This window comes from Sphaeramia orbicularis, chromosome 16 (genome assembly GCF_902148855.1).
Source record: "Sphaeramia orbicularis chromosome 16, fSphaOr1.1, whole genome shotgun sequence".
NCBI classification, from domain to species: domain Eukaryota; kingdom Metazoa; phylum Chordata; class Actinopteri; order Kurtiformes; family Apogonidae; genus Sphaeramia; species Sphaeramia orbicularis.
The window spans coordinates 23,875,908-24,452,623 of NC_043972.1; the positions used below are offsets into that span (position 1 = coordinate 23,875,908).

Sequence of the window (576,716 nt, forward strand, 5' to 3'; positions counted from 1 at the left end):
ACTGGGAAATAAAACAGAAAAAGAAGAGGAGGTGAGTTGTGAAGTACTGTAGAAACCCATAACAACATGGATGACTTTTGTGTTTAATGACAACACTAATTATTATGCATATTATATTCCATTTCTCTAATTCTCTTTTCTCTCCATCTCTAAAAATATCTCACACTGGACCTTTAATTCAGTTGTCTTTTTTCTTCTCCTTTTTTTTTTTTTTGTGAGAGCAAAAACTTTCTCTATTCAGACGATAAATATGAGAAAAGTCTCAAAGTGCGCCAACATGATTCTGCACAGCAAAGTCAGAGATTACACTGAATGAACACAGAAAAAGTTGTTTTTGAGCAGAGGGCAGCTTAAAAGATGAAATCACACTGAAGCCAAGAGCTACAACTCTAGAAGCAGCAGACATCTATATTTTTGTTTAAATAAATGCAGCAGTGAAGATATTAAGGTCAGTCGCTGTTAGAGGCAGTTTTATTACTGTTAAATCTATGATAATAGATTAGTATAATAAAATGATCCACTTTTCTAGAAGAGAAGGAAGTCAGAGGTTGCAGAACAGTGTGAGATTAAATAATGGATTCACTGCTCACCCACTCTATATGTGATCACAGCCAAATGCATCACACACACTCTGCTGCAAATCCAGGTGCCTCCTCAAACTCCACTGCCCCAGCAGACTCCTACTGGAAACACTGGGGAGGAATGGGAGGACATATGACTAATGCAACAACTAAAACATGGGGTGGGGTGGGGTGTTGAAAACATACTACAACGTGTGGTACCAGGCACAACAAACCCCGCCCCCCACACATATTGTAGCTTATTTTGGCATTGATCCAGCTGATGTCATCATGTCTATGCATGTGCTGATGTCAGCATATCAATTGCCTCTGTATATGTGGTAAGTGTGAAGTAAATTGAAACAAAATTGATGTTTTTATAGACATTTGAAATTTCACCCATTATAAGTAAATGGGAGAAAAAAAAGATTTAAAAAATTTCAAATGTGCAAATGAAGTCATACTTTGCTTTCATGTATATGTATAAGTTTTTTTTTCTCCATGTTTTCTTACTATCTGTTTTATTTCTAAGGACTAAATAAGATTACTTTGTTTTGTTGCATATTCAAAATAAACTAAACAAAAAAAAATAAAATAACATTTTTTGAACTTTGACCTACTTTTCCCAAAGTTTCATCACATCTATTCTGGGTCATTGGCAGTCTGTAAACCCAATTTGGTATGAATTCAACCAGTAGTTTTGCTGCTACAGACATGTGAAATTTCGCCCATTATAAGTAAATGGGGAAAAAAAAAAAAAGATTTTAAAAATTCATAGAAAATTTGAAGTTTGACCTTCTGTTCCCAAAATGTAACCACATCTATTCTGGCTCACTGGCAATCTATAAGCCCAATTTGGTACGAATTAAACCAGCAGTTTTGCTGCTAGAGTGTTAACAGTTAAACAAACAAACCAAACCAAAAATAGTGGCTCCAGGCACAACAAACCCCGCCCCTCACACGTATTGTAGCTTATTTTAGCATTGATTCAGCTGATGTCATCATATCTATGTGTGTGTTGATGTCAGCATATCAATTGCCTTAATATATGTGCCAAGTTTGAAGTAAATTTAAACAAAATTGATGTTTTTATAGACATTTGAAATTTCGTCCATTATAAATAAATGAGAAAAAAAAGATTTTCAAAATTCATTCAAAATTTGAACTTTGACCTACTTTTCCCAAAATGGAATCAGATCTATTCTGGGTCACTGGCAATCTATGAACCCAATTTGGTATGAATTCAACCAATACTTTTGCTGCTAGAGTGTAAACAAACAAACCAACCAAACCAAAAACAATACCCCTTGCCTCCCCTTTCGGGGGCAGGGTAACTACAAAATTATAGAGGATAATAATCAGCACATGTCATGAGGGAAAAGCCTACATTAAGAAAACATCCAGCCTCATGTTTTCAGCCATTCAGTTTCACTAAGTATCATCAGGCACCGCACTGAACCAGTTTCTTGGATTTAGCGTAACAAAAAAAGACCTACACCAACTTATGTATGGTCTTTTGTCAGTGAAGTGCCTCCAATAAACACACTTGTACCCTGTTTCTGCTGCATCTCAATGTCCCATATACTGCAGCGGCGTCACATAAGGACCCATATGTTTTTGGAAGTAAACTTTTTCACGTCTCAGTAAAACATTCCTTAGAGTATCTATACACAAATTTCACAGGAGGATTGTTAGCTGTTGACAGATGCATTAATAAACAGTAAAAATGTTCCTTTTATATGCTTACATGTACACGGTACAGTGAGTTGAACCATTTATTTATTGCTACTTAATGATAAATGTGGTCACAGTGAAGTGTAACCTACTTATTTAGCAGGTTAGTGATATATATTACCAGCTAAGACCAGATAGTACAGTCATCATATTATCTGGAGTAGAATCAGTACAGCTCTGGAAATAATTAAGAGGCTCACCCCAAATTTCCAGACTTGAACAACATTGAAACCATCTGGAAAGTGATCAAGAGGATGACGGATGGTCACAAGCCATCAAACAAAGCTGGGCTGCTTGCATTTTTGTGCCAGGAAAGGCATTAAGCGTCCAACAGCAATGTGAAAGACTGGTGCCAAGACTCATGAGAGCTGTGATTGAAAATTAGGGTTATTCCATCAAATATTCATGTCAGAACTCTTCTTAAGTTGAAATATTAGTATTGTGTTTAAAAATGGACATTTATATGTTAGCCAAGGTCAGAAAACACTGCATTTTTTGGGTTATTTTTTTTGAGCCGAAATTCTTTATTTTTACTTGAAATATGGGATAAATCTTGTCAATAACATGAATAAAACAGCTGATGGTTTCAAATACCAAAACCAGCTGTGTTTTCTTACTCTATTTTCTTTTATTTAAATTTTTTTTTTGCCAGAGCTGCATACGTAGCCTAGAGAGTCTGGTGAAGAGCACTTATGTGTCTCCATATGTACAGACACATCACCTTTTGTTCCCACACAAGGTATTGATGTGGATCCAGAGGTGCAGAATGTCTTTGGTTCATTATGTGTCTCGTTTTGAAATGTTAAACTGTTTGGAAGAATGAGGCAGGCAGAAATCCACAGCAGCAGCTGCATTTGCGATTTTCTCTCCCACACTATCCTGCTCAATTGACCGTGAGACTACTTTGAGTCGCTGAAAATGAGAATGACATACTCAAATGCAAGATAGGATTTTTTTTTTCACCCACAAACACTACACCAGCAGAGCCTCTGGCCTGTTGATGCAATACTTACAATTAAACCTCCCACCTCCTACCCCAAAAGTGATTTTGTTTGCTCTTCAAATTATTTATTTTTATCACTTTCGGTGATGTCACTTCTCTCCTCAGCGTTTGCAGAGATTGCCTTAAAGCATGTGTTTGAACTGAGCATGGGAACCGAATGAGGGCTTTAGCTGTGTAAACAGCCGGGCGTTTTGTACGCTGCAATAGGAGGAAATACTTAATTAGGATTATGGGATTTGTCTGTGCACCTTCAGATTCCTGAGAAGGAGGCTGGGAGATGTCAGAGGGATATAAGTTTGGTCTCATTTAATCAGTGAGTGGGGCCGGCACAGCCCTGACCCCTGCAGTAATTTATTACTCCTCAAACACAAACACCAGCTCCGTCCCCATGCCTGCTGTCGCGCTGTCACTCGTGATAGAGAGAATCAGCTGGCTGAATATAATGAAACCAGTTATTTCTCTGTCAACTCTGAATACCTTTTCCCTTTTTGCTCTCTCTCATTCCCTCTCTCTATTTTTTTTCTGCCACAGATATTGCCATGGCAACTGTGGGCCCCGTATGGAATAGCTGTTGAAGATGTAAAGTAGTTCCCGTGGAAAAATCATCTTGCAAATCCCCAAAACAAGAGCAGAAAGGGAAGCAGATACAGTTGTAGGATGAGGTGTGGGTATAGTTAGGGAATTAAGCATTTATAGGATTAGACACTGAAGTCACACGCCGCCAGTGTCAGCGCACATTTTTTACATAACAATACTCTACGTGTCATTGAAGCGGCCTATATTTGCCTTATCTCTCTTTTCTGCTGGTGGTCAATAGATCTGTATTGTGATTGGCAACTGTATAGATTGAGCGCTGTGTTCTAGTTGCAATTCGTCTCTGCCTGCCACCCAATTCGACGGCTGTCACCCAGCAGTGGCACAAATCCCACAGGCCATTATGAGGCTGGTTTAATCCCCACAACAGCAGCAACAGAAGCCTTTCAAGAGGGGTTTCAGAGCATGATACCCTGTCTGTCACATGCATCCGTGGGCTTCAGGGAAGGCTACAGTGCATTGTTGTGATCCCACTCCATCACTAATGTCTTGTCTTATCCTGAAGCCACTAAGACAAATGCACTGGATGTCCTCCTGCTCAGATCAATCTCACATTGTGTGTATTCTTCTACTTGGCTCGGCCTTTCAAGTATTGATACTCTGATTTAGATTTGGCTGTTTCTAATAATTAATTAGGCTTCCACTAATGTCTCGAACCTGCTTGTCAACATGAATTAGCAAAGTAACTGCTTTTTGGTGTGTATTACGTTCACGGTCTATTATATTTTCAACTGAAAGCTTCGAGACTTATTTAGATAGATGCATGTTTGCTCCCTGTCAATAACTTTCTTGGAGCTGCCGTACTGGTTTGCATATTTTTCAACTCTGGAGAGAATCTGTCCAGTCAGTTCTGTTACCAGTCTGAGCCAACCAAACTGCAAGCAGAGTACAAAATGAGAACATCTCATTTAACTGTGGACAGGAATACTCCAAATATTGAAATATTCAAATCCAAGAGTGCAGACAAATCCCCAGTTACATGTATTAGATAGTTTTTTAGTAAGAATACACAACACTGCTGGAAAAAGATTGACGTTGGAAGAAGAGATGTATTCAGCTCCTTCACTTTAGAGACGGTATTTATATTGCATACTGAAAATACTCCACTACAAGTAACTGTTCAGCATTCAAACCTCTATCCAAGTAAAAATATGTATTATCAGAGAAATGAAAAATAAACACAGCCTCTATGCAGTAAAATGGACTCTGTTAGTGTTTACTATTACACTGTTGTCCATAAAGTTGGAAGAAAATATGTTTTAGGGCTGTCAAAATTAACACAGATTAATCCATCATCATGATTAATCTGATAACAATGTTAAAACAATTAACCCATCTGTAGTACAGGATGACTCTGAACGTCTCTGCCAATGCATTTCAGGCAGTTTGTCCAAGTAGATTTAGCATTGCGCATGTGCAAATAGGCAGTTGATCCAACCCATAAAGATGGAAGATGCTAAACAGTATGTTGGCCCTCTCGATGGGAAACATGAGTACAAAAAACCAAGCCAGAACAGTCCACCGACATAAAGTATTATGAGCCCAGCTTGTGACAAACATGTTAAGTGCATATATATTCCACCGCTACCGGTGCCACAATAATACTAGCATATTAGACTATTGGTATTATTATATATTTTTGTGTTGTTGTTATTATCACGATCATTACTAGCAGCATTGTACCCGTGGTGCCATTGTACGATAGCATGATAAGTAGAACTTGTCTGCCACCACTATCCATTTGTAAACGACCATTTAATCATGCATTGTGCAGGTAATAATTTGAGCCAACATGTGAGGCATGAAGGGAAGAGCATGTATTTGTTTGGCCTGTCAAGCATGATTAAACCAAACTGCAGCCTTCACACTGTAGCATCATCTGCTAGCATTCAGAAAGCATTCAAAAGCCAACTCAAATCCCACCTCTTCAGATCATCATTTGAAAACTGACTGCCTGTTCAATCTCATCCACTCTCATCTACCTTCTCTTGTGTGTTTTCTTTTGTCCATATTTGTCTCTGTATTTGTTCTTTGATTACCATTTAGTATTAACTCTGTATCTGTCTACCCGTTTGATGTATGTTTGTCCCTTGGCTGTTTATTGTAAAGTGTCTTTGAGTACTTAGAAAAGCGCTATATAAAACCGATGTATTATTATTATTATTATTTTAGCAGTAGAAATTTCATGAACAGCAGCATAACCACTTCCGAAAATGGAGTATGGCGGCAGGGATGAAGAATTCAAAGTAGAGAGAGGCTAAAATTGTCCAGCATATCTCACAACATTTGAATATGGACATAAAATTGTGCCTAGTAGATAGTCAGGTAATGTTTCTATTAATTTGGTGAGTTTGGCGGTGATGGGGCCTGTGAAGGCTGAGGAAAATCCGGACAAACACCCTCCTGTCCTGCAACATCAATCAATCGGACACAGAACGTGCATTATATGGTAGGATTACAATAAGTATTATTTTCCCCCTCCCTCCTCCCTCTGTCATTTACACTCCCCTCTTCCCCTTTTCCCTATCGTCCCTAATCAATCTATATTGTTTAGTTGCTCTTTACATTTATTATCTTTTTCACTGTTATATGATGTTGACATTGTTGTTGTTTGTCATTACTGTGTCATTGTTTTTGGTTTGTTTATTTGTTTGATTTTCCTTTTATTTATGTGTTGTTGTTTTTCTGTCCACAATGTCTTGTTAACTATCACTAATAAAAAAAAAAGAAAACAAAGGCATGAAAAAAGTGCATACACAGTATATTCCCTCCTTTCTTGAGTCTGTTTGCTCATGCTAAATGAAACGCAATTATTATAGATTAAAAATGAATGATATTTAATCGTGATTAATCAACATTAATCCACAGCAACCCTGTGATTAATCTGATTAAAAATTTTCATCGTTTGGGAGCAATAATATTTTTACATCTTTATTCTTGATAAATAGTGTAACTGGGACTCAGTATGATGTGTATAAATAAGAATACAAAGGGGAATGTGTCTGAAAACAACATTATTCTAACTTTATGGACAACAATGTACAATCACAAAAAAAATATTAGACCACCCTTGTTTTCTTCAGTTTCTTGTTCATTTTAATACCTGGTACAACTAAAGGTACATTTGTTTGAACAAATATAATGATAACAATAAAAATAGCTCATAAGAGTTTAATTTCAGAGCTGATATCTATCCATTTTCCATGTTTTCTTGATAATAACCAACATCACTTCAGTTCTTACATCAGTATCTATGGCATTGTACTGACAAAAACAGTGCTTTTAGACATTCCATGTTTTCTTTTCTGTCTGTTTTAGTCACATGATACACACAGGAGTTAGTACTTGATTGCATAACCATTGTTTTTGATGACTTTTGATGGTCTAATAATTTTTTCCGTGACTGTACATACAGGGGCATCATTCAAGCCAAAATACAGCGGAGGCAGAAGTAGAGCAGGGGGCTCTGTGGTGACACAATTCTGCATATACAGGCTATTTATAGAGTCTGGGGGATTATTTGAAAACACCACTACATCTGCTTTTGTAGCCCTGAAACCTCCAAGTTCATGTCAAAGTAAACACTGACTATGAATTAGAACAAAGATTGTCATGTCACGTATTTCTATATAATAGGAAACTCATTTATTTACTCACTCACAGCTATACACTTATAATTATTATCTTCTTTGGATCTGAAACTATCTAAACATGTTTATCATTTATTGTTCGGAAACAGTCGTATGAAAGAAACAGCACGTTTTCAAATTAAGTCTTCATACATTTTCATGACGGAAAAATATCTCTTATGACAAAACTACATAGAATATAGACATGATTATGGTTGTTTTATTGAAGAAAGAGGAACTTTTCTTCTACATCTTGCCCTGCAGACAATATATTTTTCACAGCTCATTAGTAGTCATATTATTATTGCTCAATAGACATAAATATACAGACAATTCCTACTAACTTTAGCAGGTATTAATCAACTATCTTGCAAAGCAAACTATGCCTACTTCTCTGTAATGTGTTCATCACTAATGACATTTTATTTTGACATGCTTGAGAAGGCGGTAAATGTTCTAATATAAAACGTTCAGTAATGCAGAGTTAAGTTGAAGAGGAGTGATGAATACACTGGACGTAACTAGATCTATGAGGAGGTTAAATGTGTGAATACATGAGGTTACATATTAATTTCTCATTCTCTTTTCTGCAGATATGACCAGAAAGTGCAGAAAATACAAATGAAACAGGGGAAGCTTTTAGGTCATAATGAAAGCTGAATAGCGTAGCCTTGAATTATTATGCGACATACTGGTGCATATGAGTCAGATTTAATACCTTATAAAAAACGATTTGATTTGAAAAAGGCTGGTCTTGTTATTATTAATTAATTACTTAATTCAGTGTATAAACTATGATTAAAAAAAGCCATAGATCAGAAAGGTGCCCAGCCTACATGGGACCTTAACCCTTTCATGCATGAATTATGAGAACCTTAGTCAAGTTTTTTCCTGAGTGTTTTTATTCCTCTTTAGGCATGAAAAAAACAATGTGATTGACTTATTTTAAATAAATCTATTTTTCACGTAGTTACAAAAATGTCCACTCATCTGGACATCATATGTTTAATTTCTGAAGCAAAGAAACATGAATTTAAAACGCAATATCAGAAAGTGATATACTGTGTAAAAACTATGAAATAAAAACATTTTTGATGCAGCTAATCTGTTTTCTCACATTTTATCATATTCTAATACTAGTTATTACTCACTTCATGGAGATATTGTACAAAAAAAAAAACCAAAACTTTTTGCTTGAGAAAACTGTTAATTACAGTCTAATAACAATTAGCAATTGATTTACACTCAAACATGTTACTGCAGAACAGGTTTATCAAGAACAGCAAAGTTACAGTAATTGTATGAATGTCAGCGTATGGGATGATGCATAAGTGTCCACTGTGTTGGGTAATATGCAAGTAAAACAACAAAACTCATGAATATATAAGAGAACAGCTGTAGCGTAACTATCCACTGTACTGACCACTATGCATGAAAGGGTTAAAACACAGAGTAAAATCAAATTCAATCAAATTTTATTTATATAGCGTTAAATCATAACAAAAGTTATCTCATGACACTTTGCATATCGAGCCGGTCCAAACCAGACTGTAAGCCAATTTACAGAAACCAACAGAATCCTTTAGGAGCAAACACTAGTGACTGGTGACAGTGGAAGGAAAAACTTGCTTTTAACAGGAAGAAACCTGGAGCAGACCCTGAGTCCTGGAGGATGGACGACTGACAGGACCAGCTGGGGTTAAAGAGAGAGAGATAGAGAGAGACTGGGGGAGAGGGGGGAGTAAGGGGACACACATGGATGGAACTGATGCAGATAACAGATAACTGAACTAGAACTGTCAGAAGTAGATCAGCTGGTGTTAGTATAATTACTAAAAACCACAACAAAGGTCCATGACTGTGAAGCAGTTCACAATAAGACTGGAGGTACAATATAATACATGACTCATGTGCCTTTGTTGACATTTTCCACTGTTTTTTTTTTTTGTTATTGTTGTTTTTCACAACACATTTCCAACAATAGCTAATGATATTTTTTTTCCGCAAACAAAAATAAAGATGAGTGAAGTCTAGTCCTGAAAGATCAGCATGTACAAAAATGGAGGAGTGAAATCAGGGACATGACTTCATGTGATGTTGATGTTGAAGTTAAATCGGAATATAAAACTTCTGTTATGTGAAAACCTTGGTTATAGGCAAGTCATTTGTAACTTTAGAACAAACAACACAAGGATCCTAAAGGTTTGGAAATAAGTCTGAGAGTCTGATAGATAGATAGATAGATAGATAGATAGATAGATAGATAGATAGATAGATAGATAGATAGATAGATAGATAGATAGATAGATAGATAGATAGATAGATAGATAGATAGATAGATAGATAGATAGATAGATAGATAGATAGATAGATAGATAGATAGATAGATAGATAGATAGATAGATAGATAGATAGATAGATAGATAGATAGATAGATAGATAGATAGATAGATAGATTGATTGATTGATTGATTGATTGATTGATTGATTTACTTTATTAATCCCCAAGGGGAAAATTCCAAATACGGGCACTGCTCCACAGAAACAGTCATACCTCATCAACAATAAATAAATAAATAAATACATAGAGTGTAAATAGCTAAAAATAACTTAAGAAATTAACATAAGAAAGTAGAATTAAAAGACAAAGTGTGTATTCTACCTGACACATTAAACATAAAAACATAAAACCCCCCCGAGGACAGAAGTGTTCTGGGGCTTCTACCTCCTATACACCCCCGCCCAGCTACAGCTACTCCTCCTCCCGTCTCCTCCCACCTCCCCTCCTGCTTACAGAGTTCTGCTGTCTTATTGCTCGAGGGACAAACGACTTTGCCTGTCTAGCGTATTTGTGTTTTATTGGTTGTGTGGGAGACAAATTCCATGTTTTATTTGAATGTACTAATGTACAGGTTGTTGAATTTAGGCAAAAGTATTTCCCAAAATACTACTCACAGCATCCATCAGTGTATAAACTTGTAATGCTTCTTCAGTCCGAACAACCAAAAACAATCTTTTTGAAAAGGGTTTTACCTCTTGTTATTATTGAATATATATTATTTTTTCTATTATGGCATTATGTTTGTGCTCCATACCATATATTTGGTGATGAGTAAAATTAAATTAAAAAAATTTAAAAATTAAAAAAAAAAAAAAGTGTGTCCATTTGCTCAAGAGGAACAATGTCAAGAAAAGCAGGAGAAATGGTCTGTTTATACAACGACAGGATAAGGATGATCTGACTGATAATAACACTGGAGCAAACTGTAGAGACATAACAATCCATTATGTTCTTTTTCTTTTGAGGTTTGTATTTCTTTATTTTTCTTTTTTGTCTCCTTCTGTATGTCCATATCTGCTACATGTTCTTAAAAAAGAAACAATAAAAAGAAAGTGTTAAAAAAAAAAAAAAAAGCATGTCCATTTGACTTTCAGTACGCTGGAAATTAGACATTTTCTCAATATAAAGTTTAGGTCTTACACTGCAGGAAAAATATGCATGAGAAACATTGATCACGTGAACATTTATCCATAGGGCCCAGAAGTTCGTGCAATACTCCTGAACACTTCCACTTGCAATTTTTTTTCTTACTGCTGTTTTGTTTTTCAGATCGTATCTTAAAACAGAAACTGTAAAATGCATTTGTGTGGTCATTCGAACTTCACTAAACTGACAGACCTAGTGTTTTTGCACAATACTGTATGTTTTTGATTTTTGACAGAGTTCTGCATTGAAGCTGCGGGAGCTGAAATCAGTGGAGGAAAATGCTAGAAACTGCAAACACACACCTTCCTTCTGCAGCTCTACAGCTTTGATCTGTCCACTGGGGTTGACTCCAAAAAGCCCCTGCTCCCATAAACCCACTCTGAACTTGTCTCCTAAAACATTAACCCTTGAAAGCGTAAGCCTAAAATGGTCCGCCTGGACTTTTTTTTTTTTTTTTTTTTTTTTGTTTATTTGATGAACTAAAAGGTTTGAAAATATGCTGTGAGTCCATTTGCCCATTTTTCCAGTGCGCATTTTTTCCAGATCTTTCAAAATCTAGCTGTCATTTACAATTTCCTGCATCTTATAATTCTGCTGAAACGGCTTCTTCTCCAACTTCCAGTAAAGGCATGAGTGAATTTACCAGGGATGTACTGATCCAAGTTTTTCAGTTCCAATGTCGATACCGATGCCAGGGCCTTGCATATCAGTCAATATCCGATACCAATGCAATATTGTTGTTTTAAGAATCTACAGCCTTACCTGGTGCAGTGTTTCCTGTGGAAGTGATCTGTGGTGCGCACGTGGTTCAGCTGCTTTCTGTCCTACTCATTCAATAAGTACCTCGTGTTTACCTCATAATTTTGTCTACTGCGCTGAAGTCGGCCATTAAGTGTCCATAAGTGTCTATCCCATACGTCTCTCTTTCTCTAATTCACGAGGCACACACAAGTCGTATTGATGTATGGCTGCAGGCGCCAATAGGCAAAACCTTACCAGTGGAAACGTTGCTGGTGTGGTAAACAGGCCCGGTTCTGGGGGTGGGGGGTGGGGGGCAATGTCCTCTTAAACAAATGTCCTGCCCCCTCATATTAAAGTTCCCGAAGGTAGGGAAAAGGAAAATGGACAGCACAACAGCGGGAGGCTTAGAGGAATTAGTAAAGTGTCTTCAGTTTCACTTTCACTTTGTACGGTCATATGGTCTACATGTACTCGTTGTGAGGTACGGCTCGCACTGCATCCCCCTAAGGATTGGTCTTACAGATCGGTTACTTTTACCAATTCTCGATCCAGCTAAAATGTTGATATCGAATGTCCAATCCTAATATCAGATTGGTGCAACCCTAGTAATGACCCAATAAAACCTATAAAGCTCAAGGTCTAAGGTTTCAGAAACAGTTGGAATTTTTCCAATTGCACAAACAGTGACACAGTTACAGTCATCCAAACTGCGTATGTGCAGGGGGTGTCAGCCCTGACACACCAGGTTTTAAAGAGTTAAGCCAATATTTTTTTTTCATCTCCACGACTGACTCCAGTCTCATCTTTTTTGGTTTATTTCATTTAAAGAACACTATTTTCCCAACAGACTGTTCCACTGTACACTTGGTTATCAGTTTACAAAAACAAGACGGTGTAATTATTATGATGCTCAGTGCTTGATGATGTTTATGAATTTACTGAGTCATTAAGCATTTAATATTAGTTCACCCTTGACCCTTTTAGGCTCCTGTAGTTCTGCTCATTTTGTCCTAATATGGTCACTTCTGGTTCCAAATATCTAACACGGCGATGATCAGATCTTAAACTACTGGCTTCAAAATGGCAGTTCAGAAACATCACTGTTCCTCCACTGAGGAAATACATACAGTTGTGGAAAAAATTATTAGACCACCCCATGTTTTCTTCAGTTTCTTGTTCATTTTAATGCCTGGTACAACTAAAGGTACATTTGTTTGGACAAATATAAAGATAACAACAAATATAGCTCATAATAGTTTAATTTAATAGTTAATATCTATCCATTTTCCATGTTTTCTTGATAATAACCAAAATCACTTCAGTTCTTCCATCAATATCTATGGCATTGTACTGACAGAAACAGTGCTTTTAGGCATTCCATGTTTTCTTTTCTGTCTGTTTTATTCACATGATACACACATAACCGTTGTTTTTTGATGACTTTTGATGGTCTAATAATTTTTTCCGCGACTGTATAATGTACAGTTTGTAGCATCACTGTTCTGTGAAAACAACAGAACTCTAAGAACACAACTTGTCATGAGCTCAGAAATAAAAGTCTGTTTTCAGCTTTGTAACAGTTTACTTCGCTTTAGGAGTAAGAAAACTCACTTAGCCCATAATCACTTACACACAAAAACAACCCTTTGGGAAATTTATGGTTTTAACTGCTCAGGAAGGGGATGAAAAACGGTCATGTGGAAAGTAACTAAAGCTATATATAAAATGTTTATCTCTGAGATATAGTTGAGTAGAATTATAAGTACTTTTACATTCCACCTTTGGGTATGTTGTTTTCTCTACCACATTCTCATTTTTTTATTACTTTTATTTATTTTCTTTATTTATATCAGTTAGTCTGGTTGTAAAACAGAGGCTCATACATTACAACCAGTGAATATACAGTTAAATTCAAAGTCTGCAGTCTCTTCTTTTGATGGCTGCTTTTACTGACCTGCTGTTTTTCATTTGGTAATAGAAATGTTATTATCTTTCATTTTATTGAAACTTTGAACTTTATATTCATCCCTTACTCCTCCTTTTTTCAGCTGGCTTTTCACATTTTTTTTCCCTAATGAAGAATGCCAGGCAGAGTCATTTATTATAATTCATGATCATCATCCCCGTGTTCCTTAAAGTCTGGAGATGCTGAGTTGCCCAGGGTACAGTGATTGATGGGATGCTTGTGACCTACAATAGACAGACCCACAATTAAAGTATGCCTTATCTCCCAGCTGTGAATCTCAAAGATAAATGCTGATAGCGCCCTCCCCTCTGATGTTCAATCATGCACTCCCTGCCTCGGTCCCAGCTTATGTCCTTACAATGACTGATGTGCATTTGAATTTTTCTTTCTTGCAGGTAAACATTAGCATTCAGTCCACTCTGCCTCGCCCTGAGTTCAGTGTTGTCTGTCTGGTTCACACAGACATTCACAGGGAAAACCAACACTAAATTTAATTGTGTTTATCTTCATATTGAGAGCCAGTGGGTTTCATGTACTCAACATTCTTAATATTTCAGAATTATTCATCCATCCATCCATTTCTTTTTTTTTTTTTTTTATCTCTGATTGTGTCTCATTTACATTTTTGTTGTAGTATTTTTAGCACTATTGCTGTTATGTTGTCATGCATCTAATACCTTTTTAGGTATATATACATACATATAGATAGATATAGATAGATAGATAGATAGATAGATAGATAGATAGATAGATAGATAGATAGATAGATAGATAGATAGATAGATAGATAGATAGATAGATAGATAGATAGATAGATAAAGATATATACAATTTTTTTTTTTTTTTTTACAGTCGCAGAAAAAATTATTAGACCATCAAAAGTCCTCAAAAACAATGGTTATCCAATCAAGTATTAACTCCTTTGTGTACCATGTAACTAAAACAGACAGAAAAGAAAACATAGAATGCCTACAGGCACTGTTTTTGTCAGTACATTGTCATAGATATTGATGTAAAAATTGAAGTGATTTTGGTTATTATCAAGAAAACATAGAAAATGGATAGATATCAGGTCTGAAATTAAACTCTCATGAGCTATTTTTGTTGTTATTATATTTGTCCACACAAATGTACCTTTAGTTGTACCAGGCATTAAAATGAACAAGAAACTGAAGAAACAGACAGAAAATTTCAGTTCTGAAACTGGAGCCTTTATTTTCAAATATCAATATCCATGTATAAATTTCAGTTTTGTCTCATATTTGATACATTGGGTCTCAATGCTTAAATAAATATAATTATTTTTGAATAAGCAAAAACATGTCTAACAAATTAGTAATTCCTTTTCAAAATTGTCAAAGTTTTGCCTCCTTCCTCATTAATGACAGTCTTGTAGTGTCTCTGGAAAGGCCTCTGGTGAACGAATTCCTCCCCCCTGGTGGATTATCTGTGTATTGCATGTATCTAATTGTAAACATCAGGTTTTTCAAGAAAAAAATATCACATTGATCATGTAGAGGGCTTCAAAACTCATGTATCAAATATGATACCTTTGGCGTTATAGGGTTAAACTTTTATGCGCTATTTTTGTTGTTATCATTATATTTGTCCAAACAGATGTACTTTTCGTTGTACCAGGCAATAAATTGAACAAGAAACTGAGGAAAATAAGGGTGGTCTAATAATTTTTTCAGCAACTGTATTATCATACACCTTGGTTACTCTCCCTTCTTTTTTCCTAAAGGGTTTCATCTGATTACTTATGTAACCAGAACAGATGTCGATACCGGATCTCTCAAGGGCGATGCAGTTACTTAAAGGATTTTAGTTGCAAACTTGTTTAAGTAGAGGACACATATTTTCTCCAGCAGATGTTATGGGAGGTATCTTTGCTTATTTTGTAACTCCCGGTCTATTAACTAGCTGACATGTTTTATTCTGACAGATGGAAAAACACACTAAAGTTTCTCAAATGTTCTTTAGCCTCTTCTTTGTTCCTTTTTGTGCACAGCTTTATCCTACCTGCCCACTCAGGTTAACTTCATGACTCAGATTTTTACTCTTCTCTAAAAAAATCCTTCTCACTGCAGAACACTGACAAATAAGCGGCTGATTTTATGCTTTTAGTTTATTAATTTCAGCTCAAAGATCATTGAGGTCTGACCCTTATTTGCAATAATGTCGAGTTACAAGAGCATAAAACCCAAGTAAAAGACACAAACTAAAAAAAAAAAAAAAAAAGGAAATGAATATGTATGTAAAACTGTTAATAAAAAGTAAAGGATAAAAATACAAACCAAAATGAAAGATGACTAATTTTGTGAAAGCATAGAAAATATACAGCTTCTCCAAATTGTATAGAAACAAAAGGGACTTATAGGCAGCCATTGAATTGAGATCTGTCTTTACCTGAAGGCTGTTGTAACAAAGACATGATATAAGAAGGCAGTTTCTCAATGAGAGCTTTATGGAAAAATAAATACCTGTGCAAATTTTGTCTCTCATTCAAAGACGTCCAGCAACCTTTTCATATGAAATACAATGGTGAGTCTTATAAATATCCCTATAATGAATGCAGAGTGAAAAACTGCATCCAAGGACTTGAGAACAGAGGAAAACGCACTTCCATAGATCACTTTAATCACAATAATCAAGAACAGACAGAAAGATTACTTCCACCAGCTTTTTCCTTTAGAGCACCATAAAGTAGATGCTATTTTTATATATGAAACCAATTTTCTTCACTTTGTTGAGAAGATGTTGTATTGAACTGTTTTTTTTTTTTTCCATCTATTCATACAACAAGATATTTATATTATGCCTCTCTCAATTCTAAATCCTTTATAAGTGAGGACAATAAGTTCAGACTCTGTTCTAAAGAAGAGTTAGATGTACAGTATTTTGGAGAATTTTATATGAAAGATACAGATTCTACACAGTTTCCTGAATGGAAAAGCAGAACAAAATGTCAAAAGGTGAAGTCAGCTCTTCCAGTTGTGCATAATGGGACCCCGTCTAAAAAAAAAAAAAAAAAAAAAAAAAAATATTCTATTAAACACAAAGGTAAACGCAGGAGCATAATTAAAAAAAAAAAAAAAAAAGTTTGATAGAGGCCATAATTTGTCATTTTTTTTCCAAGAATATTGCAGTTTGTATTAAAGCTGCTGCAATATCAAACCATACAAAGACCACACACCTGAAAGTCTCATAAAATGTCTACAGCGTGACAAGCCTTGCACTGATTGTCACAGATTTTAATACTAATCAAAATCACAACAAACTAAAAACAACTTCAATCCATTGGCAATCAAGTCACCTAACATCTAACTGAGGCACTAACTTTTTTCTGCTTCTAAACATGTGCAGTATTAACTATATGTGCAATAACACTATAAAACATCTCCAATTTCCAATTATGCAACATAACTAATCTATTAGCACATCCTGACAGCTCCATTCTGTTTGACAAAAGTGTTTTTATTTATTATCTATTCTGTTTGATACCTATTTTTTCCCTAGTTTTTATTCTTGGTGGCTGCACAGTGACAATAATGGTAATGTCATGTCATGTCATGTTATGTTGTGTTATGTTATGTTATTCAGTTTTGTCTTTTTGTCGAGGTAATGTGGTTTTTATGTCAGTGATGCATATGAGATGAGAAACACAGTCAGCTGATCCACTAAATACTAAACTAGATCAATCAATCAATCGAAGTTTATTTACATACCACTTTACAACAACATAACGGAGACCAAAGTGCTTTACATCTAAAAGCATGATATAACGAAAGCATGACATATAAGATAGAACAGTTTAATCCACAGGTGTCAAACATGCGGCCCGGGGGCCGTAAACCGGCCCGCCAAAGGTTGCAATCCGGCCCGTGGGATGAATTTGCAAAGTGCAAATTAGGGCATCAAACTCAAAAATAATATGATAATAACCTATAAATAATGACAACACCAACTTTTTACCTGTTGGTTTGTCTGTCTGTGTGCAAGATAACTCAAAAAGTTATGGACAGATTTGGATGAAAATTTCAGGAAATGTTGATACTGGCACAAGGAACAAATGATAAAATTTTGGTGGTGATCCGGGGGGGCACTGATCTGCCTTGGCGGAGGTCTGCGCTCTCTGAGTGCTTTTCTAGTTCTCTTTGATTTAGCGCAAAAAACATTACATTATGAAAGTGTTTACATTAACAAACTATCCTTTAAAATGTGAATAAGTTGATCTGGCGCTATATAAATAAAATTTGATTGATTGAGTGATTTGATTGGTTTCCCCTGTAAGTCGCTTTGGAAAAAAGCACCTGCCAAATGCATAAACATAAACATAAAAGTTGAACAAATATGAACAACCTGAAATGTCTGAAGAAAATTAAGTGCAATTTTAGCAATATTCTGCCAGTTGTTAAATGTTTTGTGCCTTTGTAGATCTGACCTATAATGCATATGTATAAATGATAAATTGAGGCATAATATTGATAAAATTTTACTTATATTTCTTAACAAATTCCAGTTTTTTCAGGTTATTCACATCCTTTTGTTTGGATAGTTTGTAAATGTAAATATTGGCATAATTGAATATTATTTTTTTCACTAAAACAATTTGGAGTTGCCATTATTTATTGGCTGTCATGCTATTATTTTACTAGTCCGGCCCACTTCAGATTAAATTGGGCTGAATGTGGCCCCCGGAAGAAAATGAGTTTGACACCCCTGTTTTAATCAAATACAATAAATATGCATAAAACAATCAGACACAACATGCAGTGATTAAAAAAAAGACCACAGATTAAAACCTAATAGTGTCTCAGTGCTAAGGGTTAAACAGGTGTGTCTTTAACCTGGACTAAAGGCTCTGCTGGGACGGTGAAATGAAAAAATCACCAATAAATAGGGAGGAGCGAGACCATTTAAAGCTTTAAAAACAAACATTAAAATTTTAAAATCAATGTGATGGCAGACTGGGAGCCGTAGATGTCACTTTGTTCTTTTTACAACAAACTGCAAAACTTTCTTGACTTGAGAACTATATCTTAAATACAAAAACATAATAAACACTCCTAATCAAAATTGTAAGACCAGTAGAAAAATTGCAAGAATTTACGTTTTGCACAGTTGGATCTTAAGAAGGTTCTAAGTAGAGTTTCAAAATGCAAAAAGATGAAATGGGAGTGAGACAAAAAAAAATTGATTAGGCAATTTTTTGAAAACAACAATTAAACTGAAATAGACTGTTCATCAGCTGATCAAAAGTTTAAAACCACAGCTTTTAAAAGCCAAAATCTGTGCAAAAAATGTGGATTCAGTGTTCTTTTCTGTCAGGTATTCACACTGTCATGACCTCCTGATGGCAATTGTTGATTGTTGAGCTTATGCAGCTCTGCAATCTGACCACGTTCAAAAGGAGAAAGCTTTTTTACCTTTGGCATCAGGAGGTCGTGACAGTGTGAATACCAGACACAAAATGAATCCACATTTTTTCACAGATTTTGGCTTTTAAAGGCTGTGGTCTTAAACTTTTGATCAGCTGATGAACAGCCTATTCCAGTTTAACTGTTTTCAATAAATTGCTTACCTTTTGTCTCACTCTCCTTTCTTCTTTTGACATTTTCAAACTCTACTTAGAACCTTCTTAAGATCCAACAGTGCAAAATGTAAATTCTTGCAATTTTTCAACTGGTCTTAAAATTTTAAACAGGAGTGTTAGTTGTGATAAAAATAATTGTCTCTTACAACTGACCTCCAAGTATATTTTTTCCAAAATAAGGGAACAGTTGAAGTGGATTGTCCACATATAAATGAGCAGAACAATTATGAAAGAAATAATGTCACCGCAAACTGGAGAGGACCTACATTTGACCCCTGTGGCACACCTTTAGTGACTGTTAAAAACCCAGAGTGAACAGTGCCACAGTCACAAATTGCTGCCAACTGGATAGTCACTGAACCACGCAAAAGCACTGGAACTAAAAGCATCATTAAAAATCTGTAAAAACAACACATGGTCAATAGTGTCAGATGCCTTTGAGAGGTCTGTACGCATGGCAGCACAGTGTTTGTTTTCATGTCTAGGGCACTGACAACATCATCTAAAACCAGGGGAGTGGCACAGAAAGTGCAGTGCAGGGATGTAAAACCAGTGTTAAACAGAGTATGAGGAACTCCTTAAGCTGACAGTTTATGACAGATTTACTGGTTTGGGATAAACGAGCTGAAAAATTACAAACCAGTATCAAAATCAGCTTGAGACAACGTTAGCAGTTTTTTTTTTTTTTTTTAACTCTTGTAGCATCATTAGGGCCCAATCCCAATTCACCCCTTGGCCCTCCCCATTACCCCTACCCCTTGAAACAGAGTTGCAAGGTGATAGGGGCTGAAATATTCCCCTATGAAATGAGACAACCCTTCAGTTCAATTCAGTTTTATTTATACAGCCCAGTATCACAATAAAGTTGCCTCACAGGGCTCTGCAGAATTTGCTGAATTAATTTTTTTAAAAAAAGGGGAAAAAAATGAACAAACAGTCACCTAATCAGTTAGTAACAGTCGGTGAAGCAAATGGATCAATGTCCTGGGCATTCTCTATCCTTAAATCCTCCTTCTCAACAAAGAAAAAAAAAAAAAAAAAACCCAGTGGGAAACCGAGAAACGTCAGGGAGAGCCACAGTGAAGGACAGATCCACCCCCATGGACGGACAGGCTGGAGATGAGAGCAGAATTGAAGGACATCCATTTGCCCAGGGTGCGATTTGTTTGGTGGGGGGGTTTACATCCTTACTTCTGCTCAATGAATTTCATCCTCGGGGGGGACAACCAACCAATGTAAATAACAGGCAAGCTGTGACAGTTTTCTTCCACCTATATCCTACATTCCTGCACTAACGTTCACCTGAACTGAACTGTCGGCAGTCTCAGAATTTGCAAACGTCCCCATGCACTGTGGTGCTGTAAAGGGGGGGGTAAACGTGACAAATTCATGGGGCCCAGTATTTGTAGGGGACCCATAGAGCAGTGGAGGGGGTCCAGTGGATACAGGTTAGAAGTTGTGAAAATTTTGTGTAAGATCGGCTGTATAATAGAGGAATGGAAGCCAGGAGTTGGATGTTGAAAGTATGCAAAGTTTCACTTTTGTTTCGTGCCAGTGTTAGTTACATTAGTTATGGACCGCACCTCCACGTACAAGGGGGGGGGGGGGGCTGAAAAGTTCATAGCCTGACTAAGAAGGAGTTATTCCACAACAATGAAACTTGGCATACATTAAATTCAACCTTTCCTGATACTAACTGCATGATTTCCTTCCAGATAAACCCATACTGGATAAATAATTTAGGACTTTGAAAAGTAGTACCAGAGACATTTCATGAAAATGCTTGCTTTTCACCCCTCCCTCATTCTCCCTTCCCCTCTTGAATTCAGCTTCCCAGTTTTGCCCAGTTGATAAAGCTGGAGCATCATCGCCTATAGCAACCATGTCAGCATGAATGTCCTTGGGGGCTAACCCCTTTTTCTGCAGACCTTTGATAAGACCATAGTGCCACGGATGGTTCACCAAATGTCTCTGGTACTACTTTTCAAAGTCCTAAATTATTTATCCAATGTGAGTTTATCTGGAAGGAAACCATGCAGTGAGTATCAGGAGAGGTTGAATTTAATGTATGCCAAGTTTCATTGCTGTGGAATAACTCCTTCTTAGTCAGGCTATGAACTTCTCAGCCCCCCCCTCGTATATAACTGCCGCCGCCTCCCCAGGCTCCGACAAAAAAACCCCAACAAACATCCCCCCCTCTGTTTTTTTGACAAATCGCACCCTGCATTTGCAGATGTAATTCCAGTCTGTAAGGAGACCTTCAACACCTGCTACATCATCAGCAGTCATGATGACGCGATAAACAGATGCAACAACTTTGTTTTCAGAAGTATTCCCCATGCTGTCAGCAGCTGGAACTGTCTCTGTTCCATGGGCTTTAGGCATCTTTTTACAGCTATTAACCACAAACTGCAGAAATGCAATCTATGACACAGTGAAACATTAAACAGTCGATCAAATGATTAAGTTGTTTATGAAAGTAATACGTATTTGTGTGTTTCTTTCACCACACTTTTGCACTTTTTTGCTGTGTTTACCTCCATCTTGCCGATGATTTGAACAGAATTATGGGAGATTTCTCATACTCCTCCGTTTTTAGTGTGGTCCCATTTTGAGGGACAAACAGCCCTCCCCCTTAACCATTCCCCTCTGAATCATCAGGAATCGGGACACCCCTACCCCTTCATCTGAATGTGCAAAATGGAGGGGGAGGGGCCAATGGGTGAATTGGGATTGGGCCCAGAAGAAACAGAGAGGTCATAGATGGGTTACTCAGAAACTAGAAGGACAGAAAAATGGAGAAAGGAGGAGTCTAAACTATCAGTAGATTTTTTTTATGATCAATAACATTAATATTATTATTATGAGTGTTCGTAGGAGGAGCTCCATTATCTACATTTTCAAAGATAGGAGCAGCAGATTCAATAAGGCCGTTAAAAACCGAGTGGGATCATGAACTCAGCAGTCACTGAAGGTCAGATGATCTGGAGAGAGGCAGCGGAGTTCAGTTTAGTCAATTTTACTGCTTTACACAATTTAAAGGGATTAGAATAGGAGCTGGAGACCAAGTTCAATTAATAATCAGATTTAGCTTTTCTCACCAGGGATGTGCATTTATTTCTAATTTTTTAAAGCGAGCCCAATGGGATGCCTCTTAAGTGTGCCTGGCAAGGGACCAAGATTTATTCATTTATTTCTGGGCACGAATAGCGTAGAATAAAGTGGAATTCTCTCCAGTTTATTTATAGTGTCAAATCACAACAAAAATTATCTCAAGGCACTCAAGGGGATATATGTAGTATTTACCCTTGAAAATGTAACAAAAAAAAAAAAAACACCTGAAATTATCATTAGAGTATTTAGAATAGAGATGTGAAATTTTATTTATTTTTAGTATTGGATTGGGTCCTTCTATGAAACTGGTTCCTAAAAACAGGACATGGGGGCTAAATTCAAACCAGATGTAGACTAATGTTATGAAGCAAGTTTGGAAACACTTTGGCTCTGTTTTAAAAATAAATATTTACTGAGATAAAAGAGAAACTATTTTTCGGATAAAAGACATTTTTATAGTGTTTATAGCAAAAATCCATATGTAACATGATAAAAAAAAAGGACACAAAAATTATGCACTACTATTTTTTTTAAATATCTTTTTATGCACTGAAATTTTGGAAACCATACACACATGCAATCTGGATTATGTCATTTAAATATTATACATGATACAAAGCATAAAAACCACAAATACAAATATAGAACAGAAAAAAAATCTGTATTCCAGGTCCATTTGTGTGTTAATGCAACAACAGGGGATACAAGTAAATGAACATCAAATTGCCTATAAACAAAAAGATTTGAAATATTTCCAGTGAATGACCAATGAAACATCTGACTAGTTGTTTTTTAACCCATAAAGACCCAAACAACCTCCAGTGACCAAGCGCATCTACTGATCTAAAATGTATATCTACAAATCGTATCAATACATGTAAATTACTAGTGTAAAATACAGTTTGTCATCCTTTCATGGTCATCAGATATGACCCATTTGGACGTTCAGAGGCTCTGTAGTGAACATGGAAACACCGTCATCTTCTACAACACTGATTCACCAGTAAAACTCATGGAGTTCGATCAATGACAGTGGATGGACACTTCTTTTTTGACATTTTGTTTTTTGTTCAGTTAATGATATTTTTTACTGAAAAAGTAACTTTTTCTTCATTTTTTTCTGTTTCTGATTTAATAACCTTCAACTTCAATCTGAGCTTTAATGAACATCTACATTATTAGTAAATTAAATAAAGGAAAATGCTATCTTTCACATGTTTGGTTATGTTTTCAACAGCAACCACTTAGCTGGCTTGTCCCACGGTCTTGTCTTATGTCTGTTTTGTCCAAATATAAAGTTGGAGATTGTTACTTAAACACAAGCTGTAATTAAAATAACATTGTCCTCCAAAGAGGGGGGGTGGTGGCAGGTTAAAAAAAAATAAATAAATAAAGGAGTATACTTGATTTTCACTGAAAAAATGCAAAGCACAGAGGGTAATATTACAATAAATGGTAATAAATCACTTATGAAAGGTTAATTAGAGATTTAAAAAAAATCATTTGGGAACTGACACAAAAGTGGCACTGGGTCTTAAAGGGTTAAATGAACTCTAATTAAGCTAGAAAGTTTATTGTTGTTTTGCTGGTATGATGGTTTTTCCAATAAAGGCATCAGTCTCAATGGTTTTTCAGTGGTTTATTGCATAATGCACCAACTTATTACATTTTCTGTAAAAAAAAAATAAAATAAATAAATAAATAAAGGGCCACACCTGCATTTTGTAATAACTCTTACAATATGTAATAAGTTATTATAAAATGAGACAAAGTTTATTACAAAATGAGTTCATGTATTTTATTACAACATGCGACGTTATTTCATAATGCTGCATAATGCCTACAAGCCGCCAATGAGGTTTTCACATAATAAGAAAAAACCTCTACATATCCCCCTGTGTAAGCACCTGACAGCAGGACGGAAAAAAACCTCACTTACCAGAATAAACCTCTGACTGAACTCTGCTCGGAGTGGGCGGCCGTCTGCCTCGACCGATTGAGGTGATTAGAAAGTGGAGAGAGAAAAGAAGATAAGATATAAACAACAAAGAAAGACTGGGCAGGTTAGCAGGGTCAGCAACTGCAAATCTATAACTCTGTTATTTTATATTCCATATGATTTAATCTGTTAGAGTTAGAGGGAGTCCAGTTTTATACTTAATTTCCACAAGTGACATGTTAACCCTTTCATGCATGAATTATGAGAACCTTCATCAAGATTTTTTTCCTGAGTGTTTTTATTCATCTTTAGGCATGGAAAAAAAGAAAAAAGCAATTTGATTGATTTTTTTTTTGAGTTACAAAAATGTCCACTCAGCTGGACACCATGCATTTAATTTTAGAAGCAAAGAAACATGCTTTTACTGATATACAGTGGGAAAACTATAAAAAAAAACAAAAAAAAAAACAACACTTTTAATGCTGCTAATCTGACGTTTACTCACATTTCAACATACCTGCATGGAGATAATATGCAAAAAAAAAAAAACTTTTTGTTTGAAAAAACAAAGAAAACAAAACTGTTAATTACAGTCTAATAACAATTGCATTTTTTTTTACACTCAAACATGTTACTGCAGATCAGGTTTATCTAGAACAGCAAAGTTACAAAAATGGTATGAATTTCAGTTCATGGGATGATGCATAAGCGTCCACTGTGTTGGCTGATATGGAACTAAAACAACAAAACCCATGAATATACAAGAGAACACCTTCGAACAGCTGTCCACTGTGGTGACCACTGTACATGAAAGGGTTAATGATGAAAAGAGATGACTGACACACATCCAGTTAATGAAAGGTGTGCAGGATCCCAAAAACAGTAGATGAAAAAATTTAATAAGGTCCACACAATGTGATGTGTAATGATGAAATAATTCACATTAAAAACTGTAACAGTGTTTTGATAGACGTCATATGGTCCTAATATGTATACTATTATGTTGCATAGCATGTGAAAAAACCCCAGTTGAATTATAAATGCTGTAAATATTTGATCAATGCTCCTTTTATTCTTGAATGCTACTTGTTCCGCCTCCAGTGCCTTATCTATTTTTGACATGTTTACTACATGTGCAACAGCGTTTACACTGTTGTTCCTTCCATGGACATAATTACTCTGATGTCTTCTCTGTTTGAAGCAAAAAATAAGTCAACAGTTGTGTTTTAAGACTTCAGATCCATTCAAGCGGGAAAACGTGACATTTTTGCTTAGCGAGCTGTGACTAAATACACGTTACACAGCATTAATACTTGTTGAAACTTAAACAAAATGCACATAAAACACATGTCGCTGACCTTTTTAAGAGTCTGAACGACTAAACTATCTCCCAGCTGGAAACTCATAGACTGCAATTTTCAACTCGAGCCATGAATAAACGCTCATTTTTGTGGATTTTCTGCAGTTTTCACCATCAGCTTTGTTTTTCTTTCCACGCGAATTTTGACTATAATAAATGTTGATGCCTGAGCCTTGAACCTTGTCATTTGGTGTCCATTTATTTCCTTTGAGGGAAGCAGCAAGCCCACTGACATTCAATCACATTATTTTGGCACAATGATTCCCAGCCTCCACCTGTGACCTGAACCACACATAACACAGTGCATGACTAGCGCTGTGTAAATCAAACCACCAGGACACAGATACGCCGATGCCTAACTGAATCTCACGGTGAGACATAGAACAGCAGCCGAGCCGCCTGTGTAACCTTCAATAAACAAAGCAGGCAGCGGTGAACATCCAGGCCTGCACTTTCCCCTCTGTGCACTATATTTTAATTCAATTTCTCCCAAGCCACCTGCAGGGTGATGTTACTCCACTTGGATGCAACTGCCGCCCTGGTATTGCAGGGGTGTGATAGAGAGCAAGCTTATAGCAGCCATAACAGGCTTTTGTAAGGGCATGATGGCCTGCAGGTAAGTGATTTAGAGAAAATCAGGTTGATGCTCTCCAAACCCTCTGCTGGAGAGGCCGGGGCCAAGGCCAAGCAGTTGTAAATTTTCTCAAAGTGTCAGCATTTTCCACATGGCCTATCTGGAGCTCTGCTGGAATAAATTCTCACACAATTTTCAGCTAAAATTGGTCAATCCTTTGCGTGTTTTTCACTCCAAGACCCCTAAAAAATTGTCTGGTGGTGTGGGGGGTGGAAACGTTTGTAGGCTTGTCTCACTGTATTTGGCTTTGCGCCTGATAGACACACTCAGCGCAGAAGAGAAATTTCTGAATCTTTCACCCAGTTTAGAATGAATTGGTTATGGTGCACAGGCCTGATTTGACATGGTCTGTGCACAAAGGGGGGAGCATATCTGATGCGTTCAGGCCTGCTGCAGCTGGACACCTTACCTCGGTCTTGCCAAGGTAACAGTCAGTGTAAAAAAAAGGAAAAAAAAAAACAACACACACACACTCAATTTACATCCTGTAAAAAATTCCCTCAGCACACATTTAATATTATTCACCTCCCATTTAACCTGCTTTAACGTGGGATCATTTCAATCACAGATTATGACCTTGTAAAAAACCCATATGAAAATGATTGGCACCGGGACTGAGGAAGAATATCTTAAAATCTTGTAGCTATTAACATAAACTGTCAAAGAAAACCCCTTAAAGTGATGTAAAGGTTTAAGAAAAATGACACGAGACATCAAATAATGCCTTTTAATGTGTAAGTGCCGACCTTTCAGACTAAAGGGAATTATGCAGGATGCATTACATGTTCAAGTATGAGCTGAGTGACAACTTAAGAGTTGAAAAGTTGGAAAAATTACAGTATAAAAACCTTCATTTACAGCACTTTTGCTTCAGAAGGAATATGTCCCTCCTGTGTTTCCTATTAACCCAGATTTGGGCAAACTGACATATTTTGTCTATTCTTTTTCCACAAAAAGACCATGTGCCAAAGAATTTATTTTAGTGAGGATTAAACAATGGCAAAGGTGTTTTTTTTTTTTCTTGTATGTGAATAGTTGAAAATAAGTACATTGTTGCAGATTTTGGAAAAATGACACTTGGCCTCATGAAATAATTTAAATCCATGTGTGTGTTACAGAATTACAGGGAATAATGCAACACTCATTAGATCACAGGTGTCAAACATATGGCCCACAGGCCAAAACTGGCCCACCAAAGGGTCTAATCCCGCCCATGGGATGAGTTTGTGAAATGCAAAAATTTCACTTAAGATATTAACAATTTTTTTGTTAAGGAGCCGAATTCCACCCAATTCAATCTCAAGTGGGTCAGACCAGTACAATACTATCATAGTAACCTATAGATGATGACAACTCCAAAAATTTCTCTCAGTTTTATTATAAAAAAAAAAAAAAAAAAAGAAATTACATGAAAATGTATGCATTTACAAACTATCCCTTCACAAAAAATGTGAATAACCTGAACAAATATGAACAATATGAAATGTCTTAAGAGAAGTAAGAGCAATTTTTTGTAAATATTATGTCTGTTACTGAATGTGTTGTGCCTTTGTAGATCCACTGTGACCTGTAAGTTCTAATAAACATGTGTATAAAAGAAGTTGAGGCATAATATTGTTAAAATTGCACTTTTTTTTTTTTTTTGAAGAAATGTTAATTTGTTCATTGTTGTTCATGTGCACCACATTTTTAAAACATAGTTTGTAATAATTTGATGATGTACAGTAATTTTACTTTGTTCACCATAGAAGTGAAAAGTTTCACTTAAAAAAAAAATTATATTATTATGTTATTAATTTACTGGTCTGACTCACTTCGTATCATATTGTACTAAATGTGGTCCCTGAATTAAAATGAGTTTCACACCCCTGCATTACATTTTTCAAGGAGAAAGTATAAACTAAATGACAGGAGTTTAAAAATTGCAGCATAATATTAAAAAAAAAAAAAAAAAACTTCATTTGAAACATGTTATTTTCACAATAAGGATGTGACCCTCCTGTATCTCCTAATATTGCAGATTCAGGTAAATTGATATCTATAGTTTTATGGGGGGGGGGGGGGGGGTTGTTTGTTTTGTTTTTTTTGCTGAAAGACGTGTGAAGAACTTCATTACTGGTGAAGATGAAATGTAGAAAAAGCAGGGTATTTTTTTTTTTTTAGTTTGTGGCATAGATTTAGGAAAAATTACACTTGGCCTCATGAAATGATTATATATCCACATAAGTGTTACAAAATTACAGGGAATTATGCAATATTCATTAGATGTTTGAAGGAGAAAGTATGAGCTCAATGACAAGAGTTCAAAAGTTTAGAAAAAAATACATCTTAACAGTTTAAAAAAAAACACAATTTGCATCATATTTCTTTCCCAATGAGGATGTGGCCCTGCTGTAACTCCTATTATTTCAGATTAAGGCAAATTTACATTTACTTCTCGGTGGAGGACGCCATGCAGAGCGTCAATAATATTTTCCACTGAAGGACACCATGCAGTGTCAATGAATAAATTATTTTTCAAGATTAAATATAGGCTAAGGGTATTTTTCTCTTGAATTTTAATTGTCAAAAAGCACATTTAAAGTATTCAACTTTAAGTAAAATGACATTTGGCCTCATAAAAATAATATGTTTTAATGTGAGTGGTAAAATTTCAGGCTGAAGGGAATTATGTAAGACACTTTATATTTTCAAGTGGAAAATTTGAGCTAAATGACAATTCGAGGGTTCAAAAGTTTAGAAAAATTATAGCATGATATTCCAAAGAGCTTAAATGGATGCATATTCTTTCCACGATAAAGACCTGGCCCTCTTGTGTCTCCTACTATTTTAAGGTTGAAAAGAGCAAACTGACATGTTTTTTCTCTTTATTTCACTAGAAGATGATGTGGGGTGTCATGGGGTAAGTATGGGGTTGAGACATGGAGCCAAAACACAAGAGACCCTCAGCAGTTTGATCTGAGCTAACACCGAACCGGACGTAAAGGGCAGCAATACTGGTCTTTAAAAGATGAGATCCAGGTCTCGTCTGCACAGTCACCTAATGAAAATGTCTACACTGATTACACTGATTGGATTTAAGCCCTTTCTCTACAGTGATTGTGTTTCTGCCCCTTGAATCTTTATTCAATCAAGTCAATTCATATTCAGACTGTTTGCAAAATGGAGAAATTTTAGTATTACGATTAGAAGCAAAAACTCTCCTATGATGCTACTTTGGCAATGCAAAAGCAAGCAATTTGCATCAAAAAACTATTAAAATATATCCTTTTTCTGCTGTCAGTACTGCCCATACATCACAGACATGAAATGAGGGCTGATGTCTGTGAATGAGTTATTTGTCATAATACTTGCAATGATTATTCAATTAATCACTTGTTTGTAAAATGTGTAGTTGATCATTTTGACAGTCAGTGAATCAGTTTGAGTGAATCATTTTAGGCTTTCCAACTGGATTTGAGCCGCATTTACAGGAGTGGGACTTCCTCTGAACCGAGGTCTTGAGTCAGAACCAGATCCAACCTGAACCATGGCTCAGTGAGTACAGTCTGTGGACAAAAAGAATATGTCTGTTTTGATAGGTCACAAAAGGAAACAGAAGGCAAAACATTTTAACCCTATAATGCCAAATGTATCATATTTGATACATAAGTTTTGAAGCCCTCTACATGACCAGTGTGATTTTTTTTTCCTGAAAAACCTGATGTATACAATTAGATACATGCAATACACAGAAAATCCACCAAGGGGGAGGAATTCACACACCAGAGGCCTTTCCAGTGACACTACAAGACTGTCATTAATGAGGAAGGAGGCAGAACTTTGACAATTTTACCAATTTGTTAGACATGTTTGTGTTTTATTATGTTTTTGTTTGTTCAAAAATAATAATATTTGAGCATTGAGACCGGATGTATCATATATGATACAAAATTAAAACTCATACATGGAAATTGATATTTGGAAAAAAAAATGTTTTTGGTTGTTCAGAAGGACCAATAAAGGCTCTAGTTTCAAAGAACTGGAATTTTCTGTCAATGATTTAATGGTTCAGGCTTTACAGGGTTAATAATCACTAGGGCTGTCAAAATGTACGCTTTAACGTGGATTAATCCATCTATCATTAATCTGATTAAAAAAACTTTAACACAATTAACCCATCTACAGCACAGAATGACTCTGAATGTCTCTGCCAACGTGTTTGGGTCAGTTTGTCCAAGTAGAGTTACCATCGCACATGAACAAATGGGCAGTTGATCCGGTAGTGACAGGCAGCAGAATCAACTCATAAAGATGGAAGACACTAAACAGCACATTGAACCTCTGGATGGAAATATGAGGACAAAAAAAACTGAGATGGAACAGTCGACTGACATAAAGTATTATACATATTCCGCAGGAAGGAGTTTTCTTTTCACCGAAGCACTTCCATGTTAAAATACCACATGAATGTGAAACACATGTTAGTCTGGGATTCTGCTAGCACTTCAGCTAATGCATCGCCCAGTTTGTGACAAACATGTTAAGTGCATAAAATGAAATGCGATTAATATAGATTGAAAACTGAATGATTACCTCCGCCAAGGAGGTTATGTTTTTGCCAGGGTTTGTTTGTTTGTTTGTCTGTTTGTTTGTCTGTCCGTTAGTGTGCAACATAACTCAAAAAGTTATGGACAGATTTGGATGAAATTTTCAGGGTTTGTTGGAAATGGGATAAGGAAGAAATGATTAAATTTTGGTGGTGATCGGGGGTGGGGGGGCCCACGGGGGGGGCCACGTTTGTCTGTCTGTTAGTGTGCAACATAACTCAAAAAGTTATGGACAGATTTGGATGAAATTTTCAGGGTTTGTTGGAAATGGGATAAGGAAGAAATGATTAAATTTTGGTGGTGATTGGGGGTGGGGGGACCCACGGGGGGGGGGGGCCACTGATCAGCCTTGGCGGAGGTCTGCGCTCTCCGAGTGCTTCTAGTTTGAATTGTGATTAATTGAAAATAATCCACAGCAACCCTGTGATTAATCTTCTTAAAAATCTGAATAATTTGACAGCACTAATAATAATAATAGTTTAACAACAAAGATCCCCTGTATACGAAGATGATGCAGTGGTAATTCATCGATACAGCCTATAAAAATGATAATACACTAAGACCATGTTTAAAACTGGTAGATCATTTTATATATATTATATTAATTATAATTCTATGCATGTTCATGCTCATTTTAACCTCCTTTAAATGAGATTTGTGCTGCCAGATGTCACTGTAACATCAGAACGGTAAGAGGATTTGTCATCATCATCATCATCATCATCATCATCATCATCATCATCATCATCATCATCATCATCATCACCACATCAGAGGTGTATCCCTATTCTCAGCCTGTCTTCCATCTTAGTACTTCCCAGGCCCAGATGAGATCAGGGTGTTCAGGTTGATGTGGCTGTAATCTCACTGCAGTTCCTGTAAACTGATGGAATTATTATCTGAAATAATTGGAATCCCACTCGACCCTTCACCTAAAACGTCTGACATGGTTGAATCTACCAGCTCCCATAGTCACATTCCCAGGTCCCTGACTGCATAGCTTTCAGGATCATTACGGTGCACAAGCCTCACCGCCACAAAAAATGTATCAGCTCATTCTAGGGAAGAAGATATGTAGCTTGTGCAAAAATCCATTCAGTATTTTTTTCTTTTTCTTTTTTTTTTTTTTTTTTGGGGGGGGGGGGGGGGGGGTTAAATATGTGCGTTAGGTTTACTTGTCCTATTAGAATGAATGGGACATGATCTGGGGTAAATAGTACCATAATGCAGGGATGGGGGTGTTAAGCTCATTTTAGTTCAGGGGATTAGATGTCAAAAATAGCATAATAACCTATAACTAATAACTCCAAAATTTTCTTTGTTTTAGTCCAAATAACTAGTTTTAACAATATTACGCCTCAGCTTCTCATTTATACATGTGCATTACAAATGACACATCACAGTGGATCTACAAATGCACAAAACATTTTGGAACAAGCACATTGCTAAAATTCCACTTATTTTTCTCAAGAAATTTCAGCTTGTTCATAGTTGCTTGGATTATTTTCATTTTTTTGTGTGAAGGATAGGTTGTAAATGTAAACATTTTCACATTTTCATCATGTAATTTACTTTATTCACCCTAAAACAAAACCAAACAAAAAAAAAGAAAACTTTGAAGATGTCATCATTTATTGATTGTTATGCTATTATTTGACTGATCTGATCCACTTGAGATAAAATTGGGCTGTATGTGGACCCTGGACTGTTAATATTTTCAGTGTAATTTTTAAAACCTTGCAAATTCATCCTTGTGGGCCAGACTGAACCTTTTGGTGACCTGGTTTTGGCCCACGCACCACATGTCTGCTCTAGTGAAACATATTATTCTCTATAAACAGAGACAAAATACAAGTAGATAATACAGTCGTGGAAAAAATTCTTAGACCACCCTTGTTTTCTTCAATTTCTTGTTCATTTTAATGCCTGGTACAACTAAAGGTACATTTATTTGGACAAATATAATGACAACAACAAAAATAGCTCATAAGAGATTAATTTCAGAGCTGATATCTATCCATTTTCCATGTTTTCTTGATAATAACCAAAATCACTTCAGTTCTTCCATCAATATCTATGGTATTGTACTGACAACAACAGTGCTTTTAGGCATTCCATGTTTTCTTTCTGTCTGTTTTAGTCACATGATACACACAGGAGTTAGTACTTGATTACATAACCATTGTTTTTTGATGACTTTTGATGGTCTAATAATTTTTTCCGCGACTGTAACAACAGAACTTACTAGTCCACTATAAAAAATTGCAGTGGAAAGTCACCAAATATAATAATATGCAATGTCTAATTAATATTAGCCCATTTTCTGATATTTTGTATTTTCTTGATCAAACCACTAATCCCTTAATTAAGATAATAATCAACAGATTCATCTACAGTGAAAATACCGTATGTCCTATTTCTGAAGACAGAATACAAGAGGGACAGTTTAGTTTTTTGTTTTTTTTTTTCATTTTGGCTTCCATATGAGTGTTGACTGTTTTGACAGTATCATGGGATCTGACACCTTCCTGAGAGATTCAACTTTAACTGTCAGCTGGCACAATGTTGGTTTATTTTTTTATTTTTTTCTCATATCAGCTGCTTGCCAACATTCCAAACACATAAAACCCATCTGGAGCCAAACAGCTTAAAGATCCCTTTTGGTGCAATAGAAATTTTGAAAACCCACAGTGTTTATCACCTGATATGAGTGATACTAATCTGAAAGCAGTTATTTCCTCTCCACCAGGTTGTCATTTGGCTGCCTGAGCGAATCCAGCCCGGGCTTTAGCCTATTCTTTTCCTGACAGACGGCTGGGTCATTACTGCTGTGGCAGTCTGCGGTCGGCGACTCAGTGCAGCTGCCTGATAAAAGGGTCAGTCAGCTGCCCACCCACCACCAGCCCACCCTGCCACTTAGTCGTCTGTTTTCTGTCGGCCTTCTTGCGGTGAATGCCACCAGGTCGCTGTCCCGCCTTTCCTCTTCACCACCTTTCTTGAAAAGCCTGCTTTACCAAGAAGCCGAACCTTTTTCCACAAGTATGTCTGCACCTCTGCAAGTAATTCTACTGATTAATCTTAGTCAACTTTGCAGCCAGCATTTCTGTTCACCTGTAGATTCTCTTTATTGGCTGTAGAGAGATTGGAGACCACACAGATGAAAGCGCAAGTTAGTTAATTGGATATTATATTGAACAGAAGTACTTTAGGACTGAAGGAGAGAATAACTTTTGTTGGTAGCGGAGCAATTGCAGCAGAAAGCGGAGATAAAATGGATGTGATTCTCTCATCAAAGAGCAGGTTTATTGTGTCTAGAATGGTTCTCTAAAAAGGATTGAGATTGGAAAAAGAGATGGGGTTTTCATCTTTTCACAAGATGATTTACTGCACTGATATAGTCTCTAATCCGATTTCACTGGTGTTTTAGAAGCTTTTTAACATCAAATCTCCCCCCAAAAAATCCCCCTGAAAGTGAAGTGCACAGGCAGATGTAGCAGAAAGTCTCAGTATTAACAGGTTTAGTGCTTTGGAAGTTCACCGTTTTGCTGCTGGATCCTACTCTGACTTTTGTGTGGGAAATGCTGCAGTGCAAATATAAGATGAAGCAATTGCAGGAATTGCTTTATAATGACTTTTGCTACGTGGTATTTGTTGGAGTTTAAGCAGTTTAGCGGAGCTTTCGCTGTATTTGATTCACATTTTGCAAGTCAAAACGCAGCTGGATAAAAACAGTAAGGAGTCATAACTTATTGATTGTAATGCATTTCTACTTGTGTAGCCCACAGCCCCTGAAACAGTGGACATTTAAAACTTCAATATCCTATATCTATCCCAAAGCCAGTCTCTTTATTCAGAGCAAAATCATTCTTGCATGTAGGCGAAGCTCAACATAGCATAGAAACATTCTGAAAATGACCAATTAAAGCTGGAGTCTGTGAAGCTTATCTTGAAGGCCAGCAGAGGGTCAGCGGTGAGATGCTTTTAATCTGCTCGTTCTCATATCCTTGTTCTCCTGTCCTTGCAGACACCGAGAATTTCATTACATGCTTCTTTCTTCTGATGCGATGTGACGATGGTTGCTGTTAGTAGAAGTTTTCTTGAAGCATCACTCACAAACTGGGAAATCCATCAACTTACAGGCCCATTTACCAAAGAAAAATATTACTTTCAGCTCTGCTTTGAGATTCAAGGCTCAGTCAGATGAAACTCTTTTCAGAATTCATTTTATTGTTTGATTTTCAGTCTCACATACACACACGCACACACACACACATACACATACACACACACACACACACACACACTCAGACACACAAACAACCCGGCTCAGTTCCATTAGTTTGGCTGACTTTTCAGAATGCATTGCTAAGCATTATCTGAGCTTGCCTCATGGTTGTTGCTAATTGATGCTGCAGTCAGTTCATTATTTTAGTCTCCCATGGCCGCTCGGATATCTGATTCATACATACACCCTGCATTTAATCAGTGTGAATACACAGCCATAGAAGCAAACATAACACAAGACTGATCGCATCATGATTTAACAAACTGCTACAGCAGGGGAAAGAATGTCACATAAGTACTTATTGACAGCATCTATCAGTAAAGTAAAGGTAGTTCATTGCATATTAAAACCAAATCAAGAATCCAATAGTTTGTTTGTTTACTCCAACTTTACTAATTAAAGTGAATTTTATGCTTAATGAAAAATTCTGTATCTCTGATTCAGTTACAGAGCCATGAAACTTGCATTTCTTGTTTCAAATTGTGGTGCGGCAAGCATTGTTGTGGCCCCTGGAGTCACAGAATGTGCATATTTTTTTTTGTGTATGAATAGTTAATAGTTTTCACACACTGCTCAGTCAACAGCTAGACCTCATTTGTCAATCTATAGGGGCAGTTGTGCTTGTGTCACTGCTGTGAGGGAATGTTTTTAAATAGCAAACATTCGACTCTTGGCTTTTTTGTGATTTTTAAACCATGCAGGACCGGCATAATCCAGGCTGTCAGTGCCAGTATTCACACACTCTGCTTCACTGTAAAGCTACAGTACTACTCCTGCCCTCCTCAATAACTAGATATTATCCCATTTGAGCTTTTATTAGCCAACATAAAAGTGGAGTACCCTGGTGATTACTCAGAATTATGATAGCGGTGGTGATAAACATTGGCCTTGCTAAAGAGGAGCAACGGATGCCAGAGACAGCAGCCATTACAGAGCTGTAAATGAGGGAAATCCCTCAGCTGGTGGGATCACATTGAGTATATCCAAAACAACTTTTATTCAGTCCTCTTTGATAGTTTACCCAAAAAAACATCTATCAACTATCTAAGGGACATCTGGAATTACACTCAGTGGCAGCCGGACTGAAATAACCTCATTTGAACGTATCATTCTGCACATAACTTCCACATAGGATGCATTAAAATGCCATGATCAACACGTAATAGACCTCAGGCCACAGGCAGAAATTCACTCATGCAACAGAGACTGTATGCCTCTGATAAAAGGCAGACAAAAAAAAGACAGACAATTAGGATGAGAACAAGAAATTATGAATCTCACTGATGGGCCTGAATAGAGTCCCCGAGGAGGAAGAGGTAAAATGTAACGCTCCAACAGAAGGACATTAGCATAGAAACGCTCATTAATTTGACTATAATGACCACTACCTCCCCCATCTAAACTACATCCACATGACCCGTGAAGAAAAAGCATTTATATTGGTTTAATGGTAAAGTCTTCCCTAACAGGTCATCAGATCATCAGATTAGAGGAAGGAGCTCAGATACATTAACTGCAGCTTCAGCGTCGTCAAAATATTTAATAACAAGTGGTTCCAGGCACAACAAACCCCACCCCTCACACATATTTTAGCTTATTTAGGCATCGAGCTGATGTCATCATGTCTATACATGTGCTGATGTCAGCATATCAGTTTCCTCTATTTATGTGCAAAGTTTAAAGTAAATTGAAACTAAATTGATGTTTTTATAGACATTTGAAATTTCACCCATTATAAGTAAATGGGAGAAGAAAAAAGATTTTAAAAAGTCAAAAAAAATTTGAACTTTCAGCTACTTTTCCCAAAATGTAACCATGGCTATTCTTGGTCACTGGCAATCTATAAACCAAATTTGGTATGAATTCAACCAATAGTTTTGCTGCTACAGGCATGTGAATTTGGCCCATTATAAGTAAATGGAAAAAAAAAAAAAAAAGAATTAAAAAAATTCATTAAAAATTTTAACTTTCACCTACTGTTCCTAAAATGTAATCAGATCTATTCTGGGTCACTGGAAATCTATAATTCCAGTTTGGTATGAATTCAACCAATAGTTTTGCTGCTAGAGTGTTAACAAACAAACAAACAAAAAAGAAACAAACAAACTGAACCAAAAACATTACCCCTTGCCCCCCCTTAAGGAGGTGGGGTAATAAAATAGTTAAAGGTAAAAATACTCCACCATTAGCACCATACTTAGATAAATATATGTGGATATCCTCAGTAAAATGCACTGTAAAAGTAGTCATCATGCTGTAAAATAATCCGTATCAGTTTTTACTACAGAATTAATATGTATAAGTGCATTTTGTGGTTTAACCTAAAGCAATGCATTACATCCTGCAAAATCATCATATGATTGTTCGATCGTTCGTTCATTCATCCCTGTGAAAATCATCATTTCATTACCATGTATCTGTAAAAAGTTGACTTTTCATGAGCTCAGAAAGCAATCTAAAAGGATTTTAAAAACAGTTTATTGGGAACCAGGGGAATATTCTCAGTGGCTAAAGCAACACTTCATCCTTCAGTTTAGCACATTTGGAAATACACAGTGGGCAGGAAGGGGGAGAAAAACTGCAATCTGAGAAGTAACTAAATCTGTCAAAGGAGTGGAATAAAAGTATAAAGTTGTATAATATAGAATGACTCATCCTTTACTTTGCACTCAATTACGAGCCTAGACTAAATGCGCCTCTGATTACAGACATAAGTAAATAGATAAAATTGAATTGAATGATTTATAAAATTATAAATAAGTTATAAAACAGACAGTTGTGTATCTAGGGCTACGTTCAGACAGCAGGTCTTAATGCACAATTCTCTTCCATTTTGGGGGGAAATCTGATTTTTTTTGTGTGTGCTGTTCATATTACACATTAAATGTGACTTCTAGCAGTTTTGAGTATGAACTGAATGTGACCCTGAAGTGACCTGCATGAGCAAAAGAGGTCCTGACGGACTACGTGAATACACAGGCACGCACTGCGTTTACAGAAGAAAGAATGTTTTTCCCTGCTGCTGCTTCTGGGATGAAGAATTGTGATGTATGTTGAATTTCAATGGCGTAAAGGTCGGATAAATGCGACCTGGCCGTTCGGACTGAAGTTGCATTGCAAAATATCTGATATGTATCAGATTTAGGACCACATATGAAAGTGGCATGGGTTGGATTTAAAAAAAATCAGATTTGTGCTGTTCAGACTGTCTTTACCAGATCAGATACAGGTCACATTTGGATGAAAAAACCTGATTTTGGCCACATTTGCCTGCAGTCTGAACATAACCGACCTGACAAAGCTAATATTAAGCTGCTAATATGAAGCATTTATATAAGAGAGTTGTTTTAGAGGCATGAAACATGTCCAAAATGTTCTATCACAATGATGTAATAAACTAGAAATGTTTAATTATCATTTCAGCAGCACATACAGGGAATTTAAGGATGTAAATCACTTGAATAAATCACATGTTTTTAGTTACACACCCTTAAAACTTCGTCCCCAGACTATTGTAAGTAGTCTAATAAATTTACAAGTAACTGGTGCAGTCCAGTCCTGGAAACATACACATATTTGTGATCCCACAGAGACCCTGAAGTCCAAGCATTACATCTATTTATCAGCCCTATCCCAAAGGTAAAGATGGATTCCCAATAAGCACAGCCTATTTTAATGTTTTACTTCTTCCTGTTAAATCAAGCACTATCTGAGAACAACTGCATAATTTGTTTTTGGCTGCCTTGACCCTTCAATACTGAAACAACACAGAGTTTACTTTTTGCAAAAACACTATGTACAATATTGATCACCTTCAAGGCAAATATTATAGAAATACGGAGCAAAGTTTCTCATTATAGCCCTCGGTTCATTGAATGTAATTACTACAGACACTTGAAAAGTTATGCAGTAATTAAGACATGTCGCATAATGCAAGCTCAATTATCCCAGTGCCTATTACAGGTATCTGTGTTGTGATACAGTGAAATGGATTACGATGCTCAATCTGTCTTAACATTTGTCACGTTTTGAACAAGCGCTGCTGATGAGTAATTAATGAACGCATGAGCTCGGTGAGTAGAGGTGAGCACATAATGTGACTCATGTCTTCACATACTAATGATGTAGGAGTTAATTTCAATGATAAAGAGAATCATGCTTCAGTTACGGAGGAGGAGATTTGGAATCTGAACAGAAAGCCGAGAAAGGAAGGTGTTGAAGCTGCTCGAGTGTTTGAATTAGTTTTATGAATATTTTATCCGTAGAAGCAGAGGTGACTGATGTGTAGGTGGAATGCAGGCATGAGTTTTGTTTTATTTATTGTTTTTTTTAAACAGTTTTATTCACTGTCATTGGAATCAAAGCAATGAAATGGCACAAAACCATCCTTAAGAAAGTAGAGGTTCTTATTCATGATACAAGATAGAAGAAATACAATAAAGTTCATATTTATTTAAGAATGAACTGCCATCAAGAAGTTTACTATAAATTTAGCTGGGGATATTTTCAAAGCTAAGTCTTTCCAAGATAAGAAAAGATATTGTTTAATATTCCACAAGGGAAATTTGTCTTGGGCACAATAGCAGCTGCAATAGTAAACACAAATAATACAATTATAATACAACAGTCTAATCTGATCACACTGTCTGTGGGCAGTGAACGCAGATAACAGCATAAGACCACATAAAGTATATACAGGAGCGATTATATACCATCACATAAATACACATAACTATATATACCATATTACACATACTCACACATGCACGCACGCACATGCACACACACACACACACACACACACACACACACACACACACACACACACACAGCCTTGAATTATTATGTGACATACTGGTGCATGTGAGTCAGATTTAATACCTATAAAAAACTATTTGATTTGAAAAAGGCTGGTCTTGTTATTATTAATTAATTACTTAATTCAATGTATAAACTCTTATAAAAAAATGCCATACATTAGAAAGGTGTCCAGCCTGCATGGGACCTTAACATACAGAGTAAAATCAAATCAAATCAAATCAAATTTTATTTATATCGCGTTAAATCATAACAAAAGTTATCTCATGACACTTTGCATATCGAGCCGGTCCAAACCAGACTGTAAGCCAATTTACAGAAACCAACAGAATCCTTTAGGAGCAAACACTAGTGACTGGTGACAGTGGAAGGAAAAACTTGCTTTTAACAGGAAGAAACCTGGAGCAGACCCTGAGTCCTGGAGGATGGACGACTGACAGGACCAGCTGGGGTTAAAGAGAGAGATAGAGAGAGACTGGGGGAGAGGGGGGAGTAGGGGGACACACATGGATGGAACTGATGCAGATAACAGATAACTGAACTAGAACTGTCAGAAGTACATCAGCTGGTGTTAGTATAATTACTAAAAACCACAACAAAGGTCCATGACTGTGAAGCAGTTCACAATAAGACAGGAGGTACAATATAATACATGACTCATGTGCCTTTGTTGACATTTTCCACTGTTTTTTTTTTTTGTTGTTGTTGTTTTTCACAACACATTTCCAACAATAGCTAATGATATTTTTTTCCGCAAATAAAAATAAAGATGAGTGAAGTCTAGTCCTGAAAGATCAGCATGTACAAAAATGGAGGAGTGACTTCATGTGATGTTTATGTTGAAGTTAAATCGGAATATAAAACTTCTGTTATGTGAAAACCTTGGTTACAGGCAAGTCATTTGTAACTTTAGAACAAACAACACAAGGATCCTAAAGTCGCCGGACGATCCAAAGGTTTGAAAATAAGTCTGACAGTCTGATAGATAGATAGATAGATAGATAGATAGATAGATAGATAGATAGATAGATAGATAGATAGATAGATAGATAGATAGATAGATAGATAGATAGATAGATAGATAGATAGATAGATAGATAGATAGATAGATAGATAGATAGATAGATAGATAGACAGACAGACAGACAGACAGACAGACAGACAGACAGACAGACAGACAGACAGACAGACGAATAAATAGATAGATAGCCCTTGGTTCATTGAATGTAATTACTACAGACACTTGAACAGTTATGCAGCAGTTAAGGTCCTGGGTTTAATTCCAACCAGGGACCTTTGTGTGTGGAGTTTGCTTGTACTCCCTGTGTTTGTGTGGGTTCTCTCCTGGTACTCCAGCTTCCTCCCACCATCCAAAGACATTTACTGATAGGTTAATTGGCCTAAAACTGCCTATAGGTGTGAATGTGAGAGTGATTGGTTGTTTGTCTCTATGTGCTAGTACTGTTACCCCACTGTAGAATGTAAAAGACTATGAAGACCAAGAGTATGAAATAATACATGAAAACCAGAGACAACAGACTGAAAACTTATCAATACATAAGGCTTCAGGTGTTCGTTAAGTAAAGTTATGGAAGGAAAACTTTAAATGATTGCTTTGCATCTACTGGCTTTAAAACCTGAGGGTAATCGTTTGTGCTTGTAATGTAAGATGTGTGAAGGATTCTTTGTGCTTTTCTGACCACAACCAACCAGTGGAATGAACAATGTTCTTTTTTTCCTACAACTTTCATTGCTGTTTCAACCAAGTTTTTGACACTACTTTTTTTTTTTTTTCAGTTGTACTGTGAGGCTTACCATGCAATATCTAATAATACTTTCTGCAACGGCATTTTTAAAAGTTAACATGATCATGCTGCTAACCTCAAACAGTCTAACTCTTCTGATGAGATGCAGCTAATTTAGAGCACAAGTACTCCATAGGGTTTGTCCACAGCCCATCATTACACCCAGCTACTTTTAAGAATGTTCCCCTTCAGTTTCATTATTTTAGTTTGATAGTTATGGGTTCATTAACTCTTCAGTTACTATATCTTTGTTTTTTTTACATTTAAAATCAGAAAGTGACTATCACATCTCAATCTTTTTTCATATAAACCAGCCAAAACATTATGCTACACTGTGTTTTTGTATAATCTTCTGTTACTGTCCTCTTTTCTCTCTTACAGAGTCAGCCTAGGCTCCAAATCTTCAGTGATAAGCTGTTATAAGCCCAGCCAAAGACCTGTGGAGCCAGATTGTTCCCTGCACTGTGGCTCCTTGATGAGGCTTTAAAAATGTGGTGACACCTGCAAAAAGGGGTTATAAGATCCCGCAGGGTATTTCTGTTGTCATTAGCCGTCTCTTTCACAGGCGTAGTTTGTCTATACAACAGCGGTGAGCAGACATAATGATGCCATGGAAAAAAATTATGTTTTTTTGCATCCTTTTTATCCCTCCCCAGAAAAAATAATGACCTCAGAAGGACCTTAATAAAGTCTGAACCTGAGCTCGTCTTCATTTTTAGACTTGACTCTAATGGTGGAGTGTAAATATAGAGAGAAAAGGGGGAGAGAAAGGTGCAGGTCTGGAGTGCCCTCATGGTCCCAGACACAGATGGACAAGATGAGAGGAAAACACAAGCACAGCTGAGGCCTAGCAGCATGGAGTATTATAAGACCAGGAATCAGTGAGCCCGACTCGGCACTGATGACACTGGCTTTAGTGCCACTCAGTCACTTGCCGTTCTCACCAGGAACCCCAGGGACTGAACTTCATCGAGCACAGTTGCACCAAGATTAAAGGCATTTTCCCCCTCCAAGATCAAAAGTTAGACTGAGTTATGCCAAAAGTGTCTTCTGCTGAGTTATGATGGTACAATGTGATAAGTACACCAACGCCCAAAGCTATTAGCGTCAGGGAAATGAAACTCAGCTCAGAGCATATCAATATGATGTGCATATTCCAGTTAAGCATGGGTTTATTAAATATGTCTTCCATCTGTTTGGACACTTTTGGCCTGGTTTTTGGAATCATTACCCAAAGTTTCTACGTGAACTTGTGCTATCAGCTTTCACATTTTGCTCTTCCAAGTAACCATGATCATAAAACACATTACATTAAGCTTTATAAATACATGCCTCGAGGCAACATACACATTTTTGGCATGCTCACACCATACATCCAAAAATATTATAAGATAGCTTTCTATTTTTACTTCTGCCTTCGACACATGGCTCAGCTCCAGTCTCTCTCAATCTGCACTAAACTGCCTATGAAACATCTTTTAACGCTATATTTTGATCATGCAAAAAAAAAAATAAAATGAAAAAATCATCACACATTGTAGCATTAGGTGAGTTTTATTTTAATTGTCTCTTATAATTTATTGCATAATTATATAATAGAAAACAGTTAAAATGCAAATGTTGCCTCGAAGCGGCATCCTTTTTGGCATCGTGCCTTTACATAATAAACACCTAAAAAGCATAGTACTAGATAGACATTATTTTCCCCCTATAATTAATTGATGCTAAATCTTAAAGGTATAATAAACAGTCATTAAAAAAGTCGTGTTTGTACCAGCTCCATCAGAGCAACACTAACATTAACCTTTTTGAGAGAGAGACGCTTTCATATACACTGAGTCGAAGACAGCAGAGAAGGCAATAAATGAACATACAGCATCAACATATTGGAAAAGACAAATGTACGCCTGAAAACACATATTCAGGTCTAGCACAAATAATTAAACAGTGAAATGTAACACAGTGACTATTTTGTTATCATAAATTTTTTTGATATGAGGCCTGAAGGCAACATTCAGACTAGCAAACCTATGTAAAAAGTTTTTAAAATATTGATAAATTAAATGTACTTTCCTTGAGTATTTAAATAAACAATTGCAACTTTCTTTATTTTTTTTTTTACCATTATAGTGCAATTTCAGAACACAAAGTAATAGTAATATCAATTCTAAGCAATATTATCAGCTCCAGTTGATAGCAACAGAATACTCTATATCAGGAAGATTTTGACAAAACAAGACACCACTGATATATATACTGACAGTCAATAGAAACTTTGAGGTAGAAATGTATGCATATTTCTACTTGTAGGGGGACTGTAGTTATTCATTGTGGATTTATTGATGACTTAGTGCTCGGGTAGTTGAGATAATGATGAGTTGTCATGTTGTCACGGTTAATTGCACAGGGGTTGGTCTCTTTGCAAAAGTGGACCAAATACACATTGAGCAATACTCAGTAGGTATCTGCACAATTTGAGGATTGGTTTTGAAGGCCTATATAAAGGCCCAAAAAAGGCCACCATTGTTAGTCCAGTGAAACGGCATCTCGCCACGTCTATCACGTGAACAACGTCTCCGGGCACTGGGTACGATGGAGGCTGGTTTGCGCTACAGTGATATAGCCAGGCGTATGTATGGGCTGTTCCCAACCCACAATCAGAAACCTGGTTGAACACCACAACACCATAGCCTCTGTTGACCATAGACCGCGTCCAGGGCAAGAGAGAGTGACTACTCCCGACCAGGACCGCTACTGTTGTGACTTTGTGTTTAGCAGGTGCCATTTTCTTTTGTTAAGTCTTTTGTTTTGAAATTATTCTTGAAACTTTAGATTTTTGTTTTTGTATGCCAATATCCTAAACAAATGATTCATATGAAAAACTTCCAGTTTAGGGTTTCAAAATAAAAATTATGTCGAAAAATATGGTCTCAAAGTTTTCACTGACTGTGAGTGTATATTTTCTAATTAGCACAAAGCACATTTACATAACAAGAATGGGAAAAATACAGAAATTACAGAAGAGTAATACAGAAATACATTTGGAGACATGGTGAAATGGTTAAACATAACTATTTCAAATATCTGAAACAAAATAAACAAAAAGATTGAGACATTTGAAATGTAATGAAAATATTGAAACAGACAGAAAAAATAAAATAAAATAAAATATCAATCAATCAATCAATCAATCTGACTGGACAATAGAGCACAAAGGACTAAGGCAAGATACAGTTAAAACAGCAAGACACCACTGATATATTCCCTTTATAGTCATTACAGATTGTTTTTAACAGGCACAGTAAGGCCCACTCTGTACTATTAGGGTCCTAATCTGGCGGATGGATACCTGTCTGTATAAACAGGTGTTGCGGCTCTGAACTCCGTATAATTAACCGTAAATTAACTTATATTAGTGTACTCTCCTGTAACATTTCGTGCTCGACTGGACGTTTAGTTTGTGAACTTCGTGGGCTGATCTGAGGAACCCTGTCCGGTCACAGGTGACTCTCCTATCCCACTCAAACCCCACACCTGTCACTCAAACTCCACGGAGGAGCTTCCGACCGGAAACAAGAGAGAATTTGCGGCTCCACTTCGGCCCCAAGGTGAGAGGAAAATTTAAAGTAATTTAATTTTTGTTTAATTTTTCGTAAACTCAATTAATTTATCCCTGTAATTCTGAAAACGTCTGTGTTGTGTGTTTATCCAGTTAATGTAATGCACACTGACTGAAAAAACAAAACAAACTCAAAAACTAATCCTCCATCCTCAAAGGAAAATTACAAGTACTTTAAAGGAACTTACCTGAACAGTTATTCACAGAAAAGCATAAACCCGTTAGATTCAACCCATTAAATGGCAGTATGAAGACATGGAAAAACATGGGAAAAAAAAGAGAGAGAGACATTTTCCTTATTAAACATGATGGAGGGATGCAGCACTCATTGCAAAAAAACAAACAAACAAAAAAAAACACCTCAAACCTCAGTTTCATGTAAAAAATGCCATTGTTTGTGCCATCTACAGGACAAGAGAGGAGTGTTAAGGTTTAGTTATATCAAAAGTTACTTTTATATAATATATAATATTTATTTATGTGTGCAGTTAAATTTCTAGATGTTTTAATCTAGAAAAAAAGCATAAACCAGCATTAATTGTTGGGACTTGTTTGGATGTTATTACTCTATTTTAGTTGAATTCTTATTCTATCTATCTATTTATCTATCTGTCTGTCTGTCTGTGCAATTTGGTATGTATAGTTATGTGTATTTATGTGATGGTATATAATCGCTACTGTATATACTTTATGTGATCTTTTGCTGTTATCTGCATTCACTGCCCTATCGTCTATTCTCTGATTACTTTTTCAACACTTTGCATGATGCTCACATACAGAGAAGATTTATTCAGCTGTAGCCTTCACAGTGTTGCACCAGAGGCAACATGCAGCACCATGGGACATGTTTTGTCAGCCATTCTTCAACAATGGTTTAGTGCATCTGCTCATCCATCTAAACGCTGGCTCTTTTTAGGAAAATAATAATTATTTTTTTCACTAATCACAGCAACATGTAAGGTGATGAACACTGGTGGGTGAGTTTCTACAGTTTGTAGTCCCCACTGGTGTTGATATGTGACAACGGTCACCTGAAATGAGACCAGTGATGTTCCAGATCACAGTCCCTTAACAACTCTGCTACTGCCTCACGTTACATAAAGAGTGTTGTTTGTTTGAGAAACTGATTGGTTTCAGTTAATGTGACTGGCATTCTTTATAATTGTTTGCTTGTCAGAATCTCTGACAAGGACAATGATTTTAATGGGAATAGAATAAAGACATCTATTGAGGCTTGAATTCTTGTTTGTCCAAGTGGCAGCCTGTCTATTATACTCTGTACTGGGTGAGTGTGCAACACTACATGTGTAGAATGTGTAAAAAAAAAAAAAAAAAAAAAAAAAAAAAATATATATATATATATATATATATATATATATATATATAGAAATTGTCAAAAGTTATCTCTTGGGCTTCATATTTCCTGTGAGATGAACCACAAAGTAGACTCTACCTGAACTCCACAGAGTACAGAAAGACTAGTAATCTTCTATGCGGGCTGCAGTAGGGGGGAGAAAGGAAGCACACAATAGCATCATCTGCTGTGTGAAAGAAGAGAAATAAGGGAAAAAATGAACACATTGCCTCAACCTCAGCTTTAACAATTACGAAGAATAGAAAAAGAAGTGCAGACAGACACAAGCTCACAATGGTGGAAAATTTAACAAGGCTGCTGTTGTGCCTTTATGTGACCCAGAGAGCATGTAATTTTAATGGTAAGTGAACTTAAAGCATCCTAACAAGTCAAGTATGTGCTGAAAAATGTGCAATTCTGTGAAGGTTATTATTACTATTTCAGGATTATTGCACATTGTTTCAACATAAAATGTTTCTGAATCCAATTATTATTTTTTTTTAAAATCTCGAGCACCTTAACATAGAAAGCCAGACACAATGTCCTATCATCACAAACAATCAGCAGGAAAGAGTCTGAATAGATAGAAGTAAGTAGTTCACATCTCTAATCCTCTCACAGAGAAAACCTTCAGGTAGGTAACACCGAACAAAGTAACTCCACAGTCAAGAGTTGGTTTCCAAGGTAACAACAAAAGGCCCCTCTTTGGATCGAATGGGTAATTTTCACACCTGTACCCTCGCTGTGACTACACAGCTATGTATATTTAACATGCTTTATGAGAGCTTGCCAAAAGCTCTCCTAAGGGACGACGGTGACCACAATATCAACACAGGAGCAACACAGCCGAACCTAATTAGTAGTATCATGCTGATACAGGTGCTGCTTCTTCCTCTTTTTGCCTCGGCCATCACTACCATCGTTTGTGTGTTATGTCATCCTGTTCTTGTTCTCCCTCTCACCATAGTCGTCATCTCATTGTGACTTTCTTTTTTTTTTTTTTTTGTCTCCACCTCTGTCTATTTCTGTTTCTTTCCACCTCCCGTCGCAATCTCCGATTCATGCTATCCTCAGGTGGCTCCCTTCATCGCTGTCAATCGAAACCACTCTTTTTCTGTCTCTATATATTATTAGTAGACTGTCCTGCAGAGGGAGAGGACTTATCTTAAAAATGTAATGCTTATTCTAATTGGCCACTTGGGTATATTTGACCCATCAGAATTTTAATTTTTCAATTTTTGAAATTCTTAAGGAGTTTAGCCAAAAGTTCCAACATTTCTAGGCATTTTAAAATGAACTTTGCACAGGTTTTTGTGTAATTTTCCTCAGGTTGAGTCTCTGTCCTCCCAGGGCCAGTAGGCAAACAGTTTAATGGCAGCACAGACATTGTAATTTGTGCGCATCCTAATGACTGTTGCCCCAAGCTGTTTGCAGAGTTTCCCAGCAAGCCCCGAGAAGGTCAGCTTGGCATCACAGCAGATGCTAAAGACAGACTCAATTGCTCGGACAATTGGCAGTTGACGCACACACACATTTACACACAAACCCCCTTTTCTTTTCACCAACCTATAGCACATACACTAAAGACTGAAATTTGTGTGACCGAGTGATACCATTAACCTCCCTTCCACATTTGCAAACAGCACTTGTGTATTTAAGCACAAATTATACAGATGTACCAGGACACACTAATTTAAGACACAGTACATAGGTTAAGTTAAAGGTTCAGCGTGTAATATTTGGTGACATCTAAAGCGTAAGTTACTGATTGCATTGCTTTGACCTCCATTCACCCTACTTTACTTTGGTTGCTAAAACTGCTGAAGTCCCTCATTACAGCCAGAGCTTGTTTATTCTGTCCTGGGCTTTTTAGTCAAAGTGATGCTGAACACTTGAACATGTTTGTGAGCTGTAAATGGAATCCTCTAATTTAACTGCAGGGAAACGTATCGAAACAGTTGATAATACACATGAAAATCGACAGGAGCTTTATGCTTTACAACTTTCCTGAACTTTACCACCTCGACGATGAAGCAGAGTCTGATATTTAGTACAACTGCAGGGTTTCTTAATTAATTCTTAAAAAGTCTTGAATTTACAAATCTGCAATTAATACCTTAAAAAATTCTTTAAAAGGTATTACATTTGATATGGTAGGTCTTAAGTTATGTTGCTATAAACTTGTTTTCTGTACTGTGTTTAAATGTGTCTGTTAAATGTCCAAGCTGCACAAAACGTAATGTTAGTCAACTCAGTTCCACCCAGTCCAACCCAACAATGTATATTGAAATTAGGAACCAATTATTGTTAACTTTCCAGCCCCCAATAAGAAATGATCACAGAACATTCAGGACTGTGTACAGTATATATGTAATATTCAACCTCTGCTGATTTAAATAAATACATTTTCCTAAATTCTCGGAGTCACACATTTTTGGCAGTATGGTCGTGAAATAGGCATTAAATTCTACGCTAAGTAATCTTATAAAGGTCTTAAAAAGTCTTAAATTTAACTCATAGAAACCTGTAGAAACCCTGAACTATACATCATGAAAATTAAAAAAAAAAAAAAAAAAAGCAAAGATCTCAAAGATGTTCAATAGACCTGTCCTTTCATTTGGTTAATTTCCTAATGTGTCAAACTGAATCCACTGTATTGCTCTTTTCTGAACCAGTGGACCCATAGAAGGCCTCGTAAAACCACTTCTGCTTCTGTTGAGTAGCTCGTTTATTAGTTGGAATATGAAATGATGAACTGCACTTCTGTTGATCATGTCCATAGAGTTCTATTTTAAAAGCACCCCAGGCTTCTGCAGATGTTCTATTGCATACCTTTAGTATTGGATTTTGCGATGAGAATGCAGGTCACATTTTCTCCTCCAGAAGGTCTTGTTTGTATGAGTTTTACTGCACCATCACTTCTGAGTTTGTTGAATCTTCCTGCAGGTTTCTTGCGGTTAAATGGGGGTTCTGATTTGCCATTCTGACAAACTTATGAGCAGATCACACTGAGAGTTTTCTTGGTCTTCCAGATCTCAAATCGACCTCCACAGTTCCCCCTCAACCACCATTTCTTAATTATATTTCACACTGTGGAAACTGCAAGCTGACAATGCTTCACTATCTTCTTGTAGCACTCCTACACTGTGGGTATCAACAATTTTCATTTCTTACACAGCTGCTCTACGGAACCTGTGGGTGCTGAGTGACACGTCCTAATGACAATTGTTGACATGCCTCGCAAACTGATTAAGATTTCAGCTTGTAAAAAGAATGAGACTTGGGAAGACTTTGTGCACCCAAAATTGCTCTTTTCAGTGTTTCATCTACAAATTGGTATAACTGAGTCCTGGGAGTCCTTCGGATTTTTTTTTAGGGTGGCTGTGGCTCAGTTGGTAGAGTGGTTCGTCCAATGACCATAGGGTTCGAATCCTGGCTCCGGCTGTCCACATGTGGAAATGTCCTTGGGCAAGACACTGAACCCTAAATTGCTCCCAGTAGGGCCTGGCAGCGCCTTACATGGCAGCAGCCGCCTCCTGGTGTATGAGTGTGTGCGTGAATGGGAGAATGTGAGGCTTTGTAAAGTGCTTTGGGCACCATGAAGGTGTGGAAAATGCATGATGTAAGTGCAGTTCATTTACCATTTTGTTGAGTCCCACTGCTATACGATTGAGTCCCGAAATACGTACATTGTTTGTTTCATCATCCTCATTTTACACATTTTACAGGGAGAGACAGAGAGAGACAGAGAGAGAGAGAGAGAGACTAAATGGCTGGCTCATAGGAATATGCGAACAGACATTTTTATTTATTTATTTGGGAAAAAACAAAAATTTTGTTTTATCTTTGCACCCCCTGGGACTCATTTTGTGACAGTTTGAGTTTGAAGCTTTCATTTATTTATTTTATATTATTTTGCTATATTGATTTTTAAGGGGTGCCAGCCAGGTCTCTCTCCTGGCATTTAAGATGTAAAGTTGGTTAATCGGTTTAATTCAGTCTTTGTATATACTTGAGTTTTTGGTTATTTAGTTTTTGTCTGCTTGTACCTCAAACCCACACAAAGGATGCATGTCTAAATTAAACAAACACCCTACACATTAAATGACAAGAAAATAATTCACACATTTAAACCAACTAAAATTCAAAATCATGTATTGAACAATTAATGGAAAAACACAAATTCAAACACAACCCCCCCCCCAAAAAAAAAGAAAAAAAAAAAAAAGTCCAAACTCAAAAAAATCCACCAACCAAGCAAAATCAAACACAAAATTTCCACTCTGGTTTTATGTCAGTTCATCATCAGAAGAAACGGTTAACAGTTCAGTTCATTTCAACTAAAAATTCCCCTCCAGGTTTTCCACAGTTTCTCAGAATTTAAAAAAAAAAAAAAAAAAAAAAGATTCAGTTCATCTGTAACATATATAAAAAAAAACAAGTGCACAGTTCCATTCCAGGGCTTGAGAGAAAACAAAAAAAGATTTTACCCACGCCCTGTCTTCACTGTTCTATCAGTCAGTCCTGTTCACATTTTTTTGCATCCTTTTCTCATTTTATGCATCTAGGACACAGGCGTAAATGAAACAGTGACTTTGCAACCTTTTCTGTAAAATCTTTGCTCAGTCTGTGCCATTAAAAAATAACTAAACATTTATGTTACTAGTAATATTAGATACTGTATTTACATCTTTTCAATTAAAAAAAAAAGAGAAAATTATCCATTTTTTTTTTGAAGGACTTCCCAAAATTTTCCATACAACTGCAAGTAAGACAACATGTGCTGCAGAATTACTCTTTAAGTCAGTGAACTCTAGTAGGTTTAAGAGACTTCAGGGTTTCAGTTCCCCATAGGAAAAGAGTACATGCCAACAAGAAAAAGCAGCAAAAATATTCTAAATATATTACACACTTGAACAGATACTGATTTATAGGCCAGACTTTCTCAGGTGGTAAAACCAGGACAAAAACTTAAACTAACCCTCATATGGTTCTGTGTAAATGTCTTGTGATTCTCTGTTATACGGATGTCCCTGAACTACGCCTTCTACTGCCTTACATTCATACGTGCACATTCAGACACTGATCACCACATTTTCAGTCTCTTTCTGACTTTGTAGTGGTTTCTAGAGTATTGAGAGGCTCAGAACAGGGTGAATGTTACATTTTTAAGGGATCTTAACACTTGTCCACATTCTCAGAACTGCAGATTAAGGCAAGGAAAGTTCATTTGTATAGTGCACGTCAAACAGAAAGGCAATTCACTGTGCTTTACGTCAATAAAATGAAGATCCAGAGCAAAATAAAAACTAATCTCTTAACAATAAAAGCTTAGAATATTAAAAAGATAAAGAAAATACATTCAAAGAGAATCAAATAATGAAAAGCATGAGAATTAAACTGAAAACTAAAATGTATTGTATGTAATATGTGTTAACCCTAGATGGTGCCTGGAATGAAACACATAAAAGACACACAGCAGACCCGCTCTTTCTGTAAACGATTTTCATTTTCATGTAATTATACGCTAGTGAAAACATAGTTGTGAATGTTATAATTTCATTTCTCCACAATCCGTATAGATTTTTTTTTACTAGAGCTTGAAGATAATTGAAGTTATTTTGAGTAGATGTAAACATGCAGGTCTATTGCTAATAGTCCTTCCCTCAAGACAATAACAGATGTAAAAAAAAAACAAACAAAAAAAACCCAGTATCATAGGAATTGTCATTTACATACAATTGCAGTGAAAGTCTATTTGACGTGACAGGGCAGAGAGCATGTTTACAGATGCAGTAATGCTATTATTCATATTATCTTATTAAATAACCACAAGAATGATGTAAATAAAGGGGATACCACACAACTAGTAAAATGAAACTGGAGTACTACATAGCTCTATTCATTTCATTTTTTTCTTTATTATACAAGAGAGATCACTGTTGTTGGAAACAGTTTTGGGTAACTTTAGGTCAGTTTAGTTCGGGTTAAATGAGATGTTTGGAAATTTCAGTGAAAATTGGCATTACTGGGCAGAAAAAAAACCTGTCTTGGGTTTTTCTGAGTCATTTTCATTCATTTTAGTACATATTATAAACAAGGTATTTAAGAAATTTAAGTTTGAAGAAGTCTCCAGTAGTAGGGGACGGTACCGGTGTCATATGCTGCCACGGATTTTGTGATTCCGTAATTACCGTGATAAACGCACACTGGGTTTCCTGCACAAATTTTAGATTTAGTTCGCTCATAATGGAGAATTAATCCTCCCTTTTGTATTAGCAGTTTACTTCTGCTGCATCCTTTCATAAAATTAATGCACGTACACTTTAAGACAAAAGGTGGCTGATGGGTAAATGACGTGCTTCTTGTTCAAAAGTATTGTTAGCTTAGCATCACAACAGCAAACTTTAGGAAACAAGCATCACTCAGTGCAAAAATGAATAAAGCTTCTGAGCCAGATGGAATGACAGGGGAAGAACAACTGGTGTCAAAAAAAGGAAACCGGACTACTTCCTCTGTTATTTGGAACTGGTTCTTTATCGGATACAGCACAAAACACTGTTTTTTTTGCAAGATTTGCCTTCACGCCATGTCAGTCAAAGGAAATACCAGCAATTTATTTCACCACCTACAGAAAAGTAAGGTAAAGTCACAGCTTGAAAAGGTAAAGGTATGTAAGTCTAGTTTATTTTCTCATCCAAACCCAATAAATACATTGTTTTCTACACGACAAATAAAGATATACCCTCTCATATTAAAAAATAGACTAGAAAGAGCTATAATCATGTTTTCAGAAGACCACTCCCTTTCATGACTTAATACCGTGATAAAATACCGTTACCGGAATAAGAGGGAAAAAAAAGTGATGTGAATTTTATGCCATATCGCCCACTCCTAGTCTCCAGTCTGAATATGGAGCGTGACTTAAAGTGATCTAAGCCATAAATCACTCAGCTTCACATCCTTAGTTGAACACAAATGCGTCAGCACTTGTTAGAAATAAAAGGGCACAATGAATGTTCTATTCAGAACAAGTACACTCATATATTTTATCACTCCTTACTTGTAGTTCAGGAAGTTGACATTTCACTCGCAAAGTTTGACCTCGGAAATCCACAATAAATCATCTTGTGGCTTGAGAGTCTTGAATAGAGGAGATTTTCCAATGTGAAGCATATACGTAGTTAAAAAATAATCTTACATTTTGCGTTTCCTTCCCTTAGGCAGTTACAGGCTAAGAAAGTAAGGACATAGTTAAAACACAAAGGCCAAAGTCTTTACATTATAACTCTATGTCCTTTGGATAAAAAAAGATAACGCCTCGTCTTGATTTTTTTGGAACTGTAGACCTGTAATCCATCTGAAGATATTTTGTCATTTAAATACCATGGCTCGCATCTCATGCAAATGATCTACCAAAACTTGCAATATTATTTGGAAAAGGTACTATTACTGAGTTCTTAGCACCTCCCAAGACATGTATGACTCTTGAAAGAAATGCGAAGAAGCCAAAAAAAAAACTTCAGAGATACCACAACAAACCAGTAAAGGTCACATTATTTCTAAATGTTAGTTATTATCATATAAATAGAGGACAAACACTCCTTTTCATCACCCATTGGTTTGTCAAGTGCAATATTGAAGTCTGAAGATGCTCAATGTGCTTGTCATCATGTTGGTTTTAGGGAAACAAGTGATTGGAGTTGGAGAAAAGCAGAGGATGGAACTGGAACAGACAGAAAACATCAACAAAATGTAGTCGCAGTGTTACAATAAGTGTCATCAAGTAATTTCAGTTACTACTTTGCAACTTAATGAAGTCTTTATTTACAGTAATGTCAGTGTCCTGAAATGCATTAACACACTGATTACAGCTACCTGAGCTAATTAAGTCAATATAAATTAATGCCACCAACAGCTAATGCAAGAAAATTGCACTCATTATTGTAATTAAGTACTGGTGAACTTCTTGACTGTTTGTTTTTATTTATTTTTTTAAGTGTAACTCTTTAAACACAACTAAATGAAGTTAAGATGGGAAATGAACTATAGAGAACAAATCTGTTGGAGGTTATTTAAGGGGACTGACTCCCTTTTGGAGCCTGCTCCTAGTGGCCATTTACAAAAGTGTAGATTTTGAAACAGGTGTTGAGTTCATTTTTTATCCCTGGTTATGATATGTAGTCCATTAAAAGGGGTTATACACACTGCATCAATGAAAACTTTACACTAGAGTATTTTTATTTTTATTTTTGGAGCTTAAGAATTAGCTATATTTTTTCAAATCAACTCTGCTTTGATTTATTGGTTATACAATTCTAAATAGTGATGTCCCGATCTAGATTTCTTTGCTTCCCATCCGATTTTTTTTTTTAGGATTAGTTTTGCCGATATCGATCTGGTACCAATCCAATAGACTTTTTACAATGAAATTTTGGTTTAAATTTGGAGTCATTATTTATAGGTTATTATACTATTGTTTTACTTGAGATCACAATTGCGCTGAATGCGGAACCTGAAGTAAAAACAAGTGTGACACCTTTGACTCTTAATGACTTTAGTATAACTTTTGCACTTTCCAAATTCATACTGTGGGCCATGTTTGAACCTTTGGCTAGCTGCTTTTGGCCCGTGGGCCATATGTTTGACACTGCTGTAGCGTGTCTATGGACAGGTCCATCCAGGTAATATATGGGGGTGCGTTCTGTGGGGTTTGTTGGTGATGCGCAGATCAGCAGGTTACTCGCGGGTCGGGTTGGGGTGGGTCAAAAGAATGTCAGTTTATTTGTGAGGCAGATTTTTCGGGTCAAATAATTCCACAAAAGCCCTGCCTGTTGAAAAAAACCCGACTCGCACATCACTATCGGACCATAAAGTGGAAGTGAAACTTTTAGATGCTCTACTAATTCCTCTAAGCCTCCGGCTGTTGTGCAGCTAATTTTCCTTTTCCCTGCCTTCAGAACCTTTAATTTGAGGGGCTAGGACGTTTGTTCATCCCCCCCTAGAACCGGGACCAGATTGGCTCGATCTCGTGACTAAATCCGATCTGATCTTCTAAAAAATGCCAGATTGGCAGCCGATACCGATCTTTAGATCAGATCGGGACATCCCTAATTCTAAACATGACATTTAATGAATGCTGTGTAGTAATTGCATCAAGGCCAGTAGATTTGTTGAAAAGAAAACAATACAAAATTGAAAATCACAGCAGTCAGTGTCTGGTATGACCACCATTTGCCTGGACAAAGGCTGTACAACGCCTTCTCATCGAACACGCTAGACATCTGATATTGCCCTGGGGGATGTGCTGCCACTCCTGCTGCAAGGCTGTCACCAACTCCTGGCAATTTGTTATATTAGAAGTGCGTCTGGATACATGTCTGAACTGATCCAAAAGATGCTCAGTGGGTGACAGATCAGACCAAAAGGCTGACCATGGCAGAACATCAATGTTGTTTTGCTCCAGGAGGGCTGTAGTGACCCCAGCAGTGTGGGGACGTGCATTATCCTTTTGCAGGATCTGGATTTGTGGATGGTCATTGTGGACCCGAGGCACGGTGATGTTGATTCTCCGATAATCTTGGTATGGCGTCATTCTTGAGAACTGGTTATTCTTCACTTTTGGGGGCATTTTATAGGCAATATCAGTCCCAGGATTATAAGTACAGGATTGGCACTGACCACTGAGGAAAATCACTGTATCCATTTTTCAGCCAAATCACATTTTTCACCCCACAGCATACAGAGGGGGTCAAAAATGGCCCCAATTCAGTGATCGTCAACATGACTCAAGCTGTTACAATTACAGTTTTTCTCAGTCTCTTTGGCACATTTCTTGTATCATCCTTGACATTTGCAAAACAGCGAGTGCATTTCTCAAACCAATTTGTACAAATTGCAAAACACCATGTCTAGTCTCTTGCTCAAAATTCTTAGTTCATCTCTCAAAAGTAAATATCTGTGTCAATGAACATGTCAGTGCCATCAGAATGACATGTCCTTGTGTCATTGTGTACAGATAAAACAGTCCAAGTGCTCAGTCATATTGTCAATATAACAGTGTACTCTGGAGGGATGTTCTGCTGTAAACTATGGCTAAAGGTTTGAAGACAATTATAATAAATTGTAAGTTACACCTCAGTGTTTGTGGGAGATTGATTACAAGAGACTGGACCAGATTCACATTTATGCTCCTACCGTTTGTTCTGTAATTTGTTGACAGAGCATGTCATTGTGATACAGAAAGGAAAAGACAGCACTGCATAGCACACACACAAAAAAAAACGAAACAAAAAAACAAAAGTAGAAATGTGAACATAGGACAGTCTCCTTAGGGAAGACAGTCCATCCAGTGCTGTAGGAATTCCAGTACAGTCTTCCTACACCTCCTGATGCTCCTGTCTGTTCAGCCACAAATTCTCATCCACATCACTATGAATATCTTGTGTTCATTAGAGAAAGTCAAGATTCACCTGGGAGCAATTTACCAGTTCAGGACAGATTTAGAAAAAAAAGTCTAATGGAAATGTATAGAAATATGCTTGACATATTATGACAACTTGTTCAACCATTTTGCATGTAAAGACTTATGCGATGAACTAATGCCTAAATGTTGTGGGGGGTGAGACTATTCAACAGACCCATTATAAGACATTTTGATCAACATGATATAAGTAATTGATAATTGTACACTGGGGCACTGATAACAGGGGGTAAACATGACAAATTCATGGGGCCTGGCATTTTTTGGGGGCCCATAGAGCAGTGGAGGGGGTCCAGTGGATACAAGGTAGAACTTCTGAAAATTTGGTGTAAGATTTGCTGTATACAAGAGGCATAGAAGTCTGGAGTTGAACATTGAAAGCATGTTAGGTTTCAGTTTTGGTTGGACGCCAGCATAAGTGACGTTATGTATGGACTGCACCCCCACATACATATATCCCCCCGCTCTGACAGATCGACGAGATACTGAATTTTATGATAGGGTCCACAACGTTTACATTTCATGGGGCCCACATTTGGTAGCGGTGTCCCTGATAGTACATAATCATTTGCATGGATGTACCAAAGCATTTGCAATGTGTACAAAGAAATGAGGAACTGTTTTTTGAGAAACTTTTTTGATGTGCACAAATGCAACAATGATGTGAAGATTGAACAAGTAGTTTTGAGAATTTCAATTCTGATCTGAGAAATGTACCAAAGTGACAGAGAGAAACTGTAACTCAGCCCAAAATTATTGCTCAGTTCAGAATTTATAAAAAACAACAAAAAAATAAATGTAAAGTTTTCATTGATGCCGAGTATATGTAGAAATAATATTCCAAGCTGTCAACAGCAGAGGGATAGTCACATACTCAAACGGACTCACAGCTACTAAAACCATATTGATGCTACGCCCTTACAGACTGTATCACTCACTGAGTAAAGTGTGAAACTCATTATTTACAAAGGTTTGCATTAGGATTTCATTGTATTTTTTTTTTTTCTTCAAACAAAAACTCCAAAACAGCCTCTTATTTTGACAGTCAGACGAAATAATACTGTTCTGTAACAGTCTTTATGTAAGTTACTGCATAGCTGATACTTAATTCTTTATAGCTCAGTTTATTATGTCTATTTATGGACAGAAAACTGTCACAGTATAAACACAAACTATTTTCCAGACAGTTTATGTTGCTATCGAATAAAATGTAATAACTTTGAGTGCACCACGGTGGTGCAGTGGTTAGCACTCGTGCCTCACAGCAAGAAGGTCCTGGGTTCGATTCCAACACGACGGGGGTGGGACCTTTCTGTGTGGAGTTTGCATGTTCTCCCCGTGTCTGCGTGGGTTCTCTCCGGGTACTCCGGCTTCCTCCCACAATCCAAAAACATGCACGAATAGGTTAATTGGTTAATCTAAATTGCCCATAGGTGTGAATGTGAGAGTGATTGTTTGTCTCTATATGTCAGCCCTGCGATGAACTGGCGACTTGTCCAGGGTGTACCCCGCCTTCGCCCCTATGTAGCTGGGATAGGCTCCAAGCGACCCCTGTGACCCTAGTGAGGATAAAGCAGGTTCAGAAAATGAATGAATGAATGAACTTTGAGTTTCATAATCAAACTGATAATTTAATAGGAATTTTAGCTATTATTTCAATATCTTAAAACAGAAATACTACATATAATATATAGTAGTACATATAGTCTTTTTTTAATAGGTCAAGTTTATTTATATAGCACATTTTAAACAACACAAAGTGCCCAAAGTGCTGTACAAATCTGCAGATTTAAATGCAAGATATATTAAAAACTAGTAAAATAAGAATAATTACAAGATATACCGGATAAAAAACAGATCCACAGTAATAAGATAAATAACATCTAAAAAGAATAATAAAATAAAAGTCACACAGTTGTATTAAAAGTCAGTGCAAATAAGTGTGCCTTTAAAAGAGATGTGAAGTGCTCAATCGACTGTGCACATGTGCCTTTGACCTGCTACATAAAAGGCTCCGTTACCTTTTGTCTTCAGGCGGGTTCTCGATATGTCTAAAAGCAGGCGATTTGAGGAATGTGTTTCTCTGGCTGGGACTTGCGCAGTTAAGAGCTCTGAAAGGCAAGGGGGTGCCAAAGCATTCAAGCACTTAAAAACATACAATAAGGTCTGAAACTGGATCCTGTAAGTGACAGGCCATAGGTTTTTGTTGAGCCGTTTGAACCTCCAAGACCCTCACAAGGACTAAGTACTTCAGAAAATGAATGGGTTGTTTGGATAGACAGTCAGATAGCATTGCAATATAGGCATAAGGTCTTTTAGCGCGTAAAAAAAACGTGTGCAGTATGGAGTAATCTACTACAATTTATTTGCTTGTCAGATGCTCATGGTCGAATCTGTGAAATATTCTTAAATCAGAATCAGATAATGTTAACAGAAGATGCAGTCACACACTTTTAACCCATAAGGACCCAGTGTGACATTTGTGGCAGTTCCCAAATGAATTTTTCTCCATATTTAACCATCCTTAAGTGGTTCATCACCATTTATTGTAATATTATTTTCTGTATTTTGTGGTTTTTTAAGTGAAAATCGGGTATTTTCTGACTTTTACTTTACTAATCATGTAGATGTTGATGAAAGCTCAGAGAAAAGTTGAAGATTATTTTATCAAAAATTGAGAAAACTTCAGAAAAAGTGACTTTTTCAGCAAAATATATCATTAACCGAACATAAACCCAGTGTCTCTATCCACTGTCATTGATCCAACTCCATGGGTTTTACTGGTGAATCAATGTTGGAGAAGATGATGGTGTTTCCTCATTCACTACAGAGCCTCTGAACGTCCAAATGGGTCATATCTGATGACCATGAAAAGATGAAGAACTGTATTTTACACCAATTATTTACATGTTAGTCGATCATCAGTAATTAAACCGTTTCTATCAGTTGATGATTTTGGTAGATGGTGGATGTTTGGGTCTTTATGGGTTAAGTAATGGACAAATTGTGCAATCAACTGGCTTTTATGTTAAACACCTTTTCATCACCAGAAATATTTTCAATAAGGAAATTGCTATCGGACCTGAAAGCCATTGAGTCTGAAAAAAGAAAAGGTGAAATATGAAAATATTTTATACTTTAACCTCTCAAGACCCAGGAAATGTCAGCAAAGTACAAGCTTTTTTGTTTTTTATTAAATAAGTGCCTATATTGGAAACATCATGATGCAACAGTTTTTTCAGATGCAGTTTTTAAAAATGTTTATGGAATGTCCTTTGTGGTGGACAGTTTTCTTTTCTTTTTTTTGTATAAAGTTGTGAAACTCTTGTCCACAAATGTGGACAGAAAACCCATAGCTGGGTCTGAGGAGGTTAATGGTATCGAAAAGCCTCAAAAGTACTTTAGAGCAGTCTTTTTCTTTAAAAAGCAGCGGTGCAATTTACAGTTGAACTTTTCAATGATACAGTATATCTGCACAAAGAACACTTAAGAGCTCTCAGCTGAGGCATGAATGAAGCAAATGAACTGTGTATTTCATACAGACAGAACACCAAGTATTGAAGAATGGAAGATCTTCATGATAAACATTCAGATAGACACTTCTAATTGCAGTAATACGTCATCACATGAATTAAATAGGCCTTTTCAGTTATTCTGATTCAACAATGCTTTGTTTTTATAAGGGATGATGGTTTTCTTTCATCTCTTCCTAGCAACTAAAGATCTGTAATTAATAGAGTTGGACATCATAAACAAATTTGTTCAGTTCTGGGTCTTTTGTGTGTGTGTTTTTTTTCTGGGCTAGAAATGGCAAAAATGGTCCAAATAAACTAAAAGAGATCATGAGGTTGGACCTCTTGCATTGTTATTCAGGTTGAATCACAGACCATTCCACCTGGGCCTTGGATGATTTTAAAAGCACTGCACAGCATTTTAAAGAGTATAGAATCTGACAATGCATTAGCACTCAGGAGGTCTTGTTCAGGATAGCTCAGCTGCATTTTCCTGTCACACAGAGATTCAATAACCAATGTTGGGTAATGGCTGCTTTCACCTTAAAAACAGTTTCTGTAGTGGTAGTGACGCTTTGTAGGATGAAATGAATCCAGAAAGGAATGTAACCCTGCAGTGGGGAAAAACAGTCATCTTCTTTTCATTTGGTTTTCTTTACACATATAAAAAATGGAAATGGATAAAATACCTGATTTGAAAGATGATGCAAAAGAGAACTGCCTAAAAACTCTCCAGGGGTTTGATACTTTGAGTTCTGCAGGAAGCATACTTTATAGAATAATTATATATGTGTGTCTCTAATTGGTAATCAGGCATCATTAAACATATAGCTTGATAATAGTGCATCCTACACAAAAGCAAGAAAAATATGTATTCATATATCACATTAATTTCCTTTCATTTTGGGTGGGAGTACAATGTACAAAGGTTCAGCTGCAGTCAGTGAATTAACAAATTAAAGAAACCATAACAGAACCATTCTAATCTATAAGAGAGATGAATCAAACTCATTAAAACTAAGAATTAACACCACAGAGTACAGTAATAATTAAAACACATGGAACACAAATAAGAGATCCAAAGACGTGTGAATTAAACTAATGAACAAAAATAATAAGGAGCAATAATGGAAGTAAAAATAAAATACGATGCATAGACCAAAAAAAGGTAGCTGTGTAAATGAGATAAACAGTAAACAACCACTAAAGAGAACTAATCCTTGTATGGTTCGTTCACTGGTTATTTTGTTTCAAAATAAAATCAGCATTAAGCATTTAGAAAAAAAACTAAAACTAAAACTAGCAAACCTGCTCTAAAAACTAATTAAAACTAACTGAATTAGAGACAAAAAAAGTCAAAACTAAATAAAACTAAACTATAATGAAAAATCCCAAACTATTATAACCTTGGTTTGGACTGCTCACACTAGTATATGTGTATGTTACTGTGTTTGTCCAGTCATATGTCATTGGCATGTGTTACCAGGTAAAAGAAATCTGCTTTGAGGCTCAGAATCAGCAGTGTACCTGTTGTTTTATCCAATCAGATTTCATGTTGGTCAGATGGGGGTGATCTAACAGGTGTACAGTAACATCTGCATTTTCATGGAGTTTGATTGGACGGTCAAAGAGCACACTAGTTAGAGCAAGGTCACCTAATAAACCATATGTGTTTAGAAGATATGTGGATTGTGATGAATGGTTTGAGTTTGTTTTATTATTTGGTGACTGTGGGGCACAAAAATTAGTTGAAATCTGTAAATTATGTTCATTTTTCTTTTTAGGATGAATGGGTAGAATCTGTCTCTACTCTCCTAAAGGGGTAGGACAATGAACAAACCACATGACAGTTTTACAGGAAATGACTCTGGTGGAGCATTTAGTTCCCCTGAACTGCCTTTCACTAAAGCCTCTGTGTCTGCTACATTCAATATTATCTGAGGTCCACAGTGTCCACAGTTTAATGTCTGCCACGAACAATGGCTTGTCTGAGAGTTTGTGGCACTTTGTGGCTGTTTTTGCATTCGGGTGTGTACAGGCATATTCTGTAAAGGTCATGTGGGCAGAATTTTTCTTTTAAAACAGAGTGTGAAAAGACCCTTTAAAAATGATCCATATTAATGTGGGCAGGGATTGAATCACATAATGAATAAAAAGTGTAATCCATTATGAAAGGATTTGTGTAAAACTGTGTGAACGACACTAAACTAAGTGCTAGATACAATAAAAAAGAAAAAAAGATTTATTCCTTTTTTTTTCCAGAAAATCTAACCTCCTGTCAGAGTATTTATGTTCATGTAAAAATATGTTCTTTTAAAGGAGTTTGTTTGTAGAATTGATTTCCAAAACTGTCACCAACAGGGGGCAGTCATGTACCAGAACACACTTAAGACCAAACCCACCAATGAATCAACACTATGTATCCACAGACTGTATCACTCACTGAATAAAATATAAAGCGTAGTGTTTACACACATCTGTATTATGGCATCATCAAGTTTTCTTCTCAGTTTCAGTTTGACTAAACCTCTGAGCTGGCCATTTTAACAGTCATTCAAAATAACACTGTCTTACAATCTTCACATATCATCAGCTGATAGTTTACATTATAGCTCTGTTAGCTTAGCTCTGTTTTTAGACATAAAACAGCCACAGTAAAACTGCAAATCACCACTGTTTTCTGTACGGTTTGTGTTGTCAATAGTTGAACTAAAGATCTGTTTGAAATCCAGCAAACAAGGTCAGAACTGTCTTAGTTTAGTCTGAACCGTGGATCATCAAAAAGCAACTTAGCAAAGATAATACCATCCCACAATAACTTTATACCTTCATAAACCTCATAATCAAACTCAGTCATATAGAAGAAACACTGTGGTTTCATCATCAAACTCGGTTCTTTTACATTTAGAGCTGTGGAGACTGATCTCATGAAATGGCGTTGTATGTCACACCAGTTCTGATGACATCTGGTGTGCTATACGTAGGCATTTTCCACCTTTCGTGCGTTATTCAACGTCATTTGATCGCGTGTAAATTTACGCCAAGATCTCCGGTTCACATAATCCTATCCCTCAGTGTGCGGTATTTAACGGATTGATTCGGGTTGGATAAGGGGCTAATAACATACACGCAGAAAGCTCAGAATGCGTACAGATAACACGCCAATTAAAGGGGTTTCTATATTTACACGAGTCATGATATCATGTTGAGTATTTTTAGCTTTTATCACTTTATCACTTTTGCTTACTTTAAAAGTTATTTCTCAGTGGTTCTATTCCCATTTTGTCACTTTCTTTGTACAAAGACCCCGTGATGTTAGTTTCCCTCACCATGGGAGATCCGCAGAGTGACTCACTACTCCCTCTAGTGGTCACATAATTTCACTAGACCATCAGTATAAATAGTTGATATTTCTACAATCCAATACGCTGGCGTGTTTGGCAGAACTTCCGCTCTTTGTACTCTGCCAAGATTTGAAAGTACAAATGCTATATTATTATTATTATTATTATTATTATTATTATTATTATTTTACCAGGAAAAAATTACCCATTAAGATTTAAAATGTATTTTGCAAGACTGTCCCGGCCAAAACAGCAGTAACAGAAAAGCCATATACCCACACAGGGATGTAACGATTACCGGTATAACAATAAACCGTGGTAAAATTCCCTATGGTTAGCATTACCATTTAAATTCTAATTATCGTAATAACCGTGTTTGATTACCGCACTTCGAAAACTCACGGTACTGCTTATTTCGTGGAGAAGCAGCAGCATTCCAGGCGTGAATGCCAGTTTGCAATGTTTGGCCTCTGAAAACATGGCTGAAGGCACCTGCATGGACAGCACATGGACATTTTGGGGTGGGGGGGGCGGTCTGGGCACACGCGCACAACCTGGTCCAAGCACACAGAGAGAAACAGAATGAGACCTCCATCCTATCTATCTATCTATCTATCTATCTATCTATCTATCTATCTGTCTGTCTGTCTGTCTGTCTGTCTGTCTGTCTGTCTGTCTGTCTGTCTGTCTGTCTGTCTGTCTGTCTGTCTGTCTGTCTGTCTGTCTGTCTGATTCATGTCTCATCTTTAGTTTTCAGTGTTTTGTCTGTTTGATTTGTCACTTTATGTTAAGTTAGTTTCACATTTTGTCCTGTCTTACACTTCCTGTTTTATTTTGTACACAATGAATGAATGAATGAATGTTTTTATTATTGTGTCTTGCATAAAGAACATGCCCAACCCTTCCATGGGCTTATAAGACACCAAAAATCAAATACCAGACAATATACATCTCTTCCTTCTTGTTTCAGACCCTGACTTCCTCCCTTTGTGTGTTTTCCCGCCAGTGTGATTGTTAGCCCCACCCCTGATTGTTGTCACCTCTGTTCCCCCTACCTCGTGTATAAATAGTCCTGTCTCCCTTTGTCTTGTGCTAGTTCGTCTGATTCTGTCATGGTGTTTCATGTCAAGCTGTCTACCAGGTTTTTCCATGTTTGTCAGTTTTATGTTTCAAGTTTTTCTGGAAAGTGTTTTTCATAGAGATTAGTTTGTATTTTTTTGTATCCTCCTTGTGAGCGCTTTTTGTTAAACACTTTTTATTATTAAAATACTTTTGTTAAAATCTTAAGTTTTGTGAGTCGTGCATTTCATACATCAAGGAGTTCTTACAGACCTTAACTGCTGCATAACTTTTCAAGTGTCTGAAATAATTACATTCAATGAACCAAGGGCTGGCTGGCTGGCTGGCTGTCTGTCTGTCTGTCTGTCTCATGACAACATGACAACAATAGTGCTAAAAATACTACAACAAAAATGTAAATGAGACACAATCAGATTTAAAAAAAATATCTATCCATCCATCCATCCATCCATCCATCCATCCAAACAAACTGAAGAGGAAGCTTGATTTAACCCTTAGGGGTCCACGGTCACGGCTCCGTGACTGAATCACATGACACGTCGTAGCATCGGAAGTGGGTAGACCACAACTGCAGTTGAAAGTGTGGACTTGAAACACTCTCTCACTTTTTATTTGATGTTGATAAAGCAAATACAACCGGAGATATGACGCTGCGCTCTCATTGGCTGCAAATCTGTGACGCTGCGATCTCATTGGCTGCAAATCTGTGACGCTGCGCTCTCATTGGCTGACGTTTTGTGACGCTGCGCTCCCATTGGCTGGCGTTCTGTGATGGTGCGCTCCCATTGGCTGGCGTTCTGTGACGCGTCGCTCTCATTGGCTGGCGTTTTGTGACGCATTGCTCTCATTGGCTGGCATTTTGTGACGCTGCGCTCCCATTGGCTGACGTTCTGTGACGCTGCACTCTCATTGGCTGGCGTTCTGTGACGCTGCGCTCCCATTGGCTGACGTTCTGTGACGCTGCGCTCCCATTGGCTGGCGTTCTGTGACGCTGCGCTCCCATTGGCTGACGTTCTGTGATGCTGCGCTCCCATTGGCTGCAAATCTGTGACGCTGCGCTCTCATTGGCTGACGTTTTGTGACGCTGCGCTCCCATTGGCTGGCATTCTGTGATGGTGCGCTCCCATTGGCTGGCGTTCTGTGACGCGTCGCTCTCATTGGCTGGCGTTTTGTGACGCATTGCTCTCATTGGCTGGCATTTTGTGACGCTGCGCTCCCATTGGCTGACGTTCTGTGACGCTGCACTCTCATTGGCTGGCGTTCTGTGACGCTGCGCTCCCATTGGCTGACGTTCTGTGATGCTGCGCTCCCATTGGCTGGCGTTCTGTGATGCTGCGCTCCCATTGGCTGGCGTTCTGTGACGCTGCGCTCTCATTGGCTGGTGTTTTATGACGCTGCGCTCTCATTGGCCGACGTTCTGTGACACTGCGCTCTCATTGGCTGGCGTTTTGTCATGCTGCGCTCCCATTGGCTGGCGTTTTATGACGCTGCGCTCTCATTGGCCGACATTCTGTGACACTGCGCTCTCATTGGCTGGCGTTTTGTCATGCTGCGCTCTCATTGGCTGACGTTTTGTGACGCTGCGCTCCCATTGGCTGGCGTTCTGTGACGCTGCGCTTTCATTGGCTGACGTTCTGTGACGCTACGCTCCCATTGGCTGACGTTTTGTGACGCTGCGTTCCCATTGGCTGACGTTCTGTGATGCTGCTCTCTCATTGGCTGTCGTGCTGTGACATTGCGCTCTCATTGGCTGATGTCCTGTGACGCTGCGCTCCCATTGGCTGGTGTTTTGTGATGCTGCGTTCCCATTGGCTGGTGTTCTGTGACGCTGCGCTCCCATTGTCTGACGTTATGTGACGTTGCGCTCTCATTGGCTGACTTTCTGTGACGCTGCGCTCTCATTGGCTGATGATCTGTGATGCTGCGCTCTCATTGGCTGATGTTCTGTGACTCTGTGCTCTCATTGGCTGAGGTTTTGTGATGCTGCACTGTCATTGGCTAATGTTCTGGGTAGCTGTGTCTCTCTCTCTCTCTCTCTCTCCCTCTCTATAAGGTAACATCTTTAATGCACATTTGTATGTTTGATGTTTACATGTTAATATTTGAATGTTTCTGCCAACAGAAAGTACAGTGTGCCTATTATTTTTTTTTCTTTATTTTTCAAAATAAAACTTCGTTAAATTTTTTCAGCGTGTGCATAACTACTTTTGGAAAATTTTGAGCACAGTTTCAACTATACCGCGATAATAATGATTACCGTGATAATTTTGGTCACATTAGCCGTGATATGAAATTTTCACCTCGTTACATCCCTACACCCACACATTTTAAAACTATACATAAAACACCATATTAAAAAGATACAAATAAAACACCATCAATAATTTAAAAGGTACTAAAAGTGTAATCAACAATCTTTAAAAGCATCTCAAAGCAGAGCAGATTAATCTGTTAGAAAAACATCTACATCTCGATTTATCCTTTAACTCATGACCTTCACATTACTTTTCAGAACTGAGGTTTTCTTTTGGTATTCATAATTATTCTTCTAAGACTCTCTGAGAACTTCTGTTAGTCAATATTCACTGAAATATCTAGGGGCATCCATGTGGAACAATATATTTCCCCCACTTCAGTCAACACCAACATTATCATTATTCCAAAAACATACGAAAATAACTGATGAAAAATGTACCTATTTTTGTAATCTATGTATGTTTATAAAGATGCAAGTATTGTGATTCTCTTTTTCTATGATTGTTTCATTTTATATCGGAGGTGTCTGCATAAGCCAAATTAGGATTCTGTTGTCGGCTGCAGAATGTCTAATCTCTTTCAAAGTTTTATCATCTCATTATATTTAATGTGCACATAATATGCAAATACACAAAACTGAAACTTAAAACAACCTCTTATGAATAGTGAAAACATTTTTCACACACCTTTTTGTACAGACCTAACTCAGACCTAAAGCGTTTGTTGTGGTGACATCAAATGACATTTAACCTTTCCTTAGTAATTAATCAGCTTTTATTTAGCATTTTTCAGTGAAATCAGGTATTTTCCAATATTTCATTTAGTCTTCATTAGGGATGCAAATTATCGATTAATTCATTAATCGTTAGTTGGTTTGCCCTTATCGATCAATTAACGATTAATTGATAAGCAGCGATTTTCCTGAGAACCTGAATTTCTTTTTCAATACAGTCTATAAGAATGAAAGCTAAATATTGATTATATACTTCATGAAAAAACCATGTTATATTCCTTAATGATTGATTTATTGAACCATTGGATACAGTCAGTGTTTCCTGTGGAATTCATCTGTTGATGTGGCGGTGTGTAATGAGGGGGGGTGCACCCGCGTGCCTTTCGCCGGTTTGTGTGGGGGCTGCACGCACGTGCGTTTCGTCGGGGGGTACTCGCACGCACGCAGTACGGCCATGGGATGCATGCATGTTGGTTGGTAACCGCGCGTGCGTCACTTTCCGTCCTACTTCTAATACTATGGGGGTACTGGGCAGTCCGTGCCCCCGCAGAAGTGAAAATGAAACTTTTCACTGACTGTAGACTACACCAACCTCCAGGGAAAACACTCCGATACCGACCCCGCATTTGTGTGTATATTTATTCGGGAGTGCACCGCTCCCATAAACAGACAGGCTGGTCTGTGTTTGGCTCCACCATGTCCATAAAGACATTCTAATTCATCAATGCCATGATCCGGTTCAATGACCAGCTATCCCAGCCGCGGCGCAGCGCGGACAAACCAGCCGCCTTTGGATAGGTGTGGATGGGTGGAAAAGGGCAATTAATCAACAATTAATAATTTAATTGAGCAAATTCCTATCGACAATTAATCGTTAGTCGATTAATTGTTTACATCCCTAGTCTTCATGGAACTGTTATTATAAGCTCAGAGTAAATTCAATGGTTATTGTCTCGAAACTGAGGGAAAAGTGACATTTTACATCAAATGCATAGTTAATTGAACATAAAAGCTATTATCTACCACCACTGTTATTGAAATACATGTGTTATTTTAGTGAGTCAATAGTCGCTTTTCCATTGGACATCTGTGCAAAACTTTACCGATATTTACTAAATGTCGAAAAAACAGAAGTGTGTAATGTCGGTTTTTCCATTAAATCACAAATGCGTTGATTTGTTTATTTATTATTGTGAGATGACATGAGAAGTCATTCCGTAAACATGGCGACGAACATAAATATGGTGTTGATTTACAGATATATTCATTATTATGATATATTATACCTCTATCTCGTACTAAATTAAAAAATGATTGGGTTTCCTGGTGTGTCCACATATACCGCGACATGTTTCTTCTTCTTCTTTGCTTTTTGTAACGTACGTCAACATCCATTTTTTTAATTCACCTGACTCTAGTTGTGAAAAAAGGTCTTTCCATTGCAGTTTTACGTGAGATACCATTTGCACTACGCCAGAAAAACCACCTCTTGCCAGTGCAAAAACTTTCAATCGGAAAATGAGATTTTTGGCGAAATTGTCGTTTTTACATTAGGTAAATTTTTATGCGCAAATTATATTTGTGTAATTTGAGGGTCAATAGAAAAGCGACTAATTTTGCAGAGTCATATTTGACATCATTGAAAAGCTGAGAAACTGCATTTTACCGGAATTATGTCAATGTTTTTATTGGATTAGTGGTTCAAAAGTTACTAAAAATTGTAGATCAGTAGATCCTTTTAGGTCTTCGAGGATTAAGGCACATACACAACCCTAATCACTTCTAGATATTCGGTACTGAGTCTCCTAATTATCAGTGCATCTGTCAGTGAATGTTGCTGGTCAAACACACACACAGACATGAGTGAAAACAGCACCATGCTTCAGGATGATAAAGCATATGGGAAAGGTTTGAATATGATACACAGTGCTGATCAGACATGGCTGCGAACCAGGTGCGTTTACTTATGCAGGGATTGTAATTGCAATGGGTTTTGGAGACAGGGTAGAGAATACAGCAATCTAAGCAGGTGAATTGGCAGCTTCTCCGTGGCTGTGCTGAGCAGACTGCTAAATAAGGTCTTCTGTTGTCCAGAGAAAGAGCTGGGACCATGGCAAGGGAAGAGAGGGAAAGAGAGGACAGGGGCTACAGAAGAGGAGCAAGGGCAACAGAGGTAAAGAAGGAGCGAGGGAGATAGAGAGACACCGAGGGAAGGAGGGAGAGAGACGGAGGGAAGATAGACGACGAGTATGGAACAGTGAGGACAATGGAGGATAAGGGAGCGAGAGAGGGCGAGACGAGCACCTTAGAAAATCAAGCAGCCAGTCCATTCCCCAGAGAGGCAGCAAGGCTGGCTGTGGCTGACTGATCCAGTGCTATGCTGTACTGTGTGAGAGGGACCAATAACAGGCTGAGTAATGGGATTGTGCCACTGCAGATTGTGTGTGAACAGGTTGGGTCCTTGGGTGTTCCCACATGTCAGGTTAGCAATGGCCTGAATAAGACCGGACTGAACAGAGGCCAAGTCTGCCTGTTGTGTTCAGCATCTATAGGCTCACAATTTGAGTTTTAAAGGACAAGACTGGACACATTCTCATCCTTATTGTCTATAAATCCTTATGAAAAAGGAAGAGAAAGGAAAAAAAAGGACAGGTTCTATTGACAAAAGTACAATAATTCAGATCAAGGTTGACTAACAATGATACATTAGTGGGAAAAAAAAGTTTTCGGACACTTACAATTTTACACAATCTTAACCCTTTCATGCATGAATTATAAGAGCCTTAATCAAGATTTTTTTCCTGAGTGTTTTTATTCCTCTAGGCATTAAAAAAAATAATGCAACTGAAATAGTTTTTATAAACCCATTTTTCATGGAGTTGCAAAAATGTCCACTAAGCTGGACACCAAGCATTTAATTTCTGAAGCAAAGAAACATATTTACTGATAAACTGTGTGAAATCTATGAAATAAAAACATTTTTTTTAATTTAAAAAAAAAGTAAAAAATAAAAACATTTAAAAAAAATAAAAACATTTGTAATGCAGCTAATCTGATGTTTTCTTACATTTTAACATACTCTAATACTAGTCATTACTCACTTCATTGAGATAATATGCAAAAAAAAAACCCAAAAAACTCTTAATTACAGTTTAATAACAATAACAAGCAATTGATTTACACTCAAACATGTTAGTGCAGATAGAGTAACGGTATGAATTCAAAAATCTGAATCTCACCAAGTGTATTTTTCTCATTTCTAGTCAAAATATCTCATCACACTTAAAATGAGACATAATCACCGAAAGAGTAAACATTTTTTTGCTTACTTTAAGCAAAAAAAAAAAAAAAAAATTGCCAATGGAGCAAGTGAAAATTATCTTGGTAAGATTTCTTGAAATCAAATTTTCCAGATCTATTGTCTTAAATCAGTTCTTATTTCTCACTGAAAAGTTCCTTTTTAGGTGATTGTGTCTTATTTTAAGTGTGAGGAAATATTTGGACTAGAAATGAGACAAATACACTTGGTAAGATTTAGATTTTTGCAGTGTAAGTGTCTACTGTGTTTGCTGATATGGAACTAAAACAACAAAATCCAAAAGAACAGCTGTCCACTGTAGTGACCACTATGCATGAAAGGGTTAAATATTATGATGAAATTTTTCTTTTTTGTGATTCAAAAGGTGTGACTGCGTCAGACAGACACAAACAAATGCAAATTATCAGTATTTTTTGTAAAATAACAGAGCTATTGTAAATTCTTGACACTTTCTTGAATTTCCCCCCGGGATCAATACATTATCTATCTATCTATCTATCTATCTATCTATCTATCTAGCTATCTAGCTAGCTAGCTAGCTAGCTAGCTAGCTATCTAGCTAGCTAGCTAGCTAGCTATTACAATCAGTTAGTAATACCTTTGCTGAAAAAGTCAATTTTTCTGTTTTAATATAATTCACTTAGAATTTACTCTGAGTTTTCATGAACATCTACATAATCTGTGAATTACCTACAGGAAAATACATGATTTACATCAAAAAATGCAAAATACAGAGGATAATGTAAAAAAAAAATAAATAAAAGGTGATAAATCGGTTAAGAAAGGTACATGTTGAGAAAAATTCATTCGGGAACTGCCACAAAAGTAGCACTGGGTCTGTATGGGTTAAGAGTGATTCTTAATGCAATATATTACAAATGCATGGGGTGTCCAAACACTTTTTTCTACCACTGTTGTATCTATAACCGATGACATTTGATGACTTTGTACTTCTTTGAGGCTTTACTCACATGGGACTAATATGTGGACCACTGGCGATTTGGAAATGAACACCCATGTCTTTTTTCCATATGGTGCATTCAGACATGGTAAGTTACTCAAAATTGCTGAGATTATTGTCCTATTCAAATGTCAAGGGCAAGCTGACCACTGAGAAAATGTTCTTTATTATACCCCGTCATCTCATTAATTTAATCTTTTAACATGTCACTTTTTGACATGTCAAGTTAGGTCTTTCAGTAAATATCCATGCTATATCGTGACATGAACCTCCTGAATTTCAACATAGAACATTGTCATTTATAATGACAGGCAAGCCTACAAAGTCCACGACTAGGAAATGGGTTGAATATGTCCATAGGGAAAGCAAGAATGGTTGAAATCACTCCAAATTGCAGAAACGTCAATCAGTGTGGACTTGTATAATCACAGGACCATTGTGTTTGCTCAGATAGGGTAGGTAATTTAGACTATAAGGTCACAGACGGCCTTTGCAATTAATACACATAACTTGAGGTATAATAATAGTCACATACTTTTAGAAAGAATGGTATGTACAAGGTAGTAAAGCAAGAAAAAAAATCCTTATAACATTGATTTCAATGAATGCTGCAGTAATGTTAGGATCAGGAGTTATGGATTTAAAGCACTGAAAGGTGTTTTTTTTTTTTTTTTTTTTTTTTTAACTATGATTCAGATTTAAACCATTTATAATCAAGGATGTTTTGCTTAGTAACACCACTTTCTTTTAAAACAAATCTAATTAAATTCATTTTCTTAGTAACTTAAAGAAAATCTAATTTATATAGGCCTATTGCTTTTTAAATTGAGAGCTGTATTGTTTTGGTTGAATTTACAGATGCACTATGTTTATATTAAAGCAGCAGGAGATAAAATCAAGGGGAAATTCCCAGGATTGTAAAATAGTTTTCCAAGATGCGCCATGGACTCAGTCATGTATCTGATCCATGATTGGCAACCACAACTGTCAATCACATACTTAAACCCCACCCTGTATGAAAACAAATCTGTGATTAGTCATGAGGGAGAGTTTCTACAGCCGGAGTCCACGATAGTCAGTTGAATTTTTGTTTCCCCTCAGACCATTTGAATTGCAAATTGCTGAAAATAATTATGGCATTTTTGCTCAGTAACACCAAATCTATGGAGGCTTGCTGCTTTAATATGTGTTTACAATGTATTTGCATACATCAGGGTCTGACCCAATGGTTTACATCCATTGGGTCAGACTTTCAATGCTCGCTTTCGAAGTTCACCTCACTGCCTCTCATTTGCTTCTTCACGGCTGTAACAGTGTGCAACACTAGATGTGTTAGCTGAGCAGTGCAGTCAGATACTGCCACTCCAACACAAACTTCACCTAAGCACACAAGCATCCGCAAGTTTGACATACACAGGCATTATGTCACTCATGAACAATCCCTTAAGCACTATTTGGACTGGATTAGTTGTACATGGTCACATGGGGTAATGCAACTTTACCACAGGATGTCGGTAATATTAATGGCCAATTGGCATGGGATAAGAAATATCAGTAAAACTACCACAAGTGGGCGTCCCCTCCTATTGTCATGTGCGTATAGCATTGCTTTCCAGTCAGGCTTGAGTGCAGTGTTGCCAGATATGACTGACAGTTTCCAGCCCAAATCCAACGTAAAACCCAGCCATCTCATTACACACCAGCCCAAATTTCAACCTCTCCAAAGACTCATGTTAAAACCGTAAAAATATTGCATGCGTTATAAAGAACATGTCACAAGCACACTACACTGGGGGCCGGATCTACTAAGATCCCAACTTGCGTGTAGGTATTTGCTTGCGCAGTATAGAATTTTGCGTGTGGGGTGTGCCCACGGTTTGCGGGTGATTTACAAAGATTGCTTGCGCAAATCACAACAGGTGCAAAGTCTTGGAGACCGCCCTATTTAAATGAGGGTTTTGCGTGTGCTACTGTAGACAATCGGCTCTAGAAACTGCTGTGGGATACACCAGCGCTAATGGAAACAGTGACTGAATGATCCAGACGCAAGGAAATATAACGTTGGAGGAGTTTTGTCATAGAAGGTATGGCATGACTCATTCATTCATTCATTTTTCATTTTAACCCATAAAGACCCAAACATCCACCATCTACCAAAACCATCTACTGATGTAAAATGTTTAATAACTGTTGATCCATTAATCCTATCAACACTTGTAAAAAAAAAAAAAAAAAAAAAAAAAAAAATGGTGTAAAGTGCAGTTTGTCATATTTTCATGGTCATCAGATATGACCCATTTGGACGTTCAGAGGCTCCATAGTTACTGTGGAAACACCGTCATCTTCTACAACATTGATTTACCAGTAAAACCGATGGAGTTTGATAAATGACAGTGGATGGACACACTTGTTTTATGTTCAGTTATTGATACCTTTGCTAAAAAAAAGAAGGCAATTTTTCTTCAGTTTTCTCCATTTTTGATACAATGTCCCTCAACTTTACTTGGAGGTTTTATGAACATCTGCATGATCAGTAAATTAAATGTAGGAAAATATCTGATTTTCGACAAAGAAAACCCACAAAATATAGAGGCTAATATTCCAATAAATGGTGATAAATCACTTAAGGAAGGTTAAATATAGAGAAAAATTCATTTGGGAAGTGACACAGAAGTAACACTGGGTCCTTATGGGTTAAAGGTGTGTGTGTGTGCAATTACGCATCCAACCCGTTTGCATCTCCTTTTGAGACGTGTTAAATATAGACGCAGTGTGCAGTGAGTTTGCACGTTTTAATACACGCAGACCTTTGATAGATCCGGCCCTAGGTGCGCTAAATAAACAAAGAACATAACATGCTGTGCATTAATACCCATCGGCCAGAATGGACAGACAGATGGACAGACAGAACCCACCCAATCTGGCAACACTGCTGGAGTGTCCAAAATAGAGCCCGACACAACAAGCACTTCAGTGTTTGTGTCCGAACCCGATTAGTTTAATCCAGTTGTTCCCATATTTATGTTATAGACTGTCATTACATTTACTCGTTTACACATTTGTGGTATGTGAACAGTACCTTTATTAAATGATTACATGTGCAACAAATTCAATTTGTGTTGCTACTACAGAAACAAAACCTAAGACTTGGGGTGACTCAAGGTTTCACACGCACTTGTCCGACTGCCCCCTGGAAAACTGAGTGCTTCTTTAAGAGCCTCCATGCTTGAAAATCCATGTAAAAAACACCTGCAAACAGGAAATGGCTGAACACATATTAACTACTGGTCTATTTGCATGGGATTAGTATTACCTGGGGTCATTTTCCTGGACCCTTTTACAGAAGGGACAGGACTATAATCTCTGGCAGTTATTACTTTACCCCACATACCTATGTAAAACTAATCCTGTCCGAAAAGGGCTTTAGTCAGAGTCATTTTGACTCCTTGTCATTATTGGTGCCATAGACAGCAATTAATTATTAGTAGATGGAGGAACCATCATCCATTGATTTTTGAATGCTGTTTTGCAATTTGGAGCTAGAAGTGATCATATTTGAACAAATATTGACTAATTCTAAATGCTAACAAATGCTAAATAAGTAATCTTCATTAAGCATCATGTGATATAAATATTTTAGTCTTGTTAATGGAACCTGTGAAACTACAACTCCAGAAAACCTTCTGTGGGGAAGAATATGTTTTATTTAATGAAAAGACTGAAGAAGGAGCTGTAGTACAGACCTATAAATCTAACCATAAGAGAACAGGCATCAGAGTTTTCAATTTTACCTGAGGAAAATGTTTGATATAGACCCCTAGAACATATGTTAGAGGGTCCAAATAAAACAAATGAGCCCAGAATGACTCATGGAAAAAAGCTGACAGCTTTTTCAGAGATAAGTCTTTTGGAGTCACACCTATTGGCCATCAATGGTATTACAACTTTTTAGGCTGCATTGGCTTTACTACCCTGCCCCCTGAAGGGGAGGCAAGGGGTATTGTTAGTTAGTTAGTTAGTTTGTTTGTGGTTAAAATCATACCAAATTGAGTTTATAGATTGCCAGTGACCCAGAAAAGATTAGATTCATTACATTTTGAGAGAAGTAGGGCAAAGTTCAAATTTTTATGGATTTTTTAAATCTTTTTTTTCTCCATTTACTTATAATGAGCGAAATTTCACATGTCTGTAGCAGCAAAACTATTGGTTGAATTCATACCAAATTGGGTTTATAAATTGCCAGTAACCCAGAATAGATTAGATTTATTACATTTTGAGAGAAGTAGGTCAAAGTTTAATTTTTGAATGAATTTTTTACGTCTTTTTTTCCCCATTTACTTATAATGGGTGAAATTTCAAATGTCTATAAAACATAAATGTTCTTTCAGTTTACTTCAAACTTAGCACATATATAGAGGCAATTGATATGCTGACATTAACACACACATAGACATGATGACATCAGCTGGATCGATGCCAAAATAAACTACAGTACATGTGAGGGGCGGGGTTTGTTGTGCCTGGTACCACTTATGAATGTAACCGACTCCAGTAACATGTACTGCTATGACAAGAGTGTAAAGTAACAGGAGAAAACTCACTGAGACGCAGTTGCATATTGATAGATTAAATATGATGTTGCCTGCAGATCCGACTCACAAAACGTAATCTGCTTAATCTGAAAGTGTGACTTGTTAAAATCCTTGATTTATTTGTCTACATTTTCTGTTGTGGGAGTAATTATAGGGAATTTGGATTTTCACCAAGTGAAGAAAGTTTCAGCCGTACTTTTATCCACAGTATTTGTGTCTGCTGTGTTGAATCCAAAAACACTGTGGGTGTTACTTCTCAGATAGTTTGGGGTCATGTTTCATTAATTTCTTTCATTAGATATTAAAGACAATAATAGTAGTCTAATTTACTGAAGGCTGCAGGGCAGATGGTGACACTGCGTTTTTACAAATGATCCAGTAAATATTGCCAAACTGCGAAATAGCGAGCCCACATTTACCTTCCACTGTCTCCATCAGCAGCGTTTATAGCGGTCAGCTTTATCTGATATTCAGTAACAAGTTTTTACCAACATAGCATAGAGGATACATCCTCCTTCTGGTCATCATTCAACACCTTCGTACAATCATGACCTTTCATATACTCTTTGCCTGAAATGTATCTATAACAAGCATATCAGTGTCCTCCTCTGCCATAAACTGTAGTGGGATCTGGAGTGAGTGAGTTTTTCTTTTTCTTTTCTCGAGCCCACTTCAATTTCCACAAACTATAAACTGCTTGCATACACACCCACAACCGCACACGCACAGATACACTATGTGCACACACACACACAACCGCACACACAAACATACTGTATTCTCACAAACACACAGTACAGGTACCTTTCTACCCCTTTTCCCCTTTTTCATCTAAAATGTTGACTACATTTTTTAAAACAACAACCCAGATATAATCACAATGCTTTATTTAATGCCTTTAATACTAACACAGTGGTATTTACAACTTGTGGTGGTCCATACTGATCTAGGTAAATGACAAATAAAGAGTCATTTCTCAGTAACACTTTACAGACAGTCTATTTAAATGTGACCAGTGTATGAATTCACAAACTTCATCATTCAGAATTTTAATTTCTCAAAGTAATTGACAGTCTTTTTTTGTCTTTTTGTTCATTTAATGCAGCCTAGCAGAAAGTTCGGAACTTCTCCAGTACTGTGTAAGTGGTATTTGAAAAAGGATAAAACAGTTCCATGAAATAGAGATCCTTAGCTAAAAAATGAGCCCACTTGATAAATGATGTGTGCAAATTTACTTTTTCATGTTGGTGTTCACTTTCGCTTGATCGGACCCTGCAGCACATTTTAACCAGAGCTGACAGAACACAGCACATTATGCCAGTTCTAACATCTCTACACTGGCTTCCAGTTAGTTACACAACTGATTTTAAAGTTCTGCTTCTAGTCGACAATTCATCGGATGGTTTAGGCCCAGATTACATTAGCGATATGTCTAAAGAACAAGTAGAACTCTTAGATCTGTGGAATCAGGTGAATTTATGGAGTCCAGGGACTGGAACCAACAGTCTGTAGGGGAATAGATTTTCCCCAAATGTAAAGTTTTTTAGGTTGAACTATTTTATCTTTAAAGGTGCTGGAGACTTTCGCGACCAATTTTTCATCAAATCTGTAAAACCTCAGTCATATCCTCAGTATCACGAATCTGTAAGTCTTTCTGTGATGACTCACCTGAATCTCTTGCATTACGGTGAACAATTTCGAAGTGCCATCCACCATAAACAAACCATGTGTTTACAAATGAGCCGGGAGGTCACTCAGGCATCTTCGGAATTTTGTCACAACATGCATTGTGGGAAGCGAAGGCTTGCGCAGCCACCTGACAGTGGCAGCTGGAACAGACATGATCAGAAACAGCAGGAACTCCCTTCCTTCTATGCATATTCCTCCAGCCATTTCTGTGTTTCTGTGCGTTTGTTTCATCCATATAATACCATATGGTTGTGCTGCCGCTGTCAGGTGGCTGCGCGAACCTCCGTTTCCCACAATGCACGTTGTGACAAAATTCCGAAGATGCCCGAGTGATGTCTCGGCTCGGTTTGTAAACAAATGGTTTATTTATGGTGGATGGCACTTCGAACTTGTTCACCGTAATGCAAGAGATTCAGGTGAGTAATCACAGAAAGACTTAAGATTCATGATACTGAGGATATGACTGAGGTTTTACAGATCTGATGAAAAATTGGTCACAAAAGTCTCCAGCACCTTTAAATGTGCCTACGTAGTAAAAAACGAGTGTCAATTTTAACTCTTACAGAGTTGAATGTAATTCTGTTTCAGATAACATGTGGTCCCACTCAAAATTGGAGTTAAATTGACTCTATGGCCAGTGTCAAATTTTCAGAATTAATTCTACTCAATTCAGTGTCAAAATTAACAATGAAATGTGTAAAAATATTTAACACTGTGGTTTTTTCACACTGTTAGAGTAATAGGATTACACTTTATAGAGTTATTTTTAGTCCAGATTTAGTTTAAAAATAACTCTCTAATGTGTTAATATTGAAACAATGTAGAATTGCTGGGGTTCCCAAGGTGGGGGTCGTGAGATGAGTTTCAGAAATTTCTTGCTGTTGTTCTTTGATTTGGAATAAGAGATTAATTGTATGATTATTACATTTTCAAACTGAAGAGAGTACAAGTGCTCTACAAGTTTCCAACACTTCAGGACCTGCTCTTGTTTTGATAGAACCATGTCCTCCCATCAGTAATGTGATTACGGCTTTGCAGGGACAATCAGGTAAAGCATTCTTCTGCCTACAGGGTTGACTAATGGTGTCACATTAATTAAAAAAAAAAAAAAACAACATAAAAAGGCCAATAAACGCTGTAAAATAGACACATTACCCTAAATAAACATTAACATAAACCCCCCCTTGAACCCCTGCACATAAAATAGAACACAATGAGTAAAATGTTCAGTACCCACAATGCAATGCAGCAGACTGGCACTAATCAGTTTTACACTGCATCTGTACAGAACTTTACACTGACTTTTAACTCTACTGTTAGAGCTGGTTTACTTTCCTTAGAGCTAAAAATACTCTATCTACAGGGTGGGGAAGCAAAATTGACAATATTTTGAGGCAGGGATTGAAAGACAGTGTATGACCAATTAGTTTATTGAAAGTCATGAGAATTTATTTGCCACAAGAAAATTGACATAATAGAAAATGTTTTTATTCTATGTGTCCTCCTCCTTTCTCAATAACTGCCTTCACACGCTTCCTGAAACTTGCGCAAGTGTTCCTCAAATATTCGGGTGACAACTTCTCCCATTCTTCTTTAATAGTATCTTCCAGACTTTCTCGTAATAGTTTTGCTCATAGTCATTCTCTTCTTTCCATTATAAACAGTCTTTATGGACACTCCAACTATTTTTGAAATCTCCTTTGGTGTGACGAGTGCATTCAGCAAATCACACACTTTGACGTTTGCTTTCCTGATTACTCATATGGGCAAAAGTTTCTGAAAAGGTATGGATAATAGTGTTAGGTATGATTATGACATCAATATATGTTTGGTTTCCAAACAATTGACGTAGTGCCTGCTGAGAAAAAACAACTAAATGTTCATTGTAAATTTTGCTTCCCCACCCTGTAGGGTAAAATAGTTTGACTCTGAAATATTGACACTGCATTTTTTACCTTGTATGAATGCAGCTCTGTAAGTCCCATTGCTATGCAAGTCTGGAGTACTCTGAATTCTTTCAATCATTCTAATGTATATTTTAAAATTATTTTCTCTCTTTTGTTGTGAGTTTTTGTACTTTGTATTTTCTCTTAATTACATTTTTAATATTTAGATCTATTGTTTAAGCACTTTGTTTTATTTTCCCTGGATGTTTCTTTTACATTTGCATAAAACACATTAGTTTGCCTTTGTGTATGAATGCATTATACAAATAAACTTGCCTTGCCTTAAAGCAGCAATTGAAAATATCAAGGGAAAAATGCCAAAATAAACAGCTTAAATGCTCAGTGAGTTGCATGCGATATATCAAATGAACTGATTCATTCTGCAAAGCTTTCAGGAAATTGTTTAGCTTAAGATTTTTTACATGCTTTCACATGTGACATATATAAATAAGGTTGTTATGCTCGGTCAGGTGGTATACGTGACTCAGTATTTTCTTTTATATCTTAAATGTTAGTAAGTCATTAACAAAAGACAATACTTTATAAGATTTTCTTTTTCATGTATAAATGATCTAACGGGAATAGAAAAGCAAAGCATTGTGCAAAATCAGATATGTTTTTTTTTTTTTTTTCCAGTTATATCCTTTTATTTAACCAGGAGAGCTAAGGGAGTAGAATAGATGGTGCAATAAATAGACATATTAAACAAGTTTCATATATTACGAATAAGTGAATATAATGCATACAATAAAAGATCCAAGATTAATTGGCTACAAGTTCAAAGAGGATTTTAGAAGCTTTTAGAGGCAGCTGCATCGACCAGAATATTACAGTCTCAATCCTTCGAAATTGACTTTAATTCCCACAATGTAACAAGCTCTGGCAGTTTCAGATCCTGAAACAGAATAGATAATTCAACAGAATATATGAATAGAAAAATGCAGCTGGAACTTCGTCTTGTCAAATAGTGAGTTTGAACTGATGCATGAAACTCCCTCATAATTGTTTATAAATGACTTGAAAATGTCTACAAGCTAATTAATAAGATATTCTGAACCATTTATAAGGCTTTACAAATGTGGTCTCATTTTTAACAGTTTTTTTTCCTCCTACATTTGAATACTTAATTTTAATTAAGAATGTGGGTTCACTGATGAATAAAATGTCAGGTCTGTTATTTGAGTCTGTGTTTGCTAGCCTGGGCCTGTCTTAAAGGATAAGATCATTTTCTGAAGTGAGTCAATGGGCTCCATATTGATGTGTGGTTTAGTTACTGTAGTTCACACAGTGTCAGTCTGGATTAGAGCCTCCACCGCTCAGCAACCCCCTCCCTCGCTTTGAAGCCCTCCTGCTCCATGTCCTGCTGGTGCTTTAGCTCACATTTAGCACGTCCCATTGCATTAGTCTCACTCCATCCCTCACCTTGTGGTTCAGTCTGAGCTGCAGCTGCCCAGACATTTCCATTTTCCCTTTGCTTCTTTGATATTTGTCCATCACATCAGTCGCACGTCTTTGTAAACGATAATGGGTATGATAATGTATGCGCGTGAGTACAGGAGTTAATTGTACTGATGCAGTTTGGCAGCACATACCACTGTGATCAGTAAGTTCATTTGGTAGTAGTTTAAGGCGTTGCTAATGCTTAGCTCAAAGCAGAGATAAAGACGGTGGCACATAAACAGCCTGAAAGATAAATGTCCTGCCAAATGTATAGCGCTAGCGCCATTTCTACACCAACGTAAAATACACTTAAAATGCATTCACAGGTCCAGGTGATGAGTCAGAGCCTCTACAAGATGAGGATTTTTTTTCTTCTTTTGAGAAATTTTCACAGTATTGATTTAAGATTATTCAAATGAACAACCCACTTACAGCACACACTGAAAGTAGAAATAATTGGTAACCCCTTATACTGCTGTATAGCAATTTTTATATATGATATATGTCTCTGGCTTTTTCTGCTGTATCTGTGTAGCGCACCCTGTTACAACTTCAAAACACTCACATTTGCCATCAGATTTCTCCGACGTCTCATTACTTTGGATTAACTAGTCGCAAGTGCCACCCCTGACAGCGCTGAGGGGGCTACAGATGACGGCCTAAGGGTTTATTCATACCCTGTGGCACTATGCTATATCACCCTGCCAAGACACTGAGGGATGGAGAGGAACAAGAGAACGGCAAAGTTTAACATGCTGCAACCCCCCCCTCAACCTTAATTTTAACCTTGAGCAGCTTGTTTGGAGTAAAATGTGTTTTATTTTCTTTGATTTCTTTGTTCTGTTTGCCTTTAACGATAAAATCATTAGTACATTTTAAAGGTACTTTCTTGAAGCTCGCAGCAGTGGCTCATCCCGCCACAGCTGGAGCTGTAAAATTGTGAATGGGTCTGAGAGTGCTGCAGTCAGGGGAGGCTTAAGTGAAATTCTGCAATACACAGAAATAAAGAGAAGAATTGGAGAAAAAATATCAAGTTGCTGATATATGTGTATTACTGTAACAAACTCATTAAATGGGAACAGATGGAGGTCTGCCTAGAAATAACCTCACAGAGAACGATGCAGAAGAGTCATTTTTAGCACAGTGTTTTAGACACGCCAGTGGCTCCAAACTACTTTTCAGTCAATAAGTACAACACACATACCTTATATTTGCTTTTTTAAGATTGAAAAACACACATTTACTGGGGGAAAATCTGTTACCTTCTTGGAAACATTGTAGTCTAAAGCTACTTTTACACAGAGATCCTGAAAAAAAGGCGAGATGGTGATCCCTTCTTTTTTTCCACCTTTGACCGATTTCCACAGTCAAGCCAAGTGTATAGAGTGATGCTTGGGCGCTGCTAGCACTTGTGAGCCCTATGAAAGGTAAACGTTGTGGGCCCTTCATAAAATAAAGTATCTGTAAGTTTGTCGTCGGGGCAGGGTGGGGTTAGGGGGGTATGTATGTGGTGTAGGGGCAGGAGGTATATACGTAGGGGTGTGTTCCATAAGTGTTGTAACTGGCGTGAAACTGAAAGTGAAACTTAATTTTGGACCTCCAATTTCCAGCTTCTGTGCGTCTGTTTTACTCCGGAGCTTCCACGAAATTTTCACAACTTCTAACCTACGTCCACTGGGCCCCCTGGGGATGCTGAGCCCCATGAATTTGTCATGTTTACACCCCCTTTATGGCGCCCCAGGTGTGATGTATAACTTGTGCATCAGAAATACCCAGAGCATAGCGGTGCTGCTAACCTCTCCAGAGTCAGTCTTTCACTGTTCCTCAAATGTTAGCATGGATAGAGTCCTCTGCCTGAAGTGACAACGGCTCGTAGATCTTGGTGTCTCCCCATTTCGACATCTTTGTGGTCACATTGATTTGTTTGTTTACTGTACATGCCCTATGCTCATTTTTAAATCCCCCCGGCGTGGGTTTTGCACACGCAATACATCATCGAAACGACACCTTGGTTGCGGAACAAGAGATGTTCCTTTTACATAGCGTTCTGGAATCATGATTCCACCTTTATCCCAGCTCTGTTACTTCCTCCAGAGGCATTACAAAGCTGCAATAAAGGTGGGACCAAATTATTCCACCAATCCGTTTACACAAATGTCGTTTCGGAATAAATCGAAATATTCCTGTAACAGAAGTGCTGTGTAAAAGGGACTTAAGACTTCATTCTTAAACAGTCATCAATCAGATTGATGCAGCTGAGTGACTGGAGTAATGCAGTGTAATTTTTTTTATTGACAGTCTCACTTTTTTCACTTAATACTAAATCAAACAACATTTGCTTCCAAGAGTCAGTTCATTTTCACTCCAGATTGATTGCATCTTGTAAAAACAGCCCACACTAATCACACTAATACCAACTAGTATTGTTTTATTGGAGCTTTAATAAATAGAATTTAAGTCATTATATTCTAATTTAGTAGCACAGGATTGAAAGGATTTAGAAACATTCAGTTATGAAATTTTCTTTAATCAGTTTTCATCATTATATCATAGGTTACAGATTTAAAAGTATGCGAATTTAACCACTTTTTTAAAATGTCGTTTGTGAGTCATAAACTTTTTACAAACGCAGTTAGAGGGATTTCTTTAGGCTAATAGTACACTGTTTTTCTTGTTTTGCAGTATTATTAAACCACAAGAAAACAGCAAATTATGACCTGTATTTTCTTCCTTTTTGGTGTTTGGTGTCACTGATTAGTTCTACCAAAGACAATCTATTTTAAGTGGTAAGATTCCACTTTCCCCATTGATAAAAATGTAACAGCTAACATGGAAAATGGTTAATTATCTGAAGTTTTGGTCACATATATCATTGTGGACTAATGGTACCAGTTCTCCAACATGTTTACATCATTACTCTTGTGTTCCAGCAGCACAGATTTCTCAGCAGTGGAGGAAGAAAGTAGTGACATGTTTAGTGAATTTATTAATTTTTAGTTGCTTTCAAAGACACAAAGAAGAAAAGAAACATCAAAGTACATGTGTGGTCTGCTTCATGACAGATTTTAGAGGTGTAGTAAATGGGCCCCGCCTGTCGGAACGCCTCAAACTGTCATTTTGTTCATTTCAGATCTTATCAGGTGTGCTTTTAAGTTGTTATTGTGCGGTCGAGCTGTTCACGATCACCAGCGAGGTCATCTGATTGTTATGAAACCCACTGTCTTCTGTGAAAAGGAGCTTGTTCAGTGAAGTGTACGTTTTCTCCTGTAGGACTCCATTGAAACGGAGCAGCCTCTTTTCTCCCTTCAAAGACCCCAAGGCCATGATGTGTTTACACCTGAAGATAGCAATCTCTAGTTAAATCAACTTTGGTTTAACTGACTGTTACCATGGCAACGGTGATGTCAGTCCCATCCCAGCTGGGAGGGATTATTGATCGCTGGATTTTAAGATATTTCATCACTATATCTATTGTTATATAATGTGCAGTTATAGTCATTTAATCTTGTGAGCTAAAATTAATCCTTAAATGATGGCACAGATAATACCTGTAAAAGCCACACTCTCTTTTCTGTTAGGATTACCTGCAGGTGACATCTCAACAATGTGTTTCTATACTGGTCAGTGGACTATCAGCCCATTTTTCATACTATATATGAAAATTCAGCCTAATTAGTTTCATCCTACCCACTGGACTGCAGTGGGGAAATATACATATGGTTTGCTTTGGATGACGGTTGGCTAGCAGCGGCTAAAGATAGCAGCAATCCCTCAGTCTGGTTATTTACCTTTCTCCTGTTTAATGGTGAGAGCTGAGAGAATCAAATGTCAGTGAACTGCAAGTTTTACCACCATATCACAGATTATAGCTGACATTAGCAGGGTGAGGGTCATCTTCTGAGGCTCAAACCCTGAATATATTCTCAAAACTCCCCAAATCTTTTAGGTCTAAACCCATAAGGACCCAAACATCCACTGTCAACCAAAACCCTCTACTAGTCTAAACTGTTGATCTATTAATCCTATCAATCCATGTAAAGAATTGGTGTAAAATACAGTTATTCATCTTTTCATGGTCATCAGATATGAGCCATTTGGATGTTAAGAAGCTCCATAGTAGGGATGTAACGATTACTGGTATAATGATAAACCATGGTAAAATTGCCAAAGGTTAGTATTACCTTTTAAATTCTAATTATCATGATAACCGTGTTCGATTACTGCACTTTTCCAGAGAAAATGCCTATGTAAAGATATGTTTTTATGTCAAATATTTGAGTATAGTTTTAATTTATTACAGTTTTAATTTTATATACCTAACATTTGGAACCAGTATTCACTTTTGAAGTCTTTGAAAAGGTTTGTTAAGCATCTGTGTGTTATTTATGCAATAAATTATATGCATTTTTCAAATCGGATTTTATGTATTTTTTGTGTGTTTTTTGTCCTTTTGTGTTGATATAGTAGGTTAAAGAGAAAAGAAATAATAGACAGATGATATAGATGAAGTTGTGCTGAAAAAAAAAAAGGTACCAAACATGGGTATAGTAAACATTTGTTTATATAGTATATAAAGGCAAAATCAAAAGGACTGAAAAACTGCCAAAATAGGCTCAGACCACTAAGGCTTAATACTTGAATGTTTCTGCCAAGAGAACGTGCATTGTGCCAATTATTTTATTTTATATTTATTTATTTATTTATTTATTTAAAATACAACTTGGTTAAATTATTTCAGTGTGTGTATAATTACTTTTTGAACGTTTTGAGCACAATTTCAACAATACCGTGATAATAATGATAACCGTGATAATTTTAGTCACAGTAACCATGATATGAAATTTTCATATCGTTACATCCCTACTCCATAGTTACTGTGGAAACACCATCATCTTCTACAACATTGATTCACCAGTAAAGTCCATGGGGTTGGATCAATGACAGTGGATGGAAATGCTTGGTTTGTGTTCGGTTAATGATATATTTTACTGAAAAGGTGACTTTTTCAGCAGTTATCTCTGTTTTTGATATAATAAATATCAACTTAAATGTGATCTTTTATGAACATCTACATCAGGGGTCAGCAGCCCTGGTCCTCAAGAGCTGCTATCCTTCATGTTTTAGATGTATCCCTCTTCCAATACACCTGATTCAGATGATCAGTCTATCAAGCGCTGCAGAAGCCTGATAACAACCGCCAGGTGTACTGGAAGAGGGAAACATCTAAAACATGCTGGATAGTGGCTCTCCAGGACCAGGGTTGGAAACGCCTGATCTACATGATCAGTCAATTAAATTTAGGAAAATACATGATTTTCATTGAAAAAATGCAAAACACAGAGGGTAATATTATAAATAAATGGTGATAAATCACTTAAGAGAAGTTAAATATAGAGAAAAAAATATTTTGGAACTGTTGCAAAAGTCGCAGTGGGTCCTTATGGGTTAAAATAGATATAATTTAAATAATTTCCACTTGGTTGGCTTTAACTGCACCATCAACTGTACACCAAAAAGTAAACTGACTGATCACACTAAAAAAGTAATATCACATTGCAATGATTTCAGCCTCAGAATTATAACAGTTAAAAAAAAACCTGCACATGCTCTTGAGGGATCACCCGTACCAATACCTAAACCTAAAATGCCAGACTTGTGCTGCTTTTGCATGTTCTAAAGAAAGAAATGTCAAGACTAAGAACCAAGAAGTAACCTTTCACAGGTGTGAATTATTTTAGAACATTTTTTCTGTGAATGTGATGAACTTCATAAGACAATGTATTCTCCTCATTTTCAGGTAATATTCTATTAAAGTAATAGATCTGGTGCGAAGTTAGGCTTATTTGGTTAAAAGAAAGCTGCATTTTGATTGAAGTACAGTCATGGAAAAATTATTAGACCACCCTTGTTTTCTTCAATTTCTTGTTCATTTTAATGCCTGGTACAACTAAAGGTACATTTGTTTGGACAAATATAATAATAACAACAAAAATAGCTCATAACAGCTTAATTTCAGAGCTGATATCTGTCCATTTTCCATGTTTTCTTGATAATAACCAAAATCACTCCAGTTCTTACATCAATATCTATGGCATTGTACTGACAAAACAGTGCTTTTAGGCATTCCATGTTTTCTGTCTGTTTCAGTCTCAGATACACACAGGAGTTAGTACTTGATAGCATAACCATTGATTTTGATGACTTTTGATGGTCTAATAATTTTTTGGGTGACTGTAGATGATGAAATTTTAAGTGATAAAAGAATACAGCTACATTTTTGTTATTAATCTCTCAGACACACAGACAAATTATATTTCCTGATGCTTTTACAATGTAAATTTAGCTTTAAAGAACTGGAAGGCTGGTTTATCACAATGTTTAACTGTCAAACTCCAATTCTCATCAAGCCAGCTGATACACTTTTTATATATAAATGTGTTTTGCCCATAGTATGTGACTTGTTAAATTAGTAAAATGTGAATATTTTGATTTAAATGTCATTAAAGCAAATTACATTTGTGAGGCCAACCAGAAATGTGTTCATTTTAACTTTAGAGCTTATTGTATGTATGTTTCTTTTACTAAATGACTTAAAATCCTTTATGCCATGTAGCAGCCTTATAGGTAAATAATGTACCAAGACTGCCTACGTTTGAGCTAAGGCCAAATGTTTACAATGTCTGCCTCTGCCTTTGGGAAAAACACTGAATTCATTTCAATATCTCTTGGTCAGGCTGCAGAAAATATCATTACTCTTACAAAAAAAAAAAAATACAGGAAGCTTGTCTTCAGTTAGGAGGATGATAATACAAGGGAGGTGATCTAAGGTCAGATTTAAGGTGATAAGAGATTTTTCCTTTGTAGAGATGCTTACAGATTTAACTGGAGTGTTTGTTTCCTCTTTCATGTGATCACTTCAGAAGACGCTAATGGTGGGCAGGCACATATGATGAACGTGATAATAAGAGCTCATGATTAAATGGTCATGAGTGGGAATTGCAGTGATGATGCGTCTCAGGCTTTTCCATGTTAAATGATGTGATGTCGGTACATTTTCATCAGGATTCATTTTACCTTCAATGCAGTGTGTTTGAAAATAGAGCTATTACCATGTAGACGGGTCCTGTCATTTGTGGAATTATTATCTATGTTCTCTGTATTATTTTGTAGTGTGCGTGTAGTGTAAAATTACAGAAAATTGTGTCATAATTTTCTTTTTGTTGGGATGAGACTTACGCATGCATGATGCCCATGGTTACAAGGGTCACAAATTTAGTTCAGACCAAAGATTCACAATAAGACAAACCCAGAATCTCCTTTCAAAGCACTGCTCTATGTATCTGCCAGCTTACACCAATGGAATGATATCAAATGTATGATTTTCACAGCAACAAATCTAATCTTAGATATTGACTTTTCAATATGATTTGCAGCATCTTAAAATATACCTCAGGATAGTAATTATGTTGTATTTAATATACTTGATTTTCTATTATTGATTGAACAGCAAAACCAATGTGTTTCCATTTTCAGAAGAGTTTAGAAGGAAAAGAAAACATATTCTGTGGTTGATAATGATGCACTACAGATTTAGTCCATGACCTACAGACCCTCATTCCTTAGCTTTTATGATGCGATACACGAAAAAACCAAATATGTTGTGACTCGGTTCCCAGATCCTTAAAAAAACACTCCCAAGATTGGGATTCATGTTTCTGTTATTGGTTGTTTCTATGGTTAGAGTTAATGTGATGTGACTAAATATGAATGTCCAAGGGGTTATATGTAGTATTTCTACTTCAAACATAAAAAAAAAACAAAAACAAACGAAAATTAACATTAGAGTGTGTAGATATGTGCTAAATCTGTTCGCAGCTGCAGACCAGTGGATTTATGTGACCACTAGAGGGAGTAGTGAGTCACTAAGCTGGTCTCCCATGGTGAGGGAAGCTAACACCATGGGGCCTTTGACCAAAGCATCGGAAAGTGACCAGATAGGATGAGAACCAATAAGAAACAACTTTTAGAGCCAAAGAAAGTGACAAAGTGATAAAAGCCAGAAGCACTGTTGTTTTCACCACTGGACACAGCTCTAAATGTAAAGAATGGAGTTTAACTCTGAAATGGCAGCATTTCTTCTTCATGAGTGAGTTTGATTCTGAGGCTTATGAAGGTATAAAGTTATTACCTCCGCCAAGGAGGTTATGTTTTTGCTGGCGTTGGTTTGTCTGTCTGTTTGTCTGTCTGTGTGCAAGATAACTCAAAAAGTTATGGACGGATTTAAATGAAAATTTCAGGAAATGTTGATACTGGCACAAAGAACAAATGATTAAATTTTGGTGGTGATCGGGGGTGGGGGGGCACTGATATGCCTTGGCGGAGGTCTGTGCTCTCCGAGTGCTTCTAGTTACATGATGTTATTATCTTGGCTAAGTTGCCATTAACTGATTCACAGTTCAGACTAAACTGTGACAGTTCTGGCCTTGTTTGGATTATTCCAGATCTTTAGTGCAACTACTGACAACACAAACTGTACAGAAAACAGAACACCTAAAAACAGAGCTGAGCTAATAGATCTATAATGTAAACTATCTACTGATGCAGCACATGAAGGAAGAAAACTTGATGATCCCATAATACAGATGTGTGTAAACAATGAGCTTTGTATTTTATTCAGTGAGTGATACAGTCTGTGGATACATAGTGGTGGTTTTGGTTGTCCTAAGTGTGATCTAGAACATGACTGCGCCCTGCTGTTGACTGTGTGGAATATCATTATTACCCCTCCCCCCAAAGGGGAGGCAAGGGCTGTTGTTTTTGGTTGGGTTTGTTTGATTGTGAACACTCTAGCAGGAAAACTATTGGTTGAATCCATACCAGATTGGGTTTATAGATTGCCAGTGACCCAGAATAGATCTGATTACATTTTTGGAAAAGTAGGTCAAAGTTAATTTTTTTTAAAAATGAATTTTTAAAATCTTTTAATTTTTTTCCATTTACTTATAATGGACAAAATGTCACATGTCTGTAGCAGCAAAACTATTGGTTGAATTCATACCAAATTGGGTTTATAGTTTACCAATGACCCAGAATAAATGTTATGTTTTGAATTCATACCAAATTGGGTTTATAGTTTACCAATGACCCAGAATAAATGTTATGTTTTGGGAAAAGTAGGTCAAAGTTAAAATTTTTTATGGATTTAAAAAAAAAATTTCTCCCATTTACTTATAATGGGCAAAATTCCATTAATTTTGTTTCAAATTACTTCAAACTTGGCATATATATAGAGACAACTGATATACTGACATCAGCACACATATAGACATGATGACATCAGCTGGATCTATGCCAAAATAAGCTATAATACGTGCGAGGGGTGGGGTTTGTTGTGCCTGGCACCACTTGTTGCATTAAACCCCTTTAAATATTTTTACATTTGAAAGTAAACCTTCAGCTCTGGACCTTCTTCCACATGAGCAAGACATTGTTCATGTTGATAAGTATTATGCAGCCATGCTTGCCATTTTTTTCAATGACAAAATGTCCTAAAAGTTTTTTTTTTTTTTTTTTTTTTTTTAGGATTTTAAAGGATCCAAATATGAACCAGGGAAATAGTAAAGACAGAAAAATGCAGTAGATTTTAGGTTACACTAACAGACAGACAGACAGGTCAGATTTCTACTCAGCTGTGGGGGTGAGGGTAATACAAATCAATCAAAACTATATTTGCCATGCTGTTAGCTAATACTGAGATGTGGGCCACACGATAGTGGACTGCTGTGACAAGGCGTGTGGTTGCAGCAGCCGGAGTCGGTGGTAATTAGGCTGGTAGGTGGATACATCGCATTATGCCCAGAGAAAGACGTGGCTAAGCTCTGTGGTCCGCTGTAATCCTTCCACCGCGCTGCCCATTATGACTCAGCCCCAGTCATCTATACTGAAAGTCATCACTTCACTCCAGTCGCAGCAGGCCACAGGAGCCAGGTGCCTCAGGCTTACTTACACCAGGCATGTCTCTGGTGACTGAAGTCGCCTCGGCTCAGAGCTGAAGTGTCCTCCGCTCGGGTTGAATAGGGCTGAAGGGAGCGCCGTTTAGTTCCCCTTGTTTAAAGATAAGATAAGTCTAACGACTGTAATAGCTCCTCAGGGAAATAGATACTCAGGATAATAGAGATCCACTGTTCCTATCTGTCCAGGTATATTGGACAGAGCAGAGGTTTTAACTTTGAAAAAAACTGATAGGCCCTGCTTTGCATTGCAAGTCTAATAGATGTGTGTATGAACAGTTATGAAACTAGAAGTATGAGGAAGTGTAACGCTTTACCCCTCTTGATTTCTGTTCCTTAGCGTCATTCATTTAAAATGTGCTCATCGAAGGAAAACGAACAAAAAAAGAGGATGATGAAACTTCAGAGTGTGTTTGAGGTGTGAGTAAGTGTTTTTTTCTTCCTTTTCCATCCAAAACTTCTTTCGTCCTTTTGTTCTCTCTTCTCATGAATGTTTAATGGGGAACAAGGTTCATTCAGCAAAGTCAAACTCCTCCTGATAGGTTTTTTGCAGAAACTCTGAGGGACATAAGTAAAAATTCAAGATGAAAAAAACATCTCACCAAATGCCACAGGACATAGAGGGCAATATGACTTGAGAGGAAATTACACCCTTGTAAAGGTCGTTTGAATCACTTGTTTTATGTGATTTTTTTATTTATTTTTTTTTTTTTTTAAGAGAGAAAGGCCACAGATTATCAGTCCCCTGTCCATCGTTGAGAAGTGACATGAGTGTCTGGTTGGGATTCAGATTAGACTCAAATTGTGTTGAGCCAAACAATAAAAAATGAGGTGGGAACTATAATCGATTAATACTATAATCATCAATCACCCTATGCCTGTTTTCTTTGTAAAGGGCACCCACACACAAGGCATACTTAGTCATAAGTGTTTCCATTATGTTATTACTTTTATTATTAAAGAGTATTAGTAAATATCAAGAATGACAGAACACTGAAAAAGTGTTATTCCACGACAGGAGGTTTTAGGTTTCTCTTTAATTATAGTGTTGAATCAACAGAAATCTACTATTAATCACAATAATTTTCTCTCTATTACACTTTAAATAATAGCATAAAATCATACATTTGTAAATTAGAGGGAAATACATTTTTTAAGATAACTTAAGTATTTTTATTTTTTATTTATTTTACCTTTATTTAACCAGGAAGCCCCTTTGACATTAGAAATCTCCTGGCCAAGGTAGCAGCCATACAAAGCCCAGACAATACACAACACATACATGATACACATTGAACAATAAAACACAGTAACAACTATTCAACCTTAATGGCATCAAGAAAAACAGTGACATTCCTCCTTCACTGCATTCTCCATGATACTGTTAAAATCTTTAACAGAAATGAATGTATGTAGTTTCACAGTTTTTCAAAGATTATTCCACGACCTTGGTGCATGGTAGGAAAATGCTGTTTTTCCAAAGTTTGTCACAACTTTGGGAACAGTCCAAAGCAACCACTTGGAGGAAGGTAGATGGAAACATTATCCTATTTTTTTTTTTTTTTTTAACATATCTTTATTAAAGTTTTAACACATTACATATCTTTTCTGACATGAGTTGGTAATATTTTGTGGGTCTCCCTTGAGCATAAACCCCCAGACCATCCCCCAAGACCACCTCTGAATTTTGAAACAGCAATGAAAGTAAATAACAAAATAATAATTGACAGACAATATATGTAATAGTAACTTGAATACTTCTCAACATCCATTTTTGTATTAGATGGAAACATTATCTTAGTATATAAAGTATATATATAAAGTATATCGGTGTCCTTAAATGCATTTTACTAGAAAATACCGTTTTTCAGATATAACATTGCGGCAAAGAAATGATTCCAACAGTACTTTTCACTGAGTGTAGTCAAAGCCTGTATAACACCTCCAAGCTTTAGTGTGCTACCAGCCAATTTCAATTTTGGCACTAAGATAATTTGTTCTGGGTTTGTTCCACAAAAGATCATTGTTGCAGACTGACTGTGGCCTTTGAAAGGGCAAACTATTAGGAAAAGGTGGTTTTATTTTGCATCCATTTGATTTCAGCTATAGTCTCACAGGCTCATAAGCCTTTATAAGGAACAAGTAATCCATTAAGTTCACTCAGATAGATATTATTTCTGTATTGTCTGTCTGTCTATCTAATCATTGTTATCAATCATCTTATTCTCTGGTTGCTTTTTCAAAACTGTGCATGATGCTCACACACACAGAGAAGATTTATTCAGCAGTAGCCTTCACAGTGTTGCACTAGAGGCAACAAGTAGCATCATGGGACATGCTTCGTCAGCCATTCTTCACCAATGGTTTAGTGCATCCGCCCATCCATCATGAACTCATGAGGGTGTGAGATGAAAAGTGGGCGCTCTCTGCTTTCCCACCTTTGCTTCTGTACAAATTGGAAAGCCTCTCTCAACAGAAACTTGGCCAAGTGAAAAGAGCACTAGTGGTGCCACTCTGCCCTGCTGGATAAACACTCAGAACAGAGCACATTAACCTCCACTTCCTTTTTTAAATATTTAATTCATTTCTGAATAATATAAAAGGTTAGAATCCAGGTTTCTCACTGGGAAGACACTAAAATTAAAATTGAAGAGCTGAGCGTGTGCATGAGTGTGCACGTGTGAATAACTCAACATAAGTGCGAGCATGTACAGTTTACCAAACAACAACAGATCTGGGTTAACCTGCATATTGAAGCTTCAGTTTGTAAAATGTCAGCAGCATGCCTCTGTTATTCTCTTTATCTTGCTATGAAATGACAATAAAAATAGCTCCAATTACTAACTTACTAAATAATAAAATTGGAACAAGTACAATATTTTTCCCCACTTTCTCCAAGCGATCATTAAAGGTGCAGTGTGTAGGATTTGTATAGTGTTCTTTCCAATAATCAATCTAATCACTGATTATAATTGAAAAATAGTGCTCAATCTGTCAAAAAAACCCAATTTGTTTGATTACCTTTAAACTAGAAAAACCCATTTAAATATACATAGCGTGGGTACTGCTTGCTGGGCGCTGCCATTATTGATACCATTTTTTTTCCCCCTACATGAGCCTATGGTGGACAAAAATCTAAGTAGCTGCCTGCAGAATGGGGCGGGCTCCTCCATATCTAATGCCGCGTTTCCACTGCGTGGTACCGGCTCAACTTGACTCGACTCGACTTGGCTCGGCCTTTTTGCATTTCCATTACGAAAAGGACCTGGAATCTGGTACCCGGTACTAGTTTTTTGGTATCACCTCTGCTGAGGTTCCAAGTGTTACTAAACCGTGACGTATAACACTGCAGACCAGTGATTGGTCAGACAGTTTTCTCTGTGACCTGCCATTTTGCAAAAAACAGATGCGGAAGTTGACAGTAAATATAGCGGTACATTAATGCACATGATGACAGCCCACCATGGTCAGTCTAGGAGATTCAGTCTCTGGTGGCCAACGTAAAAATTCAGACGAGACGACACGCAACGAGCAAGTTTATCAGCTACTCTCTGAGCAGACGACACGGAAAAAACGCGCCGCATCGCTATGACGTCCAGGTACTGTAAAGTCAGTAGTATCCTGTAATGGAAACGGTCTCCAGGAATACCGAGTTGAGCCGAGTCGAGTTGGTTCCACGTAGTGGAAACACGGCATAAATTGCTGAAAATTCCGTGATGGACCCACAGAAGTGACACCAGTGTGAGTCAGTGACAGGCATCAGCTGTGGTCCATGCACAGATCCCCCTGATTTAAATATAACTAGATTGGGATCACTCATCTTACATAGTCCAGGCACGGTCATGCGTGCCTGGACCACATAAGATGAGTAATCTCAATGTATTTGAATCAGGGGATCTGTGCATGGACCACCGCTGATGCCTACCGCTGACTTACATTGGCATCACCTCTGTGGGTCCATCATGGAATTTTTGACAATTCTGTGATACCACTACAGATTTTGAGGTAGGGGTCTGTGGTCATTACATGGAATTCTGTGAGAACAGGTTGATGGAAGTGATGACAGGGAAGTTGAGGTTGTGGAAACAAAGTATTAGAAAATTGTGAAAGATACAGCCAAGGCTTTTTGTCCCAAAGTGCCAGCCATTAGATAAGTGCAACACTGGAACAGAGAAATCGTGCTGTCTTTGCATGTATTCAGGTATTTGCTGCCACCTAGGGTAGGAGTGTTACACACTGTACCTTTAAAGCACAGGTGTCAAACATGCGGCCCGGGGGCCAAATCTGGCCCGCCAAAAGTTCCATTCCGGCCCGCGACATGAAAGTGCAAAAATTAACCTGATCAGTCAAGGTTGTCCAAATCATTTTGATTCAGGTTCCACATACAGACCAATGTGATCTCAAGTAAAAATAACAACACAATAACCCATAAATAATGACGACGAATTTTCTTTGTGAAAACTTGTGTGGAAAAAATTTATGTGAAAAAAACCCCAAAAACATTACACTGTGAAAATATTTACATTTACAAAACTATTCTTTCACAATAAAATTCAAATAAATACATAAATAAAAACAAAGATGAACAACCCGAAATGTGCAATTTTAACCCATAAAGACCCAAACATCCACCATCTACCAAAATCATCTACTGATATAAACTGTTTAATTCCTGTTGATTCAAAATCCATGTAAATAATTGGTGTAAAATACAGTTTGTCATCTTTCATGGTTATCAGATATGACCCATTTGGACGTTCAGAGGGTCCGTAGTTACCATGGGAACACCGTCATCTTCTACAACATTGATTCACCAGTAAAACCCATGGAGTTGGATCAATGACAGTGGATGGAAACGCTTGGTTTATGTTCAGTTAATGATAGATTTTGCTGAAAAAGTCACTTTTTCTTCAGTTTTGTCTATTTTTGATATAATAACCCTTAACTTTACTCTGAGCTTTTATGAACATCTACATGATTAGTGAATTAAATATAGGAAAATATCTGATTTCACTGAAAAAAAACCAAAATACAGAAGATAATATTATAATAAATGGTAATAAATCACTTAAGGATGGGTAAATATGGAGAAAAATTCATTTGGGAACTGCCACAAATGTCACACTGGGTTCTTATGGGTTGACAATATTCTGTCTGTTTCTAAATGTTTTGTGCATTTATGGATCCACTGTGATCTGTAGTTGGGTTAATAATAACAGATAATATTGTAGAAATTATTCAAATTTTAGATCCAAACTCCAAAATTTTTAACAATATTCTGCCTGTTACCAAATGTTTACGTAACATTGTGTGTAATGTACATGTATAAATAATTAGTCGAGGCATAGTATTGTTAAAATTGCACTAATTTTTCAAATGAAATTTCTGTTTTTTCAGGTTATTCACATCTTTTTTGTAAAATTTAAATATTTTCATAATTTAATTGGTTTTTTTTTTGTACTAAAACAAAAAGAAAAACTTGGATTTGTCATTATTTATAGGTTATTAAGTCATTATTTTACTGGTCTGGCCCGCTTGAGATCAAATTGGGCTGAACATGGCCCCTGAACCAAAATGAGGTTGACACCCGTGCTTTAAAGGATTCGGATTCTGATAAATATGGTGACCGGTTCCTCTTGAAGCCACCCAACATTTGTATTAAATACGAGCGACTCAAATCAAGCAAGTCTCAGTCTTCTTCTTGTCTTCAAATTGTCTCTGGCAGTGTATGTTCCCCCAGCAGAGATACTACAGTACAAGCTGCTACTGGGAAATAAGAGCATGAACTCAAGGCTGAGCACAATTTCAAGACAACTAAGCTGCAGCATAAAGGCCAAGGTTTGGAAGTCTAGTCCAGAATGTGCTGCTGTCACTTCCCCACCTCTAAAATCAATAACCCCGATCCTTTCTTTTATATGTGAAATGCCTGCCTGCAGCCATTTGACTGAAGCTGTCTTTTACTGAAACACATTTGTTTGTGTAAATTATTACCATAGTGTGTAGTTCGTCATGTGTTGATTCTTCACAAACAAATAAAACCGTAACTGTGAAAACTACCAGCCTGTATTGATAGTGTATGTATTAAAATAATTGCACTGAATTGTGACTCAACCCTTTCATTGCAGCCTAACGCTGAATTATGATGTTGTGCATGGTGATTAATGATTTCCTGTGTGGAATAGCATGCATGTTTACATGAAAAGGCAGAAATGTTTTCCACTTTCTGGCCACATCAATTGGCAGCATTTATGCGATTCTCCACACCTCGCTGGCTTATAATCATACACAATCTACCCCAGACCCCCTTTTGATAATCTGTACCTTTTCTACTGAAAACCTTTGGTCCATAAAATGCCCTGAGAACACAGAAAAACACATTCCATGACTGTGTAACACAAAAATACAGCACCCAAACTGCAGCATACAGTTTAGTTTCTTTTACCTGCAGAAATTTTGTTAAATATTAAACCAAAGGACAATTATTTTACTAACAAATAAATTTGAGTGATTCAGACAAATTAGCCCTGTTCACCATTTTTACTCATTTCAATACAATCTGTCAGTCTACGTTCCAAATCTGCTGGATGTAGATTGCTGTAATTCTAACTACATTTCTTACTAAATTCTATATTTCACTGTATTGAAGCGATTTAAGACGGAAAAACCTACAAATTTAAGAAGTATACTAGCATTCATGACACATTTATGCAGGTCATTCATCCAGTCTGAAAATCATACTGAGCCCATTGAGCTAAAAAAAAAAAAAAGTGCCTCTTGGATATGAATGAATGAATAAATGAAAATGTTTTTCTATGAAGGCCAATGTAATGATAAACAATTATTATAATGGCACATTTTATTCATGGATGTCTTTCAAAATACTCAAGGATATTTCACAGGGTATAGTTAAAAACAGCAATGACAAAAGGTATTTGCAAGAATAATTTACCACAGTAAATGGGTTCCAAATTTTAAGGCTAGAAAAAGAGAAAAAAGTAACAACGTTAATAATGGTAAAATAAAATAAATAACAGAGCTGAATTATGACATTGAAATATATATCAAATTTTAAAAGGATGGGTTTTGACATGCGAAGAGAGGCAATGTGATTGTGTATCGCTGTCATATTATATTACACATTTTTAATTATGTAGTTTTTACCCCTCTGCCAACTTCTGGCTGAAGGGGTATTGTAATCGTTTTGTCGTCTGTTTATCCATCCATCCGTCCATCTGTCTATCCAGTCAACAACATAATCACATTATCTGAAGAATGCATTGAGATATCGGCACCGCATTTAAACTGTGGATCCAGCTTGGCATGGAACAGAAGAATATTGAAACTAGGTCACCTTGAGTACTTTCAAATATAAATATGTATATAATAAGTTTTACACAAAGACAATCTAATCTAAGTTATAGGGCAGTAACTTTCAACAGAATCTTACACTATATTTGGCAAGGGGTATTAAAAGTGCGCTCTGTTTATTGAAGTGGTGTGTTCATTCTTTGGGCTGCTACCTTTTAGTTTTGTCTGCACCACAGAGACCACTGGAACCTTTGTTAAATCTCAATTGCACATGCAGCACATCTCAGTAATGAAGAATGATAAATCAGAGTGCTTTTTCATTTTAGTGCTCTCCTATAGTATACAGGACATTGCTGGACTACATCAACAGAACTGACCAAATGTCAGGCCATGTCTCTCTCAAAAGAGCAAACTCCTGTAGAAAAGACCAACTTTTCTTTACATTTGCCGGACTCTGCCTGGGTTTTGGTTGAATGGGCGTTTTTCCTATAAAACGTTCAATAAAAGGCTCTAAATGGGACTGGCTCGGACTGATTGCATATGCACGAGCAGTTATGGTGAATTTACTCATCCCATAGGGGAGAGACGCTCCCCGTCTGTGTAACGCTTTGATCACCACAAGACACCAGCAGCCCTCAGTATGTTACCTACCTTTTACTCTCGTCCGTGCCACAGGAATAAATTAGCATATTTTGCTTTAAAAGACCTGTCGCCTGTAATCGCCTGGCTCTGGGTTAACAATGTCTTTAAACAAGTTTGTTTTTCTTTGGTTGTGTGGAAATATTGACTTCTGGATGAAATATTTATCAGCTGGCGTTGTAGCTCTTAATGCTGTAGCAGCTTACTGTCATTGGGGCATTGTTATGATATAACACAGCACATAGAGACTTAGTGAATAATAAAGACCTCTTGCCATTTGGCAGACCTTTTGTGGCTTTTTCTAAAACTTCCTGCTACTAAGTACAGCTGGGCTCCAATTTCCATGTGAAAGGTTGAAATGAGAATGCCCTTAAACTCACACCAGTGGCACGCATGAGGGGGATGCCAACATTCACAAGACAACTCCTTTCAAAAGCTCACATTTTGCATATATGAATACATCCATCCAAATGATATTTTACACTCATGAATATGTGAGTTCCAGCATCAGATCACCCTTTGAATGCACTGCCTTCAAGCAATGTCAAGTTTGGTAGTCTTTGTTTTTAACATAAGGCGTTAGGTCAACAAGCAATGACTAAGCATTAATTCGTTATTCCTCAGGCTTTGTTTAGATCACTTTGGGTCTTGTTGGAGTGTCTGAGACGGTTGTAAGTTTTGAGAAATCCCAGGCTGTGCCCACAGTGTGTGTAGCAGTCAGTACTAAATGACTTCACTAACGAGAGCTTTTGTAAAAGAAAATATGCCCAAATGTCACCAACTTCAGACATGAGCTGTAGTCTCAAACATCTGAAGGATATTGGCCTGGTATTTTCATATATATGCGTGAAAATGCTGTTATGTGATGATATAGATTTCACTGGATTTCATCATTCTCACAAGTTATGCTTTTATGCAAGTGTCAAATGTGTTATTTTTAACAATATTTCTCATCTCTAGCGCTCAGGCGGAATAATTTGATACTCAGATGCCCTGATGCTGTTTGCAAGTCAGTATCTGAAGTGCTTTAAGTGAGAGGAGTCAATAGCAAATTGGACATATTCTGAGTTTAATCAAATGCTTTAGCTCAGTGATGACATTACCCCTGCTGTGAGACTATGATACTCTCACCAAGAAGACCCTGAAAATATTCATTGCCACACAGCTCACTGGGTTTGCACTTGAGGACATTGCTGAATCATGCAATTATGATTTGGAAGAGGAAAGTCGATAACTGCCTCATACTTGTCCCTGGTGGAGACGTGCTGAGATGGCTAAGGTCACACCTGTAATCATGTGGGAGCAGCACAGTCCATTGACACAATGATGAGACTCCACAGACAGTCGGCCAGGACTGAGATTCAGCCTGATTGCTCCTTATTGGAGGATGGAGTCGAGCTGTCATGAATGGTACTATCACCCAGATGGAGATATGCGTCAGTAGTCGCATGTTTGTTCGGGTCAGGGCACGACATCGCAGCAGCACGGCTTGACTCGGTGGATCATGCGGATAGACCAGTATAAACAGGAAACTGTTAGCAGAATTTCACCAGTTGAGGAAGTGGACAGTCTAAATAACACACGGGATAAAACACCTCTCATGAAGGAATTACTAGATATATTAGAGGTTATGAAACTGACCTCTAGAAAACAGCAGGAGATCATTACCAAATTATTCATACACAGTGTATTCATTAAAGCTGCAGGATCTGAAATCAAGGGGAAAAAAACAGCGTGGCTGGAAAATACACACTTTCCCTTTGTAGCTCCATCCTGTCAATACATCCAAAAGAAACAGTCAAAGAAGAGACAACACATTTACACATTTTACACAGAGTAAAACAGTAAGTAGCAACTGACTATATCTGATCAGAGATTGGTAATTACAGCTGTCAGTCATGTATTTAATCCCCTTACCATTAAAATCTATTAAAATTTAACGACTGAGATGTAAGCTTTAGTAGGATCTAACATCTAATGCACAAATAAGATTTAATATTCATCATTATGTTTTCATAATAATAGGAATGATTGTGTTTTTGTTCCTTTGAATGAGCCGTTTGCCTCTACAGGGGGAGCGGGTCATCCTCTATCCACTATTTATCTGTAGTAGCACAAAAAGGACAAAGCAAACACTGACTTCAGCCAGTGATTTTCACATTTGTGTGGTTTTTAGTTCCCCTGTACGTTCTATTACACACTTGGAAGGTGAGCAAGTGGAGTCAAAGGCTATTCATCTCTAAATGCCACTAAATCATACTCAGTGTACCTATATACAGTAATATTTGCATATTTATATATTTTCGCTGTTTTTTTCAGTCACTTTGGTGCATTTCCCAGATCAGAACTGAATATTTCAAATCTCCTTTTTCATCACCTACATCATCTAGTCACTTTTGCATATTACAAAATCAATTTCTCATTCTTCTTGCCACCCTCATACAAATGATTCTGTATGATTGTGTGCTGCCTTCTGCAGTATTACTTGTTAATGTCATATTGATCACAGTGTCTGTTTGTAAGTAGGGGTGTGTATTGGCAAGGATCTGGCAATACGATAAAAATCATAATACTTGGATCCCAAAACAATATATCACGATATATCACAATACTGTTAAAAAGGCAATTTTTATGGATTTTGTTTCTTTTTTAAAAGATTATTTCCTGGAAGAATGGAATTACACCAGAAATATGCACAAATACTAAACACATTTTTACTATATGACAACAGGATCTAATGCTATATCACAAAACTTTCCTCTATTTAAACCTAAATGATGTTTTACAGACATTACAGTTTAGGATCCTGCTCAAATGTTCATATTATATTAGTTCATAACTAACATTATAACATTATTTTTGTGCAATCCCAATAAAGGATCTACCATTATTTAATAAAACTGTTAAATAATAATAAATAAAATATAAACAAAAAAGAAAAACAAAAAACTAAAATGAACCTCCATCATATCTGCTTTTGAATAAAAATCTAAAAATATTGATATAGTACTTTTTGATATCGATACAATATTGTGAAATGAAATATCGCAGTATATTGCAGAACCGATATTTTGTTGCACCCAATTTGTAAGTCTTCTCAAAATGCCTCAAACATCATGTGTTGAATGAGTCACATATAAAAAGGTTGAAACAGTTGTAACATGTTGATATTTTGTCTAAACTGCTGCAAGCTTCTTTTTTTTTTTAATACAGTGGTTGCAACAAAGCAGTATGTGTAAAATTTTAGAGCAACCAGTGACTAATTTCAGGAGATGTTGCCATTATTTCATCAGGAACAAGTGTCTGTCCTTGACCCATCCCTCTGTTTACGTCCCCTCCCCCCCTTCCCCCCAGCCTTACTACTTTTCTTCAGTTGACCTCGTGCATTGCAAACTATATATCCTTTGTGATGTGGATGAGAGTCTGTGACCTGACAGGAACATCAGGAGGTGTAAAAAGAAGATTTACTGCCCTATACAGTGCTGCATGTACACTTCTGCCTTAGGGTTTGTTTGTTTGTTCCTATTTTGTATTTTTTTTTCTTTGTGCTTTCCACAGACCGAGTTTTCTTTTCTGCATTACAGTGACATGGTCTGTCAACAAATGTAAAAAAAGGCAGGTCCAATCTCTTCCAATCAATCTCCCACATACAGTAATGAGTCGCTTTGTACTGTTGAGACTGATATATCTCACATGGAAAACATGCAGCCTTGTTTTCTTTCAGTGATTGTTATCAAAACCTTGGCAATAGTTTACATCAGAAAAACACTAACAAGACAGCTAAGCATTTTCCTCTAACAAATGTCAGTCTGATGACAATGGCATGTCAGAGATATTTACTTTTGAGGGACAAACTAAGGCTTCTGCAGATAATGTATTGTCTTGTGCTTTTTGTACAAATTGGAGAGATGCCTGCACGCTTTTGCAAATATTAAGGATAATTCAAGAAATGATTCAGAAAGACAACGAAAAACATTTAGAATTGGTGCGCGTGTGGTTCAGTTGTGACACATTACGAAAATGAATAAACAACACAACTGTCATTCCAATCAAACTGCAGCTTTTGCGTTTTAACTGTAAGAGCTTTAGCTGGCTGTCAAGGTATTTATATTCTAGCCTCGCGTTGCTTCTCACATCCTACAGAGCATTTATATGTCTTTGAAATACAGCGGGATTAGTGAGGGCTGATTGTGTTATGATCTGCAAACAGCATGCTCTTACATGCCATATGTACTTTACATATATGATAATCCAGAGGAAATATATCCGGATGACTTGTGCGTGAGCTGCTACCTGTTCTGCAGAAAGGCACTCATGTCGATGATTCACTCCTCCTATGGCGCCTGGGCTTTCAGGTTTCTTTGTCCACTTCACTCCAATTATTCTTAACAAGAGCTCACTTGGAGGTTATCATTATGCCAAACTGCCCACACCCACTGTCTGTCTGTCTATTCAAGAACCACATGCATTTGTGCAGCATCAGTCACCACTTTTGCCTTTTTCCTCCATTAACACATGCTAATGACAGTCTTCTAATAATAATCTAAGCTGTTTCTTTCATGATGTGCCGAACTGAACTATCACAGTGCAGGCAGAAATCACTTTTCAATACACCCTGAAGCACCAAGAAAGGTGCTTAACTGCCAAAATCATCCAGTGTTTGGCTTCTTCACTTGTGCTGCGGAGGCACACAGGATTTTTCTGCAATGTAAATGAGAGCCATTATTGCATTGAAAAGACATTTGGCTGCATTATTCTAATTAGTCTGTCAGATGTGTTCCATAATGATTTCTAAAAAACTGCAGATGATTTGTTTTTGTACATAAATTATAGTATATGTTGTGAAGTCGGTGGCAACACTATTGTTTACCTTTTCTCTTGGGTTGCAGACAGTACTGAGATTCATTAATTCAGAACTTCAGCGTATTTGTTTTAGTACAAAAATAGGTGCCGTAAGAGAGAGGGACTCATCAGAATATCGTTAGAAGAATGTGACTAATGGTGGACTGGTTTAGCTTATTAGCTTCTTAGTGTGTGTGTGTGTGTGTGTGTGTGTGTGTGTGTGTGTGTGTGTGTGTGTACGCGTGTTTACGTATGTGCATGTAGCCTCAATAGTTTACACATCAAAGTTGTTTAGCTAATGCCACACAGGTGACTGAAACTGTTGGCATGATGTGTTTCATTAGTTAGCATGCTATGTGAGCCCAGGCAGGGAAATGTTCTAAAAGGATTGCCAGAAGCATGTTTTCAAAATCACAGCAGCAGTTATTTCAGAGGAGATTTGATTTGTTTATTGCTGCTCAAATCAAAGCGATCTATAAGTGGAATACCACAGGTGTTAGTCACTTTCAAGAACCTCATTGTATTTTTTTTAATTGGCTGTTATTTATTGCACAGATGCAGTAACATGTTTGTCAGCTCATCAGAAAATCCAATAACATTATGGAAATTGGTTAAATTCACTTCAAATGCAGGCTTTCTGCTTGGTATTTTCAGAATGCTGTCTTAGTCTCCATTTGCTCGGGCCCTATGCAAAGCCTTCATCTAACATACTAAACTATACTGAGCAAAAAGGTATGTTCAGCTTAAAAGCCTGTGACTAACGAGCATATTTGAGGTGCTGTTGTTTCACGCGGAAGACAGTCCTCTTTTGATCTGAGGAATAATCTGTCTCTCAGAGTCTGGGAGCTATTTACAGAGGAGATTTATTTCACTGATTCTCTGTGTACAATGAAGCATCTGCTCCTGCCAGCTCAGGTAGAGAGAGGCTGCTTTAGACAGCAGCTCACTGAATATATGCTACTTTCCCTCAAACACAAAGAGTGAGAAAAAAAAAAATCTATTAATAGTCTACTGAGGGTCCTCTGTATGCTGGTGGATGTGTGTAATGCTCCTTTCAACCAGCTGAAGTGGGAGGAAAATGTCCATTTATGAGCATAACCCTCCTACATTCTTGTCAATGCCGCAATAAAAATACCACAGGAGGAAACTTTTGTCCATTTTCTATCAGCAGTTGACACAACTGTGTTTTCATCTGCTCCGCTGTGACTACAAATAAAATAAAAGACCTATGAGTGGAATTTTCCATTGGATATGTCTTTGCTTTTTATCTCTCAGGTCCAAAGTGAATTACAACAGCCCTGAGCAGTGTCTGGCAGGCCTTGTGAGATTCCCAGGCAGGAACAGTAGAGGTCAAGGTGTGAGAGCAAAAGCACGACTTGAAATTCTGCTGGTGCCTCGTCCCTCAGGCTCGTTCTCACTTCCCCACTTTCTATCTCTGTGTCTTTGCTCGTCTCTGTCTCTCTTTCTCATTTTCCCTTTGCTCTCCTGTGCACACTCTCTCTCCTCTGTCTGTCCGTCTGTCTGTCCCCCTTTGACTCGAACTCCCTTTTCTTTTTAACAGCTCTTCTTTTCTCCTCTTGTCGTCTTTTGTTTTCTTATGTGTAAAAGCCCACGTCATCACATATACTTTGGGGATGTTACATTAACTTCCATTCTTTTCATGCAGAATTATACTGACATTAACCTTAACCATGATATGTCTAAACCAGTGGCGATTTCTCATAGACTGCAAGAGAAGCCCAGCTTCCCCTAAAATTACGAAAATTGAATGGTTAAATATGTACGGTTGTGCTGACATTTCATTGACTACAAATGTGTTAGAACACGTTCATCTCAAAGACGAGTTCATTCAGAATCAGCTTTGTCACAAATCAACGGACTCGATGTTGTTCACTTCTCATACATTCCCGTTGCGCTGTTTTCTCATACGATCTCTGCTCATTGCATTTGTCCGTAGACGCCGGGCGTCCATGCACTTCAAGGGACTGAGTGGAACAGTTTTTTTTCATTGCCTCAAAACTGGATGGTAATTGGATAAATGCCACGATGTTGTCCCGCCCCCGGATGCCGGATGTCTCTGGGGGTGATTGGAGCTGTGGGCGGAGCTCGGCCGGGCTGGACGCCAGTATCCCATGTGCTGATTGGATGATCAGTCAAAAGGCTGAATCCCGTTTGATTGACAGCTAGTGTGAGATCTACTCCTTCACTGACAGAGTCCAGTTTAATACCGCCACGCATTCTGCTGTGAAATCAGAGAAACCACTACGAAATTACTCGTTCATTTCTTGCACTGTAAATAAAACACACTCATTGTACTTCCTTGTTTCAATTTAACATAATTTCAGCGTTTTCTTGTTTCAGTTACATAATTTAATCATTTCTTGTTTGAGTTTAATAGCGTTTTGTAGATAGTTCAATCAATCAAACTGTCGGCTCGGTCAGAGTGAAAGGAGCATTTCTAGTTTAAAAGGCTGAAGTCTTACACCCACAACACAATGGGCCAAGGCCGTCTAAGCAGCCCAGCTCTGCTGGACATTGAGAGGACACTGGTCCAGTCCCTGGAAAAGACGCCTACTTGGTACGATAAGGTCACTGACCATTTTCTTAAAAAGGAATGGAGGGCCGAATTTATGTTCAAATAACTTGACAATTTTTTTTGATGTAAGCCGATAATGAGCTTCCCCTGTCTGAAAGACAAGCAGCCGCCACTGGTCTAAACCAGCGGTGTCAAACATATGGCCCCGGGATGAATTTTTCAAGTGCAAAAATTACACTGAAGATATTAACAGTCAGAGGTGTCAAACTCATTTTAGTTCCAAATTCCAAACCCCAACATTTTAACTAGGAATGTCCCGATCTGATCTAAAGATCGGTATCGGCTGCTGATCTGATCTGCCATTTCTTAGAAGATTACAATGGATATAGTCATGAGATCGGGCCGATCCGGGTTTGGTTCTGGGGAGGGAGGGGGGGTAATGCCCCCTTAAACAAACATCCTGCCCCTCAAATGAAAGTTTCGGCGCATATTCATTGTGAGGTATGTACGGCAGGGAATGTACCCCCCATATAAGCCCTGGAGAGACCTGTCTGTGGGCCAAAATCGGCCCACTAAAGGTTCTAATGGTAATGGTAAATGGTACTGTACTTACATACGGTACTTAAATAGCGCTTTTCCACACTTTCATGGTGCCCAAAGCGCTTTCTAAAGACTCACATTCACCCATTCACGCATAAACTCATACACCAGTAGGCAAGGCCGGGAGCAATTTAGGGTTCAATGTCTTGCCCAAGGACACTTCGACATGTGGACAGCCGGAGGCAGGATTCGAACCGTTAGATCCTTCGGTCATTGGACGGGTCGACCCGCTCTACCAACTGAGCCACAGCCACCCCTAATTTGTAAGTGAATGCAATGGAAACAAATGCAGCAATGTTAGCATGCAGGCCCAAAATAATGCTATATGATCAGGATAAATGTTTTGGTTTGTTTCAGGGTATCTGCTTAATGTTTTGGCAAAATACCTGTTTGGTTATATTTGTCAGATACAGTAGGGTAGACATAATTTTACATGACGTACTACATCTACTGGAGAAAACATGTAAGCTGTGTTAACGATAACAATTAACCTACTTTTAATATCTACATAGCAGCAGCAAATGCAAACACAGATGAAGACACATTTTTCTCTGCTGACTTTATTTAACTTTGCTTTGAATCTATTTTGTCATGCTCAGGTTACATCTCATAGAATCTGGTAAGTGATCAGTAAGTACACCTGTCAGTCATGGGAAAAACAAGTCTGGGATTGGACAAAATGTGGGTCACTTCTCTACGGCCTGTAGAAGCAGTAGTCTGCAGTTCTCGTCCTTGCTGAAAGGTAATTATGGAGATTTGACCCAAGGACAATAAAAATCCATCACACTTAGATGTACTTTATTACATTTGATGACTCTGTCTCTCTGTTTTTGTAGCTGAAACGTCTTAAAAACACAGATTGAGACCAACATTGTGTAGTCAGGTTAGCGTATGTATAAGTACGGTAGTTAATGTTGTAATGTGTTGTAATTTTCAACAAAAATGTGTCTGGTCCAAAAATATGGTCATCACCTCATTGTGGTGATTATATTCTGCATGTCAGTAGTTTTATCATACCTGTTACGGTCCCATCCTATTGCTGTATATGTGTGCATGCGAGAGGTGCCGGGTTCAAATCCCGGACAAACCCCCAATTTTGTTTCGACTGGCTCACACCGCAACAAAGAAAAGGCTACGGGTTAGAAACAGAGTTAACATATTTATTTAACAAAAAATAAACAAAAGTGCTAAATGGTGTGTGAATGTGAACATCAGTAGTGTGGTGGTGCTGGGATGTAGTGTCAAATGTGTGGTGTGTGTCGGCAGCATGTGAAACTATAAACTAAGGCGTCCGCATGTAGAATGGAGAAGCAGTGCACACATGTAGTTGGTCCAGCTGACTTAAGAATGCCTCACACAACAGCATGTAGGTGATCACAATCAGCAATCAGCCCTGCAACGCACAGACCAACCACACAGAGCTTATACACACATACAGTAATAGGCCAGCGCTGTTACATACCAAACAGAATATTTTCACATTTAGCCCCCTCTTAATGACCAGCAATTTAATTTGTAATCATAGTTTATTCTTTTTTCTTACTATAATTGATTATAGTTGCATTAATTTGGTAGTTTACTAAGGAAATGTTACACCCCATTTCATGCACACGCAAATAAAATGTTACTTAAAAAGTAGACTGCAAAAAACATCACTGTCACATTAAATAAATTATAACATCATATTGGGTTAAGCCAGTTTTACTCAAAAAGGCATTTTATCATGATTAGAAAAGTGTTGATAATTCCATTGGATCACTAGCTGCATGGACATCATGAAATGAACTATAATTACAGCCTGGAAGTCTCCATCAAACATTTTACCAGCTCTCAGCATCATGGTTACTGAGGAGGAAAGTGTTGAGAAAGGATTAACAGGAGTCAATATCAATTTCTAACAGCTATGGTAAAGAAAAACAGATAAGAGTGCCATGACGTCTGTTGTAATGCTTCTAACAGGCTATTAGAGGGTAATCTAAAGGCACCAAAACGTACCGTGAAATTATTTTTTTGGTAACACATTAAAGTGTAATTTCACTGTTGTTATTGTGAATGATGCATCATCTTAATGTTGCCTGATTTGAGAATGTATAGACTGACTGAGAAATGGGGATTTTTCAGCTTTACGCTCACCGTACATGTTTTCAACCTTTTCCTCAGTGTCCAGTATTTCGTCATGAAACCTGATTGTTTATGCAATGCTGTAACTGAATTTGTTTTTCAATGTTTTTTTTCAAAAGTTTCCTAAAAACAGCAGGAAAGAAATTGCATCCATGTATGATTTTTGTGCCTACACGGAGTCCTGCAGAGATCTGCTTCATGCCAAGAAGTGGTTCTTCTGCAGACTCAGGGAAACTGTGCAAAAATTGGAGAAACTTCCATCAGTCCAATCATTAGATAAAACATAATTTCACATATATACACCAATCAGCCATAACATTCTGACCTCTGATAGGCTAAGTGGTACATTTTATTACAATAGTGGGTCAGTGGGTGGTGCATATTAAGCAGCAAATGAACATTTAACCCTTGAAGTTGATGTGTTAGAAACAGATAAATGGGTAAGAGTAGAGATCTGAGCAACTTTGACAAGGGAGAAATTTATTCACTCTTTCATCTTCTGAACCGCTTTGTCCTCGAGATGATCACAGGGTGCTGGAGCCTATCCCACCTACCTATAGGCAAAGGCGGGGTTCACCCTGGATGTGTCGCCAGTTCATCACAGGGCTGACATATACAGACAAAAAACCAATCACTCTCACATGAGACTGATCTCATGAAATCACGTTGTATGTCACGCCAGTTCTTATGGCATTTGGCGTGCTATATGTATGCACTTTCGACCTTCTGCTTGTTATTCAACGCCATTCGATCACATATCAATTTACGCCAAGATCTCCGGTTCATATAACTCTAACCCTAACCATAACCCTCAGTGCGTGGTATTTGACGTGGCATGAACATACACGCAAAAACCGTATAATGCGTACAGATAACATGTCAGTTAAAAGTGGCGTGTATATTTATGCGAGTCATGATATCACGTTGCTCACATCCACACCTATTGGCAATTTAGATCAACCAATTAACCTAGTAGTGCATGTCTTTGAATGATGGGAGGGACCCGAAGGACCCGGAGAGAACCCATGTGAACACGGGGGGAACATCCAAACTCCACACAGAAAGCCCCCCCCCCCCATCAGCTGGTGTTGGAATCAAACCCAGGACCTTCTTGCTGTGAGGTGACAGTGCTATCCACTTAGGGATGTAACGATTACCGGTATAACGATAAACCGTGGTAAAATTGCAGTATTATTGTAGTATTACTGTTTAAATTCTAATTATCATGATAACCGTGTTTGTTTACCGCACTTTTAGAGGAAAGAACCCTATGTAAAGATCTGCTTTACATAGTGCCTGCTGAGAAAAAACAACTAAATGTTCACTGTAAATTTTGCTTCCCCACCCTGTATAGTTTTAATGTATAACAATTTTGATTTTATATGCGTAGTATTTGGAACCAATATTCACTTTTAAAGTCTTTGAAAACGTTTGTCACACAACTTTGTGTTATTTATGTAATAAAGTACATACATTTTTCAAATCAGATTTTTTTTGTGTGTGTGTTTTCTGTCCTTTCATGTTTTTATAGAAGGTTAAAGTGAAAAAAATAATAGGCAGATGAGATAGATGAAGTTGTGCTGAAAAAAAAACAACCAAAAATGGGTATAGTAAACATTTGTTTATATAGTATAAAACGGCAAAATCAAAAGTACTGAAAAACAGACAAAATAGACTCAGACCACTAAGGGTTAATACTTGAATGTTTCTGCAACAGAAAGTACATTGTGCCAATTATTTTATTTGTTTTTTTTTGTTTGTTTTTTCTTTCAAAATACAACTTGGTTAAATTATTTCAGTGTGTATTTAAGTACTTTTTGAACATTTTTAGCACAATTTCAACAATACCGCAATAATAATGTTAACCGTGATAATTTTGGTTACAATAACCGTGATATGAAATTGTCATATCGTTACATCCCTATATCCACTGCACCACTGTGTCACCCCAAGGGAGAAACTGTGATACCAAATCACTGGGTCAGAACATCTCCAGATCTTATTCATTCCATGTACAGTGGTTAGTAGTACCTACCAAAAGTATCTAAAGAACAACTAGACCTCAACCAATCATCATAACCTACACGTCATAATGTATAGGTCCCCCTTTTTCCACAAAAACAGCTCTGACCTGAGGCCTAGACTCCACCAGACCTCTGAAGGTGTGCTGTGGTATCTGGACCAAGACGTTAACAGCAGATCCCTGAAGTTCTGGAAGTAGAAATTTAGTCACTTTCCACAGATGATCAATTGTCCTGAGATTTGGATGTCCTTGGCTCATTCATTTTTGGTTGCCACTAACCACTGCAGACCAGGAACACCCAACAAGACCTGTAGATGTGGAGATGCTCTGACCCAGTCATCACAGTTACAATATGGACCTGGTCAAAGTCACTCAGTTCTTTATGTTGCTCATTTTGCTGTTTCTAACACATCAGCTTCAAGGACAAAATGTTCACTTGCTGCCTACTGTGTCCAACCCAGTGAAAGGAACCAGTGTAATGAAATAATCAATATTATTAGCACTTCTATCAGTGGTCAGAATGTTATGGCTGATTGAGGTCGTTGCCAAAATGACATATTACACCAGCATATCCCAATAACCAACCCAGATTTATTTGTCTTTCCTCAATGGGTACAAGGTTGTTGATGGTGGAGGTAAATCAAAGACTTTTCCTCCAGAGACAAGAGGAGCTCTGTGCAAGTTCAATTCATCCTAAATGACTGAATATGTTTATCTCCAATCCTTACTCAACTGACAAATATACACAACATCTGTGGAAAGAGTTTTTAAAAAAGTGCATAACTGTGACATTTAGGCAGTGACAGTTTGATGCTTCTGCTAAGTCACACAAACAGCTTGGTTTGTGGAGAGGGCTGAAATTAGAAAACATACATAACAAAAATAGGCACAGAATTTACATGTGGATAAAAAGCATTGGTTTGAAAGACGGATGAAGCCTGCTGCTTTGTGTGTAAGATGCCTAGCTGACATTTTTACATGCATAGTCATTCAACATCCCGGAGCTTGCCAAATTCCCACAAGAGAAAAAAATAAATAAATCTGGCATTTTTATGGTGAGGTCAGGCTGGAAGCTTTGGCAATAAATGTGCTTTGGTTTGGATTAAATATTTGAATCAATTTGATTTATTCAGCTCTGTATTCCAAACCAGATATTTGCCCCATAGGGCTTCAGTCTGTACAACACACAACACCCTCTGTCCTTAGACCCACAGGTCAAGTGAAGGAAAAACATTTAACAGGGAAAAAATGATAGAAACCTCAGGAAGAGCCACAGGGGGACAGATCCATCTGCTAAGACAGACAGACAGACAGTGCAGTAGGTGTTGTGTTTAGGGACATTTAGATAAACAGTGTATACAGGGATTTCTGAATGTTTTGTACAACAGAGGGAATGTATTAAATATAGATGGAGTAATGATGAGCAACATTCAGGCAAGAACTGGTATAAAACCAGGACTTCACGTACCTAGACAAAGGACAGGATAGCCAAACGCTCAGACAGACAACACAACATTCACACAGACAGGAGGACATACACAAAGCAGACACACAAACACAACAGATTAAATGCATTGTGATGTGCCTTTTTTTTTTCTTTTTTTTTTTCTTATCGAATCTTTCACATCTTGGACTTTCTCTGTGATAAACCAAGCCCTCATATCTTTCTGTAAACCAACCCAAATGTTACCAATGCCTAAATATATCCCTAAAAATATTTGCACATGGATATCATTTCAGAGAGACACGACTGTTCAGCGCTACAAGCAGAACAAGAACAAACTGTAACACTGATGTACTGCACATGTCATCTAGAAATGTAGATATGAAACATATTTTTGGCTCAGAAATGCTGAAATTACATAGATGTTATCCTGTGCTTTGCTGAAATGAACAATGGCAGCAATTTATTCTAGAAAATGGGTTGGACACTTGTGCAGATGCAGTCATTGTGCAGCTCTAATTAATACGGAGTAAATGCAGCAACATACCCATCCACCAACAATGCCCATTGTTTTCTGTTGTTGTGCCTTAATGCATATAAGGACTTGTTTAAAAGGAATCAAGTTGAGGATCAGGGAATCTAATTATTTACTGTAAAAGAAGAAAAAAAAAAAAAAAAAGGAAGAAAGGAAGAAGCCTGACCTACATTTTGTCATACTCCAGCTGTGACGTTTGAATATTTGAAGTTGCATTGCATCATATCACCACCCTCCATATAGCCTGGCTAATAACTACACCACAGGCTGGTGACGATGCTGTGAATTATATGAAAAGCTCAGTTGGAGATATGGCTTTATGCTAGATTTAAATTTAGCTTTATGTTACGCTCCTCAAGTCTCATGCATGAAGAAAGACGATATGGGCCAAAAACTAATGTAGAAGTGCTTGTTTAATGTAAGGGAAGTAACACTGGAACCACAGTATATATATTTACTGCACAGACTCTATATAAACACAGAACCATTAAGATGCAAATACTCATTTTACCGTCTTCATGAGATGCTGCAAATACTATTCTTCATTTTAAAGATTCTTGTAGGGGAAATGAAAAACAAACTACGGTGACAACTATTTCCATGCACATGGAATTGGAGGTGTTTAGTTTAACATGGAAACATCAGATTAAACTGTCAAAGCTCAGAGTCTGACTCCCAAGCAGCACAGTTAAAAAAAAAAAAAAAAAAAAAAAAAAAAAAACAGCATGAGGGGGGATATTACATGTAAATCTCGCGCTTTTGGATTGTGGTATCTGGCACCGATAAAATGCTCTCTGGAGGAGTGAATATGGGGTTTTAGTGGGAGTAACGTCTTAAAACTAATTACTTTTGTCAGATCAACTTTATTTGTTTTGCTGTTCTATTTCTACGTACAGCGCTTTTATTACAAAACATAAATGAAGACGAGGCCTGGATATGAATAATACAACATAAGCCTTCGATGAATACAAGGGAAAACCTCAGGAATTATAGGAGGATTCTGAAATTCCAAAGAAGGCTTTTCTTTCTGGGAGGACAGGTCGGAGGAAAAACAGAAGATTTATTTAATGCGGCATAAGTACAAAAGAGCAGGAAAATATTAACAAGAACTCCTCATGCATGTTTTACTGAAATTCCTTATGTATTTGCTAGGGGTGGGAATCTTTTACTATCTTTTGATTCTACGTATTTGATTCCGATTTCTGGGGCAGTGATTCAGTTCAAAATTGATTTTTGATTCAAAACGATTTGATTCATAATTTTCATATTCATGGTAAATGGTAAATGGACTGAACTTATATAGCGCATTTTCTATACCTTCATGGCGCCCAAAGCACTTTACAATTCCTCACATTCACCCATTCACACACACACTCATACAACACTGGGCGACTGCTGCCATGCAAGGTGCTGCCTGGCCCTACTGGGAGCAATTTAGGGTTCAGTGTCTTGCCCAAGGACACTTCGACACGTGGACAGTCAGAGCCAGGATTCAAACCGCCAACCCTTTGGTCATTGGACGACCTGCTCTACCAACTGAGCCACAGCCGCCCCATTCATAGCTCATAGTTTGCAAAACACGGGATTCAAGAAGCCATGTAATAATATAATAATATTGGATTAGATTTATATAGCGCTTTTTTTGGTCTCTCAAAGCGCTTTACATTATTGACCCATTATTCCTTCGCTCTCACATTCTCCCTCTGGTGGTGGTAAACTACATATGTAGTCACAGCTGCCCTGGGGCAGACTGACAGAAGCGTGGCTGCCAATTCACGCCAACGGCCCCTCTGACCACCACCAAACATTCATACGCATTCATATGCCAGTGTGAGTGGCACTGGAGGCAAGGAGGGTGAAGTGTCTTTCCCAGAGAGACAACGGACTGACTAGGACAGAGCGAGATTCGAACCGCCAACCCTTCGGTTACTGGACGACCCACTCTACCATCTGAGCCATGGCCACTATGTAACGTATCAGTTACATAGTGAGCGGTGAATGTCACAAAAGACTGGGTTGTTCTTGATGTCCATGCATCATATGTTAGTGCCACTCTGGTTGTTTTGGTTAAGGCACTGGTGACTTTTCTTTTAGTTTCTTGGTAAAGCTGTGGCACAGCTGTCTCAGTAAAAAACTTACGGGATGGTATGGTGAACCGTGGCTCCACTGTCTGTAACATGTGGATTAACCCCTCATTCTCCACCACACTATAAGGCCACAAGTGTTTGGCGATGAAGCAGATGATAGACCTGTTTTGTTTTTTTTTTTGGGGGGGGGGGGATTGCGGAGTTGTCAGGGAGTTTGATGAGGCACAGCAGTGTGCGTTGGTTTTCAGCACTGTGTCCTTAAATGTCTCTTACCTCCTCCATTAGTTTCCTCTTTGTTTTGGTGCTTATCATGCATGTGTATGTTCCAGAACCGGCTACATGATGACGTCAGGACGTCCTGCGTACAAAACAGAGGTAGACTGCCAGCTGATTTGTTTTATTTTATTTTTTTAATTTTGGGACATTTTAAATCGATTCTGAATTGTAGTAAATGAGAATCGCAATTTTTATATGATTTGATTTTTTTTTTTGGCACACCCCTAGTATTTGTGGGGTTTTTTTTTTGGGGGGGGGGGGGCATTTTTATTGCTCATCTCAAAAATCAATTGTAACATTTTAATATATAAATGTGTTTTGTGTGTATGTATATACAGCTGGGGCGACGTGAAGGGGGGGTAAACGATCAATTCATGGGGCCCAGCATTTCCAGGGGGCCCAGTGGGTTTAGGTTAGAAGTTGTAAAAATTTCGTGTAAGCTCCAGAGTAAAAGAGAGACGTAGAATCCAGGAGTCGGACGTCCAAAGTAAAAAGAAAACAAGAAATCCCCATTAGTGTTGTCTGTGTAAAAGATGTTTTCATCATGACTTCAGTGATACTAAAAATGCTAAAATCAATTTCTACTTTTCACCCACCTGTATAGAGTATCTGTTACTTTTTCTGGGTCCTCTACAAATCAAGTACCTTTTAAAATACCATGTTATATGAGTCCAACCGCTAATGCTGTGAAAGAGTGGGAAAGTGTCAGTGGACTATATCCAATAAAAAGACATTTAAGCATGAACAATGAGGTTGAGAAAAAAAGAACATTATACTTATTCCCATTTTGCTTTGCAATAGGATACTTCCTTCATATCAATCACTATAGACCTACAGCCTGCATGATTTAGAACTATAGTATAGAAAATTACCTACACTTGTTATGAATAGCATTAATAATTCTTCCATTTGTCCCCATCTATTTAACATGAACTTGTCTTTATTACTTTGGGAAGCCAAAGCCATTTAATTGTCTCTGCATCCTTGTTCATACCACATTGTGCTCTAAGCTATTACATCCAATTTCCACCCTGATGATTATTATGTAGTAGATACTAATAGAATAATGGAGGAAGAATAGGAGTGCAGAGGTAATTAGGAAGCAGTGGGTCATCTCGTTTGCCCAAAGGAGAATGTAGAAGGAATTACCTGGTCGGCCGATAGAGGAGGGAAGAAGAGCGATGAAAAAAGAGAACATAGATAAGAGAATCAGATATAAATGTGGTGGAGATGAAACAACCAGAAGTAGAGAAATAAAGAGGGGAATGGAGAAAAACTCTCGAAACTGATGCAGGATGGAGACTGAAAGTGTGAGAGAAGGGGGAGAAACAAGAGAAAGTAAAAAATGAGACTTGTTTCATTTTGAAATGATGGAATGTGTTCCCGCCCCAGAGCTCTGTTCAATAAGCCGCCTTCTGTTGTTAAGCTCTGGAGGAGACAGGGAGGAGAAAGAAAGAGCAAAATGGTTGTGTGTGTGTGTGTGTGTATATGTGTGTGTGTGTGTGTACATGTGTGTGTAAGGAGAGAGAGAGTGCACGTATCCAACCAATAATTCCATAAAGAGCATTAGTCCGCCTACTCTGCTGCCTTCAGTGCTGTTCAGTCATTCCGCTGCATGACTGATTATGATCAAAGAAAGATTAGCAGATGGATCTCTACAGTCCTACTAAAAAAAAAAAAAAGAAAAAAATTACGTCTATGCTGATGATCCTCTGTTATACGAGCCAAGTGTTTCCTTTTTTTTTTGTGTGTGTGTAATCAATTAATAAACAGCTTGGGTTTATTTTTGGTTTTTCCGCTGGCAGTTGCTCCAATATTAAAACAGATATTAAAGACAAACTATGTAACATTTTCAAAAACAAAATCACTCTTAAAATTAAATAATATACATAATAGGATACGATATCAGTGAGAATCAGCTACCGACTCATTTCTCCTGCGCAGTAGAAGGTCAGTTTAGGACATTCAACTTAGACCAATTCAGGACATGAAACTCTGGTCATTGTTGGACAGTTTCAGATGAAAAAGTCACAACTGTTTCTCACTTATCACTTTCTGACCCTCTGTCAGCATGTGGTTGTGTACCTGAAAAGACCCTGAGCTCTGCCTGTATTTTCTCTTTCCTCTTGATTCCCTGTGGTCATGTAATTTCTGAGGGTCGACCTTTGGCTAGTGACTTTTTTTATTTTCTACCTCCAGCCTATCAATAACTGGATGATGCAACGTGCATGAGCAGAACGGCATAAAAACTAACCACTTTGGTGACATGGAGCTCTCCTCTTTCTGCTATTTCCACTTGCTGCACAGTTCTGTCTGAGAAGCAAAATTCTGGGTAAGGCACACACACATTTCAGCCTCTAACAGACCTGTCAATGATACACCCCAGAAATGAATAAGCCTGTGCTTTGGCAGTATATTTCCTTGAGCTCATTCCCATAGAGTTTAGCAAAGTTGTGGGTGTTTTATTTGTGTTTTTGGGATTTAACTGGTGTGGCAGAGTCAGCAAATCCTGTTTTATTTTTTTATATTTTATGGATTTTTTGCTACATTGTTCACTCTCTCCATTTAGCCTGTTGCTCACTCTACCACCACTCTTGCTCCCTCGTGTGCAGAGCATAGAGGAGGGGTCATGTTAAAACAAATCTGTACAAACAAGGGAAAGTTGTCACATATACTGCACTTTGCTTTAAAAATTAAGACTCAAATCCACCAATAATGGGTGTCTCTTACTAATTGCATTGTGAATTATGCAGTGTTTTGCCCGAAATTTGCTCTATTGTATGCACCTATTCATTAAAGATTTTGTACAAATCATATGTTGGTGCAAACTAGGGATGGGAATTGATAAGAATTTAAAGATTCTGATTCCATTATCGAATCTGCTTATCGATCCGATTCCCTTATCGATTCTCATTGGGTGAGGGAATAAGAGTACAAATGGGTTTGTTTTCATTAACTGTCTTTTATATTTCCATCTCTGCACAGATAATATAACATATACAGTATGCACACATAATAATAACAGATGATGCTGGGCCCAGTTCGGGGTGGGTGGGTGGGGTTACACCATAAGACCATACAAAGTGAAAGTGAAACTTAAAACATTTTACTAATTCCTCTGTCTCCCACTGTTGTGCACCTCTTTTTCCGTTTGTCTATCTTTAGAAACTTTTATTTGAGGGGGCAGGATGTTTGTTGCCACCCCCCCCCCTCCCCAGAACTAGACCCGGATGATGCCCTGGTGTTTGCACTGCTGCTAGATTTACAAGTGTCGCTAAGTAGCGTATTAAACACTTGACATTCCAGCAAATGATTTTCATGCTGTGTGGACAAATGTTTTAGCAGATTGGAAGAATTTCCCCGCTTTGAAGAAATGGAAGCTTTGCAAGTGTTACAGGTGGCCCTGGTATTGTCTTTACACCTGAAATAAAACCATACTTCGGAGCGTTTTTACCTCAACCCCATGTTGGCTACATTCCAAACCAAAACAATGCAGCGTACATGTGACATCATCACACATGTGCAACGAGGCAGAATTGATAAGCAGTATCGTTAAGCAGGCAGGCAAATGATTCCAAGGAATTCAGCTACTGGGAACCAGTTCTCGATTCCCATCCCCAGTGCAAACATGCCCATAAACTTTTGCATACAAGCACAATTTGCCCCATTGTTTCAGTTGTGACACAGGACGCTCCATATTGAAAACCTCCTAAAATGAGTCTTAATGAGCTGAGATGTTCATAGACAGAGCAGTCCACAATCACAAACTAACGCTCATGCCTCTATAGTGTTTCACATCTATAATAATGTGTTTTATATTATGTCTGACTGTTGAAATGATGTTATATGTCACTGCGTATATCTGGGATGTTGCAGAAACATTATTGTTGATGTTGTATGTGGGTCAGAGTGTCTCAGAACTCCAAAAGAGACTATGTGCATTTACACAAATGGTGCAGCAGCAGTAACATCATTAAGAGATGTTCAATATGGTTCTGATGGTCATTAATTTTGTGTGTGCAGGTTTAGCACTTAGCGATTACAGGAAAATAAGATAAAGCATAGTTTTAGACAGTCTGAGTTCCACAAATGCTTTTTATATTTAAGCACCCAAAACCCAGAGTTAAAACACATACTGACCTGATTCCTCTGATATCTGTCTGAAGATCTAATGTTTTACTTCATTAAAAATTAATTCAATATCATAGAAGGTTCGCAAACTTGAAGAAGTGGAGAAACGGAGATATACAGAGTGAGTCACAGCTGGGTTTGCGTGGACTTCACACTAACTTTTTGCAGTTGGTAATTGCACCAGCCAAACAGTATGTAGCAGTTTGGGTTGGGCTTTTGTGAATATGAGTTTTTGCCCATAAATGCTGCAGAACCCCTTTCTGTGGCTCTTCCCTGGACATTACCTGAAATTTCGTCTGTACAATTGTATTACCTTTAACAAGACACTCTGGGAACCACACTATAAGCAAAGTAGTATGTCTGTACTGTCTGCAGACGTCATTACATGTGTAAGTTTGGGTCTTTAACATACACTACAAACAAAAATCTAAGGATAGTTCTTTTTTTGTCACTTTTTTGGGACATTTTTGCCATTTGTATATAAAACTATGTTTGGTCATTAAAAAAATGTGTTTCAATTCAATTCACACACAAAAAAGTAAAAAGCGCTGTGCAAGAATCCCAACTGAAAAAAATAGCCCAAAAATTAAAAATATCCTTAAGTTTTTGTTTGTAGTGTAGATACCTTGACTTACAGTTACCAGGTGTATTTATTTACCTCTAACAGTAAAGCTCCAGACTAGGGATGTAAACAGTTAATCAACTATCAATTAATTGTCTATAAGAATTTGCTCAATTAAACTACAATAATTGTCGGTTAAATGCCCTTTTCCATGGCAGTATTTGTGGTGTCGACAGTAGGGGGTGTCACTGCCTAAACTGCCCCTCTTCAGATCCATTTATTTTATTTCTCTGCAGAATTTCTTTAGTTCTACTCCATAAATGTCATTGCCTGTACTGTATCCAATGGTTCAATAAATCAGTCATTAAGGAATATCACATGCTTTTTTCATGAAGTATATAAACAATATGTAGCTTTTAGGCCTGTAATGGTACACATATCGAACCGAACCATTTCGGTACACACCTGTCCGGTTCGGTACACAGCTGTACCGAAATGGTATGATGAGAAAAAGAAAAAGGAATGAAAGACGTCGTTCGACGCGGAACTTTAAATCTGTGCAAGTTTCACACGGACTTAATAAAGGAACACACATTGACCTGAAATATGAAATAGCAGTTGATATAGGGTTAAAAAAAACCCAACAAATATGACGTGAACCTGGAAAGAAGAGACTGAAGACCCTCCACCATCATTACAGTCCAGTTTGGATCAGTTTAGGTTCAGGTGAAAGACAACGAGGAAAGAGACATTAAGAAGACGAATGTTGTTTGGCCCTTAGAAACTACGGAAGTTCTAAAACACTGACACTAGCTCTGTCTGTCTGTCTGTCTATCACACACACTGTATAATAGAGGAATAAATAGAATGTTGAAAGTATGTAAAGTTTCACTTTCGTTTCATGACAGCGTTCATTACGTTAGTTATGGACTGCACCCCAGGTATATAACTGCGCGCCCCCCCTATCCTGCGGCTCCGACAAAAAAAAAAAAAAAAATCCCCCGTGCACACAGGCACACACAAATACACACAGTGTCCTAAACAGTTTGTTCTCTGTCCTAAAATCAATAATTTGGTTCATTGTGTTGTCAGTGTTTCTCTTCAGTTTGTTTAAACAGAATACTTGTTAATGTTGCACTTCATGTGGTATTTTTTTGTTATTTTTATGCAGAGTGTGAACTGACAGAACTGTGATTAGATTTTTCTTGTTTGTTCGAAACTACCTTTCAGGGAAAAGTACAATACTAATGTTTAAAATACATTTAGTAATATTAATAATTTATTTTATTTTCTATTTGATTTGTAGCAGCAGAATTATATCATTCCTGTTTTTCTACATTCTATTGTCTCCAAAAATTGGGGGAAAAATGTAAAAAAATTCATAAATGCATTAATAGACATTTTGAGGGGTTTTCTTTCTTCCCGTAGTGAACCAAAAAAAAAAACGAACCGTGGCTTTGAAAACCGAAAACGTACCGAACCGAAAATTTTGTGTACCGTTACAGGCCTAGTAGCTTTTATTCTTATAGACCCTATCGAAAGAGAAATTCAGGTTCACAGGAAAATCACCTCTTATCAGTTAATTGTTAATCAATCAACATGGTCAGCCAACTAATGATTAACAAATTAATTGATACATTGCATCCTCACTCCAGATTTCAACCCAATGAAGAAGCCCTCCCATCCTCATCTATAAACAGCAGATGTCCCTCTGTACATTCAGTGTCTGTTTTGTCCAGTGAAAGGGACATGAACTCTTGTCTACAGTTGAACATAGGTGACAGTAATACACCTTAATGCTAGATCCCATTCACTGTAAAATGGAAAAAGAGGAAGTGCAGTCAGTGCCACTGTAGAAATAGGTAGCAAAACATGGCGTAGTTTGCTATGTGTCGACATCTTGGTAATGAAAATGAAAATACGATTGTGTGATTATTTAAAAATGAAAATATAGTATGAATATTATACTCCATTTCTTCAGTTACATCAGCCTTACTATCTTAAATCTTCCACACTGGACCTTTAACAAATAAAGCAGGAATTTACCATGTTGATGAACTCGATAAATATATTTACCATTAACCCATAAAGACCCAAACAACCACTGGCGACCAAAATCATCTACCATTAATAAATGTTTAATAACTTCTGACCCATTTATCCTATCAATCCATGTAAATAATTGGTATGAATACAGTTTGTCATCTTTTCATGGTCATCAGATATGACCCATTTGGACGTTCAGAAGCTTGGCAGTTACCGTGGAAACACCATCATCTTCTACAACATTGATTCACCAGTAAAACCCATGGAGTTGGATCAATGACAGTGGATGGACACACTGGGTTTATGTTCAGTTAATGATACATTTTGTTGAAAAAGTCACGTTTCTTCATTTTTCTCTGCTTCTTATATTATGAGAATTAACTTTAATCTGAGCTTTTATGAACATCTACATGATCAGTGAATTAAATATGGAAAAATACCTGATTTTTAGTGAAGAAACACAAAATACAGAGGATAATATTATAATAAATGGTGATAAATTGCTTAAGAAAGGTTAAATAGAGAGAAAAATTTATTTGGGAACTGTCGGAAAAGTAACACTGGGTCTTTATGGGTTAAAACTTTAAGCAATAATCTTTAATTCACAGCAACAGCTTTTAAATTATGCTTAAGCATAAAAATTTTGTCCATTTTGCTAACCTAGTGTTGGCCATTTAAGTTGTGAACCACTGTCTATGTGTGGTATATAATAAAGGAATACAGTAATGTAAAAAATATTACATAAAAAAATACTATTCTTGTTTATTTTGTGACAGAATCGATTACATTTGTAATATTTGCATATACTAAATGTCCATATTGTAGTAATTTCATATATTAACTTAGCCATCCCTTACACATTATAATTTATGTAAGTATATAAATCCAGAGAATGTGCTGTATGTATATGGCACTAAAATATTATGTATATTATGTAACATATGGTATAAATTCACTCTTAATATAAGGGCAAATGTTCAGTGAGTCACATGTAATTCAATGAGTCAACAAGACACAACTAATTCTGTTTATATTTATTACAGACATTAAAATATTGATGGTTTTGAATGCATGTTTTTTTAATATCCAGGTCAAATATAAATCTATAAAAGCTTGTTTGTGCATAGATATGCTGCATGGTGGTTCAGTTTTTGGTTAGTGGTTAATACTGCTGACTCAAAGCAAGCATCCATACTATAATAATTAAATAATGAAAAATGGTAATAAATTAGGAGTTAAAGACGAAATGGGAAATGGCACTGCAAAAATGAAACAGAATATATACAGCAAACACAGTAGTGAAGAGTAAACAACCCAAGGGGAGAATATTCCTCACTGTAATGATTTTTGTTTAATTTTATGCAAAACAAGCAAGTAAAAGCATAACATTAGAAGTACATTGTATTACAATAAATGCACATTTACACAAATGCATGTACTTTATTGTGCATGACTGTGAATATGCAGCAGTAGACATAAAAGTAATGTATACAAGATGTACATGTGTATGTATATGCATATGTATGTCTATGTTCGTATACTTGTGTGTATGTGTACATACACATAATGTTAGAACAATATTTACTAAGTTTGCTCTTCTGTTTTCCTTTATTTAATCCCTTTTTTTTCTCCTCCCTTTGTTCTTCTTTTTGTCTGTTTCTTTATATACTTTTTTCTTATTGTTGTGACTGATCTTGTATTGGTTGTTTTTGTGTAAGTTGTTATATTTACATCTTATCCCATGGTGTAGAGCACAGGGGCCAAATCTGGCCCGCCAAAGGTTCCACTCCGGCCTGCAGGATGAAAGTGCAAAAAGGAACCTGAACAGTCAAGGCTGTCCAAATCATCTTGGTTCAGGTTCCACATACAGACCAATGTGATCTCCAGTAAAAATAGCAACACAATAACCCATGAATAATGACAACTACAAATTTTCTTTGTGAAAAATTATGTGGAAAAAATTTAAGTGAAAAAAACCCCCAAAACATTACACTGTGAAAAATATTTACATTTACTAAACCGTTCTTTCACAATAAAATGCAAATAAATACATAAATAAAAACAAAAATGAACAACCCGAAATGTGCAATTTTAACAATATTCTGCCTGTTACTAAATGCTTGGTGCATTTATGGATCCGCTGTGATCTGTAGTTGTGTGAATAATAAGAGATGGAATATTGTAGAAATTGTTCAAATTTTAGTTCCAAACCCCAAAATTTTAACAATATTCTGCCTGTTACCAAATGTTTATGTAACGCTGTGTGTAATGCATATGTATAACTAATAAGTCAACGCATAATATTGTTAAAATTGCACAAATTTTTCAAATGAAATTTCTGTTTTTTCAGCTTATTCACATGTTTTTTGTAAAACGTAAATATTTTCAGAATTTAATTGAGGTATTTTGTACTAAAACAAAAAGAAAAACTTGGAGATGAAATTGGGCTAAATATGGCCTCTGAACCAAAATGAGTTTGACACCCCTGATGTAGAGTAAGGAGGGGGGGTAAAAAGCTGGTCCTGGTCCAAACCCTCTGTGTGGAGTTTCTCCCTGTGTGGGTTTTGTGTGACTTCCCCGCACCGTCCAAAGGTATACAGATAATTGGCAACTCTAAACTGCCCTTAGGTATGAGTGTGGATGGTTGTTTGTCTAAATATGTCAATCTGTCGTGAACTGATGACCCAGCGTCAGCCGAAACAGGGTCCATCCCCCTGTGACCCTGTTAAGGATTAAATGGATGGATGACTGTCACATTCTGTATTCAGTATGCATTCTCACACTGCGCACAATTTACATGTTCACTACTTGCACGGCCATTATACAAACATATGTGCATATACTTTGGTTCATTAAGTGTGACGTTTGCATGTTCTCCACGTGTCCGCATGGATTTCTCTGAGCAGCTCCGGCTTCCATCCTCTGTCCAAAGACATGGCAGGTGAACAGGTTAATTGGTGACTCTAAATTGCCTGTAGGTATGAATTTAAGTGTGAATGGCTGCGTTTATGTGTCAACCCTATGATGAACCGGTGACCTTTCACCTGGTGTCGGCTGGGAGTTGAACCAGCTCTGCACAACTCTCCAAGGATAAGCGCTAAACAAGGACAAAAAGGGGTGAATCAAGTTACATTATATTCCTATTGGATTATACAGGGTGTATCAGAAACAAGTAGACTCTAAGAAAAAATAACATAAAACCAGAATGTGAAGACATTTTGAAAATCTGGTCATATGTGTTTATTGACCATGTAATTCTCCTTCGATTGACACCAGTGTCCTGGGTCAGTTTTCATGCTTCAGTGAACAACGCTGATTTGAATTGTGCAAAATAAAAGTTTTTTCACATGGAAGTGTTATGGAAGGGTTAATATGAGATCTGGATAACATTCATGGATAACAAGTTCCATTGGTCTTTTACTGGCATGCATAAAACAGGAAAAAAATAATTACATGTTAACCCCGTACCATCGATACAAAGATCTAATATTAACCCTTACACTTCCAGGCGGAAAAGACTTTTATTTTGCACAATTCAAATTAGCGTGGTTCACTGAAGCATGCATAGATAGATAGATAGATAGATAGATAGATAGATAGATAGATACTTTATTAATCCTGAGGGAAATTCAAGTATTCAGCAGCTTTGCATACAGAACAAGACAGAAACAAAACAAACCAAAAAAAAGTTAGTGTATATACTCTAAAATACACTAAAGAATTTCCTCTAAAAGAGCTTCCTGTACAAACTGACCCAGGACACCGGTGTCAATCAAGGGAGAATTACATGGTGAATAAACACATATGACCAGATTTTTGCATTTTGGTTTTCTGTTGTTTTTTCTGAGTGTACATGTTTCTGATACACCCTGTAGTGTACTCCTAGTTTGTATATGTGTGGGATAAACTGTGTGAACATACAGTATATATAAAAAAACCCAATTAATTTATCCATTCATTATTTACAGTCACACCCCTTCCAGAGGACCACCATGCAGGCAAGAGATAAATCAGTTCTCGATGCTTTTGAGCTCTGCCGTCATTTACGCGTAACATGTTTGTTAGTTTAAAAGATAATTCTGCAATAAGGTTTGTCTCAACGGTAGTAAAGCTTCATTTAATTTCATGTGAAATGGCTCAGTGAACTGCATCTGTCATCTTGTGTGATATTCAGTTCACCAAAAGGACCATCACCTTCTCACGTTTCACCTTCCAGAACGAGTGAAAAGGTGTTAAAGGAGGTCATATCTTCATTTTACAACACTCTGCGACTTTCTTGACATGCAGTATTATCTTTTAACGTGACACACATCTTTCATAGCATGATTCAAAAAGCATGAAAAAAGAATTTCTCTCCCATCACTGACGGCTGCACATATTTACCTTTCACCTCTGTCTGAGGTCTCTGCTCATAAATCTATTTGCACTTAAATGTCATTTTGCACATTCCTGGTTGGAATATTTCAACTTATATTTTGCATGCAAACTTAAATTTATTTTTTATTATTTTTTATTTGCACCCTGTATAAAACCTCTAATTTACACTATGTAAAATACTCTGACTCATTTGCACTACAATAATATATACATAATAGACCAGATCCCTGTACACATCTACTCACTATAAAAACTCCAATTTGCACTTTCTGAACATATTACAATATAAAACCCACAGTAAATAATATCTACATAAACATATATTTTTAATAGACCAGATTCACACATCCACCCACTGTATAAAACTCCACTTTACACTCTGTACATATTACATTAGAAATCCACTGTAAATCTCATCCCATTGTTGTCCTTGTCTCTAGTCGAATGTTTGTCTGTATTAGATCTGTGTTCAAGTGGGATTGGGTTCATGTTGTTTTGGGTTCATGTTGAAACGTGTGCAAAGACAAACTAAAGCCAAATTCTTTGTATGTGTTCACATACTTGACCAATAAAACTGATTCTGATTTTGAACTTTTTTTGCTCCTTACAGTTCTATTTCAGCACATTTCCCCTTGTGGGACTAATAAATATCTTATCTTATCTTATCTTATCTTATCTTATCTTATCTTATCTTATCTTATCTTATCTTATCTTATCTTATCTTATCTTATCTTATCTTATCTTATCTTATCTTATCTTATCCAGATTCTTCCCCGATCTTTTTATACTTCAGATTTATAATGCACAGTGTTTGCTCTTATGTTATATTTGTCTTTACTCATATTTGCTGTGGTAATATATTGTTACTGAATGTGTGCCATGCTGCTGCTACACTGTAATTTCCCAGTTTGGGATAAATAAAATCAATCAATCTATCTACCTCAAAATAAGGCAAGCAAATAAGGCATTGGCCTGTCTATTTATTGTTGTATGTTAGTATTCCACTATACTCTACACACTGCTGTATACTAGAACACACCTTAGTTCACCCTTTTAGTCATTGTTCAGCTGCACGTGCCTTCCTGACTGTCCTTGGTACTGTTTGGATGCACTTGAGGCAGATAAAGCTGATTTTTTTATTCTTTTCCTGATAAATCTATTGAATTACAGCAGTGGTTTCCAATCTTTTTTTGCTCCTGACCCCATTTTAACATCACAAATTTCTGTCGACCTCAGACATTCAAAACGGAGACTTTTTTTTTAGCTAAAATTAATTTATTTTTGATCATGTAATAGTTTGCTACATATTTTACAAATAAATGTAAATTTTAGACGACACTTAGTCTATATAATGTATATTATTATGGACGGAGGCAGAAAAGCCAGGTGTAGATTACTGCACAAAGTGAGAATTTGATTTTCCTTGGTCAGGATATGTACAGTCAGTCCAGCTTGGATTTACAAGGCTGACAATTAATACTGAACAAACAAGAACTCAAACTATGAATTATGAAAGAGCTGCAGCATCTGAAACTGACCACAATGAACATTTGACAGATAAACAGAACCACAGTGCTTCAGTTTCACATTCTTGTCTTTTATGTAGTGAGATTGTCTCTCTCAACTCAACATATATCTTTAATTAGAAAGTTTTTTTTAAATTTTTATTAGTTACTAGAAATTTCAGGTGACCCCATTTGAATTCCAAGGGACCCAAAGGTTGAAAAACACTGAATTACAGTTATCAAGGCAGCCCCAAACCTTCCTTCCTGTTTAAAAAAAAAGTTGTTAGAATCAAGATTCACAGCTCCTGCATTATGTATTCTAAAATTTTAGTCAACACAAATGTAGTGTCTATAAATGGCAGCACCGCTTCAACCCTTCTCTGAGGTCACAGTCTGGGCTCGGCAGGCCGTCGGATCTAATTCAATCCGCACCATTTGTCCCCCCATCGTTCGATACCTACACCTCTCTTTTAAATCCCGTCGCTCATCGTGTCTCAGTTCATCTCGGCGTGCATCCACAAATCTTTGCAGACAGGAGAGGTGCCCGCTGCCTCTAAAATGGCAATGTTAAGTTTAGTCGAGGGGAAATGTAACCTCAATCAAGACTCTTGCTCAAACTGCACAGAACCATCCTCAACCTGCCTGCTGTTTCCCACCTAAACATTACGGCTTGCTGCTCCAGTCACAGCTGTTCAGAATGAACTTGATAAAACATTTTAGTTGGTATCATTTTGTTGCACCACAGCAAATGTGTTGAATGAAGCTTATCCATCACTGACTAATAGCATCCAGCTCAAGGCTCTTTTTCTGTTTATTACAGACTACAATATTCTTTTCCATCAGTGTGCTCTGAAATGCTTCCCCTCTGACTTCCTGCACATATACTATTCTAAGGTGTTATTTTTAGCTATTTATTCATCTTCATAAGAATAATGTTTTATGTTTTACATCTCTTCTAACAGAATTGTTGATTTACTTCTCTAGTTCATTATTGTTTTTTTTTTTTTTTTTTTTTTTTTTTATAATTTCCTATGATGGACAGAGTGAGGAATGGTTATATTATGTTTCAGTAATGCAGTAAATGAATTGTAATATGTATTTTCATGTCTCATTTACATGTCAGTGTAATGAAATGTACTATGCACCTTATTAACCTCACAGCCAACATGGAATTGCATTCAGGTCTGTCTACACCTGTAACTCAGAAAGTGTAGAACATTTTCAATTGAAAATAATCCACGTTTTTTTATTCTGTATCTCATGCTCCACAGATATTTTACAAATTGCATATTTTTCTCTATGTTCAGGTGTCTCATTTACACGTAAACTATGTTCTAGATCACAAAAAATGAGATCTTTCAAAATACTTTCCAATGTTAAGGTTTTTATAAACTCCAGTTTGTGAAAAATGATTGGAAAATGAAGGTGTCACACTCCATTTTGTGCTTATTTATTATTTGTGTATTGAAGTTGCACCTGAAACATCAAAATCCGGGTGTATAAATCAGTGTATGACCTGCAGTAGATTGAGGCGGACCTGACCGATGTTACGGATAAATCCACATCATGTCAAGAATACAATTCAACAATTTCAACACTTGAGCTAACTTAAGTTTAGAACTTCACTTGTTGCTGTTTTTCTTCATGACAGATTAAAGCCTCTGTGTTTGCTACGTTCATTATCCACAGGGTGTCAGAAGTTTGAAGTCCAACAGAAACAGTGGTTTATCTGAGTGTTTCTATTAGTTTGTGGTCATTTTTGCATTGATGTATGGGCAGAATTAACCCATAAAGACCCAAACAGCCACCACTGACCACAATCACACACTGATTTAAACTGTTTAAAGGGTTCATATTTTGCTAAACCCACTTTTATTCGTCTTTGGTTCATTTATTTGTGTATTTGGACCCTAATAGTTCCAGAAGTTTGAATTTGAACCCTCCAGGTGCTGCAAAACTATCTTTATATTCATTTTGGCAAAAATCTAGTGGATTTCTACAACCCATTTTGATTTCTGCTTAATTTGTTACGTCTATAAGTAGTTGCGTCTCAACATTTGCACATATAAAGTCAAGACTTCTGACGAACATTTTTCCGAGTACGACATAATTGTTTATCAGCAGCAGCGGTTGTAGCAAAAACTGAAAATATGTCCAAACTTCGAGCCGATTACCTAAAATGTTCGGTTGTTGGTTGTATTAACGAACTCAAGTGGCTGAATGAGACAGAAAGCCCAGTCAACAACCTGGAGGGGGCGGTGCATGAAGTGACTCGTGCATTTAAAGGGCCAGCGCTCAAAACTACATTTCTGGTGTCATTACTCAGAAATAGGGTTGAAGATGGACCTGTGGAGTTGAATTAATGAAGAATTCAGACCCAAGCATAGCATTTACAGGTTATGTAGACCACAGGGAAATGTTTTAAAATGAATAATTCCATTTAAAAAAGCAAAATATCACTCCTTTAATACTTGTTGATCCACTAATTCTATTAATACATGTAAATAATTGGTGTAAAATACAGTTTGTCATCTTTTCATGGTCATCAGATATGACCCATTTGGATATTCAGAGACTCCGTAGTGAATGTAGAAACACCGTCATCTTCTACAACATTGATTCACCAGTAAAACCCATAGAGTTGGATCAATGACAGTGGATGGACACACTGGGTTTATATTGAGTTAATGACAGATTTTGCTGAAAAAGTCCCTCTTCAGTTTTCTCTGTTTTTGATAAAATAACCCTCAACTTAAATCTGAGATTTTATGAACATCTACATGATCAGTAAATTAAATATAGGAAAATACTTGCTTTTCACTGAAAAAGTGAAAAATACAGAAGAGAATATTATAATAAATGGTGATTAAATTACTTTAGAAAGGTTAAATAGAGAGAACATTTGATTTGGGAACAGCAGCAAAAATAGTACTGGGCCTTTCTGGGTTAAAAAAAAAAATTACCTTAGTAAGATGATATTTGTTTAGAAATATATCCGTATTAGCTCATGGTGAAGTCCTCCTAGAAGATGGTCCAGATCTGGATCCAGATCAGGATTTTTTGAATTTCTTTTAAAGGATTCTTCAGCATTGGCAGATATAGCACCTTTTGACATTTTTGTAATTTTCCTGGAAAGTTGCAAGAGCCAAAACTAGCAGGAAGAAACACCCGAGTCTGAAAATACTCAACCTGACACACTTTCATGCCACTGTGGGTGAGAGAAGACCAAGCTTCTGAGACAGGGAGTAGAGCAGTAGAGTCATGTCTGACTGAACCGGACCAGTAATCGGTAATTACAGTTGTCAGTCATGGATTTAACCGTCTTATCTGCCTGAAAATTCCAGTGTTTAGTTTTATCACGGCATAGAAACAGATTCCCCCAGGAGTTCTTGTTTCCTCTCAGGCCTCTTGAATAAACATCCTGAGGGGTAATTTTGGAATATTTGCTCAGTAACCCCCCCACCCCACCCCACCCCAAAAAAACAAAACAAAACAAAACAAAAAAATTCCAAACAAACTGTATAGAATTACAGATTCCAGGCAGTTATTGCTCTGGAAAAGTGACAAACACATGCTGCATGGCAAAGTCTATGAACATGAGGATTGTCTTTATTTATTTTATTTATAGAGCTTTTCAACGTTTAACAAATATAACACTTGTAATTTCAAGTGATGTGCTCATAATGGGTCAAAACACGGTATTCGAAATCTCTCTGACGGGACATTTTAGAGACAATTTCACAGATTAGTGTTGGTAAATGACCCATGTTTTTACTTTTAATTTATTTTTGCTTTAGTTGGACCATAAGGGATTATCCAAAACAAGGAGCTACTTTATATTGAATTAAATGTTGGAATGGCAACCAATTAAAGTTCGCTCTCTGACAGGACATTACTGTGTTTTGACCCTAATGGAAAAATTGACACCGGACATGATAAACAAACAGAATCCATAGAAAAAATAAGGCAATACAAACAAAACATGCATGACAAGACAGTCAAGACAGTGCATTCTGGTACATTTAAGGAAAGAAATAACTAAACAAACAGGTCACATGATGAATTTTGTGTCCATCCAGAACACATGCTTTCATTTCATTTCTAAATCCTCCATATTTGATCTATACTCCTAACCTCAGTTTGGAGAATTGTTCATTTGTTCTTTTTCATATAAGAGCTGTTCACAGTTGTACATCCACTCCACAAGTAACTTCAAAACAACTGATGATGGGGACAGGAAACCAAATATGTAGAGGATGCTTTAAGGGATTTGATTAATAACCTCTATATGTTTCTGTGAGTGTGTTCACAGTATAGTGGGATTATTCAACATGGTGGGTATGATCTAAAGGGGCGAGGGTCTGCAAACTGCAACACCGATCATTGTGTAAGTTAAACAGATCCTTTCACTATTGCTGATGCTTGGTTTGTAAAGGGTCCACATTTTAACACCTGTCCAACTTTGTGAATTATAGTCACTAGCACGGAGTATGTTATTATGAGTACTTTGCTTTTTTTTTTTCTTATTTTGCAAAATGGTTTCAATCTATCATACACAGAATATTCAGCCGTGAGTTGTTTTTTATTTTACTGATATTTCTGCAATATAGATGAAGGAGGCTTTTGTTCAACAACATTTCTTCACAGGGATGGTGCAATGAGAAAGGAATTTTGGAAGAAAGCGTTAGAGTTAGGGCATTGAATTTATTCAGGCAGGCACAATCACTCTGGAGAAAGGAGTGAAACCACAGACATGAGCCAAAACACAGCAGTCAGCAGAAAAATAATAAATACAAAAGGGAAAAGAGGAGGAGGCACTAAGCAGAAACAACTTATCATGGTTTTTACTGTGAGATTTGAAGCATTCTTGGAATGAAACATAAGAAAAGCCAAAAACTGAAAAACACTTTATACTAGAGTGATCATGGAATAAAGAAAAGCCCCATTACAACAACAAAGCAAGGTCGTATGCACCAAAACATGGGGGAGGATTTGTCTTAGTTCTTAGAGGCTGCTCACAGGGAGGATTTTTTTCCAGTGTGAATCACTGTTTTTTTTTTTTTGTGTTTTTTTCTTTTTCTTATTCCAGGCATTGGGCTACATCGTCTGGAATATATGGCTGAAACTGTCAAGTTCAGCAATTTCATCCATGAAACCTTGGCTGTGTATGCTGCGACACGCCTTTCACTGACCCAACAGGCATGAATAATTGGTCTAAAATCTCACTTTCTCTCAAATGTAAAATGGTAACTGCCCCCTTCAGTTTCCATTTGGATAAATGTTCTAAATATTCCCAAACTTCTGCTTTAAATGACTGCATTTGGCTCTTTAACATCGTTATGTGGGCTCTTGTAAATGTGACATTTTATTTCCATTGTTATGGATTTTCTTTATCTTACCAGTTTTTTTCCCCCTGAAAATGAAATCAGCTGTCAGAAGTCAGGGTCTGACTCATAGCTCTAAGACTCAGTTACGCTGACACAAAGAACTTTCTCTATGCTTCCAGTCTCTGCGAAGGTACTGTGAAGTTTTCAATTCTTGACTTTTTGAACCAGACGAAGATAAAATCCAAACAAATATATCAGAGTGTTCCACACAGGTATTTATTCATGAAGCAAAGCAATTCTAATTGGCCTTTTAAAGGGCAATCACAGTGGGAGTGTGGAGACCAGGTCTTGATTATCACAATTTGGTAATTAGGCAAATGTAAAGCAAAAATACAACAGCCTTAAATTACATTAAAATGGAATTCAGTCACATTTTATAATCAATGTCTGGTTTATTTCCATACAATGGAACAGTCCCAGCTGGATAACTGTGAAGTCCTCATTGCATGTGATTGGTGCAGATTGACAAGAGCACAAATAATGTCCTGACACAAAATATAATTCTGAAAATTTCTCATCGGAGAAGAAAGATTGTGTCTTACTGCAAGACTGAAAACATGTCTGAAGAAGGACTGCGCTCCATCCACCCCCCTACTGATTCTAATTGCTCCCTGAAAATACCCCTTTGGCCTCCCTGTCTACAGCTTATTCTATTTTTTCCCTGCAATTTCAAGCCAAAAGCCTCATTTCTTGCCCCGTGTGTATTGTAAAAACTAAAAAGACTCAACCTTTGCTCTCGTAATATTTGTTTGTCTTGTTCTTGTGGGGATTTGAGAATTAAGGTTTATTACGCTGTTGTTTCGGAGTCACTCCAGGTCAACATATAATCTAAATACCAGAAGGAAAATGTACATTTATGTCTTGAAATACTGGATAATCTCTTTAAATTGCAGCTTTAGACAAATATATATTTATAAGGAGGCATTTAAACCTAGTGGGAGAGTTTTTTTTTTCTAAGATAAAGTGAATTTCATGCACATATAGTCCAGTGCAAAAGTCCTTGTGCAACATAAGATTTGTTGGTTTAATAAAGTTATAATGATCACATATGCATGTCTCAGTCTCTATTAAAACAGTCTGGAAATATGTGAAGTGTGTACAGCAGTAAAAACTCAAGTTTCAGGGAAAGAACTTCTATAAACCAAAGAGATAGTATTTAGTGTGACCTCCCTTTGAACATAACATGTCTTAAGCTCATTTCTTTAGAAAATGTGACATTTATTGCATTAATTGTCTGATGTTTTATATCAGGTTTCATTCAACACGTCAGATGTTTCTAACTGTTTGGGCTTCTTGTCATGGGGTCAGGGGTCACAGTAAATAGTGACTTTAACCCATAAAGACCCAGTGCTGCTTTTGTGGCAGCTCCCAAATATTTTTTTCTCTATTTTTAACCTTTCTTAAGTGATTTATTGCCATTTATTCTAATATTATGCTCTGTATTTTGCATTTTTAAGTAAAAATCAGGTATTTTCCTGTATTTCATTTACTGATTATGTAAATGTTCATTAAAGCTCAGATTAAAGTTGAGGGTTATTATACCCAAAACAGAGAAAACTGAAGAAAAAGATGATTTTATTTGCAAAATTTGTTGTTAACTGAACATAAAATGTCTCCATCCACTGTCATTTATCAAATTCCATGGGTTTTAGGCAAGGCAAGGCAAGGCAGATTTATTTGTATAGCACAATTCATACACAGGGCAATTCACAGTGCTTTACAAAAATGGAAAAGAGACAGGTTAATGGAAAAGAGACAGGTTAAAAATGCAAAATTAAAACATAATCAATAAAACATAAATAATCAATTAAAACAAAGTAAAAGAGCAGAGTGCAGATAGAACCCTTTCAGTTGTTCTGTGCACAGCTGAACAGAGCTGTTTTCGGCCTGGACTTAAACAGTATCGGAGTAGAGGTCTGTCTCACATCATCAGGAAGACTGTTCCACAGTATTAGCTGCATAGAACTGAAAGAACTGAAACACAGCTTCACTGTGTTTAGTCCTGACTCCGGGCACCAGCAAAAGACCAGTCCCTGAGGTTCTGCAGGGTCCGAGATGGTTCATATGGGACCAACATGTCAGAGATGTACTTTGGTGCTAGACCATGGACAGACTTATAGACCAGCAGAGCTGTTTTAAAGTCTATTCTGAGCCACAGGAAGCCAGTGCACAGATCTGAGCACTGGACTTTTATTGGAGAATTAATGTTGTAAAACATGACGGTGTTTCCATGTTCACTACGGAGCCTCTGAACGTCCAAATAGGTCATATGTGATGACTGTGAAAAGATGACAAACTGCATTTTACACCAATTATTTACATGTATTGATAGGATTAGTGGATCAGCACGTATTGAACATATTATATCAGTGAATGACTTTGGTCGCAGGTGGATGTTTGGGTCTTTATGGGTTAACCTTTACAAGCTATTTAGTTCAGTGTTTTTTGTCTTTTAACTCAACTTAACACACATTTCCAGCATTTTCTTGTTGTATTTGAAGAAAATAAAATGAGAAATAAACATGTATGCTCATTTCAACCCACAAAAACAACAAAGCTAGTAGTACTGTATATTTTTGCCTTCTCATATTATGTTCCTCAGTTTGTTTCCCCATTATTTGTTTGATGTACACTAGTCACTTTTCTGTTAACCCTCAAAGTGCGCAAATACACCTTGAACACAAAAATTTGCCTAATGAAAAAATTACAATTTCGCCAAAACTCTCGTTTTTTGATGAAAAGTTTTTGCACTGGCAAGAAGTGGTTTTTTGGGTGTAGTGAAATAAGTATATCACGCAAAACTGCAGTGGAAAGACCTTTTTCCACAACTAGTCATGTGAATAAAAAAAAAACCCAGATGAATGAAGAAGAGTTTTCAAAGAAACATGGCGCAGTATGTGTGGACACACCAGGAAACTGAATCATTTTTTAATTTAGTACGGGATAGAGGGGTAAAAAAAAATGATAATGAATATATCTGTAAATCAACACCATATTTACGTTCGTCGCCATGTTTATGGAATGACTTCTTGCACCATCTTGTGATAATAAACAAGCAAATCATTGCATTTGTGATTTAATGGGAAATCCGACACTACGCTCTTCTGTTTTTTTTCAACATTTAGTAAATATCAATAAAGTTTTGCGCAGATGTCCAATGAAAAAACTACTAGTGTTGCCCATAAATTTGGAATAATTTTATGTTTAGACTCATTCCTGTTTCTGCACATCAGTAATCACCTTTGACCATGCTCAATTTAACATACTGAGTCCCAGTTACACTGTATCTATCAAGAATAAATCAGTCACAATTGTTTTCGGAGAAGGGGTAGAATATTGTACTCCAGTTTTATGGACAGCAGTGTATATAAGCTTATTTCATGTAAAAAAGTAACATTCATCTATAAATGTCAAACATAGTGAAACAGAATAAATCACAATGTCATAATCAGTTCATGAGTAGAGGTAAAAATATTTTTATTCTGACTTATATGTTCTAACAAGAGCTCAGAGTGAACAGTTTCTCTTTTCTTCCTACAGGTATAAATAGGAATGTGACGCTCCAACAGGGACACAAATCCCTTTCCTCTAATCAAAGCGCTACACATCTGCTCTGTCACATCAGCAAACACTTATTAACTGAACTTACTGTCATTACAATGTAAACATAATTACACTGTATTGGAGATTATAAATCTAATTCACACAGCAGTTCAGCTCCATAATGAGTTTTTAAACTCATATTGTATATACTAGTAAAGTCTCGCATGTATCTCATTGGATTAAATGCATATTCACAATATCTATCCACAGCATTACACACAGCCACAATAACGTTCTGGCCTGACTTTTTTTTCCTTCTTCTTTTTTTAGGCTCTGTTTGCTTTCCTGTGGCTGTATTGGAGAAAATGAATTGAATTTATCCTTGCAATAATACTTACTGCATACATCTGAACTGTGTCTTATGAGTCATCAAACCAAGAAGCTAAACCTTCAAACCATTTTCTGCTTTGTTCATGTATAAGCTGCAGTTGTAAGCAGACAAAAGAAGCTTTTATGTCAGGCTGTGTATTTGCAGCTAAATAATGGCTGAAAAAAGCGGTTTGTTTTCCACACAGATGTATTCAAGCATACATACATGTTCTATGTGGAACAGACGGAGAGGTTTGGGATGATAGTTAGTCTGGATGGACCTCCTCACCCCCACCAGTCTGCATGGACCTCCTCACCCCCACCAGTCTGCATGGACCTCCCCACCCTCACCCGTCTGGATGGACCTCCTCACCCCCACCAGTCTGCATGGACCTCCTCACCCCAACCAGTCTGGATGGACCTCCTCACTCCCACCAGCCTGGATGGACCTCCTCGCCCCCACCAGCCTGGATGGACCTCCTCACCCTCACCAGTCTGGATGGACCTCCTCACCCCCACCAGCCTGGATGGACCTCCTCACCCCCACCGGTCTGGATGGACCTCCTCACTCCCACCAGCCTGGATGGACCTCCTCACCCCCACCAGATGTACCCCTCAGCAGTCTGCATGTGCCATCCATGGGTTCTCTGTGGTTCTCCCTGAGGTTTCTCTGTTTCCTACTGGGTTTTTTGGAGTTTTTCCTTGCCAAGAAGGAGGGTCTAAGGATGGGGGATGCCCAGGACATTGATCCATTTTCTTCACTGACTGTTTAATACAGTGTTTTTCAACCTTGGGGTTGGGACCCCACATGGGGTCACCTGGAATTCAAATGGGGTCGCCTGAAATTTTCAGTAATTGATAAAAATAAAAAAAAACAAAACAACTTACTAATAAAAAATATATGAGTTGACAGAAACAATCACATTACATAAAAGACATGACAAACTGTGAAGCTGAAACTGAAGCACTGTGGTACTTTATCTTTCAAATCGATGGCCAAAAAACAAAACCTCCTGTCTGAAAAATATACTTTGTTGAGAAAATTAAACAAAACTGCCAGTTTTCTTGCAGAATGATACTGGGTATTGAAACCCAGTACCTAATGCATTGTTGTTGGGCTATATTACTTTTCACACAGCATTTTGTGCATGAAAAACAAGATACTTACAAATTTCTCAAACAGTGCATTTTTTCAGATAGGAGGTTTTGTTTTTTAGCCATCAAAATGTTCATTGTGGTCAGTTTCAGATGCTGCAGCTCTTTCATAATTCATAGTGTGAGTTATTGTTTGTTCAGTATTAATTGTCAGCCTTGTAAATCCAAGCTGGACTGACTGTACATATCCTGACCAAGGAAAATGAAATTCTACGTTTGTGCAGTAATCTACACCTGGCTTTTCTGCCTCCGTCTATAATAATATACATTATATAGACTAGATGTCATCTAAAATTAACGTTTATTTGCAATATAGTATAGCAAACTATTACATGATCAAAAAAACTTAATTTTAGGAAAAAAAGGTCTCCGTTTTGAATGTCTGGGGTCGCCAGAAATTAGTGATGTTAGAATGGGGTCACGAGCCAAAAAAGTTTGGGAACCACTGGTTTAATAACTGATTACTTGTCTTTGTTCATTTTCATTGTTTTTTTTTTTTTAATCAATTCAACAATTTCTGTAAAACCCTGTGAGGTGACTTTGTTGTGACACTGGGCTCTATAAATAAAATAGAACTGAATAGTAGACTAGTTAGTAGACTTGGATTTAGACTGTGAGCTGAAGACAGACTTGTACACACTGCATTTTTACATTGATTGGAACATAATGTCTCCTATTTTCTCTCTGACCTTAATCAGAAATATCACAACTTGCCTACTACCACATTAACCCACTTTCTGACCACTTCACCTTCATTTCATGGCACATAAAGTCCTACCCTGTGGATATGTTACACTTTTAATTTCATCTAATAAAAATCTGATAAGCAGAGTCATTAATGGTCAAAAATGAGCTGATGTAGTATCATAGAACGTATCTTGCTGAAGGCAAATAGCTGTATTTTTAATCGAACATTTGATTACTTTCTGTCTTACCTTAGAATGTGGAGGATAGATAAGACAAAGGCAGTGATATGTGAAGAACAGCCTCGACTTGAGAGCCAAGTGAGGAGATGGTGTGCGTATGCCTGTCAGGATGCCCTTGAACCATCACTTAAAACCAGAAGTGCTTGGAGACTGAACTTCAGGTAAGTCAGTGACCCACAGTTAATGTGGAGAGTTACTGCTCCACACACATGCATTTCACCTTGAGATCAACCTTTAATGTTATATGCCTTCGTAAGCGGACTACGTTGTGCTTGATTTGTCTCAGTCTTGCAGCATGCTCTGCAAAAAATAATGCTAAATTAAAAAAAATAATAACATCAGTACCTTTTCTTCGTGCATCTGGGTTCTCAAGCATGAAGTATTGTTGTGGTCATGTTGGCAGAAGTGGACAAATGCTGAAGAGGCATGATTATTACACCCACCCCTCCACCCCCACCCTCAATTGCTCAATTTGCTTTGGCTCGTTTCTTGGACACGTTCACAAAGCTCCAGGTGCATTTGTCAGAACAGCTTGAATGATATGATTTGGCATCATAGCTCACCTGCTCTTGGTCGTAAGTCACCCAAGAACGTGTAACTCTGCTTCAAAACAAAGTTATTGTCTCATATAAAAAGTCACTGCCCTCAAAATGGAAACTTCCTTTGGCAGTGTGTAAAAATGGCCAAATGTTGAGATGGTGTTGGTCGTGTGACCTGGAACTGTTCCTTATTTTCACATTGTGTTTTTGTCTTTAAATCAGAGGTCTCAAACATGTGACTCGAGGGCCAAATCCGACCCATGGGATGAACTTGTGAAATGCAAAAATTACACTGAAGATGTTAATCATTTTAGTTCAGGTTTCACATACAAACAAATTTAACCTTAAGTGAGTCGGATAAGTAAATGCTATCATAATAACCCATAAATAGGAGATAAGGCTTGCGGAATCGGTGACATAATCATTACTTAAAACACATTTTTATAGACTTGCTTTTATGTGATGTGTGTCCCTTTTAATTTAAATTTTTTGAATTTGGATTTTATCCTGTTTGATTATTAGCTTATATTCTCATACATGATGTTGTTTTGTCTCATTTCTTCATTTTTACATTGATTTGACAGCATCATGTTACGTTATCCCTGCCCTCTTTACTCCGATTCACTTAATTTATTCAAAGTGTCATGTGTTTTGCATTTGCTGTGCACATCTCTCTTATTGTGTTGCTTCTGTTTTAGTGTTTTTACTTGCATCTTGTATCCTGCTGTTGTGCCCTCTGCTTTGTCTGTCAAAGCACTTTGTAAACTTTGTTTTTAAAGGTGCTATATAAATAAAGCTATTATTATTATTATTATTATTATTATTATTATTATTATTATTATTATAAATACTCAACACCAAATTTTTTTCTTTGTAATTGTAAACATTTTCAAGTCATTTTACTCCATTTACACTAAAACAAACTATCATTTCACAAAAACGAAAGTAACCTGAACAAGTGTGAACCTTTTGTAATGTCTGAAGTGCAAGTTTACCAATATTCTGCATGTTATTAAATGTTTTGTGTATTTTTTGACCCACTGTGATCTGTAAGTTGTAATTTACATATGTAAATGATAAACTGAGACAGAATATTGTTGAAATCGCACTTATTTTTCTTAAGAAATTTCATTTTGTTCATGTTATTCACATTGTTTTAAAGGGTAGTTGGTAGATGTAAACATTTTTATTGCATAATTGTACTTTTTTCACTCTAAAACATAGAAGGAAGTTTGGAGTTGACATTATTTATGTATTATTATTATACATTATTATTATTATACATTATTATTTCACTGGTCCGGCCCACTTCTGATCAAATTTGGCTTAATGTGGCCCCTGAACTAAAATTAATTTGACACCCTGCTCTAAATCCTTTAAATACCAGAATATTGAATATTGTTTAACCTTTATTTAACCAGGAAAGACTCATATTAGAGCAAAAATTACCCTCAAAGGCCTAAACAGCCAACAGCGACCAAAAGCATCTACTGATCTAAAATGTTCAATAACTTATGAACCACAAATCCTATCAGTATATCGAAATAATCTAGGTAAAATGCAGTTTCTGAGCTTTTTGTCATTATCAGATATGATGCATTTGGATTTTCAGAGGCTGCTTAGTCAACATGGAAATACTGTCAACTTCTGCAACATTGATTCACCAATAAAACCCATGTACAAATGGCAGTGGTTGTAGATGCTTGTACAGATACATTTTGCTGAAAAGGTCACTTGTTTCTTCACTTTTCTTTGTTCTGATATAATAACCTTTGAATTTACTCTGAGCTTTCATGAACATCTACATGGACAGTAAGTTAGCAATAGGAAAATACTCCGATTTGCTATAAAATGCATGAATAATATTGTCATAAATGTGGATAAATCACTGAGGAAAGGTTGAATATAGAGAAAATTGCCACAAAAGTAGTACTATATCTTTAAGGGTTAACCAGGTTACAGACAAGACAGTAATAAAACATATATATACACAGATTAAGTGTTAAATTAATTTAATAGTATGCAATGAGACCAGTTCCTTTTAGTTTCAAATTGCTTCTAAGCAGAGGAATCAGCAGATTTAAAGGCCTTTTTCTACAGTTCAGACATTTGGAACATTTGGAATAAATCCTAAGACTGAAGTGTGTAACCACCTGTACTTTTTTGACAGGTCGTTTTGATGGAAGCAGACCTAGGATGCATATATGGATGAAAATATGCCAGTGTTCCAGTCTGCGTGGGGACTAAACAATGTGACATGAGCATACAACAAACAGTGAGGAGTGAAGGTGTTGAAGTTCATATTAAACCTCAGAGCTCCACGGTAAACAGCATTTTTGACATTGTAAATGAAAGGTGTTCAATGAGCTGCACATTATTCCGATGTAGACACTGGACCCCTTTGTATCAGAAATAAAAACACTAACGAATCCTGAAGTATTCGATAATAAGACACAAACACCAATATATCTTGGCATTTTTCTTCTTCATTGTCGCATCTGTTTGTTGTTTGTATGTGTTAGTGCTTTGTTAGTCTGCTGAAGTGTTTTTCTCTAACTTTCCTAACCTGTGTTTCAGTGAATATAATTGTCTTCTGTTAGTCTGCATGCTTGTTTATTGTCTTCTTAGTCTTTATACATGTATTAGTATCGCTTCTGAGAAGTCTAACCAAGGTCATTGTCTGCAAATTAGCTCCATTTAGAAGACATTGACTGAGTGGACTGCGCTATACTTAACTGTAACTAAGCCCTCGTGATCTTTTCCAGTTAAATCAATCAAAAAATAAATAGCTGTGCATTATACACTGCCCTCTTGTTTCCATGTAAATTGATGTTGTATTGTTATCTACACGACGTCTTACACATCACAGTGAACATGAGAGGTCCACAGCTAACTGCTAACTTCACACTCTTTGGGCTGGATCTACTGAGATCCCAGTGTGCGTGTATTGATATGTGTGCACAATCTAGAATTTTGCTTGTTTGGTTGAACCGTGGTTTGCGGGTGATTTATTAAGAGTGATTGCACAAATGACAACAGGTGCAAAGTCTTGGAGACCGCCATATTTAAATGAGAATTTTTGTGCACTACTGGTTGTCGTCATGGAGACAGTACGTTGGAAAAACTGCTCTGGGATACACCAGCACTAATGGAAACAGTGACTGGAATGATCCAGATGCACGGAAATGTAATGTCGGAGGACTTCTGTCATAGAAGGTGTTGCATGACTCCCCAAATCATCCCCTAGTTCATCTAGAAGTTCTAAAATGGCATTGATGGGCAGTGGCGCCGGGTTCATTTTAAAGGTAGGAGGGGGGGCCATGGGGGTTGTTGGATTGAGTGACTGTCAGGCACACATAATGTTGTCACACTGTAGCCTAATGTTGGTGTGTATTTTTAATCCCACTCATCAGTGAAGTGGTAAAGTGTGTGTGTGTGTGTGTGTGTGTGTGGGGATACGTTTCAATTATTTTTCCTTCCATCATTCATCATTCATGTTAAATTTCGCATCATATATAAAATTCTGCTTCTCACCTTCAAGGCCATAAACCACCTGGCCCCTCACTACCTCAGTAACCTCCTCCACATAAACATTCCCACCTGCAGTCTCAGGTCATCTTCATCTGTCCAACTCCCCCTCCCACCAACCCGCCTGACTACCATGGGGTCCAGAGCTTTCAGCCGCTCAGCCCCCTGCCTCTGGAATGCCCTCCCGGAACACATAAAAAAACTGTGATTCTATTACCACCTTCAAATCCCAGTTTAAGATTTATTTATTCAGACAGGCCTACTCAATTCCATTACTTCACTTTTATCTACTGCCATTTTATGTGCCTATGTGTTTTATATATGTATATGTGTAATTTTAATTGTTTTATTTATTTTTAAAAACTTTGTACGGTGACCTTGAGTGTCCTGAAAGGCGCCTATAAATAAAATGTATTATTATTATTATTATTATTATTATTATTATTATTATTATTATTATTATTGTTATTATTATTCCAAACATGTTCAAATGAGGGTTAAAAACACATTCTCTGCATCTTGTTTCATTGTTTTGATGTCTCCTTCGTGCGACAATAACCTCAGCCATGTGTGCGCAGTTACACATCCAACCTGTTTGCACCTCCCTTTGAGATGTGGTAAATATAGACGTAGTTTCTATGAGCCAAATTGCTTTTTGGTTTGATGAATCACTTTGCATGTGCTAAATTCATATATTTACATTTTCTCCTCCTACCACACGAACAATTGCGTGTAAATGCCCCATATTGCATAGTCATTGTGGCAAATGTACTAACTGGATGCAGATGCGCTATTTTGCACCTTTGAAAGACTCAACCCTTATGCCGCCTTTCCACTACGTGGAACCAGCTCGACTCGGCTCGACTCAGTATTCCTGGAGACCGTTTCCATTACAATATACTACCGACTGAAAACTCCCTCGTTGCGTGTTGTCTCGTCTGAATTTTTATGTCGGCCACCAAAGACTGAATCTCCTCGACCACCCATGGTGTAGTTTTGGGCTGTTATCATGTGGATTAATGTACAGGGTGGGGAAGCAAAATGTACAATGAACATTTAGTTGTTTTTTCTCAGCAGGCACTACGTCAATTGTTTTGAAACCAAACATATATTGATGTCATAATCATACCTAACACTATTATCCATACCTTTTCAGAAACTTTTGCCCATATGAGTAATCAGGAGAGCAAACGTCAAAGAGTGTGTGATTTGCTGAATGCACTTGTCACACCAAAGGAGATTTCAAAAATAGTTGGAGTGTCCATAAAGACTGTTTATAATGGAAAGAAGAGAATGACTATGAGCAAAACTATTACGAGAAAGTCTGGAAGTGGAGGAAGCAACAAAAAACGTACCAAAGCTTTTATTAAAGCTCTCAAATCCAAAATCCTAAGGGATCCAACCAAATCCATGAGAAAAATGGCAATTGAACTTGAGGTAGACGACAAGACCGTTAGAAATGCAGTAAAATATGATTTGAAGTTAAAATCTTACACAAGAACACCAAAACACTTGTTGACAACTGCAACAAATCCAACTTTACCAATTTTTGGGAATCATGTTTATGGCCGCCTTCTAGCCCAGATCTAAACCCTTTGGATTATGCTATTTGGGGCGTTTTAGAACATGCTACCAATAGAACATCACACAGGAATGTCGACTTTCTTAAAGATACTATTAAAGAAGAATGGGAGAAGTTGTCACCCAAATATTTGAGGAACACTTGCACAAGTTTCAGGAAGCGTGTGAAGGCAGTTATTGGGAAAGAAGGAGGACACATAGAATAAAAACATTTTCTATTATGTACATTTTCTTGTGGCAAATAAATTCTCATGACTTTCAATAAACTAATTGGTCATACACTGTCTTTCAATCCCTGCCTCAAAATATTGTACATTTTGCTTCCCCACCCTGTACCGCTATATTTACTGTCCACTTCTACATCAGTTTTTTGTAAAACGGCGGGTCACAGAGAAAACTCTCTGACGGATCAGTGGTCTGCAGTGTTTACACGTCACAGTTTAGTATCTGGTCCCCGGTCCTGGAACCTCGGCGGAAGTGATAACAAAAAAGTAGTACCGGGCACCAGATTCCAGGTCCTTTTTCGTAATGGAAATGCAAAAAGGCTGAACCGAGCCGAGTCGAGCCGATACCACGTAGTGGAAACAGGGCATTAGTAAATCAGTTTGTTAGTTTTTTTGCGTGTGCTATAACTTTAAATACATGCAAACCTTTAGTAGATCCGGCCCTTTGGGAGTACTCGATGTAGGATGAAATAAACCACAATTCATTAATGAAGCTTAAGTTTCACCTGCCAACAATTTACTAATTCAGTGGATCCAAAAAAACAAAACCCCTCATTCTAATGAAATGCAAACATGCCTGACAGATTTTGACAAATGAAGGGACTATTGTGTGTGTGAGGACTTGCACAATTAAATAATTCATGCGTGTTTTGCAGAGTACAACTCTACAGCTCAGAAGCCACATAATCACTTTTGATCAGTGAAATATTCAGTTGGTAACTATACAAATTGTAGACAGTTGTACTTACTCATTTGAATAGACTCCTGAAATATTTGCAATTTGTTAAAAAGAATGAGAAATTCCATTTTGTTTTGAACAAGTGCCCATTGGTTTGGAGGATTGCAAATGGTGTTTTGAAAATATTCATTATCTTTGGAAAATTGTGCCAAAGCAACTGAGAAAAACTGTAAGGAAATTTAAATGGGCAATTTTCCTCTTCAGCAGGGATTTGGATTTGGTTATATGCAAACGAACAAATGAGTGTTAAAAAGCTGATGTTTGAGCCTGTTGTATAAAGTACCTTTTTTTTTGTTGCTTTTGCAGGACTGACATAAATGTACGATTTAAGCAGCAGCGCTTTAGTGAGTGGTGGAGGTAAGTCTGGTATTTCACACTGTGATTAGCCTCGACTGGCAGGAATACCAGATTATGTTGTGGACTGTCATAAAACCTCTCACTCAATAGTCCTAGCACATTTTAATACCACCAGCATACGTCTCCCTTTCACGCTTAAAATCAAAGACACCAGTTTCCACTCGAAAAAGGTGTTTTAGTCATTTTTTTCCTCAGAGGAATGAATCCAGTTGCGAGCGTTTGCTTATGCTCTCCTCCTCTTTCTCAATCAGCAATTTTTCCTTTTGATCTTTTATTCATATGATTAAGTCTGTGTATCACCAGACAGTTGATTCTACATTTCAATATATGATGAGACCATCTTTGAAGTTGAATGTGCTGCATTGGAGTCACTTTGGTTGAACAACCAGATTTTTTTTTCTGTCTGTAGTTTCCATCTTCACTAATTACTGCAGGAATGTAAACACTTTCCATATTCATCATCTAGTTTCAAAGATCTGACCTTATAAGTAGAAACACACGCTCACATGATGTTTCCGTCACAACTTTTTTCACCTCGAACAGCCATTTTTGTTCCTCCTCAGCACCCACATTTATAAAAATACACCGTGAATTACTTTAAAACATTGTCTCACAAAATAATTTTTTGCATCGTTTGTCATTTTTATATTATTGTGCCTTTTATTCTAGTTTTTCCTTCTGTCTTTTAGTCTGAATGCATCTTTTACACTATTTTTGTCTTATTGTATCATCTCATTTGAATTTTTTATGATTTTAGATTAGATTCCTTTTATTGTCATTGCAAATACATACAATGAAATTTTAAAATACAACAAAATTTTAAATTGAATTTTTTACATGCTCCTTGTATTTTTACACAGTTTTGGTGTTGCTACATCTTATATTTCATGTCTGTCATCTTTTACATCTTTTTTTTGTCTCAACTGTTCCATTTTGTCCTCACCTCAGGTTTTCTGCTTTCGATTCATTCATTCATTCATTCATTCATTCATTCATTCATTCGCCGATTTGCATAATGCTCAAGGAGGTCATGGGGCAAAGGTGGGGTATAGAATAGATGTGACATGCCGACAATTACATTATTTAAATAGGAAAATGAAATTACATGCCATAATATTGCCATATATTTTGCTCTGTTAATTGGTGACCCAATAAAAACAGCACCAAGACCCATTTGACCCTAAGTTTTACAAACCCAGCTTTAGGTGCATTGGTAAATATGATACTTTGACCATGAAATCATAATGAATCAGTCCTAACTGTGATTTCCATGGCAGCAGGAAACGGCATCATATCATCAAAGGTTATATTTTGTCATTTGTCAGGGAGGATCGGTTCTGCTGTTGTTGTTCTACAGTGGTATCTGACCCAACCATGACAGAAGACCTGCTCTGTAGGAATAGTATTTCAGAATTTCCTTGAAAGCTATAACTAAAAAAACTGATAACCCATGCAACATTCAGGAGCCTGTGGTAATTGTACATCGGGTAAAATGCTTTTTATTTCCGTCACTGAGTCATTATTGGTTGTTGCTCCACAGGTGGTGTTGACCAGTCAGAGCACACTGGGCTTTTTCAGGAGGAGGAGAAGGAGACAGGAAGTCAGATCGAAACCACAGGAGAAACACGGTGGAACAACATGGTGCATTCCATGAAGGAGTCCTGCTCCATCTGCAGATAGAAACGCTGTCATCAGAGACAGTGGACATCAGTCTGGTCAGTACTGGGAAATAACGCATTTGTAATGAGACAAAAATATGGATTAAGAATTGATCTCACTGATTTAACCCATAAAGATGCGAACAACCACTGGTAAGCACAGTCACCTACCAATATGAAATGTTTAACAACTTCTGATCCACTAATCCTATCAATACATGTAAATAATTGATGTAATATGGAGTTAGTCATTGTTTCATGATCATCAGATATGACCCATTTGGACATTCAGAGGCTCCGTAGTTACCGTGGAAACACTATCATCTTCTACAACATCAATTCACCAGTAAAACCCATGGAGTTGAATCAATGACAGTGGATGGACACACTGGGTTTATGTTCAGTTAATGATAAATGTTGTTGAAAAAGTCACATTTTCTTCATTTTTCTCTGTTTCTGATATTATGACAATTAACTTTAATCTGAGCTTTTATGAACATGATCACTAAATTAAATATGGGAAAATACCTGATTTTTAATTAAAATGATACAAAATACAGAGGAAAATATTATACTAAATGGTGATAAAACATGTAAGAAAAGTTAAATAGAGAGAAAAATTCATTTTTGTTATTGCCACAAAAGTAGCACTGACTCTTTATGGGTTTGGTTTAGTTTATTAGTTTATTATTGTGGACAATCCTAATTAATTAACTGTATCAATACTGTAAACAGTAAAACAGTAAAAGGGGCAGCTTTAGCCAACATGGCTAGTATCCTGCTGTAGTCCCCAGCCTGAAGACAATAGGCACCCTAAAAAAAAACAATATATTACAGCACATTAATTAAAAAGAGTCAAGACAAATAAGAGAGGTTAAACATTTTTTTTTTTGGACTAAATAAAATATCCCACTAGATTCTACAGTTGAAAGTGGATATAGCACAGCAACAGTCTGTTATAATAGAAATAACACACCTTATAATCCATATCATTTACTGATCAAGTCAAATGTTCAGCAATGAAAGTAATAATGTAAGGTTGAACAATTCTTATTTTCAGGTGATTATACACAAAATAAAATAGAATTATGAGTAATATGTTCAATTGTTCTGCAATTATATCCCAATAAATGTCCCTAAAGTGGCTGTGTTAACATTACTATCCCTTTAGCTGAGGTAATACACACATAAACATCAAGTTTCCATTGTTTTTGTGGACCCTGCTGGTATATTTTTTCTTTGATGAAATACTTCCATGGAGTGTATAAGTTTCCCTACCATTACTGTACCTCGTGGTGTATAGTATTTCTCTAATAGACACATTAATATGGTCTAGAGTTAGAATCACAACTTATTACATTTTTCTTGTTAGTCTGCTTCTCTGCTCCTCAAATCTATTTTTACCTGCTTAATATAAAGCTTTACCCTTGCTATGTTTCTCTGCCTCTTTTTTCTGTGCCAACAACCTCTAATCCATTCTCACTCTGCCCTCCTTTTGCCTGTTTGTCCTTCTGGGTCTTCTTTCTCTCACTCCCTTCAGCTCACATCTGTTTTTTTTCCCTTTCACCTTCATGTTTGCCACCATCATTCAATCAATACCTTTAACCCTTGTTTTCTCGAAACTCCCTACTTTCCACAAGTCCCTTTCCTTTCCACTCTATCTGTGTTGCCACTAGTTCAGAGTTCACCTCAGAAGATAAAAGGTGGACGAATGTTTACTGTTAGATGTGTGAACAAAGCACATAAAGAGGCCCAGTCGGGGGGATTAGATGTTGAAGGTACTGTGTATGGCACATCACAGGAGATAAACACACTTTGGTGAGCTCACATGTGGTAATAAGGTAAAGGTTGTGATATTTAGGAAAGTATAAGCCAACAAGCTACACAAACAGTGTAGTTTTTCATGTGTAGGCATTAGGTCATGTAGGGAAAAGGCAAAATATTTCATAATTCATATTTTATGAAGCTGTTCTTAGACCAAAAATGGATCAAAATGGTTTTGATGTTTTTGATGTCACTTTTTATTCATAGTTATTCAGACTGAACCATTTGCCATGAGTCATGGCTCACAGTGTTGCCTTTAGCTAAAGTGCTAGCGTTGCGCTGACGATGATCTTGCCAGGCACGTCAGTGAAACTGTCAATGCATATTTTTGTCAGTACACCAGCGTGTAACCTGCTACAGGATCAGACGAGACCATAAGGTTTTGTAAAATTTGATGACCTGTCTTACTTTGTGTCATAAGACACCGCAGTAAAGAGAAAAAACCCTTATTATTTCAGTCATTATTCTTTAAGATGTCCTCTTCTTAGAGCAACAGAGCAGACTTTACTGAGTCGTATGGGGACTTTTTTAGACTTAGTATAGTTTTGAAAGTAATTAGTCAAATTTCCATTTATTTTTAATTTACTCTGTTTTTTCATTCTGGTACATTTTAGATTCTGGAATCACTTACATTAAGTTTACTTTTTAGTTTTGTTTCAGTGGTAGAGGTTTGTATTATGAGGAAAGCCTTGATTTATAGAAGTGGAAAATATAGGATGAAATAATCTATGACATTAAATATGATTTACAAACCATAGTTTATTAAAAGTCATATATTGTGCTAAGGTATTTTTGTTCTTGTACATAATGAACCGTGAGCTTTGGGAGAAAATGAAAAGAAAACTGATTATACCTGCAATTGTATTTCACTTTGGTTGCTGTTGTATTATTCACTGTAGTTTGTTTTTTTTTTTTTTTTTATTATTATTTTTAGTTTTCATGCTTTTTATTTTTATTCCAGCCAGTATTTTATCACTGCAGTTTTCATTCGCCTTGGGTGTTAATTTGAGTCTTTCATTTTAGCCCCAAACATCCTTCATGTTACTCAGGAGCACTGATAGCTCCTGTTTTCCATCTCCTTTTTCACCTGCACACACCTTCCCCGTGCCCCCTGGGTGCTGTAGGTAGCAGGCCCAGAGCAATGGAGCGCTAGAACCCAACAGTGGATTAGCAGCAGTGTGTGAGAGGCCAGATGCAGACACGTTCCTCTGGGGGGAGTCAGGCCAGCTAATCCAACCCTGGTGCTTACTCTATCAACCCCCTACCATCTGCACTTTGCCCCAGCACACCAGCAGACATACACAGAAAGAAAATGTAACCCAGGCGTGAAGATTTTGACTTAGATGTACGCCGGGGTATACCGCATCACGGCACGAGTACATGCAAACAGACATCCTCGCACGTTTTAGTTTATATCCCTGAAGGGCAAACGTGCTGCAAACGCACAAATACTCTTGACAGTGTTATTCACACGTGTGCATGCGGGCTGATGTACCATAAACATATACAGTATAAATGCATGCACACATTCAAAGGCATCCCCTCTGGGCCCCCCTCTGGGAAGGGAGACGATCTTTGGCCCCGTGTGACACAGACACCTTCCCAGACGTCAGTCCTCATACATGGCTACTGTTAATCAGAACATGCTGCCTGGATTCACAAGTACAACAGCCTGAATCCCTGTGGGCAAATGCAGAGTGGGTGCAGTCACTGTAGCAGTTTGGCTGTCTGTTCAGTTGGCTGACTGATTATCTGGCTGGTTAGATGACTGGTTGTGTTCTTCTTTGTGCTGTATCCAATATGTAAAGCACACTGCACACGTGAATGTCTCTCCAGGATGAGCGAAAGCATACAAACGCTTTCACTCACATGCCTGGATACACACTGAATGTTCAATTGTGCTTACATAGGTGTAAGTTTAGTTGTTCAGGGTGGCATGTATGACCCGCTAATACAGAGTCACGGACCCACACAGACAGGCAGACAACACAACAGGAAGATCAGGCAGGAGGCAGTTTGTTTGCTCATCAAGCAGCCAGCGAGGGCAGGCGCAGCATCAATACGACTGAAGCCCACTCTCCTGGGCCCACCTGTCGATTACAGTGGTAAAGACAAGCTGCCTGGTGCCTCAATCCATTCCCAGCAGCCTCCACTGGGCCTGTAGACACCTGAAGAATTCTGATGCCAGAAGGGAACGAGGGACCTTCCACTTCACACTGGAAGATACAGAGTAGTTTGCTTCTCCTGCATAAACCATGGAGATAAACAACTCTACAGAGAAATAGAGCAAGGATACAAATCTATCGCTCATGTGGTAGCGATTCAGTTCGAATGAGATAGATTAATATCAAGCTGTCCAAAGAAACATGTCAAATGAGATTTTCACAAAGCACTACAATGCATTTTATTCATCCGGTAAAGTAACGGTGAAATGGAAAATAAAATGTAATGCACAAAAACACAAAGACCCTAAAGTGCTGGAGCCTTTTGTAAAGGTAAAAAGCAAACAAATGCCTTAGAGCTACTTGTATCGATGTTATATTTATCACCATTCACCAGCCTCCAGCTTTCTGAATATTTGGCCAAAGGACAACTATCCCATTGCCCTCTGTTGCTTTATAATTAGACAAGATTATAACAGGATCAAGCTGTTTTCTCCCATTTATTTTCCCAGCGGAGAGCAAAGGATGAGGTGGGAGGTTTTCTCTGTCTAGCCAAATAACCTTGGACACAGAAGAGAAACATGCGGAAGGATGAGAATCAGGAGCAGATTTGCGCTCTGAGGTGGAAATATCGTAAAACAAAGGCATTTTTTGCAGATTTGCATATTCAGTAGAATAATACAAATAGAATAGATATAAAATTGACTTGAAATAAGCCACTATAGTAGTTAGTCTTTGGTGATGTAGAACAGGAGTGTCAAACTCATTTTAGTTCAGGGGCCACATTAAGCCAAATCTGATCTGAAGTGGGCCAGACCAGTGAAATACCAACATAATAATATATAAATAATGTCAACTCCAAACTTTCCTCTATGTCTTAGAGCGAAAAATGTAAAATTATGCGATGAAAATGTTTACATCTACCAACTATCCTTTGTTTATTTGTTGTTGCGAGACATGAGAAGTCATTCCATAAACATGTCGATTCCATGTCAGTTTCCTGGTGTGTCCACACATACCGTGCCATGTTTCTTTTAAAACTCTTCTTCTTCACTTGTTGTGACGTCCATCAACATCGCTTTTTTTTTTCATTTTTTTTTTTTTTTTATTAACGTGACTCCACTTTGGGGAAAAAGGTCTTTCCATTGCAGTTTTGCGTGATACACCAATTTCACTACACCCAAAAAAACACCGCTTGCCAACGCAAAAACTTTTAATTGAAAAACCAGACTTTTGGTGAAGTTGTCATTTTTCCATTAGGTAAATTTTTATGTGCAAATTATATTAGCCCAATCTGAGGATCAATGGAAAAGCCACTATTGAAGGCAGCGAGTACTAGCCAATTAGAGGCAGAGTAAAGTGGGTCATGGCTTCAGCATCCTAGAGGAAAAAATAGGCAGTTTGGCTCAGATACTATTGTACTCTAAGAAATGATTCATGGGGTTAGTAAGTTCATCTTAAAATCAAGAGCTTTTCCTGCTTAAAAAATTTGTTTTCTTACATGTTCGCACTGTAATCAGTTGATAAGTTAATTTATTAATGTGGTCTAAATGAAAAATAAGGAAAACAGTCTTAACTTAGTAACATATCAATTTTGAACAGACAGTTTTGCTTTAACTGAACATAGAAGTATATTAAGTTAGTCTAGCTTAAAAATCTTGTAAGCTTCCTTTAAAAGCTGAGTACAAAGCTGACGTGCCTGGACATGTTTTGCTGACAGACTGCGCCCACCACAGCAAACGGAGGGAAGCACTGAAAGAAGAGGGAGAAACATGATTTTGCACAGACCTTTACTAAACTTTAAAGTTTGATAAGTGTAATTTAGTTTTGTTTTATTCACAACAGCTAATATCTATCAACACACATGGCAAGAAATGTTTTTTACACCACACTAAAGTCTTTTCCTCAGTTAGAGGTAGTAACATTTAAGCTAGTAATGTAAGACTTTTAGCTAATTGATGTAGCAATTCGACCATAACATTAGTCTTGTTAGATTTTGTTTTACGGAAGCTGAATGGTGTTATGGTTATTAATTGGCCCTGAATTTCTGCAACAGTAGTTTTAATTATGCAAGGACTGGATAATACACATTTTGCTCCTTTCTAATTTAAAATTGTTATATATATAGTTTTATCTCATTTATTTTATGGAGGCTAGAGTTTTGCCTGCTGTTGAAATGTCAGTATGCAGTCAGTTCTGGCAGTTGGGATGCATGGTGTTAGAATAAACAGTTTGATCATAAAACTGGAATTTCAATGTGTAATTTGTTCTGACATACAGAAATAAGTTAGGCCTACTCAAAAAAAAAATGTAAGTAACCATTTGCATGGATATTTTTGAGTAGAATAAAAGTAAAAGAATAAGTTAGTATTACATGGAGTAGTTTTTACACTATTAAAATTAAGTTGGTTAAACTTAATTAAGCTTGTAGAGTACAAAGTAAATCATGTTGTTTGTACTAACCCTTTCATGCATGAATTATGAGAACCTTAGTTGAGGTTTTTTGTTTGTTTTTTTTTTGAGTGATTTTATTCCTCCTTAGGCATGCCAAAAACGATGAGATTGAGGTTTTTTTTTCATAGATTTACAAAAATGTCCACTCAGCTACACCATGAATTTTATTCTTGAAGCAAAGAAACATGCATTTAAAACCCACTATCATAAAGTGATATGAAAACAGTGAAATGAAACCATGTTTAATGCAGCTAATCTGATGTTTTCTCACATTTGAACATATTCTAATACTAGTTATTACTCACTTCATGGAGCGAATATGCAAAAAATAATTAACAATTGATTTCCACTCAAGAATCAATCAAGAACAGCAAAGTTACAGTAATGGTATGAATTGCAGTTTAAAAGATGATGCATAAGTTTCCACTGTGTAGGTTGATATGGAACTTAAACAACTAAACCCATGAATATACAAGAGAACAGCCGTACAAAAATAGAGGTACCAGCTTGTACTTAAAAGGGTACAAATGCTTGTCGCTGGGGGTGTACTTTTTTGAGAGACATTTCTTTACCCTTTCGAAATAGTCCATTTTTGTACCTTAAGTACTTTACATAGAAAGAAAACTGTCATATAGTTGGTAATGCCATGATGTTTAAAGTTTGAACCGGTGGCCTAATTGAGAAAAAAAAACAAAAAACGGCACAGGCAAGCTACGACATCAAGACATGGAGGTGTGAATGAAAACTTGATAAAACAGAGATTATGGCAATAATCAGAGGTTCTAATAAGATAAATAAATTATTAGGCTATTATCATTGAGCTAATTGGGCTGTTAAATTAAAACACAAATTATTATTAAATATACTATAGAGTAATTACAGTATGACATATAATAAATAATGCGCGAAGCCTAATGTTTGAACTATAATTAGGCCTACTGTTCAGTTCTTCTAGCCTATAGCCTATTCTCATGGTCTACACACATTTTTTAATGCTGCAGGGTACCTTATGGTACAAATTTGTACTTTACATAACTTTGGACCCTTTTTCATTATCCAAAGTTGCAATTCTGGCCTCCTAAAGACCAATATTGTACTTTTGAGAGAACATTCTTAAAAAATGTACTTATACAGGGTGGGGAAGCAAAATGTACAATGAACATTTAGTTGTTTTTTCTCAGCAGGCACTACGTCAATTGTTTTGAAACCAAACATATATTGATGTCATAATCATACCTAACACTATTATCCATACCTTTTCAGAAACTTTTGCCCATATGAGTAATCAGGAAAGCAAACCTCAAAGAGTGTGTGATTTGCTGAATGCACTCGTCACACCAAAGGAGATTTCAAAAATAGTTGGAGTGTCCATAAAGACTGTTTATAATGGAAAGAAGAGAATGACTATGAGCAAAACTATTACAACAAAGTCTGGAAGATACTATTAAAGAAGAATGGGAGAAGTTGTCACCCGAATATTTGAGGAACACTAGCGCAAGTTTCAGGAAGCGTGTGAAGGCAGTTATTGAGAAAGAAGGAGGACACATAGAATAAAAACATTTTCTATTATGGAAATTTTCTTGTGGCAATTAAATTCTCATGACTTTCAATAAACTAATTGGTCATACACTGTCTTTCAATCCCTGCCTCAAAATATTGTAAATTTTGCTTCCCCTCCCTGTAGGTACATAAATGTTCTAATCTCGTACCTCTACTTTTGAGAGTGTAGAATAACTGTCCACTGTAGTGACCACTATGCATGAAAGGGCTAAAGCAATAGAGTTTGCCTAACTAGAGAAGTCTTGTGGCATTTATGCAATCATGGCCAAATTGAAATAACTTAAAAAGATCCATGCAAATTGTTACCTCAATTTTTTATTTTTTTTTTACGTTGAGAAAGCATACCATTTCTTAGAGTGTGAATGGTGTGCATCAGGGGGATTTAGAAGTGGGTATGCAGTACTGACTGAAAAATAACTAGATATACTCCATATACTGGACTACACCACTGCTTCGGTGGGCCGGATCTGGCCCCCGGGCCTTATGTTTGAGACCACTGATGTAGAGTCCTCCTCCAGCAGACACTGTTGCATGACAGTTTGAACTTTCAGCACCTTGGACAGCTCTCGTATTGCTCGTGCTGCCTTGTGGGCTTTTCCTCCACCAGACTGTGGGTTCATTTATTAAAGCTTTGGTATGAACTAACCCCGCTGACACCAGGCTGATAAATCTTGCCACCACTTGGACATGTGATATTGATTTCTACAGAGGTCACTGTAACCGCAGTTATTAATTGAATCATACTTAAAAAGCCAGCTTATGCAGAGCATTGATTAGAAGTCCAGCTGCTGTCCCAGCCCAGCCCAGCTCTGCTCCAGGATGATCTGACATGATCCAGCTCTAAACTCCATGGGTTAACACAGGCTGCAGGAAAAGGGCACACACCAACCCGCACTTGAGTCAAAGGCTCCCTCAGAAATCCCATCTAAAGGTGACTGATAGAGATATCGATGTTCATTCTTCGTGCAATCACGGCTTCTCACTCCGCCGTTCCCTTTTCCCTTTCTCCTTCTTCTTCTTCTTCTTCTTTTTTTTTTTCCCAAGTAAAAGTCGGTGGCTCTTCCGTAGCTAGATGGCAGAAGAGCCCCACTGCAGCTGAGCTCCACTTTGCGCCGTCATCATCCCGTCTTTGCATTGCAAATTGCCCAGCCCCATCACTCCCAATAACGGGTCCGCTCGATCTCCAAAATGAAAATCAGAGTTATGGTGGGATTGCCTACCAGGCGAATTTCTTTCATCAGCTTTCAGGGCGAGATGCTGCTTGGCTCAGTCTCACCTAACACCCTCCTTCCAACACCCCCCCCCCTCCCTTTCCCCTTCTCCATCCCCCTCACATGCACTCACATAAACCACATGCTGTCATTAACAGTGTTCATTTCTTCCTTGGGATTTACATTCTTCCCATAAAGTCGTGCCTCCTCCTCCTCCTCCTCCTCCCTTGCCACCCACACCTCACCACTTCATGATTTGTTACCCACACAGCAGCCCCATCATACTTACACAGGACGCTCTCTACACCCGCCTCCCCACCTTTTCTCTCTCTCTCTCTCTTTTTCTCTCTCTCTTTCACTGTGTGGTTGAACTGCTGATCGATAAAGGCAGCAGTCAAATTGTAGGCTATCCTGCTTCCCGGACGCAAAGAATGGAAAGATGTTAAAGCTCAGATGCCAGAGCGCACCAGCAGAGATCCTCACACTTGATGCCCCTCTCAGCAGAGATGGTTGAGCCCTCGTCCAGGTTGCTGTGGTCCTATCCTAAAATTCAGTCTTGCTCACTTCTCTCCTATCAGCTGACATAACGCGGCGGGCGGCTCTGCCTGTTTCTCCTCTGAGAAAGAGGGGGGGAGAAGAAGAAGAAGAAGAAAAAAAAAAGAAAAAAGAAGGGATTCTACTTCAACCCCAGTGAAAACAATCGGGGTGTAGGTTACATGTGTTAGTTGAGAACATGAAGGGGATTTACAGAGACGGATACTACGACGGATCTATTGAACTACGGAACGTTTTCAACAGGAGATGCGTTAAATGTGGCCGAGGGGACTTAGTTCAAAGCAGAACGATGAGGATTAGGACGGGAATTGTTTTTTGGAATCTCATCTTTTCACTGATGCTCACTTGTGTGAAAGGTACGAAGCACTGCAGCAATTCTGTGGATTTTCTCATGCGCTTGGTGTGCCTTCTCTCCTGTGTGCGTGCGTCCGTGCGTCTGGTGCGTGCGTGTGAGAAATCCAAAAGCTTTAACGGTACAGACGTGCGTCAAATAGGCTACCACTGTTTACTGGATGGACTTTTGAAGGGGACGCATTTCACCGGTTTAGCGCTCAATGCAGGCTTTCAGTCTTCTCAATAGATATTCTTGCAGTAGCCTACGCTCCTTCTAATAGCCTACGTGAGCTGCTTTGCTTAGTGGGCTAACTAGTGAATTGTTGAGGCTCAAGTGCATGCACTGCAGATTTCCTATAGGATGGACAGAGATTGCATTTCATTTTAGGTGAAAGCCAATGGGTATGTTTCTTTTTTCCAGGGTTGAGTTTTCAAACATTTATGTAGAATTTGCGTCAGGCCATTTTTTTTTTTTTTTTTTTCCCCTCTCTCTAGAAATGTTGCAAGAACCATTTAGCAGACCTTGGCAATTAGTAGTGTGGAACCAATTTGTCGACTAGTGTTTATCGGACTTGCCAGTGCAGGCAGGTGTAAGGTGGGCTTGTTAGTATTCCACTGGCTCTTTCTCGGGGTCTGCTTATTTGAATACTCTCCCCCTAGCTGGTGAAGTAACCACTGGTTCCATCTTTTTTTTCTCCCTCTTCCTTATATGAATCAGCTAAATTTAATCAGACCAGTAAGGATTTCATTCTCTTACTTTTTTGATTCTATAAGAGGCAGGAAAAATCCCATAGGCTATCTTTTCTGTTCTAAATCCCACTAATAGTAATAATAATAATATAAAAAAACACTAATTTGCTTCATGTTATTTCCTCTAAAAACTAGTCAAATCAATTGTTGCTTGTTTATCATATTTATGTCATCTATTCAAATGTCCATTTACATTTATGTTACATTCACAAACTGACAAAGCATAAAAACAACAGTTTCGCACTTCACTGCATGTTGATTTTAAAAGTAAGTATATGCATATAAGGATTAAACTATTCAATGTAAAATTCTCATTCTCAGCTAAAATTAAGCCTGAAAGGAAACAAGCAAATCCTCCAAATGTGTTCATGTGTGCACATCCTGTGTTAGTGTGACTGTTTATTTGTTTAATGCGTGGACGTCTTTGAGTACGGGCACTCGCAGATATCAATTTACATGCAGATTGTTCACCCTATGAGTAATTCTCATGTCTGTCTATTGGGGGTGGATGAAATGTGCAGCATGCAGAGTAGCAGCGCCCACCAAGAATGAGCCAAGTCGAGTCGAGCAGAGTCGGGCACAGTGCTGTTTCATCACCACCCACATTGTGGCAATGTCAAACCTCGAGGCCACTGCCAATCCTCCTAGTTCTGTTACTTATTAGGGAGCCAGCCAGCCAGGAATTGGGTAGAGAGAAAGGAAAGGAGAAGGTCTAGGTCCTCTCTTGGAAAATGGAGATGCTGTAATGATACAGAGCAGGGGCAGGAAGAAGAGAATCATGGAGGAGATGTTGCTCATCTGCTCTTGACAGTTGGCACAATGTTTGCACAAATGGGAAAAGATCTGGCTTGTGACTCACTTTTCCTGCTAAGATAATGATGCTTAAAAATCCTTGAACATCGTGGAAGTTTGCTCATCACCATCATCTGTGCTTTTCCATTGAAGACAAAGCGCTTAATTAAATATTTAAGCCAGGATTTTGTGCGTGGGTGCAGAGTTGTGATCCTCAGTGTCTAAGTTGTTGCAATCACCTGTTGAATTCTTGGAAATGTTCTCTTAAAATGAAATGGGATTCCGTGAGTTTTGGTGTTAATTAATAGAATTGTTGATTAGATGAGAATAAAACATCGTTGTAGCCATCCACCATCAAACAAGTGAGGACATTCACTGCAACTGTGTCACCTAATCCTTTGGGAACTCGACAGAATTGCTTGACACAGACACAATTTTGGGAAGCTAAATTGCAAGGACTGGACTTTTTAAACACAGCAAAAGACTGGGGTCAAATACAAATTGAATTCCTTTACACACTGATACTGAGCGCTTTACTTTATCTTCTCTTCAGTACAAGAACTGTGAGAGCTGTGTTTGTTTGTTTGGTTTTTTTTTTTCTTTTTTCAATCACAGTATAGTTGTTGATTCAACAATGTAACGACAATCATTTCACAATATTGAAGCTGTGACAAAGCTGGGAGAAGTTTATCATACGGTACAACCAGTGGAGGATGTTGTGATGTGCCTGGTGATGTTTTCAGGCTCAGACTGAAAACCACTGAGGATGAGATTGTGGCTCCAGCTTCCTGGCATTTTTTTTTTCTCCAGTTTTGTAGTAGTTGTTATTGAAGTAGAAGGATACATTTTACATTTTATGATAATGGATTAGTTTGTTAAAATGTACAAATACAGTCACGGAAAAAAATACTAGACCACCCCCTTTTTTTTTTTTCAATTTCTTGTTCATTTTAATGCCTGGTACAACTAAAGGTACATTTGTTTGGACAAATATAATGATAACAAAAAACAAAAAAAAAAGCTCATAATAGTTTAATTTCAGAGCTGATATCCATTTTCCATGTTTTCTTGATAATAACCAAAATCACTTCAGCTCTTACATTAATATCTATGGTATTGTACTGACAAAAACAGTGCTTTTAGGCATTCCATGTTTTCTTTTCTGTCAGTTTTAGTCACATGATACTCACAGGAGTTAGTACTTGATTGCATAACCATTATTGTTGATGACTTTTGATGGTTTAATAATTTGTTCCGAGACTGTAGTGTCTGTCTGGATTTTTTAATCATATATTAGTAGCCTGAAAGTTGCAAAAAAATAAGAATAGGCATTATAATCAAGGAAGGTGAGAGGAAATAAGCGGAGGACACAGTGGTGATGGCTTACTCACTGCACAGACATTAACAGTTTGAATGACAGTGAACAATTAATGACAGTGAACAGATTGTTGAAAATGGTCCATCTGTTGTGTGTCCCACTATATTTCTCAAATTTTCTTTCTGTCTCTCATGTTTTATTAAAATGCTTTTTTTCAGCTATACAAGGCAGTTACTAATTGCTGGTAATCAGGTGGGTTCTGCTCAGACAGTAATCTGGCCACTGAGCCCTTGATGAAGACTTTCTCTCAATGTGATTATGTAAACAGGCTGGAAAGGCTGCTGGGGCTAATCAGGATTACAATTTGTCTGTGTAATTATACACTATCTACAGGGAATGTGGGGCATTATCCCACTGCCCCGCAGGTTCTTGATCTCCTCATTGGAGGAGCAAAGTATGAGAAAACACTGGACAGTCTCAAGATCAATCACTTGGGTTTAACTGCAACTAGAAACGACAATGTGCTATTTACCGGGAAGCAGGAACTTGAAGCAATTTCACTCCCCGGTTTCCTGATGCCTCTTTTAGTGGAGCATCAAAGTACCTCTGAGTTCACCCACTGGCCTCTCACTGAGACTTTTGGCCTTGTTTCTTCTCTCACATGTCTTTGACAGGTCCCTGTGAAGGTCGGTTATAGTTTGCTGGTTCTGATTAAGTTGGTTCTTCCTAGGTATCAGTTTTAATATAAGCAGTCCTCTTGGGCGAGAGAGATTGGCAATATCTTGTCTTCAGGAAGAAAAATGGCTCACCGTTTGTTGAGATTAAATGTAATAGGTTGAGGAGCGCCTGCTTTCAGAGTCAAGGCTACAGATTCAAGGTGTCTTCTACACCTCGGGTGCCAGTTTCAGAAGGGATTAAACTCCGTAAAATGTCTGGAGGCGTATCTGCTGATAAAAATGTATGCATTTAGTAGGTTACATCTGTAAGGAATTTACAAGAAAAATGAGAAAACTGAAAACAAATTGCAAGTCGTATTGGTTTTGTAAGAGTATAAAATAGCTTATGCAAATGCAACAAATAACTTCTTTTAAAGTTGGAGAGCCTGAGATTAAAGGGGATGTACCAGCCAAAATAGAAATAAAACTACAGTGTTGACCTGTGGGGATCCACGGGTTCTAGATGTGGTAGTTTTTATACTGTTGTGTATTCGTGAATGCTGTACCGCATTTGTCCAGCAGTCACCGCCAAAGCGTTCTGGGTATAGCAACATGATTGTAAGACTATTGTATTCATGTATTCCAAAATTACTAATTCATTCATTCATTCATTCATTCATTATCTGAACCCGCTTTATCCTCAGTAGGGTCACAGGGGTCGCTGGAGCCTATCCCAGCTACTTACGGGTGAAGGCGGGGTACACCCTGGACATTTCGCCAGTTCATCGCAGGGCTGACATATAGAGACAAACAATTACTCTCACATTCACACCTATGGGCAATTTAGATTAACCAGTTAACCTATCAGTGCATGTGTTTGGATGGTGGGAGGAAGCCGGAGTACCCGGAGAGAACCCACGCAGACATGGGGAGAACACGCAAACTCCACACCACACCACCGTGTCGCCCAAAATTACTAATATCTCCCAAACTACTGGTCCTATCAACTTACCGTTTTTGCTAGTCTGTTCCTTGACCAAAAATTCATAAGTATGTTAAACTGCAGCAGTCAGCTCTCTATGGATTTTATGTGAATCCCCAGACACACATACATGCACACACACATGCACACACACAGGGGTCACTTGGCTTTTATAATACAGATAATATAATATTCATACTTATATTTTTATAAGTATGTTTTCAAAATAATCTGGAAAGCAGGACCCTCCTCAACAGGGATAATCTCTGCATTTTCACTGAAACACAAAACAAACTTTTTGTTCTTTTTACATTTTTTTTTTATGGGGTGAATCAAATGGTTTTCAACTGGTTGAGATCAGTATCACACACTGAGCCTCTAAGAGCAATGTTACCAGGAACAACATGTGGACTGATAGTGGATTAAAAACTGATATAATAAAAAAAAAGAACAGGAAGTGGCTGTTATCACCCCCAAACCCCCACAAAAAGTAGATACCTTCAGAAATGAACTCTCTTGGACTTTATTTGAAACTGAATAAGTGCTGAACTGGACTTTATATCAATGTTAATAACACATAGATAAAAACACCAGTAAATCTGCAGCTAAGCATAAAAATGTACATGATTCTAAGCATGATTTATGTTTTTTGAGCTCAGTCAGTAATTGTAGTCTGAAGGCTAATATTTTACCCCAAGTGGGCTGTAAAATATCCTACCTACACAGATAAATTCACCAAACCCATTTCTCTGTCTGTCTGTACTAATAACTACAATTCTATATGTATATGTCCATTGAAGTGAATAATACGCACACACTGGATGGATATTGTTTTATTAATCATGTTAGGAACTGTATCCATACTATACTATACAGTGAGTCCATTATTATTATTCACTCCATCACCCTTGACCATTGCATACCCACATACCTTCATAAATCTTCCTACGCACTAACCACTGCTGCTCTTGTTTGTGTCTATTGCTGTCAGTGCTCTTTTTTTGATATGTGACAGGAGAGCAGACAGGGCTGAGGCATAGTCAGGGAAACAAAGTGGGGTGATATGATAGTAATTGAAGAGGTAGACTGGTTAGAGGAGGTTGCTGTGATTCTGCTGCATATTTCAACAGCAATTAAAATGATAGGCGAGTGTGCTGCTAAACACAACTGTTTTGACTCTCAGCTTCACCACTTTGCCATCACTGTTAAGGAGGGCCGCTGTGGGGATTGTAGATTTCTCCATGGAAAGGAGCTCTAGACCGCAAAATTATGCAATAGCCCGTAGATGCTGGAAGTCAGTTGCTGCATTAATATTGATTTCTTCATAAATACCACATTGTTGTTAATTTAACAGTTGACTTGACTGTTTTGTAAAACTTTAAGATTCCTGTAGAACAAACAGAAGTGTTAAGAAATGCATTTTTTTTAATCCATCTTGTGTTTTAAGTTGAGGAAAAACACCTAAGCATTTGCTGCATACACACACACACACACACACACACACACACACACACACACACACACACACACACACAAAGAATCATAAGGGTGGTTTAACCCTTTCATGCATGAATTATACGGACCTTAGTCAAGATATTTTTCCTGAGTGTTTATATTCCTCTTTAGACATTAAAAAAAAAAAAAAAAAAAACACAATGTGATTGAGTTCTTTTGTTTGTTTTTGTTTTTTAAGGAGTTACAAATATGTCAACTCAGCTGGACACCATGCATTTAATTTTTGAAACAAAGAAACATGTATTTAAAAGTTTCTATCAGAAAGTGATATAGAAAACTATACAATAAAAACATTTTTAATGCTGATAATCAGATGTTTTCTCATACCCATATACAAATTATGACTCACTTCATGGAGATAATATGCAAAAAAAAAACAAACAAACAAACAAACTGGTAATTACAGTCTAATAACAATTAGTGATTGATTTCCACTCAAACATGTTAGTGCAGATCAGGTTTATCAAGAACAGCAAAGTTACAGTAACGGTATGAAAGACAGTTTATGGGATGGTGCATAAGTGTCCACTGTGTTGGCTGATATGGAACTAAAACAACAAAACCCATGAATACTCAAGAGAACAGCTGTAGAATAACTGTCCACTGTAGTGACCACTGTGCGTGAAAGGGTTAATGTACTGGGTATCATATTTAGCTAAACCTACTTTTATTAGTCCTTGGTTCATTTATTTGTGTGTTTGGACCCTAATAGTTCAACATGTGTGAATTTGAACCCTCCAGGTGCTGCAAAGCTATCTTTATATTCATTCCAGCAAAAATCAAGTGGATTTGTACAATAATTCCTGCTTAATTTGTTATGTTTTATAACTAGTTACATCAACATATTTGCACATGTAAGGTCAAGTCTTCCGATGAACATTTGTCCGAGTACGCCATAATTGTTTATCAGCAGCAGCAGTTGTAGTAAAAACTGAAAATATGTCCAAACTTCAAGCCGATTACCTAAAATGTTCAGTTGTTGGTTGTATGTATTTATTTATTTATTTGCACATCATAAAACAGCAAGAGAAAAATAAAAAACAACAACAACAGACAAACAAGTAACATCATTGTGCAGGAGAGGATAGAAGCCAAAAAGGGCTGATGTGAATACCTCCCTGGAAATAAACAATACACAGGGAAAAAAAATTGTTAAAAATACGATATAACTGAAATAATAAACTAAAGTAAAATTTAAATTAAAAATAATCAAATACATATCAAATGATATACAGCCTTACATTTTTTATGAGTTAGAGTCCTTTTCAGATGTTTTTAGATTAATGATAAAAAAGATGTTGATTGAAGTTCAGGTCGTAGATTATTCCAAAGATGTGGTCCACGATATTTTAGAGAATACTGACTGACAGATGTTCGCCGGTATGGAAGATAAAATTTGCTTGAATGTCTTGTAGGATTATTGTGAATAACAGAAGATAACATAAAAAAGTTCTGGAAAACTTTTATTATTAACGAACACAAGTGGCTGAACGGGACAGAAAGCACAGCCAATAACCTAGAAGGGGGCGGGGCATGAAGCGGCTCATGTGCATTTAAAGGGCCAGCGCTCAAAACGACCTTTCTGGTGTCATTACTCAGAAATAGGGTTGAAGGTAGACATGTGGAGTTGAATTAATGAAGAATTCAGACCCAAGCATAGTATTTATAGTTTATGTAGACCACAGGGAAATGTTATAAAATGCATAATTCCATTTTTAAAAAAAAGCAAAATATCATTCCTTTAACACCCTGATCTGTGGAGCTGCATTTATTAAAGCAGGTGTTCATCCATCCTTGTCTATGCTCTGTTTAAAAGCTGGTTTAATATCGTTCATAACAGCTATAACAAGGACGCACAATGTCACTGATATGAAAAACTTGAACCAAGGCCCAGCCAATATCCTGGAATTTCAACGCTGCAAACGCCAGCAGTTTTAGGCCGGCAGCTCCACTCCAAACTCCAACCTGTGGCGTCGAAGGGCAACGAAAGCAACAGAAGCAGCAAGTTGGAGCTGCAGGTGTAGATGTGCTGATGTGTGGAGACGAGGGAACTAATAGCTACTGAATAATGGGAAAAGGAGACTTCGGTTCAAGTGTCGACGTGGAAGAAAAGGAGTTGATGCAGAGGCCAGACTCCACATTAAAATGCAATGTGGTTTGAATAAATCTGACTGAGCTGTGGCAAAGTTAAAAAACACTTTGTAAAGTATTTGCAATAGATAAACACATTCAACATTCAGGTATTTAACCCAAGGGGAAAATGCAAAGAAAATAGGAAAGCAAGTAGAAAAATCTGTTTATTAGTAAAATAGTTTGCTTTTGATCTAAGGGCGCAGTGAGAGTACAGACTTCCACCAAGGCCAACAGTCCACGCTCCGTCTCATCCCACAGTATTATTAAACCACAAGTAAACCATAAATTACATCCTGGGTTTTAATTCTTTTTCCTTGGCACCACTGGTAAGAGTAATTGACTGTTACTATAGCAACAAAGGTCTATTCTCTCATTTGTTAGCTGATGCCTGTTGGTGGTTAGTTTATTTATTTATTTATTTGTTTATTTTCTGTTTTAATTTGGCATTCCACTATTGTATGTTCTAAGGTTGCCTCGGGCTCCCTGTTGTTAAAAATGGAAAACCAATTCCAGGCTCCATCTCTTTGGATTTCCTCTTAAATGTCAAAATACAGGAAGGAATACAGAAAACAGTTCGAACACAAAGAAAGTAAAATGGATGGTATGAAACATCAATGAAATCACCCATGAGCATTTTCTAATGACGTAAATGCCAGTTAATAATGAGGCTATTTCTGACTTTTCATGTAGGTGACGGTTTCAACATTTATTAATTTCTGAAAAAGTTGAGAAAAGGTAGCACATCTCATAAAAATACAGATTAAATTCGATCATTTTTTCATTATATCCTATAATGATAGAATTAATAAAACATTTCATATTCTCAAGTCAAATCATATTACACTTATTTATATAGATTACATCCCAAAAATAGCATGCAGAGCCTTCATTAGAGGATTTGAGAAATACATAGACAGGGTGTCTACATTCATGGACAAAAGTTTTGAAATGATTAATTTGCTGCCTATTCCACATGTTTCTGAGATAAACTGAAGAACAGTTAGAAACATTATATAGGTTTCAAAGAAATTTAATGACAAACAAGTGGTGCCAGGCACAACAAACCCCACCTGTCACACATATTATAGCTTATTTTGGCATCAACTGCCTCTATATATGTGTCAAGTTTGAAGTAAATTGAAATAAAATTAATGTTTTTTTTTATAGACATTTGAATTTTCACCCATTATAAGTAAACAAGATTTTTTTTAATTCATAAAAAATTGGAACATTGACCTACCTTTTCCAAAATGTCATCTATTCTGGATCACTGACGATCTATAAACCCAATCTGGTATGAATTCAACTAATAGTTTTGCTCTTACAGATATTTGAAATTTCTCCCATTATAAGTAAATGGGGAAAAAAGAAAATCATAAAAATTTGAATTTTGACCAACTTTTCCCAAAATGTAATCAGATCTATTCTGGGTTACTGGCAATCTATAAACCCAACTTGGTATGAGTTCAACCTATAGTTTTGCTGCTAGAGTGTTAATAAACAAACAAACTGAACCAAAAACAATAATAAATCACATTTAAGCGAAGAATCCATTTAAGCATTTCTAATGTTTGGCCATGAGTGTACAGAGCTGAGGGAACCAGTCACCTCTCACCTCCACCATAGAAACCAAACCCAACATAAATACAACACAGTTTCTAACCCCTGGTCGGATGTTATAATGATACACTAAATGAGACCTTTAGGGAAAGCCGATTCATTGAACGTCTTCATGGTCTTATCGTTGAGAGTAACGTTCATAATCACTGGGTTCCAATCACTGGAAAACGTTTTAAGATGAAGTCATTGTTAAGTCCAATTAGCGTCATTGTGTTGAGTGTATAAATCCAATCCATTTCCCTCTGGGGCACTTTCTTTGACACGTCTCTTACCTTAGGGGATGTCTTCATCTGCTAAATCCCATAGAATTTCAAGGAAGATCCATGGTTTTCCTCAGCGTAGTGTTTTGCATAATCACAGCATAAAAACGAATTGCAGATGTATGTTCTGAGATTCATTGTTTTAGGTGTAGTTTAGTTTGGCATATACATACAAACACCAGACCACAGGGACATAACATTCTATTAACCCATCAAGACCCAGTTTGACTTTTGTGTCAGTTCAGAAAGTAAATGTTCTCTATATCTAACCTTTCTTAAGTGACTTATCACCATTTATTATAATATTATTTTCTGTATTTTATTAGTATGCATCAGGTATTTTCCTGTATTTAATTCACTGATCATGAAAATGTTCATAAAAGCGCAGATTAAACTTGAAGGTTATATCAAATATAGAAAAAAACTGCAAAAAAAAAACCTGACTTTTTCATTAAAATATATCTTTAACTGAACATAAACCCAGTCTGTCCATCCACTGTCATTGATAAAACTCCAGAACTGAAAATGTTACCATAAAACAAGTATTTTCTGTAAAAGAAGATGAAAAGTAAAGTTTTTTCAAAGTAGATTATTAAGTATTTATAATACTATAATATTTTAATGTAGTTTTTCAGTATGGCTCCAATTTGAACCCACTGTTTTGTCAGTTCCCAAATGATTTTTTCTCTCTATTTAACCCTTCTTAAATGATTTATCACCATTTATTGCAATATTATACCTTAATTTTGACATTTTTTTTTAGACTAAATCACATATTTTCCTGTATTTAATTAACTGATCATGTAGATGTTCATTAAATTTCAAAGCAAATTTAAAGGTTATTAAAACCAAACAAAGAAAACTGAAGAAAAAGTGACTTTTTCAGCAAAGATATCATTAACTGAATGTAAACCAAGTATCTCCATCCACTGTCATTTATCAAACTCCATGGGTTTTACTGGTGAATCAATATTGTAGAAGATGATGGTGTTTCCACGGTAACTACGGAGCCTCTGAATGTCCAAATGGGTCATATGTGATGACCATGAAAAGATGACAAACTGCATTTTACATCAATTATTTACATGGATTGATAGGATTAGTGGATCAACAGGTATTAAACAGTTTAGATCAGTAGATGGTTTTGGTTAAAGGTGGATATTTGGGTCTTTATGGGTCAGTATAGGTCATTTTTCCCACAGTGAGGATGATTAAAAGTCTTTATTCTCATGGTCTTATTAGATCAGGCACAGCTACCACATCTATATACTCTTCATTTCCATTTTCATTCCATTTTCCTTCAGATTTTGCCATCATTACTTTCTTTTCCTCCAGGTATAATGTTTGACTTGTGTTGTTGGGAGAGTCTGTAGCCTGCTAAATGTTAATGAGGATGTTTTTATGTTTGCAACTGAGTTTCAAGCAAGCAACTTCCAAGCAAGCTGTGCATCTAAGCAGGCATGTCCCTGCTATCCATGTGAATAAGCAGTTATGGGCAGATGATGTTTACTTGGAAAGTGAAAAACAGTCTAGTGTTGTTTCAGTCTTGTAGTTGTCTTCAGATAGGAGAAGACATATTTTTGTTCTGCGCTTATTTTCTTTTTGCTTTTTTTTGGGTGGGGGTGTGTGTGTGTGTTGATGTTACTGTTTGTTTGGAAGATTGGAGGCTGGAGAGACAGGCATCCTATTGTGCTGTTGGCTGGCGGCTTCGTGAGCAGCTCTCACAGTGATGGCCTGGCATCAGGTGCAATATGGCTCAGTAGCACTTTGAGGATGTATTGGTGTCTAGCCATACTGTATTTGCTGGGAAGTAGCTAAAGCATCGGCAGACGTCAGAAGACAGTTATTATACTTGGCGACACAGAAGCATAACCTCTGTTATTTCTTCCAGCCGTGTGTGTTCAGCGTGTGATTTTGTGCATGTGCCAGCTGCGTTTCAGTGTGGCAGTGTATTTGATTTTAGTATTTTTCACCTCAGTGGTTGGCAATTTAAAACCACCAAATGGAATATTTCAGAGCCCTTTTCCAAATTGCAGTGACACACTCATGAGGTAATAGTCATACTGTAGAAAGCCTCTTTTCTGTTTCTGTTGTATGGAGCCCATTTCCCTTTCATCAAGCATGCAGACAAGCATAGTAAAGGACTGCGATTATGCACATTCAATCAGTATGAGTTGTGAAGGTGCGGCACAGCCATGCAGATAGAATCCCTCTCTTCGGGGACATCAATTTAAGATTTCTGTCTACTAAGGTTGCTGTCTAGGTCCTTGCAGTCATCATTGTTGTATTCCTGGTTGTGCTGATGAAAAATTATTTTCACTTTTCTCCACATTTTATGTTGGTGGCTCTGAAAACAGCTTGTCATAGATCTAAGAGAAAAGTGCTTGGATTTCTAAAAACAAAATTACCTCTAAATATAACTCCTAAGTGCAGCAGCAGCAGCAGCTCTGATTTGATATGGTGTAGACCCTTCATGAACTTGAGCTATGACAGCAGCCAAGGAACAATATTTTTTTTTTTTCCCTCCCAATGCTGTCCTTTTCATCTAATCAGTTATATTCAACCAATTTTTTTTTTTAATTACTGCTCTGTTAATACTCTATTCAACACATGGAGGGGCTCTGTTTTCATTCAATTTTTAATCTTCTCCGAAAAAAACTAAACAAAAACACTATGTTTTGTTACTAAAATGACAGAATAGACAACTCACACTAAGTAAGATAAGATAAGATAAGATACTTTATTGTCATTATACACAATGTACAATGAAATTTAGGTGCACTATCAGGATGCAGACTCATAAATAGTTATAGTAATAAATAGTGATAATAACTCTAAAAATATATAATAGACACAAAATATGCATCACTCACACATCAGCCTCCTTCTTTATCACACAGCAATATGTCACACACACATCACATCAGTGCCACTGTAGGCAGTGCAATGTACAAAATAGTGCACTTAAAAATGTCTATACTTTAGTGGTTGAGTTCATTGTTCAGTGTAGTTATGGCTGTGGGGTAAAAACTGAAGTATACTAAAATATAGAGTTGAAAATACGTTTTAACCATTTGCATTTTGGTTGGAGTCGGGGAAAATGCTGTGGTATTGCCTAAAATAAGAAACATACCAGACAAACACCAAAAAGTGCACATCAGTGTGAAATGGGAAGCAACAGGTAGGTAAAAAGTCTAAAACTGAATTGTGTCAAATGGATGAATTTTTATTTTTGGTTTTACATCAATCATTGTACTCAGTACATTAATCATAATAAACATAAATACCAAAAAAGGAATTGCTAGAAGCAAAAGCTTATTTTTTTGCCTATCCATTTCACCTAATACACTGCATACATCAACTTAAATGTGTACAGCATCGAGCATTGACACCATAATAAAAAAAAAAAAAAAAAATCAACAACAAAAACATATCTACCATCTCAATTCAATATTTCTGAGTAATTTTAAACTAAAGGTACTTTTTTTTTTTTTAAACTTCGCCAGCGGAGTGGATGACTTAAATGCATCATAAGGTCCATTCCATAATTCCACACCCACAGTCCCAGTCCATCTAGACTTCACATTTGTCCTCACTTCAATCCACTCACACATGAAAATCTCTGAAATTTGAATTACTCTCTCTTAATTCCAAGAACCACGCCTGGTATTTGAGACAATACTATTTTTATCCCTCATGTTCCATATACCTATTAAGAAACAAGTCTTTATACCTCCTTTTAAATATATTTATGTTGGTACTTTCCTTTATCTCCTGTTCTAGATTGTTCCACAAAGTCACTCCACAGCTTGTTATGCACATACTTTTCATTGCTGTTCTTACTTTACGTTTTTTAAAATTTAGCTCTCCCCTTAGATTGTAGCCTCCTTCTCTTTCAGTGAACATTCCCCGTATATTTTTTGTCAAAGGAATATCCAGCAAAATCAAAGGACAGTCCATGTGTAACCCCACTGATGTTTTGTACGTCATAGGGATGCTGCAGCAAATAAAGCCGGCAAAGATGCGTTTTTGACCTTTGTTTTACTTCGTAAGGGCTCTATCTTTCCTCGATGTGCTCTGTAACCAGGCCTCACTGATGGATATCTTTATATTGGCTGACTCACCTTTAAGGTCAGGCTCAAATCAGGGCAGGTTTTTTCGTACTTAAGCTTTGATTGCTAGGAGTGATGCAGTTTCCTCCCCTTCTGCTTGTGTTAGCCCATCATCGTGAACAATGATGAAAACCACTCAGGGGTTTAACTTGTTTCCGTCTTTTAAGCAGCTTCAAAGCAAAGATAATCTGCTTTATTCGCACTTTTTAAAATATTTACAAGCGTGAGGCTTACAATACGCTACATCCTAGAGTTCCTGAACAATTACCCATGGACTCTCTTGCATCATTCACTTATTAAAGGAGGTATCACGTATATATAAAAAAAGCTGTCTCCGCTTTTCTGCACCCGAGACTTATACAGCAGCAGAATTCAAAGTAGAGATTGTGTCTTTTCGACATTTTTATTGTGAAGTGTGTGTACAGCAGCGATACAGAGCTATAAAGTGGATAAGATGCTTCAGTTTATATGTGTAACAGCACATGACAAACAGTAATAAAAAAGCACATCATAACAACCCACAGAGAACATCCCCCTCCACATGCCCTCTTTACCTCTGTATTCCCAAGCAGATCTTTACTGGTTTACTGTGGTTGCCATGTTCATTCACACTCAACCAGTCTGCCACACTCTAGATCGGAGATTTCAGTGATTTTCGACAAACAAGGACGGATAAATTCTTCGTCTCTTTACACCAGACGCTGCTTCATACAATTTAAGGTCTAAACAAAAGCTTAACAGAATATTTCCCAATATTGATCCCTCATGTAAGCATCACTGAACCAGGAGTGAGTAGAAATGTTGGTTGGAACCCTCTAAAACTGCTGCTTTTGCCGTTATAGATCTTGATGTGGAATCTAAAAGCAGTTCATAGGTGCAATAAAACATTTGCTAGTCTGCTGTTGTGAATATAAGACCCCACTTCATGCGGTTGATTGACAGTGAGTTAAAAAAAAAGCATTTTCAATACAAGGACAGGAGCATGAGTTCTTTTACTACCTTCCTCAATCAAAGCAGAAACTGAAGTATTAAATTCTTGTTCCACCTTCTTCTAAGTCACACTTGATGTTTGATTTTAGAAACAAAATTCAGGCTGTATAAAGAGAAACACTTTTTCTATTTCTTCACCCTTTGTTAATTTGATTGATTTTCTCCATTGCTGATGCCCACTCCTGTACACTATAAAACTTTTTTAAGGCACATATTGATTGATATAAAGATTTAGGTTTTACACCTTTCAAGCGTTAGAGGTTCATTGAAAACAGCCTAAGAGTAATTCAAAATTTGATAAAGGAGCAGTATATGAGCAAAGAATGTTCTTTGTAAATGCGAAAAGTAGTGATGTTTGATACCACAGCTTTCTTTTCCGATCTGATACCGAGTAAAATTCAGCCTGGTATCTGTGATACCGATCTGATACCAATACTTTGAACATTCATTCATTCATTCATTTTCTGAACCCACTTCATCCTCACTAGGGTCACGGGGGTCGCTTGGAGCCTATCCCAGCTACATAGGGGCGAAGGCAGGGTACACCCTGGACAAGTCGCCAGTTCATCGCAGGTCTGACATATAGAGACAAACAATCACTCTCACATTCACACCTATGGGCAATTTAGATTAACCAGTTAACCTATCAGTGCATGTGTTTGGATGGTGGGAGGAAGCCAGAGTACCCGGAGAGAACCCACGCAGACACAGGGAGAACATGCAAACTCCACACAGAAAGGTCCCACCCCCCGTCGACTGGTGTTGGAATCGAACCCAGGACCTTCTTCCTGTGAGGCACGAGTGCTAACCACTGCACCACCGTGTCGCCCTCCCACCGTGTCGCCCTCCCACCGTGTCGCCCTCCCACCGTGTCGCCGTCTACTTTGAACAAATCCACTTAATATTTGGAAAATTTAAAAAAAAGTGTGTTTTTCAAATCATAACTTCATAAAGAATGCAAGACACGAGAGTAATTATTTTTAAATTATTATTATAAAAGTGAAAACTTGCATATTAATTAACATTACATGAACGTGTTTGATTTTAGAAAGAAAATTCAGGCAGTATAATGAGAAACACTGCTCATTCCTTTTGGTTATGTGTCTTTTTACTTTTCACCTCTTGGTATTTCTTCACCCTTTGTTAATTTGATTGATTTTCTCCATTGACGATGCCATCTCCTGTACACTATAAAACGTTTTTATAAGACACATATTGATTGATACAAAGGTATGCTCCTAAGATTTAGGTTTTACACCTATCAAGTGTTGGAGGTTCATTGAAAATAGACTAAGAATAATTAAAAATTTTATAAAGGAGCAGTATATGAGCAAAGAAAATTCTTTGTAAATGCAAAAAGTAGTGGTGTTTGATACCACAGATTTCTTTTCTGATCCGATACCGAGTAAAATTCAGGCTGGTGTCTGTGATGCCGATCCGATTCCAATACTTTGAACAAATCCACTTATTGTCTGGAAAAAAAAAAGTGTATTTCAAATCATAACTTCATAAAGAATGCAAGAAATGATAGTAATTATTTTTAGATTATTATTATAAATGTGAAAACTTGCATATTAATTCATATTACATGAACATGTTAACATGAAACTTGAAATATAACAATTCAACAGAAGCATCCAACATTGACACTTTCCCTCATTCATAAGTTTTTATTAAGGAACAGTAACATATTTAATATTTTCCCCTTTAGTCTGTTCTGTTTTTTGCTCAGAATAGACTGAGTCAGAGTGTACTGACTGAGAAGCGTGACGCAGTACACACTTACCCAGGCAGAAGAAGAAGTAGTTCCAACCAACTGTGTATAATTTGGACAAGATCCCAATAGTTTAGTTACTTTCCACTGTATTCCTGATATACATTACTTCAAATGACTGAAGTGTCAAAAGTATTCATATTTTGATTTGAGAATTGATTCTAGAGTGTAAAGATCTGGTATCGGAGATATTGATATTTCAGTATCGACCTCCACATCACAAGTGAAAAGAGCTTAAAGAAGAGCAGAGGATGATTTTCAGATCTGCTCTAGGAGTGATGTACTAATGGGAGTGCAGGCCGAATGAATGAAAGCAGGCTCTGTTATAAAGTGGGGTAATTGGTGTTGGAAGTGGAGAACATTTGGAGAGAAAAGGAGGCTCAATTAAATGATGTGTACATTTATTAAGATAAACTTAAAAGGCCTACATTACAAAGGGAGAGGTGTCCTTGGCTGAGCATACTGTTATTCATGGGTAAGTAAGAATCAAGCAGGCAGAGAGGATAAAACACAGCACATCAAGAACAAGACCCTATGGCTCTGAAGGCTTGTGCTAAGCTTTAGACTTGTTTACACAAAAAAAAAAAAGTCCTGTGATGTGAAGGGTGAAGGAAAACACTATGCTAATAATACTTAAACATGGATAAAATAGTGAAAACTGAACATTTTAGCATTATTTAGTAAATCCTGTAATGAATAATGAGGCATTCATTTAGTCTGATAGAAGTTTTATCTAATGTATGAATACCATTTGCATTGAGGTTATATACAGTAGATCAGTGTTTTTCAGCCTTGGAGTCGGGACCCCATGTAGGGTTGCCTGAAATTTGTAGTTATTGATAAAAAGAAAAATCAAAACTTACAAATAAATAAATAAATAAATAAATAAATAAGGTGAGTTGACAGAGACAATCCCAATCCATAAAAGACATGACAAACTCTGAAGCTGAAACTGAAGCACTGTAGTACTGTTTATCTTTCAAATGTTCATTGTGGTCAGTTTCAGATGCTGCAGCTCTTTCATAATTCATAGTTTGAGTTCTTGTATGTCCAGTATTAATTGTCAGCCTTGTAAATCCAAGCTGGACTGACTGTACATATCCTGAACAAGGAAAATAAAATTCTCACTTTGTGCAGTAATCTACATCTGGTTTTTCTGCCTCCGTCCATAATAATATACATTATATAGACTAAATGTCGACTAAAATTAACGTTTATTTGCATCATAGTATAGCAAACTGTTATGTGATCAAAAACAAATTAATTTTAGCCAAAAAAAAGCTTTGAATGTCTGGGGTCGCCAGAAATTTGTGATGTTAAAATGGGGTCATGAGCCAAAAAAGGTTGGGAACCACTGGAATAAGTCTTGGGAAATCTTTGCATAATGATTAGATACACAGACCGTTGTATCACTATGCATTAATCTGATTATTATGATGCAACTGTTCAGTAGAAAAGTACTCAATGAAGGGCTCAGTGTTTCTAAAGGAAGAACTACAGTTGGCATTTCAACATGTCAGAAGGAAGAACCACAATTACCTTTTGATTGTATTTATTTGTTACATAAATGTCAATAACTGCAGAAGTGATTTATTCCAATACGTCTGAAAGTTCATTTTGGAAGGTGGGTCAATGCTATGCTCCTCTTGTACACTGATCATGTTCAGAGGTGCAGAAAGTATTGACGTTCCTTAAATAAGAATAGAAAGACCAGAATGTAAGAATGCTCTATTGCAAATAAAACTCTAGAACTGAAAATGTTACTGTAAAACAACTATTTTCAGCAGAAGAGGATGAAAAGTGAAGTCTTTTCAAAGTAGTAGATTGTTATATATTCATAATACTATAATATTTTAATGTAGTTTGTCAGTGTGGCTCCAATTTTAACCCATAAAGACCCAGTGCTACTGTTGTGTCAGTACCCAAATGAATTTTTCTCACTATTTAACCTATCTTAAGTGATTTATCACCATTTATTGTAAGATTATATCTTTATTTTGAGTGTAAATCACGTGTTTTCCTGTATTTAATTCACTGATCACATAGATGTTCATTTAATTTTAAAGCAAATTCAAAGATTATTAAAACAAAACAGAGAAAACTGAAGAAAATGTGACTTTTTCAGCAAAGATATTATTAACTGAATGTAAAACTAAGTGTGTCCATCCACTGTCATTGATCCAACTCCTTGGGTTTTACTGGCGAATCAATGTTGACAAAGATGACAGTGTTTTCACAGTAAAAAATAGAGCTTCTGAACGTCCAAATGGATCATATCTGATGACCATGAAAAGATGACAAACTGCATTTTACACCAATTATTGACATGTATTGATAGGATTTATGTATTAACAGGCATTAACAATTTTCATCAGTAGATGGTTTAGGTTGTTGGTGGTTGTTTTGGTTAAACAGATAATTTGGATGCCATGAGAAAGTTATAATATTCACTGCATCATACACTGTTGCCTATAAAGTTGGAATATTTTTTGTTTTCAGAAACATTTTTCTTTTTATTCCTATTTTTTCACATCAGTAACCACCTTTGACCAGGTCCAATGATCACATATTGAGTCCCAGTTCCAGTTTATCTATGAAGAATAAATCACATTTTCACAGTCATTTCCTGAGAAGAGGTCAAATTTAAATTTTAACTTTATGAGCAACCATGTATATAAGCTAATTTCATGTAAAAGCAAACATTTATCTGTAAATGTCAAACAAATAGTGAAATAATGTGCAATATTTTCCTCTATGTAAAACCTCACCACCAAATCCGGCCCACGAAAGGGTCCAGTCTGGCCCCTGGGATGAATTTATGAAATACAAAAGTTACACTGAAGATATTAATCATTTTAGTTCAAATTCCACATACAGACCAATTTAATCTCTTGGGTTGGATCAGTAAAATACTATCATAATAACCTATAAATACTCGCAGCTCCAAATTTTTCTGTTTGACAAGTCAACATTTTCATGTCATTTTACTGTATTTACACTAAAACAAACTATCATTTCACAAAAACGCAAGTAACATGAACAAATATGAACATTTTGTAATGTCTGAAGTGCAAGTTTACCAATATTCTGCCTGTTATTACATGTTTTGTGTATTTGTAGATCCACTGTGATCTGTAAGTTGTAATTTAAATGTGTAAATGATAAACTGAGACATAATATTGTTAAATTGCACTTAAGAAATTTGATTGATTGATGGATTTGTTTTGAATATGAATGTCAAAACAGAAGAAAATAAATAAACAAAACACTTAACATAAGACATATAATACATATTCGAAAAGTCGTGAGAAGTATAACTTATAAACTTCACTTCTCCTTAAATAATTAAAAACAGTAACAATCTTCCTAGTCTAAGCATATCTATACTTTATACTATAATATGACTGATACTTCTTAAATAATTTGGTTTCTGGCTTTATATTACTAAGAACAAATGTAATATGATTTACATAAACACATAATACAATAACACATATATGAAAATACATATTCATACACAGATACATACATACATACAATCATATATATATATATATATATATATATATATATATATATATATGTACAAATTTCAGTTTGTTAATGTTATTCACATTGTTTTAAAGGATCGTTGGTGGATGTAGACCTTTTCAGCGCATAATTTTACTTTTTTCACTCTAAAACCTAGAGGAAAGTTTGGAGTTGACATTATTTATATATTATTATGTTATTATTTCACTGGTCCGGCCCTTTTCAGATCAAATTTGGCTTAATGTGGCCCCTAAACTAAAATGAGTTTGACACCTATGGCTTATGCTCTTCATATGGATACGTGTATTTAAGCCAAAAACTAAAACATCAGCTGAAGTAAAACATAATGTAAAAATCTGCTCTAAATCACTGGTGTTGCATCCTTTGCTTTAATTGTAGTGCAGCCGTTTTTGATGCGGTGCTAAATGCTGTGACAAAGTGCACCAGGGGCCCACGTCCTCTTGTTATTGTCTTTACCACACTCATATCAAAATATATTATTTTTGCACAACCTTAAAACAAGTTCTCTGTTGAATATGGTTTAATCATTTGCTTTCCAGATGGTCACTGTAAATCATCAGTAATCCTTTGTCTTATTCTCACAATGTAAGTGCTGGAAGAGAAGGGGCACATTTCCTCAGTAAATCATCTGCAACACTTAACCTGTAATAGTATTTTTGAAATTGTCACTAAAGAAAAAAAGAATCTCTTATGTTCAATTTATTCTCATTTATTTTTACAGTAGTTTTTTAGCCACAGGATTTGGTTCAATTCACACTTGTATCATTGGCAAAATTGTGTGCATGAGGTTGCATAAACTGGAGAAATTAACAGTTGATAGAAGCCAAACATAGTGTAATAGACAGCCAGTAAATTCAACACACTTTACTACATCCAAGAAATATGTTCTGAAAAACGAAATGCCATAAAATTATGAAACTAAGTGCTGCTGTTTTTCATCACAATTCAACAGCTCAACTGACAGGGGAGGAAATGGGTCTGTCTGGCACTTAAATCTGCCCTGCAGGATCCTGATGCAACCACCTGAAGGTTCGGGTCAAACTGGTATTTTCCGAGCATGTTTTATGATGGCGTGTTAAAAAACAGTCGATTAAGATGGGCAATCCTTCATACCCATCAGTAATCATTCATTACCCAATGGTCTGTTTGATCATAATAATTTGGATGCCCGTAAATGGTCCCTCCTCCCTGCAGGCTGCAGCACATAATCATTTCTCTTTATGGCCCATCTACAAAAATGAATCATTGGTGGTGAACAACAGATTTACTGATTACTTGTTTATGCAGCATCTAATCCATCACACACTAGTCCGTATTCTGGAGAAAATGTAGCCTTTTCATGTTAAGCTTGATTAGCCCATTCTGTTGTTTCTAGTTTTCTTACTCAGTTGAAGTAAACCTTAAATAACCAGTTTCGCCCACAGCAAAACTTGAAGGCCTTGGAAATAAAAGGATCCCCTCTATGATGCATAATCTATTTTGTTTACAACTACACCGCCAGAGAACAGCACTGTGGCTTATTAACAGGTTAATTCTGCCCAAATTGTCTGTACTCACTGCGAAGGAGGAAGAGAATCACATTCAGCAGGATTGCTTCACCCTATGCATTAATAAGAAGCTTCACAAGGCCAGCAGCACATATAAATATGCATGTCGTCAGCACACACTCGCAGAAACCCTCTCATGCAATTCAGATTGAAAAAAGAGATAGACAAACACTGTTAGAAATCGTAACGTGAAGGAAGACAACTGCCATTTTCCTGTCTGTGGCTTTGTGAAGCAACTGTAACAATCAATTATGAGCATCTAAAGGTGTGGTTGCCTTGGTGAGAATGTGGTATTTGTCTACATCCTAAGGCCGGGGTAAATGTAAGTATTTGAGTAACAGCTGGGACCATTCTTGAGCTGTCTGTCAGCCAGGGTAGATGCCTGCTGAGGCCCCTTTTTCAGCCAGACTTTTGCGTTATTATACTGATTCATATTTCTGAACTGCATTTTCCCTACTGTGCAATCACAGCATGTTGTTAATTTGGTTTCTCATCACAATTTACGGTCGGTGTTGTAGCATGGCGCTAACATGGGGTCGGTGAAAACCCCGGGGTGTGCGTTTTGCAATTGAAGTAATGATGGAGGTCGGAAAAGGCAACCGAGCGATGACAAAAAAAAAAAATCAAAAAAGACATAAGTGCTAAATGGATTAAATGCATGTCCTCTATCCTGTACAATGAAGCCCATGTTATCGTCGCGTTTCCCTTTGAAGTAACAAGATGAATGTTTGCGATGTTCTTTTTATAGATGCAGCTTTTATGAGGATGACAGTGCTTAACATATTACAAGCTTGTATGATTCACAGCAGTGAAAAGAGGGATTCAAATTCATAATGGATAGCTTATGGAAAGGGACTGAAAAACAAGGAGGGCAGTAGAAAATGTAGGGGAAGGGGAGGGAGGGGAGGTAGCTGATAAAATGAAAGGCAGAGCGAGGAGCAAAGAAGGTTTCAGGCAACAATGAGCTGAAGAGGCACTGAATGAAAAAGGTGAGGGAGACAGTAAATGAGTGAGGACAAGGTTGGAGGAGATACAAAGAGAGGGAAAAAAATACAGATAGCGTAACACAGTCGCAGGGATAATAAAGGATGAAAAGAATACAGCGATCCAGAATGAAGAAAAAGACAGAGGAAGAGGTGAAAATAGATATCTTGGCAATGAGCATCTGTTCCGTCATCCCCGGGACATTGGAACAATCAACCACACAAACACTACTAAACAGTTGACACAAACGGCAATACCCCTCACAACATTAGTCATCTGCTGCCTGACAAACACTGCGATATTTCAAACACTAATATAAGTTTATTTGCCGTCTTTGCTGTACTTCTAAAGGGTAGGTTATCCACAGAGCCTCACATAAAAACAGTGATGCTTGACTTTTGCTAGTACCTTCTAGAAATGTGTGGGAATCATCGCCAATATGTGCAGCACAAGACTGCACTGTGCCAAGTTCATATCTTCTAGTAACATTCCTCCAAGTTTTTTTTTTTTTTTTTTTTTTTTTTTTTGCTCGCTGTCTTCAGTGGTTAGCAGCTAGTAAAAAAACGTGCGGAAACTAACACCGCAATCATGTCGAGCTTGGAGTTGTACTCACGGTAGCAAATCTATGTAGCGCAGATTAAAAATGCATGTCTTTGGTTTCATTTATTTTTTACTGCGAGTCTCACTCTAGACATCAAATACAGAGGATCTCAAAGTAATTGTTCTGTTGCAGTGTTAAAATCCTTCCTGAAAAGAACAAAAAAAAAAAAAGTAGAGGGGAGGAGGTATTATTAGGTTGGGTATTATGAATATTATTAGGACAGAAATGGAGGTGACTTTCCGAGATAAATAACACACTGAAGCGGAACATTAGCATTCCTATAGGGTAAAGTCATGCATTTCTCCCCTTGTAATTATCTGATTCTGCTTTTTGGACCAACAGGAATTAATCTGAACTGTAAAATGATGGCAACGGCACATCAGCAGGTGGTTTCACCCTCTCTAATAGACTTGCCTTCCTCCATAATCTTGTCCGAGGCCTATTTAAATTGTAAATGTAATGCTTTCTCTTCATGAGGCCTTACTCATCATCGTGTATGTGTGAAAGCTTTTACTGCCTTTACACAGGAAGACATACATGTGCAGTTCATTCATTTGGTGTAAGCTGTTTAATGAATGAAGATATGTAACAGATACTAGAAGCTTCTATTCCCAGTGGGACCAGTGTGTACATGCTATCCCCGTGCCATGTGGTTTCCTCTGGGTTAACTCCCCCGGTGCCTTCAATAGCAGCCAACTACTGCCTGTGTGTGCACCAGGACGGGGTTAAATGAGAATATCCCTATGGAGGCAATAAAAGTGAACTTTATCAGATGAAACAGACATCTATCAGTTAGGGTATCTTCAGAAAGCAGGCTGAAATGTGGTCTTAATCTGATCTTTTTGCTCAGAACTACTGTGGTGGAAAAAGGTTTTTGGACACATCCCCTGCATTTGTGATTTGTTGCATTAAAAATCACACTTAAGTCATTGAACTCTGCCCAGTGTTGTTCCATGCTCCAAACCCACATGCTCCCTTCTGCACATGCTCTGTTTTGTTGAGGTCAAAAGTGGATGTTTTAGCAAGATATTGAAATGCATTTAGGGCATGACATGTAGAAACTATCAAGAATTTAGTTTTATGAACAAAACAAAACCAAAAAAAAACCAAAAATCATTTTCATTTGTCTGATGCCGCAACACTTTTTGAAATACAAAAATGATTTTTCTGCAAATATTTCATGCTAATATTTGAGATTGTGTAAGATTTTAAGGGTGTTCTGATACTTTTTTCCATTCCTGCATTTTTTAATTGCACTGTGAACAGCACAAGACACACTCAATCTGATTTTTTTTTTCATTCTGATGTTGGTAAGTTCCCTATGTGGTCTTTAAATACAGATTCTATCAAAAAAGGAATTCATGCAACTTTTATGTCACATTATTTTGGCATTCATCATATTTTTTTCACTGAAGGGAGTCAGATACAGTATGTATGTATGTATGTATGTATCTTTATTTAGGTGGGACAGTGCACATTAATGAACACATTCATACATTCCATTTCAGTATAAACATTTAAATATGCTAGAGTTAGCGTCAGTGCTAATTTTCGTCCGCAGTCCCCACTTAATAAATAAGAGATCTCTGCAATACAAAGCAATACAGTGTAATAAAGTACAGTGTAGTAAAGTACTTCAAATCATTTGAAGTACCATCAAATTCGACATTAAATGTGTCGCAGTAAAAGTAATATACACATGACGAATAAATCCAGAAGCATCATGTATAATTGTGAAATACTGACATATTGTTTTACTCAGAAAATATACAACACAACAATATTTGATACTTGTGTTTACTTCATAGTATGATTGGAAACTTTACCTGACGCGGGGTACTTTCATTGTATTTTAGTACTTTTACTGAAGGAAACAGTCTCAACATTTCTAAAGCCATACCTTTTGTACATGTAGCTCAGTTAAGGACTGTGGCCTGTTCCTTCTGCAATCTGATTTTAGCTTCATTTGATGAAACATGTGAAAAAATTAGATCTGATCATTGAAATAGATGTGTTAACGTCATCTTAGACCTGTTTTCATTTACCAACACTATCTACCGAGCATAAAATCATGACAAATACTGTATAATGCTAGTTTTTGTCAAATGTCATGTTTTCAAGCTGTAGTCACTTCTTCAGCCACTAAAATCCATGTTCCCTGTCTTTGCTGCACGGATGAGTAGAGCTGTCATGGTAATTACATTATTCCTGAGAGCACTTGAAATCAGCTATAATGCATTGTGTCTCAGGTTGGATCATTCTGACCCTGTAGCTGTTCTTCAAGTGATCCATGATTGGCCTTTTTGTTCAATGATGGCAGTATTTGTGAGGTAGACAACAATATTTGGCGAATATTCAGATCAGTTACAGATAGCCAGACATTACATTATATACACCTGCATAGGAGTTAATATATACTGTATCTATAACTGTATCAATGTGAAGGTCAGGACACTTGATCACTGGGCTGAATGAATTAGTGTGTGAGGGCAGGTCAATTATGTGGACGATATGTGGAGATATACCGTACTGCCAGCTATTGTGGGTCAGAACCCCTCAGTATAATATCCTGTAGGTCACAGGTGTCAAACATGCGGCCCGGGGGCCAAATCTGGCCTGCCAAAGGGTCCAGTCTGGCCCTTGGGATGAATTTGTGAAATGCAAAAATTACACTAAGATATTAACGATCATTTAAGTTCAGGTTCCACATTCAGACTAATTCAATCATAACAACATAAATAATGACAACTCTAAATTTTTCACTCTGTAAATGTAAATATTTTCATGTATTTTCACTAAAACAAAGTATAATTTCACAAAAAACATGAATACCTGAACATATATGAACAACCTGAAATGTCTTTAGAGAAGTAAGTACAATTTTAACAAGATTCAGCCTGTAACTAAATATTTTGTGTATTTGTAGATCCACTGTGATCTGTAAGTTATAATGTACATGTGGAAATGATAAACTGAGGTAGAATATTGATAAAATTACATTTATTTTTTTCAGTTTGGTCATGTTATTCACATTGTTTGAAATGATAGTTTATAGATGTAAACCTTTTCGTAGTGTAAATTTACTTTTTTTTGCTCTAAAACATAGAGAAAAGTTTGGGCTTGACATTATTCATATATTATTATGTTATTATTTTACTGGTTCGGCCCACTTCAGATGAAATTTATCTGAATGTGGCCCCTGAACTAAAATGAGTTTGACACCCCTGCTGTAGGTGTTGCAATATTTAAAGATTTTATGAAACTGCCATACCCTGTCTGCAATAACAGAGTTGTTCTGTGTGTGAAACAAACAACTGCCAGACTTTGACCAAAAATAATGAATTTAAAACAACTTGACAAGCAGGAAATTAATTACCAGTTTGTCTTATGGTTTAACATTTTGACTGTTTGCTCACATCAGTTTATAAGGGGGCGTACATATTATAAGGAAAAGTGACTCTTATTATTACTCTTCTGTCTGTCTTGTCTGTCTAGTTAGAGGCCATTTGAGTTGTAATGCTGCCAAGTGATCTGTGTGTTTTGTCTTCTTCCCATACTGCACTGCGTGTGTATGGCCAACACTATGCAAAACATCCTTTACCTACCAAGTGTGAAAAGCTAATTACAGAAGGAGTAATTTGGGGGGGATAAACTATGCATCTTAATTAAGTTTGCATTTCATTAGACAACATGCAAGATAGCCTCTATTAAAATGGCACTCTTTGTATTCTGACAGCGTGAATGGGAGCATGTTGGGTGGAAGCGTGAGAGTAATACGTGTATAAAGAATGGATGCAGTCGTGAGAGCAGAACTGTGGAAATGCCAGTGCATGATTGTTTGTGTTTGCGTTGTTAACTGTGGCACACTCGCTCATTTACATTTCTGCTACAAGGGTTATCCAAGCAATCCGATTATTTTCTTTTGACATTGATGGTAGTATAATACTTAACCTCACATGTCAAGGGTATTGATTTTCAACAAGCTTGTGAAACAAGGTGCACAGATGTGTTTTGTGTGGGCTGTGAAGCAGAGTCTTAAGGGCTTGTGGCACTAAATTGGTACACATAGCTTAGTGCTTGTCCCTGGGGGTTTCTAGCCCTCTGGAAAGAATTTGGCAATAATGATGCAACACAAAGACTTTATTTGTTGTAAAACCTAAACCAATCATTGTGGTTTTAAATTATGTATTATTCTATTATTATATGATATTGTCTATTACTATCTATCCTATTGTTATGTTATGATAGCAGGCGCTGTTGCAGTCTAATGTTTTTATTAATTTGAAAACATAAAACACAAAATGTGGCTCTTTGTCAACTGGTTGCCCTCACACTCTCCGCCAGCTGAGAACAATGTGGATTTTCCAAACAATTTATTTTCAGATGAAGAAATATTGTGCTTGAATTTCCCTGCAAGCATTAAGTGGTTACTAGAAATACACTTCTTGGAGGATCATCTACACAGCCTTATTTTAGAATTAAACATTTAAAGACTTTGAGTTTCTTATTATGGCTGCTTGAAAGTGCACAGTGAAAATTTTGTACATTTTCAAGTGGTGTCTGTGCCATGAGAATCATTCTTATTCTTGTGTTCTTTTGTCTTGCGTCAAAAGCCACTCAAACACACTGAAGATGTTTGACAGGTGGCATAATGCAAGCATTCTTTACTCAAGGGCAGATAAAGACAACACTGGTAAAAGTAGCACTAAGTGACTCTCTTAGTCAGAGTCCCAGTACAACCTTAGGGGGACCTGTATGTTCAAGAAATCCAAGGCAAGAAGCAACACAAAAGGCAAATGCATATCTGTAACTGGAGCCAAATAATGGAATAAACTTGACAAAGAATAAAAAACATGCACATCAGTCACCACATTTAAAAGGATGTTTAAAACTAAGGTATTCAATAAATCTAAAATATCAAGATAAAGTTAGCCAATTATCAGTATAAATCTAAGCTTTTACTTAGATTATATTATTTGTTTTATTATATTATTTTTTTTAAAACTGTGCCATCTTGATACCTTATTTTGTTTCTGCAACTTTCCTTCTTGTAAGTAGGGTAGGCATAAATAAGCTGTTGCTTCAGCCTACGATTTTTCAAGCATGTTTGGTATGGAGATCCAAACTGTATGTATTTATATATCATGTTCTGTTAAATGGACAAATAAATGACTACTACTACTACTACTAAATAACTAAGGAAAATAAAAAGTAGCTCTTTACTGAACCTCATATCATATAAATATAGCATGATGACAATATATTAAAAGTAAGGAATTAGCTTTGATACAGTGTCAGTAACAGAATGCAAAACATGATGCTTTTCCACTGCAGTCTGGTTTCTTTTCTCATGTGTGTGTCTGGTTTGTCATGCGTGACATGCACCGATGGATCTATCTTCTCCTCTGTGTGTTGTTGTCTGATCTATTTAGGCTGAAATCAGTCTGGATGTGGGGAAAGCACATGACGATAGAACATGAAAATAACAGATAATTCCCTTCAAATGCATTCCAACTGAAGATACAAATAAGTAAAGGAAAGACAAGTGAAAACTGGGCTTCAGTGAAGTATTCCCACCTCTGACAGTAACTCTATGTTCTCTTTCTTTCTTCTTCAGGTTTTATCCATACTTGCGGAGGCACTTTAAAAGGAAGGAATGGAACAATAGAGAGCCCAGGTTTTCCATATGGATATCCAAATGGAGCAAACTGTACCTGGGTTATTGTTGCTGACGAGGGGAACAGGATTCATATAGTTTTTCAATCTTTCGCTGTGGAGGAGGAATATGACTTTTTATCTTTGTATGATGGGCATCCACACCCGGCTAACTTCAGGACGAGGTAAGGAGGAGCTCTGTAGCCTTTACACCTTGAAGGCTGTGTTTGAAGACTGCAAGGCAGGGACAGGAAGATGTGAGGGAGGACAGCCTTCAATGATCAGTTCAGACGAAGGGTTCATCTTTAATGTACACATGACAAAGACTGCTTATTCTTGTCAGAAAGGTGTCAGGCCAGTCAGAAGCAGTACACGGAGACTGCAGGTGTTCACTCTCTTTCAGAGCCTGAGGTAGAGTTTCCTGTGGTTTTGTTTTTTAAAGTACCAACTTGCAGAGATGGTTCTCTATCATTAAACCAAACAGACTTCAAGGTTACATCTCAATAAGAATGACAAAAACATACACTTAAGTCATGTACACATTTTTTGCATGCTAAAGAGAAAAAAGCCTTATGGGGCTCTGTTCAAGCAAAAACTATGGCTGGAAAGCAAAACTGCAGCAATTGATTATTTCTGTAATCCATTAATCTATTGATTATTTTCTTCAATTGGATTTGATTAAACGATTATTTGAAAAGGCGAAAAAAATACTAACAAGTGGTGCCAGGCACAACAAACCCCGCCCCTTGCACATATTGTAGCTTATTTTGGCATCGATCCAGCTGATGTCATCATGTTTATGCATGTGCTGATGTCCGCAGATCAATTGCCTCTATATATGTGCCAAGTTTGAAGTAAATTGAAACAAAATTGATGTTGTTATAAACACATGAAATGTCGCCCATTATAAGGAAATGGGAGATGAAAAAAGATTTAAAAAATTGATAATAAATGTGAACTTTGACCTACTTTTCCCAAAATATAATGACATCTATTCTAGGTCACTGGCAATCTATAAACAAAATTTGGTGTGAATTCAACCAATAGTTTTGCTGCTATAGACATGTGAAATTTCACCCATTATAAGTAAATGGGGAAAAAGATTTAAAAAATTTATAAAACATGTGAACTTTGACCTACTTTTCCCAAAATGTAATCAGATTTACTCTGGGTCACTGGCAATCTGTAAACTCAATATGGTATGAATTCAACCAAAAGTTTCGCTACTAGAGTGTTAACAAACAAACTGAACCAAATACAATACCCCTTGCCTCCCCTTAGGGGGGCAGGGTAAAAATGTGAAAAAGCACAACTTAAGTAAAAGGATATATGTTTTGTATGTAGTTCTTTGAGTTGTAAAAATGGTTGTGGCATCATATTGTGACACCAGATTGTTTTGTAAATAGCTGTGTATAGTTTCTTTAAAAAACAGGCATTGTCTGCATTCTCATGAAAATAGTTTATTATTTTACTAAATGTCAAATGAAAAGAACAATGAACTGCAAAGTCACACAGGTGAGGTTGTGCTGAAAAAAAAAGATACCAAACAAGGCAAAGAAAATGTTTTTTTAATGAGAAATATAAAGGCAAAACCAAAAGTATTCAAAAACAGCCAAAATACACTAGGGTTAAAACTCACAAAGATGGCTTTCTATCATTAAACCAAACAGACTTCACAGTTACATCTTAATAAGGACGAAAAAAAAATCATACGCCGAAGTCCTGTAGTCATTTTTTGTGCGCTAAAGAGGAAAAAAAACCTTAAGGGACTCTGTTCAAGCACAAACTATGGCTCAAAAGACACACAAAAGAATAATCTCTTTCCTGAAATAGGCTTTTGTGGATTTGTATTTTGAAGGAAATAAACCAAAAGATCCGAACAGGCTCTGAAGCAATTATTTCAAAATGAGAACGCTGTATTGGTTTTAGTGATGCATGGGTCATCATCCTTTATGCGACTGTTTCACTGAAGGAGACAAACCTGGGACTAACAAAGAACACAAAAAACATCCAAATCAAACACAAGATTTTCCTTGTTTACTCAAGTCCCAGAGCAGATGAAAAAAATGTTCACTCACTGGGCTTTGCGCTTTCTGTATTTTCATAAAATTCAGAGTTTTCAAGTGTTGCATGAACATTTCACCACATCTGTTTATTTTTATTTCTTCTTTCCACATACTAAACCAATTATTAGGACACAGTGGGTTTGATTCTGACTGTAAATTTACTGTATAAGGCAACATGAGCCTTGCAGTAATTGAATTCCAAAGAGAAAATTGATAATCATGTTGAGATGTCAGTCCAGGATTTTTTTTTTTTTTTTTTTTGCTGCAGAGGCTTATTGTACCGGACCCAATTGTGAGGCTGAACTAGAAATTGAGAGAAAATACAGAGGGTTTATGTCTAGGATTTTAATGAATAATTCTATATGGCTTTTCCTCATCATCATCAGGAGCTCAATCAATCCCACAGAGCTTGTTAATTGGTTTAATAATGAAACCTAAATATAAAAATTACAAATATTATGTCTTGCTCAAAAAAGGAATGTGAACTCCAGAAGGATGATCTAATAGAAAATTTCTGGGGTATTACGTCTTAATATTACAGATACACACACACACACCAGTTTTCTTTAAAGACATTCTTTGTGTTTGATTATCCGCTTATATTTGCAAAGTATGCTCTATCAGAGGTGAAAGCGAGGTCCAACATTTGTCTGTGAAACACTGAAAAAAACCACTTGCAAGATGATTTATCCTGCTTTCCTCTCTGTCTGTTTTGCGGTGCTCAACTTCAGTAGAAAAGGTCTGAGGTTACATGCTAATACAGCGGAGGATATATCGCAAAAAAGTGACAACAAAGGGGAATATTTCGAGTGCTGAATCATTGTTGATACTTGTTGCAGAATCACTTTAGATACTTAAAACATTACGTTGCATAATACTGTTTTCAAGGTCAGGACGATGAGAGATTTGTCACCACGTCGGATCAAGTTCAGTCATTCAAAGCATCCAAATTATACATTGTAACACCAATTATACAGAATATTTAGATATTGTTATGACTTTGTCCACTCTGTATTCTTGGTGAAAGATTAGTAGTGTTTGATTATGCACTTTGCTGTATAATTAGTATTGAATTAGGACCTTTAATTGCTGGGGGGAAAAAAAATCCAACACAGACTTGCATCTATTTTTTTTTTTTTTTTTATAAACAGAGGGCATTTTATTGCCAGTAATTTGAGTTTAATGCCTGTAAAATGGCACAGCGTCAACAAGTACTATCATCATATGTGACTACACATGTTGTCAGTTTTGCTTTATAAGCGGCAATAAATGTATTGGCTGTAAAATTTTATGACATGCCGAATTAACAACAGAATTTTACCAATAATAACTAAGATTTAGTGATATCATCAACCCTTCATTCACTTCAGCAGCGTTGGGGTACATTAGTGTTTCTCAAACTCCCTTTACAATGGTTCAGAAATGATCAGTTAAAAAGCTATAGTTAAGAAGTACTCAAAACAAACACCCCAGGCAATTCATCTCTTAAAGCTCCCACATCACATAGTGTGAACATTAGGTCATTCCTAGAGCATTTCTCTATGCCAAGGCCGGTGCTTCATTGTTCCGCAGTATTATTAAAGCACTAAGAAATTATGACCTATGCTCTCCTGTTGGCTGGTGGGACTGGTTAGATTAACAGAAGGTTAGCATGGTATTAGTACTGGTACCACTACTTTTCATATATTGTTATTTACTGGTATACTGTGTCATTCTCAGTTTGTTTTGGGGCTCTGCATCTTCCACAGTCCCACAGCTTTTTTGGATTTAGGCCTGGCCAAGCCAAAGTGAACATCAGGGTCAATTTATTTTTTATCTAAAATAATATTTTTGATTAGTCAGCATGAAAGACATATATCTCTAGTTTCTAAAACTGTTTATTTAATTTGTACCTGAATTACAACTGGATTTATGAGGAAATATATGAGAATACAGTGTAAATTAAGGACCGTAAAGGTTGTAAATGAATATATACAGCATAAATTCAGAATGTAAAGCAATGTGTAAATAAATATGTTGAAAATATATGCCCGTCTAATCTTATATTTCATAATAATTAAATACAATAATAATTTTGAATGTTATTTATTATTTTAAAAAAAAAAAAACAACAAAAAAAAACAGCAGAAAGATATTAAATATAGAATGAATATGTCACCAAAGACTGATAATTTTATCAGTGTCGTAATAAAATCTTTTATTATTATGGTGCATCACACTGAACAAACACCTCACTCCATTACCATGAATTAATGTCTTTTAAAACTAAAATAAAATTATATCAGTGTCTTTCTTTCTTTCTTTCTTTCTTTCTTTCTTTCTTTCTTTCTTTCTTTCTTTCTTTCTTTTTTTTTTTTTATAATGTACTCTCATATATTAAGAAAAGTGTGGTATGCTAAATATTAGCACTTTCCTCGAGGAACAGCACTTTTTGGCATATTTGCCAAACCATAAGTAACTGCTGTATAGTTTTCCTCACTCCGTTACTTTGTCAATGATGATAAATTCATGTTTTATTAAATATTTAGTTATTATTCCTTAATGACAGCTTTACTTATGGTAAAGTACTTGCTTAGGCCTACAGTTTGAGCTATTATGGTTGCTGCTAAATTAATTGTAAAAAAACAGATATGGAATGATTAGTATTGCTGTACAGTGCTTTCTCACTCCGTTCCTAGCTTGGCCAGGCCCATATGCTGCTGTCTGTAAATTTCATGCAGTAGTAGTCTTTGCTTGAGCCTCCATAAACAAGCTAAATGTAGCTAAAAACACTAGCAAGACCTGTGTTACCATCTTACTGTGGAGAGGTGAGGGCTAGTGTCAAAAATGGAGAGACACTGAGAATAAACTGCAAAACTAAGGTAATTTGCTTAATCTTATTGTTTAGTAGTGGTAAGTAGGTAACTGAGACAAAAGTTTTTTTTTTTTTTTTTTTTTTTTTTAATCTTAGCTGCACTTTCAGTGAGGCAGTTAGTAGCACCTGTGTTTGTACTGCTAGCCACAGCTAACAGATGCTGATAATTTAATAATTATTCATGGAGGAAAATATGCAAAAATTTGGCTACCTAATGCAGAATTATTTTGAAAAACATGGCAGTTCAGTGCTTTTAGTAGTGTTAAATGGAGGTTTAATATATATGTATTTTTTATCTTAGCTGCGCTCTTAATGAGGCAGTTATTAGCACCTGTGTTTGTACTGCTAGCTACAGCTAACAAATGCTGATAATTTAATAATTATTCAAGGAGGAAAATATGCTAGAATTAGGCTACATAATACAGAATTATTTTTGAAAAACATGGCAGTTCATTGCTTTTAGTAGTGTTAAATGGAGGTTTATATATAGGTCTATATATACTGTATATATAGTTATCTTAGCTGCACTCTTAATGAGGCAGTTAGTAGCACCTGTGTTTGTACTGCTAGCCACAGCTAACAGATGCTGATAATTTAATAATTATTCAGCGAGGAAAATATGCTACAATTAGGCTACCTAATGTAGAATTATTTTAAAAATATGGCAGTCAGTTGCTTTTAGTAGTGTTAAATGGAGGTTAAATTATTATTATTATTTTTTTACTATATTTTCATAACTCCCAACACGTGACGTAAGTAATTACTCTGTCTGTCTGTCTGTCTGTCTGTCTATCTATCTATCTATCTATCTATCTATCTATCTATCTATCTATCTATCTATCTATCTGAAGTCTTATGTTCTCATAAGTCAGTGTAGCACAGCTTGAACAGTTTATCATGTTTACAGTTACAGTCAGTTTTTGTGTTGTATGTATAACACTGAGTATTGTGTGAGGTTTTATTACTGTGCAAGACATTCATGTGAATGATGCTGCCTGTTATAATTTGAGCTCGCAGCAGGGAGGCGGAGGAAGTTCATTCAGATGTAAGATTAAGATGACATTTTTTTCTGTCCAGTACCGAGCTTTTGTTCATTTACAGTATGTACATGAAGGCGCTTTAGTGGGATGTCTGTTCAGGCGTCTGTGATGGCTAATGGCTGCAAAAAGATGAATCAAAGCGAACATGAATTCAGGGAGGAGACTGTTCCTCAGTATATGTAGGTATCTGGTGCAGAATGTCATTGATAGGCAGATGGTGGAGAAATGGATAGAAATAATGACCATGAAATTCCTGTAATGCTCTCAACTAAAGCATTAGATCTAAAAAGATATGGCTCAACACTGTATCGCCTGTGAACCTGTACGTGTTATTCCTATCATCTGTGACTCTTTTAGTAATTTTCTGTCACGACCGAGGCTACAGAGAAAACTTTCAGGGATCGAGCATCTTTGATAAGGTGAAAGAATCTGGAGTTGGAAAGTAAGACATATTAAAATTACTGTACAGTTTGCAGATGTGAACTGAAAACCTTCGCAGACACAAAGTAGCATCAAAAATACTGAAATCATTAATTACACAGAGGATATGCCACTATATATTTAGCTTTATTAGAGTTAAATTACAGAAAAAGTTGTCATATTTACCATTTTAAACCTTAAAGAGCCACCAATTACCAAAATCATCTACTGATCTAAATGTTTAATAACTGTTGAACCACCACACCTATCAACACATTGAAATAATTGAGGTAAAATGCAGTTTTTCATCTTTTCATGGTCACCGAATACAACTCATTTGGATGTTCAGAGGCTTTGTAGGGAATGTGGAAACACTGTCATCTTCTGCAAGATTGATTTATTAGTAAAACCCATGTAATTTGACAAATTACTGTGATTGGAGACACTTGTTTTTGATCTTTGCTGAAAAAATCATTTTTTCTTCAGTTTTCTCTGTTTCTGATGTAATTATCCTCAACTTAACTCTGAGCGTTTATGAACTTTGTATATGATCAATTAATTAAATAGGATAGGAAATTACTTGATTTTTCACTGAAAAAATGCTAAATACAGATGATAATCATGAATGAGTGTAAAATTGAGGAGAAAACACTTAAGAATGCTTAAATAGAGAGGAAAAAATCATTCGAGAACTGTCCCAAAAGTAGCACTGAGTCTTTATGGGTTAAAATAATGTTGCGTGTCATTGTTTTTTTCTAATGACTGTTATGAAGGTTACATCAAACAAAGGGTTAACAGATAATATGTGGAAAACAGCAGATATCTGAGATGCCGCCAATCCTCTAATCCTGCTATTCATAGACTGGGGGAAAATCACAACTCATTCTTGCTGTGAGAGAAAAGAAAATGGCTCAAATTTTGATGGGTGTTTCCTAATCCATCCCAAACCTCTAAATAGCAACTTTGTTTATTGTGATTTAGTCACACTTTTGTTTATCCAAGTGGTGGATTTATTCATAATATGGGACTATGTTGCATGCTGCCAGGAAATTATAATTCCATGGCAAAATCTCTCCTATACATACCTCTAGGGTCCAAATTGTTCACTAGTAGAACGCCTACTTGTACACAATTAATTCTCTCCAAAACAAAAATCGCTGAGTAGGAAAACCAAGCTTTACCTTCCATTTCCTTAGCTTTTGTTTAACTTTCACAAAAAAAAAAAAAAAAAAAAATACAGCATAAACTTTCCTTCTCTTTCCTTCAGAAAGTTGTTCTGAAAGCTGCTTATTTCCATATGACAGCACCTGAAGTGGTTTCATTTTTTGGTTTTTCCTTGTTCCTCCTTCCTTCCACTGAATGTATGTTTGTGTTTCTCACTCAGGTGAAGGGAATATCATCCAACATACGACTCCCTTCTCTGCTTTTCTTTGCCTCATCCAGAGTAATTATTAATAGAATAGAAACCTTGATAAAGATTAAAGAGACCTTTAATTTTTAATGCTATTAATTAATTAAGGCAGGAATTCAGAAGGGAATGTGACAAAAGCAACAATTAATTTTTTACATGAAAAAGAATCGACATCCCCATGATGGACGTGATTAGTGTGTTTCTCCATTGATGTATGTATTCTCTTTGCTCTGTGAAGTTTTTCCCACATCCCTCTCTTTTGGTGCTGCACTTATATTACGATCAATCCCCTGTGCCTAAGAATGGCTGGTAGAGGCGTTCATTATTGTGCAGATATTATATAGGGCAATAAAGCCTTTTATTCCAGTAATGCCCTGCACAAATAATCACCTCATTAAGTTGATGTCTTTGTGGCTGTCATTATATAATTAGTTTGACAAACATGTTGAATTGTATGTCGTTAATGGCATTGATCACTATTTTCCAGGTATGCACCATTCAGTGTTAAAATTAATTCTGCCAAATTTTGTGCAAGTTCTTATATTTTAATATTATTCTGAAATCCTGATGTTATAACTTGGTCCTCATTAGTCATCGTAAGGGTTTCCTTCGAAATGAATTTTGTGTTCTTGCCTTGGAGAAACTGGTGAATCATGTGTCTTCACACCACAGAACACATAGTGCAAAGCTCAGCAGTACTTTCACAAAGGCTTACCTTGAGGGAAAGTCTTATTAAGGAACATTTTTTACTTCACTAATTAAAATTTTGCCTGACACATTTGCCTTACCAGTTAGGGAATTTGTCAGGACTTGGCTTTTAGATGTTTAACTCTATGTATGTACCCTTTTAATGTCTTTTAACATTCTAAAAGTGAAATAAACATGTAAAAAATAGTTGTATATTTATGAAATTATGTGTAATATTTGGTCTTGAAGACAGATAATGGAGGGTTTATGGAGGCAGGTGTAACTTTGTAGGATGATGTTCAGTATGGGATTGGTGTAACTTGGTAGGGTTAGGTAGGAGTGAATCTAAATGATTGGAGAAACCATTGATTTTTACAAGGTGCATCAGTTTTTAACCCTTCAAGACCTAAACAGCTGCTGTCAGCCAAAAGCATCTACTGATCTAAAATGAAACTGTTGCTTCATCATGCTGTTTCAAGGCAATTAATTAACTTAAAAACACCAAAACCTTTACTTTCTGGGGTCTCAGGAGTATATACCTGATTTTCACTGAAAAATGCAAAATCTAGACATAATATTAGAATAAATGGTAAGAAATCTCTTTCGAAACTTTATCTAGGAGAGGAAAACAAAATCACTTGGAAGTTGCCACAAAAATAGTTCCAAATGTAGACTTTTAGATTTGGTTCGGATGCTCAGATGTATTTTCAGCCTCCAGTGTCTATTCACGGAGCAATTTTGGCATTGTAACCTACACCAAAGAGGCTGTACAGTACAGTCTGCGAGAAGTCAAATTTGACCAACTGCCTCATAATAAACTGGAAATGTTATGGTGGGGGTGACCTACTGAGCAGAAATAGAAAAACCACTCGCATCTTTTTCCATGGACAAAAATGAAGCTTCATTTTTATCAGCCAAAATTTAACAAAATTCCTTGTTTTAAAGATAATGCAAAAACAAAACATAGAAGAGCTGAGCATGACCCTCTGGTATGTCAACTGCATACAACAGTAATTTGTGTGAGAGAGTGTAAAAATAAGAGGAGAGAGAGACCTGCAGTCCAGACAGTCTGCGGTAGGCCAACCCTTTTGGCAGTATGATCAGAAAAAGTATCTTTGTGGAAATCTGATGTTTTCAAAAATAGCATATCAACAGAGGCATTGAAACGTGTGTCTTAGAGGTAAAAACGTGACTCATATAGTGAACTGTTAAAGGAGTTTACTTAGTATAGACTGAGCTGTACTGAAGCTTCTCACATTAGGAGGAATATTCAGAAAAAATAGAAACTGAAAGCAGGTGTACACCTCACACATGCTTCTGTTTACTAGTGCACACATGGACAGTCATGGGCAACAAGGACTTGGAGTATGTGTCAAAAAAAAAAAAAAGAGGCCTAGCTGAAGATTGGAGTGTGTACATGAGTGTGATCAGGGGAGTCACAATGTTGGACTCAACGTTGTGATGATGGTGCTTCATTACTGGATGGCGGATGATTTCATCTGCCACCTGCAAATATCTGAACAATGAGATAACTGAAATCATATTAACCCATAAAAGACCCAGTGCTACTTTTGTGACAGTTCTCATATGATTACTTCCTCTAAATTTAAGCTTTCTAAAGTTATTTATCACTATTTATTATTATATTATCCTCTGTGTTTTGCCTTGTTTCAGTAAAAATCATGTATTTACCTATATTTAATTAAGTGATCATATAGCTAGATGTTCATAAAAGCTCAGATTAAAGTTGGGGGTTATTATATCAAAAACAGAGAAAACTGAAGAAAAGAGGGACTTTTTCAGCAAAATCCATCATTAACTCAATATAAACCAAGTGTGTCCATCCACTGTCATTGATCCAACTCCATGGGTTTTACTGGTGAATCAGTGTTGTGGAAGATGACAATGTTTCCACATTCACTACAGAGCTTCTGAACGTCCAAATATCTGATGATGAGTGATGTTTGATACCACGGGCTTCCTTTCTGACCTGATAGTGAGTAAAATTCAGGCTGGTATCAGCGATACCGATCCGATACTTTGTACAAATACACTTTAATGTCTGGAAAATCTAAAAAAAAAAAAAAGTGTATTTCAAATTGTAACTTCACAAAGAATACCAGACATGAGAGTAATTATTGTTTAACTATGAAGAACTATTATAAAAATGAAAACTTGCATATTAATTCATATTACATGACCGTTTTAACATGAAACAGGAAAATACTGAACATGTAACACTTCAACAAAAGCATCCAACATCAACACTTCTGCAAGTTTTTGTTAAGGAACAATAGCATATTTACTGTTTTCCCCTTTAATCTGTTTCATTTTTTGCTCAGAACACACTGAGTGAGTCAGAGTGTACTGACTGAGAAGCGTGACGCAGTACACATTTTCCAAGGTGGAAGAAGAAGTAGTCCCCACCAATCGCGTATCATTTGGACAAGATCCCAATAGTTTAGCTACTTTCCACTGTGTTCCTGATATACATTACCTCAAGTGACCGAATTATCAAAAGTACTGATATTTTGATTTGTTAATTGATTCAGAGTGTAAAGGTCTGGTATTGGAGATAACGATATTTCAGTACTGATCCGCATACCACTACTGATGACCATGAAAAGATGACAAACTGCATTTTACACCATTTATTTACATGTATTGATAGGATTTGTGGATCAACAGATATTAAACAGTTTAGATCAGTAGATACTTCTGGTGGCTGGTGGGTGTTTGGGTCATTATGGCTTAAAAATATGTTTTCAATATGTTTTTATCTACTTATTAGGGTATAAGGTAATTAAATAACTGTTAAATCCAGTACTTGGTGGTGAGATCCAAGTATTCCTAAACCACTGCCCCAAACAGGAGCAGCCCCAAACAGGAGTTATTAATCCAGTGAAAAGAACTGCTGGCAAAGAAGAAAATATATCAAGTAGAAACTGAAGTGGACAACAGTGAAAAGAGCAGTGAACTGTTCATGGTTCAATAGGATGGGTGTTCAACATATTTTAACTTCAGTCATACCTGGAGAGTCAAATATTTTCCGAGGTGGTAGCCTATGTGGTGTAAAAAGATTGAGAAGCGCTATTGTGACTTTTACCTTTTAGCACAACATGAGTAGTATTTAGGGTAAAGATCAAGATTATAGTTGTCAACCTTTATCGTCATTGTAATAAAAAAATAGACTATGTTTTTTGTATTTTTGTTCTCGCTCTTCCCTCTACTCTCTGAACAAATTGAAAAAGGTTGCCTTTAATTATAATGGTGTAAGTAGCCCCAGACAGCAAATGATTATATGCTCACAATCAGAATTAATTGAAGACCCTGGTGCTAAAAGTATTGAAGTCACAAAACAAATCTGTTAAAAATATTTATAGGGTGAACTTAGTCAAATAAACAAATACATATTTATATGCTCAACTTGAATTGTCCAAAAATGTGACTTTAGTACTTTTAGCACCAGCGTCTTAAGTTGAGTTTTCTGAAGCTTAAACCGGAGTGTATTTGTGAGTGTGTTACTGAAGTATAGACAGAAAACACACACTAATCTGTTCATTTTGACATATTCGGTAGAACATCAAAGATTAGTTATTGAACTGTAAGTGCAATAGCAATGCAATACAGTGTGAAGTCCTTATACATATCACATGGAAACGTGGCACATAACTTTTAGTTTAACTTTAATTTAATGGTCCAGTGTGTAAGATTTAAGAGGATCTGTCTGCAGAAGTGTACACTGATCAGCCGTAACATTATGACCACGCACAGGCAAAGTTGTATAAATGTTGATTATCTCATTCCTATGAGACCTGTCAGTGGGTGGGATATATTAGGCAGCAAGTAAACATTTAGCCCTTGAAACTGATGTTTTAGGAACAGCAAAATGGGCAAGAGTAGAGATCTGAGGAACTTTGTGTGATGTCTAAATCACTGGCTCAGAGAATCTCCAGATCTTGTTTATTCCTAGTGTGAAGTGGTTAGAACAGTGTTTTTCAACCATGGGGTCACAACCCCACATGGGGTCATCTGGAATTCAAATGGGGTCACCTGAAATTTCTAGTAATTGATTTAAAAAAATGCTAATAAAAAACTGTATGGTGAGTTGAGAGAGACAATCCCAATACGTAAAAAACATGACAAACTGTGAAGCTGAAACTGAAGCACTGTGGTACTGTTTATCTTTCAGATGTTCATTGTGGTTGGTTCAGATGCTGCAGCTCTTTCATAATTTATAGTTTGAGTTCTTGTTTGTTCAGTATTAATTGTCAGCCTTGTAAATCCAAGCTGGACTGACTGTACATATCCTGACCAAGGAAAACAAAATTCTCACTTTGTGCAGTAATCTACACCTGGCTTTTCTGCCTCCGTCCATAATAACATACATTATATCGACTAAATGTTACCTAAAATAAACATTTATTTGCAACATATTATAGCAAACTATTACATGATCAAAAACAAATTAATTTTAGCAAAGAAAAAAAAATTCTCTATTTTGAATGTCTTGGGTCGCTAGAAATTTGTGATGTTAAAGTGGGGTCATGAGCCAAAAAAGGTTGGGAACCACTGGGTTAGAACCTACTAAGAGTATCTAAAGAGCGACCAGATCCAATGCGATGGAGCATCTATGGGAGCAGAACATTATTACCACCTGTCTAATATTGCGTAGGTTCTGATTTTTCCACAAAAACAGCTCTGACCTGAGGCCTAGACTCCACCAGACCTCTGAAGGTGTGCTGTGGTGTCTGGACCAAGACGTTAGCAGCAGATCCCTGAAGTCCTGGAAGTAGAGAGATGGAGTTTATACAGATCAGATTTATTTGTCTAACACCTCCTACAGATGATCAATGATCCTGAGATTAGGATGTCCTTCCTTTGTCCATTTTTGGTCTGTACTAACCACTGCAGACCAGGAACACCCAACAAGACCTGCAGTTGTAGAGATGTTCTGATCCAGTCATCACTGTTATAATACGGACCTGGTCAAAGTCACTAAGTTCCTCACATTGTTCATTTTGCTGCTTCCAACAAATCAGCTTCAAGGACTAAATGTTCTCTTGCTGCCTAATATAGTATAACGCTATGTACTGAAATAATCAATACTATTACCACTTCTCCTGTCAGTGGTCAGAAGGTTATGACTGATTGGTTTATAATCCTTTTGATGATCAGGTTTTTATTACTGTGAATCATTAATGTCCAACTGTGACCCTAATTCATAAGTTGAAATCTAAAACGCACACTCTTCTTTTACTCGACAATATTACTAAATTGTTAACAGACTATGTTTTCCCATCTTTTGTTGTTAATGCCACTGACTCACTGTTACCATGGTGATAAAGGTCTGACAAACGGGGATGATCACATAACCTCCTCGGCTGAAGTTTTACATGAAACCTGGGGTCTGTATCACAAAGCAGGATTAAGGGGTTAGTGAGGCAACTTCTAGGAGGATTTTTTTTAGTATCATGAAGGAGGTTTACTTTTTGCTGGGGTAAATCTTGATGGGTGATGCAATTGTTGTAGAAGATTCCAAGCACCTTTGTGTGTGGATAGAAAAAGGAAAGGAGCAGTAAAAGAAAAAAAAAAAAAACGGTCTGAGATAGCGAACCATTAAATAAACCATTTGACTTTCTTTTGTTATATAGACAAATATAGTCTTAGAAGAGAGTGTGATAAAAGCACTAAAGTGATTGAATTGCTAACATTCTAATCTGCTTTAAAGTGCATTTATTTGCTTTTTACTTTTTCTCAGACTGTTTAACAATGCCAATGTTCACCTGAATAAATAAGTCTCATCTTTGATACCATACCATCCAAGCCACATTAATGAATATGTGTTGTTTTTCGCCTGTATTATATTTTAAATTCCTTGTATCCGTGTTAGTTTCTTCTTACTATGAACAAATGTCTGGCTCTAGACTTGCTCATCTTTGTGATGGGTCACATAATCTCATATTGAGTCAGAAACCCTGGTTGTGAATGTTTGGTTTTTGCTGAGTAACAGAAAGGGCCTGCTTTGAGATACTCTGGTATACATTTTTTGTTTTAGTTATAGGACTCCCTACATGGACAACTTGCCTGTGATTTATGAAACAACTGATCAGCACATCCTTCAGCAAAGCAAATAAAATCTGTGCTTGGAATTATACTGCATTGTACTTTGTAAGAAACAGTTTACAAATTATTTATTGTGTTACTGAGCTAGTGGCTTAGACTATGAATAGTGTACACTTGGCCAGTGTAGTAGTCACCATAGGATACATTGCATGCATGAGTCATAGTGATTTGTAATGTTTTTTTAGCTGACATAAATGTAAAAATAACAAATAATAGCAAATTCAATTAAGCCTGAAATTTGTTTCCATACTGTGCCTTCCTTAAACCCGGAGTCATTTTTCAGCTAGCACACACAGTTTTACATGATTGAATGGAAAACTGTGACCCATGTGTTCTGCCTTTTGCTGCTCTCTTGCTATGTTCTGTGATAAAATCTCAAACCTGAACAGCCATGGGACAAGTGGTTCCACTTGTGTCAAGTGGCTATCTCCATTGTCTGTTCTTGCACAAAGAACGAAGTGCAGAAAATGCTATGCAGTAAAATTGCCTGCTTGCTAGTGTCATATCAGATACTGGTATACAGAATTGGCCGCAACTCATCCAAGTGCAGTGGGTTGTTTCAGAAAGACTGAGAAGAACAAAACAACAGACAGTACAGAATTTCACATTTAAAGGGTTTGGGGGGAACTAGTTACGTCAAGACATCTGCACATACAAGGTCAAGACATCTGACGAACATTTGTCAGAGTACGCTATAATTGTTTGTCAACAGCAGCGGTTGTAGTAAAAACGGAAAATATGTCCAAACTTCGAGCTGATTACCTAAAATGTTCAGTCGTTGGTTGAACGGGACAGAGCAGCTCAGCCAACAACCTGGAGGGGCTGGGGTGTGAAGTGGCTCATGTGCATTTAAAGGGAACTTTCAAAACAAACTTTTTTGTGTCATTACTCAGAAATAGGGTTGAAGATGGACCTGTGGAATTTAATTAATGAAGAATTCAGACCCAAGCATAGCATTTACAGTTTATGCACACCACAAGAAAATGTTTTAAAATGCATAAAAAAACCGAAATATTACTCCTTTAAAGAAATAACTGTTGCAAGCAATTTTGTTGACATACTTTTCTCAAGTTAGAGGCAGGTCAGTTGAATATTAGGTTTAGTCTTAAGGTTTGTTAATTTTGTGAATAATAACTCTTCTGCATGAAGAGTCACACAGTATTTGTGTAATGACTGAATGGGTCTGTGGGTCTGTTTCAGACTGGGTTAACCCATAGAGACCCAAACAGCCACTGGTGACACAAACCATCTTCTGACATAAACAGTTTAATACCTGTTGATCCACTAATCCTATCAGTGCAAGTAAATAATTGGTGTAAAATGCAGTTTGCCATCTTTTCATGGTCATCAGATATGACCCATTTGGACATTCAGAGGCTCTGTAGTGAACATGGAAACACCATCATCTTCTACAACATTGATTCACCAGTAAAATCCATGGAGTTTGATCAGTGACAGTGGATGGACACACTTGTTAATACATTCAGTTAGGAATATCTTTGCTGAAAAAGCTAACTTTTTCTTCATTTTGATCTGTTTTGATATAATTAACTTTGAATTTGCTGTGACTTTTCATGAATATCTACATGATCTGTGAATTAAATATAGGAAAATACATGATTTACACCAAAAAATGCTAAAATAGAGAGGATAATATTAAAAAATTGGTGATAAATCAATTAAGAAAGGTAGAAATAGGGAAAACGTCATTTGGGAACTGCCACAAAACTCCAACTCCAACCTAATCATAGCAGAGCTGACCTCACCCAAATGCACAGAGGGCATTGTACCTAATACATATAGCTTAATTACAGATTTATCACTGCATATGTGAAAATAAAACCTTTTGAGTTGTGGTAATTGTTCTAATGTTTGACACCCTTCTATTCTCACCTGGAGAATTACCCGCAGATGTATGATACTTTGTAAGATGAAACTATAGCAATGTACAAAGATGACACATTAGACAGAGATAGAGAAGGATATTAACTTTCCGACCATTCACTCGGCTTTGCCCATATTACATTTCCCTTTGCAATTAAAGACATGCATTTTTTTTCTGTCTTCACTAATTGATAGGATGGTTTGACCTTTACATCTATCATTATTAAAATGAAATGTCAGTGTCTGCTGGTATGAGTTGGGACATGTCAGTGCAAAATAGGTCTATTCAACAGCCTTAGTGTTTTTTGTTTTTTTTTTCTTTCGTATTGTAGAAAACCATTATTTACTGTAGCACTTAACACTGTGAACAAGGCTTTACTTTGTTTAGTTCAGTTTCTAACCAACTAAAAGCAGGTGGTGGAAGTTTAATTGGTAAGATTACTAGGTAAGATCAGAGCATGCACATAAGGTCTTTCCCCCTCTGCCTGTCTTTGTTCTTTTGGTTTCTTTCCCTGGAGACATAAAGAGGTTAAGAGCAGTGTAGCAACAAGAAAAGGTGGGCAGAAACAAACAAAGGTACAGAGGCAAAACAACTCAAACTGTGAATCACAAGTCAGGAGGAAAGAAATCAAAGCAGTAAATAGGAGTAACCTTATGCAACAAGAAACAGAAAGTAACACAGAGCCGTTTCTTTTTGTCTCTACTTGGTGACACACTAATCAGATGGAGGGGTTGTCTGACAGATACCTTCAGGGCTGATGTAGTGTGTTCAGGTGGAAGGAAAGCTTGCATCTGTCCAGACAATCATTGTTGTGAGGTGCCCAGGTGCTCTGCTGTTACTTTGATCCACAAATGGAGGGTTACTGTAGTGGCCGAGACACCTGCTGTCTCCAAGCCCACAGAGGAGATAAATGTAGTTGCCCATCTACCTAGAGTGGCTTTGTATGTTTTTTTTTTTTTTTTTTTTTCTTAAATGTAACCTCAAACAGAAGTGCTCCAAACTCTTTTAAAAGAGCTGTAAAAAGGGATACTGAATTACAGGACAGTTAGTGAATAAAAACATTGACTTGAATAAAATGGGCCGAAGAAAATTTCAACATATTAAGTTGAATTTAACATATTTAATTCATTTATAAATTAAAATTTAACCAGTTCATTTGGGAAAAATCTAATTATATATATATATTAAGTTGAGTGTAATAATGAACCACTTGTGGAAATGGGCTCATTTTAAAGTTAGTGATTTCAATCATTTGTGAATTTCCATCTGATTTTGTCACTTCTGGAAATCATAGGTAGGGAAATATTATTTAAACCATAAATGAAAATCTCTCCAACTATCAGAGATAAAGTTACACAATATTATACAGGCTCCATCATCTATAACCAGGATGTAGACTGAATAAATATGCAGAGGAAAGATATTTCACAGAGATGTTGATTTGCATAGGACTAATATCATCACAGGATCTCTCTCTTTTTTTTAAATCTATTTTTTCATAAAATAGGGTCAGTAATTTGCAGAATTTTTACCCAAAAAAATTACAGATGTGGCATATTTGCTGGGGATAGAGATCAAAAACGATCACTGTAATTATTACAAATTGCTGGAGGTCCAGAGGTAGTACTGGTCTCATGAAAATAGGGGTTGAATTGTAGTGAGAGCTTGCCAAATAATTAAATCTGTTTTTTCAATATGATGGAAGATTGATGATTTAATGGATTTTTTTTTCAGAATTCAGAGACATATATATTTTTTAACAGCAATCACAAAAAACCTGAGTTTAACCCCTTAACATCTACCCTTTTACAGTATATTCTACATTGAGTTTTGCATTGTAGCTGTAATCATTTGACCATGTGGCACCAGTAATGCTCTGCTGAAGTAACTGCACGTGTTATAATCAGTGTAAAACATATTCTTGTATCCGTGTCTGCGTGCCAGGAAGACCCACTTAATTTATCAGCATGTTACAGACATTGGCTTAACTGTTAATACATGTTGTTGATGTTAATTTGTCTCTTCTCTCGTACCTGCTTCAGGCTCTGCAACATCCAGTTTATTTCAGTATAATGACCAGTTCGTCGGACATGTGCACTTACTTCTTTGTAACACCTTCAGTAATCCCACATATCAAGACCTGTGTGTGTGTAATTGGTCGTTGGTTAGAGGACTATCATTTCTCACCACTATATTTTCTCTTCATTAGACCTGACACATGCCTTGGTTTTCCCAGGGTAGCGACTGACCACTATAGACTGAACTTTTGCAGCCACCACTGTGTTTGAAGAAATGAACAGTTCCCATTGTTCAAAAAGCAAAAATCTTGAATTAATGAAATGAATTTATATGTATCGCTCAACTATAATTATTGTTATCAACTATAATTATTATAATTAGTAATTATATAATTTGATTCTGATTTGAATTGGTAAAGCACTTTGTGACTCTGTCTGTGAAAAGTGCTCTATAAATAAAATTTACTTACTCACTTACTTACTTACTTAATTATTATTAGTATTTTTTTTGTTTATTTTATTTTATTTTATTTTATTTTATTTTATTTTATTTTTTACGTAATTTATAGAACATTTTGAACATTTTAGACAGAGTGATGCACAGCATGGCCTACAAAAATATAGAACAAACATTGACTGCCACACCTGAATGTCAACTCACCCATCACCCATGGCCAACCACTCAAAACCAAAACAAAAGACAAAGAAATAGTTAAGGAAAACAATTCAACCAAAAGTAAGAAAAGAAAAAAAGCAGGCAAATAAGAAAAATTAAAATAAATAAGGAAAAAAGAAGTCTATACAAATACCCTCATATACACATAAATATATATGAATTAAAAATGAATAAATAACATTAAATAAAATAAATAGCAAAAAATAAATAAATAAGTACACATATCAATCCTCCAACTCCAAGGAAAGGTCCAGCGAATGTATGTAGTTCAAAAAAAGGATCCCAAGTAACATGGAATTATTTCACAGAGCCTTTTAGTGTAAACCTGAGTTTCTCAAGCTTGAGATTATGAAGCACCTCATGAACCTACGAGAATGGCCCAACTGTAATTATTAATAAAATCTAAGTCTAGGTTAATTTGTGTGAAATATTTAGTGAATCTGAACTTCTGTAAATCTAAATCAGTTAAATATACTCATGTATTGTGGCTTGGTCTCTGCAAAACTTAGTAAAGTATATAAATTGCTAATAAAATAGAAATTCATTAATAAATGCAGTTTTGCATGGGCTGCCTGTAGCATTAATTTTATGGTCTGTAAAGTGCATTACTATCATCTACCATGTGTGAGTGTGGATGAGGTCTGAAACATCACTGCTAGAGGTCTCTAAATCTTACACATTGGGCCTTTGGGGTCTGCTCCTTCCTGGTGGGTGGGGGTCCCTGCTGCCACGATGCGGTGACAGTTCTGGCCCTCTCCCACTGGTCAGGATGCGGCACTGTGTCGGTGGTGCCGGGTTGCTGGGGTCGGTGGCCACCTCCTGGTGCGGAGGGCTCCCTGAGACAGCGCCTCATCTTTTAGGTCCTCTCGTGCTCAGTCAGTCTTTTTTCAGTCTTTTTAAGTGTATGTGTGCTTGTGTGTGTGTGTGTGTGTGTGTGTGTGTGTGTGTGTGTGTGTGTGTGTGTGTGTGTGTGTGTGGGGAGGGGGGGGTACTGATTTTTAAACTTATATGTTAAGCACTTTGTGCTACACCCTCACTGTATGAGAAGTGCTATATAAATAAAGATTGATTGATTGATTTAAAATAATGCATATAATCGACAGTTCTTTTATTATTCTGTACCATTTTCATATCTGTGACTCAGGCTACATTTTCATATCCTTTCAAAGCAATTTCAGAATAATTAGACCTGTCCTCTTTGTGTTTAAACACTTTGCATTCCATTTGCATTGTGTTCTCAACCTGTCACATTATTGGAGTTAATGAAAGCACTTTCTTTCAGATACTCAAGATCTGCTCTTGATAAGCTCTATATTTGTCAGGTACTTCAACCTTTAGTTTCATAGACAAGTGTTATGACAGGTGAAATATTTAACCATCTAAAAAAAATGTGGAGACATTCTGTAGTATATTGTACCATTCAGTCACAGTATGTGTCAAGATACATTTCATTTTCTTTTGTGTATACTATCCAGCCCTAGTCGTTCTGTTGTTCTGCATTGGAATGAACTTTCCCTCCAGTTCAATCCATATTCCAATGAACCAGCAAATGCATTTACAGTGAGTTGTAATTAACTGTAATTTAAATGCTAGTTGTTGTCAGGTTGCCAGGTGTTTTAATTGCCAAATATTCTTGAGAAGTTAAAAATCTGATTTCTGTTCTTAAAGCTGCTATGAGAAATCTAATTACAGTGCCCGTTCCTTTATTAAACTTATTTTTTCTTCATTGTTTCAGGAAAATGAGTGTTCCCAAATGAGTTTGGCCTGCCTCCCAAATTCAGATTAAGGCTTAATCCAGTAATTAGGATGTCTTTCTTTTTTAAAGGTCTTAATGGAAATGTGATTTAGTCTGCAGATTCATGTCTGATAGTTCAGTTATGGGCTTGTTGTGTCTGTGGACATATCAGGTCCCATGGTATTTATTTGTTAATGACATTTTCCAACCATTCACCTGCTTCTTGTGTTGCCTAAGCAACAAGCAGCAGTGTTTGCCAGATGATTTTTCTACTTTTTGTTAGCAACAAACCAAGGTCACAGTGTGTTCTGTTTGAACAAACGCACTTACATTCAACAAATACCCCGATAAAGTGCTGTCAAAATGTCAAATTGCCCTCTTCTTTACATTAAATAATAATGCTCCTCCTACGTGCATCACACAAGTACAAGTACAAGATCAATTCAGAGTGAGTTTTCATGTCTGTCTTCGTTTCATGTCTTTTATTTAAGGAAATTGCTCAGGCTTTGTTTGACATTTATTGTATTTCTGTAGCATCATGACCAGTACAACCTAGAAAATGACTAGTCTGAATCATTCAAAAGGCCCAACAGGACTTTAATTCAACTAACTCAGTCTATATTGTCCCTTCTTTATCCTTCTCACTAATAGACTTGTGCGTTCCCCACACGTACGCTAACCCCATGACCTCTTCATTCCCTTGTTATTGTGTGCCATGATGACAGCGGCATAGTCTCGGAAAGGATTTAGTTTGATGAGGCTTCAGACATGAATTTGGCGGCAGAGGCTTTTCTACAGCATTTTATCCACTTTGAATATTATTAAATTCAGATACGCAGGTGACTTCAGAAGACCAAAAAGAGCACCTATAGGCTTTAGCTCATTGGACGTTATCTCAACATGATTATGTTTTCAGAATGCATTTGTTTTTGCACACATTTGCATTTGTTTTCTCTCTCATCCTTGTCTCCCTGTATTACATGTTGCCATAGCAGCACCTTTTCTTTTCATCTGTCTACCGACCGCCATTTTAGTTTGTACTGCAAAACAACATAGACTTGGCTCAATTTTTTTTGTTTAATGACCATAATAATTGTTTATTTGCCCCATGTCTGTAAATATACTATAGCAGAGACAGAGATTTATTGTCAGCTGCACTGCACTTATCCTGACGGGGACCACTAAGCACTGTGTAACGTGCACTTTGCAGCCATTGATTCTTCCCCCTTTTCCTGTTATGCTCAGCCAGCAATTACTTCCCACATGGAACCCCCCACTCCAGACATGTGGTGAGGAGGGTTATTCCAAAGACTACACAGCTTGCCATCGTATTGTGATTCACTGAACATGTATAACTCCCACATGGAAATGGCACTGTAGACCCCATCACCCCTGTCCTCCTGTTTGGAAGGCATTGAGATAGATCTGAGGCTGAAAAGAAAGCCTCCCTAGTTACCACAGCAGCCGAGAGTAAGGCAGGGTGAAAATGTGAGGGTCACACTTTTATTTGACTGATGTAACTATACATCCAGAACTGCAATAAGGATGAGAATGATTTCATTATACTTCAACAACTGTGCCACTGTAGATGTTTTGGTCAGTTGCCTTTCATTTTATTTTTCTTTATTTTTACTGAAGTTGACGATGACTTACCTGAATGTGAGATTACCAAGATTGCCTATAATACTTGTATACTTCAGTAACCAACCTCATTTGTTGCTTAAAAGTTTTGCTGCTTTCATTGCACTCCATCGAAGATGTTCTAGTAACGCAGGAGCTTGTCTCCACTTCAGTCTCAGGATGATAACATGCAAACTCATTAGAGGGCTCTTTTGTGTTTATGATTAAGCTCCTAAAAAGGCCACATTAAGTTATGGTTCCCTGTGAATATAACCAAATCCACATCATGCAGCAATTGACTTTTAGCTGTATCTCGGCATGCTGTGCAGTACCTGCAACAAAGGGTAATTATTTACTGCAAGGACCAGCACAGTTCACAGTGCTGTAATTGGAAACTCTATTGAAGCTGTAAATACAGCGTCCTCTTCCTTGCCACCGCTGAGGGAATTTCTGTTTTTTTCAGGTTTAGCCTACAGACATTATTCACCAGACATATTGTCAAGCAGCGGTTCAGCCACAAAAACAACACCAAAACTAGCAATAGGAAATAACAAGAGAAAACAAGATGGCAAAGAGAATAAGACATTTTGTTTCATCCACAAGTTCTGTTCATGCTGCATGGCCTAGCTTACAGCAGTGGAAGGTCGATACAACATCAGCAGCTGCCGCTGTGGAATGGTCTGCAACACATCTTGTTTACGACGTCGTGAAAGTAAATGGATTTGTTTGGATCTGCACCTAATTTGAAATGCAGTAATGAAGCAGTCTGTTACAATGCAGCTGCCAGACCTCAAACACCATCCAACAATAGAAAAGGTTCTCACGTGGGTTTTGATTGTATAGTACCCGTATATTATTGGTGGACAAATTGCATCACAATTCTCAGAGTAGCTCAGTTTTATTAGACACAAAATGCTACGGTGCACAGTCACTGCTCGTGAGAGGTTTGAGGTCTTTCAGCACTCATTATGTTCTGTGATAATTCACTTTGGTGTATGGTATTGTGCATTGTTGCATTTTAGTGCTCACATCTCAAAAAGAATTTATGAATTTATAATCTAAATTTATAGCCTCTTCACCTGGTGGCCTATCTAATCTAAATACAAAAATGATAGCTGCTCAGCGGTCCAGGTACAGTTTTGGTTTCTGCCCCATAACTTTTTAAGAGTGTATTTGAAATCATCCAAATTAAGAAAGAAAAAAAGGCCAAATGGCTTAAAAAGGCTAAATAGTGAATACGTGCGATCACAAAAGGGGCTGGTAAATTCCACTAGTGGGGACTTCATTTGCCTTTAGCATGTGGAGGTAGAAAAGCTCTTTGCCACACAGATAATTCAATAATTTACAACAGATCTTTTCTAAAAATGTCATCGTATAGATTTCAATATAATAATCCTCTGGTTAATTAGGCTAATACTAGAACTGCAAAATGTGTTTTTTACGGTTATTACAATATAAATGTGGTGATATAAATTGAAGCATACCTTCATTATTGTGGTCTCTTTCTCTTATCTGTAGGTTAACAGGATTTACCATCCCTCCGCCTGTTACCAGTTCCGGCTCCATTTTTTCTCTGAGGCTTACAAGTGATTTTGCAGTAAGCGCTCATGGATTTAAGGTCACTTATGAAGGTAAGTGGTCTTTACTTTTTGCTGTCATTAGAAATAGAATAGACATTTACAGATCTACTCTCAGGGGCGATTCGAGGATCAAAGGTTTAGGGGTGCTGAACACCCAGAGTGCTGGCTGGCCAGGCAAGAGAAATTTCACTGTTTTGTACAATTTTGGACCATCGTTCCCACATTTGTGAAAGAAAAGCATAACATTTTTTGGGTCTGAGAAACTCTTTGACTAAACCATCAAATCTGATAAAAGTTATTTAAATGCTAAGCCATAGTAAAAGAGGAATGGATTGGAATCATTACAGAAATATACCTTAACCCTAATTTCTGGTTGAAGACAATCCTCCATTTTGATACAGCAGTTCCTCACCGTATACATATATGGGTATATACATAATGGGTTTAACTCCAGAGGAATATTAGTGTCAGATCTACTTCAAAACACTGTCTGCACATCACAGTACATTCACTTTACAGGTTCTATCAGTGGAACATTTATAAATCTGTTGTAAAAATGTACATATACCAATATATATATGTGGAATAACACTTCATCATATACCATCAAAACATCAGCAAACCAGCGCTTTTGTCATTTGTTTTCCAATTAATCTGATTAAAATACATAACATTTAGCACATTTAATCTCTGAGGCAGATCATTTCTAAAAAACTGTAGAACAGTATATATGTTAAGTGTCTCTCTGCTCTCCTCTCTTTCTTTGTGCTTTAACCAAAAGGCAAATAACCAAACAATGTATTATATATCTAATAAGAGATATAAACTGGTACATTTATCCAACTTACAACATCACTGTAATAGAATATTTGGTTGCTGTGGAAAATGAGATTACACAAGCTGATCTGACAATTTTACCTGAATCTAGCTTTTTTTTTTTTTTTTTAAGAAAAAAAACAAAACTATTTATGTTCCTGTCCGTGCGTGCGCACACACACACACACACACACACACACACACACACACACACACACACACACACACACTAGGAGTTAATGGGCATCCAATCAGTTATCCAGTCAGATAAAGACAGTAGCACCTTGTCTTAAATATGAACATGTGCACAGACACAACAGCAGCTTCTCTCAGTCCAGTTCAAACAGAGGACAGAGGTGGACTGAACCACATGGAACATTTCCTAGGTAGAAAAAACATCAGCTAACTCCCACCTAACAGCATAAACAGTGATCTACGTTTTGATGCAGCAAAAATAGGGACTGGCGATGATAATAATGTGTTGGTATTAAGTGGTAGAAGTAAATGAATGTCCTGGTTTAAACCAGGTACTTAAACTACTGTACCCAACTCTAGAAGGCAGTGCCTGCACACTGCTCTATATAGGTGGAGCCCAGAGTCCGAGTCAGGGAAAGGGGGGAGGGATGGAGTGGATCAAACCATTTTCGAGACAAGATGGGTGGGGGGGTGCTGTATTCTTGCTGTTAAAATATTACGTTTTAACCATGTACTGTATATGGTTTTGACATTTTTCTAGCATGTTAAGAATGGACATATAGTAAACAAGAAAAAAGGAAAATTTCAGCAACCTTAAAATATTTTTGGGGAGCTGGGAATCAATTTAGGGGTGCTTCAGCACCCCCAAAAATGGGCTAAAAATTCCCATGTCTACTCTCCATTACCTGTTCTTTATATATGTGTATTTTTTTTTTTATTTTAGAGAAAAACTACATTATCTGCAGTAGAAGTTCACTGTGATCACACTTCTTGATTTCCTGTAGGATTTACACTGTTGAGTTATGAAAACATTAGGTACCTCAATTAAGCAAATTAATCTCATATTTTCCAAATCAACATCCCTTCCCCTAAAGTCCTGAACCTTTTCTGTGACTCCAGAGGTGCATGTGAAATTGCATGGCAGATGGCGATGGGAATTAGTTCAACTAATGGATGTACCGAGTTATCTGTGTTGAAGCAGAGCAGAGTGCAGCAGGGAGCTGTCTAAATATGAACTGTCCTTCTGTGACCAAACCCCCCCCCCCATCCCCCATCCCCCAAACCCAACCCCCCCTACTTCTCTTAACTCATTCTCACATTTCTTCATTATTATTTCACTTTTGTCTCTTCTTCCTTCTCTCCTTCAATTTTCTGCCAGTTTCAGTTTTCTACCAGTCTGTCAGCTCTTCTGTTCTACTCACTATTTCATTCTGTTATTTCTTTCCTTCAAGTCTGTTCTCATTCTGCACTAACAGGCTGACCCTATCCACGCCTCCTCTCCTCCGTCATGTCCTATTCCCCCTCTGCACCTCCCTCCCACCTGCCCCAGCCCTGGTCAGTCCAGGACCTCTCGCCTCCCCATCTGTGCATTTGCGGTCTCTGTCCGTTGCTGTTTCTCCAGTGGGTGGTTGGGTCAAATTAGTTCATGGGTGTCTGCCTACATCTTTCTTCTGCGTGCTCTTCAATCACATTTCATTTAGCATTATTAAGCACTGAAGAGTTAAAAAAAAAGTGTTAGGATGATGAAGGATATTTTCCAGTCAGAATAATTAAGAACATTCTATCAGCGCTGAAGTAAAATACTTCTCTTACATACCAAGTGTTTTTATGCCTATGCCAGCGACAGCTATGGCTGGAGGCATTATGTTTTCAGGTTGTCTGTCTGTCCCACTCTTATGAGCTTCTCTTGTCTCTGGAATGCCTAGAGGAAATCTTTTCGTTTTTGGCACAAAAGACATAAAACATTCTCTTGGACTCAAGTAACTGATTTGAATTCTGTAGTCCTCACTTTTTGTCACTCGGTTGCATTGAGTAGTTTACAGCCTATTTCAGATCAAAGATTCACAAAGATACAAAGCCATTTTAGCACAACACAACGGTTATCATCCTGAAAAGGTTCATCTTATGTCAGTTTGATTCAAGTCAGTAGAGGCTGTTGCTTGTGACTCAGGGCATAAATCTGCCCATAGCTCATTTTAAAAAGTAATATAGGCATATAGGCCCAATCCCATTTCACCCCTTGGCTCTCCCCTTTACCCCTACCCCTCCATTTTGCACATTCATGTGAAAGGGGTAGGAGTGTCCCGATTCTTGATGAGTTAGAGGGGAAGGGCAAAGGGGAGTGCTGTTCGGCCTCGAAGCAGAGATTTTTCAGGATCACGCTACAAATGGGGCGAGGTATGAGAAATCTCCCATAATACTGTTCGAATCATCAGCAAGATAGATGTAGACAGCAAAAAAGTGCAGCAGTGTGATGAAACAAACACACAAATGTATGTATTTTCTTAATACGGAAACGACTTAATCATTTGATCAACTATTTAATGCCATTTCTAAGTATTATAGGCCACATTTCTGCAGTTTGTGGTTAATAAGAAGATGCCTAAAGCCCATGCAACAGAGACAGTTACAGCTACTGACGGCATGGGGAATTCTTTCGGAAACAAAGTTGTTGTATCTGTTTATAGCGGCATCGATGACTGCTGATGGCGTAACAGGTCTCAAAGGGTTGTCCCATTTCGTAGGGGAATGTTTCAACCCCTACCCCTTGCAACTCCATTTCAAGGGGGTAGTGGGCTAAGGGGTGAATTGTGATTGGGCCTTAGTGTATAACGTTACATGACAGATGTTCCTTGGGATGCACAGACATAGAGGCTAAGTACTGGTATCGTTGGAAATATTGTCACTGTTATGTCATTTCACCAGTGGTAGTGATCATGGTTTACCTGTTGTACTAGCGCTTGCTTCAAAATTTGAGCAATTGAATTTGTGCTCAGTGAGAGACGATGTGATAAAAACCTGAACGGCATTAAAACAGTTCAAGGTATTCTGTGTTATTACTTGTTTGTTCCTTTTGTATAATGAGGAATGAATACCAAAAACAAAATACACATAGTAACATCAGTATTGCAGTTTAGGCAGAATTTTTATTCTAAACATCGGTATCAGCAACGGCTCAGAATTTCGAAGTACATGCATCTGTAGCCATTCCAACAGATTTCTCTTCTTACCAGAGGTGACATCACTACTACTGGGGTGTGATTTTTTTGTTTTCTCAATAGAAAATAGAAAAGCAACCGTAGTAGCCGCTTCATACTATTCTCAATCATAAAAAAGCCATATAGCCGCTTAAAAGCCTGAAGAGCTGGCAGTAAGAAAAGGAGGAAAGAGTTATTGTAGTGATGTGAAGGGTCAGATGAAAATTCTAAGGTCATTACAATTTGAATCTTTAACTGTGAATTTTCACATGAATCCAACAAATGCTATTCTAAGATGTAAACTAGCCTTGGGCTCGCCAATGTCAAAGTAAGTTCAAAAGTAACTGCTGTGCTTCTGGGTTTGAACCTTCCATCTTCCATCTAACATGTAGCTTCTTTGCAGCAACTTTAATATGTGAAACATTATTAACTATCATGGCTTCAATTTTATGTTCTTTCACAGTCAGCATTATTAAACAAGTATGTGACAAGCAATTTTACCATTTCGCTAGCTACATTCATTAAATTTCTGATGTTTTAACTCTAGGTTTAGTATATTACAAGAGTCTGGACAGACATGGATGTAAACCCCTACCTGACTAGTTAGTGGAGGCATATAACCTTGTATGAGTAAATTTAGTTGTGTTTTATTTTTAAATTATTACATTTCTAAAGTCATGGCATTAAGGATCTGTGCTAGTATCAGACAATTTCATGCACAGCTTAGATTTTCATGCATGTCATTTATTCTTCTACAGCCTGGTGTTACTGCACAGCATGAATAATTAACTATCTAATAGTATGTCATTACTTACACATGACTCTACAGCTGTCGTCCATGTAATCCTTGGTATGATGATGCTAACAACTTTAAAAAAAAAAAAAAAAAAAGTAGCATTTGTAATACTGGATACAATGCAACTTTAATACCCTAGTTTGGAAAATGGAACGGTGGCACTGTCGTAAATTATTACAGAGTAAATCATTAAAAAATGTTGCCCTCTAGGATACAGATAATAAGATAACTGATCATTATAACTGATCTTTGGTCAGTTGTGATGGGTTACCTTCCACAGCTTATGATAACACTGCAGACATCTTTATCATCTTCATCATCACAAACTGCACAACGCGTCAGTCTTCATAAATTTCCATTATTTTCAGCAAGTCAGAGACCCTTCGGACTTACTTATATAAAACACAAATATTCAGTGTACACATTCATAATGCAAACCATAGTCAGTCACTGTCACTGTGGTATACCTTTCCTTTTTGTTATGCTGATACACTTAGCTACAATGTACACATGAATATGTATTTGCTGCTCTTTCTTATGGCTGAATATGTGATGCTTGTAGACCCTCTGAGATGATTGAATCATGACTGCAATTAAGTGGATTTAAATCTGCATGCATATGAAGGACACAGTAAAGGACACGGCCAGATGGAATCTAATTTCTCAGCTGCCTGTCAATCTTTTGTCAAGAATACCGGAATGCTAGCCAGCTCCAACTTTCTGTAGATTTTATTACTTATTTGCGTCCTTTCCTAACACGCTCTCACCTTAATACTTTAACCTTAAATGGTTACGCGCCAATTATGAGGGTGAAAAGATACAGGGGTTCCTCTGCAACATGGACAAACAATGGCCTATAGTGTTGCCGAGGTTCAGTGATAGGTGGCTGGTATGCATAGTTCAGGTACTGAGCTGGATGCAATGCTGTCTCTCTCCTGTTGTGTACATTGTGTATTTGCAATAAAATCCTGCTTCCATTCAACATCAACCTGCCCATTCTGTGGAAAAGTCTTTGAATGACAGCTGACCTATAAAAAATAATTTCATCTTTTCTCCCCAAATCATTTCATTTGTTCTCTTTCAATGCTGAATGTCCAGGATGTAACAGTATTTCTATTTCTGTGTGTGTGTGTGTGTGTGTGTGTGTGCGCATGGGCATGGGTTGTGTGCCAGCTGCTCTTCTCGGCGATCAAACATGGGTTAAGTCGGTTGCTCTTTTCCCTGCCTCTATGAAAATCCTGCTCAGCAGCCAGCCACAGAGACAGCTAGAAAGCCGACATGCAGTCTACACAGGCATCTCCTGTGGGGAAAGAGTGTGCACAAATGCTGCCACTCCGTCAAACTTCCATCCTCTTCAAAGGGCTACAGATTCATTAGATATACAGGCGAAATAAATAGCTCAGCCCCAGAGAAATCTCGCACCCAACTACCTCATTTACTAGTTCACATAACTCACTTGTTACTACTGCGATGAGAGATAATGCAAACCAGCCTCATTCCCTCTATTATATATATAACCGTAAGCGAAAAGCATAAATGTTTGTTATGATAACAGATTCCAATACTGTTAAATATTGACTCTAGTTTATATATGTTGACACTTGTGTGCATGTTATTTATGTTTTTATGAATATTTGGAACTGCTGTTTTTAGAAAGAAATCAAGTAAAGTCAGAGAATCTTGACTTGATTAAAATCACTGTCCATAATGTTGTTTGTATTAGGTTCTCTGTAGCATGATAAATAATATCTGCTGTGTAAACTGAATCACCGTATGCCCTGTTTCTATCTTGTAGATTGGGTCATGCTTTGTGAGGGTAAAGGTACTCCAGTGGCTTTGCTTTAGTACTATTTGCCTTTATTTTGCCCACCTTGAAGTGATATTTGTATAAGTTTTCTCAAGATTTAGCTGTAGTATCAGCCCCTTGTGCTTGGGAGCAGCTGTTTTCCCAAGGTTCAGTCAACAATTTATTTTGGGTCCTCCAGACAGCAACACTTGTTGGCTTTGGGCTAACACTGTATCTGAAACATTGATTTCTTTAGGGGTTTCTTCAAACCCTCATAAAAGTAGAAGTTCTTCTTAACTTAATGTTAAGTGCAGACAGTTCCGCAGTCCTCTTTACAAAGTGTCACATTAATTTGCAGTGTGTGGCTCACTGTAATTGAGACATAGTTTTTATTTTGCCTGTAATGAGTAGCTTTAACCACTTGAGTGCTTCAAATATCTGCAACACATGTGAATGATTTTAGGGATCATGACAACTGTGTGAGACATTAGTTATGACTTTCTGTACACCAAAGGGCAATGAGTCAGTGCTGGTATAATTAAAGCAGGGATGCATCTATTACTTTTTAATTAGTGACCTGGGGTGAGTTTCTCAAAACATTAACTTTAGAAAGAAACACTCTTTTGTTCTTCTGTGAAGAACAGTTGCCAGAAAGTAATGATTATAGCAGTGAATGCCTGTAATTTACTAGTATAAGGTGGTATTGGTGTGTTAATATGCATTTTTGTTCTTAATTAATTATTTTATAAACTACGCACATCATGAATATTAATTTAAAAAAACAAATATGTTTTAAAATCTGAAAGATTTTTGTGGTGGGAAGGAGATTTAATTGTTTTCTCTAGAATGCAGAATTATTGAAAAATCAATGAAAAAATCATCCTGTTTTCTTCCTAGAAAATAATTTATGTTATCACATTTTTATTTGACTGAATCCAATCTGTTCAATGCCCCAGCAACATCTGGCAGCTGAAATTAGAGCTCTGTTCAGGGGCAAGCTGAGGTTCGCAGGGCACAGGCTGCTTTTGGTTATGAATAATAATAATAATTATGAGTCGTGGAACTTTTGAGTTTGTTGACATTTCTCAGTCACAACAGTTTAGTTAGACCAGTAGAGTGCACTAGCATGTTTAAGGTTGGAAAAAAGATTAAGAAATAATTGGCGGGTAGAGACGGTGAAAAAGTCAAGTAAAATTAAGTTGTCTTTTAAATGTTCACACAAAAATTTGTAACGAACATTAGATTAGTATCAAAACCAACTTTCTTTGTAACCACAAGGTCACATCCCATGTCTTTTATGTAGTAAATTAACATTTTTTGAACAAAATCAGTACAATGTCAATATGAAACAGTATTTTTGTGCAGTCATTTGTGATTTAGATAAGTGGGGACTGCGGATGAAAATTAGCACTTACGCTAACTCCAGCATATTTACATGTTTAAACTGAAATGGAATGTATAAATGTGTTCATTAATGTGCACTGTCCCGCCTAAATAAAGATACATACATACATACATTTTTACAAGTTTCATTTGTGATTTTAGACTGAATATTAGCTAAAATGTTCTAAATAGTAACATTTTTGTGCATCTTTTCATTATTGTTTAGACTTGAGAATTATTTTTAACTATGAGTTGAGGTTTTTTTTTTTTTTTTTTTTTTTTAAGTCACTTGACATTGATCATTTTGTGAACTGTAGATTTAGGTGTTTAGATTATGTTTTGTGAGTTCTGTAGTGAATAATGTTATTTCCTTTCAAAATCACCAAGAGTCTCACAATCTAAGAGACAAACAGAGGTTTTTCACATTCTCAACTGTTAAATTATAGTTATTGGATTGATGTATGACTGAAAGAACGAGTATGAATAATATGTGGTTGTACACCATGTTCGTGATCTGGTTATTCTCTATCCGTGCAGATTTTATTGAAGCTAAAGTTTTAAATGTACAATAGAACAGTGGATTCAGATGTAATCTCGATCAGACTGTAGGAGCTTATTGCGGACAGTTTCTAAATATTTAGATTACCTCTGATATGTTTAGATACACTTTGTTGAGCTCCATAAATGTGATATTTCAAACAAATGCATTTAAATTTCACAGGCTCAACATAACTCCCTTTGAGACATATTTGCTGTACGTTGCCGGGGATCACGCTGTGCCATGTGGGGATGCATCCTCATTGAAGTCTGTGGTTCAGAGTGAATAATCACAAAGGGCTGAAAAACAGTAGCAGATATTGTACTGTTTCTGGTCATGTATGTAGCCGTTTATGCATAATCTGGACTTTTTAAATAATAAATCTGGGTTGGTATGAAGTAGAATTGCAGGACTGTGCTGTGCGTGCACCATTTTTCAGTCGTCACTATTGTACAATTTTTTTTTTTATTTATGTTTTTTTTCGCAGTCTCTTAGTATTTCATTTTGCTCCTGAACAGCTGGCAGTTGAAGCTGAGGGTTTAAATCGGTTATCAGAGATCATACATATGACAGATGCATGTATGTGAGCATTTACAATTTAATCCAGTTAAGGTAGTAATCGATTTCATGACTTCACATCTGTGTCTGTCAATGACTTCAACTTAATAACCAGGCTGTCATTTTCATCCCTCTGTTTATCTTTCTCTTCCAGACCATCTATTCGTATACCCATCTAGCAAACTGTTTTGAAAGGGAAATTTAGTATAGGTTTTTTTTTTTACTTGCCAGTTGGAATAATTAGTCAAGAACAGATGGCACATATTAAAAATAATAATTACATTTGAATGCATGATCAGACACAAGCTGTAGGTCGGAAAGAACTTCAGCAATTTCAGCTATTTTCAACTTTGGAGCTCACCAGACTTATTAGGTTATATTGATCGCTACCCGCTAATCTTGTTATGCGTCTTAAGTGTAGGATTAAAATATACTGTTTGTCTCTGTTTTAATCAAAATATAACTGATCATATCTGTTTGTGCCCATATAAAGAAAAGTTACACTCTTGTTTATACTAAATATTTATCCATGAATAGTGGTGTTGATTTAGAAAATATCTGACCTGTTTGTTTAATTATTCTGTTGTATCATTCAGAAATACTGCAGTTTGGTACAGTATTAAATATGCAAAAATACTAAAGTTTAATTTAAAGTAGGGCTGTTAAAATGAATGTGCTAACATGGATTAATTAATTAATTAATTAATTCATTCATTCATTCATTTGACAGGGACAATGCATTCAAACACAGTTACAAGTTTGCAGCTGATGTGATGCATATACAGTTTATAGCTAGTGCTAATTCTCAACGTCAGTCCCCTGTTGGGTTCTTCCACAACATTGCAGTACAAGTATAAAATATACATCATTTAAAACAATCATACCATGCATAAAAATATAATATATATAAAATATACATCATTTAAAATGGTCATACCATACAATTTGATAATCCAGTGTTGCATTTATATATGAGGCATTCATTCACTCACTCTCCCACACAATATACACAATATTTACAGAGGAGAATAGTTGTGTTCCATCATCCGTCATCATGATTACTCTGATTAAGAATTTTAACGCAATTAACTCATCTACAGCACAGAATGACTCTGAACGTTTCTGCCAACGCATTTGGGGCAGTTTGTCCAAGTAGAGTTACCGTCACACATGAACAAATGGTCAGTTGATTTGATAGAGACAGACAGCAGAACCAACCCATAAAGATGGAAGACACTAAACAGCATGTTGGCCCTCGGGATAGAAATATGAGGACAAAAAAAAAAACTGAGATGGAACAGTTGACTGACACAAAGTGTTATACACACTCTGCAAGAAGGAGTTTCCAACTTAGAATACCACATTAACGCAAAGCATATGTCAGTCAAGGATTCTGTTAGCACTTTCACTAACATGTTGCCCGGCTTGCGACAAACACGTGCATATATAAGTGCTTATATATTCCCTTCTTTCATCAGTCTGTTTACTCATTCAGAATGAAACACGATTAGTATAGATTAAAAATGAGTTATATTTAATCATGATTAATCAAAATTAATCCACAGCAACCCTGTGATTAATCTGATTAAAATTGTAATTGTTTGATAGTACTACTAAAAGATTTTAATTTAAAGATATGAGTCTGCCTACTTTTTCACATGCGCTGATTCATACATGCAATTTTGCAAAAGTTCTGATTAGTCACTGTTGCGAGGATGAGTCTGTTGTTAATTACCAAAAGGACAAAAGAAATTAGACTGTTATCTGCAAGATGTGCAACAATATTTGACTTTCTGATGCAAAAAGAAGGTCTTTGTCTACTGTAGCTTGAAATAAATGCCTCACTGATCTGGTGCTCATTGACGCACAGGGGAAATCTGACAGAATCTGAATTATGGAGGTCTAATACAGGAGATAAATGGAAGACTTCATTCAGCCAAAAGTTACAGGAACAAGCAGCCCTCCAAGCCTGTTTATCACAACTTACAGTAGATCTCTAAAATTTCACAATCAATCATTCTTCAAGTTGTGTCCTGATCAGAAGCACTTTGGCTCTGTTACAGCATGAGCATAAAACTACAGCATGTGCGGTAATTTCCTGAGAGTTGGTTTCTTGTGGATGATATACAGTACATGGAATGACTTTCATACCATAACTCAAGAATAAAAAAAAGAAATAAAAAAAGGTTGGAACTCAGTGTCTGAAAGCTTGAAATAATAACAAGGTCATACAAGATTAAAACTAAGATTTGATGTTTTGGTAGACTGAAAAAAGGAATCTCTGCAAACATTATTCAATACCTGACTTTTCCTTCTTCACATCTACACCACTCTGTTGTCAAACTTAAATGTGTGACTATTAGGGATGGGTATCTTTAAGATTTTCTTTATTCCATTACTTTGAACTGATACTGCTTATCAATCATGTATTTAAGAATATATCCAGTAAGAGTACAAGACTGTATTATTACTGATTCTTCTTTCAAGCTACTCTAGGATTACATTTCAAACTGATAATAGAATAATTGGGTTTGTTTTCTTATTTATAGTATATATCTGTATGATTAATGTATAATTAATACTTTTTTGTTGTAAAGTACAACAGCATTGATTTTTTTAGACTACCATCATACACCTCATCCTATCATGGACAGCGTTGTGTAAGTTACTTCCAAACAGTAATACATTACAGATTATGTATTACTGTTATTTAAAAGTAATTCCTTACCTTACAGTATTATTGTCTCAGAATTGTAATGTGTCACATGACTCCTGTATTACTTTTGAGTTACATACAGATTCTCATCAAAAATGACACAGTAGAAAGCATGGTTAGGGTTAGTAATGAGCATACATCCATGTTGTGAATGTACTTCTTCTGCCATCTTCACCTACTGGCTGATCATGAACAGGAAGTAGAACTTTCCGGCCGCATTTTTGATTCCTTACGGTCTCACGGTCCTGCTGTTTTGTTTTTGTTTTGTCATTTGAGCAATTAAATTATCAGCGAAAAGTGTGTTGTAAAGCAATTGCTATTGAACATGCACCATGTAAAATGTTACTGAAAATTGATTAGCAATGCCTTACACTACTGCATTACAGCAAAAAGTAATCTGTAACTGTAATGCATTATTTTTGTAATGCATTGCTCCCAACACTGATCATAGATTAGTACTGTGAAACAAATATCATCAATTATTCAATGCAAAAGAAAATAGTTTTTCACTATATTTAACTATGAAAGTGTTTGCATTACTCAAACAGTATTTTGACAGTCTGCTACTTTTCCTGCAGCCTCCAGGTGTCTAATTCCACTTGTTCTAAAATGATGAATGACACATAATGTGGTGCTCTGAGCATTTCACATTAAATGTATGAACTAGCCCATAGTGAAACAATCAACTGGTCAATTTTTATTATTAATTTGTGTTTGAATTTGGCCTCCAGGCTGCTAGCATAGTAGTACATAACATACCAAACCATCCTGATGAGAGACCTGAACCATGAGTCAATGACAAGCCAGGTCTCTAATATAAGTTGAGTAAAAATAATAATGATACATTTCTGGTGTTTATCAAGTAATGTAACTGTAATGTAAATGTAAGGCACCTCTTACACAGTGGAATACCTGTGAGCTTTTATTTTGAAATGATTAAGGGTATATTTATTTCGTAGAAAAGTACATCTCAGTACTTTTAACATCGCAAACATGAGCCAATAAAAATAAGCACTAAGAAAAAAAAGGCCTCTAATACAAGCCCCCTTCAAATAAAGGCCTGGTACCTTCTGCAGATGAGTGAAATAAAGGCCGCAGGTAGTATATTTGGAAAATACAGTGGTCATTATGATTTTAGGCAGCAAAGATCTACAGTTCATGAAGAATTATTTTATGAGGTACTGCTGCAGATGTCCATGTAATGAGCCTGGTTTTACACACGCATGCATTACCGAGACAAAAACTCAGTGTTTTTATGCTCTTTTGGCGAAAGTATTTTGAGACGTATTCAGCTGTGGCAGCCTCCCGGTCTGTAGTTAATAGAAAACACTGAGCTGTCACCTGTTCATTTACCTGTGGACATAGTATTGAACTTATCAATGAGCAGAATCCTTTTTGGGCTTTCTTTTAGCTATTACTGTAGACAGGGGCGCTGCTACCAATTGTGGGCCTCATGAAAGGTAAACACTTTGGACCCTTCATAAAATTTAGTATCTTGTTGATCTGTCAGTCACACCGGGGGGTGGGGTGTGTGTGTGTGTGTTCCATACATGCCGTCACTTACGCCAGCATGAAACTAAACTGAACCTTAATGTACTTTCAACGTCCAACTCTTGACTTCTGTGTCTCTCTTATACAGCGAATCTTACACCAAATTTTCACAACTTCTAGCCTATATCCATTGGACCCCCTCCACTGCTCTACGGACCCCCCACAAATGCTGGGCCCCGTGCATTTGTCATGTTTGCCCCACCTTATCAGGGCCCCAGATTGTATCTACATATTGCTGTAATTTTCTTCTAAAATTATAGAAAAACGCCATCACACTACCCAAGCCTAAGTGTTATTCCCATGTTCATAATATGGACATACAATGGATGAACAGGAGGACAGTACAAATACTATTGATTAATTTTTATTTGCACAACAGTATTGATAAGCACTATAAAGGTTAGCGTGGACTATAATTGTATCTGTGATGGCTCTTGTAGTGCTTCAGTTTATTTTGTACAATGGTATTTTTTAAAAGTGTCTATCTTCTTTCCTATGTCATATCAAAAAGTGTGTCTTGGAGGACATTAAAATTATGATCTGGAAAACTATGTTAGAATGATTTGGGGCAGATACCTGTTTAAAACATCATACAAGGCTTCAAAATATTTGTCCACATTATTTTTCTTAATGGAGGTATTGTCTCTTCCCATTTTACAGAACTGAGGAGCAGCTCATGTGGAAACCCTGGAGTTCCACCCAAAGGCATCCTGAATGGGACTCAGTTCAACGTCGGTGACAAGATTCGCTATAGATGTGTCACGGGTTACGTCCTGGATGGACATTCACTTCTCACCTGTGTCACCAACGCAGCCGGCGTGTCGGTGTGGGACTTTCCTGTGCCACTCTGCAGAGGTGAGGATGTTTTATTGCTGAAAATATTTCCCTATCTTTCTTTACCTGGTGTTACAACTGGTGCAGTCAAAATCAGTTTTTACTCCCTGCTTTGACGTGTATCTGTGGGGTTTAGAGTACTTGATGAAATCTACTATGGGGTCCCCTTAAGAAATCTAAAACAAGCAGGTGATTGGTTTGTTTTGACCTCTTGCTGTTTGATTTCCCTAATATAGTTAGAGTTAATTGCTGTGTGATGATTGACAGTTGGAAGGATTTGTGACTCAGTCGCTGTTTGCCCTGCAGATGCAGTCATTTATGGAGGAGGTTTTTTCTTAACCTATAGATTTGATTCCTAACTGATGGGCTGATATTACTAACGTTGCAGTCGTTGATTAAGATGATGAAATGTTAATTATAAATCCCTGTAGGGCACATGGAAATGAGTCATACTGTATGGCTGTACCCATGTTGTAGAAGATACGAGCGCTAATATGTTGGAAGTTTTAATGATTTGTTGTCATTGAATCGTTCCGTACCAACTTACTGAGGCGCTTCCACTTCAGGTCATGGATTTTTTTTTTTTTTTTTTTTTTTTTTTTTACATTTTCTCCTCTGAGCTAAAATTTTATCATTAGTATGCATATTTTAATACTTGGCAGTTGTCTATTGGGTTGAAATTTAATGCGAACATCCAAGAAACCCCAAGGATCATTGGCTTTGAATGACCGAATTCACCTGCCATCAAATCACACTGTTATAGACCTTCTATTTTGATGACCTGTTTGCTTTTCCGGCTAAAATGCGATCGCACTCACATCTCCTGGTACCCTCCTAGGCAATGATAATAACTGTTTTTGAGCATCATGTGTCTTTGTTTGATTGTTGACATTCGAGAGAAGAAAAGAAACAAAGGCAGAGTTATGGGGAATGACATGCAGCAAAGGTCACACAGACCAAGAGTCAAACCACAGATGTTTCAGTCCATGGTTGGCACCCTCAACCACTGAACTATTTCACATAATTAACGATCATCTCACATAGCACGGCAACTGGCTCCCTAATACTGAAATATTTTCAAAGCTTAGAACCGAAAAATAGCATGAACACAGACAATATAAGAGCACAGAGAGAGGTAACGCTATCTATATTTCAAAAGCATTGCTTGGGGTTATAGATTAATTGGAACATTTAAAGATTATTTTTTGACATTCTTTCTAACATTTCTCGGCTTAAAGATGCTTTAAATGGTATTTTTGTCTCAGGAAGTGCTTCTGCTCAAGAATCCAGGGCACAGATGATAAAGACCATGGTGTAATGATTATTTATTTTCTGTCAGCTGAATTATGGAATCACAAAGTGCCTTTAGTGCTGTGCTGTTCATAGCTTGCTGCTTTGGATGACACCTGTCGTTCCACTGACACAAATTCCTATAAATGTAAAAAGCCATTATGTTGTTAAGAATATGGTCTTGCTCAGTTCAACCATACTCTATAACAGCTACAATAGCTCATTTATCAGTGTTGCTGCACTGTCTGAAATGCTGCAGTGTCTGTACACAGAACCGAGAGTAATGGTTTGCAATAACTGCTCCAAAATAAGGGATTTGCCTTCTAATATAAAATGAGGGAAGCTCAAAGAAATGCTCACTGACCGTGGGTTTATGGGGAAGTGGCCTGAAAACTATTTTGATCTATAATCACAGGGAGAAGATTACCATAGGCATGTTAGACTTCAGTCAGGGTTAAAAGCTTATCTAAATCTCTGTTTGTGCATTTTCAAATTTGTGTCTCTTGGTTTGGATTTGTACAAGGTAGAAGGCTTGAAAATATTAGAGATTTGGGTATTTAATACAAAAACCTTATACATCTCAAGCACAGGCAACACTATTGTGTAAGTGTTAACTGTGCCAACCTCCGTCTTCCTTAGCTCATCCCAGTAAGAGCATCTGCCATTTTTATTTTGAGCCAAAAACAATCTTGACAGTTATTTCTGATGATTTTAGAGACAGCCAAGGATAAATAAACATTGGCCCAAAGCTCTCTAGGAGAGGGGATTCAAAGCCATTCTTATACAGATCATTGCCTTCCAATATAACAAAATGTCTGTCCTTGTGTTGCATACTGCCTTATGGTGAAATAACCTGCTGACTTCATACACCAGTCTTTAAATGATATACTGAGAAATAAAGGTCTTGCACCATGAAGAAGAAGAGTGCATTGATCTCATATGTTATTTTTTATATTAAAAAGCAGCATATACCTACATGTCTCAATTAAATGAAGTATTTTTGCTGGTGAACTGCTAGCTCTAAGATGTGCAAAGTCATCTAAACAGAAGTAGGGATAAACTGAAAGAAGTCAAAGATTTCCGTCTCCCATCTTAATATACAATCCTAAGCAATCCCAAAGCCAGCAGAGCAAATTTGCTCAGGCCAACTCATTCTTAAGTGCACAGCACAGCAAAAACGAAATGGTTCAGCATATGTTTGAGAAATGACAAGCTTGGAGGAAACAAAAAGCTGCAGATGGAGGGTTCCTTTCCATTTAAGGATGGTGTTAGCCTCTATTGCCAGGGGCCAGGAACATCACTGTTTCTGGGGCCCGGGCACGGCTTGAGCCACACTCTCTCTCTTGTCTAAATCCGGCCCAGCTCCTGTATGTGGGCAGATGGTTCTTTGATCTTATTTCCTCAGAGATCCTGCCCTTTCTGCTCATCACCAATTGTTTCACACTAAACACACAACACAAAATCTCTCTCTAGTCCTCTGTTCAACCCCCCACCATCTCCCAACACCTTACTCTTTCAACCAGTTACCTTCCTTTGTTGCACTCTCTCTCTTTCATCTTTGTCCCAGTTCCCTTCCCATCACTCTCCATCTCCCAAAGTCGGCTGAGTTTACTGAGGCTGTTTCAGCTGAAGAACTGAGGGGCAGAGTAACAGAAAAAAAAAAAAAAAAAAAAAAAAAAATCATGTCAATAATAATAAAGGGCTGTTTACCCCAAATTTTGTACAACATTGAACCTAATTTATTCAATTAAAAATGGTCTCTGCAGTTTGAGGTTTAACATGAAAGACAATATGGAAAAAGTAGCATATTTTTTGCAGTATTTCTTTTCCTTTATTAATATCCTTAGAAAGAAATCATGCCAATGTTATTTCACAGAAATTACCTGCATATGGACTAGTATTACAGTATGTTTTATTTTATTACAATGTAATAAAATATTGTTAATTGACATAATTTCAAAATGGTAAAAATGTTACTTAGGAATTTCATTTTGCAATAACATCCACTAACTAAATTCAGAATATCAGCTAGTTTTGAAGACAGCGTTAGTCTTCATGGTGAGGTTTAACAAAAGACACCAGGGGTGTATTGTTTAATACAGGAAAAGTCTTCAAAGATGTAAGTAAAAAAAAAAAAGACTCAGTATTTATTGAAGACCCTGTTTCACTCAATAATAAGTGCTTTTAAGTGTTGGTTCACTGTTATCTTTGAGTTTCACTGTGTAGAATGATGTCTGTATAGTCAGTCACTTTTAGAGTCCAAATGTGTTATTGCAGTTGGAGAACATTTAAGTTAAACATTTTTTTAATGAGCCCATGGAGGTTTTTGTGGAAAAAAAACTTATTAAACTATAATTATTAATACTATTTTTATTAGTATTCTAACATGACATAAAACATAACTAAAATGCTTTTCTTACCTAAACCTAAACCCCTATAGCGGTTTGAATGGGATCTCTGGTCCTCGTTGACAAAGTTGTGAATTGCATCAGAAAATACATTTCCTTGCAACAATATTAAATATAGGCAGCATTACATTAATAACACAGTATTTCATTGGAGTTATAGTTTAATTATATAACAATGTAATTTGGGTTAGACAAGGTTGATCAATACTGTCAAGTTTCAAAGTTTTTATTATTAGACAGACTATAATTCCTATTCTTTACTTCCTTAACAATTCTATGAGAAAACACAGTACCTGTAGTTATTATGATGCTATGATGATAAGTGTTTAAAGAAACTGGAGATGAAAAGGTTGGATGAAAAAACAAAAAACAGTCAACTCCTTGCATGAACGGCTGAACACAAATAATGGCTATTCTAATCGTGAGTTCCCCCCCTTCCTCCCACGAGCCAATTTCGATTCCTTCCATTTAAATTGTCTCTGGACATTCATTAAACCAGGCAATGAGACAGCAAACGGGGACACTGTGGTAACATGAGAATATGGTCTATTGATACACTGTCATTCCCGCTGCCAGCCACTGCCCAACAGAACAGGGAAATTAGGACACAGGAAAGCCTTGATCCTTTAAAATACTGTCTTATAATCTGGTCGGACCAAATGAACAGGTCTCCTTCTGCTGCCTATTAACGTTTCTATTGTACAAATTCAGAATTATATGACAATTTGGCAACATTTTTCAGCTCAAGAGCTTCCAGAAATCCTTATGTAAAATTCATAACAGTAATAATGCACAAATTTGAGTCATTTGGATTAAGGATTGGGACTCCCACACAAGCGCACATATTCAATATTGTTTGATTTTAAGAATATAAAAAGATGGGGATTGTTTTTGCTAAAACTAAAACGAGAACATCTTGATACTTTGATGTGTCTCTGTGAGCGATGCTGCGGTTCAGTGTCGTTCACAGAATCATCGTCCTCTTGACTCATGATTCATTTACAGCCTGGAATCATGTCAAGATGGTCACTGTACTAAAATGACCCCCAGAATTATATATGATGCATTATGAGTTTCCTCTCCTTCCTGCACCATTACCGATCTTACTATTTCTCAACCTTATCAATGTTTAACATGACTTGCAGCTTAGCCAATGAGGGACTTACTGTAGACACAGTGACTGCCTATGCATTAACACAGGGATTATTACAAAGGAAAAACCTAAGGTAGTGTAGAAAATTATACACGAGTTCCTTGCCTTTTCTCCTTGGGGGTGAATATTTCTTAGTAGAAAGACAAGTGTTTTATATCTGATCAAAGTCAAGGAGAGAGAGGCTTAATCCTTCCTCAAGTAGCATTAGATTGCTGATGCTGGGGATGTAAATGAGCTCAGCTAAAGCAGTCATAATCCTCACCACCATCTTTTTTTTTTTCGTTCTTAACACTGCCACCATTTTTAATGGAGACAGATCCCTCTTCATCTTTAAATCCAGAGCATGCTCTAATGATTTGCTAAGGAACACATTGCCCAGCATTCATTGCCTCTTTTATGTCATTAAACCTTGTTGGCAAACTGTACCTCAAATGCTGCCATGCATCCCAGGAAATACAGTAGAATAATAGTTGGCTTCGTATGAATTTTGGGATCCATAACACACTATTTAGCGGAAGCACTTTCAAAATCTTTTAAGCTGCAAAGCTTCAGACAGCAGTTTGATGTTTCCATGAACAGGTACTTCTGAAAGAAACTACTCTGAAATCTGCATTGCATCTTTTTTACAGAAATGAAACACTACCCTGAATCTACCCAATTCTGTGTATTTTAATTGGCTACAACTAATGACAGAATATTGAGATATAAATTAGATAGCTAAGATTAAACGTGGCTATATAAATCTCTCATGTCTTAAAGGATGCTCTGTGCACAAATTAATCCATACAATGCAAACCAGAGACTGACATAATTAATTAATTAATTAATTAATTAATTAATTAATTAATTAATTAATTAATTTATTTTAGGGCTGTCAAAATTAACGCGTTATCGTAGATTAATCTGCTTAAAAATTTTAACGCAAATAACCCATCTACAGTGCAGAATGATGCATTTGGGGCAGTTTGTCCAAGTAGAGTTGCCAGCGTGCATGCACAAATGAGCAGTTGATCCGGTAGTGACAGGCAGCAGAAACAACCCATAAAGATGGAAGAAACTAAACAGCACGTTGGCGCTCTGGATGGAAATATGAGGACAAAAAACAAACAAACACAACAGTTATTTCAAGTTGTTTTGTGGAAACTGTTGAAGGTGTTTAATAAACACATTAAGTACATATACATTCCATTTGTTTCTTTGCTCATGCAAAATAAAACGCAATTGATATAGATTAAAAATCAATGATATTTAATTGGGATTAATTGAATTTAATCCATAGCGACCCTGTGATTAATCTGATTGAAAATTGTAATTGTTTGACAGCACTTATTTATGTATTTATCTAACAATTTATTAAACACTCTCTTTAAATCGTCCATGCATGGTGTTACTGTTCTTTCCCTACATTATCAGATAACTAATATTGCCACTTATGTGTAACAGCTGCTACAGTTACATTTTAGAGTAAGTTTTCCCAAATAAATTGGATGTTATCTGTATAGAGAGGGGCTTTGGGACACTATGCTATAAAATGTATTCATCATTACAGTTGTGTTTAAGCAAACAGTCAACTGTTATATATGTATCTCAGTCTAAGTAACCCAGTTGGATACATTACTCACATGGGAGTAATGATCCCAGTCTTGTAATAAGTCATGCATAAAAGAATTAAAGTTGCCATAATTACTTTTACGATTACAAGACTAAACTAAAACATTGAGGCATGTTTTCCTTTGTACCGTTTGTTCTTGTCAGTCATGCACATGGCTATTTGCTTCCTCTGAGTAAGTTGAATGAGCAGGAAACATGTCTGTTTTCACAGCAACCACTTCAGAGAGAAAGATGAAGAGGCTTTTTTTTAGCTTTATATTCTGGTCTACAAAGATCTGAGGAGGAAAAATGCCTTTTATTTTTGTTTACAGTGTGTAGAAGAGTCTCTTCATTTAGTTTTTTTTCTGATGGAATCATCTGCCACAGAGGCTGCATTGTGTCCTTTGTGCCTTCTAGTCAAACCTCAGAACATAAACAGTGCATGTTTGACGGCCTGTGGTTTCTGCTTGAAACCATATGAGCCTCAAGGCTTAACTTAATTTACTCTTATCTGAGTGTTATTGCTACTGTGTTGATATTTGATTTATTAATATATAAAATTTCATATGAAGCTGCCAGTCGCTAGCAGAAACCCTGCAGGTTCTTTGACAGGTTTGCTAGATACTTTGCATTTACATTTTCCAATATAAAATAAATGGACTTGAATGCATCTGCAGATCAGTTTGGGTGCTGATTTGATGCCGATTAGGTCTCCTGTGAGTTGAACCTTTTTAGCTACATTTTGTCCACCAACATAATTTTTACCTTGTTTAATATGCTTTTTAGGTTTTTATGAATTTTCAGTATTCATCATTAACTTTTCAAAACCCTGATGCTTTAGATTGTAATCAATACACTCTCTGCCTTTGCCTCCAGACCTTGAACAGCTGTGAAGTGAATGACATTAAGCAATGTCCCCATAGTAATCAGTAAAGTTCAGTCTCACACATGATGAGGATACTAATGCAGACCTCAAGTTCTTTAGTGAGGTTCACAATGTCTTATTTTATGTACAAGTATTAGTGATCTGTGAAGGTTTTTGTAAAACCGAGACTTAATGTGCCCAATGTGGATCATATTAGGGCCAATTTAGCTTCAGCTTCCATGGTAAAATACCATTAATTATCTTGTCAAAGGTCATAATATTTTATTTCACAACAGTTTTTCTATACATATAAGAAAATTGAGTTTTCTGTTCATTTTATGACACTATTGCAATATAAGCCTGATAATAGTTTAATAATATACATGCACCATACAAAGTAGAGTAATTTATTAGCACTGAACACTGAAACATTAAAATAAAAACACAACTTCCCTGCTATAGTGTCTGAAGTAATATTTCTATAGTTTTCAATATTTCTGGTTTCCAGCTCTGGGCTGGATCTACTAAGATCCCAATTTGCTTGTGTGCGCAATCAAGAATTTTGCATGTGGGGTTGAATCGCGGTTTGTGGGTGATTTACTAAGATTGTCTGCACAAATTACAACAGGTGCACAGTCTTGGAGACCACCCTATTTAAATGAGGATTTTGTGTGTGCTACTGGTTGTTGTCATGGAGAAACTGTTCTGGGATACGGGAGCAGGTCTTTTCGGACCCTGGACGTTTGGAGCATGAGACGTCCTGGGTTTGAAACATCTGGCACCCTGGGATACACCAGCACTAATGCCAACAGTGCGCTGGAATGATCCAGACGCAAGGGCAGCAGCGCCAGATTCATTTTAGAGGTGGGGGGGCCGTGGGGGTTGTTAGATTGAATGACTGTCAGGCACACATAATGTTGTCACACTGTAGCCTAATGTCAGTGTGTATTTTTAATAACAATCATGAGATGAAGTGGAAAAGCAGCATCTGGGACAACAGTCCCATAAAGTGGGTGTGTGTGCGCGTGGTGAGGTATACGTCTAAATTATTTTTCCTTCCGTCGTTCCAAAAATGTTCACACAAGGGTGAAAAATGCGTTCTCTGCGTCTTGTGTCATTGTTTCGATGTCTCCTTACGACCAAAACCTCAGCTGTGTGTGCGCAATAACGCACATAAACTGTTTGCACCTCCCTTTGAGACGTGTTAAGTATAGATGCAGTTTCTATGAGCAAAATGGCTTTTGAGTTTGATAAATCACTTTGCGTATGCTAAATTAATATATATACATTTTCTCCTCCCAGCACACACACAACTGCATGTAAACGCCCCATATTGTATAGTCATTGTGACAAACATATTAACTAATAATAACAATAATAATAATAATAATAATAATAATAATAATAATAATAATAATAATAATAATAATAATAATAATAATGGATTATATTTCTATAGCGTTTTTGCAGGCACCCAAAGCACTTTACATTATTGATCCATCATTCATTCGCTCTCACATTCACACTCTGGTGCAGACGCGCTATTTTGCCCCTTTGAAAGATGCAACCCTCAGTGTGCAGTGTTAGTAAATCAGTTTGTACATTTTGTACATTTGTAAATGTGCAAACTCATTGCACATGTTTTTGAAAACGCATAGCTTTAGTAGATCTAGCCCATTGCATACAAGTTTCAGGATAGTTAAAGAATCAATGTAGCATAAACTATTGAAATGATCTACTTGAATCTTGAAAGGTCAAATAAAAACCCAAGGTAAAGAAAACTGAAGACTGCCTGTGAACATTTTTCTATTAAAGATGCTGTGAAAGCAGAGCAAGAATAAAGAATAAATTCATGATCAGATGTGATATTGCTGAACCAGGGTCTTGGCTCTCAATAGCGCAACCACTGGAACTTAGTGGAGGTCATATTTTGTCCCTCAAACATTGTATATTTGTATATTTTCTATTTGTAAATTGTTACATTTATTACCAAACCACTTAAGCACAATGATCTTCATCAAATGTCAGAAGAGTGTGTTTAATGCTCTGACAGATTTTGACTTTGTATCAAAATCAAAATGTACTTTTCAGACACCATGATGCTTGGAATAATGTGTATTATAGCTCTCTGAATGTGTTATGAGCTTGAGGGCATGTGTTTATGGGTGTCAGGCAGATAGTATTAGCACCTGTTTAGAGAGGAGATGGAAGAGATGGAGGAGTCACTTAAAAAAGCTGATGTATCTGTGCCTCTTTTTCAGTGTTGTACCTTTGTACCTTTTCCTTTTCATTTCTTTCTTTTATGTTTACAGAATCCTGAATTAGACTCCCTTGTCTAAGGCCTTTTGTACTGTGTACTCTCCATGTCCTGTACATTTTCACTTTGTTGTGTTGTTTTTCCCTCCTTCCTAACACTTGCCCCCTCTTCTTACATAATAATTCTCCACCACCTCTTTCTTTCTCCAGTTCCCTTGATGAGCAGAGGACACTTTTCATTGCCCCCCTGTCTGTCATCAAGGTTAAAAAGTGATATGGCTCCTTTGGTCAGGCTCTGCAGCACTTTAGAGTTAAGTTTAATTGTAGCCTATAGCTGATAACTCTACAAGTCTGCTGGGCCCTCTCTGAATTGTCAGCTTCATCATTTGGAGAGGAGAGTGTACCTTTGATAGTCAGGATACATTTTGTCTGGTGCATAATAAAATGATTCACAGCAGAAACAAATCAAGATTCCACACAATTCTGTTGTGACAAGGCTGCAGGCATTCAACAAATGGTGTCCCGCCCTTGGTGTAGTCTACAAATGAGTCTGCCCTTGATATGAATCATATATATGTGGACATCATTGATGTCTGACACCGTATCAATTTGCCATCTCTGCCCTTTCCATAAGGTCTTTGATCAATTGCTATGCTTTTCCTAATGTGTCAAAAGACATGGATCAAGTTAACTAGCAGCCCCTGATCTCCCTTCTTCTCCCCTTTTTTCTTTATCATCTTTTGAATTTCTTACACCCACTTCCTTGTTCCTTGACCAATCGTGTAATGCAGCATATAGGAATGTTTCAAGGCTGGCAGCTCTGACAGCCGTGAGTTGAGCGCTGAGCCATCAAAGGTTTCAGCTGGCACAGCTGAGTGTCACATATTAGTCTTAAATGATGTGAAAACTGTGAAAGCCCTGCCATCATTAGAATTCTTGAGGGTGAAAAAAGGCATACAGGGATCGAGGGGAGGATGGTGAGTAATAGTAGGAAGATCTAAGAGGAAGTGAAAGGGGAAAGAGGTGGAGAGATGTAAGAAAGGGTGGGGGAGAAACAGGAATGTGACGTGGAGTGAAAAGGAGCAAGCCACTGTCACGGTAGAGTGCATTAACATGCAACTGATGAGCCAAGTTCCTCACACTGGAAAAATATACAATTTCACAGTGTTATAAGCCCTGTTGATCACCACTTATTTATTTCCTGAATCATGAGTGGTTCAAATAAATGAGAGAGGAAAAAAGCAAAAAAGAAAGAGTTAAGACTTTATCTGAGGAAACTGTGGCAATCAAAATACAATTAATTGGTAAATATTTCTGTCTATTGTTACTTGATGGAATGATTTATAGAATGAATAGTCTCATAATTGCAGTAGATTTACCCATAGATATTGGGCCTTATATAGTGTGGATCCATGAAAAACAAAATGAACATAATTATTGCTTAGAAAGGCAAAACAGTTACTTTAACACTGTTTTGTCAGTTCTTGAGTACACACACCAAAATCTAATCACTTCTAGGTATTCATGCTGGAAATATATCTACCATGTTCCATAAAGATTGATGTGTCTGTTGGTGATTTCATGCAGGTCACACACAGGCATAAACATCAGTGAAACAATGTGGTCCTTCAGAGGCATCCGTGCACCTTGTTTTTCATTTTTACCTTTATAGTTTACATATATTTCTTCTACTCTGTGGTATAGATTTTGGCTTATATTTTCAGCATAATTTTGTGCGATAGTTTTTATATACAGTCTTTCTTTTTGCACTATATGAATCTGCCACTAAACAGAACAGAGCTGCTAAACTGATTTTCTATGTACCTGAAACAGTGACATTACAGATCTATTCTATTCTATTCTATTCTATTCTACTCTGTTTTGTTCTATTGTATTGTATTGTATTGTATTCTGTTCTACTGTTCTACTCTGTTGTACTCTGTTTTGTTCTATTCTATTCTATTCTATTCTATTCTATTCTATTCTATTCTATTCTATTCTATTCTATTCTATTCTATTCTATCTGTTCTATTCTGTTGTACTCTGTTTTGTTCTATTCTATTCTATTCTACTCTGTGCTGTGCTGTTCTATTCTATTTTATTCTACTCCATTCTGATCTGTTCTGTTCTGTCTGTTCTACTCTACTCTACTCTACTCTGCTACTCTATTCTACTCTGTTCTGTTCTATTTTATTCTACTCTACTCTTTTGTGCTCTATTCTATTCTACTCTACTCTATTCTATTCTATTCTATTCTACTCTACTCTACTCTACTCTATTCTACTTGATGTGTTTAAACGTACTGTGTATCCTTCAGCGTCCGTTTCCTCAACCTCCACAACCATCATTGATCCTGTTTGTTTTCATATGGACGGACAGGTACAGATGTTTCTCAGAGCCAGTTCTCACTTCACCCTCCATTCCCTCTTCTTTTTTTTTCTCTCTCTTTGGTGACTGACAGCGGAGGACACGTGCGGTGGCACCCTGAGGGGCTCCGGCGGCCTCATCTCCAGCTTCGATTTCCCCAGCAGTGACTCCCCCGGTGCTGGTGGAGGCGGAGGTGCTGGAGGTCTTGGCAGCAGCGGGGAATGTAAGTGGACCATCCTGGCAGATCCAGGGGACACCATCTCCCTCGTGTTCACTGAATTTCAGATGGAGGAGAAATCGGATTATCTGGAAGTAGAAGGATCTGAACCGCCAACCATCTGGTGAGTTGAGTTGTAACAGGGAGTGATACCTGCTATTACCTATGTTGTATCAGAAGAACACACAGTTGTTAAATAAATGCTTTTACAGCAACAGCAGGTATGTATATATGAGTTTGTGGGCATGTTGTACAGTGTTGACAAGGTGTTTTTAACCCATAAACACCCAAACATCCACCGTCAACCAAAAGCATCTACTGATCTAAACTGTTGATCCATTAATCCTATAAATACATGTAAATAATTGGTGTAAAATGCAGTTTATCATCTTTTCATGGTCATCAGATATGACCCATTTGGATGTTCAGAGGCTCCGTAGTGAACATGGAAACACCGTCATCTTCTACAACATTGATTCACCAGTACAACCCATGGAGTTGGATCAATGACAGTGGACGGACACTTGGTTTATGTTCAGTCAATGATATATTTTACTGAAAAAGTCACCTTTTCTTCATTTTTTTTCTGTTGTGATATAATAACCTTTGGCTTTACTCTGAGCTTTTATTTACATTTATGTGATCAACAAATTAAACATAGGAAAACAGGTGATTTTCACTGGAAGAAATGCTAAATTCAGAGGATAATATTATAATAAGTGGTGATAAATCACATAAGAAAGGTTAAATAGAGGGAAAAATTCATTTGGGAACTGAAACAAAAGTCACACTGGGTCCTTGTGGGTTAAGAAGAGTATTCATAATATGTGACAGATATATTAGTGAGCTTGTAGCTTTGTTTTCATAAAGGATCTAAGCCATTAATTGGTTTGGAGGAAAATAAGAAGTATTTATTTGTGCTAAAAGAAAACTACAAGAAACTTATCCTGTAAGAAAACAGAGTCTAGACTGGTCCTTTGAGAGTTTCAAGTGCCTTATGCAATTTAATATGGATTTCATTCACAGAAAATTGAACATTCTATGTTTATAATCCAAGTGTCTGTACAGTACAAAGTCAGACCATCTTTATTTGTGTACTGAGACCAAATGAGCTAAAAACTCAAGTAGTGTGTAAAAATAAATGCTCTGGGAAAGTCTAAGGATTTAATCAGTTTCTTTACTCAAGTAAAACAGGGTTCCTGTGGGGTCTACGTTGAAATCTACATTAAATACCTTAAAAAAGTCTTTAAAAGGCATTAAATTTGATATGGTAGGTCTTACGTTATGTTGCCATGAACTTGTATGCTGTATTGTGTTTAAATGTGTATGTTAAATGTCTGAACTGCAAAGAAAGTAACGTTAGTCTACTCAGTTCCACCTGTTCCAACCTGAGTATTTATATTGAAATTAGGAACCGATTGTGGCTAACTTTGCAGCCCTCAGTGAGAAATGATCACAGAAGTGTAAAGTAAGCATGAGGAAGTGCAAATTAAAAATGCCTTGTTGGAGAAAAGATCATTCTCCACCTGGTTCACATGAGTTTTCCTAAATTCTAGTAGTCACAATTTTTTTGCCAGTACAGCCATGAAATAGGCTGCGAAATGGGCATTAAATTTTGTTCTAAGTAGTCTTAAAAAGGTCTTAAAAGTCTTAAATTTAACTTGTAGAAACCTGTCGGAACCCTGTAAAAGTACAAGCTCTGAAATGCACCCAAAGAGTAAAACTAAAAATGATCAGAAATTAGATGAAGATTAGATGAAATGTTACTGATCCCACAACGGTGAAATTCACTAGTCAAGGCAGTAACAGGATAAAGTGCAAAAAAACAAACAAACAAACAATACAAAAATAGTAATGATAATAATAATAAAAGTAATAAGTAATAAAACTTTATAGGCTATATGTTCATATTTACTTAAAGAAGTAGAATTGTAGTATGTCAGACAGTAGTATTTAGTTTTAGTAGTGGAAGTATTTTATAGTAGTATTAGTATTTCTACATTTCCTCTGACTGTTTGCATGCAAACTTAACTGAACCATCCATGTCACTATTACTGTCCTGGTCTCTGACATCTCATTACATAGACAGCACCTTTGTTCATGGTCTAGTCTCCCTCTCTTGTCTGTTTTGTCCTGTTTTTATGTAATAGTGATGTTGTGAAGGCAGTCTGTGATGCAAATTTAACCCATAAAGACCCAAACATCCACCGGCAACCAAAATCATTCATTGATCTAAAATGTTTAATATCTGTTGATCCACTAATCCTATCAATACATGTAAATAATTGGTGTAAAATGCAGTTGGTCATCTTTTCATGGTCGTCAGATATGACCCATTTGGATGTTCAGAGGCTCTTTAGTGAATGTGGAAACACCGTCATCTTCTACAACATTGATTCACCAGTAAAACCCATGGAGTTGGATCAATGACAGTTGATGGACACACTGGATTTATGTTCAGTTAATGATATATTTAGCAGAAAAAAAATAATGCTTTTCTTCAACTTTCTCTGTTTCTGATATGATAACCATCAACTTCAATCTGAGCTTTAATGAACATGTATATGATCAGTACATTAAATATAGGAAAATTCCTGATTTTCACTTAAAAATGCAAAATACAGAGGATAATTGTTAACCCCACAAACAATCCCATGAACAACCCCACAAAAGTGATAATTATTACATTTGAGGGAAATGTGGTACTACATTTGTGGGAAAGTTATAACATTTGTGGGATTATTTTGTTAAAAACTGCAAATTTTTATTAAGTTTGTGGTTTATTACATTTGTGGGGAGTTATTACATTTGCGAGGTTAACAATAATATAGAGTAAATTGGGATAAATCACTTAAGAAAGGTAAAAAATAATGAAAAAAAATTACAATCTACCACAAAAGCAGCACTGGGTCTTTATGGGTTAAAAAAATCCATTATCCTCTTCAAATGATCTAAAACATTGTAGCAATCCTGTGAAGGTATGTTATTGTTGTTATGTAAGACATAATGTTTGTGTACATATGAATGGTAAAAAGCCATTATAAGAACACACACTTAAATACAGATACATGAAAAATCCATCTCTGATTGAGATATCATAAAAAGATTTATTGGATACTAACTTCCCAGCTGCATGATTCAAAAGCCCAGGGGTCCAGTAAAGATCTGTAGGTTGGAAATGGCAAGTACAAACTAGAACAGGAAATTACAATATAGGAATGGAATTCCAACAGTAAGTAATAATTGTCTTAATTGGTTCAGGAATCCAACTAATCTACATACTGTACCTTAAGACTATGGTTTGTTATAGGTTTTGAGTTTACTTTTACAGATTTGGAGGGGTTGGAGTCATGTTGGCAATGATTTTTAATGCAAAGTTTGTGAGGTTTTGGTAAAATATGTCTGAGGATTTTGTGTTGGTTTTCGGAATAACAAAGAAGCCTTGTCTCCTGAGCCCTTTAAGAATACAAAGGAACAAAGACTAGGTATGTATAGCCTTCTGTGGCTTGTAATATTCAGTGTAAGGAGCAGCACTTAAAAATCAGACACATGTACTAGAAGGTGAGAGACAGACAGAGGAGCTAGAGAGGGAAAATGGTATGTTGACCGGCATGCAAATGGAGCTTTTTTTTTTTTTTAATGAATTTTCATGGACAGCAGAAAATGTTTTAAATATGCCTTGTGGTTCTGATTGAAATAATCAATTCACCAAGTAGGCATATGATTCCCTGTTGCATAATTCAAATTTACATTCAAAGTGCAGATGAATTACAAATCTTTGTGCAAGTTTTACATTACAATGGCTTTCAGATGCTTTGGTTTATGGCTTTTCTGTTTGGGCTTGATGTAGAAGTCACGCTCAACTGAAACAAGGGAAAGTAAAATGAGCCTGACCTCCCCCAACCTTGAGACTAAGGTTATCCATCTCATCCACATTGTGTGTTAACGTGCATCTGCCAGGTTCATGTGATCCTGCCGGGCATTAATTATAATTGTCTGAAAGCAGCGCTAATCAATCACTGAGCTGAGAGTTTTGTTGTCCCTGAGAGTTGTCATCTGAGTCTGCATGAGGGAGAGAGAGAGGCAGCCACTGTGTCAGTAAGAGACAGTGAGAGTGGAAAGGAGAGGTGCTGTGAGCGTGGTGATGACTGCTAAGTATTTCATGTTGACATAGCTAAAGCCTCTGACAGGAAGTTGATATACAATGACACTGATGTGTTTTGGCAGGCCATCAGGTAACCCTCTTCTTCACTATCAAATTAAAAGAAATAAAAGGGAACAATATTTGCCTTAATTTTTGATTGACTCATAAAATATAAAAAATAAACTATACATTACAATATGCAAGATTTATAGCTGTAATGTCATAATGAATTGACTTTGAAATTAGGCACATTTAACCCACAAAGACCCAAACAGCCACCAGCGACACAATCCATCCACAGATATAAACCGGTTAATACCTGTTGATCCATTAATCCTATCAATACATGTAAATGATTGGTGTAAAATGCAGTTTGTCGTCTTTTCATGGTCACCAGATATGACCCATTTGAATGTTCAGAGGCTCCGTAGTGAATGTGGAAACACCGTCATCTTCTGCAACATTAATTCACCTGTAAAACCCATGAAGTTGGATCAATGACAGTGGATGGACACTTGGTTTATGTTCGGTTAATGATACATTTGACTGAAAAAGTCACTTTTACATTATTTTTTTTCTGTTTTGATATAATAACCCTCAACTTTAGTCTAAGCTTTTATGAATGTTTTCATGATCAGCAAATTAAATGCAGGAAAATACCTGATTTATTTGTTTTTGTATTTATTTATTTAGTTACAGGACAGTGTGTTTTGGCATTAGTTACAAAGAACAAGATGCATGCACCAGATTTAGCAGAAAAGCAAATTTCCATCTGTTGTCCTGGACAAACGACCAACATAATAAAACATCACATAGATTACAAAGTATTAACACACTGGAAGAAAACCGTTTGACATGATGGATATAAGAAAGTTTGCTCAGACTGAACGGTTACAGCCAAGTACATAAAAAGGGGCTTACATTCTAAAAGTACAATAACATATCCTAGAATAAGAATAAGATATAAAAGAAAGAAAAAGAGAAAAGAAAAGAGAGAGAAAGGAATAAATAAGTAAACTGGCTAATCGTACAATAGTAATAGCTTTTTTTTTTCATTTTCCTACATTTTGATATAATTAAATTAAAATTTACTCCGAGTTTTCATGAACGGCTGCATGATCTGTGAATTAAATATAGGAAAATACGTGATTTACACTAAAAAATGCAAAATACAGAGGATAATGTTTGTTTTTTTTTTAAAATGGTAATAAATCAGTTAAGAAAGGTAAAAATAGAGAAATGTTCATTTGGGAGCTGCCACAAAAGTAGCACTGGGTCTTTATAGGTTAAGACTTGATCAGTGATACTTGCATATCTGCTTCGCATGTGGCGAGTTCCAAATGGATAATTGCATATTCATTTTTTTAAATAAAAAATGTGCTTTGAAAAATATCAGTATATCATTAAAAGTAAAAAAAAAAAAAAAAGTCCTGTAAAATGTGATGAAAATTAGATGAATGCAGTTCAGAAGCCAAGTTCTTTCATCTCAGAAAATGTTCCACGTGTGAGTGTGTATGCGTGTGTAGTGAGAAGTCATAATGCATCACTTGAACGCTTTGAAACCCAAAAAGATGATGTTATTCTATGTCACTGAATGTGGGCGACTGTCAGGCGGAGTTCTCATTTTAAGCCCTTACAATCCAAGAGGGGCCCGGTGAGCTCCAGTGCACTGGGGCCAGAATTTGAGAGAGACGGCTTTAACGCAGTAAGGTAAACAAACAGACAAGCAAACAAACGCGAATCAGAGCAAGCAACTCTCTCATGCCCGTAAAATTCATTGCTCTCACTCGTTCAGTTTTTATGAGTGTCTCTCGGATTGTGTACAAGGCCATTGGACAGCTAAACTTTCAAGCATCCTAACATATAGCTCCAACTGCCAGCAGAGACAAGCAAACTGTCAATTCACCCTTGAGGTTTAAAGCCGTCTAACGATGATTGACAGCTTAAGAACCTTAAAGTCAGTCGCATTTAACATCTCTGCTTGGCATGACATATTTTTCAGGCAAATAAACTTAATGCATAACCCAACTTAGCTTGTTATCCTTCCTCAACCTAGCATTAAAGATTAATAAGTTGCCACAGTGAAGTAATATATGAATTCTGAAAATGGGCTGCAAATGACAACACTTTGGTGCTGGACACTGTAATTAACCTCAGTGGTAGAAAGTAAAGAATTATAAAATAAATTTCAAGATGGGACATTAGATAGCAATGCATTTAAGGCATAGATAATGAGGTCAACCTTGATGTAATTACATAGAATACTTAGATATTTAATAGAATTTGTGCAATGGAAAATAGCATAATATATTAAGTGAAATTAACCTTTAATGGTTGTAGAAATGGTTCCTACTTGTGACACCTTCTTGATCTTTGAATTTCCAGACAATCCACAACCATATAGGCTAAGAAATATATTTTGCGGACACCTTAACAGCTTTTATCCTTTTATCAATTGAAGATTTCTATCGGATCTCTGCAAATGAGTTTATTGATTCCATCTTTGTCACACTGGAGAAGGTTGATGTGAGGCTACGCATCAATCACTGTGAAAATGGACAAAAAAAAAAAATCTGTATTTCCTCGACAAAAGGCAACAGTAGAAGTCTGGGTGGACCAAGGAAAACAGTTCTTTGTTATTCCACTGACCTTTAATATGATTGTGCTGCTCTGTTCAAAGGGGAAAATCAACAAGCTGTAGATTAGATGTCACTCATTATTTCAAATATGGACGCAGAACAGAATACCTGAAAGCCTTCTACAGTCCACCATGACATGTGATTACAGAGTCTGTTTTCTATTCTCAGACTCTTTTTCCATGCTCACCCTACCTGTTGATCTTATTTTAATGGAAATTTAAAATGTAAGAACCTAATTTTTATTTAAATAGATTTTTTTTTTTTTTGGCAGGAGCATGCATTATGTTATGATAGTTTAGAAACACAGGAAGATCTTATTAACACATTTTAACAGTTAAGTATGAAGTTTGTGTTCTTGCAAATTACAACAAAAGTTGTAAGGCAGGAATGTCAAAGTCGTTTTAGTTCAGCTGCCACATACAGCCCAATTTGATCTCAAGTGGGCCAGACCAGTAAAATAATAGCATAATACCCCAGAAAAAATGTTGACTCCAAATTTTTGTCTTTGTTTTAATGCAAAATAGTAAAATCATTAATTAATTCATTCATCTTCTGAACCCGTTTCATCCTCACTAGGTTCACAGGGGTCGCTGGAGCCTATCCCAGCTACTTATGGGTGAAGGCGGGTACACCCTGGACATGTCACCAGTTCATCACAGGGCTGACATATAGAGACAAACAATCACTGTCACATTCACACCTATGGACAATTAGGATCAATCAGTTAACCCATCAGTGCATGTCTTTGGATGGTGAGAAGGAGCCGGAGTACCTGGAGAGAACCCACACAGACACGGGGAGAACATGTCAACTTCACACAGAAAGGTCCCACCCCCATCGACTGGTGTTGGAATCGAACCCAGGACCTTCTTGCTGTGAGGCACGAGTGCTAACCACTGCACCACCGTGTCGCCCAGAAATATAATCCATTATTATTATTATTATTGTTATTATTGTTATTACCACTGTGACACACCAATTACAATCAATTTATGATATTTAAAATAAATAACTAGATTAAAAAATCATAAATCGTAAAATCAATTTATGTTTTTTTTTTTTTTTACATTTCCAAACTATCATTTTATTAAAAAAAAAAAGAAAAAAGAATAACCTGAAATATCTGAAATTTCCTTTGAAAAGTAAGTGTCATTTTAGCAATATTATGCCCGGACTTATCATTTATACATGAATATTACAGATCAGAGTAGTTATGTGGTCTGATGAGTCCAGATCAACCCTGCTCCAGATTGATGGGTGCACTGGGGTGAGAAGAGAGGCAGATGAAGTCATTACCCATCATGCCTAGTGTCCACTGTACCAGTGTGTTGGGTTAGTCTCATGATCTGGGGTTGCTTGAGTCGGTCAGGTCTAGGTTTAGCAATGTTATTTGTCCAAAAAAATGTGACAGTGCAAAAGCTTATATAGAAACAATGTAACCATAAATCAGTCCCTCCAGGATTTCGCGGGATTTTTTTTGATTGTTGCGGCCTAAAATGCCTGATTTTGTGGCAGCTTTTCCAAAAAATTGTGGTGAAAGTTGTGATGATTTGAGGCTTCTTTTATTAAAGTCAAAGGAATATGGGCATTTGCAAATTCCCTAGAAAAGTCTTTTTTGAGTTTTTAGCTTTAAAAAGCACCAGGAAGCAATGAACATCAAGAACATCAGCCAATGAGAGCGGAGCGTCACGGAACGCCAGTCAATGAGAACGCAGCGTCACGGAATGTCAGCCAATCAGAATGGAGCATCACAGAACGCCAGCCAATCAGAGTGGAGCGTCACAGAACGCCAGCCAATCAAAGTGAAGCGTCACAGAACATCAACCAGTCAGAGCGCAGTGTCACAGAACATCAACCAATCAGAGCGCAGCGTCACAGAACACCAGCCAATGAGAGCGCAGCGTCACAGAACATCAACCAATCAGAGCGCAGCATCACGGAACGTCAGCTAATAAGAGTGGAACGTCACAGAACACCAGCCAATCAGGGTGGAGCGTCACAGAACGCCAGCCAATCAGAGTGGAGCGTCACAGAACGCCAGCCAATCAGAGCGACGCATCACAGAACGTCAGCCAATAAGAGTGGAGCATCACAGGACACCAGCCAATCAGAGTGATGCGTCACAGAACGCCAGCCAATCAGAGTGGAGCGTCACAGAACGCCAGCCAATCAAAGTGAAGCATCACAGAACATCAACCAGTCAGAGCGCAGTGTCACAGAACATCAACCAATCAGAGCGCAGCGTCACAGAACACCAGCCAATGAGAGCGCAGCGTCACAGAACATCAACCAATCAGAGCGCAGCATCACAGAACGTCAGCTAATAAGAGTGGAACGTCACAGAACACCAGCCAATCAGGGTGGAGCGTCACAGAACGCCAGCCAATCAGAGTGGAGCGTCACAGAACGCCAGCCAATCAGAGCGACGCGTCACAGAACGTCAGCCAATAAGAGTGGAGCATCACAGGACACCAGCCAATCAGAGTGATGCGTCACAGAACGCCAGCCAATCAGAGTGGAGCGTCACAGAACGCCAGCCAATCAAAGTGAAGCGTCACAGAACATCAACCAGTCAGAGCGCAGTGTCACAGAACATCAACCAATCAGAGCGCAGCGTCACAGAACACCAGCCAATGAGAGCGCAGCGTCACAGAACATCAACCAATCAGAGCGCAGCATCACAGAACGTCAGCTAATAAGAGTGGAACGTCACAGAACACCAGCCAATCAGGGTGGAGCGTCACAGAACGCCAGCCAATCAGAGTGGAGCGTCACAGAACGCCAGCCAATCAGAGCGACGCGTCACAGAACATCAATCAGTCAGAGCGCAGTGACACAGAACATCAACCAATCAGAGCGCAGCGTCACAGAACGTCAGCCAATAGGAGTGGAGCATCACAGGACACCAGCCAATCAGAGTGATGCGTCACAGAACACCAGCCAATCAGAGTGGAGCGTCACAGAACGTTAGCCAATGAGAGCGCAGTGTCACAGAACGTCAGCCAATGAGAGCGCAGCATCACAGAATGCCAGCCAATGAGACTGCAGTGTCATAGAGCATCAACCAATCAGAGCATAGCATCACAGAACATCTACCAACCAGAGCGCAGTGTCACAGAACGCCAGCCAGTGAGAGCGCAGCATCACAGAATGTCAGCCAATGAGAGCACAGCGTCACAGAACACCAGCCAATGAGAGCACAGAATCACAGAACATCAGCTAATGCGAGCACAGCATCACAAAACACCAGCCAATCAGAGCACAGCATCACAGAATGCCAGCCAGTAAGAGCATAGGGTCACACAACCTGAGAGCCTGATCCTTAGTTTTTCTCTTTCCTGTTGTGCTGTTACACAGTTATAACAAACATTTTTCGTAATAAATAACTTATATGTACAAATGTAATGTAGAACAACATCACTTTCATCCAAATACATGCAGTGCGTTATTAATCAGTCCCTCCAGGATTTTGCGGGATTTTTAAATTTTTTTTTTTTTTATTGTGACCTCAAATGCCTGATTTTGTGGCAGGTTTTCCAAAAAATTGCAGTGAAAGTTGTGATGATTTGAGGCTTCTTTTATTAAAGTCACAGGAACATGAGCATTTGCAAATTACCTAGAACAGTCTTTTTTGAGTTTTAAGCCTTAAAAAGCACCAGGAAGCCATGATTTTAAATAAAACAGGCTTTTTTTCATTCATTCATTTATTTGTTTTGAGCAGAAGAAAAATGTAAACATTTTTTGTGTACAAGGAACTAATATCAGAGCAAATACATTAAATAAAGATGATCAAGACAAAATAACAATTGCCATGTACACGAGTAATAACAAAATAAATTCAACATGTACTGCTCAAAAAGGAGTGGGAAAAAGAAAACTGATTAAATCCCACCCCCATCTCACATTTATACAACACAACACGTGACTTTTGCTTCCTTAATGATATAGTAGTATATTTAGGGTTAGGGTTAGATGGGTTACATGCACACACACAGACACACATGCACACACACACACACACAATACACAGAAAGGAAAGCATGCCTCCACAGGTTCTTTCTTCCTCTCTTCTGTTGCCTTATAGAGTATATCTGCGCTAACCTTGACCGTTTCAGCTCCTGCTATTGTTCTGGATCCAACAGCCTCTGTCATTGGGACTTGTCTCGTCTTTCCTTTTCCAGTTTCAGCTGTTCTCATTTATGTTTTGTGGTTGAAAAGTGTCTGTGGAGCGGCCACTTTCATTTGTGTTCCACCACAATATTGCAGGCAGTGCAGAACAGTACACTTCCGCTTTTGTGTAACACATCTGGAAACTGACTTGCACGAACTTTGGCAGTGATATTTGTCAGTAAATATGAGTGTTTTGAATTGCACGTCTTCATCCTCTCAACTGTCAACAAAAATGTGAACGTGATGACGTACATGCACGTAGACAGGGGTGGGCGAAAGGGGGCTAAGGTGATTAGTCAAATTTGCGGAAAATTCGCGGTGATTGGACGAAATTGCAGCGCTGCGCAGAATTTGCAGTGATTGGTTGAATTTGCGTTAATAGTTGCGATCGCAACATAGCGAATTCCTGGAGGGACTAATAAATGCACGTCTAAATCAAAGCTACAGTCTAGCAATTTTCTTTTTTTTTGGTACGCTGAGTATCTATCTTTATAGTTTGTTTTACAGTCACAGGCAAAATTATTAGACCATCCTTGTTTTCTTCAATTTCTTGTTCTTTTTAATGCCTGGTACAACTAAAGGTACATTTGTTTGGACAAATATAATGACAACAACAAAAAAGGCTCATAAGAGTTCAATTTAATAGTTGATATCTATCCATTTTCCATGTTTTCCTGATAATAACCAAAATCACTTCAGTTCTTACATCAATATCTATGGCATTGTACTGACAAAAACAGTGCTTTTAGGCATTCCATGTTTTCTTTTCTGTCTGTTTTAGTCACATGATACACACAGGAGTTAGTACTTGATTGCATAACTATTGTTTCTGATGACTTTTGATGGTCTAATAATTTTTTTCTGCAACTGTATATGTTACCATATATAAATGTATGTGTATCTTCTATATCTGCCTACACAGATTTTTCTTTGAATCAATAACAACTAAAGTAAATTGGGTCTGCATGTAAAAAACAAAGTTTCTACTTCACAAAGCAAACTGCAAGCAAATTGCTTGGTTAACAGAATAAGAACAATCCTGTTCCACCAGAGTGGTGATGGATGTCTGAGGAAGATAACGGTATTCGAAGCAGGTTGAGAGCAAGAGGTGCCTTGCAGCTAAATTACCAGCTTTGGTTAAATTACCATTTGTATTAGATTCAATTTCATCTTTCTTGGATTTCTTATCGATCTTCCCAGGCAAAACATGACCCATAAAAATGTTTCCAAAAGCCATACTTTACTCTGTAAGAATGCAGTGTTTAATTGAAGAAATGTGAATTGCCAATTGGCTTCGGTATTTCACTTGAGCAATTATAGTAAGAAGCTACTGGGCATACAAGGACGAGCTCACTGTTCTCAGACGCCAATCTAGTGACAGACAGGCACCATGCAGCGAGTAAATCTCCTGAACAGTCTGACTGGAGAGCAAGGATAGAGCAAAGGCTTCTTCTTTATCACATAAAATATTACAATTACTTGTCTTGTCAGATCATACAGAATATGTGTGGAAGGAAAAGACAAAATGGCAGAGCCTCGTGGTTATCCAGGTAACACTGTCGGTGTCACAGGCAGGTTAGGAGTTGATAGGGATGTCACCGAGTTATAAATGGTTATGATAACACCGTCAGAGTAAATCCTCAGGAAACATCTTTGAGTCTGTCTTATGCAGTAATGCTGTTTGTTGACAGAGTGTTAAATCAAACTGATCTCCAGAGCTACATTCTTACACAGTGAGATTTGTTGAGTTCACCAGAACAAATTTAACTCTCTTGAATTTGCTGTATCCATCTGTGGAAGTCAGGGAATTCAATATATTGCTCTAGTTGAGGGCTGCGTTATTTGGTGAACAAGTCATACTGTGATTATTGTGGGTTGCATCACAATTTCCAATTTGAGTCTATTAGTTGGTCTATTCATTGGTTATCAAAGAAACTGCACCAATTACTTGTTATTTTTACCACTCAAACTGGAAGTACCATTTAACCCTATAACACCAAATGTATCATATTTGACGCCTGAGTTTTGAAGCCCTCTACATGATCAGTGTGATATTTTTTTCTTGAAAATCCAGATGTATACAATTAGATACATACAATACTCACATAATCCACCAGGGGGGAGGAATTCGTTCACCAGAGGCCTTTCCAGTGACACTACAAGATTGACATTAATGAGGAAAGAGGAAGAACTTTGCCAATTTTGAAAAGGAATTATCAATTTGTTAGACATGTTTGTGTTATATTATGTTTTTGTTTATTCAAAAATAATAATATTTGAGCATTGAGACCAGATGTATCAAATATGATACAAAATTAAAACTCATACATAGAAATTGATACTAAAAAAATAATTTTAAAAAAAATTGGGGTTGTTCAGAAGGACCAATAAAGGCTCCACTTTCAAAGAACTGGAATTTTCTGTCAATGATTTAAGGGTTCAGGCTTTACAGGGTTAAAAAATAAACACAACTTTTATTTTTAATATTTTATGCAGTATACATCTCTGCTTACAGTCACTGAATCCACAATATGTCCATTAAATTGCGTATTTTTACAATTATTTAAATTCACAGCCTGCAATTGAGATTCAATAAATTGTGCAGTTCTACTCAGATGTCCAAGTTGTGTATGAAGACAGAACCTGCATACCTTTTTCATCAAATTAGCATTCTCTACCTTTAAAATCAGGCTCATTTTACTTATTTTAGAGAACTTTAGTAACACTCTAATTTCCCTTGCCATTAGGCCGTAAGATGTCCCAAATCAATGATATGAAGCATGCAAAAAACTTGGATGAAAATAAGCACATAAAACACTGCATTTATGCCAAGAAGAAATCTCTGAAAAACCATAATGCGTATCTGAGGGGAAAAACAGAGCGCCTGAGTGAGTCTGAAGAGATAGAATGACATTGCATTATATGAAGAATCCATTTTTCCAATTGGACTTTCTCATCTTTTGGCACTTGGTGTGCTTTGGAGGAGATACAATAAGAAAGCAGCAGACCACAATTGTTTTTTTCTTTTTGTTTTTAAGTAGACTTGGCAGTGTTCTTACAGCAACTAATTTATTTCTTGACAGTTACATTGACCAGAACTGAGGCATGTACAGGAGTTTAGTGAAGTAAGTTAGATTCATTTCTAAACTGTGTGGATGGTATTTAAATTATCATTATACATGCTGTAATATAATGCAACCATATTGTTCAGTTAGAGATAAACTAGTATGTAGAATGTAAATTATTGTGTGTGTGTGTGTGTGTGTATAGTGGTTTAGAAATTCAGATCAGGAGGCATCAGACACTATAAGCCAGAGGCCACATACAGCGCAGTTTTATATCAAGTGGGCTGGACCAGTAAAATAATAACACAATAGCCTATAAATAATAACAATTCCAAATGTTTACCTGACCCCTCAAAGGGGAGGCAAGGGGTATTGTTTTTGGTTCAGTGTGTTTGTTTCTTTGTTTGTTTGTTAACACTCCAGCAGCAAAATTATTGGTTGAATTCATATCAAATTGGGTTTATAGATTGCCAGTGACCCAGAATAGATGTCATTGCATTTTGGGAACGTAGGTCAAAGTTTCAATTTTTTAGGAATTAAAAAAAAAAAAAAAAAATTCCCATTTACTTATAATGGGCAACATTTCAAATGTCTATCAAAACATCAATTTTGTTTCAGTTTACTTCAAACTTGTCACATATATGTAGATGCAATTGATATGCTGACATTAGCACATGCATAGACACAATGACATCAGCTGGATCAATGCCAAAATAAACTACAATACATGGGAGGAGCGGGGTTTGCTTTGCCTGACACCACTTGTTCTCTTTGTTTTATTGTAAAGAAGTTCAATTATGAAAACATTTACATTTACAAACTATCTTTTCACCAAAAACTGCAAATAACCTAAACAACCTGAAAATTCCCAAGGGACATAAGTGCAATTTTAACAATATTACGCCTCAACTTAAGATTTATACATATGCATTACAACTTACAGATCACATTGGATCTATAATTATATAAAACATTTAGTAACAGGCAGAATTTTGTTAAAATTTTACAGTTTGGAATTATGTGTTATTATTTTTTGTAGGTTACTCTTGTATTATTTTACTGGTCTGACCAACTTGAGATCAAATTTGGCTAAAATGAGTTTGACACCCTTGAATTATACCTTCAGTATAATTTTTGCACTTTGCAAATTCATCCCACAGGCCAGATTGGAACTTTTGGCGGGCTGGGTTTTGCTCACCGATCATATGTTTGACATCCCTGTTATAAGTTATCAGTCTTCTTAGTTTGTAGTTACTGAGTAATTTTATGTAGCTAAGCCATTGTATGTGCTTTCCCAGAGCAGGAGATAGGTCTTGAAATAGGAAAAAAAAAAGTCAGGTTGTTATTTATCTTCATAAAACACAGAAAGCAGAAAGTCTGTCTCTGCAAAATATTGTTAGAGATAAGTTGTTTTGTTTGACATTTGCACGTGGAGAAGTGAGTTGTGCAATTAATATGATTAAACCCCTGCTAAAGAAACACTTAAAAAGACATGTCTTTGGCTTCACACATCTGAGGTGACTCTTCATCACCAGGAGAAGGACGGAGAATGCCAACTGAAATAGTCACCTAATTCCAGGGTTATTCCAGTGCGGTGCATCCTGTGAGCCAAACTAGACATTTTATATTTGATACAGATATAAGAGGGAGTGTACTGTATGTCCTCAGAATTAACCTGACCTAAAATAATAAGAATAACATTACACTTTGCTTATGTGTTCTCTCAGCACTGACATTTTACTGTAATGCTTGTTGATACATTGGGTGTACTGAATATATATTACAAATGTGATTATAATAAAAGAATAGTTGGACACAAATTGATACAAAGTCACCCAGTGGACTGAGGACTCTGAGGTGTCATTAAGCTTTTATTTACTGTTGATAGCAGGTCATGGTTCAGTTGCTGTGCTGTGCTTTGCTACTGTCAGAGCTGTATATTTACCTCGACGCCTAGTCTTAAATTTGTAACATCACTTCTTTTCTGCCTGGAGCGCCCTTGCTACTTCTGGATGGGTACAGCTTTATTGTCACTATCAGTTTTCTTTCAGACTTCCGAGCAGAAGTCTGTGATAATGTACAAGTTCCATCACAGAGAACAGGGAGCTGCTTCTAAATACATCAGCAACCTAAAGCCTGCTCTATTTAATTCTGTCAGTATATTGATGTCATTAGCATTTTATCAATGACACAAGTGCAGAAAAGGTCAACTTTTGTGTGAAAATCAATTACCTTTTAACTGTCCTCTAGGAGACGCCATTATCTCCCTGTGTGATGGATAATTTGGATTGTTATTTAAAAATTGTACTGCATTTGGTTTTCAGTTTTCGAATTAGTTAAAACACAAATACGCAACAGCATGTACTTCTTGCCTGACAGATATTTTGAGGTCATGAAATTAGAATCTAAGCAGCAATGATCATTGTGTAAAAACCCTCACAGCTTAAATGCCAAGTACACTTAGTAGTAGTAGTGCGATTGCCGTTAAAAAAAGTCATCTCTTCTTTTTATTTTTGTCGGTCAGTCACTTTCCCTCTCTGTCTTTCTGTTCTCACTGACACTTTCTTTTTGCATTTGCCTCTCTGCCCCACAGGTTGCTAAATGCCAAAGAAATTATGTAGAAAACAAACCTTAAACATGACTGCACATACACACGAGTTAATACATTTTTTCTATCCAGTGAGCCATTTTAGGAAAACAAGACCTGTGCACCGCGCTCTATATCAGCCTGTCCCAAGTCTCTGTTTAATAGAATGACATTGCCTGCTATTGACTGTGGTGTGACAGGGCATGGTGCTGGGAGTGCAAGGCGATAGAAAAAAAAAGCTAGAGCTGGTTAGCCAGACAAATGAGAAGGCCCCTGGCAGCTTTAAATCTCCACGATTACGGAGTGTCCCTGATGCTGTGGCAACACACTGAATAAAACTTCTGATTTAAAACACTAACACAGCTGGTAAGACCGATGTAGTCATAACACAAAGACAAAAGTATTGACAGACACACACATGAGTAAAGCATGTGCCATTCTCCCACTATTTGAATGTTTTTTGGGGGGCTGCTCTACGACACGCATACGAAGAATAAATCTGTGCAGAAAGTAGCTCCTGAAAAATGAAAACAACATGAGTATTTATCCTTGGTTTCAGGGGCAAGTAGATCTTTTGCTTTGACAGCACTATTTTTGTTTGAATCATGAAAAATACTGTTGAAATGGAGGTATGCTGACTATTATCTCTGTAGCAGGTGCATTTGTTTCACTCATCTATTCCCTCTCAGCTTAACCCTTTATAGGACCCTCATAGAAACACTCAAGACAAACAAAGGATGTTATTATTTTTGAGAAATTTTTCAAAATTTTTTATTGTCATGTAGAAAATCAAGGTCAATGAAATTCCAGTATTTGGTTCCTTGCCCATAAGTAGTAAAAAAAGGAAAAAAATCCCAGAAGTATATGTAATAAATACAAGAAAAACACATGTAAGATGAAAGGAACATGTATTTTGGAACATTAGAACATCACTTTTAGAACATTACAACAACTTAAGTGCTGATCCAGACTGTTAAAATACACATTATCCCTTTGAACATCATTCCTTACATTAGTACCATTACTTCATGGTACCTAACAAAGCAGGTACACTCACCGTTCATGCAGAAATTCACCTTCCAGACCCTTCAGACCACAGTTGCTTTCACTGTCTTGTAATGTGTGTGGAAATGACTCAAAATATTACTTAAATTACTTAAAATATAACATTTTAAGTTGTTTTTGTTTTTTATGGTGCAAAAAAAAAACAAAAGGAAAGATGACATTTGTTTTCTCCCTTTTGTGGTTACGCACATACAGGCTAACTGGAATGAATATTCCAGCTCCCATCATCAGCAACAAAAACTGGCTACGGCTGCATTTTGTGACGGAGAGCAATCACCGCCACAAAGGCTTCAGGGCTCAGTATCAAGGTAAGACATGATTAGTTCATTTGCACATCGTAATAGAGGGTCCCCTACTTGAACGCAAAGGGATCATCGCAGGGAAAGTACACAGTAATTATAAAACATGTTTTTGATCTTTGTTAACTGAATATTAAACAGTTTGATTAATATCCCTCTGTTGAGTGCACGAAGGCTTCTTTTTCCTTCAGACCACCGACTTCAAAGGGTCTTGTTAATCAAATGTTTGAGAGATTTACTGTATACATTTCCTTAAAACTCTGCTCTGGCAGCTCAATAATCCTTCACCCTGACATTGTTCTGTGGCCATCTACTGGGGTCTTATCTGGTCACTAAATAAATTCATGTCTTAATTGTGTATATAAAAGATTAAATTAACTAGTTGATTCATGGTGTAGTTCAGAGGAGAAGCATTGTCCCAGTGTTTTTAATCAAAAATTCTTGTTTTGCTTAATACATAATTTATACCTTTTGGCTATTCTGTTGATATTTCAAAATTATGGCAGTTGCTTGCATCACCTGGCTTTTGTTTGCAATCTGGCCCCTGCTGTCTTTAATTAGACCGCCTTAAGATATGTAGCTGTCCTTGGGCTGCTTATAGACACTTCTTGTTTTCACTGAAACCATTAAATACATTCTGACCAATGAATTTTCATCCACTCTTTTATGTCTGACTTGTATGAACAGACATGAAAAACTAAATCAGGTTTGATAGAATTACACCCCTTAGGAATACATCAGAGTCCTTCAGCTCTTTTTGAAACAGGATACACACCAGTAGCAATTATATTTTTGTGTTTTTCATAAGACCAAATATTATCCAGAGAAAGAAACACTTGTACTGTATCTTCTCACATCTAATACTGTAACTTCTTTTATCTAATGGACTTTTTCTATTGCTCTTGACCAGTGAAAAGCTCTGGAGAGCTTAAATCCAGAGGGGTAAAATTATTACCAGGAAAGGACAACACTAACAAACTGTCTTTGAGTAAGTCTTTTATTTTTCTTATGCAACTGTTTTCATTGTTTGGATTTTTTGGTTATGTAGGGCTTGCGTTCTGGGTCTTTATTTCTTTCTTGTCTCTCTTTTTTTTTATTTTTTGCTGCATCATTTGAAGGAATTAAGCTACAGTACTAGATTTTGCAGAAGTGCAGTCTCTTTCTTTCTTTCTGATGACCCATATCCCCTGTTGTCTTTGGACTTCCTGTCCTAACAGAAATGAACTCTGCTAAATCGTGCTTATTCATGCATTTTGCAGCAAAATGCTAAATTTCTGACCACTTTGTTCCATTTAAGGAGTAAATCACTATGACTTATGCTGATACACTGTGTGATCTACACGCACAGCAGTAGTCAAGGTTAAGTGACCACTCAGTTGTCAGATGATTTGTGTACACTTCAGACTGAGGTGAATGCATTTTAATTGCTTGCAGAGCTCTGTCGTTACCATAACTCAGGAACACAATTCCTTTTAACTCCACAGTGTGCTAAACACTTGCGTGGAAACAGGTTGTAATCTTTATTGTGTCATAGATTTGCCATTGCATGGAGACATGAATAATGCAGAAACCTGTAATCTTTTCTTCTAGATAATATTGCATATCTTTTAAAACACTGCGAGGAGATGCTTCATGTGCCTTGTGGATTCACTGCATATAATTAAACTCATAACTGTATTGTAACGCACAACAATTAACTTCAATGTTAATGAACTTCTGAAAGAAGTTGGAAAAGAACAATCCAATAATGCTTTTCACTTTCAAAGGAATCGTCTGTGTGTATGATCATGCATGTTCATGTGGGTTGATTTGTTGTTGTGAACAACAACAAACCTTGACAATAATTATTAAACTACATATTAATTTCATGTAAATTTCATTGCCACTGTGTGCAGTGTTTGATTTACTGATTCCAATACTATAAGAGCTGAGATGGACTTGGCTAAAATCAGACTACATGCAGCTAAATACTGAAGTCTCCCCTATTTTCCACCTCTAACAGTGAGTTTGCAACATAAACATTACATATGAAACCTAAAAAATGCTTCAAGGCTTTATCAAGTGTTAAGCTATTATTGTTACGAAAAGTCTCACAGTGAATATTGTAGCATTTGCACTTGATAGTGAAGGCTATTTAATCCTCTTAGGCTGTGATGGGTACAGATTTATTTCCCTCCATTTTCTCTAGCTCAGGTAAGAGAGTTACATTTACCCTTGGAAATTACTGATATCACAAAACGTGTATATTCACAAGAGCACTGCCAACAACTGGCAGTTGAAAATCTCTGACATTAAGTGATGAATTTCTATTTTATTAACAATTGTCTACGAACTTGGAACCAAATTTTAGTTTCAAGCAGAACTATTACACATTCAGAACTGCGGTGTTATCTTCCATTCAAGTGCTTTTCACTGCAGTGAGTGTTTTCTGGAAGTACGCTGCTTTGACAATTAAAGTGTCTCTCTCAGAGTGTTCTTGGTTTTCTTCTTTATTCAGTGAATGAAGGAGGAATCAAACAAGTGTCTAATTACTGCCCTGACCCAGGGGAGCCGGAGAATGGCAAACGGATTGGTTCTGACTTCAGGTGAGATGGTGCTTCAGAAGTGAAGGAACTCACGTTTTAGAAGGAACAGAAAGTGTGTTAGTCAGTATTTTAACTTGTAGCAAAATTAAAGTATCACTGTCATATTCCCCAAAGACAAAAAAGCCTATATTAGGTAAAGTCAACATGAGAGTTGATGCGGTCTTCAACAGTTTTGAAAATTTCTCTCATTTATCATAGACAGTATCAAATATTTGATGTGTTTATACTGTCATGCTTTGTGAATGCTATATAGTCTGTTTTGTTTCTCAGCAGAAATAATATTCATAGCACTCCTTATATCATATATTTAAGAAGAGGAAAGGCACAAACATAAAATGTGAGACAGTGTGCTTTGATATATAGCTGATTGTTGTAAAAAAAAAAAAAAAAACACACTTTGAACTTATGCAGCTTTAGAAAGCTTTAGTTCCTAAAAGGAGCCCCCTGGGTATTGAGATTTAGTTAGCTGTCTCAGGTAAGTCCAATAATAGGTCCTTGCACCAGTAGTTTGTTTGTATAAATCCACTGCTCAGCCAAAGAAAAAGTCACCACCTGGACTTAAATAGGAATGTGTTTTCCATCGGATAATCACTGTACTGAGTATTATGTTGCAGCTGAAGTAAGTTCACTATGTTTCAATGGAAGAAGGTCATGTGGTCTGATGAGTCCAGATTGAACCCTGTTCAAGAGTGATGATCCATCAGGATGAGAGAGGGATGAAGTGATTACCCATCACACATAGTGCCATCAGTACAAGCCTATGGGGACAGCATTATGATCTGGGTTTGTTCAGTTGGTCAGGTCCAGGTTCAGCAATGTTACCTGTCCAAAAAATTAGGTCAGCAACTCCTTGAATAAACTGAATGACCAGGTATGAACATTAGTAGATTTTATTTCTTCCTTATGACAGAATGTTTCAGGAAACATAATTTTCTCACATGTATTGGCCACCACAGAGTCTAGATCTACAATTGCATTGCGTAATCAAATAAATATTTAGCAATTGCCTTTTTTTGGGCTGGGCAGTGTATATACCCTTTGTTAGCATAACTTATAAAAGTATACATGTAATTAATAGTAATAATGTAATAGTTAGTGTCATAATGACATTAGTGTACAGTAAATGTTCACTGCATTATTGTTGCCTAACTTTGGGAGAATCAGTGAGAACAGTAAATAAATAAATGGATTGAATTTAATATGTTGCTGTACAGTACAATGTAAATGTGTTTTGTTTCATTTGGAAGCATTTGGAGACTTGATTTTTTCTTCAAGTGTTAATAGGGTTTATCTTCACAGTATCGGAGCGAGTGCTCAGTTTACCTGTGATGAAGACCATGTGCTGCAGGGTTCCAAAACGATTACCTGCCAGCGCGTGGCTGAGGTTTTTGCTGCTTGGAGCGACCACAGGCCCGTCTGCAAGGGTGAGTGAGGCTTCTGAGGAGCTAATAAAACAGTTTGATTAAGGCAGTGCCTCTGGATACAGGCTGTATGCAGATAGAGGAAAGTTCATTTCTGTTAATTATGTATGAAAGCCTCTGCTACAGCTCTCTACTTTTTCATTCCAAAATGCTCTGGCTGTTTTTTTTTTCTGTTTCATAATACCTGAAGCACCTTTTACAATTTGATTAATGGGACTGCAGCTAATAGACCCCCTCACTACTTGTGCAAACAATATATTACCTTTCTGTCATATTACAATGCAGGAATTATTACCCTGCCTTCTGAGCACCTTTTTTCATCAATATTTATTGTGAATTTTTACATCCATGGGTCTGATTTTTAGATCTTGTACTCATGATTTATGTTGTGTATATATTAACACATGACTGTTATGGATATGCCTGTTAACTTGTTTATCTGTCTTTGTGTTTTTTTCTACCTTCACAGTAAAAACATGTGGGTCGAATCTACAGGGACCATCAGGCACATTCACGTCTCCTAACTTCCCCATCCAGTATGAGAGTAACTCCCAGTGTGTGTGGATCATCACTGCCAGCGATCCAAACAAGGTAGGAAAATCAGATGTGATATATGTATATTTTTTTCATGTTTTCTGGACTGAGTTCAGTTTTAAAAAATGTTCTTATATGACTATACTCCAAGACTTTGGGTTCAAATTCCTTTTAAATCTGTTAATTTCCCAGTCAAGGACACAGCTGTCAGGGTACATCAATATAACATGATTACATGTAGGTTTTGTGCTGCACTTCACTTCACTAGACAGACAGTGGCTTATGCAGAATCATAATGCAAACCATAGCTGACAAAAATAATAATCCAAGATCAAAAGAGAGTTTGCGTTACTCTTAATCTAGAACTATTGTATCAGCATTTCCATACTTGACATATGAAGTTCATGAAAGAAAAACATATTTTTTTATTAAGCTTTTGTTGGGTCATCAAACTCAAATATATGTAAATTTTATGGATAAAATATATTGTTTTTGTTCACGCATTAGTTATAGCATAGCAAGTGGAAAGTATTTTTTCTGTTCACCCAGTGAAACCTTCCCTCTGTAGTGTATAGTATATTTCAAGGCATTATTTTCCTGCATACTTTGTGTATTCATATACATTAATAAATAATAATGTATATGTTTATTTCCAAAGGTTTCCAAAGGGGTAAAAATGTTACATAGAATATGTATGTATTGTGACATGAGATAATCATTATCGTCTCTTATTAATAATAAACCTACAGTAGATTGAATTGTAGTTTTTACTTGACTCCCAGGTTGGCAGTTAAGCAATTCCCTCAATTCATCTGCAGTAACAGAAGTGGAGAAAAATAATGACTAAATGAGACCAGGTTTTTCCCGTGGTGAAGAGGTCAAAGCTGTTTTCCTAATAGTGTATGGCTGTAATATATCAAACCTGGCTCTGTGTTTGTATTCTGCCCAGTGCAATGTCGGTACAACAATAACTAACTAACACTTATTGCAGAAGCTGCATTGGCTGTAGCTTTGTCCTGCTGTGCACTCTGGCAGACAAATGGCATGGCATTGAACTGTAGTCCATTGGTGATATTATGGTAATTGTCCTTTTTGCATGTGTTATAATGAGACAATTACATACTGTCTGGCAATAATGGCGGATGCTGAACATCACCAAGTTGCCATTATACACTATCATATGTTTTTCCATCAACAGATGTGACATTCATGTCATTACCACAGCTTTTTATTTCACAAACTGATCTAGATAGCGTAGGGAGAATTGGCTGAAAAATTGGCTGAAATAATGTGCCTTTATTTTTTAATTTCTATGTAGTACATCTTTACTTGTATGTGCATATGTGTAACCAGCTGTTACCAGTTAAATCTGCAAATGCATTCCATGTTTAGAATTATATCCTCAAAGAGGAAGGATAGAAACAACGAGGCTGGCTGAACGAGGACGGACAATTAATAATTTTGGACTCGCCATGATTGCTTCTTGTATTTGATTTGTGCTCTAAAGTAATGTGAAGAGATGCTGCCGTCAGTTCCTATTATTACTCTGAAGGAAGCTCATGGTGTCCTTTGTTTGTGGGGTTGAACAGAATGGATGTAAACTACTTGTCAAAGCTTTATTCTATAAATAGGATATGAGTTTTAGTTTCGTGTTTGGATTTCTTTTTTGTCAATGTCATTTCTGATTTGGGTTTTAGGAGTAGTTTGGCGTAAATCACAGGAGTACAAGAATAAAGTCTGCATGTCTGTGACTGTATTTAAATAATATGAGAGAAGGTAGTCTTAGGTTTTTACAGTATTGTTTGATCAAACATGTTCCTGTCTGCTTGGAGGAATTTATAAGGCCTTCCATGGGCTTTTTTTTTTTTTAATACACGGACTCTCACTGCACCTCCAGCAGCTTAGCTTTCTTCAGAAAATATGGAAGTGAGTACCTGTGTTATGAATGTTATGAAAAAGATGGAGGTTTATATGATAATAAAACATCACTCATTTGAATATGTGCTCATCTAAATGAATGCTAACTATCAGGGTGACTTCCTGGGAAGCAAAGTCAGTTTGTAGGGCAGGAGATTGGAACACGCAAAGGCTGCAGTGGGTGGCATTAGTACCTTTAAGCATATTGTAATTCAAGTGCTCTGGCATGAAACAAGAATATCTACAGATGTCTGTGCACTATTTTCAACATCAGGTAATCAGTGTTTTCAGACAGGTAGGAGGTTAACTACTAGATTGACAGCTGTAATTATTACCAGTTGTTGTCATTGTGTTGTTAGATGTGATTGTTAAATGTTTTGCTCTAGTCCACAGTTCATCACAGCAGTATTTCCACAGTGGCTTGAAACAGCAACAGCTCACCTATATTATATTTAGTCTTTTGATTTAGTTCAAGAGGAGGAAGCTGCAGAGGGAAAGTCATCTTCTTAAAGCTCCTGCAGCTTTAAGAAGGTTAAATATAGACAGAATGACCTCTGTCGATTTAAGGTGGATCTGTAACAATAATTGTGATCAACATGTTAATGATTTTTTCGTGGATAGCTGCTTATTCGCATTTAACCCTGTAAAGCCTGAACCATTAAATCATTGACAGAAAATTCCAGTTCTTTGACATTGGAGCCTTTATTGGTCCTTCAGAACAACCCCCCAAAATTTTTTACAAATATTAATTTCCATGTAGGAGTTTCCGTTTTGTATCATATTTGATACGTTGGGTCTCAGTGCTCCAATATTATTATTTTTGAACAACAAAAACATAATATAACACAAACATGTCTAACAAATTGGTAATTCCTTTTCAGAACTGGCAAAGTTCTGCCTCCTTCCTCATTAATGACAGTCATGTAGTGTCACTGGAAAGGCCTCTGGTGAACGAATTCCTCCCCCCGGTGGATTATCTGTGTATTGCATGTATCTAATTGTAGACATCAGGTTTTTCAAGAAAAAAACAAAACACTCTAATCATGTAGAGGGCCTCAAAACTCATGTATCAAATACGATACGTTTGGTGTTACAGGATTAAGAAAGGAATATAACAATGCATTATATTTCATTTCAGGTCATCCAGATTAACTTTGAGGAGTTTGACTTAGAGATTGGGTACGATTCCCTAACAATTGGAGATGGAGGGGAAGTAGGTGACTCTAAAACAATAATCCAAGTGTAAGTATAACATATAACAATTCATTTATTGTATGTATTTTCTACCACACTGCTGCTGATTTTGTAAAATGAATGGAAAACATAATGCTGTATTTCTAGTAATATAAGATTCTTCATAATGGTTTTAATAATATTTATGAAACTGTGTAAGATATATCACATTTCATTAGATACATTTCATACAACCTTTGAAAACACTGATATTGATTCCTACATGAGATTATGTAGTTATGTTTTGTTTGTCTTATCTTTAGGCTGACTGGGAGTTTTGTCCCAGACCTGATTGTTAGCATGTCCCATCAGATGTGGCTTCATCTCCAGTCTGATGAGAGTGTGGGCTCGATCGGCTTCAAGATCAACTATAAAGGTACACAGACTTAAGTAATGATACCATCTCTCTCCGACTCCATTCATGTCTGGGACTGGCTCCATCAGTGAAGCAGCAAGCCCATTTTCCTGTCCTCCTATCTGCCGGTCTGGCTGTCTCTCACTCTTTCCCTGACTCCTCAAAAAATAAAAAAAACTTAACCAGACTCTCAGGCTCTTCACCTGGACCTTTATAGATAATGTATAAAAATGCCTCAGAACTTGGCTTGACTTAATCCTCTACTTTACCCCATTTCAGCTCTGTCCCTCTTCACCTCTGCTTCCCCCTTTCCTCCCTCCACCTATAGAAATTGACAAAGAGAGCTGTGGTGACCCTGGTACACCTCTCTATGGCTACCAAGAGGGCAGTGGCTTTTTAAACGGCGATGTTCTGCGTTTTGAATGCCAGTTTGGATTCGAGCTCATTGGGGAGAGGATGATAACCTGCCAGAACAACAATCAGTGGTCCGCTAATATCCCCATCTGCATATGTGAGTCCATTGCTATTTTTTTTTTCCTCTGACAGCAATTGAAGCAATTACTTATGTGTTTGGAAAGTTCACAATGACACAAAGCTATGGGAGAATTAATTAGGGTGACGTTAAATGACCATGCAGTGAATCATGTGTAAATAGCAATATACATAATGTTTGGTAAAAAGGGAAATTGATGGCATGTCCTTGGCTCATATTGGATTTGATTCAAATGAAAAGAAAACAGAGGACACACTCACTGCCTTCAAATGCAGAGAGTGTATCCTCTCGTATTCCACTTTTATTATACATAGGACAGAGTTTGATACATATAGTCTATTTGAATATTAAGTCTTTTTTATGTCAATGCATGTCTTTGAACATATAATTAGGAAAATGGCTCCTTCTGTATATTTAACTATGATAAACAACATGTTGAGGAATTCTTAAATAGATTTTGACAATGGGCATGTTAGCAGGAATATTAGTGGGATAGTTGTGTTCTTTAGACATGTAAACAGAACATTATCCTTTTCTGAATAAGTTCAAAACCGATTAAGCTACACCTGTTGTATGGAAATGAGAAAAGATAACTTTATCCTGCAGGGCCAAATTATCCCGAGTTCCACTATAGTTTTTTTTTTTTTTTTTTCATTGTTTTTATTGTAATTTTTTTTTTTCATTCAACAAAACAGTCTCCTCAAAAGACTAGACACAAAACAAAACATACACGACAGGCCTTACATAAAAAAATAAATAAATAAAAAAAAACAGAAGGTGGTAGGTCAGACTTACAATGTACAGGAGTCACATTTATGAATATCGTTTAAGTTTTCACTATACTAATATCAGTAATAAAAAGGGGAAAAAACAATGCTAACATGCTAATAGTGAGAATAAAACATTATGCAAGATTGTTGAAACTGTAGTATGAAACCAAGACTTTTGCACATGTAACCCAGGTTACTAGGCCTTAAATAGGAAACCAGTGAAATTTGAAAAATAAATTGTGATCGGATTAATATTTACATTATAGGAGATAAATGAGCAAATAACAAAAAAAGTGCTGAAATAAAACTCCATTAAAAAATAAATAAATTACTTAACTAATACAAAAAAGGGACACAGATACTTTTCCAGTATAAATATCCCATAATGCAATGCAGCTGTTACAGTGTCAGACAATGACAAAAGGTGAACAGAGCCCAGTAGCCATTAGTCTATTGAACTATTACACAAATGCCTGTGCAGTTTGTAGTTTTACAACATAACAAGTCAATCGTATAGTATTATAGATGCACAGTCTGCTTTATATTAGAGCTTTATATACATTTTACTTTTTTTGTTGTATTAATAATTTCTTTCCTGCTACTTTTAATACATTTTATACTTGAATGGAGTGACTGTAATGCCCAGTAATTTCCCCTTGGGATTAATAAAGGAAGAAAGAAAGTTTTCTGATTACACACGTGAGATTGTTTGGTTACCATGGTTACATGCCCTCACCTGACTAGAAACACTTCAGGAAATGAGATGTATTCACACCCTGAGCAATGTGCCCGGAAGCGTAGAGTACATTCTACTGTGTATTTAACCAAATATGTGTTGAATATGAATATGGATACTGTGTATGTAGCACGCAGTATGGGATTTCACAGTCCCTTTATCTTCTTATTCTGCATGTTGTATGAATGCATCCATTGGGACAGTGTTCTTTGCTGTATTGTACTTACATTCTTCTGTGTTTCCAGTTCCAAAGCATGCATTGAAACATGCCTTCTAATTACCATCCAGTTTCCGTATTCAGTACCAATATGGTTCTATATGGGTCTGATCCACCAATAAGAGTTGTAGTAAATTAGCTCCCATGTTTTTGTATCATTACTAATCTTTTTTGTTGATCCTTTGTCACACAGTCCCCTGTTTCTCCAACTTCACGGCGCCCATGGGGACGGTGTTATCCCCCGACTACCCAGAAGGCTATGGGAACAACCTCAACTGTGTATGGCTGATCATTTCAGAGGCAGGCTCCAGAATCCACCTGGCCTTTAATGACTTTGACCTGGAGCCTCCCTATGACTTCCTGACGATCAAAGATGGGGACCAGACGGGAGCCACGATTCTGGGGCGCTTCTCAGGGGCCGAAGTTCCCTCCCACCTGACGTCCAACAGCAACATACTGCAGCTGGAGTTTCAGGCTGATCACTCTATGTCCGGACGAGGTTTCAACATCACCTACAGCAGTAAGTGACTGACAATTTAATCCAAAATCCATCATACAGGAGTGATATGTGCTCTGGAAGACAGTACAAGTAGAACTTGTTGACAGTATTCTTGGAGCTGGAATCCCACCGTCACTCATAGATTGACCAAAACACCAAGTAAAAAAGATAAAAAATCACTGGTCTGTGGCTGCAAATATTAAAGTGATTGTAGATAATAACCAGGGAATTCCATATTCGGGATCATCAGAGTGTTTTTACCAAACACGTTGATCCACCTTAAATTGTAACAGTGATATCTTCCAGTTTATATAATACTTGTCCAGTGAGTGTCTGTGGGCAGCTTGTCAGCCTTCCACTTTTAAAGAACAAGCCCTCTAGAAAATAAGGTAGGAAATTCTGTAGCATTTGTTGTATTTCACAAGGTTTATGTCATCACCTACACCCACTACACCAAGTACTTCAGTATAGGAAAGCTTATAAGTTGTAGTCTGGATATTTTTGTGCATTTCAGGATTGGCTGAGACTTAAAATGATCAAAGTTATTTGCAACAGCAGGTCACTTTTTATATTAAACCCACAAAGACCCAAGCAGCTACTGGCAACAAAAATCATCTACTGATCTAAAATGTTTAATAACTTCTCAACCACTAAACCAGTGTTTTTCAGCCGTGGGAACGCCTGAAATTTCTAGTTATTGATTACAAAAAAAAAAACATACTAATAAAAAATATACAGTGAGTTGACAGAGACAATCCCAATACATAAAAGACATGACAAACTGTGAAGCTGAAACTGAAGCACTGTGGTTCTGTGTATCTTTCAGATGTTCATTGTAGTCAGTTTCAGATGCTGCAGCTCTTTCATAATTCATAGTTTGAGTTATTGTTTGTTCAGTATTAATTGTCAGCCTTGTAAATCCAAGCTGGACTGACTGTACATATCCTGACCAAGGAAAATAAAATTCTCACTTTGTGCAGTAATCTACACCTGGCTTTTCTGCCTCCGTCCATAATAATATACATTATATAGACTAAATGTTGACTAAAATTAACATTTATTTGCAACATAGTATAGGAAACTATTACATGATCAAAAACAAATTAATTTTAGCAAAAAAAATGTCTCTGTTTTGAATGTCTGTGGTCGCCAGAAATTTGTGATGTTAAAATGGGGTCATGAGACAAAAAAGGTTGAAACAACTGTGTTAAACCTATCAATGGGTTGAAATAATGCAAGTAAAATGCAGTTTGTCATCTTTTCATGGTCATCAGATATGACACATTTGGACGTTCAGAGGCTCTGTAGTAACCATGGAAACACCATCATCTTCTACAACATTGATTCACCAGTAAAATCCATGTAATTTGGTAAATGTCAGTGAATGGAGACACAATTTTACATTCAGTTATTGTTTCCTTTGCTGAAAAAAAATCACTTTTTCTTCCATTTTCATTGTTTCTGATAATGATAATAATTACCCTCAACTTTAACCTGAGCTTTTATGAATATGTGCATGATCAGTAAAATACAGGAAAATACCAAATTTTCACTGAAATAACATAAAATACAGAGGATAATATTATAATAAATGTTAAAAAAAAATCACTTAAGAAAGGTTAAATAGAGAGAAAGATTAATTTGAGAATTGCCATAAAAGTAGCTCTGGGTCTTTATGGGTTAATCAAAAAGATGGGTTGGGGTTATAATTTGGGTGAACCTCATGTTTTTAAGCTTTTTTCTCATTGTTGCTGAAGGTTTTAGCAGAAAAGGCTTTAGATGTGAAGTAGATACATCACCTAACTCATGCGCTTTGTTGCTTAATACATCACTGTGACTTTTTTTCTCATTACTGATTTATACAGAGAGGATCTCTGTTAAGCTTTTGTTCTCACTTACTGACAGCTATATTCCATTCATTTAATTCCCTACTCCTCGAAGACTCCATTTCTCATTTACACAAGGGATGTTTGTTACTTGATCTCGTTCTCTTTTCTTCTCATCACAAGCTTTTGGTCGAAATGAGTGCCCTGATCCTGGTATACCGCTGAATGCCAGGCGCTTTGGGGACATTTTCCAGCTGGGGAATTCCATCTCAGTGGTTTGTGAGGAAGGTTTTATCAAGACACAGGGAGCTGACACCATCACATGTCACCTGGAGGAAGGCAAGGTCATGTGGAGTGGACTTATTCCCAAATGTGAAGGTAATTTCAGGCTTCTGTAAAATGGTCCAAATGTAGTTTTTAATATTCATGGTCTAAAAATACATTCATATGTCTGGGACTGTGGAAAGAAAGGCATTAAATTCGATCTGGGCCGTAATGAATCAGCAATGAATGTCCCTGTTTTGTTCAGTATAGTATTTTATTTTACTGGTACTTTATATCCCAAAATAATAAGCATTTCCATTTGTGCATAAAAGGTATGAAATTAGCACCCACCAAATATCATGTGTGGGTAGATTTTCTATTTGGTGGGTAAATCTTATACGCCTACTCACACTTTAGGTAAATATTTGTAACAAAAGACTCAAAAGACTTAAATAATGGTGCATTCAAGTGCATCTCACAAACTCATAAATACTCAAACTGCCATAAAGGTTGTTCATATCAATGATGTTAAAGATAATTTTCTTATTTTTCTTCTTTTAAATATTATGGATTTCCCTCAATCCCTGATCTTTCACTACAGCATTTTTTAAAAATATGCCAAAAACAGAACGTCCCTTTCATTTCTACATTTTTGAAATGTAATGAAAAGTGTTTTCAGCAAAACTCCACAATATTCTTGTACAACATGTCCCTAAGTACATCCGCCATCATTTTCAACTTGTTTCACTGAAGCTTTCTTAATAATTCAATACCTTAGTCACACCAAATATGCATACATTTCATCTTGGCCAGCGAGTGAAAAAATTAATTATGTGTGTATGTTCACGAGATGATTTGCCTCTGTGAATATGTCTGTACCTCCCTCCACCTGTCATCAACAGCATTCACCACTTTCTCTCTGACAGCCATGTTGAAACCAGACTTCAAATGTCAACATCTACACAGTCATCACTAAATGTTTTACACAGTCTAGTTTCCTTTACTCTTCTAATGGTATTATTTTTTTTCCTTTTAGAGGCATTTAGAAGGTCTTAAAAGTCACTAAACACTATTAAACAGCACATACTATGCTACATTTAGCTTGCACTGTTATTTACCATCACTTGTATTCCTTATTGACCTATCCCACATTTACTTTAAGTGTTTCCCTCTCCTATCTCCCCACTTTTCTCTCCAATGCCAATGACTCATCACACTATTTATATATTGAATGCTTTGATACTGAATTCTTATTTTTATCTTACTCATTCCCGCTATCCGTCTTTCACTCCTCTGCACCTCCAGCTCCTTGTGGGGGCCACTACTCAGGGCCGTCTGGTGTCATCCTCTCCCCGGGGTGGCCAGGCTACTACAAAGACTCTCTGAGTTGTGAGTGGGTCATTGAGGCTGAGCTGGGACGCTCCATCAAGATCAGCTTTGACAGGTCTGTATGACAGTACTGCAACAACTCACCCGTGGAAACAAAGATATACACACACATACACACACACATAATACCATAAAGACATAAACCTTGACAGTTCATAATCCCTAAGGTACATCCTGTATACTACTGTATAGTACACGCCTGTACTATACTTATACAAACACAGACCTCCTCATACACACTCACCACAAACAAAACAACATGTGTGCACAAATACACCCTTAGCTCTGGAAGCCTTTGAGTTAGAAATAGAAAGTCAAAGAACAGGAATACAGACCTGAATCTAGTTTCCAAAAATGTTAAAAGCCTCGAGTAATTCTTTATCTCGTTTGGCTCCTTCTCAGTTGCTCAGAGCACTGCGATAGAAAGAAGGAAAAAAAAAAAAGCAGTCTTGTTTTTAGATGTTTATTTCTTAGCAAAAAAGTCCATAAAATGTTCATATTTTATAAGTTGCCAGTGCTTTGACACTCCTTTATGGAAGAACAAAGGACGTTTTTTCTTCATAATTGCTGTGAAGTGAGCCCAAATCCTGGACTTCTTCTTCCAACTAAAAGTTTTTGAAGCATACGGTAAAATTGTCTCAGGTATTGATGTTAATATTGGACAGCAGTGCCCATGATACCATAACAGATTTCAAGATTTCTCCAAATTTTAATATGTTCTCTGCGGACACAGCAGGCTTAATGACTTCAGACTGTCTAATCTGTTCATTTCAGCTTAGACTACATACCTGAAGGATTTTAATGTGCAGTAATGACTGCCTCGCTGTTAATTATCCTGCTTATTACATGGCTATTAACTAAAGTTACTTGACAAAAAAACAGTGATAAAAAAATTATGCCTGTGAAAATTATTTTATCTGCTACATAAGATAGTCTCCAGGTGAAGCTGCCTGTAATATAGAAATGTTATATAGAATTTATCATCAGTATTTATTTGTTAAATCGAAATGTGAATATTAAAAGAAATAACACTTAAAAGCTATTTCTCAGTAACATACCTTTCTCTTTTTTTTTTTTCTTTTGCTTGAAGGTTTCAGACAGAGCTCAGCTATGACTTCTTAGAAGTGCATGACGGCCCGAACCTGCTTTCACCTCTGATTGGTTCATTCAACGGAACCCAGGTCCCTCAGTTCCTCTTTAGCAGCAGTAACTTCCTGTATCTGCTATTCACCACTGACAACAGTCGCTCAAACAGTGGCTTCAAGATCTTCTATGAAGGTGAGATTTCACCAATATACATTGTAAACCATAATTATCCCATAAGGACCCAGTGCTACATTTGTGTCAATTCCCAAATGAATTTTTCTCTCTATTATCACCATTTATTATACTATTTTTCTCTGACTTTAGCATTTTTTCCCAATGAAAATCATCATTTTTCTTATTTTTAATTCACTGATCATATAGATGTTCATGAAAACTCAGAGTAATTTCAAAGGTTATTGTATTAAAACAGAAAAACTGAAGAAAAGGATCCATTTTCAGTAAATATAGCATTAACTGAACATAAAAACACGTGTCTCAATTCACTGTAATTTACCAAACTCCATGGGTTTTACCGGTGAATCAGTGTTGTAGAAGATGGTGGTGTTTCCATGTTCACTCCAGAGCCTCTGAACATCCAAATGGGTCATATCTGATGACCATGAAAAGATGACAAACTGTATTTTACACCAATTATTTACATAGACAGTTTAGATCTGAGTTTAGATGCTTTTGGTTGTCGGTGGATGTCTGGGGCTTTATCGGTTAAAATGAATAATATGAATACAAAATATGGTGTTAATATGGTGTCAGTTTTTCTTAATGCACTAATTATCAGGCCATCTGTCAGACTATGTAATAATAACAATAATAATAATAATAATAATAGTAGTAGTAGTAGTAGTAGTAATAATAATAACAATAATAATAATGATGATGATGATGATGATGATAATAATAATAATAATAATAATAATAATAATAATAATAATAATAATAATAATAATAATAATAATAATAATAATAATAATAATAATAATGCCAAGATTAGTTGATATAGCTAAAGTAAAGCCCACATGCTGGGATTCTAACTAAATAATGATAACCATATGAACAAAAATGTGTATTATACATTATGTAATATCAGCTTCAAGTAGAGCTGTCAGGAAAGAAAATCTGTTTCAGTCAATAAACAGAAGGTGAGACTGTGAATCAGCAGCATCTGTTAATCACACCTGGGAATCAGCACCCACGCAGCAGACATCAAAGTCTGCTATTAGCCTTCAAATCTTATTAACAGAGTAATAATTTAAGTATCACCACCAGTACACCCATTACAAGGTCCAGGTAAAATGAATGAGCCTATAATAAAAATAATACTTACTTAATGTATCTATAGAGAAGTTTTTTTTTTTTTTTTTAATGGAAGTGAATTTGAGCCAGGATTTATTGGAGCAAGCATCTGGTGGCAGTCAGCGTTATTAAACTTTCCACTATTTCCACTTTTATAATGAATGGGCCTCCTGATGGTGCATTTAACTCTTAATAGTTTTCTTCTGCTGTTCTGTAAGCTATCTGTATGCAAAGAACAGTAGTAAAAACAGAGAAATACTAAAAGGAATACAGACATGAGTAAGCCTGGACAGCCATCTGGTTTCTCAGTGTATTCAATACTGAGAAAACAGTCTGGAATTGGGCCAGTCACTGTGAAATATGCACAATCTATTGTATACCGAACCAATCACAAGTCTGGAGGGGTGGGTGTTTTGCAATGCGTCAAACACTGAATACTTTTGTCGTGAGTCAAAGTCAGTTTCAAGTCTGCAAATCTTTTTACAACTGTTGTCAGTTGTTTACGTAATTCAAAAATATGGATTGAATTCAACTTTCTTTGACAAAAGCGTCAAGTCTGTCTTATCTGTGATTGGTTTACTCGGCGCCTGTTAGTCCCGCCTTCATATATTCCAGACGGATTTCTCATTGAGAGAGACAGATGGCTGGCCAGGGTAGACTTGGGTGTATTCTATGGCTCTGACTGAAGTAGCACAAAATGTTTCCTCCTATGTATTCATATGTAGATTCCAACATCCACTCTATCAACAAAAGTTTACAAAAAGACTAAAAAAAAAAAAAAAAAGTCATAAATTAACCCTTAAAGACCCAGAACTCTTGTGTCGACTTCCAAATGATTTTTTCTCTAAATCGAACCTTTCTTAAATGATTTATCACCAGTTATAATAACATTATCCTCTGTGTTTTGTATTTTTCAGGGTTAATCAGATATCTTCCTATGTTAAATTCACTGATCATGTAGATGTTCATTAAAGCTCAGAGTAAATTCAAAGTTTATTATATCAAAACAGAGGAAACTGAATAAAAACTGATTTTTTTTTATGTCATTAACTGAACATAAAACAAGTGTCTCCATTCACTGTCAATGATCCAACTCCATGGGTTTTACTGGTGAATCAGTGTTGCAGATAATGACAGTGTTTCCACATTCACTACGGAGCCTCTGAACATCCAAATGGGTCATATCTGATGACCGTGAAAAGATGACAAACTGCATTCTATCTCTATTATTTACTTGTATTGATAGGATTAATGTATCAACAGTTATTAAGCATTTTAAATAAGAAGATGCTTTTAGCTGCTGGCAGTTGTTTAGATCTTTATGAGTTGAAGGAGAGGGTTTTCTATTCATACAACAATTAGAAAAACAAGGAAATTACCTCGAAAAAAGATCCAAACGGCTAAAAGAATTTAAAATGACTGGAGGAACATTAGTACAGCAGTCAGATGCATGCAGGTTGGAGAAAGATTAGATATACAGGGTGGGGAAACAAAATGTACAATATTTTGAGGCAGGGATTAAAAGACAGTGTATGACCAATGAGTTTATTGAAAGTCATGAGAATTTATTTGCCACAAGAAAATTGACATAATAGAAAATGTTTTTATTCTGTGTCCTCCTTCTTTCTCAATAACTGCCTTCACACGCTTCCTGAAACTTGCGCAAGTGTTCCTCAAATATTGGGGTGACAACTTCTCCCATTCTTCTTTAATAGTATCTTCCAGACTTTCTCATAATAGTTTTGCTCATAGTCATTCTCTTCTTTCCATTATAAACGGTCTTTATGGACACTCCAACTATTTTTGAAATCTCCTTTGGTGTGACGAGTGCATTCAGCAAATCACACACTCTTTGACGTTTGCTTTCCTGATTACTCATATGGGCAAAAGTTTCTGAAAAGGTATGGATAATAGTGTTAGGTATGATTATGACATCAATATATGTTTGGTTTCAAAACAATTGACGTAGTGCCTGCTGAGAAAAAACAACTAAATGTTCATCGTAAATTTTGCTTCCCCACCTCTGTACTCTGTATGCCCAGAGTAACTGGGACAGTGACAGAACCATCTTAAAATTGAGGGAATAAATGAGGTCTTTTTCCTAGTATTAAACAACTTTTTTGCCACTTTGAAAAAACTTGGCTTGTCCAAAATATATTTCTGTCCTTAGAGAGTCCTTTTCTGACAGTGATAGAGAGAATCTCTCTATTCCGACTGTGAAATTGTCATTGACTCTCTGATGCTGCGCTGACCACTTTAGCGGCGTCCTTCACCGTATCTTCCAGATGTCAGTTAATTGCATCAAGATCCCAGGAAATTCTTCAGCTGTGATATCTAACTGACCCAAAGAGCCCCAGTCACAGGCAGCTGAATGATTTTAGACCAGTCACACTATGGAAAAGTGTAAAAACAGAACTTGTTTCATCAACTGTAAACCACTGTAGTTTTCCCATCAAAATTTCTATACAAGCCCTTAGGAAAAGCCCTTAGGGAGGCTTTTGTTTGTGAACTTCACTTCAGCTTTTGATATGATGGAGACACATCTTCTAATAGCTGTTGCTAAGTGATTTTAAATTGCCTCATCATCTGGTATTATGGGTCTTAGGCTTTTTGACTGACAGAAAGCAGAGAGGATGTGTGCTTTCACTGATGCCGAAGCATTCAGAAGGGCAGCTATTTGGTTAAATCCTCTGATGCTACTCCACTGCAGAATGTTCCCAGAGGTTTAAGATCAGACCCTAGGAATACACCCGCTGATTTTATTTCTTAATGTGATAACACCAAATGTACATCAATCATACACTTAAATGTACTGAAAACCAAACAGGTTATTATTATTGAATTTCATGAAGTCAGTGACTGATGTAGCAAGAAAGTGCATCGTACAAAGTGTAGAAATAGTTACATCATACAAACATTTTAGTACTATTTTTAATGATTGGATTGATGTGCACACTGAAGTTATTAAGAGGGGAAATTAAAGTGGCAGAGTTCCAAGTAGGATGTGAATAATGACACTAAAAATTGAAATTGGCGTATGAAACACTTCAGGTGGCGTTTCAGTTGGATGACATTATAATGGCACCAGTATTATCAGAATTATTGGGCTGCATGATTCCCATGATAAAAATAAAAAAATCTGTTTGAATCTGAGGACAAAATGGTATTAATCAGTATAACCCATTTAATATAATAATGCTTTAATCAGATAAATTTGTCTGAAGATATGATGTGAGGTGATGATATGCCTAATCACTTCTCTTTTGGCTGAGATAAGGACCAGCCTTTAAATTTCTCTCCTACGCTGTTCACTATCCCAGTGTTTTCTTACACTTTGGTCGACCTTAGCAGGGCCAACATTAACTTCAATTTGAAAAATGGAAATTTGTGAGAGACGGCCTTCTTCAAGTGAACACTTTGCTTTAAAAATCTGGTGAGGAAAAGGGAACTATTAACTATTAGAAGTGCATAATTGCATATCTTCAATAGTTATGATTTTTTTGCTGTTCTTAAGACACTTTTCTTTGACATTGTTATGCACCAGGTAATAGGCTTTGAAAAGTCTCATCTAAATAACCCTGGACTTAGTGTGATCTTGTACAACTGTTTACTCTAGCACCATTACCTTTGTCACTCAGATGTGATTCATAAGACAGTGTTTGTTATTATATCTGTATTATTGACTGAAAGCAGACCACAAGTGCTTTTGTCTTATTATGTTTCACTCTCAAGTGCATTTCTCTATTGTTGATGGGGCTATCGAAAAGCAATAACAGTACGATCATATTAGCTTCTTCTATTGCAATTTAGAACATATCTTTGGCTGGAAAGCTTTGGGGAAACCCAGCCTAGTTCATTTGTAAAATCGGTCTTAGAAAATAGCACTGCTGTGAATAAACTGTGGATCATAAACACATATAAACACAATATGATTCCATTTGTGTGTAATAGGTAACTTAGACCCATTCAACAAAAAACAATATAAGATGACAAAATTCAGCCAAAAGTCGCTGTATGTGGTATTTGTTCTCTAATTCACCACAGAAGACAAAAGGTTTTCCGCTGAGTCCTATTAGCACTCACAATCATAACAACTGGCTAACCTGTTTCCAACGCAGCTTATTAATCTTGTGTAAAGAATACATGGCACAGTCCAGATCATAAGTGCCTGTCATTATCAGCGGTCATGTTTTTCATCAATAGATTTATGCCATGCAGTCAAGAGTGGCTTCTGGTGATCCCAAATGTGTTCCTCCTCCAAACAGATTAGCATTTCTCACAATGAGGCATCAAACCTTTTCTGATCTGACAACATTTGATTGATTTCCTCGGTACTGAGGGGCGTTTGCTTTTGCACTAGCTATTATTTTTCATATTTTTCACACTGTGTTTGGTACATTTAAATGCTCTCCCGCTGAGCTCTCAGTCACTGATTCTAGAAAGACATCCCCCAGCAGTCAGACTAGTATTTGCCAACTGATCTAAATCAAATGACTGGGTCAATCAACCATGAAACGAACACAGCATCAAATCCTGGACTAAACCCAAGACACCTTAAAAAGAGAACAGAAGGTGATTATTCATTGTGTACTGAAAATGCAGTTCACACTCTTTGAAAATATGTGATAAAAACACCTGTAATGTCATAGTGTTTCAGAGTCTGGCTGGATCTCTGATTTCAGTTGGACTTTTCTGTCTTTGTATTTGGTAGTGTTGTATAAAGTACTGGAAAGTCCCACTAGAGTAGAAGTACAGGTATCCGACCAAAAAATTACTTTGATAGAAGTTCAAGTCACCAACTGAAGTGCTACTCAAGTTAAAGTCTCTAAGTATCTAGTATTTACTGTACTTAAGTATATTGAATAATCTAAAATTAAATGTACTCAAGTAATGAAAATAAAAGTACAAGTAAATGTTAATAACAACCCACTTGAGTAGAAGTACAGGTACCCTACCAAAAAATTACTTGGGTAGAAGTTCAAGTCACCAACTGAAATGTTACTCAAGTTGAAGTCTTTTAGTATCTAGTATTTACTGTACTTAAGTATATTGAGTAATCTACAATTAAATGTACTCAAGGAATGAAAACAAAAGTACAAGTAAATGTTAATAACAACCAAAGGCAGTTAGAATTTGGAATATTACACTGCTGCTCACATCCACAGATCACCGACAGGTTGAGTGTGGCACCGGCAATCTTAGCGGTGAAAACATCAAATTTCCTTTAATTAATTTTTTGTATCGATACTGTGCATTAAAAATGTATTGGAGTACAAGTATGTACTTGAGTTAGGAAATGTAGTGAAAGTACAAATGAAAGTAAACAGAATGAAAAATAGTCAGTAAAGTACAAATTAGTACAGTACAGTAAAGAAGTATTATTACTTTGTTACCGTACAAAACTGGTATTTGGAAACTTTGTGCAATTCATTATGTTTGTCTGTAACATAGATGCAAATGTGTTTGAGTAAATGTATGAAGAGGCAGAAATCCCATTGCACTTAAATTAATATTCTATTACATTATAACAGACTATAAGGATAACTAGTAAGTATATTCTGAATTATTCATGGAATGGTGAAGTAATACACAGATTCTTTTAAATCTTGCTTTGAAAAGCTGGTTATTTGATGATATGATAATTGTTGCACTGACTTTTTTAGTGCATTGAAAGGAACTAACTCTACCTGAAGGAAATGCATACAATAGTCTACAGATCCACAGGGGAACAGGGACATCTGTTTGTACCGTAGAAGATTAAGAGGTTGCCCATTCCATCACCTAATTCCAGGACCAATTCTAGGACTCAGACTTAGTTTTGCAAAGTTGTACTGACTTTAATACATTCATAAAACTTTAATAACATTTGCACTGTTTGTACTTCCCCTGAGGTCATATCTCTGATCATCTCCATCCATAACACTGCTGCCATGCCCTCCTCTCACCACCAAAACAGTATTTGACATAAAACCACAAGGGTGTAATAGTCATGAGACCTTGTTTTCTTCAATAGCAGGGGAAAATGCAAGTCTGCCAAGGTTACTGAGAAATTATCAAATGTTTTTCCTCCAATGTCTCAGCCGCATTGTGCAGTACAAAAAGCCTTTACTGTTGTCTGAAATATTCTTTCTCTATTTTTGTGTTAGTATGAGGGAGCATGCTTTTTTAAAGAAAAAAAAATCCAAATGAAAGTTGAAAGTCAAAGTTAATCTTTTACTTTCTGTATTATGTATGCAACCTGAGACCTACGTTTCTTGTAATGATTGTAAGAACATCAAAGGTTCCACGAGCACTTTTTTCGAGTGTGGCCTAGAAATTTTACTGATTGCAAAAATAGTGTCTTGTGAATCCTGTATGACTTCAGTTTACTTCAGATTGTATCTGCATAAGAAAGAGCACATCCTCTGTTGTATAAATAGTTGAGCAGAATTAGATGTACTGTGACAGAATGGAAAAACAGGAAAGTGCACTTGCACACTAATGCCTTTGGAATACAGCCTGCAAATGGTTTGTTTGACATTGTTCTTTAATTGTATATATTTAACTTTAACAATGGCTACTTTAACTCACAACAAGCCCATAGGGACTCAACCTGAAACAACAGACTTCAAACACTTGAAGCTTAACATGATAATTACATAGTACACTAATGGGCGCTGCCTTATCTGTATGTGCATATAAAAATATAGCCATTTTCATATGTAAAGACAGAACTAAGTGAATGAGGAGATGTCATTAAGATAGGTGCAACAATAGGCAAATACATCTGTGCAAGTAATAACTGTCTGATTTTGTATTCTGTAGTTGTAACACTGGACACGTACTCCTGCATGGATCCTGGTATTCCGGTGAATGGGATGCGTTTAAGCCATGACCTGTCTATCGGCGCCACCGTGTCCTTCCAGTGTGATCCTGGGTATAGGTTAAGCCACGACGAGCCACTGGTTTGTGAGAAGAACCACTTCTGGAGCCATCCACTGCCCACTTGTGACGGTAAATAATCCCTACTCTTTAACAGTGGCTACAGTATGTATGAATACAGTATGTCATTGTGCCTTAAGATACATTACTGGTTGGAGTCGCCTCACTCACCATTGTGAATTGTATGCAAAAGCTGCGTGGCCTTCTTTGAGTTCTCAACGGTATACCCATTGGTTGACTTTGATCTACAAGGCTCTTCTTTGAGTGGCTCCATGTTACATATGCTCTCTTCTACAAAGAACCGATAGCCATTATGCCTTACAGACTTGTGACGTTTATCTTGTCCCTAGACTTCAGACTAAAATAGAGAAGCAAGCTTTCAGTTTCACCGCCACTTACAATCTAATCTGAAAATATCAGAACTCATTTCATTCCAAGCTTTCGTTCCATGTTATTGACTAGACAGTCAGAATCCTTTGGGCAGTGCTTGTGTTTTTAAATGTTGCTGACCACAACTATTGCGCTTAAAATAATTTGTCAAACTGTCTGTATCTCCTAAGTTATTGTTAAAGCCTGCCATTTAAACGTGTATTTATCATGGCATGTGCTGATGACCTGATGATCTCAGTGGGTCGTCATCTGTTTAAATAAAGGTTAAAAAATCTCATACGTACACGACACATATCCTTCAATCTCCTCTATTAAATGTATGATGTTGTGTAATTCTGAACTGCTCCTATTATTTACATTTTGTTGTCTTGTTTGATGCAAGAACCATTTTAGCTGCGAAAACATGCTGTGACTAAATCTCTAAAAGGAACTTGTATTTATGCTCAAACCTTTAAAAACATGGCCTTCTTGGCAAGCAGCACTGACACAAGCACAAGTGACTGTGGGTAGCCCTCAGCAGGCCTGACAGTGAGCAGAGACTCATAACTGAACAGATGCTTGTCAAAATAGCTTTTTATCCAACAAATAAAGCCCTTCCTTGTGTGAACCACTCATATCGGGTTCCTGGAATCATGTAAAAGTGAAGGCAGATTATATTCAACTTAAAAGCATGAAGTTCAACATCTTCTATATTCGAAACCCCACATAGTCTCTCTCTCTGTGAACTGTGTTTGCTTTTTATACTGTTTAGAAGTATATTGAGCACATTTGTGGCCATTACAGCAGTAGTGCACAAGCCATAAATGATTTGTCTTAGTCATAAACAACAGAAAATAATTAGGGCTGTCAAAATTAACGCGTTAACGCGGATTGATCCATCATCATGATTAATTTGATTAAAAACACGATTAACTCATCTGCAGTGCAGAATGACTCTGAATGTCTCTGGCAACACATTTTGGCTGTAGAGTAGTAGAGTAAGTAGAGATACTGTCACACATGTGCAAATGATCAGTTGATCCAGTAGTGACAGGCAGCAGAACCAACTCATAAAGATGGAAGACGCTAAACAGCACGTTGGCCCTCTGAATGGAAATGTGAGAGCAAAAAAACCCCAAAAAGGATCAGTCAGCCGACGTAAAGTATTATCCACACTCTGCAGGAAGGAGCTTTCTTTTTACCGAAGCACTTCCAACTTAAAATACCACATTAACATGAAGCATGTGTTAGTCGAGGATTCTGCTAGTACTTCAGCTAACACGTCACCCAGCTTGCGACAAACATGTTAAGCGCATATATATTCCCTTCTTTCTTGAGTCTGTTTGCTCATGCAAAATGAAATGTGATTAATGTAGATGAAAAAATAATGGTATTTAATCATGATTAATCGACATTAATCCACAGCAATCCTGTGATTAATCTGATTACAAATTCTAATCATTTGACAGCACTAAAAAGAATATAGCAATAAAATACATGCAAACTTTGGCAGCAAGTGCATCATCAAGTACGTGATATATTGCCCAATAATTGTCCTAAAAAATGAATTTATGTCTTGGAGCATTTCTGCCTAGGTGTGTGTCAGACTTGTGCCAAATGCATTGGCTTTCTGCCGATTGAGCCTCTAAAGTAAATCTTTTGCCAAGTGTACTCATCCACTTTTAATGACTTTATGTAATTTTGGCTCATTAATAAAATATTTGATATAATGTTGTTGGTGGGTAAGGATTCAGGCCTTGATGTGTTGTGCTTGCTGGAAGGCCCAGGGGTGGTAGGAGAGAGCATAAGAGGGGGGTGGGTGTGTGCAGCTGTGGAGCCCTCAGGCATCTCAGTGATCTTCCAAAACATCATCTGACATTCATTACTTTGAAAATAAGTATATGCACAGGAGTTGTACTTCTAATATTTGTCTATGATTGCTGTTTTGAGGAACACATTGGGGCATTTGGCTGTAATGTCACCTAAGGGCATGCAGACCAAAAAGCGCACAAAAACACGTATTTTTAAAAGGGGAAAGTAATGAAAAATGCATCTTAGAGGTGATGGAAACCTTCCACACTGACAAAAGACCCATCTAATAATTTCTGTAGTCACAAAACATCCCTGAAACTTGTGCCTTGACAAGGAAATATGTGTATTTTTCTTCTTCAGGTTTTGAAAATATGCTATCCACATGACCTTTGTTTGCTAAAAGGACTACAAAAACGGTAGAAACACTTGGAGATTCAGTGGTAGAAATTTGAAATAAAGAGCATAGGCTCAGACTTTGTCATTGTATATTTAATAAAGCCTCCAGGAAAGAGGATGAGAAACAACAAAGAAGCGCAGGAAGCCTGTGAGAGATGTGATACTGGAAGAACGAGGAGGCAAGAGTTATATGGTTTCAGAAGAAAAGGAGGTTAAGGGTCTGTTACCATTCAACATCCCTTACTTACAAACAGGACAGGCTGACACAGATACAAACACAGCTAGAACATTTCACTATCACACACATTTATATTTCTGGCAAAGTTTAAACTGTGGACACAGCAGATAATATTGGACACAGCAGACGCAAAGGCTTTAGTCTGTCATGAAGCTGAGCAGAAACAAGTGACGAACTTAACCCTTTAACCCCTCAGACATTATTCCAGGTAAATGTGCTGCTGTGTCATAAAAGCTGCTGTGAGTATGTGCTTGTGTTCTTTTTTTTTTTCAGTGGTTTTCATTTACTGTGTATTTTAGGCTGGGGCGCCGCTAGCAATTGTTGGCCCCATGGAAGCTAAACGATGTGGGTCCTTTATAACATTCAGCATCTTATCGTTTTGTCAAAACCCAAGGGGGGGGGCAGCAGTTATATACGTGGGGGTGCAGTCCATAACTAACGTAACTAATGCTAGCGTGAAGCCGAAGTGAAACTTAAACTCCACTGCTCTATGGGCCCCCCAGAAATACTGGGCCCGTATATCTGTATTCTAGGTCTTAATCCAGAAACTTTAGCCCTTAGAACTCATGAAAGTAGGCTGGTGAACCTCTGTCTAATACATCTTATAGCCAGACATTGGAAAAGTGTTGATTGTCCATTGTTGAATTCATGGATTGCGGAACTTTCATCCTGCATAACTACTGAAAGGATCATGTCCACAATTCAGCGGAAAACTCATATCTTTGACAAGATATGGAATTCATTTCTAAAATTTTTAGAATCAAGACCTGATATCTCATCATCATAACCTATAAAGTGAGACCATACCCCCCCTTTTTTTTTTTTAATGATGTTTGATGTATCAGATATAAAACAATGGATGTTGAGAAGTATTCAAGTCAGTATTACTATTGTAATGTCAAGTATTATTTTATGTCATTTACTTTCATAACTGTTTCAAAATTCAGAGGTGGTCTTGGGGGGGGGGGGACACTATGGATTTATGTTCAAGGGAGACCCACACAATATTATCATTTCATGTCACAAAATATATGTAATGTGTGAAAACCTTAATAAAGATATGTGTTTAAAAAAAAGAAAAAAAAAAGAAATGCTGGGTCCCATGAATTTGTCATCCCCCCCCCCCCCCCCCCCCCACACACACACACACACACCTTTTGGCGCCCCAGGTTTTAGGGTCAAAACAGGGTGGAATAACAGAAAAAGACAAAGAGAGGAATTGAAGTTTGACAGGTTTTAGTGAACTTTTACTAAACTTGATCCAAAATGCTACTGCCCGAGTCCTCACTAGAATCAAAAAAGCTTTATTTATTTATATTTATTTTATTGGTTTATTTAATAGGGACCGTGCACATTTATGAACACTGCTGTATAAAAAAATACACCCATGTAAATATGCCAGAATTAGTAAAAATAACTACTTTTCATCTGTAGTCCCTAGGAAGGTGACAGAAACAAAGCATAAAACAGCCAACATTAGTACATCACTCGTTCGCTATAAATAATAATAATAATAATAATAATAAATACAAATAATGATGACATAGGCATCATCAAAACAAATAAACAAAAAACAGATAGACATAGTATGATCACAGGGGCATTAGCCTATACATTCACCTATATACTTGCATGCAACTGAACAGAGACAGTGTATGGGTGATGAAATGTTTGTCGATTAAAGATGAGTGCTTTTCTAGGAGCCACTGTTTTAAATGAGTTTTAAAAGTGTTGTATGTTGGACACTCTCTCATAGGGAGGGGCAGGTTATTCCAAAGTTTACCTCCTACTACTGACAGTACGTTTTGTCCAAAGGTTGACCACATCACACCAGTTCTGAGGTCTGTACACTGGCTTCCTGTCTCTCAGAGGTTAGACTTTAAAATATTTTTGTTAGTTTATAAAGTTCTAAATGGTTCAGGGCCCAAATCCATCAGTGACCTCCTTTTACCGTATGAACCATCCAGACCACTCAGGTCCTCTGGCACAGGTCTGCTCTCTGTCCCCAGAGTCAGAACCAAACAGGGAAAAGCAGCTTTTAGTTTTTATGCTCCACACATCTGGAACAAACTACCAGAAAACTGCAGATCTGCTCTAACTCTCAGTTCTTTTAAATCAAGGTTAAAGACTTATTTGTTTCCAGCTGCCTTTGATGAGAGTAGTTTTTTCAGTTCTAAGACCTGCACTGCAACTCAGAATTTTAACTGTCTTCATTGATTTGACATTCAATTCTTCATTTTTGTCAAGACTGTTTTTAGCTTTTGTTTTAATTATCTCTTATTCCTGTTCTAATTTCCGTCTTTATTTTTATCTTTTCTGCACTCTCCTCTTGTTTAATGTTTTATTCTCTATGATTTTAATGCAATTTTATGCCTTTGTAAAGCACTTTGAATTGCCTTGTGTATGAATGGTGCTATATAAATAGATTTGCCTTGCCTAAATAAAACACTCAGAATCTACATCAATAAGAGATTTAAGATGTTGAACATGAACTGTGAACTGGAACACTGAACATCAACAAGTATTTGAATTTTGGCCCAGTAGTTTTTGTTTTGGGGCTTTTTTTTTTTCTAAATCAGTCCAGCTACTTTTTGGCATCTGGCTGAACTCCAAAAAGGTTAGAGTTAGGTCAAAACTCGGTAAAAACACAGTACAACAAATAAAGCAAAATCACCACAACACTAAAATCAAAAAATGACAAAGAAAACTGTGTTAAAAAAAAAAAAAAGCACAAGGTCTATTCTGTTAGTGTGTTTTGAAAATTTTCCTATTGAGCAAATAGAATTTTATTAATATTTTAAATAAAGCATATATTCTGAACGATCACCACAGACCCGTTAAGAGCTAAAGGGTTAAGTTATCATAAGTATGTTATATAAGTGATATTTTAAAGATTACGCCATAATGCACTAAAACAGCTCCCTCTATTGATGCTTTAAAGTCTCATTTAAAAACACACTTTTACTCACTGGCTTTTGACCCAGCATGAGAATTGTGTGGTCCTCTGACTGTATTTTTTCTATATGTTTATTATATTGTTGATTGTATACTTATGAACATGGTTTTTTTTTTATTATTTTTATTATTATTTATTTATTTTTTAAATTTTATTTATGCTAGTTTGTACTCTGTGCAGCACTTCGGAGACTTTGTGTAGGTAAAATGTGCTATACAAATAAAAGTGGTATGGTATGTAGTGGTATGTCTCCCAAATATGTCCATACTGAGCTTGATCTACTGCAGCTAATAAATATACTGACTAACACACCTACATATATGACCTATATTTGATGTTTAGGGTATGTTTGTTTTACAAAACAACTACAGGCATGTGTGTATTGGGTGTAACATCATTGTTCTCTAAAAAATATCTGTTTTTGTGACTTAAAACACAGTCCACATGAGGACGACAGACACAAATGTAATGAACGTTAGAGTGACCTGCATCAGAGGAGAGTGTAGAGAGACTCAGTAAGTGAGGGATGAATGTTCATTAGTTCCGTCACTGAAGTACGCAGCCAGCTCAGACTGATGGGAATTCAGGCTCAGCGAGTTCAAGAGGAATGTCAAACAATATGCCTGTTAAAAAGACAAAAGTCAGAGAAATCTCCACACAATTAATGAAAAAATACATGTAAAGTTATAATTGTCCCATGCTGAAAATGTTTACCAAGTGGATTACAACATAAAGATCTATGACCAGACATGGGAAGTGTTGTTTATATTATCAGTGTCAAATCCATTTTAATATAGGGGCCACATACAGCCCAGTTTGATCTCAAGTGGAACAAACCAGTTAAATATTAGCATAAAAACATATAAATATGAATATTTATATTAATGTAAAAATTTTATATAAAATGTTTTCTTTGTTTTAGTGTATGAAAGTCTAATCAAATTATGAAAATGTATACATTTACAAACTATCCTTTCACAAAAAATGTGAATAATCTGCACAACCTGAAATTACCTAAGACAAATAAGTATAATTTTAACAATATTCGGCCTCAATTTACCATTTATACATATGCATTACAACTTACAGATCACAGTGGATCTACAAATACATCAAACATTTAGTAACAGGCAGTTTTTTTTTAATTTTAGAGTTTGAAATTTTAGTTGCCGTTATTTTCCTTAGGCTTTGTTTTAGTGCAAAAACATAACATTAAATTGTGAAAAAGGTTACATTTATACATCATTTATACATGTGCATTACAGATCTCAGTGGCTCTACAGAGGCGCTAAACATTTAGTAACAGGTATAATATTGTTAATATTTTTTGTTTGACACTTGACTGTTAATATCCTCAATGTGACTTTTGGACTTTGGGTTAGGGTTCATCCCATGGGCTGTATGTTTGACACCCTTGCTTTACAGGGAAAATGTGTAATTTTTCAGGCGCCATTCCATTCATTCTTTTGTTAGATGTTAAGACAAGAGAGTTCCAGATCCATTCACTCAAACAATAAACAATGATATAGAAAAGACAGCAAACAGCATCAGTGCTATATTTAAAAAAAAAACAGTGCTCTTCATGTGAGACAACCTCTTAGCTGAAACACAATGACATCAACATTGCAGGATTGAACAATATCCAATTAGACCACTTAACCTTCAGATTAACCTCCGCGTCACCAGCAGCCAATGAGGACAGAGTATGATCTCATTAACTTCCTTTGATGAGATAAGGAGCTTTCTGGCAGTAAATAATGTGTCAATATTCAACATGAACGTTATTCATATTACCGAGGTGACAGAGTGTTGTTCCCTTAGTAAACAGTCCCTGTCACCTCGTCTTTAAGTGCTTTAAGTGACGGCTGCAAGTGGATTATTTTCTCAACTTGACTTTTAAAAAAGGGATCATTCTGTGCAGGGGTGACTTTGGCAAATACTCAAAATGCTTTTGAAGTCACAATCAAAATGAAGCCACATGCTCTAATCTGCTGAATACACTTGAACCGTAAGCTTCAGGTTTTTGCGAGCTGCAAATTTAAATTTAGTAAATAATAATGTTCCCTGGTAGGGGGCTTTTTAAGAGAATGGTATGTACGGATAGTTGGAATTATGAATAATTTAACTGTGAACTGCAGGTTTTATGTACTGTAGATTTAAATGTAGTAAATAACACTGTTTCCTGACATGTTTCTCGGTTTAACAGAGACAAATGTATGGATGGATAGTTGAAATTATGAATAATTTAGTGTCCTGTTACTCAGTACGGCTGGTGTGGGGGGGTGGGGGGAGAAAAACATTGTGTTGGCAGAATTACAGGTGCTCATAAAAATGGCAGGACAGGATGTGATATGACTCAAATGCATTATTCATTTAAATCGCTCCTCTGTCTTCAGGTGAAGGATTTATTGGTTCATTTAAAATTTTCTTTTTTTTCCATTTATCATTCATTATCTTCCCCGTCTATGCAGCATCATGCGGTGGGGATATCAGAGGACCTGGAGGAATCATTTTATCGCCTGGTTACCCAGAGTTGTATCCCAACTCCTTAAACTGCACCTGGACTGTAGAAGTCAGTCACGGAAAAGGTGAGGTGTTTTTTTAATGTCCATTTTCAGACAGAAACATTATTTTCACACATGTGGAAAAGGCATACTCACTAAATTCATATAATATAAAACAGGCATGAACAGAATAAAATGGTAAATGGTCGGTACTTGTATAGCGCTTTTCCACACTTTTATGGTGCCCAAAGCGCTTAGAAAATAAAGTAGAATAAAGTAAATACTAAAGGTATATTAACCCATAAGGACCCAGTGCTACTTTATTAATTAATGTGAAATGCTGCTGCAAAATGGACAGTCTATCCTTGATGTGTGTTTGGTGCATAGTCGGAATTTAGTCTGATATGTGTAGGATTTTTGAGTTACTTATGGGATCTGACGTAAGAATTTCGGGTAGGTTGAAGGATGGGCTAAGGGGGCGGGAGATTAAAAATTAAACTTCATCCCACTCCTTTTCAAATGTCGGACTATCTTTTATATAATCCTTTTGTTGTTTTGTTTTAACCCTTTCATGCATGAATTATGAGAGCCTTAATCAATATTTTTTTTTCCTGAGTGTTTTTATTCCTCTTTAGGCATGAAAAAAAGTGATTGAAATATTTTTATGAACCTATTTTTCATGGAGTTACAAAAATATCCACTCAGCTGGACACCATTCGCTTATTTTTTGAAGTAAAGAAACATGCATTCACTCTCATACTGTGTGAAAACTATGAAATATATATATATTTTTTAATGCTGCTATTCTGATGTTTTCTCACATTTTAACTTACTATAATACTAGCTATTACTCACTCAGATAATATGCAAAAAAAAAAAAACAAGTCCTTTTTGTTTTAAAAGTAACTGTTCATTACAGTCTGATTTACACTCAGATATGTTAGTGCAGATCAGGATTATCAAGAACAGGAAAGTTACAGTAATGGTTTGAATTGTAGTGTATGGGATGATGCATAAGCGTCCACTGTGTTGGTTGATATGGAAGTAAAAGAACAAAACCCATGAATATACAAGAGAACAGCTGTAGAATAGCTGTCCACTGTAGTGACCAGTATGCATGAAAGGGTTAATCCTAATTCTAAACAAACAAACAAACTTTTGAGGCACTTCCCAAATGAATTTTTCTCCATATTTTATCATCTTTTAGTGATTTATCACCATTTATGATAATATTATCCTCTGTATTTTGCATTTTTCAATGTAAATCATGTATTTTCCTATATTTAATGTACTGATCATGTAGATGTTTATGAAAACTTAACATAAATTCAAAGGTTATTATATCAAAAACAGAAAAAAAATGAAGAAAAATGTACTTTTTTTTTTTTTAGCAAAGATATGTAAAAACAAGTGTGTCCATCCACTGTCATTGATCCAACTTCATGGGTTTTACTGGTGAATCAGTGTTGTGGAAGATGACAGTGTTTCCACGTCCAAATGGCTCATATCTTGTTATGATTTAAAGCTGAGAAACTGCATTTTACCTCAATTATTTACATGTATTGATAGGACTAGTGGATCAGCAGGTTTTAAACAGTTTAGGTCAGTAAATGCTTTTGGTCGCTGGTGGCTGTTTGGGTCTTTATGGGTTAACTAAAATATTATATTTGGTGCATCAGGTATTTCTTTTTAGGAGTTAACCACTATGACACATTTGGTAGTCGTCACAATAGCCACATTATTAAACTATAAATTTAAATGACTTTTATATATGTGCAAGTTCCAAGAGTATTAAACAGATTTATTAACATAAAGTGAGAGAGAAGTGTGTTATGCATATATTACTTAGGCAATGATCATATAAATACACTTTTTTTTTTTTTTACATCGGCTGTAGGCCAGAATATGAATGGGGTGATAATGATCACATATTAAAAAGGAACATATGTTGGTATATATGGAACATATATAGAATAGAGGAATTTTATTTGCTTTAATTTGACTTATTTCAGAACATACTGCAGAGTAGACTGCTGCATACATTACTATTAGTTCACGCTGTTAAGAGAATATTACATATTAATGATTTTACACTTGTTATTTGAAGTATTTTAACTCAGTATCACAAAATAATTTAAAAGTAAAGTTTTATCACTGTTTTTATCAGTGGTCTTGGACTTATTTTTATATTATTATTAACAATATGACCCTGCTAATAACCACATTTTTTTTCTTTAGGACATTGTTTGTCGTCAGTTCTTTTATCCTGACATGTTTAACAGGCAAAGAATTTCAAAATTTCAGCTTCAAAGTTGAACTCCTCATTATTTTTTTTTTTAATCATTTTTTTTTCCACTCTTCTTGTCATGCAGAAACAGTAGTGTTTTTCACAGCAGACAGTCTGTCTCCTGTGACACAGACAAAAGTACAGGTGTTCATAATAACACATTAATGATGCTGTGAATGTCCTAGTGAGCGTTCGCAGTGTGACCATGAGCCAACACACAATAACAGGACCTTGTCACCAAAGGATCTGAAAGGCAATTCAGCAGTCATTAATTTTAACATTTACAGCTGCACTTTTCCTACTGTGACATTTCAACATGACTTACATTTATATAAAAAAAGGCCATTATTAAGTACAGCGTGTAAATACGACATCACCTTATACATATATGTGTGTAGTACAAACCTATGGTATCAGAAGCCCAACGAAAACCCTGTAAGTCACTTATAGACTGAACTATTCATTATTGGAAGTGGGATAAGAGCAATGGTTTTGTTCTGAAGAAACACCAGCTCCTATCATTGAAAACTGAATATATTAAAACATATTTGGTTTCTATAAAAAACAAGTCAAACAGGTGATGTTTCTTCTTCGTTTCTACCAAATCTATGATGCTCTTTATCTGTAAAAAGCTCCTTAATCATGGCACTGATTTACATTTTAAGTTTTTAGCACCTGTCAAAGTCCTGAAGCCACATTCATCTTTTATTATAAAACTATTCAATTCTAGACTTTACCAGAATTCCACATTAAAAAATTGGGATGTCCTGAAGGGGATGGCTTTTGATTAATTGATCGTTTGGCTTTACTCTCTGTAATATAATTGCAGTTTTACTGAGCATAATCAATCATTTTGTTTTGTTACTTGTTTTATGGCCATTTGGGATTTTCTTTATCAAGTGAGCCAAACATCGCAGAGGACATTATAGAGTCATATTAGAACAAATCCCACAGATGGCATTGGAATGGCAGTGCTTATTACACTGAAAAGCAGCCAACTGGCTGTTATAGAAGGAAGGAAGGTGTTGTCATTACTGTGCCTGAATTCCAGCATGAAAACCCGCACATAGCGTATGCAGACTTAGATCTTGTTATCCTGTTGTATTAAAGAGCTTAGATAGATTTCATGGTAAGGTTTAGTCAAGTCTGTTTTGTCGTTTGAGTTAAATAATTTAAGTCATCCTCAATGTTTGATGAGGTGGACAGATGGAGTTAAGAAAAACTGACCACACATGTACTCTTTGTAGTGAAAGGCCATGTGTGTTCTACTGCAATTATATGAAATAATAAAAATAGAAGGTGTTACTTTAGATGATTTGTTTTATTTCCACTTAAAAACGTTTTTCAGTGTAGTGTTCTTCTTTTTCTTTTTCTTTTTTTTTTTTTTTATCGTGAAATCAACAAATGAATGTCCCTAAAAATAGCAACCTTACGTATATGCCTCAATCATTTCCTTTACCTCAAGGGATTTTGACTCTTGCTGTTCTTTTTTTCCTGCAAGGTGTCCAATTCACTTTTCACTCCTTCCACTTGGAGGATCACCATGACTACCTTCTAATAACAGAAAATGGCAGCTTTGCTCAGCCATTGGCTCGACTCACCGGGTCCGAGAGGCCTGCGCCGGTAAATGCCGGCCTGTATGGAAACTTCAAAGCCCAGCTACGCTTCATTTCTGACTTTTCAATATCGCTGCAGGGATTCAACATCTCTTTCTCAGGTATGGAATCTCATTGAAGGCAGTTGAGGTAGAATTTGGACAGTACAGTTGCGAAAGAAGTTGAGAAATTTAAACATGGATTTTCTTTTGTTGAAGCAAAGATATGAATAAATGAGTTGACACTACATGTGGCAATTCACTTGCCAGTTCAACACAAAACTGTCCCAAGCGTTAATTTGTACTTTGCATAGAATTACTGGGTGGGTTTGTATTGAGAGCAGTGACCATATGTATATGAAAAGACAGCGATAGAAAAGCTTATTTATAGACAAGAGCACAGCATATATTTATTAATATTTGTATGCTAATAATTAGGTCTGCCACAGTTATTCCATAATTACCTAATTGCAATTATTTGAGCTAACTGCAATTACACTGCACCGTCATTATAATCATCCCCATTCAGCTGTATAAAAATAGCTGCGTGAAACTAAAACAGATGTCATATTTCCATCACCATTTCCACATAATTTTCCACAGTTTGAGATTTGACTAGAGCTCTATTATTCTAACCTCTTTATCTGAAGACACCTTCTATCACTATCAGTACTTTCTTTGTATATTTTCAGTAGAAGGTCTACTACAGGGGTGGCCAACCCTGGTCCTGGAGAGCCACTATCCTGCATGTTTTAGATGTTTCCCTCTTCCTGCACACCTGACGGTCGTTATCAGGCTTCTGCAGAGCTTGATGATAGGCATATCATTTGAATCAGGTGTGTTGGAAGAGGGATACATCTAAAACATGCAGGATAGTAGCTCTCTAGGACCAGGGTTGGCCTCCCCTGATCTACTATATTTAGGTTATTTATGCCAAATCTGCCCTATGCAACCATGGTTTACAAAATCAAGTCAATGCATTCAATGTGTGGATGTTGATTAGATTAGATTAGATTAGATTAGATTAGATTAGATTAGATTAGATTAGATTAGACTTTATTGATACCACAACAGGGAAATTCAATGGTTAAGGCAGCAACAGGATAAAGTGCAAAAAAAAAAAAAGTGCATGCATAAAGATAGTGCAAAAAACAAGTTAGTGCAAGAAAACAAATATGTTTATGTTTATGCATTTGGCAGATGCTTTTTTCCAAAGCGACTTACAGGTGAAAACCAATTAAATCACTCAATCAATCAAATTTTATTTATATATCGCCAGATCACAAAAAAAGTTATCTCTTGACACTTTATATATAGAGTTGGTCAAAACCAGACTCTAAGCCAATTTACAGAAACCCAACAGAATCCTCCAGGAGCAAACACTTGTGACTGGTGACAAGACGAGGAAAAACTTCCCTTTAACAGGCAGAAACCTTGAGCAGACCCAGACTCCTGGAGGATGGCCGTCTGCCTTGACCAGTTGGGGTTAAAGAGAGAGGGTAAAGAAGGAGAAAAAGAGAGAGAGATAGAGAGGGGGAGAAGGGGGGAGTAGGGGGAGACACATGGAGGCGGTTGAGGATAAGTGAGTGATGATGATGAGGGCAGGGAAGAGGCCGGACCACCGCAGCAGGTCCAGAGATAATCCTGGAAGAATCTGTGGTTATCCTGGGAAAAACCTTATTAGAATATTTAAAATGGAATGTTTGAAAGTGTTAGGATAGGAGGTGCTCTCGGAAGAGCTGGGTCTTCAGGAGCTTCTTGAAGATAGGCAGGGATGACTCTGTTCTTGTAGCACTTGGTAGAGCGTTCCACCAACGTGGAACGACCCATGAAAAGAGCCTGGATTGTCTTGTACAAGGTCTGGGGACCACCAGACAGCGTTCCCCAGACGAGCGGACATATACAAATATGAAATAAAAATAATAATAGTAATAAAAACTATACAGACTATGTACATATATACAACAAAGTGGGATTGCAGAGTGAAATACTGTCAGCATTGTACTATAATAATGGTTTAAAACTCATATTTATTTTTAAGAAGTGGAGTTTTATGAATTATTTTTGACTGGGATGGACTAAAGGAACTCGGGTTTGGGATTTTTGTGTCAGTGGTTTTGTAACAGATACCGCAAGACAGATTGTTGAGTGATGAGATCAAAAGTGGGAAGCCTCTGTAAAGCATGCATGAAGGAATGCGAGGCGTGATTTGTCTGTCGGAAAGGGAGCTGGCTGAAGGTAGACCATGCTTCAGGCTGTGCCGATCAGTGGAGGATAATTAAGAGACAACGAGGTCACGCAGGTAGTGGGTGTCTGACCGTGATGGGAATGATCATCAAAGCATGCCATGTGGGTCAGTATCCTCAGGACTGAGGAGGCAGAGGAGAAAGGGAGGGGGTATATGGAAATAATGGGCCCCCTGCACGGAGAACAAGGAATGGAGAAACCGAGAGCGAGGTGGAGATGTGAGGATAAGGGAGGAAAGACGGAGAGAAAGAGGATGAGACAGATGGTGATGCTGAGTGAGCGAGGTTGATGGAGAGGGCGGGGAGAGAGATAGATGGAGAGGGCGAGAGACATAGTAAAGTATTAAAGGGAGAGAGAGGGTCTGCTTCATGAACATTCTGGCTAAATGTTTGCCTGCTGTTCGCTGAAGTGAAGCATAATTTATGCAGCCATGAATATTCATGAAATTTACTTCTTGGATTCCTGTGTTCTTTTATTTTCTGTAATTAGCATCTATAGATTTCCTGATACAAATTCACTGTAAACCTTTTATGACCTTTGGAGTTTTTCCAGTGGTGTCAGGTCACATCCTACAGCAGGGTGCTGGTGTAGTGCCTTGCTTTGCTGAAATGAATAGGCGTGCATTGTTCAGCATACTGCCAAAATCAGGCTGTGTGAGAATGCTGCTTAGTAAGACTTTTTTTTTTCTAATGCAGTCAAAAGTTGCCTTGCCTCTACATCTCAACTGATAAGGTCACTAAGAGCCCATGTATAAAAATATTGCATGCGGCATGGCCTTGGGTTTTAAAGAACCCATCCTTCATTGGTGCATCTTCAAGCTTTTGGCACAAATCTCAGCCCGATGATGTGAAATGTCCTTGAGCAAGACAGTTAATCACCTCAATGATATTGCTTTCCTTTGGCTGAATGTGTACTCAGTTTACTTTAAAGGTACAAAAGACCAGACTAATTTTCTCAAGTGTATTTTTATCAGTGTTCGTGCCATGCAATAACTTCTCAGAACCAAACCAAATTATTTCATATTAGACCACAATACATAGCACGATGTACTGTAAACAATTTATTCATTCAGTAAATATCTCACAAAAAACTTTGCAAGGTCTTGCTACGTTTTGAATCCAGTACTTTATAAACACTGGGTATTTTTTATTTTCTCATTTTATTTTAAACCATTATGCCAATTTTCAAAAAAAGTCTGTAAAACATGAATGTATCTATACAATATAAAAAGTTAAATGAAACACTTGAAATAAGGCTGACACTTGAAAACACTTGAAATGTAGCTTCACACACAATGTATTCAGTAGCTTCCAAAAATGTGTGAGTTTTTTATATTTAATTTCAATTTAATCTTCAAAGTGTCTACATAAGAAGCACTGACCCAAAATGTAATAGCCTATACAGGAAAAAAGAATATATATATATATATATATATATATATATATATATATACATATTTTTTTCTTTCCAAATAAAAGTCCTGCTCCACAAAACAAACACACAGTGGAAAATGATGGTTAGAAATTAGGATGATGAATTATTTCATTTCTCAAAGTCAAAATCAAACAGAAATAGAGACTTTAAAGGTTTTTTCCCTTCTTTTCAGAATATGATCTTGAACCATGCCAGGATCCTGGAACACCGCAATTTGGCTGGCACACGGGATTCAAGTTTGGAATTGGTGATTCGCTGGCGTTCTATTGCAACACCGGCTATCGACTGCAGGGGGCAAAGGAAATTGTGTGCTTGGGAGGTGGCCGCCGCATGTGGAGCGCCCCTCTGCCAAGGTGTGTGGGTACGTGGTCAACTGCTTTTCTTTCTTGTTTGTCAAGTCAGTTTATTTATATAGCACATTTATGCATGAGAAAATGTTGCCAGAGGTGCAGCTACTGCTTTTTTCCAGTTTGTATTTGTATATTATGTAGAAATGACACTGTTTGCGTATCATATTCAACATGTAATTTTATGTACTATAACTATAGTCAGCATTGTGCTTAGAAGTTAACCTTATCGTTGTTATTATTATTACCATTATTATTAGTAGTAGTAGTAGTACAATTATTATTATTATTATTATTATTATTATTATTATTATTATTATTATTGTTAATATTGTTATTATTATTTGTACTAGTAGTAGCAGTAGTAGTAGTAGTAAAAGTATTATACCTACACTTTTCTGCTAGAAGCATGCTAATATATAAATAGTAGTTTTTGCATGTTTGAAGGTAGGGTAGGAGATGTTTTCCTGGAGCATTTTGTACTCTATTGCTTTAAATCCCCTTCACACTCCGATTGCAACCAACTAATTAAATGCTCAAACACACACACAAAAAAAAATCTTTTAGTCACCTGTGGAACGGACAGGACTGAAAAAACACCATCCAATCATTTTAACCGGCCCATCGAAATGATTGAATGATGATATATCTATCAAACACAACTGCCATTTGTCCCTCCCCCGTCTGGTAAAATATGGTAGGCCTACTCTAGAGGGGGAAGTCTGAAGAAAGGGGTTTGGACTTTTGATTCATGTATTTTCAAAATGTAGCTTGCTCGAACCATTTTTCCAGGACCTCCTACCCTACCTTTAATAGATGCTGTGTATGCATTGTTTTTGTGTAACTGATTGTCTGTTGTGTGTGTGTGTGTGTGCTTGTTTTCTTGTAGCGGAGTGTGGATCAACAGTCTCCAACAATGACGGCATTCTTTTGTCCCCAAACTACCCAATGAACTATGACAACAACCATGAATGTGTCTACAGCATCCAGGTTCAAACAGGCAAAGGCATCAACATCACCGCCACCACCTTCCACCTGGCACAGGGTGACATCCTTAAGGTGAGGTTACGGTGCCGCCTCCCCCATGTTCACTGTAAATAAATAACCTGTAAATAAATAGAGGCCTTACATTACGCACTGTATGAAATTCAGACAGAGAAGAACATAATGTGGATAGTTTTTCACTGGAGCAAAGGATCACAGGGTTTGTTTCATTCCTTAAGGAAGTAGCGGTTTTATTTTATTTTGTTAAGCACCACAGCTGTCATTTAAATGAGTACGTTTTCCCCACATCACAGCTGGAATTCACTCTTTTGGCAATGCAGATGTCTTGCCAAATGCTATAATTAAGAATACTGTAACCTGCTATTAGTGTTTCTACCTTTGCAGTCATGTTCACTATAATCTCTTACACTAAGAATACCAAAATAACAAAAATACAGAGTTTCAGAAGTATTTTAAGGCAAGAACTTGTATATAATTTCTTTTTATTTCACACATCAGAAACAATAAGGCCTATCACATTGCTAGAAAATACCACTTGCGATTTAAAAAGATTCTTCAACAAACTTGCATCAGGGGTGTGGACTGAAAAATGTGATAAAAAAGAATTACCAATTAAGATTACAAATGCAAGAGTGTGTGGCAAAATCATCAAAGCTAAAGGAATATGTATCTATATCTGAATCTAGTGTCTTTAATTTTTTAAGTATGTTAGCACTGCAATATTAAAGAAAATAAATAAATCAGAGAAAAATATTCAAGAAAGTGTCTTGTTAAATAATTGCAAAGTTTAATTCCTTTGCATGTTTAAATAGACCGACTGAGTAAAAGCAGATACTGTATATATCTCAGTAAGATGACATTAGCTTTATTATTGTTCTTCCTCTATGTTTTCTGGTAACGTAAAGCGCTATGCACCCGTATTCTAATTATGTAAACAGAGGAAATATACTTTATTTTAAATGCCTCCAGTGTTGTTCTGATCTTCCACGTGGACAAAGCAGACTGCTGTGAACATACTTCACCGTCAACCAATTACTTTTCAGAATCATGCCCTAAAATAAGTCAAGTAGAACAAAATAAAAACAAATTCTTTCTTCCCACCTTCAAGATAGTCTTTCTTTGGTTCAATACTCACTAACTGTTAATTCAACATTATAGATGCTCAGTGTCAAATCAATGGTAATGGTTACGCCGCTCTAATTTTCACATCTCATTTAGGACATTGGTTCTGCAATAGAGCAGCCCAATAAAACAAAGGATATACTGTGCTAATAACTTCTTTTTAATCGCGGCCTTCTTTCTTCGGTGTTAATATTTAATTACGAATATCGTTCTCCTTAACTGTGGGGTGCTCATCCTCAATAACCAACAGAAAAGCCCATCTTGTTCCTCATTTCCTCTGACCAGGTGTATGATGGGAAAGACGGAGCAGCTCCTCTCCTCAGCACCTACACAGGCACCTTAATGCAAGGTCTATCGCTTACCAGCACCTCCAACTATCTTTGGCTCGAATTCTACTCTGACCAGGAGGCGACTGCAGCTGGGTTCCGGCTCATATACCATAGTAAGTCACGTTTCATTTCCTGGCGGGGGGGGGGGGGGGGGGGGCTAAAGCCTTTCCAAATGAGTGAGTTTAGCCCTCACTTCAGGAGCCACAGATTTCAAGTAGCAGAATTTAAAAGAACATTTTAATTGACCCTCACCTTGCTTCACTGTGTCTTTCACTGTCATGGAATCCATTAAACACAGCGTGGTGTTTCCGCTCTAGTCTTGTAAGAAAATTAGATTTTTTTTCTTCCTTTCTCTCTGTCTGTGTGCTTTTCCCTTCTTTCCTTTGCTCTCTACACCTGCAATTAGTGTCTAAGCCTGCCTAACTGTACCTTGTTAAAACAGGTGAATAATAGTAGGCAATGTTTGAAATCTGTTTCTTGTTACTGTGTACCTCTATGTATGCATGAGTGCATGTGTGTGTGTGTGTGTGTGTATGTGTGTGTGTGTTGAAAGTTTGGGACATTGCTGGGAGCAGGCCTGTAATGGATGGGTTTTGTTTCTCCTCCTAATTGGCTTGCTGACTATGTATTGTTGCTAACCATTTCTAATTTATTACTGTGACCAGAGAGTGTCTGGTGACACTGCATTTTGCAGACCAATTTAAAGCATTTTTATTTTTCCCTTCACTTGAGCTCCTCTGAATTCTTTTGTCCAATAGTGGATTTTCCAAGGTAGAATTCAGCATAGTAACTGAGAATGGGAATAAGCCAAATGTGCAGGTATGATTTAAACATATGAATGAAAAAAAAGGTTTGGCACTCAGTCGCAGATACCAGACTAACTGTCAAATCTGTCATACACCTTGTGTGTATGAATGAACAAACAATACACTACTGGATGCATTATTATTATTATTATTATTATTATTATTATTATTATTATTATTATTATTATTAATAATAATAATATTATCACAGAGTTATCCATAACCACCCCATAACTATATTTAATTTAATTTCATTGAGATTTTTCACAGTTTGTGAGAAAAGTAAATAGCAGAATGTGAGAATAATGTGAACATGAATATAAATATAAATATCTGAAGAATGTGAGTAACCTTTATCAGTCTGACAGTGACATTTTTTACTTGTTCTTTTCAACCAGGATGAATAGCTGTTGAGTGTGGACAGAATTGAGTGATGCATCAGTGGTGTGAGGGCAAGGAGAAGGTGCAATATGAACAGCTTAAATCTTGTCTGAACATGAAATCTGATCATGTTTTCATGACTCTTCTACCAAAAGTGCTGGGGTAATTTTCTAAATGTGAGCAGTAACTGCTGGAGATTTATACTGGGCATGACACTTGTAATACTACCATAACATCTGGCATGGGCATGGACCTCGCTGCGAGAAGAGATCGTAAATCAGCGCTGCTGGTTTTATGTGCGGCCAATGTTGCTGCATAGCAGAACACTTCCATTTTGTACCTGAATGAAAGGAGCGCATATAAAGGCCATGGTCAAGTTCAAACATAGTGGGCTTAAGAGTTATGGCAACATTTTCTTGTTTGTGGCTTGTTTGCTTTATTTCTTTTGTAATACCTCAAAGTGTTACGAGTAGATGGGTCGTTTTTCAGTTGTGGTAAATGTCCACACTCAATTGAACATTTAATTGTGAACATCTAATTGTACTCTGTGTCCAAAAGGAATCTTTTACTGCCAAGTAATATAATGGGACTGTAAGCCTTACCCTCATCTCTCCTCAGCCGGAAATTAATTCTCAAACCTCAATCAATACTCTTTACAATACAGTTAAATGGGAATATAGTGCTGGTGTACAGAATGGCTGCTTTCCAGTGGACTAGTTTTAAATGCTGACTAGCATTTCTGTGTCTGTGTGTTCACAGCATTAATGTTCTATCATTCCTCAACTCATATTCTTATGCATACTCTCCCCTTCTTCTCCCAAATCTTCCCTCTGCAGGTTTTGAGCTGTCCCACTGTGATGACCCAGGTGTGCCTCAGTTTGGCTTCAAGGTCAGTGACCAGGGTCACTTTGCTGGAAGTGCCATTACATTTGGCTGCGACCAGGGTTACACTCTGCACGGCAGCGGCATACTCAAGTGCATGACTGGGGAAAGAAGGGCATGGGACAACCACCTGCCGTCTTGTATAGGTAATCCTTTCCGTTTTTGTCCATATGCTGTTTTTATCTCAGTTATGTTTTCAGATCTATCCTCTGACTCCATCTTCATCCACTGCTCTGCTTTTCTTTCCCTCTGTTTTACTGTATATTACTAGTCAAACCATGTACACCATCAGCATTGCTCAGTTTGGTGTTAATCCTTAGGAATTTTCTTTACTTGATACAGTAACAACTTAATTGAAGTGTTAGAGGAAAATAGAGTACTTATATGATTTTATAAGTGAATATACACAGCTGTTGTAAGTTTTTGATGTAAAAACTGAGTGTTGGGAGTTATTTAAAAACTCTATGGGGAAGCAATCTGAGTTGCAACTGAGCTTCATTGTGCTGCTGTGGCTTTGTTTAATTCATAGACTGTGCACTTTTTCCTCCATGAGCCATTGATCAGCGTCTTTCTTGAAACAAAATCATAATTATCAAAGCACCCATATCAGATTGAGTCATGGACATGATGTACAGTCTAGGCTGTGCTTTCATATTCAGAACATGCTGAGACATAGAGACACAGAAATGATAAAGCTATTACCTGTGCACTGCTACAGCCTGGAAGGTGTTGCAGTGTCTATTTCTTGGTGTCGTGTAGTGATGGATTAGGTTAAAAAATGATTTACAAATTCCAGACGTGTGCAGAATTGCACTTTAAATGCCACCATGTCCCACTGCCTTTTTGAAAGCTATTTTCATCCTTTTTTGGTAGAAAGGTTTCAGCCTGACATTGTGACATGTTGCATACTTTCATAAAAGACAGTACCAACCAATTTATTACTGTTGAACAGTGTTGGACCACTTATTGGTCAGCATTTATAGTAAGCATCACATCTGTGAATTAAATGGGAAATGGGAATTCGCAGCCGTTTCTCAGGAGCCACATCCTGGCTCCTGTCATGGACTTTATGTTTGCCTGGTGTTATGATAATGATTATTGCCTACCATGGTGGCACGCTAATGCAATTTCGCTATTAATTAAGTGTCATTTGGTCTGTAATATAGATAGCTAGACAATAACCAGGGGAGAGACAACATAGATTGGATGTTAAGATATTCCTTCGGCCATTAACATTTTTAACAATGTCCTTCCTGCAGTGCAAAGACCAGCCTATATATTCTCTGGACACAGTCTTTTTAAAGTTAATTAATGGCATCATTAGGAGGCATACTTGGAGACAAAACAAGTTTTGCGTCTGTGAATATCTCTAACCAGGCAGTAAGTCCTTGTTGCAGTGCTATTATCTGTCAGCAGAAAAAAAGAAAATTGTTCATTTTCAGCAGAGCTTAAACTGTTGCTCATTTGTTCTCATTGCAGACTCTGAGATTCAGTGAGCTTGAACCTGTTTTCTATATTCGGATACAACATTCTTGTACTTCCTGTTGTCTGTGCATTTCTGAGGATTTTAATGCATTTCGTGCTCATTTGTGTGTGCAGCGGAATGTGGTGGGAGCTTCAAGGGGGAGTCTACAGGGCGGATCCTCTCTCCTGGATATCCATTCCCATACGACAACAACCTAAGGTGCACCTGGACAATAGAAGTCAATTCGGGGAACATTGTCAGGTAACTCACCATAATAGGTGTTCTTTTATTTGATTACAATTATTGTTTTATAAACTGTAACCATTATTACTGAAAAATAGTTTGCTGTTGTCCTCATTAGTCTGAATCATTTATAATGAGCAAATGTAGAGCATCTTAAATTAAAGATGTAAATAATTTATCACAATGCAAATGCAATGCAAACAGAATACAAAATATAGTGCAAATTGTGTTGAGCATCATGAAATGAAATGTGGTGAGGAAATGCATGTATTTTAGTTTTAATGGAATTACAAATATAAATACATTAAAATAATGGTAAACTTTGTTAAAAGAGGAATGATTGATATCCAGATACTGCATTTAATACTGTACAAACTATATACTCAAAGTTCATTTAAATAAAATTACTGCCCTTATTTGGCCTGACTTCAAAAGAATTAAAGATGAAAACATCTGAAACAATTTTTGAAGAGTCGTAGTAAAGTTCAGTTTTGATTTTCAACATGAAAACCGCCTGCAGCAGCTACATTAACAATGATTGGGAGAGGGACTCTGTAGACACTGTGACAGCACCCAGGGGAATTTTTCCGGGACACAGAGGAAATTTTTTTGGTTGAGAGCTCCTAGCACTGCTGTGAAATAAAACCCATTTGGGCTTAGAGGTCGAAGTAAACATGGTATGATTTCATAAAGTCAGCCACACATTCTCTGTCAAAGGAGCCGCTGCAGGCCATCCCTTGATGAGATTGCAGATAAGTCTGTGCTGTCGTATTTTTAACTTTGGCAGTATTTGATTGATGACACTAACTCTCAACTTAAATGCCCAAAACCATGGAAGCACTGTATCTAGATAGTTTTTTTCTTTGAAGGCTATTTAACTTGGTTTGCATTGATGCTACAGCCTCCATGTTTTGGCAGCTTTTGCTCATGTTTTGATGTATTTGTGTTTGGAAAATTAGAAAGTATAAATGTCATTGAAATTCAATTGATAATGATTCTTTTGTAAGGTAAGTGTCCATGTGTCTTGATTGCCTTAAACTAAACTGAACCTGTATTCACCTCTTCCAGCCTCCAGTTTCTTGCCTTTGACACAGAGGCATCCCATGATATCCTCAAAGTGTGGGATGGGCCACCTGAGAATGAGATGTCTCTGAAGGAGGTTAGCGGATCACTGCTGCCCGAGGGAATCCACTCCACCCTCAATGTAGTCACCATTCAGTTTGAGACTGACTTTTATATCACAAAGTCTGGCTTTGCCATCGACTTCTCAAGTGAGTATGACCTGCACAAATGATGCACTGCACATCTAGCCCACTTGCTTGACTGTCACTCCTAAGAGTAAAAAAGGGAAGTTTGTATTTAAATGCTAGCTGGATAAATAAACCTCGCACCTATTCTGCAGATATTACGATACGATACGATACACTAGGCTAGTTATTTTGAGTGTAAAAAATATGTCTCAATCTACATTAAATGGTGGTTAAATCAACTGTGATATATAGATATATTTATTAGGGGTGTAATGGTACACTCATTTGTAATGAACTGTTTTGGTTTGGGCCTTTGATACAATACGAAGGTGTACCAAATGAATACATGTAGCCCATATGAAGAATGCAAACACTCAGGAAGCAGGGTGGCCGCTGCAATAAAAAAAAACAAAACACTTTATTCTGAGGCTGGGGCGCTGATAAAGGGGGTAAACATGACAACAGAGAGTATAACAGAGGCACAGAAGCCAAGTCTGACGTTTGAAGCATGTTAAGTTTCACTTTCAGTTTTCAGTACTTATGGAGGCCTCCCACAGGTCTCTTTCACTGTACCGAAAACATGTCAAAATGTCTCGAACCAAAGACCCTTGTACCAAAAAAAACATACCGAACTGAAATTTTTCATATATATATATATATATATATATATATATATATATATATATATATATATATATATATTTACATATATATGAAGATTCTGGTCATGTTAATGGATACTCATGTAGACTTTTTTTAGGTAAATTGTTAGATTGTCTTGGGGATTATTATTTGAGGATATATGCACAGGTATATACACTTATCTACTCATAAAATTACATTTATGTCAAGTGTCTCTGGACAATATTGTGAATTTTATAATTTCCTATAAATATTAAATCTTCAGTTGTTTTCCATATTAACTCCAACATATCAAATAAATATGTTTTATGAGTCATACTACATTAAATGGCTGTAGATCATTATGGTGGTTAGATAGTATAATGCTGTTAGTAACCATATCTGATACAAGCCACAGTTCCCTTCCCATTCTACATTTCCAACTTTTCATATGTGATGTATTATTTCAAAATCAAATAGAAAATTGCTTTCTGTAACAGTGTTAAGTCTGTCAATAAAGTGGCCAAAAGGGAATATTGAAGAATGATTGTTGTATCTCTGGGCTGCTCCACAGATGTGCTTCAGTACAACACATTAGAAAAACATGGCAGGATGGTAGCTGATCTCAGTCTATAATCTGTTCTGTGCCGTGACTCTGTTTGAGCTACAGTTTGAGCTTGACAGCTGTCTACTCTATGATAGGAGACTCTGTGTGTATGCATGTTCTCTGTGGGCATCACTGATACCCCAGGCTCTGCATGCACATGTGTGTTTACTTCGTGTGTGTCTTGTGCGCGTTTGCCCTTCAGGTTCTCTTGCCACAGCCTGCAGAGATCCAGGTATTCCCATGAATGGCAGCCGCAACGGCGAAGGGCGGGAGCCCGGTGACTCCGTGACCTTCTCTTGTGATCCGGGATATGAATTGCAGGGGGAGAGCAGAATCACCTGCATCCAAGTGGAAAATAGATACTACTGGCAGCCCAGCCCTCCAAGCTGCATTGGTGAGAGAAAGAAAGCAAAGGAAATGTGTGGAAGCAATAGAATGAGGTATGGACTGGATGGATGAATATGGATTGAAGGGAGAGATGGAACGAAGTGTGTATGGGATCAGATGAAAAGAGGCATGGCAAGAATATGAGAACGAGGGAGTTTTTCTATTAACTGGCTGCGGCAGAGTCTATAATTCTCTCTCACTGATGTCTTAAAATGTGTGTAGGATAAACAAAACACTTCAGATACTGTATGTTTGAGTTGCAGCCAACTTTTATGTGGACCAATCCTCTTCTGTAGACAGTCTGAGTACTCCATGGCCTCCCAACACATTGTTTTATTAAAACTTAACCGCTAATTACATAACAATGCATTTAGAAATAATCACACTAAGCTGGTCCAAAGAAACCAAGATGGTCTCTAGTTGCTCCCTGCACACCCATTTTTTTTTTTTTTTGTTCTGATGTGAAAGACTAAAACCATCCAATTTAAAGAACAAGTTTTAGAAAGTCAGGTGAATCAACAGTAGTGACTCTGCAGAGTAATAATAGTGTAGTGTTTCTAATGTTGATGCTGGCAGAGGTCGGACGGAGGTTATAGAATTTGAGTCAGTTATTTTTAATGACCAGTAAATGTTTTTTTTTTTTTTTTTTTTTTTTTTCTTCTTACCTGTCTCAAGCTGATTGCGACCAAAGCTGTTACAGCAGGCCAAGCCCAAAGCTTATTTTATGTCTGTCCTTATTTCTTCCTATAGAGGGTATCTTTCTCATGCAGCTCTTTTTTTTTTATCTCTCAAGCTCCGTGTGGTGGGAATGTGACCGGATCTTCAGGATTCATCCTCTCTCCCAACTATCCACACCCCTACCCCCACAGCAAGGACTGTGACTGGCTCATTGCTGTCCACTCTGACTATGTTATTTCCTTGGCTTTTATCAGGTAATAATATCTGCTGCACTGTTTTCTTTAGTCTGTGTTTTTACATAACAAAGCAATCTAAATTTAATGGAAATTGGAAGTGCTGGTTGTATCAGTGGCCACATGTAATGTCTTTGTGTCACAGTTGTAGATGTTTTAGCATTCTTCACACGTAAGTCGTTTAAAGCTATTATTAAAAAAATTGGGAAAAAAATGAACTTAAGGTTTTTTAGAGAGTGAACTGTCTCGAGATGCTAGGGAAAAAAAGTGTTGTCCATTAAATACATGGTCCAGTAGCTTACAAGATGAAACTTTCCCTAAATCTTTGGTGTGTTTGTAACCTAGCTGAAACAGAATGGAGTCAGTTCTCAGTGGATGCGCGGGAGCTCAGGTTGTGCTGTGGAATTGCTTGTTTTCTGTGGTGGAACCAGCTATAACATCATAGCATTGAGCATCGCTGGCCATGTGTGTTAAGCAAAGGACCTGAGTTTTAGTCCAGGTGTGCTGGGAGATAGGAGAAAAGCAGCAGAGCCTCTGCAAAAGCTTTGGCATTCCTGCTACCATGTTGAAGTCTAGTACAACAATATTTTTGAGCAAATATTGGATATTGTAGTAGGACTATGTTGCAATTCTCCTTCTATTTTGAATTATACTCACACTGTAAGGTTTACATTATTAATTGCAATCCAAGATAGAGAGGCCAGACTGGCAGAGTAGACCTACAGTAGAGCCTAAAGGCAACTTTCATTGGCGGTCTTACTTTTTAATATTGAATATAATATTTATGTTTGTTTTATGAAGCACTGGAGAAGATGCATAGGTATATTTGGTCCTTTTGTCCTCCCACCCGCTTTAACTCTCAGCAATAAAATTAACAGTGTTGCTTTGCCCAACTTGTCCTTCAAAACATACATCTTATAGAGTTAGCGCAATGCTGCTGTCTCCCATGGGAATGCCAAATGAAAGAGTGGAGTTATGATTTTAAATTGGAGTTGCCTTGATCCAACTCAAATACAATTATCTCCAAGCTATTTACATTTTTATCATAAACCACACTCATTATTTTGGAAACAAATGCTCTACTCCCTCTCATTGCGGCATGTGATTTGATATACAGCTCTACAATATGAAACGATCTTTTCACACTGCATTGCCATTGCCGTCTGGGAAGATTTTGTGCCACTGCAGTGTCACAACAATTTAATCTCTTCTCACCTCTTGGGGGAGATATCTTTTTTATCTCTTTGTCTGAAGATGCAAAACAAATCGCTTGGCATGACTCACTTCTAGCACTGCGGTGCGCACTCTCATTTTGAAACCCTAATGCATTCTAAATCTCTCATACAATCTGTACAATCTGGTGGTTAAGACTTGGCAAAATAACTGTTTTATCTCTTTCACTTGTCCCAGCTTCAGTATTGAGCCCAACTATGATTTCTTGTATATCTACGATGGACCAGACAGCAGCGCTCATCTGATTGGCAGTTTCCAAGACAGTAAACTTCCTGAGAAGATTGAGAGCACTTCTAACTTCATGTACTTGGCATTTCGTAGCGACGGCTCTGTGAGCTACACCGGCTTTCATTTGGAATACAAAGGTACTCAGAAGGCTTGTGCACATGGGATTCTATACGCATTTTCATAAAATATGTCCCTACATTACAGCGGGGAATTTAGTGGAATACTTACGAATATGATTCAAATGAAGTGACACATATTCTCTTTGAAATACGTTGCTGCTTTTGTAATGTTGAATCCAACTATAAGAATAGCCTCAGTTTCACCCTCATTTATTTTCACCGTGCATGTCATTGCTGATCTTATACTTTAATAGAATACTTTTGTTAAATCAGACAATCCCATCCAGCTCCACTCTTAATTCTGCTTAATTAGAAACTCCTCTAATCTTAGACAGTTGTCACTGTTCTAAATGCTTTATGCTTTTGATTGGCAGCAAAACTGCGGGAGGCGTGTTTTGATCCAGGGAACGTGATGAATGGCACTAGAATGGGTAGCGACTACAAGCTGGGATCTATGGTGACATTTCATTGTGAGGCTGGCTACCTGCTGCAGGGCTATTCCACTCTGACATGTGTCATGGGCAACAGCAAGAGACCAGAGTGGGACAGAGCGAAACCAAGCTGTCAAGGTGAGAGGCAACACTTCTGTGATAACAGAGGGGTCTGAGTAGCAGAGAACTGCACTCCAGCTGTTTGGTCAATATTTGATACGATGTGATACTGGGACTATGCTGTGTAAAAATGAGTGTGCTTGGAATTTCTCTTGCAGAAAACAACAGAGGCAAACTCAGACTAACAAGTTGATGTAAGACACACAGGTCATAGCAGACAGATCATTTGATCATTTTTAGAACTGAAAAAAAAAAAAGAAAGTTTTTTAATACATGCAGAACAGTAGTAGTACTGGTAAAACAGGTATGAGGGCACACTAGGACAATCAGTTGTTAGAAACATTACAGGATTTTAAACATAAACTGGTGCATAGTTCACGTTTGTGGCTGGAGGCACAAAATTATTTTAAAAAAAAGGAAAAAAAAAAAAAGCCTTAGCCTGCTGCTTTAGCCTGCTCACCCATTTCAGAAAGTGGTACAGTGAAGTTCAGGTTGCAGTGCCAACTACCTCAGTTCATCTAGGCACCCTTAACTTGAGCGTGCACTCTTATGCACTCTTAAATTGCAGTTTTTACAAAGCCATTTATTTATTACAAAAAATATGCTCATTGTTCAAGTAATTTTCACAGTGACCAGTTTTCCCCCCACAAGTCCTGCTCTCCAGAGATGCCAAATATTGTGTTGTTTAAGTCAGTACTATTATACCAAATATCTTTTTGTACAATAAACAAAGGTAGCTTTTAATGACACTGACAGTGGCAGAAACAGAACTGCAGCTCAGGTTGATCTAAATAGAGCCACATTCGGTCAAAGCAAATGATTAATGAATGTATTTCTATTGGAATTACAGTGAACATACATAGTATCAATTATTTGTAGACACATCACACATTTCACACTGCGATCAGTGTCAAGGAGTGAAATGAGAAAAGCCATGATGAGTTTCCAGATAACTAGCCAGCGATCCTCCCTCCAGTCGCCTTACACCATTTTTAATACTCCTCAAAGTATTTAATCTGCCAAGGCTGTATTAGAATTCAGCTTTCATTTTCAACAGTGGGGAAGAGGGGCACCCACCATCACACCAGGGACCTATTCATTACTTTTACAGTGGGCACCTGTGTAACTTCAATGAAACAGCCCTGGGGTTATGTGCTTTACTAACTGGTCCATCAGCAACTCTTCATTTAGTGCTTCCACTTTGAGACCAAATTTGAACTGATGACTTAACAGTCTAAAGGCTAAATCTAATGGTTTCAGCTGCCCCAACATATGGCCAGCTCCTGTCCCTTCACATTAATTAGCAGTTAGCTGATGGTGGTAATGTATCCTGAACAAGCAAAAATAATGGTTTACTTTAAAAAGTCTGTAAATCCAGCATGGCCTGATAGTTGAGTGGTTATGGGACATACCTCATCAGTGTGGATGCCCTTAGCAGTCAGTCCACGGTAAATCCAGCTGTCGAATAATGTTCAAAAATAACACATAAAAAGCTTGTAAATACAAAAATGATTTCTGCAAATGCAAAAGGTAGTTTGTGTTTGAAATCACAATGCAAGATGGATAATAAGTGTATCTGCCTCATGCAAGAACAATTTTTGCTGTATAATATGATGTAGTTTGGTTGATTAACATTTTGTTTTGTTGGGTTTTTTTTTCCAATCAGTATGAAACATGTCATCCTCAGAAATTCCGTATATGAGAGACTCCAATTAAAACCCCTTAATTAACATTTGCCCTCTACATTTTTACTTCTTTTACTGTTTTTCCACATTTTAACTTGTGAGACATTCACACTTCAGTACATTAGATTTGTTCAGTTAATCTGTTCCATTAGCTCTCATGCCCGTCATATTCTGAACTGGAGGGCCGGGTCAAATATCCTTCAAATGTGATGAGTCTAAAATTTAAAAGTGATTTGCATCTGCCTCGCATGGAACTTGGCGCAGAAGTCAGATCTGGTCTTGAGCCCCCCTTCTTTGTCCAATCGTCGTTGCCCTCACCCCATCCTACCCTAATTAGTGTGCTTTTTAGCTCGCCTGCACGTCTGCATCTTTTTCACCTCCACAGCCTCCTTCTGCATTAAGCAAGAAATCATTTCTTAATGCACATACAGCATATATTCCTATACATTGCATTTCTTCATGTTGTGACTCTCAGGCTTTGCCAGGACTTTTGGAATCTTAGATACTGTGTCATATTATCCCACAGCATCACTTGAGCAAAGTTATTTCCAAACTCCCAGTCATCAAAAGGGCTATATTTGGTATAAACACGCATCCCTGTCAGTGTTTGGGTTCCAAATCTATCCTGAATGTTCTCGTAATGAAACCTAACACAGAGCCACCTCAAGTGACAAACTTAGGTAATAGCGTAACTTTTTGCTGGTCATTTTGATTGTTTCGATCCATCAGATTTCTACGGTACACAAAATAATTTAAAAAATGATTTTGCAGGGTCCACTTGTCCTCAGCACTATTTTCACCTGTCAGAATAGAACTATTAAAGCATAACCTCAGAATTCTTCCTTTCCTTAGTCCTCTTATACCTGCTGGAGATTGACAGTACAGTGCGCCTGCCTTGTCTCAAGCTGCATTCCCAACTGCCACTGCAGTCTGCTTTCAATTCAGTGTAACAAATCAGCTTTATCACATGTGTTTCATTACATGCCTCTTGCTAACTTCACCAACCAGACATAGGTAAATTGATGATCCATCTCTCTACATTAGCTCTTTACCGCTTTTGTTCGTCTTGTTTTGCGTTGCACAGTAGTGGCATGTGCATTGTTTGCGGCCACAGGGGGTTCAGAGCAGCTGGTGACAGCTTTTCTCCAACAAATGAGTGCGTGTTTGTTTACAGTTGAGGCTCCCCCACCTGATGGTTCGGTCCGTGAGGTCTCAGGCAACTGCATTAGTGGGCCTCTCGACAAATTAGGTACATCATTATCAGCTTAAGATAGGACACTGAGATGCGACGCAGGTGCAGGACAGTGCACTGTTTATATTAATGAACCTAGTTACCAAGTGAATCTGCCCACACTGTGATGATGGTGCATACAAGTTACTGATTGGGATGATTTTGGAAGTTATTTCTAACGGCTACTGCTGGTTCCCCCACCCCTGGAGCTGACCTCTCTTTAACCTAATCCAATCCATCCAACTTTATTTGTAAAGCACTTAAAAACAACCACAGTGGACCAAAGTGCTGTACAGAAAAATAAATAAAAACCAAAATAACAGAGTAAAATACAAAAATAGATTAAAAGACATAGAACTGTGAAATAAATAAATAAATAAAAATAAAATACAAAAGAATAGATAAAACCTAAAGAAAAGAATAAAATACCAGAATAGATTAAAAACATAAATGGCTGTACAATTAAAAACAACAAAAATAAGAAAAATTAACCAATACCAAATAAAACAACTGAATAAAAATAATACATTCAAACATCTCACTTGGTTTCAAAGCCAAGGAGAAAAATGACTGAAACGCCACTGCAAATACATGAGCTATCCACTTGAAATAACAAAAGATTAGAAAGCAACAAGAGCGACTGGACTCTTGTCTATTGACTTAAAGCCTGTTTTAGTGGAAACATTAGTCGCAGACACGTAAAACTCCTGTCGAATGCACATTTGATTGAGCATTTTGTTGACTGATGGTGTTTTTATTCATCTTGATGGAAAAACTATATTTTCTTGTCGCTTGTTTTCCCTGTGGACATTAACCCTTCAAGCTCACCTCAGGCTTCTGTTTATGTCTGTTTACACCTCACTTCCCTTTTAAAAAGGTCCCTAGAGTGGCCTAAAATGTCACAATTCTTGGCATGGCATGTTAGTTATGATTCTCAGGTAGTAAAAGTGAAGACTTTTCATCTCATTTTGTGATATGAACTGCTTACCTGTGCATTTGTGCCAGTTTTTAATGGATTTGCTGATTGTATTTTCTTGCCTTATTTCCCCAGGCATTATAAGCTGGCTGGTTCACATTTGTTAACTGTGCTTCTCTGTTGCTTCCCTCCGTGTCCCTACAGCTCCATGTGGAGGTCACTTCACAGGTTCAGAGGGAACTGTGCTGTCCCCAAATTACCCACATAATTACACCAGAGGCCAGAGCTGTGTCTATGACATTTTCGTCCCTGGAGACTTTGGTAAGCATTCCAAGCACCATTTCCAGTGAGTTGCCGATAATAGTTTCTTGTGGTCTGTGCAGCTGTTGCATAAAGCCTTTATATTGTGTAGGTGTTCAGAAATACTTTCAAACATGATAGGAAGCTTCAAGAGATTATTTTTTGTTTTCTGTGGATTTTCAGTTAATGATGAGGATGAAAGAAACGGAGACTTACCCTCAAAGCTGGTCATAGGTGACAGAGCACTACCAAACAAAACATTCAGAGTTGCATAATTCATTTCCCTGTAGTGTCTAATTTGTGTTTCATGCATTTGTGTGTTTTGTTTGGATTGGAACGTTTGATAGTTAGAGCTATTGACACTGAGGTTAAATGCTTGTCTGCTGCTGGATTAATGTTCCGTCCTGGTGTACTTGTTTCATATGTGACAACTGAATTGGCAGAAAATCAAGCGAGTCCTTGCACCATGAATAGACAAAGGTCACTGAAGGCCATTGCTATTTCTCACTGTAGTACTGACTGATGAAATTGCATCCGATCTTTAACATACACGTTAGAATTTCATACAAATGCACCGTTGGGAGATTTGAGGTGTGTTGAACCTCCACCTGAAGATTGATGCTAGTGGGTCTCTAGCATGGGGAGTGAAAGCACAACAGGATCGGATAAACAAAAATTGATTGTGGAGTCATGAAAAATCGTCTGTGCTATAGGTAACAGACAGGAAGGTCAAGCAGTGGACTGTCAGGGGGATAGCTGGAGCACACAAATGCTGAATTGTTCAGTTTATTCAAGTGTCTTTCTATATACATAATTCAGCAAAGATCTGTGGAAGACCTTGATGCGTTTCTGCTCAATATTCCATGTTAGTATAAAGAGCTGCTCAAGTCGTGGGTAGAGATTTTTATTTTGTAAAGCCCCATGCTTATGAAACACAGATTAATCCCCTGTGTGATGATCCAGCCCGACAGTTTACATCCTCTGTTGCCATCTCCCACTGCTCGTGGAGTCCAGGGAGCCCACAGGTTTTATTTTTTAATTTTTTAATATATAAATATTGCATACAAATGCCGCCCTTGCTTAAACTGCTTACAAAGCTTAATGGAGTGTGGAAGTAACCAAGTAACATTCCCACCTGGGTCTGTGAATGTATTCCAGGGAGTACAGACACAGAGGCTATTGGAAAGTTCCACTGATGATGAACAATAGTGCTGTGGCATCGCTTAAGGGAAATATATTTTAAGAAGTTGTTTAACAAAGCTACTGGGATTCATAGCCTGAATCAGGCAAATTGAAAAGGTTACGGCTACTGTATCTGTAGTGTAACAAGGAATGCTAAATCATTTAAATGTTGCACCCCCGTGTTGTATTTCTTCGCACATGTGAACGTTTAATATGAAAAGCTAAACCTGTAACATTGAATGTCCTTGCACATAAGTCATATTTATTGTAGTATAGACGATTCAAGAGTTTATTTGTATATGGAGGTTATTCCAAAATTAGCAATTCACCTCATTCATACAATAAACACTGAATTATATAATAGTGCATTCCTTACATCACAGTATCTCTTTACTAAGATAGTTTTTTAGTCAATCTTTTAGTTAATCAATTTTGTAATATGTGTTTTATGTAACATTGTTTCAAACCTCTAGAAAAAGTACTCAAAAAATAAATGGAGTTTTCTTTGTAGCAGGTAGGCATCTGAGTCTTGCCTATAGGCAGTGTGATAGCAGAAATCACATTTCAGTGTCTAGTACACAGGTAATTGAAATTTGTAAGCGCCTCGGGAAGACTATCAAACGTGTCTAAGTCTGTCCCTCACATGACCGATGGTGCACCATAAGCCTTTGAGACATCATGTCAACCTGGTTGAACTGGCAGGAATAGGTCAGTGGGAAATATTATCATGACTGTGGCCCAGTGATGGGAGGGTTTTACTCTCTGGAGGGAGGAGGGAATGTATGCTGTATACTGTCAAGGTGTACTACAAGGATTTAGACAGGTGTTATATATGTGTGTGTGTGTGTGTGTGTGTGTGTGTGTGTGTGTGTGTGTGTGTGTGTGTATATATACAGGGTGGGGAAGGAAAATTTACAATATTTTGAGGCAGGGATTGAAAGACAGTGTATGACCAATTGGTTTATTGAAAGTCATGAGAATTTATTTGCCACAAGAAAATTTACATAATAGAAAATGTTTTTATTCTATGTGTCCTCCTTCTTTCTCAATAACTGCCTTCACACGCTTCCTGAAACTTGCGCAAGTGTTCCTCAAATATTCGGGTGACAACTTCTCCCATTCTTCTTTAATAGTATCTTCCAGACTTTCTCGTAATAGTTTTGCTCATAGTCATTCTCTTCTTTCCATTATAAACAGTCTTTATGGACACTCCAACTATTTTTGAAATCTCCTTTGGTGTGACGAGTGCATTCAGCAAATCACACACTCTTTGACGTTTGCTTTCCTGATTACTCATATGGGCAAAAGTTTCTGAAAAGGTATGGATAATAGTGTTAGGTATGATTATGACATCAATATATGTTTGGTTTCAAAACAATTGACGTAGTGCCAGCTGAGAAAAAATAACTAAATGTTCATTGTAAATTTTGCTTCCCCACCCTGTATATAAATATATAAATATGCACGTGTATGTGTGTTGTGTATTTTGAAAATGTTGCAATGAAAATGTTTCAGACAAACTGTGCCTGTCATTTTTGAGTAAATGGGACAGGTTCAGAATTATAAGCGGTATATTTGCATAGTCACTATTATCCTGATCAATATTTGATGAAGTCAGTGCTGGTAGATGCATGTTTACATTCTATATTCGCTATATTTATCTTGGGTGTATTCTTGAGGCCAAAAGCATGTCAGGTCCTTTTTCTTACTCATAAAATGTTGCTAGTTTTCGAAGTTTTTAAATCTGGTTTGAGTTGTTTTCTGGCTTACTGTTTTTCTTTCCTTCTTTCTTGTTGACTTTATGATTTTTGTTTGTTTGTACAGTATACTGTATAGCATTTAGTGTATCGCAGTAAATCACATTGCCTGCATGTTTCTGCGTTCAAATACATAGGGCAGAGAAAATATGTACCTTTTAAGAAATCAGGCCTAACAGATTAAAACTTTAAGTCTTTGAATCAGCAAACCTTGCTTGAGTGTTAACTGTTTTTTTTTTTTTTTCATTTGGTCAGCTTGTTGCTTGAGCACAGCACCTATCTGGTGACACTGCATTCTGTTTAAAGAAAATAAATTAGTGTGACAGCAGCATCCTCCTTTTCTTAGGCAGGAAATTACCAAGTGTGAAGAATTCTCCATTTTTGCTGCTGTTGCTTGTTTATTGTGGAAAAGGGGTAGCCAACAGGGGCAACTAGACCAAATCAATTGGTTAACTGTGAGCAAAATTGTTGCCTGGGGCAACTGGGCAGCTATTACTGTGGGGCCCTGCAGTACAAGCCATCTGCTTTTATAAATATCACACATTTTTTCAAACTTATTTTGGATGCACACACTTCGAACAAACACTAATGGCATGACCAGTTATTTGGCTCATCTCTGTGCTTTCTGCTCTACTGCCGGTTTTCTTAAAGATTCAGGTTATGGTGTTATGGTTAAAATATCTAATGGGTTGTCAGTGCAATAATTTGTGACAAATCACAATTACCATTGTTTAGGTTTATGCTATTTAAATCGTGCAGAAAGGTGCATACTAAATCTACTAAAATAAAGTGTGCACATAATAAACATCCATTCATGAGATCATAATGCACCAAAATCTAATTCAGTACAGTCCTGCCTGAGGCACCATCACACTCAAACAAACAAATGTATGTCTTATTGCTGTGGACTTCTTCTTCTTATTCTTCTTCTTTTCTTTTTCTTATTCTTATTCTTATTCTTAGAGTTTGTGTTCTGTTTTCATCCTTTAAGATTTGTAAATATGTATGTGCATTTTAATGTAAGCATTCATATACTGTGTTCCAGTCGTTGACCATAAAAAGATGGTAAAACAGTAAAAGAGCTGGTGGCAGCCACAGTGAATATAGTAAGTAAATAGGGTGTACATTTATTTTTGAGCTGTCATTTCTTGATATTGCAGTACCATTAACACATCATGAAGTTACAATGTGTATCTGTCTTGCCCTTTAATTATTCTGTCATAAATAATGGTTATAGTCATATTTCAGACAATAACTTTACTCATTTATGAAGAGATGAATTATTCATGGGACTCAACCTTTGCCTCGGGCACTGCTTGTAAACATACAGACATACACTGCCCCACAGGAATTCACTCATATTTACAACAAGTTGAGTGGGAAAAAAAAATTATGAAAAAAAAAAAAATACAAAACATCTTGTTTAGCCTACTATAGAGTTTGTGTTTGGCCTACAGGAGTTGTTTATATAGTGCTGTCCCCAGTGTTTGTTTCTCATTGAGCCAAACGCTTTCAAATTAACAGGATCCTACATAATATGTCTTATATATACAAACTGGTGACAAATTAAAGGAAAGCCCTGTTAGGACTTTTCTCTTAAAGGTTGACAACATAGTATGGTCTTAGTATTAAAATTATATGATTTTTCTCTCTGTTGTTTTGATGTACGTCTCACCTTTTAGAATGGAAGTAGTAAACAAAAGTAGACTGGATGGAAGTGGACAATTATGGTTTAAACTAATGTAGATATGACTGAAATGTAGATATGACCGAAATATTTAAAGAAAGAGAACACCAGATTTCAACCAACCTGAACGTCTAATTGGACATTTTAGACCAGTATAAAACAACACTGTCCAACACCATCATCACAGCACCCTAACGGAGAGCATCTTTTAATAGAATCAGCGTTAAGATACACTGAACCTGTTCTAGCAGCATTTGGTGACCCACCACCGTCCTAACTCTATGCTGGATTTTCCTTTAATTTGTCACCCACCTGTATTTCTTTTCATCAGGTGCAGTGTGCCTCTTGTCATTTAGACGAGTTCGTGCATGAAATATTCACTCCAAAGATAATTACCTTTGGCGATAACCTTTGAAATCCACCATTGATCTAAAAATTTCATCAAAATGTGTGATTATCAGAAGCTATTATAACATCTGTATTTGACAATTTTCAAGTCCTAGTGCTTTACTTACACCTAGATTGAATTAGAAGCAGTATCCAAATCCTAATTCTGGAGTTAATTTTTTTTTTTTTTTACCAAGGTTATATTATAGTGGAATAGTGTTTTAAAGGCTCATATTTGCACAAGGTGAATTTCATGTTACGATAGTCTCTGACTAGAGGGATGCTCATAATGAGTCACTGGTGAATTTGAGTTCATAGGCACAACATTCAGTCACCTCTGTTTATCCGCTTTTTATAGCTCCAGTGTATGTGTCTATATAATACTAACAACAACATATGCATAATGGTTGCCACAGAATGTGTCAGGAGGCGAGACTGGAGCACTGACAGATTGCAGTAATAAATCTGGGCTGTAACAAGATTGACAGAGAATGAGCGAGAGAGACGGTGGCGACTGCAAGAGGTAAAGGGAGTGAGTCTAACTAAGAGAAAGAGGCATATAGATCTCAGCTGAATGGGAAAGTCACCGACTGAACAAGTTAGACAGAGAGAGTGATAATGAGTGAGAGAGTTATGAGGGAGAGTGGGAGAGAGAGCGTGATGCTGAGAGCAATCATAAAAACGCTGACCCTGGGAGCTGATTGTTGACTCATCAGTGATGTTCGCTGGAGAATAAGATTGAGCCCGAAGTTAACTCAGTATATGACTTGCAACATCCCACGCAAAACCATTACTTCGTCTGCGTGCTTCGTTGAACAAAATATACGCGACAATCATTGAGATTAGTCTAAAATGAACAGTGAACACCATGACCTGATGTTGGTGGATTTGGGTTGTGTTTTTGCAGTGGGTGTGTATTTGTGTGGATATGTAATTACTACACGAATTACCAAGCTGTAACTCTGTCACTCAAATAAATGACTGCTTCTTGAAATCTTGACTAGACTTGACAACCTGTGGTTTTTCAACTTTACCCATAAAGACCCAAACAGCCACTGACAACCAAAAACATCTACTGATCTGAAATGTTTAATACCTATTGATCCACTAATCCTATCGATACATGTAAATAATTGGTGTAAAATACAGTTTGTCATCTTTTCATGGTCATCAGATATGACCCATTTGGATGGTCAGAGGCTCTGTAGTAGCCGTGGAAACACCATCATCTTCTACAACATTGGTTCACCGAGTGTTTGATCAATGACAGTGCACTGTAAGACCGGATAAATTGAGTTTGTCTAAAAAACTGGAGTAAACCGGGTGCCTTAAAAAATTTAAGTAATGAGTAATGAAAACGTGAGTGTATTACGCTTAAATGCTTGATTTGAATGGAATTGCTATTTTAAGTACTACACACAAAATGCCAAGTTAATTTAACTTAAAATTTGTTGCAATGTCAATTGCTTTATATAATCATTAACTTAATATCTTCAGTTCATTGTACTCATTTCCAAGGTGATTCAAATTAAAATCTCTTGCAATTTAAATCGCTTTATAAAATTAATCAATTTAATATATTGTAGCATGGATGGAAATTAGGTAGGAAGTTAGCTCAATGTACTTTGCTAGTACTGGAAGTGCTTTCAATTTGGCAAGGCATAAAGATTTATATTGAACAAAAAACAGTCACAGCTGAACAGGAAAGCTATTGTTGGGCCTATGGTTCTGACTCATGGTGCAGCTCTACAAAAACACAAAAACAAACACAAAAAGGCCAATAAACATTGCCATACACACATTAAGTCCAAATTAACACTAACACCACAACCCCGTTGAACCCCTGCACAGAAAAATAACACATTTTCAACAACATGCCCAATACCCACAATGCAATGTGGAGATAAAAAGGTGTGGTCATGACTAAAACTTAGCGATTTAAATCCATTCAACTTAAACTTTTTCGTACTTCCGACTGTGTCTACAAATTAGTAAAATATACTTAACATTTTATAGCAATGTAATAAAACTTAAATCATGTAAGTACATTGTAATTAAAGCATTTTAGTGAATACAAAATCTGGGCTTACAGTGTGGATGGGCACACTTGAAGACACAGAAGTCACTTTTTCATCAGTTTTTTCAGTTTTGATATAATAACCCTCAACTTTAGTCTGAGCTTTTATGAATGTTTTCATGATCAGTAAATTAAATACAGGAAAATACCTGATTTATTTGTATTTGTATTTATTTAGTTAGTTACAGGACAGTGTGTTTTGGCATTAGTTGCAAAGAACAAGATGCATGCACCAGATTTAGCAGAAAAGCTCATTTCCATCTGTTGTCCTGGACAAAGACCAACATAATAAAACATCACATAGATTATGAAGTGCTAATACACTGGAAGAAAACCGTTTGACATGATGGATATACGAAAGTTTGGTCAGACTGAACGGTTACAGCCAAGTACATAAAAAGGGGCTTACATTCTAAAAGTACAATAACATTTCCTAGAATAAGATTAAGATATAAAAGAAAGAAAAAGAGAAAAAAGAGAGAGAGGAATACATAAATAAATAAATAGAAAAATAGGCTAATTGTACAATAGCAAACCAGATGTAGAAGAAAGTACAAGAGTAAAAACTAATGAACTAAAAACATCTGTAGAATTAACCAATACAATTTATTCAATACATGTGTACAGAGATAAGTATGGTATCTGCTTTGTTTGACCAGGCACAAATCTTTGCCATTGGCACTAGAATACATATTAGTGTTGCTAAAATGCAAAAATACAAAATACAGAGAATAATAATATAATAAATGGTGATAAATCACTTAAGAAAGGTTAGATATAGAGAACGTTTCATTTGGGAACTGACATAAAAGTAGCACTGGGTCTTTATGGGTTGATATTCTTGTATACCCACTGTTCTAGCTGTCACATATGTCTTCAAAAAGTACTATACAACATTCTCAAAGTCGACAAGTAAAATCTGTTATAAATACCACAACAGTGCACGTAAACTTTACACTGGGAGTTACTGTCTTTACCCCGTCCTCTGTTCAGTCTCGAACTGACCAGTGCCCACAGCACTCAGTCCAACACAGACCTAATACAGCCTGTGCCAAGGTGCAGCCTCAGACTCCTTGCCAAATAGCACATTGCTAATGGGTCATTAAAAATATATGTGTCAGTGCTGTCATACAATCCTTCTGGTTTCTGTAAATGAGGCTTGTGTATGCTGTCACAGCCCAGATTCTCAGAAGGCCCGGGCTGCCGCAAAGCAAAGACGACAGGTAGCTCTTCTATAATTCATTACCAGAAGGACAAACATATGCTGCCATTTTCCTTACCTTTCACAATTGCCTGGGCTGTGAGTGTCTTTAACACCCTTTCTGGCCTTTGTGCATATTTTGCCTTAAGGCACATGTAGTTGATTCAGTGGCTGTGAGCTTACATCACATTCCAGCTACATTAGTGGCGTCCTAAGCTGTTGCTTTTTACAGCATGGCCAACATGATAGCTGCTGAGCGACTGTGAGTTAGGTTTGACTGAGCCATCACTGCCATGTAACCTGACTTTCTTAACCTATAAAGACCCAGTGCTACTTTTGTATCGCTTCCCGAATGAATTTTTTCTCTCTGTTAAACCTTTTTAAGTGATTTATCTCCATTTATTATAATATTATCCTCTGTTTTGCATTTTTTCCAGTCAAAATCAGGTATTTTCCATTATTTAATTTGCTGATCTTGTAAATGTTCATAAAAGCTCAGATTAATCTTGAGGTTTATTATATCAAAAACAGAGAAAACCAGAGAAAAATTGACTTTTTCTATGAAATCTATCATTAATTGAACATAAACCAAGTGTGTCCATCTACTGTCATTGATTCAACTCCACGGGTTTTACTGGTGAATTAATGTTGTAGAAGATGACAGTCTTTCCATGTTCACTACGGAGCCTCTGAACGTCCAAATGGGTCATATGTGATGACCATGAAAGATGACAAACTGCATTTTACAACAATTATTTAGATGTATTGATAGGATTAATGGGTCAACAGTAATTAAACAATTTAGATCAGTAGATGGTTTTGGTAACCGGTGGCTGTTTGGGTTTTTATGGGTTAAAAATGTTTTTGTTTTGTTTTGTTTTGTTTTATGTTACTCTAATTACAGCTAAATGAAAAACAAATATATTATCAGGTAAAATTATGAAAAACAATACATTGCTTGATTTTCATACATAATATATAGTTAGTTTAGATATTCACTTCAATGATCTGAGTAGGATTAACAGAGTTTTAGTTCTTAAGAATAATTTCTTAACACACGGAGAGACCAAGTATGAAGCCTATAACTGTCAGACAAGGCATAATTAGTAAAACTGCATTTTCCTGATTACTCATGCAATCTCAATATAATCTATCGGTAAAAAATCAAAATTGTAAATGTCATCAAGATAAGGGAAAGTATAACTGGCACAGTAATGAGCCGTGTGTGAATGCAGAAGGACATTATATATCCATGTATGTACCTTGATGAGTCAGTTGTACAGGTGCTGGAAAATCAACCAAGACTTGGTGTATGAAAATACGGGGGAAGTGATTAATGTAGTGATTGAGGAAGAAAAGGGAACTGAATTAGAAATAGAGGAACAAAACTTGGAGAACTCTTCAGACTTTTCATTTAGAAACCCAATAGCTGGCCTTTATACATACATATATGTATGTACAAAAATATACTTAGTGCCATTAAAAATGCACGGGTCAGAATAATGTGTATATTTGGAGATGTATTAATTTAACTGATTTGGGGTTACCTTCATATTAAAGAGGGAAGCTTTGGTCATCAGAGAATGAATTGTGGACAAATTGTGATCAACTTAACACGTTTATTCAGTCACTGAATACAGTTACTCAGAAATTGAAAGTGTCATCATTCAATATCGTGCATGTTCACCTCTGGCTTCCAAACAAGCAGTGCAGTGACAACACGTGGAACTGATCTCATGTTCCTGTCCTGAGGGATCCGAGCCTGTCTAATATTCTCTGGCACTCAGACGACTGATTGTACTGCGATGACAGCGCAGACGGCGAACGACTTCACCACGGCTCAGACCTGCTCGTAACATGCCAATGGCACGTTCTCTCTGTTGTATCGTGGCATTTTGAGCTGGCAAAAATATTTAGCTGTTTTCTTTGCTGCCTTTATATAGACTATTGACCACACCTAAAGTTACCAGTCAAGCGTGACTCTGTACAAGAGATTTGACTCAATGTCCGAAATTAAGGGATTAGTCCAAACGCCGACATCGTGTGTGTAATGGAAAAAAAATACAGCTGTTAACTGGTACTCATCTCGTGAGCAACATATATAAAATAGGCACCTGAGCAAATCATTTTCTGGAAATTACATCACATGTTTGGACCATATGTTTTTAATGGTGTTAAGTATATTTATGTGAATAGACTTTTTGCGTACTTGCATAGTTTGCAATACTAAGAATCATGATATGAATTCTATGCCATCTCACTAAAGTCTTAAGCCGAACATCATCGCCCTGAAAGCAATTTTGCTTCATGTAAAATTGATTTATGATGCTGTTTCATGATGCCAACATAAAAACAATTACCTTGTGCTTACTTCATTAGGCTACTGTTGCTACACTTTAAGTGCTTTATGTCTCAAGAGACGTGCTTTTGTACCAGATACGTGAAATATATTAAGAATATCTGATAACTGCTGTTTCTTTAATTAATGTCGGTATCACGAGTAAGTTATGTAATACTTAACACTTACCTAATTATATGTATGTAGTTTAAATTGCAAAGAGGACCTAAGTAGTTCTTTTGATTCATGCAACATGCTGAGAGTTGAGAATGAGTAGTTTTAGTATTATATGCATCTAAAGGAGATATAATCTGTATTTCAGATGTGTGTTTTTAAACTGCAGGACTGTCTGAATCAATTTTCCTTCTCAATTTCTTTGACAATAATGGTAATTGATATTTGGTGTGATTTTTATCGTACTCTGTGTGCTATCTAAATAAATTTCACCACAGAGTCTCCTGTGAGCTCAAGTCGTTTGTCTGTGGATGACACAAAGAAGCCATATGAATCTGTCTTATTGTGATGCAGCAGTGAAAATCTCTGCACCCCCTGTGACTGGAACTAATACCACTGATTAAAATTACCCAAAGGCAATCCAGAAGTAGATTGGTTTGTCTACATTAAATATCAAAAGAGTGAAAAAAAATTCCAACACACTAACATAGTCCCTTCAGTCTATTTTAAGCATTTATACTACAGATGCTTCGGCTGGTGATTGGTCTGACTGGTGTTATATGCCCACATTAGTTAAGGCAGCGGAGAGATGACAGGAAATCAGGGTGGAAATGATGAGCTGAGGGTCGAAGTGGAGACATTGTAGTTCGTGTTGAGTGCCATAACCACTCAGCTTCTGAGCATCCTCATGCTTATTCATTCTGTCAGAAAAAAATCAAAATATGTAAGAGAGGACGGGGGACAGAGACGGAACCTGCTTTAGGATTATGACATTTTTCTTCCTTGCTGTATTGTAATGATCCTATCTGCAGCATATGCCCTTGTTTTTGACAGGAAAAGCACTCTGTCCAAAAAGCTGAGATGATAAAGAAGCCATGTGAAAACTGAAAAGTGCAGCCAAAGTTTATATTGGAGGGCCAACAGCATTAAGCCAATCAGATATGTTGTCTGCCTCCGGCTTCTTCTTTTCTGTTATTTTCTCTTTACAAAGAAGGACGAATGTGTGGGTTTTTCTGGTATTTATATAACCTTCTGAAAGAAAAAAAATCCTCAGCTATTAAAGAATAATGATTCTTCTGTATATCCACTGACACACAGTAATTGTGGCATTTATAAGGAATTTACTTTCAGGGTCATTCTGTTCTCTACATTCTGTTCAGAAATATTCTTAATTTAAAAAGCATTTCTATATGAGTTGTGCTTACTTAATGAAAAATATACTGAAGCATGCTGCCTTGTCTAATTGGTGAGTATAGTGGTCTTTTACAATTTTTTGTGCAAGATGGTAATGAAAAATTGAACCCCTGTCCATGCGAAGACGGTTTCAGTCTTGTCACAAATTTCTGGCGACCCCAGACATTCAAAATGGAGAAATTTTTTTGCTAAAATTAACTTGTTTTTGATCATGTAATAGTTTGCTACACTATGTTGCAAATAAACATTAATTTTAGATGACATTTAGTCTATATAATGTATATTACTATGGATGGAGGCAGAAAAGCCAGGTGTAGATTACTGCACAAAGTGAAGGTTTTATTTTCCTTGGTCAGGATATGTACAGTCAGTCCAGCTTGGATTTACAAGGCTGACATTTAATCCTGAACAAACAAGAACTCAAACTATGAATTATGAAAGAGCTGCAGCATCTGAAACTGACCACAATGAACATTTGAAAGATAAACAGTACCACAGTGCTTCAGTTTCAGCTTCACAGTTTGTCATGTCTTTTATGGATTGGGATTGTCTCTGTCAACTCACCATATATTTTTTTTTTATTCGTAAGTTTTTAAATTTTTTATCATTTACTAGAAATTTCAGGTGACCCCTTTTGAATTCCAGATGACCCCATGTGGGGTCATGACCCAAAGGTTGAAAAACACTGGAATAGGCCTTTTGTTCGCATGAAACCGGCGCTTTCAGTCACTGAAACTACAACTTTTTGAAAAAGAGTCCCAGAGTGGATAAATTAGAAATCGCTGGTTTTGCGTCTTCGTTTGTACAACCAAACCGCAACTTTTCTAAAATAAGGATGTTATAGCTCCACCTCTCTCATAACAACAACAACAACAATGGTGGAGTACAGAGTAGTCCTTGTGCTTCAACAGCTATTGAGCTTATTGGAAATATTGAATCCAAATCTTCAGCTACTCTTTCATTACAATGAGCAACAAACAACCATAGCTAACAATATTCACTACATGCTCTTGGATCTACCGTGGAGAGGGGCAACCAGAAGGAAATCTTGGATCAGACCTGGTAGAACCAAGCAAGCTTTATGCAAATGCTCTACATCTTCTTCTCTGTTTTTTTTTTTTGCGAGAGCATTACAACACCACATACAGGCCTGGCATTTGTACTACATCGTTTTCAGTTGTTTTCAGTGGTTTCATGCGGTCACACATGTTTCTTGAAACGACTCTGTGTTTACTGACAACTTTTTTTGAAAATGACAAAGAAAAAGATTGGATAGGAAGAGATACGGTTTCGTGTGGACATGGTCTGAATCTTAGAGATGTGGTTAAAGTATCAGGGGAGAAACTAAAGTTACAGGTGGAAAGTTCTTCCCAGAGAAATGCAGGACAGGCTGTTTGCTGTGGTGTAATGGTGTACGGATGTTTTTTTTTTTTTTTGGCACACACTACTCCCACTATGACTGTCTGAGCACTGTCGAGACACCACAGCATTCTTATAGACATTGGGACTGACCAGGTGCATCCATTCATTGTCACAGGCTCCTCTCTTTCAAATGGATACTTCCAGCAGGATAACGAGCCTTGTCACAAAAGCACTTCACATCCCAAAATGGTTCCAGGAACATGACAGTGATTTTAATTTACTACACTTTCTTCAGATCCGGGCCCAATGCAGCATTTTTGAGATGTAGTGGCAAAGGGTTTTCACAGTGTGAACGCGGTGGCAAAATACCTGCAGGAACTGTGCGTATTGAGTCAGAATGAACCAAAGAGTGGGCACCATCACTTTGTTGAATCCATGCCTCAAAGAACTTGGCTGCATTGAAGCAAAAATCTCTTATGCAATTCTAGCTATGTTTGTGTTATAAAATGAATGTGCCCTTGTACGGTGTCTGTATTTTCTGTAATGCTTCTAATATGTGACCATGCATATCTTAACTGTGAATTAATCACGGGAGTAATTCAACAGCTCTTGAATGTATTAATGTTGAAGAAACTGCTATGGATGAAAGCAGTCTTTTTTCATCCAGATGTTCTTATTCGCATCTTAAATACGTGGAGAAAAACTCTGAAAATGCTTATATATTAATAAGATGGAAATACAAAGTCAAACAAAAGCAAATCTGAGAGAACTGATAATTACAGTGTGTGTGGAGCAATAAGGAGACTGCAAAGGGCCACTGATTTCATACATTTATATTTAAATTATATACTAGATTGGAAATAGCCGTAATAACTGCGCACCTGGGTTTTGACAAACCAGCAATTCTGAGAAAGATGTGGAGGCACAAACATAAGCTTTTGCTTTTTAACCAAATAAACATTTTTGTCTGTCAGCTCTTCATATATAAAGAAAATGATGATGATGACAGGAAGAGGAAAAAGATTGTTATTTATATAGTTCTTGTTATGGTATACTTTACATGATATAAGCAAAGTAGAAAACAGAATAATGGGGCAAAATAACAGCTATGTTAATAACAGCATTCATGTACTATATATAGGAATGATTAACAGCTCACAAAGTATACAGGGTGGGGAAGCAAAATTTACAATATTTTGAGGCAGGGATTGAAAGACAGTGTATGACCAATTGGTTTATTGAAAGTCATGAGAATTTATTTGCCACAAGAAAATTTACATAATAGAAAATGTTTTTATTCTATGTGTCCTCCTTCTTTCTCAATAACTGCCTTCACACACTTCCTGAAACTTGTGCAAGTGTTCCTCAAATATTGGGGTGACAACTTCTCCCATTCTTCTTTAATAGTATCTTCCAGACTTTCTCGTAATAGTTTTGCTCATAGTCATTCTCTTCTTTCCATTATAAACAGTCTTTATGGACACTCCAACTATTTTTGAAATCTCCTTTGGTGTGACGAGTGCATTCAGGAAATCGCACACTCTTTGACGTTTGCTTTCGTGATTACTCATATGGGCAAAAGTTTCTGAAAAGGTAAGGATAATAGTGTTAGGTATAATTAGGACATCAATATATGTTTGGTTTCAAAACAACTGACGTAGTGCCTGCTGAGAAAAAACAACTAAATGTTCATTGTAAATTTTGCTTCCCCACCCTGTATATTTTTTTGGACTTCATTCATTTTTTTTTTTTTTTTATTGTTTTAGTATAAGGGATAAAACAAACATAGAAACAAACATAGAAATTGTCACAGGTACATTCAGACAATTACATACTGTTTACTGTCCACAGATTTGATGAAACAGACCCATTTTTTCCAATACTTTACACCCTTGTGTTGTTGTAGGCAGAGATTGTAGGTCATCATTTCCATTAAATGGATGTGATTGACAATTTTTATCACCAAGGAGATTGAGGGAGGATTCTTTTTTTTAGCCAATATTTGGTGATGGCTTTTTTGCCTGCAGCCAGCAGTACATTACTTTTCCATAATTCCTCTGGGGGAAGGCTAAAATACAAAGTAGCCAATGACATATCAAAATGAACACCAAAAACTGAATACATCAATTTGATCATATTTCCCCAAAAGCCAACAATACCAGGACAGGACCAGAATACATGTGCTTGATCTGCCTCAAGTGATCCGCACTCCCTCCAGCAAGAAAATGGAACTTCAAAAATATGTGATTTTCGTACAGGTGTTATAAAGAAGCGGACCAGACTTTTCCAACAAAAATCCCTCCAGAATAGTGAGTTTTTTGTACAACTGAGATTTTCATCCCTCTGACCATATCTCATTTGGTATTTCCTCTTGCAGATATATTATTTACACAACACTCACTGGCAAAGTTTTGAGCCATAATGTTGATGAAAAACTCTTAAAACTCACATATCAGTAGTTGATAAATATGCACATACATTTGCATTTTTAACTGGAAATTCTATTAAAATTTGTAATATGGACAAAAAAGTTCTGGGATCACTCCTGCAGCTTGTGGGACTTCCCATTCCTGTCCTGTTGATGTGGAATATTATCATTATCATGACAAAAATGTTGAAGTCAGTTGTCAATAATTATTACACTAATTGTCAAATTGATATTTGTCTTAAGTTAAAGGCTATTTTTTCTTTCCAAGTGGCAGTTACTTGTGGTTTAAAATGATTATATATGTTCAGAATGTGACAAATATTGCAGAAACAAACAGGTAGAACACTTAAAACTATTCTAATTATAATGTGTCCTAATACTTTTGTCCATGTATAGTGAACCTGGATGGAAACGTGTTTGCCTCCTGTAGTATTTTGAAAATAACATTGCTTCCATAAATAAGGAAAATTAGATTACATCAAATGAGAAACTAACCTATATATTTCAACATTATCATTACCCAGCAGGCATAGCGGTCCTGAGACAGAAAAGCACTAATATCCTGATCTAATACTCAAAGTGGTATGTGATTGGAGACACTTAACTACTTTAGGATAATTCAAGGTTAAGATGCTGGCATAAAACTCTGGCCATTGTTCATGTGCGGTGCGTTACATTAGCATGACTAGACCCAGAGGACAAAAGATTCATCATAGTCCTGCATAAATTAGGTAACAAGTTTACAATGATTTATTGACTTAATATCTGGACGTGATTACAGCAAAGGAGCAGATTGGTGTCATGCATGGCTGCCTTTGGATTAGAGGCAGAAATGAACGACACTGTACTTGTGAGAGTGTGCGTACATGTGTGTCTGTTTGAGATTCTGTGTATGTGTGTTCGCGAAGCAGGGGAGTGTAGCCCATTCAACATAGCACAGTGTTGGTATGCTAATACCACAGCAGTGAGCTGTCCCTAAGGGTAAAATCATCTCTTATTCAGACTCGGGTTCAGCCATAGGCATTCTCACTACTCAACAGATAAAGAAACAGGACTGTCTGTGCTGCTCTGTGTGAGCACACCTTATGTGCGTGTATGTGTGTGTATGCATTTGCATTTTTTGTTTTTTTGCTTTGTCAGTGGTTTTTTTGCCTGTCATTTGTCTTTGCCTGTTTTGTGTGTTCTGTTTTAAGTCACACAGAACTAGTAGTAAGATACCCTTATTATATAAACATGGGGATGGTTTCTCCTACCCATACTCTCCTCTCTGCTCACTCCATCTCCTCAACACTGACACCCGGTCAGACTCGTGTTTTCAGTCCAAAGCTCCCTCTCATGGGAAACATGGTGCAGCATTGCCTCCAGTGGCTGTAAGGGGACATTTGGATTCTCAGTTTTGTTTTTGAGTTTGCTTCTTGTTCTTTCTTTTTCTGCTTCTTTCGTAGTTACATGGTTAGTATGATGGTTTTGAGGACTAAACTGTGAGGCAACATGCCAGAGGAGATCCACACTGCTACAAAGTGAAAATGACAGAAAGCTACTCCATAATTCATAGCCAGAAGGACAAACATATGCCGCTAGTTTTTACCTTTAGAAGCTGCCTCTGTTACCCATGTTTTTGTTTTTTTTGTCCATGTCCTTTTAGGTGGATCTCGTGTGTACTTTGCTTTAAGGCATGTGGATGTAACGAACACATTGGTGAATACTATTACCGCGCCAACACACCTTTACCTACTTTCATTTCACAGCATGCCATTTAAAATGCACACCTCAAAACATGACCCATTTATTGTCAACCCACTTGTCTGTTTACCACTCAGAACAGATGCTCTGCCCAGTTGTCACATTCCCTAACTTGTTTTAGTCAGGTGTGTTATCTGCAAGTTCTCCACTGCTGATTTGTCTGCAGACAGCTGAAAGAGCCAAGAAAATATAGGCTGCCAATTGCTTTTTTGGCTACTACTACCCCCCCCCTCCCCATAGCTCACTGCAATATTAATGCTTCTAAAGCTGCACTAACTCTTGATATTAAGGCCTTCCCATTTAGGACTACAATACCCAATAGATTTAACTTCTATAAAACATGATACTTTGCATTTTTATTGTCTCTGTGCTTCAGCAGTGGAAGTGTTAATTATTTACTCACTATGTGAAATGGAGTTAACCTCAGCACCTACTGAATTTTTGAAATTGGGTGAGATAGTTGGGAATAAAATATAAGCACAGTGTGAGTGCTTCTTTTATGACAGGTATAGGACTATTTTATTATGAGATGGTGTGTTGACAATTTGTGTAGAAACAGTTTGTTTTGTGTATCTCTTATTCGACCATTAACAGTTTGGCTATAGATATAGATATAGATGTAGATGATATAAATATGTATTAATAGAACAGGCAGTACAGTTGAAAGATTAGCCTTTTGGTTTGTATAAAAATAGATGCATTGTGGATATTATGATCACCATCTTTATCAGGATAAAGGGAACAGAGGGGTAAGTGCACAAACAATGCCTGTCGTTCTTATGATGTGTTTGCACCAGAGAGCATGGTAGGCAATGCTTTCTGCCTTTCTTAATACACATGCATACTACACATGCACAGCTGCACAGACACAAACACACCCAGTATCACAGAGGTAGTGATCCAGTCGGCCATGTCGTCATATCATTTGAGGAAGATCACATTATTTTCAAGGGTGTGTACACATTGATATAATCAGGGATGCTTAATTGGAAATATTCATGCCTGCATTATTTAAATAATCCACTGTTCATTATCATAAGCTCTCTGTACTTTCCTGCCCTGCTTTTTACTCAGAATAAAATTCAATTATTACTTTTGTGATCAGCAGCACTGATCTAACATGCCATGTCATTAGGTAAAGGCACTTTGATTAAATTAAAGGTTAGAGTTGACGCAGACATTGTCCGTATGCCCTCCTCTTGAATTTCCCAGAGTGTGACATATCTGCTGCCTAGACTGATTTGGTAGTCTGTAGAGTGGTCACGATTCATGATTTATCATTTAGTCACTGGAGCTGTACATAGATAATAGTTAGGTTTAATAGTTTAACTTGAGTTTAAGTTTCTTTTAGTCTTTTTTTTTTTTTTTTTTACTTATTTTGATTTTTAGCTTTTTAACAATAATTCACAAAGTCTATAACAACATAGACACACATGGAAGGGTAATTGCCAGAGTACCAAACTGTCAATCAATATACAGAACAAAACAGTTTGTGTGAAAGGGGGAAACAAATCGATGAATAAATATCACAGAAGGTGTAGTTGCACAGTCTTGTTTTGCACAAATGGTCTCCAAGCCTTTCAGTAGTAGTATTGTTTATAACATCATGACGAACATGTTCCATCTTAGCAATCGAAAGCATCTCATTAAGACACTGCTTCAAACATTTTTGTTGCTACAACCGTACCAGCAATGACAACCTGTTTTTGATTGGATGAAAAGGCCCCTGTCTTTTCAAAATTCCATTTTGTTTAAAAGCACGGTTAAATATATCACCTCTTAAACTCCCTAATACTTGGCAGTGCCAGAATAAATGCACTAGTGATCATTCTGCAGTACCACATCTATCACACAAGGGAGAAATGGAATATTTTATTGAGTTTAATTTCAGAGTAATGCAGTCTGCATATAATCTTTTAAATAGAATTAATCTGTATCTGGAATGAATATGTCTCACATCAACTAGTACTGAAGTATTGGGCATTGAATTAGGAGGAGGCCATTCTCTTCATGTCATTCAGGTCATGGCACATGAGACTGGAGATGCACAAAAATTCAGGTTATCTCTTTAGATTTGTTTGTGAAATGTCAAGTAAAGATTTTCTCAGAATCGCTGCTCTGCTCGAAAAAAATAGTGACCTGTAAACTGAAAATTCCACAATGTTTTTTACTTTTTACATCATTTGTTCATGTCTTTTGTAAGTGGGATGAATTGCTGTTTTGAGGCCTTGTATGTGATAAACCCTTCTATGTGTGTATAAAGCTGCTTATGAGAGCTAAATGGGGGTGACAAATTAAATAGTTCTGAAAATTTTAATGAGACATTTTAAGTTGTTTCTCATGACTAATTGCTGAAATTGTTGTTGAAATAAGCACGCGTTGCCCTTTAAGAAAAAAGGGGTTCAATCCAGTAGAACATTAACCTGCAACTTGTTAAAGTTGTCAAAGCACAAACCAGATTTTTTTTGAAAGGACTGAACTACGTGCTTTTTAAAAAAATTCAGCTCAGCTTTCCTGATAATTGCCTGCAGGGACAGGACGTTGATTGCATAAAAAAAAAAAAATCTGCTATCATATTTTCTGACCCTGTTCTGTCTCCCCCATTCCCTCTTTTCCTTGCAGTGCTTTTTGGTCAGTTCGTGGTTTTCCAGACACTGGCAACTGATGTGGTCGAGATCTATGATGGATCCTCCATAGATTCTGCACTTCTGTCCTCCATCTATGGCTCACACTCAGGTGAAAACATAAGTCTGCAACCCTAAAGTATAGTCTTATTTAAGCCGTAAGCTCCAGGTATGAGTAGTTTTGTCAAGCGCAGCATTTTACAGCAGGGCAGTCAGGACAGTGCACATCTCACTTCAGATAAAATACACATTTTCCCAGGCAATTTAAAAACCTGAAAAGTTAGCATCTTTATGCTGCCAAGAAGCAATATTTTTTTCTTCCGTTTCACTAATCATAAAATGAAACACATGGTGATGCACAATGCCATATGATTGCGATTGAATTCACCACTGAGATTCCAATTAAAATAACAAACGCAAACCAGCTGCTGTAAATTGTTGTCACAGTCTACTTGCTGAGGCTGTGACACAATGTAAACGCTTAGAAAATGAGCAGATCTGCATTCTCCCAGTATGACACAGAGGATGTACTGATGTACATGAAAATAGCAGAAATATTTACATACCAAATTAAACTCAAACAGTATCTGTTGTAGACGTTACGTTCAAAGCTTTTAATCGTATTTCTTCTTGCATTTTAGGCGAGACTCTGCCTTTGAGTTCGGGAAATAAAATCACACTGAAATTTACCACAAATGGCACAGACACAGCCAAAGGATTTCATTTTGTTTACCAAGGTAAGACTGGCTTTTTTGATATTTTACCAGATTTTTTTTTTTTTGCTTGAGCCTTGCACTCATCACCTTAAGGACTGTTCAGCTTTGTGCCATTGGTTTCGGGCTGGGCATGGCTGAGCAGAACAGGATAATGTAGAGTCAGAAAGCCTGTCCTGGCAAAGCAGATGAGGGTGACTAACGGCGTAAGTGGAGATACACCGGGACATAAGCATTTCTCTCAGCCGTTTTGTCAGTCAATCTCTTCGTGTCCCTGTCGTCTTTCTGCTGACCACACCCACCCACTGCTCTTTGCCTTTGTAGTTCTTCCTCTCATGGTCTCTTCCTCCCCTCTTATCTCTAGCTGTTCCCAGGACAAGTGCGACACAGTGTAGCTCTGTCCCTGAGCCTCGGTTTGGGAAGCGAATAGGGAACGATTTTGGCATCGGTATGGCGGTACTGTTTGAATGCAATCCAGGCTACACGCTGCACGGCTCCAACGCCATCAGGTGTGAGGCCGTGCCCAATGCCCTGGCCCAGTGGAACGGCACTGTGCCCACGTGTGTTGGTAAGCGTCCTCATCCTCCAACCTTCGCTTCAACCATGCATGCACACACACACACAAACACACAGACACACCAAAATCCACATCCAAAAAGGATGGAGCAGGTGCACCAAAACGGTTGGTGTCTCTTTTTTCCCGGTCATTACTTATTCTAATGTCTGTCACCCACTGCATATAGCATCTGCCTATCTATATTGATCCATCCAAAAGGAGCACATTTCCCTCCCTAATTTAGGTGGGTTGTACCAGATTATGGCAGATTGTTTCCAATAGAAAGCCTAATTTCTGATCTTTGGGTAACTTTTCCATGCATTTCTAAACCTTTATGCTGTATACATTCATTACATTTGTCTATAATGATGCAGTAATTCAAACAAAAAGGCTATTTCCTTTTCATTTAATGCTGGTTAAATATATTGATCTTTCAAACATAACAAATGCCTTATGAATAATTGCTCAAAGGTTGTTTGAGATTCTTTCAAAGATATCATGCAAACCCTCAGGCCAATGATTTCATTTGGGGGCATAGATACAGTATGCCCCCCATCTACCAGTCTTTTTAATTTGCTGAGCATAATGCATACCAGTTTCAGACCCCTGGTGAGTTATAAAAACAAAGCAATTTAATGAATGTTCCTTCTACAAATAATGGTATTCTAGTACAGGTCATCCACAGTACATGTGTTTGATCAAAAAAAGCAGAATGAACATAACATCAACATTCCATATTATGCATTCCCTCCTTTTTTCTGACATATAAAGACTTAGGTATGTGGTATTTATGAGGTCATTGCTTCATGGTTATTTATTCACGTACACAGTCTGCTCAGAAACTGGCTTTTCTTTTTCATATATTTTTTTGGCCAGCATACATTGAACACATGTACATAAATTTACCTGCATAAATATGCACCGAGATACACACTTGACATTTATATCCAAGCACAGATTTACATGCCTTTTCCTAACATACTGTGATCTCAAACAGACAAGAACAACGACATAAACTTAGTGTCACAACAACACCCACCTGTCTACCTTGAGAAGATAAAGAACTACAGAAGAAGTAGGGAGAAATCTATTGAAGTCAGGCTTTGTGCCAACCAGCAAATAGTCCCAGCCAGTAAGTGCGGGAGATTTCAAGCCAGGGTTCATCCAAGTTTACTGCCAAGTGGGAAAGGAATAGAAGTGGCACGCGCAGTTCCATTTTAAACACAGTGATTTTTATCTGGAGATTGAATCTGGCTGTGGCATCTCTCCCAGAGGCAGTGTACTCGTCCAGAATAATGGATATAGTTTCATGGAACCTTCCACAAAAACACTATGCTCAATTATTCAAGCTCTCTTTACAGAATATGACGACATCAAACACCTCTTTCCAGTAATACCTGCTTTATTGAAGATACATCTCCACCTCCTTGACCAGCTCTGATTGACCTGCCGCTTCATACCAACCTTGTTATGCTTTCAACTTTATTAACATAAACCTGCTGAATTAAAGCGTCAAGTTCCGGTTGCACCACATCCTATCATGATTTAATTAGCTTTGCCTGAATGGGTGCATAATGTGTGGATGGCCCCTGTTGGTTTCTCTGTGGAAGTTATTTTGAATGATTACATATTTTTATTTGCTTCGGGATGGATTTAGACTTCATCATGAGCCTTTAGAAATTAAAGTTATGGAGATAAGTGATTACTTTTTTTCAATTTCTTGCACAAACGGTGCAAGCCCTTTAAAGTGGTTGGATATAGTACTCATATTCCAGACTATCAACAGCAGGGGCAAAACCAAACCAAATCACCAGCCAAAATGACCAATAAATGAATGCCACATCCTCACAGATAGCATCAGTCACTGAATGAAGTGTGATGCTTATTATTAACACATATTTGCATCTTGTTATCATCAAGGTTTCCCCTTCAAACAAAAATTTATTCTGGTTATTTTCACAGCGGGTGAAAATAGCATTGTGTTCTTACAGTCCTCATATAAGTTACTCCGTCAGCTGATAGTTTATATTATAGCTCTGTTTAGGGCTGCTCGATTATAGAAAAAAAAAATCACGATTATTTTAGCAATAATTGAAATCACGATTATTAAAAACGATTATTTGTTAACCTTAATGTTGTTTATTTTTTTCTTGCAAAACAATGTAAGATATACTCTTTAAATATAAATAAAGCTTTTAACCATTAAAACAAAGTATGTTCACTTTTGTACGAAACAAAAAAATCTTTGAATGCAAATAAGTATATTGTAAATTCAAGTATGTTTCCTTTTGTAAACAAATAGTGCACTGGAATTAAACTGCTCTAGACTTGCCATAGAACTGGAGCAATAAAAAAAAAAAAAAAGTCACGTAAAGTGCAAATTATAAATTCAAGTATGTTCAATGTAGTATGAAACATAGTAAATTCAGTGGCGTGCCGTGAGGTTTCAGTTAGGTTAATACGGGAGTTGCAGCGTAAAGAGATTCGGAGGCTGAAGATTGCATTGCGGACAAAGTTGTAGACGGAGCTTTTTTTTTATGTGTTTTAGTTTTTCATAAGATTATGATAAAGGTGGCGGTGGTTAAACTTTAGATGGTTAAAAAGGTTTGCTGTGTTACTGGTTGGTGCGGACACAACTACGAAACACTTTTTGCACGTAATGGGTTTTTGCTCTTCATCAAACCCAAAGTGATTCCATACAATTGAATTTGACTTGCCTTTTTTGTTTACCAAGCACTTCTGCTGCGGTTCTCCTGCTATTTTTCCAGACCGCTAGGTCCAACTTTCCTCTTGGGGTGGACCTGCCGGCTAGCAGGCAGCTGTAGTTTAGAGGGGGGCGGGGCAGAGCAGCTCATGGTAGCTTGCGTGCGTGTGAATTAAACAACTCAAAATTAATAATTGTTTTTTCTCGATTACATAATTTTTGTAATCGTTGCGTGTAATAATCGAAATCGTAATTGAATTTCGATTAATTGCACAGCCCTAGCTCTGTTAACGTAGCTCTCTTTTTAGACAGAATACATCCATAGTAAAGCCACAAATCACCTCAGATTTCTGTATGGTTTGTGTTGTCAGTAGCTGCACTAAAGATCTGTCTGGAATCATCCAGACAAGGTCAGAACTGTCACAGTTTAGTCTGAACTGTGGATTAACAAACAGTGAATGTAGCAAAGATAATAACATCACATAATAACTTTATACATTCATAAACCTCAGAATCAAATTCACCGGTGTAGAAGAAACATTGTGATTTCAGCTTTAAACCCCGTTCTTTTCATTTAGAGCTGTGTCCATTGCCGATGCCAGTGCCTCTATTATTTTTATCACTTTGTCACTTTCTTTAGCCACTTTTACACAGAGATCCTGGAAAAAAAAAGGTGAGATGCGATCCCATCTTTTTTCCACCATTGACCAATTTCCACAGCCAAGAAAAAGGAGTAACAGAGGTGAGACAGGCTGGACTTTTACACAGCGGACATGTGTTCTGGAATCAGTGACAAATAACTTCCGCATCAGAAATATCCCGAATGTAGCGGTGTTGCTAACCTCAGTCGGTCTTTCACTGTTCCACAAATGTTAGCATGGATAGAGTCCTCCACCCAAAGTGACAACAGCTCACGGATCTCCCGAGTTCGACATCTTTCTGGTCGCGTTGATATGTTTGTTTACTGTACACGGCCCGCACTCATTTTTAAATCCCCTGGTGCAGGGGTCGCACATGCAATACGTCATCAAAACGTCACACCTTCGTTGCGGAATGAGAGGTGTTCCTTTTACAAAGCATTCCAGAATCATGATTCCACCTTTATCACGGCTCTGTTACTACCTTCAGAGATGTTACAGAGCTATGATAAAGGTGAGACCAAATGATCCCACCATTTCGTTTACACAGACGTCGTTCCAGAATAAAGGTGAAATATTCCCATAACAGAAGTGCTGTGTAAAAGGGGCGATTGACTCTAAAAGTTGTTTCTTACTGGTCCTCATCCCATCTCGACACTCTCAAGTTGAAGATCTTTTGGCGTTAGTTCATCGCCATGATAGACTGGCACTCCCTCTAGTGGTCATGTACGTTCACAGTGATACATCTGCCTAATCTTGTGAATAAATGTAATACTTTCAGTCCGTTTGTCATTGGCATTTTTAACATAACATCAGCACTTTTAGGTTATTTTTTATATTTTAAGGTAGAAATATTACATAATGGCATCTTTAAATAATTTTGGACCTCTATAATTCCATCTTTGATACTGTCTTCCTTCAATTTAAGTTTTAAATAGTAACAAAGCTGTTCTTCATAATAATAGTCATCACTGATAAATAAGGATTGCAATGTTATTTTTATTTTATTTTATTTTACTTTTATTTTCAACACAACAGAATGTAAGACAGCTGAAACTAACACACAAAAAAACACATCTAATAGTACAAAATGATGAATCCCTGATATTATATAAGCTCACAGATTGCCATGATTCATACTCCGCATGCCCACACCAGTTAACTCACTGTTGGCTTAAACACTTTTTTCTAATGTGTCAACAAGTAAACAGTGTCACACTGCGCTTGTTTTTAAACAGTGGATTCTTGTTTTGAAATAGCCTCCCATGACCAATTAAGACATCTCAGTCTGGGGGTGCGTATAGTAAGGCCAGGCCACAGAACCTCCCAGTGCTGCAACAACTGGTCCAGAGCATGAGGCCACAGACTTTTGTTAGTTTGCTGAAGTTCTAGTCATACACAGAATACTTTCCATCCAGAAAGTGGACATTAAACACATTTTTTTGCAGTTTATATTCTATTATTTACCCTTAAAAGGTTATTTCACAGGGATGTATAGAGTATATGGATGGGGGTTTTTGGTAGCTCTCTTAAAACACTTATTAAAGCACAATTAAAAGTTGTTGTGAATCTCCAGCTTATAATGCGGTGCAAAATTGTGTCTCATAATGTCTGTAGTCCCTACGCTTGTCAGCCTGCGGTAACTCTGACATATGAGCTCGCCGTAGATTGAGATGGGTGAGAAGCATTCATGCTTTTATGAGTGCCATGATTTCTAATCTTGCTCAACCAATTACATTAACTGACAGCTCAGGGCACTCAGAGGGGCTGTTAAATTATACTGAAATACTGGATCAGGTCTCTTCCCAGTTGTCAGGATGGAGATCTGACTTAACAGAAGGATTTGTTTTGGAAACATAAACTATAAGTTATTTTGTGTGAGCATTTAATTAGCACAACCAATCTGTATTTTTGACTAAATTTAATTGTGTGATGCAAGTAATAATGTTATGTGTTCAATCTTCTTTTATTTCTCTGGCTTTTGAGAGATGAAACTAAAGATGTTTTGATCTTGTATATGTTTATGTTTTCCCTTTTGTGTAACACAAGGTTTCTTGTAATAATAAGGTAGTCATGCAGTCTTGTGTGAGCTGTTTTTGTTTTTTCCTCTTTTTTTGTCAGCATATGTGCATTTAATGCTTGTAATAAGAACATGCAGGATGTGGGATTCTGACAGCACTATTTTGTAGATACTGACCTTCATATACAGGGCAGAATTCAAAGCAATTACACAAGCAGTTCTCATTCAGCCATGATGCAGGGATTTATGGATTTCACTGAACACGGAGAATGACATTACCACAGCAGGGACTGTGTGAAAGTGTGATCATATGAACAGTAATGTAGTCGCAGTGCAGCTTTGGCACAGTTTTACTTACAAGCTGGACTGCAAAAATACTGATGAGTTTGAAATTGTTGCAAACGGACTGTTGTTCGTGTTTTTCACACCGGGTGTATATTTCCCGGTGGATATGGAAAAGTGTGATTATCATTGACCTTTACAACATAAATCCTTGTCCTTGACAAACGGCCTTTGATTTCACATAGTAAGAACACATGTAACGCTCTGTGGACCATCTGAAGCACCTCTGGACCTCCCACCTGTGTTTCCTTATGGCTGTAGTAAAAGCTGGATGACCTTGAGTGTAAAAGAGTGGATAAATCAACAGCAATATAAGGGAGTATATAGAAAATCAGATAAAAAGAAGAAATGTGTTTCTTTTGTTATAGCTACTAGGCTTAAAGACTGGACTTTTATGTACTTCTCTTTGTACAATACAGCATCTGTCAGTGTTAAAATGTGATTGATTGTTAGTTGTCTGACAAACAAATTCTAGGTGGCGACAGCATATCCATTAATCTCAGTCGAGCAAAGCAGCAGTGACAACCTCGACACACTTTTGCATTACACTCTGTTCTTCTGACAGTGTAAATGATTTTGTTGGCTCTCAGCAAAATCTCACAACTGCCCAAAAGGTAATTGCTTGTTTTTGAATTAGCCAGATGAACTATATTTCAGTAGAGAGGGAGAGTGTTTTGTTCTGTTTTGTGTGTGTGTAATAATCCAATGTCTTCTGGTCTGCAAGGCTGAGTTACCACAATCCTTAATGGACAAAAAGTGCAGCCAAACACACTGTAGAATGTAGCTGTTGGGATACAAAGCCAATTGGCACCAGTCTGAAAAGCAATAAAGAAATTGTAGCTGTTGTTGCCCTTTTTTCATTTTGTTTTTTACTCATTCTCAAATATATCACAGTGCCTGACAATGTCAGCACAACCTGGCCAGCACCTCCAATTCAGCATTCATCTGAGAGCTGAGAGGCTTGACAAATACGTTACTTGTGGCACCAGTAGAGGTGTGCTTAGAAAGGAAAAGTTTTCACAATTGAAAGATGCAATTGCTGCATGTACACTGGAAAAGATAAAATTACACCTCAGGCTTTGACTGTTTATCTGCACACAGAGCTGAAGAGACACTCATGGGATCTTGGGCATCTGAGCCAATCAAGTCGCATTTAGCAAGAAATGACATCAATCTTATGCTGACAATGATGCATGTTATGGTTTATACTTTCTCTAAAATGGTTCATTGGTATTATTTACACTATACATCCTCAGTCGTGTGTCTTCACCGGTCATGAAACTCTAATCTGTCCTTGGAGTATGTAGATGTGACATTGCATGAGGTGATGTTGCAGACTTTGGCAGATGCTCATTTGAGAACAATGAGGAAAAATTCCTGCAGTGTCTCGCTTACTGTTGAAAATCTATCAAACTACAATGCTCTGTTCCATCTGACCTTGACAAGGTGTGTGGGCAGCAATCAACACATCATCCTCTCCTTTTTAATTTATTTTACATTAGAGGGATGATGAAGAATGAATTCAGAGTTAACTTGGAAATTGTAGCCAATTATTTGGGTGACTGTATTCTTGACTTATGAATACTTAATGTAATTTTGCAGGGAAGGATATTTTTGATGCCATTTCTTTTTTTTTTTTTTTCTTTACATAACCACCAATGTGTTTGCTGTTTGAGTGGATGATATGTTGATCGAGGCAGTATATGTACTGTATTTGAACATATTGGATTGATGTCAGATGAACTGAAACAGTGCAGTTAACTAGATTTTTAATAGTAAGAGAGAGGAGTGTGTGGGAGTTTTTCCTCATTGTTCTCAAGTGTAACACTTCTCCAGTGCACCTGTCATTCATTCAGGTGTACAGAGACTTCTCTTTTTCAAGAGCAGATGCTGATTTGAATTCTATGAACCCATCAGTGAATTGAAGAAGCTGATACGATGCTTCATGGTTTGCTGCTTCCCTACTGTGACCCCTTCCCACTCCTATCACTCAGCCTAAACTCATGACTGACTCTCTCCCTTGCTTTCTGTTTGTCTTTTCTCTTAAATCTGTTATCCTATGTTTAGTTCCCTGTGGTGGGGTGTTAACCGGTCGCAGAGGTACTATCCTCTCTCCTGGATACCCAGAGCCATATGCCAACTATCTGAACTGTGCCTGGAAAATCTCTGTTCCCGAGGGTGCCGGCATCCAGGTGAGTGTACACAGATTTCAACAATATAATGTTTTATGAGACTTTAAAACATTTTCTGGGTGGACACGTTTCAGATACATGGCAGCTTACTCTTTGTAATTAAATTGTGCCTCTTTACAAACTTACTTTAACCCATAAAGGTTTTGTGGCAGTTCCCAAATGAATTTTTCTCTATTTTTAATCTTTCTTCAAGGATTTATTACCATTTATTCTAATATTATGCTCTGCATTTTGCATTTTTAAGTGAAAATCTGGTATTTTCCTCTATTTAATGTATTGATTATGTAGATGCTTATTAATGCTCAGATTAAAGTTAAGGATTATTATATCCAAAAAATAAAAAAACTGAAGAAAAACATACATTTCTCTGCAAAATATACCATTAACTGAACATAAAATATGTATCTCCATCCACTGTCGTTGATCAAATTCCATGGGTTTTACTGGTGAATCAATGTTGTAGAAGATGACAGTGTTTCCATGGTAACTACAGAGCCTCTGAACGTCCAAATGGGTCATATCTGATGACCATGAAAAGATGACAAACTGCACTTTACACCAATTATTTACATGTATTGATAGGATTAGTGGATCAACAGGTATTAAACATTTTATATCAGTGAATCATTTTAGTCGCTGATGGATGTTTCGTTCTGTATGTGTTAAGTTTGGGTTTTTTTTTTGTCTCTTTTAGATTCAAGTTGTGACCTTCGCCACAGAACACAACTGGGATTCCCTGGATTTCTTTGACGGGGTTGATGGCAATGCTCCAAGGCTTGGGAGCTACTCAGGTAAAACTGTTACGAGTGAATTTTAGTTGTCAGCTCCCGCTTGAATTTCAATCAAACGTCACCGGGCCCCAGCAGCAGACAGATGTGGTGATGGAGCTGATGACATTTGGCATGTCCTTTGAGAATACTTTCTTAAAACCGGTTAAAAAAGTCAAGGAATAAAAAAAAAAAAGAAAGTATCCCTCACCTGTCTCTGCAGGAGACATCTTCATAATCTAGCACCTGTTTCAGTCTGGTGCTTAATAAATGTAGTGTCGCCGTAGGGCTCATGGTAATGAAATGAGCACTCTTGCTACATAGTAACCAAGTAAAACAGGCCATGGTATAATTTTAGGTGCCTAGGCCTTGTGAAAGAAGAACCAGTTTAACATAATGACTTCAACTTTCATATGAACAATCACTTTTATGAGACTAGGTGTCAAATTTTTCAAGTGGTCGATGGCTCGTTTTGGAACGAGCTCCTTTATATTGTAATAGCTCCACTGTACACCTGTGATGTGGAGGGTAACCCAAAGGTGAGGCGTTTCAAGGAGCAGGTATCACTTTTAATCTGACTCAATTTTTCAGTGAAATAGTCTGAAGCACAGAGGGTGATTTGAGTCAGTGTTTCCACACGTGTAATATCCTGTTTTCATTTGTCATGTTCATCGGCTGAAATTTTAGGGTTTTGATGATTCTAACAGAAAGTAAAAAGTACATATATTTTACATGATCTCCACTTAATGGAAGTGAAAGATGAAATTCATGTAGTTTAAAGGCCGCCGGTTAAAATATCAAGTGTAGACTATAATAAAGTGAATTCAGTTATGTCACTACATATTGTACTAGTGTTTCTTTTATAAAATTCACAGGATTTGACAGCGTATAATGGTTTAGATTTTGCAGCCTGTCTTTGGTGTAAATGTAGCAGCCATGTGCAGTGATATGCAGATTTTATTTAACAAGATGATTGAAAGTAACCCTGTTATTGTTATAGCTCTGTTACTTGAATGCCATTTTTCTTGTCAACCTAAGAAAGACATATCGTAAACTTCCAAAAATAATTGCCTAAACAATTTTCTCCAGAAAATGAGTGTTTGATGATGTACGCTAAAAGTCATTTTGTCAAAAAATGACTTAGGCACTTATTTTAGGAAGGTGGTGATATTACATATTATCCAGAATGAGAGCTGTTTGCTCACCATGAAATACAATTATTCTGAATTTTAGTTTTTAAGATAAACTCTGCAGTTTCAAATAAATGTTTATTCATCCATGAGCACCTGTTATGTGAGATATTTTGTAGTTTATTATTGCAAAACAGTGCAATTTCTAAATCTTTAAATACAGTCACAGAAAAAATTATTAGACCACCCCTTGTTTTCTTCAGTTTCTTGTTCATTTTAATGCCTTGTACAACTAAAGGTACATTTGTTTGAACAAATATAATGATAACATCAAAATTAGCTCATAAGACTATAATTTCAGAGCTGATATCTATCCATTTTCCATGTTTTCTTGATAATAACCAAAATCACTTCAGTTCTTACATCAATAACTGTGGCATTGTACTGACAAAAACAGTGCTTTTAGGCATTCCATGATTTCTTTTCTGTCTGTTTTAGTGACATGATACACACAGGAGTTAATACTTGGTTGCATAACTATTGTTTTTGATGACTTTTGATGGTCTACTAATTTTTTTCCGCGACTGTATGCAGTTATGCAGCTGAAACACCTGCTTCAAAAACAGGTTTTCATCACATTGTACATCAAAAACTTTATTTATTGAATATATTGGCTCTAACTCAATCTTTGTTCATTTGCATTATGTGTGCATGATGTTTCCAAGCCTGAAAGTATAACATTGTTGAGCCATTATATGAACCACCTTCTGTATATTGTTTATTACAGGTACAACTATTCCCCAACTGCTGAACAGTACATCCAACAACCTGTACCTGACCTTTCAGTCTGACATCAGCGTATCAGCCGCTGGCTTCCACTTGGAGTACACAGGTATGAGGAGAGACGGCTTGTCTGCCTTCCTGTCACTTTGTCTGTCATCACTTCGTTTCTATGTGTCCATCTTCTGCTGGCTTCCAGCTGCTCCCCAGGAGCACTAAAAATGAGAGGGACAGCTGGTCGGGGGTGGCACAGTTGGACGTACAAAGACAATGTAAAAGGGAGTGAGGCAGTGAGCAAACCTTAGTCTTTGCTGTATCTCTAAATTTCAGTGTATGTATCCTCTTCTTTGGTGTTCAGGTACAGTAGTCCCCAGTGATATAAAACTGTCTTGTCGTGGAAAGTTAGCAGACCTCCATTTCTTTTCATTTGGAGACTAAATGTGCTCAGCTCTCAGTAGGCTCTGTAGGTTCACTCAAGGGTGAACTTAATAAAACACAGGGTAAACATTTACTATCAACGAAAATTTAATTCAATTCAATTTATTTCTATAGCCCAAAGTGTATATTTATATGACAACACCTATTCTGAGATATTCAGGAAGAAATAACAGTGGCTGTCAGGAAAGGAACCTTTTTCCGAATAAGATCTTCCTGCATTAAAGGGGTCCTATTTTGCTAAACCCACTTTTATTAGTCTTTGGTTCATTTATTTGTGTATTTGGACAATAATAGTTCAAAAAGTTTGAATTTGAACCCTCCAGGTGCTGCAAGGCTATCTTTATATTCATTTTGGCAAAAACTGAGTGGATTCCTACAACCCATTTTCATTCCTGCTTAATTTGTCAAGTTTTATAACTAGTTACATCACAACATTTGCACATTTAAGGCCAAGATTTCAGACGAACATTTCTCCGAGTATGACATAATTGTTTATCAGCAGCAGTGGTTGTTGTAAAAACTGAAAATATGTCCAAACTTCGAGCCGATTACCTAAAATGTTCAGTTGTTGATTGTATTAATGAACACAAGTGGCTGAACGAGACAGAAAGCACGGTTAACAGCCTGGAAGGGGTGGGGCGAGAAGTGGCTCAAAATGACCTTTGTGGTGTCATTACTCAGAAATAGGGTTGAAGATGGATCTGTGGAGCTGAATTAATGAAGAATTCAGGCCCAAGTATAGCATTTACAGTTTATGTAGACCACAGAGAAATGTTTTAAAATGCATAATTCCATTTAAAAAAGCAAAATATCACTCCTTTAACTATTATTTGTGCAGAAATGTATGTGTATATACTCTATATACATTAGTAAATATGCGGAACATAATCAAGAGATGCTGCCAGTGGATCACATATGAGCGTCACACTTTCATCCTGAACTAAAACATGACAACATAAAGACTGTATCTGGACCCAGTGGAGCGACTGATTTACTGTGTCCTTCTGTTCAAAAACACTGTTGCAGAAAATGAGTTAATCGTCTCAATCGTCTAAAACCTGCCGATGTCTTTGCGCTTGTCGTCGTAGTTTCCCTTCTGTTATTTACTAAAGGCATTTTCGCTTCGTCTCCTTGCCATGGTAATTTTCTTTATTTGGTTCTTTCTCCTCATATTTATTTCTTCTACTTTGTTGTTTTACCGCTCACCTATGCATTAGTAGTTTTCAGACTGAAATGTGTGACCTTTGATAACCCACTGTTTTTGTTTTTTTTTTCAGCAGAGGACACTAGGGTCAAAGCAGAAATGTAGCATTGAAAATGAGAGGTTACATATAGCCTCTGTTAGAAAAGAAAAGCCATGATTACAGACTACACCATATTATAACTGTGTAATGCATTCTTTCAGTATAAACCGCTCCTCAAATGTATTGCAAAACAAAAGAAAGCATAAAACATTGCAGTCAGTGAATCTGTTTTCTCTGTCAATCGTGTCAGTCCGCGAGCATCATATCACAGCTGAAAAAGACTTCACAGTCATGTCTGTCGCAGTCAGAGCTTCATTTCCCAAACACCCTTGTGTTGCTTGGAACTGCTCCATTGCTGTGTCTCTCAGTGGGCTCTTTTTTTCTGTGCTAACCCCCTCCCCCACAACCAGTACCTACTGCTGAGAATCACTCCACTGCCATGTCTCACAGTCGGCTCCTTCCTCTATGTCTGTCTTGCACTTTACTGCTGCTGTTCTGGTAAAGCGCATTCCCTAATGCTTTGTAAACCAGCCTCCAGTCACCATTTTTTCGACTTCGCCTGTTGCAGTTTACATTTGTTAGCTTGCTTGCCATATAGTTCTGCTTTCTGCCTATTGGCAAACATTTGAGTTTATGTATTAAGCTGTCAGTATAACTGCTTAACACTAGTTTCCTGTATGTATCTTTGTATTTTATTTCAGCCTGTGGTTGGCTTTAACCACCCATATCTCCTATACAAACATCAGTTTTAACTACAACTTCATGCTCTGAATGCTCAGTGCTGTGGGAAGAAAAAGGGAAGAGGGATTGGCACAGAACCAGCCAGCCAACCATCTGTTTTAAAATGTTTCCTTTGAGCGATTAGAGTCCATTGAGACCAGCCAGAGTGTTGTCTTTCACTATCACCAAAACTTCTTAATACCAAAGTGATTAACATGCCCTCGTAAGGCGGACAGTATACTGTCATGACTTCATGTGCAATATGGTGTTCTGGACTTTCATCTCTTGTAGTGGACAGAGGGCCTGTGCTTTCACATGAACTACAATACATTATGCCAGTGGTTCCCACCCTTTTTTGGCTCGTGACCCCATTTTAACATCACAAATTTGTGGCGACCCCAAACATTCAAAATTGAGACATTTTTTTGCTAAAATTAATCTGTTTTTAATCATGTAAGGGTTTACTATACTATGTTGCAAATAAACGTTAATTTTAGATGACATTTAGTCAATATAATGTATATTATTATGGACGGAGGCAGAAAAACCAGGTGTAGATTACTGCACAAAGTAAGAATTTTATTTTCCTTGTTCAGGATATTTACAGTCAGTCCAGCTTGGATTTACAAGGCTGACATTTAATCCTGAACAAACAAGAACTCAAACTATGAATTATGAAAGAGCTGCTACATCTGAAACTGACCACAATGAACATTTGACAGATAAACAGAACCACAGTGCTTCAGTTTCAGCTTCAGAGTTTGTCTTGTCTTATATGTATTGGGATTGACTCTGTCAACTCACCATATATTTTTTATTAGTATGTCTTTTTTTTTTTAAATTATTATTATTTTTATCAATTATTAGAAATGTCAGGTGACCCCATTTGAATTCTAGGCGACCCCATGGTGGGTCCCAACCCCAAGGTTGAAAAACACTGCATTAGATGACGTTTGTTTAATTAAAAAAAAAAAAAAAAAAGAATCAGCCATTCAACTATCAAATTTAATCAGTGCCATAAATTAGCATTATTTACATTGCTTTTTTTAAAATAGTAGTTAATATTAGCCATATGCATAATACTGCATATAGAATTTATGTTCTGTCAATGCCAACCTTACATCAAAGCATCTTTTCTTAATGTATCTGCACTTGACATGTTAAATAAATATGTATTTTTATATAACTGTGCTTTGTGCAGGCACTCAATGAGTACTAATAGAATAGAATTTTTATTTTGTCAGTTGTAGTTTGTCACACACGTAAACGTGCCTTCTGCCTTTAACCCATCACTAAATCATGCATCACACACAATGCATGCCAGGAGCTGTGGGCTTGCCATGTCAAGTGCATAGGGAGCAAATGGGGGGGTTGAATTGCTTTGCTCAAGGGCACATCAGCCAGCAACTCTCAGCCAGTCCAGGGAATTCAACCAGCAACCCTTCGGTCACAAGCCGACTCTCCAGACATGTAGCCCACGGCTGCTTTGTCAGTCCCTCTTATATTATAATTCCTGATATTGATAAAATTGTCCTCATCAAATATCTAAGATAAATGCTGATTTGACTGTTTAGTCTTTTTAACCGATGTACAGTTTGGCATTCCTCTTGAACTCACTGAGCCTGAATTTGGGGCAGTTTTCTGATCAACTATCACTCGGGGCTAAGCTTTATGTGGCTCTCTACACTCTCTTCTCATGCTGACCCAGCCTAACATTTTAAGTTTCTGTTTATCAGGGATGTCTGTTGAATCTACTGGGAACTTGAAGCTGTGTGTTAGTGTTCATATGGCTTTGTGACTGTAACATTGAATACAGATGGGTCTTTCGTCCGCACATAAGGTTTGACTCCCCCAGCGGATACATTTTTCATTGATTTCACACACTACTTTCTTACTATCTTTGTCAAACAAAAGCAAAAAAAATACAGCTACCATCTGGAAAAAACAATATGGCAAGAAAAAATATGCATAGTACATTCAGTGTCTGCTTTAAGGAATATATTTCATCTAATCTGTGCAGGTTCCATAATAGCATGTTTGTCTCTATGGGATTTAATTAAATTTGCACAGAGCTTTACTTTAAAAACATAAGACACTCGTCCAACAGGGAAGGAGCACAGCAGGCCTTTTTAAGAGGCATGGCTTATTCAGAAATGCAGTACATTTCCTTCAAAAGCATTGCTACTAAAAGGATGAAAGTAGCTGATGTGATTGAAGATTATTAAATTTATTCAGTTACATAAGTAGACAGACAGTGTGTCAGTGTCGCAGTATTAGGACTGGAAATGTCATGATGGGAAGCATATTGATCGTGTTTGCATATTTGTTATCTTCTAATTTTGATTGAATGGTGCAGGCCACCTGGCTGTCACAAGGAGAGAGCCAGGCAGTTTATTATTTAAGATTAAAACTTGTAATTACATTGGTGATTAAGAATGAGAATGGTCATTGTGATAAGGTTTGCAAATGATTATCTCTTCTGACAAGAAAGGGGAGCATACCTCTGCCAAGGCCCCACAAGCCTGTAATTTTGTAATTTAATCAAATGCCCCATTAATGTTACAAAAATGTGATTTAAAATAACTCCATGCTCCCTTTTTACCCACCCCCCGAACGGGAGGCAAGGGGTATTGTTTTTGGTTTGGTTTTTGTTTATTTGTTTGTTTGTTAACACTAGCAGCAAAACCATTGGTTGAATTCATACCAAATTGGGTTTATAGATTACCAGTGACCCAAGATAGATGTCATTACATTTTGGAAAAAGTTAGTCCAAGTTTGAATTTGTTATGATATTTTAACCCCCCCCCCCATTTACTTATAATGAGCGAAATTTCAAATGTCTATAAAAATATCAATTTTGTTTCAATTTACTTCAAACTTGGCACAAATATAGAGGCAAATGATATGCTGACATCAGCACACACATACACATGATGACATCAGCTGGATAGAGGCCAAAATAAGCTGCAATACATTTGAGGGGCAGGGTTTGTTGTGCCTGGCACCACTTGTTTGTATTTGCTCCAAAGCTTAATGGGTTTGTTCTTGACCCATACCTCACTGCTCCACTAAGTTCATGAAAATCAGTGACAACATTTTTGCATAATCCGGCTGATAAACAAACAAATGCAGGTCATTACATAACATTCTTGACAGGAAATAATAAATCCACTGTATTTAAATTTCCCAGATATGTCAATGTATTACAAAGTTGATCTTAAACAAATCTGAGATATATTATTCATTATACAGCTGTCATGCAATCTGTAAAGAGACTTTGACAGATAAATTTAAAATCTTTCCATGTTTTCCACTGTTGACACGTTAGCACCCACATAAGGCACAAGTAAGTTCCCTATCTTAAACTCAGTTTTCTCTGCTATGACAGCAAACAAAGAAAGAAACTAAGAACTATGCTTTGTAAACCCAAACCTTCATGATGCTGTTTTGTAGTGTGTGAGGAAGACACACATTTTTTATTCAGTGAACTTGCTCCAACATCTACAAAGTTACTTTTATTTATTTCTCTTTCCTACGCTTTTTTTCCCCTACTTTTTATCTTTTTGAACTCTAAACACTACCTGATTACTTGGAGATCTTAATACAGAATTTTGATGCTGAAAATAAATCAGTACAAAATAAAACTCTAGGGCATACACATATTTATTGTTGACATCCTAAAATTTCATCAGCAAGAGCAATGTAATTGTCAAGGAACCCCACTGAAACTATCAGCTATGTTTGATAAGGACGGGACTGCTTCCAGATATGGCTGCACACTCAGAAACAGTGAGTGTCGACCTTTTCACAGCGTGGCGACAGCAGACCCTGCCAGAATATGTATGCTGACAGTTTGACCAGAACCCATCTGTAGCACAATGGGAACACTTGCCATCTGTTAGTGAGCACGCACATTTAACCTGGGCAGAGCACAAAGTTCTGTCAGTTTTGTTGGAAAACGATCTGACGCACTGCTTGATGGCTGTTTGATATGGAATGATATGACAAATATTGGCCCTAATATGCAATATGAGATTGCAAATTAGGTATATGGCATATGAGATACATAACCAGTAGCAAAAACTATACTTTATCCACCTCTTCAAAAAAAAAAAAAAAAGAAGTAATAAGGTGTTGGGATTTCTTGTTCCCTCTATATTTTAATCTGGTGTGCTGTGATGTGTGTATATTCATGGACACTGTGTTCATTGTAGCATTATGGCAAATTAATTTACAGTGGGAAATTAATGAATAATGCAAGTCGCCTAACTCAACAAATTATTCTGCATCAGCGTTTCACCAAAACTAAATCATCACACCTTTATGTGTTCTTTCTATCCGAGCCAGTGAGTTTCAGCACAAGCTGAGTGTTCCCAGCAGTGACAACATGATGCTTTTATCAAAGTATTCATGTTATGGCTCCACTGTACCATGATGTCCAAGCTTGTAGCAGCCTTAGACTAAATTAAAGTAATTTCAGTATAATGTGCCTTGAAATCAAGTAGAAGAATCAATGTAATATTAATATGAAAAAGTTATATTTTTATGTAAATGCATATTTGAAAATTCCCAAAGTGCCATACACCTAGCCCCCTCGCCTTTCTCTTCTTTAGTTACTGTATCTGTCTGCTCTCCTGCTGCTGCCTCTTAGGTTAGCATCTCCTCCCACTCAAATATTTTCTCAAACTTTTAGTGCATGCAGCTCCACAATGCACAGAATGACTGTTCCCAGTAGTCGGTATTCTGAATAGTTCCCTGTGATTCCACTTGGCTATGCCTGCTGCTATGTTTACATTCATCCACCCACCTACTTGTTTGGACCCGTTAAGCCTTTGAGTGGGCTTATGTGTGAATTTTTGTGTTTCCTATTTCACCTGTGTATGCTTTTCTATGGTTTGGTGATATGTGTATTTGTTATATGCCTACGCAGAAGTTGGAACACATTTTTTTTTATAGATGTGTGACTGTATATATTTCTTCCTACTTATTTCCCTTTCAGCCTTCCTAGTAATTATGTAAAATGGTATATGGATATGTTCTTTTTACACTTAGGACAGAGGTCCCCTTTCTTACATTTCTTGTTCATACTTCTGCAGCAAAAACTTAAAAATACAGTATACATTATACAGTTAAAAAAGTATAAAGAAGTATATGTATAATGAGTTCCTCCACTATGACCAACAATATATGAGTGCTTCTATGAAACTGGGTTCATTTTGGTATCTGGCACTTTGCCAACTTCTTTGACCCAATAATAAAAAATATTTCCACCCAGGATGTACTTAATGATGACCTCAGATAAATGCAAAAAATTTTTACTCTTGCTGTGAGCCATCCCAAAATTAATGAATTTTTAATAAAATATTGGGGCCAAAATTAGGACCAAAATTGGGACAGGAAAAGCTGCCTAGGTGTCAGTGCATTTGATCTGGAAAACATGGCTCTAACTGGTCTTCTATACCACTATAAATAAAGACACTGTTTTAAATTTGTTGATCCTAGTGGTTTTTCTGATCCAGACATGCAGGGTTTTCTGAATTGGCAGTCTCATTCCAGGTTTCACGTATAACCCGTTGTGTCCACTCGTGTTACACACGGAACCTGCCCATTTAAATAGAAATAAATGAGGGATTTTGCACCAGCGGTCATTGTTTTGAAACACTCTGCTTTGCATAATCAGTTTGATTCCCAAAATGTACCTGTGAGAGAATAAAATACATATGTAAAAAAAAAAAAAAAAAGTAGGGCATAATTTTTGTGTCCTTTTTATCATGTTACATCCCGATTTTTGTTCAAAAAATTCTATTAAAAAAATATGAAAATGTGTTTTATCTGAAAAATAGTTTCTTTTTTATCTCAGACATATTTAGTTTAAAAATAAACCCAAAGTGCTTCCAAACTTGCTTCATAACATTAGTCTACATCTGGTTTGAATTTTTAGCCCCATGTCCTGTTTTGTGGTATCAGTTTCATAGAAGCACCCATATAACATTATTTCTGTTCCTATTACTATGTACCGTAAAATCATTTACATTTCATGCAAAATGTCCTATTTTAATGTAACCTAAAGCAGGAATAATCACTGCCTTTAAGTCACTTAAACAGCATCAGACCTCTCAGTACCTGTCAAGTAGCGCTGTAATCACTGTGTTCCAATGGCGCTCAATGGTTCTGTCAAGTAATACTTCAGGGATTGCTTTGTAATTTCACAGTGATTGCTTCAAATCACAGTCGGAAAGGATTTTGCGATTACAGCCACTAGTAGAATAGCTTTGTGACTTGTCCCACTTTCTTAACTTTATGATGAAGGAAATTAAAAAAAGAAACTCACTCAATTATTATGTAATTACAAGAACATTAAAATGAGGCACCGTGTAATTACACTTAAAATTTGTTTTAATTTAATTATTCTCTTCCCACTATATTGGGTGGAAAAAAATCCATGTATTTCTGGTGAACATACATTGGATGATGAATTGATGTGTTTGCAGTCTAGGTTTTGATTGAAGCCATTTTGTGCAGAAGAATAATCGCTGTCTACACTTGTGTGTTGTGACTCTTTCCTAAGCAATAGGTTTGGATTCGTGCCCAGAGCCGCTGCCCCCCAGTAATGGGCAAAAAGTGGGTGACCGCTACACCGTGGGCGACATGGTGTCCTTCCAGTGCAGTCAAGGCTTCACATTACAGGTATGGAATAGCATGCAGTGCTGGTGAAGCAGAAACCTAGCTCTTACATCACTAGTGAATCAAATCTACCTGCCTGGAGTGACAATTTCAAGGGAATACTCCAAAGCATAAGTCTGTCAAGGCACCGTTACTAAGTAGTTTTTCTGTGATGTTTATGTATGTATGTGTGTGAGCGGGAGAGCAGGAATATAATGTATGGATGTGTGTGTGGGGTCACTGTGTATTTATGCTTGCATCTTCATTTACAAGAATGTGTATGCTATGGATGTGTATGTTTACTAGAGTGTTCATCTGGCTGAATGTCTGTTTGTGTGTATGTATCAGTTACAAAGCAGCTTTAACTTCCTCCAATCCTCTCAGAGTAGATACTGTAGCTGTAGAATTTTGAGCTGTGGAACCATCCAAGGCCATGGGCGATGGATTGTGTTAACAGTCGCCTCACTAATCCTGCACCGATTTTTTTTTTTTTTTTTTTCTCCCTTTCCTGGCTTTGGTATTCACTTCTTTTCACACTCTCTCAGGACAAACCAGCAACTTCTTATACACATCTTCAGGCTTAGTGTCTAAACAGCAGAAATAGACTAGGGGTCTTTGTAGAAACAACAGTGCTAGTGAGATGGAATCTTTCAAGTTCAGGTATGTGGTAGATGTCGGAGTTTTCGAGTCTGTCATTAGCTTTCCAAAAAAAAAAAAAAAAAAACAGGAGGGGATAAAACAAAAAAAAAAAACAGCACTATGAATATTTTACAGGGGATTAGCCAGCAATACTCATCACTTTTCAGATTAGTTTTGTATCTGAAAGAAAACCAGTCTGGAAGCAGGATGTTTGTCTTTTTCATGTTCTCTCAGGCTGTAACACATCTCTCTGTAGTTAGACCACAGGTGGTACTCTTGCTGCCCAGCTAGCAGCAAGTGGTCTCTCCCCTGCTTTAAAACCATCAAATATTTACACACAAGACCCTGGGAAGAAGATTTGGAGAAATTCAAGAATATGAGCATTAACTAGTTCCACAGGACCAAGATCAAATCTGCTGCATCTATCTATCGTTTTGATCTCTTGGTGTTTCTCTACTTTTTTTTTTTTTTTTTTTTTTTTTTTTTTTACTTTGGTGTTTTTAGAAGTTTTGAGCACATTGTTTGTTTGTTTTCTTCAACAGGGTAATGCATTTATTACTTGCATGCCTGGGCCTGTCAGAAGGTGGAATTACCCCGTGCCTCTATGTTTAGGTAATGTATTATTTTATACACTCTGACATTTCCAGTGTATGCGACTTCAATTAGGTGACATGGTAGACAGTAAAGCATTTGTAGCATCAAACAAACCCAGTCCCTCTCTTTCCTCATGCTTTTCACCTCTCCTCGCTAACCCTTTTCTGCCCATTTTCATTTTCCTATAACATTGTTTTACCCATATATACAGAGGCACACATAGATCAATGGCCTCACAGAGGACCTGTTATTGTATTGTGGAAAGCAGCAATTTCATTGTAAGATCAGGGCTAGGGGGGTGATGGGGACTGGATGGGTTTGAGGGGTAGGGAATATGAATTTTCTGCTTTCCCCCTCAGTTGAAAATCAATAAGGCTTTGCACCATCAGAGTGTATTGTTTGAGTCCTGATACCCTTGATGAGTCTGGAGTCTCACTCTACACTTCCTCTGATGTTGATTGCCACCGTGATACGTTCCAGAGATTATGAAGGAATCTCTGTGCTTTTGCTTTTGATACCTCATTGTTCTGTTGCCCCCAATTACACATGTACACACCGCAGGAACCAACACACACACACACACTCTACATTTTCACAGTCCGTACGAACACACGCACAGCATCATGAGCTTAAGCACATTCAGTGCTCTTCATGTAAATGTTTTGTCCCTATGGTTTACACAGTTCACTGCAGACATAAATCCCAGCTTTACTGTTGACAGGCCCGTTCTTCGGCTTCTCGCTCATTTGCAGTACATGCACTCACCCCAGCACCCCATTATCTATGTTCTCTTAATAGCTGATAAACTCACATCAAAGTAGTTGCATGCCCCTGCACAAACACTATAACATCCTTTAAGTGCCTCTCCTCTCAGCAGCCTTTTGAATTTATACACAAACAGGTGAAGCTCCTATCCCCAACGGTTACACAATTAAATCCCTGGATAGTTATTGTGTATTTCTGGCCTTGGATGATGGACAATACTCCGTGTGTTTCCAACCGTATGGCTCATAAATAGGCCTGGTGGGGCCCTTATGGTAGCATGGAAGTTTACATCGATGCCTCTGGTGGCTGTAATTGCATTACACCGGGGTGTAAGAGCAGGATGTGCTCAAGAAGACAGAGGGATGAGTGTAACCTTCACAGCATGAGAACATGTTCTATATTGCATTCAATGAGGAGAGAAGCGTTGCAGGGGGAGGGTTGTTAATCAGCACCACCACTGTATAAAACTATGGAGCTGTACTGAATATCGAGTCGCTCATTCATTCTAATTTAAAGCACCAACAAACAAGGAATGCATGTGAATCTGTTAACTTTTCACAAATGTCTTTATGGAGTATAATCCACACAGTTAAGCAGAGATGTACAAGCACAAGTCACAGACATGTTTAAGTACCCGCCTTCCACTCCCTGCCCCCATTGCAATCCCCAGTGTGTAAAGCACACTCCCAAGCACTTCATTTCTCACCCACAAAACTGCCCCTTTTTTAGTCCGCATACAAATGCATGAACACACATACTCATAAGCGCATGTGGCAAAGGCACTTAAGCACCAGCACCTCTAGTCCTTTTCATTTTTGTACATATTTGCTCAATCCGACAAATACACGAAAGCACAGTACTCTTTACCCTCCCTTTGTATTTACCCCCTTTTCTTTGTTTTACTTTGTTTCCCCATGGAGCTTTCCTTTGGTGAAATGTTCTTTTTTTCTTGGTTTGTGTCCCTCAGCTCAGTGCGGTGGCTCTATGACAGATTTCAGCGGCGTCATCCTCAGCCCCGGCTTTCCAGGGAATTACCAGAGCAGCCTGGACTGCAGCTGGAGAGTTCAACTCCCTATCGGCTTTGGTCTGTCATATCCTCTACGCCCCTCTCTATTCACTTACCGTGTATTTACATGTTCTTCACTTACCTTATGTCTGGCATTAACTCCTTGTTTTGTACTTGTGTAGGAATCCATCTGCAGTTCCTGAACTTCTCCACAGAGCCTGTTCATGATTACCTCGAGGTGCGCAGCGGGAGCTTGGAGACGGGAACAGTGATTGATCGGTTCAGTGGCTTGGTGGTGCCCAACTCTCTCTTTAGCACCACCCACGAGACCACTCTCTTTTTCCACAGCGACTACTCTCAGAACAAGCCCGGTTTCCACATTATCTACCAGGGTGAGGAGCAATCTCATCAGCATCTGGAAAACAAATCCCACAGCTCTATCAGTCCAAGCAGACACACAATAGTCAAGTCATCTTTGCTGTAAGGCAGGCTTTGTTACTGACAACCGGTTAAAGAATAAAAATTTGAATCAATGCTGACCTTTGTTGATGCATTCAGAAGTAATAAAAAGCCTCGAATAGTAAGATCACTGCTTCTGTCAGTACAGCATTTTATTTGATAAGCAATACATGAAATAAGTTCTGTAATGGCCTTTCAGTACGGCACCATTTTTCATTGTTGTTGTGATACTAAAATCTCTTCCATTCCAAAATATTTTCTCAGCAAGACAAAAAAAATATATACAATTTTTAAAACATTGTTCTGTTCTTCCCGAAGGGTTAGAAAAGTTTTCACATCATATCAGAATATAAAAAAACATCAGAAAGGATAGATGTTTTTGTCAACCAGCAGAACAAACCATACACTGAACAAAGCTAAAGTGAAACTCCACATGAAACTCATCCAGCTCTGGCAATAATAAGCTGCTGTGGAGTGGCTTGGAGTTAGTGACCTCTGGCAGCACAGAGACAAGAGTTTGGTTCCTCCAGACATCAAAGATGATATATAAAATTCTAGTGGTAGTGTCTGTATAGTGTGAGTAGCAACTGTGCTCTATATTTCATTAACCCTCTGGCTGTGAACGGGTTTATTTTTCCAGCGTACGAGCTACAGAGGTGTCCAGACCCGCGGCCATTTCGGAATGGCGTTGTGATCGGCCAGGAGTACAGTGTGGGCATGACTATCTCCTTTGAATGTCTTCCTGGATACACTCTGTTGGGAGAGCCTTCTCTTACATGCCTTCATGGAATTAGCAGAAACTGGAATCACCCCATACCCCGCTGTGAAGGTGATTGACAAGTCTGTTTTATAAACCCATCCATTTATTTATGCCAGACTTTTTAAATCACAATGAGAAAACAACTTGAAATCTGATTGACGTCTTATTATTGAACAGCCAATACCCAAACATTTGCTTGCAGTAAGCTCCGTTTGTATTCTCATACATAACTAATCATGTTTATCTGTCATGTAATGCTTTTATTTGCCATTTTTATCCCTCAAACTCAGTGGGAAACTATTTATATGAGACGCACTAACAAATCCTTGAGAAAGCCATGCACACTGAGAAGCTGACTAAAGGAAAGATAGAGATGTGCTTCCACCATTATTACCCACTAAAAATAAGTTCTTTGAAGTTATCTGAGCAGAAAAACACAGGCTCTTCAGTCTGATTGTAGTCCTGTCCTTTATTCAAGCACACTGAAGCATATGGTTCACTTTTACCACCAACGTAGCATCACTTTACTACATAATAAACTGGTACAGCCTGTTATAATGATATATGGAGCATTTGTAAGTCTTTATTACAAGGCTGATTATGCCTGTCTCTTGTAAATTTCAAGGGGACCCTGCCGTTGTAGCTCAGAAATGATAAATCACGGCTTCCCCCTGATCAGTTAAATAAGGCAGGAGCAGAGTTTAGAAGTCCAATACAGAGTTTGGGAGAAAGTGACAAATAATGTTGTTTTGCTCCTTAGACATTGCATTGTCCCCAATTGGGTCTGCAGTCCTTATTTCATCTTGAGGATAGAGCCTTGGCTTTGACTCCCTGTACAAAGTCAAATTTTAACACATTCTTTCTGAAGGGCTATGACAGGGGAGTTGTAGTGTCAGAACCACTCAATGTCATCAGCTTCACAGCAACCAGTAACCATCCCCTGCAGCTGTTTCTAACAGGTGCATTCTCTCCCCCAGAATCACAGTGATAACCCAATAACATACAGTTATGGTTTGTATTATCACAGTTAGGGCTGATAACAGCCATAAAAGCAAGATTTATGACATGAGATAAATCAAACACTGACTTTCTATTTTTATCCAACCTCTCAAACTTTGTTTCCTCCCTGCAGCTCTCTGTGGTGGAAATATAACATCCATGAATGGTACAATTTACTCTCCTGGACACCCAGCTGAGTATCCACACTTCCAGGACTGCATGTGGACTGTCAGAGTTCCCCCCGGCTATGGCATCTACATCAATTTCTCGGTTATCAATACTGAACCAATCTATGACTACATCACTGTGTGGTAAGATGTGATTTTTTTTTTTTTTTCCAGCACATTTTTCATCTATCGTCAGCTCATGGCACGTATCAAACACGTACTGTTTTGTGAGCAGAGCTGCAGATAAAGTTCCAATCTGAGGCAATCTTTCTGTATTATTTGTGTTTAATAAGCTTTACAAACCAGTGAAGCAGACTTAGCAAATAACACTAGGTAGTTTCTTTAATAAAGGAAAACTAGTGAGTGCAGAGAAAAGATTTTCAACCTTGTATTGCAGTACTTACCATCAGCACTATAAAGTCATTCAGAAGTTGCACATTGAAAAAACATGCTCACTACTTTTGATTTAACACCCGTAATAAATGAACTAATAAATCTCTTTCCAGATATGTTGACCTCTGGACATCTGTGGATTCTTTTTAAATTTTTTGCCAATTTATATTCTCAGACTTCTCTCACAGAACATAATTGATTTTGTTACATGTAATAAAAGAGACTGAGATCGACTGAATGTCCTTTTTCTACTCACTAAAGCTACTGCATGTGTCTAATAAACAGCTCCCTAGTGAGTATACAGCAACTGCTACAAACAAACTTTTCACTTCTCAGATAATTGTGCAGAGGTAAACTGTATCACATGTCTCACATCGCTGTGGCAGCTGTCTGTCTCTTTCAGTCTGTCTTTCCTTTTCCATCTACATTTCTTTAGCCCCTTTGTAGTAGAGTAAGCCTTAGGCAGACATCCTCTTGGGTGATACAGAAGGGAAATGCCTTCTAGCATCTGGGGCTACCACTCATAGTATGGGAGGAGGGAGCCACTGGCACTACTGTTTTCAAATGAAATAGCGCATAAACAATCAGTCCCCTGATGGCAACATTTCATTTCCCTGCCTGACTGCCATCTCCCATTTTGCTGATCACTCTGAAATGAAACTGCACCAAGACTTTTTAATATATAGGATATTCAAGGTACACATAAGTGCAAAAAGCCTTTAGCATACATCATTCAGGTGAATAGGTATCCTATGTGCCACTAATGAGATGCTTAGATGCTCATACAGAAAAAAAAAATGTGTGTGTGTGTGTGTGTATATATATATACATATATATATATACATATATATATATATATATATATATATATATATATATATATATATATATATATATATATTATAGAATAGTATAATTTAAGCATTAATCTTGACATTTTTTGCTTTAGAAGATCCTATTTTTATTCAGGGAGCATTCTCCAGATACAGATCATGTCGGTGTTTTAAGAGGTTTGAAAGTTCTCTGCATTTATCAGCAGGGGTGCTTCTGCGTTTTTGCAGCTGGTAGCTAATGATGCCACATGAATGGCTTCATCGCTAATGACAAGTTCTATTATCACCACATAGCCATTCATCCATTCTTCTTGTGGAGGGTGATTAGGATGAAGAAAATCACGGTGAATGCTGCTTTATGTTGTTGTGATACGAATGTGTGTCATAATACAATATGATCTTGTACATTCTATTAATAATTCATTTCTATGTACAAATTCGATGACTACAGCATTAAATGCACAATGTGATTTGTCTTCGAAGTCTTTGAAGATCCCCACTGTGAAAGAAACATGGTCATGATCACACAGTAGTTCTAAGATGACCATTACTATAATTTTCTGACTAAAGATTGCCTGGAATAAAAATCTGACCACATCTGACATTTAGGATGATCTTCTCACAATGGTGTACCAGTGCTGTGCCAAGCTCAGCTCTATTGTTTACTCCTATAGTAGTACAGATGGATGATACACACAGATGATGTTTTATTGATGTATATTGATTTAACGTGTGATTCACTAGGTGATTTCTAGGTGAAATCTGACGTCATACCCAAGCTTTTTAGATCCAGATCTCACAGTGTGATTTGCAGTAAGTTGAGTTGCTAGAAACTCGCTGTCTGTAGGCACGTCTACATACCTGGAAGATCACTTCACCTCACCAGTGAGAAAAAAAAGTCTAATATAGCCGTAAGTCAGTCCTGCTCATTGAAGTACAGTATTGCTTTCTGAAATGTTACTAGATATTTCAGTGGCCTTAGCTACCCGAGGTGAGATGCAGCAAAGCCTCTACAAGTCTCCAAATCTTTACAGTATCACAAGTAACATACCATTGTATTTTCTGACCCTACATTTATCGAACCCACCCATTTTCAGCCCCTTCCCTCCAGCTTCACCTGGAGACTCCGGTGTCCTCCCAGGCCAACAGGAATATATACAGTATATATATGGATGTTCTAGGCATGCCCGCGGGGTCTTCTCCCAGTTGAGCATGCCTGAAGTGGCTCCACAGGGAGGAGTCCTGGAGGCAAACTAATTAGATGTCTGAGTTACCTCAGCTGGCTCTTTTCAGGATAAGCTGTGCAGCAGCAGGACTACTCAGTGCTCTTCTGACACACAGGCACCTCATTTCAGCTGTTTGTATCTGTAAATCAACAACGTTACCTTCAAGCTTAGCTCCATTTTCAACATGACATTTCAGTACAATGCCACTTATCAATTTCACACTTCATTGTGCCGTCATTCGGGAACAAAGCCCAAATATACTTAAACTGCTTCACGAAGGGCAGCAGCCTCAACCAGCAAAGGTGGAAGCGATCCAAGAGATGGGTCAAACACAGCACTCTAACAGCATTCAGGATGTTCAGCATCTCAGGGTGAATCTCATCCATCACTGGCATGATGCCAGTAACTATTTCAGTAGCTGTTACTTCCTTCTCCTATCTTATTGTCTGCTTTAAGAGTTAGACATGTCTGTGAAAGATGATACTCTGGTTTCCATCAGTTACAACAACTACCACTGTCATGTTATTTCCTGATTTTGACGGCAGAATGACATTTAATGCAAAGCAAGGGGGATTTTTTTTTAGTGCGTACAGTGTGTGAATTGGAAATAAGTTGACCTGTACTGTAACTACAGCTATGCATATGTGGGCATCTCTTACTGGATAAAACCTGTCAGTAATGCTTAATAATTAGGCTTTTTTTTTTTTTTTTTTTTGGTTTAATGAGAGAGGTTTTAGCTTCTTGATAAACCTACACATTCTCAGTAACAATTTGAAGATATTATAAAGTACATTCAGAGGTTTGTTTTTAACCTCATTATACAATTTTAGGTAGTATTTGCTATAAAATAAAACATGTTAATTAAGTTGTTAAACTTTTGTCATATTTTGTTTTTGTTTTTTTTTTTTCATTTTTTTGTTCAGGTCAGAGCCTTAATGAGTATGACCTGTCTCCTAACATTAAGTGCTTAAAAAGCAGAGAATATTGCTGAGGTTTTTATGATCTGAAACCCAAATTTATTTGGATCTTTAATCATCATTGGGTACTTAGGTTTCTTCAGCATGAAAACCCTCAGAACTCACATTTATTACTCATTTACAGTATCTTAAAGTGAAAAATGTGTGAACCCTATCCATATGTATCATGGCTTAAGGGGTCTAAAGTTTCAACCACATCCATTAACACATGCCCAGCTTCTACTTTGACACTGTTAATTAATGGAAAAAAACAGTGAAAGTTGTGCTCAAATCCTCCAAATGAGCATCTACAGGTTTGCTTGAGGACAAATAGACCTGCTCTTTGATCCCGGTAGGTGATTACTGGCGTTTATCCATAAATCATGCACTCACCCCCCCTTCTCTGTATCTCAAACTTGCTTTACAGGGACGGACCTGATCAGGCCTCGCCTCAGATCGGTCAGTTCAGTGGAAACTCTGTTCAGGAGGGTGTCTCCACCACCGCTAATCAGATACTCATCAAGTTTCACAGCGACTTCAGCACCAGTGGCTTCTTTGTTCTTCACTACTACGGTAACCTCCCCTTTAATACCATCTAAGTAAAGTCCTCATTGCATACTGCGGTAATGACCCTTATTCATTTGGTCGGCGATACTCGACACCGCAGAGGCCTTGTTTGTAATTTTCCCTTTAATGAGTCATTATTCGGCCTTTCTCATTTTGCTACATACTTGATGCTGCTTCCAGTTGCGTGTAACTATAAATGATGAATGCCTTCTTATGCCTGTTTCCCATCAGACTATTAAAAACGCCCCTTCGAAAAGAATTGGATTAATAATAAAAATGTCCCCAGTCTCAGCTAAATTAGTGATTGGTTTTTGAAGATCATGAATACTGATAGGTCGCAATTTATGATCTAATCAAGTTTCAGCACAATGGGAGAGGAAGGGATGCGCTGCTGTTGAATAGAAAATACGTACACACCCACCCTCTCTCACGTCTCTTCCTTGAGTGCACTAATAGAGATTTGAGTGTTTGTCCTTTTCCCAACAGCGTACCAGCTAAGAACGTGTCAACCACCTCCTCCGGTCGCCAATGCCACCATCCTAACCGATGATGACGAGTTTGAAATAGGTTTGTCTTATTTTATTCCGCTTGTTTACCGGCCATGGACAACACATAATGAAATAAATTTTCAACAGACACAGCTGCGAAGTAATTTGCTTTGACAGTGTTAGACAGTGGTTTCAAGAATAGCAAACGACACAGTAATTGTTTTTAATTATTTAATACGTCAGCCATTTGACTAATATTTTTAGCTCACTGGAGCCGGTGTTTGTGCACATCTTTTTGCTTTGTTGTCTTTTATATATTTTACATATCTGTTTGCAGGTTTTATCATCTCCATTTTAAGCACATGGATTTTTCGTTGATTGATTTTTTGATTTTTTTTTTCTCGAATATGCAACAAAATAAAGTAATTTTACTTAGTCCTTAGAAATAAAACAGATAATAAGAAATCATGGGGGGGAAAAAAAAAAGAAAAAAAAAAAGTTTAATTTATTTAATCCCACCCCTTCTCCACACAAAAGTCTATCCTTTAGCTTCCTATCAGCATAATATATGAAAAATCAAGTCCCTTAGATATCTTATGAGTACTTAACGTCACTTATCATCCTCACATATACATACATACATTGTTTGCGTGTCTGTATGATTATAACAGATGTTAATTTGATTTCACACATCCCACCTCACCTCCTTCATTGTTGTACTTTACATTTAATTTTCTTCTTATTTACTTGCTTCTTTTTGAGTTTTTTTTTTTTTTTTCAAACAGTTTTGCACTAAAATAGTTTGAGGCCAAGGCTAATTAGTTTTCAGTATAAGCTGTTGGTATATTTCAGTGTTCAAATGTGATTAGCAAAGTGAAGTGGAAATCATATGGCTAGTGGCTCCTTTACTGTGTGTCTTTGAAATTGACTGTAATTGTGATTTCATGTGTTTGTGTATGGGTATGCTTCGACGCAGGCTGGCACTGTAAACGTAATGAAGTGCCTTCAGTACTCCATCTAGCTAAGGGGATGTCAGTCTTCATTAGGAAATGTGTTGTTGATTACCGTTTCAAGTGCTGCTACTGAGGAGGCTTTAACTAACGCAGCTCTGCCGTTGTGTGTTTGTTTGTGTGTCTGTATGATTGCGGGTGTAAATGACCTTACAGGGGACATTATTCGCTACACGTGCCAGCCGGGCTTCACCTTGGTGGGCAGTGAGATTTTGACCTGTCGACTTGGAGAAAGGCTGCAGATGGATGGACCCCCACCAGTCTGTCAAGGTTGGTCTTAGTCAATATGTGCGAATAAGTGTTGGTGTGTCATAAAAGATGTTTAAGCACATTTATGTGTATGCGCGTCTATACTCGGTTAATTCTGCTTATATATGTGTACCTGGCGCCAGTTTGCCAAGGTTGGTCACAGGCTGCAGCACCCACTATTGATGCATCATTTCACAGACTGCCAGCAGGGCCCTAATAGCAGGTTTCTGATGGCACACAGCATCTGTACTTGCAGAGTAAGAACACTATTGACCCAGGATCATAGACCTGTGCTTCCCTGAGAGCCCAACACTTATCTGTGTTATTCTGTGGGAATGTTTAGTCTGTGTGAAACTGATTACAAATCTGTACTTTCAAGTGGAACAAGGTATATCATGGCCAGTCATATCTTCCCATTTTGGTGTGTTTTGAAAGAAAATAGAGCTTATATTTTACTCCTAATCCCTGTTCAAATGGCCCAGTGGGCTTGATTGATGTAAAATGTCTTCCTGCCCCTGTTTTTTTTTTTTCAGAAGATAGATTTTCAAACAAGAAACAAAAAGGAATGTCTGTGTTGTCTGCATCAGAGATTTTGTTTAGACCAAAAACAAATGCCATCAGCGTGCCTGTCGTGCCAATACATCTCTGCAGCAGACAACACAGTGTTCTGAAACCTTTTATTCCCTGTGGATAGTGTAGGCTCATTTGAAGTGCCCTAGAGTCCTTTGTCTACAAGTCTTCAGCTGATGAGTATTTCTGCCTTTATTTCTAGAAAACTCCAAGTAATCGTATTAGACTTGTGATCAAGCCATGAAAGACACTCAACAAACCCCAAACCTGCATTCATAAAGCATCTCAGAATATGAGTGGTGATTTTGAGCCTATTTTCTGCTCCCTCCCTGTTCTTATGTAATGTTGGACTTGATATCTTGATTTCTTACCCTCTAGCATTTTTGCAGCTGACATTGTTTTTAGTCTTACTTTTAAGAATTTGGCTGTTTTCATTGCAGTATATGGAGAGTGCCACACAACTAAAGCAAGCAAGACACGTCATAAAACTTGAATCAAGTAACCTGACCTGTGATCCAGGAAACCTACTCAAGTTCTCATACTTTATTCATCAATGCTGCACTCACATTAATAGCTCTGTTAGTGTTAGTTCTGACAAAGGTCAGCTAGACCAAACGAATGGCAATTGAGGTCAGATGTGTGGATTATCCTTGTGCTGCACTTGATGCACGGAGCATTTTTTTATGAATTAAACATTTATCAATTGTACAAGGGGTATAAAATCCTGCAGTATTTTATTAGCGAGTTAGATGATGAAGAATGAAGTGAGATAGGGAACAGATGGAAAAGCTTTATTTGATATTGCATCAGTCTGGCATACAGATACTGTATCATATTAAGCCTGACATGAATAGAATTATAGTAAAATACTTTCTAAAGCTTTATTTTATTGCTTGTTTTAAAGCAACTAAATTGGCAAATGAGCAACAAGCAAAATACTTTGGAACAATAATAATAATAATAATAATAATAATAATAATAATAATAATAATAATAATAATAATAATAATAATAATTCTCTGCCAAGGACATTAAGGCTCCCTTGAGAATACTGGAACAGATTTTACACTCTATTGTCATGGTGGTCCTGCCAGCTCACCTTCTCATGTGTTTGGAACTACATAGATCTCTGCCAAGTCCAACTAGCTCCAATCAGCTAAAGCACACAAATTGTACTTGAAATATCCTCACTTGTTTTAACATGAGAGTGAATTTGATTTATCCTGCCAATTCTGCTGGGAAAATCACACTGGGGCTTCCCTAGCAGGACAACACATCATTTTCAGTTGATTTTTTTTTGGTCACACATAAGCCAGAAAGTAAAGACATGAAATAACAGACTCACAGGAATAATAATACTAAACTATAAACTGCCAACAAAATGGCTCCTCTTATTTAGGTCATGTCAAATAGAGAAGAAAGCAAAATCAATGTATTTTTTTTTTTCCAAAGATTATTCAGTATTGAAAAAGGTGAAACCCAAATAGCCACATTTATGTTTGCAAAATGGTCTGAATGATTAGTTGTCTTATTTAGCTTCAGCTTTGTGAACACCTTCTTATGAACTGCTCTAAACATGAAATTTTCATAGATGGAACTATCTTAGGATGTCTGAGTTAGTAATTCATTGTGTGACATTTTCATGGATCGTCTCATTATTGTAGTCAAGAATTCATTACATTTTCTTGTGTTGGATATGTAATGTCCTTGTGCCACCTCTAGCACAAAACTAATTGCTCTCCTTGGGACATGTAAAGTTGAACTTAATTTGAGTTGACCTGCTATTCACATCTAAGAGACTGCTACAGTAAGCTTGTAAAAGGGACAGTTCCTGTCAGCAGCTTGCCGATAGGGCAGGAAGAAGAATTCTCTTGTGTCCCAGATTCCGCTTTTGTTTGCTGTCAACCCTTCTGTCTTGTATTGTTAATTGTCATTTCATGTTACAAGATAGCACCAAAGTGTCCTTGCGCTGCCTTCTATTCACCTCGTACTTTTCGATATTTCCCCTGGCTCTGTCTTTATTACAGGCTACGTATGATGAAGGTTATACAGAAGTTTTGATTAAGGATAAATCATAATTGAGTTGACTGCTGTGTTTGCTTGGAAAACCATCTGCCATGCCAAGGCTGACTCAAACCCGCTCAGTGTTGTCATATTGCTCACTGTGTTCAGAAAATGTAGTGAAAACAATTCTTTGCTCTAACTTCATCTCGCCTCTGCTTATGTAAGCTTTATTGTATGACGTTTCTTTAGCTTACAGTAAAACACTTACCATAGTATTCTAATTCTTTATGTACATCAAAATGAAAAGAACTGGCAGTTTGTACAAGGCTTTACCAAGACATGGTTTACTGTTTTGTAACAATTGCCAAAGCCAGTTCTTTTTGAATAAATCAGGCTGGCTTGCTTGTTATGCTGACAAATGGTAATGTGTTTTCTATCAGTACTTGCAGTAGTTACTTGGATGTAACTCATTGGCCACTTCAGGGAGGTTTGTGATTAATATACAGTACTAATCCACCATTTAATTCTCATTCCCTGGAGATGAGAGGACAAATCTTTTTGGAGGGTAAATAGAGTTAGAAATACCATTAGCTGTAGTTTATGATTATTTAACAATTTTATTTACACTGCTCATCACTTTATTTATCAGCCCTCTACTAAGTGTGTACCCATCATACTGTAGAGTTATATTTGAGTCCATATTGAAATAACAATCAGTATGACATGTTTTTACTGAGGCACTAGGGTCAACATTTGTCATAAGGCTGAAGTACTATTTCAGCACACCGTAAGCTTTAGTCTGCTTACAGAAGAATCCCTTGTTCTTATCATGGAACTTGTAAAACCCATCCTAAAAAATAGCACCACTGAGGTGCATCAAACAGTTTTAATCCTTCCCTGATTCTGATTGTTTTTTAAAATCCCTGAACCGAAAGTCTGTCGCAGGACTTAGAGCCACTACTTGTCCTTATTAGATGGACCTATGTTTGTTACCAGGCAACGTTGGCTTATTAAACAAGTACTGGTCTTTCAATTATTTCAGTAACGAATTTAACCATTTTATGCACAACGTATCAGATGGTGGCAAATGAATCATTAGTCATCTTAGTACAATAAGGGAATGGAATGCAGGGAATCTAAATGTGTAGATTAGAGAAGTACACAAAAGTCTTACGGCTATGTCAATATATTATTGTTGTTCAGAAAATATGTGCAATAGTTTTCAAGTTTCACATTATTTCTTCTCCAGTGTTTGCTCTCTCTATTCACAAGAATTCCCTCTGGCATCAGCAGAAGGGTTATAAATCTAACAAAGGTTCTATGAATTCTGTATGACATCCAGACACACGAAATACCTGGATATGCATTGCATTCATACACGAGATGGCAAGACATAATTACTTCATACATGTAACGCAGCAACTGGATAAAGGGCCCAGGCACCCAGCAGTCATCTCCTATAGAATCTTATCACATAGTGACATAGTGAGTGACAAAGAGAGGAGACGAGACACTATAGATCTGTGAACTTTTTATCTAAAGATGTGTTTAAAGGAAAACAATACTCAAGAGCATGAGGTATGAGGAATCGGTAGTGACAGAGATGGATAGATCAGTGAGATGTGTTTGTCAGTGTTGATATTGACAAACAGAGGAACTTACCAATTCCCTGTTTTCAGACTTGTATAGGAGGAAACCCAGCAGAGAAAAGAGAAAGGGCAGTGAAAACCCTCTGAACTCTTGTGTCATGCACAATTCATAGAACAGTACAATCATGGCTCTGTTTTGTTTCACTCCTCTTGACCACCAGAGGCTTGATGTAATACAAACAAAGTCATGAAGAATCTGTTCTCACTCTGCTTCAACTGAGGGTCCAATCAAGTGAAAGTGAACATCAGCGTGGAAAAATAAATTTGGACACATCATTTATCAAGGGGGCTCATTTTTTAGCTAAAGATCTCTATTTTATGGAACTGTTATCCTTTTTAAAATACCACTTGTGGAAAAAAAAAAAAAAAGTTACAACCGATTTTATCAATTGTACTTTTTACACCATAGCCATAGCTCAAATATAACGCTAAAAATTATACCTAAAAAATTTGAAAATGTATTCAATCTGTTGATTATATAGATGACTGTTAAGTTTAAAATATTAGATTTTCATTGCTTTGTGAATATTATTGATATTTATGAGTTTGAACATAGGTTAATCGGTTAATCTAAATTGTCCATAGGTGTGAATGTGAGAGTGATTGTTCGTCTCTATATGTCAGCCCGGCGATGAATTGGTGACATGTCCAGGGTGTATCCTGCCCTCGCCCATAAGTAGCTGGGATAGGCTCCATTGACCCTAGTGAAGAGAAAGCAGGTTCAGAAAATGAATGAATGAAGGCCTTCAAACATCTGTGAGTTGCCACAAAAATACAAATCTTTAATTTTCAAGTTACTTATAATTCAGATATTTGAGTGAAACTTTCAGAAACTAATGATCTTTTGATACATTTTGGGTGATGCATACAATGGTAAAGAGGCGTCCACATGTTACTATGGCAACCTGTCCACATGTCACCACATTCTCATGTCAATAAAACAGAGACTTTTCAATATTTTACTCCAAAATATATTTTCAGCATAGTTGAACATAACATCTAAAAGTTTTTGTCCTACTTGATATCAATTTCTGTCGAGAACTGCATGTTTTGAATGTTTGTATGAAGATTAAAAATTGATGTCTGTTTCAAATCCACGTAACTGAGTAGTAATTTGACATTTTTTATCTAAAAAATTTTATCTCCCTTAAACATAATGTTAAAGTGCTTATAAATACCTACTCAAATACGTGTAATACAGGCATGTAAGTTACTCTGCTTACATCACAGAGACTGTTGAACATGAAATTTGTCCACGTGTTACCACTTGATCGGACCCCTGAAGGAGCAGATAAGGAGGGCAGCCACGAGAGCGTACAAGTCCAAGGAAGCCCAAGCTGCTGTAGCGCAGGCGTCACACCCTTTAATCAGTTTTAGACACTCCTGGTTGACATTTTACAAAAAGATCCCTGAGCTTGAATACTTCTGGCATGTATCAACAACTCATCTTGAGAGTCTGTGCCTTGACAAGACACAGTCCTTCCTATGTCCTCCTTTACAAACGGTGCATCAGACATATGGAATCCCAATGACACTTCCACTGTGCACCTCACAGCCTGCACAGGAAAAAGTAGACTGACATTAGGATGCATTTTATCCATCCCTGGCTTTGGGGGAGATGTGAATTGATTGTGCAGCTGATTGACGTGAGAAGCTGAAACCCTTTTAGGAAGAAATGAAGGGCTGGACCACATAGTAACCCCAGACAAGACCCATAGGAATTCCAGCGCAAACAGTCCCTGGCAACAGACAGCGTGCAAATCTCGCCAACTGGCTTTGCAGATGCAGCAGTGAGAAGGAAGGCGGTCGTACCAGACTGCCATCCGAGGTCAGCCGATTCCTCGAGCAGTGCAGAGCATAAAGATTTCAGTACAATGGTCGAAGGAGTTGTTGAGTTGCAGTTTGCCTGCTTTCAGGTTGGAGCACTTAGTATCACATATGCCCACTGTTCTTGTAAGGCAGAACCTGTTTGCCCTTGGCCTACACAGGAGAAAATAGCACTGTAATACAGCGAGTAAAGATCCAAATGGCATCAAGAGCCAGAGGGGATGGTAATAAGCTAAGTAAGTCAGCAATCACAGGATGACTGCTCTTCTCCTCCCTTTGCCACAGCCATCAAAATGAGGTAAAAACATTTCACTGAGATTCTTCAGTTAGTTTTACAAACCACATGGTAAAACAGCGCAGCAACTGCGGTAACAAAACATACCAAATCTGCACATTAAGGAAAGGTGGAATGGTGTGACTGCTATGTGCCAGGCATCTTAATCAGTGTTCTCACCTCATCCAGGTTACATGTAGCTTTGTTGGTATTACTACATATAATTAATATGTCAACCTCCTGTATTTTGACAGGATGCATAACCTTCTATTACACAGCTAGTAGGAGTCATAAAACGGGTTAATTGCTGCCAAAACGGAAGTGCAAAGCAGGAGATTAAGAAAACTTCGCATAAGGAAATGCTAGTATTTTTTATAGTATTCGACTGACATGCAGAGGTTTTGCTGCTAATTTTTTCCTCCGTAATGAATGTACTGTTTGTAGAAACACTCATCTACACTCCACATATCTTGTTATCCTTGCGTTGCAATGTTTACTACTTATTTCCTCTAATTTAAGTGTTTTCGATGGTGTTGAGCTAATTTAGAGAAAGTGTCCTGACCTTGTTGTCGAGAGTCAGTTTAGTGATTTAGTAAATGTGCTGTTATTTTGAAAACCTCTGATTTAAACTTCAGAAATCATATTTGGCTGCTGTCTTTGAGCCAGAGGGTACTCTAGTTCAACTAAACTGCAGCGTCTTCTGAAATCTACCAGTGGGAATATTCATACTCCTTTGTGCTACATTTCTCTCCCTCTGCCTTTTTTTTTTTTTTAATCTTGATATATGTCCGAATGTTTCCAGTGACCTTTTTATCCTGAACAGCTGTTCGCATTAACCTTTTATATGCGTCATGTTTCTTCACTAGTGGCTCAAAGACAAACTTGTGTTAGCGGCACACAAGGAAAAGAAATAAAACTGGCTGTCATAGTTTCAGATATGCCAGCCTGCAGGAAATGAAGGGAGCGCTCTGAGCTGATACACATGAAGTCACTCAAACACAAACAAACGCACACAGAATTTTTCCATAAATACAAAGTAAGCCGTCTCACCTACTGAGTATTATTATGTGATAGATAGATACCAGAGGAGCTTAGGGACAACAGCAGGTGCTGCAGCTTGGCCCTTTGGTGCAGTAAGAGTCTTGAAAGGCTGGAAATGTACAGTAATTATTTCAGCACTCTATTTTTTCATTACAATTCATACCATCATTGTGGACCATTCAGAGTCTGCTCTTTAACTCAATTGCACTTATTATGAAGCCTTCCTCCTCCCTTTTTCACCTTTCTACTTATGCACTTTCTCAGCTGTCATAATATATATATATATATATATATATATATAATTTTATTTTATGCTCCTCTCTCTTTTTCTAACCATATTACGTCTTAATTCTTTGTCTCCTGTCAGTTCAATGTCCTGCCCATGAGGTGCGTTTTGATTCGACGGGGGTAATCCTGAGTCCGGGCTACCCTGAAAACTACCCCAACCTTCAGATGTGCTCCTGGCTGATCAATGTGGAGAAGGGCTACAACATTACTCTGCACTTTGAACTCTTCCAGACAGAAAAAGAGTTTGACATCTTGGAAATATTTGACGGTGGGCTTTGCTAAATTTTTGGTGTTTCATTGTCTGTTATTCAAGTTTGCCTTAAAGCGGTCATATTTTGCTTAACCCGCTTTTATTATTTGTGTATTTGGACCCTAATAGTTCAAAAAGTTTGAATTTGAACCCTCCAGGTGCTGCAAAGCTATCTTTATATTCATTCTGGCAAAAATCAAGTGGATTTCTACAACCTGTTTTAATTCCTGCTTAATTTGTTACATCGATAACTAGTTAAGTCATGACATTTGCACATACAAGGTCAAGACTTCCATCAAAACATTTCTCCGAGTACGACATAATTGTTTATGAGCAGCAGTGATTTTAGTCCATACTGAAAATATGTCCAAACTTCGAGCCAATTACCTAAAATGTTCAGTTGTTGGCTGAACAGGACAGAGCAGCACAGCCAACAACCTGGAGGGGGCAGGGTGTGAAGTGGCTCATTTGCATTTAAAGGGCCAGCGCTCAAAACAACCTTTCTGGTGTCCTGACTCAGAAATAGGGTTGAAGATGGACCTGTGGAGTTGAATTAATGAAGAATTCAGACCCAAGCATAGCATTTACAGTTTATGTAGACCACAGGGAAATGTTTTAAAATGCATAATTCCATTTAAAAAAGCTAAATATCACTCTTTTAAATAGTATACAGTATTACAATTTCTACATGTGGTTTGGTTTTGATATTTGTCTTTTGTTATCTGTCTGTTTAGGTCCCAATATTTACAGCCAGAATTTAGCATCACTCAGTGGCGACATTGAAACACCCTTCAGCCTGACCACAACAGGCCACCAGCTTCTGCTACGCTGGTCCTCTGATCATGGCACCAACCGACATGGTTTCCACATCAGATACGTGGGTGAGTATCAAAGTATGTATCCACCTTATCATCATATTCTCTTTTTATTAATGCTATTTGTATATATTGTGAAAACGTGATAAAAGTCAGGTTTACAAGTAGAAAGCCTTCAAGCCAATTGATAACACTTCATAGAACCGTATATTATTTAAATTAGGGGTGTCAAACATATGCCCTGCGGGCTAAAACTGGCCCTTTAAAGTCCAAAATTGCACAGAAGACACTGGCAGACAAGGGTGTCACTGAGTCTTTACAAGTTGTTTTGATCATAAAGTTAATTGTTATATTTTTCATTTCCAGATGCCTCTTACTAAATATTTTTTGTGTCCACTGTGATCTAAATAATAAACTGAGGCGTAATATTAAAATGTTTATTTTTTAAAAGAAATTTCAGGTTGTTCATACATGTTCAAGTTATTCACATTTTTTTGCTTAAGGATAGTTATACTGTAATTTCTTTTTTTTTTTTTTGCATCAAAACAAAGGCAACATTTGGAATTGTCATTATTTATAAGTTATTGGTCTGGCCTGGTCATATTAGACCATACGTGGCCCCTGAACTCAGATTAATTTGACACCCCATCATTTAAACCCTCTTTATTCCAAGCTTTATTCTATTCCCATGAAGACAACGTGACTTTTATCACAGTGTTTATCACAGTATGCAGTGATTTTCAGGAGATTTTTTAAATACCTGTTCATTTATGAAATGCTTTGAGCTTTGATAGAAAGGATAATGGCTCACAATAGAATATATTTTTATACCCGAAACCACAAGGCAGGAGAAAGTCACAGTGAGGTTTGCATGCTGTTTTGCACTCCTTAATTTCAAAAGGTTTTAAATTCTTAATTGGGTCTTTAATAAAGCAAGTGGTGCTAAGCAAGAGCAGTGCAGGGAGTCTTTTTCCATTTGAAATGCATCAATAATAATGAAAAAGCACAAAAGACATTCATTTTTTATACTATGTTCCTCCATTATGTTTAATACACGAAAGAGTTATTGTGAAAGCAGTCGGTGTGATGAATTTTGTAAAGAACGCTCCTCCTTGACTTGATTGACTTGAACAGGAGCTGACCTTTACTCCGGTGTGTCCTCTCCTCTTAAATCCCATCTATCTCCCATTTGTGCTGATTTGAGGGAGTGTTTGACAGCCTTTTTTGAATTCACAGTCCTCACTTTGAATACCTATCCCATTGACTATTCATGCCCATACTGAAGAAATCAAATGTACCTTTTGTGTGTTCGATGGGCTGTAAGATGAGGAAAAGGAAGGCTATGGAACAAATAACTGGGGGATGCACCCATATTGCATGTGTTAAAGCAAATTGAATATGTGTGTACCCATAGGCCACTGAGAAATAATAATGTTATTTTCAGGACTTCCTGTGCTGTGTGGCACACAGCCCAAGTGCTAAAGAGATGTGACACTCCTCAGGCATTTTTCCTCATTATCTTTCTACATTTAAAATGGAGCTTTTCTGTGACTAAAATGTTCACCTGAGTCTTTCTCTAGAGGAGCTTTGTTAATGCCTTTTCTTCTTTCTGTGCTTTTTTTTCTTCTTTTTACTAAAAATCACCATATCTGTGCAATCTCCATTTTCTTTGTCACCATTCACCCCCCCCCCTTCACTCCCTGTTGCCTTACCATTCTTCTTTCCTCATCTCATCCTTTTTTGTCTTTCTTCCTCCATCTATTGTAGCCATGTACTGCAGTACCCCTGACTCCCCACAACATGGCTTTGTGGTGAGCCAGACTGGAGGTCATCTGAACAGCATGGTGCGTTGGGCCTGCGACAGGGGGTACAAGCTGATCGGAAAGGGCGCAGCTGTGTGTAAGAAGACCCCCTTTGGATATTACACCTGGGACGCCCCTGTTCCTGCATGTCAAGGTGAGCTCATCAGACCTGACAGCCTTTTATTTGCAACTTCAGTCTGCCTTTTTCCTACTTCTTCTGGTCACTGCATCTGCAGCCCTGTGCTCAGCAGGCAGACAGGCAGGTGCTTAAGGCACCCAAGTGTCTCAGCCCAAAACCCATTCCTGTGTTGTTAGCAGCTGAACTGAATCTAGCCTGATTGAGAGCCAGCACCCTGTCAGGTGGAAAGGAAACAAAAATCAATCGTCCCTTCTTCTGTCAATTTCCACTTCTTCAAATTACTTTGGCTAACTCTCCATTAGCATGCAGTGGCTGCTCCTCTTAGGTTTCACTCAACTAATTGGGTTCTTTGATGCGCACATGTGAATGTGTGCATTAAAGTGCACGTGATTGCATGCACCAGCACAGACACATACACACACACACACACACACACACACACGTACAGACGAAAACAGTAACAGATGGTGTACTCAATTGCATTTTATCATGATGCAGTGAAATCAAAATATGTATGTCATGTACTTAAAATGATTTAAAAACTCTTCACACCTGTGATTGATTTTGTCAGTCTGGTAATTGCAGACAGCTTTCCAGAGCTTATAACCCTAACCATGGCTGTAGCGGTCCATCTGCTATCTGCTACATGGAGGATATTACATCTCAGCATGTTCAGTCTTTCATTTATTCCACTGTATGAGTGATGTTAAGAGGAGGCACTTTGCTAATCCATCTGTGTTGGTCATGCATCTTGCAGATAAAGCACTGACCGGAGAAATGTTTCTGGTCCGCTAACATTCAAAAGAGATGAACAATCCACATTTCTATTTAGAAACTTTCTGAAACATCCTTGGTAAGGGTTACAGAATCCATGTGATTATGATCTGTTGGGTTGGAGCAGTAGTCAGAAGTGTTGATTGATTTTCTCTTAAGGGTTAGTGAGAAGGATCCATCCAACTACAGGCCTCAGGCCACGTTCTTAACATTTGATATTTCACACTGTTCTGCTACGGTTCCCACTCCTTTTCATGATGTGTATGTTTGCGTAACTGTTCTCATTTAGTGTAGCCCTGCAGATGTTGGTTTCCCCAATCTGTTCACTCCCTCTGACTCGTCTCTGATAAACACCTTGAAAGCTCCGAGCTTCAGGTCCCATTCTTGTTTAAGGCCACTGTAACCCAGATTCACGCTGAAGGGGCAAGGACACAGTCATGTGTGGGATTTTTTGTGTATGTGTGTGTGTGTGTGTGTGTGTGAGAGAGAGAGTATAAAGAATGGTCACCTCTTTCATAATGAAACCTATGAAAACCTTGCAATATTTATGAAGGACTTCATATATATAAATATACACACACACACACATATATATATATATATATATATATATATATATATATATATATATACACACATATGAATTCCCATTTCGTTTAGAACATTATGTGATGCCTAGTAAACAAGTCATATTTGAGGACTACTATGATTCATTGACTTCAAACATACAACTAAAACTAATGAAAAACTCTTTAATATATTGTACACATATGAAGATAATACTGTTCAGTTTATTTCAGGGCTGTGCAAATTTACCTTCAGTTTGGATTAAATTTTAAGTACTGTACTTTGTGGTGCTTTGTACTACACAAAGATGTGTTGAACACTCCATTTATGTCATTGTTATTATACTTTGTAGCGTTAGAGCTACTAATGTGTGTTTCATACCTTATCCAGTGGCATCATACTACTGCATCTAAATGAACAATGTTGAATAAATACCTGTAATTTATTTACTGAACTTCATAACCTTCAATTTATGACTAATATACTGCAATAATTTTAACATATATAATATAAACACTTATATCACCCTATATGCCACAAAGGCTCAAAACTAGAAATAGCACTTCAAAAATTTTCTGTTGAAATTCAGCAGAACACCTCTTCAACATGTTCTGATATTTACCTCCGCCAAGGAGGTTATGTTTTTGCCAGGGTTTGTTTGTCTGTCTGTCTGTTTGTTTGTCTGTCCGTTAGTGTGCAACATAACTCAAAAAGTTATGGACAGATTTGATGAAATTTTCAGGGTTTGTTGGAAATGGGATAAGGAAGAAATGATAACTTTTGGGGGTGATCGGGGGGGGGGGGCCCACGGGGGGGCCCACTGATCAGCCTTGGCGGAGGTCTGTGCTCTCCGAGTGCTTCTAGTTTATTAATTGTTTTTAGATTGCTTTTCAGCATCATCTTTTCTTAATTCTCTTTTTTATAATTGAGAATATTGGGTTTTTGATGTCATTAAATTACATACATCTAATTTCTTCATTAAATCTGTAAAGTAGATCTTTGAAGTTGTCTGTCATGTCCTACCAAACCATTTTTTTTGCCTTACATTTGCACACAAGAAAATCCAAATGGCTTTATGACTTTACAAGACAAATGTTGACTTTTCGCTACTTGGTCACATTGGTTCATTGGTAATTACTTTAGATGTACATACACGTGTTTACAGCAACACTTGTTAGCCAACATACAAATGTATACATATATGTATATCCACCGTGCAGGCTTTTCACTGTAAATTTCTCCAGGATGTGCGTTTTACTGCACGTAAACATGTGTGTTGACAACTGTCTCCTTACCGCCTGCAGCTGTGTCATGCGGTGTGCCCAGTGCGCCAGTGAACGGAGGTGTGCTCGCTGCTGATTATTCTGTCGGCACACGGGTGACCTACTTCTGCAACAGTGGCTACCGGCTCTCCTCCAAAGAGCTGACGACCACAGTCTGCCAGCCAGACGGCACCTGGAGCAACCACAACAAGATACCCCGCTGCATTGGTGAGTGAAGGAAGCTAGGGAGTATGCAAAGGGATGTAGTGAAGAAGGAAAAGTGATTTGGAGAGATGAGGTAACCCAGTGCATGGTTAAGCAGTGGGGAGAGACAACCTATGGGGATGGGAATGAATTTTGAATTTTGACAGCTGTATCCGAGACGAGTTAAAAAAAAGTCAGTTTGAAACCATCTTTGGAGGAGATGGGGAATAAATCCTTTCAACAAAATGCTGTACTGGAACAAAAGTTGTCATGAAATACAGACTGCAGTCCCAGCAGAACCACATGTTCTGATAAGTCTGTTTTTATTTAGGAAACACTTTGGGTTGTAATGACAGGACAGAGGAAGAAAGTAGAGAGTAGTAGTAGAGGGAGAAAGTAGTCGGCGCTGGGGTGAATGTAAAACAAGTCAGTGCAATGCCTTTCCATTTGAAAATCTGTATAATAAGTGATTGACAACCGTGTTTACTAATGAGACCAATGTTTATTCCCCGCTGTAAAAGTGTCTCATGGTGAAAACAGAAACAGTTTATTTTGAAACTCATTTGGTTTTAGAGGGCAGATTTACTCACAGCTTTGTTGTGGAGCAGCTTTTGTACAATTGCAGGAAAAGTAGTTGCTTTTTCATACTTTAACCCACGGATTAGTTTATTCTTGAGATTAAACCTTTCTCATTTGACTGTTTACATTTCCGCTGCACTGTTGTATCGTTACATTATGTTTGCAGTCTTGGACTTAGCAGTGTGTGTACAAGGGATACAAGACGAAGGTGAAGCAGAAGTGAATTAGATCCAATAATCCAAAACTAACGATGCCTGTTCCCCCCTGATCGTCCTCTGCTTTCAGTCATGACATGCCCCAGTCTCAGCTCCTTCTCGCTTGACCACGGAAAATGGAGGATAGTCAATGGCTCACACTATGAATATGGGACCAAAATCATCTTCACCTGCAACCCTGGATACTACCGCGTTGGCCCTGCCCACATCCAGTGCTTGGCCAATGGGGTGTGGAGCTGGAGAAACGAGAGGCCACGATGTAAAAGTGAGTCGAAACGAACTTGTTAATCACATAAATAAAGACGTTTTTGACATTCCAAATAATACATTGATTTTTTAAAATAACATCTTCTGTCTATACTGTTGCTATCCTTGCACTGCATATTCATAACTAATAAAACATGCATGTACCACATAGTTTATTCCCTTAAATGCACCATATACTGTTTCAATTGAATAATAGGATAATAATAGGATCTGACAAATGAAATCTAATTTACTTCATAATTCCATACCACACCAGGTATACAACAAATTATGCCTTTTAATATTTGTAGATTACAAGAATAAACAGTTTCGTTAAACAGCAAGTCAGTGATACATTTTTTTTGCTCTTCCTGTATTCTTCTGTTCTCCTGGGTTGCTTAATATATTAATGGAAAAAAGCTTCCAATGCTGCTGCAGGAATTATCATTATTAAATTTTTTTTGAAAAGCAAAATAGCTGAATAACCTGTTATAATGGCTAAAAGAAGTGCCAGCCTGCATGATGAAAGTCATAGGGACAAAGGCTGATTACATTTTGGGAACAGTAGGTCAAAGTTCCAATTTTTAATGAATTTTTAAAATCTTTTTTTTTCCCTATTTACTTATAATGAGCGAAATTTCAAATGTCTGTAGCAGCAAAACTATTGGTTGAATTCAAACCAAATTGACTTTATAGATTACCAGTGACCCAGAATAGATTCCTTTTTTTTTTAACAACTTATCATTTTTCCATAACAATTACATCCTTAAGGCATGTCTTACACATTTTGTGAACTTGTCTCCCCCCCATCCAGGTGGCATCCCCATAAATACATCCATATAAATGCACATTTCAAATGGACAAACAGAACACCAAAAAAAAAAAAAAAGGCTCAAACCAATCTGTGTTGATCATTCTGGTTATATCACCAACATTCTGGACCTCTGGCATAAGAAAAAAAAGTCCCAGCAGTCAGACTGTGGGCATTGAGAAGACTGGGATGGCAGTAAAAGAGTAAGGAAGAAAGAAAAATACATTAAATAAAAACAGGGAATCAGGCAAAAGGCAGGTTCTTGATATGAGTTATGAATTGTGACCAGGTTCTGTCATATTTATCCTCCAACCCATGGACTGTATACCTAATTTTTTCCAGGTCCAATCCCAACATCACCTCTCTAACCCGATGAACATAGGCAGGAAGGTTCTTCCCCTTCCAGTTCAGTAATATCAGATGGCGGGCATGCAACGATGCAAAGGCAATTGCATTTTTGTGGAGATATAGATTCTTTTTTTTTTTTTTTTAATCTTTTTTTTCTCATCATTTACTTATAATGGCCGAATTTGTCTTTGCTGTCTATGTGTGTGCTGACATCAGCACACACACATAGACATGGTGACATCAGTTGGATCGATGCCAAAATAAACTACAACATGTGCGAGGGGCGGGGTTTGTTGTGCCTGTCACCACTTGTTTTAATCATATTAAGGTCACTATGATGGGTGTAAATGACTGTGGTCACCTATTGACTCAGGAGATTTCAGCCAACTTTGTTCTTCTCTTTCTTTCCCTTATTTTCTCTCATTCGCTGTGTGGCTGTCTTGTTCTTTCTCTGCAGTCATATCCTGTGGCGACCTGCCTACTCCTCCTAATGGAAAGAAAATTGGGATCCAGACTACCTTTGGCGCATCAGCCATTTTCAGCTGTAACCTTGGCTATGTTTTAACTGGATCTACAGTTCGAGAGTGTCTCCTGTCCGGCCTCTGGAGTGGAATGGAGACTCAATGCCTGGGTGAGAAGGGTGTAAATGTTCCCTTTAACTTTAAAAACAGAGTCATGACCTGGGTCAAACATTGCTGGCAATCTGCTGAGACGGAATATGAGCTTTTTTTGGTTAAGCCAACTCGCCCCGAAAATAGAACCAGATGGGGAAGCAGAGGGTGGCAATAATTGGTTCTCTTGCCAAGTGTGCAATGGTCAGTGACTGTGAAATACTTTAAATGATTTTGTTGGTCTCTTGTCGTTGAGTCCCCATATCACGCTGTTACTCACTGCAGCCACTTAATACCTGATCCATTTATGCAGATCTGATTTGGACCACTTCCATATGCAGGTAGTCCTAAAGTAGATAGTAACTGACCTCAGTATTCATCGAACTTTTACATCACCCTAGTTTAAGATTTCATTGTAAATTAAATCTGAATCGAGCTCCCAGGCTGGCATTGTCAACAAACCTTGCGACACTTGCCAAGGTGTAGCAAAACAAATCTGAGCTGGTATTGAGATACAGATGGCTGACAAATTGAAGAAAAATCCTAATTGTTTCACCATATAAGCAAAATATTTGTCTCTTAGCAACTGTGCCCAAAGACAACAGATGAAAGTGTTTATCAGTAAATCATGACATGCTTTATACTCATGTACACTTATACACTTGCCACACAAAAATAGACATTATGACCTGTATTAAGTTATATTTAACTTTTTCATGCATGGTATTACTGCAGTGGACAGTTATTCGGTCTTTAATTAAAACTACATTATTCACAGTAATGACTCCAACTCCAATATTTGTTAAGCTCACTCTACTGTAAATGCTGCTGTGACACTTGAATTTCCCCATATGGATAAATAAAGTTTTATTTTTATCCTGATATATTGTTTAATGAATCCAAAACATTTGATTCCAAATAAGTTTTCCAATAAAGTACAGTTTAGGAAATAGTTTGCGCACAGTTGTCGCGTTATGGTTTTTGTCATTTTGTATGTACTCTGTTAGAAAAATCCTGCCATCACAACTTTTTCATTGATCATTCTACTCCTTGTTAATAATAATAATAATGATAATAATAATAATAATAATAATAATAACAATAATAATAATAAGAAGAAGAAGAAGAAGAAGAAGAATAGTAATACATCAGAGTTATATAGCGCTTTTTTGGACACTCAAAGACACTTCACAAACAAACTAAACAAAAGAACAAAGGGCTCAAGAAAATTCAAGTTTGAACAGGTGAGTTCCCCATGTGCACATTTTTGCAAAACCAAACCCAATCCAACATGTTTTTGCAAAGGCATCATGGATGTATTGTGTGCTTAGCGCTGTGATTTGTATGAAGACGTACAAAGTGCTTAAACAACCCAGAGAGTGCAGTTGTTTTCCCCTGTATTCCAGAATGATGGGATGTTTATACAGATCTGTCTCTACATTTGCTAACACTAATGATGTCTGCTAACCTGCAACCAACCAAGCAAACACAACCTGGTCACCTCATAATGTTTGGTTGACAGTTAGAGGACAACCTTAACAGAGACATGTAGACTCGATGCCAAGGAGCACCGAAGCCGTTCTGGTGGCGTGCAGTGTTTAACACCTGGCTAAGGTGTTACTATTCTCTACTTAGTGTTAATTTTCTTTTACTTTGTCAACGGTCTGTATCTAAACAAGAGATCCTGCTGAAGCTTAGCTTACCACGGCTCAACATGGTTTTCTACTGTGGGAGAAAATGAGACATATGTAATTACTCGAGCTGCATTCAAACCCACGCAGCAGCAGAATGTGGCAGTTTCCCTGGCAGATGCATTAGTCCGTTTATCAACCCTGTGGCACCAGCACTCCAAGCTCAGCTCAAGATTGGTTTAGTTCATTAAAAGAAGGGCACCTCTCTCTTGTTTAGTGATATGGCTGTCAGGGTTAACATAGCCAGCGACCTCCCTGTATAGAAGCCTACTTCAGCACTATCTTCATAGAATCTGGCTGCTCTCAACTGGAGTGTGATAATAAAATGCTTGGCTGAGTTTCTGGGTGCAGGAGTGAATTAGGGAAATCGCACTCTCAGTCAGTGGCAATTTCCCAGGTTTTAAGTGGCAGTGGAAATCTCAGCAAGATTCCTGCTCTCTGAATGGGATTTATTGTAGCTGAAAGTAATATGATTACGTGCATGAGCGTATTGGATAGATTTTAAGGAGGTTCACACGCGTCCCTTAATCTACTGTAAATATAAAAAGCGGCGTTATCACAAGTGAAGTTGAAGCCAGTGTGAATTTAGAAATAATAATTCAAAGATAATGAGCTGAAAAATTCTCTCCAAACCCAATATGTTTCATGAATACGCAAAACTAATTTTGTTTGTATTTTAATTCCAAAACCTTTTAAAGCACCAGTTTCCTTATTTCACTTTATAATGAAGTTGTCAAAATGCAAAATTATTCAAACATGATAGCACAGTCAAAATTGTGTCTACCCAGCAGCTATTATCCATTAGTTTAGTGACCACTGTAGGTGATTATTCTCAAATATAAGTATCACACCATGGGAGTCATTGATATTATTCATTTTGATTTGCAGAATATGTTGTATTTAGCACAAATGTGACCTCCATGTTGGCTACATCTGAATATTATTGTTAATTTTCAATGGTGCACTGATATAAATCCTGAATGGGCTTAGTGTTGAACTTTTTGTAGAATAATAAAGGATGTTAACAGTCGTTTTTTTTTTTGACTTACCACAGCTGGTCACTGTGGCATCCCAGAGCAGATCGTGAATGGGCAAGTGATTGGAGAAAACTTCGGTTACAGAGACACAGTGGTTTACCAATGCAACCCAGGATTCAGGCTCATCGGCTCCTCAGTACGGATCTGCCAGCAAGACCACAGCTGGTCCGGACAGCTCCCAGTTTGCATCTGTAAGTCGATAAACACCACTTCTGAGTGGGTAATCCACTACAACAAGATTTGGAGAGATTTCTGTGTATCTGTGAATGTCTCTGTGCATGTCCAAATAGCGGAAGAATGGTTGAGGAGGTAACACAGAGGCTACAATCACACTGTAGGCCCAGTTAGTGCCCAGTTCTGATTAACTGTTTTGATTTTTTTTTTTTAATTGGCTGTTCTCATGATTTTACTGTGTGGCCTATATCAGAACCCAGAGTGAGGTGTTTCTGGGCTGAAACACATACACAGAAAGCTGTCATATTAAGTGTTCAGATCATTCCCTTCACTAAGTATTAATATACACAGTAGAAAAAAAAGTTAGTCATGTATTCAAAACCTTTATTTTTGAACCAAAATATGTATTAATCATGCTGTAAAATGGTCCCTGTCATTGTAAAATTATTATTATATATAATGTTTTGAATTTGTTTTACTGCTGTACTCATGTATAAGTTCTAGTTTGTCATGAATTCCCATTGAAAAACATGTAGAAGTCACAGGAATTAATATCTGACTGAATTCACTGTGACAAACATGAGTTCGTATCTTTGTCAGGATGACGTATAGAAATGGCCCGCATCAGAACTGAAAAGATCTGATTCCATGTGATTTGTGCCATTCACAGTGTCATGAAAATATGTGGGTGCTACGATAATGTCTTCACAATACGATACACAGTGTACTGACAGGAAAGAAACATTACATTACATGTTAGCTGTGTCAGGCGTATTTATAGGTGTATATATGTATGCAATATGTAAAAAAAACAAACAAAGTCACATGATCACCAGGCTTAGTGCCATAATATGCCCGCTGTTGACAGATACAAATGGGTCTTTCCATGAAACTGGGTTTATTTTGGTATCTGGCATTTTACCAGCTTTTTAGACCCAACAATAAAAGAGAAATTTAGACATATTTCCCCCCTAGGATGTACCTAATGATAACCTCAGATAAAAGCAAAAAAAAAATTATGCTCTTGCTCTGAGCCATCCCAAAATTAATGAATTTTTAATAAACTACTGGGGCCAAAAATAGGACCACAATTAGGACAGGAAAAGCTACCTAGGTGTCAATGCATTTGATCTCAATTCAATTCAGTTTTATTTGTAGCGCCCTATATCACAACAAGGTTTCCTCACAGGGCTTTACAGAATTAGTTGGATATGAAAACAAACAACAGTCGAATAAACAGTCCCGGGCATCCCCTGTCCATAGACCCTCTTTCTGAGCAAGGAAAAACTCCAAAATCCCAGTAGGAAAAGAGAAACCTCGGGGAGAGCCACTCCCATGGACGGACAGGCATTAGACGCACCAGGACTGATGGACGTCCATTTGCAGATGTAGTTCCAGTCTGTAAAGATGCAGTGGGGTGGGGGCATGTGAGGGGGTCCATCTAAACAGATGAGGTGAGGGCGCAGAGGTCCATCCAGATCAGGTGAGGATGGGGGAGGAGGATCTAGAAAACATGGCTTGAAAAGTTCTTATATACCACTACAAATAAAGACACTGTGTTAAATTTGTCAATCCTAGAGGTTTTTCTAATCCAGACGTGGGTTTTTCATAAATCTCAGTCTCATTCCAGGTTTCATGTGTAACCACGTGCGTTACATGCAGAACCTGCCCATTTAAACACATATAAATCGTGAGGGATTTTGCAACAGTGGTCATTTTTGTGAAGCACTCTGCCTTGCATATTTACTTAGATTCCCAAAATGTACCTGTGAGAGACTAAAAAAATATTTGAAAAAATAGTTGTGAGGAATTTCTGCGCTCTTTTTATCATGTTACATGCAGATTTTTGTACATGCACGTCAAATAAAAATGTGTTATATCTGAAAATAGTTTCTCTTTTATCTCAGTAAATATTTATTTTTAAAATAGACCCAAAGTGCTTCCAAACTTCCTTCATAACATTAGTCTACATCTAGGTTGAATTTTTAGCCCCCATGTCCTGTTTTCAGGTACCCGTTTCATAGAAGCTCCCAAATAAGGTTGTTTTTCAGCTATAGATGTCAGTTTCTACTCAGTGTTCGCTTGATTATTACATCTCTTCAACACTGCAAACCACTAAAGTATATAATTTTCAGCCACAAAAAAACATTTGTATAAAAAAAAAAAAAAAAAAAAAAAAAAAAAAGACAAATATGGCAATTTTATGTACTCAGCTTGTCTCCACTGCGGCACAAACCCATTTATGTCTGAGTTCCATATGCACATTTAATGTAAGTACATATGGACTTTTAGTCTACATTTCCAGCATAGCAGGTGGCAGTAATGGATTTTAAACAAAATGCAACCTTCAGTTAGATAAAAGATGATGATTACTGTAATGTATTAGCTTGAGTGGCATTCACTGAAGTTTGCCAAGTGTAGTGTACATTTGGACATCTTTGGCATATAGCAGATTTTCAGGTTTGTCACATACTGCACTCTACTTCTGCTACTTAAGGTTTGAATTAAAATGCTAGTAGATGGTATGTCATTTTGAACAGTCTAAGTGCCTCAGCTTAAGTGCACCTTAGACAGGGGTCACCAGCCCTGGTCCTCAAGAGCTACTATCCTGCATGTTTTAGATGTTTCCCTCTTCCAGCACACCTGATGGTCGTTATCAGGCTTCTGCAGAGCTTGATGATAGGCTTATCATTCGAATCAGGGGTGTTGGAAGAGGGACGCATCTAAATTTTAGATGTATTTTAGATGTATTTTTTCAAATATCTTCTTATTAAAAAAATGTGGAGAAAAAAAAAAAATTAAGAGTGTTACATCTGCCTTGCATATTTATTTCAATTCCCAAAATGTCCCTGTGAGAGAATAAAAGATATTCCAAAAAATACATCTAAAATACATGTAAATTTTAGATGTATCCCTCTTCCAACACACCTGATTCAAATGATAAGCCTATCATCAAGCTCTGCAGAAGCCTGATAACAACCATCAGGTGTACTGGAAGAGGGAAACATCTAAAACATGCAGGATAGTGGCTCTCGAGGACCAGGATTGGTGACCCCTTACCTAGGAGATCTGGAGCCTTATTTCTAAACCAGTGAGTGGGATTCATACGACAAGTGATGATCCCTACCAGAAGTCACCACATTAAATGATTCATATAACTTTCACATTCATTTGACCTTTGAATGACCCATCTCACACTACTTTAGCATTGTTACCCAGTTATAGAGGCTTTGCCATAACTGGATGAGACTATTCCCATCAGATTTCTCCTTCCGTTTTCCAACTATCTGTACTTGCCTGCCTTTGTATTTATGTAATGAAGAACAGCCACTTTTTTATATTCTGAATTTCTTATCGTAGACAGCTGTTTCAATTAACACACAAGAGAAAACATAGGTTAATTATAATTTGATGAATTTTTAAGAAACTTTTAGATATTTAGAGATGTGTTAACAAGAAAGAACATGCATAATGATACGACTGCAATATTAGAGTAAATAATGAATAAAATTAGTATTATAAATATTAAGTGTTCTTTTCAAACATAGTGTGCAGAGTGAACAACTTTCCCTTCCATTTCTGTGAAAGGCTCCAAAGTTAATAGCTGATATTACCCCATAATGCGAGTCTGCATCTCCTGTTCACCTATTGACTCACGCAAAATGTGCCACGTACCCTTTTCCAATTGATTGTGTGCTGATTTCTAGTTCCTGTCCTCTGAGGTTAATTATATGATAATGATATTCCTATGATAGGTGCCACTGTACATCACCTATTGATCATTTGTATTGAATTCACTCCCCGTCTCATGCACACATATTAATCTGTTTAATTCCCCCTCTCCCTGTGTATACCCTCATGTTGCCCTTCCTTCCCTCTCCTTTAAATCACATCTTTGATTGACACCTGTCAAACTTCAGCCATCACATGCGGTCACCCTGGAAGCCCCATATACGGCCGCACCACCGGCGACGGCTTCAACTACAATGATGTGGTGCGTTTCTCCTGCAACAAAGGTTACACTCTGGAGGGCCCGTCCACAGCTCAGTGCCAGGCCAGTCGCCAGTGGAGCCAGCAGCCACCAACATGCAGAGGTAAGGTCTAACGGCTGCAGAATGGATAAATGATTGGCAGCTTGACTGACAGAAAGTATCAGAAGGATGGAGATTTATCTTGACTAGCGAACTGAAAAGCTGCTTGTCTCTGCCAGCATATGATGTAGTGCATTTCTCCTGCTAGATGTAAACCACAGTGCAAGCCTCAAGAGTCAAGAAAGGTAGAAATCAAGAGCAGGGAACTCAGAAAGTGCAGCTCTCTGCCAGCAACAACAGTACACTCTTATTTTCATCTCACAGTTTTATTAAAGCACAAATGATGCCCTATGTTTTTTATCTTTTTTTCTCTTGGTGCCACCAGTTAATCTGACTGATTTTAGCTGTTGTTATCAGTTCAAGATTAAGGTATTTGTTATACCGAGCTCAAACTGTAGGATTTTTTTCGATCTATTTACCCCAGATTCACCTCTAGCCCATTACATGTCATTGGATCATATGAGGTGGTGTGCTGCTCTCTCTCTCAGATAATAGTAATAAGGTCCTGTGTGATGTTCCATTAATTTCAAATCCTGTCATGTGTCTATGTTTAAGCTGAGAGAATCTGTGAAGATTCTCCTTTATACGTGTGATGCAACCTAAGATTTCCAAGCTTCTGTAGGATGAAGCAGGCGTAAGTCAGGGGCTTTTCGGTGTTAAGAAAGAAAGTGAAGAATAATTCCAGCCTCCACTCGTTTTTATGGATCTGCTCCAAAATTTAAGTGGTTATCTTTGCTCTGTGCCCTGTCCTCCTTGGAGGCTGGAGCTATAACTTGCAGCAAAAACTTTGAGTATTTGCATCATGAGGCGACTGTCGATTGTGTCGATACAACTAAAGGTGTTTTGATGTGAGATATCTAAAGGCTCCTCTTTCTAATTTTGCTTCTGTGAATCAAGCTAGCCATCAGTGGCGTAGGTATCTGCCAGTGTGCATAAGTATCCAGCCAAAGTGCTGGAACTGAATTAAATTGCTTTTACGGGTGCTTTGTGATGGTTCAGGAACCAGAAGCTAGGATGACCACAGAAATTAAGCAGCCAGCAGATGTATCATGATCATTCAGGAATCAGCAGTCGTGACGGCCAGTGCGCGCAGCCACGAGCAGATTAGACGGACGTGGAGCTCACACAAGTATTGACTTGAATGAAAAAAGTCACTATCTATTCTGCGTCTCTGGGTAGAGCATTTGGTAGAAACATCTGGAGCCCTGGCCTCAGAGCAAAAGCACGAAAACAGCAATTAAGAGCTCGAAGCAAAATGCATAGCAGGGCAAGAGTAAATCAAGAATTGTTTTTACATGTTTATTGCAAGTTTTACCAAGAGGCATGCTGCAGGGAGAAATATTTTGAAGGCAAGGGATCTCAGAGTACATTTATTAAAAAAAAAAAAAATATTTGGTGTCCAAGTTTATTTTACTCTTCTTGGGCTCCTTAGAGGAGTGTTTACAATCTGCAGAAATCCAGTCATTTGCATGCAAAACAGAATATTTTGATATTTTGACAATTTAAAAAAAAATCCTACTATTTAAAATAAAATGGACTCATACCAGCTCAAAGCTCTTTTTCAGTATGCGCTTGAGCTAAACACTAATAAAAATCTTTGAAAAACTGTTTTTCGAGGTATGCTATTTTTAGGTGAGCACTCATTAAAGCCATTTAGTTAAATAAAGTAATTTGAGAAGTATCCAGTGTGACATTAATTTGTCGGCTACCCCTGGAGCTCGCAGGCAACAGCTAGATTTGCCAGACTCGCCTATTTGAAAATATTTCGCCTTGGCATGAGTTTGTTGGCATTTGGTTGTGAAGAGACACAGATTTTGTTACTGTGACTAGTACTGTAGAGACAGACCCGGTACAAGATCAAAAGAGTGAAATCATATTAAATTGTCATGACTCCCTTTGTCAAAATGCGTTTGTTATCAATATAATGTCTTCTTTTCAGCCAACTTCGTCTCACATTTGCATTATTGATTTAATTTGCTGTTGCTCTAAACTTAATTTCACCATCATCTTCTTTGAGCTGTTGAAACCACCCTGTCATCAGTGTAGTTTTGGAGACTTCAGCTGCTTCTGTGTGAATCTGTGACTATAGTTTTCCTTTGCTTACTTTCAGACCGATGTAATAGGTGTTATTATTGACAGTACTAAATATAGCACAGACCCGCTTGTTTCTCTGTTTGTAGAAATAAAAGGAAAAAGGCACTTCTCAGGTCATATCATCAGCTCTATTATTAACTCTCAAGTGAATGTGTTGACAGGTGTAGAATTGCCATGCCAAGTCATAAAGCGGGTGGGAAAAGAGAAAATAAGGTGGGCCTAGCAGTAGGTGGTCAATCCTCAAAGTGAAAGGATTAATGGGAAGCAAGTCCATCAAAAGTGGGATAGGAAAGTGAGAACAGCCTGAACAACAAGTCAGCTAAAGGTTAAAAACATAATTTAATATCATCTGACACCTCTCACCACCTTCATATCATGATAAAAGGACATTATTCCTAAGTACTTAACTATCACAGCAAACTAAACCATCAAGATGACAGATTATGTATGGTGCCGGTGTCATATAGAATTCTGACCCCATGGAAATCTGACCCCTGGGTCACTAGTATGGAAAACACCCACCCCATAGAATTTATAAACTAATATAAATTTGTACTGTATGTTGACAAAAATGTTTTAATACATTTGTATATCACAATAATCTTAAATATATGTGTATAATTTGAAATTTTCACCAGAAACCACAAAATTAATTAATTCATATAACCAGTGAAGTAAATAATCTGTGTTCATTTTAGAGTTTATGGACATCCTAGACATGAAATCTACACGAAATTATGAAAAAAATGTGGAAAAAAATGTACCACTGAATGGGTGAAAACAGGTTATAGTAAAGGTTATGGGATTTTAATTAATATCAGTTTTTTGGAGTAAATAACAGATGTTAATCACAGATTCACAGAATCTGTATTTGTAATATCATGTGCTTGTACATTTGTGCAATGCATGATTTTTAATACATTTTTATGCTTTTCATAACATGTTTTGTGTTTATATATACCTTAAATAAACATTTTTTTTTATATACAAAATTGGTGATTTATTGGGGGTGGGTCACTTTTCCACAAGGCGGGTCAGAATTCTATAATAGAAAACTGACCCACGGGTCACTTTTCCATGGAGGTCACTTTTCTATCTGACACCAGCAGTATACAATATATGTATATACTATCAGTATCCAGTTGATTATGTATAATTTTCTTTATCATCAAATAGTAAAATGAACACAATGATCATATATGTGCAATTGTCTTGTTTACTTGACAAAAATAATAGTGCATGTTCTTTAAATTGTTTCTTGAAACATTTCCAATAAATGAACATTCACTTCAGCTTTAAGTCAACATTACCTTATTTTCTGTAAGTCAAATTCATCTCATTGTACTCAACATATAGAACATACTAGGAGACATTCTTTTTGCATTTAGCTAATCATGTGAATTTGCAGTTCCAACAATAATTAGTCTTTTGTTGTGAAAGTGTTTTCTGAATATCAATAGCAATAAAAACAAATGAGACTGCTGTCTCTATTCTCACATAATGTGTTAATTAATTGAATCATTCATGATGGCATAACTGATATTTTGTCTTGTTCTCATACAGTGGTGAACTGCACAGATCCAGGTATCCCTGCCAATTCTATCCGGGAGAGTAAGATCGAGCATGGGAACTTCACATTTGGCAGCGTGGTCTTCTACGACTGTAACCCTGGATATTACCTGTTTGGATCATCGGTGCTAACCTGCCAACCCGCGGGACACTGGGACAAACCTTTACCAGAATGCATCGGTAAAGTTTCCTTTCTTTAAAGTGATCAATCAAGTCGAAAATCATGAAATTATTCACATCATCCCTTAAGCGACTATTAGTCTTTTTTGTCAGCTTATCCACCTTTCTATTAATTAATTGCAGTTTGATTTGAAAGTCACACTCATGGCCATCCATAACCTTGTTTTCGCCCTTATTTGCTTATGGAGTTTCAATGGTACAAGTTGCTAAATGCTGAGACTGAGAGCATCTGTGCAACATTTGATGCCCCTGTGCTTTATGGTTATGGTGCACTGTGCCTAATTGAGAAATTGGAAAACTGTCATCGGACCAGTTGTTCCGGCAATATTTAATGTTCCCTCCAAACAAATGCTGAAATTATAACAACAGCCATCTATGAAGTGTCGGGGTTATCTGAGGCCGTAATATTCTCCAACACCTGGCTCATCATGAGCTCTGCTTTTGTACGAGGACGACAACAGTAATGACCTGTTTCTAGTGAAATTATCTGAAGTAAAGCTCTACATTTTGCATACAGTTTTGGAGAGCACTTCATTTCATGGTAGAGAGGTGACGCACTGCATTTATTTTATCAAATGGAATGGTAATTAAACAGATACACAGGAGTGTCTGTCTCAGTGTTTATTCGCCACTCCAGGCATCAGTGACTCTTTGTTAAGAAAGAAGCTTTGCAAAATTACAGAAACTTAAGTTGCATTATGACACCAAGCTGATTAAACGTCAGCAGCAACAAAAGTACATTAAAGGTCAAGGGAATAATGAAACAGCAGAACCAAATTAGATTGTAGCACAGAAACCAAACCAGTGGGACATTTATGAAGTGCATGCAACATCAAATTAAAACTACACTTGAATTAATAATTATTTTGGGTAAAGATATTTGTGCTTAGAAGAGTGATATTTTTGCTTTTTTTAAATGGAATTCTGCATTTTAAAACATTTGCCTGTGGTCTGCATAAACTGTAAATGCTATGCTTGGGTCTGAATTCTTCATTAATTCAACTCCACAGGTCCATCTTCAACCCTATTTCTGAGTAATGACACCAGAAAGGTCGTTTTGAGCGCTGGCCCTTTAAATGCACGAGTCACTTCACGCCCCACCCTTTCCAGGTTGTTAACTGGGCTTTCTGTCCCATTCAGCCACTTGTGTTCGTTAATACAATCAACAACTGAACATTGTAGGTAATCGGCTCGAAGTTTGGGCATATTTTCAGTTTTTACTACAACCACTGCTGCTGACAAACAGTTACGTAGTACTCAGAGAAATGTTCGTCGGAAGTCTCGACCTTATATGTACAAATGTTGAGATGTAGCTAGTTACAGACATAACAAATTAAGAAGGAATTAAAACAGGTTGTAGAAATCCACTCGATTTTTGCCAAAATGAATATAAAGATAGTTTTGCAGCACCTGGAGGGTTCAAATTCAAACTTTATGAACTATTAGGGTCCAAATACACAAATAAATGAACCAAAGACTAATAAAAGTGGGTTTAGCAAAATATGACCCCATGCTCATTTCTTCAACTTGTCTTTGTAACTGTTCTCAGACTTGATCCGAAGTTTGTGACAACATCAAGATTCTGTTTTTAATATATTCATGTTTTGTAGAGATGCACTGAGTGTGGAATTCTGGCCTATTAATTAGACTAATAATTAGTTGTCTGATAGTTGATGCTGATACAGATGTTTATTTTGTTTTTTATATTGTTTTTTTCCCCCGTTTTGTGCCAGTGAGACAAAATATCTGAACTGTTTTACACTCTTTCAGCTTCTCCTCACATTACCTTTGAGTGAGCACAAAGTCTGTCATATAAATTTATGAAATAACCTTTAATACAACTCAATAGATAAACATCTGTCTCTGCTATAAGTGAGTGTCAACAGTATTTGCCGATAGGCTGACGGCAGTGAAAAAGGCGGATTTGTCAGTGCATCTCTAATAAAGAGACTTCAGTAGAGCTTAATGTCTGTTTTATTTGATATGTGGATGTCAATGGTATGGATTCCTGCCTACATGCCACAGTGATATTCCACTTAAACCAAGATTTAGAGAAGGGAAATGCCAGAATTTAATATTGTCTTCTGTGAATAAATACAAATAAAATGTTCTGGTTCTCTTCACTTGAACAGCAGAATGTGATGTAGTGGCACAATAGAAGAGGTGTTGGGTTTTTTTTGTTTTGTTTTGAGTGTTTGGATGCATGCAGTGCTAATCCATCCATCCATCCATTCAGCGATAATCTCATTTCCTGTCTTTGCTCTGTCATGTAGAGGTGGACTGCGGCCACCCAGGTACGCCGCCTTACGCTGTGATGACTGGGGAGAAGTTTACCTTTGGCTCCACAGTGCGATACACATGCACTGGAGACCGCCAGCTCATTGGGGACTCATCACTCACCTGTCAACTCAACGGACACTGGAGCGGCCCCCTGCCCCACTGTTCAGGTACACACACTGTCACCATTACACAAGCTTATGCTCATACCATGCATTTTTCTTTTTTTGTCCACCCTGGGACCCATTTTATATCAGGTTTCAGTGCCTATCCCTATTTTTACCATTGTGTTATCATATTCCCAAACGTCTCAGAGCTCTATAGGACGGAAAGCAGATCTGTCTGTATGGCTAGAGGCCACACGAAGTAAGTGAGGATAAATGGTGGGTATAGCTGTTGATGGTAATGTATTAAGGCCCATTTATGCTCAATATTGAATATGCATATGGAGTGTTCTTTCTGTCCTCTGTGTTTATTATGTGCATATTTCTGTACATCCTCTGGGAGCTTGTGGATGCGTACCCAAACAAAGCAGTACCGCTGGAAATTGCCAGAAATGGCAGAACTTTCCAAAAAGTGACTGTGTGACTTAGTGAGAAACTCCTGCTTCTGTTGTTGCCAGGTTTTTTTTTCTCCCTCTTCCTCCTTTTTTCTCCTCCACTCATAAAAACCTCTACTCTTCTTGGAATATGGCCAATATATTAATTTACAGTGGTGCCCTCTGATGGATTGATCCCCAAACACTCATTCCAACATAATGGATGCATGGAAGTATAAAGGCAGTGACGTTTACACTGTTTGAAATACATCCATAGAGCGTAAATGAGCCTTTAGTCCAACACCATGTCCACAAAATGGGAAAATATGCCCACATTCTGAATGGATCAGCCGTGCCATAGAAGCATTTGTTGGGTCACCTGACACTTAAAAAATTAAATATCGCCTTAGTCTGACTAAAACTGGACTGTTGACATGTTAGCTTGACTGAAATCAAAGTTCTAATAGTTGGACTAACACGCCTAGATAATGCAATTGAAAGTCGATATACTCCTACATGTAAACAGACCAGTCGTAGTGGAATGAGACATGGTGTTTCGTGCCAAATCCTTACTCAGAAGTCGAACATCGTACATCTCATCTGCCCAAAAAGCAGAGTGTACAAAAAGTATGCAATGTACAAATTTACAGCGATGTCCATTGCCATACCAGTTTACATCTGGGTTGCTAACTTGTTAACTCTCTATTTACCAAAGGTGTGACCAGAATGTCATGTGTGAGTGGGAATTTTGCAGAAAAATAATGTTGGGGCGGTTCCATTCAGCTCTGCCAGGTTGGACAGGGCATTTCACAGGGGGAAAGAGCTTGTCCCTGGGGGCACTGCCCATCCAAGCCCCCCCATGGCCACGCCCCTGGTATTGACTGTTGTTGTGGTCTGTGACAACATAGGTTAACAAGCTGAAAGAGTGCATTTCACCACCTATCATAGGAAAATCAACATGATTTCAACAAATTTACTCCACTCCCTTGCTCATAGACTGGGCCAAAGACAACAGTCCAGTTAAATGGCTACCAACCTGTGCATGTAAACTTACTGATACTTATTCAGAGAAAACCGTGCATGTGCTCTCTGTAAGCCACCTGTAGAGTCATGTTGAGCTCCTATATTTTTATTCATTTATTTTAAAATGCAGCCTGCTTGCAAAAAATACTTCAACCATTATTTTTAGTGCAGCCAACCTTCAGACTTATCTGACGTATCTGTATTTGGGTGATGTATGCTTTTGATGGGCTGTAGCCAAAAAGCCTTACTCCTCCACCCTTTTTAATATGAGTCATGAGTTTATGTCGAAGCCAACAATTGTCCAGGAGCAAAGGTAGTATCCTTCATGAAGCCATCAATCAAATGAAAGATCACCTCAAACATGACCTAAACACAGACACAGCCAACAGAAATTTAAGCAGAACCTTTTGTATCCTGGGTTCAGGACATTTGCAGGTACAGCCTCGTGCTGATGTTTTCTCCAAACCTGATGAAGTGTGTTTTAAAGGGTACATCTGCAGAATTGCGAACATCCTCCTTTAATCCCCACGGTGTTCTATGCTTATCACAGTCGAGCAAGTCACCGACCCACAAGTAATGTTTGTTAGCAGACTTGTGTCCATGTTGTTTATTCTCTTTAAAAGGTTTGAGTGAAAACTTTCTGTTGTTCTTTTTATACTGAGTCTGACAGCAGCGTAGGAAGTAAACTCTGAGGATAGTAATGAAAAGCATAATATAGGTTAAAGGTTCACTGCACTGATGGGGGGTGAGGTGCTTGTCTTTTTTTGAGCCTGTGTAATTATCTGCTGTTTTCATATTACTCTAGCATTTAAAAAAACATGCCATTTTAAAATAAATAAATAAATAATAGGACATGTTGCAAGGTATGTTCTTATTACCAGTTAGTCTTTAAAAGCAATTTGGCATCAGTTATTGAGAATTTGATCAGCATCCCGCTGTTATGACAAATGAGCCACTTAGAGAGTGATCTGAGTTTTAAAAATATATATATAAATATTTCATTTAATCCATCACTCGCCACTCCGTTTCTACCAGTTTGAGCTTGACTGCCTCAGATGAAACCTGTCTAAAATACTTTGCTTTAATCTGTTTTTTTTTTAAAAACGTGTCATACCAAAACAGCTTCAGTGCATTTAATTGAACATCATGTACTCAAAATTCATTACCTAAAAACTAAGTAAAGCCAAGAGGAATCTATTATTTAAGTATTTAAATCTGTCAATGTGCAATTAAAGCTTGGAAAGTAAACCCCTGTGACTGAATTTGTGAAGCAAAATAGTACTGAGTTAATGACCAGAGTAATAAATCATAATAAATGCCATAATTGATGCCATGATGATACTGAGGTTGCTTCTCTGTATAATAATGATTTCAGAAATGCACTTCAGTTCCTGTATCACTTGATTAGGGACGGAAATGTAGGTTTTATTTGATAAATTGCTATGAAATTTGGTACAGATATCTATGAAACGAAAGAATTCAATTTAATTGCTTTTTAGATTTTTCTTTTGAGAGTAAATGCATTGTCACAGAGGATTTTTTTATTATGCCTCTATTATGTGGCATCAGTGCTTCAAATTAACATTAAAATCAGCAGCTTCTAATGGAAACTCATCTGTTCATCATACCTGAAGGGCTCAATAAATTCCATTTCGGTAAACATCTGTTACAACCGTAGAACCAGAGCACAGCTGGAACATGTTGTTATACGAACTGAAGTTGTGCTGCAACAAAAGACCTGACGATTTTACACCAGTGAAAGTGTAAATGTTAGCACCCAATTTTCACAGGCACATTAGCGAAACCTTATGAAGTGATGCAACAAACACTACAGCGTTACTAAAACAAATGGAGCTAAATGGAAAGTGTTAAAGTATGTTTCAACATTTCTTCATCATATACTTAATTTAGTCCAAGTGTTTTTTGCAGCCTTGAATATAATCTGCAGAAAGCTGAAAAGAAATCAGTAGCACCTTTTTATATGCAGCACAATAAATTATAAAAAAAATAATAGCAATCCTCACAATATTTCAATGGCAGCAGCAAAATAATTTGTGCTATTCCTCAGAAGCTTCGCCCAGCGTCAGAAATGGGGGGTGCAGCAACTCATCCATGCGTCAATCCCTTCTCTCATCTGTCCCTCCCTTATTAATTAGTAAGAGAGGGTTTAAAATCGCTTGCCAAGACATTCCCCTTTTGTCCTCATCTGTTGCGTGGCTAAGTTGAAGGCCTTATTATTTTCTTGCAAAGGGAGTCTGGTGAACGGACATTAACTCACATTCAAACCAAATCCACCACCATCCCAATTAGCGAGATTATAGCTGTCACAGTGCATGCCGAGCTGGGCTGCCTCACCTAACCGAAGGAGACTAATGAAGTACTGGCAGCCGCTGAGAGACTTACACTCATACATGCACGTACACACAGGCAACATCTAAGTATGCATGCTTAATATGCACACACAAGGAAATAAGTGAAATGTATAGTAAGTCATTTACATGCATATAAGATCTCATATGCATCAGGGTTATTACAGGTGTTCTCTCTCTCCCACACACACACACACACACACACACACACACACACACACACACACACACACGGAGGGCAAACTCAAATGCACAAAAAACTTATCATCTCTAACTGTGAGCCCTCTACCCGACAAATCCAGGTCATGAACATTTGAGCAGAGGGATGTACGTAGAAGATATGAGCTTGGTATTTGTGCAGTAAGGCTTTGTCAACAAGTCCAGTATTACTGCAGCTGTTTGCTGTTCTGTAGACAGAGTGCAGCAGCCAACAGAATGTGAAGAATGATGCACAGGGTATGTGCACTGCTCGCGGTACAGGAGCTCAAAGCCAATAAAGTACAGATCTCTTACACAGAGACAACACGTAGTGACCTGTGGAGACAAGCATAGAAACAGATACTATAACATCTATCTATATATTGATCTTTGGATTTCAAACATTTTTCTATTTTCTTTCTTCCACTGATTTCATTTTCCTGAGAAGGAGAAGAAGCATCAGCCATGAAAGCAGTAGTAGGTGTTTTTTCTTCTTCCCTCTTAGGATGTCCCTGGTGAATACAAAACCAAAACTCACCCCACCCCCACACACTTCATCCTTACTTACACACCACTCAGGTTGACTTGCTTTTTATCGCAACATGAAATGTTTAGTAGTCATGGCACTGACTTTACTCTGTGCTTGTCATCTCTGCCTTGTCCCGGGCTCAGAGAGTAGACATGTTCCCACCAGCTTTTACCCACTGGAGAAAGTCTGTGTTGGAACACGAGAGCAGAATTAGCCCAAGATGCTGCATCTATTTTCATTCAGTTATTTCATACAACATTATGGTGCAAGATGCTGATATGACTGTATGTTCCCCCACAGAATACAAGATGGGAAAGATAATTTAGGAGAATGAAAATGCATTTAGCTTCAGAGGTCAAACTGGATTCATCATTTCTCATAACCACAGCTGGTTGCTTTTTAATGCTGGCCCCACTGCTTTTATGGACAGAAAGCTCCTGGTGTCAAACAGTGAAAAATAGTGTTCCTCCAGGTTGTTGGCTTGGTGACAACTGCTCATTGGTGCATTGTGTGTTTTATAGCTGCTTCCTGCAGGATTCCAAAGCTGTACAGTGTGAGCGTACAGCCTCCCTGTATTATCCTTCTATTTGACAGACAGGATCACTGTTGTTATTCACCGACATAACAGCTTAAAAGGACCCATCTGTAAACACACGCAGTTAAAATGGATTGTATCTTCACTCTCTTGAGTTCAGTGCTCCTTGTTTGTTATCTCCCATTGCAGGTGACACAGCGGGCACCTGTGGGGATCCTGGCATACCCGCCCACGCCACCAGGGAGGCAGGAAACTTTAAAGTTCGCAGCAAGGTGCGTTTTACCTGCACAGTGGGACACACTCTGTACGGCTCGGCAGAGAGGATCTGCTTCCCCAACGGGACCTGGTCGGGTCGACAGCCCTTCTGCAAACGTAAGGAAAATCTCTGAAGTGTTTCTATGATGTTATGTATGAAACATTAGCTGAAGAAGAAAAAGTCGCACAAACACTCTCACACACACATCCACAGAGATGCAGTGCAACTCTGGGGCTGAGTGTGGGACCTCAGCCAAGCAAAAGGTGATTTTTACAACTATTAATCTGGTCATTTGTGGAAGATGGCACAGATGTTTCTTAGGTTTTATCTACACTGAGCACGTATGCGGACTGTTCACCGAAGGGCTGCTGCAAATCTTGACTGTAATCAATGAAACTGGATATACCAGGTGTGCACCGTGCGAGTGGTGCATATGTACTACAGAAATGCACACTGCAAATATAAAAATAGGACAGTCTTCTATTTATGTTCTATGTAAGGTGCACACAGCCCTTTTACATGGCCCTTTTTATTTTTGAACTGCCACTATACAGGAAATGACTCTAGTTTATTGGAAATATGGCTTTGAGACTTTCTATTATTATTCTGTGTATCATGTCAGCTGTATTGTTTGATAGCACTTGGTGAGTGAGATTGAAATAGCAGACTAAATGACAGTGAAATAAAACAAGTAAATAGAAGATGAGCAATAAGAGCTTACTGACCTAATGTCAGCATCACCTCCCTGATGACTCTGATAGACATATTGCCATGAAGATAACAGATCCAGTCTTGCCCACACACATTCCTACCCATATTATGCAAACTGTGAAAAAGTAGAAGTTCCACAGAGTTGTTTAGTGTCCAAAAAATGAAGATGCAACACAGTTTTGTAACTAAAGAGCACACTATTTTTAGCATTTTATTCACACATCCTTGTTCTATACACGCACAGCAAATGTAACCAGGAAAGTCTAAATCATGCTGCACATCCTTTTCATGAACATTTTCATGAACAGGCCACATGTGTAACTGTGTGTTCAGTCACCAAAGCCTTATTACCTCCGCCAAGGAGGTTATGTTTTGCCGGCATTGGTTTGTTTGTCTGTCTGTCTGTGTGCAAGATAACTCAAAACGTTATTTGGATGAAAATTTCAGGAAACATTGATCCTGGCACAAGGAACAAATGATTAAATTTTGGTGGTGAATGGGAGGTGGGGGCACCGATCTGCCTTGGCGGAGGTCTGCGCTCTCTGAGTGCTTTTCTAGTGTTTTTTTTTTTTTTATTGAATGAATTTATTACCTCCGCCAAGGAGGTTCTGTTTTTGCCGGCGTTGGTTTGTCTGTTTGTCTGTCTGTCCGTGTGCAAGATAACTCAAAAAGTTATGGACAGATTTGGATGAAAATTTCAGGAAATGTTGATACTGGCACAAGGAACAAATGATTAAATATTGGTGGTGATCAGGGGGGGCACAGGGCACTGATCTGCCTTGGCGGAGGTCTGTGCTCTCTGAGTGCTTTTCTAGTTAATGACATTGGTTTGAGTCATACATTGATATGACTTTGTACTACCTAAGCTTAGATCCTGTACCATACAGTCACCATATTTATCCTGCATCAAGTATAAATGTGCATTGATTGGAGGAATAAATATTCATGTGGATCCATTCTATGTGCCTCGACACACACAAATTATTGGGAAAGCTCACAAACACAATCCTGCACCAGATGGATAAGTATCTCTGCTTCAGTCCGGTGTTTTCTGCCAGCACATGGTGCTGTGACTAGCTTCCAGATTGCAACCAAAAAATTCATTAATTCTAGACACCTAAAGCCAAGTTCTTTTTGGATTGTGATAAATGAATCATTGCGGATTTTGAAGATATTAGTTCACAGAACGCCGGCTCGACATCTTGCATAAATTACCCCCAGGGGTCAACCGGATATTGAGGCAATGTTTGACTGTCTGTGCTCTCCTGTACTTACTGTCCGCCTGCTTGGCACTATTCCAGTGTCATTTTTAATATGATGGGCCGGTGCACGGTGCCTCTGAACTACTCTCTGTATATCTGCCTGTGATTCGATCTGTCTTGTTTCCCTCTGTTTGTCTTGCTGTAGCTCTCTTCACTCTCTATCCTTCATTTCCTCCATCAGCCTTTTTCTCTTGCTTCTCCAGTGATTTCTTCATCTTAATCTTGTTGTCTGGCTGTCTTTCGATCCCTGTCCAGTCCTCCATCTGTCCCTCCTCTCCTACTGGCCATCCTTTTGCTTCCTCCCCCCTTTTTTTTTTTACCCCATATCTTTCTTTCACTACCTTTTTATCTCTCCATCTACTCACTGAGCTCCTGATTTAAAGATTGTTTTAGCCATCCCTTCACCTCAGTAAGGAGGGGGCAGGAATTCACTGAAGCTTGAATGAGTTTTGGTGCTGTCTGTCTGTGATCTAAAGCCCTGTCTACTGTTAAAGTCCATCCATCCGTTATCCACAACCTTTTACAGCCGCTAGAAAACAGTCGCTGTGAATATTTAGCTTAATATCCATTTCAAGGTTTTGTGTGTTAGTCATCATGTCAGTGTTGAATTATTAGCGCAGAGAAAGCCAAAGAGACAACCATACTTTTTTTCTGGACTGTGTGTGTGTCGTTTTGTGTAAACTTACAGTAAAGTATACACGTGCACCTGGTGTGTTAGGGTGTGTTCCTGAATGATGGGTTTGCACCTCAATTAGCTTGTGTGATAATTGAGAAATCACCACCGCACCTACAGCGGCTGCGTTCCACCACAGTCACTATTTCAGATTTTCCAGGCAATTAGGTGATTGAGAGAGCAAATCAGTTTGATAATTAGACATGATTTGGAGCAGAAGAAAAACACATGAAACAAACGCTGTCCGTTCCCCTCTTCAGGGATGCATTTTAGTACATATGTTGTAGAAATAAAGAATACTGCAGTGTGCAAAAAAAAAAAAAATCAAGGACTTTAGTCTACTACAGAAAGCTTGTTTTCCCCCCTAAGGGATTGTTCTGCTAAATTAACACCTTTTTCTATTCATTTGTACCCTTAATTGTTTCAACCGTGTTATTTTAGTATAGTATCCGCTGTTGTAATCTGCATCTGTTATTTTGTAAATCAGTGTAAATTACCTGCAAGTGTTAAGACTGTTTGGAAAGTTCATTATTAGTGAAGCTTCACAAAGATAAAGAAAAACTGAAAAAGAAATTGTAATTATTTTATTTATTTATTTATTTATTTATTTTTGTTTATTTTATTTTATTGGTTTATTTAATAGGGTCCATGCACATTAATGAACATTGCTGTATAAAAAAATACACCCATGTAAATATGCCAGAATTAGTAAAAATAACTACATTTCATCTGCAGTCCCTTGGCAGGTGACAGTAACAAGACATAAGACAGCCAACATTAGTACATCACTTGTTTGCTATAAAAAAAAAAAAAAAAATACACATAATGATGACATAGGCATCATCAAAATAAACAAAAAACAAATTGACATAGTATGATCACAAGAGCATTAGCCTATACATTCACCTTTTTACTTACATGCAACTAAACAGAGACAATGTATGGGTGATGAAATGTATGTCAATTAAAAATGAATGCATCTGTGGCTTTCTTATAGGGAGGGGCAGGCTATTTCAGAGTTTACCTCCTACTATTGACAGTACGTTTTGGCCAAAAGCGGTGCGTCTGAATGGTGTCACACATTTAAGAAACATAAAGAGTGAAGTCAAAGCTACTGTAACTGGCTACTACTAATACTGTGCTAGCTTCAACAGAAATATTCAAAAAAGTACTTTGTATCACAGTATTTTTAGATGCATCCACAGTACACGTCTACACAAAGCTGTGTAAGTGTGTCCGTCCGTTCATTAGTCACATACCATCACACAACAGCGATATTTCAGGAAAACTTTCACAGAATCGCACATAATTTAGCACAAAGGTTCACTTGAGTGCAAGCATAACCTTAGGTCACAAAAAACGAAACACATTTTTATTTAGAACTGCTACTGACTGAGAGAACAGCATGCACACATGATGCAAGAATTATGGATGCAACAGACTGGACTTCAGGTTATCGTGGCTCACAGCATTTATTTATTTATTTATTTATTTCTGAATCGAACCATATTGATTTGTGGCTTTTCCTACTGTCAGAGCTACATAGAATATTTGAATATTTAAGTTTTATCATGTAGAATGCAGGCTTTGATTAATACAGGGTTTATTTGACCTCATAAAATGATGCAATATATGAAATGGTCAAATGCAGAATGCAGAATATAAACCATATTTATTGTGTGAACTACAAGATAGTAAAAAACAGAACTTGTCAACACCAGCTCTAATAACAGTAGTCTATAACAGGATGAATGAGTTGGTGACTGTTTGTAATAAAAAGTTATAGAATCAAATCTGCAGTTAATGGGGTAGCCCCTGTTAATTGTATGGTGCTATATGAAAAATGTATGAAACAGCATACCCATATCTCATCCAGCACTAGTAGACATGACAGTCGTGTTCTGTTGTTGTTTCATTAACCCCTGGCTACACTCAGCTTATAACATATGCAGAGCGGATGCTGCAACATAACAACCCCACTAATCAGATATGGAAGCAATGCTTAAATTAAATGTTTTTTCAAGTGTACCTGTGCTGCAAACCAGAATATGTCATCCTCCATTGCTATTTTATTTTGTTTATTTATTTATTTTTAGATGTATGCAACATTTTTAATCCTTAGGTCCTCCTCGGGCATTTTTGTACATTTTTCTCTCTTTTTTTGTTTTCATTTGTTGATCATTTTGGCTGTGTTGTAGCTTTTGGTATAAAACTTGGCAAGAACGTTTTTTTTGTTTTTTTTTAGTTATACTTTTAGAATAGAATAGAATAGAATAGAATAGAATAGAATAGAATAGAATAGAATAGAATAGAATAGAATAGAACAGAATGCCTTTGTTGTCACTATACACATGTACAATGAGATTTAAGAGAAGCTCCTTCAGTGCAAACATATACATAGAATAAAAAGCATAACAACGATAGAGTTCAACAATAAATAAATGTGCGTGTCCCAAGATAAATAAGTTATATATACAGTATGAAATAAAAAAAAGAAATTGCACAGTATTGTGGTCAGAATGATTTGAAAATCCAGTGTCTTCTACTCTTACATGTGTTTTATACTCTACTACATGATGCATTTTACACCCTCTGGTCACCTTTGTGGCAAAAATGTACGCACACAAAAAACTGCTATACAATCATCATACGTCAATATATTTTTTTTGCTTTTTTTCCACAGATCTCTTAAACAACTTCCACCCTGCTCAAAACTACCAAACATTCAATAATTCTCAGGATTTAAACCCTTTAAATTACAGTTTAATGATGTGAATTCTAAGTGATTTATTACAAAAAAAAAGATATTTTCCATAAAATAAATAGTAGGTGGATGAAACATTGGTGGTTGTTAGAGCCTTGGATATGTCAAAGATTAGCAACAAAATTGATTTGATTACATTAGTATTTTTTCTGTAGTGTTTTACCCTCGAGGACAAAAAGGCCCCATTGACTTCCATTATAACCATGTTTTTTAATCTCACTGCCATGACACTTTATAACCGTACTTTTTCTAATGTCAACATTTTATTTAGAAGAAAACTAGTGATATATTCAAGTTTCACAGGGCTTTACATGGTCAAAAAGCTGAAGACCCACCTAAAATGTATGTGTGCTTACTATAGGTTTGGCCAATAAGAAGATACTGTACATTCCACAGCACATCTGCGACTCAAACAGTCTGCGTATGTTCAGTGTTGCTAGAGGGCTAGACTGCAACTGCAAGTTTTCTCATTACTGAGAATCCTCTTCCTAGTCACAGCTAAAAAATGTCACTACTTTCACCGTGGGACTTGATACACAAACTACACTTTATTTACCGATGAGTCATCAATAGCGCGATGTGGATTTGTGTACCGCTGCACCACTACTGCTCATTAGCCTCTGTTAATAAAGCTGTTATGCTGTATGGATTAGTAGTTCTTGAGAGGTTTAGTTCACAGCTGTTCACACAGTGATTTCTTCTACCACCTTACATGAGGGGTACAGATAAAATGGAGAATTTAAACACGTGCTGAAAGATTTTTGTGTGCCCTTTTCAGATTGTTCCACCTGAGTACCAATCACAGGCACAATTCTCAAACCACAAATATTCATCAGGTCAAATGAAAAGCAGCTACTGTTTCATAAATAAATATTCACGTGGCACGAGACAAATATTTTTCACACCACCATTCATTTAATCGTCTTGAGACCTTCAGATATCATCTTGCAGCTGCCATGTGGTCTTCCTACCTCCAGATTGTGAATCACTGATATGGAAAATAGAAAATCCATTACTGTTTTACTCTTGTGACCTTCACCTCCTCGTTTTTCTCCCCTGTTTTGCAGCGGTGCAGTGTGGGAATCCAGGTACACCTGCTCATGGGCGTATTTCCCGTGTGGATGGCACAACCTTCTCCCACTCTATTGTGTACTCTTGTATGGAGGGCTATTTCCTCACCGGTTCACCCACTCGCCAATGCCTCGCAAACGGCACATGGTCTGGCACGGCTCCAAACTGCACATGTGAGTGTCATATCCCTATTACTTGCATGCTCTAATGTGTTTTACATACTTAATTTTAACATTGCCATTATAACAGATGTCTTCATGTTTTATGTGCAATAAAAGTGTCAGAAAATGTCCTTTGTTTTCAGGAAGAACTTAACTTTCAATATCTGGCCATTAATTACCCCGCCCCCCCAAAGGGGAGGTAAGGGCTATTGTTTTTGGTTCAGTTTGTTTGTTTCTTTGGCACTTTGGCACACTTAAGCAGCAAAACTATTGGTTGAATTCATACCATATTGGGTTTATAGATTGCCAATGACCCAGAATAGATGTCATTACATTTTTGGAACAGTGCGTCAAAGTTCAAATTTTTTTATGAATTTTTAAAATCTTTTTTCCCCCATTTACTTATAATAGGCAAAATTTCAAATCTGTATAAAAATGGCAATTTTAACTTAGTTTACTTAGAACGCTGCATAGATATAGAGATAAATCTTAGTCATGACTGCAAAAATATCTAAGTGATAGCTTGTTTTTGAAATTTTTTGTGAAATTTTTAAGTCTTTTTCTTCTCCCATTTACTTATAATGGGTGAAATTTCAAATGTCTATAAAAACATCAATTTTCTTTCAGTTTACTTCAAACTTTGCGCATATATAATTTTTATATTTAACAAATATTGAATATGGATGAAAGAGTAGATTGATGCCAAAATAAGCTACAATATGTGCAAGGGGCGGGGTTTGTTGTGCCTGGCACCACTTGTTATCATAATTCTAAATAATAAATGCTTAAAACTGTGTTTTAGTAAAAAAGAGAAAAACGGACTTGAAGTTTCTAGCATATTTATTATCAGAAACAACTGTAAATGTCCAGAACGAAACTTTTGGAGATTGCAGAAATACACTTTCAGCTAGTTTACATCTGCTCAAACATTCTTTACATACAGTCGCCGGAAAAAAAGTATCAGACCACCCCTTGTTTTCTTCCATTTCTTGTTAATTTTAATTCCTGGTGCAACTAAAGGTACATTTGTTTAGACAAATATAATGATAACAACAAAAATAGCTCATTAGAGTTTAATTTCAGAGCTGATATCTATCCATTTTCCATGTTTTATTGATAATAACCAAAATCACTTCAGTTCTTCCATCAACATCTATGGCATTGTACTGACAAAAACAGTGCTTTTAGACATTCCTTGTTTTCTTTTCTGTCTGTTTTAGTCACATGATACACACAGGAGTTAGTATTTGACTGCATAATCATTGTTTTTGATGACTTTTGATGGTCTAATAATTTTTTCCACGACTGTACATTTAGTATCCATATTATGGCTTCATATTTTTGTGATTTCCAGGTATTTTTAGCCTGTGTGGAAGTCTCCGAAACATTTCCTTTCTACTTGTAATAGTGTCCCACATTGCTGCCGTAAAGTGTTACATAGCGTCAAAAAACTCAGGATCTCAGCTTTTTGATGTCATTTGGATTTTGTGGCTAGCGCTAACGGTTCAGGAGTCACAGTCATTTGAATAATGTAAAGTGCAAACTGCAGCACTGGAGAGATTGCAGTTGTTAAAGGGTTAAAATTGCTTAAACTTCAATTCCAGATGCAGTTATATTGATAAAGTTTGCATTGTTGTTGGAATGCATGGTTGTAATGTAGAGGTAAATAAAAAAAATTACCTGCTCACTTCAATAGAAAACTGTAAAATAATCACGAGAAGCTTAGTCCTAATTATACCAGTGCTATGAAGTGAAAAACACTACAGTACAGCACATGTAGTCTTTATTCATTGAACACATTTAAGTCTTTTAACTATTATAATCACAGGATTAGAAACCAGTCATCTTAGAAATAGAACAATAAGTAAAAATAGGAGTAAGAAGATTAGGTGTCCTTGTGTGTGTCATGGGATCCTCCACGTTGAACTTCATCATCCTCGTGGAAATACCCTGCTCTTAATTACACATGACCAGGCAAGCCATTCATCATAAGGGTTGAAATTTAAGTAGAATGAACTTAAACAGCAATTAGCCCACGGACAAAATAGACGCACGCTTCATAAAGCAGATTTACTGTCTTAAATTCAGGTGAAATTAAGATTATTTACCTCCCTGTTTCTACCAAAAGGAGCCTCTTTGAGTGATCAGCAGAGGTGCTAAAATAGGATATTACATTTCAAATAGCGCATAAATCTCACTGAGTCTTCTTTCCTCACGAAACATCAAAACTGTCAGCCGTTTTTATTGTCTGGATCTGGGCAAATGAGCCTTGCAGTAATTAAGAAGTATGCCAATCTATATTCAATTTGCACCAGGATGACTATCAACCAAAATTACACATTGTTCTTCTTTCTGAAAATCACCATATTCTCTCTTCCTCATTCCTTTTTGCTTGTTATTGAATCACAAGAAAAGATGAATGGTATGGGCATAATTTTCAATTTTGGAATGAAATGAGTCTCCGGAGAGATACTCTGAGAGGGAGGGAGGAGAAGAGAAAGATTGAAAATTGGATTGAATAATAATAATGATCAAACATGCAGAAAAGTAAAATGGTTCACTTGGCTGTTTTTGCCACTCTTCTTGTGCGCTCATCACCGAATGCGCGTTATCCTCCTGTACGCTATCACTTCACATTGCGTTTTTAGTGGTCAGTTCAGGGACATCGACACTTAAGATGCCGAGATTGGCTCCGTGTGCCTTCATTAAGGAGGCAATCATTTTCACGGTTCATGGGTAATCGATCATGTGGGTTACCAGATCAAAGTCACACAACATCTTCAAGGAGAGAGAGAAAAGTTCTATTTGTTTTGTTTTGTTTTTTATTTATTTTTAACCTGCTTGGTGGTTGATAAATAAAATTTCTAGAGCATGTGAAGGAATTAGCAAATTAGCTCAAGTGCAGAGGGAAAGAGATTTGCTTAGTGAACTGTGGAGTAAAGCTATGAAGTACTTTCTGAAATAAACAGTAAACACTGATTATTCACAGAGACTATTTGCGTTGTTGTATGCCAGGATCCTGTTGATTTATTTTGTCTGTTCTCCCACACCTTCCTCTATATCTCAATTCCTTTCCCCTCTTTAGCCATCAATTGTGTTGGTCGGTCCCAGAGTTGTTATTGTTGTTGTTGTTGTGTGTGTCTGGAATCTCACAGTGGAGTCTGGGTCATGGGGTGAGTGCATTTAAATAGTTTTTTTAGACCAAGTGCTTTCACTAAATATGGATCGTCTAATTCACATTATCTAAATCCACAGAAGGGGAGAAAAGTGAAACTGAAACACAGTAGATGAGCTTAAATTAGTAATTTTCCGCTGCCTCACAACGGATCCTGTGCTCTGGTTATACAATCAGCGCTCTGGTGTTATGGCAAAAGAAAGTAATAACCTCTTGCAGCAGTAGTATATGTCACTTACACACCTAAAATATGGTATGGTGCAGGAATATGATACGGTACTTGATATATGAGAGATGTGATTACTGACCTGGTACATTTATATGCAGCTTTTATAGTCAGGTTATTGCAGAGCTTGTAAACTCTTTCCCTGTTTTGTTGCCTTAACCCGATTTCTTCCAGTAACTTGGTTTGTTGGGAACGAGTAAATGTAGTGAATAAAAAAAGCTGTACAGAACAGTTAAGCTGAGTTGTTGAAGTCAACAGCCTGCAGCTTTTCCACATTGTGCTGACTGACTGGGTTTTTAACTTTCCAACACATTGACAAGCACATGTAAACATTTACATTCATGCATTCTTTGTTTCATCCTCTCATTTGATCTCTTTTCCTAAAGTAAGGCAACTTTTTCCACACCCTCTTGAGATATTTTTTCTTTTTCTTTTTTTCTTTTTTTTTTTTTTTTGTTGATACGATTGAAATTTTCATCAGCTGTCTTTTATTCATGCCAGCTACTTCTGGCTTATATTTAGAGAGACGTATCATGCTTAATTCAAGATAGTGCGCTTCCCTGTGATGTGTTGTCGTCAAGTCAAAAGAGTTATAACATGGTTAAAAAAGCCCTTATATGCCATAACCTTAGAATATACTGTTTCAGCTATACTTTTTGACTGTAGAGCCGGTCTGTCGGAGAGCTGAATCCATTAAGATGATTATTTAAGATCCCCGTCTCAAACGCAGACATTTTGATGTGTGTTGGCAGGGAATGCTCAGATATAATTCTTTTAAGTCAATATGGCAGTGTCCTGTGTAGGTACATCAGTTCGGTTTGTTATTGCTGGCTCAGTGGCATAGCTTTCAGGGACACGGAGCAGTCCATCGTTAATGTTTTTAGGATTGTCTATTTTTCTTACTGCGGCAAAGCAAAACATCTGAGAAAAAAGGTCTGTTGGAGGTTTAAGTTTAAGAGTGCAATATTTATAGGCAAGCAGATGAATGATTTTCTGGTATTGATACTTAAACAGCAGGAGCTCCCTTTGGAATGATGAATGCATAAAGTGTCTGATTTGACTCGAAATAAGTAACAGAGATGCTATTTATGCAAACAGATTTTCTGCCTTAAAAAAAAATCGAAAAAAAATCAGACAGATCTCGTGTTAGTTAATTTACTGGATAAAATGCTCATAAAGTATAAACAGCAGTGTGTTTCAGAAAAGCAGAAAATATCATCTGCTGTGCTATTTTTCAGATGGATATATGATTAACTGAAAATTCTTACAAACACTAGTCGGTAATGTGCTGTAATGTTTGACATCATTCAGCCAAACATCACAAATAACCTGTGTTTCTGTGGGCGGGTGCATTGCATTGTAAAGATGCTAGTGTCAAAGTTGTTCTTCCCATTAGGAAGCACTGCAAATAATATAAAACCTCAGTTAGTGCACAAATGAAAGTGTTTTTTTTTTCCTCTCTCTGTAGAACTTCTCAGAAATACACTGCCTCGATACTAAATTCATCTCATCTCCTGATAATAAATATATCTAAGTGTTCTTGGCAGCATCTGCAAATAAACAAACAGAAATTAATTAGAGGGAGGAGGCGTTAGTTGGGACAGACATATGCATCGAAGTGGCTGCTAACATTAGGGTGAGCGAGTCAGGAGAAATTTGTCAGAAACGGTCTCAGATTTGGTCTGTATGAATCAAGGGCTATGAAAAGCTAACTAAATAGAGGCTGGCAAGTTAAAATTTCCAGTCCTAGTTAGTGCTAGAATAAGACCTGACAACGTAGTGGGGCCAGGACTCGGCCATCTGTTAACTTTGCTGTGATGGTAAGCCAAGACCAAGCGTGCAAAAATGACCAGGGCAGGGGCAGTATGGTATAAGAAGAACATCATTATTATTACAAATGCAATACCAGGCATTTCAACATACTTGCAGTCAATTAATCATAGTTGCTCTGCATGCCTGCCAAGGTCTGTGTGGGTGCCTGTAACGTAAATGTCATCATCTGCCCAAGTCTGTAAAGGACAAAGTGAAAGTGACCATGTGGTCTTTGCTCAGTAGAAGCATACGACACCCTAGAAATGCAAACCACAGGCTTATTTTCTGTTCTGAATGTCCAACGCCTTTAAAATCAGTGTGTTGTGACTTCAATACTCAGTATGTGTGGACAATATGCTGCATACAGTCTATAGTTCTTTCTTATGGTAATTAGTATTAGACGTTTACATGGAAATGTATTGTAGTTTCCCTAATTATTGTGAGATGCCAAAACTTAACCACAACAACCCAAAGAGTCACCGGTGACACAAACCATCTACAGATATAAACTATTTAATACCTGTTGATCCACTAATCCAATCAGTCCATGTAAATAATTAGTGTAAAATTCAGTTTGTCATCTTTTCATGGTCATCAGATATGACCCATTTGGACGTTCAGAGGCTCCGTAGTTACCATAGAAACACCGTCATCTTCTACAACATTGATTCAGCAGCAAAACCCATGGAGTTTGATGAATGACAGTGGATGGACACAGTTGTTTTGACATTCAGTTAGTAATATCTTTGGTGCAAAAGTGAATATTTTTCTCCATTTTTCTCTGTTCTGATATAATTGACTTTGAATTTACTCTGAGTTTTCATAAACATCATCATAAACATGATCTGTGAATTAAATATAGGAAAATACATAATTTACACCAAAAAATACAAAATCCAGAGGATGATATTCTAAAAAAATTGGTGATAAATTCGTTAAGAAAGGTAGAAACAGAGGAAAAAATCATGTAGGACAACTGCAGCAAAAGTAGCATTATGGGTAAAAATCAAAGTTATGGAATCTATTTACAATGTCTACATATGTCCTAATTTAAATTTCTTTTTTTTTTTCTCGATTAGATTTGCAGAAAAATAGAATGAATGAGTTAAAGGACTAAGAACACTGTTGACTTCATTGCAGTTTTTTAACTGTTAACTTTAACAATACACATCTGTGAGTTTATGTGCAATAAGCTTATGTTGAATTTCATTATATTTTTATATACAATGACATTAAAGGAAATCTGTCCATCTATGACTTGTGACTGACACAACAATCTGAATAATGTAACTCATATTTTAATTATCATGATTTAACAGGAAACTGTTAATTGATTACTGATGCCCGAGGTACGCGTAACTATTTCAAAAGGATCACAAATAAAAAGAAAAACCCAGTGGGGGCGGTCTTTTTCCAGGATGACAGTGACAGTTTCCTTTGCGCTCAGTGGGTCATTGACGAGAAATGATGCAAATCATATGGTTTGACCTTCATAGTCACCACAGGCTCATTTATAACCATTTCCAAATTGAGCCTGAAACAGTTGTAGTCCCTGCACAAAAGTTGGCATCAATAAAACCAAACTCATCTGGAGCATGAGCACACCAGAAGACACGGACATAAACTTTGCATACGATTAAGCGGTGAACCTAAGTCAGACTGTTAGAGGAATCATATGAACGATATAACAGTGCCTCTTGGAGATGAAATTTCACTTCACACCACGCTTAAGTTACTTTGTACCACTTTATCATTGACATTAAATCCAACCAAATATCATTACTTATGTCTGCACTACTGATGCATAACTAATCCATATAGAAGCACATATATTGCAAATTCTGCTCAGTATTTCATCACATTGCCTTTCCATCACATTCTCCACTGTCAGACTGCAGAGAAAAGGGTCAGACTGTAGTGATTCTGGCCAGTGGTAGAGCACAGCTGTTGAAATGTTAGGATGATGCCAGGATGTGGCAGGTGGCTTCAGGAAAGTCTGGCTTTCCGTTCCCTGATATTAAGAATGAGTATTCTAAGTCCGTTCACCTCAACCATGTTAACAAGGCTAACGGATGGAATTATCATCACTAATGGTAGAAATCCAAGACATAAAGCACATCCTCTATATCAGGGGTGGGCAACCTGTGGCTCCGGGGCCACATGTGGCTCTTGGGCCCTTTTCAAGTGGTTCCATATCAAAATATATGGAAATGAATAATCCCTACTTTTCACACATTTTGCTATTTCTGTAACAACCAAGTCATTCTGATGTTATGCAGATATAAAAATGTAGACAACACTCAAAAAAAAAACAAAAAATAGAAGTTGTAGTAGAAGTAAAAGTAGACTACTTTTTATTTTATGACACTGAAGGTATTCATCTGTATTGTTCATTGCAAAGACAGCCTTCACATATCAGTCCACAATAATAACAAATGTCACCATTGTGTCTAGTGTAGTTCTGTCATTTCTTTGTATTTCTGTAAATGCACCGCAACTTTGATTTACTCTCAACGTATTCCATACAAACTAATTCTATCTTTTGGCTCCAGACAGTTTTTTTTTTTTCTATTTTTGTCCAAAAATGGCTCTTTAGAATGCAAAACATGCCGACCCATCCTCTATATCCTCTATATCACAAAGCACAGTTTTAGTTTCTGTATAGTTATTTGTATGAAACCATCTCTGTGCACTTCTGTCCTGTCAAGTGCACAGAGCACACTGGAAACACCGTGGTAGCTGCCACACACTCTTGTTTCCCCCGAGTAGAGGCCATTCGGGTTTCCGGTGGTGACAGCTCAGGTGTGCCCTTACCCCCACCAGTAGCAGACACACTCTGACAGTAGGATGCAATTCTTTGTTTTTTCCTCCGCCTTCTGTTTTTTTCTGCTACTGTCCTGTTTGATTAACTCAGCAGCGTGTTACCACTTGCTGCAATTTCTTTTGCTTTTCTTTTGTCACCCCCACAGCTGTGGCCACCAAACAGTATGTGGTTTCTAACCTTCACCTCAAACACAAGCACTTTGATTCCCATCAGAAAAATTCATTTCCCTGGTCTGCCTCACAGTTGTCATCAGGATTCACCACCAAGCACTGATCAGCAGGGTCATTTATATACATCAACATTCATGAGATGCTCTGCATACATTTATGATTATGTGTAGTTAGTACCATGTAAAGTTGATCCACGTGCACACATTTTCAGATGGACTGAAGTGTTAAGGGAACATTTCCTGTAGGTGTGCATGAGAGCAGCTTCAGAAATCGATTCTTTGGTTTTGGCAGACAATATTTTAGCTTTTGCAGTCAGGTACAGTTTTAGAATAAATCCTGCACTGTTTTATAAATGAACCATGGTATATTTTAGTCCAAGGTGTTAGATAGTTCTGTAAACCACCATCATCAGACATCAAATGAGGGAACATCTATTAGAAGAAGGGTGTTTATCCCTGCAGTAGGGCCAGTTCAGCCAAGGCAGAATTGAAGCTGTTTGTGCAGCTTGTGGTGTCCAAACACTTGACTAAACCACTTTTTGATCTTTATGTTGGCTTTTCCTTCAGTTTGTCAACTGTATGTAATACAAGCAAACTTCCTCCTTTATAGTTCTGTATTCTGATGCACAGCAGTTTTTGACTACTATCTCAGCTAACGGTGGCCTTGGTATGACTGTACTGCACATGATGAAACAACACAGTGCTTCTTCAGTGCTTTGTTTGGTGAGCCATTTTCCACCGTACCATTGTACTTGACACAGGTATAAAAACTTTTGAAACAAAAAGTATGTGGTTCAGAGGATAATTATTAATCATCACAAGCTCTACCCACATTTTTTTTGCCTGTAGCACATATGCAAAAATAACAAGGTAGATGGTTATGCCCTGGTGATGCAAGTGAAGAAAAATGATTACTGTAGGAGACTCCCAGCAACTGTTAAAGACAGCCAAAAAAAAAGAAATGTGCTGAATTAATAACACCTCACCCCTCTGTTTTCAACATGCACAGGCATAAAAAGTGATTACATCATACACTCAAGGAAAGTTTTAAATTAATAGATTTTCTTTAAACATAGTGAATGTTTCATATTACCTCTTTGCTTTTGCACTAGCCATGACCAGAAGTGTCAAGTAATGAAGTACAAATACATTGTTACCTTACTTAACCCATAAAGACCCAAACAGCCACTGGTGACCAAAACCATCTACTGATCTATAATGTTTAATACCTGTTGATCCACTAATCTTATCAATCCATGTAAATAATTAGTGTAAAATACAATTTGTTACCTTTTCATGGTCATCAGATATGACCCATTTGGACGTTCAGAGGCTCTGTAGTGAACGTGGAAACACCATCATCTTCTACAACATTGATTCACCAAAACCCATGGAGCTGGATCAATGACAGTGGATAGAGACACTGGGTTTATGTTCAATTATTGATATATTTTGTTGAAAAAGTCACTTTTTCTTTAGTTTTCTCTGTTCCTGATATCATAACAAACAACTTTAATCTGAACTTTTATGAACATCTACATAGTCAGTAAATTAAATATGAGAAAATTCCAAATTTTTTCTGAAATAACGCAAAATACAGAGGATAATATTGTAACAAATGGAGATAAATGACTTAAGATAGGATAAATAGAGAAAAATTGGAACTGCCACAAAAGTAGCACTGGGTCTTTATGGGTTAAGTAGACATTTTGGTTATCTGTACTTTACTGGAGTAATTATTTCTCAGCTGACTTTTTCCTTCTACTTTAAGATAAAAAAAAAAAAAAAACTATCCAGATAAATGGCGCCATCTGAATAGAGTGAGTTTGACTGTGGTTGGATGAGAAGTATAAACATATACCATTCTGACACCCTGTTGGGTTGTACGTGATCCATCACACCTGACTTTTTGCACCATTCCAATACTTATATTCAACTAGTCATCATATCTTGTGCTCCATCAAACACATGTTTATGCTCAGTAGTACACACATATGGTTCATTAATACATTTGCATTGGACTAAAATGCATTCATTTTCAGTGGGCATATATGCAGCTGAAACAGGTAGACTAGAGCATCCCAAATTTTTCAACAGTAACATTTTAATATAACATTATATTCATTATGGTCTTTAGAAAAATGGTTTTTGGGGAGGTAGGGTAGTGCACTATAGGCCCCTGTGGCGCCACCTAAGCTTTTGTCCTAATGGCATTTTTCCCTTTACATTTACTTTTATGCTTTAAGTAGTTTTAAAACCAGTACTTTTACACTTTAACTTGAGTAAAAAGCTTGAGTTGATACTTCAACTTCTACAGAAATCTTTTTAAACCCTAGTGTCTATACTTCTACCTGAGAAATGTGACACCTCTGGCCATGACAAACATTTCTGATGATTTCTTATGTTTGAACACCAATAACAGTGATCACCTGTGGAGACCCTGGTATACCAGCAAACGGACTCCGATTTGGTGATGATATCACGGTGAACCAGAATGTGACATTTATGTGCCAGCCGGGATATGTGATGGTAGGAGGGGACACCACCATGGCAAGAACCTGCACCAGCAACGGCACCTGGAGCGGCACCATGCCAGCATGCCAAGGTAAATGCCCTTAAACGCACACACCTGCATACACAGCACTGTTCATGTTTTGCAAAAGACCTTGATAACTATCAGACCGTGCAGTGTCAACCTTGGCACACAAGCCTACTGTCAGATACACTATAGTACATGCTTACACCCTCAGATCTAATGAGATTAGCAGGCAAGGTGACACAGAACTTCCTATGTAGACAGATAGTGTCACATTGTTCACTTAAGGGAGCTGATAAAAGAAGTCACATAAAAACCTAAATATATGCCAGAGAGACACATACATAGTCATATGTATATTATTAATTAACCCCATACTATACCACACCAACAATAAAATAAATAATTCATTACAAAATAACAAAGGAAATTAGTCAGTAATAAGAACAGTGTAAATGTGAATGAGTAATTTGGTAAAGGGTAGGAAAAAAGCTGAACAAAAGCACAAAGAGGGTTACAAGCAATAGGGAAGGCTGCAGGACATTTTCAGAGCCACACTAAATGCCAGGGCTTTAACTCTTCTGACACCTTATTGATAAAACATAATACCAATACATGCACAAAGTAATCACATGCCAGCAGACTACGAAGGGCACATGGTTTTATATTTCTATTAACACACAAGCCACGTAAAGTAACGTAATATACAGCACAACATAACACGTTACTGAATATGCATCTAAAAATGTTTCAGTGGTGGCACAGAGCCGAGGCTAAAAGTTTCTTATACACCTGATGATGGATGGCTGTGAAGTTCCCTTTATCATGTCAAGGATCCTTCTAATCACTCGCTTTATCTCTGTAAAAGTTTGCGTGCACTCTGTAGACGTAGAGTTAGAAAATTTACCAAAGCGACGTAGTTCTTGTTTGCCCATCAGCGCTACTTCAATCCGTGATTTATGACGCTCGAGTGGAAGCAGAGATTAGCACGTCTTCCATCGACACCCAAAAGTGAATATTGCAGGGAAGATTAACTTGTGCAGCCAACAGTTCAAACGTACACTAGAAAAGGGAGGAACCCACGAGGCAAACAGTGGCTCATTGTTGCTAAGGAACTGTTCCCTGGCTCCCGTCTCAGTCGCAGAGAAGAGAGCTGGTGTTGTATTTGCCTCATGAGAAATGGAAAAGGACAAATGAAATGTGAGAGAAAAAGAATTGCATGCGTACAGACACACTTACAGCACTGGGAAAAGATAGACTAGTGAATGATGTAAAGATATACAAGGAGGAAAGATGCTTTATTTCTGTTATGTAATGGCTTTTTTCCACACTTATTCTGGGTATCAGATGCTGTTATGGGCTCAGAAGTAGTGTTTCATTGTCATGTCTTAGCTCAACTACTCAAACTGAGATGTTTTTCAACCCTGCCCTTCTCAGACTCACTTGACCTTGGCTGCAAGTTTACAACATTCAAAGTGACATTCATTTGTAATATTTCATGGCTGCGTTTCATTATTTATGTACCCTGTTCCGTGGTATGTTGAGGCTGTTGGATGAATCAATGGGTGCACAACTTTTACCCAAGACAGTTTTAAAGGAAAGAGTAAAAAGGAGCAGAGAGTGAGGGTTTGTGTGCATGCATGTGTGCTTTTAAGTGTGTGAAGCTCCTAACCTCTAAGCTCTAATCCTTGACAGCTACTGCAACAGCTCAGGCTCTTGGACTCGACGCTGTTATGCTTGATGGAAGTGGTGTGGAGGGGAGCAAAACCCCACAGCTCAGCCCTCCTCATCCCATAAACACTAACGCAACACCATGCACATGTACAATCACATGGGGGCGTTCAATTACACAACTATCTGTCTCATACATACAAAGATACTTACACACCTTCATGCCGCCACTGCCTGAACGCTGTCAGCTTCTACTGACCTGTATGCATTAGTCAGTGAGCCGCAGAAGCCTTCCTGCCTCTTCACTCGTCTACTCTCACTCTTATTGCTCTTGTGAGGTAAATGAATACAAGAAAACAAAGCGAGGACTTTGATTCCCAAGTGGTCGCTCTTTATTCATTTCACCATTTCACAGTGCGGTTAGTGTATTAAGTAGAAATGCAGATCTTCTTTTCTTTTTTTTTCTTTTTTTCATATTTTCTCTGCCTTGCTGCACTTTTTTCTTCTCCTTTTGGTCTCTTTCTAAGACCTAAGATCTAGGACAAGCAATGAAAAGCATACTGGTAATACCAGCATTTTTATCATTTCCCACTGACAGCCTACGCAGCATTAGGGCTTAGAAAAAGACAGAAAAATATCTTCTTTTTTTTTTTTTTTTTTTTTTTTTCCCTTGCATATGAGGCTAAAATCTGTGCCTTTTCAACTCTTCCAATAAAATCAGCCGCCTTTTCTTTTGCATGATTGGGTTTAACTATAAGGTGTGGTGGTTCAGGTGGGGAGAGCTGAAAATTGTTATGATACAGGGCATCTGTTATCTTGTCACTGATCTGGATGATAGGAGCCAATATTTCAAGGAGGGGAGAGTAGACGGAGGAAGATGGAGCGGAGGAAATAGGGGGAGAGATACTAGGAGACAGTTTTTGCATGTGCTGTCTGTGTGCATAAATTTGCACTTAATGCATCAGTGCTAGCCACGTCGTGTGTGTGACACACACACACACACACACACACACACACACACACTGATGACACATCTTAAGCCTCACCCAGCAAGGATTCAGCTTGAATCCCAGGTTTGGCGTGTTCAGCTAAGAGGCACTAATGCTGCTTAGAACTACTTAGGAAAATGGGGACACACTCTGCTTTCCATTGAGTTCTGCCTGCCACCCGTGCCTTTATTTATTTTTTTATTTCTGAAGAAATTTCCGACGCAGTGCTTATGGGATTAGTAGGCCTACCCCTCTAACCAGCATTATTTGCCTACTTGCACTCATGCTCTCTCTCCTTCTTTCATTCTCTCACAGACATAATACTGTATAGGAAGACACGCACGTGCACATGCAAACTAACTTTCTACTTCACAGCCTCCAGTTGGGTATTTTCGTGAAGTAATTCAGAATGTGGCACATGTGTTGTTTTATTTTTTTCTTTTTGTTTTGTTTTTTTCTTCCTACGGCTCCAGAGCAGCAACACGGAAATCCCAAACTGAAGATACTCTTTACTAAATTCATTAACATCAAAGAGAAACAATTTCAAGTGAACTTGTTTCTCCTTGAGAACTTTAAAAACAAAATGACACTTCTGAACAAACATTAAAAAAACAGATTGCTACATCAGTATTGTTTTGCCTTTGACTTTTATTAGCTGTTTTTCATGCTGAAAAAACCTACCCAAATATAGCATAAAAAAAGAAGCACAGCACATACATATCCATATGGAAATCTTTTTAGATCCACTTCCAACGAGGAACAAAAGATGGTTCCACCTTGGAGAGAACATGTGAATATTCCTCTGTGGCTTGCCCCACATTTACTGTAATGATTTGTTTCCAGCAGAAAAAAATCCACCTTTACTTCACAAGACAGTAAAGTAATAATAGACATCATGGGTACAACTTATGCTAATACAATAATTTGAAGCCCCCTCATTTTTAACTGTGTAGTAGTCGGGCTCACAGGATGTTTTCTGCTGGAATAATCCCAAAACTGAGCAACTATTTCACTCAACATTCTCCTCTCATCCACCGTCTGTGCATTACCATTTTCAAAGTCCTCCTCGCTATGTGAAAGAACACCACCTTTGTGCTGCGAACACAAAAACACATATTTTTATGTGGCCTTTTCTTTTGCAGGGATTTAGTCATTTTAAAACCACAGTGTGCTTCTCCATTTGCAAGTATTGCACCTGAAGAAGTTCTTCCTAACATTATACCGACACAATCTACACTTAGCAACGCCCAAGAAAGTTGTGGTTTGTCTTGAAGAAAGACAAAGTAGCTAGAGAGCTTTCATCCCTGTTCCTGAATGATCAAGGACAACAGTAGACCTATTTCCAGCTCTGACAGAGCACTAACAAAGTGAGATGTAACTGTGTAGGGGAAAAATTGCTTTAAATTGCTGGTTGGTGGGCTGGCATGGAAAATGGAATAAAAGTATTAAAGAACACACAGCACTGTTCATTCCTTATATACAGTGTCTTTCCAAAACAAAGCAGGTAATTTAGTCGATCTCTCCTGTAAGAACTACACCAGTGCACAAATAATAGCTTAATATTTATTTGAAATGCTTGAGGGAAGCTTACAAGAAGGTAATGTATGACCTCCAGTTTTTTTTAACAAGAACTATGACCACATTAGTTAATATCAAATACTTATAAAACAAAGAGGATTATCAAAGTGCTGCTGGAGGATGTTTCTGACATCTACTCTCATTCACATACAGTGGTGGAAAAAGGTTTTTGGACACCCCATTAGTTTGTGATGTACTGCATTAAGAATCACTGTTAAGTCATTGAACTCTGCCCAGTATTGTTCCATTCTCCAAATTTACATGCTCCCTTCTGCACATGCTCTGTTCCACTGAGGTCAAAACTAGATGTTTCAGCAAGATAAGGAAACACATTCAGGGCATGACATATTGAAACTGTCGAATTTAGTTTTATTTTTTCTTGTTAACCTTTTAGAGGACACTGATTAAAATACTCTGAAATTCAAAATTTCAACCTTCCTGTGTTATTAAACATCGTCATCTACCTCCACTTGCCATAAAACATTCGAGCAGAACTTGCTAAAAAAGTAAATATATGCAATAAAACAACTGTTACAAGGTCATAAACTGACAAAAATCACTCATATTCACTATTTACAGCTTCAAAATGTCCATAAAACCTCTCTGAATCACCATATAGCATAAAAAACCAACATGCTTCTGGACCTCACTGAGGCACAGGATTGGTTCCATATTTAATGTTTGAGGAAATCACCAAAAATAATCACTAGCTGATAAAGGGTTAACAATAAACTAACTAAAACATGTTTGTGTCTGTCTGATGCAGCCACATTTGACACACAAAAGAGTTTTCTCTAAATGTTTCATGATATTTCAAATTTTAAGGGTGTCCAAAAACGTTTTTCCACTACTGCACAAAGTCAAATCTGCTTCACATCTAGAACATAATGTGCTGCATACTTTTAGTACCCCTCGGCCTAATATAGTGTAAGATTCCATTGAAAGTTACTGCACTATAACTTAGATTAGACTGTCTTTGTGTAAAACTTATTACATACATATTTATATTTGAAAATACTCAGATGTTATAACTGCGCAAGGCTGTTCCAGGCAAATGTATCACCCCAACAAAGGGGTCATGCTTCCATGCCATGCCATTTGACCCTGGAAAAGTAGGTCAAGGTGACTTATTGTCTGTAGGCTTCTGATCCATGCCAAGATGCATCCACAGTATAAATGTGGCACAGATATCTCAATGCATTCTTCAGATAATGTGATTACATCGTTGAATGGACAGACAGACGACAAAACGACTGCAACACCCCTTCGGCCAGACGTTGGCCAAGGGGTAAAAAGCAAAAGTTTGAGGACATACCTCCTAATAATTGGATGCAGGAATTTCTTTTTTTATTATTATTCTAACTTGTCTTGTCCAGCATCATAACAGCAGAATGGTAGTCTGGCTGCCTTTTTGTGCTGAACAAATTTGCTTTGCCAAGGGAAACTTCATAAAGTATATGAGGCTCCCCTTGATATTCTACTATCTTACTTGATATTCTACTATCATACTTTATTTTGAGTTTCATTGAACCACATTTCGATGCTAGACCTGACATGAAGGAACAGGGGGAAGGAGAAGAAAGGGGGAGAAGGGAAGAAAAGAGTGAAGGGCCCTCACAAGAAACTATCAACAATACTAACAATAACAACCATGGTGATAATTATAATGGTAACAATAACTAGAACAAGAACAGAGTAAACAAGGCAGAAAAAAGGGAAGAAATTACAATGAAATAAAATAAATTAGACCTTTTTAATAAGCGATATAATGCCGGTATTTCATCCACATCCACTGTTAACAGTATGTAGCACAGAATTCCCACAGACAGAAAAGCTTGTGGAGATCCATCTACAAAGAGAGGACTTGACTCCAAATTAACACTCCTGGACTTGAAATAGGATGTCCCAGAAGTTCCTGTAGAAGTGACGGTCAAGTGTCAAGTAATTTTCTCTAGATCACGTAGTATCAGTGAGTGATAAGGACAGTTTAATCTTGGCTGCTTGCTGATAGATTTGGGGGCTTGGCTTTAATACACAGCAGAAATGATGAGAGAGCGGTCGCTGAATGAATGTTCTGTCAGTAGGTGAGTTCATAGCCAACACTGCACATGCCGGTCATAAAGAATCACTGATCTGACACCGAATCCATGCTCTATAATTACCTATACGAATGGGAAAACAACACATACAGCCCGTGAGCCACAGTACATTCAAACAAAGCATATTCTGCTTTCACATGGCTGCATATGTACATGCTTGTGATGATTATGTTGTACTGCAAAAGGATTAACTCTAACTAGAGAGCCATTATGTTTACATGACAGTTTAAGTAATTTGATTTGTAAACTAAACATTTGATCTTTCCAGACAGTCACGATGCTGGTGTAGCTTGACTTCAATTTGCAGATCTTTGTTCAAGTATTTTCAGCATGGGCGGGTATGTCTCAAAGAAAGAAAGACTTGGGAAAATGATGGGTGTTGAGGGAGGATAGTAATGGTATAAAACAACTGCTATAATTTATTCACATCCCTAAAACCCATATCCCATCTGCGTCCCCACGGGTTCATCTCAAAGTGTGTCAGAACAAACTCCGAGCTTTATTATGTATTCATTTATTACATTTCTTGAGCTGAAAGTTTATGGCTTACATAGACACATGATGTCCCCTCATTTCTCACAGAAATTATTAAATATACTCCGAGCAGAAATGGCAGAAAAATCCCACATACTCTTCAAAGCACAGACCATTTCTCTGGGCTAAAAACCTAGTTTTCACGCAGTCATAATCCACATTATGGAGAATGGTGAATTTGTGCCTCTTCTGGTTCTTCTTGATAACTGAAAGAGGGGACTATAATTTGTAGTGTGTGGTGTAATAGTACATTTGACAAAACATGATCATGTTTAACCTGCACAAAATAGCTTATGTCAATCCTGCTGTGTCTTATAAAGGACACAGCAGATAGGCACTTGAGGACATTTTATCATTGTGGGTATAAATTGGAATATAAAACCCACAAAATGACAATGTGTTGGATAAAATGATTTTTTAGTAAAATATTAGAATGAAACTACATGAGCTATATCTAACAATATGAGGCCTGTTTAATGTAACTGTCATAAATCCATACCTCCTTCATACCATGGATTCACTCACTCATTAGTTCTGACCCTATTCCCACGGGAGATAATTTGACAGTTTTTTTTATATAGTCTGTCCGTGTCCATTTTTATTTATTTATTTATTTTTACTGTTCGGAAACTGTAGATGTTTTTCCATTTGGATAAAGTAATTCTGTTGAATTCAGTAGGATCTGATATTCTCTCATAATGCGCTCTATCTTATTTTAGTCTCATCAATATGTGAGAATCTTGCATTTCCTGGATTTGAACAAGTTTGGCCTGTTTCAATTTGAATGCACAAATCCTGATGCATCTTTTTATTTCGACAGTAATTAGAAACAGAATCTGCTTTATTGGCAAAGTTTGTGCACACAAACAACGAACATGAGTCTGGCTTAACCTTAGCTCTTGCATGTTTTAGAATAAGTACAGTCGCAGAAAAAATTATTAGACCATCAAAAGTCATCAAAAACAATGGTTATGCAATCAAGTACTAACTCCTGTGTGTATCATTTTACTAAAACAGACAGAAAAGAAATCATGGAATGTCTAAAAGCGCTGTTTTCGGCAGTACAATGCCATAGATTTTAATGTAAGAACTGAAGTGATTTTGGTTATTATCAAGAAAACATGGAAAATGGTTAAATATCAGCTCTTAGCCCATAAAGACCCAGTACTACTTTTGTGGCAATTCCCAAATGATTTTTTCTTTATATTTAACCATTTTTAAGTGATTTATCACCATTTATGATAATATTATCCTATGTATTTTGCATTTTTCTGTGTAAATCATGTACTTTCTTATATTTAATTTACAGATCATGTAGATGTTCACAAAAACTCAGAGTAAATTCAAAAGGTATTTTATCAGAAACAGAAAAAAACTGAAGAAAAAGTGACTTTTTCAGTAAAGATATGAATACCTGAACATAAACTAAGTGTGTCCATCCACTGTCATTAATCCAACTCCATGGGTTTTACTGGTTAATAAATGTTGTAGAAGATGACGGTGTTTCCACGGTAACTACAGAGCCTCTGAATGTCCAAATGGGTCATATCTGATGACCATGAAAAGATGACAAACTCCATTTTACACCAATTATTTACATGTATTGATAGGATTAGTGGATCAACAGGTATTAAACATTTTAGATGAGTGGATGTTTGCGTCTTTATGGGTTAAATTGAACTCTCATGAGCTATTTTGTTGTTATTATTATATTTGTCCAAACAAATGTACCTTTAGTTGCACCAGGCATTAAAGTGAACAAGAAATTGCAGAAATCGATGGGTGGTTTAAAAAATTTTTCCGCGACTGTGTATGTATAAAAAAAGCATAGAATACAGAACATGAATTTTTACAAAACTGTATAAATAGTATGAGATTAAACAGTAAACATAACATTAGTGCAAGTATAGAAAAACAATAGTGCATTATACAGGGACACTAGAGCATATAGTGCACATGTATAGTATACATGAGGTAATATAAAAAGCTGCGTCTTCTCAGTGTGTTAACTTCATACAAAACAAAACATAGATGCTTCTGTGTTGCCTTACAAGTACAGAGTGCTCCCCAGCCTCACAGTTCTATTCGATTATAAAGCCCTCCTTGAAGTCTCAGCCCTACCCTCCTTCTGATTCTCGTTCTGACACAGACTCTATTATTATGTATTCACTGATCTGATAAGCCTGTCTTTGATTGTGTCCTCGCTTTCTCCACAGTGGTCACATGTCCGACACCCCCACCCATCCCCAATGGCCTCCTGGAGGGCTCCGTCCTGGAGTGGGGTACCAGTGTGAGCTACAGCTGTCTTCCAGGCTACGAGCTCTCCTTCCCCGCTGTGCTCACCTGCACAGGAAATGGGACGTGGACCGGAGATCTGCCACAGTGCTTGCGTGAGTCATACATTTATACCTATCATAACGATAATTATAGTTCTCTAACAATAGACATTTCTGTCATCATTAAAATATGTCAGGATACTTTGGCCTCATTATTAAAGTCTGGAGACCTATTGCTTGTCTTATTCATCTGAGTATGTGGGTAGATCAGTGCTTACATTATTAATACAACATGTCCTTTTCATACTCATATCAGTACGATTGAAATGAAAAATGAAAAAAAAAAAAAAAAACAAACACTCAGCCTTGGCAAAGAAACACTCTGTCATCTCTTATGAATGTATTTGACTTAAGCTCACACATATATTACTATACGCGTCTCTATTGGTGTTGTGTGTGTGTGTGCACTGAACACATAGTTCATCCAGTTTATAGGGGAATGTTTGGCAAGTCATTTGGAGGTACTAATAATGCGTTCAGAAATAACATAATTATGCATTTATATCTTGCATGACACATACATCATTTTACTCATGAAAATATGGGTCTGCTTGGTAATAAATCAAAACCACATTTTCGTTTTGGATCAGACACCCATATACTCAAAGTCTAAATTAGAGATTTTGCTTCCCTTTGTGCCATGATAAAATAATCAGCATTTCTACTAGCCATGAAATGTCTGTGGAAAACCGAGAATGATCCAATCAGGCAAAGTCATAACATTGCACAAAGGTCTTTGGCCTTTTTTCTTACACTCAGTGGTTGTTTTCTCTAAGGCAAGCAGTTATCTTGAGTTAAGGGGTGACACGACTAGATCAAGGAATTTAACATCAGAGACTGGGTGGGATGGCTGAAATACAATCCAAATGGAATTAGACAACCTTACACTAAAACTGCCCAACAGGGAGTATCAGTATTGCTTATAGTTACAACATCCACATCTTTTTTTTTGTGAACAGTCCGTCATTCTTAACAATAAAGCATCTTTTATTGATTAAAACATGTGAAACTGTGAAAATGGAGCATCATATTTTGAAGCAGCCCCCTCACTGAGAATAATTATTATTAAATTATACATTTTCAGTCTCTTCTCTGCTTGTATACCTATGATATTGGTGACGATGCTGACCTTCATTCTTTCTTTTACATATATGTGTATGTGTGCATATGTATCTATGTTTGAATACATATATGTCTGTGCATCTATATATATTTGTATGGATGTGTGCATGGTGGTGTGTATATATACAGTACTATGCCACTATGAGATCAATGGCAAAGTTCTCATAACCACATATATGCAATTGTCAGTCTGTATTAAGACACAACCAGGATATACAGGAAATACATTCAGCAAATACCGTACATTTCAGGAAGAAAATAGGTTCTGCAACTAACCTAAGCCCAACCTTCACCCGCATTTAATATTTCTGTACCTCATTTTCTCAGACAATATTAGATTTACTGCATTAGTATGCTTATATCTGACTTACAGTCACAGAAAAAAATATAAGACCATCAAAAGTCATCAAAAACAATGGTTATGCAATCAAGTACTAACTCCTGTGTGTATCATGTGACTAAAACAGACAGAAAAGAAAACATTGAATACCTAAAAGCACTGTTTTTGTCAGTACAATGCCATAGATATTGATGTAAGAACTGAAGTGATTTTGTTTTTTATCAAGTAAACATGGAAAATAGATAGAAATCAGCTCTGAAATTAAACTCTTATGAGCTATTTTTGTTGTTATCATTGTATTTGCCCAAACAAATGTACCTTTAATTGTACCAGGCATTAAAATGAAGAAGAAATTGAAGAAAACAAGAGTAGTCTAATTATTTTTTCCATGACTGTACAGTACTATGCCACTATGAGATCGATGGCAAAGTTTTCATAACCACATATATGCAATTGTCTGTCTCTGTATTAAGATACAACAAGAATATAGAGGAAATATGTTCAGCAAATACCATACATTTCAGGAAGAAAATAGGTTCTACAACTAACCTAAACCCAACCTTCACCTGCACTTAGCTTGTCTTTACCTCTCTGTTCTCCAGACAATATTAGATTACTGCATTAGTATGCTGATATCTGATATGTTCCATTCCACACATGTAGACATTTCTTATTCTGGGCAGCTTTTTTCACAGGAATACAGGCTGCATTAAATAGTGACTTTAGACAATAGAAGGAATTGAATTCAGATTTTTTTTGTGTGTGTGTTAGTGAAACTATACACCTTTTATCTGTATTTTCTTGTATCTGAGAAAAAGAAACTGACAAATGAATGTGGAGCTCATCTCAACCCTGTGAAAACAACAAACTAAAGGTGACCTAAGACTTTTGCACAGAACTGTATATGTGTATAAATTGTATATTCATGCTGCTGAATATAACACACACTCCACGGGCTTATTTTCTAGTTTTGTCATATATACAATATACGTCCTGTATTTTTAAAGAGGAAATGAACAGCATTATACTCAACATATTCTCGAAGGATTCACAATTATTTCATTGTAAACTGATGAGGTAACCTCCATTTTACATTTTGACTAAATGAAAAGTATTTTGACCTCAGCACTAGAGTCAAAGATACAATGTTGATGATGAACATGATGATCTGAGTGGAGTTACAAGTAGGATGTCTGATGTTCTTTATTACATTAAGACATGCTCAAAATCAGCTTTGGGAGCATAATAATAACCCGGGGGAAGCATGACTGCTCCAGAGTGTCTCAGCGTCATCAGGATCCTTCTTTGATTATATCAGACAGAAATGAAATATCAAGGAGATTGAAGTACTTACATGTGTTTGTTTCTCCTTGAATGTGAATGACGGAGAAAAAAAAAAAATCAGAGGCCACTAAAAACATTTTCACAAAGCGTTGAAAGATGTGCTGTTTGTTTGTGACTGCTGCAGCACTAAAAGCGTCATCACTTCATCTGGCAAGTGTAGGCAGTTCTTTTGTTTTGATTGTTAATATACTGCATTTACATGACCCCGGCTGATTGTTGCAGCTGGCTTATGCAGAAAATCTTTGCTATTCAGTGTTGTTTTCATCATCTGCATGCACTAAAGGTACATACAACATTCTGACTTAAGGTTAAATGGTAATAAGATGGTTTGCAGTATTTTGTACCACATGTTGGATTATGATAAAAATCTGTCTCTAACCCCTGGGCCCACTTTTAAAAATGATATTCCCTTCTGTGCTCCTTTCATTGATTCTAATGAGGTTGAGTTTTGCGCTCATGGCCATATTCAGTCATATTCAGTCCGTCAAACATGGTCCCATTTGCGTATTTAGCATCTGAAATCCAGCTGATAGACTGCTGTTGTTTGTGACCATACAGCTACAAGCACGGTGCTCTGTGCAGAAGCTCTTTTCTCTTCTAAACGATCATATTGCAGTCATTTATTGAAATTTATGAAAGACTATGTGCAAAATGTAATTGAATTTATATCCTGTTGAACTGTAAAGGGTGCATTGGCTTGTTGGCGCCAGATATATTCACTTTAGCCAGTCACCAAATACCTGTTTTTATTGAGCTGTGCTGGTATCTCTGCTTTCTGGCCCTCAGTTATTGTGATGGGTAACAAATGTCATCTGGTCATAAAATGGATATGGTTCCACATGGTAAATGTACCATGTCTACTCGCCGTCTACTGCAATTATGATGGCTGTCATCCCCCAACACACTACAACCATTTTTCCACACTGGCACCTCCAAAACGGCCTCCTGCAGCTATCTGAGCATGTAACCTTTATGTTCCGTGATGTGACATTCGTGCTTAATGTTTCCAGGCATAGAATTGTTTTTGATGGTGTAATTACATTTAATACCTCTATGATGTATGACCTAGAAATAGAAGGTGTCAATGCTAAGTGCAGTTTGACACAAACTGAAAGGTATGTGCTATAGCTGTCTGTTATTGTGATCAATAACCGGCTTAAGTAAAGAATCTTAAACATGCTGCTTTAGCTATCCTCCTGTGGAAGAAGCAGGTCTGTGATAAATCACTGAGCTTTTGCTAAAGCAAATAAATGGCTCTGCAAAATGAGAACAACAGGCAAGAAAGTGCTGATCATATTTGGTGTAAAAAGGCTATTATCTATGCATTAAAATGTCAGTGCAGCAGTATCTACCACAGTCTCATATCGTGAAGTCATTATTAGGTGGTAAATTCTTAGTCAGTGGAGATACTGTACTGACCATTACATATTCAGCACAATTTCTACAAAAACATCCATTTGTGATGAAGCTCAAGAAGCTTCTGGAAGAGGTCAAGAAAGGTTTTGTACCACAGTCGGAGATACAATTCTAAAGACGCTTTAGTATGCGTCAGAACATTAGATTCAAGTCATAAACTCAGCACGATAAATGATCCCTTTTGCTCCATCATACGCATCTGCTGCAAATTAAAGATTGAATAATAATAAACAGAATATTAAAGCCACAGCCTTTCTGTTCGTTAGACATAGAGAAGCATGATTAAGAAATCCGACTGTAATTTATACTCGGCACTTTTGGTTTAAATATAGCTCAGCTGTGTTGCAAAAGCAAATGAGGCTCCTGAATTCCTAAAATCCCTACATTTGTAATCATGTGTAACCAAACAAAATTAAGATCCATATTCATTTCTTCTTACCACATGAGAAAAGGGAGCAAGTACCATAAATCTCTGTGAGAATGCAAGTTCATGTGTCTGCAGGGATGAGACTGTGATCTCAACTTTGAATCCGGCCTCTGCATACTGATTACTTCAAAGCATTGATAATTCATCAAGGAAAGGGGGGAGGCTTTAAGACAGAGTGAGAAAAACTTTGACTAGTCTCTCTCTCTCCCCCTCACTCATACACACACAGGCACATTAAATATGCTGAGCTTGGTTTGGCCCGGGGCCACTTCTCTTATATATCCATAAAACAGTACATTATTTCCCTGTGGCTTGATACGTATGACTGATGTGCATGTCACCTGTTTGGTCTGTATTGTCAGCCCCCTAAAAAATGCCTTCAGAATGCTAAGGCATGCTGTGGTATTTGAGAAGTGACACGAATTGTTTTCAGGTTCAACAACACATTTGCATCTTTATTTGTTGTCAACAAACAAAATCAAAATACCGGATTCCCACCTTGTTGAAACTCACAATGAATTGTTTTCAGATGGGACCTATAGTGTGGCAAACATTTTCTAGCAGAAGATATGTCTCAGAGAACAAGGATTTGTTTCTAAGATAACAGTATTTGCAGTAATGGCTTTATTCAGCCATTCATGCATGGGGTGGATTCTAATCTCCGCTCTTACTAGATATCTATTATGTCAGGGATTGGTTGTGGGAAGCCCCTGTTGGTTCCTGACATCTAGGGAGAGAGCAGGCTAGAACTTATCTCTGTCTCCAGACCTCCACACAGCAGCATATGTCAGGTCTGGAGAAGCAGCCTGTCTTATTATTGGCCTGATCCCGCAGTGCTCTGGCTGCGTGACTGAATGCTATGACTCATCTTCACATTTGCTCTCTCTCACTCTGAGAATATCTGAACCTCCTTCAGCAACTAAGAAACTTCTACTGATCAGAATGGTTATAGTGACCTGATGGATGAACGTATCCTGTAAAGATAGATGGAGGGAAGGGCATCGGTGGGCTGTAAAATGGCTAACTTCTCTACCCATCAAAACCACTCAGTCTAAATTATTCCAGTCAATTTGATTAGATGTCCACAGGCAAGGAAGTGGAGGAGCCGCAGTGATAATCCGATGGGTTTCATCTGCCGAGGCTGAAGTGCCGTTAAAAGGAGACATACAAAAGCATTGGAGAGCAACAGTGGTGGCAGATGGCTGCGGTTGTGTTAACCTCAAGGCTTTGTCAGAAAAATAATATTCATAATATTTCACTTGCTAATTGTTTTGATCTAAAATTGAATGCCATGACCTCCCTCATTCCGTTTTTACTGCCAAGATGAACGCTCAGGCACACATAGCTATTGTAACCACTCACCAGGAAGGTTAATTGTAGGAAACAAAAAATGATTAGACAGACTAATTTATCCTGAGACAAGGATGTCAACCCATCGTCCCACATACAATAAAATGCGTGCAGGACTCATAATGTCAGTGCGGTTTAAATTATTCAGTCCACATCATATGGAAGGACAAGGAATACATAAAAGCAGCAATACCCACAGCAGCGTTGGAAATCACTGTAGACAGTCTTCACAATGATCTGATCTTCTGTGGGTAAAAGCAGTAGCCTACACATCTTATTTTGGATTAAATGTGAAGTTGCTGCCGTATTTAAGTGTTGTTAGAGTGCAAAGCATACAAGTGTAAAAATGACAGATCAATAGAGCAACAGGGCTGGGATTAATTTCAGGAAAAGTGCAAGACTGCTCTCAGAGGAAATTGCGTGACATCTTTGTTAGACTTGTTGGCCCTCGGTTTTTTTTCACATCAGCACTAAGGCACAGTTCTGTCCCTGCAGCCAAGTTCTGTGGAGACCCTGGTATGCCTGCCAAAGGACGGAGAGAAGGACGCAGTTTCATCTTCAAATCCGAGGTGACGTTCAGCTGTAATCCGCCCCACATCCTGGTGGGATCAACAACACGCATCTGCCAGGATGACGGCGCGTGGAGTGGATCTCAGCCTCGATGCATAGGTACCCAACCAAAATACTTTGATTTTGCTAATCCAATAAATAGGTGTCAGTTTCAGCTTGTGCTTCCAAATATTAAAGGTATTACAAGTAATTTTGCTCATGCTACCATTCCATTCCAGTAATTGTCCTGTAGTACATTGTACACCAGAGAGAAATTGCTTTGTCATTATTGGTAATTGCCCCTGTGTCACAGTCTCATTTTTATTCTTCTGCAGTTCTTTTGCTCATCATGACAATGATTTCTTGTTCCAGAGCCCACAAGAACCACCTGTGAAAATCCAGGGACACCTGAGCACGGCTTCATGAATTACACAACAGGCTTTAAGGTAAAATGAGCAGAAACTATGTGAAACTATGTGGGAGTATTTAATGGATTGTGTTGGTGTCTCTGAACTGAATTATTCCCTACAAATTTATTTCAGACACAAGCAGGTAAGTTAGATGAGCTGGATCTACTCACTGCTGTTTTGAATCGTAATGCTCTTGTGCAAATAGATCCTGCAAATCCACATTTTTACAATAAGCACTGTGACTTAATATTTGAAATTGAATCTCTTTCTATTCATAATATGAACAAGAGGGTGAAATTTAACCAATATGAGAAACAGTATAATGTCTATGGGCCCGGCCAAGCATACTAATCATTCCCTATCTGTTTTTGAAAAGAAATTTAGCAGCAACCATAATAGCTCAAATTGTAGGTCTAAGCAAGTATTTTAACATGCCATTAAGGAATAATAGCCAAATATTTAATAAAAACATGAATTTATCATCATTAACAAAGTAACGGAGTGAGGAAAAATAGTTAGTTTTAAAAGACATTAATTTATGGTAACAGAGTGAGAATCCAAAAAACTAACAGAATGAGCTGTTTGTTCAGTGTCATGCACCATAAAAATAATCAAAGATTTTATTAACATACTGATAAAATGATCAGTCTTTGATGACATATTCATTACTATATTTAATTAATACACATCTTTCTGCTGTTTTTTTTTTATAATAAATAGCCTAACATTCAAAATCATTATAGTATTTGATTATTATGAAATACAAGATTAGACACAGGCATGTATTTTCAACATATTTATTTACGCATTTCTGTTTACATTCTGAATTTGTACTGTATACATTCATTTACAACATTTACCGTTCTGAATTTATACTATATTTTCATATATTTTCTTATATATCCAGTTGTAATTCAGGTACAAAGTAGACACATTTTTAGAAACTAGAGATATATGTCTCTCATGCTGAGTAATCAAAAATATTGTTTCAGAGAAAAAGGAAATTGACCCTTATGTTCACTTTCGCTCGGCCAGGCCTATATAACTTACTATGTATTTGACAAGCACAACATATATAGTGTGTGCAGTACGATATAGTTTTCACTTGACTGTGTTCTAGACTCTGCCAATGAATCCATTTTTGAAGCAGCCTGGCTCTTTGTACCTTTGAAGCATGTACAAAAGCAGGATTGAAAGTTTCACCTCTACTATGCTGAACCTTGCATAGACAGACTTCTCTTTGCACTTCATTTTAGTACTGTGCAAGTGCCAGAGAAAGTTGTGTCTGAACTATTACACTCTTTAAACCAATCACAATCATCTGGAGTGGTGCTGAGCCAAGGATCCAACAACGTGACTTTGCGAAGAGTATTGGAAGGGGGGGTTGCTTGAAAGGACACATTAAAATCCCTGCAAGGACCCAAGCATGCCTGTCCAATTGCACAATCCAGATTTACATCAAAACTTGCACTGTTCACTGTGTATTTGCTAGCTTGGAGGTTTGAGCTCGATGTAGCAAGGGGGATATTAACACTCATAGAGGAAGCAGAGGCAGGATTATTCCAACAGACTACTTTATGTTAGTCAGACTACCTACTTAGATCACTTTCAGATGGGCAGTTTGCAACAGATATTTCAGGTAGAGTCATCATTTATTCCTTTGGATGATGTTATGAGGCTGCTAGGGTGAAGTATGTACAGTACATATTCATCCCAAGAGGCTGCAAAGAAGAAAACCACCTGCTTTTCTCTACCAGAATGAAAAGACAGGGTTCATACAGTCTATATATCAATTATGTATGTAATATATGCTCTTTGTGTGTGTGAAAGGAGTGATGTTAAAATGCATCACAGTCAAAGAAATGGATATGACCGTTGGTGTGTGGCTCCCCTGAGATGTTTTTCAGCTAGCGTACTGTATATCATTTTATTTCTTCCCTGTTGCCTTTAGAGTGTCACTTACAAGTTAAGTGCAAACAATTTCTCCCCAACATTCAGCAGAATATCTGATATGAAATTGTCCCAAATGAAACCAGAAGCAGCTTATTATTTGGATCACTGCTTGTAATGTCTGTAGCCGTGCATTTCTGCATTACTAAACGACTTCACCAATGACTCAACACCACTGAATGAGAAATCTCCGCATCGGTGGTGTCGTTAAACAGTCGACTGGGACGACCGCTGAAAATGAAAGTCATTTATTAAGCGAACAGAAAATATTTTGAGGGGTTTTTTTTGGGTTTTTTTTTTTAACCAAAAAGTCAAGCCCTCACTTCCTAATGTCTGTATAACACTCGAGAACACAAACATGAGCCATCGCCTCGAGGAATAGTCTCCGTCTGCCTCCACACACTACAGATAATCATTAAAAAAAGAAAAAAAAAAAAAAAACTTTAGTGTGCAGTATCTTTTCCAAGCTCTTTAGATTTGATGCTGGGAGCCTATTGGCATTTGCATCAGTGTATTGACTCTTTCTGCTTTGTGTGCTGTCTGTTTGCGTCCAGGTGGGCAGCAGAATAGACTTCCAGTGCCAACAGGGACACCTACTGCAGGGTTCCACAACTCGGCTCTGTTTGCAAGATCTCACCTGGACCGGTATCCAGCCCACCTGTATCCGTGAGTACACTTCCTTCACCGTATCCCACTGTCACGCCTCTGTTTTTCATTACCCACCTTTTTGCATTCACTGTCACTGATTTTATCCCCGTTGCTTGCTACTTGCTCTGTTCCTCCTCCCTCTCTTTATCTGCTCCCTCGTTCCCACTGTGACCTTTGACCCCTGAGTAGATTGCTGCCAACACCTCAATCAGTCTGCCACCCCAGTCATTTTAACAGGCTGATGTTGACTGTGATTACTATCATTCTGTTTGAACTACATGAACTGTCGACCAACACCAAACAAGAGCTAGTCCACTTGCTTTACCTCACCAAGTGCTTTTTTTTTTTTTTTCTTTTTCTAAACTGTCATGTAATACAGTGGTTTGTGGAGTCTCTTCTCAGCAAGAGGATAATGTGTCATGGGAATACTCTCACTTTAAATCCTACCATAGTCTGCATTTTACACCACACTTTGTAAACTAAATACTTGAGCTGATGCAACGGAGATTAAAGGGGTGTTTTGCCATCGTGATTGCTTAACTACATCCAGATTGATCACCCATTTGAAGATATTTGTGCTGAGGAGGCAAAAACGCCGTAACACCTACCCTCCATTCAATGCCTGATGTAGTCTGCAGCACTTTGTTTTTTGTGTGTATAGGTGAGTTTAAGTGGACAGAGGTTTTGTTGTCCATGTGTAGCCTTTAATATGGCCTTGCTGTCTTTGTGTTGTACCAGCTCATTGGATAGTATTAACAAAATCCCCTGTGATAAAATCCACCTCTTCTGAGGTTATTATGTTTTTGTGTTTTCGAGATGTGTTGATTAACCTTTTTAGAGGCTGTACTTGTAGAGTGCTGTTCAATTATATTGTGTTATACTGTGAAGTGTTTGTAATTTTCATTTTCAGTCATTGGAACCGTTGATATAAAGCCTGCGATTGTTTATGTTACTTAAAGAAAAAACAACAGTCTATTGCGTAGCATTATTCACAAAGTATATTTTCTGTATTAAATGATCTAAAACTATATCTTAAAAGAAGTGGAAACATCCTTAAAAGCACTCCCACACTATACTTTTGTCAGCTGACAGCTCTTCTGCCTTTTTTGATCCTCCTGTATATGCAAAGTGTTGACTACATCATCCATCTCACTAAGGAATGATTCAGTAGCTTGTCCATCTCCTGACTCCATAATGGCATTTATTGCCAGCACTGTGACAGGTCTCTTAACAGTGACAAGCAGTCAAAGTTTACCTTAAACAGAATTATATAATATATAAACTCCACACAACAACACCTACATATTTCTTTATATCGAAAAAACAGTCTGTTCACTGGACAGTTTTGTGACTGCTGTGTCCGTTCAGGAGGAGTATCTGTATGTGGATGAATGGCTGAAACTAAGTAGAACGTTTGATTCACGGACCCGTACAGGATCATATCGAGGGTCATTCTTTTCAAGGTTGCATGCACGGCTGCCAAATTCCCACTGAGAACAGTAGCTTTGGAGGGGGAACACCAGTATATATGATAAGTCCACAAAGGTGCAAGATAAAACATGAGGTTCAACCTATAACCTTTCAATTATATTTCCTAAAGTCACTTTCAAGTTTTTAAACGTGCGCTCCCAAAAGGTCTCCTGAATACCCTTAATGAATAATAATGTAGCTTACATTGTAATGGAAATACAAGTGAAGATTTCTTTGATGCTGCATGAAAGAGGCTTAAATATATTAGCCCTGATTTGCTCCACGTTACTGACGGGCAATGTACAGCAAAAAATTATAGGTTAATTGCTTTTGTAAACCCTGCTTCCCTGAGTGAAAACAGTATAATTTTAACCTGTTGGTATTTGTGTTGAGGGTTAATAGATGCTTCAGTTTGTATGAACTAGCAGCTTATAGTAGAAAATGAGCATGGCCTATGTAGAAATGAACCTTCCTATAGAGCAGGCATGAAATGACATATTGTACAGTTTTTGGTTTGTTGTAAAGTCACCCGGTAAAGTTGCAGCTTGACAGCCAGCTGGATTTTATTTGGAGGCACAAGGAGTTTTTAACTTTTCTGACTTGCCCTGTTCAGCAGGTGCACTTTCTTTGCCAGGTTTGTCTGTCTCTGCTGAGGTTGCGGTGTTTTGGGAGCTGCTCTCTGGCTCTGATCCACAACCTCTGGTGGCGGCTTAAAAATGTATTGATTTTCTTTTACTCTGATTTTATCATCGCGACTAGTGAAATTAAAATGGAAAAAATGATGGCAATCAGTCTCTAAAACTTGGACATTTACAAATGCATTCTTACAGTCACGTCATTTATTATGTTATTCAGGACAAAAGAATTTAAGGTAAATATATGATTAACCCTTTCATGCATGACGTCCACATTTGTGAACACATACTTTTGGTTCACTTTCCAGAGGGTTCTAAAGGCAATATTCTCCAAACCACATGGGAACAGTCTCTGCAGACCCTGAGCATTACAATGAACAAAAGGATCATCTGAGATTTAGAATTTGGACTGCTCTGTGATCTCCTAACCTCCTCAGACCCAACTATGGGTTTACTGTCTACATTTGTGGAGAAGAGTTTCATAGCTTTATACAAAAAAAAAGAATGGTCATTCCATGAAATTTTGAAAAAAAAAATGTATTTGAAAAAGCTGTTGCATCATGATGTTTCCATTATAGGCATTTAAAAAAAAAAAGCCAAAACCTGTACTTTCCAGGATCGCAGGAGGTTAAATATCTTCTTAATAAATCCATATTTAAAAAATTATTCAAAATGCATTTCAACATTAGCCTAATTTTGAGAAATAAAATCAATCTAAAAAAAATCCTGCTTTTTTTTCATAATTCATGCATGAAAGGGTTAAAGACGGTGACTGATGGGCTGCACCTTCCAAACTTGACTGCATATGGTTTATTTTTTCCATCCAAACGCCCTTCATAACTACACTTCTTTTTTTCTAAGGTCACCAGACTCCATGTGTGCTAATAAAATAGGTGAAGTGTAATTTGTCCCATCCCAACAGGTGCAGAAAAGGAGGTCAGATAAACAATTATAATTAAAATCACGTGTGTTTTCGCTGTACGTGTGCAGAGCCTTCCAATGAGCTTTACTGAATACTAGCATTAGAAGTCACATTCACATTATATAGTAGTCTCTACTTTCACAACATATTTATCAGCACAATTTATTGACTTAAATATGTTGGGCTGGCTTATAAATATATGATTATGAATGCAAAGGGAAGGCAAATCCTAGTACTGGTGTTTAAACGGCACTCAATTTTGCAACACACCTGACAAATTCATCATTTTAACCCATAATGACCCAAACAGCAACTGGCGACCAAAATCATCTACTGATCTAAAATGTTTAATAACATCTGAACTACTAAAGCTATTAATGCATGTAAATAGTTGGTGTAAAATACAGTTTGTCATCTTTTCATGGTCATCAGATATGACCCATTTGGACATTCACCAGTAAAACCCATGGAGTTGGATCAATGACAGTGGATGGACACACTTGGTTTATATTCACTCAACAATATATTTTACTGAAAAAGTCACTTATTCTTCAATTTTCTCTATTTCTGATATAATTACCCTCAACTTTAATCTGAGTTTTTATGAATATCTACATGATCAATAAATTAAATACAGAAAAATGTGTGATTTTCACTAAATATAGAGGATAATATTATAATAAATGGTGATAAATCATTCATTTGGGAACTTCCACAAAAGTAACACTGGGTCTTTATGGGTTAACAGTGAAGTGCATCCATACAACTGCACTATTAGTTAATGTTTGACACCATATGAACCTTATCTACAGGGACAGTGTATTTATGTTTGCAAAAACAATCATATTTTTTCTTTAGCGCATTGATGTATTTCATTATGTGTCCACTCATTTTTCACACGTACAGCCTAGAAGGAAGTTTTTCACACCCAGTGGCCTTTGTGGATTGTAATACATGAGGGTAAACAATGGTTATGTATATGTATTTGAGTTTGACTGTTTTTTTTTTTATGGTTCTGACACCCTGCACTGACCCTCGGTCAAAACAGGACCATAAATCCTCTAAAATACCTTTCTTTATGATTAAATGGTCGTCTGTACCTGTGAAGCCACTTAACTGGATTTTAAAGTGAAGCCAAGCATTTCTGCAGCACCGCCTGAAACCAAACTGTATCGACACAATAGATGTAATGGCCGTGAGTCGGAGTTTGGTATCACTGGAGTTTAATCATGTTACCTTCATTAGATTTAGAGTTCTGATACACTTTAACAAATTCCCCAATTACTTTCTAGTTCACTTTGAGTGTCGTTCACTTCCAAATTTCTGTTGACAATCAGGGAAATGTTAGTTTTGACAAGTTCAGTAGCCACAGTTTCCTCAAAATTCAAGATGGATAATAATAATAATAATAATCATAATAAATTGCATTTATCAAGCACTTTTCATTCAACGGAATCTCAAAGTACTGCAGAGAGAAGACAGTTCAATAAAAAATAAAATACTATGTCAAGAATAAAAGACAAAGCGAATAAAACAAAGCATCATGATGGGCCATAAAAAGCCTGTCTAAACAGGAATGTCTTTAGTCCCTTTTTGAAAGAGTCCAGTGACTGTGGCGCTATGAGGTGGTCAGGGAGAAGGCCCAGTCACCCATGGTCCGAAGTTTAGTCCTGGGGGGGAGAAGTTGGTTGGTGCTGTGGGGCTGGAGGAAGTGTGAGGAGGTCCTTGAGGTAGTCTGGGGCATTTCCATGGATGCATTTGAAGGTAATGAGGGCTGTCTTCTAATTGATTCTGAAATGGATTGGTAGCCAGTGGAGGTTATGGAGAACAGGAGTGATGTGTTCCTGTTTATGAGTTTGTGTGAAGATTCTGGCAGCACTGTTTTGGATAGACTGAAGTTTGTGTAGCTGTTTCTGGGGGATCCCATAGAGAAGGGAATTATAGTAGTCGAGCCTTAAGGAGACAAAGGTGTGAATGAGCTTTTCTGCATCTGTAACAGTGAGGGAAGGACGAGATACACTGTTCACTCCAGCACTCTGTAAAGTATTAAAACTACACTGGAAAAAAAATCAAAGTCTTACCCAGTGTGTTTTTCTCATTTCTTGTCAAAATATCTCATCACACTTAAAATAAGATAGAATCACCTAAAGAGTAACTTTTCAGTGAGATATAAGAACTTATTTTTAGACAATAGATCTTGAAAATCTTATTTCAAGAAATCTTACCAAGATAATTTTCAGTTGTTCCATTGGCAGATTTTTTTTTATTAATTCAAGATTTTTTTTGCTTAATTCAAACAAAAAAATCTGCCAGTGGAACAAGTGAAAATTATCTCGGTAAGATTTCGTGAAAAAAGATTTCCAAGATCTATTGTCTAAAAATGAGTTCTTATATCTCTCTGAAAAGTTACTCTTTAGGTGATTCTGTCTTATTTCAAGTGTGATGAGATATTTTGACGAGAAATGAGAAAAATACACTTGATAAGATTCAGATTTTTTCCAGTGTAAGATCTATTTCATTGTCAAAACCTGCACACTGACCTCAGAACAGCTGCTGGTCTTTTTTCAAATTATTGCCAAAAGGAATGTTACCAATGCTATGCATGAAACAGGGGCTGTAACCAAAACATAAACGTTTCAGAAGCTATTTTGTCCTTTTTGACCATGCTGTGTTGTTGCTGTCAGTAGCTTTTATTGCAGACAAATCAATCAGCAGGGCCCGTCTGTGTGTGTCCTCTTCTATCGGTGTCTGTCTGTCTTCGTTCCTTCCTATCACTCTCTGCCTCAATCAGACACACCAGCTTTGAACTAAAAACATTATATGTTGCTGTGTGACAGAGTGTCTTTTGAGGCCTTGTGTAATCTCTGGAGAATAGCCCGCTGTGCTGCTCCAAGTGTAAACATGGCACCGTCAACAGAACTTGATGGGGGATATGACATGTCTTTGATACAACAATTCATCAGCATTGTAAGTGTCTTCTATATTCATGGTCTAGAAACTCTACAACCACCCTGGACATGCACTGACAGTTTGTCATTTTAAATCGTTGTACAGACTTGCGAGTGTTCAGACAGCGAGAAGTATGTTTATTTAATTATTTATCTAGTTATTTATAGATAAAAAATTGATTCATCGAGTCATTCTGGATGTGCACTGAGATGCACTAGAAGAAGAAGAAGTGAAACCGAAGATGCTTTACTTTCAGCCCACGGCTTTAACATTTGTAGATCAGTGACAAATGGATGTCTAATACAGGCAAGATTAATAAAAAAAAAAAAATGTCTTGAAGTGCGCTTTCATAAAACCTTGAAAGAGGTTTTGAAATCCCAGCATCCCCTCCACACCTTATTCCCACTAATGTCATTAAGACGCCATGAAGGACCGATTTGGTTCTGTGACTCCTGCAGCTGATTCCCATTTGACAGCTGGCAAAATATTGTTTAAGCCACACACCGCAAAATTATTTGCTGTTTTCACTTTTATTGTTGACTCCCCTGTGAATGTTCAACTCCTTCATGTTTTTGAGGTGTGGCGTGATCGGCAATGCAATTTTGTTTGGTAGAGACTTTGCTGATTTTTATTTATCAAGTATTTTTCAACCAACTCAAATGAGAAAATGAAAATAATTCATATTTGCCAACACAGAAAATAATTTATGCCTTGCTTCTGAGTCAGCCAAAGCTTTTGGGTTATGCATTTCAGACAAACAAAGCAAAGCAAACTAATTAAGCATATAATCACTCACCTCGTTAATAGAGAAGGAAGCATTTATACAGCTAAGACTGTCAGGTCAGGTTCTGTTATGCTGTTACTGTCAGTATTTGTTGTCTTACTCTGTCTACATGCTTATGACCTTGCATCCAAAGGCGCATGATGGAAAACACTCTTGCAAGATTTCCCATTAGCATTTACTCCAGCACTATTTTGCAATGTTATCCTTCTGGTCTGGTCCCGCCCTTGAAAATTTTGATTAATTCCAGAAATACAAAAACAACCCAACTGTTTTTTTTTTTTTCTGTTGTTGGTTTTTTTCACAGCTTCTGCTGAATTATAACGAGCTCTGACACAGCATAATCACATGAAATGCACTAGGTTTTAGCAGTCCAAGGCTGGAGTTAAATAAATGTGGGACTTCAAACATTCAACAGTTCTTTTAAGCCTAAGCTAATTTGGACTAAATTAAAACAAGCCAAAAGCCACAACTTTCACAATGTTTATATCAGACAAAGAGTTAGAAATATTAAAACTATCAATGTGCTTCTGTAACGACTCCTTGCGCTCAGCTCCGTTGAAAAATGTATGTTCTTTTCCTTTTTCGACCCCATCCCCCTCCAGTGAGTGCTTAATTATCTTCCTGTCTGTTTGTCTCTGTGAATACATTGCTTTGTGTGTGTGTGTGTGTGTGTATTGCTCCATTTGGATGTGCCTGTACTAACAAGTCTGCCCTCTGCTCGCTCTCCAGCTCACTCCTGCAAGCAACCACGGAGCCCGGCCAATGCTGACGTCGTGGGTCTAGACCTGCCCTCCTACGGTTACACTCTGGTGTACACCTGTCAGCCAGGTTATTTCCTCTCAGGGGGTTCAGAGCACCGTGTCTGCCGCTCCGACGGCAGCTGGACTGGCAAGGTGCCTGTCTGCAGAGGTATGTGGTCAGCAAAGGTCTCTGGGAGCAGATGATAGAGGATGTGACTTGGAGAAGGGTGAAGAAGTATGAAATAAAATGATCCTGTAGGAGGGAGCGGGGATGGAAGAAGTAGTGTGTGTACATTTGAGATAAGATCATATTTTAAGTTGCATTGTGGAGAAACACATTTTGCATTCCACAGGTTACATTAAATGAACCCCTCGAGACATTGTTATTTCACTGTCTCAATGTATTGTACTTAGAGATGGGAACTGATAAGGATTTAGAGATTCCAGTTCCATTATCAGTTCAATTCCCATTGAGATTAGGGAATAAACTATAATGCAGACGGCTTTGTTTGCATTAACTCTTTATTGTCAAATATGCACTAACATTTTGCATTCGATTTGAACAAAACTTATAAAGGGTTATGAAAGGGGTAGTTAAAGCAGTGTGAGAGCTACCAGCTGCATCTAAATGTAATTATAGGACATGAAGATTATTCATAAACAATAGTGAAAGCAGGCTGACACAGTGAAACGGTCATAATGTTAACAGTGTTGATAGAACCTAGACAAGTTTCATGTTAGCAGCTGCGACAGAGGATACTCCGCCTCCAGAGTCACCTCCCCCTTCACTTAGCAGCCAATCATAGACGGTCCATTGGTGCAGTTTAATCAGATGTTGTGTGACTAAATGTTTATGCATGTTGGAGATATGTCCCCCTTTTTCGTAACAGAAGCTCTAGTACAGTGGTTCCCAACGTTTTTTGTCTCGTGACCCCATTTTAACAACACACATTTCCGGCGACCCCAGACATTCAAAATGGAGAAATTTTTTTGCTAAATTTAATTTGTTTTTGATTATGTAATAGTGTGCTGTACTATGTTGCAAATAAATGTTAATTTTAGATGACATTTAGTCTATATAATGTATATTATTGTGGACGGAGGCAGAAAAGCCAGGTGTAGATTACTGCACAAAGGGAGAATTTTATTTTCCTTGGTCAGGATTATGTACAGTCAGTCCAGCTGTGATTTACAAGGCTGACAATTAATACTGAACAAACAAGAACTCAAACTATGAATTATGAAAGAGCTGCAACATCTGAAACTGACCACAATGAACATTTGAAAGATAAACAGAACCACAGTGCTTCAGTTTCAGCTTCACAGTTTGTCATGTCTTTGATGGATTGGAATTGTCTCTGTCAACTCACCATATATTTTTTATTAGTAAGTTTTTTGTCTTTTTATCATTTACTAGAAATTTCATGACCCCAAGGTTGAAAAACACTGCCCTAGTGGCATCATTATTGGTGAAAAATAACCATACACTTAAGAACAAAATACAGAATTGATGTGCGATGACACTATGGAGCCGATAAACAGAAAACTAATGATTCCAAGGAATTGAGCTTCCACTCCCATCCCTAATTGTACAGTTGGCCAAATCCATGTTTAGATAATTTCAGCTAAGTGTTTAACCAGTGTGTTCATTTGTAAATGTTTGAGGTTTAATCCACCATCAAACAGTGTTTACTTTTCCAACATCTCCTTCTGTTAAGCTTTGCTGTGTACCATTTTATCTTTTTAATGTGCATATTTACGTTCCCTTGCAGCTGGTTCCAAATCACACGAGAAACCTGTCAAAGTCATACCAGGAACACCAAGCCCCAAAATAAATGGTGAGTTTTGAATTCCATAAGCTATTTAGCTGGCAACCACAGAAGTTAAAAATCTTTTCTTTTTTTCCCACTGGTATCTGCTACAGAACAGTCCTGTTTCTTAATTGAAACAAGTTCAGTTTGTTCTTTTGCAAAAATCCTTTCTCACAGTAAATTACAGTCGCAGATATAATTATTAGACCCCCCCTTGTTTTCTTCAATTTCTTGTTCATTTTAATTCCTGGTACAACTAAAGACATTTGTTTGGACAAATATAATGATAACAATAGAAATAGCTCATAATAGTTTAATTTCAGAGCTGATATCTATCCATTTTCCATGTTTTCTTGATAATAACCAAAATCACTTCACTTCTTGCATCAATAGCTATGGCATTGTACTGACAAATACAGTACTTTTAGGCATTCCATGTTTCCTTTTCTGTCTGTTTTAGTCGCATGATATACACAGGAGTTAGTACTTGATTGCATAACCATTGTTTTTAATGACTTTTGATGGTCTAATAATTTTTTTTTTCTGCGACTGTATGTTATTCTTTAAACTGAAGCTTTTTGCCTGTACTATAAATATTGCATTATTTATTTTACCAATAATGCATTGTGCAATATTTTGCTCCATTTTCTCATGTAGAGTAGGTAAATCTGTTAATGACTTAATTATAGAAACACATGGAAATATTGTTGCACCGTTTTCGTTGGCCTGTGATGTTACTGAAAGGCAGAAATGAAAATAATCAAGCTACGTGGAACCCAATAGTATAACCATAGATGCTGGTGTTTATAATATTTTTAATACTTTAGCTGATCTTTCACAGTGTTAGTTATGATATTTACCTAATAATAACAAGACACTCATTTTTAAAACATTTTTTGTAAATATTAATTGTTCAAAATACATGCAATGTGCATCTAATGCTCTCCATAATTTCAACATAACAAGGTAATTATTACTTGTAGTGCTCAAAAGTGCAAAAAACTACACCTCCAGCTTTTTTTGTTGCATGGTTGAACTGAGCAGACACATTTTTTTGTCTCTTTTCTTCAGATACAGCAAATTTGTACGCAGTTCTCACCACACACAAACTAAATGCTTTCTACAGGCTAAAGTCAGCATTTACAGTGACCTCTGTTCCCATGACAAACACTGAGAAGCATTTAAAAGATCTTGAATAAAGCCAGGTGTAAAACACATAATGAACTCAGTAAATGTCACCGTCTGAACAATAGAAAAAAATGTCTAAAGTGCAAAGGAATGTCATTATAAATGTGTGACACTGTTTTTTTTTTAGAAGCTGAAACTTTAGTGTCTAGTGCTGTACATATATGTTGTACATTCTGGTTTATATCTCAATACAGAAACTCAGAATTCCTTATGTGTGATCCTTGGTACTATATATACTATAATATACCACAGGCAGAATGATCTCTCCCTACTGTATGTATTCAAAAAAAAACTCTGTCTCGAAACAGCAGGAGGTGAAAATTAGGCTCCAGAATATGCAAACACACACCTTCTCTCTGCAGCTCCCACTTCATGCTGTTTTTTAGTAGGGCCCAAATATCACAGTTGTAAATGCTGCCATGTTGCTTCTGTAACGAGCCGCGGATTACAGCAGTTGAGTAGCATTTGATAGAATTTCAACAGCAGAAGGCAATTAAAGCTGTCATTCACATAATATATTCTCCCCACCTCTGAAACACCCACTATTAGCATCCAGGCTTAAAATCTACCCCGTGACAAGAAGAATCACATGGTGTCCACAGCCTGTAAAAAGAGTAAAAGTCTAGTTTGCTCAAAGTTGAATCACAGTATTCTGCTGTTTTTAATTTTCTGCTGGTCCACTTAGTTGGAGCTACTCGTCTTTGGTTGTAGTCGGAATTTGCCAGACTAGTTCTTAAATGAGAAACAAATTCTCAATGAGTTCTGGTAAAGTCAGGACCCAGACTCATTCTTAAAGGAGAATTGTTCTGGAAAGTTAAGACCCAGAGTAATTCTTAAATAAGACTTAGTCTGGAAAGTTAGGACCCAGACTAATATTTAAATGAGAATTAGTCTAGCAAAGTCAGGACTCAGACTAATTCTTAAATGACAATTAATCTAGCAAAGTCAGGTCCCAGACTAATTCTTAAATGAGAATTAGTGTAGCAAAGTCAGGACCCAGACTAATTCTTAAATGAGAATTGTTCTGGAAAGTTAGGACCCAGACTAATTCTTAAATGAGAATTAGTCTGGCAAAGTCAGGACCTAGACCAGTTCTTAAATGAGAATTAGTCTGGCAAAATCATGACCCAGACTAATTCTTAAATGAAACTTAGTCTGGCAAAGTCAGGACCCAGACTAATTCTCCTTTAAGAATTAGTCTGGGTCCTTTGTCTTATTTCTATTTCTAAGTGGTGCTAAGACCATCGGGCAGATGTGTCTGGTTCCCAGTCTGCTTAGTTTGCCCTGTATTTCTGTACCAATGTACAGTGTAAAAGGTAAATCCCAGGGACTTTAGTGATGCCCTGAAGGTCAATAGTTTCCCAAGTGTCTCCTGTTGAATATCTCCAGAGCCCTTTTCAGATTGTCACTATGTTCAGAGATATTCTGGGGTAAATTCCATCTCCAGACTTCAGTTTATCCCTTACTTTTCCATTAGCACCACCTCCTCCATGTTGACATATCTGGTTCAACAGTTGGATTGATAGCTGTGACATTTGGTAGAGACATTTATGAACCCCGCAGGATTAATTGAAAATAGCTTTGGCTAGTTTTTTATTTTACTTTATTTTTCTCTCTGAGCCATTATTGGGCAAACATTTCTATGCAGCCAAACAAACATCTCTGTTTGTTTGTTTGGTTTATAACCATAACTTTATGTGTCCTGCTAATGAGCCAGTGTTTGCTCAGTACCATGCAACACCACGCAATATTATTAAAATGGTAAACATTATGTCTGCGTAAAAATGCTGAAGTCTAGCAGAAATGAGAAGCTGATATATCTGTAGTGTTTGTCCTTCAATGAATCGATGCCACACAAATAAAGCAGAGACTACATTAAATGCACAGTAATTTTATCTGGCTTCTAAGTCCTACTTCCACCTGATCAATCTGAGCCTCTTACAACTATAATTATTGAAAAATAGTGGGAGAAAATAACAGGTAGTGCTAGTTAATCATATACAGTTGTGTGTCTGGTACTAATTAACAGAAATTACCTTTTTATGCCAGGAACTGACCGTGAATTTCTGAATAAATAGGTATCACTACATAATGACTGTATCTGTAAAGTGCTGTAAAAAAGTTTTATGAGTGTGAAACTGTTGAAAAACTTCTGCTGAGTTCACAGAGTTATCGCTTTTCAGAATGTATTTAATTATCATTAATTGAGATTGTCAAAGTATATAAGGAACATGATGTTATTCATATTGAATTAAAAGATTTTTATCAGCTGTTTGATATGTTGATTCCACTGCATATCTAATTTCCATTATAAAGCGTGGGTGCAAACATTCAGCTCGCATTAAATTTGCGATGTCGATTTAATGTCGCTATAAAACGATGCATGTTTGACACTACAATTAATAGAAATTCTGGCCTCAGTGTGTTCTTTAACTATGATTTTTGCTTTACTCTTTTGGAGCATCATTTTGAAGGCGTAATGTATTAACGTATTCTTTTATTTCCCTTTTCCTAAAGTCCCCGACGACGTCTTTGCTCCTGATTTTGTCTGGAAGGGCTCCTATGATTACAAGGGCCAGAAACAGCCCATGACTTTGACAGTCACTAGCTTTAATGCTACAACGGGAAAAGTCAATGTAACTTTAACTGACAGTAGCATGGAGTTTCTGCTCTCTGGTGAGTCATCTATAAATCTTCTACTTCCTCCTCTCCGCCTCCTCTCTCCTCCTTCTACCTCTGTGTGTCACTTCCATTTATTTTGAGGGTGCCTCATGTCAATCAGTCAATCACCAAATGATCTCATGCATGAGAGTGGAAATTAGCTATTGGCTCTAAAGACGGATGTATTAGTGTGTGGTGACTGACTGTCTAACTGCCCACTCAAGAGTCACTCGTCTCCTCCCATCCCTCCTCCTCCGGCTGTTTTCTCATCTCTTTTTACCATTTCCCTCCTCTCTTTTCTCTTCCTTCTCCCTGTCTCCACTGCCTTTCTTTTTCATTTTTGCTTTTATCAGTCTCCCCCACTCATTGCCTGATCTCTTTATTCACATCATTTCTCTCCGTGCCTCTTATTCTCTACCTTGTAGGAGTGTACAAGCGCCAGGAGGCACGTTTAATGCTCTTGCTGTACCAAATGAGAGCACTGGCCCACAGCTCCTTGAGCAGGATTACAGATGAGACCTGGGCAATGGACGGATTTGTGAGTATACACAGGAATTTCAAGCAGCTGGTCAGCGATTATAAGGAAAACAAACAACCAAAAACCTGTAACTGTTTTAATTTGTTAATTATTTTATTTTGTCTTCAGCTGGACAGACAAGTGGATTATTGTAGGCAATGGGGTAGTAAATACTTGGACGCTAAACATAAGCCTTCCCTGGACAGAATCACACCGAATTATCCTCATTATTAGTTTTTCTTCATCCCATTCACAGTGCCAGTGGAAAAGAAAAAAAAAAAAATCACAGTAAATCAGAAGAAACGGTGACAGTAAATGAAACAGACTGACTCACTCTCTGCCTTTATTTACATATGTTTACGTTGGCTTCACGTCGAGGCTCCCTGTGTGAATCATTTCAGCGCTTCCTGCATTGACAATTTGCTGAATGATCTCATACACACCTGACTTCTTAGGAGCCCGGAACGGCTCCACAGCAATTTTGTTGCTTGAATTGAAGTTCCACTTTTAAAATAAACTTCAAGGGTCTGCTTATTAACGGCGTGTGACAGGTGACTGCACACCGCTGAGCTATTGATAGCAAACTACACAGCCTCTAGAGCGAGCTTCAAAAACAAAGGGGTTATTTTTGAATGAAGCATGACAGAATGTGTTGACTCTCCGACTAAATACAGTGTATGTACTTTTTTGATGTGGTGTGGAAGAGATGCCACACTTTCTTAGGTGCCAAGAATAATGACATTTTATGTATGCAGTTGAAACAAATGTACTTTTTCTCAGTCCCTTTGGTATTTTTGTTTCCGCCAGGTTTCGGCTGAACCAGAGGGAGGCAGCTATGTTTTCCAAGGCTTTATACAGGGTAAAGACTATGGACAATTCGGTCTCCAAAGACTGGGTATGTGTCTTTTTCAATACTCTCTGTTTTATTTGCCTGTATTGCTTTACCCTTTTCTCCATTTTGACATTTACAGAGAAAAGTAAAGACAAATATGCGGTTATACTAACTTAAGGTCACAAATGTGGAAATTTGCAGCAATGAAAATACTTTTCCCGTGTGCTTCAGTCTGAAAAAACAGCCTTCACTCTCAGTAATGGGACAAATTCTATCGGTATTCAGCTGACTGTCACTGGTACTTACACGAACTCTAAAGATAATATCTGAACCTTTTTAAATAGAGGTGAAAATTCCAGTGAAGTTTCACATTCCTTTCTAATGACAAAAACTTGCATTTGGTAATGTTACCTTTTAATATGTGTGGGCTCGATGGTTTGTATTATAACAATAATGTATCATAAATGAATTATCTAGTCTCAAATGGGTCTGATCAAGGAAAAGTGAACATCAGCAGGAAAAAGTACATTTGCACACATTATTTATCAAGTGGAATCGTTTTTTTTAGCTAAAGATCTCTATTTTATGGAACTGGTACCCTTTTTAAAATACCACTTGTAGAAAAAAGTTACAACTGATTTTATCAATTGTACTTTTTACACTATAGCCATGTCTCAGCCATAAAACTATAGCTTAAATTTGACACTAAAAATTGGATCTAAAAAAATTTGAAAATGTATTCAATCTGTTACATTTAAAAAGACTATCTGTGAACTGTTACTGAGAAAGTACTCTTTATTTATCATTTACCGATATTAGTATGGACCACCATAAGTTGTAAATAACACTGTGTTAGTATTAACCCTTGTATGGCGTTTGGGTCTGTGGGACCCATTTTCATTTTTTGTTAAAAGAAAAATGATGAAACATATTTTCTATGAATTTTTTCCCCTCATATCTTAATTCTATCACATTTTATTAAAAAAAAAAAAACCAAATTAAAAAGAGTAGCATTTTAATTCATAAATGTGATCTAGCAAAGGCTAATATTAAACATGCTTTTTATGTTGCTTGTAATTGGGATGAAGGAAACATCTGTTGAGTATTTTAACATAAAATTGTTAGATGATGTTGAATTAAAACCCACAATGCAGGGGGTCCACCACACCCATGAACACTGGCTGAATAACAAAAACCTGAACACCACACAAGGGTTAAATACATTAAAGAAAGCATTGTGATTATATCTGGCTTGTTTTAAAAAATAAGTCAACATTTTGGGTAATGCATACAATGAGAAAGAGTCGTCCACGTGTTACTATGGCAACCTGTCCACGTGTTACCACATTCTCAGACTTTTCAATATTTTACTCCAAAATTTATTTCCAGCATAGTTGAACATAATATCTCAAAGGTTTTGTCCTACTTGATATCAATTTCTGTCAAGAACCGCATGTTTTGAATGTTAAAAAATTGATGTCCATTTCAAGTCCATGTATTACCAAGCGGTAATTTGACATTTTTCACCAAAAAATGTTATCTCCCCACATTTTGTTCTACATAATGTTAAAGTGCTTATAAATGCCTACTCAGATATGTCTAATACATGCATATAAGTTACTCTGCTTACATGACAGAGACTGTTGAACACCAAATGTGTCCACGTGTTAGCGCTTGATCGGACCCATATTACATTACAGTTTATTATATAAGTTGTACTGGCAGCATTATGTGAATATATACTGTATATATTACCATTGTATGGTATGTCAGCCACAGCTTCACAGAACATATGCAGCGTATGTCCTGTATAGATTGTGTTCTAGTGTCATGCTCATCACTGCTGTCATCACCCACTCCAACATGACTATTCTTATCAGCACAATGATTTACGGTTGTCATCTTTATCACCCGGCTGCTTCATCATCATCGTCATCCTCGTTCTCATCACCATCACCACCATCTGCAAATGATATGTATCATTTTTATTTTTCCCTTTTTTGTTTGTTTGTTTTCACTGCATTGTTGTTTTTGCTTCGTTTGAATATTGTAACTCATCATTTACATATAAACAATTTATTTTACATACTTTTTCCAGTCTTCTTGATTTTACTGATAATGTTTTTTTGTTTTCCCAGGTATGAGTGTGCGAGAGAATGTGACACTCACCGACCCCGAAAGCAACGGTTCCACCAACAGCAGTTCTGTTGCCGTTGCAATCCTTGTGCCTTTCTTTGCTCTCATCTTTGCAGGCCTTGGTTTTTTATCTCTACAAGCAGCGGTATGTAATGTATACGGGAACCTCCTGTACTAGTTCGGAACCCAAATTTAGTTGCCACTATAGTGTGTATCTGTTTGGTCCCACGTGGAAAAAAAGGAGTACGTTTCCCCGTGTCCCGGGTTGAGTTTAAGAGACATTAAAAAAAGTGGTAGAAACCCAGATTCATGTAGATGTTTGTACAGATGCAGCCAAAGGAAACGCACATCAAAAGGGAGGTAGATGGTACACTGTGGCCCACTTCCACAGCCTGCTCTACTGCAGATAGGTTTCTCACAGGATTCAGAAGCTGTGTGTGAGACGTCAAAGCATGATGAAATGTTAGTCAACTAGTGACTGCATAAACCCCATTACATGGCAGCATACGTCAGGCATTTGAAACGGAAGCAAATCAGACATAACATGTAATATACTGTAAGTTCATATGCATGTGAGAATCTAGCATATGTAAGCTATAAATAGATTGATGGGTTTTGTCTTAATGTAAACGGAGCTGTTCATATACATAGAGCCTGTGCACATGACCATGCATAAAGCTTTTGCTATTTTAACAGTCTTTCCTATTCAGCCTCATTTATTTCCTACAGCGATCCACACCAAGATAATTTAAACATGTTTACTGGATCAGAAAGAGGGGAGGTAATTGGGAGCCGGTGTCTCGTCTAACATGCATCTCTCTGTTTTTCCCCAGGAAAACCGATAAAGCGCAGTACACAGGATGCTCTGTCCATGAGAACAACAACGGTCAGGCCACTTTTGAGAACCCCATGTACAACACAACCACAAAAGCTGCAGAGGGGAAAGTCGTCCGCTTTGACCCTAATCTCAACACCATCTGCACCATGGTCTGATGTACGCTGAATAGAACAGAGACAAGCTAAGAGATGCAGAATACAACTTCTACATGTTCACTCAATATGACGACATATAGATATTTATATTTTCCCTGTTTCTGAAGACTTGATGAAAAGACACAATTTCTCAGAAACATAAAGCACACTTTCAGAAACACTTGAGGCAGTTGCAATCGATCGTTTCCAGAAAGTAAAAGATTAAAGAGAGAGGAAGGGGAGGCTCAGACCTTTCCAGATCTTCTCGTGGTTTGGAGAAGAGAAGTGTTCTTTACACTCTGTGAGTGTTGGCTTTAGAAATAAAAGAGCCTCTGGCATATAGATAAAATAGAGTATTTTATGCTCTCTAGTAAAAAAAAATACTATGGGGTTTCTTCACAAAGCCAGATAAAAAATTTCTGTCCAAGAAATCAGCCCAAAACTAGACCTTTTTTGTCTTACTCTTACATTCATACTAATGAGTTATTTTCTCAGATGGAGGTGAGGAGCCTCTCAACTGTGAGTTGATCAATGTAATCTTTAGAGTCTATTTTCCAAGCAGTGGGGTGTGTGAGAGCAGATGAGGAAGTAAAAAAGAAGCCGCCTTTCTGAACAGCGTCGGCGCTGCAGTCTGTTCAAAGTTATATGGTCAATTATACCTCTTAATTGGATGTTACCTCCTACTGACGAAATATATGGCCAGGGATTTAATTACTGAAGTGCAGTACAATTTTTCGAGTGCCACTGGGAACGCTGGGGATTTTATTGTTACGGTGCAGGTACTCTGACAACAATATAGTATATTTTCTTCATGAGAGCTATGGTTACCATTAAAGTTTATTATGAAGTTGTGTGCAATGATCTTTTTTTGACACAAATATTATTGTATTTAAATATAAGAGTTTAAACTGCTGACTGGGCTGAGAGTCTGGTCAAGGCACACTGTACTGTACATTAACATATTGCCCATGTGGGGCTGTACTTAAATCATCCATCTATTTAATTCTCCATGCATTACTGAAATAGTCTCTGTTATTTATTTTTAGCTACTTTCTTTAAAATTCTAATAGCCCTTTATCCCAGTGCCCCAGATGAGCCAAATTTAGAGAGAATTAACCCCAGCCTTGAGCCGGCATATGTCAAGTGTCTCAAAGTGGGTGTTCCGTGTTTCTTTATTTCAGGTTTTATTAGATGGAAAGGTTGGAAAACAGTACATAAAGCTGGCCAGGTTTCCCAGAAGTTTATTTAACCCTGGCTGTTTGTAAATCAGAGTGCAAGGTTGGTTAAAGGCGATGAGGAGTCTGAGGTTAGATTGGTTCTGTAGATTTGTGTTCTTAGTTCAACGTGAATTAGCCTTACTAAAGAGCAATTCTGAGGGGGTACGTGTAAGTTCCAAATCATCCGTGGTTCGACGCGAAGGCCACGGCATGTGTTGCTCTCTAATTCTTTTGGGAAACCGTGCCTTAGTGAATAAAATCTTGATCAGCACTCCTACACTGAGACACTTGATAAATATGCGACCTTGGCCTATATTTTACTGAATCCCACTGATACAAACGGTGATTTCAATGTCTTACTTTGTGAACCATCAGCTTCTGCCAACAAATGTACAGAATACATGAAACAATTTGCACACATACATTTTCCACCACAAGTATTGTACTCCCATGTTGGTCCATCTGTTTTAAAAACGAAAAATGAATTTGACACTATCATCCCATTTCTACATCATTGCAGTGCCTTGAATACTGTATGGGCATATGTTTTTACTGCATTAGTAAGCCAGTACATCATTGTAATTTATCTGCACAGTTTGCAATGATTTAGCTGAGTGAAATGAGCTCTGGCGGTTTATTTACGAAGAGGAGAGTCTGAAATGCAGCTCATAGTTTCATACTTGTGCATGTTGGCAAAAAGTGAACCAGTATAGCAACTGCTGCTATAGTACTTTGTACCACAACGTTGATTCCTGTCATTGCTGTTACATTTTGTACATTTATACAGTTTTGATACTTTATGGCATTCTTTGGAAAGATGTCTTGTGTTATCTATATGTAATATATTTTGCAAGTTCATATTTCTTATGGATGTGAAAAAAATGCATCTGGCAAAAAAAACAAAAACAAAAACAAACAATATATGGTAAGTCAGTTTCACATCCGACTCCAGAGTAGACTAGAATGCTTTTAAATGTACCACAAAATTGTTAGCCCATTCAAAAACCTGTGTATATGAATATGTACATATTACAAAAGTTTTGTAAAGAGATATATTTTTTATGCAAATAAAGCATTTGTAAGTTATTGAATATGTTGTGTAAAATTTCACATGTAAATGTCATGTAAGATCAAAAAATGTTTTGTATTTTTTCTTTATCAGCAATGTATAAATCCTTAATTTATATATAAAAATCTAAAATAATGAACCTCTATGTTGCTCTTCTCTTTCATTACCCTCTGCACATTTGGGCCTATGCTACAGTGCGTAATGTAAGAAAGGTGTTTTGCAGACTAAATCACATTGTGCCAGAGGTCTTATCACTCAGCCTGCTATTTCTCTGAGCTGCAGATATTTTTTTTAATGAGTTTTCCACTTGCTGACCAGGGCTAGGTTTCATCATAATAAGCTCAGTACTGATCATCTCTGTCCTTGTGATGCTGTAGATGTTTAAGGAATGCCCATAGTGTTGCATTGTTGCCAGTAATTCTCATTAACTATCACATCTGGTATGAGCAAACATTTACTCTGAACTTCTAGAAGTCATTCTGGAAAAAATCAGCAACATTATTTTACTTCTCACATTGAGGAGCAATTAGAAGTGTGACATTAGCTTCACCACTCATTTAATCTGTGTGTCTGTTACTATTGGATACAGCGGCAATTTGCTGTAGCAAAGAAGAGCAATGGCAAAGAAAGAAATTAATTTAAATGTACTTTACTTTCCATGTAGACGTGTTAGATTGTTTAGAATGAGTGTAAAATGTGTGGGTTTGTGAAAATGCTATAGTTTACTATACATGACCATTTTTATACGAAGGGGAAAATGCATCTTGTTAATTTTTAATGAGCCCCTTTTTCAAAACATGTAGTTACAGCAGGAAGAGATTTTTGTGTTTCTTATAAATCCAAACAAAACTTAAGAGGTGAAAAATCAGGAATTCTCATTAAAAATCTGTCCTATAGTTTCTATCGTATAATAAGTGATACTGTATGTGTTTAACTATAAACCAGTGGTTCCCAACTTTTTTTTTGTCTCCTGACCCCATTTTAACATCACAAATTTCTGGCGACCCCAGACATTCAAAACGCAGACATTTTTTTTGTTAAAATTAATTTGTTTTTGATCATGTAATAGTTTGCTATACCTTGTTGCAAATAAATGTTAATTTTAGATGAAATTTAGTCTATATAATGTATATTATTATGGACGGAGGCAGAAAAGCCAGGTGTAGATTACTGCACAATGTGAGAATTTAACTTTCCTTGGTCAGGATATGTACAGTCAGTCCAGCTTGGATTTACAAGGCTGACAATTAATACTGAACAAACAAGAACTCAAACTATGAATTATGAAAGAGCTGCAGCATCTGAAACTGACCACAATGAACATTTGGCAGATAAACAGAACCACAGTGCTTCAGTTTCAGCCTCACAGTTTGTCATGTCTTTTATGGATTGGGATTATCTCTGTCAACTCACCACATATTTTTTATTAGTAAGTTGTTGTTTTTTTTTAATTAATAACTAGAAATTTCAGGTGACCCCATTTGGATTCCTGGTGACCCCACATGAGGTCCCGACCCCAGTGTTAAAAAACACTGCTGTAAGTATATGGTACGTACTGCAGTCTCTGCAGTAGAAGCAGGTGTCATTTTGTCAAGACTTTAAGCAACAGAAGTAGACGAAACTAACCACGGCAGTCAAAGCTGTGGTGATCAGCAAGGGAGTGTGACAGAGATCACAGTGTAAGCTTAATAAAGTATGAACAGGCCCAATAAAATCAAACAACTTGCACTTGACTGACAGGAAGTGGTTTGATTTCAGTCTCAGGTTAAGTTCGTACTTTAAAGTCTAAGCCTAGGATTTATGTATGGATTATAAATATTTGCCGGAAGGATTTTCCATTGAACTTCCTTAGAAGCTTCATCAAGCAGATTTTGCCCAAAGGGTGATGATGTAATATAAGCTGGTTGGCTGAGATGCCTAATAGGCTTACAATGTTTGTTCTGTGTGGATGTTATACCCGGATATTCATACCTAAAAACAGACTTGACCCTCTGTTTGTTCTTAGAACCGCAGAGCTTCATTAGGCTTCGGTTTCTGTGTCGGGGAACGCCTCGGGGGACTTTTCTGACGTTCAGCAGTCTGCTCCAACTCCGGTTTGTTCCATGTCATGCTACAAATGCTCAATTGAGATGGAGAGAGTGAACGAGTTAGTGCGGTAAGCTGATTTCACCGTCGTGCTCATCAAGGCGTTTGTGGACTTGTGGCGTAGGCATGCGCGTTCTGGAGAAAATCCGTTTGCAGTGGTGCATGCACAGGTACAATAAAGGAATGTTCCCACTGCCTGTGATGTTCAGATACCCTGTGGCGTTCCTCCACTTTCATCAAGGGGCTCAGTGTGTACTGTGAAATCACACCCCACATCACCAGCCAGCAATATTGACACGTTGCATGATAGATGGAAGGGTGCGCTTTTGTACATAACAGTGGTTTCCCCGGCAGCACACAACAACAGGCATTTTTATTGATCTGAATGAGCATTGTTTTTTTTTCACTCTTTATTCTGCATTGCACAATTTCTCATATTTACCAAGTGAACAAACTCTGAGAAGTTGTTGGTTTTCCACTCTGGCGCATGTCAAAGCATAATGAGATGTGAGTGCTTTCATGAATCTTTTGGCACTAATGTGCTGGATTGTCAGTTGACTAACTAGCCTCTCTCTCGCTGCATATTTCAGTCCCTCACTAATGAGCCATTTTCATCCACTCTGTTCTCATTGGGCAGATGTCCTCGGGGTGGTGGACTGCTCTTGGTACAGACTTGCAGCTAGTGAGGATACAAAAAAAAAAAAACCCAAAGGAAATATCACTTATTGATACACTCAAAGCAAACAAAAGCCCAAGGTCGTGCTTTAACCGTCTAAGGGCAACAACGTTTTAAAAAAATCAATATTTTTAATTACACTCAACATTTCCTTCCTCACCTTTTTTTGCCCTTAGAAATAACAGCTCTAACCATTTCCATCTGCCGGGTATTTAAGTGTGAAAATGATTCGTACAATAAGTGGCGGCATTTTCACCTCTCGTAACAATGAATTTCACGTAAAGCTTATGAATTGGAAAATAGGCTTGGATTTTATATTCTGTGGAACAGTTTCACAGAGCAGGACCTAGAAGAGCTATACAGTTTAATATACTCTTTATAATCTGAAGCTGGATGAATAATGTAAATTCTTCCATAATCATTTCAACTAAATAAATTTTTAACCCACAGTTAAATCTCATGGGCATTAGGAAATAGCCTACAGTGGATCTAGACAGACTGGTTGGTGCGAACTGAAGGATGTTAAACTGAGGGCAATGAGCATTATCAACAACGTCTGTCATGAGACCCACTGAGGGGGTAGAGGGGAGGGGGGTGGTGGATCTGATTCAGTGGTTCCCAACCTTTTTTGGCTTGTGACTCCATTTTAACATCACAAATTTCTGATGACTCCAGACATTCAAAACAGACACATTTTTCTTTTGCAGATGTCAGATCAGGGCCAGGCGGGCGAAGACATCTTTCCGTTCTCTGTTCGGGACAGTTTGCTGACTGTGACTGTGTCTGGGGAGGTTGAAACGTAGTCACATGATCAGGTCAATCAAGCTATGACCTCTCAGATATTACGTCCTGCATTTTATTTGAACTTGATTTTTATTCAGAAAAGTCTGTGATGCTGTAATTATAATGAAATATATATACTGAATCATTAAAAGTATTTTTCATTAGTAATTTTATTTTTTTATCAATTACTAGAAATTTCAGGTGACCCCATTTGAATTCCAGGTGACCTCAAGGCAAGGTTATAATAGTTTGGAATTTTTCATTATAGTTTAGTTTTATTTAGTTTTGACTTTTTTTCTCTAATTCAGTTAGTTTTAATTAGTTTTTAGAGCAGGTTTGCTAGTTTTTATTAGTTTTAAAAAAAAATTTTTAAAATGCTTAGTTTTATGTTTATATTTATGTTTATGCATTTGGCAGACGCTTTTTTCCAAAGCGACTTACAGGGGAAAACCAATCAAATCACTCAATCAATCAAATTTTATTTATATAGTGCCAGATCACAACAAAAAAGTTATCTCATGACACTTTATATATAGAGTTGGTCAAAACCAGACTCTAAGCCAATTTACAGAAACCCAACAGAATCCTCCAGGAGCAAACACTTGTGACTGGTGACAGTGGAAGGAAAAACTTCCCTTTAACAGCAGAAACCTGGAGCAGACCCAGACTCCTGGAGGATGGACGTCTGCCTTGACCAGTTGGGGTTAAAGAGAGAGAGTAAAGAAAGAGAAAAAGAGAGAGAGATAGAGAGGGGGAGAAGGGGGGAGTAGGGGGAGACACATGGAGGCAGTTGTGGTTTAGGGAGTGATGATGATGAAGGCAGGAGAGAGGCAGGACCACCGCAGCAGGTCAGAGATAATCCCTGGAAAAACCTTATTAAGATATTTAAAATGGAATGTGTTAGTTTAATTTTAGTATTAATTTTAGTTTTGTCGTATATTTTATCTTCTTCACCATCATATTCAAATAAATCCCAGACAGGACTCTGCTGCTTTCTCCCAACTTTAGTCTCCATGTTTCCAGGTAGAGTGGGGACCAGAAGACGACTCTAAACCACAAGTGACGGACCGTGAAGTACCCTATGATACTGCTAGCTAAAATTGCTAGAGCGAAATAAATCGATTTTGTATCAATCTGACGTTGACAAAGACGAAAACGAAGGGAATTTTATCTATAACTTTTATAAGTTTTAGTTAGTTTTATAAGCACACAATACAGTTTCAGTTAGTTATTGTTTTTTTCTTTTAATTATAGTTTTTATTTATTTCAGTTAAGGAAAATCTTTTTACAATTCTAGTTTTTGTCATTTCGTTAGTTTTCGTTAACGATAATAACCGTGCCTCAAGGTTGAAAAACACTGATCTAATTGATCCTGAGCACAACGGGATTTGTCAAAATTACACAGAAGCAGTTCTTACACTGGAAAAAATGTCAGTCTTACCCAGTGTATTTTTCTCATTTCTAGTCAAAATATCTCATCTCGCTTAAAATAAGACATAATCACCTAAAGAGGAACTTTTCAGTGAGATATAAGAACTTATTTTTAGACGTTAGATCTTGAAAATCTTATTTCAAGAAATTTTACCAAGATAATTTTCAATTGTTCCATTGGCAGATTTTTTTTTTTTTTTTTTTAATTCAAGATTTTTTTTGCTAATTTCAAGCAAAAAAATCTGCCGGTGGAACAAGTGAAAATTATCTTGGTGAGATGTCTTGAAATAAGATCTGTTACTGTTGTCTAAAAATAAGTTCTTATATCTCACTGAAAAGTTACTCTTTAGGTGATTCTGTCTTATTTAAGTGTGATGAGATATTTTGACTGGAAACGAGAAAAAAAACACTTGTTAAGATGTAGATTTTTGTAGTGTAGATGTGAATCATAAAGATGGTTGGCATTATGTCTGGTTCTCATTAAATGTTTCTTAGTTTTCTTCTAATTGTTGTGTTGAAAAAGCAAACAAACATCTGTAGACGCTAACTTTAGCCACAGAATAAACACAGTGAACGTGTCCAAGTCGCACTGTGTCAAATCAGTTTGAACAGATCTTTGAACCGTTGCATCTAAATATAATCCAGGTCATTAACTTCATAGTCTCACAAACATCTTCTTTACTGTGTATTTAGTGTGAATCCACTGTGGGATGCATATTTTACAGCGTTGGAACATAGTTTTTCTCAACTACTGTAGCTCGAGGCACTTGTATTTCATTTGAATATTTCCATTTATGCTCCTTTAAACTAATCTTCCTCTACATTTCAAAAGGATACCTATATCAGGCTTTTTTTTTTGCTTTTTTTTTTTTTTTTTTTTCACCCCAGTGCATTTATTTGACAGCTTTAGTCACTCGTCACTTTTAAGATGAAGATTTTACACAGTAGACGATTTAACAAGACAAAATACATCACATTGTTAAAGACCAAAACAATGATTTCCAACTTTTTTTTTGGCTTCTGACATCTTACAAACAGCGGTGTGCAGTCGACTCACATCCCAGATGCCTGTGAGTTAACAGCTCAAACAAATTGGGATTTTTTTTTTAAAACTTGTTTATGTTTTTGTCTAAACTTTTCACATGGTTTAATTTCTATCTATGTACAAATCGTCTAATAGGTCGCCAAAAATTAGAGGAAAAAGTCCAAAAACATCATCTTTTCTCTCCATTTTAATCATGTTGGGCTCTGTTTTCTCCATTGTCCCTTATATAAGACCAGATATAAAGTAGTTCAGACCTGCTCCACCTCCTGCGGCTACAACAGTTACATGCTGCAGCAGCACTGATGTAACACGTATGTAACATGAATCAAAGAGACAAAATCTATTCTTTTTTTCTTATGTTTACATACTTTAAAGGGGTACTGTATATGTAGTGCTGTTATTCCAAACTCTAAAACGCAGATGGAAATCATGTACCAGAACACACGTAGGACCAAAATCACCAACAAATCAACGAAAGCTTATTCTTTACACATATCTATATTTTGGAATCAAGTTTTCATCTTGAAACTAAACTCATAGCTGCTTATTTTAACAGCTGATCAAATTAACACTGTCGTATAATCTTCACGTGCTGCATCTGCTGATAGTTTGCATTATAACTCTGTTAGCTTAGATTTTTAGACAGAAAACAGCCACAGAAAAAACACAAACCACCTGTTTTCTGTACTGATTGTGTTGTCAATAGCTGAACTAAAGATATATTAGGAATTGTGCAAATGAGGTCAGAACTGTGACAGTCTAGTAGGGATGCACCGATTCCAATACAAGTATCGGGCATCGGCTCTGATACTCAGTGTGTGTACTTGTACTCGTACTCATAAAAGTAATCTGATACAACTGCACCGATACCACTTACAGCCGTGTGACATTCTCAGTTCAGTGCAGCAGGTACGCGGAGGAAGAATAATGTGTGGGGAGTGTGAAGTGTGGAGATTTTTCAAAATAAATGACAGTGATTAAAGTAACGCTGACTGCAAGTAACGTTAAAGACACAGACAGATACGGACGCAGCGTTCTGTCCATCCTCTGCGTACATTCCATCCATTTTCCAGGTGCTGGCGGATGCGTACCCAGAATGAGAATACCACCAGGAACCGTGGAGGTAGAGGATCTGTTCAAAGAGCGACTGTGTGAGTTAGAGAAAAACTACTGATAGATTTAGGACAACTACCCAGAGCTGGGCCAGGGGTACGGAGCAGTGCAGACCACCGCCAGCAGAAGTGAAAACAAAACTTATCGCTCATTTCTCTTTTCTCTACCTGCTGAAGCTAAGCTTTTAACCTTACCAGCGAAAACGCTGCAATATTAGTATCACATTAGTGTTGCCTCTGTCGTCTCCATGTTTATTACTGACTTTCTTCTTCTTCTTCTCAAAAAACTTTACTCTTCTTCGTGGTATTTGTCCAGTATGGTTAATTAAGATCGGCGCCCCCTGGTGGATTAATTGACAAACGCTCATTCCAACACATTAAATGTCAGTAGCAGCACTTTGTTCCAGTCAGACTAATGACAACAACAATAAAGCATATTTACAAAAGGAACTAACAACTGGAATGGGATTATTAAGTACTCGTGTTGCTACTCTGTATCAGCAAGTACTCAATTGTAAGTACTCGTACTCGGTCTGGAAAAAAGTGGTATCGGTGCATCCCTACAGTCTAGTCTAGTGTTTTTCAACGTTGGGGTTGGGACCCCACGTGGGGTCACCTGGAATTCAAATGGGGTCGCCTGAAAGTTCTAATAATTGATAAAAATAATTTTTAAAACTTACTAATAAAAAGTATATGGTGAGTTTAGAGAGACATGACAAACTCTGAAGCTGAAACTGTTTTCATTTTAATTTTCTGAGTTTTCATGCAGCTTTTATTTGTAGTGAAGCATTTTTATGTCAAATAAAAGATCTGAATACTATTTTCACTGCTGAGACATGTTGGTAAATCACTTAATTTCCTTGTACTATTATTACCCTGAAGGGAAGGCAAGGGGTATTGTTTTTGGTTCAGTTTGTTTGTCTTTCTTTCTTCTTTCTTCCTTTGGTTGTTAACACTGTAGCAGCAAAGCAACTGGTTGAATTCATACCAAATTGGGTTTACAGACTTCCAGTGACCCAGAATAGATCTGATTATATTTTGGGAACAGTAGGTCAAAGTTAGAATTTTTTATGAATTTTTTACATCTTTTTTTCCCCATTTACTTATAATGGGTGGGAATTCAAATGTCTGTAGCAGCAGAACTATTGGTTGAATTCATACCAAATTGGGTTTATGGATTGCCAGTGACCCAGAATAGATTTGGTTAAATTTTGAGAAAAATAGGTCAAAGTTTAAATTTTTTATGAATTTTTAAAATCTTTGTTTTTCTCCCGTTTACTTATTATGGGTGAAATTTAACATCTATAAAAACATCAATTTTGTTTCAATTTACTCCAAACTCAGCACATACAGGGTGGGGAAGCAAAATTTACAATATTTTGAGGCAGGGATTGAAAGACAGTGTATGACCAATTAGTTTATTGAAAGTCATGAGAATTTATTTGCCACAAGAAAATTTCCATAATAGAAAATGTTTTTATTCTATGTGTCCTCCTTCTTTCTCAATAACTGCCTTCACACGCTTCCTGAAACTTGCGCAAGTGTTCCTCAAATATTGGGGTGACAACTTCTCCCATTCTTCTTTAATAGTATCTTCCAGACTTTCTCCTAATAGTTTTGCTCATAGTCATTCTCTTCTTTCCATTATAAACAGTCTTTATGGACACTCCAACTATTTTTGAAATCTCCTTTGGTGTGACGAGTGCATTCAGCAAATCACACACTCTTTGACGTTTGCTTTCCTGATTACTCATATGGGCAAAAGTTTCTGAAAAGGTATGGATAATAGTGTTAGGTATGATTATGACATCAATATGTTTGGTTTCAAAACAACTGACGTAGTGCCTGCTGAGAAAAAAACACTAAATGTTCATTGTAAATTTTGCTTCCCCACCCTGTATATAGAGGCAATTGATACGCTGACATCACCACACGTATAGACATGAGATGCCAAAATAAGATACAATACGTGCGAGGGGTGGGGTTTGTTGTGCCTAGAACCACTTGTTTTTACAGGTGCTGCTTTGACAGAAACTTAAAATATAATGTGGTTGGCAGCTTTCAGTGTCAGATCTGAGTTTAGATGATAACATATAGTAGCTGGATGGGACCTAAACCACAGCTTTTGTCCTGAAATATTATTTTAATTTGGATGGTTGAATTCTTGGGTTTCATCACACGTTAGTCAGTATTGGTCAGGATTTTTTTGTGTCACTAGATTTTCTTTGTTTCACTGGTTAGTCGTAAAGTTTTTAGGATAGGCCACATCTTGGTCACATACTAAACTGACAGATTTATGATCACAGGACTTTACCTTAGGCACACTTTTAAATACACATGCCCATAGACGATCGTAAACAACAAGAGATAAGAGGTAAACACGGTCGTTATGGGGTTTTGCATTGAGTTGAGGAATTACATCTGCTTAACTTTAGAGTCAGATGACACCAGTCCATTTTCTGTGACCCGACCCACCTAAGCACAAGGGGTTCAGCCCAGGGTTTGAAGATCAGTTTACAAGGATTATAAAAGTGATGGGTATTGGAATGTCTGGGTCCATTTCCCCGCTTGGGGTGTGGCTCCTCAGCTGAGTTTGTAATCAGATCAAGTCAACAATAAATTTATAAAAATGAGACCTCAAAGAATCCGGATTTTTTCTTGGAGCTGCCAACAAAGGAACATGCTAACAGTCCAAGGTTTCCTGGAGGGGGTGATCAGAGCGGCCTGAGGAGGGGAATAATAAGCCTCCAGCTCCATCCATATGACCTTGACAAACTGTACAAACTCAGAGTGATCAGAGACCGAAAGCTCTTCTCAGCACATGACAACTTAGATTTAATTGCTCACGGGGTGTCCAACTTAATAGCCCCCCTGTCTTCCGCAATTAATTGTGGAAATTTTCTAAATTAACTTCTAATGCTTTGTGACACGCTTCTGAAGGAAGCTGTTGCAGTCTGATGTGAAACAAGCGACTGCACACAACAGATTTTTTTTTTTTTTTTTTTTTTTTTTTTATGCTCCCTTTAAAGAATGCTTTCGAGTAGCTGATCACATCTGTCACAAACGGCTTTCTTCACTGCGGAAAATCAGTCCTGCATGGAAAATCCTTAAGACATCTAATTGAAGGCGGTAATGTACTCGGTTCTATGGAGGATGAGGCCTTACGGAGAGCATGAGAGCGCTTTTAGGAAAAACAAAAAACAAAAACAAAAAAAACATTACAGCAATTTCATCAGCTCTTAAACCTCAATCACAATCACAGCAGTTAGGACAAAAAAAAACATCCTGTGCTTCTCTAAATTCCCTTCAGGAAAATCTAAAGGAAAGAAAGCCCACAAAAGAACAAAAAAAAAAAAGGCCTGCGTTTGATCATTCTGGCTTGTGAATGAGTAATTGGGCTTCATAATTGAAATAGAACATGTAATATTTTATTAAGGGCCCAGAAGAACTGAGCATCATCTCTGCTGTGTTTATTTTTCTCTTCCTCTTTCTCTAGTTTCTTAATACAGCAGCAAACAAAAATGTGTCCTTTTTCATGCATGACAGTAACACAAAAAGGCTGTTTAAACTGTGCACAGAAAACCACTCGGAATAAAAAATGAGAATTCAGATTTTACGGGAAGCTTCGGTGTACTGTGGGTGCTCAGTTTTACATTTGTACAATATTTGTGTTTTCATTTGGAGGCGAAATAGCAAACTGAAACATCACTGGCATATTAAGTCAGAAAAACCTTCACATTTATTCAAACAACAGTCATTCATTCAGTGTCTTGTGGATGCACCGAAATGGTTTTTTGCCATTAACCGTCAAATAATGTGCTCTTTAGATTCTACCTGCATAAAATACCTGAGGCGGGTGCACTTTGAAAAGATGCACCCGAACACCGATGAGAATATTTTAACTGCAGCATTTTGAAAGACACATGAAGGAGAGAAAAAAAAAAAAAAGATGATGTTATGAGTAATCAATTAATAAGTGGCATTTCATCTTGTCAAGGAAATATTTGGACGTAATGTACAACCTCTCAGTTGAAGACTCTATTATAAATCACACGACGCTGACATTTTGGATGCGTTATCATGCATGCTCTGCAAGAAGTGGGACTCATTTCAGCATAAAACTAAAGGGGAGGGGAAAGTGATACTATCGAAGCATATGATTGAGCACATTTGTCCTGCGAGGAGTAATCACATGTCCTTCTGCAGAAGTTAATGTGCCGCAGAGGTGCCTGCAGCGCCTTCTGAAAAAAAAAGACGGCTTAAGTTGTCCATTAAACAGCGTAAAGAGGAAACTCATGGCTAGGCATGGCAGGGATTTGTGTCAACTTAGTGGCAGGTCTAAGCACAGTTTTATTTATGTATGTATTTAGTAAGGTCTTTCCTCCTTTAGTTCCATTGAGTGTTTTAGAGAGTAAATGTGAAACTACTTTATGCCTCAGAGGGAGGAGAGGCACTAAAATTAGTGTGTGAGTAGCCTGCTATTAAGGGATGCAGTGCAATTTTAGCATCAGTTCACTGGATGTCTATAATTCCGATGTCTCCCGCTGTAATTGGGTCAAAAAAGCTGCAACTGCGTTCTTTGAATTAGACGTAAATAAAGTCAAATCATATGGAATAAACGTGACCTTCAGCTTTATGTACTCTAGCTCTAATAGCTGCATATTATGGTGCTTATTTGCATTCAGTTGGGATTGTGGAGGCGGCTTCATCCTCTTCAGATGTCAGAGATTGTTTGATGAATGACCCAAACTGTCCCCGCAGCCTGCTGCCACTTCTGTTTGGCTCTCTGCTGAATTCCGTTGAACTGCTTCCTCGGAAACCACAGCGACTTTGTTAAAACATGTTGTTATCTCCTCCCGATGTAATTTAAAGGAAGGTCCTTACAGCAGGCCTTTAAACCCTGCAGATGGCCACTGGATTCTTCTGAGCTCAGACTTTTGCCTCCATCTGTAATGGATTCGCTCGCACCACAAAACTATCAAATCATCATGGCCGCTTGTTTGTTTTGAATGGAAAGCATGACTAGGCTACTACACCCAATGTATTTATCAGCTTCCAGTTCCTAATCGTCTGGCACCAGGCCACAGAATTAAAAGAGGCATAGTGCCGTGGCCATCACACTCATCATTCTGGTTTGGCGTCATTTGCTATTGGCTCGCACAATTGAATCCCTATAATGTGAGTTCACTGGGAAGAAATTTTAAAGTCAATGTCAATAATTAAAATTCGGTCTCTTTGTGCTGTGCAGCGTACTGTTTGTGCAGCGTGTACAGTAAACACAAATGCAATTATTTGCTGCAGCAGCGTTCAAAAGCACCTCCCTCATACAATATTATTAATTGCATTATCAAATTATGGTAAAATACCATGAAGTTGCATGAAAATTAATATATTCCAGAGACCCAGTAGTGCATTTTTGTGTTCTGTAGGATTGTTTCACAGTTTTATTAAAAAAAAAAAAAAAAAAAAACACTCTCCACTGCAAAAGACAGTCCATTAAAAATGTGTCTGGAAAACTGTTGCATCATGCTGTTTCCAATCAAGGCAGTTGTTTAACCCTTTCATGCATGAATTATGAGAGCCTTAATCTAGATTTTTTTCCCCAACTGTTTTTATTGTTTGAAATTTTTTGGATTGAAATTTTTTTATGAACCTATTTTTCATGGAGTTGCAAAAATGTCCACTTAGCTGGACACCATGCGTTTCATTTTTGAAGCAAAGAAACATACATTTACTGATATACTGTGTACAATCTGTGAAATAAAAAAGATTTTAATGCTGCTAATCTGATGTTTTCTCACATTTTAACACACTCTAATACTAGTCATTACTCACTTCATGGAGATAATATCCAAAAAAAACAAAACCTTTTTGGTTTAAAACAAACAAACTGTTAATTACAGTCTAATAACAATAACAAGGTCAAGGTTTATTTATTTAGCACACTTGAAAACAGACACTACTGTCCCAAAGTGCTGTATATAATAATGAAACAGAATAGGAGAAAAAGACAATAAATAGAATAAAACAATACTGGCACATAGTTCATGCATTAAAAACAAGCAATTGATTTACACTCAAACATGTTCGTGCAGATCAGGTTTATCAAAAACAGTAAAGTTACAGTAATTATATGCATGTCAGTGTATGGGATGATGCATGAGCGTCCACTGTGTCAGCTGATATGGAACTAAAACAACAAAAACCATGAATATACAAGAGAACAGCTGGAGAATAACTGTCTACTGGAGTGACCAGTATGCATGAAAGGGTTAATGTAAAAAAAAAAAAAAAAGTCCAAACTTTTCATTTGCAGGTTCTCAGTTGGATATACCTCAATACACAGAATCAATATAAGCCCATGGCCAAAAAAATAGAAACAATGGGCTATGTGTATGTTTTCTTTTTTTTCTTCCATGTTTTCTTGCAAAAAGCAGTAAGAGGAAAATAAGAGTATACAGGATTCATGAAACTGATAGCCAAGTCTATTCCAACCCACCTGAGAGTGGTAATGAATTGTATTTGATCTTAAATTGGGTGTGTGTGCCTGGCAATTTGTGATTAGCATATGGAGTTGCCCCAATAAACCCATAGAAGGCAGAGCACTGCAGTGCCGTGGGCGAAGCAAACACCAAAAAAAAGCCACTGCAATTTGACAGGCAACGTTAAACACAGACAAAAAAAAAGAAAAGAAAAAGAAAATGGAAATTCCTCCAAAGGGCAGCAAAAAGGAAAAAATGAAAAACAACTTATTTCTCTGCAAGGATAGAAAATTGCCATATTTTCATGTGTAAGCAGTGGGGGTCATCTGTTCAGAAAGAGTGAAACTTGTAAGAGGTCAAAGGGAAATTAATGATCTATGTGCAGAGGAAATAATTATTATTGAAATAAAATTCAGTAAAATGCATTTGTTTCTATTAAAGAAGGAGGTGTGGGTACAACCTTGGTTCATCAGAACATCTAAAAGCGGAATTTCCTGCATAGTCCTACACATCCACATGGGTTTGTCCTTTAGTCTGCTGTAAACCAGTGTTACCTTTTGTCTCCTGTTTGTTTGTCCTGTGTGTCTCATGCATTAGGCTGATAGGTGACTGATGGGATATGCAGAAGGTTACCTGGACGGTCAAATGAATGAATGAATGAATAATTCTGGAACCGTTTTCTTCTGTGTTTTTCATAAAGTTAATTGCCTTTTGATCATTAATATTTCACAGCACAAAACTTGAGTTGAATTTGGTATGTGTTGGTGTACGTGCGGACCGGGTGCATCCATTTCATTGATGTTTTGATGTATTAAAGTAAAACCCACAACAGTTTTGACTCAGATAGAAGCTAATTAGGATCTGCATCAATAAGTCAATTGCGCACAGGGAAAGGTTCAGCACCGGGAGACATGAAAAAAGGCTAAATATCAATTTTAGATGAAAGACAGGATTTGAAAGAGTTATATTCACAGTGGTATATTTTGTATAAAAGTGTCAGAGCTTTAATAACATTGGTCTTTTGAGTCCTTTTAGTGTCCGTCTAGGCCAATATCAAGTCAAAGATTCCTCTTTGTTTGTGTGACCCATGAAAAATAACTTCTGCACCGCAGATTTCTGACAATACAATGTCAGTTGCAGTGTTGGGGAAGTTACTTTTAAAAGAAACTTTTGCTAAAGTAATCCATGCTTTTACTTAGTTGCCTTCTATGGAAAGTTACTTTTTACATTACTTTTATGTTGCTCGACTGGGCAGAACCACGTATCTGTTCCTAAATGTGTAGGCCTACAAATGGTTCTACCAGGGAGGACATGACAGGTGTTTCAGTTTGGAGCATGCACATAATTCTTAAAAAAATTTTGGGGAAAAAAATTTACATGACACTTGTCAAATCATAAGAAAAGTAATGTTGTGGAGAATTGAAAAAGGAACTACGTTTCATTACCAAGTTTTTAGTAGTCACTCGTTCACTATTTTTTACCCAAAAAAAGTAGTTACATTACTGTAACACGTTACTTTATAACTCGTTACACACAACACTGGTCAGCTGTCTAGATCCTTAGAACAGGGGTGTCAAACATTTGGCCCAGGGGCGAAAACTGGCCCATCAAAGGGTCCACTCCATCCTGTGGGATGAATTTGTGAAATGCAAAAATTACACAGAAGATATTAACAATCGAGGATGTCAGAATCAAATTTTAGTTCAGATCTCAAGTGGGTCCGATCAGTAAAATACTACCATAGTTACCTATAAATAATGACAACTCCAATTTCAAAATGCAAATGTTCACACAGATACTATCCTTTCACAAAAAATGAACAAATATTAACAACCTGAAATGTCTTAAGACAAGTGCATTTTTTTTTAAACTTATTTTTTATTAAAGTTTTCTTGAACTATTACAGTGGAAAAGTGAAACACATATACATTGTTGAGTATTCAACTGTAAACGTGTTCTTTTATTGGAAGCTCTAAGGACGAGTCTGGATTCAGATCGGTCTCAAAGTTGACAAATTAATTCAGATCACAAATAAGGTGGACACTCAGCGCTGGCAACTCAAAGACAATGAGCCCTGATCATTCCATGAGTTTTCAGTTTATTCACCCTATGGGCCGGCTCACCCGTACAAAATGGGTTGGTCTTTAACTTAGCGTTATCTAAAAAGATCAAACAGATGTGATGTGTGAATAATACAATAAGTTTACCCTTATCACCTATATGTGACAACACTATGTGTGTGACTGTGTTTGTTCAGACGTGTAGCTAGAAGAAGAACAGAACCTAATTAACTGTTGTTTAGACAGATGGGTCCTACCCACACAAACTTATCCTGGTGATAACACACTTAAAACTCCAACAGAGTAATACATCAATCCTGGTCACAAAGAACTCACTGTTAACATTATTGAAGTAAAACAGATGAAGACAAAAGAATCTTATGTTAAAACAATAACTACTTAATACTGAAACAATTCATCATAAAACTTCAATATCTAAAGTAAAATATATTTAAATTTCCCCCTTTTGACATGATTTTATTATGTCACAACCTTGCGATGAATCATGTCCTTGATGTCCGGTAGTAGAAGAAATGGTGGAAAAGTGCATTTCTAACAATATTCTGCCTATTTGTGTATGTTTTGTGTATTTGTTGTAATGCAGAGTGTGTAAATGATAAACTGAGACATAATATTTTTAAAATTGTACTTACTTTTCTTCAACATTTTCAAGTTGATCATGTTATTCATATTTTTTTTAAAGAACAGTTTGTAGATCTTAACATTTTCATAATGTAATTTTACTTTTTTTTTTCTTTTTACTCTAAAACAGAGAGAACAGTTTGGAGTTGACATTAGTATATATGTTATATAATTTTTTTTTTTACTGGTCTGGCCCAGTTTACATCATATCAGAGTATATGTGTGTGCCCCTGAACTGACATGAGTTTGACACACCTGCCTTTGAATGCAAGTCCTTTTATTTATGCATCCACAGGAGCGTTGTGTATATACTAAGAATAGAATAAAACACAGTTATTCTTTGAAACTGGTCTGATCCAGTGTCCTGGAGCTGCTGTTCTTCCAGGTACAGACATGATCAAACCTCCATACTTCCTATTATCAACTGAGCATGCTCTGTGGTAAAGCTGAGTGGAACAGGCTGACATTTGACCGCTGGATGGTGGCAGCAGTGCTTCTTCTTGTCAGAGCCATAACAGCAGTGAAATGCCACTGTCACTTATTGTTCTGTGCTTGTCATGGCTTATGTGAAATCCATTTTCTCAGTTTGAATACATTCTGTCAGGGAAGAAAAGACCCAAACTCAAATCTTCTCTGCCCAGCGTTTGACAGGAAGCATCTGACAGAAAATGGCTGCATGGCCTCGTCACAGCTGAGACATACGTCTGTCCTTGGGCTTCTCACTGTCGTTATAATGGCTTCATTTTCGTTACATTAGTTTACAATCGTTCTACTCCTGTTGCTTCAGTCATCTGAAAGATTGGGCCACAAAAAGTCACTGCGTTTCTCTGTTCTATGTGTTTTTCTCTCCATTATATTATGTTCAGAAGGAGGCTGTTTTCTCTTTTCTGTGATGGAGCTTGCTCTTGACCCTGGGGGATTTCTTTGCACTCCAGCCTGTATTTGACCTGGCAGTGTTCACCCAGCCTGTCAGACACCACCGCGGCTTTGAGGAAACTTTCCCTCAGTCCTTTCATGGTTTCACAACACGCCTTCCACTCTGAATCACCGCCAACTTCCGCAACTCTGCCTCCGAACATCCTTATGACGTTAGAAACGTGAGCAGTCAAAATGTGTTGGGATCCATCTGGGATGACTGGATCAGAAGGACAGAGACTCTGATTAACCCGTTCAGGTTTTGTGGTGAAAAAGGACTGACTGATCATGAAATCAGATAGAAGTTAACATGTGTCAGTCCAGCCATAGTTATCATCACAACAAAATTCTGTCCATTTTTCAATCCATAAAGACCCAGTGCTATTTTTGTGGAGTTCCCAAATTATTTTTTCTCTATATTTAACATTTCCAAAGTGATTTAACACCATTTATGATAAAATAAACTTCTGTGTTTGGCATTTTCCTGTGAAAATCAGGTATTTTCCAATATTTAACCCTTTCATGCATGAATTATGAGAACCTTAATCAACATTTATTTCCTGAGTGTTTTTTTACTTTTTTTTTTTGTTTTTTTTTTTTTTTACTTTTTTACTCTTTAGGCATGAAAAAAACAATGCAACTGAAAATTTTCTTATGAACCTATTTTTCATGGAATTCCAAAAATGTCCGATTGACACCATGCGTTTAATTTTTGAAGCAAAAAAAAACATGGATTTACTGATATATCGTGTGAAAACTATGAAATAAAAACATTTTTAATACTGCTAATCTGATGTTTTCTCACATTTTAACAAACTCAAATACTAGTCATTACTGACTTCATGGAAATAACATGCAAAAAAAAACAAAACTTTTTTTGTTAAAAAAAAAAAAAAATAGTCAATTGCAGTTTAGCAACAATAACAAGCAATTGTTTTTTTTGTTTTTTTTTTCTTCTTTTTAGTTTATTTCGAATAGTAGTCTTTAGAAATAAAACAGGTAGTAAGAGGTTATGGAATAAAACAAAACATATACATATACATGACTTCATTTGCACATTCGAGAAACAGTGGGAGGAAGTATAATTTATTTAATCCCCACCCCTTCAACACTCAAACATGTTACTGCAGATCTGGTTTATCGAGAACAGCAAAGTTACAGTAATGGTATAAATTACAGTGGATGGGATGATGCATAAGTGTCCACTGTGTCAGTTGATATGGAACTAAAACAACAAAATCCATAAATATACAAGAGAAGAGCTCTGAATAGCTGTCCACTGTAGTGACCACTATGCATGAAAGGGTTAATGTGCTGACCATATAGATCAGGGGTGTCAAACTCATTTTAGTTCAGGGGCCACATTCAGCTAAATTTGATCTGCAGTGGGCCGGACCAGTAAAATAATAATATAATATATAAATGATGTCAACTCCAAACTTTTCTCTGTGTTTTACAGTGAAAAAAGGAAAATTACATTATGAAAATATTTACATCTACAAACTATCCTTTCAAACAATGTGAAAAAAAATTGTAATTTTAACACTATTATGCTTTAGTTTATCATTTCCACATGTACATTATAACTCACAGATCACAGTGGATTTACAGATATACAAAATATTTAGTAAAAGGTGGAATATTATTAAAATTGCACTTCTCTTAAGACATTTCAGGTTGTATTTACATTTACAAAGAGAGTATTTATAGGTTATTATGAGACTGAATTAGTCTGAATGTGGAACCTGAACTTAAATGATTGTTAATATCTTAGTGTAATTTTTTGCATTTCACAAATTCATCCGAAGGGCCGGACTGGACCCTTTGGCAGGCCAGATTTGGCCCCCAGGCCGGATGTTTGACACCTAGATGTTCATTAAAATTCAGATTAAAGTTGATGGTTATTATTGCAAAAACACAGAAAACTGAATTAAAATACATCATTAACTGTTTAACCACAGATTCTACTCTACTTTAACCCATAAAGACCCAGTGTTATTTTTGTGGCAGTTCCCAAATGAATTTGTCTCTGTATTTAACCTTTCTTTAGCAATTTATTGTAATATTATCCTCTTTATTTTGCATTTTTTTCAGTGAAAATCAGGTATTTTTCTATATTTAATTTATATGTTCATAAAAGCTCAGAGTAAAGTTGAGGATTATTATATCAGAAACAAAGAAAACTGGAGAAAAAGTGATTTTTTCAGCAAAATGTATCATTAACTGAACATAAACCAAGCGTTTCCATCCACTGTCATTGATCCAACTCCATGGGTTTTACCAGTGAATCAATGTTGTAGAAGATGAAAGTGTTTCCATGGTAACTACGGAGCCTCTGAACATCCAAATGGGTCATATCTGATGACCATGAAAAGATGACAAACTGTATTTTACACCAGTTATTTACATGGATTGATAATATCAGTGAATCAAAAGGTATTAAACAGTTTAGATCAGTTTAGATAAGTAGATGATTGTGATGGATGTTTGTTTAGGAGTTCAACTTAAGAAAACTTTTTTATCATATGTGAAAAAAAAAAAAAAACAACTCAAAACAGCTATCTGTATATGGATGCTTCTATGAAACTGGTCCCTAAAAACAGGACATGGGGCTAAAAATTCAAACCAGATGTAGACTAATGTTATGAAGCAAGTTTGGAAGCACTTTGGGTCTATTTAAAATAAATACTTACTGAGACAAAGAAATTATTTTTCAGATAAAACACATTTTCATATTTTTTCAATACTATTTTTATACAAATATCTGCGTGTAACATGGTCAAAAGGACACAAAAATTACACGCTACTGTGTTTTGTTTTTTTTTAAAATCTCTTTATTCTCTCACAGGTACATTTTGGGAATCAAACTAATTATTACAAGGTAGAGTGTTTCACAAAAAGGACCGCTATTGCAAAATCACTCACAATTTATTTGTGTTGAAATGGGCAGGTTCCGCATGTAATGCAAGTGGACATGATGGGTTACACGTGAAACCTGGAATGAGATTGCCAATTTATGAAAAATCTGCATGTCTGGATTAGAAAAACCACTAGGATCATCCAATTTAAAAGTGTCTTTATTTATTTATTGTGGTACATAAGACCATTTACAGCCATGTGTTCCAGATCAAATGCACTGACACCTAGGTAGCTTTTCCTGTCCCAGTTTTGGTCCTATTTTTGGCCCCAATATTTTATTGAAAATGCATTAATTTTGGGATGGCTCAGAGCAAGAGTATGTATATTTTTTGCATTTATCTGAAGTCATAATTAGGTGCATCCTGGGGAGAAATATGTCTAAATTTCTCTTTTATTATTGGGTCTAAAAAGCTGATGTCCAAATAAACCCAGTTTCATAGAAGCACAAACTTCCAGACTAAATCCAGTTGGTTATGGGTAATTTCAGACTAGATTTTGGAGGTTGCCTTGAAAAATATTGGGCATTGGTCAGCAATACTGGCTGAATTTTCTGCACTTGATAAACTTCAATGTGGTGACTCAGCTGTCAAAACTGTTGAAACACGTTGAAACTAGCAGAGTGCTGATTTTTAAACTTGCAATGTGGATGAATAATGCAGTAATCTGCCTTACTTTCCAAACAGATTTTATTTTCTTTTAGGTTTGTTTTGAATAGTAAAACAAAAGTAAGAGCAAAATTCAGCTTTGAAGCTCTAAGATTAAATGTAATTGGGTTTATTTCTCTTTTTTTTTTTTTTTTGCCTTATTTCTACCCAAAGCCAGCATTGTTTCTATGTTGTACGAGATAAAGCAGGTCTTTTAAGTGTAAAAGCACTGTTGTCTTCTGATCACCTTTAGTCAGCCTCACACACTACAAAAGTATTCTACAACACTGGAATAAATATATGATGTTGAGCCATCCAAACCATCAATAATTTATTACAGAAACCCACCACGAAGCTTTGAACAATCTAAGTTTTCTCATCATCGACCTGTGTATTTAATTACATATGCTGGATTTCCCCGAATCCTAACGTAATAACATTATTTAAAACTAGATCTGTGACTTCTTTTATTTCACATATGCTGAGCAGATGTATTAATTTCCCTCTAATATGGTTATTTTGAAGACAAATCACTGCACGACAGAAACACAGATGAGATGAAATTAATTTTCCTGGACTATTTTAGCAAACCTGCTTTAGGTGTGTCTGCAAAACAGTTGATGATACTCAATCAATTAAGCTGCTTATTAAATATCTTTAGACAGAGGTTTATTGCAGATACTTTATAATTCCTTAATGGAGTGCTGGATGTAGACACAGCAAATGTAAACCCTGACTCTAATAAGGACAAATTCATCTGCAGTTTTGTGCTCTCTGCTACAGTAGTAATATATTAAATCAAGTCATTTATTCACTTAATTATGTCCATTGAGTTAGTTTGACTGCAGCTGTGCCTTTTGTATCGTGCTCATTTGCCAAACAAGATAATGCGATCCCCTCCTAAAACCAATGCAACATGAACTGGATGTTTGCACTAAGTCAAAATGTTATGTCAGGATTGTTAATTTTACTGAAATCATATTCCTACTTGGCAAGCTGGACCCGCTGATATCATTAAAAGGAACACAGTGCAGCTTGTCTCATTATTTACAGTAACACATACAGCCCCGCCGTGTTGCCAGTGTTATCGCAGTACTCTCCCATCAGCCATACATCCTGCTGAAATTCTACATTCGCAGTTTCAGGAGGCTTGTAAATCAGAAATGAAGAGGCATCTGATGACACGGACCTCCACTCCTGCGCTCGGGCTCTCTGAACCCACCATTTCAATTCTCCAAACAAATCCTTATGTGGCCAGAACTGCTGCGCGGCAGTAATTCACAGCTGCACGCGGTGAAAAGACACACTCACATGATGGCTACATCTCTCCTTCCTCCACTGACACAAGAACACTCCCTTATCTGATCCTCAGTCCCACAAGCCCCGAAGAGCAGCAAGGCAGTCTGACAAAACAGAGCTGTCACAATGGGTCTGCATCCACACACACACACACACACACACACACGCACACACGCACGCACCACACTATCTATCTATCTATCTATCTATCTATCTATCTATCTATCTATCTATCTATCTATCTATCTATCTATCTATCTATCTATCTATCTATCTATCTATCTATCTATCTATCTATCTATCTATCTATCTATCTATCTATCTATCTATCTATCTATCTATCTATCTATCTATCCTACAATACCTACCTGTCTCTCTCTCTCTCTCTCTCTCTCTCTAATTCCAAAAGGTTTTATTGACATAACAAACAAATGTTTACATTTCCAAAACAAATTGTCCATTCCAAAGTGAAATGTGCTAAGAGTGTAAATTTAAGAAGAGTAGAAATATTAAAATAATAAAGATAAGACATTTCTCTCTCTCTCCCTCTCTCTCTCTCTCTCTCTCACACACACACACACACACTCTATATATGAAAAATGTGTTTATATATATACACACACACACACACGCACACACATTAGGGACACACCTCCAACAGCTTGTACAACTTGCCCCTCCCACTTCTGACTTGATACAAATGTTCATGTCAGCTGTTAGCAATAAATGGCAAATCATTTTTCCTTTAAACCATCAAAGACCAAAACAGCCGCCGATGACCAAAAGCATCTGCTGATCTGAAATGTTTATATACGTTTGAACCACTTATCCTAAAATACTCAAATTCTACTGTACATAACTACTACATATAAAAGTCATTCAGGCCAGGTGCAGTTTTCAGTTTGTCTCTGTGATCAGATATGACCCATGTGGACGTTCACAGACTCCACAGTGAACCGTGACCCGTCCTCCTCTGGAACACTGGACCACCAGTCAAACCCATGGAGTGACCTATGACAGTGGATGGACACACTTGGTTTTACATTCAGTTAATGGTGTGTTCTGTTGAAGAAGTCCCTTTAGCTTCAGTTTTGTGTGTTTCTGATATAATGACCTTTGAATTCACACTGAGCTTTTATCAACATCTACACGATCAGTAATTTAATGTAGAAAAATGCCTGATTTTCACTGAAAAATGTAGAGGATGAAATAATATTACAAACCTGGCGATGTGATGAATCACTGTTGAAAAATTAAATGTAGCAGAAAATGAATGTAGAAGTCAGCACAAAAATAGTTGTAGGTGTCTGAGTCTGTACGTTCAAAGGCTGAGGAATTTTTTTCTCCCTGAGGTGGAGTTGAAGAAATCAGATGATTATTTTTTATTTCTAGTCAAAACATGACAAGTATTTCAGAAATGTAGAGGTAGAATATTTATGATTTTAAAAAATCAGTATTACGTAAACTTAAGTAAAAACAAACTTTGAAGCGTTTTATAACTGTTTTAGATGAAAATGTTAACAAAAATACCACTAAATATGGGCCAAAATGTTCATTACAACTGCATTTATCATAATATAAAATTATAACATGATGTTTGTCATCATCATTTAGTTGTCCAGTGTACTGTTAGAAACACCTCCAGTCAATATGTCCAATACTTTTGTCCATTTAGTGGATTTGTCTGTCTGTCTATGATACCATATACTATTGCACTACTATTGTATACTATGATGATGCTACTACTACTACTACCACTCCTACTACTACCACGACTACTACTACTGCTTCTACTACTACTACTGCTATTACCAATACTACTATGACCACTACTACTACCACGACTACTACTACTCCTACTCCTACAAATACTAATACTAATACTATTACTATGACTACTACTGCTACTACTATTATTACAACTACTAATACTAATACTATTACTACTATAGCTACTACTACTATTACTACTACTACTACTACGACTAATATAACTAATACTACTATTACTACTACTACTACAACTAATACAACTAATACTACTATTACTACTACTACTATTACAACTAATACAACTAATACTACTATTACTACTACTACTACTACTACAACTAATACAACTAATACTACTATTACTACTATTATGACTAATACAACTAATACTACTATTACTACTACTACTTCTACAACTAATACAACTAATACTACTACTACTACTACTACAACTAATACAACTAATACTACTACTACTACTACTACAACTAATACAACTAATACTACTATTACTACTACTACTATTACGACTACTACTACTACAACTAATACAACTAATACTACTATTACTACTACTGCTATTACGACTACTACTACTACGACTAATACAACTAATACTACTATTACCACTACTACTACTATTACTACTACTAATACCACTACTACTATTGCTACTACTACTACTGCTACTACTTCTACTACTACTACTACTACTACTAATACGACTACTACTACTATTACTACTACTAATACCACTACTACTATTGCTACTACTACTTCTACTACTACTACTACTACTACTACTACTAATATGACTACTACTACTATTACTACTACTACTACTACTACTACTACTACTAATAATAATAATAATAATAATAATAATAATAATAATACGACTAATACTACTACTATTACTAATACAACTACTACTACTACTACTACTACTAATACTAATAATAATAATAATTATTATTATTATTATTATTATTATTATTATTATTATTATTATTATTCTGCACCACCACATCACACTAAAGTCCACTCCTAGAGGTCAGAGCAGATCAGTAATGCCTGTGATGAGTATGTATGTGTCCATCTGTCTGTGTCAGTGTCCGTCTGTGTGTCTGTCTGTCCATCCATCCGTCGTGTCTGGACACAGATCTGTGCTCTGCACACATTCTGCTCCATGTGCTGTCAGCCTCATTGTGTTGCTCCTGTTGGACAGCACTGACACAATCAGAACAGTGTTAAATACGGCCTCACTCTGGTCTCCACCCTGATTGGTGTGTCAATACGGGCCGGATTTCAACTGCCTGCTCAAATGTGACATTTGTTTGTTTTGCCACCAATTCAAATCCGGCTGAAATCTCATGAATAGGTGAGAGGAAGCTCATCAGATTTGATCCAGCAGTGTAAACCCAGCCCGTGTGACTGACAAACCATCAGCAGAGAACAGACTGAGAATCAGTATTTGCAGCAGAAAAGCTTTTTCTGCCTGTCTGAATGTAACGTTCATGCTATAATGCGACTCAGTTTATTTCGTCCTTGCTTTAATTTATTATTTATTACTGTCTGAATCCAAAAAACAATGTCTCCTTTTGTTTTCCTCCATGCTTTAAATGCAGAAAAAAGATAACATGCAGGTTAAAGAAATGAAGGATTTGATCCAGCAGTTAAAATGAAGAGCCAGCCAGTTTAAGGGAGCTCTCTGGAGGATTTGGTGCGGTTGGTTGCGTAGGGAGGTGGCAGCGTGAAAAAGGAGAGAGTCAAACCAAATCACAGCAATTAGCAGAAGAAGTACAGGAGACTAGTGCCCCCCAGTGTTTGCTGGATATATAAATATTTTCCCCCTTTGCTGTAAAGTGGTTGGATTCAAACTAGAAACAAGAAGGAATTCTCAGTGCATGATGTACAATGATGCAGGTCATTCATCTTTTAACACCATTGTACCATGTAACTCCACCTTTAATTGCCAATACAGGCGTTCATAAATAATTTGCAGGAGTCTTCTGCAGCTTTGTTGTCCTTTTATCAGCCAGAGTTGCTGAGTGATTACAAATGAGACAGCAGCTCTATTGGACTCTTTGGCTGTTCATCCATGACTTAAAAAGACTGAAATGCCATCTCGAGGTATTTAGAATTATTTAATTGTACTGTATCTGAGAATAATCTATTTAAATGTCACATTGAAGTGGTTAATGCTCATGAGTGAAATTTAATCAAGTCTAATCAAGGATAAAAACTAGAAATTTTGATTTGATTAAGTCATGTGGTTTTTCTCAGAGAACTGCCTTTTCTTGGACCAGCTCTTTCTTCTTCTTGTATCCTTTTCCATTGTAATGTAGGTTTTATTGACCTACATCGCTTCATGTATTTTATTGTATATCTTCATCTATTTTTCTCACTGTGACTCAATATCTAGAATCCTTTTGTAAGTGTTGATGTCAGAAGTCATTCGCCCAAAGTGAGTGAAGGAGCTCACATGAGATCACATTTGGCGTCAGTAAATAGATTCATTTTCTTTTATATTCAAGGAAAAAACGAAATTACACTCTTTCACATCCGTCCGACTAATCATATGTCATTACAGGAAATTAAAATCTCCGTTGAAGTGTCAAAAGCACCAGTGTTGCTTCTCTCTATGACCTGCAGACCAGTGATTGTGAAAGAAAAGGTAAAGACATCATTGCACTGACAAAGTGCCAGCCTGGTTGGTTTAATGACATTTTAAGAACTTCATCTGAATATCCCATTGAGCCTAATGAGGGATACATCCTTTTCCCCCGAAGCGAAAGTCCTGTCTCTGTGGGAAGCGACTGATAGCAGGTAGACTTTGCCCTGAAGGGGAGCCAACACTACAGGAAGTGCAGTGAAGCACATTCTTGGCCGTCACAGCAGAGGTAAGCCACATTATACTGGATTAGAGCTGTAATTAATTGATTTATGCAACAGCAAACCAGTCAGACAGCAACTGATCGCATTGTGAAGACTCCGAAAAAGAAGCTCAATACTTTGCAAGCGCTTCATTTTTCACTCCTCCGAGGTGATGTTCCAGTTTTTTCGGGGTTGTGTAAAGCAAACACGAGCCCAATCCGCTCTGTGTCACTCAAACACTTGAAAACATACATTAATGTATTTCCTCTTTCTTCGGTCTGTCACAGGTTTTTTCTCGGAGAATTGAGATGATGAAGTTAAAGAGTCTGAACGTGGCTTTAGAAGGCAGATGATTTATCACTGTCACTAGTTGATGTATTATTTATCACCTATGTTGCAGGAAGTGTATATTGTTAGTGATTAATCCATAGATTTACATATTATTCTGATGTTTTATTGAATCACAAGGTCTTCATGACGTTCTCTGAGCTCCATATCTTACAGAATCATCATAATGCAAGTAATTCTGACATTGCTTTGTTGTTTTAATTATTAATGCAAAACCAGAGATGTTACTGGGAATATATTACTCCCGTGTCCACACTTTACATAAAATAGAAACCCAGAGTTTATTGTCAGTCCTTATAGTTGGCAACTGCATTTCCTTTGAGATCAATTAACCACGACCTATTTGGCTATTAAATATACATACAGCTCTATTAAATGGAGGCTTAAGGCCATAATTATGGATGTTAGTCATGGATGGTTCTCAGTGTTTGTGTGATGCATCATTTTGTAATTACCCATTTATTTTTTCCACAGTGACATGGGCCCATTTGCCAATTGAACATCACCGCCCAAAGTGCTGACGCTGTTTAAGCAGATGCTCGTGTCACAGCTTTGACCTTAACCTCTATGTTTGTCTCCCGTTTCTTCCCCATCATTTTTCTGCCTCAATTAATGAAAAGATCCGCTAACTTATTGAAGGACGGAAGTGTCGACGGTGTTCTTCTAACAACCTCCAGGACTGCACATGGAATAATTACACAGACGTGAGCTAACGGGTTTGTAGTTAGCAGAACGTTTGCCTCGGGAAGAAAATCCATCGGTTCTATGAGCTGAGAAGGGTTTTTTCCGTGTTAACAGATTTAATTTAACGCAACAACTATCAATACTGCACGTGCCAAAATCACCTCAGATCCTGAACATCTCTGTATTAATATTCACAACATTATTGCCCATATTTGATCACACATGGGTAATAAAGACCCAAAACCATCTACTGATCTAAACTGTTTATACCTGTTGATCCACTAATCCTATCAATCCATGTAAATAATTTGTATAAATGCAGTTTATCATCTTTTCATGGTCACCAGATATGACCCATTTGGACGTTCAGAGGCTCCGTAGTGAACGTGGAAACACCGTCATCTTCTACAACATTGATTCAACAGTAAAACCCAAAAAATAAAAAATAAAACCCATGGAGTTGGATCAGTGACAGTGGATGAAAACACTGGGTTTATGTTCAGTTATCTGTGTCTTTGCTGAAAAAGTCACTTTTTCTTCAGTTTTCTCTGTTTCTAAAATAATAACCCTCAACTTTAATCTGAGCTTTTAAGAACATCTATATGATCGTGAATTAAATACAGGAAAATACATGATTTTCACTGGGAAAAACACTAAATAAAGAGGATAGTATTACAACAAGTGGTGCCAGGCAAAACCAACCCCGCCTCTTGCACGTATTGTAGCTTATTTTGGCATCGACTCAGCTGAGCGTCATGTCTATGCCTGTGCTGATGTCAGCATATCAGCTGTCTCTATAAATGTGCCAAGTTTGAAGTAAATTGAACCAAAATTGATGTTTTTATAGACATTTGAAATTTTGCCCATTATAAGTAAATGGGAGAAAAAAAGAGGGGGAAAAAAAATCATAAAAAATTTTAACTTTGACGTACTTTTCCCAAAATATAACCACATTTATTCTGGATTACTGGAAATCTATAAACCCAGTTTGGTATGAATTCAACCAGTAGTTTTGCTGCTTCAGACATTTGAAATTTCACCCATTATAAGTAAATGGGGAAAAAAAAAGATTTTAAAAATTCATAAAAAATTTAAACTTTGACCTACTGTTCCCAAATGTGATGACATCTATTCTGGGTCACTGGTAATCTATAAACCTAATGTGGTATGAATTAAACCAACAGTTTTGGCTGCTACAGACATTTGAAATTTCACCCATTATAAATAAATGGGAAAAAAAAAAAAAAAAAGATTGCAAAAATTCATTAAAATTTGAACTTTGACCTACTTTTCCCAAAATATAATCAGGTCTGTTCTGGTCACTGTCAGTCTATAAACCCAGATTGGTAATAAATTCAAACCCATCATTTTGCTGTTAGAGTGTTAACAAACAATGAAACTAACAACTAACAAACCCAACCAAAAACAACACCCCTTGCCTCTCCTTCAGTCGGTGGGATAATAAAGGTGATAAGTCACATTAGAAAGGTTAAAATACAGAGAAACATTATTTTGGGAATTGCCACAAAAGTAGCAGTGGGTCGTTATGGGTGAAGTAGCTACAATGATGCTACAGTGACACTCACTTTGTTTGTCAAGTAGGACTTTCCAATAGTGACTGACCCTGACTCTTGTTGGTTTTCCTGAACCAGGTAGAGAATGGGAACATTGCATCGGTGTCCCCTCCAGGCACCTATGATAACACCATCCAGACTGAGGGTCAGAAAGCGGCAGGAGGCCACCGGCTCCATCTGATTGCCCTGATGAGTTGGAGGATAGCGCCTTCAGTGACTATTCTAGAGACGGAGGCAGGGTGAAAGAGACCGTGAGAATATCTTTGGTCTAATGGCGAATGGGGTTAAGCAATATTTACTCCCTCATTTGCTTTGTAGTGTTTTCTTGAATTGATTTGGAATTGAAAATGGTCCCGTTGTAGCCGGCGCTGGCTGTACACCACCCACACAGCAAGAACCATTTAAATAAGAGGATGAAATGAGGGTTAGGTGAATACAGAAGTGTTTTTTAAATGTTATGCAGCATAAACAACCCCCCTCCCCCCCACACCCACCCACCCCTCTTGTCTCTTCCACTCTGCTGTGTGTGTTTGGCAGCCTGTCTGTTTTTTTGTTTCCTCCTGTCAGTCTACCTTCCTGTCTGCCTTGTCGTACTATGTGTCTTTGTCTTTCTACCTGAGCAGGTTTCATAAGGAAAGTCTACATGACCTTGATGATTCAGCAGCTGGTGACTGCCGGGATCATCTACGCTTTTCTTCCACACAATAGATGAATCCATGTCAGACACCTATCCATCTAGCCACGCTCAGTCAGGTCTGTCAACATACAAGAGTGGCCCACGTCACACTGGAGCTGACACAGTCGTCCACGTACAAACTTTCCACTCAGCCCCACTTATTTCATCATCAATACGTGAGTCGAGACAAGCTAGTAGAGAATAAAAACGCATCATAATAATATTTTGTGCCTGCATTAGTTTTTGAAAGCTTTATGTTTTGTATAATGGATGTGGTCGAACGCTGCTAAAGTAATATCTTTTCATAAATTGTACTCAGCTCCCATGTGCACAATGCGCTGTCCTCCGTTAATATTTAATAAATCATTCTACTGCCTCGGTCAAATAAATGGCACCTCCACTAAACACTCCCCCTCTCCCTCTCTCTCTGTTTTCTTATCAATTAGCCCTTTAACACCAAACGTATCATATTTGAGACATGAGTTTTGAAGCCCTCTGCATGATCAGTGTGATATTTTTTAGCTTGAAAAACCTGATGTATACAATTAGATACATGCAATACACAGATAATCCACCAGAGGGAGGAAATTGTTCACCAGAGGCCTTTCCAGTGACGCTACAACAGGGGTGTCTAACATACGGCCCGTGGGCCAAACCAGCCCGCCAAAGAGTCCAATCCGGCCCTGGGATGAATTTGTGAAATGAAGATATTATGTGAAGATATTAACTATCATTTTAGTTCAGGTTCCACATTCAATCTAATTCCAACTCAAATAGACCAGTAAAATACTATCACATAACCTATAGCCTAAATAATGACAACTACAAATTTTCCTCTTTGTTTTAGTGTATAAAAAAAAAAAAAGAGATTGTGTGAAAAATATCTACATTTCCAGCTATCTTTTAACAAAAAAAATTAAATTACAGAACAAATATAAACACCTGAAATGACTTAAGAAAAATAAATGCAAGTTGGCCAATATTCTGCCTGTTACTAAATGTTTTTGTGTGTTTATGGATCCCCTGTGATCTATACCTTTTAATGTACATGTGGAAATGATAAACTGAGGTATAATATTGCTAAAATTGCACTTATTTTGTTGGAAATTTCAGGTTGTTCGTGGTTGTTCATATCATCACCTTTTTTGAAGGATACTTTGTAGATGTTAACGTTATTATAATGTACTTTTACATTTTTCATTGGTATTATTTTACTGGTCTGGCCCAGTTGAGATCATATTGGGCTGAATGTGGCCCCTGAACTAAAATGAGTTTGACACCCTTGCGCTACAAGACTGTCATTAATGAGGAAGGAGGCAGAGCTTTGCCAATTTTGAAAAGGAACTGCCAATTTGTTAGGCATGTTTGTGTTATATTATGTTTTTGTTTGTTCAAAAAAAAAAAAAATTGACCATTAGTTGCTTTTCCACTGGACATCTGCGCAAAACTTTACTGATATTTACTACATGTCAAAAAAACAGAAGTGTGTGATGTCGGTTTTTCCATTAAATCACAAATGCGATGATTTGTTTATTTATTATTGCGAGATGACACGAGAAGTCATTCCATAAACATGGCGAAGAACGTAAATATGGTGTTGATTTACAGATATATTCATTATTATTATATATTACCCCTCTATCTCGTACTAAATTAAAAAATGATTGGGTTTCCTGGGTGTCCACATGCCATGACATGTTTCTTCTTCTTCTTTGCTTGTTGTAGCGAACATCAACATGTGGTTTTCTAATTCACCTGACTCTAGTTGTGAAAAAGGTCTTTCCATTGCAGTTTTGCATGATATACCATCTGCGCTATGCCCGAAAAACTTTTAAACAAAAAAATGAGACTTTTGGCAAAATTGTCATTTTTCCATAAGGTACATTTTAATGCACAAGTTATATTTGTGCAATTTGAAGGTAAATGGAAAAAGCAACTATTGAGACCTGATGTATCAAATATGATACAAAATTCAAAGTCATACATAGAAATTGATATCTGAAAAATGTTTTTGTTGGTTGTTCAGAAGGACCAATAAAGGCTCCACTTTCAAAGAAGTGGAATTTTCTGTCAATGATTAATGGTTCAGGCTCTACAAGGATAACACAGATGCACTCAGGTAACGGCCAGCAGACGAGTGGTTCATGGTCAGTATGGTACAACTTTTATGGATGAACTTTCAGTTAAACTGTCTGATGCTGCAGTTGGTTTTTTAACACAAATCTCTAGAAATCTATAGAAATAATATAGATAGATAGATAGATAGATAGATAGATAGATAGATAGATAGATAGATAGATATAGATAGATAGATAGATAGATAGATAGATAGATAGATAGATAGATAGATAGATAGATAGATAGATAGATAGATAGATAGATAGATAGACTGTAAAAAAAATCATGTTGTTTTTTATGGGAAAAAAAACTGGCAGCTGTGGTTTCCAAAACAATACTGTAAAAAAAACATCCAACTGTAAACATATTTATGGAGTAGTACATGTAGATTTAACATTTTAAACACTAGATTTAACACTGGATTTAATAGTAAATGGACTGCACTTATTTAGCACATTTTCTCCACCTTCATGGTGTCCAAAGTGCTTTCCAAAACCACCAGGTCCAACTGGGAGCAATTTAGGGCTTTAGTGTCTTCCATGTAAACTTTGACATATGGACAGTCGGAGCCAGGATTTGAACCACCAACCCTTGGTTATTGGACGAGCCGCTCTACCAACTCTACCAACCCATTAATTTACAAGTTTAAAATGTTACATTGTTAAATGTTTACTTTTTATAACTTATATAGGTATATATATATATATAAAGCAAATACGCTGTTATTTCAACATTATGGTCTTGCAAATTATACAGCACCGCATTGTTTTCTATTTACAGTTTTATTTTCTAAAAACAATGAAAAATACATAATTTCTACATACAAATCTAGTTTTGTTTACATACTCTTCCTGTAAGAATTACAGCTATATTTGATTTAACCGTTAACACAAAAATCTTTTCAAATAAACAACTTTGCAATTGTATTGTCACTTACAGTTTTTTTTAGTTGCAATTTTACAACTTTTGTGTGTTAATTCCACAGTCATTTTTTACAGTGTGGGTGGAGTAGATAGATAGATAGATAGATAGATAGATCGATAATGATAGATAGATAGATAGATAGATAGATAGATAGATAGATAGATAGATAGATAGATAGATAGATAGATAGATAGTAGATAGATAGATAGATAGATAGATTTAGCGTTATTAACTTCAAGGGGAAAGTTCAAAATATGGTCACTGCTCCACAAAAACAGTCATCCACATTACGAGTCAATCAATAAATAAATGCAGAGTATAAGTAACTAGGAATAAATTATATAAAAATAAATCTGTGAACTATTGCCGCCATTCTAAGTCCCAATCCAAGAAACCAGTCAGTTACGCTGTGCTGCATAAATAACACACTCAGTGAATTCATATTTCACACACTGCTCTCATCTGTTTATAGTCGTTTATTTGTTACTTACAAATACACTCTATATTCTCTGTATTCTCTTGGGGGGTTGATGACCGTGCACATCGTGGCCTACCGTCGTCAAGTTCCCCCACAATTGCACGGGGCCTGTTCGTATTTGTAAGTAGATGCAGCACCAACCAGGCATCAAATTAAACCCCCCATCGCACCTGCTCTATTTCACAGTTTTGTCATGTATTTACTTTCTATTTGTCTCTCCATCCCTCTATCTCTGTCTCAGACGATTGCAGAGGGCCTGATGTTTGGATCTATGGCAGCGTTGAGTGTTTGGCTTCCAACGCTGAATCCCCACCTGATGCTGACTCATTTGCAAATAATAACCCTATTTGATCCATATCTGATAGGGTGTTGGATGCCAGCAATGAAGCCATCAAACCTGATAAGATGTTATCACTGATGGTTTACCGAATTAAAAAAAAAAAAAAAAAAAAACATATGGAATCACATTTTACGGATTTCAGCTCAAGATAAATCTGAAGCATCGCAAAATGGTTCAAAATAATTTCTTTTTTTCGATACCAGCGCTGTGTAAACACCTTTTCCATGTGTAAGGTATGCTTTTTCAGCTTGTCAAAAAGGCATCAGTTGAAGTCTGGATATCAATAATACATTTAAATTATCATATTTATAGGATTCTGCCATAACTAAAACTGTAAGTGATATGAGATGAACATAGGTAATGCATAATGCAGTGCACGTCCAGTGGGGGGTGGGGGTGGGGGTGGTGGTGGGGTATGCATAGCTCTATAGTTGCGACTATTAAATGAAAACTTTGTCGAAGAAAGTGATGTTTCCCTTTTGGATAGAAAGAACCCCACTGTTCCTGATTCGCCTTTGCCTACTGACGAGTTAGACATAAAACAACAGGGTGCCTTTCTCACAGTGTGTGTGGTTTGATATTTCTATCTGCAGGTACTTTGACACCGACACTGTTCTGTGGACCGTCGGGGCACAGCGCTGGCGTCCTTTCACCACCAGTGTGTTTGTTATGCAGTCAAAGGTAAGATCTGTCACACACTCTGAGCTCAGTTTGCAGTGCAGCCAAAAGGTGAAATTTCATGAACTGCAGTGACGTTGCGATGCAGTCAGTGGTAAATGTTCATATCCTGAGCTGTGTTTCCTGTGCAGCCAAAGGAAAAGTGTTAAGCAGAGCTCTTGGCCAGGTTTCCTCATGCAGACTTTGCTTTTGCAGGTAAAAGCAGAAGTGTAAAAACCCTTCTAGGTTTGCTGTGAAGGCAAGATTATGATTACTGCTGAGATCAGTGGATTTGTACATCAACTGATCGGCTCCTACCGTAAAATTGCAGCGTTTTGTTTTTGCTAAATATGTTTTTTTTTTTCTCTGTTTATCTATTCCTTTTAACATGAATTTTCTAATAAAACATAATTTGCTTCTAAGAACACATCAGTCTGTAGAAAAGCCCTTCTGAGAAAACAATAGGAGATATCATGTTACTCCAGTGTTTGGTGTTGGGTGTATTTGTGCAGTGGTTACACACACTTTAGACCTACAACCACAGTTCTAAAAGGTGGGGAAACAATAAAATGCAAATAAAAACAGAATGCAATCATTGGAAAATGTCATAAAACCCACATTTTATTTCAATCAATCAATCTTTTTTTTTTTATATAGCACTTTTTCATACTGTGAAATGTAGGCCAAAGTTTTTTACTTATAAAATCAGTACACCCCACCACCACCGTCACACACACACACATCCCGCCACCCATGTACTCAGTGTTAGTACCCATAAATAACAGTAAAACAAAAGAAATAGATAAAGAAATAAAGGAAAGAAACAGGCTGAGCACGGGGGGGGCATAAAGCAAAAGAAACTAGGTGCTATCACATTTATGATAGAAGATAGAAAATACCCAATATTAACCCTTTCATGCACAGTGGTCACTACAGTGGACAGCTGTTCAAAGGTGTTCTCTTGTATATTCATGGATTTTGTTGTTTATTTCCATATCAGCCAACACAGTGGACACTTGTGCATCATCCATAAACTGCAATTCATACCATTACTGTAACTTTGCTGTTCTAGATAAACCTGATCTGCACTAACACGTTGAGGGTAAAAAATTGTGAATTGTTAGACAAAAAGCTTTTTTTTTTTTTTTTTTGCATATTATATCCATGCAGGTATGTAAAATGTGAGAAAACATCAGATTACACTGGTCAACAACAATTTATTGTTTAAGTTTTCTGAGCTGATTTAGGATAATTTTGGTGTGCTGAATCCAAAATCACATTATTTTGCTCAATCAGGTCAACTTTTCTGAACTATACATATTGGCTTTTAACATTTTTGCTTACCATTTATGGGCGTTTTCACATCATATGATACAAAATTCTTTCATATTTCTTGCATAACGAGTTCTGAAGATTTTACTTTTGCCAATTTATGATGAATGTTTTTTTTAATATTACAGGTGAATGAAATGGCTTCGACTAGAAGATCTTGCAAAAATAAGCCTGACGCATTCTGCTACATCTGCGGTGAATACACCATTGACCTGACAGGAATCAAGTGATCAAATGATTTTTTTTCTCTTAAAACCTATTTTGGGTGAGAACTATATAAAAAATCATTTGATAAAGTCACAAAACTGTAATCAATTTTGTGAGAAGATCAAATTTTTCAAAATCAAATTAGCAAAAAAACCTGACCTGATTGAGAAAAAACAGATGTCATGTACAAGTATGTGTTTATGTAATATGTAGTTGTGTATGTGTATGTATGTTTCTTTCTAACTTTCTGGCTGTTTTTTTTTTTTTTTGTTAATATTTCTTCCTGAATTTGTAACGTTGGGGGGGGGGGGGGGGGGTTAAAGTGCTTGTATAGTAAATGTAATTGTATTTTTTTTTTTTTTAATAATTCAAGTTTTTATCGGAGTTTACACTTAGTACATGACAATCATACAATGTTGCTTAATGTTAACAAACAGGGCTTTTATACATAAATGAAAAGTATCAAAAATTCTACAAAGCATGGAAGTTCTTAAAAGAACAAATAAATAAATAAATACTAGAGGGAAGTAGTTCAGCTGTCATCCTGCTGACTGGCAGTCATAGTTATGTGAGACCAGAATGGCTCCCAAACTGGTGCTGTGGTAATTGTATTTATACTTTTCAAAATTTTAATAAAAGACCTTGATCAAAAAAAGATTTAAAAAAAAATTTAAGATAAATAAATAAATAAGGACGCAACATATCTGATAAATGTTGGGACAGCATGTGTAGCATCCCCACGTCGTCTTTTTCTCAGTCACTTTGGCACATTTCTCATGTCCAAATTAAAGTTAACACAACAGAAAGTGAAATTCTCAAAACAAAACAAAGATACAAACTGAAAAACACAGTGTTTACCTGCAAATGAGTGTAATTTGCTCAAAAAGCTTCACACATATTTATGCTAATGAAACGTCAGCAACATCACAAGTTATATAGTTTATGAACATGATAGTCATAATATTTAGCCTCGTTGTCATTATAACAGTTTATTTCATAAGTATTCCTATAATAAAACTGCCAACAGTGTGTGGTTAACACTTACTGAAAATGCAGTAAGTAATTTTTTTTTTTTAAATAATTTTATTATGGATTTTCAACAGCATAACAGGATGTATCATAAGTTTGTACATTTTTGTCCCTACCCCCCCAAGTTAGAGATAAACATACACATGTTTGTTTTGTTTTTTTAACTTGTCTTGTCCATCATCCTACAGCTGAATGGTAGTCTGGCTGCCTTTTGGTACTGAACAATATTGTTTTGGCCGATGGAAACTTCATAAAGTATATGAGCTTCCCTTGAATATTCTACTGTCTTTATTATGAGTTTTGTTGAACCACATTTCAATGCTGGACCTGACATGTAAATATATATACACTACCAACAAAAAGTTAAGGATATTTTTGAATTATTGGGTTTTTTTTTTTTTTTTTTTTTTTGCACAGTGCTTTTTACTTTTTTGTGTGTGAATTGAATTGAAACACATTTTTTTAATGACCCAGACAGTCTTTATTTACAAATGGCAAAAAAAGGCAAAAAAAAAAACAACAAAAAGAAATATCCTTAACTTTTTGTTGGTAGTGTATATACCAAAAGACATCATGAATATGAACTGGAGGTAATAGTGTTTACACAACTTCTAGATGGGCACATATAGCAAAAGCAAAAATAACTATAAAAAATGTAATATAATAACATTAAACTAATAATATAATATATAAAAAAGAAGAAGAAATAACAATAAAGAAATAAAACAGTTGCAAATTAATTTCCAAACTAGATAGATGTCACTGTGCGGGAGGACTGGTTGGAAGGAACTGGATATGACTGTTTGGCTGCAGTACTTTTACCACATTAAATAAAAGAAAACTCTTAAAGGTGTATTTGTAAATTACAGTCAGTTCTTCAACTCATCCTGATGTTCGGTCTGTCAGACCACAGATTTTCATCATCCCTAGCGAGCAGTCTGGAAAATATCATCTTGCATGTCGGAGCCAATCTGTTGAATGGAGTCTGCTGGGAGTCTCCACTTCACACATCACATTCATTCAATTCAGAACATATTTACAAATTTAGAAAAATCTAACACAAATGTGTAAAATATGCCTGAGAGATAATGACAGTAACAGACATTAGTTAAAGACTTTTGCATTTAATAACTCAACTAATGAACCAATGACAACAGCATTTGATAAGATTCATGAATGTGCAAAACCATTCACTGTTGGTTTGAAATAATGATTTGTTTTGACGATGTATAAGTGAGTAGGTGATGCGGGGGTTGAACTAATAGCTTTGTGAATTTCAGTTGCGATCTGAGAAATGCATCGAAGCGACGGTAACAACGTCTGGGAACTGATGAGACCAGTTGATGGAGGTTTGGGAGAGGAACGTTGTCCCATTCCTGTCTGATGTGGGATTGGAGCTGCTCATCAGTCCTGTATTTTCTGTGTCTTATTTATTGTTTCCTCATAAGTCGTATGTTTTCAGTTGGTGAAAGGTCAGACCTGTAGGAGGGACAGTTCAAGACCCAGACTCCTACTATGAAGCCATGGGTGAGTGAAAAGGAACTGGGCATTAGAAACTGCTTATAGAATTTTAGTATCACTGAAGTCATGACGAAAACATTTTTAACCCATAAAGACCTGGTGCTACTTTAGTGGCAGGTCCCAAATGAATTTTCTCTCTAGTTAACCTTTTTTTTTAAGTGATTTATCACCATTTAATACAATATTATCCTGGGGTTTTTTTGCATTTTTTCCCAGTGAAAATTATGTATTTTCCTATATTTAATTCATTGATCATATAGATGTTCATTAAAGCTCAGAGTAAAGTTAAGTTATTACATCAGAAACAGAGAAAACTAAAAAAAGTGACTTTTTCAGCAAATACATCATTAACCCCATAACGCCAAACTTATTATATTTGATACATGACTTTTGAAACCCTCTACATGATCAGTGAGATTTTTTTTCTTGAAAAACCTGATGTATACAATTAGATACATGCAATACACAGATAATCCATTCACCAGAGGCCTTTCCAGTGACACTACAGGATTAAATTAATGGAAGGAGGCAGAACTTTGCCAATTTTGAAAAGGAATTACCAATTTGTTTGACATGTTTTGTTATATTATGTTTTTATTTGTTCAAAACTAATAATATTTGCGCATTGAGACCCGATGTATCAAATATGATACAAAATTGAAACTCATACATGGAAATTGATATTTGAAAAAACTTTTTTTTTGGGGGGGGGGGGGGTGTTCAGAAGGACCAATAAAGGCTCCAGTTTCAAAGAACTGGAATTTTCTGTCAATGATTTAATTGTTCAGGCTTTACAGGGTTAACTGAACATAAACCAAACATCTCCACATGTCATTGATCCAGCTCCATGGGTTTTACTGGTGAATCAGTGTTGTAGAAGATGGTTCTCTCTCCATGTTCACTATGGACGTCCAAATGGGTCATATCTGATGACCATGAAAAATGACAAACTATTTTAAACCAATTATTGACATGTATTGATAGGATTAGTGGATCAACAGATATTAAACAGTTTAGATCAGTAGATGGTTTTGGTCACCAGTGGAAGTTTGGGTCTTTATGGGTTAAACAGACAACACCAGTGGGGATGTCTTATTTTCTTATTGTCTTATTTCTTACAGATTCAGGATGTTCTCAGTGATATCCCAGACCACGTCCTTCAGAAGGTTGTTCATTCCATCCTTTGCTGTTTGAGGAAACTGGTTGATGCCACCAGTGCTAACACTGAAATATGAAGATTTAATTTAATTTTTCCATGTAATAAAGAACATGTATCATTTATTCAATACATCTGTAAGAGGAATATGGATTTTACTTTTATTTCACCCACCCTGTCGATGCAGGCTGAGGTTTAGCATTGTCTTACTGAAGGCCTTCACCTGGATGGGGTTATATACTGCTCTAAAACCTACAGTATATATACTCATATTTTTCAGCATCAATCATATCTTCCCAGATGTGCAGCTGTCCATTCCGTTGACACTAATGCCCCCCATACCATCACAGATTCATCCTGTTGAACTGGGCTCTGATAACAAGTCAGATGTACAAAGGAAATGTCGTCCATTGTTTCCAGGAGGAGGTTTAGATTTCAATTCCTCTGACCTCAGAACAGTTCTCCATTTTGCCACAATCAATTTTAAATTGACTTTAGCTCAGAGAAGATCATGTTCTGGACCATGTTCACGTCTGCGTTTAAAAAATGTGCTCATAAACAGTGATTTCTCAAGGTGTTCCCGAGCACATGCAGTGATTTCTATACATTCATTATTAATGCCTGGTTTTAATGCAGTGCATCCTGAGGGCCTGGGGATCATAGGCATCCATGATTTATTTACAGTCTTTTCCTCGCACATAAAGATTTCTTAAATTTCTTGGAGACTTTTGATTGATTGTGTACTACAGATGATGAAATATTCAAACTCTTGGCAAATTTACACTGAGGAACACTACTCTGAATTTCTTCCATAATTTGTAGATGCGGTTTTTTCATGGTGAAACTCACAATTTGTATTTTGCTTCTGAACCTCTCTATGATACTGTTTGTGTTCAGTCATGTTATTAGCCTGTCTGTTCACCTAATCTGTCAAATGTTCCACAGAATATTTCTTTTAGTTCCTGTAGTTCTCAGGCTGTTGTTGCCTCCATGGAGACCTCAAAATCCAAATTCCTTTTTTTTCTTAACCCATAAAGACCCAAACATCCACCGGTGATCAAAAGTATCTATTGGTCTAAACTGTTCAATAACTTCGGATCCACTAATCCTATCAATACATGTAAATAATTGGTGTAAAATACAGTTTGTCATCTTATCATGGTCATCAGATATGACCCATTGGATGTTCAGAGGCTCTGTAGTTACCGTGGAAACACCCTCATCTTCTACAACATTGATTCCCCAGTAAAACCCATGGAGTTGGATCAATGACAGTTGATGGACCACTGGGTTTTTGCTCAGTTATTGATAGATTTGCTGAAAAAGTCAGTTTTTCTTCAATTTCTCTGTTTTTTATATAATAACCCTCAACTTTAATTTGAGCTTTTATGAACATGTACATGATCAGAAACTTAATATAAAAAAAATCTTGATTTTCACCAAAAATTTCCAAAATACACAGGATAATATTATAATAAATGGTGAAATTACTTAAGAAAAGTTAAATAGAGAGAAAAATTCATTGGGAACTGACAAAAAAGTCCCACTGGGTCTTTATGGGTTAAGATGGTTTTCTCAGTTTTAACATTTGTTAGGTTTTCTGACTTCTATTGTGAGTAAAACATTGTTTATGAGATTTGCAAATCATTCCACTCATTTTAATCACATCACATTGGACTTTGGGTTATAGAAATAGTACATGTTCAGCATTTCCACTTTTCAGTCTTTTTACTGCAATGTAATTTTTTATGTATTAATATTAGACGCTCTTATATGAAATGGCTCAGTATAAGTTTAATTTTACATTGATGTGCATATTTGAGCAGACCTTAAGAATCACTGATAGCTCGGCGAGCTGCCGAATGAAAATGGCTCATATTCAGAACAAAAGTGCTCATACGGTCACTGGGGTAATGAATTAGATGAGTGAAAAGATGGGCCAAACTGGAATTGTATTTAGAGTCACTTTTAATTGCTTCCAAATGCAGTTTAACATTTCCCTATTTTGTCGCTTACTGGATCTGAAGGAGCTGTGGACATTTATCTCCTGTGCTCTGTGGGATACAACAGGAAGCTGGAGTTTTAATGATCATACGCAGAGTATATGTGCTCTGAAATGCTTTTGCTCAATTAATCTGCACAGAAGCATGTGTGCCAGGTTAAGTAGCTGTGCTGGGCTTTTTCTCTGAAAAGGCCAAACAGGTCCAAAGGTCAGCCTCCCACTTTCCTTTTGTGCCTGTGATGCATCTTGTTGATGTGATTGTGTTTTTCATTGATGTGTTTTCTGCCTGTCTATATGTAGATCAGGCCACTTTTCAGTAACACTTTTCAATAATTACTCAAGGATAAATCGTTGAACCTAAGTAATGCTTTATTAATGTATGTCTCAAGATAATTTAATGCATAATTAATGCAGGATGTATCTTGAATTCCTGTTGCTCACGGTGGACTAATGATCAAGTCACTGGAGTTTTATGTGATTAGTTCACACGTACTTGATCATCAGTTAAAGAATCTTAATTCACAGTTATTTCCTATATTAGTCAGTATGCCGTATAAATTAAAAACCTGTACCATTTCCAGGACCAGGCTTTGATTTGTCTCAGATCACTGAAGCTCTACATTAACTACAACTGAAGTTTAGAGTAGATTTTTGTGCAAATCTAAACGACTTTTACTCCCGATCTTTGGGCGTGTAGTTTCTCAGGGACTGTTTCATGACTATGAAGAGCCGAAATTATTATAAAATCGTATATAAAAAAAAAAGCTGAGTATGTCCATATAAATTAGAGCCAGTGGGTGAGTTGAGGGGGTGAGAGGGAAAAACTCATGAAAAGATGAGAAAAGTCAGCCTGAATAAACTCAGTGTGCTACATAAAATTTACAACTACGGTCTTTTTAATGTACAGTTATAAAAAGAAAAATGTAGAAGGAAAATTTACTGAAACAGAAATCTCATAGTCATAGTTAAGGCATCCTGCACCAGTGTCCTCTTGGGAGGGGGGGGGGTTAATGGGTGTTGGTTGGTGGTATGGGAGCAGAGCAGTGCTTCCACGGGGCCGTTCACCCATTAGAAATATGCTTCTGAAGTATTTTAAATGATTCCTAAGGCACTCATTTGTCCTCCCTGTGCTGTTAAAGGCTGTTTCTGTGCTATTTCAGGTGGTCGACGTCTCAGGTGGTGAAGCAGGAGGGCCCCACCGAGTGGCCCCAACAGTTTGGACTGGTTTTCCTATCTATTTTTTAGGTGTTTCAGAGACTTTCCAAGGCTGTTCTAAGTGATCCCTGAGCTGGATCAGGTATTTTCTCATGCTTTTTACTGCTAGAAGAGGAAGGCTAAGGTCACTCTGGACAGCTGTTGGTATATTTAGTCGTAGTATAGTGTGGACTGTTACAGCTGGTCACTGTGGAGTCTGCAGTGGGAAATTTGGGTTTTAGGTAATGGATAAGGCATTCATTATTTATTTCAAGCTTACATTCATTAAAACAAAAAACTCAAACAGGGACTACTCAAAAGTACTCAAATGTACAGTCTGTCAAACAGCTCAAATAATGTACAAGATAAAAATAACCGATTACCAACAAATATACAGAAATTATTCTGTATTCATGAGGGAGGTTTTAATTTAAGGGGGAAAATTAACTTTAAAATTCACTTAATACGTACGACAGGAAGGGTTTTTGTGTTTCAGTCAGCGGGTGAAACTGTGGAACAGATTAATATAGAGTTAAAGCAGTGTCCAAGCATGAAAGAATTTAAAAGGAGGAACAAAGACACAATTTTAGAGGTACAGGGATGAGGGAGGTGTTGGGGATCACTGGGTGATAAAGATGTACAATATGTGGTATGTGTGTGTATATGCATGTATGTATATGTATGTATATGTATGTGTATAGATACAGGGTGGGGAAGCAAAATTTACAATATTTTGAGGCAGGGATTGAAAGACAGTGTATGACCAATTAGTTTATTGAAAGTCATGAGAATTTATTTGCCACAAGAAAATTGACATAATAGAAAATGTTTTTATTCTATGTGTCCTCCTTCTTTCTCAATAACTGCCTTCACACGCTTCTGAAACTTGCGCAAGTGTTCCTCAAATATTGGGGTGACAACTTCTCCCATTCTTCTTTAATAGTATCTTTAAGAAAGTCGACATTGCTGTGTGATGTTCTATTGGTAGCATGTTCTAAAACGCCCCAAATAGCAGAATCCAGAGGGTTTAGATCTGGGCTAGAAGGCGGCCATAAACATGATTCCAAAAATTGCTAAAGTTGGATTTGTTGCTGTTGTCAACAAGTGTTTTGGTGTTCTTGTGTAAGATTTTAACTTCAAATCATATTTTACTGCATTTCTAACGGTTTGTGTCTACCTCAAGTTCAATTGCCATTTTTCTCATGGATTTGGTTGGATCCTTTAGGATTTTGGATTTGAGAGCTTTAATAAAAGCTTTGGTACGTTTTTGTTGCTTCCTCCACTTCCAGACTTTCTCGTAATAGTTTTGCTCATAGTCATTCTCTTCTTTCCATTATAAACAGTCTTTATGGACACTCCAACTATTTTTGAAATCTCCTTTGGTGTGACGAGTGCATTCAGCAAATCACACACTCTTTGACGTTTGCTTTCCTGATTACTCATATGGGCAAAAGTTTCTGAAAAGGTATGGATAATAGTGTTAGGTATGATTATGACATCAATATAGTTTGGTTTCAAAACAATTGATGTAGTGCCTGCTGAGAAAAAACAACTAAATGTTCATTGTAAATTTTGCTTCCCCACCTGTACACTACCAGCCAAAAGTTTGGACTCACCTTCTGTATGACCCTGGGTCATAATTTGTCTGTTATGTGTATATGTATATTGTTTTCTGTATAGTGTGTAGTTCTCCCCAGTCCTGTAGGTGTGCTGTGTCTGTCTGTGTCTGTTGTTTTGGCAGGAAGCTGATTGATGGAGCATGATTACCCGGCCCCTTTAAAAATGGCCCTGGATCCACCCGTTCTCTCTCTCCTTGCCTCCTGCCAGCTCCCAACCAAGTTCCTGTGTGTGTGATCATCAGTCATCGTGTGTTCATGTATGTTAATTCAGAAATTGTTGATAGTTGTAAATAGTATTATAGTAAATTTGATCCTTTTTTCTGGTAGGGGAGGACAGCTTTTTGGTTTCCCATTTTCTCCCGTTTTTTTCATAGGGAGTTTAGGTTAGTTTTCTGTATTTTATTTCTTGCATTTATTTGGATTAGGAAATTTAGTTTTGAACTGTTAAGAAGACTTTTTGTTTGTTGGTTTAGCCAAACGCTCCCCTAATCCTCCTTTAGTTGTTTAAAAATAAATATTGTGAACTTTAGTTTCGACTGACATATGTGCTTGGGAGCTGGGAGGGGACAAAGTGCGCATATTATGTACTCCCTGGTAACCCCCAGGCCGGGGCGTAACACTTCTCATTTAAATGACATGAGATGGACCACAGATGGACAACAAGTGTTCAGCATCACTGGGAACTCCTTCAGACTTTTGGAAAACATTTCAGGTGACTACCTCATGAAGCTCATCGACAGAATGCCAAGAATGTGCAAAGCAGTAAAAAAAATAAAAAAAATAAAAAATAAAAAAAAGTAAAATGTGGCTATTTTGAAGAATGTAAAATATAAACCACACTTTGAGTTATGTCACACTTTTTTAACTACATAATTCCATATGTGTTCATTCATAGTTTTGATGCCTTCGGTGAGAATCTACAATGTAAACAGTCTTGAAAATAAAGAAAAAAAGAGGTGAGTCCAAACTTTTGACTGGTAGTGTATGTACATGCATATGTGCCATTGTATTATGTGGATTATGTAAATTATATTTGTTTGTAATAACATAAAGCCGGAATAGCCAGTATAGATATGTTTAGACTAGGAAGCTTATTATTGGTATTAATTATTTAAGGAGAAGTTATAGATCTTCTCACTCCTTTTCGAATATGCATTATATTTCTTATGTCTTAGTTTAAATGTTTTGTTTGTTTATCTATTTTCTTCTTTTTTGACATTCATATTCAAAATAAATACATCAGTCAATCAACTTAAGTGCATACAGTTATGCAAATGATTGTTTTGACTCTCATAATCCAAGTTACTGTAAAGGTAAAAGTTTAAATTCTTTCAGTTTATGTTTTCAGGTGGAGCTTTAAGCTGATGATGATAACAATGAATTGAAATTTGTATTCATTTATGTATGTATTTTGATACCTTGTAAACTGATTTGCATTTTAACAGACCCCAGGAAGAGTAGCAGCCACTAGAGTGGAAGCGGAGATCCGTATAAACAATAAATAATACATAAACAGCTGCTATATGAGAGGTTCCAAGTATTTATATGACTATACACAATCTGAGAACTGGACATGTCTTAGTATATTTGGTCAGAGTGTGACATTTGATGGTGTGGAGCAAAGGACGCTTCCAAAAAATGACCAACACCAGCAGGTTCTAGTAAAAAAAAAAAACACACACAAAATGTACTGAATTTAGTAAAGATTAGAAAATATGCTATTCTTTTTGCAGAGAGGCTGGATCTGAAATGAGCACTTTTGGAGCTAATGTGGTGAGGTATCAGTAAATATATCAAATATGAACAGAAAATGAAGTCCTTAATTGATGATCAAGTAAGTGTGAAGTAATCACATAAAGCCACAGTGATGCATTTTACATTAAGCACTGTTTTTACAGTCCTGCACTGGTTAAACATTACCTACAGGGTGGGGAAGCAAAATTTACAATGAACATTTAGTTGTTTTTTCTCAGCAGGCGCTACGTCAATTGTTTAGAAACCAAACATATATTGATGTCCTAATCATACCTAACACTATTATCCATACCTTTTCAGAAACTTTTGCCCATATGAGTAATCAGGAAAGCAAACGTCAAGAGTGTGTGATTTGCTGAATGCACTCGTCACACCAAAGGAGATTTCAAAAATAGTCGGAGTGTCCATAAAGACTGTTTATAATGGAAAGAAGAGAATGACTATGAGCAAAACTATTACGAGAAAGTCTGGAAGATACTATTAAAGAAGAATGGGAGAAGTTGTCACCCATATTTGAGGAACACTTGCGGAAGTTTCAGGAAGCGTGTGAAGGCAGTTATTGAGAAAGAAGGAGGACACATAGAATAAAAACATTTCTATTATGAAATTTTCTTGTGGCAATAAATTCTCATGACTTTCAATAAACTAACTGGTCATACACTGTCTTTCAATCCCTGCCTCAAAATTTAAATGTTGCTTCCCCCCCTGTAAGTATATGATTTAGTCTTATTATAAAGTGTTTCCAAATTCCCCATGTAGCAGCAATGAAGTTGATCTCATTATCACCTAGTCTGTGGCAAAGTGAAAATATTCAGTGTTTATAGCAGCGGCCTCAGCCTCAGTGTATAAAACTGTACTTTTGAGGCCTTAGAGCATGTCTGCAAACACAGTTACCTTTGGTTGATTTCCTGGACTATACTTTATGTTACTGCAGCTCCTATCACCTCTTTTTACTGTGCAGAACACGCTCGGTGCTGAGCTTTTTTGCCCGTCACTATGAATTAAATGTCATACAGATGATTGATCTGAATGTTAAGATCATCGTCCTCATGTGATCAGGTTAGTGATTCTCCTGTTGGAACAGCCGTGCTTTCTCCATCTGAAAAGGGCAAACGGGCCAAAAAGGCCAACTTCGCTCCTCTCTTTTGTGCCCACATCGCATTTCGCTGATTAATTATCCCGGATCGTTATATCCAGACTCATTAGTATTTTCTTGTAACTTATAGATGTGTGTTGAACTGCAATATGTCTTCATCATTTAGTAATCTGCCGCCTCACAGAACAGCTGCACTGCAGACAACCTTGAGTGTCCTCATTTTAACAGCAATGATGACTAAATGAGAGAATTTTCTGTCTCCGGTTTTCAGTTTCGGGGCTTCTCACACTGGCTGTGTCTCTTTTCTATTTTCTGATGCCAGTGGGACTTTACCTTGAAGAGTGTGGGAGCCTGTGGATGTTTGCCTGGGCTCTTATTTCATTTGCATTGCTTTGTACAATCCTCTGATCGCAGGTAAATGAAGAGTGGATGTGTTTACATCCGCATTTGCTGTGAGAGAGGGTTTGAAATTAATTGCAGCGTTGTGCCATTAAAAGCAGACAGGATGCACAGCCTTATTGCTTTTATTCTCAGAATGTAGTGGTGTTGACTGTGTGCAGAAGAAAGCTCTCAGGAAATGCACCGTGTCAGACTGATGCAGTTAAATGTGCTCGTTTACAGTGACAGCTCAAAGTGCTTTACAGTTACACAAAAACCTTCTGTTGATTTTTTTTAACTCTATTGTGCAAGAAAATGTGCAGAAATCAAACAAACTCGGCTTAAAGACCGTTGTGTCCGCTCTTTATCAGCCTTTGCACAGGGGGGTTAAACATACGGCCATGGACCAAATCTGCCCACCAAAGGTTTCAGTGTAGCTCGTGGGATGAATTTTGAAATGTAAAAAGTTACACTGAAGACGTTAACGGTCAACAGTGTCACACCGCAAAAATCAAAATCTTACGAGTGTATTTTTCTCATCTCTAGTCAAAATATGCATCACACTTAAAATAAGACGAATCAATAAGAGGAACTTTTCAGTGAGATATAAGAACTTATTTTTAGACATAGGTCTTGAAAATCTTATTTCAAGAAATCTTACCAAGATAATTTTCACTTGTTCCATTGAATTAAGCCAAAATAAATCTTGAATTATGCAAAAAATCTTGAATTGAGCAAAAAAAAATCTTGAATTAAGCCAAAAAAATTCTTGAATTAAGCCAAAAAAAAAACTTGAATTAAGCAAAAAAAAAAACTTGAATTAAGCAAAAAAAAATCATGAATTAACGCAAAAAAAAAATCTTGAATCAACAAAAAATATCTTGAATTAGCAAAAAATCTTGAATTGAGCAAAAAAATCTTGAATTAAGGAAAAAAAAAAATTTAAATCTTGAATTAATCAAAAAAAAATTACATCTGAATTAAGCAAAATAAATTGAATTAAGCAAAAAAAATCTTGAATTTCACAAAAAAATCTTGAATTAAGCAAGAAAAAAATCTTGAATTAAGCAAAATAAATTTGCATTAAGCAAAAATCTTGAATAAAGCAAACAAAAAAAAAAATTCTTGATTAGCAAAAAAAAATCTTGAATCAAGCAAAAAAATCTGAATTGAGCAAAAAAAAAATCTGAATTAAGCAAAAAAATGTAATAAATAAAAATTCTTGAATTAAGCAACAAAAAAATAAAAATCTTGAATAAAGAAAAAAAAAAAAAATCTTGAATTTAGCAAAAAAAAGCTTGAATTAAGCAACAAAAACCTTGAAATAAGCAAAAAAATTATATATCTTGAATTAAGCAATAAAAATGTGAATTAAGCAGGAAAAAAGTCTTGAATTAAGCAAAAAAAAAAATATTTAAACAAAAAAATCTTGAATTGAGCAAAAAAATCTTGAATTAAGCAAATAGATAATAAATGAATGAATGAATGAATGAATAATAATACATCTTGAATTAAGCAACAAAAAAATAAAAATCTAGAATTAAGCAAAAAATTAAATCTTGAATTAAGCAAAACAAATTTGAATTAAGCAAAAGTTTTGTGAATTAAGCAAAAAAAATCTTGAAAATCTGAATTTAGCACAAAAAACCCCAACAACCTTGATTAAGCAAAAAAAAAAAAATCTGCCATGTAATCAGGAAAATTATCTGGTAAGATTTCCTGACATAAGATTTTCCCAGACCTGTAGTCTAAAAATAAGTTCTTATATCTCACTGAAAAGTTCCTCTTTAGGTGATTCTATCTTATTTAATGTGATGAGATATTTTGACCAGAAATGGGAAAAACACACTTGGTCAGATTCAGATTTTGCAGTGTAGAAGTCGAGTTCAGGACCCACATCCAGCCCAGTGCGATCTGACGTGGCTCAGACATTCATGTTCTATTATAATCCATGCATATACGTTCCTCCGCTTACATGACCAGACTGCTGAACAGGAAATGTCCATGTGTTAGCGCTGATCAACCCTTTACTACCTCTGCTTTTGGAGACCATATTGGAATAGATGTGGACCCCTGAAATAAAATGAGTCCGACACCGCTGTTTGATCAGAATACTTCCCTCAGATTGGATGAAGGGGAACAACTGCGCTCACTTTTCAGACCAAATGATTGCAGCTGCAGCAGGAGAGTAAAGTGTATTATTTTTCCACAGAAAAACTACTCTGATTACAGTTGAATCCCCCTCTGCCTGCCGGTATGTTATCAGTGCACACTCCAGCCTGAGAGCCTGGCTGTTCTTCATAACTACCGAATATGGTTTAGTTCAGCAGAGCCCAGGGGGTCAAAAACAGAGCGACAATGACCTTTGAAAATGAAGAAATGATCATCAGAGAAGGCTTTAATGTCAAGTGAGTGCATGTGATGTAAGATGCCATCCTTGGGCCCGGCTGCCTGCGTGCTGTCTGTCTCAGCAGTTAGTGTACAGAGAGACGCTGATGTTCTCCTGCCCTTTATTTCCATTATGCAGCGTTTAAAGCAGTGGGCTTCATTTTCACAGCCACCTCTCTGCGTGCCTTTGCATTAACAGCAAATGTTGTGACCCATCCATCAGCGCTCTGAACAAACTGCGACTGCACACAGAGCTGAATGGGGCTGTCAGCGCAAAGTCACAACTTATTTTCAGATACACAACTTCCACTACACTTATTTATACGGCTTGTTATTCTACATGGAGCCCTCTCAAAGATAAGAAATACTGGCATGTTTTCTTTCAGAGCAATTCCTGTAACCGGCTCTCAGTCTCTTTCATCACAGAAACAAGCTGCCTTCAGAGTCAGAGCTCGTAACGCTCAAGTATCTCATCTCTCTCCGTCTCTGATGTGATGGAACAGCGCTCATCCTGGATGGATATAGCACAAATACTGGATGAAATCTGCCCCAGAGGAGGAGGAGACCCTGGCTGCTGTCAGTCTGTGCGTGGACCTCATTGACCTGGACCTCCATGTGCGTCTAGGGATTTAACCTCATGACAGACACTGATCATCTTCTACTGAACAAGACCACCAGGTCTCTACTTCCACCCTGAAGGACACGCTCAGACATCTGCTGCCGTTTACAAATATACAGGAGAGTTTGGTGTACCCGTGAAATAACACTCTGTCTTATTGTCACATCCCCAAAGTTAATGTTCTTCTGCTGCGTTCCAGTGTTCACTAAAGACGCTTTCAGCCTTTTACCAGGGGCAACTGAAAAGTTTTGAGCCTAACATGGAAAGGATAAAATATGAAGACCATATTTGGTCCATGAAATCTTTCACATATCTTAATCCTATCCAGTAAATTTCTTGGTCATAGCAACCTTTTTCCCCTGTTTTACAGCTCCCTGAACTTTCTGTATCAAGTGTTTCCTGAAAAATGACAAACTTGAGTATCAGGCTGTCATCAAATACACGTATAACCTTTGCCTTTTTTCGGTGTCGGTGACATGGGATGTTTCCATTGTTTGGACTGCTCCTTGGTTCAGGCTGATGGGATGGACCCAAGTCTCCATCCATAGTCACAAATCAGCCCCATACTCAAGTTTTGTCCATTTTTCAGGAAACACTTGATACAGAAAGTTCAGGGAGCTGTAAACACAGGAAAAAGGTTGTTGCTATGACCATTTGTAGTACTTTTGTAGATAGGACATCTGTCTATATTTTTTCACTTTAACCTACTTTTAAAAACCATAAAAGGACAAAAAAACCCAAAAAAATTCTAAAATCCGATTTGAAAAATGTATTTAATTATGCATTAATAACACAAAGATGTAACGAACCTTTTCAAAGACTTTAAAAGTGAATATTGGTTCCAAATATTAGTATAGAAAATTAAAATGGTAATAAATTAAAAACTATACAGGGTGGGGAAGCAAAATTTACAATATTTTGAGGCAGGGATTGAAAGGACCAGGTATGGACCAATTAGTTTATTGAAAGTCAATGAGAATTTATTTGCCACCAAGAAAATGACATAATAGAAAATGTTTTTATTCTATGTGCCTCCTTCTTTCTCAATAACTGCCTTCCAACACAGCTTCCTGAAACTTGCGCAAGTGTTCCTCAATATTGGGGGGTGACAACTTCTCCCGTCTTTCTTTAATAGTATCTTCCAGACTTTCTCGTCATAGTTTTGCGCATAGTCATTCTCTTCTTTCCATTATAAACAGTCTTTTATGGACACTCCAACTATTTTTGACAATCTCCTTTGGTGTGACGAGTGCATTCAGCAAATTCACACACTCTTTGACGTTTGCTTTCCTGATTACTCATATGGGCAAAATTTCTGAAAAGGTATGGATAATAGTGTTAGTATGATTATGACATCAATATACGTTTGTTTCAAAACACACTGACGTAGTGGCCTGCTGAGAAAAAACAAGTAAATGTGCATTGTAAATTTTGCTTCCCCACCCTGTATTCAAATATTTGACATAAAAGCAGATCTTTACATACAGGTTTTTTCCCCTAAAAGCGCTGTATCAAACACGTTACTCATAATAATTAGAATTTACACGGTAATGCTAACGTCTGTAATTTTACCGCGGTTTATCGTTATGCGGGTAATCGTTACATCCCTACTCTCAATATAATCTACACTAAACTTTTAATTTGGTTGTACATATGTATAATGACAGTAAAGGCATTCTATTCTATCTATTCTAAAGCTAATTTCAGATTAAACTTACTTCCTCAGTATTCTCGTAGCGGGTGGTTTCAAACACAAGCAACAAAAACGCCGTTAAAACTCAACACATAGTTTATTGGCATCACACATCAAACATTGTTCATATAAAGAGGGAATTATCAAGTATAGACTATGAAAGTGCAAATAGCATTTCAAGGATTAGTTGCTTTACAATAGAAATCTTGATGAGTTACAAAATGTTATATATATGCCATTTTAAAATAAGTCCCTGGACATTAGAGGTGAAATACAAAGGAAGTACAAACTCCATTTCGACTGGTACACAGTTCGTGCACAGCATACTGTCCACACAAAAAGGGCTAATACGGTCTGTTCTGGCTTCCCTTTGAAGTCCACCCAGTTAGCTCCACTAACCATATGGCACTCACACTTCAAGACACTTATGTCAAGCAATCGTTCTGTACTGTGGCTCTGTACGGTCTGCGGGACGTGAATGGAATTTTGGTCAGTTTTATAACTCCAACACTGATCAGCGTTGTCAGTCAATATATTGGCTACTCACAACCCATCTGCGTCAATGGATCTGTTGAATTTTAATAATACCTACTTCATATTGCCAACTTTCCTCTGTTTTAGTGTCTTTCGGGTAAAGTAAACGGTGCACGTACAGTAGGTCGTTCTCGTTCCAAAATTAGTGATTTTAGCTTTTAAACCACAGAAAAAAAAAAAAAAACCAAACGTTCTCAAGAAAGCCCAAGGTCAAGATGCTCTGACTGCACAAAAAAATGACAAAATAAACATTTGTTCCAATATCTGGGGGGAAAAAAAAAAAAACATGAACTGTTATCATATCAACTCGTAGCAAGTCAGTTATCCTTTAAACGTAATACTACTGGAACAAACGAAAAAAGCCTCATGCTCCAAATATTTCAATGAATACAAATAAGAGCTCATGTTTGCACACTACAAACTTGATGTGAGAGAAAAAAACTTTTAAGGGGTAACAGTGTTTTGTCTTGTTTACACCCATAAATACTGTGTAATTAGCACTCAGAAAAAGGTGTGACAAAGAATTAACGGTGATTGAAATAAAGGCACTGTTCTCTAACCGCGTAGAGAACCGCTTCAAACACGTGGGACTCCCCACGGTGTTTGAGATGCAATACAACATTCAGGTTTTTTCTCTTCATGCGTGACCCTGTAATCCAGGACGTCTGCAACAGCCAAAGGAAGGCTTTTCTTATAGAACAGCTGAAAACCACCCAGTGCTAAGTTACAGTGACTGGTTTTATTCATTAATTCGTTGAAGTCTGGATGTGATTGTGTGATTATCTCTGTCACTGTGTCCGTCTGCAGTTGAAAACCACGGCTGCTCTGTCAGTCCCGGCTCCCTACGTTCAGCTGCTTTACTCCAACATTAATTGAAGATGCGCTACAATGGAATCTGGAGTCTACTGTTACAAAGGTGTGAACTAAATGATATGAGCAGCCGCAGTGGGCTTGTCAGTGAAAGTTGTTTCTCAAGCTCAGGAGTTATTTCTCATTAAAAGTGTGAGATGAATAACAATTGTCGAGGACCGTTTCAGAAATGCTTTGAGGAAACCGCGTACTTTTCATTGGAATAAATTAATCAAACTTCTTGTGAAATGTTTCACGTCATAAAGAACACAACCATTTTGGTCTTAACTACAGATTTACACTACAGCACACTACAGCTTTTTTTTTCTTTTTTTTTTTTTTTTAGTGACATCTGAGAATATCACCCAGCCGAAATCTCAAATAATAAAAAATATGGCTCGAGACTTTCACATTTCAGTTCAGCTGAGTTGTTGAGATTGTAATAAGCAGGCACAATTTGCTTTGAAGAATCCACTTGGTGACTGCAAACTGTGCTTTTGCTAGTCAGTGTTTGGCACCTATAAAGTAGGCAGAGGTGGACAGGAGTGACATCTGTGTCTCAGCCTGTAACCTACAGAGTCAGTCTTCAAACTAATTATTCATCTGATCTTTATGTACAGCTGACCTGATCTGAACACATACAGTAGGTTCTGCTCCAGTGGAAAAAAAAAAACCAACACACACACACACCTGCACTCTGCTAAAGTCTCTAAGCCTATGTGTCTGTATCGGATTTCTGGAAAAAAAAAAGCATCTTAGTAATTTTTCTATCAGCACAGAATCTATTTAAGGAAACCTATCCTCGAAAATGGTTAATGTTTTCTTCAGTTCCTGTTTTCTTCTCATACAGTTGGTTGTTGTAGAGCTGACGTTACAGTAAATGAAGGAATCCCACCTTCTTCTTTTCAACCAGGTGCAAACTGATGTGTCCTTCATGCTGGTTACATTCGTTCTGATGAGATACTACACATACTCTGCGACTGATTTTGCTATCTATAGTGGTTTTTTTGGCCTTCTGATATCGCTCCGTCCTCTTTGTGCCCGTCAGATCATACCAAGTGCACTTGTTCCTCCCACTCAGAAGAGCTGGTGCTGGGCAGCTGGTCCGACATAGAGTCACACCGTGGAGTGTCGACGTGGCATACCTTCAACGCTCCCCGATCGGCGCGTTCTCCGCTTGGGTCGAGCGTGGCCATGTAAGGCAGCGGCACGGCGTCCAGCCCCACCAGGTCCAACTGGGTCGGCCTCTCGGCGACCGGCGCACACTCCTTCTCCTCCGTGTCGCCGAGTCTCTGAGAGCAGAACGCCATGTCTCCCGCCACTTCCTGAGGTTTCTTGTTTTCAGGGAGGACGACCACGCCGGATGCGTCGTCCTCGTCCTGCAGGCATCCGTCCTCATCTGCGTGGAGTGCGGCCAGGTTGGAGTCGGTGTCGGAGGAAGTCGGCGGGACCAGGGTGATGCCTTGAGGATTCATGTCATGGAACCAGGCCATGATGTTGCCCAGCAGGTTAGCGTTCGCCGCCAACGCGGAGGATGAGGACGGGTTGTGGCTGCCGCACGTCATCGAGTCTATGGTGTCGCTGGAGGAGGAGAAGAGGCCTGTGGAGGAGTTGCTTCCACCTGGATTCACCGGTATGGGTACGGATGCCCTGTAGGTCCTGTGGTGACTGTCAGAATGCTGTGCAGAGGTGGGGGCACCCATGGGAGCAGAGTAGTGGGTGCCGAGTCTAGCCAAACTTTCCCCCAGCTCCAGCAGCTCGGAGCTGCTCAGCGAGGCTCTGGGGAGGGCGTCCACACCCGGGGCGCTCTGTTCAAGACGAGACGGCAGGGAGGTGCCGATCGCACCCAGTGACGCTTCATTGGCTTGGACCTCGTGGATGGACCCGCCCCCTGCCATCCCAGACTCCTGAAGGGACAGCTGAATGGCCAGGAGGATGTTAGGGTCGTCGTCATCCAAAGAGCCAAGACCCTGACAGAAAAAAAAACACAGTCAGTGAACCCGTTTACATGGCCCCAAAAAATCTGATAACTGGAGTAATCAGGTAAGTATAATAATCAGACGCATTCACATGCACTTCAGAAAAACCCCAGTTTAGATTAGGAATGTAATGATATGAAAATTTCATATCACAGTTATTGTGACCAAAATTATTACGGTTATCATTATTATCGCGGTATTGTTGAAATTGTGCTCAAAATGTTCAAAAAGTACTTATACACACACTGAAATAATTTACCCACGTTGTATTTTGGGAAAGAAAGAAAGAAAGAAAGAAAGAAAATAACAGCATAATATTTTTTTATGTTGCAGAAACATTCAAATATTAACATGCAAACATCAAACACACAAATGTGCATTAAAGATGGAACCTTGTGGACACTGACCATTTTCCGTATCAAGTTTGAGTTGTTTAAGATTCTTTTTTAGAGATAGACAGACAGACAGACAGACAGACCGACCAAAGTGTGGTAATCAAACACGGTTATCATGATAACTATAATTTAAACGATAATACTAACCATCAGGAATTTTACCATGGTTTATCGTTATACCGATAGTCGTTACATCCCTAGTTTAGACGTTTCAAGTCCAGTCGACTCAAACATCCTGTTACTGTCTACTGCTCACATTTGATCACATCACTTCCATTTTCTATGATTTTAATTGTTTTTACACATTTGCAGATGTAATAGAGCAAAATAAATCAGATTAACACATATATATGCACAAAGACGATGGAGTATTAGGGAGAAGTCCTGGTGTGTTAATCTGATTTCTTATCAAATCAGATCAGATCAGACTAGAATCATGATAACTTCAATGACTGGATAATGACTGGAGTAGTCACAGAACATGGGTAGTTTTTATGCCACATTTAAATGGCTGATTTGCATATTAAAATCACTTTAAGGATGGTTTATGATGCAGGTTTTTTTTTAAACAATTGAATAACAAAATATAATGTGCTTTGGTGACATTTACGAGAAAAGTACATCAAGTTATAGTGTATATTTAAATAGAAGAAATAATTACGTCAATTTACATACTTTTCATAGGTTACTGCTGAAGGTTTCTCATTTCTAAGCTTATTTGTCTTTCTATTTAATTACTTATCAGGCGCTAGAGGACACACACAGCAGTGTTACAGTTATTTTATGGATCAAATTGAGATTTGCTAGTGTTAGTTTTTGCTTGAGAGCAAAAGTGAGAATAATAACAATAATTGTTGGTTTTGTGAGTTCTTTTTAATGAACAGTCAAAGTTTATCATCTTGTTAAAGTCAGTATTTCTGCATGAGATGGAGGAACTCTGCAACTATTACAAGACTGAAAAGTGATAAAAGTGTCACACTGGTCATGTTAACAGACACTGATAGAAGGGATCTCGCTCTTTATTCAAGGTTTCTGCTGTAATTCAATTTTATAGTTGAAATTTTAATCAGCCTTACAATTGGTTTCTAAGGCCCAATTTTCCACTGAATTGAACCTTTGGATTCGTTCTTCTTTCTTTTGTGTTATTTAATACTGTGCAGAAAAAGACACAGAGTGCATTGGGCTTTTTAAAATGGTCATGCAAAACTGAAAACTTTAGTACAATATTACTGAGAAACTGACTGTAAAAGGAAAGCATTAAGAAAAAAAAACAAGCTAATCTGTTTTGGCATTACGCGCAAAGGTTCAGAACCTTGGGTTGAGATGAAAATGTTAACGGTGTACTCACCATCAGGGGAGCTTGTCTACGTCCACCTCCAAGATCCTGTGTGTCATCTGCAGAACAGAAAAGGACAAAAACACAGAGTCGTAATACAGCCATTAAACTGAATCTTTACTAATTTACCCCCTGCTAATTACCGCATTTAGGAAAATCATCATCATTTTAGTAAACACTATGTAGTAATAACTATGTGCCTTCAGCATTTTCCCTAGAAATCTTCTAATTCGCTATCTTCATCTGAAATCAATTAATCCTTCTTGGCACGACTGAGCCCATTCGCTGGCTTCGCAACCGCTAACATTGGCCGTCGTTCACACCGCACTGCCAAATACAAAGCAGCACTGCGATGGATTAAAATGATTGGTTGGCTGTGCTGAACTTTGGTCTGTTACTTTAAGCTGGCTTCTGGTGAAACTGAGGTATTAAAATGTAAGAGTGGATACTTCAATATATTATTTAAAGAGCAATCACAAACCTGGCAGCATCATTAGTAAATAAAGTGTAGTGTTTTATTTTCTGTATTATCAATATTTAGAAATAGTGGCATATTTCTCTACTGTCACTATGGAAAGCACAGAAGTGGAAACTGTAGGTTCACATTATAAAACTGTGCCAAAATATCCACAATTTTAAAGCACTTTACAAATGGATGGTCAGGTCCCAGTACAGGGGGGGCAGGGCTTCTTGTTAATTGATGGGCTATTCCATCCTCTTTCTTACCTTTGTTGGTATGTGCTTGTTGTTTACCATGTTGGTATGTGTCACTTCCATTATTGTTAGTATGTGATAATTGTTGAAATATATTGTATTATAAGTTACGCAGACTATAAATTAACTCTTTCATGCATGAATTATGAGAATCTTAGTCAATATTTTTTCCTGGAGTGTTTTTATTCCTCTTTAGGCATGAAAAAAACAATGCAATTAAATTTTTTTTTATGAATCTATTTTTCATGGAGTTAAAAAATGTCCACTCAGCTGGACATTTTTTAACTCCATGAAAATGTAAATAATTTGTGTCAAATACAGTTCTTCATCTTTTCACGGTCATCAGATATGACCCATTTGGACATTCAGAGGCTCCGTAGTTACCGTGGAAACACCGTCATCTTCTACAACATTTTTTCACCAGTAAAACCCATGAGGTTGGATCAATGAGAGTGGATGGAGACACTTAATTAATGATAGATTTGCTGAAAAAGTCGCTTTTTTTCTGTTTTCCCTGTTTCTGATTTAATAACCTTTGAATTTACTCTGAGTTTTAATAAACAGCAACATGATCAACAGATTAAATATAATAAAATACCAACTTGACAGTGAAAAAACGCTAAATACAGAGGATAATATAATAATAAATGATGATAAAACACTTAAGAAAGGTTAAATAGAGAGAAAAATTCATTTGGGAACTGTCATCAAAGAAGCGCTGGGTCTTTATGGGTTAAAAATTAGTAACATTTTATTTCCTAGCCTTTATATTCACTCATGCAGATATTATGCAGGTACTGTTATAGTAGTTCAGTTTAAATTACATTATAGAATAGCTGTCCACTGTTGTGACCACTATGCAAGAAAGGGTTAAATAGCTACTATGTGTAATATACATCAGTTTTCCTAATCTGTTTACTGTTGGTTATTTAAATTATTAGGACTCTAAACTGATGTAACTAGATCTTTAAGGAAGTAAAAGTAATGTGTAATATTGTATAAATGTGAGATGGGGTGGGATTTAATAAGTTTTCTTCTTCCCACTCCTTTTTGAGCAGTACATATTCAATTTATTTTGTTATTACCAGCGTATATGGCAATTGCTATATTGTCTTGATCACCTTTATTTATTAATGTATTTGCTCTGATATTAGTTCCTTGTACACAAATAATGTTTTGTTTTTTTTCTGCTCAAAACAAATAAATGAATGAATGAAATTTTGATGTTAATAATGTACAGTAGTAGTTCACAGGGAATATAAATGTGTAAAAAAATAAGTCAAAGTACTGATGGTGAATAGTGTGGTTTTTTTTATTCTTGCTTCAGTACCTAAAGTGCCGTCGCTTTGGTCATCCTGGTCTGGTGTGTTGCTACGGAGACTGGACATATCACCTCGCCTCCGCTGCCGGTGTCTCCGTCTATACTGGAACTCAGCATATTCCTTCATTCAAAAAATAAATAAATAAATAAAAAAGAACAAAATTAAAAGAGTGAGTGACTGTGCATCTTAACTGTCAATATTATAATGAACCCGCCGACTCTTAACTTGAGATTTCTGGCAGATTGTCAGTTAGGAGAGTTAAAATGATAGAGAAGTAATTAAAACAGATTTTGTTTCACAGAGCGTGCCTAAATTAAATTGACAAAATAAATAAATAAATTAGCATAGTATGTGTGTATGCATATGCTCCTGTTTCTAATTATAGGCTATCTATTGACATCTAAGTCAGTCTGATTGGTATTTTGATGATGCTGATTAACAGTCAGGTATGTACGAAGAGACAGAGATCCAATTATTGTGATTTACTGATAGGACGGCGGCGGGAAATTAATGACACGCTGCAGCCGTTTGACGAAAAATGATACATAATAAAGTTGCGTTCGCACCTGTTTTAGACATAGATGGAAGACGATGAAGCTCTGCACTCAAGTTAAACTTCTGCTGTATCCATCATATCTTTGGTGTTGTGACAGTGTCATATTCATCAGCGCGTACACTGGTCAGTGATGGCAGAGAAAGTTACAGATCCTGTTTTTGATTGAGGTAGATCTACAAACAATGACCTGCAGCTTCTATTTAAACATCTAATACGTTCATATAATCGTAAGTCTGTCACCGTAACTCCGTCTTTCATGTTTCCACCGTTCTAAAAATAGGCCGTTAGGATGGGATCTGCAGGCGCTATAAGAACCACAGAGCGGACCATCTGTAGCTGTGCCTCGGAGGCAGTGTCGTCAGGCTTTGATTATTACTATAGTGTTCCCATTAACTACTGCAGCTGAGATACAGGCTCTTAATTAGGGACGAAGAAATAAAAAAAAGTATTTTTAGCACGGTTCGGTGTTTGACATCTGGTGACATTATCCCTCAACTTCTCTGTAGTCTGATCACAAACTAATGTGTTGACAAGAAGAGGTCGTTGACAGGCATGTTTGTGGTTGAAACTGTGCAGGAGAAAGGTGACGGAGGTAAGAGGAGGATTTCACCCGGGTTCGTGTCGTTAATTTATTCTTTTCTTGATGAGCAACATCTTTGTAGTTCAGTTCAGGCCAAGCTTAATTAAATCTGTTGTTGTAGCTTGTACACTTAAGTGAATGTGTAGCTTTGTGCACCACCTTTCTCTTTAGAATCAATAAGAGCCTTACACAGTACAGTAAACAAATAGATACACATTAAGGTCCAGTGGATGTGACAGTGAGAAAAAGAGACAGATAACTAGTTTGTTCCAATTCAGGCCAACAGTGGACTGGAGTTCATTTCTTATGGAGCAGAACAAGAGGTTTGTCACAGAGCCAACAGCGACTCAGCGCTCCGACTGAGTGTTCAGACACCTTTAACCTGATGTCGTGTCAATTATGTCGTGGCACATACACAATGTCCCTGCATCTGAAGCTGTTTTTAGCTTTTTTTTTCCCCCCATTAAGTCGTCCCACAAGATGTATTTCTTCCACCGCTCTGATATTGTTCCAGGTTTTCTTTTAAAATTCTTACAATATCGCGGTGATCTAATTACAAGTGTTTCCTCTCTTGTGCTTTATTATCGGCAGGTTGGTATCTAGCTGCTGTTATTCTAGAAGGAGTGTCACAAGGAAATTACAAAACAGCCAAAGAAACACACATTTGTCCGTATTTATTGTGTTGCACCGAAAAAGGATGCAGGTCAGTAATCAAACCATTATGTGGTCGGCAGTTTTATGACTCAAAGTGTTAACCACAAAGGCCTTCTGCTAATGTGCAATGATCAGGAGTAACCTGAGCAACGTGTTTGCCAAGGTACTGTGCTTTTAATCATTCCAACTGGGTGCACAGGGAACACTGAACCATCTGGCAGACTCCGGTTTGCTAAATAACATGATGATCTTTGGGTCATCATGGTGTGTTATTTCACTGTAATAGAAAATGCCGAAACCAATGTCAAACCGGCGACATTAAATTTATCATAAAAAATCATAAATGCACGCTTGAAGTTTAAAAAAAAAAAAAAATTATATGGTTGAGGCTGTTTTATTTAATTGTATCGTAATCACAGTTTTTGCCCTGGCTAATTAAACCTGATTGAGTATGATATGAACATGTGCCTGCATTACTTCAGCAAATCAAGCACTTCTTTTTCACCAAAACAGATGCTGAGGCCTGTCTCCCAAACATCGATGGTTTGATGGTTTACAGCCAAAAGCCATAAGTGAAGTGTTGATGTAGGGCTAGGCGATATGGAAAAAAATCATATTACGATAATTTTTGTCATCTCAGACAATATCGATATGTATCACAACATAAATCTAATCACTATTTTTGTCAAGCTTAAATTTTCTGTTACTCATAAGTTAGTTGTGAAGACATCAGAAGGTTATTTTTGATTTAATGATGACTTATTTTCTGTCAGAGGTTGAACATGACAGATGTGCTGAAGACATACCTGTCAAGTTTTGGGTTTGAAAATAAGGGAAATTTTTCGCCGCCCACCACGAGCTGTCCCATCGCCCCAACCAAGCTTCAGTGTCCTTTACATTTTAACACAGATGTACAAGAAATCCAAAATACCACCTTGTCAACCAAATTTACAAATGACAATTAGGTGATCAGAATATGATAGGCTTACCTTTGTTGACACTAAAATGCTCTTAACATTTCTATTTTGTGATACAGCCTACATGAAAACACAGAGGGGCATTGAGGCACATATATTTATTTACTTTACATATTTAATTACTTTACATACATTCATTTCAAATGGAATGTTTTTAAGTTAGAAATTTTCATTTTATTTCCAGTACACATTTTCTTCTAATGTGCCATGTTCACTCATGTGGCATTTGTGACCTGGTCTGCTTCGGTGGTGTTTCTAGTCACAAATGCTGACATCGTCTGGGCATGTTTCTGTGCCTCCAGCCTTCGTGTGTGCTTGGCAGATTTTTCATGCTAATATCGTTTCTTCCCCCGTGTGATATACTAAAATCACTGCAACACACCTTGCAGAGCGCGTGATTGTGCCCCATCACACTCCTCTTTAGAAACGAAAACATGCTGTCCCATTTTTCCAGATATTTACAAGATTTCTTAGTTTTTTTGCCAGAGTCCCTTCTCCATCACATCCATCCATCTTTCACATATGTTTTTTGTTTTCCCGCTGTCGGCACTACTAAACTAACACCTAGGTTACTGCAGATGGCAGTTCTCGCAAGGCTAGTGACAGAGCTCAGCTAAGAGAGACAGAAGAATGCGTTTCATTATTATTATTATTTTGTTATAATACGGGAGATTTATGGGATAATATTAGTAAGGGAGGACAGCGGGAAAGGGGGGTAAACTACGGTAGTTTCCCAGCCAAAACCCGAGACTTGACAGGTATGGTGAAGAACATTATACAACTGTTTCAGATCAATAAAACAGGTCCATATATCTAAAGCTAAACTAAAAGTCTGATCAGCAGGCAAAAGCTTTCAAATTTTAAAAGAGAACACAAACAAAACAGACCATCTTTACGAAACAATACCGGGGGTATATACGTGGGGGTGCATTCCGTAACTGCCATAACTGGTGTAAACTGAAAATGAAAATGAACATGCTTTGAACGTCTGACTCCCGGCTTCTATGCCGTACCCTACTTTCAGTATTCCCGTCGCCTGAGTTCTTGGTCAATTTTTCTCCTGAGGGAACACTCATTATCTCCCATTGCAGCCCAAACATTAGCATGTGTGCTGCGGCTGCTCTTACGTCTGTGCTGTGAGCGTCAAACCTAACTTGACGTAGCTCTAGTGTGATTGGTTCGGTGCACCACTACTTAATTATGACTGGCTGTTCTTGTGTCGGTCAAAACACGGACGAATGAATTCTATCAAACTTGTATCGAGCATGTCTCATACTTCTATTGAGTAAAAGTTACACTGCAATATATAACTTTATCATTTATCGCCCAGCCCTATGTTGATGTAACAATGGGCTCCTGTTTGGCTCCTGTTTGCTTTTTGTTACTGGGTCCCAAATCATTTACTGCTCAATTCTTAAGAGATTATTTGATTTGTGCATTTTAATAAATGAAGTTATTGTGAGCAAGAGGCAAATGTAATATTTTCTTTCTACAAACACCAAAAGAGTACACCTGAATCATTTGATTTTAACGTTTTCTTAACTGTGTGTTTTACCACAAACTTAAGATGTCGGGATGAAAATTAACCTCTGATGTGTTAGGTCATGATAGTTGCTTGTTTTAGGGCAGATTAACAGTCAATATTTCAGTCAACGAGCTTTAAAACTTTACCTCAGGTGATGCAAATCCTAAATACTCCCAGTCCCATGTGCCGCCGGCAAAACTGCAAATCAGCAAGAGGCAGAAAAAGTACAATAACATCACTCACTGCAAAAAATACAACGTGTTATTCTTATATTTCACTGTGGAACCTGGTTTGACATTTTGTTAACTTGCAGGTTTGTGTGCTACCTGCGCCTGGGGGCCTCTGGAGAGTCATTGGGGGCCACTCCTCTGGCTACGGAGGCCAAGAACTCCTGCCTTTTCTGCTGCACTAAACACGCTGCGCGGATGATCTTGTGGCGCGGAGTCCGCAAGTAAGGCCGGTTCACTTTCTGCGCAAGGTCCTCGGTCACCATCTCCAAGTCCGTCTGAAAACACAAGAAAGAAAAACTCAGTCAGGCAGCGAGTGATAGTGTATAATATAAAGTCGAGTATTTAAAAATTGAAGTGCCGCAGTACAAGTGGACTACTTCAGGGGCCGAAGCCCACTTGTAGAAGAAAAAAGAAACACATCCATCTATTCAAATCATGAAGTGGAAAGCTTTAGTCTCACATCTCTAATGACTGTAAGACTGTTGCTGGAGTGAACAGTGGTCTTTTTTTGTTAATAAGTACGACTCAAACCTGCATAAGCTCGTAGATCTCTTTCTTTGTGCTTTTGGGCTCCAGAAAGAACCCATAAGGATAAGAGCACTTCAGAATGCGACGAGTCTTTAGTAGTTCTAGGACCGCATCTTCAATGAAAGTAGTGTCAGGTGGGCCTCCTTCTCCTGGGAGACAAAAAGAGATGTAGAAATTAACATCCACTTCAGTTTCTAAAAAATAAATCCCTTTTACACAGGATGATACGCACAGTTCTGAACCAATCAGTACAATGTGATGAGAAGGCAGAAGCGTAGTCCTGAAACAAAGCACAGCGAATGTCTGTTGCTGCATTGTACTACATCTACTGTAGATATTTCTGTAGTGTCCAGTTTGACAGCAAAGGAAAGCTGAGGATTGTGCTGGGCTTTGTTGTTCTTGCAACTTGAAATCTCTCTTGAGAAACTCCCAAGAGAACTTATTATAGTAGGTGAGAGTCATGCTCAAACTGATCCGATGGTACAGAGTAATCTATATTTCTGATTAAACAAAAGAAACTAAGATATTACTCAGGGAAAGCAAACATCTGTCAGGACAGTGTAGCATCCTATATGTATTTGTCATTTCTGGAACAGAAAAAGCTGAAAAATCATGTTTATTCTGTGTCCAAATACACAACGGTCTAAAATGGCTGATTTTGGTGTGACCAAGACTGCGAACTAATGTCTGCAATTTAAACCCTAATATAATTATACAGATTAGATACTGTAAAACTAATTTTAAAAAAAGTGTCGGCATGTGACATCAGTAACATAAAGTAGAGTTGTCTTATGTCACGTCCGGATAAAACATCAAGCCCGTATTAGTCGTGTAAATACATCCCCCAGTTTTCACAAGACATGAATGTTCTTGCTTAAAAACTAGTGGGAGCTAAAACCGGCGCTAACCTGGTTCACGCTGAAGTACAAACGTAAGCTGACACCGAGAAACCAATGTGTCATATTTCCAGAATTTACCAGGTCACCCTTCAGATTCACTCAGTTTTCTCCGGGCGTCTCATTCTTTTCTGTTTCTGTTCGTCACACAAGCTGAATTATAGAGCTCCAGGTGAACAAACAATGACAATAATGTAGACTCCCAAGAGGTCATGTTAGGGAAGATGTCAGAATGCTGCAAACATTCTGAATGCTAACTCAAGTCTTCAGCATCAGAGTTGTTTTTCCTTTTTTATCCTATTGTTTTTCCGCAGCGATTTTCATTACATTAATAACGTTGTCACACCATATTATTAGCATTATCATCATCATTATCACTATTAGTATAATTATACATTGGTGATATATTGCAGCAGGGGACATAAATATAACATAAAAGAGCATAACTCGCATGCCTTTTTTTCTGCTGTTAGTTTACAAACAGAGCAGCTCATCTCTTTTTTTATTCTATTTCCACCTCATCTCCGCTGGCATGGGATCATCACTCATGCCGTCAGTCTTCCTCTGTGGCTTCTCCAACGCCTACTCAGACGTTTACTCAAGCATTTTAAGCTAAAAGGACTCAGTGTTTAAGTTTTACATCATGTAATTTGGAGTTTAGTTACTTAAGTTACAATAATGGCAAGATTAATGGTAAAATAAGAATCGTTTTTCTGGAATAACTGTAGTCAAGAGGTAGGATGTCGAAATTTTCAACATCTCCAAAACTCTTTTTTTTAGTCATATTAAGTTATTTAAATCAGAATCAACAGCGCTGACATTTAAACCGACTGATGCAGATCGGGACAAAATTTTGTTGCAATTACATGTGCTAATTTAATCTTAAAAGCTCATAAAATTCACAGAGAACAGCTTTTTGGAAGGCATGCCCACTGAATGATAATTAGACCTACTGTTAATAATACATAACTAAAACACCTTTGCGCGCTTCTCTCTCTTGTCTGTTTCATAAAGCGCAACATCAGAGGACTAGATTAAGATGTGTCCAAATGTGTAATAAAGATTGACGTTGTTATGTAAGACTGCACACTCACTTCCACTCAGAGCTCGGCTGAGTTGCTCCATCTTCTCTTTGGCTGTTTTTAACAGGCGCTGCTCCAGCTAACGCAGGAAGACAGAAGCTTTTATGTTTTATTGTTGGATAAAAATGCCTTGAAAAGACTGCCAAACCAAACAATGGGGAGAATAGCAGCAGTCAGAAATAAAACAGTTCCTTTTATTTCTTTATCTATATTGGAAATGAAATAGTCCCAAATATGATTTTATAGTATATGGCATTAGATAGCATGTCCACCTCAGATATTATGTTTTATACTAGATAACAACAGACTGATTGTACAGGATATATCAAATGTCTGACTCAAAACTATGCAAAGCTGGAATAACTTGAAGCAGGATAATCTGTTTACCTGGTAGCTGTGTTCATGGTTCTTGAAGCGTGTGTAGTAGTGCATGAAACGGTCAAGTTCCTGAAAGCTCTTGTGTTTCTTCTCTGCCTGCAAACCGTGATGAGACAGATGTTAGTCACAGTAAATACAACCCAGTGTACGCTGTTCCCCTTTGCAGGAAAAAGCCTGACGCTGTGGTTAAAGAGCAAAGTATCTGAGCAGCACCACAGGTGAAATCAGAACTTGTGATTGTGAGGAATGTTAGCGTAGGAAGTACAAGAGGCGTTATTCACCTCTCTGCAGGAAGGTTCAAGATGCTGTGAAAGTGCATGGTCAGGAGTCTGGACAGCTTGTTTGTGTGTGTGTGTGTGTGTGTGTGTGTATATATAAGGACCCGACATACAACGTGGATACTTTCTGAGATGGACCTTCAAAGGGTGTTTTGTCTCTACAGTAAAGTAAACTGGTCATTGTAATCTGCTCGTAGCTTCAGTCACTTGGTAGATTTTAATTTACAAAGCCATTTTGGGGAGACTTCTTTCTTATTTACGTTCACTGTTAAGAGAGTGAAATCTCTGGAATAAAAGCTGTTGGTCTGTAAATGTTTCACTTGATTGTATGAGTTTTGTTTCTGTGTCTGCAAATGCTTTCATTATTGTAAACTAGGGCTGGGCGATATGGAACAAAATCATATCATGATAACTTTTTTCATATCGGACAATATCGATATGTATCACAATATAAATCAAATCACTATTTTTGTCAAGCTTAAATTTTCCGTTACTCATAAGTTAGGCAGGTTTCCCTTAATGAAGATATTTCCCATCGCAATGGGACCAACCTGGTTAAATAATGGTTAAACAAATAAATACATTTTTAAAATGGAGGGTTGGAATTAGGTTTAGGTTCTGCATTTTTGTTATAATGGTTAATGTTTCCACTTGTTTATGTGCTTGTATAATGTGTACACTGATGTAATTTATGAATACAAATAGGAAAGAGTTGGTGTCCATAGAAATTTATCCAAAAATATATGAGGTCTACACCTGTCATATATGTGGTACATGCCTCTACATTTGGTACAGAGCAAAACACATTTTCAACTGAATATTGTCACAATCTGAAAGAGATTAGAGTGTATAAAGGATATATATCTGTGTCATGGCTATGTTATATAATGTTTCATCTTTTTTTTTTTTTAATTTAACCGACATATTTTTTTAGAAACACTTATCGGGTTATAGTTACCTCTTCAGTCATCTCCTTTGACTGCTCCTCCACCTGCTGGATAACTTCATATCGGGTGCAGCGATAGTAGCCTCCAGTTGATGAGCTATGCTTTTTCCACTCCTCCAGGCAGATCCAGCAGAAGTCATACTTACACTAGAGGAATAGAACACAACTTTTAGATCCTGATGTATTTAACTGATCAAATGTCATTTCATAAACTGAATTATCACATGTTAGAACTGGTCCAGCACAGTCAAGTCAGATATATTTTGGGAAATGACAAAACATTTAGGAAAAACCTTTTCTGATTGCCACCAGAGAAAACACACAACGTAGTGATTAAGGGAACACATGTAAAAATCTTGCCCTTTCCACTTATACAGGGTGGGGAAGCAAAATTTACAATGAACATTTAGTTGTTTTTTCTCAGCAGGCACTACGTCAATTGTTTTGAAACCAAACATATATTGATGTCATAATCATACCTAACACTATTATCCATACCTTTTCAGAAACTTTTGCCCATATGAGTAATCAGGAAAGCAAACGTCAAAGAGTGTGTGATTCGCTGAATGCACTCGTCACACCAAAGGAGATTTCAAAAATAGTTGGAGTGTCCATAAAGACTGTTTATAATGGAAAGAAGAGAATGACTATGAGCAAAACTATTAGGAGAAAGTCTGGAAGATACTATTAAAGAAGAATGGGAGAAGTTGTCACTCGAATATTTGAGGAACACTTGCGCAAGTTTCAGGAAGCGTGTGAAGGCAGTTATTGAGAAAGAAGGAGGACACATAGAATAAAAACATTTTCTATTATGTACATTTTCTTGTGGCAAATAAATTCTCATGACATATATATATATACACACACACACACATATATATGTATATATATATATATGTATATATATATAGATATATAGATATATATATATATATATATATATATAGATAGATATATATATATAGTAGTGAATTGCTTGTAGTAGCTGCCACTAGAAGGCACTCATACATACAGGATGAGCAACCACTGGGTATTGTAGAACAACAGAACACAACAGCCTCTCCAGTCCACAGCCTATTTGGGTGTAAGTGATTTCTCTCGTCAGGCCAAAAGCACCTCTGCGGGTGACAAGTTAGTAGAAACACAAAACCTTAAAGGGTGAGACCTCTGTTGTCTTGGAAACACAATGCTTACATGACACTTCAGTAAAAATCAATACAAAATGACAGTGTGTGGGAGTGGGATGAATGGAGGGACAGACGAGCAAAAAGACAGCATTTTATATGGACAGGCTTAGTGTAAGAAAGTGTGACCATGCTAGAGGGAAAGAAATGGCTGCGAAAAGACAAAGAAATGTTCCTTGGCAACACTGAATCCTGTGTTTCCAAGCAACTGGGGTAAAGCCATTTCTTACCAGGTAATAACAAGTCAAGAGACTGAGCCCTCAGTGGCCTTTCAGCTCGTGAAAGCTCCTCCCAAACTAATCTCCATCTCTAGTCAGCCTCCAGACAGACGATAGAGACAGCCACAGGGCCATCACAGAGACAAACGCAGCATGACTGTCCAGTGCTCATTTCGTGGCCTGCCCTCCAGAGACGGTGTAGTAAGAGACACAGTCATGCAACATGACTCTGTGTGATTATTAGTCTCACACTCTGTTCCTCCACGACTGCCTGAAGAGCCATTTTTCCTGTTTCGATCACCGCTGTGTCACTCTCTCCCTTAATCATTTCATGAAGACTCTAGCCTTTGTTTTACGCTAACCTCTTTACTAAGTGACTTGCAGACTCCCCAGCTGTTTATGGGCATAACAGGAGAATAAGCGACAGCTGTTTAAATGTCATGAGAAACAACTTCAATTTCACATTACAGCATCGCTGCTGTTACCTTCACCAGAACGAGAGATTATTGATTGCAATTACAACTACTGAATTATTAACATCTAAGACGTTAATTACAAAAAGACCAACTACTATGAAATAAAACTGCCACTGGAAAATAATGAGCAATGAGTGAAGATGAACGGCTTCATACTAAATAAATGAGATTTATCTGGAGTGTTGAAAGATACTCTAAAGTTTAAGCCCATAACAGGAATACCAAGGTAACCAGAGGAAATAGACCAGATGGGGATAACTGCATACATAGAATACTTTAAACTAGAGAGGATGTTCAACAGGGTTTTGTGGAGAATTGATATTCCAAACTCTCAACAGCAGGGGGAACGTACCAGAACGCACCTTCAACTACCAAAAGCCACAGAATTAACACTATGTCTCCACACACTGCATCAGTGCTCATATTTTATTGCTACATACATCTGTACAATGATATTATCAAGTTTTCTCCTTTAAGTAAAAAACTCAAAGATGGTGATTTTGATATTTAGTCAAAATATCATTGTGTCTTATAATCTTTTTGTTAAAAGGTGTGGAAATGTCTGGATTTTGAGATGCACTGCAATGTGGAATTCTGCATCAATGCAGTAAATCAATAATCATGAGTCTGCAGTGTATATGAAAATGATGTTATACTAAGATTATACATGTTTCAGCCTCAAATGGACATAAAGTTATAAAGTAACATTGCTATGTTGTTCTCTTGCATTGAATCGTGGGTTAACTTGACATTAATAGTGACACTGTTTAATTATTACATTTTACTATTGAGGTATTAAGAATTTTCCACAAGCACAGAAACAGACAGTCTCTGTTATAACTGTAATTGAGTTTTCCCTCTGCTTGGCCCTGTAAGCTCTGCTCCATCTCATGGATCTATTATGTTCTGTCAATGTTGTCTTTTTGCTTTGCCAAGTTCAGGGTTCAAAGTATCTTCATTATCCCTGAAGGGTAATTTGATTTACAGCCAGCAGTAAATAAACAGATTTTTAAAAAAAAGCATCTAACGTCAGCCATCCAACAGCAACAAATACTGACACCATTCCACATTACATTCACTAGGCCACTGTTACTGCGTGTTACCATGACCAGCACCACCTCACCACTCAATCAAGTTCTCAGCTCTGAAATCAATTTTCTCCAAGTGGAATCAAAGTAAGACCACTTTGTGCCACTGTAATAAGCTCACAAAACCTGTTGGTTTAAGAACTCATTGCTGATTTGTTGCCGTTAACATTTCTACCCAGATTATCTCACTGAATTGGGTTCATTTGTCTCTTGAAGCCGCAGCTCTCTGGTTGGATCTTTCAGAGGCTGCTGGTTCAAGGTTTAGCTTTGACTTCATAAGTAGTATATTTTGTGTGTAAAGTGTGACCTACAAAAATGTCTTTTCAATTTAATAGTTAATACACACTAAGAATAATGTGAACAGACTTGGACATACTGTCCTCTTATTAGAGTCTGTCAATCATATAAATCATCCCGGGAGAGCCACGTTAGGTCTGCATGAGAGACGTTCTTACTATTTTTGCAGTTGGAATGGAGACATGATTTCAAGTAATGCTAGAGGCAAATTGTTTAACAGTAAAAGCATGTACACAAATGCCAGGGAATTTCACCTAACTGCTCGCATTCTGCCACCCTAATCCTTAATCCATCAAACACTTTATCAGGTTATCAGATCTGCTATGTGCAATACACAGACGTGATCAAACCTGGACTGCTATGGAACAGACTGCCCCTGTGTGGTATCTCCTCTATCAGGGCAGCCCTCAGCTATGTTATTCTGGTCAATAATATATACTGTCCACATGCGTAAACTGGAGGGAAAAGTTGTGGACTACGAGTGTTATTGACTCACAGATAGATCAGTCAGCATCCTTAAACATGTATGGCTGTGTAAGTCCAGTAAAGCTGCTAAACGGACCATCCTATTTTCAGTTCATGTTGGTTTGTGACACTTGTGAGATGTTCCACCAGCTCCGTGACTAGACGTGGGTTTACATTTTTGTGTGGTCTGAATACAAGACACCTACTTCTGCTTCACATGGACTTGAACACACTCTCCTTAAAATTCCTGTGCCGTGAGCTAAAATGACTAGGAACCAACCTCCAGAGTTTGGGTAAAAAAAAAAAAAAAAAAAAAAAAAGGTTTTCTGAGTCAAACTTTCACTCTTTGTGAATTTAAATGCAACACAACAGACTGTATCCACTACAGATCTATAGCACTATAGCACTTGTTGTTGTTGTTCTCCCAGACAAATACATTTTGCATTAGCAGTATGAGTTGGTGAAACCTCCTAACTTACCTTGGCGCACTGCATGTGGTTGCAGCCCTCATTTTTCTGTATCGGGGACTTGCAATTGGCACAGGATTTGGAGTTAGTGAGCAACCACAGGCAGTTGGCTGCATCCTCATAAGCTTCACTCACACCAGCCACTTCAACAGGAGGGGGCAGGGAAACAGAACAAATAAAGGCATAGTGAGACAGAACGAGAATGACTACTACCACTGCATCTAAACAGGCCGCTGCGCTGAGTGGGAAATTGTCCTGCCTGACTAATGTGTATTGCTTATATATTGTATTTTGCTAACATCTCCCATGATGCTCATGCACCCACCCGCACACACACATAAACGGAATAATTGGCTATTATCAAAGCACCTCCAATGTGCTGTTTGAAATGCCAAGATAAAACAGGAACTGGGGAAATCGAAGGGGAAGATTTTTCCAAAACAAAATAATTGCTTTTATCATTTGACTGCCACATCAAATAAGGGGCACTTTGGAGAGACCTGGGCCATCTTAAATCATCTATTAGAGTGCCCAAAGCGCAATTACTGCCTCTAAACATTCCATATTTTCAATGAGTGGGCTGTTCGTTTAAATTCATTATTTATTATCAACATGGTGCATTTTAATTGGCTTAGAGCTAAACTGTTTGTAATTACTGTGGTTGAGTTCCAGGCAATTTAGTTCCAAATCAATCACTTGACAGGGTCCAAAAAAATATGGATGAGTAAGTGGGAAAAGGCCAATAAATTTACCTTTGTTAGGACAATCTAACAGCAGCTTTATTAATCCAATGCCACCAGTAAAAAACAAAGTTAGATAAAAGAACAATGTCAATGTGTAACCATTACTCACCTATTTGACAAATTTGTGTAAAAAATGTGAACTCACTATCATGCTGATGGTGTGTGTCTGCCAGGTCTGATACACACTTACACTCCTCATCGAAATTTTAAGACCAGGAATTTATTGAAAACGACTGTTCATCAGCCCATCAAAAGTTTAAGACCACAGCCTTTAAACGCCAAAATCTGTGCAAAAATGTGCTGGTGAAATTTTTCTGGGTCTACCATTTGACTTTTTTGTTCCATAACCCTCAGGATCTTTTAAGAAATTCAAAATGACTGTCTTTCAGCATCCAACCTCAGCAGCGATGTCGTCTAGCGAGAGGCCTTGCTTATGCAGCTCAAGAATCTGACCATGTTTAAAAAGAGAGAGCTTTTCTGCCTTTGCCATCAGAAGGTCATGACAGTGTGAATACCTGACAGAAAATGACACATTTTTGCACAGATTTTGGCTTTTAAAGGCTGTGGTCTTAAACTTTTGATAGGCAGATGAAAAGCCTATTTCAGTTTAATTGTTGTTTTCAATAAATTGTTTACTTCTTTTTTTTTTTTTTTTTTGTCTCACTCCCATTTCTTCTTTTTGCATTCTGAAACTCTACTTAGAACCTTCTTAAGATCCAATAGTGCAAAATGTAAATTCATGCAATTTTGTTTTCTGGTCTTAACATTTGGATCAGGAGTGTATATCTTAAATCTATAGTTTGTACACTTACGTTCTTCAGGTCTCATCTCAGTAACTTTCTGTAGCCATGACTTCCAGGTCTCACAATCACAGGGCTCATGGGCCTCGCCTTGACACTCCCTGGAGTACATATAAAGAGGTATATAAAATTAAATGAACCATGCAAGATAAACAGTCAGCCTGTTCACTCTATGCAAAGTTAAGATGTATCATTAACACACCAATCACCCAGGACCATAAGGGATGCTACGATAACCATTAATCAGCATCAACAGATAAAACTTGACCTTCATTCAGGTTCTCCCTGATGTCAAGGTGAATGTAAAATCTAGACCTGAGTGAAGTGCAACACATGGACCTGCACAACAGTGGCGATTTGCTGTGTGTCTATATTACAGGATGGGAAATGGTATTATTTTCCCTGCTTCGATGCACATCAGCTCTTTGGAAAAACGCTACCTTCCAAATATCAGCTCCATGGTTCAACACATACTGGCTGTTAGACCAGGGCTGTACCCCCTTTCCTCCTGTGCTCATGGTCATAGGTGCAGTAACAGATCAGATCACAGCTGCGCTTTGAATAGCCACTGAATGACAACAGTAAATTGCTAGGAGGACAACTTTCCTCCATTTAAGAGATGTAAAAATTAGGTGAGATCTGTGTGGACTGTCCAGCCAAAGTCTAGGAGATCCTGCCAGCCTGTGGATTAAACACTGATGTTGATGAGTTTGGGCGCAGCTGGCTTTTTGGTAGCCTTTTACTAAAAACCACTGAGAAGTTTTGGATGATTTCGTTATGTGGTATTAACACTACGAATGAATCATGTTTTCAAACCATATTTCAAGCTGTTACAGCACCTGCGGAGTGTCCAGACAATGTGTTTACTGTTGTCACTAAACACTTTAGCTGTGGCTCATCAGATGAGGAAATCGTTTTCCTCATAGTCTGAGATTTGTGCTGCTGGCAACACCAGATGGGCTGTTACAAACCTTTTACAAAAGAGCGTGTTCCATCTAGTTACTCTATCGTTAGACGTGATCAATGGAGTGGTGCTTTTTGGAGAGATGGTTCCCAACAGAGCAATGAAACAATGCTGGAGTAGCTATTAAATTTCAGCTGGCTCCTTGAAAAAGCCTCGCCTTTCTTAGTTACTGTGTTTGTCTGGACGCTGAATCCCCATCAATAATGATAATTTATAACCTGTTATTTTTCATAGATGCATTATTCAAGGACACTTTTTGATGTGGTGATGAATACTGACCAGCAGAAGAGGTGACCCTTGCCACAATCTACAGCAGGGGCTCTAAGGAGGGGAAAACTTAGAGGGTCTGAGGTTGAGCTTCCAGGACCCTGGGTGTTCAGTCGCACAGCCCTTTCACATCCCGCCTCAGGACACCACCGGATTGCTGGATTGTTCTCCACAAAAGCCTGCCGACAGAAGAGGCAAAAGAGATTCAAATCAATCGTCTACCGCTGAATCATAGCTATTTCACTGAAGGAGGCTGTATTACAGTTATTTTCATGAGGGCATTATTAAAATTCTATAAAGTGAAAATTGCTGTATTTTAGAAGTCTGTATTTGTTTTTCTTTTCGGGCTAACATATTTTTTGGCTGTCAATTAGCTGAACACCAGTGGTTGAAATTCTTAGTTTGTTGCAGCGACAATGAAAGCAAATACACTAAGGCGTTGTTTAGATCTCAAAAAGTGAGATTACTGTTCATTAGGCTTAAACTTTGAGACGTAAAGCAAAGTTTACTTTTTTACTGCTCAGTATTTTTAAAACACTATAAAGATTCCAAACAGGCTGATCAACCTCTGCTGGCTTCTGCGTTAGACCAATAATCGCCTACGCTGCCTCCGTTTCCGTTCTTTAGTCATATTATCTGTCAGTCACTATGTATTTTCCTATTATATGAGTATTTAAAGTTGACACAAAAAGAAAATAAAGACAGCCCATCACCTAAACAGTGTAAATGGATGGAAAATAGCTTCCAGCTAAATCTGGAATATTTACACAAAGTAATGGAGCTTTTTTTTTTGTACTAAGTGCTCATTAACAGGCATTGCCCTCATCAAATAAACAAAAAAATAACAATGTTTTTGTGCTTCTGATGCCACACATTTATTTGTTGCCTCCCGTAGACATTTAAATCAAGGAGAAACAAATGGGTTTGCACAAAAAAATGATTATGATGAATCAAATTATGTTAAATGTTAGTCTTTGTTTGATGGGTAATAGAAAAAAAATGAGACCAATTCATTTTCAGTTTATTGTTTCTAGCTATGAAAGTTAACTTTGAAGACAAAAATGCTGTTTTTCTCCAAAGAACAGATGGACTATTAATAACATGACTACCTAACAGAGTTGTTGTTATTATTGTTTCTAAATGTTGGAAATATAAATAAAAATGAAAGTAAGAAAAAAAAATGCTGTTTTTCTCATGAATGTCAGCTGGCATCTGTATTCAGTTTGTCTTTGTCACACTTTGATGTTGGAACTACAGGAATGATGTGTTGTTCTATGACTCTCAACATTAACTGAGTAAAATATTAAATTGTGTTCAGAGAAATCTGTTCAGAGTTGATAGTGTTTGACTTGTCTACCTTGATGTCAAACTGGAGATAGCGCCTGTCCATCTCCCTCGAGACCACACTCTCTATGACCTCCACGGGCACGAGCTGGTAGCAGTCGAACGCTGGGCAGAAGATGTTGTGGGCTTCACCCTCTTGGATCTTCAAATTCAGAAACCTGTGGAAGCATGAACACATCGGGTGCAAAAATGATCACTGAATACACAGGGGAATTAAAGGGATCATATTTTGCTTAACCCACTTTTATTAGTCTTGGTACATTTACTTCCCTGCCCTCATCATCACCACTCACTTATCCTCAACCGCCTCCATGTGTCTCCCCCTACTCCCCCCTTCTCCCCCTCTCCCCCAGTCCCTATCTCTATCGCTCTCTCTTTTTCCCCTTCTCTACTCTCTCTCTTTAACCCCAACTGGTCAAGGCAGACGGCCATCCTCCAGGAGTCTGGGTCTGCTCGAGGTTTCTGCCTGTTAAAGGGAAGTTTTTCCTCGCCACTGTCACCAGTCACAAGTGTTTGCTCCTGGAGGATTCTGTTGGGTTTCTGTAGAATTGACTTAGAGTCTGGTTTTGACCAACTCTATATATAAAATGTCAAGAGATAACTTTCTTGTGATCTGGCGCTATATAAATAAAATTTGATTGATTGAGTGATTTAATTGGTTTTCCCCTGTAAGTCGCTTTGGAAAAAAGCGTCTGCCAAATGCGTAAACATAAACATAAACATAAACATTTATTTGTGTATTTGGACCCTAATAGTTCATCAAGTTTGAATTTGAACCCTCCAGGTGCTGCACAGCTATCTTTATATTCATTTTGGCAAAAATCGAGTGGATTTCTACAACCTGTTTTAATTCCTTCTTAATTTGTTACGTCTATAACTATTTACGTCACAATATTTACACATATAAGGACAAGACTTCTGACAAACATTTCTCTGAGTATGACATAATTGTTTAGCAGCAGCGGCGGTTGTAGTGCATACTGAAAAAATGTCCAAACTTTGAGTTGATTACCTAAAATGTTCAGTTGTTGGTTGTATTTAATGAACACAAGTGGCTGAACGGGACAGAGCAGCACAGTCAGCAACCTGGAGGGGGTGGGGCATGAAGTGGCTCATTTGCATTTAAAGGGCCAGCGCTCAAAACCACCTTTCTGGTGTCATTACTCAGAAATGCGGTTGAAGATGGACCTGTGGAGTTCCAGGGTTTCTGCAGGTATCAGCAAATCTAATTTAATGCTTTTTAATGCCACTTTAAACAAATTTAAAGCCCCTGTCCAACTGCAGATACAGTTTTATACAGGTTTACCGTCGACAGGCTTTAATCAGGTTCTGAATAGTTCCTCCTCCAGTCACTTCTGCTGAAACTTGCATTTTCCCATTTTTCCGACATTTGCTAATATTCCCTCCGCTCTTTCGCCACAGCATGAGCACTCTCACAGCACGCTGCTGCATTCCAAGCATCCAGTGTTGATGACAACATGCATCGGCCATAAACAATAGCCAATTAAAGGATTCCGCCTGTCAGTCATCACACTATATTTCCAATCAAAATAATTAAATATTTATATCATCAAAATAAGTCATGAATAACAGTGCTTTTTTTCCATCAAGTGTATTTAATTTTTTAATGCCTCTGGACATGGAATTTAATGCTTTTTAATGCCATTTAAGGCCTTAACTTTCACAAAATCTATTGAAGGACTTTTAACGCTTTTTAATGACCTGCAGAAACCCTGAGTTTAATTAATGAAGAATTCAGACCCAACCATAGCATTTACAGTTTATGTAGACCACAGGGAAATGTTTTAAAAAGCATAATTCCATTTTTTTAAAAAAAAAAGGTAAAATATCACTCATTTAAGTAACAATGCAGATGCAAGTGGATAAAGTTGCATCTCATTTCATCTAATCTCTTTCAGAATCTCACCAAGTTGTGGGATAAGTAAAAAAACTACAACATACCCTTCCCAGCATGCTCTGCAGAACTCATGGCCGCAGGACATATCAACAGGTTCCTCAAAGACGGAGATGGAAGACATGCAGATACCACACTGTGAGAGAAGAAACATGTTTGGTAATAATCTGATCAAACCATCTTTGCAAAACTGTTTAAATATAGTAGTTTTAATAACTCAATACGGTAGTGAGAGTACTGACAAATTAACTTTACCGTTGTGTTACCACGCTGTGATGTTCACACTGATTACTGTTCTGTAGTCAGATGTATTCACTCGCCTACAGAAGTTTGATGAACACGAATTCCAACACACGGGCCTCGTTACACTGAAAGACTTACTCTCACAATAAAAATAAAGCAGGCAGTGTGCTTCAACAATGTAAGTATTGATTTAAGAAAGAGCGCATTGTGATATAATCAACTGTAACCTTTAAACAGGCCCTTGAGTAGACTCGGTCGATTGGCACAGTGCAGCTCAAGGCATGCCGTTTCGGAGCCACAGTAAAAGACACTGTCAGATAAACACAGGCTATAATTTCTCAGAGAAATGACTGATGAAGCAAGGCTGTCAGATTATGCCATTATCTATCAACAACACGGTGCACTTATCGAATAATCTGCGCCGAACATTCACTTAAGGATAAACATCACTCAGACAAAAAAACATTACGCCTTCTGAACCTTGAATTTTCAGAGACTGACAAAAACTGATGTTCCCCACAGGCGGCGACATTTCAAAAGCTTATCATCAATTTCCGGCCAAGTGTCAAAAGTACTGGAAAACAATGCTATTTAGAACTTTTGCAGAACAGTTATTATTCTGCAAGTCATTATCACAGCGCCTACGGGGAAGTTTCATATCATTTCTATAATCAACTAAAGTACAAACACTGTTGAGATCTTATATGTCATGATAGTGTCTAACGGTGCACAAGTTGGACTCACACAGCACAAAGTTAGATTGATAAATTGTTATTAACAGTCAAATTTACATGTTCCTGATTTGACTGTGTTGTACCATAGACTTCCTGTGAATATAATAATAGACCAGAAATGTAACAAAGTAAAAATGTATTTCCTTAACTCCACTTCCCATATCCCTGACCTTCTCTAGGACACCCTGACGTCAACCATGTTCACTATTAGTCTTTCATAAAAACAACAAATCATGTAACAATTACAAAATAAGTTAAAGCCCTAGTACCCACTCAGATGTTATAACTCTGAGGGACATTTCATGTTACGTGACGTAATTTCCCTCTTGAGAAATTATTCTGAAGAAAATTGGGACCATGGGAAATGTCAAGTATGTTTGAGAATAATGTAGAACATTCGCACAGAATCAAAAATGCCAATGAAACAGAGTGAGCACCAGGCCCAGCAAGCTTCAATAATGACCCTGAAAACCCAGATTCTTTTAGTGGTGTATTTAAATATTAAAAAGAAACTGGCTTTTCAGACAGCTGTGAATGAAAATAATACGCAGGATGTTAGAATAAAACACATGTACGGTTTGAAGACTTGTATTGCTAAACTTTTGATTTGTATTTATTATTACTTGTAGCAAATGTTCTCTTTACCTTGGATGATGATGTGATTCACTGACTGACCAGATTAATTGAACAGCTTTTTATGTGCTTTACATTTTTACATTTTAACATTCTCTAATTTTCAGACCATACCTACGCTCTAATTACCAACCACTGGGTTGTGCTTGTGTCTGCACCTGCTTGTGTTTTGTTATTGGAGAGACCACGGGCATGAATACTAATGACTGCTGGCAATAACTGCAATTGCAAAATTATGCAGAAATACAGGTGTGGAGGAAAAATTTAAAGAGTTCACTAGAAGGAATGTTATGAAATATGTATAAATGTGAGCAACTCCATTTAATAAACTTTAGCGAATAGTTTTAACAGGTTTTCTTCAACGCTAGCTTCATCTGTTGGTTTTGTAGCAATACCTTGAACCAGGAAACTCACTTTATCTGACAGCTTTGGACTGATGCAATCAGAAAGATGACAGAACAAGTGGTGCCAGTGGTCCCTCGCTCGTATTTGTAGCTTATTTTGCCATCGATCCAGCTGATGTCATCATATCTATGCATGTGGTGGTGTCAGTATATCAATTGCCTCTATATATGTGCCAAGTTTGAAGTAAATTGAAACAAAATTGATGTTTTTACAGACATTTGAAATTTTGCCCATTATAAGTAAGTGGGAGAAGAAAAAACATTTAAAAAGTTCATAAAAAATTGAAACTTTGACCTACATTTCCCAAAATGTAATGACATCTATTTAGGGGCACTGGCCATGTATAAAACAACTTTGGTATGAATTCAACCGATAGTTTTGTTGCTAGAATGTTAACAAACAAACAAAGAAACCGAACCAAAAACAATACCCCTTACCTCCCCTTCAGGCTGGCATAATAAATTCAAATGATGTGCCCTCAAAGATACTTTTTTAAACTGGCTTGAAACATGTCTGCAACCTTTTAAACTTTTTAATCAACACTTTCAAGGGAATAAGAGGAATCACTTTGAGGCAACTGTATAACAATTCTTCAAGTTCAAGCTTCCAATTAGTCATATAACCCCAACAGACAAAGTAGGGCATTTTTTTGGTCATATTCCTGTGTGTCTCACTGATGTGACATAGTTTGCCTGTGTCACAGTGATATTCTGGGTTCCCTTTTAACCACTTACTGAACTGATATGGTATGCGTCAAAGTGGAGCAGAAGACATTTCTCACCAGAGAAGACTCATCATCAGCAGGGATGAGGCTGAATTGGTCTGGAGAGGTGATGGAGGAGCGGGTGGTCCGTGGAGTCCGGGGGGAGGGCAACGTGTCCCAGGCGTTGTAGCCACTTGGAGGTGGGTTGGGCATCTGTACCCCTGAGCGTTGACAGCATTCTTCTGCATTTTTCATCCAGGCTTCTAAAAGCTTCTCTCTATCCCAGTCTGGAGCACAAAAAGTAAAGACAAACTGTATTTACAGAGAATATAATATTACCACAGAACACAAAATAGGGAAGCACACCAAGTCTCTTCAGCCCTGCTGCCCCCAGTACCATTTGTGTTGCCATGGCAATACTATGCAATGCTTTAAGCAATTTACACATCCTATACGTCTATGTAATCAGAAGCACATCAGCAAAACGCTCAACAAAATCAACTGTCGGACGACAATAAGCACTTAAATGATCAAATATCTAAAACAAGCTAACAATCCCAGACCAGCGTGTGTAGTGGATAAGTTCATTAAACCAGTGGTTCTGAAACGTTTTACAGTGGAGTACGCCCTGGAATATAGTTTTTAACCAAATATCCCCAACTCTCACTTCAGCATTTTTGATTAATAAAATGAGGCAATATTTGTTCCTGTGCTAAAGGTGTCTGTTTTTATTTTCAAAACTTTGTTACCAAACAATATATATTTAACTTTAATATATTAAAAATGACAAATCTTCATAAGAAAATTTTGTGCGCAAAATATAAACTGAAAATTCCCCTTTCATTAATAAAAAAATAAATAAATTCAATGGTCATTAATAAATAAACAAACTTTTCATCAACAACAACAAAAAAATATTTAATTACTCAAATGAACTCATCTTGAATAATATAAAATACAAATATTCTTAAAATGTTACCAAAGCTTGAACAAGATGACTGACAATAATGATATAAAAAAAAATGGTCAGGGGTGTCAATTTTATTATATGAATGTATTTATTGTGTTTTATATTCCAGCATCACTTCTCATTATTTATTTTGTATTCAGTACATGACAACTTATTTAATGTATTTTTTTCCAAAAAAATGTAAGTACCCCCTGGGCTTCATCCAACTACTCTTGGGGGTATGTGTACCCCCATTTGAGAAAGACTGCATTAAACAACAGATCAATGCGACAAACTTTGCACCGCTAAGCTAACACTAAGCAGACCCAACAGTCAAAGTATTAATTCTCCACTGGTAAAACTCATTGAACGAGCCAAAGAAGAGCATTATGAGGCGATGATTATGAATTTTGTCTTACGAACATAACTAAGTTTTATTTGAATGAAGCTTCTGCTACGGTATTGTTTTGTGTTACATTGAAAGGATTCTGACTGGAAACAAATGGCCCAGGGCTTAACAGGTTAAAGTAAATGAAAGAAGCTTATCTCTGTAGAAGAAGTATACAGTGAACTAGAGTATAAAGTAGAGAAGGCTTTTCATTGTGTTTATAAATAGTTTGCTATACTTGTAAGGTAACAGTAGCTTTTCATAAAATATCTTAACAAGCCTCACTTTTAATCCATGTGATGAATAAACCTATTTGCAGAATAAACCGTTATTATACCATTACATTTTTACAAGTCCATCCTGTCCTTTATTTTTAAGATGTGGTGAGTACAATGCTGAAAACAACAAAGCCCACACAAATCCCACTCTGGTGAAAACACTAAGGTTTTCAAATAACCAACAAAGACCTGCTGCCATCTGGTTTTCTGTATCAGAATAGCGGTTCAATCTCACAATGGGACATTTGCACAAGAACAGGTTTGAGAGGTTTTCAGTATAAATATTGAATGAACTGCAGCCCATATTTTCTGACAAAAATGTCTCCTCCTAAAATAAGGAACATGCCCCGGTCAACTGAGCAATTAGGCCATTATCAGCCTCAAAAAATGTTTCGCCACCAATCAAATCCCTCCGACTCTAAATGGCCTCGTTTAGATAATGAATATTGCAACAATTCTCCCCATTTCCATTCAATTAAAACTCATCAATAACTATGACCCTATCTCTCTGCTTCTGGTCATTAAAAAGGAGGCTGGAATTAAAAGTCATCACATTTAGTTTTAAATATCAAAAATTTGCAAGGGAAATACAAATTGTCAGAAGGAGACAGGCGGGCAGTTTCACACTCAAGAAACAAGCAATGTGATAAGGGCATCGGAAAAGAAAGCTATGGAAATGTAAAAGTAGGGGAGGTGTGGAAATTTCTCAAAGTTTTTTTTTTTTTTTTAACTAGAAATTAATGATGTATGAATTCATAGACTCTACTACTGAAGATTAACAAAAAAAGAGCAGACAAGTAATATTCCCATGACAGATGTGAATAAATATTAGCCCATTCTGGGGTCACTCTCTCCCTTCTAAGCTCCCAAAAGGACATCTCATATGTAGCACAGACAGCTCAGCAGTCAGCCCACTGAATTAAATAGTGAGGTATTCAAAGAAAAAAAAAAAGTAGCAACTAATCTAAACTTGTGACACACTTTTGTATTCCTGCATTAGCATAATCTTTACCGAGTTATATTAAGTGGGGTAATGACTTTCAAAAGCTTTAAATTAAATAACCAATTTTTTTTGTTGCATTTTTGAAGTTCTGCACACAAATTATTGAAGCTAGTTCGAGAGCTGCTATCTGCCAGCTGCCAATTATATTCAAACTGTGACATGCCTAGTCTATATATGAACACATTTACATTAAAAGGCTGTAGCCCTACTGAAACACATAGCTGCAGAGTGCATGTTGTTAGGTCTGACAGCTCATTTTAATGTGTTACAAGAAATAGACAGAAAGATATCTGGTTGTACATGCACTCAATATGTTTACTGTCATATTAATGTTTCACTATAATATGATACGACACTATAGTTATATTTGGATATACACAACTGATCAAAAGTCTTGGGCAGCCTTCAGCTTTGTTGTTTTTGCAAGGTTGAAATGGGGTGCGTGTCTTTCTTTGTACTGAGAAATACGCAGGAAATATGCACACAGCCTTGAAACACATACACACAATTTTTTTTTTTTTTTGCACAAACACAGATGCATTTATCAGTCATTGTAATAATATATGTACAACAGGAATTTACAGCAAATATCTGAAAGGTATTCAAAACAGAAAAGCATTTCTGAAAAGGAGAGAGAGAGAGAGAGAGAGAGAGAGAGAGAGAGAGAGAGAGAGAGAGAGAGAGAGAGAGAGAGAGAGAGAGAGAGAGAGAGAGAGAGAGAGAGAGAGAGAGAGAGAGAGAGAATATACAGCACATTCAAAATGTGTGTCTCAGCTGGATTTTTAACCACAGTTAACAGTTCTATAAAAAACTCATATCTTGATTTGATCAGGAGAAATGACCATAAACAATATTATATGGTATATTGTATAAGCAATATGATGGCAAGTATCTTGGTTGTAACACCAAAACAGTACGAGTTTGTTGTGATGGAAAATATCTAACACAAAATGCACTGCACGCTGTGTATCTTAATAGTGTGACCTTATTTATCATTGTACACTTTACAGCTTTGGATTACAATAAGTCTTTTTATAATATTAATTTATGGTGCCAATTAAGTTGTGTCATCATATTTTAGGGCTTTTCAGATAATTATTTTCTCTGCAATTGTTTAATTATTAGTTATAACATATGAAAGTGACAAAAACACATTTGCTGTTATTGTTCTGCTGTGTTGGTGTTAAAAAACTGTAGCTATAATCACAGCCAAGAGAGACTAGATAACACGGTATAACGCAACTAAGAAATTAAGGATGCAACGATAAATATCAGAAACCTGTTCTTATTCAACCTTATTTCACTAATTCAACAAACTGCAGTGGGTGATATCTAGGGAAATGGATTAGTCGACATGTTGCCACCCTCAGTTGCACTGTTTTCATGACATGATTTGCACAACGCTGTGCTTGGAGGGTCATCACCTCCAGAAAATGAACCAATCTCACAAAGCTGATCCATGTACTTTGCATGCAATTAAATCTTCATTGTTGGTTTTGTTTCCCTCCACTGTCTGCTGAGTTTGAGGAAAGTGGTGGAAGTTGCATGAGGGTGTGTGTCTATGTGCGTGCACATGTCAATTAACAAGAGACGAAAAAAAAATGAGAGCACTCCATTCAGCTGCTCTGTTCTAATTAATTGTGGATGGTTCAAAACGCATGTAGATGGTAGGAAATATTAAGTATACTCAGTGGAATTATTATGGAACACTATCAAATATATCAATTTTCTGTTCAGGCCTATGTGAAAAATACTGCAATGCTGACCTTTTCAAGACAGTGGATGAAAGAAGTGAAATGAGAAAACTACAAGTGGTAGAAAACTTCAAATCCAATTTTGACACAAAGAGGCAAAACAGTTCAAGTGGTTTCAGCCACTTTTCCAAAGGTTGACATGATAACAACATGTTCGGCTATTGACAATCTGAATCCATACAACTGCATAAACAAGATTAGTGGAAAATATATTTCGATCACCCATGAAAACAGCTTCATAGGAATTCTGTCTGTTTTGGACTATAGTCATAAAACAGATTATTCTTAAGTGTAAATTAAGTCAGTGTTTGTGAAACTGTTGTATTCATACCATTTGTCACCTTTAAAACAGAGCATGTGATTTTTGTACTCAGAATTTCTTAGATAACACAAGCCGTCTGTGCCTTAGCTTTTCTTGCGGCAAGAAAAACCACTGATGTGAACCATGAGGATTATGTGAGATCAAACCTATCTAAAGCCAACATAAATTTAAGCCTGATTTAACAATAAATGTTCTCTCTACTATAAACACATATGGTGTGCACTATATGCGTTTCATTTTACCATGTGCACGTAGCAGTGCCTCTGCGGTGAAGAGCGGGGCCTGAAGCATGTCGGCTGTCTCCACTATCAGCATATCCTTCAGCCTACGTAGATCCTGAGGCCGCAGGCCCTCATACAGCTGAAAAAGAGCAGAAGAGGAGAGGTCAGACACAAGGACAGAAGAGGGAATGATAAAAGTAAAGATGGTTGGTGCAAAATGTAATGGAACAGCAGCAAGAATAATGAGGTGTACTCAAGGGAGGGAAAGCAAAGTTAGAACAAAGAAAGAGGGCAAAAAAGACAAAATGAACAAACAACAAATCCAGTATAGATGACTGGTGACGCATGAATGAGCAGATGAGCTCACAGCCTGATGATAAGGGTCACATGCCTGACAACAAACTATTCTGTGTGAGTAATTGAAGCCATTCTAGAGGAAGGCTGTTAGAGTAAGGCAACTTTTTTGTGCCTAAAGCAGCCTCACAAAAATCTGTACTTCTATTTCTTTTGTAATTTCTCATTAATATTGCATAAAAGCGTTCTCTCCTAAAAATATAGTGAAATGTTGTCAAGATCAACAACAGTTATACTATTAAGATATTTTAGTGATTGTTTTCCCATGCATGGGGCACTTCGATCATAGTATACAATACTTGTACCTATTCATTTTGATATTTTAACAGTTGAAATATCCTCTTAGAGGCAAAACAAGTTTTCTGCAACTGCTTCACATGTGAGAATCTGTTTATGGTTTCAGAAGTGTGCACTCTGAAGTTGAAAATGAAACCAGTTGATTCCGACAAACTAAAAGCAATGACATACTATACTGTATTTTATTCTGTACCTCTCTCCGGTCGAGGGCTGCATACTCCGCCTCTATACCCTCTGCCTCAGGGGCAAGAGAGAAGACCATCTGCGACTCCAGGCACAGGGCCAACTCCTTGTGGTGCTGCTTCTCTGCACAGTCACATGGAGTCTCGCGGTTTTCGTTCTCCGCAAATAGGTCTGCTTCTCTGTGTACCAGAAACTGAACAATTGAAAACAAAAGAAACATTCTGTGAATAAAGGGGCACAGATTCTATGCACAGACATACTAAACCACACTGGCTACTCTATGAAATTGAAAAAAGAACAGTAAAACAGTCAGTCTGAGTTTCTATAAACTAATAACAAAAGGAAGTTTTCCACAAGAGGAGGTTTTGCATCATGTGCCTTCACCCTGCTTCCCCCACCTCTTAGCTGAACCACCCAGATAACTTCTAGTTGTGGGGAATGCACTTGAACATTGTCCAAAATACATGTCCAGAAATGTGGCTTTATTATATACAGAACATACACAGTATTGTTACCACAAAGACAAAAATGGGAGAACTATACTATATACTATATCCTTCTCTTAAGTGTGACTATGCCATTCAAGTTAGATTTTTGCCACATCCAAAGTTATATTGTTGAACATCTTTTAAAGGTTCTTTATTTCAGATTTACAGATACTTGTAGGCAGTAGCTCATGCTGAAAGTCTACTTATTTATACATTGTGCTGGAAGGTGAATGTCTACTGACGACAGAACTGTATATAAAGTTGTATACTGTTAAAGTGAAAGATGAAAAGAAGAAAAAGGCAGTGAAGAGGTTGAGAGAGTCTATTACATAATTATAAGTATGTTTTTATCATGGATGTAGGTGACCAAAATCATTGTTAGCTTAGTAATGGAGTTCATTAATCAGCAAAGGCATGCACAAATCTTCCACAGCACACCTTTATGAAGCAGACATTCAATTATAGGTTTTGCTGCATATGCCACTTTGTGACTTTAAAGAGAAATGAGAAGAAATAACAAGTTAATAGTGGGCTTAAACTTAGTAATGTGTCAGCAAATTATGAACTAAGACTAACGCGTCTCTAGTTAATTTATCTTGGTTCAAAATGTCAATTCGGCTTCAGACAGAATACACAGGTGGGGTTTACACACACATTCCACTTCAAAACTAACCCTGCAGATTAAGGTACTCCCAAAGGCAGATACTGAGAGACACAGTTATAGGTGTATAAATTTTGTATGTGATGCATCCCGTCCCAGGCATTTGTGAAGATGTATTGAGCTACATGGCAAGAGCCCAAATCTCACCTGGGAGTGTTTTGATCTAACTTAATATAATGGATGTGTTGAGCACACAAATTGTTGTCCCTTTACCAAGGTCACAACAGTTCTACTCACTGGTAGAGCGGTAGTGACACTTTTCAAAACATATTCAGAGTAAAAAAAAAAGAGCAGATATTGAATAATTCCTTCTTATATCAGTGTTACTGTGGGCTCTTTTATCTTCCATTCTCTGAAATTGCTCCCTGTCTTAGAAAGACTCTTTTGTTTTCATCTATATAGTCTTTCATCCATACCTAAAATGAGAATATTTTACATTACCCAAACTGAAATATATCCACATGATTGTGTAATCTCACCTCAACACAAGTCTTCATGCCTGAGGCGGCAGCATAGTGCAAGCAGGTGTTTTTCTTGTTGTCAGTGGCATTGATATCAGCACTTTCATACTCTCCACGGTCAAGCTTTGCACCAGTCCAAGAAAGGATGATTTGTAGACACTCCGCACGACGCTGTTCGTCCTCATATGGTCGTGAGATGCGGGGCTGCAGAGCCCCCTCTGAGGTCAGGATCTGAGGTCCCATGCAAAGAAGGTGTAGTGATGTTTCATTGTGCACATTACGCTTATTAGGATTTCCATCTTTGCTGAAGAGAAAAGACCTAAAAATATAGAGCAAACAAGGATTTCAATGAGTTTTGATTTGTTCCCGATATAGCTTAACATACTGATATCTCGTCAAGCTGTTAACTTCAAATTCAATCAAATTTACAGAAGTGACTCATAAAAACCCACACTGCACTGGTTCTGTTCTGTATATTACGAATGCAACAGCTACTTGTTTGTTCATGCATTGCATGGTGCAACTGCACCACCCTGTGATTGTTCATAATAACACATCTTAATCTGTAGTAATACCCTGCTGAGGCAGTGGAAGAGCAAATAAAGGAGGTGAAATCTGTTTTTTTCTTCATGAGCAGCAGAACAACTCCTCACAATTTCATCTTTTTAAACCTTCTTTGTTTGAGATTATCTTTAAAATGGTTCAACACTGTGAACAAGATACTTTGAGACTGCAGTGAAGTCTGTCTTTGCATAAATTATTAGCTATTTTGTGGCTAAGCTTACTAGATAAAATATTAAAACCAAAATTATCTGTGTGTTTCTGTAGTCTTTGGCTGTAGATAATTAGCCACAATAAACTAGTGAGGTCAAAAGAGTGAAAAGACAACAATACAGCAATCAGTCCAGAACCACTGTGCGGAGCTGTGCCATCTTAAGAGCAAAATGAATAGAAAACCTTCAAACATGCTTAACCCTTCTTTATCACATCATTTCATCCAAAATAACTGACAGGCTGAAATACCTGAAGAGACAGAGTGGGTAGTCTTATTGAGAGCTCAGTTGTGTGACACTAGAGATGCTCCCAAGGCTATACTGAAAGCTGAAGCTGGATGATTATCTCCTAGATCTGTCATACTTAACTGTTACCAGTGTAACATACAGGAGAAGAGGACATAGGTCAACCCCATGGGTCAGCTATCCTTCCTTTTCCATGTCTGACAATATTATTTGCACCAAAGTGAAAGCTAGCTTTAACCTCTTCACCACACACCTATAGTCACAAGACACAAGTCTCATCTGTGGAGAAAACTGATATAGAGAGCAAAAAGAAACCGGTCAGGCACAGCAAGCATTATCCAAACCTCATACTCTGAAAAGGGTTCTGAGAGACGACCCCGGGAGAACACAAACAGCTCCTCAAAGAATATTCTGTCTACTTTCAATGATGCTCCTCCATTAAACAACATAAAGACCTTTACAACAGAAATTACTTGAACAGAATGTGAAAGCAAACACCATTTATCGGCTTTCCACTCAGGTTTGAGACCTACCATGTCTAAATTCTCTTCTATCCTTCAATGCATGATGGGAAGGACCACAAAACAGACAGGAAGTCACTACACACAAAAATAAGAACCCATAGTTGTTTTATGGAGTCTCTGGGGAAAGACGGAATTTCCCCATTCTCTTCACTCCTAGAATCCATTAAAGTCCCTAAAACACTCCAGAGGCTAAGGAGATCCTGCCTCTGGATCCCAATGCAAATCAGTTAAACATTGGGTGGTTTAACAAGAAAATAGCATCGACTTTTTTCGGCAAAAAGCTACAAAACCTCAATCTTGGAGAGATGCTGTGCAAGCTATCTGCAGCCACACAGTTTTCATATCCAGGTGAAAGCAAACTCAAAGGCAGCGCATGATGGGAAGACCCTGGGTCAGCGGATGTCCACTTGCACTGCAGTTGCCACATGATCAAAAACTTGCACAACCAAGTTGGAGCTGGTGAACTGCTGGGCTGGTCATTTGCTCTTCTGGTTGCCAAGGCAATAACTACCTTAGAACAGACATCTAGCCTTTGACCACTTCATTTCACCCAAGCACGCACTAGACATACAACCTCAAATGAAAACCTGTCCATCCAAGCAATACCTGGATCGCTACTGTGAGAGAACCAAAAGCGCTGCTACTTGACCTCAACGAAAACCTCATAATAGTACACATGATGTTCAAGAAAGAGTCGCCATCACTGCTGACATCAAATACTCGTAGCTGCGCTGTGATTAAGGAATACCACAGAGTGTTTCTCCACCCCCTGTGGTACAGTGACCTGAACAGTGAAGTCATTCAACACAAGTGTCATACCTTTGTCAGTAGTTCCACTCACACAGAGGCTTCCTTTGGCAGTAAATCATAAAGGTTAAATGACTGTAAATTATATTTTCACCATTCATTTTATAACGAATTTTCTTTCACTATGCAATTATAGGTTATGAGGTTAGTATGCCTCAATCTTATGGGACAAAAAAATAACATTCATCCAATCACTCATCTTCTGAACCCGCTTTATCCTCACACGCGTTGGATGCTAGAGCCTATCCCAGCTATCTATGGGCGAAGGAGGGGTACAACCTGGGCAAGTTGCCAGTTCATTGCAAGGCTGACATATAGAGACGAACAACCAATCACTCTACAAAAAATAACAATTATACCACATTTTCTTCATATACAAACTGGGCTTACATGGACAAACCAACAAGATGAAGGTGGGTAAAGTCCTATTGCCAAATAAGCATAATTTACATTTCCATTGTTAAATTTAAACACTTTGCTTTGGTATGCTTTAATCCTATTCAGCTGTTGTTGCCTGAAAACATTTCACAACAAAAGCTCTGTTGTTAAATGCAGGATGTCTCTCAACTGAAACACTGGAAGGCTGTAAGTTTGGAACAGTTACAGGAAACAATGCAAAAATTACATAAACTAGCTATAATATTATATGACCAACCCTTACAGAGGAAGTCAGAAATCCACCAGTAGTTCAGGTAAATAACAGCCGCAGTCACTTTAGGAGGAAATATAGTATTTGTCAAATGGATTTCTCCACACAGGATGAAGTGATGCAGCTTTTTTCAAGAGCACTAAGCGTACAACCACTCTAAAATCAAAAACCTGCTTTCATGTACTTGTACATGTAGCGATTTGCCTCACTTTGCTCTTCAGTTTGACATCTATGACAAAGTAAAATGTTCATAGAAATACACCTTTCGTTACCATTGAAACAGGTTAGATTAGATTAATTAAGCTCACCAACTATGTGAAAAACACAATCATCATTATGGATAGGTTTAACCTCAGAGGTGGTATTTGTAATTTAACTCCCATGGTATCACAAGATAAAGAGCCTTCGTAGTCTTTATCAGTAAGTATATGTGAAAGCAACTTTGACATGAGCACTAAGAAAATGTGACTGAATCCAAACAAAGTACTTCAGCTAAGTACTATTGTTATTATCACCTCTATTAGACTTGCTCTCTAGCTTGTTTTCTGCACAAAAATACACTATAGGTACCACAGTCTATGAACAATATATTTTTACCCATTTACTTTTCATACAATATTTGTAGATATAGCTACTTGGTAAGTCTTGAGATTCTCCTGAGAGTCTCATTTTTCAATGCCTCCTTCCTGCCTGTCCTCCAGACTCCACATTTATGCAACAAAATTACTTCATAAATTCAACAGAATGCAGGAAAACAACGGTTGAAAATGAACCTGGGAAGAGCTCCAGACATCCTATTTAGGCTTAGTCTCCTGACTTAAGTTACGATGTATGCTGATCAAAAATCACTGAGTGTGATTATCAACTTGGCTTTTCATCTATAAGTACTTTAAAATAGTGAAATTGGCTGCTGTGAGTGTTCGGTATAGTTGCTCCAAATGGCATCATAGCAGCTAGTTCCAAGCCCTGATATATAATTTATTCAAATCCCAGCATTGTACATGTTTACCTTTTTTTATCATCCCAACTGTGAATACTGTTTGTATATTGTTCATTCTGTACACAATACACACATGTATTTCACTTCTGTCATTCCTAGAAGAGGAATCCTGCCTCTGTGACACTTCCTGAGGTTTCTTCTATTTTTTCCTCTTTTAAAGGGGTTTTCTAAGAGAGTTTTTCCTGAATCGAGCTGAAGGTCTAAAGTTAGACGCTATTATATACAGTACAGATTCCCCCTTGAGGCAAGTGTGTGATTTATGATACCTGGGTATATACATAAAACTAAGTTGAGTTGCTGTTATGGCAGGAGGTGCCATGGCCCACACAGAGCAGGTGCTCACCAGATAGTGTGTTCCCTTTGTGGCTGCTGTGCTTAGCAGGGGAAGGGCCTCATGGCAGTTGGTGCCTTGGCCCACTCATAATAGATCTCTTATAATGGCTGCCATATAATGGCTGGGTGAGGCTTTGTATTGTATCTGCTGCAGTTTTGGGGGGAACTTCAGTTGGAATCAATGATCCCCACACTCCCTGTATGGCTAGCTTAGTGTTTCCACCTTGCGGAGAGTGATAAGGTCAGAACCTTGAGTAATAAATCGAATGCGTCCTTTTAACTACAGTTGTGTCTGTTCAGTCCTTGCATGCATACGGCAGAGCTGCTGACACGAAAGCTATGCTTTAACTCTCTGCTGCCACTGCTGCTGTTGCTGTTCATACAGCCTTTCAAAGCCCCACCTGCACTCTAGCATTAACTTCTAGGCTGACTCTATCCTCTCCAAAATGGGAAAATGTTATCATCGTTCCCCACATGAGGTCAGAGCTTAGTGTTGCCAAACTCTGCTGTAAACATTCAACATACCATTTCATTGTGAGTTGGTTGACTGACATGAAAAATATTTTTGCTTTCATGTGACATTACAGTTACTGGTTGCCATTTTGCATCCAATGTTACATTTTTAAGAATGTAAAATGAACAAGCATCCTATTTGGAGAAGAAAAGAAGGGGCTAAGATGAGATAAACTTGTGGGATGGGAAGCTCTTGGAGCCTCATCATATTCTATCTCAGCATGTTGCATTCCTAAGAGGTGCTAACAGATGGCTATGTAGAGAGACAGATGGGAGTTAGACATATAGAGACAAAACATGAACATTTTTCTCTTCTGATGCCGAATACAGTACTAAATAAGCAACTGACTGTTACGAAATACAAGAGGTTGGGTTTGATCACTGAAAGGAGGCCATAAGTGATAATAAAACAAATGGTGTTGTTCAATAGTGGCTGTAGCATGTCGACAAGTGAGAGAAAAACATATTATTTTATAATCTATCAAACCACAGATTTCTGTCCTCCTCTCAAAGAGGAGCTGGACTGAAAGCAGCTTTTAGAAAAATATGTGACATATGTAATTATTGTTTGTCTGTTTGTTTGATTTCATCTGGGCCATATTCTGACCTGAGTAGGCGTGTCATTGCGTGCCGGGCAGCATAGTGTAGTGGAGTGTTGTGCTGGTAGGACTCTCCGTATGTAGAGTTGGGATCCAGAGCTTCCTTGAACTGTGGATTACTCTCATACAGTTGGCAGGCCAGCATCTCATCCCCGTTTATGAGAGCCTTACGGAACTTGGTTGCTGTGTTCCCCATCTCTTCCTCTTACTGCGAGTTCAAGCTCTGACAGATGCAGCAGCCTCTAAAGTTATCTTCAGTCTGTTCAAGTCCAGCAGGGCAGCATAGTGAATTTCCTAAAGAAAAGAAAAGGAAAGTAAAAGGAATTAAACTCCCTCGTGGCTGTGAGTCAAACAAGGTCTTTCTTGCAAAAAAGAAAGAAAAAAAAATGGCCTGGTGACTGAACAAGAGAAACACAAAATTGCCTGTCGTTGAAAAACTCTGGCTTGTTCATCTGATAAGCTACAAACATTTTCACCATGTTTTCAAGGAAATGAGCCCTTCTTCTTGATAATACTAATGAATTCCACTCCCTTGGAATCACAAGGACAAGAGCCGTATCTCGAAGGTTGACTAAACTGCTCTTCATCAAACCCATCTCTGAAATCACCGCCGTACTGTAAACCACCTCCCTCTGTTACTCTTTTTATTTTTTTGTTTTAAAATTGGAATGTATTGCCAGCAAAGCTCACACAGAGAGAAGGACAAGACTTCCTCTGGCATCTCCAGGAGCTTCCGCCTCACCCTGCCAATGCTGCTCATCCCACTGAGGCCACAAGTCATGGCGAAGCAAGATACATTCAGCTGAAGACCAACATGCAGCGAGTCAGCACTTCACTACCGCCAGAGAACCATATGGTCACAGAATGCTTTTTATGTAATGTTTGTGAGCTGCTGTAATTTTAATAGAACACATTATCTCAGCAAATTATATTCCTTTCAGTACTATTGTTTAAAGGCTGCGATTACTCCATTTTAATCTTGAAGTAACATTTTGTGTTCATTTAAAAGGAAACACAAGAAAAGAAAGGGATGATGACTGAAATATTATTTAACCTTATGTCCCAAATGTTCAAGTTTCCATAGGCTTCCAAGTAATCTGCAATCTGTTCGCATGACAATGAAATAATTGTACATATTCATCCCAGTAGAGTCAAGTCTGTGAGTCGGTCTGACTCATTATTTTAATCTGTTACTCATGGTATCAACAATATAAAAAATGCGCAATAGTAAAAATACATGAATCAGTCCATGACACTGATAAGACAGTGAAAGGAGGGAATCTTCCTGGTAACTTTTTAGACATTCTCCAGAAAAATATTACTCAGAGGACTTTTGATGATATTTTTAAACAACCCAGCGTTCTCTGTACCATTGTAAGTCTTAAACACAGCACCTAATCATTTTTGCACAGCATGCTGAAGAAAGGGAGAAAACTCTGCTGAAGTATCTCTCCACTCTGGAAAAAAGCTATATTAGCCAAAATTGAAACTGTTTCTCTGAAAATACGCTGGTATCCTCTATGCATATGCATTGCTAAACTGGAACTGTGTGTTGACTTAAACAGTAAACTGACTTTCTTAACAATTTTTGGCCTATTTTCTGAATAATGTAAAAACACAGACCAGAATCTGCAAAAATGCAGACAATAAAACAGCCATCATAAGACTTAAACGCTTCAAAAAAAAAACCTGTGAATGAAAGCAAAATGTTAAACAAAAATATGTGTTACAGTCATTCTACAGGTACAATATATAACTTGGACTCATTATAACCAAACTAATACGCCTGACTTGAACATGTGAATGCATTATCAGTGTTAATATTGAAGATAATTTGTAGTCATCCTTAAAATGAGACCCTTTCATTCGATTAATACATCACAAATGCAGTATATTTAGTATTAAAGCAAATGATCCACAAGTTTACTTGCTTTATAACTATAACCTAAATCTGTGTTCAACTTGTGGCTTGTTTGAGGACTGACACCTCCAGATCCCCGCACGGATCCAGACAGCAAAACAATCATACGATCTGCCACCTTTGAGACCACTTGTAAACACCTGATCTTTGAACGCGGTTATGTAACCCTAGATGGTAACGTATTCTGGTCGATAAAACAACTCTTCAAATGGATAACTACTTAAACCTAGCTGGTAATAGTTAACAGCGTTCCTCCATGGCAGCGTCAACAAACACCTCCCTGATAATAATAGTTACGGATCATAAATCAGCACAGACTGTGTGCGTAGCTTGCCACTGGTCATCAAACTCTTTAAAGCAGGCCATTTCCCATGTTGTGTGATGTTTACCATTTGAGCTAACTAGCTCAAACACGGTCGGCGGCATGTTGTTAATGAAACAAATTTCGGCGAAAACGCGTCACCTTTGTTGCATTTCTGGTAAAAGAAAACATTAAACTCTTAACTGACCTTAGAAAGCGTTAGCTGTAAATTACTCCGTTTCTCAAGATGACTGATTTTAACCATAACACACAACATGTCTTGCTAGCTTTATGTTATTCAAAAACAAAAAAAAAAAACATCATGACGCTACCATCTGCGTTGGCTAACGTCAATGCATACGCTAGCGGATCAGCTAGCACGCTAACTATGCTACTAGCCAACTTAGCTAGTACAGTTAATAAAGTCAAAGTAAACAATGCGTAACTAGTACTGAAACTTACGCGGCTTGTATACCTCACTGTAGAAGACCTGATCTTGTAAAATAACTGTCAGTCGCTAGCTCATATGAAAGAGAAGCGTTTTCGTTAAGTGAGGTAATTCTTCCCCCATAAATAATGTGTGCTCAGAGCAGTGATGTTGTTCCTGTCAACTCCCCGTTGACTCTCTGCTGGCTGCTAGTGGGGTTGCCAGGTTCCACAGCATCCCCCAAATCAAGAAGGGGAACAGAGGAAAAAAAGTGCACATTTGTATTCACTGGCGAAAATAATTAACTATTTGGCATGTTCTGAGATGAATAACACTCGTACTGTGTATTATATATGTAATTACTTTAGTTATATGTTTGTATCCTAACACAACTTTACAATCTCTATTTAGAAGCTCACTATTTGGTACTTTACTGTTATTGCACCATCACAAGGGCTTTTTATCTTTATAATTATGGTAAAACAGGACATATGAGACCAATTTATTGCCAGTCAAGTTCTTAAATATTAAGAAACGTTACAGTAATCCACTTTTCGGGCTGTATAAGGTCTACACATGTGACAAAAGCATCCCAGATTTCGTCATCATCAGACTGTTGCCTTATTAAGCTCAACAGGCACAGTTAAATATGTGTAATTCAATAGAAAAGACACTAGAGGGAGACAGAGTCCACAAAACAGGTTTCATTTCGGTGGTGTCAAGATCTGAAAAGTAGTTGAAAGGTAATAAATAAACTCATTTTACATACAACTAACTGATGTATTCATGTAGGCTAATAAATACATACAAGTATCAAATAGTCTGCCTACTATAATGAAAGTATGTTGCAGTGACAAACACTCATGCTCCATGTAACACTTATGCCTTTTATTATCAAATATCTGAACATTACAATGAAAGTATTTACAGCATTATATGCTCACATTTAAGAGGGCACAAATTCCATGTGAAGAGGCCTTCAATAAATAATCTGTAAACACAAAAGCTCAGCAGAAAGGCGAAGTAATGTCTGTAATAATGAATAACACTTAAATAAACTGGGGCACTTCAAACATATTTTGGCACTTCTGAATCTCTAAAACAGAGGACCATTGAATGGCTTCTCAAAAAAGAAGAAAAAAAAAAAAAGATACAAATTCAGCCCAGGAAAGCAAATGGACTTCAAAGTAGTCAAAAAAATGAATCTACATTTCATAATAATGATGCTTATTAGGCCACAAACATCATTATGTTGTTCCAGTATCACCACATGATTAAAAAAAACCCAAAAAAAGAACATTTATCACAACAAAGACAAATGCTGGGCGTGCATGGAAAAGCAAAACATTGCTTTATTCATTAATGGATTAAAAATGATAAAATGAGGCTCTACTTTCGAAACATTCAAGGGTTTGCGTAAAACGAATAATAAGCTGCCATGCCTTTGGAAGAGGGGGGTTCTTTGCTGTAGGAGCTACTGTTGTTGACAGCAGAGGCTAAATCCTCACACTTAATGTCAGCAGGTGAGTCCTCTGTGCTCGGACCGTTGAGGGATAGACGCCTTCGCTTACAGACCGTTGAGTACGAATCTGCTTTGTCTAGTGACAGAGCAGAAGGCTGTGGTTCTGTCCAGGCTATCAGACCTCCACTGCCGTTCACCTCCTCCTCCATCTGTGGCTTAACCTTGTCTGAGTCTTCTGGGAAACCAGCTGTTGGACTGGGCCTGGGAGACCAGGGCAGGCTGGGAGTGACCTTTCGCTGATATGGTGGTCTGGACCCCCACCCTGCAGTCATGGTGGTGAAGGGAGAGTCAGAGTAATAACTGAGAGCGTGGGATGTTTGCATGGACAGGGATTTGATACCATAAGGAAGGAGGGAACTTGAATAGTCCCCCTCATATGGGCTGATGTCTAACTTGTTGCTGGTGCTGCTGCTGTTTCCCCCCTGCTGCATGGAGGTGACAAACCACCTCTGTGATGCACTGTCTTCAGTTTGTGCAGACAGGAGGCTGTTGGTCTGCGGTACCGCTCTCTCCCCGTTGTAGAAGCGGCTCTGGGGAAGGTTGTTAACAAACTGGTCCTGGAAGAGGGGCTGCATGGTGTAGCGAGCACCAGGGACGATCTGATGTGCACGGGGAGAGTCGGTCGGAGACGGTGTGAGACGGTCGTTCTCAGGAGCAGTGTACATCCTGAAAGGTAAAACGTTAAAATGTCACTGAGTGAAAATCTCTGTTGGACTGATTATGAATGAGGCAGTGTATTTTAGAATTACATCAAACGGTTAAAGAACAAAAAAGAAAGATTCTTGTAAGAATGAAAAATACTTACGAATCATAATTATCTCTGAATCCTTTAGCAAAGGGGTTGTGATCAATTTTCAACTGTGTGATCTAAAATAACAGAAACATGGAAGAATAAACTGCTGGTGAAAAGAATGTATAAATCAGTAATGCATTTATAAATGACATGACTGCTCAGACTTAACACTGAATCATATAATATTAAACCAACTAAATGTTTTGTATTCATGGTTTTTCTTTCAGTATAAAATTCAGTCATCGAGCAGGTATCTACAGCTATACACAAAAAAAGACCATCCTCAGAAAATAAGTCTCAAAATTATTTTTATGCTCAGCAGAAAATGTCACACTTACATCAGTGTTCTGGTAAGCCGTGACAGCTATGAACTGGGTTTCTGGAAAAGTGAAGGTCTGAGTCTTCAGTTCATTGCCAATGTCCTCCACTCCATCCTCTGTCACCTCCACTATGTGCAGCCTGGGCTGGTACTTGTGCAGAGACTGCAGGACAATCATCTGAACAGACACAAAATAGTCCAAAACAGAAAGTAAAATAAACAGATACCAGTAATTGTATTGTCAAATGGCAGTTTATTTTTATTGTTCTATTTTTATGATTGGAAACTATCTATCAGGTGTCATGTGATTTAATGGGGACAGAATTTATTTACTGTATAGACAGAAAAAAATTAAGAGTGATTTTCTTTATATTAAATATATACACTTGGCTATTTGATAACATATATTAGCACAGCTGTTGATGAAAAAATTATTACCAAATACAGCAAATAATTTTTTTTCCTGAACCTGAGATTGAAAAAAAATTTATACACTAAAATGGACCAACTTTAATCCCCAGCTGTATCTCTAAGCATAATAATAAAAAAAATTAAAAAAAAAAAAAAAAAAAAAAAAAAAAAAAAAAACGGTATAACCTATAATATTTAAAAAGCAGTGTGTTTGATATGACAAAATTAATGGGGGTAAAATGGATTGGATTTATTCATCCTTTTTACATTCATTTATAGATGAATACCTGTGAAGTATTATGGTTGGTTCCTTTGTTGTTGGTGAGTTTCAGTTTGCTGAAGGAGATTTCTTGTCTCATCCAGTGGGCCCCGGTGTTCGGAGACTCCGGATGGATGTACACTTTGTTCCCTGGAAAACCATGGAAATAATCCAAACTTAATCTCTTCCACTTCTTCTTCTTTTTTTTCTTTTTTGCAAATGGCAATCACACAGAACATTATTATTATTATTATTATGAGCAGGCTTTTATTATTACGCACATTTCCGTTGATATGTTTTAAAACTAAATTCTATTAAATGATAATAGTGTCAAATATTGACCTTTTTCAGTACCTTGACTGCTGTTGTCCGCCTTCCCACATGTGACCCACTTGCCCCCTTGAAACCTCCAGTGGTTCGGGTCCGCCAGAACCACCTCCACAAACACATTGTAATGCGCAGTCAGGTTAAGGCCAGCTATGTTAAAACTCAGAAACGGGAACATGCGTCTGCAAGAAAAACCAAATAAAACCAGATGGAATACCACTAATAATACATCTGGTGGACAGGACAGGATGGGGGTGTGAGGGTCCGTCTTACCTGCCCTGTTTGGTGATGATCATCTCGGTGTGGTGCCGGTGGAACTTGAGCCACAGGGGCCGGTTGCAGAGGTAGACCTGGGCCCTCATCCCGGGGCCGGTGCCGGGCAGAGCCATGTTCCCGAGTGCGGCCCCTGAGCCGGTGTAGGATGGGTAGATGCAGCCGGGGCTTTGTCCGAGCTGGTAAGCCGGACTGAAGTGACTCCGGCCGGTGGATGAGGGGGAAAATCCCGCTGGAGGCAACACGGAGCTGAGATGGAGAGATGAGGGGTATCTGCCGGTGCTGGAGGGGCTGTAAACCGACCCACTGGGGGTATAGGGGATAAAAGAGCAAGGGTTGGCTGTTTCTGGGCTTTGTTTAGAACCAGTGGATGGGATATAGTACCGGTCTGCGCCTAGCCCTGGCTCGGTGTACCTGGTGCCAACGGCCGGGTCATCCCTCTCCACAGCCGGGGATTTGCGCCTCTCATCCGGTGCGTCCTTGGTGGAGGTGGAGGTGGAAGTGGAAGAGAAGGGGCTGCTGTCTCCCTCCCCGCCGAGCATGACTATACGGACTAGTCCTTCTCACCTTCACTCAGTATGGTCTCAAAGCCTTGGTGACTTTCTTTGATCCCTGCTGGCTCCTGTTTGTTTCAGATGCTTCTCCGGAGATACTAAACACTCTCGGTGATGGGTGTCTTCTGATAAAACACGTCTCCAACCTTCATCTCTTCCCCCCTCCCGCCTTGAAGTCATTAATTCATGAGAGAGAAACAGGTTTTGGTCAAAAAAAAAAAAAAAAAGAAAGAAAGAAAACACCAACAACAGCTCAGGCAAAGTCAACAGGCTGCTCCATTACGCACTGTGCCAAAGTTGCGCAAACAAAACTAGAGGGGTTTAAGGGAGTGTCTGTGATACTGACTTCAATTCTGAAATTAAAGGAGTCCAGGTTTATTCATAAAAGAAGCAAAAGGCCAAGGACTATGCACAGCCACAGTACTTCCTGAATTTTAAGGCAGCTCCTTTATTTCCTGTCTTGCATTATTGGACACACTGATTAATCCAGGTGTGTGTGACCACAGTATCACAACAAGAAGTAACACACACACACACACACCTGGAATAATCAGTGTGTCCAAGAATGAAAGACAGGAAATAAAGGAGCTGTTTTAAGTTAAGGTAGTATGGCTCTGTGCATAGATAGAGCCAATTTAAATTAAATAATCAGGATCATTTATTTCCTTACTTTCTCAGTTTTATAAATAAATCTGGAAGAAAAGCAAATTCATCGACTACAGTGGAATTAACTATATTTATATTAAATTATATATAAAATCTAATTAAAACTCAAGAAACGCTAGAATAGACCACAATATAAAATTGATGAAAACATCATGCGTAGGTGAAATAATTCTGATCAGCCTTGCGCAAAGAAAGACATGATGTGAATTCATGTTTTTGGTACAATAATAATAATAAAAATAATACAATAGTTACCCCCCTAGTGAGAGCCAATTTCTTGTAAATCATATGACAAACTTAAAACACAGCACTGATTTGGTGGTTTTAAGTGAAAGTTCGCCCACGACTCTTGAAATTCGTAACGTGTTTTGAGAGTTTAAAATATGCCAACCGCACTGTTTTCAGTGAAAACAATTTGGGTCGTTTTTGCTGTTAATTGAAACTACATATTTTTTGCAAAAACACATTTGACCGGTTACCGGTGCGTTTATTTTGATAGCAAATTTTTAAGAATAACGTTGTAGGTTTTTTCTTTTTCTTTCTTTCTTTCTTTTTTTTTTTCTTTTTCTTTTTTTTTTTGGTTTTGTTTTGTTTTACTTAAAACATCGTGAATATTGCGCAGTTAATCCGAGGCCTGTGTCATTATTCAGAGATAATGAGTTTGCATACATTCAACTCTGATGCGCCTCTGTGTCCCAATGGGGATGCCCGATGTGAAAAAGGGGAAAAAAGGCAATTATTTTTCCGTTTGAAGAAACCTGTGATGTTTCTTGGATTAGACAGTAAAAATCTAAAAATGACAACCAATACAAAACGAAGCAAATGGAAAAGAATTTAAATATATAAACGTACAACTGAAGCCAAATGATTTCAGTTCCTCTGTGGAAATCATCACAGGCGTAAAGTTTTTTAAATTTTACGCAAACAAATTATGCATATATGACATTAGTCCTTTAACTTGTAAAATAAAATATTTAAAAAAAAAATAGAGAGAGAGACAAGCGTAAACTTACCAGGTTGTCTTCCCTTTTTGGTTTGTGCGCAAAAAGCAAAATACAAAAACTAAACTAATATTCAAAGTAAATGTCTACATGCTAAAAATAAAAAATTAAAAAATTAAAAAACTGCAAAGCTGGGTCCGTACTAGTATCTTAATGGCATCATGTTGTGATAGGGTTGAAGAGTAGAAAATCAAGTCTGAGCCATGTGGAGGCGGACTGATCAGAGCGTAAAGGCGCACTCCCGCTTTCACCGCCGCTGTGGCCATGACGCACAGATAGCAGCCTATTATCAGATTCTCCTCTGATCTCCAGGGGAGGGGCAGGGGATCCTCAGCATCACAGACAACGTGTAAGAGCCAAGCTGCTCCCCAATCCACCCGTGAATTGTTTCTTTCATCATCACGAGACATGAGCAGAATATGAGGGTCACATATGATGACCTCACAGTGCTTTTTGTTGGTGACATATTTTAATTCCTGTATGAAGACTCTTGCAGAAGTTTGTCTGTATATGAAGATATTCACATGGAAACAACCCCGGTTTTCATTGTTTTAAATGTGATTCTGATTTATAAACATTGTAGGCTGTAACATGTATGTTTGATGCATCACCAAATACATGTGTACACACTGACACTGTCTGTTCTGTATTTACAATGAAATGAAATCCAAGGTAAATGCACAATCCAGAGAAAATATATGGAAACAATTAGGAGACCACTGCAGTTTCCTCTAAAATCAGCATGTGTGACAGCCATTCAGTTCTTGTGTCTGTTGAATTCCAACACAAACACACCTTATTCTACTGAATAAACACCAGATCCATGTCTTATTTAAGAAGGAGAAGTATAAACACCATTACTGTGGCCATCACTGTCTACTTACAATAAGCAAAAACAGTGCTGTTAGTACTGCAAAAGTATGTGGAATCCAAAAATAACGATTGAAAACAGCCCGACTTCTGCTCTGACAATGTTCCCAAACTCTGAAGACTGGTTCTTCTATCAGGACAATGCTCCTGGACTCAGCTAGGTCAATAAAGGTGTGGATGATGGACCACCAGATGAAGACCCTGTCATGGCCAGCCCTATCTGCAGACCACTTTGAAAACTTCTGGAGGAACATGGATGGTCACAAGTCATGGAACATATCTGAGTTTCTTGAATTTCTCTGCTAGGAGCTGCATAAAGTCATCCAACAGCAATGGAGAAGAGAGAAGACACGTGAAAGCTGTCATTGAAAATCAGGGTTATTCCATTTAATACTGACGTCTGAACTTTTAAAAAGTTCCAACATTAGTATTGTGTTTAGAAATGAATATGAGCTGGTTTTCTCTGCATTATTTGAGGTCTGAAAACACTGCATCTTTTTGTTATTTTGACCATGTGTCATGTTCTGCAAATGCATGCTCTAGATAGCAATATTTTTATTTGGAAGTTGGGAGAAATGTTTAGAGAATGAAACAAAAATGCTCATTTTACTCAAACACACACCTATAAATGGTAAAATCAGAGAACGTGATCATTTTGCAGTGGTGTCTTAATTTTTCCCAGAGCTGTATATTCAAAAACGTAACACAACTCCTGTTTTTATTTGTGTAAATCTTGCTTCAGGACATGTATTAGTGGGACATGACATCATTGAAAGTAATGAGTCTCATAAAGTAGCAGAAGTGTGAAAAACCTCAACTGGGGTGCAGATAAGACACCGAAATGTTCTCACAGATTCTTCAATGTAGTCAAGCAATAAGTGAGAAGGAAATATTGTTGTTCTTCTGCAATGCAATGAAATCTGAGGAGAAAAACATATGCTGATGTAGATTGCAAGGAGTGGTAGTGGTGTTTCTGCCAGACAGGCTTCTGCAGTTTCACACATACAGAAGGTACAATGCAGATGACGGTCCACCCCCTTGTGTTGTTCTAGTATAGTTAGGTTGATCACAAAAGAACAAAGCTCTTAAACAGCTCAATCTTTGGCTGCTTCCTCCTCGATTGTCACCACCCCTTCAGTTCAAAGACAACCGCAGTCAGACTTTAAATTGTCCCATTATGATTTGGAAATGGGACACATTTCAGCAGCTTAAACTCTCTTCTGAAGGCTACGAGCCAGACGATGGTCAGATACTACTGCCTGATTGGAGGGTCATTAGAATAAGAATAGCAGTGAGAGGATTACTGAAAGCAACATGCCACTCCCTGAAATACACACGACACATCAGACAGGACAAATGAACCACTTAGGTAAACGATTTGAACAGCAAATACACTTCTGATGACCTCAGCGTTACAAAGTCATGAACTGAAAGTATCACACATCTTGTTCTGGCAAAGCAAGGCAAATTTGTATGTGTAGTACAGTTCATACACAGGGTAAGTCACAGTGCTTTACAAAAACGGAAAAGAGACACAAACGGAAAAGAGAAACACCACAATTACAATTAAAACACAAGAAGCACTCAGAGAGCGCAGACCTCCACCAAGGCAGATCAGTGGCCCCCGTGGCCCCCCCACCCCCGATCACCACCAAAATTTAATCATTTGTTCCTTGTGCCAGTATCAACATTTCCTGAAAAAGTTCATCAAAATCCGTCATGACATTTTTTAGTTATCTTGCTAACAGACAAACAAACAACAAACAGACAAACAGAAAAACAGACAGACAACAGACAAACAGAAAAAACAGACAACAGACAAACAGACAGACAGACAGACAGACAGACAGACAAACAAACAAACAAACAGAAAAACAGACACAACAGACAAACAGAACAGACAGAAGACAGACAACAAAACAAACAAACAGACAAACAGCCAGACAAACAGAAAAACAGACAAACAGACAAACAAACAGACAAAACAAACAGACAAACAAACAGACAGACAAACAAACAAACAAACAAACGACAAACAAACAGGCAAACCGACAAACCCCAGATGAAAACATAACCTCCGCCGTTCCACTTGGCGGAGGTAACTAGAAAATCAACAAGAAAAGCACTCAGAGAGCGCAGACGTCCGCCAAGGCAGATCAGTCCCCCACCACCACCACTCACCACCAAAATGTAATCATTTGTTCCTTGTGCCAGTATCAACATTTCCTGAAAACTTAATCAAAATTCATCCATAACTTTTTTAGTTATCTTGCTAACAGACAGACAAACAGACAGACAGACAGACAACAGACAAAACCCAGTGAAAACATAACCTCCCACCGTTCCCTTGGCAGAGGTAATAATCAATTCAAATAAAGTAAAAGAGCAGAGTGCAGATAGAACCCTTTCAGTTGTTGAACGGAGCTGTTTTCAGCCTGGATTTAAACATTGTCAGAGTCTGTCCACGTCATCAGAAGACTGTTCCAGAGTTTAGCTCATGGAACTGAACGCAGCTTCACTGTGTTTAGTCCTGACTCTGGGCACCAGCAGAAGACCAGACCCTGAGGTTCTGCAGGGTCCAAGATGGTTCATATGGGACCAACATGTTGTGCTCATGTTTCTCTCGTTTTTTTGTATTTCCATCCATGCCATACACTATCTGAAAGGTGCACGATGTGAAGAGTGGAGCCATTTAGGCCTCTAATTTCTATGGAATAATTTACTTGATCACTTTATCAATAACACGTAGATGTGATGAGGGTTGTTTTTTACTATAGCAGAGTTTTTCATGGTATGTAGATTAGATTCGTGCGATTCGATTCGATTCGATTCGATTCGATTAGATTCAGTTTCGATTCCATTAGTCTGGTTTCTACCAACTCATGTATGTAAAGCGTCATGAGATAACCGTTGTTGTGATTTGCCACTATATAAATAAGATTTGACTGACTGATTGATTGATTGTTGACATTCTCCGTGCTGTTGGTGTGTCAGTGGTAATAAAAGTATCCCCTCTCAAATAACACTCTGTGCTAAAAGTTCATATCAGAGCCGATTAAAGTTTCTCCGTGTAGCTTTCTGTTTCTCTATTTAGTAAATTATATTTGAAGCGCCTACAAACAGAGTCACATGCTTTGATGGTAAAAACCTATGAGTCAGAAGTGAGAATGTGGGGTGCTGAATGGTTTCTATTTAGTTTCAATATAAGCCTGTTTTGTCCCAGAAGTTTAGGGGGTTGCATGCCCACTAACACCTCCAGTACAGTCATAGATTTTCCTCCTTCCCCTTTCAGTACATTTCTCTAAAATGCAGTAAATACATAATCCCCAACTTGATCGTTTTCCTCCTCTGCAGAAACTTTTACCTATGTCATCATGTCATATAATGCTATTTAGGTAATGTGATGTTACAGGGAAGCCATTTCAGAGTGTGGGTGAGTGCTTCTGCTTCTGTCCCAGTCAGTGAACAGCTTCCCCTAGCTGTGCCTGCTTTTGACACATCTAAAGGGCTGTTTTTGAAACCGTGCCATCCTGCCGGCCACAACTCCTGCAGCGCTCAAGCCAGGCAGGAGGAAAAAAGCTGGTGACCTGGCCATCGCCGCTCTGCCCTAGGCCACTGCCGTCCCGCCAGCAGCAGAAGGTCTGTTGGTCTGCAGCCACGCCAGGATCTGTGCCCGCCGCAGCTTGTGATGTCACGACAGACACGCATTCGGCACAAATATCTGATTGGATGTGAGGATCTGTCTTTCTTATTTCCTGGGAAATGCCCTCGCCCCATCCACACACATACAAACCTAATTAATTATCACTTTAATTAAATGTGATCTCAGCTTTCTGCCCTGATCATCTGCCTTCACAGATCATACAGATAAACACAAATATGTTCTCCCCTCATGTGATGCAATTTGCATTTGAAGAGGATTATGGGAGTGTTGTAAAAAAAACACTCACAGCCAGTATATGAAAATTTGTTATTAAAATTATGTTTTGACAGCTCATGCTTTACTCCCTTTCTGTAATTAGTTAACACTCCATAAAGAACAGAACTAATTTGTACAAAGTTTTTCGTGTCAGATCAAAGTTAGGCACTTGATTCAGGCCGACTAAAATGAGTTGTCTTACTATGGCAATGTTTTTCATACTATCTGAATGGCACATTATGTGAATTTATCTATTATTTTTATCAGTAACACTTAGATGTGATGATTTTTTTTTTTTTTTTTACTATAGCAGAGTTTTTCATGGTAGATTAGATTAGATTAGATTAAAATAGATTAGATTAGATCAGATTAAATTAAATTAGATTAGATTAGATTAGATTAGATTAGATTAGATTAGATTAGATTGGATTGATTAGATTAGATTAAATAGATTAGATAGATAGATTAGATCAGATTACAATAGATTAGATTAAAAGATTAGATTAGATTGATTAGATTGATTGGAATTAGATTAGATTAAATTAGATTAGATCAGATTAAAATAGATAGATTAGATCAGATTAGATTAACTTAGGTTAGATTAGATCAGATTAGATGATTAGATAGATTAGATTAGATTAGTTTAGTTAGATTAAATAGATTAGATTAGATAGATAGATTAGATTAGATAGATTAGATTAGATAGATTAGATCAGAATCAGATCAGATTAGATTAAATTAGATTAGATTGGATTGATTAGATTAATTAGATTAGATTAGATCAAATCAGATTAGATTAGATCAGATTACAATAGATTAGATTAAAATAGATTAGATTAGATTGATTAGATTGATTGGATTAGATTAGATTAAATCAGATTAGATCAGATTATAATAGATTAGATTAGATTCAGATTAGATTAAATTAGGTTAGATTAGATCAGATTAGATTAAATTAGGTTAGATTAGATTGATTAGATTAGATTAAATATATTGATTAGATTAGATTAGATTAGATAGATCAAATCAGATTAGATTAGATTAGATCAGATTAAAATAGATTAGATTAGACTAGATTAGATTAAAATGATTAGATTAGATTAAAGTAGATTAGATTAGATCAGATCAATTCAGATTAGATTACATAAAATTAGATTAGATTAGATTAGATTAGATTAGAATTAGATTAGATTAGATTGATTAGATTAGATTAGATTAGACAACACTTTATTGATCCCACAACCGGGAAATTCAATGGTCAAGGCAGCAACAGAATAAAGTGCAAGAAAAAGTATACATGCATAAAGATAGTGCACAAAACAAAACAAAAAAACTATGAAAAAAAAAAAACATATTCAGTCCAATCCAATCCACTTTATTTATATAGCACATTTAAACAACAATAAAGTTTCCAAAGTGCTGCACGTCATAAAAACAATAACAAAAGAAATACACTAAAAACAATAAATAAGTACACAAAACTACAACCATGCTATAAATAAGACAATAAATGAAATAGTTAAAATATGGATAAAAACTATACAGACTCTATACATATTTACAACAGAGAGGAATGGTGCATAAATATAATAATTAACCTCTGATTTGCATGTAATAATCTACTATACACTCTATTAGTAATACTTATGGGGCATTTACTCAACAAACCAGTGGCTGACGGACTGGCTTCAAACAGCAGAAGGTTAAGGCCTATAATGACCCACTTCCTCATTTCACCCCTACGCTTACGTATATGGTTCGGTCCTACATCCTGTTAAGAGTAGCAGCAGGAGCGGACCATCACATTTGGTGCTCAGCGTGGGGGCGGTTGGTGAGCTGTCATGTTCCAGCTATCCCATGGAGATACACTTCTGCCTCTCCGTGAAGATTTGGTGTTTTCTCATTTGCATTTGCTAATGAGATCCTGTTTGCATGACTTTATACTGGAAGGCTATCTCACTGAATATCTCTTTACAAATATAGGAGGTGGAGGGAGTTTTTACATATTTATCTAGTGTTTGTTTAACAGTTAGTCCCATTAAGATAAGGGTGAAGCATCAAGATCGTAATGTAATGTTATAGGGAAACAAAAGAAAAGAAAACTACAATAGACCTCATATTATACCAACAGGAATAGGAAATAGAATACAAGCTATAATCATGTCTGTTCAGTCGCCCAGATGTGTTCAAAACAAGTGTAAAACTGTTTGTTTTTTTTCATCCTGCGCTTTAAAACAATCCACATTTTTACTGATCATCAAATGTCTGAGCCTGCCCTAAGTTTGTGCTCATTCAAAGTTCACACAAGGGATTCATTTTCCCAGAAGCTTCCTCAGCCAACACTCATGACTTCCAAAATCACTTATTTGATGGGAAGTTGTCAAAGTCCCCGGCCAATGCCAATTAAGGCCCGGTTAGAGCACTTCCTAGTTATCACCCGATCTGTACTGTTAAGAATTCCTGCCCACCAATCTGCCGGTGTCAGCAGCCCCTGAAGACCATCCCAAATTGATCTAAGATTACATAAAAAGGAGTTTTTGCACTAATTGTGTATTAAAAAAGTAGTGATACCTGAAGTGAAACCAACAGGAAGACACTATAAACTACTTTATGTCAAAGCTACATGAAGTAAAATCACAAAAAAAGCCAGACAGGGGAGTGGAGATTACACTTATAATGGGATATATACACTTAGCTTACAAGCAATAAAGACAAAATCCTTTTTTTGTTTTCTTTCTTTTTTCACACTTTATTGGTGAAGACAGACAAAGACAGTGACACAGACCTGACATTAAATACATGCATACTACAATATATAGGGTCTTGATCAAGTTTTTTGTGATGTCTTTTCATTTGTTGTTTATTTCTTCATTCATTCATTCATTTGTTTTGAGCAGAAGAAAAAAAATAAACATTTTTTGTGTACAAGGAATTAATATCAGAGCAAATACATTAATAAATAAAGGTGATCGAGACAATATAGCAATTGTCATGTACACTAGTAATAATAAAATAAATTCAATATGTACTGCTCAAAAAGGAGTGGGAAGAAGAAAACTTATTAAATCCCACCCTCGTCTCACATTTACACAACATAACGCATTACTTTTGCTTCCTTAATGATATAATAACATCTGTTTAGAGTCCTAATAATGTAAATAACTGATAGAAAATAGATTAGGAAAACTGATGTATGTTACACTTAATAACTATCTAAATAATAGTCTGCATAACTTATATATATAATAATAATAATAATAATAATAATATAATAATAATAATAATAATAATAATAAAATAATGATAGCTTTATTCGCATAGCACCTTTAAAAACAAAGTTTACAAAGTGCTTTGACAGAGGGCACAACAGCAGGATACAAGAAGCAAGTAAAAACACTAAAACAGAAGCAACACAATAAGAGAGATGTGCACAGCAAATGCAAAACACATGACACTTTGAATAAATTAAGTGAATCGGAGTAAAGAGGCCAGGGATAACGTAACATGATGCTGTCAAATCAATGCAAAAATGAAGAAATGAGATAAAACAACATCATGTATGAGAATATAAATTAACAATCAAACACGGTAAAAATCAAATTTAAAAAATTAAAATTAAAAGGGACAGACATCACATAAAAGCAAGTCTACAAAAATGTGTTTTAAGAAGTGATTTAAAAGATGTCATTGATTCCGCAAGCCTTATCTCCTCTTATAACTTATAATACAATATATTCAACAATTATCACATACCAACTGGTAATGGAAGTGGAACATACCAACGAATAAAAGCCAAGGATGGATGGATGGATTTGTTTGTTTGTTTGTTTGTTGTTTTGATGATGTCTATGTCATCATCATTATGTGTATTTTTTAAAATGCCGAACAAATGATGTATCAATGTTGGCTGTTTTATGTCTTGTTCTGTCACCTGCAGATGAAAAGTAGTTATTTTTACTCATTCTGGCATATTTACATGGGTGAATTTTTTTATACAACAATGTTCATAAATATGCATAGTCCCTATTAAATAAACTAATAAAATAAATATAATAAAATAAAATAAAGTGATAATTTACTAAGAAGAAATTAATTTTTTTTTTTTTTTTGAATCTGTCATTTTAGATGGTGATTTTATACATGTATATTGCAGATTAAACTGTCATACAAGGTACACAAAGCTGTTGCAGGATGTGGTGATATATGATACATCACCACAGACAAAATCCTTCAGATAAAATTACTTTTAAGGACGTCACTTAAACCCTCTCAGAAGCTGTTTTTCCTCTCACCTAGGCCTGTGTTTTTTTCTCCCTATGGAAAAAAGCACTAATTCTCATGAAGGCTCAAGCGAGGATTATGTTATTAAGAAGTATTAAGATGATATAAAGCACTGGTCAGCAGTTTTCCCTCTCCTGTCCTTTTCCTTTATATAATTTTTCCAATATATTTAATAATAATAAAATTTAAAAAAAAACTCTCCTCTGTCCTCAAACTTATATCTTCTTGTCTGAGATCTGTGATTAAATTCACCCAACAACGCAGCAGAATAAAATAACCAAACAATATCAAAGTAACAGAAAACATTGCCTGTATTGTTTAGAGGAATGTCCCTCTCTCCAGTGGGGGAAGGAATATTTTCTGCATTATGTCCTTTCTCCGAGCAGGCAGGCAGGACCCTGAGCATGTTTTTCTCATACGGCAAATCTGCTGACGCTGGTATCACTTTATGATTAACAATTTAACTATGATCCCATTTTTTCCTCATTGTTATTCCACAGATGACTGGGGTAAGAGCAAAATGCCAGCGACGGCACACACAGCTTCATTAGATTCATTGATTGATTTATTGTTTTCCATGGTTGTAATCACTTCCCCCAAGGTAATTTGCAAGCTCTTTATGGTTCAGAGGTATAAGCCTGAGAGTTAATTAATCGGCTTTGTTTAGAAGTTTGGAAGTAGAAATGCCCATCTGAATTAGTAAGTCCTACAAATGCAGCAATATCTGTGACTTAGAATCCCTTGTTTACCACAACAAAAGATCAAATCTAAGCAGGTAAACAGACATAATTATTACTGGATAAGTTTTGAGATCTTTTGGATTTACATTGAGTTTTGATGATTAAATCTTTTCATTCATTTAAGACTTTGTGTCAGGAAAAAAAAAAAAACACTGTTTGGAAACTTGAAAATTACAAATGTGGGATTGAAGTCAATAGAAATCCCACAAATAATTTAAAATAAATGTCATTTGTTGATTGAAATAACAGAAAAAAACACTGTTGAAACTTGATAGAGATTTACATTACATTTATTTACATTTATGCATTTGGCACACGCTTTTTTCCAAAGCGACTTACAGGGGAAAAACTAAAATAAAAGAATAAAATACAAGAATAGATTAAAGACATAAAGCAGCTAAAACAGTGTCGACCAGAAGAATAAAAAAGCAAAATGATAGACTAAATACAAGAATAGATTAAAAAGTGGCTAAAATTTACTTAGGGGGTCAAATGAGTGGCCATTTTTGTCAAAAACAAAAAAAGTTGTAAGAAATGCATAGAACTGTGTTGAAATAATGCTAATACATTTGTGCACAGACTACTGATATTATTTGACAGTGGAAGCTATATTTTGAGACATATTGGATTTTGAATAGCATGTGTATGTGAAAACTTTTGCTGGTGGACGGACGTGACATTACCCATGATGCTCTGGTCAGTACCAGTACTTTATTAGGAATAAACTTATATACTTACTATTGATAATTCCTCTTATTCATAACTGTTAGTATTGTGGATCTAAAACAATAACAGCTGACACAAAAACACAAAATGTGGCAGTGGACGGATGTGACATGGTTGTTCCGGATCCCATCATACTGATGCTCGGCAGCCATGTCACCGTTTCCAAATGATCCCTGTGCAAAAACTAGCATCAGAATTATTTATTGTATAGTTTATCATCGTACTAAAGAGTAAATAACAATATAGAATTGTTATTTCTTTATAAAAATGCTTATTATTAGAAAACTGTTGATTTAAAAAGTGACGTGTGACATTCTTAATGTATGTATTGGCGTAACATAAGCAGGATGGATCAGCACCATACTCCATATTGAACCTGTACAAATAAAACAGGTGATATGTAGGATATAATTTGGAAGAAAAATTGGGGAACCTAAAAGAATAGAATATTTGTTTTTCAGGTAAATTCAGTTCAAATATAACTTGTCCATTTGTGACATGAAATACAACATTAATTGTGATGAAATTGGACATTTTTGAGCTGAAAACATAGTTCATATGACCATCAACATGTTGCAACATACTGTAACTGAAATCCTGTAAATTTGCATAACTTGCATTTACCAACACAAAGTTCCTTTGGGGATTCACTTAGATTGATTTCTTATGCACAAAGACAGAAATAAGACCTCTAAGCAAATTGACATAAAACAGCTGTACAATTAAAAACAGTGAAATAAAAATACCAGAGCTACTATATATATCATTTCCTATGAATTCTAAATTGTCCTTGTTCCTATATTTTATTCTAGTTTTAGTCACTTCCAAAAAAATATCTCTCCTATCCAGCTATCAACGTAGAATCAGGAAACACTATTTTTATTTTGTGACGCCTATATCCCCTCTTGGCAGAAGCTTAAATGACACACTTGTCCCCAGTCACCCCCACCCACAAAACCTTTCGATATCAGCTGGCCTTTGGCAGTCTTGAGGCTGGCTTTAATTGGCTTTTTGGTGACATGTGAATAAGAACTGCTGTTTATGGGTTAAGTGCATCTTAATCAGAGCTTTAATCCACTCATTAACAGAGAAACATGAGGTGTCGAGAGCAGTGAGGAGAGGTTGATAATTGAGAGGCTGCTTTCTTGCTCCCTGCGCTGTGTGTGTGGATGCGTATGCTTATTTTAGGAGTGCTTTGTGATTCGGAGGGGGAAAGCTGACGAGAACATGCAGCAAAGCTAAATATTTGAAGTAAATCCAAAAACTATAGGAGTGTAGTTTATTGAGGCTGCACAAAATGATGATAATGTAATAGGGAGTTGCCCGTGCCGCTGTAAAGTTACGAAGGGAATTAAAAACGGCCTCGGGTGTTCGATAACCAGATGAAAAAGACTATTCCATTTTAAACCATACGTCTGTATCCCGATGAAAACATATATACCTTTGCTGATAGTAAAAACAGATTGTTATTGTCTCCAAAATACTAGTCTTCCATACCACCCCATTCCTTCCTGTTGCTCAGCTGCCACATTCTCACTGAGTTTTTCTCACTGTATATTTTAGCACCTATCCCTGTGTGAGGCCTGTGTTCTTCCGTACCCCCACTCTAGTCCCCCCGTCTCACACACACACACATATACACACACATATACACACACCAATGCACAGAAGCGTTGAATCAACAAGACTATATTAAATAAACACCCAGCTTTTAGATAGGACCCCGATTTGCATCATCCTTTGCAAGGTGTATTTTTCACCGTTTTTAGTGTAATTTATTATAAATATACACACACCTACTGATCCTATAAAAGCACTGTCAATTGCTCACAAAACTCCAGTACCACTCACCTTCTCAGAGAGGATCATCAACAAATAAAACTCTGAAATCGCATATTTAGGTTTGACTAATGACATAGAAGTTGTGTACATTAGGCTCAGGTTCCTGTAGCTGTTTATACATAACTCCATAAACACCCGAACATCCACTGGTGACCAAAATCATTCACTGATATTAAATGTTTAATACTTGTTGAGCTGGGTAAAAGGGTATTTGTCTATTCTGCTCCTTGCACATGGAATATGTTGCTAAAAGACTGGAAACTGACTGAACTGATCTCCCTGAATGCTTTTAAATCCAAACTCAAAGTGCTAGAGCAGGGCTATCAAACTCATTTTGGTTCAGGGGCCATATTCAGCCCAATTTGATCTCCAGCAGGCCAGATCAGTAAAATAATGACTTAATAACCTATAAATAATGACAAATCCAAGCTTTTCTTTTTGTTTTAATACAAAAAAACCCCAAGTAAATTATGAAAATATTTACATTTTACAAAAAAGATGTGAATAACCTGAAAAAACTGAAATTTCATTTGAAAAGTTAGTGCAATTTTAACAATATTATGCCTCGACTTATTATTTATACATGTACATTACACACAGTGTTACATAAACATTTGGTAACAGGCAGAATATTGTTAAAATTTTGGAGTTTGGAACTAAAATTTGAACAATTGCTACAATGTTACATCTCTTATTATTAACATAACTACAGATCACAGCAGATCCATAAATGCACAAAACATTTTGTAACAGGCAGAATATTGTTAAAATTGCACATTTGGAGTTGTTCATCTTTGTTTTTATTCATGTATTTATTTGCGTTTTATTGTGAAAGAATAGTTTTGTAAATGTAAATATTTTCACAGTGTAATGTTATTTTTTCACTTAAATTTTTTCCACATAATTTTTCACAAAGAAAATTTGTCGTTGTCATTATTTATGGGTTTTTGTGTTGTTATTTTTACTGTAGATCACATTGGTCTGTATGTGGAACCTGAACCAAAACGATTTTGACAACCTGGACTGTTCAGGTTCATTTTTGCACTTTCATCCCTCGGGCCGGAATGGAACCTTTGGCGGGCCAGATTTGGCACCCGGGCCGCATGTTTGACACCTGTGTTATAGAGATATATAGAAAAACAATTGTGACCTATAATGAACACTTGGACTTGATATTTGTCAGTAAATCTGGACATTCATTCATGCACGCAACCTTGGCGGGCCAGATTTGGCCCCCGGGCCGCATGTTTGACACCTGTGTGCTAGAGAATAACTCAATGACTTGCGCTTGTTTCCATAGGTTGACTTGTCCTGTAATTTATTGTATGTTGTAACTGTATGTCGTAACTATGTGTTGTATTTCATGCTGCCTCTTGGCCAGGACTCCCTTGGAAAGGAGGTTCTTAATCTCAATGGGAAATTTTTCCTGGTTGAAAATAAAATAAAATAAAATAAAATAAAATAAAATAAAATAAAATAAAATAAAATAAAATAAAATAAAATAAAATAAAATAAAATAAAATCCACTGGTCTTTTCAATGCATGCAAATAATTGTTGTAAAATACAGTTTCATCTTTTCATGGTCATCAGATATACCCATTTGGACGTTCAGAGGCTTTATTTACATCAACAAATACAGACAAAATACACTCAAGATTTTACAAGAGGATATTTTGCACATTAACCTTTGCTTTAAGTCACTTAAGTGTGCGGTCACTTACCGCACAAGTGCAACTTTATCATTTATCGTTATTATTTATCATCTACTTTATCATTATTATTGCTATATTTTGTCACTTTAGTCACTTTAATAAACTTGTTTACATTTCATATTTCTATATTTTTCTTTTGTATTGATGCATACAGTCTTGCTTCTATACACACTTGAATTTCCTCCTTGGGGGATCAATAAATATATTGTAACTTTATCTTATAATAAAGTAACAAGAGCAACCTGTTAAATGATGAAGATGTGCACTAAATTTGACTCTGTGTACTGCTGTCCTGAAATGGCTAATCAGAATTACTATATATTATGTTTTAATCCTATTTCTCACCTGTACAAAGACTTTAACCCAGGGGTCTCAAACATGCAGCCCGGGGGCCAAATGCGGCCCCCCAAAGGTTCCAATGCGTCCCGTGGGATGAATTTGCAAAGTGCAAAAATTCCACAGTCAAGGCTGTGGAACTCATTTTAGTTCAGGCTCTACATACAGACCAATATGATCTACAGTAAAATAACAGCAGAATAAACTACAAAAAAAAAAAGACTCCATATTTTCTTCTCGGTTTGATGTGAAAATAATATTACATGATGCCTATAAATAATGACAACTTCAAATTTTTGTCTTTGTTTACTGCAAAAAATAACATGAAATTATGAAATATTTACATTTACAAACTATCCTGTAACAATTAAATGTGAATAATCTGAACAAATATGAACAACCTGAAATGTCTAAAGAAAATTAAGCACAAGTTTAACAATTTTCTGCCTGTTACTAAGTATTTAGTGTCTTTGTAGATTCGATCCATAATGCACATGTAGAAATGATAAGTTGAGGCATAATTTTGTTGCATTTATTTTTCTTGAGAAATTTCAGTTTTTTCAGGTTATTCACATCTTTTTAGTTTATGAAAGTAAGTATTTTCATAATTTAATGGGTTTTTTTTGCACTAAATCAAAGACAAAAATTTGGAGTTGTCATCATTTATCGGTTATTATGTTATTATTGTACTGGTACGGCCCACCGCAGATCAAATCGGGCTGAATGTGGCCCCTGAAAGAAAACGAGTTTGAGACCTCTGCTTTAATCATGTGTATATGTGCCTGATTGGGTATTGTGTACTATATTGTGTATTATTTTAAGGTGTGAAAGACCTGATGACAAGAATAATACTACAGGCCAAGCTTGACCTCTCACAAGCAAAGCTTTACCACACACCACTCTCCCCGTGAAAGCGTGAAAACATTTACAGGCTATTTACAGCTCGAGATAACCTTCCTCCCAGGTCAGCGGGTCACGCTCAGTTTGCTGTCAGCCTAACAGGCAAGTAACATCTTCCTCTGATGCAGACAGAGGGGAAGGAGGCAGCAGGCGTTTTGCATCAGAGACTGGTTCATTCACATCAAATGAAGAGGGAAAAATGAAAGGATGTGAATGTGAGCGCATACTGGAAAAGCAGCAGAAGAGATGATGCATATAAAGTGTAGATTAAGACATCAGACTGTAAGAATGTGACGATATAATGCTGGAGTCTGGACAGCGCTTTTGTACACCGACTAGAAAGTCATAAAAGTGACTTTACTGAAGCACACACATGCAGACACAGTCACACATCCACCGATGCACATACGTTTTTACTTCTGAGATGTTATAAAAACTTCTCTTTTATCCATTAAAAAACTATCGATCTTGTGCTTTGCCTTCTGTACTTGATGGGTTTTTTCTGTCATAATGGAAAGTCTCCCAGGCCATTTCTTCAGCCTATTCTTTATTTGGAGTAATTATAGATGGAGAGGTAAAAGATGTTTTTTCCCCTTTCTTTTCTTTTCTCCTTCCTACCTATCTTCCTCTCCCCCTGCATGCATTCAGAGGAGCTCTCACCACTGCATTCTTATTAGAGACATGTCTGAAAGGCTCGCCGCAGCATGTGGTGTCCTCTGACCATTCGCTACGGCTGCTTTTTGTTGGCATTAACAAGCCAAGCAACCAAGGATAGCTTTTCAACAGGTACAAACTTTTCCTTTTAGATAATTAACCGCATTCAGACACTCAGTGCAGTGTGGGTAATGTGGATACAGAAACCCGGAGAGGATCATTTCTAGAAAAAAAAAGGATAGAGAATGGTGAAAAAGATGACGGAAAGAAAAAAAAAAAAAAACTTGATCAAAAGACAAGATGTTCTCTTTGGTGTTGTTTAGTGCTAGTAGGTTCTATACCAAACTCCTATTCAAATGCCTGGTCTTCATTTCTTCTCTCCTTCGTCATCCTCATCTCTGCCCTCCTCATCTTTTATCAAGGTGGACCATGTAATGAGGGAAAAGTCCGGGCATTGTAGGATGGTCAAAGGTTTGGTGCCTTAATGAACAGAAGAAACACAAGAAGGACTGAATGCTGTTTCTTGTTCCTGTTTTCCTTGGTGCAAAAGCCCCGGGATGTCTCCTGAAGAAGGCCTCTTCCATCTATTACTGTCTCATCTCTTGTTAAAGGGGGCATAAAGCGAAGCCAAAGGGGAAAAGTAATTTTTGCTCCTATCTATCCATTCTTTCAGTGGGTTTTCTTCCCTTTTTCTGTGTACTTTCATAAAGCTTATAATTATCTTGGCAAGAGGTCCTCAGACGTGAACGAATGGGGTTTTTGTGCCCTTCTCTCTTCAGCTCTACCCAGTTTCTAGGGAAGGAAGTCATATTAACATTTGGTTTTTCTCTTACAGATGCAGAGAAAGCCAGCTGTGCCTCCTATTTCGGGGGAAAAAAAAAAAACTTCCAACAATTAAATTTTTTTTTCTGTCCTGAGTCACCACCGCTGAGCATGTCAGAAAAGGACTGAAGCATAATGTAGCTCAGCGTTTACTTCGCACACATTATTGGAAATCTGTTGAATTTTTAATGACATTTTTATGTGAGTCTGTCGCAACTTATGTGCAGCGCTGTTATGGAAACCAGACTCTCATAGTGAAAGTCTGACTCCTTAAATTATGTGTTAGGGTTAATACTTTATAATTTAAGCGAGACCCATCAAATCATGTGTTGTACAGGGACCAAGGTTCTAATAGTTTTGGATTTTTCATTATGGGTTAGTTTTATTTAGTTTTGACTTTTTTTCTCTAATTCAGTTAGTTTTAATCAGTTTTTAGAGCAGGTTTGCTAGTTTTTATTAGTTTTTGTTATTTTCTAAATGTTTAGTTTTAGTTTAGGTTTTTCATATATTTTATCTTCTTCGCCATCTAATTCAAATAAATCCCAGACAGAGAGTCCTGTATGGGATTTATTTGCTGCTTTCTCCCAATTTTAGTCTCCATGTTTCCAGGTAGAGTGGGGATGAGAAGACGACTCTAAACGACAAGTGACGACAAGTGACGGACCGTTAAATATCATACGGTGCCAGCAGCTAAAAATTGCTTGAGGGAAATAAATTGATTTCATATCAACCTGACATTGACAAAGACGAAAACGAAGGGAATTTTATCCATAATTTTTACTTGTTTTAGTTAGTTTATTGTGTTTTTCTTTTAATTAAAGTTTTTATTTGTTCAGTTAACGAAAATGTTTTTACAATTCTAGTTTTCGTCATTTCGTTAGTTTTCGTTAACGATAATAACCTTGACAGGGACAACTACAGGCTGTCTAAGCATTACAAAATAGCATCTGTATCTTTTTGGTGACCTGGTATCAAGCCCACCGGTCTAAGGTCAAATTCTCCCCCTTTTATCATCTATGCAAACCTTTCCTCCTCTGACTCCCCCCTCCCTCAATCCCTCTGACCTCCATCCCC

At 37.2% G+C, this 576,716-nt stretch overlaps 3 protein-coding genes across 6 annotated transcripts; 1 reads left to right on the plus strand and 2 right to left on the minus strand.

Moving 5' to 3' along the window:
- Positions 1-159,174: 159,174 nt before the first annotated feature.
- On the plus strand, positions 159,175-455,876 carry LOC115435868 (CUB and sushi domain-containing protein 3-like). Its single transcript, XM_030158480.1, is given in 71 exon segments — positions 159,175-159,352; positions 188,533-188,755; positions 212,627-212,739; positions 226,666-226,860; positions 238,863-239,109; positions 256,851-256,963; positions 257,865-257,942; positions 259,452-259,539; positions 260,839-260,963; positions 261,430-261,551; positions 264,550-264,653; positions 264,908-265,020; positions 265,328-265,510; positions 267,409-267,735; positions 269,724-269,918; positions 271,110-271,248; positions 272,284-272,471; positions 280,395-280,583; positions 288,754-288,870; positions 292,575-292,790; positions 296,521-296,709; positions 297,585-297,754; positions 299,108-299,264; positions 301,175-301,366; positions 302,820-302,946; positions 303,997-304,199; positions 305,609-305,800; positions 306,587-306,725; positions 308,115-308,302; positions 308,659-308,853; positions 312,872-312,988; positions 333,120-333,233; positions 333,763-333,858; positions 334,199-334,402; positions 342,162-342,286; positions 342,981-343,077; positions 344,971-345,075; positions 353,934-354,052; positions 355,210-355,279; positions 356,994-357,110; positions 357,215-357,424; positions 358,132-358,320; positions 359,384-359,561; positions 363,253-363,398; positions 363,879-363,959; positions 365,047-365,160; positions 372,872-373,060; positions 373,777-373,935; positions 375,625-375,813; positions 378,444-378,629; positions 379,470-379,664; positions 381,262-381,435; positions 384,161-384,334; positions 388,238-388,411; positions 392,066-392,251; positions 394,525-394,698; positions 399,910-400,092; positions 406,454-406,630; positions 417,247-417,429; positions 426,448-426,621; positions 433,062-433,235; positions 433,488-433,561; positions 436,030-436,141; positions 443,613-443,792; positions 445,396-445,461; positions 449,140-449,298; positions 449,709-449,821; positions 450,608-450,695; positions 452,771-452,892; positions 452,894-452,913; positions 453,602-455,876. Coding segments are annotated over 71 exon segments (10,872 nt in total). The 3' UTR covers positions 453,762-455,876.
- Positions 455,877-510,159: 54,283 nt separating this feature from the next.
- ankib1b (ankyrin repeat and IBR domain containing 1b) lies at positions 510,160-552,899 on the minus strand. 2 transcript variants are annotated; one of them, XM_030158589.1, is made up of 20 exons: positions 552,750-552,899; positions 550,074-550,359; positions 544,640-544,940; positions 543,022-543,204; positions 542,199-542,316; positions 537,341-537,549; positions 534,592-534,680; positions 532,643-532,787; positions 531,298-531,464; positions 530,067-530,155; positions 528,524-528,654; positions 524,329-524,463; positions 523,102-523,188; positions 522,727-522,793; positions 520,740-520,885; positions 520,305-520,483; positions 520,125-520,176; positions 515,695-515,806; positions 513,663-513,709; positions 510,160-511,910 (listed from the first exon to the last, which is right to left on the minus strand). In XM_030158589.1, exons 2-20 carry the CDS (start codon positions 550,259-550,261, stop codon positions 510,990-510,992), a joined length of 3,366 nt encoding a protein of 1,121 aa, XP_030014449.1. In that variant the 5' UTR covers positions 550,262-550,359; positions 552,750-552,899; the 3' UTR covers positions 510,160-510,989. The 2 variants fall into 2 exon arrangements, with proteins under 2 accessions (XP_030014449.1, XP_030014450.1); XM_030158590.1 differs by lacking the exon at positions 552,750-552,899 and adding an exon at positions 552,496-552,602.
- Positions 552,900-553,606: 707 nt separating this feature from the next.
- LOC115434945 (eomesodermin-like) lies at positions 553,607-559,062 on the minus strand. 3 transcript variants are annotated; one of them, XM_030157082.1, is made up of 8 exons: positions 558,852-559,062; positions 557,033-557,341; positions 556,619-556,924; positions 556,373-556,527; positions 556,047-556,168; positions 555,368-555,526; positions 555,042-555,103; positions 553,607-554,902 (listed from the first exon to the last, which is right to left on the minus strand). In XM_030157082.1, exons 2-8 carry the CDS (start codon positions 557,158-557,160, stop codon positions 554,119-554,121), a joined length of 1,716 nt encoding a protein of 571 aa, XP_030012942.1. In that variant the 5' UTR covers positions 557,161-557,341; positions 558,852-559,062; the 3' UTR covers positions 553,607-554,118. The 3 variants fall into 3 exon arrangements, with proteins under 3 accessions (XP_030012942.1, XP_030012940.1, XP_030012941.1); XM_030157080.1 differs by having other exon boundaries at positions 556,619-557,341; XM_030157081.1 differs by lacking the exon at positions 558,852-559,062 and having other exon boundaries at positions 556,619-557,351.
- Between the last annotated feature and the right edge of the window lie 17,654 nt (positions 559,063-576,716).

Bases quoted from the DNA above. Each gene is read 5' to 3' on its own strand.
- ankib1b (XM_030158589.1), bottom strand. From the start codon at position 550,261: ATGGGGAACACAGCAACCAAGTTCCGTAAGGCTCTCATAAACGGGGAT. The intron at 528,655-530,066 runs GTAAGTGTACAA...CTCCTGTTGAAG, and splicing joins TGAGATGAGACCTGAAGAAC to TGGCTGGTGTGAGTGAAGCT. The intron at 520,484-520,739 runs GTTTGAGTCGTA...TTGTGTTTTCAG, and splicing joins AGATCTACGAGCTTATGCAG to ACGGACTTGGAGATGGTGAC.
- LOC115434945 (XM_030157080.1), bottom strand. From the start codon at position 557,160: ATGCTCGGCGGGGAGGGAGACAGCAGCCCCTTCTCTTCCACTTCCACC. The intron at 556,169-556,372 runs GTACTGAAAAAG...ATGGTTTTCCAG, and splicing joins GGCGGACAACAGCAGTCAAG to GGAACAAAGTGTACATCCAT. The intron at 555,104-555,367 runs GTAAGTGTGACA...CTGTTATTTTAG, and splicing joins CGGCTTACCAGAACACTGAT to ATCACACAGTTGAAAATTGA.